At 41.8% G+C, this 550,394-nt stretch overlaps 60 protein-coding genes, 2 long non-coding RNA genes and 1 other non-coding gene across 128 annotated transcripts; 27 read left to right on the top strand and 36 right to left on the bottom strand.

The window, feature by feature from the left end:
- Positions 1 to 6,576: 6,576 nt before the first annotated feature.
- Positions 6,577 to 9,083, bottom strand: LOC108103670 (facilitated trehalose transporter Tret1). The gene is made up of 3 exons (XM_017209229.2): positions 8,256 to 9,083; positions 7,691 to 8,194; positions 6,577 to 7,626 (listed from the first exon to the last, which is right to left on the bottom strand). Exons 1-3 carry the CDS (start codon positions 8,521 to 8,523, stop codon positions 6,824 to 6,826), a joined length of 1,575 nt encoding a protein of 524 aa, XP_017064718.1. The 5' UTR covers positions 8,524 to 9,083; the 3' UTR covers positions 6,577 to 6,823.
- A 21,610-nt stretch (positions 9,084 to 30,693) lies between these two features.
- Positions 30,694 to 31,482, bottom strand: LOC108103723 (protein nullo). Its single transcript, XM_017209322.1, has one exon. It carries the CDS (start codon positions 31,369 to 31,371, stop codon positions 30,730 to 30,732), a length of 642 nt encoding a protein of 213 aa, XP_017064811.1. The 5' UTR covers positions 31,372 to 31,482; the 3' UTR covers positions 30,694 to 30,729.
- Positions 31,483 to 41,417: 9,935 nt separating this feature from the next.
- On the bottom strand, positions 41,418 to 42,524 carry LOC108103722. The gene has a single exon (XM_017209321.2). The coding sequence runs from the start codon at positions 42,456 to 42,458 to the stop codon at positions 41,715 to 41,717; it is 744 nt and encodes a 247-aa protein (XP_017064810.1). The 5' UTR covers positions 42,459 to 42,524; the 3' UTR covers positions 41,418 to 41,714.
- Positions 42,525 to 50,739: 8,215 nt separating this feature from the next.
- On the top strand, positions 50,740 to 55,791 carry LOC108103724. The gene is made up of 5 exons (XM_017209323.2): positions 50,740 to 50,792; positions 50,856 to 51,053; positions 51,807 to 52,000; positions 52,104 to 52,200; positions 55,312 to 55,791. Exons 3-5 carry the CDS (start codon positions 51,881 to 51,883, stop codon positions 55,467 to 55,469), a joined length of 375 nt encoding a protein of 124 aa, XP_017064812.1. The 5' UTR covers positions 50,740 to 50,792; positions 50,856 to 51,053; positions 51,807 to 51,880; the 3' UTR covers positions 55,470 to 55,791.
- A 6,776-nt stretch (positions 55,792 to 62,567) lies between these two features.
- LOC108103703 (coiled-coil domain-containing protein 25) lies at positions 62,568 to 63,579 on the bottom strand. Its single transcript, XM_017209299.2, has 2 exons — positions 63,495 to 63,579; positions 62,568 to 63,428 (listed from the first exon to the last, which is right to left on the bottom strand). The coding sequence occupies exon 2, from the start codon at positions 63,303 to 63,305 to the stop codon at positions 62,676 to 62,678; it is 630 nt and encodes a 209-aa protein (XP_017064788.1). The 5' UTR covers positions 63,306 to 63,428; positions 63,495 to 63,579; the 3' UTR covers positions 62,568 to 62,675.
- Positions 63,580 to 63,659: 80 nt separating this feature from the next.
- LOC108103701 (gastrula zinc finger protein XlCGF26.1) lies at positions 63,660 to 65,081 on the top strand. Its single transcript, XM_017209297.1, has one exon. The coding sequence runs from the start codon at positions 63,750 to 63,752 to the stop codon at positions 65,031 to 65,033; it is 1,284 nt and encodes a 427-aa protein (XP_017064786.1). The 5' UTR covers positions 63,660 to 63,749; the 3' UTR covers positions 65,034 to 65,081.
- An 85-nt stretch (positions 65,082 to 65,166) lies between these two features.
- LOC108103705 (protein brawnin) lies at positions 65,167 to 65,400 on the bottom strand. Its single transcript, XM_017209301.2, has one exon. It carries the CDS (start codon positions 65,398 to 65,400, stop codon positions 65,215 to 65,217), a length of 186 nt encoding a protein of 61 aa, XP_017064790.1. The 3' UTR covers positions 65,167 to 65,214.
- On the bottom strand, positions 65,375 to 65,976 carry LOC108103704 (small integral membrane protein 4). Its single transcript, XM_017209300.2, has 3 exons — positions 65,905 to 65,976; positions 65,556 to 65,818; positions 65,375 to 65,491 (listed from the first exon to the last, which is right to left on the bottom strand). Exons 2-3 carry the CDS (start codon positions 65,707 to 65,709, stop codon positions 65,406 to 65,408), a joined length of 240 nt encoding a protein of 79 aa, XP_017064789.1. The 5' UTR covers positions 65,710 to 65,818; positions 65,905 to 65,976; the 3' UTR covers positions 65,375 to 65,405.
- Positions 65,977 to 66,148: 172 nt separating this feature from the next.
- Positions 66,149 to 67,949, top strand: LOC108103702 (AP-3 complex subunit mu-2). The gene is made up of 6 exons (XM_017209298.2): positions 66,149 to 66,294; positions 66,356 to 66,443; positions 66,499 to 66,824; positions 66,890 to 67,049; positions 67,102 to 67,554; positions 67,617 to 67,949. The coding sequence occupies exons 1-6, from the start codon at positions 66,260 to 66,262 to the stop codon at positions 67,800 to 67,802; spliced, it is 1,248 nt and encodes a 415-aa protein (XP_017064787.1). The 5' UTR covers positions 66,149 to 66,259; the 3' UTR covers positions 67,803 to 67,949.
- A 7,302-nt stretch (positions 67,950 to 75,251) lies between these two features.
- On the bottom strand, positions 75,252 to 80,152 carry LOC108103700 (innexin inx2). The gene is made up of 2 exons (XM_017209296.2): positions 78,574 to 80,152; positions 75,252 to 76,030 (listed from the first exon to the last, which is right to left on the bottom strand). The coding sequence occupies exon 1, from the start codon at positions 79,706 to 79,708 to the stop codon at positions 78,605 to 78,607; it is 1,104 nt and encodes a 367-aa protein (XP_017064785.1). The 5' UTR covers positions 79,709 to 80,152; the 3' UTR covers positions 75,252 to 76,030; positions 78,574 to 78,604.
- A 5,333-nt stretch (positions 80,153 to 85,485) lies between these two features.
- Positions 85,486 to 87,274, top strand: LOC108103659 (innexin inx7). The gene is made up of 3 exons (XM_017209215.2): positions 85,486 to 85,905; positions 86,000 to 86,709; positions 86,771 to 87,274. Exons 1-3 carry the CDS (start codon positions 85,672 to 85,674, stop codon positions 87,159 to 87,161), a joined length of 1,335 nt encoding a protein of 444 aa, XP_017064704.1. The 5' UTR covers positions 85,486 to 85,671; the 3' UTR covers positions 87,162 to 87,274.
- A 4,704-nt stretch (positions 87,275 to 91,978) lies between these two features.
- LOC108103663 (U-scoloptoxin(05)-Sm1a) lies at positions 91,979 to 92,701 on the bottom strand. The gene has a single exon (XM_017209220.2). The coding sequence runs from the start codon at positions 92,595 to 92,597 to the stop codon at positions 92,148 to 92,150; it is 450 nt and encodes a 149-aa protein (XP_017064709.1). The 5' UTR covers positions 92,598 to 92,701; the 3' UTR covers positions 91,979 to 92,147.
- Positions 92,702 to 97,533: 4,832 nt separating this feature from the next.
- On the top strand, positions 97,534 to 106,921 carry LOC108103708 (innexin inx1). 2 transcript variants are annotated; one of them, XM_017209305.2, is made up of 7 exons: positions 97,534 to 97,711; positions 97,796 to 98,082; positions 102,956 to 103,410; positions 104,367 to 104,474; positions 105,185 to 105,340; positions 105,412 to 105,764; positions 105,851 to 106,921. In XM_017209305.2, exons 3-7 carry the CDS (start codon positions 103,162 to 103,164, stop codon positions 106,071 to 106,073), a joined length of 1,089 nt encoding a protein of 362 aa, XP_017064794.1. In that variant the 5' UTR covers positions 97,534 to 97,711; positions 97,796 to 98,082; positions 102,956 to 103,161; the 3' UTR covers positions 106,074 to 106,921. The 2 variants fall into 2 exon arrangements, with proteins under 2 accessions (XP_017064794.1, XP_017064793.1); XM_017209304.2 differs by having other exon boundaries at positions 97,534 to 98,082.
- A 250-nt stretch (positions 106,922 to 107,171) lies between these two features.
- LOC108103717 (leucine-rich repeat-containing protein 57) lies at positions 107,172 to 108,248 on the top strand. Its single transcript, XM_017209313.2, has one exon. The coding sequence runs from the start codon at positions 107,387 to 107,389 to the stop codon at positions 108,101 to 108,103; it is 717 nt and encodes a 238-aa protein (XP_017064802.1). The 5' UTR covers positions 107,172 to 107,386; the 3' UTR covers positions 108,104 to 108,248.
- A 75-nt stretch (positions 108,249 to 108,323) lies between these two features.
- Positions 108,324 to 111,167, bottom strand: LOC108103715 (probable peroxisomal acyl-coenzyme A oxidase 1). Its single transcript, XM_017209312.2, has 2 exons — positions 109,687 to 111,167; positions 108,324 to 109,551 (listed from the first exon to the last, which is right to left on the bottom strand). Exons 1-2 carry the CDS (start codon positions 110,643 to 110,645, stop codon positions 108,480 to 108,482), a joined length of 2,031 nt encoding a protein of 676 aa, XP_017064801.1. The 5' UTR covers positions 110,646 to 111,167; the 3' UTR covers positions 108,324 to 108,479.
- Positions 111,168 to 111,932: 765 nt separating this feature from the next.
- Positions 111,933 to 122,627, top strand: LOC108103693 (actin-histidine N-methyltransferase). Its single transcript, XM_017209287.2, has 3 exons — positions 111,933 to 112,910; positions 121,422 to 121,679; positions 121,746 to 122,627. Exons 1-3 carry the CDS (start codon positions 112,090 to 112,092, stop codon positions 122,251 to 122,253), a joined length of 1,587 nt encoding a protein of 528 aa, XP_017064776.1. The 5' UTR covers positions 111,933 to 112,089; the 3' UTR covers positions 122,254 to 122,627.
- Positions 113,595 to 169,702, bottom strand: LOC108103692. Its single transcript, XM_017209286.2, has 4 exons — positions 169,191 to 169,702; positions 159,628 to 160,284; positions 116,284 to 118,351; positions 113,595 to 115,788 (listed from the first exon to the last, which is right to left on the bottom strand). Exons 2-4 carry the CDS (start codon positions 160,006 to 160,008, stop codon positions 114,740 to 114,742), a joined length of 3,498 nt encoding a protein of 1,165 aa, XP_017064775.1. The 5' UTR covers positions 160,009 to 160,284; positions 169,191 to 169,702; the 3' UTR covers positions 113,595 to 114,739.
- A 25,131-nt stretch (positions 169,703 to 194,833) lies between these two features.
- LOC108103664 lies at positions 194,834 to 197,104 on the bottom strand. Of its 3 annotated transcripts, none has more exons than XM_017209221.1 (3): positions 197,079 to 197,104; positions 195,545 to 195,840; positions 194,834 to 195,484 (listed from the first exon to the last, which is right to left on the bottom strand). In XM_017209221.1, the coding sequence occupies exons 1-3, from the start codon at positions 197,097 to 197,099 to the stop codon at positions 194,902 to 194,904; spliced, it is 900 nt and encodes a 299-aa protein (XP_017064710.1). In that variant the 5' UTR covers positions 197,100 to 197,104; the 3' UTR covers positions 194,834 to 194,901. The 3 variants fall into 3 exon arrangements, with proteins under 3 accessions (XP_017064710.1, XP_017064711.1, XP_017064712.1); XM_017209222.1 differs by lacking the exon at positions 197,079 to 197,104 and adding an exon at positions 196,378 to 196,487; XM_017209223.1 differs by lacking the exon at positions 197,079 to 197,104 and adding an exon at positions 195,899 to 196,131.
- A 10,764-nt stretch (positions 197,105 to 207,868) lies between these two features.
- Positions 207,869 to 220,311, bottom strand: LOC108103685. Its single transcript, XM_017209274.2, is given in 5 exon segments — positions 207,869 to 209,658; positions 209,785 to 211,935; positions 215,602 to 215,801; positions 217,751 to 219,476; positions 219,961 to 220,311. Coding segments are annotated over 4 exon segments (5,259 nt in total). The 5' UTR covers positions 219,347 to 219,476; positions 219,961 to 220,311; the 3' UTR covers positions 207,869 to 208,346.
- Positions 220,312 to 226,200: 5,889 nt separating this feature from the next.
- LOC108103710 lies at positions 226,201 to 237,113 on the top strand. Its single transcript, XM_017209307.1, has 2 exons — positions 226,201 to 226,282; positions 236,288 to 237,113. The coding sequence occupies exon 2, from the start codon at positions 236,329 to 236,331 to the stop codon at positions 236,974 to 236,976; it is 648 nt and encodes a 215-aa protein (XP_017064796.1). The 5' UTR covers positions 226,201 to 226,282; positions 236,288 to 236,328; the 3' UTR covers positions 236,977 to 237,113.
- Positions 237,114 to 237,208: 95 nt separating this feature from the next.
- On the bottom strand, positions 237,209 to 239,354 carry LOC108103709. Its single transcript, XM_017209306.2, has 2 exons — positions 238,127 to 239,354; positions 237,209 to 237,816 (listed from the first exon to the last, which is right to left on the bottom strand). Exons 1-2 carry the CDS (start codon positions 239,184 to 239,186, stop codon positions 237,725 to 237,727), a joined length of 1,152 nt encoding a protein of 383 aa, XP_017064795.1. The 5' UTR covers positions 239,187 to 239,354; the 3' UTR covers positions 237,209 to 237,724.
- Positions 239,355 to 239,624: 270 nt separating this feature from the next.
- Positions 239,625 to 241,332, top strand: LOC108103707 (chitinase-3-like protein 2). The gene is made up of 2 exons (XM_017209303.1): positions 239,625 to 240,644; positions 240,712 to 241,332. Exons 1-2 carry the CDS (start codon positions 239,725 to 239,727, stop codon positions 241,088 to 241,090), a joined length of 1,299 nt encoding a protein of 432 aa, XP_017064792.1. The 5' UTR covers positions 239,625 to 239,724; the 3' UTR covers positions 241,091 to 241,332.
- LOC108103706 (TATA element modulatory factor) lies at positions 241,091 to 244,884 on the bottom strand. Its single transcript, XM_017209302.1, has 5 exons — positions 244,035 to 244,884; positions 242,467 to 243,976; positions 242,128 to 242,404; positions 241,836 to 242,063; positions 241,091 to 241,774 (listed from the first exon to the last, which is right to left on the bottom strand). Exons 1-5 carry the CDS (start codon positions 244,603 to 244,605, stop codon positions 241,556 to 241,558), a joined length of 2,805 nt encoding a protein of 934 aa, XP_017064791.1. The 5' UTR covers positions 244,606 to 244,884; the 3' UTR covers positions 241,091 to 241,555.
- A 438-nt stretch (positions 244,885 to 245,322) lies between these two features.
- Positions 245,323 to 250,300, top strand: LOC108103688 (E3 ubiquitin-protein ligase znrf2). Its single transcript, XM_017209278.2, has 8 exons — positions 245,323 to 245,385; positions 245,453 to 246,588; positions 247,093 to 247,219; positions 247,306 to 247,401; positions 247,475 to 247,580; positions 248,062 to 248,132; positions 248,262 to 248,424; positions 248,481 to 250,300. Exons 2-6 carry the CDS (start codon positions 246,103 to 246,105, stop codon positions 248,117 to 248,119), a joined length of 873 nt encoding a protein of 290 aa, XP_017064767.1. The 5' UTR covers positions 245,323 to 245,385; positions 245,453 to 246,102; the 3' UTR covers positions 248,120 to 248,132; positions 248,262 to 248,424; positions 248,481 to 250,300.
- Positions 250,301 to 250,356: 56 nt separating this feature from the next.
- On the bottom strand, positions 250,357 to 264,737 carry LOC108103686 (serine/threonine-protein kinase Smg1). Of its 2 annotated transcripts, none has more exons than XM_017209275.1 (9): positions 264,293 to 264,737; positions 263,872 to 264,238; positions 261,532 to 263,812; positions 257,969 to 261,463; positions 254,325 to 254,647; positions 252,918 to 254,259; positions 251,881 to 252,858; positions 251,477 to 251,825; positions 250,357 to 251,407 (listed from the first exon to the last, which is right to left on the bottom strand). In XM_017209275.1, exons 1-9 carry the CDS (start codon positions 264,642 to 264,644, stop codon positions 251,208 to 251,210), a joined length of 9,687 nt encoding a protein of 3,228 aa, XP_017064764.1. In that variant the 5' UTR covers positions 264,645 to 264,737; the 3' UTR covers positions 250,357 to 251,207. The 2 variants fall into 2 exon arrangements, with proteins under 2 accessions (XP_017064764.1, XP_017064765.1); XM_017209276.1 differs by having other exon boundaries at positions 263,872 to 264,235.
- On the top strand, positions 256,077 to 257,945 carry LOC108103687 (histamine H2 receptor). Its single transcript, XM_017209277.1, has 2 exons — positions 256,077 to 256,552; positions 257,128 to 257,945. Exons 1-2 carry the CDS (start codon positions 256,077 to 256,079, stop codon positions 257,774 to 257,776), a joined length of 1,125 nt encoding a protein of 374 aa, XP_017064766.1. The 3' UTR covers positions 257,777 to 257,945.
- A 302-nt stretch (positions 264,738 to 265,039) lies between the features above and the next one.
- On the bottom strand, positions 265,040 to 266,364 carry LOC108103726 (ataxin-1-like). The gene is made up of 3 exons (XM_017209325.2): positions 265,898 to 266,364; positions 265,622 to 265,844; positions 265,040 to 265,562 (listed from the first exon to the last, which is right to left on the bottom strand). Exons 1-3 carry the CDS (start codon positions 265,984 to 265,986, stop codon positions 265,212 to 265,214), a joined length of 663 nt encoding a protein of 220 aa, XP_017064814.1. The 5' UTR covers positions 265,987 to 266,364; the 3' UTR covers positions 265,040 to 265,211.
- On the bottom strand, positions 266,359 to 268,175 carry LOC108103725 (probable dolichyl pyrophosphate Glc1Man9GlcNAc2 alpha-1,3-glucosyltransferase). Its single transcript, XM_017209324.1, has 4 exons — positions 268,033 to 268,175; positions 267,067 to 267,981; positions 266,892 to 267,002; positions 266,359 to 266,830 (listed from the first exon to the last, which is right to left on the bottom strand). The coding sequence occupies exons 1-4, from the start codon at positions 268,098 to 268,100 to the stop codon at positions 266,389 to 266,391; spliced, it is 1,536 nt and encodes a 511-aa protein (XP_017064813.1). The 5' UTR covers positions 268,101 to 268,175; the 3' UTR covers positions 266,359 to 266,388.
- A 137-nt stretch (positions 268,176 to 268,312) lies between these two features.
- LOC108103679 (nuclear transcription factor Y subunit gamma) lies at positions 268,313 to 271,020 on the top strand. Its single transcript, XM_017209257.2, has 3 exons — positions 268,313 to 268,516; positions 268,665 to 270,039; positions 270,107 to 271,020. The coding sequence occupies exons 1-3, from the start codon at positions 268,344 to 268,346 to the stop codon at positions 270,533 to 270,535; spliced, it is 1,977 nt and encodes a 658-aa protein (XP_017064746.1). The 5' UTR covers positions 268,313 to 268,343; the 3' UTR covers positions 270,536 to 271,020.
- Positions 270,932 to 275,116, bottom strand: LOC108103680. The gene is made up of 9 exons (XM_017209258.1): positions 274,964 to 275,116; positions 273,834 to 274,751; positions 273,325 to 273,752; positions 273,101 to 273,252; positions 272,824 to 273,040; positions 272,406 to 272,756; positions 271,563 to 272,345; positions 271,248 to 271,468; positions 270,932 to 271,193 (listed from the first exon to the last, which is right to left on the bottom strand). Exons 1-9 carry the CDS (start codon positions 275,100 to 275,102, stop codon positions 271,043 to 271,045), a joined length of 3,360 nt encoding a protein of 1,119 aa, XP_017064747.1. The 5' UTR covers positions 275,103 to 275,116; the 3' UTR covers positions 270,932 to 271,042.
- A 1,345-nt stretch (positions 275,117 to 276,461) lies between these two features.
- Positions 276,462 to 286,166, bottom strand: LOC108103678 (coronin-7). 5 transcript variants are annotated; one of them, XM_017209253.2, is made up of 15 exons: positions 285,834 to 286,166; positions 283,622 to 284,144; positions 282,766 to 282,952; positions 282,148 to 282,704; positions 281,935 to 282,087; positions 281,227 to 281,775; positions 280,272 to 280,455; positions 280,132 to 280,205; positions 279,869 to 279,901; positions 279,620 to 279,792; positions 278,638 to 279,549; positions 278,231 to 278,576; positions 278,027 to 278,162; positions 277,870 to 277,970; positions 276,462 to 277,810 (listed from the first exon to the last, which is right to left on the bottom strand). In XM_017209253.2, exons 2-15 carry the CDS (start codon positions 283,928 to 283,930, stop codon positions 277,718 to 277,720), a joined length of 3,807 nt encoding a protein of 1,268 aa, XP_017064742.1. In that variant the 5' UTR covers positions 283,931 to 284,144; positions 285,834 to 286,166; the 3' UTR covers positions 276,462 to 277,717. The 5 variants fall into 5 exon arrangements, with proteins under 5 accessions (XP_017064742.1, XP_017064740.1, XP_041674405.1 ...); XM_017209251.2 differs by having other exon boundaries at positions 285,939 to 286,166; XM_041818471.1 differs by lacking the exon at positions 279,869 to 279,901 and having other exon boundaries at positions 285,939 to 286,165.
- Positions 286,167 to 286,382: 216 nt separating this feature from the next.
- LOC108103676 (guanine nucleotide-releasing factor 2) lies at positions 286,383 to 310,027 on the top strand. Of its 13 annotated transcripts, XM_017209238.2 has the most exons (15): positions 300,177 to 301,527; positions 302,181 to 302,753; positions 302,816 to 303,006; positions 303,070 to 303,605; positions 303,672 to 303,832; positions 303,917 to 304,069; positions 304,430 to 305,077; positions 305,683 to 305,706; positions 306,561 to 306,672; positions 306,746 to 307,410; positions 307,522 to 307,690; positions 307,767 to 308,339; positions 308,414 to 308,539; positions 308,606 to 308,737; positions 308,817 to 310,027. In XM_017209238.2, exons 1-15 carry the CDS (start codon positions 301,089 to 301,091, stop codon positions 308,947 to 308,949), a joined length of 4,635 nt encoding a protein of 1,544 aa, XP_017064727.1. In that variant the 5' UTR covers positions 300,177 to 301,088; the 3' UTR covers positions 308,950 to 310,027. The 13 variants fall into 13 exon arrangements, with proteins under 13 accessions (XP_017064734.1, XP_017064738.1, XP_017064729.1 ...); XM_017209245.2 differs by lacking the exon at positions 300,177 to 301,527 and adding an exon at positions 286,383 to 286,883 and having other exon boundaries at positions 303,672 to 304,069; XM_017209249.2 differs by lacking the exons at positions 300,177 to 301,527; positions 303,917 to 304,069 and adding an exon at positions 289,556 to 290,187 and having other exon boundaries at positions 305,551 to 305,706.
- Positions 310,028 to 318,291: 8,264 nt separating this feature from the next.
- On the top strand, positions 318,292 to 326,665 carry LOC108109733 (protein shifted). 3 transcript variants are annotated; one of them, XM_017218383.2, is made up of 8 exons: positions 318,292 to 318,401; positions 323,069 to 323,461; positions 323,606 to 323,863; positions 323,933 to 324,076; positions 324,830 to 325,018; positions 325,970 to 326,065; positions 326,124 to 326,321; positions 326,408 to 326,665. In XM_017218383.2, exons 2-8 carry the CDS (start codon positions 323,080 to 323,082, stop codon positions 326,449 to 326,451), a joined length of 1,311 nt encoding a protein of 436 aa, XP_017073872.1. In that variant the 5' UTR covers positions 318,292 to 318,401; positions 323,069 to 323,079; the 3' UTR covers positions 326,452 to 326,665. The 3 variants fall into 3 exon arrangements, with proteins under 3 accessions (XP_017073872.1, XP_017073871.1, XP_017073870.1); XM_017218382.2 differs by having other exon boundaries at positions 323,933 to 324,127; XM_017218381.2 differs by having other exon boundaries at positions 323,933 to 324,127; positions 324,818 to 325,018; positions 326,408 to 326,664.
- LOC108109736 lies at positions 318,395 to 324,822 on the bottom strand. 2 transcript variants are annotated; one of them, XR_005993754.1, is made up of 4 exons: positions 324,529 to 324,822; positions 322,169 to 322,546; positions 318,778 to 318,853; positions 318,395 to 318,716 (listed from the first exon to the last, which is right to left on the bottom strand). It is a non-coding gene; the product is annotated as an uncharacterized LOC108109736 (long non-coding RNA). The 2 variants fall into 2 exon arrangements; XR_005993753.1 differs by having other exon boundaries at positions 318,778 to 322,546.
- Positions 325,036 to 326,811, bottom strand: LOC108109734 (5-demethoxyubiquinone hydroxylase, mitochondrial). Its single transcript, XM_017218384.2, has 3 exons — positions 326,683 to 326,811; positions 325,342 to 325,832; positions 325,036 to 325,281 (listed from the first exon to the last, which is right to left on the bottom strand). Exons 1-3 carry the CDS (start codon positions 326,684 to 326,686, stop codon positions 325,123 to 325,125), a joined length of 654 nt encoding a protein of 217 aa, XP_017073873.1. The 5' UTR covers positions 326,687 to 326,811; the 3' UTR covers positions 325,036 to 325,122.
- A 106-nt stretch (positions 326,812 to 326,917) lies between these two features.
- Positions 326,918 to 329,088, top strand: LOC108109732. The gene is made up of 3 exons (XM_017218380.1): positions 326,918 to 327,780; positions 327,835 to 328,567; positions 328,639 to 329,088. The coding sequence occupies exons 1-3, from the start codon at positions 327,198 to 327,200 to the stop codon at positions 328,883 to 328,885; spliced, it is 1,563 nt and encodes a 520-aa protein (XP_017073869.1). The 5' UTR covers positions 326,918 to 327,197; the 3' UTR covers positions 328,886 to 329,088.
- Positions 329,089 to 329,233: 145 nt separating this feature from the next.
- Positions 329,234 to 329,799, top strand: LOC108109735. Its single transcript, XM_017218385.1, has one exon. It carries the CDS (start codon positions 329,274 to 329,276, stop codon positions 329,715 to 329,717), a length of 444 nt encoding a protein of 147 aa, XP_017073874.1. The 5' UTR covers positions 329,234 to 329,273; the 3' UTR covers positions 329,718 to 329,799.
- On the bottom strand, positions 329,784 to 343,642 carry LOC108109731. Of its 3 annotated transcripts, none has more exons than XM_017218379.2 (7): positions 340,391 to 343,642; positions 340,254 to 340,323; positions 333,305 to 340,193; positions 332,136 to 333,233; positions 331,352 to 332,067; positions 330,227 to 331,271; positions 329,784 to 330,169 (listed from the first exon to the last, which is right to left on the bottom strand). In XM_017218379.2, exons 1-7 carry the CDS (start codon positions 340,579 to 340,581, stop codon positions 330,045 to 330,047), a joined length of 10,134 nt encoding a protein of 3,377 aa, XP_017073868.1. In that variant the 5' UTR covers positions 340,582 to 343,642; the 3' UTR covers positions 329,784 to 330,044. The 3 variants fall into 3 exon arrangements, with proteins under 3 accessions (XP_017073868.1, XP_017073867.1, XP_017073865.1); XM_017218378.2 differs by having other exon boundaries at positions 329,784 to 331,271; positions 340,391 to 340,622; positions 343,408 to 343,639; XM_017218376.2 differs by having other exon boundaries at positions 329,784 to 331,271; positions 340,391 to 343,639.
- A 294-nt stretch (positions 343,643 to 343,936) lies between these two features.
- LOC108109753 lies at positions 343,937 to 344,589 on the top strand. The gene is made up of 2 exons (XR_001772533.1): positions 343,937 to 344,134; positions 344,186 to 344,589. It is a non-coding gene; the product is annotated as an uncharacterized LOC108109753 (long non-coding RNA).
- LOC108109752 (putative metabolite transport protein HI_1104) lies at positions 344,172 to 352,657 on the bottom strand. Of its 2 annotated transcripts, none has more exons than XM_017218420.2 (3): positions 352,532 to 352,657; positions 344,921 to 346,270; positions 344,172 to 344,861 (listed from the first exon to the last, which is right to left on the bottom strand). In XM_017218420.2, the coding sequence occupies exons 2-3, from the start codon at positions 346,254 to 346,256 to the stop codon at positions 344,590 to 344,592; spliced, it is 1,608 nt and encodes a 535-aa protein (XP_017073909.1). In that variant the 5' UTR covers positions 346,257 to 346,270; positions 352,532 to 352,657; the 3' UTR covers positions 344,172 to 344,589. The 2 variants fall into 2 exon arrangements, with proteins under 2 accessions (XP_017073909.1, XP_017073910.1); XM_017218421.2 differs by lacking the exon at positions 352,532 to 352,657 and adding an exon at positions 352,246 to 352,508.
- Positions 352,658 to 355,570: 2,913 nt separating this feature from the next.
- On the top strand, positions 355,571 to 355,643 carry Trnaf-gaa. Its single transcript has one exon. It is a non-coding gene; the product is annotated as a tRNA-Phe (tRNA).
- Positions 355,644 to 355,947: 304 nt separating this feature from the next.
- LOC108109758 (60S ribosomal protein L17) lies at positions 355,948 to 358,549 on the top strand. 3 transcript variants are annotated; one of them, XM_017218433.2, is made up of 3 exons: positions 355,948 to 355,969; positions 357,052 to 357,142; positions 358,026 to 358,549. In XM_017218433.2, exons 2-3 carry the CDS (start codon positions 357,062 to 357,064, stop codon positions 358,503 to 358,505), a joined length of 561 nt encoding a protein of 186 aa, XP_017073922.1. In that variant the 5' UTR covers positions 355,948 to 355,969; positions 357,052 to 357,061; the 3' UTR covers positions 358,506 to 358,549. The 3 variants fall into 3 exon arrangements, with proteins under 3 accessions (XP_017073922.1, XP_017073921.1, XP_017073920.1); XM_017218432.2 differs by lacking the exon at positions 355,948 to 355,969 and adding an exon at positions 355,979 to 356,000; XM_017218431.2 differs by lacking the exon at positions 355,948 to 355,969 and adding an exon at positions 356,036 to 356,057.
- Positions 358,550 to 360,252: 1,703 nt separating this feature from the next.
- On the top strand, positions 360,253 to 378,773 carry LOC108109742 (synaptic vesicle glycoprotein 2B). 3 transcript variants are annotated; one of them, XM_017218403.2, is made up of 5 exons: positions 360,253 to 360,769; positions 362,185 to 362,427; positions 374,894 to 375,073; positions 375,144 to 375,855; positions 376,828 to 378,773. In XM_017218403.2, the coding sequence occupies exons 3-5, from the start codon at positions 375,037 to 375,039 to the stop codon at positions 377,966 to 377,968; spliced, it is 1,890 nt and encodes a 629-aa protein (XP_017073892.1). In that variant the 5' UTR covers positions 360,253 to 360,769; positions 362,185 to 362,427; positions 374,894 to 375,036; the 3' UTR covers positions 377,969 to 378,773. The 3 variants fall into 3 exon arrangements, with proteins under 3 accessions (XP_017073892.1, XP_017073891.1, XP_017073894.1); XM_017218402.2 differs by lacking the exons at positions 360,253 to 360,769; positions 362,185 to 362,427 and adding an exon at positions 368,898 to 369,052; XM_017218405.2 differs by lacking the exons at positions 360,253 to 360,769; positions 362,185 to 362,427 and adding an exon at positions 372,228 to 372,781.
- Positions 378,774 to 380,598: 1,825 nt separating this feature from the next.
- LOC108109741 lies at positions 380,599 to 401,076 on the bottom strand. Of its 3 annotated transcripts, XM_017218399.2 has the most exons (9): positions 400,993 to 401,076; positions 400,274 to 400,544; positions 391,122 to 391,660; positions 386,602 to 387,659; positions 386,443 to 386,541; positions 386,259 to 386,375; positions 385,252 to 386,187; positions 384,728 to 384,787; positions 380,599 to 384,656 (listed from the first exon to the last, which is right to left on the bottom strand). In XM_017218399.2, exons 3-9 carry the CDS (start codon positions 391,296 to 391,298, stop codon positions 383,660 to 383,662), a joined length of 3,444 nt encoding a protein of 1,147 aa, XP_017073888.1. In that variant the 5' UTR covers positions 391,299 to 391,660; positions 400,274 to 400,544; positions 400,993 to 401,076; the 3' UTR covers positions 380,599 to 383,659. The 3 variants fall into 3 exon arrangements, with proteins under 3 accessions (XP_017073888.1, XP_017073889.1, XP_017073890.1); XM_017218400.2 differs by having other exon boundaries at positions 391,122 to 391,450; positions 400,274 to 401,061; XM_017218401.2 differs by lacking the exons at positions 400,274 to 400,544; positions 400,993 to 401,076 and adding an exon at positions 397,939 to 400,257.
- A 1,032-nt stretch (positions 401,077 to 402,108) lies between these two features.
- Positions 402,109 to 404,329, top strand: LOC108109759 (PAN2-PAN3 deadenylation complex subunit PAN3). The gene has a single exon (XM_017218434.2). It carries the CDS (start codon positions 402,347 to 402,349, stop codon positions 403,280 to 403,282), a length of 936 nt encoding a protein of 311 aa, XP_017073923.1. The 5' UTR covers positions 402,109 to 402,346; the 3' UTR covers positions 403,283 to 404,329.
- Positions 404,330 to 405,180: 851 nt separating this feature from the next.
- Positions 405,181 to 410,866, top strand: LOC108109748 (transcription factor SPT20 homolog). Of its 3 annotated transcripts, none has more exons than XM_017218415.1 (3): positions 405,181 to 406,977; positions 407,191 to 407,646; positions 408,767 to 410,866. In XM_017218415.1, exons 1-3 carry the CDS (start codon positions 406,108 to 406,110, stop codon positions 410,333 to 410,335), a joined length of 2,895 nt encoding a protein of 964 aa, XP_017073904.1. In that variant the 5' UTR covers positions 405,181 to 406,107; the 3' UTR covers positions 410,336 to 410,866. The 3 variants fall into 3 exon arrangements, with proteins under 3 accessions (XP_017073904.1, XP_017073903.1, XP_017073902.1); XM_017218414.1 differs by having other exon boundaries at positions 405,181 to 406,995; XM_017218413.1 differs by having other exon boundaries at positions 405,181 to 407,646.
- Positions 410,867 to 410,913: 47 nt separating this feature from the next.
- LOC108109749 (diphthine methyltransferase) lies at positions 410,914 to 412,049 on the top strand. Its single transcript, XM_017218416.1, has one exon. The coding sequence runs from the start codon at positions 410,938 to 410,940 to the stop codon at positions 412,000 to 412,002; it is 1,065 nt and encodes a 354-aa protein (XP_017073905.1). The 5' UTR covers positions 410,914 to 410,937; the 3' UTR covers positions 412,003 to 412,049.
- A 561-nt stretch (positions 412,050 to 412,610) lies between these two features.
- Positions 412,611 to 415,680, bottom strand: LOC108109755. Of its 4 annotated transcripts, none has more exons than XM_017218427.1 (6): positions 415,568 to 415,680; positions 415,127 to 415,304; positions 414,874 to 415,077; positions 414,078 to 414,815; positions 413,000 to 414,013; positions 412,611 to 412,938 (listed from the first exon to the last, which is right to left on the bottom strand). In XM_017218427.1, exons 3-6 carry the CDS (start codon positions 415,036 to 415,038, stop codon positions 412,741 to 412,743), a joined length of 2,115 nt encoding a protein of 704 aa, XP_017073916.1. In that variant the 5' UTR covers positions 415,039 to 415,077; positions 415,127 to 415,304; positions 415,568 to 415,680; the 3' UTR covers positions 412,611 to 412,740. The 4 variants fall into 4 exon arrangements, with proteins under 4 accessions (XP_017073916.1, XP_017073913.1, XP_017073915.1 ...); XM_017218424.1 differs by having other exon boundaries at positions 415,127 to 415,484; positions 415,568 to 415,677; XM_017218426.1 differs by having other exon boundaries at positions 415,127 to 415,336; positions 415,568 to 415,669.
- Positions 415,681 to 415,868: 188 nt separating this feature from the next.
- Positions 415,869 to 417,789, bottom strand: LOC108109744 (probable fumarate hydratase, mitochondrial). The gene is made up of 5 exons (XM_017218407.1): positions 417,682 to 417,789; positions 417,470 to 417,616; positions 417,204 to 417,407; positions 416,337 to 417,141; positions 415,869 to 416,279 (listed from the first exon to the last, which is right to left on the bottom strand). The coding sequence occupies exons 1-5, from the start codon at positions 417,757 to 417,759 to the stop codon at positions 416,020 to 416,022; spliced, it is 1,494 nt and encodes a 497-aa protein (XP_017073896.1). The 5' UTR covers positions 417,760 to 417,789; the 3' UTR covers positions 415,869 to 416,019.
- Positions 417,747 to 421,438, bottom strand: LOC108109745 (fumarate hydratase, mitochondrial). Of its 2 annotated transcripts, none has more exons than XM_017218408.2 (5): positions 421,260 to 421,438; positions 419,855 to 419,986; positions 419,084 to 419,284; positions 418,215 to 419,019; positions 417,747 to 418,156 (listed from the first exon to the last, which is right to left on the bottom strand). In XM_017218408.2, the coding sequence occupies exons 1-5, from the start codon at positions 421,344 to 421,346 to the stop codon at positions 417,894 to 417,896; spliced, it is 1,488 nt and encodes a 495-aa protein (XP_017073897.1). In that variant the 5' UTR covers positions 421,347 to 421,438; the 3' UTR covers positions 417,747 to 417,893. The 2 variants fall into 2 exon arrangements, with proteins under 2 accessions (XP_017073897.1, XP_017073898.1); XM_017218409.2 differs by lacking the exon at positions 421,260 to 421,438 and adding an exon at positions 420,054 to 420,176.
- A 246-nt stretch (positions 421,439 to 421,684) lies between these two features.
- LOC108109746 (NADH dehydrogenase [ubiquinone] 1 beta subcomplex subunit 8, mitochondrial) lies at positions 421,685 to 422,573 on the top strand. The gene is made up of 3 exons (XM_017218410.1): positions 421,685 to 421,866; positions 421,975 to 422,204; positions 422,267 to 422,573. The coding sequence occupies exons 1-3, from the start codon at positions 421,782 to 421,784 to the stop codon at positions 422,477 to 422,479; spliced, it is 528 nt and encodes a 175-aa protein (XP_017073899.1). The 5' UTR covers positions 421,685 to 421,781; the 3' UTR covers positions 422,480 to 422,573.
- Positions 422,574 to 422,575: 2 nt separating this feature from the next.
- LOC108109743 (DNA replication licensing factor Mcm6) lies at positions 422,576 to 425,351 on the bottom strand. Its single transcript, XM_017218406.1, has one exon. It carries the CDS (start codon positions 425,248 to 425,250, stop codon positions 422,794 to 422,796), a length of 2,457 nt encoding a protein of 818 aa, XP_017073895.1. The 5' UTR covers positions 425,251 to 425,351; the 3' UTR covers positions 422,576 to 422,793.
- Positions 425,352 to 425,460: 109 nt separating this feature from the next.
- Positions 425,461 to 433,048, top strand: LOC108109738 (putative RNA-binding protein Luc7-like 2). 2 transcript variants are annotated; one of them, XM_041818477.1, is made up of 6 exons: positions 425,461 to 425,957; positions 426,015 to 426,952; positions 427,419 to 427,492; positions 427,585 to 428,164; positions 430,129 to 430,458; positions 432,828 to 433,048. In XM_041818477.1, exons 1-4 carry the CDS (start codon positions 425,856 to 425,858, stop codon positions 427,785 to 427,787), a joined length of 1,317 nt encoding a protein of 438 aa, XP_041674411.1. In that variant the 5' UTR covers positions 425,461 to 425,855; the 3' UTR covers positions 427,788 to 428,164; positions 430,129 to 430,458; positions 432,828 to 433,048. The 2 variants fall into 2 exon arrangements, with proteins under 2 accessions (XP_041674411.1, XP_017073879.1); XM_017218390.2 differs by lacking the exon at positions 432,828 to 433,048 and having other exon boundaries at positions 430,129 to 431,061.
- LOC108109739 (high affinity copper uptake protein 1) lies at positions 431,844 to 437,627 on the bottom strand. 5 transcript variants are annotated; one of them, XM_017218393.2, is made up of 7 exons: positions 437,524 to 437,624; positions 436,978 to 437,056; positions 434,290 to 434,386; positions 434,011 to 434,225; positions 433,687 to 433,934; positions 433,139 to 433,168; positions 431,844 to 432,551 (listed from the first exon to the last, which is right to left on the bottom strand). In XM_017218393.2, exons 3-7 carry the CDS (start codon positions 434,321 to 434,323, stop codon positions 432,350 to 432,352), a joined length of 729 nt encoding a protein of 242 aa, XP_017073882.1. In that variant the 5' UTR covers positions 434,324 to 434,386; positions 436,978 to 437,056; positions 437,524 to 437,624; the 3' UTR covers positions 431,844 to 432,349. The 5 variants fall into 5 exon arrangements, with proteins under 5 accessions (XP_017073882.1, XP_017073881.1, XP_017073885.1 ...); XM_017218392.2 differs by lacking the exon at positions 436,978 to 437,056 and having other exon boundaries at positions 437,524 to 437,626; XM_017218396.2 differs by lacking the exon at positions 436,978 to 437,056 and having other exon boundaries at positions 437,573 to 437,591.
- A 251-nt stretch (positions 437,628 to 437,878) lies between these two features.
- On the top strand, positions 437,879 to 438,795 carry LOC108109740 (zinc finger protein 593 homolog). The gene is made up of 2 exons (XM_017218398.2): positions 437,879 to 438,006; positions 438,068 to 438,795. The coding sequence occupies exon 2, from the start codon at positions 438,187 to 438,189 to the stop codon at positions 438,673 to 438,675; it is 489 nt and encodes a 162-aa protein (XP_017073887.1). The 5' UTR covers positions 437,879 to 438,006; positions 438,068 to 438,186; the 3' UTR covers positions 438,676 to 438,795.
- A 976-nt stretch (positions 438,796 to 439,771) lies between these two features.
- On the bottom strand, positions 439,772 to 445,462 carry LOC108109737 (cell division cycle 7-related protein kinase). Of its 3 annotated transcripts, none has more exons than XM_017218387.1 (5): positions 445,203 to 445,462; positions 444,680 to 445,063; positions 444,391 to 444,613; positions 440,999 to 442,671; positions 439,772 to 440,058 (listed from the first exon to the last, which is right to left on the bottom strand). In XM_017218387.1, the coding sequence occupies exons 2-4, from the start codon at positions 445,008 to 445,010 to the stop codon at positions 441,255 to 441,257; spliced, it is 1,971 nt and encodes a 656-aa protein (XP_017073876.1). In that variant the 5' UTR covers positions 445,011 to 445,063; positions 445,203 to 445,462; the 3' UTR covers positions 439,772 to 440,058; positions 440,999 to 441,254. The 3 variants fall into 3 exon arrangements, with proteins under 3 accessions (XP_017073876.1, XP_017073877.1, XP_017073878.1); XM_017218388.1 differs by having other exon boundaries at positions 441,012 to 442,671; XM_017218389.1 differs by having other exon boundaries at positions 439,772 to 440,034; positions 441,012 to 442,671.
- Positions 445,463 to 445,772: 310 nt separating this feature from the next.
- Positions 445,773 to 447,081, top strand: LOC108109730 (calcyclin-binding protein). The gene is made up of 3 exons (XM_017218375.1): positions 445,773 to 445,873; positions 445,939 to 446,111; positions 446,454 to 447,081. Exons 1-3 carry the CDS (start codon positions 445,859 to 445,861, stop codon positions 446,959 to 446,961), a joined length of 696 nt encoding a protein of 231 aa, XP_017073864.1. The 5' UTR covers positions 445,773 to 445,858; the 3' UTR covers positions 446,962 to 447,081.
- A 153-nt stretch (positions 447,082 to 447,234) lies between these two features.
- LOC108109726 (GAS2-like protein pickled eggs) lies at positions 447,235 to 500,869 on the bottom strand. 2 transcript variants are annotated; one of them, XM_017218372.2, is made up of 10 exons: positions 500,398 to 500,869; positions 495,181 to 495,278; positions 471,954 to 472,357; positions 455,285 to 455,481; positions 455,103 to 455,221; positions 454,740 to 455,032; positions 451,908 to 452,015; positions 451,652 to 451,848; positions 450,915 to 451,582; positions 447,235 to 450,845 (listed from the first exon to the last, which is right to left on the bottom strand). In XM_017218372.2, exons 3-10 carry the CDS (start codon positions 472,119 to 472,121, stop codon positions 449,638 to 449,640), a joined length of 2,958 nt encoding a protein of 985 aa, XP_017073861.1. In that variant the 5' UTR covers positions 472,122 to 472,357; positions 495,181 to 495,278; positions 500,398 to 500,869; the 3' UTR covers positions 447,235 to 449,637. The 2 variants fall into 2 exon arrangements, with proteins under 2 accessions (XP_017073861.1, XP_017073862.1); XM_017218373.2 differs by lacking the exon at positions 500,398 to 500,869 and adding an exon at positions 498,071 to 498,839.
- LOC108109729 (putative ATP-dependent RNA helicase CG14443) lies at positions 460,361 to 467,683 on the bottom strand. The gene is made up of 2 exons (XM_017218374.2): positions 466,259 to 467,683; positions 460,361 to 466,195 (listed from the first exon to the last, which is right to left on the bottom strand). The coding sequence occupies exon 2, from the start codon at positions 465,988 to 465,990 to the stop codon at positions 463,888 to 463,890; it is 2,103 nt and encodes a 700-aa protein (XP_017073863.1). The 5' UTR covers positions 465,991 to 466,195; positions 466,259 to 467,683; the 3' UTR covers positions 460,361 to 463,887.
- A 411-nt stretch (positions 500,870 to 501,280) lies between the features above and the next one.
- On the bottom strand, positions 501,281 to 503,600 carry LOC108109724 (anaphase-promoting complex subunit 7). Its single transcript, XM_017218369.2, has 5 exons — positions 503,399 to 503,600; positions 502,841 to 503,348; positions 502,116 to 502,780; positions 501,771 to 502,051; positions 501,281 to 501,715 (listed from the first exon to the last, which is right to left on the bottom strand). The coding sequence occupies exons 1-5, from the start codon at positions 503,552 to 503,554 to the stop codon at positions 501,433 to 501,435; spliced, it is 1,893 nt and encodes a 630-aa protein (XP_017073858.2). The 5' UTR covers positions 503,555 to 503,600; the 3' UTR covers positions 501,281 to 501,432.
- Positions 503,601 to 503,687: 87 nt separating this feature from the next.
- On the bottom strand, positions 503,688 to 509,484 carry LOC108109723 (amyloid protein-binding protein 2). Its single transcript, XM_017218368.2, has 8 exons — positions 509,310 to 509,484; positions 508,660 to 508,942; positions 506,745 to 507,361; positions 506,463 to 506,687; positions 506,287 to 506,388; positions 505,452 to 506,128; positions 505,236 to 505,393; positions 503,688 to 505,181 (listed from the first exon to the last, which is right to left on the bottom strand). Exons 2-8 carry the CDS (start codon positions 508,837 to 508,839, stop codon positions 505,050 to 505,052), a joined length of 2,091 nt encoding a protein of 696 aa, XP_017073857.1. The 5' UTR covers positions 508,840 to 508,942; positions 509,310 to 509,484; the 3' UTR covers positions 503,688 to 505,049.
- A 267-nt stretch (positions 509,485 to 509,751) lies between these two features.
- Positions 509,752 to 511,029, bottom strand: LOC108109725. Of its 3 annotated transcripts, none has more exons than XM_017218370.1 (3): positions 510,478 to 511,029; positions 510,193 to 510,408; positions 509,752 to 510,131 (listed from the first exon to the last, which is right to left on the bottom strand). In XM_017218370.1, exons 1-3 carry the CDS (start codon positions 510,850 to 510,852, stop codon positions 509,895 to 509,897), a joined length of 828 nt encoding a protein of 275 aa, XP_017073859.1. In that variant the 5' UTR covers positions 510,853 to 511,029; the 3' UTR covers positions 509,752 to 509,894. The 3 variants fall into 3 exon arrangements, with proteins under 3 accessions (XP_017073859.1, XP_017073860.1, XP_041674415.1); XM_017218371.1 differs by having other exon boundaries at positions 510,193 to 510,421; positions 510,478 to 510,562; XM_041818481.1 differs by lacking the exon at positions 509,752 to 510,131 and having other exon boundaries at positions 510,244 to 510,421.
- A 107-nt stretch (positions 511,030 to 511,136) lies between these two features.
- Positions 511,137 to 546,122, bottom strand: LOC108109721 (putative mediator of RNA polymerase II transcription subunit 26). Of its 18 annotated transcripts, none has more exons than XM_017218354.2 (15): positions 545,935 to 546,122; positions 539,926 to 540,313; positions 537,445 to 539,613; positions 536,930 to 537,292; positions 530,635 to 536,298; positions 530,039 to 530,572; positions 529,835 to 529,974; positions 523,547 to 523,744; positions 523,396 to 523,471; positions 516,977 to 522,568; positions 514,402 to 514,497; positions 514,236 to 514,338; positions 513,091 to 513,238; positions 512,056 to 512,207; positions 511,137 to 511,978 (listed from the first exon to the last, which is right to left on the bottom strand). In XM_017218354.2, exons 2-15 carry the CDS (start codon positions 540,206 to 540,208, stop codon positions 511,855 to 511,857), a joined length of 15,642 nt encoding a protein of 5,213 aa, XP_017073843.1. In that variant the 5' UTR covers positions 540,209 to 540,313; positions 545,935 to 546,122; the 3' UTR covers positions 511,137 to 511,854. The 18 variants fall into 18 exon arrangements, 15 of the variants coding, with proteins under 15 accessions (XP_017073843.1, XP_017073848.1, XP_017073849.1 ...); XM_017218359.2 differs by having other exon boundaries at positions 514,402 to 514,494; positions 522,236 to 522,568; XM_017218360.2 differs by lacking the exon at positions 516,977 to 522,568 and having other exon boundaries at positions 514,402 to 514,494.
- Positions 546,123 to 550,394: the final 4,272 nt, after the last annotated feature.

The following is a 550,394-nucleotide window of genomic DNA, read 5'->3' as shown; positions in this document are numbered from 1 at the left end:
ATTTAATAGTTTTTTCTTTTATTTTTATACGGTCAGTCACTCCAAAAGCAGACAACAGATATTTTTTTTTTCGGTGTAGGTGCAAAGATCAATGAAAGAGAACTCAAAATTATTTTCAACTTCAAAATATGCGATGATCCTTTTTTCTAAATTCTATCAAAATAATTTTATAAATTAGTAATTTACACACAAAAAAAATGTGAAAAATTTTAATTTGTCAACAAAAAAAAAATGAAGAAAAAAATGTATAATTTCATTTTTATTTTAATTTTCATTATGTCTCTGGCTTAAAACAACAAAAACAACAAAAACAACACTTACAAACATTAAGAAAACAATTATTTAAGGCAACTTAATAAACATCTTCAACACAAACAGCATTACCCCCGAGTTTTGGTTTGAATTATATATTAATTTGAATATACTCTATGATGACACTCTATTAGTCAACGAATTAAGAATAAAAAAAAATAAAAACTAGCCTTAAGCGAAAGCCGGAGAAGGGAGTCACAGACGAGACACACATACACAGTTAAACACTTACAGCTTGGTTGTGCTGAATACTAAATATAAACTAAATCCGAAATATATATATATATATATATATTGGGAGAGCGCATTAGCGATACCAATTAATGATTATATACAAAAATCGAAAGCGATTATTAAATCAATATGTAAGCGACATTCATTCTAAAGCAGCCCCTCTCCTACAGTCGGGAAGGCGGCGTCCGAACTCACTTCAAATCGAAAGCAAATAGTCTCAACCAAAGTAGCCTTAGTGCGTAAGAGGATATTATATAACGAATATCGGATTAATCGAGGCCAGAACTCATACATTTAGCACACCTTAGCAAGCGGTCGAATGTCTCGTGGAATTAGATTAAGCCAAGGCAAACCAAAAGCATAAATATATAGATTTATTCATTTTTTTTTTTCTTGGATAGCGAAACGAAGAAATACCTTTTTTTTGTGACTATTTTTTTGAGCATGTGAGAAAAGGAAGTTTTTTGTCAATCTATTTTTTTTTTCTAATAATTCTTTAGACAATTTTTTTTTTCTTTACTCATAAGAAGCCAAGCTAATTTTGTTGTAATACCGAGACCGAGAGTAGAGACGCAGCAGCAACTGAATAGAGTTTTTTTTTTGGTATTTTTAATAACTAACGTTGTAGAACATGGTAACCTCACAGAAAACCTAATCGCAAATACATTTAAAATGTTGTTCAATAATAAAAAAAACAAAAAGAAAAAAACTTAAAGCATAAAACGTGTTAAGTAACGGAAATATATATACATTATACATTTTTTTATATCAAAGTCAATGTGTCTAGACGGTAAAGATCTTTTTATAAAGCAAAACCAAAATACCAGAAATATGCATACAATTTTTTTTCTAGCCTAAGAGAAATCGTTTTTTATATAAACATATATATATATATTATACAAGAAAAACTCAAAAAAAAAAAAAAAAACAAAAAAAAAAGAAAATGAAAACGACTTGAAAAGAACCTCAACAGAGCGGAGAATTAGTAAGACCCCCAGATATAGGTTCAGATTCAGGTAGAATTATTCTTTTTCTGCTTCCGTTGAAGGAGAGAGTTCAGTGCTAGAAAGATATATGCGCTTTATCCTATGAAACTTTTTGGTATTATTTCGTGGTTTCAATTTCGACCATCTATCTCTGCTCTATTCCCTATTAGTCTCTACCCAAAAAGTAGTGCCCCCCCTTCCCCACGTAGCGCTCATCTTTCATCTAAAAAAAAAAAAATAAAGTAAAAAACAAAAAAAAAAAAACACCGACAAATTATATACAATTCAAAGAATAAAAGAATATAGAGATATGTATACATAGTACTTAAAGAAAATGGCAACTAGCAGAAGAAGGTGTAGGAGCTACGACCACCCATGGAGGTGAAGTCATTTTTTTTTTTTGAATAGTGAGGTTAACACTCGATAGATGGCGATGATGATTGTATGTGAAACGTGAACTGCCCTAAGAAAGATTTTTTAAAAACCCAACACCAACTAAAAACGACAGACAAAAAGAGGTTAAACAGAATAACAGAATTAGATAAAAGCTAAAGATAAAGATAACGATAAAGAAGAGTAAATCAAGTAAGAATACTACAAAATGCCTACAAATAAATGCATACCTAAAAGCAATATACATACATTCATACATAGAACAAGTTTAGTGGAACAAACAACAGTTTAAATAGCAACAAACAAAGGGAATATATTCAAAAAAAAAAAAAAAGAAAGATGAAAAACCAAACAATTATATTAACTATACCGTATACAAAACGTATATATATATATATATATTATAACTATTAAGCCCCCAGAGCGGAAATTTTTTTTGAAATAACTAAATATTTAAAAGTAATAACGTAATGTACCGTAATATACCGAATAAACGACACACACACTGACAGCTGACAGTAGACAGCAAGACAGACTCGTAAACAATGTTCGTAGTCCGTAAAACTACACGAGAAAATGGCAAAAGAAAAAAAAAAACCAATAAGAAAAACTTGAATTTTAACTCGTTTATACAAAAACACATATATACATATATATTAAACTAGCAGCTAATTGTTGTACTTAAGAGTGTCACATTACAAAAAGAACAAATAAACGAAAGAACATTTCAAATTCAAACAGAACGCAAAGCTAACGGCTCATTTATTAGAGATGGGATCTTGTTGGTGCCTTGCTAGGCGCTGAACAGCACAGAGCTGCAGGTTAACAGCACACTGGAATTGATAACAGCGATCGTTTAAGCCGTTTAGATCTTTAAAAGTTTAATTTTGTTTGGAAATGTATCGTTTGATGTTTTGTGATCTACCGATCTGCATTATAAGTTTGGGTAATGGAAATATTGAAAAATAATTATTTTGGCAGAAAATATCAATATTTTTCATAGCCTATTACTAAAACTTGTTTAAAACAAAACGCACAGCTAAGGGAATGACTGTTTTGAGAAGCTAAAGACCTAAACTAACTTTTCTCATCGTTGGTTTAATGATTTTCGGAATTTAATTTTTTTTAATTTTTTTAATAGGTACCATTATCAAAATTTTCAAAAAATGACCAAAATTTAACATTTCAAACTGTGAATGCAGTTCGTCTGCAATTTTATTTACTTTCCTCATAATTTGTTTGGTGATTTTGTGAATTTGATTTTTTTGAATTTTTTGTAAGGGGTAACATCATCAAAATTTGTGAAAAATCGACCAAATTTGACATTTCAAGGTGGGGATGCAGTTTTGTTGGAAATTAAATTACGAGCTCAACGAGATATGTCTTTCTATATTCCGACCATTTTTGGTTTTGTTATAAGAATAATTCTGATTATTTTGGGGGGAAAATCAGGACTATGACTTTGGACTGAAAATTTCAACATTTTTAATCAGCTTTATATCTATAACTTTGCCAAAACAAAACGCACAGCTAAAAAAATTTCGGTTTTTTGAAGCTAACAACCGAAATTTTAAAACCCTATACCTACTTTTAACATTATTGTACTGATTTTTTGGTGCGAGCTCTGTTTTAAGGGCTGAAAAACCAGGAAACCGATTTTTAACAGAAATTTGCAATACTATGTTCGGTTTTTACCTCTAGCTCGGTCAAAACAGGACGCACAGCCAAAAGAACGACTGTTTTGTGCTGCTAACGACCAGCACTTACCACCCCTATCACTCGTTTTTCCATTTTGTGAAAGTCAATTTTGGCCCAAATTTCGCATTTTTGATAGGGGTACCATCATCAAAATTTTCAAAAATGGGCCAAAAATAAAGTTTCCCAGATTTGAATGCAAACCAATTGGGAATCATAACAATCAAGTTACGAGTCCTACGAGATATTACATTCCTCATTTGGAGCATTTTTGGCTGAGCTATGGCAAGAAAACTGATTGTTTTGCGCTTAAAATCACGTATACGTCGGTTGACAGCAGAAAGCTCGGCTTTGTTGCCGTTTCTTAGCTCTAACTTTGTCAACACAAGCAGCATGGTTAAAGCAATGACTGTTTTATGCAGCTAACTAGCCAAGCTTAAAACCCCTATACCATAATACTGCCATTTTGGGTGGGAAATCGGGTTAAAAAAGATTTTCCATTTTCGATAAGGGGTAACATCATTAAAATTTGCGAATATTTTCAAAATTTTGACATATCAAACTATGAATGCAGTTTTGTTATAATTTTAATTACGAGTTCATCGAGGTATTGCATTCCGTATTCGGACAATTATTATCTTAGTTATAAGAAAGAAAAAACTCATTTTGAGGGGAAAAAAGAGAAAAATGGGATTTTCCATTTTCGATAACATAATTTTACATATTTCATATATTTTTTCGAAAAATGTCTAAAATTTCACTTTTTTAACTGTGAATACAGTTTTGTTGGAATTTTCATTACGAGTTCATTGATATATGACTTTCTATATTCCGACCACTTTTGACTTTGTTGCGGGAATAATTCTGATTATTTTGGGGCAACAATCTGGATTTTGAGTTCTGACAGAAAATGAAATCTTTTTTATCGGTTCTATGTCTATAACTTAGTCAAAACAAGACGCACAACTAAGATAAAGACTGTTTTGTAAAGCTAACGACAAAAACTAACTTTTCTTATCATTCGTTTCATGATTTTGGGAGTTTAAAATTTTTGTCAGTTTTTTGACATTTTTGTAAGGGATAACATCATCAAAATGATTGGCCACATTTATAAGTTTCAAACTGGAAATGCAGTTTTGTTGGAAATCAGATTACGAGTTCAACGAGGTATGACATTCCATATTCAGACCATTTTTAGCTGAATTATGGCCCTTATACTGCCACTCTAGAGGGAAAATCTGCATAAACCAAGTTCTGGATTTTTGATAAGGGTTAACGTTATCAATTGTTGCAAAAAGGGAATAAATCAAACATTTTTAACCTTGAATGCAGATTTATTAGGAATTAGAAGACAAGCTTATAGAGATATGATATTCCATATTTAGACCTTTATTGGCTAAGTTATGGAGAAAATACTACAACTTTTGAGGGGAAAAAGAATAATATTGGTATTCCGATTTACTTTTTCAAGCACTCATTGATTGCATGCGTAAACTGAAATTGTTGGATCACATTCTTTGGCAAATCAAGTTTCTAGTTGTACTCGAACTTATCTCTATTTTTTTTTTTTTTGGCAAACCAAGGTTGCTACTTGAAGAGCCATATGGCGCAACAGAAAAGTATCACACGGGCTGATTAATGTTCGAATTGTTATTATTTACCACTCGAGAAAGACCTTTTTTGCAAATAAAGGGCAAATTACACACTACTTATCGGTCACTGGCAACTGAATGCAGAAGACCTTATCATTGGCTGTTCAACAACAAATCACTTGAATGATCTTTCTATAACAGCCTGCACTTTGCTCGAGGATGCGCCACCTGTGCTATTTTATCATCTTTGGGATCTTTGTCTCTCAAGTGCTAGGCCAACAATTCCCGATTCGGGACGAATTACTAGTGTATCAGGTAAGTAAACATAAATATATATATATATCTATATACACTGATATCAAAACTGAGTGGTAAACAAAGCGCTCGAAGTGATTTTTTCCGCATCGTTAGGTGCTGATAGGCCGAACACGTTTTTGCAGTGCTTCCAATTAGTGTTCCGTAATTACGTCAGAGCACGCAATGCCATCGATAAGACAAACTATATTCACTCGACTCTCGATCCTTCGCCTCGTGATTTGCAATTTGTGATCCATGATCGGTGATCCATCATCGTGTCACGAACGCACACCCATCGATGATCGGTCTATATACATGAAGCGGACATGAAGTACTATCAAGTGGCGATAAGCATTAGCATTAACCAGTCATTGTTTGGATCCCCGCATGGACAGCCTGAAGGTTGTCCCTCTCCCTCTCTCGAGGGTTGGGCCCTGGCATTGCATGGCTGTGGGATTGCACAATTCCCATCCAGAATGTGGGCCTGGCTGCTGATGGGCACGTGCCAATCCAGCAGTGGGTATTGGATAAGAGGTACTTAATAAGATAGGTTGTATCTTTGAAATAGATTAGTTTTGAGAGTGTAGTTCATTTCTAAAAATAAACTATCTTTCTGGGTAAAAAGATAAGAATAATGTTCTTAAAATTTTTTAAACAAAATAAATCGATTAGTAAGACTGATCGGGGTTTTCCCAAAAGAATTCCTCTTTTCTGGAGAGAAGAGTATAGATTTTCATGCACTGCACTATCTATTAAGGTCAACTTAATGCAAAAAGCAATCAGCTGATTGATTTCTTAGCTATCAACAAAGCAGCTGCAAAGATCAGTCAAGGTTCCAATGAATGGAAAACTAAAAACTGAGTTTTCCTTAGTGTTGTTTTTGATGCATCTTGCAAATAGCAGTTTACATGTGTTTTTTATTCAAAATAATACAAGATTTAAATATAAAAATGTGTAAAAAAAAAACAAAAAAAAAAAAGGAATAAGAAATGTGTTGGATTTTCGCCTGACCACTGACCACTGAACACTGACCGCTGGACACCACTTGCACTTCAATTGACTTTCGTTTACTTGGTAAATGATTTTTATTGTTTATCGAACTGCCGCTTTCCGTGGCTGCCAAGGCTAAGTACTTAACACATCACAGATTGAAAAACCACCCGACCCGCTTTCTAATGGAAATGCCTTTTCCCCTTTCGACGGCACACTCCGTATCCGTATATCCTCCTTAGAGATCTTTCTATGTACCAATATATGCCTTCGAATCTTGATCTCCACTACTTTTTAACCCCCCCAAATTGTCCTTTCTTGCAATTATTTTTTAAGGAACACTTCGTGCAGTTCCACGTCCTTGAGGTTGTTGACTGTGAGGCGGCGTGAGAACTTGCCCGTTTGCCAGCGCTCTTCCAGCTCCTCGAGTGTCCTGCCCCTTGTCTCGGGTACAAAGATGCCAATGAAGGCGGCCGCCAGAAAGGATATGCCAGCATAGAAGGCAAACAGATTGGCCGTGCCCAGGGCGGCTTTCATGGATGGGTAAATCTTCAGCATAACGAAGGCCAGGATCATGCCGAAAAAGATGGCTATGCCTGAGGCACTGCCGCGTGCCCTCTGCGGGAAGACCTCAGAGATCATAAAGAAGGGCAGCGTCAGCATGCCCATCGTAGAGAATATAATGTGGGCCACAATGCAAGCCACCGGCAGCCAATGCCAGGTGCCCACTGTATCCGGGAACCAATTTCCTCCGGCCAGAAGCAGCATACAGACACCCATTCCAGTGGCCGAGAAAATCCCCGACGGTTTGCGTCCCCACTTCTCGAAGATGCCGCCCATGAAGAGGGTCGTGATTATCCTGGCCACGCCCAGCATCACAGCCACCAGTACAGGATCAATGGTCACGCCCGCCTGCTGGGCAATCTGAACGGCATAGACGATGATCACCACCACACCGCAGGCCTGTTGGAAGCCAAAGAAGGTGGTCATCATCAGCACTGGCTTGTAGACCTCCGGACGGTGAATCATCTGGCTAAGAGACTCTCCAGCGGCGGTGGTGTTACTAGCATCCGCCAGCTCCTTCATGTGCGCCAGCTCCGCCTCGAATTCAGGCACGTAGTCCACCTCTGGAAGAGGTAATATATCAGTTAATATCAGGACCTAATAGCCTTAATTTAGCCAAGGACTAACCTTTCTTGGGCAGGCCGCGGAAATATCTGAGTGATTTTCTAGCTCGCTCCTCCTTGCCCTTGGTGAGCAGCCAGCTGGGTGACTCTGGCATGGGGAAGACGAGCAGGGTGGCCACCAGTTGGTAACAACAGCTAATGCCAAAGATTAGCTGGATGTTGTGACGGATGAAGTACCCCAGGACGTACATCAACAGGATGCCGCTGGCCAAGCCTAACGAGGTGCCCAGGATCAAGCGACCTCGTATCTTGGGTAAACTGATTTCGGCGGAATAGACGCCCACGGGCGATACGAACATCCCGATCATGATGCCACCAAAACAGCGACCCACCAGCATTTGATAGTAGATCATGTCGCGATCGGAGTGCAGGAAGCTGGTCACCAGCAAGATCCAGCCAATGAGTCCCAATAAATTGGTCAGCAGGATGGTGTGCTTGCGGCCAACTCGGTCCAGGAAGTAGCTGACCAGGAGTCCGCCCAAAGGACAGGCCATGTTCTGAATGGAGGCTAAAACGGGTAACCTAAGGTTAGTTAGGTTTTCTTTAACTTCTTTTTTTTGGTTACTTACCAAACCAACTGGACTCGTCCTTGGTGAGCCAAAAGGGCTGAGTTACATCCTCCAGCTGGTTGAGAGTTACGGACGGCATGCTGACCACCATTCCGGAGCCTAGGACACCGCTATTGCCCAGGAAGACCATGAGTTCCTGCCGGAGTACTGCCAGGCGACCTTCGCCTAGGGGTTTATCCTTAGCGTGTGAATCCTTTGCTGTGTCCTTGCCAACGACAGTGGGCCTGTAGGCCGGCGGCACCAGCTGCTCCTCCTGCTGGCCCTTCATTTTTGTATACTTTTATTGGCTTTTTATTTTATTGGCTTTATTGGTGGGGTCGGGTGATGCCGCCTTTTGGAAAGGGGGGCGTGTCTGGTGTAGAGAAGCCGGTGGTGCCGGTGGTGCGCTGTTCGCTGCCAATCAATTAATGGCTAACAATTAGCTATAGTGGCGACGTCGTCGACTACTGGGGCACCTGTGGGTTTGGCTTGGCCTGTGGCTCTGATAGCTCCGACTGCTCGACAAGTGGAAACTTCCGCGCATTTCAATCAAGGGCTCGCGCTCCAGTATCAATTTCACAAGTTGCACTTATCAGTTTCGAACGGCCGAGAGTTTTGCGTTACCCGAAAATCCATTCCTTTTACCTTCTTTCTTCTCTCAGTCAGGGCCAGAAGAACACCAAACGGCCAGCAGCAGCAGCAGCAGCAGCAGAAGCAGCGAACAAAAAAAACGAAAAAAACACGACCGTTGCGTTCGACGTTCGGTGGGCGACTGAAATTGATGCTATGCTCATGCCCTGCTTTTTGCGCCCCATAATTTGCAAATTAAAAAATTATTGTTTGCATTTAATACGTATACGCGGCGTATACGCGATTAGGCGAATTCGGCGATTACGTATACGCCACCGCAGGCACGCTGTGAGCGGCGTTTTGAACGCAATTAGCTGTCTAATCGATCCGGCGACACCCTCTGTCTGACCCCTCACCATCACCTCACACCATCGATCGATCCCCGCTGAACCCTCCACTGTTATCTATGTATCTCTCTCTCTCTCTTATTCTCTCTCTCTCTCTTGGGAGTCTTTCTCTCCGAATCGAACGACATTGGCAACGAACTTGACATTGGCCAACCAAGAGGAAAGGTGACAGGGGGTTGGTTGTCTTAAATGCTATATAAAAACCGAAATGAAGAGCGGCAAATGTCATCGGTTGGCCATTGGAATACCCTGATACGGAATCCCCCAACACCTCCAACGCGTAAACACTTTAATTTGTTTATTTATGACTACTAATCTGACAAAAATCGCTACTCACGTTTCATGCGTTAGCGGAATCGAGGGAATCCCATTAACTCTTTATTCTCAGTTCTATTTTTCTGTGTTTTCTTTTAACAAAAAAAACCAAATTTCCAGTTTTGCAGATTAGGATAAGTCTTTATAAATGCTACTATATGCTGCTATATTAACCTGGTCAAAGGGTTTTACCAACAAAGTGGACTCTTGGCTGGGTTAGGGTATGTTTATAAGGTAAACACAAATGTTTCGTTAATGAAATTTCTGTTTTGTTTTTGTGTTCTGTTTACGAACCGCAACGAACATCGGAAACAGTGCGAATATTGCGGCTGCAGTTGGCCAAAAGCCAACAACCAAAAACACACAGAGAGAGAGAGAGAGAGAACTAGAAGCCTTATCAACCCTCACCTGTCCGCCTGTCTCTTTGGCAACTTTAGCTGCGGAAGAGGTGCATAAATTATGCGATATCGAGCGGAATTTTAATACCTGGGCGCTCTCTGTATTCAGGGGTTCTTGGACCCCATGGACTGAGTTATCAATAGGGCGGCCGGCCAATGCACGCCGCAGCCACGCGGCCAGATCGTTTCGAAATGACTAGCAGTCCCGGCAAGCTACTTTAATTAACGAAATCCGAGACTTTTTATGACCACAAGCATTGTAATCGCGATAATGACAGCAAATATTTAAATACTGATTGCGGTACAATTTGGCAATGTTCAAATATTTATGGCTTAATATTTGAACAAATCAAACAGTCTAAACAAAAGACCCTGGGACCAAGAAAAAAATTTGGCCAAGCCAAGCGAAACGATAGGTAATTTATGGCCGGTGACCATCGGCCAGATAATTTAAATTAAAACTGATTTATGACTGCCGTAGGCAAATTTCTGGTTTCCTGCTAAGTGCTCCCTTTCACCAGGGCTTTCCCCTTGTATTTTTTGTTTGTTTGTTTTTAGCTTTTTGCTACTCTCCAAAGTCAATCAATCACTCTGAAGTTGTAATTCTAAATCAATTATAATCCAGTGTCTCAGCAAAAAAGTTAACAATGAAAAAAGAACCCTTCGGCTGAGGCATTCATTCGTATATAGAGACCCGATCGTTCGATTATATGTAAATGTCTTGCCAGACAGCTGATAAAACAGTAAAAACGAAAACGTGAGATTGTCTGCCCCAAAACAGTTCTAAAAAAGCACATACAGTGTATATCAGATAACACACCCAGACTCAAGGAGTATACATATATATTTCTTAATCGTACGCTACGTAGAAGGGAAATACCCATTCCACCGATTGTCCTACGCCAAAACAAATCTCAAGGTAATTCTTAGCCACTTCAAGAACATAACAACAGACCAAAATTCGCTTCTGGAACTTTGCACCTTAGATTTTTGCAGAATTTGATTTAGTATGGGTCTTAAAAACCTTAAACACCCTCTAGTAAGGTAGTTTTGTAGTTTGTTTACGTATGAAAGAGGTTGATTAGTATTAACTAGTCAATCTTCCGTTGAGCTCTTCAAGTTTCTATCAACCAAATTCCACTGTAAACTGATCAAAACTGGTTATCTGAGGACTGCTTCTGCGTCAGCATACCTCAGAAGCCGCTTTGCCCGCCTGACAACAAGAATAAATTCTTCGAGCAACCGACTTTGCTACCAATACATACTCTCTATCTTAAGTTCAGAGTTTTTTGCCCTGTCAAATTCAGAATTTGATGTGTTAAGTTATTAGAAAAGGATTTTTAAAGATGTCTTTTACTAGAAGATATCTTGGATATGACAATATTTTATTAATACTATGTTTTTGATAAGATAAAAATCTCGAACAATCAACTTTTTTCATTAAACAAATATTTAATCAATAAGGTTCTACTTCACAGGATTTTTGAATTTCCTGTAAATCAAACTGCGCGCCAAGTTAGTTTGATAACAGTCAATATATCGATTTCGTCAGTGCTGTCAGATATCGTAAGTCCAAAAAAACATTTTTGTATAAATTTAACAAATGCGCTCGCTAATGTTAATAAGAAATCCAATTGGAATGCTAACAGAGCTGTTAGTTAGCACCGTTCCAAGCTTGATGTTGCCAGCTAGTCTGAAATTTTTCTAAGTTCCAAGAAGACGTTATTTATTCAAAAATATGTAAAATATTTAATATAATATATAATTTGTAAGTTAATTTAAAGTATTGAATAGAGAATTTTCGTAATCTTTGATGACTTTAATAATAAAGGATTACATTTCGGCAAGTTTTATTTCCCTATAATGTATTATAAGTTTTCTGTGAATGGATTTAAGTTGCCGCATTAAGAATTTGTTTAATTATAAAGACATTATTACCTACATATTGTAAAAGAATGTAGTAAGTGCATTGTTTAGGCATTGAAATGAAAATGAATAATAAAGGAGAGCAAGTACAGAAGCATTTGAAATTTAACATTATCTGCTCTCTACATTTGCCTCTGTTAACAGCGTAGTGCTACCATCTTAACTTTTTCGGACATAATTGGCTTTTTATGAATTATCTCTAGCTTTATAAAAACTTATATTCACAACGTTTAATCTCTTTATCATTTAAAATATTATATAAAAATCATATTAACTCATTATACTAATTTCATATTAGCAAAAATTTCTTTTAAAAATTAAAACTTCTACTTTTAAGATTTATTTCCCCTACGTCTTATGGCAGCACTGTCATGTTATCTACAGTTGCAGCTGGCAGCGCTTTAACACCCGCTGTTATCTGCTGCTGGCCAATCCTAACGGGACTTGTCCAACAATAATAACTTCAGTTGGTTTTTGGCGCTCAACGAAAGCGCTCGTGCGACTGCCCTGCTCCCTTTTTAGCTGCCTCCCAAAAACGCGAACGAATTTTTGGCGCGCATTTTTGTGAACGTTCAGTTGCATCCAATTATTTGGCATTTTTTTCCAGTGCTTGTGGTAGGATTTTTTTTAACAGAAAGAAAGAGAGAGTGCGTGTATGCGATTATCGAAGGCATTGCTAATCGTAGATGTAACTTTGGCCGAGTGTGTGTGGCTAATTGCAGGGCGCACTTGAAATATTCATGGGACAAGTGCAGCGACAAAGGGCTGAATAATTCACCAGAACTAGCAGTTTTTGTTTTCCTTTTGACCAGGCCGGCAAAAGCAAAGAAAATAGAAACGAGGTGAAAAGAAAGAAAGCCGGCGATCTGACGAACATGTAAATCGAAGCTCAAATGGCAGCGAGCAACAAGCCCCGGTACAGAAACAAATCCCACGGCGCCGCCCTGGAGTGCCTACTGCACCTTGTACTGTTCACCAGAGGTGAGTCTTTAAGTCCCTAATGTCCTGTATTCACATTAACAAGAAACTAGGACAGGTTAGGACAGGGAAGACAACGAATTTGCTTAACCCCTAAATAACAGATTAAATTAAACATGCGAAAGGTTTAATTTTCACAAAAAGAAGTTCTTTAAGTCGCCGGCATTTCGATCGCTCTGCTTGCAAAAAAGTAGATGTAAGAGATAAGAAAGCGAGATCAAAAGCTCGGGCAGGCAACGCTTTAAGTCTCCTCCTTGGTCAACTTTTTGGCTATCTTTTGTTTACGAAAATTGATCAAAACAAAGCCAATGTTAAGTTAAAGTTTAACAATTTCGTTACTGATGCTGCGATTAGGGATATTTTACGATTTATAAAGGGAAATATTTCTTTCGATCTTTCAAAAATCCCACAATAACAATGAGCATTAAACACATGCACTTCTGCCTTAAATTTGATCACGTTCGTACTTATCGTTCAGCTGTATTTGTTTACAAGATGTTGGCCTATTAATCTCCTTCCATTATAGGGTCATAATTTACACAGAGAAAAAAGCATTCCACATATCTCAGTCAAATCATGACTTAAATTTCTTATTTTCTCTATCTAAGTTTTACGTTATCCCTTTCAGAAAAACTTCCATAACAAACCTATTGTAATTACTAAGAAAAGTAGTCTATTACATGTTTTTCTGCCGTGCACTTGCAATTCCCTTGAGGTGGCCGAAAATGCCGAAACCGCTGGCGAGCGCGGCGTATGCGTAATTTATGGACCTGCTCCCATTGCATTCCACTTGCGGTGCGGGCCATAACGGTACTTAACGAAATTAAAATGCGAGCCATTCTCTATCACCAGGGCATGCTTGCCCCGCCCCTTTGCCACAGTACAGCCCAACGTACAGTGGTCCGGAATCCACCAATCTAATAGTTAGTTTTCTAAAGTTCTCTGAAGTTGGAAAATAAATTTAAGATGAATGAGATTATCCCACATATTTTTGGAATTTCCGAACCTTAAATTAAAATTTATCTATTACTCTCTTTCCCAATCTAACCACTGTGCAATGGCTGCGTTAATGTGCGAAATGAACAGCAGCAGCCGCTACAGGCAGGGAAAACTTTATTATTATCATAGAATTCTTGGAAAACTGTGGCCTCAGCTCTTTCCATCCTTTTTCCACTCGAAATGCAGCCAAGGAAAAGTGCAACACGAAAAGAATGTGGCCAACTAAACTAATCCCAGCAAATTGAAAAGAAAAGAGAATCCAGAAACCAACTTTGTCCCGCCCCAAGGCAATCTCAATTATCCCACGTCCAAATTATAAGCTGACTTTTGATTGACCAGCGGCTGGGAAAACGGGCGGAAAATATATATATGAAACTTGGTGAAAGTTTTTGTGACGATAGAAAAGGAAATGAAGAACTTACTAAAAACTCAGAAAGATGAAAAGGTTACTTTAGTAAATCAGTAAAATAAGCTATCTTTATTGGGAATAAATTATATTAATTTCCCTTTTTTAGCAGATGTATATTTACCTTAACATAGTTTCCCAACTGAAACGATTAGGAACTTTATGAAACCGTTTAGGGCGATTACCAAATGCGATTGCAAAACAATCTAAACAACTTGATGGGCCCCGGGAAATCTCAATTAGGGAAGCACCTAATAATTGCCACTTATTAATGAATAACGAATAATGAATAGCCAGGCAGACTCTCACCCCATGAAAGACCTTTTGTGTGAAAGTCTCAATTTGATTATCCACAAATCGAATCATTTTTGCAATATAATTCTCTCAAGGCTTAAGGCGATGGTCGATGGAACTTTCAGTTTGCTTTGCCATTTTCCTGCCAACTTACTGGTATTCCCCAGTCACAACTTTTTCGGGTCTTTCTGGATGGGATTTATCCCGGGGCCAAGTTCACCCCAGCTCCAGCTTCAGCTCCAGCACATCCCCTGTTCTGACATTCCAAAAATAGACACAAATCGCAGTTAAGAAATCTCATCACTCTGCCTAAGCGTGCCACAATGAAAACGAAAGCATCTATGTAAACCTGAACCGATACTAGACAACAGGCAGACTTCCCTTCGGGCGATTTGGGGCAGCACTGAGCGAAATTAATGTGGGTTCTTTAATGGGAACAACTAGCAGTGGAAAAACCCAACACTTGAGTTTAAGAGTTAGCTGTGAACGCATCTCAGCCACTTCACTTTTCTCCCAGTGCATTGACGGATTGGTTACAGCTCACCTGGCGCGGTAACCTCGCCCCTGAGCTGCCCCATGGGCTCGGGACCCGTCTTAACTGGCTTACGGACGTGCGACTGTCACAAAAAAGGGCGGTCTAAACCCAGTCCTGGACCCCAGACATAGATACATAGATCCAGTCCGACGCAATATGGCGACACTAATCTGAGATTGTCAGCGCCTCAACCTGCTCTCTCTGCCCTTTCCAGATATCCAACCCCCTTACCACCTAATGTTTGCGTTTGCAGCTGATTAGACGGCGGCGGTGACACTCCATTTAACTGTCAGCCGCAGTGCCTTTCCTGGACCGGCAAAAAGGGCAACAGGGTTGCTGCCAGCAGCAGTAAGCGGCAGTAATAAGCTGCAACACGGAAAACAACGATTTATAGTTCATATTTTTTTAGAGATAAACCCTCGAAATATTAGAAAAAGTGGCAGAAAGAAGCTGCTTTGAGAAGAAAAGAAAACTTCTGCTACAGAGAAAACTTCATTTTCCTATAATCAAAGTCCGAAAAGAGATTCTTACTGTGTAGCAACACAGTTGCATCGTCAGGGGGGGCTGTGGGCTGTGGGCGGTTCGAGTATCCTGCGTACTTCTTGCGTCAGCGAAAGCTCTCAACCTTGCAGCAATTATTCAGATCGCGTCCTTTTTATTATATTTTGAATTATATAAGCTGTTATTCCCGTTATACTTGTACAAAAGGGAAATATCTGTAGCTTCCCTCCTTTTGGAGGGGGATAAGGAGAAGTGGGCGAAAGATAAAGTTTTTTTTTCGGCTGGGCGTGGCCTAATGAAGACTGTCAACAGTGATGTGAGCAGTTCTCTGGTTGGCTGGCATAAAAAAACGAAATATTGAATCATAATCCCAGGGGCCAAAGTTGGAGGCATCTTTACATTTCCCTTTCTTCTTGGCCAGCAAGAAAAATGACATAAAAACGTTTTAATGCAGGTGGAACCGAGATAACGGCTGGCTGTCAGGGCTTAATGCCCAAAATGATCTGAAAACGAAGAAAAAAAAGGAGGGCGTGGTCGGGAAGCTTAACCTCAAGTGAAGCTGAGCCATTAAAGTGTAATGAGATGTGAGGAAAAAAAGAGCGCTGGCAAAGGTTAAATCTAGGCAAATTAGAGACCTTCATAAAGCAGATTTCCGAAGTTCATAAACCCATAAAGAATGGTACAAGATTTGTGATTTTTCATTTCAGTTTTTCACAAATACCCAAGGATATGTCTGTTCTGATAAGAACTATAACTTCAAGTTGGAAATTTAGCATTGCTTCTAAAGATTTCCATTCAAATTAGAAAAATCCACTCATGTGATAGACACTTTTACCTCCTATTTAAGTATTCGGTTAGCGTTAAGTGGAAATTCCTCAACCGCAACTCAAATGAATTTCCAATAAGCGGCAAGGAAAATGAAAAATTATAAATGAACATGTAATCATGGAAAGGAAAGCGAAAGGGGGGTGGCGAAAAGTGCGATTGATGGGCGAGGAGAAAAGGCGGAAAATGTTTACAAACATTGGACGGCGCACAAAAACTTTACTGTGAAAATAAACAATGTGGAAAAAAACGTGGATTGTAAAGTGAATATTGAATACTCTTAATAAGGTCTTTTGGTTCTCTGAATACGAACGTATTTATTGGGAAAATACAGTTTCATATTCATAACAGTTTTCCAGGTTTTCTTTGGCTGTAATGGTTAGTTTTCATATCCTCATATTTAGCATATGAAAAGTGTTATTGCAAGGCTGCTGCCTCAGCTTATGCCATCTTTTTGGCTGTTAACTTTGCACAGTTTTCCACTGGCATTTCCCTTGGCCATGGGCACACATAAAAGAGCAAAGTAAGCGGCGGCATCTTCATCAGCATCGTCAACAATTTGCCACATTATTACTAGCATATATATATATATATATATATGATATATATATTCAATTGTGTCGCCTCGATCCGCCCTCTGTGATGTTGTTATTTTTTGGGGTTTTTTTTTTTTTTTTTGGCCTCAAGGCAGCAGCATCTGGCTGCTGTCGCTGTTGCAATTTTTCCAAATTTGTCAACTGCTGTGGTCGACATGTCCCACCTCCCATTCCTACGCTCTACCGCCCCCTTTTTGGCCCTTTTAACTAACCAAGGACGCGCGCATATGAAATGTGTCGTCTTTATTTTTCAGTTTCAGTACGAAAAAATGTAAATGCAATCGACTAAGGGATACTTATCAGATCTTTGCTCAAAGTTTAAGTAAGTAAGAAATTTAAGAAAATTTTAAACTCTAAATTAATGTCATTTTCATAGCTAGCACAAGGCTTAGATCCTGCTTATTACTTATTGACATGACATTTTGTATTTGTTTTAAGGGCCTAACAAATCTGCCGACATCTCCAAGGCGGCTTAACTTCTGACAAAGAGATCCCCCACTTTGTTTGTCGTTTAGGGCATGGCAAATGTAATGCCAGCTTATCCCCTTGAGCGACGACTCCTGCGACTCCCTCTGATGATACCCTGTAGATAACGCATGTTCGCTGGCTCACTGACAGCCTGATGCCACAGCTCAGACCCCTCTCTACTTTATTGAGATTTGGCCAACTGCTCTTGCAATTTGCCCAAAAACAAACGTTCGCTGGCAGTTGATAAAACATTAACTTTGATTTTGCAAATTCGATTGTCATTTAGGCAAGATTTTTAGATGCAAAACCTTTTAAATTTTCATGATTTTCTGTGCTTTTTGCTTAACTTTCTACCACAGAGGGTGGTAAATAACAGCCACGCCCAGGAGAAGCGGATGTATGAGTTTGTTTTTAGCCTTTGTGACATGCTACAGGCTGAAAATGAAGTAAAAGGCGTATTAAAAACAATTTCCGAGGCGATCCTTGCCAGTCCTTTGCCATTTGCGTGTGCACCCAGCGGTGGGTCTTAACCCTTTGCATCCGCACCTCAGCCGGGGGCAACCTTAACCCCATCCCCCCCTCAAAAAAAATGAACACCCCTCTGCCCGTGGCCATCAATCGGGTTAAAGGCCGCACATGAACACGCAATCGAGTTGGGAATTGCTGTTCCCGCGGACGATGATTACGCTCCTTGTAATGGCGACGAGGATGATGATGATGATGATGATGATGATGCCCCAAAAGGTCTAGCCACTCAACGTGCAACATGCAATTACAGGTCAAATTGACTAAGTAAAACTGCCAGGGAGAAGTTTTCAGAAGTTTTTCACCAATGGAAAAGTTGAAGTTTGAAGCTCATAAGACTCTTCCCTTGGGCCAGTATTCACTGTAGGGCTTTGGGGTTTCGTGTTCTCTACTTAGGCAAACATTAACACCCTTTGATTAAAATTGAATATGTGTATATTTCCCAGCAATAATTTATACGTGGCAACACACGCGTGATTGCTTTCCATTTTATTTCCTTTTGGCCAAAAAAGTTTGCCTGGAAAGTTGATGGAAAAACACAAAGGGTTACGTTACGTTTTCACAACAACAATTAGTAAGGGTAATTATTAAGCTTCTAACTCGCATGAGTTTTACAATTAATTAATTAAGATTTGGCAATCTAAAATCTGTTTAACCTATTGACATGGCAGATCTTAACTTTGGCAGATCTCCTTGGAGATCTTCTAGAGATTTCCCCCTTTTTCGAGTGCTTAATTATTAAAAGTGTTGTCTTTGTGTTTGTATTTTCCAACCCCCCTGCCCACCTTTCCTTTTTCTTCGGACAGCCATCTAGTGTCGTGTCCTTTTGTAATTTCATTAGTGTTGACAACAATTTCGTTGTTGTTGTTGTTGTTGTTGTTGCTTCTATTATCCTTTATCCTGGCGAAAAATTGAAAGTCAACTCGAGCACTCTCCACCTTGATGGGAATTGAATAGAATGCAAAATGACAGCCACGCCCCCCTGCCTCCGCCTGCCACGCCTTGGAGAGCTCGGCATGTGTGATGAGTTCAAAACGTGCCGAAGAAGAGGAAGCGGCCAATCTCATGCACTGCGAGAAAAAATCTATCATTGATAGGAAAATCCCTAAGTGCTGTTTAGCTTTGAATTTTCTGATTATAAACTAAAAGATTATCAAAAATACCTTTAATATTTCTTCATATTTCACACACCTTTTTTTCTCTTAGTGTCTTCGAAGAACAACAGCAAGAGGTAGCACTACCCTTGGCAGTTGAGTTTTTGCTTTGAAAGTTAATTAAAAACCCATTGACTAGAGATGCGAATGTTGGAAAAGTGTGAACTATAGGGAGTAAGGAGATTTGACACGCCCCTTGTAACGCCCCCAGCCCAAACACATCACTCACTCACTTTCCATTTGCATTATCCTTTTTCCCAACACCTTTTTGCTCTAATTTTCCCTTTCGCATGGCACGCCCATCGCGACTACCCTTCAGCGTGCTATGAAAAATGCCAAGAAAATTTCTAAGGTTTTTACATTGCATTTTCCTAATGACCAAAATGCGGTCACAGGTCAGGGATTCATTTCGGTAGCAGTTCCTTAACACAGGTAGCCAAATGGCCACCGTAACTAATCACTTGGATATATATCTTTATATATATAAAGTTAGCAGTTAACAGTTATCAGGTAAAGAAGTTGGAATCTAATTGAAAGTGTCCTCGAAGGAAGGAGAATTTGGCTTGTCGTCTTGGGGATTGAAGTTGTAAGCAGCTCAATGGATAATTAGCCAAATGGCCAGGGCATGGAACCTGCTAACCCTGCTTCACCTTCTGACCATCCTAATGACAGACAAGATGTTGTTGTCCCCACCCCCCCCAGCCCAAAGCATCCTGGCATTGTTCTCCTGGAGCTTGGTTACCTATCAGCTGGCAACAGCCTTGTAATGGATGCAAATATGTTCCAGCTTTATGGCGAGTGTCCGACTGTCAGCAGATCCAGCAGAAACAGAGGCCTAGACTATATTAGCCATGGGTTATCCAGCAGACATCTGCCAGAGATGCTGCCATTTGTAGTTGCAAGACATAATGTCTGTGGCAACATGATAAATCACTAAAGACTTGACTTAAGACCGGAACTCGGATTAATAGCTATGATTTATGTTTATTAAATAAATGCAACCAGCATGATTTATGCCTAATAGGCTGTTAATTTAAGCCAACTAGATTTATTTCTTGATTTCTTACCTCTTAAGTTTTCTACTTTTATGCATATCCTTTGCTTTACTGTACAGTTTTCCCTTTTTAAATGCTATTTGAGGTAACTCAAAGTTACCAATGCCAAAGAGAGAGCATCTCGAATGACAGTGACAGCCACCCACCAGCCACCAGCCACCTGTAACACCCAAATTCAATCCTTTCACCTCGCCTAAGCTCTGTGATTTCAAAAAACGTTTCACATTTTCCATAGTTGTGGCTGCAGAGAAAAAATGAAGAAGGGGCAAGGGGAAAAAACACACGGAAAACTTGTTCGTACATTTTCCAAAATGAAAATGAAAATGAAAAACGCACAAATGCAACAGCAGACCTATAAAGTAAATGCAGGGAGGGGGGAGGAGAAGGGTGGCACTATGGCAACTGAACCAACAAGAGCTGCAGATGCTGAGTTCAGATACGGGATGCAATGTTGTAGATGCACAGATGCACAGATACGTAGATACATTCTGGCCATCAGCTCCTGTCGACTCTGTTTAAAGAGATGAATTCCAGGCGAATTTGCATTTTCGGTTTTTCTAGCCCACAAATTTGATTCCGCTGACTTCACCAGAATTGGCCAAAAAACAAAAACAAAAACAACAAACACACATTATTGTTGTTGTTGTTGCTAGTTTTGGGATTTGATTTATAATTAAAATCGCCTGTAGAATATTTTCATTTTCTATTCGATTTTCTGGCAAAATGTTTATTTGCTTCAGTTGCTCGACGGAATGAAATGTTAGGAAAATTTCTTCCTTTTCAGCCGCCGCACAGTGCGTGTGAAAAGTGAGTGTCCAAGTTAATAATTAGATTGGAATTTCATTCGATTGTTTATTTAATTTATGTTTACCTGAAGATGTTTATTAATTATTCAGCAATAATCCACCTTAGAACGTGTTGAAAGTTGTCTAAGATTAACCTAAAAACACATTTATGTTTATAATAATCACAAAATATTAACCAATAACCATTAAGTTAATGATTAATAATCAAGGAAATTCCTTTAAGATTGTCTTCAAGTTGAGGCTGCACAGATTTTCCTGGCCAGATAACTCAATAAAATATTCAATCTGCATCGCAGATCGCCGAAGTGCGTGGTAAGGTAAACAAATATTTGGCCATCATCATCAATCAGCTGGCCGTAAACTCATGCCCTGGCACTGTACAGAGTCGGGGGGGCGGGCCCCATCAATTTCCATTTAGACAAATCTGAAGGTGAACCTTAGGCAGGCAGAGAGTGGGCGCGTTTGTTTATTTGAGTTATGCATATCAAGTTGAAAGGTAAACATGCGAAATATGCGGGCCAAACCCTCCTCCCCTCATCACACCACGCGGACATCTGCTAAACTTGGCCTCTAATTTGCATATTCAGGCAAATTACAAGGCAAAAGGCCATAATTATGAAGGGGCAGTGTTTTCTATTTACATGCCTTCGAATCAATTTGGTGGCCCAGATAAGCGGCCAAACAATACAACTCAATATTAGGGCAGCCAAAGGGGTCAAGGGGTCAGAGAGAGAGGAAGAGAAAGAGGTGAGTGGGGGGAGGATGGGTAAGCAAAGCGAGACAGACAGTCGGAACCAAAACAAACAGGACCAAAAAAGCCAGACAAAAGAAACCGGGCAACCACAGCCGACGGATAAGGGATAAAGGATGGATGGCCAACAAAGGTCAAAAACCAAACTAAGGCCCACGAACAGCCCACCAACAGCCCACAAAACAACTACCCCCCGCTCTTCTATCATTCTAGCCACACTTTGGAATTTCCCCACCCTACGGGTTTAGCCAAGTTTTTCAAGGATTTCGAAGTGATTTTGAAATTCCTTTGTCTGCGTTTTAATTTACTTCGATTTTAAGCGGGCCAAAACTCTCCATTTATGATAGTCAGGGAGGAATTCGAAATATTTTACAGTGTGAATAGAAGGGAAAGTATAGATAGAAGTTCTCATTATATGATATATCATCAGTTCCCCACTTTCTACAACATCCAAGTACCTTTTAACCCTGTAAATTTTCCCAATTTCAACCTAAAAGAGCATCACAGCATCGCTGATGTCTTCATTTCCGAATTTCCAAATAAAAACTTAAGAATCTTCCTCAACCCTAATGCCATGTCATCGAAAGTTTTGATGTGGCTTTTGAGTTGCTGACCCGCAAATCGTTTGATAAACTTTCTGTGGCCAGAACTCTCGCAGCTCAAAGGTTTTCCGGGAGCGTGCGGAGCTGGGGGTGAGTGGTTGTATCAATCATATAGGGTCTGGATTTGTCACTTGGGCAATCACGATAATTGGCAACTTTCGAAGGACATCGCAGCGGAACTTTTCTTACATTTCCTTTCAAATTACCTTAACCCAAGGAAGGCGCAACTTTCTGAGCCCTTTTTTACACAATTTCATTTCATTCTCCAGGCCTGAGCCTCAAAATCATAAAATTAAATATGCATTCCAGGCGGAGTTGGAGGGAAATTTTTTGGGCCAGTGAAGCTCTGCAATTGACTTAATATCCTTTGGGCAAACAATCAAAACAAGAGGAGAAATAAAGCCAGGACCAGAAAGTGTCAGGGGGGGTGTCAGGGGGTGGCGGCGGAGGTTATAATATGGAAAAAGGAGGCGGAAAGCACGCAAAAAGAAAACGCGGAAAATCGCACCCAGTCGCCGAATGGTCGATTTGCAACGCTTTGTTGCACGCATCCATTGAAATTGTTTCCGCTCTTTTTCCACAATTGTTTTTTCTTTCGATTTTATGCTCGTCCTTTGGCTCCCCTTCCCTCCCCCTCCCCCCTCTGCTCTGCTCTGCCCTGCTCCCTTCCTTCCTTGCTGCTTGATTTGATGTGTGCAATTATGGCGTCATTTACATTCTTGCCTTCCAAATGGCCAATCCATGACACCCACACCCTCGCTTTCTTGGCCAGCTTCTCCATCTCTAAGCATACTCGAGGGTTTTTGGTACACTAAAAGCAAGTTTTGGGTACTTGTGGTCGGTAGAAGGGACCTTGTCCTTACAGCATTTCATTTAAGGTTGATTTACTTTTGCTACTTTAATATATAAGATCTGATAAATAGGATAATGTGATTATATATACTATAACCTTAGGAATACTAAGTTGATATCTATTTCACCATTTTTAACTACCAAAGCTACTAGCATAAAGAAGTTCGATTTTCTTCCTGTGTCGATTGCTTTTGCTGATTTTTTTCAATGCCACTAAGTATGCTACAGAAATTTCTTTAGCTTTTCTTGGACCTCGCTTTCCGCTTTGTTTTCCTGCGCTCAACTTCTTTGTCTTCAGAAATGGGCTATACCCTACCCCCCACAACAACGCCATAAATATAGAGGGCGGTTCTATATAGAGATGGATGATGCTAAATGATGAGAAGAAAGAGGGAAATGCTGGGCATTGTTAGCCGCGTTATGGTTGTGAATTTGCTCGGAAATAGTGGAGGGCCCCGTCGAGGGGTTTACTAAAACAAAAGTTACCACAAAAGTTACTCTTACTCGCCAGCTTTTTCACTTCAATATTTTTTTTGGCTTAAAAATGGCCGCGCGTTGCGCACTTTTTTTTTTAGGGGTTCCCCCAAACTTGGCGAACATTTTGCGAAGGTAAACAAGCCGCAAACTTGAACCCGTAACAAGTGCAAAGTGAAAGTAAATATATGAAAGGCAAACAGAAGCCAGAAAATAAATACAAATCTGTAGTAGTATATAAGTGTATGTGCACAGAACGAAATCAAGGTAAATATGCTACCCAAAAGGCTCAATGCCGAAACTTGAGAACCTTAAAACTTCCTCCAAGAGATGTAACAAAGTTGAGCTACGTCTTATGGGCTAGGTTGGGCGGTCAATTAAAATCGAAATGAAGCCACAAAACAAAGGGAAAAAAGAAAAAATGATAAAGAGATGAAATCAAATACTGAAACAGGAAATTATTAAACTTATTTATGTAGAAATTTGTGATCAATAATTACGTTTTGTTTTCCTAATAAAACCAATGAAATTATGCAAGGCAATCAATTTTTACAGATTTACAAACAAAAGTTGCAAAACCAATTAAAGTTGTAATGGAAAATAAATGCAATTTAATATCAATTAAGACCGGTAGATAAAAATGGGGAGTTACCATCGGAATCGTGAGTAAACAAGACTCGACTGCTTGGTACCTGTTAGTCAGGGAAGAAATTTCAGAAACTACAAGGAAACAAGACTCGACTATATGATACCTGTTAGTCAGGGAAGTCTTTTTAGAATCTAAAAAGGAGCACAGAAGGACATGACTACTGACTTTGCTGAAGAAGATATGCACTCGACTGCATGATACCTGTTAGTCAGGGAAGCAGTTTTAGAATCGAAAAAAGAGCACAGGAGGACCTGCCTACTGACTTTGCTCAAGGAAAGAAGACTCGACTGCATGATACCTGTTAGTTAGGGAAGTAATTTCAGAATCTAAAATGGAGCACTTTTAAACAGAACGACTTTCTTAATGACCTTGCTCAAGGAAACAAGACTCGACTACTGACCTTGCTGAAGAAGATATGCACTCGACTGTATGATACCTGTTAGTCAGGCAGTTTCAGAGTCTAGAAAGTAGCACACTGCTTACTGAACTTGCTCAAGAAAACACGACTCGGGTGCTTGGTACCTGTTAGTCAGGGAAGCAGTTTCAGAAACTACACAGAAGCACAGAAAGACTTTCCCAATGACTTTATTCAAGGAAACAAGGCTCGACTCGACTGCATAATATCTGTTAGTCAGTGAAGCTATTTCATAATCTAGAAAGGAGTACAGAAGGACCTGCTTACTGACCTTGCTCAAGAATACATACAATCTTCCTTCTTCCCATTACAAACTTTCCAAGGGAAACAATATACCCTTCAACTCCACTACTAATAGTCATAATTACCCAACCAAAGGCCCGAATTATTTCAAATCCCTTTTACAAAAACACAATTAAATTACATTACAGCTTATGCAAACGTAATTAAGGGGGGAAATGCAATAAATTGATGTGGAAAATATAGAAAACTAACACAGAATACCAAATAAATATATAAAAGTAATTAATAACACACAGAACATGAGCCCTAAAGGCTTTTTGGGCAGCTAAAAAAAAAAGTAAACATTTCGACAGTAAATAAATCCCACATAATTATAAATAAAAAAAGGAAATGATAAAGTGCACATGGGCATGAATATAAAGTGGAATAAATCTAAAACCGAAAAGGAGGGTGGGTGGTTAAATCCAGTGATACTGAAGCGGAAATTAAGGGGAAATTAAGTGAAAGTGAAGCGGGCATAAATCAGTCCTCAAAGTGAAGGGCAGGAAGCGGGGAAACCCACTCGGAACTTCACTTTTTTCCATTGACTTTTCTTCGGTTTCTTCTTCTGCCCCGTTTTTGGCAGCGGGAATGTCTTTTGCTGGCTTTTTAATTGCCACTTACGCGTTCTGGCTTAGACCAAAAGCCCCGACAAAAGCCCTTGATGCTGCTGGGGCCCAGAGTCCCGAGTCTTGTTTCCCGGCCTAATTTATATTTTTTTTTCGTTGGCCGCTTTTGGCAAAACGCTTTTTATCCCTTTGTCATTTCGGGTTTTTGGAGAGTAGAGAGTAGAAGTGGCAGAAGAAGCGGCGACATAAATTAAACTCAACTAATTGCGTATACGCCGCGTGTGCCTTAAGTGGGCTTTGCCAAGGACAGCGGCAAGGACAACGCTTCGGGGGCTTAGTAGTCAGTCCATGTTGATCCTGCGACAGCATTCGCTTTTTATTATCCCGAAATTTTCGCGTATCCTTCAGGGGATTTGTGGCCATGATTTAGTATAGTGTGCAGCGTCATTAAAATTTAATTAAATGTCCCCCCGAAAAACAGCACATGAAACAGATACAGATAGAGATAGAGATACAGATGCAGGACAAGATACAGGAACAGGACACTGATGACGCCATATAGCCAGCAGCCGTCTCATTATTATTACCATTTCTTGCCAGCGGCATTATTACTACCATTATCATTATGATTATCATGATCATCATCATCAGGGCCAACATACATATCCGCCTGAGCGCAGCGACATCAAATGGAATTCGTTTTGTCTCTGAGCTTGTAATAATTTATAACACGATGAACTTGTTGTTCTGGCCCCGAGTCCCACCCAGACACATAGAAGCCAAGTCCCACAGACAGTCACGCATATGCAAATTAACTTTGCGCCTTCTCTGATATGAGTATACATTCGTTACTATCTTAACGTTGCTGGCAGAGATAGGACCCTGGCACCGTTGTATATGTTTCTGAGATATATCTTAGCATGCCTGGAATTTATTATAAGTTTTGGAAACATGGCAAAGCAGTAGGAGTTATTATAAGAGATACATCTTCTTCATTCCCAGCAAGAATTTTCCATATTTAACATTAACTAAGTCTAAGATTCCTTGCCCAAGCTGTAACTTTTATTTCTCAACATCTCAATCTCAATCTCGCTTCAGCATCTTACTTTCAATTAGGCAACTAACCAAGTCATGATGTTTATCCCTTTGCCATGCCCTATAAACTCCTTGCCCGCAGAAAGAGGAGAGAAAAAAGAGGAAAATCATCATCATGATTGTCATCGTCATCAGCGAAGCATGATAATGATAACAATAACAAACAAGAGCAGCGACAACTCTGGCCAGAAAAGTGGGGTTTACGGGCGCAGGTTGATGGGTTCTGTGTCTGTGGGCGGTAGACGGTGGGCGGTGGGTGGTTGTTGCGATATAAAGATTGTTGCCATATTGCTATCATTTGCACACAATCAGCGTCAACGTCGTCAACGGGATGCGAAATGAGTAGAAGCAGAGGAAGTAGAAAAAAAAAAAGAAGAAAGCGGGACTGAGGTCAAAGGGCAGCGGGTGTCTGATGGTTGGGTAGGTAATGTATGCAGGAGAAGACTGAAAGTGAACGAGGAAGTGGGACCTGGGACCCTTCAAACAGGATGAGTCGAGGATGAGGCGGAGATTGCTCGTCGTTCCTCTATGCTGCCATCCAACGACCAAATTGCAGATAAAGTATAAATAAATTTAAATAAATAGCGTAAAATCAAATTTCCTAAGGGGGAAGCAGGCACGAAAGGAGCCTCGAGTGGCGTGAAAATTTCCATGTGCTGGCGGGCTGCGCTTGCTTGCCACAAAAAACAAAAAACAGAGAGGAGGCACTACGGAATCGACTGGCAAAATAATCATTAGCGAACGGAGTGACTGGAATAGCAAATAGGAAAGTGATTTTCCATTAAGTTACAATATCTATTTTGCTAAAAAGATGTTTTAAATTTGGATTACGACAAGGGCTAATATCAATGATTATTTAACAAATCCAAAACAAGCTTTTAAAGAAGGCCTAAGCTAGGGCAGTTCTGATTTTGCCTCGTGTCACACATTGCCTAACCACATATTTCACGCGGTCTATGACCGCGACCTTGACTATGAGCCTAACACCAACCACAACCCACTCAGCCACCCCCCACCAACCCCTTTGTCTAACATTTGCCTATAATTGCCTATTAGTTTTCATTTGTTGATTTGGTTTTGCCTGCACGTGACATTAGGTTCTAGTTCTGATTTTCGGTTTCGCCTGTGATATTGATATTGCTTTGCTTTGCTTTTCGGGTTCTTTTATCGATTTGGATGTATGTATATGTATGTTTATATATATAGATATAAGCTAATGGTCATGGTATGGCCAGGCGATCAATGAGGGATAATTGAGGCCCTGCATTAGGGGTGTCTGTACTCAGAGCTAGAGGGTCAGACGGTTCAAAGGGGCTGAGATTTGGTTAAAGAAAAAAGGGGAAAACATGAAAAGGCCAACAGGCTGATTGTCATTGAAGAACCAGACTTGGGCTAATTGGCCAAAGTTAAGTGTTAATCAATTTGATTTTATACAATCTCTAATCTCTGCTTTAAAAATTTTAAAAAATATTTCTTAATATTTTCATTTCAAAAGTCCCTTGCCAACTCTTTGACAGCTTTTGGCTAGCAAAGTCAGAGAGCGTTGGCCAAAATGAAGCATTATTCTTTGGATTGTTCGGAATTTTGTTTTATGTCGGTCAGGCCCTCGTCTGTCTCCCCTCCCTGCACACCCTCCCTTCATCCATTCATTTCAATTTCGTTTCAATTCTTTCATGACGGCCATTCTGAATTTTTTGCTATTTTTTTGCTTTTCTGACTTGCCACAGTTCGTTCAACTTGGCGACGACGACGACGACAGTGCCACAAATATTTTTCATTGGGGCATTTGCATTTTTTAGGGGGCATTGTTATGGGGTCATCTTCAGCTCCCTCTAAACCGACATTAATTTCCCGATGAGAGCAATGATTGGGAAAAGTGCATTACTCGGAAATTGGAAAAGAAATCATCGGAATCATTATTCATCGGCCGCCAATCTGCAGCGTGCCAAATTGGCTGGCTGAAGATGAAAGTGAGCTGCCAAAAAACACAACAAATCAGTATTTTATGACGCCTGGCAAGGGGATACAACAAATAGTTACACTGAGAGAAAAAAAAGACAAAATAAATATCTTAAACTATGATTTTCAATATTAAAACTTAAAAGTTTTCTTCTCTGCTCTGTGAAAACAAAAAGCAAATAAGCTAGTGAAGAAGAAAAGGCGGACAAGGCCTCGAAGAGCTTCCCTTGGCACCTCCCCCAGCAACAGTTTCCCCAGCCCCCCCCCCTTGCATCCATCCATCCATCCAAGTACTTGCAAATTTTTCATTTCTGTCTGCCTTTTGTCTGTTTGTTGCCTTTTTTTGTGGTCGTGGGGCGTGGAGGGGGCCTTTGTTATGTGTTAGTTGGCAACTGATTAATTGGCTCGCCTCTCAGTGCCACAACGCACTCCTCCTCCCTGCTGACCCTGCCCCCGATTTTGATACGGATCGAGAGTGCCTGCTCCGCATTATGCCATTTTGTTCAAACAAAATTTAATTCGCTAAAAATAGTTGGTCGAACTCTCGACGTTGAAAATTATGCCGCCTCTAATTGGCATGGGGAAAAGTGAAAAATTGAAAAACTGAAAACCAGAAAACCTGAAAATTCGCTAAGCGGCTAAATGCTTGCGGTGGCAATCCCAGCACGTTTGCCATTTAAAGAGGACTGTTTAAGATTTCACTTGATGGCCTGTCGCTCGCAAATGGTTCAATTTTTATCAAGAGTTTCTCTTAAAGGAGCGCTAGTAGCTAGTATAGTGACCTAGTCATAAAAATCCACCACAAATATTGCGATTTTTATCAAACGTCGAAATCTTGAAATTTTGTACTTAAAGTGTCAGAATGTTTCCCAAAACTCAGGCAAAAATAGGCCAAAAACAGATTGTGTTACATCGATGAACTCGTTATTAAAATTCCAACAAAACTGCATTCACACCTTAAAATGAAAAAAATTATGCCATTTTTAGTAAATTTTGATGATGTTACCCCTTATCGAAAATGGGAAATCTTCTTTATCACGATTTCCCCTCAAAATGGCAATATTATGGTATAGGGCCCTAAAGTTTTGCTAGTTAACTGCCTAAAACAGTGATTGCTTTAACCATGCTGCTTGTGTTGACAAAGTTAGAGCTAAGAAACGGCAACAAAGCCGGGCTCTCTGCTGTCAACCGACGTATACGTGATTTTAAGCACAAAACAATCAGTTTTCTTGCCATAGCACAGCCAAAAATGGTCCAAATGAGGAATGTAATACCTCGTATGGCTCGTAACTTGATTGCCATGATTCCCAATTGGTTTGCATTCAAATCTGGAAAACTTCAATTTTGGCCCATTTTTGAAAATTTTGATGATGGTACCCCTTATCAAAAATGCCAAATTTGGGCCAAAATTGACTTTCACAAAATCGAAAAACGAGTGATAGGGGTGGTTAGTATTGGTCATTAGCAGCACAAAACAGTCGTTCTTTTGGCTGTGCGCCTTGTTTTGACCGAACTAGAGCTAAAAATCCGGAAATAATATTGCAAATTTCTGTTGAAAATCGGTTTCCTGATTTTTCAGCCCTTAAAACAGAGCTCGTATCGAAAAATCAGAACAACAACGCAAAAAGTAAGTATAGGGGTATTAAGTTTCGGTAGTAAGCTGCATAAAACAGTCATAGCCTTAGCCATGCGGCTTGTTTTGACAAAGTTATAGGTATAAAACCAATAAAAAATATTCAATTTTCTCTCAGAAATCAAAATCCTGATTTTTGCTCTATAATATTCAGAATTCTCCTCACAACTAAGTCAAAAGTGGTCCGAATATAGAATGTCATACATCGATGAACTCGTAATTAAAATGCCAACAAAACTGCATTCACAGTTTAAAAAGTGAAATTTTAACCATTTTTTGCAAGAATTTATGATGTTGGGTCTTATTTTGACAAAGTTAAAGCTGAAAAGCTGCTAATTAGTTTAAAAAATGTCTTCATTTTGTTTGATTTTCATTTAGAATTTTATTCATATATTAAGGCTTACGAGCTATCACAAAGTTGGCTATTTAATAAGGGAATATCATATATCTCAGAACTTAAACCTTTACCAATCGCTCACGTTGCTGGGCGAAATGGAATCCGCCGTAGTACTCCTCCAGATCGCGGAGATCTCGCTGAAACTGGGCATCGATCTTGGCTTGAATGGCCTTCTGGCGGGCAGAAGGTCGTCGGACTAGTGTGTGGTTCCTCAGGCTCAAACGGCGGCGTATTTTCTGTCCTCCCACCATATCGTAGAGTGGAGATTCCGGGACAGGAGACTCATCCTGGATTAGGCATCGCTTGGGATCCGTATGGGAGGGGAAACCCCTTGGTGTGATCTGTCCTGTAAATGCCTCACTGATGTCATGGAGTCGCTGCTGCTTCTGGGCCAAGTGCTCGAAACTGCACTTCCATTGGGCATAACGACGATCGGCCAAGGTAGATGCGGTCTTCTTGTTGGGTGTCAGCAGAGTTCCGCAGGATCCGAAGGACGAGCACCGGGGCATGGGTCGCAGGATCTGCTTGGAACGTTTGCTCAAACGCTTTTGTTTCCTCGCCGAGATGCTCAATTTGCGGATCAGGATTTTGTGAATTTTGCTTACAAAACCGGGTAGTGGAGTGCAGAAAATGCCAGGATTTCCCGGACTGGTGGAGTCCTCAACGCTCTTCACCTTCTCAGCGGAATGTGTGCTGCCCATATTTGATTTGATATTTTGGATTTCTGTAGAGCTTGAATATGATTTTTCAGATTCGATTTGTGCACTTTCAAAACTTGTTTCGAAAACCGATGTTAACACTGTAACTGCTGTTGGACAACTGATGCTGATTGCCACAGGTCGCCCGGGATATATACCCAAAGAAGCAGATAGCAGTAGGTCAAGGAGTCTTAGGTACCTGGGATCCCTAATAGGGATCAGGGTCTTATTCGCTACCTTCGCGGCAGGACCTTCATAAAACCCTGACCCCTAACCCTGACCATAATCCCCTTGTTTTGCATAGTTTTATGAGGCAACATTTGGCCACGAATTCGGGATTTTGCAAGAGTCGCGTTTATTTTTTATTGCCCCTGCAATCCTTGCACGTGCAAGGGGCTTTAGGGTTGAGGTCTTGCCCACAGGCAGCGGGCATTTAATGGCCTGTCATTTGCTGTCGCCTGCTGCTTTCTGGCCAGGCTATATCGAACATCCTCGAGACATAATTGCCTGCTATAAGGCGGTGGTTAGTGGGTGGCTGCAGTTCGGCGTGGAGAAGAATCTGGGGGCGAGGGAATAGCCACTTAAGACATGGCTGTCAACGCAGGGGGAAGGTCTTAATGAATTGCAGCAAAGCCAGGGGCGAAGCATAAGGCACTGAGAGAAAAGAATGACTGAAAACTAAGTCAAAGCTAACACAAATTTAAGACAGCTCTGAGTAGGTCCTCCCAATGACTTGATTTCTGGGAATTTCAATGAGATTTCTTCCTGTGTAGTCGGGGAGGGAGACATGTCTGTCTGGTGGAAATCAGGAAAGGGCGTTGGAATAGGTGATGGGATGGCAGAGGGTCGAGGTTCGTGGCTAGGGGTCCATGGTCCATGGTTAAGCATCCTGGCAGAACGCTCGCTTTGTATGTCAATCAGCCTTTGCATGTCAGTAGTGCCTTCATCAATTCTCCCTCCCTCTCTCTCTTTCTTCCTCTGTTGTGTGTGTGTTTGGATGGGGTGTAGGCGTGTGTGCGTGCCTGCGAGTGTATAAGTAATTGCGTGGGCGAGGACATAAGCTGCTTTGCCATCATTATAAGTCGACATATGTACAGTGAGCACTGCGAAAAGGCGAGCAGGAGTACAAATTAAGCCCAATTAAATGCAAAAATACACTGTGAGAAAACCAGAGAAAAGCAAAGACAACTGCTGTTCCTTTCAACACACATTTTTCTCACTGTGCATAAAATCCCTTGCCATAACCCTGAGCACCATACTCGTATTTCCCATTAATTAGGTTTGTTGTGGAAACCCCCATCTGACCCTGAAAACCCGCTCAGCTTCCACTTATTTCGATGCATCCTCTAATTGTATTAAAATCGAAACACACAAAATACCTTTTCTGGTGCTTGCCATTTCCCAGGAAAATGCAAGGCCAAAGGGACGAAGGTCAGTAGAAGTGGGGGCTGCGGCTTGTGGCCCAGTAGTGTCCATTTTCCGCTTTTCCCATGCTTCTGTAGGATGCAAAAGCGATGCAAACCAAAAACTGCAAAATTCATTTGAAAATTCCAGGCCGCAGTAAAATAAAAGGTTTTATTTTTGAGAAACTTTTGGGGAAGTTCGGGTTACCCTACCTTAATTTAGAAATATTTTTTAAATAATTTGCAAAGCTGTTACTTGAATATTTTCACTGCTAAACTGTATATTTAAATAATATTTAATATTAAGCAAATATTTTTCAATTTAAATTCTTAGCAGAGCAGCTGTAAGTTTACCAGGAAACGGGGGGGATGGGAACTGGAATTCCCTATGTCCCCAAAAAGCATTCAAAGAGCATTTCATTGTCAGCTGCAGTTTGGAATGGGCAGTCTCTGGGGGTCAGTTGGACAGATATTTGCGGCTTTTGCAGCTCCAAGAGTCCCCTGACAGGATTCACCTTTCACCCCCAGTGTATCCCAAAACGGATACAAAGTTCCCATCCATTGGATTTCTCTGAGCGTAGGAAGCTTTCCATTTAATTGCAGCCATTTGTTAAATGCCAAATAAAAAGGGAAGAGGAAAACAAATTATTATTGCAAAAGATACATTTGTATCTCGGGGGCAGTCAATATATTTGCATATGTAGCTGTACAAATGCCGCCGCAGTTCGTTTAATTTAACATTTTGTGGCTGGCAATTAATTAGTGCTCTTTCCCCTCTAACCCCCCTTTCGGAAAATTACACATTTTTATAAATATTTCAGGGATTTGCTGTGCTCAGTGTCAATGTCAAAGGCCAGTGACAAATTGAATTTATAGTTTTCAATTAAAGCGGCGACCAATCAGAGTTTACCAACTCCACCCCCCTCTCACCACTTTCCACGACTGCCATGCAATTCAATTCAATTTTTACCTGGCCGCATTTTGAAAGGGCTTTTACGATTTGACCGACACGTCTGCCTATCATAAAACGCAGTAAAAATATGTAAAAAAAAGATGGAAAAAATGACAAACGTTTTGTTTTTGCGTTTTGTTAACCCTTTCGGGGGCATAAAAAATGCATTTGGGAATATTTTTCTAACCCCTTCTATCTTTTCCCATCCGTTGGGCTGTATATTCCCCGTATGCAAATCAACCCTTTCACTTTGGCACTGCACATTCCAAAGGACAAAGGCGTTTTGTCCTGCAAATATTTCCCTCTGTGTCACGCGTAGAGAGGTGTCATCGAATTCCCCCGGGGGGAACAAAGAGGGGGAAAATGTATGCATAGAGCGGTTCGGGCGAAATAGAAAATGCCAATAAAGGTGGCTCCTCCCCGAGCTGACAAAGCGAATTTTGCCAAAGTTTTCCATTCGAAATTGAGATAAAGTAGCATGAATCAAAGTTGAACTTTTTCCAGGTGAAAGTGGGCACAAGTTGTTCGGAGTTTTATCAATGTTTCTCACTTTCTTATTCAGGCAATGCTTAGGCAGGCTATTAAATATCGTAAGTTGCTTGAAAATCAGTCTAAGGATGGAATATTTCCTTGGTTAACTAAGAAATTTCTTAGCATCGCTTGTCTTTAACCCTTTTAGAACTTCCACTACCAATTTAATCGTTGTCCCCACCATCAAAGCTCCTTAACGGACCACAAAATCAATCTCATTCGATCACCCCCATGGCCACCACTGAGTAGATTACAAAGTTTACACAAGCCAAGTGTAAGCCAAAGTTAATAACACTTATATACTCAATCACCATCACCATCACACACACACACACTTTAAGCACAAAACACCACCCAATCAGGCAGTTAACTTTGTCTTCGGTAATTTAGTGGCCCACACAGAAAGCCATTTGGGATGACCACAAATCTCGGCAGAGTGGAAACGCGGAAGAGCCAGCAACAGCAACAAAATATATATATGGAGTCAAAAGGATAAGGGCAAGGACATTATTGTGCGTGTGAGGGTTAAGGACAAATCAGGCATCAATAGCAATCAATCAATTTGCGGGCAAACAAACAAATTGACCAAAAAACCCAACCGAACACAGTCTCTGACAAAAGTTAACACAGCATCTAATGTGATTTTGACACACACTACTCCCTATATGAAAGTCGAGGATGGGAACGTTTTGACAGTCTTTTGTTTACAATTTGTGCTTTGGCCTTCAATTTTCCACTCGATACCATCGGTGCCTTATCAGCTGATCGGAAAAGTCAGCTTCCAAACTAAGATACCCTGCAATTAATGGGGGAGTACTAGTAAAAACGGAGGGAGAGATTATATTCCACGTAAAGTATTCCTATTCCTACCCATTAATGGGTATCCTCGCTGCCTTCCCTTGGCCAAACAACAACATTTCCCTTGCTTTTCATAATTGAGTTTGTTTAAGCACAAAAATAAAAGGGAAACGAGAAATGTTTTTTGTTTGTTTTGGTTGGTTTTCAATTTCAATGGTGGCCAACCCACACTGCCAGCTCCAATCAAGGGAACTATCCATCAGTGAACGATGGCCATGTGTGTCCATTCCCCCAAATCCCCTGGAATCTCCAGTGGAGTTTTGGATGCTGGCAACTGGCACGCATCAAATTCCCTGCTCCTCTAGCCAATCCTCTCCCTTGGTTTTCCTTTCCACAACACACACACATACAAACATACACACGCATATGGGGAAAATCAATATAAAAAAAAAGAAAAGCTGTGTTCCGCAAGTCGAATTTTGTCCTTCCCTTTGTTGGAATATTAGGTTTTATCATTAAAATGAGATTTTCCTTTTGGAGGATGTCTAAATTTCTGCGCTTAAATGTAGGCAATAGAATAGTTACCTGCTAAGAACATTTAAATTTTACCATTGCCTACTTTTGGGTTCATGGCAGAAAAGGTCCCCTAATCCTAAGGGCTTAACAAATGAGCCTTTAAGGTCTTTAAGTTATCGTTAAATTGATATTAAATCAGCGAAGGTTTTTGAAAATCTATTAGGTAATAATATTAGCAAATGCTAACATTAAGAAAGTTACTAGAACCTAGAACGTAAAGTTCTTTGGCCATATTTAATATATATAAATCAAATTAAAAAACACCCTCATATATAGGGTATCCAGGGCATAAAAAGCGGAGCTATGTGACAGCCTCACCGAGTAGGACGGTCCATAAATTCATCAGCGTTTCTAAATGGCTTAAATGTGGCTTAGATGGTCGGTCACAGCTGCTGGCTGGATGGTTCGGCTGGCATTAAAACCGCAAGATGTCCTAATCCCCGCCGATGGATTTACAAGGACTTAACCACGCCCACCACCCACTCTCCACCACCCCCGTCCACCGAATCTCTAATCTGGCCACTTGATCCCTATACTCGTATGTACACCACCATACACCATAGGCCATAGACCAAAGACGAACAGTTTTAGGTATGTGTAGGATATCCGCGCAGATCCGCGGTAATCTTTGGCCAGATTTCACACCGTCGTCAAGCGAGCAAGCACGCGACTTGCTCTGCTAGAGCGAGGGGGGAGGGGTTAAGGGGTCGCTGATTAGGCAAATCTTGACCGGGATTTCGATGCTATGGATTCAATGGACTATAGCTACACGCAACGCTAGCAAATTCTCAATTGTGGCCAGATTGTAATTAGAGCGGATGCCATACTTCTCACCGGCTTAAGGGCTTTAAGATCTAGCCAAATCTGGGCCAAATCGGATCGGTAACGGGCAGTATTGTAGGCCCACGCCGTAAAGGGACCAAACCACTTGAGTTTGCTCCTGTTCAGCCTCGCGCCTTTTGTTTTTCCGGACCACTTTGCTTTGTCCGCCACTCGAGGCTCAAGTGTCGCGTTGGAGTCAGCCAAACACTTGCGGCTGTCAAACGGCAGCAAAGTCCCCTGGCTTCCTACGCACCTCGTCCTCGTATCCGTTGGCCAGGCAGCACGGACGCACGGCGAGAAAAGATTCCAGGAACTACTCTTCAGATTTTCTAATAAACTATATACCTTTTTGAGATACTAATCGACCTTTCTTGGCCCACAAACCTAACCCGATTAAATATTAGATTAGATTGGTAGTAAAACGTAAATAACAAACTTCGACTTAAACTATTAAAAGTTTGAACAAATATTGTCTTGTTTTTCTTTTTGTGTGTGTGCTTGGCTAGTGGCTAGTGACTAGAGGCTCTTAAATTATGTAAATGCCTTGTCCGGCCCTGAATAGTTTGATTTTAGCCCGGTAGTTTGCTCTCTTTTTGGCCCACTTGCTGGCATGCTAACAGTTTGACACTTTAAAGTTTGTCCCCGAGAGTCCCCCGAGTTGAGAAGTTCAGGGGGGGAGAGGGGAGGTAATCGGCTGGAATTGTGCCAGGTTCCAGTTTCCAGGGTCAATGTCAGCTTGCATATTTCATGGACTTTGACCAAGACAAAGGTTAAGTCACGGATGGGCACGATTTAAATGGGTGGAAAAAAGGTGACCGGAAGTGACTGGCAAATTGCAGACTTTGGGACTTTGTTTTTTTAACTTAATTATATTTTATTTTCCTTATAAAGGAGCCAAAATTTGGCCATATTTCAGCTCAAGATAATTCATAACTTGGCTAAAATATATTGGACTTTTCAATTTTCCACACAATAGGACGGCGCTCTCATCTTTATTTGATTTCTTTGCAGTTTCTTTGTGCATAAATTCCCTATAAAATAGCGCCATTTACTATTTATTATTCCGCCAGATGGGCGGAGGAAAAGCTATTCCCTGGGGCAGGGTTTTTCTTATTTTTTTTTTTGGCTCCACTTGTTCTTTATGGCAGCCAACAGGCCAAACGGAGAAACTTAATAATTCTACATCATTTTTATGTGCAGATCATGAAAGTCAGCCGGCGCAGAAGTTGCCTGCCTGCCTGCCTGCATTAAATAAAAGGAGAAAGGGAAAATTCTGACACTTCAACGTGGCTTTAATGGAAACCCTGGCCTTTAAGAAATGTTCCCCCTCTACTTCATATGTTTTTCCTGGCTGAAGGACTTGGCAAGTGTGAGGAAAAGTTGTGCAATAATCAACATGGCACTTGTTGGTCCACCCTTTTCACCTCGCAATTAGGTGTAACACCTGTCTCTCTCTCTCTCTATCTCCCCTCCTCCTCTCTTTCCGCTGTCTGAAATTATAGTGCATGGTGGTCGAAGTCATTGATTGATTGAATGATTGACCGATTGCAGGAACAATCGAGAGTCCGCACCAATTATGGCAACTCACCGATGCAAGCTAAACTACTTGGGTAACCTGGCTGTCTTTCTCTTTCGCCTGCCCGCCTTCCATTGTCTGCTCCTGTCTCTCTCTCTCTCTCTCTTTCTCTTTCGCTTCTGTCAAGGAGCCCAAGGAGCGGGAAAAATGTCAGGAAAATGCGAGGACTTCAGGTGCGTCGACAAACAAGGGGGGCGAAATGGGAAGAGGGACACTTAAGTGGGCACCCAGACACTTGACAAGCCACTAAAATCGATACTGCCAACTGATACCCTATAAAGAGAGTGGGTTAATCGGGATTCTGGCGAAGGACAGGGTATTATTTATGTTTAGTTTCTGTTTTAAAGTTTTCATTTTATATTTTCCCTAAGCTTACCAACCTTAATTTATCTTTATAACTCTATAACACTAATATAACACTAATTACAAATGCAAAACATTCAAATATTTGGAAAGCCACAATTCCTAATCCATATTTGCTTATCTCTGGCTGCGTTTTTCCATTTTCCATTATCCATTTTCATTTCAATTTCGATTTGAATTGGCTTTAGCTGGTATCCACTAATTAATGCACATTTATTCGCGTAATTACGCGCAGCATGCTACTAATTCTTTCCGCCGATTTGAATACGGAATGAGCCCCCCATAACTCCAGCCCTTCCCCATTCTGCGGACAACCCTCTGTGCGGTTTGCGGCGGCTGTTGAATTTCGAATTATCAAAGCCCAATTAAAACATTTTGTGGCCGGCAATCAGTTAATGGCCTGGGCCGAAACTTCTGCGAATATGAGATACGGGCGGAAGCAAGTTTCTCCCGCACTCTGAAAATCTATTAAACATTCTTTTTTTTTAGTTGAGAACGATGAGTGCTAATCGGAATTCATATTTTGTTTTTTAGGGGTAAGAAAGCAACGAATTTTAAGCTATTTTGCCTGTTAATCTAAATCCAATCGTAAAATATTTTACATCGATGAAATCGTAAGAAAAATGAAAAATTTCGTTTTATCCTCATAACCAGATTTTTGCTCTATAATAAAAAGAAATACAAAGCGAAAAGTGTCTGAATATAGAATGTCAGATATCGATAAACTCGTAGTTAAAAATCCAACAAAATTGTATTCACAGTTAAAAATGTAAAATTTTAGCCATTTTTCGCAAAAAAAGATGAGGAAATAGGAAATGAGGATAGGAAATTGAAAATCCGATTTATCGCTTTTTCCCCTACAAATTGGTAGTATTCTTCTCATAACTCAGCCAATATTGGCTTTGTAATATATTGGTATGTAATGTAATACCTCGCTGAGATCGTAATTTGATTTCTAACAAAACTGGATTCCCACCTTGAAATGTAAAAATTTTCAAAATTTTCACAAATTTTGATGATGTTACCCCTTACAAAAAAATGAAAAAATTGCCAAAAATTCAACTTCCCAAAATCATCAAACGAATGATAGAGAAAGTTTTTTGTGGTCGTTAGCTTCACAAAACAGTCTTCATTTTAGCTGTGCGTCTTGTTTTGACCAAGTTATAGGTATAAAGCCGATAAAACAAGGTTAAATTTTCTGTCAGAGATCATAATCCAGATTTTTGTTCCTTAATAAACTGAATTCTTCCCACTACAAAGTCAAAAGTGGTTCAAGTATAGAATGTCATATATCGATGAACTCGTAATGAAAATTCCAACAAAACTGTGTTCACAGTTTAAAATGTAAAATTTTAGCAATTTTTCGCAAAAAAAGATGATGTTACCCCTTATCGAACTTCGAAATTCTGTTTATCCCGATTTTCCCCTCAGAATGACAGTTTTAGGCTCATAACTAAGGCAATGTTGGTCCAAATGTGGAATGCCATACCTCGTTGAATTCGTTTTTAAATTTCCAACAAAACTGCATTCACAGCTAAAAATCTTGATTTTGGGCCTTTTTTAGCAAAATTTGATGATGTTACCAGTTATAGGAAATTGAAAATCTGATTTACCTGACATATTGCTAGGTTTCTTCTCATAACTAAGCCAATAATGGCCCGAACATGGAATGTAATATCTCGTTGAGCTTGATTTTCACTTTCCAATAAATCTGCATTCAAGGTTAAAAAAGCACAATTTAAGACATTTTTCACAAAATTTGATGATATTATCGAAAATTGAAAATCCAATTTCTCCCTTTTCATCCGACAAATTGGTAGAATTCTTCTTATAACTCAGCCAAAATTGGTCCAAATATGGAATGTAATACCTCGATAAGCTCGTATTTTGATTTCCAAGAAATCTGCATTCACAGTTTGAAAAGTGAAATTTTAGACATTTTTCGGAAAAAATGATGATGTTACCCCTTATCGGAACTGCAAAATTTAGTTTCTCACTTTTTTCCCCACCAAAATGACAGAATTTTTCTCATAACTAAGCCGATAAGGGCCCAAATATGGAATGTAAGACCTCATTGAGTTCGTAATTTGATTTGCAACAAAACTGCATTCACAGTTTAAAACGAAAAAATGTTGCAAATTTTAGAAAATTTTGATGATGTTACCTTACAGAAAAATCGAAATTTGGGTAAAAATTAAAAACCCAAAAATCACCAAACGAATGATGAGGAAAGTTAGTTTGGGTCGTTAGCTTCACAAAACAGTCTTTATCTTAGCTGTGCATCTTGTTTTGACAAAGTTATAGGTATAACACCGATAAAAAATATTCAATTTTCTGTCCGAAAATAAAACCCTGATTATTGCCCCAAAATTATCCGAATTATTCTCATAGCAAAGTCAAAAATGTTTCGAATACCGAATGTCATACATCGCTGGACTCGTAGTTAAAATTCGAATAAAACTGCATTCACAGTTTAAAATGTAAAATTTAAGCCATTTTTCGAAAATTTTGATGATGTAACTTAACCCCAAAAATACCAAAAATTTAAAAATATTCCAAAAAATAAATTTCACCGAATGACAAAATCAGTGATAAGGACAGTTTGTGCTGGTCATTAGCTGCACAAAACAGTATCCTTTTCAGCTTTTTCAACTTATCTTGACAAAGTTAGAGGAAGAAACTCAAAAGGATATTGGGATTTTCATGTCCAAAGACAGAAATCCCGATTTTTACCCATCAAAATTGGGATTTTCATGTCCAAAGACAGAAATCCCGACTTTTACCCATCAAAATCCAGGCATTATGCAATTGTTGATGCGTCCACTGATTTCTTATTAATCAGTGTGTTCTTTCATTAAAATCTGAGAATCATCACTTTGGCAGCTAATTTTCCAGCTGAGAAGCGAGTTTCCTCAACCGTGAGCGAGCACTTCAGTTACCCCGCAACGACCTTTGACCCCGGAGCTAATTAATGAAATTGAAAAGCCAATAGCTTAGAGTTTACAGACTATATATATATTTGCGAGTATAATTTGATTATCCAACAATGTACACATTGCTGATTGTCCTGTCCTTAAGACTAAGTTGTGTGCCATACACTTAAAAAAAAAAAAAGTCGTACTTAAACGATTGCCATTGCTGGGCAATGGAACCGCAGAGTCGTGGGTTGAGTGATTATTTGCCCAACTGTTTGACAGCTGGCACACCTGTTGCCAGTCCTTGCCGGGGATTATGGATCTATGGGTCCACCAATCGTCGAACCACTCCGGACCACGCGGAGGTGGTGCGATTGGATAGGTCTCTTTCTCTATATATGTTCCTTTCCTTAGAGCTCTGTGGAAATGGTGTGCGTGTGCCCAGCTAGCAGTTGATAGGTGGTATACAGCGGCTCCTGGGGCTCATCTTCAATGTCCACCTTGAACCGCTTGGCCGCACTTTCCATTTCCTCGAGATCACTGAAGCCCGGAAAGCTAGTGGGGCAAAAGTGTCCGGCAATGGCCTCTGGGATGTGGGTGACATTGTGCAGCATGTGAGCTGGCGTGGATTGCAGATAGGTCCTCCACTTCTGATATGACGAAGCTGGCACATAGCCATTGCCTCTCCTTTGGCTAATCGGTGACGAGGTCTTCGGCATAATGCGCTGAGCCTGCTGCATCATGTACATCTCCCACTCCAGGTTGCCGGCCATTTCAGTGGATTCTGTGGAATCCCGAGATCCTGTGCTCATGTCCTGAGTACGCATCAGCACTTCCTCTTCGTCCTCACCATCTTGGTCCTCGCCACGCTTCCTGGGCGAGGAATCGGCACTGCTGCAGGTGTAATAGCCACAGGACTTGTCCAGTTGCGGTTGCTCGGCGAAATCATCGCAAATCGGTTGGCTGGATCGACTCCAAATGAAGCGACTGGAGTTCTTAGAGGTGGAGGCGGAGGATGAGCTGCTGCCCACTCCACTGCTGTTACGACTGCTGTACAATCGTTTCTGGGAGCGACCCGATCCGCCGGTTGCCAAGTAGATGCTGCTGTTAAGGTTCAGCTCCTTGAGTTTCAGATTGCTAGCACAGCAGCCCATGTTGCTTAGGTTTCGAGGTATTTGGGATACTAAAGTAACTCTGGTTAGATGTGATTCGCTTGACAATTGTTTGTCGACTGTTTGGGTTGGTCATAAACCCGCGGGTTTAAATACGGCCAGCAGGTAGCTTCGTAGAAGCCAGTTCCTGGAATCACCCATCACTGTTTTCGATCGGCTACCTGATTAGGTTTTCAGATATTTTCTGGCCTAATCCGCGAGCGGGATTTTATGAAAATACGCCGTACTTTATGGCCCGGCAATTTGGCCAAAAACACGGCGAAAGTTGTTACCTGAATACCTCGCGGCACGACCTTGATTCGAGCACTTTCGATCTGGCCAACGAGTTAAGGATGGTCACTACTAGTGCTCCTCACTCTTACTCCTATTCACCATCCTATTTGTTAATATCTTCCTAGCCATAACCCTTTTTCGGTTCTTAGCCACATTTTCATATAGTCCTCTGAGTTATGAGGACAGCAGAGGATATATATGGTATATGATGATGTGCTGACCATGATGTCAGTCATTTTGGTCGATGGCCTTGGGCCATTGTGTTGGCCAGATCCTTCGTCCTTCCCTTGGCCAATTGTTGTGTAAACGCCGTGGCGCAGTCCTCGGAACGCCGTTGACGCCGGCCACAAGTCTCGAATCAGCGGGTCAGGAGGACCTTTTCCTGGCCAAATCAAAAACCAGAAACTAGTTACTAGAAACTAGAAACCTCGAATACCGCGCAGCTGCTGCACCGACTTCGATCTATTTCGGGCGAAAACTCCTCAATGGAACAGCTCTCCCATTCTTGGACACTATGGAACGCTATAATAGCCAAGGTCAAAGGAAATTGAAATCGGAATCGAAGGTGCAAAATGAAAAACATCATTCGGGGAAAAGTGGAGAATGGAAATTGGCAAATGATTTCGCACTTGATTTGAGCTCAATGAAACGATGGCCCATGAATGGGGCTTGCAAATTGAAATATTCTACTAATGAGACTGCATCGAGGCTGACAAGTGCATACGAGAAAGTGTCAAATGTTTGCTTTTAATGGCTAACAATTGCATTGCATTTAGGCCATTAACTTGTCTTCAAAGCAAAGTCATTACGACTAGGAAAACATAAAGTGGTTCTCTCAATAAAGTGAGTCGTAATGTTCTCAAAATCAAAAAACAAATATATGTTTATATGTTAATATATGGTTTTCTTAATAACCTGACTCATAAACTTTGCCTTTATTACGGCTGGAAAAAGTTGCTCTGGAAAATTCTTTAATATAAATATAGTCTTTCTATATGGTATAAGTTGTATCTTATTTAATATAGAAACCTACCAGATACTTCTTCAAATTCGGTTATCCATGATTATGTAAGCTATAACCAGGCACTTCCTTGCCCCACCCCATCACCCGCCTACCCCTGCAGACCCTCATTCCTCAAGATCTGTTACTCTGCTTGGCCCTATCTAGGAACCTTAACCCCTATGTTATATCCTTAAAACGCAGTGGCAACTGCAACTGCAGTGGCACGCGATAATCGCTGACTCCTTTGGGGTCCAAATACCCGTAGCCATAACCTTTTTCCCGGGTTCTCCTTTCGGTTTAACGGGTAACCCAAACTTGGCTTTTGTTTTTGACCATTTGACCATTCTGACCAAATGGCCAACTGGCCAACCTCAGGCCTCATTTGACTATCGCACATTTGCTGTTTGATGTTTTGGTTTCTTGTTGCATTTTCACACGCAATCGCTGAAATTCCCGCATTTTTCAAACTGGGAAAACGCGCAGCGGAATTTCCTCGCCTTTTCTTTATTTTCCTTGATGGAGTTTCCCGCAAACACACCTCTCTCGCTCTCTCTCTCACTCTCTCACTCTCTGTCTCGCTCTGTTTGTTTAGCGAATTTCGATCCGTATCTGCATCGAAATCTGCATCCGCATCCGTACTCGTATCCGCATCCGCATCCGCTTGGCAGTCACGTAACTCCGGCATTTGTTGGCTGCACGTGACGGGTCTCCATTTTGGGAGGGTCTCCATGTTGGATGCGATTGCGGAAACGGAAGTTGAAGAGCTCCAAGTCTCCACTTCTCTTTAAAAGCACAGAGAGAAAACTTTGAAAGTTAAACTACAGAGTTTTGATGTTGTTAAATCCAAAGAAAACTCTTTTTGAAGGCTAAAACTACTAAATTGACTTCATTTCTAAGATTTCCTTAGTCTTTCAACTACAACTTTCCCTCTGTGTAGGACATATGTGTTGCTCTTGGCTGCGTTTCAGTTGAGCTTGTGCAAATGGCATCTGAGAAGTTTCCAGCAAGTCCTGGGGACAGGTCCGAGAGCAAGGCGGAGCAGGCGGTGGATACATATCCTTCGATTGAGTGGGAGTCTGATAAAGGGAAATTCCAAATGGGGAAATGGCACGTATGAGGAATGACCCTTGACAATTTGGCTAAGTAGGATGCACAGCTAACAGCACGACTGCTCCCCATTGCTTTGCATACCAAATTGCCTCAAGTGGCCAGCTCTCACTTTTCGTGCTCTGTTTTCTTTGGCCAACAGCTGTGCTTATCAAAATAGCAATTTCAATGGAAATTATATTGGAAAATAAAGTATTAAACGAAGAAGTTTCATCTTCTTAAGAAAATTAAAGGACGTTGTTAGAACATTTTGGAAAATATATTTCCTTTTGGAATTTGGGAAACCTTTTCCCTTGAAGACAGCTGTGGGTTCTTGACTAAGCAAGTACTTTCAGGAAGTTCCTTCGTAATGTGCTCGCTTACACCACCACCTCCTTGAGGCAAACACAGGCGAAGTGCTCTTAGAAACTTGCAACTTTCACCTTAATTAAATAACAAAACTTGTGGCTAGTTTAGTGCCTAACTGGCAATTTTCCCAAAAGCCACTGAAACTGCATTTAAATAACAATCAAGCTCAGAGGAGAGAGATCTCAGTCATACATACGAGGAAGTGCATCAATCGTGTATGCAGCATGCACCAGCAATGCAGCTTATTTGTGCCAAAGGAGCAATCGACTCCAAGCATTCGCAACTTTGTGACAGAAATCAAGGCAAAGGGCCAAGGCAAACCATGTCCCTCCTCTCGTCCTGACCAGTGGAATCCAGTCCAGTCCAGTTGAGTTGCCATTAAAGACGAACTGAACTGGATGCAGAGGATTCCGCACGAAGCCCCAAGGAAATGGCCACGAAATTGAATTTCCATTGACACAAAGATATCGAAGGAGGAGGGAAAGCCCCGAACTAGGGGCCAACGAAGGCGACGTGTTTGGGACCCAAAATCGTTGCAATGAGACTGAAACCGAAACTGAAATAAAATAACTAAAGGACACGGAGAGAAATGGGATTGAAAAAGTCAACGTAATATATAGTTAGAACCCTGTGTGATATATAGAACTTCATTCTGAACTCTGATCTTTGTTGATAATAACAGAAGAATTCAGAAAAATATCCCCTAAACCATTGTCCTCCTGAAGTGCTTCAAGGATTACTCTATTACTTGAAAAAACAACAACAACAGGTAAGCCTTCTTATGACACCTAAAAAAAGAGCCTGCAATAAAATCCAAGTTGCCCCCGATTTTTTCCAGCGTACTCAACCAAGTTGAATGCAACTTTTGGCACAAGTGCAAGCCAAGCAATTGTCTTGGATTCCGGCTCGGATATTTTTTATTGAGCCAGCTGGCCGGGTTGGAAAACCAAAAACAAAAAAAACGACGAGGGGTGAGGGATGAGGGCCAAGACAATGGCAAGGACATGACCGTTTCCAGGACTCTCGCGGTCGCAGGACATCTGTGATCAGGAGCATCAATGCAATTTCTGTTTACCATATTCAGTTTTTCCTCCGTTTTCCTTTTCTTTCTCTTGTTTTTTTTTTTTTTGTGAGTGACAAACAAAACAAAGGGACAAAAAATCATGAACGGGCGGGAGGGAGGTTGGATGGGAGGGATGTGAAAATGAGAAATGAAAATTTGAAAGTGGGAAAGTAAATGGAAATGCGAATGGAGGCCGAATTTTGTTTACGAAACGCATTTTCCGTGTATCGCCGGCAACTCCTTGGCCATGGCCATAAAGCCATAAACCGTACCGCGTGCTGAGGCCCAGATCGGGCAGGTAGATTATATATACATATATCTATGTATGTATATACCTTCCTGAAGACGATGATGATGATGATTGCCGCGATGCGCTGGCAGCGCACTTGTTGATCCCGCGACAGGGTCAAGTTAAGTCGCGTACCAGAAATCGCTGGGCGCTCGGAAAGGCCCATCGACTGGCCATCCATCCATCATGTCCTGGATGGTATTTCCGTATCTTATGGGAATTTCTCGTTGCACTGAGCCGGGGGAAACACTGATATCCACCGATATCGATCCACATGTGTTCCGCAAATGGGCGAGGCTACTTAGGCTCTAATTTCAACAATCACCGATCACCTGATGCCATCACAGCTGGATCCTGGATTTGCCCAGGACTAATTTAGACCAAGGACCAGGTGCTCGCGAGTCCTTGACAGCGAGAAGTCAACGAAAGTGAAGGTGAATCTCAGGGAAATGCGCGGGTACAGTTGGGCATATTAAAACTAACTAATCTTAAATGTTTTTCTAAAGACTTTTCATTAAGAAACTTCTGGAAACTTTTCCAACTTTAACTCTACTTAACCACACTCAGTACAAAGATAGTGTGTAGTGCACTTTATGGATACGTTAATGATAGCTGGCCTGCCTTCGCTAAAGCATCGCTTAAGTACAGTTGTGCTCAAATGCTTCTGTGACTAAGAGTGCCTCCGACAATTAAGCATTCCCCATTTAGCCGCCACGCCTCCTCCTCGAAAGCCTCGTTTTACGATGGCCACTTTACGTGCCCATCGCAGTTTTTTGGCCAGCTTTAAAGTGATTCTGTTGCTGGCCGAAAGAAGACCGCAGCACTAAGTGCTCCATTCCACTCTGAATCCCAGGCAGCCGCCCCTTAAAGCTGCCACTATATAAGGCTGCGCCTCGGGGGTATGCAACACTTTTTTCAGTTTGGCTAGAAACTCTTTTCTACTTGGGAATATCACAATTTTTAGATGTTTTATAGGGGTTATATATTAAAAATATGTCTGAATATATCTTAAAATATATATATAATTCATAATAAACCATTTTTGAGGTTATTTCCTTGTACAAAATATTATTAATTAACCAAAAAAGATAGTTATTGGTGAAGGAAAATTGATTTCCAAAGATTTTGTTGAGTTCGAATGATGAATTTTCCCAAAATATTATCTTATATAAGCATACATCTTAAGATTCAAATGCCTTTGCCCCAATCCCATACATATTTTTCCCTGCTAACTCGCCCGAAGCCTTTGCATGCGTCACGTTGAATTGAGTCGAATTCAGTTGAGTTTCTGGCATATAGGTAAGCGGCTTTTGTTGGCAGTACACCTGCCGTTCGCCCCCACCGCCCCCTTGATTTCGGATTCTCGGGAACTTGGAAAATCGGAAACTCGGAAACCCGGTAACTTACAACGTGAGGCAGACATCTTGTGCCGGCCATAATCGTAGAAAATCAATAGCATTCCCCACCACTGATAATTGTGTTTGTGTTATGACTGTCGTCCTGCGTCCCCGAGTCCTGCATTCTAAGTCCTCGTTTCTCTCCGTGTACTCCTGCCATTGTGTCTGTCTGTGTTTTCTTATGAATTATTGAAGGGCTTATGGAGTTTTTTCTCCGCTTGATGTTTATTTACATTTGTAATCCGGTTTCCGTTCTCATTTTTTTTGTGTGTGCTTGCCTGCCGCCTTTGACAGAGTTTGTTGGGAAAACTTTGCCTGATTTGGTTGCGTTTGCATCTGGCAAGCACAGCGAGCGAGGTGATGATGCGGCTCATGAGGAGATAAATAATATCACTGAGTTCAGGTTTTGTCACAAACTGTTAGGCTCAGCAGCAACAGCAACAGCAACAGCAGCTGCAAGCCAAACAAATTTGAAGTGGCTGAGTAATGTCTTTGGGCTTTGGGTAAGGTTGTTTTGATATTTATGGGAACAGATTTGTTTGCTAAATCAAAATTAAACAGTTTTAAGTTGTAAGAATAAGCTACTTAAGCTTACTTAAGCAAAGTTCAGCTTAAGCCAAAGGAGTTCAATTCCATTTCCCTGGAAAACTCTTCACTTTAGTTTCTTGGGAGGAAAGGAAAGCCCTGAAGATTATCCCCTTGCTTATCAAACATATTAATTGCGTCTTTAGAAAGCAGTGTTAATTAGATTCATCTCGCTGTCTAGCTTACTCAGAGCACAAATAGTGTTCCTCCTTCTCGAGAACGATTCCATATTTAATAGCCTCTAGACACATTGCTCATTGCTGCTACCGAAAAGTGAGAGACCCCTCCCTCCCAGCTAGTGCTGGTGAGTCATGGAAATTGCGCAAAATGTTTTTGTTAATTGCCGGCCGAGTCCTTTTTCGTCCTTCTCATTCTTGGTCTTATAACTGGCCTTTGTCCCTTGGCTACTGATTATTAAAATTGCATTCCGGCGTTGTTGTTGTGGGTTGTTTGTTTACTCTAATGAGCATTTAATGGCCAATTCCAAGCTGGTGGATGACACACACACACACACACACGGGGAAAGTGAGTGAAAATCAAGAGAGAGAGAGAGAGAGAGGAAGGGAAATTCAGATTGGGCTTACCTGCAGCAAGAATTTCCCGCTGCCCTTCCGGTTCTGCCCTGCACTGCACTGCACCCTTTTCCCTCGCTCTCCACCTAATTTGATTTTTATTACACTTTTCCCAGTTCATTACAGAGTCTCCTTTTTTTTCCTTTCCTTCTGCCGCTTTTCATTCATAAATTACGGGGAAATTCTGTAGATAGTTAGGTTGTTTTTTCGCCGCTCTCTTCGCCGGAAAATCCCCTCCCTTTATGGCACATCCTTTGTACTTATCCCTGTGGGAATTGCGTATAATTTGCGCATGTTAATTAGCTCATTTCGGGCATAGATTTTATCCCATCGTCGAACACATGTAATTAAGCAAATTAGGCAAATGAAGCAACTAAATAAATAGTTCATGGTTGGACCAGCAGCTCACGGGAGGGAGCTGGGCAGCTGGGCGCTAAACACTTTCAAGGTCATTTGCCTAACAGGCTGACTGGTCGACGTAACGACCCATTCCCCTTAGTTCATGGATGCTTTGACTACACTGGGAATTTACTTGTTAATATTTGTATTATATTAAAAAGATTCTTTTTTAGAAGAGTTTCTAATTCGTATATCCAAGAATCTGCTTTAAATTTTATAGATTTTTGAAGTCCCAAAAAACTTCTCTGTTAAAATCAAAAGTTTTTCCAACAAAACTCTTAACTGTAGTCAAACTTTCGGCCATATTTTTTGGCACTGTGTCATCAGCACTTTTTGGCGGCTTTGGTAAGGTGGTTAGTGGGTGACCCCACCTGTTCGCTGGCTTAGTGATGGTCTCTGTGGTTGTTGTGGTTCTCGGTCGGATGGGTCCTTTCATTCTGAACGCAGGCCCTTTTTTGGGACATTTATCATCGAAAAGCCCAGACACACGCATCCAGCGTCAAGGCTGGTTCGCCTTCAACCCTCAATCCTTTTGGCCAACTTTTAATGCACTAAATAACTACAGAAAGTTGGGACGTCTTGGGTGTGAGTGGGGGGGATGTGGATGCCCTTTCACACCCATCCCTCGAAGAACCAAACACCTCCTGACCACCCACATTTGCATATGCTCGAGTTGGAGAAATGCAATGGCAGCACTTTAGTGAAACTTTCACCGACGTCAGCGTCTGGGAAACTTTATCCTTGACACCCACACACATGCATACATACACAGGCCACCCCCACCCCTTTGAGCCCTTCTAAGCAATCATCTGGGGATAAGCATGGCCATATAGGATCCTTTAAGTGCTCCACGATTGCATAATAGAGGGAATTTTCAAGTGCAAAACTTGGCATAATTCCTTGGCCATCAAATCTGTTTGCAGAGTGTTTATTGCATTTTCTTTGAGGCGTCGTTTGGCTTCCAACACACACACACACACACACACATTTCCTTGAGCTGGATGTCCGCTTTCCCTAGCGTGGGATAATATTTTCCGAGCTGCCACTTGCCACAAACTCAAGTTGGCTTTGAAATGCTTCTTGCGTTGGGTTTCCTCGTTGATTTGCCAATAGCGAAATCCATTTTATGGCTGTTAAGGATGATTAAATAAAGAACTTTGCTTGACTTGATGAATAAACATGAAGATTTCCTAATATTTTTCCACCTTTCTTCCCCATTGCAGTCGTGCGTCTTGAGGTCTTGGCCGAAGAGGTAACCACTGCAGCCAGTCTGTCGGAAGGTGAGTGATGGTTGCCCACCCCCTGGAGTGACCAATATATATATAGCTATTGAATCCTTACAGAATGGGGCTCCGGATGGCGGGGCACCAATTTCCTAGTGGAGGTCGAACAAACCGCCCCCATCTCACCGCCCTCCTCGTCTTCGGCGTCCTCGAATGGCAGCGAGGATTATATCGGGGAGCTGGGGAGCCAGGAGGTCGACGAGGGACTCACAACAGGTGCCACAACGGGTGCCTCCAATGCCACCGTCGTGGAGACAGGTGGGCCACCATTTCCTTTTCACTTTAACTACGCAAAAATCATATTCAGACATTAAAAGACAATTCCTTTTCGAGTGCCAATCAAAATTTAAAGGCGTTTCGACCAGGCCAATTCCACAAGTCAACACATTTTGACCACAAACCAAAAGTTTGTACGGCTGACCCAAAGTTTCAGCTGCAAAAAACCATTTTCCAACTTTAATTGGCTGAGTTGGGAAAAAATAGTTGGTAACACGAACATTTTCTATGTTTTTCTTACACTTTTCCGCCATTAAATAATGTGTTGTTCTTATGATTAAAATAAATACCCTGCCTTGTGGTAATAACCACGTTAATATGAGCATAGATTAGCGTATTTCCGCTCGCGGAATCATCATTTTCCAAGGATGTGCGACATATGTATCTCAGGGCTACATTTTTCCTCTTGCAAATATTGAATTTTCCGCGGCAGTCGCGCAACTTCAAACGCCTGGACATAAATCCCCGGGCTAAAGTCGCCGATTCGGTTGCTTAATAAATCCCAATGCCAAATCCCACATCCTTAACCAATCGCACTCGCAGCAATCCGTTTGTTTAACGTGAAGATTTCACATTGCCGATAATTGAATTCGAGCCTGACTCTTGAGTTATTTACGTGCGGTACGTGCGACCAGATTTTACAGTCTCAAAACCAAATCCATAATGTTTATGGCGAAGAGGAGAAATCACGGGCTTACATGGCAAGACAAATAAACAAATCGAAATGTCTTGCAGGACCCAAGATCATTGTGCGCACCGAGGAGGTGCTGATTGTGGGCTTGGTCCTCGTACTCTGGGTGGGCGCCATTATGCTCTTCTTCAATCGCTGGGGCAAGATCCGGATGCTGGAGCCGTATCAGCCCAAGTTCCAGCAGCAGCACCGCAGCTCCTGTCCGCTGGTCGACTTGGATGCGGTCACCACGCATCAGGTGAGTTGAGTTTTTTTGCTTTTAAATTGCAATGCAATATCTAGAGCCCTTTTCCGCACTTTAAAAACCCGTTATAATAAACGTTAAATGCAACAATTTTCAGCGCTCCTCCGTGTCGCGAATGTCGATGGGCATGGTGCACAATCTCAATATGCCGACGTGTCAATTTGCGGCCTATAATCCCAACATTTATGCCAAGGGTATGTACGTCATTTGCTTGCCTTTCATCCGCCTCTCCTTTCTTTTTTTTTTCCCACCCACCATCAACCAGCCCACCCTGTGAGCCTCCACCGAATGCAATTAAAATCGAACATCCATCGAGCTCAAAGTATCCGCAACTTGTGCTGCATACTTTTGTGCGTCGCCAAGAGCCACACAGTGACTGGAAATCGATTTGATTTGGGGGACTTAAAGAGTAGTTTAGTGAAAGATTTTGATGGAAATTTCAGTGTTAAATGAAACCACAAAATAATTTAGTATTTTAAGAAGTTTGTTGGAAGTTTTGAACTTTCATTAAGTGTGAAAAGTCATCAGGAATTTAAAGTTCCTTAAAGAGATGTCCAACTTTAGAAAACAGAAAACCTTTCCCAGTTTTAACTTAAGTTAATAAACTAATCCAATACCATATTGCACAACTTAGTGGCACTTGCATTTAACGAACTGGTTAACATATGCAGACATCTGTTCTCACTGCCAATCCCCTTCAGCTTTATAGTAATCCCTCACCAACCTCCCCTCCCCCCAAGCCTTTCCCAGCAAAGTCGAAATACTTATGCGTAATGTTCGCCATTCGAAGCGTTCATTAATGACATCGCCCCTCGAGAGCCACGCCCACACTAGCTGGTAAATACATAGCATTTAGTTGTAGTCACTTTGCCGCCCCTTTATCTCGATCCTGGGACGTTCTTATTCCTTTTTTTTTTTTTAATGAGTTGCCAGACAATTAAGTTGCCCGCTGAGCGAAGGCAGCGGAGCGCAAGTGAAAGCAAATAACAATACAATTTTAATGCCCCTGCTGGTTGGGTGCCTCTCCTGCACCTCTTCCAGCTACCCTGGAAGTTTTTATGCCTCGCATCGAGGTCCTCGTTCCTCCTCCATCTCCGCCAGGACACGCAGCCACATCCCCGCCAGAGCTGCGCAATTAAATCTCGCAGAAATGCAGGGAACACACGGACAGAAAGATAAGCGGCCCATGATAGGATACGCACATAAAACATGCAAGAGAAAGTGTGCACAGAGAGAAATAAATCGTAAATTAAATCTAAAAAAAATTAAGCAAGAACAAGATTTATATAAACAAAGACTAGACAAAGGTTTGCCATAAAAAGAAATTCCAATAAAGAAAGTAAAAGTGATTTCTTTCTGTACATGAAATTGAAGATGGGGCCGGTGATAATGTGGTTTCACCCGTAGGGGGGTGAGGTGGCGGAAATGCTGAGTTGAGACCTTGATGCCGTAGCGGCAAGTCTATTAAGTTGAGTCAGGACAACGCCGCTCGAGGGGATTCCCCAATCGCAGAGCACGTGACACGAACTGCCAGAATGCTGACCTACAAATGCACATTAAATTGATCAGAACATCAGGATAAAGTGCTTTTAGCTAACCGAATAATGATGTTCATCAATTTGTGATATAACCAATGGAAACTAAATTAAACATCTCTACTACTGAACATTTTAAAAGGGGCAAATAAAGTAATTTAGTACCCTTTTTGTATATCAAAATGTCAAAGTGTAAGTTACTGAGAGGGATTACATGTGGTTTACAGGGGAAGGTTCTTAGTCCTCACAGTTTCCTGACATATCATCTCCTAACTTCCTATGAGCTTTTCAATGGTATGAAACTTTGACTGCAGATATGTTAAGGATTAGAAAACGAGGTACTACAGTACATATTTTGGGCCATTATGCACTTAGTTATGGACATAATAATATCATTATTGGGGAGAAATCGGTAGAAAACCAGTTTCGCATTTTCGATAAGCGGTAACATCATCAAAATTTTCGAAAAATTACTAAAATTTTACATTTTTAACTGTGAATACAGTTTTGTTGGAATTTTCATTACGAGTTCATCGATGTATGACATTCTATATTCGGACCACTTTTGACTTAGTTGTGAGGAGAATTCTGAATATTATAGAGCAAAAATCAGGACTTTGATTTCTGACAGAAAATTCAACCTTTTTTTTATCGGTTTTATACCTATAACTTAGTCAAAACAGGACTCAGAGCCAAAATGAAGACTGTTTTGTAAAGCTAACGACCACAACAAACTTTCCCTATCATTCGTTTGTTGATTTTGTGAATTTTAATTTTGGGCAAAATTTCGATTTTTTTGTAAGGGGTAACATCATCAAAATTTGCTAAAATTGGCAACATTTTTACGTTTCAAGCTGGGAATGCAGTTTTGTTGCAAATCAAATTACGAGTTCAACGAGATATGACATTCCATATTCGGTCCCTTATCGCCTTAGTTATGAGAAAAATTCTGTCATTTCGGTGGGGAAAAAAGTGAGAAACCAATTTCGAATTTCGATAAGGGGTAACATCGTCGTTTTTTGCGAAAAATGGCTGAAATTTGACATTTTAAACTGTGAATATAGTTTTGTTGGAAATTTAACTACGAGTTCATCGATATATGACATTCTATACTTGGACCACTTTTGAGTTTGTGGTGGGAAGAATTCTGATTATTATAGAGCAAAAATCTAGACTTTGATTTCTGACAGAAAATGCAATATTTTATAACTTTGTCAAAACAGGACTCAGAGTTAAAATGAAAACTGTTTTGTAAAGCTAACGACTAATATTAACTTTCCTCATCATTCTTTTTCTTTTTTTGTGAATTTTAATTTTGGGCAAAATTTCGATTTTTTTGTAAGGGGTAACATCATAAAAATTTGCTAAAATTGGCAAAATTTTTACGTTTCAAACTGTGAATACAGTTTTGTTGGGAATTAAATTACGAGTTCAACGAGGTATGACATTCCATAATCGGAACATTATTGGCTTAGTTATGAGAGAAATCCTGTAATTTTCTAGCTTTGTCTAAGCAAGAAGCACATCTAAAATATTGACAATGTTGTGCAGTTAACGACTGAAACTAACTATCCCCATCATGTTTTAAGCTCTTTAGCCTTTTTTCCTAATGGGTGCGTGTACCCATCTCCATAGCTACCCTGCCCACCTCAGCAAATCCCTGAGTTGATACTCATGCCCTCCTGACTGTTAACGCACCATGAACAAGTGTGTAATCCCCAGCCACTAATTTATTCCGAAACTGAACCATTATCCATTATCTCGTTTCAGGCTACGCCTCGCATGTTTCGGCGTCGCGTCCCCGCCAGAACTCGGTGTTTGTGGGGGCCAGTACTAGTCACTATCTGATGCCGAGGCCTCCGAGGAAGACTCGTTCGGCGATGGACCTGCACTCCATGGTTCTCGATGAGAGTGCCGAGCAGGTGTAGGTTTCCCAGGGGAAGGAATCTCAAGGATCCAAGTCTGGATCTAAGTCTAAGTTATTGGGGTGTGAGTGCGAGTGCTTTCTCCACCTTTCTTCTGGTGTTTGCGAATGAAATCTGCTAGGAATGTCAGATGGATCTCAGAAAAACAGATAAACTATTTGAGATACCAGAAGAAATGGGATAGAGTGCTCAGTTTTTTTTGTATTCGGGTGCCTGCAATTAAGGGAGCAAGGAAGAAAGGTAGCACTGTCCAATATTTGCAACTTGATATATATATATATGTATGTTATACGAGGTGTGTTCAAAAAGTAAGGTGACTTTTCAAATTTCGCGGGCAACATATTTTCGATTATCGTTTTTTTTGTTTTGTTATATTGGTACACTCTTCCCTAACATCTGTACCAAGTTTCAATGGAACATCCTCTTTTGTTTGGTTGTGAGAGGCGTAAAGTTACAAGTTGTTTTGCGAGCTCGGCGATTTTTTGCTTTTTTCGGTCTTGGCTCGTCTGGGCTCTTCCATTGGGACGATTGGGCTTTGGTTTCGATATCATAACCATATACCCATGATTCGTCACCAGTTATGACCCTTTTGAGTAAATCTGGGTCGTCGTTGACGTCATTCAACAGCTCTTGAGCGATGCTCATGCGACGGTTCTTTTGCTCAAAATTCAGCAATTTCGGAACAAACTTCGCTGACACACGACTCATACCCAAAACGTTTGAAAAAATTTCATGGCACGAGCCAAGCGATATACCGACATCTTCAGCAACTTCTCTGATAATGATTCGACGATTTTCCAAAACAATTTTCGTCACTGCTTGAACGTTTTCATCAGTTGTTGACGTGCTTGGGCGTCCAGAGCGAGGCTGGTCATTGGCATCTTCCCGGCCATCTTGGAAGAGTTTGTACCACTTGTACACATTTTTTTACTCAGAACAGTTTCACCGTATGCCACTGTCAACATTTCAAGTGTTTCAGAGCACTTAATTTTATTTTTTACACAAAATTTGATGCAAATCCTTTGATCCATATTTTTCGATAGCAAAAAATCGCCGAGCTCGCAAAACAACTTGTAACTTTACGCCTCTCACAACCAAACAAAAGAGGATGTTCCATTGAAACTTGGTACAGATGTTAGGGAAGAGTGTACCAATATAACAAAACAAAAAAAACGATAATCGAAAATATGTTGCCCGCGAAATTTGAAAAGTCACCTTACTTTTTGAACACACCTCGTATATGTATTTACCACTCAGAACTAACTCTATGCCATTTCCTAACTATCTCTGTCGCACACATAGCTTATTTCTGTGCTGGCACAGAGTCAATTTGAGTCAATTTTATTTAGGACCAGTTAACACACACACACACACGAAAATTATCAGCTAAAAGAACCACACGAAAAATGTTGTAGAAGTTTCTAAACTTAGAATACTCTTAGCCCCTATCCAATGTTACTCAACGTAGTCTCTATACCTAACCAGATTTCTCCTAGCGTGTTTCTCCTTCTTCGCAGTATTGGATGCCAGAGCAAGTTGTTAAACATAAAACATAAAACCTAAAACATAAAACATAAAGCATATGTATATGAAGTTAAGCTAATTAAATGTATCCGCGAAACCGTTTAGTTCGTAAGCCCAAAGCTCAAAGATCAATCAGCATACGAAACTCCAAACTTGACCAACTTTCAACCGTACTTATACGTTCTACCCAGCACCTATCTATCGCACCCTAAAATGTATCTCTTAACTTAAGTGATTTCGACCAACAAAGAACGTATGGAGATAGAGGAGATAGATCAGCTTGAGCGAAGGAAAACTTGGCAAAGAAAATGAACAACTAACTAACGAAAGCTTTAAATTCCTTGGGTCTCCTTAAGGGGGACCTGCAAAACCAAAAGAAAAACCCATCCAGATCGAAGTAAACTAAACCAAAGCTGAGGATTATACTTTAGGCCTAAGATAACTACAGATGCGTGTAAGTCTCTACCAAAAAGTCTAGTGGAAAATATGTGGATCAATGTACACTTTACTAAAAATGATGATTATAGCCCCAAAACTTAACGATAACGATAGTTCATACAGTCGAACAGATTTTCCTCACAGAACAGAAACAAAACCAAAACTAATTGTTGAATATTAATGTTTAATTAAACTTGTTTACAATATTTACAAGGCCTGAGCAAAACCAATTATATATACACTCGTGTAATATATCAAAAAAACTAAACTATGTATACATTAACTATATACATATATATGTATAAAACAGAAAACAATTATATACATTTTGATGAATTCGATTAAATATTATATTTAAAACGAAAGGAAACTGTCTTAATGGGAGATGTCTTGGGCCTTGCAAGGATCTGTTGGCTTGGACAAGTTATGATATTTGAGAGGCCAAATTGAGTTATGGCCAAGCTAACGGGCAGATGTTCTTGTTAATGCTTCGGCTAAAGTGTTTATGGGCGTGCAATAAAGTATAAAGCTATTTGCTTTCGACTCTTAATAACCCGGATTTTTCGATGGTGTCTAAATTGGGGTCACCCCCAGCAGTGCCCCCATAAACGGACACAACATTTCACAGATGTCGTCGGACTTGGCGGTTCGATTGGTTCGGTTGGCTTGGTTTTCGGTGGGATTTCGAGGGGGCCATAACCATTTTGGCCATAAACACATTTGACAAGACGACCAGAAACAGGCGCGTCAATGGCCAAAACAGGGCGGCCAGGGGCTTGGTGGTGGGGCCAATAAACGGAAGCCATTTCATGTCTGGCCATCTCGGCCATCGGGTTCAAGTGCAGGCGATTTATGATGGCAACAGAGCTGCACCTTCAGCTATTTTGCTGCTACATTTCGACATAATCAAGAATATTTTTTCAAGAAATCTATTTCTGTGGGTTTATGGACTATTAACAAGTTTTTTTAAAGAGGAAAAGGGGAAGATTTTAGGCCACTTAACGGGGTTTCTATCACCAAAGTTGGGATAACCAGTTACCATTTAACAGAATTTCTCTTTTGGCTATAGATACTTGGCCATTTTCATGACAACACTGTCTGTAACTCTTAGTGCAGCGCATAGAAGAAGGAGAAGAACGACCTTGTCGCCGCCGCGGGCCACAAATCAAACACCACCTCCCCCTATCCACCTCTCCTGAATCTGCACTTTGGCAGAAAACCAAGTAACAGGCTTTGGGAGGGGTTTTCCAAGATTGTGGCTGTACTACTACTGGAAAATGGGGATTTTACACCAGCTGACTTGACCCCAAAAAAGAGTAAGTGTTTTTATTGAGCTGCTTCAATCGGAAATTGGTCGAGTTATGGCTGTCAAAAGGGGAAAACTGAACTGGAAATTTGTCTTTATTTTTACTAGATTAACCCATGATTACAGCAACAAATTGTTATATGAAACTCAATAAGAAGTTATTGTAATTCAAACAAGATAATATCATAAACGCGTAAACCTGTAAAGATATTGCTTATTTAACAAGAATTTCGGCAGAGTCAGCTCGTAAAATAATTAACAACAAAAAACGCCACCCCATAAAGATGGCCAGAACATTGTTGCCACACTCACATTATGGCCAGAAAATTATGAGAAGATCCCAGCTAGAACGTAATCGGCAAAACGTTTACGATGACAAAGGCACAGCGAATCTGCATGACAATGTGAATTAATTTCAGGCACACGACCATCTACAGTTTGGGCCTCCCAATTTCGGGGGAACGGACCTTGGGACATGCAAATCTCGGCCAATTGTGAGTCAAAGATTGATTGACATGGCCATGGAGGCTGCGTAAAAATTTAGCACAAGTGGCTAATCAAAACGCTTAGCATAACGCTTTTTTTTGCTACCAAGAGGAGGAGGTCCTTTTAGATTTATGGACTTGTGGGTCAGGACAGCTCTTAATTGCCTTCTACATTTTGGGGCCAGCGACAGGGACCTTTAAAATATTGCTGTATTTTGCTTTTCCTCAACATTAAGTAGATGTATTATCTCTAGTTATATTCTAGTACATGACGTTTGTTAATCTAGCCAAGTTAATAACATTTTCTGTACCACAAACCAATCTTTTGCTGTTTTCAATTTGCGCTCTTCCTTCGTTATCTTTGATTTGTCCACTGAGGGACATTTAAATGGAATTTCAGCCCCAACATCCACACGTCAGCAATTGTTGTTGTTGCTGTTTTGTTTTCTTTTTTTGTGGCACAAACGCCGGAAGCCTTCAACGCCCCCAACTCTTGGCAGCATCTTCGTTTTTGTTGCAAGGACACACACAGGACACACACAGCTATTGCGCACTTGCAATTCCTTTTCCCCCGTTTCCATTGCCATTTCCTCATTGTTCCTTTTGTCCCTCGGCAGCCGCATAAAATTTTCAGTGCAGCACTCGCTTTTCCGACTTTTCCCAGCGACTCCCACATGAGCGATCACTTTAATTGCTGCAGCTTTATTTTGATGCCGGCGGTCATAAACGTAAATCAGAATTTTAGATGCTCCAAAAAAGCGTGGCCTGGCGTCCATCATATTTAGTCCTTATTGCTTTTTATTCTACAACTTTAACTTCCTTTAAACTTCTAGGATAGTTGAGTTAAATTCATATTTTGTAAGGATTTATATAGTCACAAATCTTATTGTGACTTTGTGTCTTTCTTGTTACAAAAATAATGATTTCGTAGGACAAAAACCAAGATACGACTTTCTACAGAAAATTTAAACATTTTTGAACATTTCCTTCCTCTAACTTCTAACTCAAAACAAGTCGTACAGCTAGAAGGGCAACTGTTTTGTGAAGCCAACGACCAAAGCAAACTTTCCTCATCACTCGTTTGATGGTTTTTGGAAATTTAATTTTCGACAAAATTTCGATTATTTTGTAAGGGGAAATATCATCAAAATTTGCAAAAAATGGCTACATTTTTACATAACAAGGTGTGAATGCAGTTTGGTTGGAAATTAAATCACGAGCTCATCGAGGTATAACATTCCAAATTCGGACTATAATTGACTTGGTTATGAACACAATACTGATTATTTTATTACCCAAATCGTCTTTTGGCATAAAATAACATGGTCAAAACTAAGACCTACAAATAAGACTAAAATCCCTAAAATTTATTTTTAAAAAAATACCTAAACCTTGCCCTTAAATTGCCGAAAAAATGGTTTCCTATTTTTTTATAACTGCAGCTTAGCTAATCTCCCTTCAAGATGACTAATACTCCTTAAATTTATGCACAGTGAATCCCTTTCCTTCCAGCCCTGCTAATAGTTGGTCCAACTGATGGATGAGCCCCTTCCTCCGCCAACAGCATGAATGATAGTCGAAAATGTTGGGGACTAGGGCAGTGCCAACCAGCTGCCCTCCAAGCGGCGTACATCTACTCGTACATCAAGTGTAAACAAACATGAAATTTGATTACCAAAACATGAGAGTTGGCTTTTAGCTGGGCCCAACACCCCACATTTGCCACCCATTTTGTAGCCCAATATGATTAATCGTAGCTGCATATGCAGCTGCAATCGTTCTGAAAGCCACTAGTTAATCAGTTTTCCTGTCTTCTTTTCATTTCCAAGGAAACGCCAGACTGTGGCTGCTAATTATGTTGCGACTGGAAATGGAGCTCCTCCATTTCGCCAGCACAATGTGTGTGGTTTCTCACCATCCCGAGACGCTTGTCTGCACAGAAAGAAAAAACCTTAACTAAAAACATAACTTTACTTAAAATAGTTACAAAAATATCAATTGATTAAGTAGAAACTATCATTTTAGGCAAGTTTATGTTTAGTAAAGTTTAAGCAGCCTAGTTTTTCTCTGACTGCATCCATGCTGTGGTGACAAATGCAATAAAGAGCGAAAGCGAGAAGCTCTCGTTGACGTGGGTCGGGGAACGTGGAGGCTTACTGTTGCCAGTTTGATTAATGACGGCGATTGCCGGGACTGATGGCCAAGAGGAGGATTTTGAGGGGCCTTCATTGACAGTGACCCCCGTTCGGGCACTTTCATGGCCAGGCCACTTTATTATTGCGAAAGGAACTAAGTTGTCTGCCAAGGCGGCCATAAAACATCTTCGCAGAGTCATTTTAAATCAGGGAAAACAGTGCCACAAGCGCCGAGAATCAATCAGAGTGGGGGCGTTGAAGGGGGCGTAAACCAAGTGCAGCCCCACTGTCATCAATGTTTACGACTGGCTATAATGACGAAACACTGCGAAAAGAGGGAGATTGGCATGGCATAATCAAAAGGACACGCAGCCTCATCAAGTTTTTCGCATTTTCGGGGGCTTCCCCTTTGTTGTTTGGCAGCCATTGTTGTTGCGAACAATGCGTGAAAATAAAATGACCGATAATGAGTGCGTTCCCAAACGAAAAGAGAGCCGTCGCTTCTGACCCAAGTTTTGTCAGCCTTGCAAGCCATTCATATCCATGTGCTGACAGCAAATTGTCCAGAAACTCAAAAAGGCAACAAGCCGTTAGAAGCCATAAAACGGTCAGCAAACAGCAAACAGCAAAACGGCAAAGCAGCAAAACCCCAAAAGGGGCCCCTATCAACATTCATAATGATTGGCAAAAAAAATATAAATGAAAAACGAAAGAAACAAGGAAAAGGTTTAAGCTGCAGATGTTGCCAACGGTGAAAAAATTATGCGAAATGCGCCAGATGGTTTTGAAAATCGTTTTCAGAACTATCCAGGATCTTAAAATTCCGATTTTAGTGAAATGGGGTTTAAGGAATATTTAAAAACCGCGCAAATTTTTAAATTATCCTGCAGAGGTGCCAGACGTCATGATTTCCTACATATAACATGATGTAAGTTAACAGCTCTGGTTAGTGATTTCACTGTTATGATCTAGCGGAGACACCTACCACTAATTTTCGTTTCCATCTCAATTTTTGGATTTCGCGCTGCTACGCCTTCCAAAATAGCCGAAATTGTTCTTAAAAATGCTATAAAATATAAAAGCTGGAATTAATGAAATTGAAGTAGAAAATGTCCCTGGACGACGACCACCATCGGCTTCGAACATATCTTTGTCAAGAGACAAAGTTTACCATATTAAGTTCTAGAAACCCAAATAAAAATATGTATAAATGTGAAAATTTACAAAACGATTTGTATAATTTAATAAAAAAAAATAGAGGACAACGAGAGAAGTTCTGGGTAAATGCGTAGGTGGATCTGGACTTGGTCCTGCCCAAGGACTACATGAAGTCATCCGACTCGTTGCCCGCATCATAGTTGGTACGCATGTTTTCGGTTTTCTGGAGAGAGGCGTAGCTGCGAAGCTCCGCTTCCAATTCGCGCTGCTTAGCGGCTTCCTTCTCCTTTTCGCGACGCTCCCTCTGTAGCTTTTTCTGGTCCTGGCGCTCAGCGGCATCACGAGCCTCGCGCAGTCCCCTATAATCGGGATGCTCCTCCTCCGTCTTGGTCTTGTTCAAGCGGTTAACAATCTCATTGATACGCTTTTCCAAGCGGATGCGACGGACCGCCTTTTCATCATGATAGGCAACCTGGCCGGGTTCCATGTCAGGGGTTTTCTTAAGATTCTCCCACATGGTGTAGACCACCTCCAGGTTGTTCACCTTGTTTCCCTGAATGCTGTTGGCCTTGCAGAGCTGGGCGGCGTCCACCAGAACATCACTAGGTATGTCATCGATGGTCTGTCCCTTTCGGAGTCTCAGGTACACATGGGCCGAGGACAAATCGTGGACGTGAAACCACACGTCTTCTGGCCATCCCCATCTGATCAGTTCCTCGTTCTCGTGCTTATCACGACCCATATAAAGCAACGCCGGCGGCTGGACTATATTGCTCTTGAAATAGAACACCATTTTGCCAAATTCCAGAACACAAAAGACAAATAATAGCTAAAATGTTGGCCAGCTGATTCTTCTCACGCTTTCGATGCTTTAAGTTTCGCTTCAGCTTCTTTTGTTAGATCTACCTCAATTAACCTTAATAAGATGAATATGATAATATTAATATTATTACCAATATTAAATTTATTTTATTTTATTTACGCCGGTGCCTGGCTGGTAGTCGATAGGTAAGCAAAACGTAATCGATACAAAGAGATGTGACTTAGGGCCGTCTCGAGTTTAGAGTGACCAGTAAAGATTGTACTTGAGCACAACATAAAAATACCATTAAAAAATGTTTTGTTAAAATCAACAAAAGTTTGAAATTACATCTATTCAAATTTAATTAAATGCCTACACAGCGACTGCTTGTGTGATTTTGCTACAAATTCTAACCTAGCGTACATATGCTTAAAAATGCCGTTAACGCGGGAATCGGCCCGTGAGCTTTGTCGCACCTGCCTGCTCCAATTGGACAAGGAAGACATCAAATCAGAGCTTCAATCAGAGGAGATCCCAATCAGTGCGGAGGTGCAACAGTTGCTGAACATAAATCTTTCCCAGGATGTGGAAAGCCAGGACATGGAGCAGTGGCTGCCCAATGAACTGTGCTTGGAGTGCCGCGCTTTAGTTCAGAATTTTGAGAAGTTCCGCAGAAAAGCCGATGATTGCAGAAAGCAGTTGCTTGAAATGCTTAAGGAATCGCAGGAACCCACTTTTGAGGTGGTCTACGAGGACAGGGAGCAGGACGAGGGGTCGCTGCATAGCTTGGATCCCCCAGAACCCGAGCCCGACCCAGATCCTATCGATGAACCGGCTTTAAACACTGATACATCTTCCAGGAAGTCCTCCAGAGGCTCAAAAAACAATCTAAAGTGCTCCCTGTGCCGACACAGCTTTGCCCACCAGATCACCCTCTCAGCTCACATTCGCAAAGTCCACGAAGGCAGTAAACGACCCTTTCAGTGCGACCAATGCGAGAAAGCATATAGTTTTATGGGCGGTTTGTACACCCACATTCGAGAGGTGCATGCTCCCAAGGAGCGACGACATCCCTGCGATCAACCAGGCTGCGAGAGGATCTACACCAGCCGCATAGCCATGCAAAAGCACAAAAGGCTTAAGCATAGTCCCCGAGACAGGGACGCGTTGAAGAAGTTCATCTGCGAGCATTGCGGTGCTAGCTTTAATCAATCAGCTAATCTTAAGTATCATCTGAAAACGAAGCATCCCACCGAAGACGAAGTGGCTGCCAAGGAAGGCGGTGCAGGGGAACGTCACTACTGCGATATTTGCCAAAAGGAGTTCCATTCGCGATACACTCTTAAATACCACACTTTGCAGCAGCATGAGGGACAGGAGGAGCTACCCCACGAATGCCAGGTCTGTGGCCGCCGGATGGCCAAGAAGTTCATGCTGCTACAGCACATGCTGATGCACTCCAGCGACAAGTTACCCTGCGAGCACTGTGGCAGGCGCTTTGCCAGAAGATTCGAACTGGAGGCGCATGTAAGGGCAGTCCATCTGAAGCTCAAACCCTTCGCGTGTCGCCATTGTCCAGAAAGCTTCGCGTCAAGGAAAACATTGAGGCACCATGAGTACATTCATACGGGAGAGAAACCCTACGTTTGCATCACCTGCGGACAGGCCTTTCGACAGCAGACGTGTCTCAAGAACCATCGGAAGGTGCACGAGAAGTAGCGTAAGCTAGCCTTACAGTATTTTTATGAATACATAGTTTAAGTTGAACTTGGCTTTGTTTGGGTGCTTCTGGAACTAGTCAAAGACCTGGCGGGCCTTAGCCATTAATTTCGCGGAAAAAAAAATCCAGGGATAAACTTAAATAGCTTTATAGACCAGTAAATTGTCCGAGTACACGATTTCAGGAAGCGTCCGGTGGCTTTGCTGCAGGATCCGCCTGTGTGTTGTGCTGTTCCCGTTCGATATAGGCGGGCAGATCCTCCAGTGGCTTATAGTACAGATGCACTGCCTGAGATCCGGCCATCATAGATGCCATGGCGCAGGCAAGGAACTTCATGTACTGACCCCACGACACTCCGGCGGGCATTTTGTTTAGTCAGTGTTGTTTGCGGTCCGTGACTGCAGATGCTGCTGCTCCTCTACGTAGTTCTTGGCCTGGCGACGCTTAAAAGTGCGATCTAAAATGAAGAAGAGATTCCTTATTGGTCTGAAGAGTATTTCGTTTGGGAGGAGCGTGGTTACAGAAATTCGTCTCGCCCACTGTCCAATTGATCATAGAGAATTCCAGGCCGGCACCAAGCAGGAAGAAGAGCGGCAGAAAGCGGTAAACACCAAATCGCTTCTTTCCTGGCCAACTGTCCAGCAGACGACGGACGGATCCACTGTACGCACTCATGTGTTTTTAACCGGCGATTATATAACTCCGTGTCTTTTACGCCCTTTTTCGGACGATAATCAAAAGTGCCTTGTGCGTGGAATGCCTCCGTCACATGGGTGCGTCCGTCCTGTATGAAGTTTAATGGAAAATGTTAATTTTCCTTGAATTGTTTATTTAATATTTGTCAATAAAAGCAAACTCCGCTTGCCCTACGTTTCAAATTTCAGTCGTTCCTCCGCAATCAGCTGTTTATTTGGAGACGATATGTGCAGGGGCTGTGGAATTAGGGATGAACTTATAAATTAACAATCGCTAAAAAATAAGTCGTGCTTGTGGATATATATTTTTTACCAGCTCTGCTGCTAAAAGCACATATATATATATCCTTTGAAATTTTCCATTAATTCATGTATCCGTTATATAAATATATATAAATATAAATAGTTATTTTGCGTGCATCGTGAGTATGTCACTAGAACCCCCTCACAGTGTCATCACCAAATACTCATCCCTGAGTGTAGCAAAAAAAGAAAACAGAGCTTAAATAGTAAACAATTTAGGGCCGAATATGATACACAGTCTGTTTATAGTAAACAGCGGCGGGTAAGCCAATCATCTTGAAGGCATATATATCCGATATAACCGTTTTATATTCTTAAATCAGCGAGGTCTTCCTGGAAAAGCACTGGCGCTCTGTAGTCTCGCGATCTGTGTGCGAATATTTCCTCGACGCCCAGCGAGCCGCTCCATATGTAAGCCGACCCTGCCACGTATGGCCTATGTATTGATTATATCTTTCGTTTTCAGGATGTGCCGCCGGTGATAGCCACGCCCCACTACTATCTGATTACGGTGCAAAGGGATACGGTGTCCTTGGTGGCCGCCTGCAAGCAGGAAGTGCCTCCACTCTTTGTCATTGAGTTCCTACATCGCGTAGTGGACACCTTCCAGGACTATTTCGGGGACTGCTCGGAGTCCGTAATCAAGGATAACTATGTGGTCGTATATGAGCTGCTCGACGAGATGCTGGACAATGGCTTCCCGTTGGCCACCGAGAGCAACATCCTAAAGGAGCTGATCAAGCCGCCCAATATCCTGCGCACCATTGCCAACACGGTGACGGGCAAAAGCAAGTGAGTTCAGTGATGCTTCTTCACCCGTTAGATGTCCCCTTTAATCCATTTTGTATATTTCAAAGTGTTAGCACCACCTTGCCCTCGGGTCAGTTGTCTGCGATTCCCTGGCGCAGAAGTGGCGTGAGGTACACCAACAACGAAGCGTACTTTGATGTCATTGAGGAGGTAGACGCCATAATAGATAAATCGGGTTCCACGGTCTTTGCGGAGATCCAGGGACATGTAAGTAAAACTATAAAAGCGTACTCTCTCTCTATACACTGCTCCTTTTTAGATCGACTGTTGCATAAAGTTGTCCGGTATGCCCGATCTGACGCTGTCCTTCATGAATCCTCGCCTATTCGACGACGTCTCCTTCCATCCTTGTGTACGCTTCAAGCGCTGGGAGGCGGAGCGCCTGCTCTCCTTTATACCGCCCGACGGCAATTTCCGTCTGATGTCGTACCACATTAGTTCTCAGTCTGTGGTAGCCATACCCATCTACATTAGACACAACTTTTCGATCAAAACGGGTGAGCAAGGACGTCTGGATCTGACAATTGGGCCAAGAAACACCCTGGGACGCACTGTGGACAAGGTGAAGCTGGAGCTGACTATGCCGCGGTGTGTGCTCAACTGCCTGTTGACGCCGAATCAGGGCAAGTACACCTTCGATTCTGTGACAAAAACATTGTCCTGGGATGTAGGACGCATTGATGTGTCTAAGCTGCCAAATATTAGAGGATCGGTAAGTCGAATATTAAATTCCCCTTAAATTCCTTTTGAAACTACAACCTACTTTTCCCGTAGGTTTCCATTACACCCGGAACGACCAACATCGATGCCAATCCGTCCGTGAATGTCCAGTTCCAGATCTCGCAGCTGGCCGTCTCCGGGCTCAAGGTAAATCGCCTGGACATGTACGGCGAGAAGTACAAGCCCTTTAAGGGCGTAAAATACCTGACCAAGGCGGGCAAGTTCCAGGTGCGGATGTAGACGAGATCAGCATCCCAATTCCGATTCCAGCTTTAATTAAGTGCTAACGTTAAGTGTATTCCACTGTTTTATGTCATTTTGCCCTCGTCTCTCCCTCTCTATCTCATCTATGTATCTATATATCTACCCATAAAAGTTTAACTTCAATTGTGGTCGCCGTGTCGTTGTTCTTGGGCGGCGTCGCCATATTCGAAAAGCTAAGAATGCGAGAATCGATCGGGAATAAAGTTGCAAGTCTTCGAGTCGGCGAGGCATGGCAATGGCTGCGTCTTCGACTCCAACTCCAACTCCACTTCACTTCAAGGCACTCCAAGTCACTCCACTCGATACAACTGTGCCTGGCAACAGCCAGCGAGGAAACCAATAAATTTAAATGAAAATGCAAAACTTGATTTTGCAGCCAGGCCAACGCATTTAGCATACGAATAGTATGTATACATCTGTTTATGAATGTGTGTGAACAATGGCGTAAAGTGGAGATTCGCTAGAGATGATTTTCGCAGAAATGCCAAAGGCGGAAATTGAAGAAATAGAATTTATTGTAAGAGAAAAAAACATTTTCTTCTAAAGAAATCTTTTTGACCAACAAATAAGACTTATTTTATAGCAAGTGCATCTCTAGAGGTTCCACTGTTTGTGGCTCGTTATCTCCTTATACAACCTTAGCTGCATTTTTGTCTGTGGCCGAGACCGGTAACCGGTTTGCCCCCTACCACGCCCCCAATCCCTTGCCCCGCCCCTCTGTTAAGTCCACTGCAACAGCTTCTAGGCTTTTGGGCGCGGCGTGCAACGGTAGCCAACAAGCGCCACCAAAAGGCGACGTCGACCATGGCTAGACATGTTATACAGACACACAGAGAGAGAGCCAGCTCTTGACCGGGTCCAAAAAAATCCGGACCCCAAACGGATCGAGAAAATAACTCAGGTTTCGAGTCCAGCTCGCGAGTCTCGAGTCATTTTTCAAGCGTGGGAAACACTCGTTAAAAGCCAAGCAAGTTCTTGAAAAAATCGAAGGGGGTAAAGGGCGGGTGGCGGCACAATTCTCCTCACAGCATGGCGGGCGGCAAGCCCCAAAATCCATAGTCCTATATCAGCCCTATCCCTCTATAACATTACGCCCATGCGAGGCGTTTTTTAAACGCTCATTAACAGCGGGCGTCAAGAGTTCGTTGCCTAAGTCTTTCGTTTTGCCCTCCTAGGGCTTCCCTATCGCCATCTCCTTCTCTCTCTCATGAGAATGAAATGCCATTGGCATTTTGCCGCCGTAATTGATAGCGCATTTCATACGGTTTGATTGTAAATGTTTTTCATCACATTTGCATTTCCCAGCGCTCGAGGTAGAGCTATTTAAAATCAAGTATTACCAAGAAGTCGAATATTGAGATACCCCAGAATCTTGAAAAATAAGTAGGATGACCTCTGGCACATATTAAATGGGTACTAGAGATCTTTAAATGTCTTAATCAATGAATTATTGTTGAGAGGTAATAATTCATTCACCTTGTAGATATGATCTTATACATATATAGTACATAACAGAGTTCTATCCTAAAGATGGACCTTGCGTAACTGGATGAGAACACATCACAGCCTCGGAGAGGGTAACAAAAGTATTATTTAAAATTCCCTGTCTGAAAATGTTAATTGCATTTGGAATTGTTGCAGTTCATGAACAGATTTGTAGCACCTGAATGTGCTTTTTAATGAGCCCCTCGAGGTGTGGATGAAGCCCCATAAATTCCTTCTTCAAGCGAGATTGCACGTGATTTGTTGCCCTCATACTTGTTTTAATCGATACGAAGTCATCTTAGCTCAATAAGCATTTAAAATGCTTACTTTGCTTCTGTAATACTCGGATGCTACAGTGAAGTTTACCTATTAACGTCTCGCTAACTGCCTTTAAACAGATGCAAATGCATTATTGCATTTGATCTACTTTTAAAGTGTTTGAACATCTCGAGGGTTTAATTTTTAAATATATTTGAAAAGGCCTTTCGTGTGTTTGCCTATCGTGAGTTTGTAATAAGATTAGGGTATACGTGCAGTTGGGTTTGCATAAATTACAGACCGATTTCTTATTTGGGCAAGTCTATATAACGATTTTTTGAAAGAGGGAAAAGTGAAGTGGAAAATAAAGTTTATAGGAAATTAAAATTTTTGTGTCTTTTAAGGCAAACTTTCTACTTATACATACCTAAAACTACTTTTCCTAACATAATTTATATAATATTAATATATCAAAACCTATATATTTTCGATCTGCAATTTGCTGCAGGAAACATTCAAAGTCACAGACAAGCGAATGGAGTTTTTTGCTCAAAACTATTTCAAGTGAAAGACAAGCAACAAGCATTTGTCATTAGTGCAACAAGGTTGCACCTCTTCAACCCCCCTAAAAAGTAGCATTAGAAGGGTAGTCAGAGGGGGGAACTGTAGCAGGTCGTGCAATTGTATTCGCAGTTCGATAATAATTTATGCAACTTGTCGCCGGTGCACTAAGCAAATGTTTAAACTCTGCCTGTTCGCAGTGTTTGCTTTGCTTTGTGCTTTGTGCTTTTCGCCTTTGTTTGTTTGTTTGTTTGCTTTGATTGCTGTTTGCCCAACTTTGCGAAAGGTGTTGAATGCCGGCCGCGCCAATTGTAGCGTCCCACATGATTTCGAAACTATGGTTTATATATACTCGTATATAGTAAACCAGAGCACGAAGCCCCATAGAATGTCTATTGGGCACTCGGCCGTCTGGCCGGCTAATTAGAAACGCTGATTGTCTACGCAAGAAAATGAGGGAAGTGGGTGGAAAATGGAAAACAGATCCAGAGGGAAATGATGACACTGATGGGTGTTCGAATATGAGTACCCTAGCGTAGCTCTAGCTCTATATAAAAGTCAGATTTCCGTTTAATATCAAGAAGTAAGACTACTGTAACTACAAAGTATCTAATGTAGCTAAAATGTAACTGAAAAGCAGCTAAAATGTAACTACAATTTAAAAGATTTGTATAATGTAACTAAAATGTATCTTGAATACGGTTTAAATGTAACTAGAAAGTAGTTACAATGTTATAAAACAAAGCTAAAATGTTGCACAAATCTCAGTTTGTAACTAAAATGTAGGATTATCAATCATCAAGCAGAGGTTATTCATTCATAATCTAAGATTCACTTAGATCAACGACTTCCTATTCATAACCGTAGCATTATAGGGTATGCTCGACATGAAGACGCCTCCATAAAATAGACTTTCTGTGTCACAGCGATGAGGCTCATTAAAAACGATTGAAACTTCCGGAATTCGATGGCCCAAGTGGAGCCGCGTCCAGAACGAGAATCAGAACCATTATCCAAATCGCAACCAAAAATATGAATCCAACAGCACAAGCGCCACGAAAGTGTGTTTATAGAGCGTTAAATCACTCATTTCTTAGCTTTTGATGGCCAAACAAAAACAAAGACCGAAAAACTAAAAAAAAACGCGAAAACAAAAGAAAAAGGTGACTGAAATTTCGAGCCCCTGTCCCGGAGGATTTGCATACAACAAAGTCCTCAATTTGCGATAAACAAATATGAATATTTGAGTATAAACTGCTTACGCATACTAAAGCAGGCAGGGGTATTTTTCCAACCGATATCTGTGATATGCTAATGCCGAAAGTCTTGATACGGTGTTTGCGGACCTCTCATGTGCGGCGACTAATTAGTTAGTGTTACAAATTGTTTTTAATTAATCGATTTATAAGAGGTTAGAGGTCAGTTTAGAGATTATTATAAAAGATAAACAAATTGTGAAAATGAGACAGTTATTTATTTATATAGAATATATCCCCTCCCCTCGCCCAGATTTCAATTGTGACTTCGCCAGCAGTGCCTATAAATAACTTCTTTGGAATGAATATAAACGCAATCAGAACTTAAAACAGGCCAAACTGGAAGTCTGTTTTCGGGCTGTTCAAGTGAATTTATCGCATTGAGCAAGAGACACAAAGAATTAAAACAAAAACCAGGCACAATTGTGTTTAAATAAAGGCAAATCAACAAATAAGCAAAATAAAAAAGCAAAACATTACAATAAATCAGAGACGACGAAACCTTCAGCGTTTCCCAAGCGGTCTTGTTTTTTTTTTTTTTTGTATAAATAAATTCTGTCTAAAGCGAAATTTAGGGGTTTTGGGGTTTGAAATGGGGCTTACGTAAGCAGTTCCCGCAGCAGCCGCCAGAGGCCGCCACTGAAATTGATCGCTGGGGGCGATGATGTTGGGGGTGTTTCGCCGTAAATCTTCTGAGCGAAATTGCTCGAAATTAATTTGACAATTGCAAGTGCAAGGTCATCTGAAAGGTGTGTGTGTGCTGTATATACTATATAGCATGATTGTTCAGTTTACTGCATTCGGGAAATGTAAGCAGATATCAGGGGAAATGCAACACAAGTTTTGACCAGGAAATTCCGTATTATTTACAATTTAGCGAAGGCTTTTTTTGCAGATATTTTATTTATATTTCAGCAACTAACAGATGACACTTGATATCCCAGGAATGTTTATGGCTAATAATAAATTCAATTCAATCAATTTAATTAAAAGCCCAGAACTTTGACACTTGCGGCAAGTCGAGTTCTTTGACCCCATTCTCCCAGTTTTAGTTTCATTCGCGTTCGCATTCCCATACCGATTTCGCTTTCTTCGGCTGGCTCCATGCCGTAATATTTATTTACGTATTTATTGAGGCCAATTGCAGCGTTTAACTCAATTTGATATGCTAATTTGCTCAACATCTCCTCGGCCTTCTATTGCCACACTTTCCATGTAAATTGCACAAGAGGCATGTTGACGTCGGGAATTGCTTGAGTTCTCACCGGCTACCAGTTTCCCCGCGATTACGACACTTTAAAGTTAGTGACCCACTATGTTTAATACGCGGCTAATAAGCAATTTCATGGGAATATCAACGAAAGTGTAATTATAACATGGTAACTCATAGAGTCAGATTTATATACCAAAGTATTTATATAGATTTTTGGTATTGAAAGTCCTATGGTTAAGCCTTATCTGAACTAAATTGCAAAAATTCTACTTTTCCTACTTTCAGATTTCCTAAGAATGAAAAAACAAACTCAGCGAGGTAACACATTCCCTATTTGGACCACTATTGGTGTAGTTATGAGAAAAATACTACCAATTTGTGGGGGGAAAAGCGATAAATCGGATTTTCAATTTCCTATAAGGGGTAACATCATCAAATTTTGCTAAAAATGTCCAAAAACCAAGATTTTTAGTTGTGAATGCAGTTTTGTTGGAAATTTAAAAACGAATCCAACGAGGTATGACACTCCACATTGGGACCAACATTGACTTAGTTATAATCATAAAACTGTCATTCTGATGGGAAAATCGGGATAAACAGAATTTCGAATTTCGATAAGGGGTAACATCAACTTTTTTTGCGAAAAATTGCTAAAATTTTACATTTTAAGCTGTGAAAACAGTTTTGTTGGAATTTCAATTACGAGTTCATTGATATATGACATTCTATACTTGGACCACTTTTGACTTTGTGGTGGGAAGATTTCTGATTATTAAAGAGCCAAAATCGGGATTATGATCTCTGACAGAAAATTCTACCTCGTTTTATCGGCTTTATACCTATAACTTAGTCAAAACAAGACGCAGAGTTAAAATGAAGACTGTTTTGTGAAGCTAACGACCACAAGAAACTTTCTCTATCATTCGTTTGATGATTTTGGGAATTTACAATTTTTTCAATTTTTTGATTTTTTTGTAAGGGGTAATCAAAAAAGGGGTCATCAAAATTTGTGAAAATTTTGAAAATTTTTACTTTTCAAGGTGGGAATCCAGTTTTGTTAGAAATCAAATTACGATCTCAACGAGGTATTACATTCCATATTCGGACCATTATTGACTTAGTTATGGGAAAAATCCTGCCCTGTTGTGAGGGGAAAATCAGGACTAACCAAATTTCGCATTTCTGATAAGGGCAACGTCATCCTAAGTTCTGACCCCAGAGTAATAACTTCTACCTTTGCCACTTATACAAGTAAAATATAAAATTGCTCATAGCCTTAGCAGCAGCAAACCCTTCATTGGCTATTAATTACTCGGGATCTATTAGCGGAATATGACCTACAAACACGAGGGGAAGTACGTGTCTCCAATAGCGTAGAGTACCACTTTACCTGTGGTGAGTCTAAACAAAAAACTTGAGTAAAGTCGATATGGCACGTGCGGGAATTCGATAAGAAAATTCGATCTAAACAGGATATGGTGAGGCACCTGTGGGACAGTCTGGAAGTAATGTTTATTTATTATTTGTAGACTCCAGTAGTAATTCCCTAAAAAGTTATAGGGACTGATATCGTTATCAAAGAACATATGAATTATGTTCAGAATTTAAATTTATGAGCTAGCAGAATGAGTAAAGAGAGAGAAAATAGGCATGCAGTCAGAAGAAAAGATAAACAAGAAGTTGATATAAATGTTTATAAGGAGAAGGAGAATAAATTAAGCGGAAAGAAGTTAATTTTATAAGAAGGAATAACCAGAATGTATCACTCATCCAAGTTGACGTACTGGAGCTTATGGAAACGAGGATTATGGCATTCCAGAGGTCAAAGACCACTAGAATCTAGGAGCCTAGGCCCCAAAGTTTGCCTGGCTCAAACACGTTTTGGGAGAGCTGGCTGGTCATAAAAAAACCAAGTTTACAAGGTGGGTACACAAAGCGAACCTTTGAAGTGTCCACAAAGCGTTGTTTGTACTTGTTTTAGGAACCAAAACCCACAAAAAAAAAACACCGAGAACCCTCCCGATAAGATAGATTTTCCATGTTTGCTTCGATTTTCCTTGTTTTATTTTCTTGTTTATTTTCGCATGAAACGAAGTTGAGTTCGGCTGGGGGGACAAACAGTAAATCATAAAAAGATCATCATGTTTTGGGTGTTTTTATTCTCGTTTAATGTAAGTATTTATAAGTATATGGAATTGAAATTGAAACTTAGCTTAGGGCTTGGCTCGTCTATCGCTTCGAGGATAAACACAAAGTTACAAACACTTTTATTTGATTTTCGATTGCTTTGTTTTTAAATATTGCTTTTGAGTCTTTCATTTTTGTTTTTCGTTTGTCTTTTCCATGTTTTTATTTTTTCTGTTTGTTTGTTTGTTCTTAACACTAAAATGTATATTTTTCTGGCGGTTTCGCTTTACAAAAATATATACGTCTATAAATATATATATATATATATATATATATTTTTGTATATATAAATTTATTTGCTCTTCTTTACTGATGAGTTCGGGTGTGTGTAAAAAAAATTGCGCTAAACTAAATAAATGCTACCAAAGATATGCAAAAAAAAAAAAGGAATTATAATTATTATTATTATTTGCTGGCGAAAATTGCTAAATTAAAATTGTAAAAATTGAAATAAAATATGTATTATTATGCTGGCGTTTTTGTCTTTACTAAGTGTAAATTATTGTGTTTTTTTTTATGTCATTTTGTTTTGTTTTTTTTTGTATTTTTCGCATAGTTTTTTTTGTTTAGATGTCTTAATCAATGATCACAACTCTTAGCATAAATATTACTCGCATGTGGCATTCATAAATATATATATATTGTTTCTTTTCGGTCCGTCTGTATATTTATGTATAAATATATGTGTAATTGCTTATTAAAAATATATATGGATGTATATAGATCTATCATATCTCAATTCGTTTGCTGCTGCTGCTGCTTCTGCTGCTGCACACAAAAATAGTTAATATGTTCTTGAAAAATGTATTTTCTCCTGTCTTTCAAATGGTTTCCAGAATGCTTATCGATGGATTGGCTGGCTGGTCAAGTCAAGTCAAGGGAAATTCATGACTTTGGCAAATTGGAAAAATTTGATTGTCTTTAAAAATGTAGAGCCAATCCATCTATAGCTTACATCTCTGGCTGGGGCTAGTATTTGTTATTATTGTTATTGTTATTGTACGTGTCTTGTTGTTGTTGCAAAACAGTAAACACAAATCGGTTATTGCTTGCGATCTTGTCTTTTTTTTTACCATGGAATTCGTTGATATGTGTTCATTAGCTCGTCATTAGCTCGAAAGGCCTCATCTACATTGTCGGCTTCCTATATCCTCCGCTCTCTGCGTTCCGCTTTCCGAATGTTGTTCTCCCCATTTTCCGACATCATCTTATCATCGTCTTAACCCAATTTCGGCTGCGTGAAACTGAAATGAAGTCACTTTATATATTAATACTTCGCGGGGTTAGGCTTTCGGGTTAATAATAAAAGAATGACTGGTGCCGCATTATATGACTTAAGATTAAGGTGAGTATCATTATGTCACAGAATTACAGTTGAAAATACAAAAGGATGAGGGCTACAGCAGATAAGATTACAGGAAACTCGATAAGGTTTCTTATACGGTATGCATATTTAACAAGTTTGTGGGTATACAACCGAAACATAGGTATTACTTAGCTTCTAAGAATTTACATGCTTTGTAGCTTAATGTAACGCTTAAAGGTATTACCTAATCATTTCAAACATTCCTAACAGCTGTTCTGAATTCATTTCCTATCAATAGCCTCAGTTTTGATCACCCAAACCCATTCGTACAGCTGTCAGACAGCAAAGACTAATCACCTGAGAATTTCCAATCGCTGAGGAAATAATAAATCATCCCATCATCGCCATTGTCTGAAACTGAAAACGTTGCATTTTCATTTCGGAAATCGGAAACGAATAAAGTCTGAGAGTTTCGATTCGATTCGAGTTTGACACTCTCGCTGGCTCTGCGCTAATTGAAAGCAATTAATGCAATTAAAAGCCTGGGAAATGAGTTGCTGACTTAACAAATTAAGTGCGTGTATAGTAAAAACATACAAAACCATACGGCTGTAGGCACAACTCAATGGAGAGCAAAAGTTTTCGCGTGTCTGCTTCTCGTTTCATTCAGCTTGGGGGCTGCTGAGTGGGTGGTGGGTGGTTTTTGGGTGTGACAGAGCCGTCCATTCATTAATTCATTGATACCTCAAATTGGCGGTCAGACAAAATGTATCTCTGTACGTAGATACAGAACAGACCGCACAGCAAGAGCATTTCCAGCGCTTATTTGTTGATTATGATCATCATCAAAAGCTGTGGAGGCCGCTTAAATTGTGTGCCAGCCATTAATTGAAACTACGGATCTACACAGGGGCCTGGATCTTGTGATCTCTGATCTTGAGGTGGGGCTATGGTTATCATGGGCGGTTTGGGGGGTTGACTTGCTATAAAAATGGATGTGAAAACGTGTGCTAATTGCAACACTTTGTCACCAATCAACGGCAACAGCATCTGTGCCCGTTTATGTATCTCATATCTCCGCATATCTCGCACCTTATCAGAAGGTGCTGTTCCCCGAGGTTCCCGCCTTCGATTAGATAAGCACCCTCGCCCGTACCCATGCCCGAAACTGTCACGTATCTGGTTGCCCAACTTCTAATTGGCATTGCATGTCCCAAGTCAAGTCCCAGCGAAAGATGTCTGCACATTGGGCAACGCAAACCAAGTCGGCCCGAGTAAAACTCAACTCCACACTGATTACGAATCGAGTCCGCCGTTCGGAGAACCGAACGTCGAGAGCTCTTTTCTTATCGCCGCCGCCTCTGTCCCCAAAAAAAAATGCCCACACCGTAAGAAATTTGGTGATGGAAATCTAAAACTACAACTACTGTACGAGTACTGCGGTATCATTCTGGTTTGTAAGTTAATCGAAGTATTAAAAAATCTATCAAAGATCTACCAATTATATGGTATTACCAGTCTTTTGTCTCTGTGTAGAGATGGCAACTTGGGTCGTCAAAGAGTCGAAATCTTGAGACTTGAGGCAATCTAAGAAAATCTGAGGCCATGGAAAACGACTAATAAATAATGAGCTTGTTAGCTCGGCAGTTCGACCATCACTGGTGATTAGGCTTGGACTATTTGGTACCCTAGAGTAATAGTTAAGGATTTGAAAACTTCTGATAAATAAAACTCTTTCGGGATTCTTAATTTTAAAAGTTATTTGCAACCTTTTACATAAGATTTACAAAAACGAAATCAGTACAGCGTGTTGTGAAAATCAAACTGAGTATTAAACGAATAAAAACCCGCCTCTTTTCAAATACCTGAAGAGATCTGTACAAAGTGGTTCTGGTGCTGAAACCACCCTCCCTCTGGAATTTTAGAGAGCATCGTGTAGAGAAATGCCAAGCCATAAGAAGACAGAAGAATCTTTTGCCCTGCTGGCAACAATCTTCAACTAACTGCTGGTCAAACTGGTTTGCCCCCTACACTCCGCCTCTCTTTCTTTTCCCTTGCCTAGTCGGCCGTGTGTATGTGTGTGTGTAAGGGGATCGAAGCTATGCTGGCTGTTGCGCATGCGCAGCTGCCGTCTCGCTTGCTCCGAAGCCGGTTACGCTTAAATGAGCGTAAGACCAGAAGAACTCTTTTCTCTCTCACACTCTGTGAGCACAGTTTCTTTTTTGTGTTGGAAAAAAACATAATTTTTTATTGTCATTAGTTAAGTCTTCTCTAAAAAAGTAGCGTCGAAAAAAAAGAAAATTAACTATCAAAAAAAAAAAGTAGTATATCGTATGTATAATCTTAAGACTTAATCGAGGTTTACATCGAGTGGAAGTGTGGCTTGGGCTAGAAGCTAACTTAAGCTAGTGTCTTGATGATGATGATGATTAAGGGGAATAGTGTTTTGGGATAGTTTGGGATGGTATTTACGAGACTTACTGGCACTCTGGCACACGGCCACGCCCACTGATTAGGCGTCGAAGGGCCGCTTATGGGCGCTATGCTCATCGCCGCCCATTTCACGGGACAAGTCCGATATCACTTCCTTGTAGATGAGTGGATCGATATTCTTGCCCAGCTGATACAGCAGGAACCAATCGCCAATGTTGCACTTGTTGGCCACCAGCTCGACCTCCTCGCTTTCGGCCAGACGGGAACGGGCGCGGAGCAGAAGATGGCGAAGTTTAGGACCCGCCACTACGGCGATTCTGTAGATCAGCGATATACCGGACAGGATGCTCAGGATGATGAACCAGAACCACAGGAACACGTAGATCTTCTCGTTGACAATGTTCAGGGGCAGCACGCACAGACCGTCGAACTTCTGAACACTGCCGGAGGGACCGTATTTGTGGAACGTACACTTGGTGACTTTCGGAAAGACCCGAGCCATGGGATCGATACGATCATCGGGCTCCATTTCGGTGAACTTGAGGACATCGCTGCCGTAGGTGCTGAACTCGCCATCGAGGAAGAAGTCCACAAAGTAGATCTGTCCAATCACATTCACGAAATTCAGGGCCTCGCACACGAAGAATCGGAAGGCGTAGAAGTTGTGGCGATTCAGGTTGCCAATGAAGTAGTCCACCAGGATCTTCTTGCGATCGTTTTTGCACTCCTCGTTCACAATGGGACTGTTGAGATCCATGACCAGCATCTTGAGACGACCGCCCTCCCAGGATTTCCACAGATAGCGTGGGACGTAGAACAGGATGGCCTGGAAGAAGAGGACGAAGCAGACCCACTGGTAGTACTTGTGGTACTTCACTTCATCCTCGCCCTCCACATGAGATCCCACTCCGGGCTGCACCACATCGCGTCCCGTAATGCCCGTTAGCCTCTCTGGCACGGTGAAAGTCGAGTAGATCCAGCAATAGGTATCCATCACGCCAAGCGGGATATCATCTACGATACAGTCGATGGGGTCACCGATATATTGGCGAGAGGTCACCAGCAGGGAGAAGGCGATCAGTATGATCACCGTGGCCTTATAGTGCATGCGAAACACATTGTTGTCGATGCACACCTGGTCGATCTTCAGCAGGCCCTTGACGGACCCAAAGACATCAAACATCTTGTCTGTTTGCTAATCTATTAACGATTTGTAGGGATTCTTTTATTTCGGAGGATACTACAACTCCTTGGCAGTATCGGTTTGGTTATATGTTTGCCTGGTTTGGTCTGGCTTTTGGGTCTGGGTTCGGTTCGGGTTCCCTCACACGTTGGCCACCATTACTCTTCAGTTTCTGTTTCAAGAATGCACACGAAAAAAAAAGATAGTAGTAACTATCGGGGAGAGCAGCGTTACGTGGGATTTGGCACTGGATCTTCGGTTTGGATCCCCCAGAGAGCTTCGTTTTTGTTCGGCTCGAGTTCGTTCGAGTTTCGCGCTCTCAACGCGACAACAAAAAGAAAACAACAACAAGAATTTCGGGGGGCGGCGGGGCGACGGTTACCCAGGTGGAAGTTTAAACGCCGTCGCAGCAGCGGCACTAAGCGCACTCTTCGGATAGAAAATTCAAACTGTTCGGCTTTCCGCTGAGCCAAGTCGCTTGGCTCCGTTAAACGCCGTCGCGCGAGAGTGCCGTAAAGAGAGAGTAACAGAGTGAGCGACGACTAGAGACAGAGAGATAGAGAGGGCTCTCTCGCTGGGGTGGATCTTGTTAAACAATAAACTTTGTTTTATTTCATTTCAATCCTCTCTGGGCTCTCTCGTTTTGGAATGACTGAATTCGATGGACCAAAAGGGTAACATTTTCAAATCCCAAATCCCGGAGAGAAGGAAAGAGAAGGAGATTAATTCAGTGATGCTACAGCACGCTATTCAAAAACCTTAATCATTTACATTAATGTTATTAGTTTTTGATTCGTTTAAAATATACGTATACGTATTCGTATTTCGTTTTTCACTTTGACACTTCACATAACAAAGTACGGTTTCATCCAACATCTGGCAGCCTTATCCGCAATTAACCCTAGATTAGTTTTATTTCGAAGGTTTTTCAAAGATAAGAACTATCATATCTGTAGAATTTTTAAATACCCTTAACCTCAATACGTTTTTTTAAATACTTATAATCTTATCATTATTAATGTACTTTTAAGACACACTTATAAAATTAAATTAAGAACCAAATTTTTATACGTTTTTTGAAAAACTGCGTTTTTATTCTCTTAAACATTCTAAGTTTCTTAAATATATTTTTGGTTTTATGATTTCCAAATTTCAATTTTCCAAACTCCATTTAAAATGTTGCATACCTTCTGGGGTTAAGCATGTTTTTTTCTCCAGCACAGCTCCAAAGATTTATGATTTAATTTTAATGTCATCTGGCAACGCCGACGCTCATGAGTCTGTCGATGCATTTAACCCCCCGATGGGACACGACCCCACCTCTCACCATGCTTTTAACTTTTAACTCGGAATCTGCCATATTGGAGCTGCGATTGCATTTGTATTTGTGTGTGGAGTGTGTGTGGCTGTGGAGGCGACAAGTTCTTGGAACCCGTTGTGTTGTTGTACTTGTGGATGCTGGAGTGGTTTTTGTTTTTCTGTTCTTTTTTGAGCACGAGATGGGAGCTGCTGCACCACCAACAAAAAGAACAAGTTAAACAAGGCACGAAGAGGTGAAGTGAAATAAAGATAGAGCGAGAGAGAGCAGCACAAAGGAAATGTATGAAACATTGAAACTCTCTGCTTTCACTGCATTTCTATACCTGCATACCCCTATATACCTAATGATTTCGAACAATTACCGGCGTGCAAGGGAATTTACCTGCGTTTCAGGTAAAGGCCAAGAATATTTAGCGCGATTTTTCATGCCCTTCTGTGGAGAGAGAAGAGCGCCCTGGAATAGGAACAAAACGAAAACGCGACTACCTGTTACACTCGTTCTTCTTCTCTCCCTCATTTCTTTCTTTTCGTTTTTCGGACAGTTCTTGAGGTTCGACATTCTTCTTTTACCTGTTATCTGTCCATAAATTCGAAGCCATAGCTCTGGAGTCCCTCGAAACTATCTCAACTGTAAATTAAACATTTCAATCCGGACACAAGCTGGCTTATCAGGGGTATATAAGTATACATATAGGAATATATAATGTCGGCCCTATATAACATACTACCTTATATTGCTCTCAAGTGCGTGTATTCGATTGTACAAACTAATTAAAACGGTCTAGATGTAGCAACACTCGGCTAGTTTCAGAAGGCTGATAAGAGATATAGTATTTGTCATGGGAACCGAAATGGTTGCCATAGGTGTTATGACATCGTAGATCTGGGTTGATATGGTCGGACATTGGGGATGTCTGAAGGTTCCACTTGGCAGACATTCAATTCAAGGTTTAATGGGTTTGGAGGTGTAAAATCCTATAAAATTATGTTAGCAAGCCGAGCCTTAAGCCATAAATTAAATAAATAGATTTATTAGAAGAGACAGCGTAATCTATCATAGCAGCCAGCTGCCAAATTGATCGTATATCCAAGATATAAACAACAATATAGCCCCAAGAAAGATGTAAATTACTTTTGCAAAAAAGAAAAAAAGACTCATAAAAACTGAACCAATGAGTCCTCTCAATCAATGATGATTAGCTACTGCCTGCCAAGCAACCTGAGAAGCGGGCAATAAAAATCAGTTATAAAACCATTAAGCCTATATGTCGGTATATGTATATCCCTAAATGAGACGACTACTGTCTGGGATATAAATAGCCATAGCCGGAGAAAACCGCAGCGAACCGAGGCGAGACCGATGTCTTAATTGCCCACTAACGCCAGTACAGAGTCCAATAAATCAGATTGGTTCCCACCCCTCTCAACATACGTCTGTATATATCTTTCAAATTTCGCATAAGCTGGCCAATTTTGACCGAAATTAAATCTTCGAACATGATAGGACAGACCAAAGGAGTAAATATTTAGAAAATTTTTGTTGGTTTTTCAGTCTGATGCTCGCAGAATCTTCCGATACTGGAGGAAATCAATGAATATTGGAGATTTCTCAGAAGAATCTTAAAAGACTATTCCAATCTTGGTTTGAAAAGATCAACAATGGTTTTCCGTGTATTCGGACTGCTATTTCCTCTCGTGGCACACGTTTAATTGTTTTAGCTTAGTCATCGTATTCAGGCGAAATCAAGCATCAACATATGTATCTGAAAATTCCCCGAAAATCGGATGCGTCACGTAAAACGATCTGGTGAAAAGAAGATACGTCTACATCAACAAGCTGCGCATGCGTTTCTCTCCCTCGATTTATTTATACGTTTTACTGCCCATGGAATAACCAAAGACTATAAATAATATTAGCGGCTCTTTCAAAGGAATGGTATCCCAAAAGAAAGACCTATCTAAACTTTTAGTTAAGGGGTTCTGATTCTGGTCAAAACAAATCACAAATGTCTCCATCACGTGCCTTAGGCGCGATGTGCTTGGAATTCTAATGCTCGTCGGAGGCAGCAGCTTTTCACTGTCAGCAGACCAGCATTTACATAAATATCGAATTGCAATCGGGTTAATTAAAGAAACTCAGAAACTTCTGTAGATGTCAAAACACTTGTCAGACAGTAATTAAGATTTGAATTCGACAAAGACTTGACCCAAAAACAATATATATTTCCATTTTAGAGGACAACAACTTTTTACTAATTGAACGGGTATTAAACTCTGCTATTTAATGATCTAGAGATTAGCGTAGATACTAACTGGTTACGGGATATATGTATATATATATTCTAAAAATGTAAACTACAGATAGAAATTAAAGGTGTGAGATTGGTAAAATTGCGTCATAAGCCTTATTGGTTATAACTTTTTTAGGCGATTTCATTTGCATTGCGCAAACAAAAAATTGTATCAAAAACACTTTCACTTTTTCAGCAGAATTTTGTTGCAACGAATGCGAATATATCAATATCTCGCAGTCTGTATTGCAGATATAGATATATATATATGTACATATATAGTATTGCTTATGGCTGGTAATTGAATCTGTAGCCGAGGGTAATACGTGTGGAGCGCCTTGCTTGAATGGTTCGAATTTCGTATTCATTGCGGTTTGTTGTATTTAAATTTCAATGCAAGATTGCCAAAGACAAAAGAACTTGTACATATAACCTATCTGTTTATATCTGTATCTGGGCTAAGCTAATAAAGCCATACGTCTGATATTCGAATATGAATCAATGAACTTTCGTCAGCAAAACAACAGCAGGTGAGCAAAGCCCCTAATCAAAGCGATTTCCATGGAAACCCTAGTAGAGGCAAATTCGAGCAGTCAACCGGCTAAAAATGTTGCAATTACTAATATAGTTGGTAGGTCTCTCTCTCACTCTGGTTACGCACGACGTCTATATGGTCTACTTCTATCTTATCCGTAGCGGCCAGTGGAGAGCTTAAGTAACAGGCACTGAACAAGAATTCCTAGGCGAGCTATTTAGGTAAGCAACAGATACTAACACTTACCAACTGATAGTACGGATCTCTGATGGCATTCCGGCCGAGCAGTTACTTAAAAAAAATGTATATACAGCGAACTTGGCTTGTTGTCTTTTTGGGGATTGACTAAAAGATAAGATTGTCGGGGCCAAAGAATGAAATATTGCGGAGGGTGAATATCCACCTGATTCACTTGCCAAGAACCTTGTCCATAGATCTTTTCAAGACTCTGGAAATAATCCACTTAAAGACGAGGCTTTATATATGTACATAACGATTTGATATTGTCTGGCACTGATCTGGGTCAATAACATCCCCAGCGATCACCCATATCAGGCTGTAAATATGCTTACTTATCCAAAGTCTGTCCCATCCATCAGAATAGACAACTTTGAATCAGTATTGGGTGCGATAGCGGCAAGCTCTAAGACCCAGTGCGTTCCAGATTCTAGAAATCGACTGGGCAGAAGCTCTGTTTGCTCCAGGGAATTCCCTATGAAATATATATCATTGAAGTGCTCCTTATTGATCGCTGTATATAATCTAATTCTACTGTTAACACGAAACACATTACTCGGTTGCTCTCGGTTATTCCGAAGAAACTTTTCTGCTGATATCCTGTAGCTCTTGAGTCATAGATATTTTCTTTCTCTGATTCATTTCTCTTATGATTGTTTATTTTGATCACGCACAACTTCGTTCTTGGATCTTTAATTTAGATTGCCCGGGGATTACTCACCCACAGACCTGTCTAAAATCTCTTGGCCTTGCTCAGCCAGATCGCTAGCTTAACGATAAGGTAAGCCCTACGAAAACCCCCAATATTTTCCATATTTCTTTCACTCTCTCTGTTACTCTTTCTCGATCTAGGGAGAACCCTAGAGAACCCTAGGGGTTTGACATATTCGGTTCTCCATGAAGCCACGAACCGAGTGCATGCCGAAGTTCTCAAGTGGGCGAAAACTGAAAAGTAGCCGAAAAACTTGGATGGTTTTTTGGGTTTCAAGAGAGTTTGTGCAGTGGGAAAAATTAATAGTTAATGGTGGAAACTGCAAAAACACCACCTCTATAAACCATATGTATATTACGAGTAAAAACTTTGAAGAATATATCGGTTTGGCCAAATCCCTAGTAGTAAGGTCTAAAGTATCATGAAAACTTTCTCAGTGCAGGCCACTGCCGTAGGTTCTCATATTTCCCTTACTCTTTTCTTGGACAACTCTGAATTAAACTCAATTAAATTGCTGATTCGGCATTTTGGTGCGTTTCTACCCGACGACACTATCTTATCGGGTCTGGACGGCTCTCCTGGCCAAAAAGAGCGGTCGATAAGGCGCCAGAAAGCCCTCTCCAAAGTACGGAAAAATGATGATCGGAGCACGGAGACCCGGAGCAGAGTCTCGAGTTCCGAGCCTTGCAGTTACGAGGAGCTAGCCGCGGCAAGCGGATCGCACAAATCCATCCGACTCTAGACTCCAGCCCCCTTGTAATCGCCACATAGCCAAAACCATCGTAACCATCGTAAGAAAGCCAAACGATCGTGATATCGGAACGGGGCCAGAAGCAAACCCATAACCGTAGATAACGGAGGCGCTACAATGCTGAATACCTTCAGTTCAGTGAGGCAGTACCTCAAGTTTGATCTCACTCGGGTGGTCATCGATAACATAGTGTTCAAGCTGCACTATCGATGGACCTTCGTGATGCTCCTGGTGGCCACGCTGCTGATTACGTCGCGTCAGTATATCGGTGAGCACATCCAGTGTCTATCCGATGCCGTCATTGCCCCGGTCATCAACACCTTCTGCTTCTTCACGCCCACCTTCACAGTGGTAAGTTCATGGGGTCACCATGGGGTCAAAGGGCATCAGTAGGGGTCACGAAAGGAAGAACTTGGCCTAACTATAGGGTACTCCCCTCATTTAGGTACGTGATCAAAACCACACCACCTACAGACCGGGAGGTGAGCCGCCGGGAATAGGACATTATGATCCTGAAAAGGACCAGATCAAGCGGCATGCCTACTACCAGTGGGTGCCCTTCGTCCTGTTCTTCCAGGCGCTCTGCTTCTACGTGCCCCACTTCCTCTGGAAGAAATGGGAGGGCGGCAGGATCAAGGCCCTGGTCTTCGGACTCAAAATGGTGGGTCTAACCAGGTACCTGAAGAACGACAGTCTGCGGATCGGCAAGCTGAACATTCCCTCCATGGCCGAGGCCGAGGAGCGCGTCAAGGATATTCGTAGGACAATGATAGACAGGATGCGGTTGAACCAGTCGTGGGGTGCCCACTTGGTCTTCGCAGAGGTGCTCAATCTGGTGAACCTGCTGCTGCAGATTACGTGGACAAATAGGTTTTTGGGCGGACAGTTCCTAACCCTGGGACCGAAGGCTCTTAAGAATCGGTGGTCCGACGAGATGAGCATTCTGGACTTGGTCTTCCCCAAGGTGACCAAGTGCAAGTTCCACAAATTTGGTGACTCGGGCTCCATTCAGGTTCACGATACCCTCTGTGTGATGGCACTGAACATCATGAACGAGAAGATTTATACCATCTTGTGGTTCTGGTACTCCTTCCTTTTGGTTGTTACCGTTCTGGGACTGGTTTGGAGAATCTTCACCCTGTGCTTCTACAGAAAGTAGGTGTTTTTCTTATCTTAACCCCTTTTCTTAACCCCTTTCTAACCCACCAACAAACAGCGTCACCTTCACCCGCTGGTCCCTGTACTGGGCAAAGCCTGGCCAACTGGACGAGAAGGAACTATCGGCTGTGATCGACAAGTGCAACTTCTCCAACTGGATGTTCCTGTTCTTCCTGCGCTCCAATCTCTCGGAGTTCCTATTCAAGAAGGTCATCTATCACCTGGCCAGCGAGTTCCCCAATCCTGATCACGACAACGACATCAACGCCTATCGAGAGGCACCGTCAACGCCCTCAAAGTCCCGGTATCCGGACATCAATAGTCTGGATACGGTGGATGCCCCCCTTTTACACCTCCGACATCCTGCCACGCCCCCGGCGGGTGGTGCCACGGCCCCCAACGACTACCAAGGGCCAACGACTTCGGAGCTAGCCAAGCTACCTGTTTAATTTATGCATTTCAATTAACGCTAGGCAATTAATTATTTGAGCTTTGTCTTGTTTACACCTGTTTTTTTTTTATATGATCATTTCATTTTAAATATATTTTTATTTTTAAGAGATTTGGCTTTGTTTTGTTTCGGCTTTCGGCTCCCAGCAACAGGTTTTTGGGGCACATAAAAAACCAAACAAAAAAAACACTCAAAATGGCCGACAGCAAAACAGTAATTTGGTGTTTGGTATTTTTTAAAAAATGAATAAAAAAAACACAAAACCAAAACCGACCAGACACCTTTGTTAAGGCGTGGGGCGTGGGCGTGGCCGACAGTTTGTGTCGAGTGGCGACTGCGGTTGGGTGACCCAGTTAGAGCGATCCGCTGCGGTTTCGAAAGTGTTTGTTTCCAAGCTGTCAGGCCGAACCCAGTAAAACTGTCTAGTAGCTGGGTGGATAGGTCATACTCCGTGGCCTATGACTGGGAAATTTCAATAGACTTGCATCAGAAGATACCGAGATTTGGTCGTGTATGCAGTGTGAGCACCCAAGGTAGGTTACTGTTAATGGAAGATCATAAACTATTCTGTGCTTGACAGAAATTGTAATGCTTTCCCAGGAAAAGATCTATAGAGCTTAGAGAGAAACCACTTGATAATCTCATTCAAAAACTCAATTGAAAAACTCCTCAAAAGATAACAAACTCTACGAATCGAGAAAATACATACATTTCTAGCCTCACAACGAACCGCCGCATAAAGACATTTACACATGCCGCTCTGTCATAACCAAGACCATATTTGGACCGATTTCCATCTGACTTGCCAAGCCCCCCACAGATCCTCAGTCTTTCGGCTGTCTTTAGCAATCAATTAGTACGAGAAGCTTTTTGCACTCACTTTTGGCAACTGTTGCCAAATCGGAGTCGCAAATATTGCGCCACTTCGCTGCGAGGTGTAATGGCAAGCTAGTTATGACACCTGTGTGCCACCAAAAGTGGCAGCCAGCATTCGAATGGGAATCCATAAAACCAATTCCAAATCCGACTCAGAATCCGATTCCCCCCCATTGATTAGCTGACGAGATTTCGCTTTGATAGTTTGCGGTCAATGCCAACCGGCTTAGATCGCTTTTGAGCCTGACAAAAGTTCAACTTTCAAAGCACCCCGGCGAGATGTCTATTTGCCGGCTAGAAGAGGGGCCTTCATACAGATCAGGTTTATTCTTGTCGCCAGATCTGTTATTTTTTTTCAACTTTTTTCAACTCGATTTGGGACTGTTCTCGTTTTGTTCTCTTTTTGGCTTTGTTCTTTTCAATCTGATCGCCGCCTGCATATCAAGTGATTTCTTTCGCTTGGTCGCCTTAAAAGCCCCAACAAAGCAAAAAGAGACAACTCTCGAATATATCAAATAATAAATAATGTGCTAAGCTCACTCTGTGAGGGATCTACTCTTGGCGAAGTCCTTTGCTTTTCAGTGGAAGTTTGTCTCATATTTACAAATTAAAAAGGATTATTAGTCTGTTAATCTGATAATTCTTAAAAGAATAAATATAAGATCTTTGAAAACCTGTTCAGTTTTTTAAAGAAACCTTTTACCTTTTCTCCCCTACATCATCTTCAGAAATCCAAACGTAGGGCATTCAACTATCCTACTTGATCATACAGTTACTTCTTTCCCTTTTTCGGCTTTGTTTTCTTCTTCCAGTGATTGTTGTTGTTGCCATTGTTGTTTTTACCCCCCGCCTTGGTGAATGACCGTTAACATTTATGAGATCGAATTTGGAGATCGAAGTGACTTTTGGATGTGTCTGTTTCTCTTTTGGGTATCTCTTTTCTCTGACTTGCTTGTTCCATTGAGTTGTCTATGTCTGAGTGAGTTGAAGATAGCCTCCTATGGATAAGGGAGTATCAGAGATTTCTCAGGTAGATAGGCCCCAGCACCCTATATGCTTGCTTCCCACTCTACCCAATCCAAAGTGCAGTCTAGACTGCCCGTGGAATACCTTCAATTATCCAAATTGATGTGACAATTAACACTTTTGAACTTTGCAGCTGCCTGGGAATTTTGTGGACCTTTTGAGAGCTTTATTATGCCCCGTGCCTAGCCTGGAATTTGTTGCCAATAAATTATATGCAATTGGGACACTTGTTGCATACATTTATTTGCCAACCAAACTCTTGGCATGCAAATTTATTTCAATTGCATTTAATTTGTGCGGATTAGCAGACACCGCTATAAGCCTTAGGAGGAGGGGGTCCTCTTTCTTACGGGGAAGATCATGTACTGTCCGAGGGCCAACTGGCTGCCTTCCCCAATTAGATATGAGACAAGTCACAATTTATGGCGATTTATTAGCCATTTAGGTAAGTTCAGCTGGCCCTCCTCATTTGCTATTTGCATTTTTCCAAAGCTTCCTACTTATAAGCTTATAAGCTAGTAAGTAAGTAAGTAAGTAATTGATATTTTATATTAAAATATTCCAAAGTACAGAAAACCCGTATTCGAACTCTATTAAATAGCACGCAAAACCTTGAAAATAGAAACTTTTTGGTTGAAAAAATCCTCCCCCAAAAATGAAGTTCACAAGTGAACGACCTTCGTCGTTGGAAATTCCCTTTTCCGCAAAGGAAAACTTCCGCTCTTTGTGTCCTTTGTGTCGTCATCTTTTGGAATCCTTTGGCTTCCGCGAATGACGCAAAAATTTTCACGCGTAGGTCAGTTCGAGTTGAGTTTTTGAGTTCGTATTTTGAGTCGAAGTTCCTTTGCTGAGATTCGGGAAACAGGAATCAGGAAACAGGAACAAAGGACGCGGCTCTCTCGAGGATGCCTCTCTGGTTATATTTGTCAGGACACAGTTCTTTCTCTCTCGTTTTCTTTGTTTGGGTGGGAGAGATCCACCCCCAAAGGATAATGACGCAGCAGCCTGCCGAGAGCGAATTTAGCAGGAAGCAGTTTTGAATTTCAGGGTTGACCAGATTGTTTTTGTTTTAGGGGTTGTTCCACATTATTCTCTCTTTCTTCCCTCTTTTCCGCCCTGTTCCTCTAGCATTCTCTTCCGCCTTTTGTTAGCAGCATGTGGCACACGTTTCGAAATTGTTGGGAATTTACGAGAATTTTCCAAATGCAAAGCACCCGCATTAATATTTATTTCGGTTTTCTAATCCTGCCAATGACCTTGAACATCTGGCATGCAGATCTACATATATGTACAAGACGAAAAATCCAAATATAAATCCAAATAAACTTCCAAACGAAATACTTATTTTTATAAGATTTTTCCATAACTTGCAATGCTGTTGACCTCCGCGGTCAAGGCTTTTTTTTATCATTAAAAGTATTAATAACAAATATATAAAATCACATGCGGTTTTTTTCATTTTACATTGCGCAATCAGAATCAAGAGATTACAGTTCTTCAAAGACCAAAAACATAAAGACCTGTTTGATGACTTAACCCGGCCATCACTTTGAATACATTTTAAATGTCACTCACATTATTCCATTCCACTTAACACCCTAACACCTCTCAATCAACCTTCGTTCCTATCTATTTTTGAGCTAAAAAAATAGTAAAAAATAGTAGAATTTGTTTTCTTCTTTTTTCCATCTTTAAGTAAACACGGCAGAGACGTACTGAGAGGGGAGACCCAGTGATAGGAGACAGGCCAAATGTGACAGTGGAAATGCTGATAAAGAATCGACACGATGCGATTAAATGTGTTTACTAAGAACGCCTGGTCTCAGCTTGGGAACCTCTATAAGACTACAAAAAATATTCAAAATAGGGGTCATTGTATTCCCATTTTATATACAGGCCTATTAGAAATAATAATGATCTGATAGATGGTACAATTTTTAGTATACCTCATCTCTAAACTATCTTATTATTGTTTATTTTGGCCTCTTGTTGAGGCGTGGCTGTCACCGAGATCGGTGGCCAGCACGAATTAGTGTCGCATGCCCAATGATAGCGCCTCAAGGCGCTTTCAATTTAAGCAATTACCCAACTGTCCGTCCGCCTGAACTGTCCGTCTGTCCGTCTGTCCGTCCGTCTTTTAGGGGGAGTAGATGTTTTTCTAGGCCCAGGTTGCGCTCTCTTTGAGCTTAATCAATCAGCCGCAAATTGAGCTGGCTTAAATGATCTCGTTCAATTGCCAAATGAAGGAATGTCAAATCCAATTCCGATTGATTGCGTTCGCCGTTCGATCGGAGGTCACCAGATCGTCGTCGTTGTCGGCTTTCAAAAAGGCGGTCTCCGCATCGCCCTGGGAATTCGGAATTCTCAAAACTGTGTCACCGATCGCACTACTCAAGGTGGTCTTTTTGGGTCTAGAGAAGACCATCGGGGCTGTACCATTTTCGGGGTGTAGCCAATTAAAATTATACTGAGATTCGACGATTATGTATTTCTTGAAATGGTTTCTTTTTCAATTTTTCAATGAATTCACCTTACCAAGTGACCCATTCAATGGAAATATTACATTATAAGAAAGTGGGGTACACTCTTCTTGAGTGCACATCTTATTCCAACAAAAAATATGTTAACTTGTATGCTGATGTAATTAAACCAAAATGTTCAGTTTTTTTGATGAGGAGAATAGGATATCAATCTGTTCAAAGCATAATTTTGTTTATAGGGTATCAAGAAACAAGCCAAGACAAGAAACCATTAAAACCCGCTCTCTCCAAATTGCGCAAGCGTGGCTCAACGAGAGAGAGAATCAATCGATCTGTATCTGATTTACCTGCTGTTTCACTGCCAACTGTTTCCCGCTCAGTTGTCGTTTCAAATCCAGTTGGTTTCGTTCCAGCAAATACAAAACATTACTAGTTTTCTCGCTTTTTGTTTATATATTTTTGGTTTTGGTTTTGTGTTTTTGTTCTTCTCTATACTAAGTTGTGGTTTGTGTGTCAGTTTCTTGGTTACAACTTATAATTAACAAAAAAAAAGTGGTAATGTTGCTCTATCTCTCGTCTCCTCTATCATCACTTAAGCTCTGTCAGCGCCGTAAGAGGTAAGTGAGAGTGAGAAGTGCCGCTGCCACGCCCCATTCCAGTTCCAATCTTCCAGCGGCATTGCAACCGTCCGTATCACAAGTGTAAATGCAGCTTCGGTAGTCCATGCGATCGCCCTTATTTCGCACATAGTCACAGTAGTTACCCATGTCCTTTGAGCTGCAGAACCTCTTCGCTCCGATTCCGCCCTCGAAGCGGCCCACGTGCTTCACGCAAAACTGGGCGCCATGGACACTGGAACAGTTTTGGGGCTGGATGTCGGGCTCGTCGTATCGCTCGAACCATTCGCCGCACTGGAAGGGGTGCTCCGTGTCGCTAGTGTCGCAAACATAGCAATTGATCCCCGATACCGTTACCATCTGCAGGCTCATCAGGCAAAGGCAGAAGGCCAGGCTTACAAGCCAGCCATTGTGGGCGTGGTTGGGAGGCCACATGATTACGTCACACCAGCGCAATATTATGAAGACTCTGTTTAGTAAACTCAAAACAGTCAGCGTCGTCAGCAAATGCCAAGTTTATACTGGAACTGAAACGCCGCTGAGACTTCGTTCCCGTTCGTTTCGCTGGCCAAAAACAGAGAGAGAGCCAGAGCGAGAGATGAGCTGCGACTTATATTCGGCGAGTTTCAAGCCAGATTTAGAAATATCTATCCATGCCATAAGGTCAGCTTAGGTCAGCCAATCAATTTTGATGCTTTATTTTAAAGCTAGTCGATTTCAGTGGTCTAGACATCAATATCATGATAATCACCATAGGCATATTTTCAGGATTTTGACCACATAGTTGATAACAAATGAACATGATATGACCTAATATGATAAGTACGTGGCTTCAGAGTTTGGCCAGTTTAAATACTTTTGGCATCACTGGCGCTTACTTTGCTCTCTCACCTCGGGCTCTTCTTCTTCTTTGTTGTTAGCCAAACCGGTTGCCAGGCAACAGGGCTAGAGCTCTAGGGCTAGATTTATATGTATCATAAATATATCCTTGGCCGGCGCCCTGGCAGTCGCTAATCGGCAATCGCTATCGCCGGGCCCATCGGTTATCGGCTTTGACCCCACCTGAAACTTGTTGTGCAGCCAGCAACAGGTAAAAGGCACTTAGTACGTGACGCGTAGAGCATAAAAAACAAACAAACGGGCTCACACAGACCCAGAGCGTTCAGATACAGATACAAAGATACTTTGCCTTTGTTCCTCTGCTTTGTCTCCCAAGTTGATGGCTTGTGTTGGCATTTTTGGTATGCTTTCTTAGGTGGTTTTACCATACACTCACCCAAAATGGGTATTACGATTATTGCATTAGGTTTGTATTTATGATTTATATTCTTTTCCTTAAAAATGTTTTAAGGTTAGAAATTGACTATATAGAATCTTAAAATTATCAAAAGATAATCAATACCCTAAAGATCTCCATATATACGACTGGGAAAACACATGCGTAGTCCAATATTTTTGTATCGAACTCTTTAGGGTGTATCAAGATTCGAATCCCCAGAGTGCCCTCACATTCTTGTTTCATTTTCGTGGAGTGGGCAACTCCAAACCAAAACGAGGGCATTCAACTTCTTTTTGCGTTTCTCCTACTGCTTCTTCGACTCGAGAATCTTCGGGAAGAGAGAGCGAGACCGGGAGCATTGTCAACCGATCAAGTATACCAGTACCCCACCACCCATTGGCCAGCACACGAAAAAGCCAAGCCAAGCCAAGCCCACGACTTGGTAATTGAAAGCCAAGCGGGTTTTCTCGTTTTGGGCCGATATATACTTAGTTATACATCCAGTATCTTCAGTATTCAGTATCGAAGTGGCCAAGATTGGAATGCTGCCAGAAGGTAAGCAATTTCACATTATAACCGACCATTCGGCATTGAGTCATTGCGATCCGCACTTGCGCCCTCGTGTTTCCACCTCATTACAATCCCAAGTCGGGGTTCCTCTGAACATGATTTTCATTGGTCATTAACGATCAGAAAAATGCTTGTTCTTCAGGGGATCGGTAGTAGATAGAAGGAGGGGAAAAAGTCAAGTGCTATATGAGTAGACTGGGAGATCGCTTAGACGTTTAAATGTTTCTAAGATCGTTTTTCGGTTATTTTAATGGATCTATCTTGAGAATTTTGGTTGGAATGCGAGGGTAGGCCTCTTGAAGATAAGTCAATGTACTTTTCATGTTTGTCAAATCGATCACTTTATGATCATTTAGAAGGCAATGCTGGGCTTGCATACATAAAAAATTGAAGAGGTGCCAAAGGTCAATTAAGCGAAATGAAGAAATATGTTGGAAGAAATTAATCAGCTAGTGATATGGTTAGGCCTTTAAACATACTTGTATGTGACTATTACGACTACTGTAGGTTTACAATCTTCAGTACAGATTCTCAAATCTTAAGGTACAATTATACTTTTGGATACTAAGTAAGGTTTTTTCGATCATTTCCTTGAAATTACTCTTCTTCAGAAACTTTAACGATCGTGCTGGGGATCTTTATTCTTCGTGCTAATTTCCCTCTAAAAGTAGCCCTATTTATAGCACCTCCAGCCTGCCTGATGAATTCCAGTACCACGGACATTGACGATCTCCGTTTACTCGAAAACATATGCCAGGTCTCGCTCTATTTATAGAACCCTTACGGGATGCTGGGTTCCGCCGACCCACCCTTTGCCTTCAAGTATTTTCCAGAAGACTCCTTTTGATCGTCGATCGTGCAACGTTCAGCGAATTGTTTTTATACTTGTTCGATAATGTAGGCAGGGTACACAAGGGGAAAAGGTATATATTTTCCATAATACTTTATGATCTAACATTGAGTTAACTTTGAGTTATTCCTTTCACGATCTTTGATCGTATTTTTCTCTGTGTACAAAAAGCCAGACATAAAAGGAGGCTGCAACCCCCCTCTATACCAACCCCCTTATTTCACTCGTTTTTGTGCTCTCTCTCTCTGCCCCATCCCCTTTTCTCTTCTCTTTTAAGGAAGCAACTCAAAAAGGAAGTTGCAAAAACAGGAGCAGCTGCTGCGAAAAATGAGATTTGCACAAATGAGAAAGCGAGTTTCGCGTACGTAAAGAGAGTTTTTACCACTAAAGAGAGAGAGAGATGGTTTTTGGTTTGAAGGAGGGTCCATGGCGAGACACACTGAGATAAATATAAATCAACGTTCGTGCTCCTGCTCACGTACATACACATGTCCGCCGATATCGATACCAACGATACCTGGTTCGAGTACTTTTATGGCCGCGGCCAGAGGGCAGGGATAAGGGGGCGTGTGGTTAATGGACCGATTGCGACAGACGTGACACTTGGCCAAGTGAAAGGTACCACCAATGATACCTTTGTCCGCATGTTTTCGGCATTTCGTGTGGGTACAGTTTGTATGAAGAGCATATATGTTTGCTGACATTTAATTGCACATGTGCGACTCGATTTAAGTGTAAATATCAAACAGAGGCAGACAGAGTCAAGAACAAACATTATCCTACGTTTCAGACTCGCAGAGCTATCACTATTGATAATGCCATTAACTTTTATGCTCAAAATATAGGATATACGGACAACTCTCTTAAACGGACAACTGTTATCAAAGGTTATAGGTATATACTATATAGCTTTTCGATCACTCCTTTTTGAAGTTAATATTCTAAGAGTGTGTAGTTCTAGTCGTCTTTCCAAAATCTCAGGCTTTTGTAAGACCCGCTCACAAAGCTACAATTCGAGCTCCATTTACTCGCTTCTCATGTCCGTGGCAATGACAACGCACTTAACATTTTTCCCTACCTCTTGACTTTTTTTTTTATTTTTGGGGGTTTTGATTTCTTTTTGTATGCCCGAAAGTGCGCAGTTTATTGTGGGCCCATAAAAAGGCCATGTCAAGACGAGCGAGCCCGAAAAAAACCTTAATTTAAAATTAAAAGCAACACGAACTCGCCGCATGATACAATGGAGATGGAGATAGGGATAGGGATGGTATGGGGACACGACCGATTTCTTTAGGGCCGAAACGTAAGACAAAACCAGCTAAAAGGGCGGGGGAATCCAGGCCGAAATGCGGTTGCAATGCCAAAAGCACTCCCCACACACCCTGGCATTTGTCGTATAAAGACATACATAACTGTAATTTGAGATCAGACCATATATTATTGAGGGGCATAATGGTTGGTTTGGCCAATTGACTAACTGACTCAATGCCTGACTGACAGACCGAGCGCACACGCCGAAAGATTTAGTCAACAGTCGGATCCGATATCACTCGGTTTTCGACGCCAAACACGTTCTTGCCGAGATCTATCAAGGCATCCCGAGAAACCCATGCTGAGACAAGGAAAATTCAATTCGCAATTCAGTATAAAATAAACAAACGAGTCCAGACGGGATCTTAAGATCTATTATACAATTCCAAAACATGATTTACCATTATAAAGAACTCTTACATGTTGTACATACTTTCGAAGGCTTTTAATCAAATATTACGACCATCCATCAATCAGTTATAATTATTTAACGATCATTATATGAGTTATGATCTTTGACGCTTTGGAATTTTTACAATCAGTTGGAATTGAAAGTTTCTCTTTTCATGTTAATAAATGCTTTGTGTATTCATAAATCGTTTCCAAAATCAGGTTTATTTTGAATAATGCATCTTTAATTTTTGGATGAGCTCACTTCTTGGACCAGTTCCTAGACCATTTCTTCCTCCACTTCTATGCAGTTATAAGAAATTGGTATATTTTGAGAGCTACATACGTATATTAAATCTACTTTTCAAGACCTCTAGTATATTTTTCGCGGAGTGTGATTTACTTTTTTTGTTACTTTTTAGAAACATCTTTTATTACCTTTCCAAGATCATATGAAAACCCCTTAGACCATTTCTCGCAGTGCAGATATTGAGAATTTCAAGTTTTTCCTTACCTTTTCGTAAGCCAAACAAAAAGGGCCAAAACGAACGAAAATAAGTGAAGAAAAAACAAAATTGGAGTCAGCCAAGCAGGAAAAGAAGTCGAGTTAAGTAATGGAAATAAGAAAGGGGGCTCAGTCTTTTGCAGAGGGGTTGGAAAAAGTATATCTCCTGGGCAATTGCTGCTCCAATTTTAGTTCATTGTTAGCGATCAGTTTAATTTAAGGCTTAATTCGTTTAAATAAACAAATGTGGAGAGCGGTGGCAGGAGAGTGGCCACAAAAGAGAGAGTTTCAAAAAAGAGAGTATTAAAAACAGAAACTGAAATGCCTCTCTGCGTTTGCACTCTCTGTTCGCCAGCAGCTGTTTCGAGTGAGCGAGCAAACGAGAGAGCACGGCTTGAAAATGGAGAGCGGAATGGCGCGGAATGGGATATGGAATGAGAATGGAATGGGTTTTGAGTTTTGCTGTGAAATTTGAAAACCAAGCGGCAGTCGACGGCGACGGCGACAGCGTGCTACAAAAGCCATTGCGAGCGTCTACGCGGCGCTCGAAAAAAACACAGGAAAATTACAAAAAAAAAACGTTCGAAAATCACAAGAAACACCCAGCGAAAATCTAAAAGGAATCCCCATATACGATATAGGAAGTACGAGCAGACAGTTCTCTAAAAACTAAACTACATCTTACTTTTTTTTGAGAATTACCGTTTTGCGTTGGTTATTTTTTGCAGTGAGTGTGTGTGCGCGGTTTTTTGTATTTTGAAAACAGATTTTTGGAAAATAAATTGATTCAAGGCATTGATTTGCTGCATTCAGTACCTGTTCCATGCAAATTCTACGGCCACCTGGCAGCTGATTCGAAAAATAAAACAAAAAATAAGAAGAAGAAGAAGAAGAAGCAGTCCCAAAACAAACACACGCAAGCCATGCTGTGACAAAAAAATCTTACAATAAACCCAAGAAAACGAAAACGAGAAAGCCAGAAGAAGAAGAGCCTAAAAAGACAACGGAATTCTGCGTAAGTTTATCATCACACGAATATATTTAAAAAAAAAAACCAATACAAACTAGTGAAAAATATAAGAATGCATTCCTCATCTCGCCAACGAAAGCTGTCTAAGTAAGAGAAGAAGCTTTCGAGCCGAGCTTTCGAATAACACCGTTGACTTCTGAAGAACGAGAAAGCCCAGCTGGGCGACAGGGACAGAGGTATAGACGTCCAAATTAGTTGTATAACTATAGTATAATCTCCCGAGATTAAGCGAGATGCCAGCCTTGGAGCGTTACTTTGATTAAGGCCCATTTGAGCCAATTGGATTTGATCAGAGGTTGACAGAAGTCAGCTGATACCAATTCTTTGCCATTAAGTTTGGCTCTCAAATGGCTATTGTACAGAGTATCATTTATGCTAGCAGTTCTTAACACCAAACAGAAGTTTCTGTTTATGAGAAAAATACTTGACTTAACAGATTCTTCTGTAGCACCTGAAAGATCTTTAAAACTGATATTGCGAAAACAATCATAGACATTGTCTAGTAGTATTTCTCTTGATAATGATCAGCATTATTTCATCTTGTAATGATGGAAGTATAGTTTCCACAGTTTATAATTTCAAACTGAAAGATCTGAAGTTTAAAGATGATAAGTAACTCTTTTAAAGTTGTCTTAAAATGAAAACAACCTTTGTTGTTCTTCTTAATTCTCAGATTTTCCTTAGCTCTGATGGACCTCTCTTTTTCCTGCCTGCTTTTCATTTCCTCTTTGATGTACCTCTTATTAGCTCCCCCTTTCCCATGATCCCCTCACCTGTATCCCCCCTCTTTTCTTTCGTTTCCTCATTATTTTCCATGAAACTTCCCGCTTCATCATTTTTCGTGTTTTATGTACACAGAAAAAAACTTCACACAGCAAGGCCATATAATTTAGATATATTCTGAACTTTTTTGATAGATGCTTAAGGTGATGATTCCGATTTCTATATATCCCTTATTCTACAAACCTATAACTTTTATAATACCCAAAACAAGGAGTTATCATAGTTTTTTGTCGTGTATCGGCTTACCTCAGAAGTAGCCAGTCTGACGGGTTCGGCGACATCTATGGCATCTCTCCTCTTGGCATCCCAAAGATGACAGACCCCCCCTCCACCTGGCCCACCCCTTCCCCATCTACACATTCTTGCCCCCGTCCAAACGGAAATGGTCAATTTAAGTGACGCAGAACAGTGGCGACTCATTGTTTTTGAGCATGTGTCTCCAATCAGGGAATCAAATGGGGGAGGAGCACGTTCTAGTGGGAACCGTATACTCTATACCCTCTGACTACCTTTACTACCTTTCTTTCCCACTCTTGGTTGCCGTATCCCTATTATGAGCACGCTATGTTGTGGTTTCTCCATTCTAACGATCCCAACCTATCCGATCCTCCCTAAGTTGCATGCTAAGTTACTAGCCGCAGAAGTGGATGACCAAAAAGGTTTTGTTCTGGGCCAGCTGCCGCGTAAATAGATCGCTAGCGATGACAGCGTGAGGCGATAACTATCGATCTTGTTGTTGTGTTTCTTTAACCATTTTTACTATAAGAACCTTTTAATAAAAGTTTGAAACTGGTTATCAAATTTGCTTACGTTTCCAAATAAGCTTTATGAGCCATCTTCTTTGAGACACCTTACCACGGCTTTAGCCATAGCCATATCCCTATATTAGCCATATCCTGTCCGTGAGTCGTGACTCTTTTCGATGTCACCCCTAGTGATTCGCACACACGCACACCCGAAGGGCAACTTCCGCTCTGGTGACCAGCTGCTAACCGAAACCGAACAAAAACCCAATAAAACAACACCAGGCAAACCCTAATGAAAATGAATCAACCCAGCTCGCTGTACAGTCGAATGCAATTAAGCTGACGTCACAACTTCAAGAGACAGACTCCCACAGAAAAAAAAACAACAACAACCACTCAGATTCCAACTGCAATTGCACTTGCAATTGCCATTGCAATTGCTGTTGCTGTTGCCGTTGCAGTTCTCGTGCGCTGTTTGTATTCATGTTAAGGTTAAGCATGTTAAAGCTTTTAGAAGACCCGACATTTGCAATAGCAAACTAAACGACTAAATAAATTTGCTGAGTGAAACAGTCACTAAAAATTATGAAAGCGAAGGGCTAGTTAGCTACACGTTTTCTCTTTTCCACTTCAAATGTCAGGTTTTTGCTGTTTCTGAGAGATGTTTCTTAATTAGGAAAACTGCATAAATTGGTATTTTGAAGTTACATAACTTTGTTAAGGAAATCATTGCACATCCCCCTCTTTTTAGGGTGTTCCAAAAAAAGGTGATTGTCAAGCGGCGGCACGTATATAACATTAATGCAGCTGCGACGACCTTTTAGCAAAACAATTGCCAGAGCTGACACCTAAAACTAGCCTCCCCCCTTTTTGAAACCGAAACAAATTGCAATTTGCACGGCGAAAATTCCACAAAATCCGCGACTATCAACTTCTGGCTGGCAACACTTGCAGTCCATGGTCCCCACGGCCTTGGCAATGAAAATGCCTAGGAAAACCGAAAGAAAATCAACAACAACAAGTGCCAACTGCATGTGTGTTGAAATGTGGAAATGGTAGGGATGGCAGGAGGATGTGGGCGGTGGGCGGAGGGCCATTGTTTATTTGACTGCAACTTCAAAAGCAAAAGCCAAAGCCAGCGAAGCGTTGAGGGGGCTATGACAAAGGGGTGCGACGGGAAGGAGCCAATTTATGTACGGACTGGGCTAATAGAGGGGTTTGAGGGGGCCAACATCTCGTGAAGTTTGCTTACGTTTTTAGTGTTTCATCAAAAATCGGAATTTGTTGTTCGATTGGAATTTTTATTAGGAATTTATTGGTGTAGAAAGGTCCATATTTGAACTACTTTACGCAATGTTTTGGAAGAAATAATTATAATTATTATCCCAAAAATGGGGATTACGAATTTTGACCCAAATTTTCAATATTTTTATCGAGTTTTTGACTCTAACTTCGCCCAAATCAGACGCTTAGCTAAAAGAGTGACTGTTTTGTGAATCTAACAACCAACAGTAACTTTCCTCATCATTCGTTTGGTGATTTTTGGATTTTTAATTTTGGCCCAAATTTCGATTTTTCTGTAAGGGGTAACATCATCAATTGTTACTAAAAATGTCTAAAATGTGACTTTTCAAACTATGAATGCAGTTTTCTTGGAAATCAAAATACGAGCTTATTGAGGTATTACATTCCATATTTGAACCAATATTGGCTGAGTTATGAGAAGAATTCTACCAATTTGTAGGGTAAAAAGGGATAAATCGGATTTTAAATTTCCTATAAGGGGTAACATCATCAAATTTGGCTAAAAATGGACAAAATCAAGATTTTTAGCTGCGAATGCAGTTTTGTTGGAAATTTAAAAACGAATCCAACGAGGTATGGCATTCCACATTTGGACCATCATTGACTTAGTTATGAGCCTAAAACTGTCATTCTGAGGGGAAAATCGGGATAAACAGAATTTCAAATTTCGATAAGGGGTAAAACACCATCTTTTCTTGCGAAAAATGGCTTAAATTTTACATTTTAAACTGTGAATACAGTTTTGTTGGAATTTCAATTACGAGCTCATTGATATATGACATTCTATATTTGGACCACTTTTGAGTTTGTGGTGGGAAGATTTCTGATTATTAAGAAGCAAAAATCGGGATTATGATTTCTGACAGAAAATGCAGCCTTGTTTTATCTGCTTTATACCTATAACTTGGTCAAAACAAGACGCACAGCTAAAATGAAGACTGTTTTGTGAAGCTAACGACCACAAGAAACTTTCCCTATCATTCGTTTGATGATTTTGGGAATTTGATTTTTTGGTAATTTTTTGATTTTTTTGTAAGGGGTAAGTAACATCATCAAAATTTATGAAAATGTTGAAAATTTTTACATTTCAAGGTGGGAATCCAGTTTTGTTAAAAATCAAATTACGAGCTCAACGAGGTATTCCATTCTATATTCTGACCATTATTGGCTAAGTTATGGACATAACACTGTCACCTTTGGGGGGAAAAACCTTGGTTTTGCAAGTTTTGAAAATTTTGTATTTTTGATAAAGGCTAACATTAGCATTGTTTTGTCCAAAAACAGGATTAGGACCTTTGAAATAAACACCTTTCATTAGTCATTAAATTAGGTTGATAGGCAATTTAGTGAAAAACTGTAGGAATGGACTGAATGTCGAGGAGAAGACTCTCCGCAAGACAAAGAACCCGCAACGATTTAACATAATTGAGACGGGGTCTCCCAGTGGCGCTTGGGTCAAATGCGTTGCACAAAGATCGCGAGAGGAGCCAGAGCCACTGGAGGTGCATTGCCCCCAGATAGATAGATAGTATATAGTACCCGGGCAGAAGAAAGAACCTAAAGCCAAGCCCGAGCCCGGAGTGGTCTCGGATGCCAGTGGGCCACACAGGCAAGTGGAGCAAATGGCAATTGGCTATTTAAATGGCGCATCAATTTTCCCAGCTGACAGAGAGACAGAGAGAGAGAGAGAGGGCTGAGCTGAGCTGTATGTATCTTTAATTGAAATTGAAACCGTCTCAAGATTCTATTAGTTGATGTTGATTTATGCCAAAATACTCACGCTCTGCGCATTTATCAATCAGAAGCCCAGACCTACACATTTCGGCGAACTTCAATTGCTAGGTGTTGCTTGTCGCCTCCAATCAGCGATGTGTACTTTCCCCCTAACCGAGATAGCAGTCTAGTGTTTGCCTAGTTTACCTACACAGTAAATAAATTAGATGCAATGAATATCAATTTGATTTTGTTCTATTAAAGGGAAATCTAAAAATAAAACTGATCTATTTATTTTTATTTACTTCCAGTTGATATGCATCGAAGGTTGAAGGGCAAGAGAACTCGCAACAAGTCAAGAACCGGCAAGAGAAAGTTAAAAGCACGCCTAGCCTAACAGGGTTTATCCTCTTTTGAGAGGACCAACGACACTGCCGACGGAGGAGACGAGAGAAGCTCCCAAAGATCAGGAGAAGAATCCTGCTGATTCACCCACCGAGACCCAAACTGTGCCAAGATGTATAAGTTGCTGGGTAGCCTGAAGAGCTACCTCAAATGGCAGGACATCCAGACGGACAACGCCGTCTTCCGGCTGCACAACTCCTTCACCACGGTGCTCCTGCTCACCTGCAGTCTGATCATCACCGCCACCCAATATGTTGGCCAGCCGATCAGCTGCATTGTCAGTGGCGTTCCGCCGCACGTGGTCAACACGTTCTGCTGGATCCACAGTACCTTCACCATGCCGGACGCTTTCCGTAGACAGGTGAGTCTAGGATAGAAAGATTGGGTCTTTAGACTTGCCCCACTATCCTCCCCCCTTTAGTTTAAGCCTTCCTCTTTGGGCACTTCCTCTTTGATCCAGATTGAGAATAATTAAAATTGTTTTCCCATCTACTGCAGAGCCCCTTCAATCCCATCCCCCTTCATTATTCTTAGCTTTGTGTTGTTTTTTTTTGCTTTTTGCCTGCCTGTCAAGTTTTCTGTACGCGGGACACGTCCGGCCCTTTGGATAAACGAAGGTATACGATGATATGTGGTGTGTGTAGTACACACACATAATTCATGCCCGGCCTATAAAGCAATTATAAACTGGGCGTTGTCTGCTTCTTCCTCCTTTCTGCTGCGGGCTGCGATTTCTACAATCGCTTGTAGTAGTGGGAAAAATACAAAAACAAAAACAAAACCCAAAACACCAAAACCAAAAAAAACCGAAATTGAATTCTCCACGGGTGGAACTCCAGTGTCCCCTAACACTGCAAGAAAATCTTTAGATCAGAGATCAATTTAAGAAGCTCAAAGTCACTTTTATTCTCTTAGGATAAGATCTATATCAAGATGATCCCCAACTCAAGATCACATTACTATCATATCATATTTGTACGAGTATGTTTACAATATCTTAACACCCCTCATTTTCTTTCGGTGCGTAGCTCATGTGGGGGATTGGCTCATATTTCATGCCAGGCAGGAAACAGCCTGATAACTCCCTACTCCACGATTTCGTGGAAATATATTTCGTTTTTGGCAGTTTAACCGATCAAATTACCTGCCAAGTCGCACTAACTAACTAACTTAGTAAACGGAGCGGAGTGAGTGGGCGGAATAAATCAGGGAAACCATGCGGGGCCTCTAAGAGGTGACAGGTCGCGTCTAGGTTACAGGCCTAATCTTACTAAATATTGTAGACTAACAATTCTTGATCATTTCTTATGCTTGCAGGTTGGTCGTGAGGTTGCTCATCCCGGTGTGGCCAATGATTTCGGCGATGAGGATGCCAAGAAGTACTACACCTACTACCAGTGGGTCTGCTTCGTCCTCTTCTTCCAGGTAAGTGTTTCACTTTCCCCTTGAGTAAGTCCTCACATGAACTTGATAATAACAGTCAGCAATTATCGCCTCTGTATGACATGAGTACTTAGATTTTGACACCTTTCGATTGTTTGTTTTTGAAGATTAAGATCTCCTGAAGGTTCCCCTAATTTCTTTCTCTGCACTGATGTGTCCACGTTGCTTGTGGTCTCGATTCGCCGAGGCAGAGGCAATCGCTCCAATTAAGTTCAATTGAAAGCGTGGCATGCGTGGCTATATATGGGGAGCTATAGGGGAGTGCTACATACACTGAGAGGAATTTACACAAGATTAGTGTTAGGTCAATCCACCTCATCAGCAAACTCTTTACTACTAAAGAACATCTTGATTGACTGCCATTTCTTACTGTGTACTTTGACTGGTGTCTGTGATCGACTGGGCCTGGGCTATGGGTCATTGTATTGCCCAAGAGACGGAAACAAATGAGGAAAGCTCTTCGAACTTGTGAAATACCAAATATAATTAATGACTTGCTAAACAGCACGGGCAACACCAGCCAACAGTGGCAATTACAAAAGCAGCAACTTCAACAGCAATGTGTCAATTGCTTCGACAGATTCCAATACAAAATGTTTGCTGAAACAGATCCCTGCTCTATTGCCATGTGTTTTCCTACTATAAATAAAAAGTTGTCTATTAACTACGGTAAATGTTTATATTTGCTTTAGGCCATGGCCTGCTATACGCCCAAGTTCCTGTGGAACAAGTTCGAGGGCGGCCTCATGCGCATGATTGTGATGGGCCTGAATATCACGATCTGCACCCGCGAGGAGAAGGAGGCGAAACGCGATGCCCTGCTGGACTATCTGATCAAGCACGTTAAGGTAAGTGATAGGCCTATCAACTATCCAACTGATTCCCAGACTGATTGAATTTCTATGTACCCCCAAAATAGCGCCATAAGCTGTACGCCATTCGTTATTGGGCCTGCGAGGTTCTCTGCTGCATTAACATTATCGTACAGATGTATCTGATGAATCGCTTTTTCGACGGCGAGTTCCTCTCGTACGGCACCAATATAATGAAACTGTCGGATGTTCCGCAGGAGCAAAGGGTGGATCCCATGGTCTATGTCTTCCCCCGGGTCACCAAGTGCACCTTCCACAAGTATGGTGCCTCCGGTTCGCTCCAGAAGCACGACTCCCTCTGCATCCTGCCGCTGAACATTGTGAACGAGAAGACCTACGTGTTTATCTGGTTTTGGTTCTGGATTCTGCTCGTCCTGCTCATCGGACTGATAGTGTTCCGGTAAGAGGCAAAGCAAGCTACCAAAACTAGACATTTAACAGCACTTAAAATGGTTTCTTAAAATCTTTAAAATGTATCTTTTGCAGTGGCTGCATCATCTTCATGCCGAAATTCCGGCCTCGCCTACTGAACGCCCGCAACCGAATGATTCCGATGGAGATCTGTCGTTCGCTGTCCCGGAAACTGGACATTGGCGACTGGTGGCTCATCTATATGCTGGGCCGCAATCTCGACCCCGTCATCTACAAGGACGTGATGAGCGAGTTTGCCAAGCAGGTGGAGCCCTCCAAGCACGACCGTGCCAAGTAGACCCCCAGAACCAGTAACGAGATGCCCCGATATGCCCTATGATATATCAAGTACCCTGCCTACAAGTCCCCCATCATATTTTGTCCGAAACTGAAAGCCCCAAATTCCAAATTCTATTTTGGATTATTTTTTATTTTTATTTAGCACAAATCATACTACTTAGTTGAAACTAAATACCAGGACAGAGCCATGCCCCGACGCCCCTTTGGTAGTTCTGTGATTAAGCCCTGACCCTTGAACCTCTCCCTCTGCCTTCTCCCACTCCCAAACCCCCCCTAAGCTATCATTAACATGAATTAATCAATGATCACAACTCGAATCGCTTGGCAGAAAAGACAATCCCTTTTATTTTATTTTGATTTTTTTGATTTGATTTTCCATCAATTATAACAAGACAAAAACCAACAACAAAAACAAAAATGAGATGAGATTTTCCTTGTGTTTTTTTTTGCAAACAAAATCATTTTTTTTCCTAATTTTAAAATCTAATTTAATGCCTAGTTCTTATTTATAAATAGACATCGTAAAACAAGAAATTGAATCCCCCCAAAAGAAATCAGAAGAGATCATATTTTTGCACGAGATGATGGCGTAATGTTTGGACGCTTCGGAAGAAACCGATAATATAATAACAAATAAATATTGCTTTGAGTCTTTCATATAATACTAATGTCTAGATTTCCATCGGAAGCGTTTGAAACATATGAATAGTTTTTTTTTGGGGAAAACTGAAGAGAATAAAATGCGCTATGTTAAGTTTATTGTGTAGTTTTAGGCGAAAATTGCTAAGGTTTTATATGAAACTAAAATATGATATAAAATAAAAATCTTTTTACAACTGGCGAAAATTTAAATGTGTACTTTTTGCTTCAAAATTAAATACATTTCCAAATGAAAATCAAAATGGAAAACTTGTCAATGGAATTTTAAACAGACGTCTCTACTAACCGCCCACATGGTTTATGGAAACGCTAAGAGCTTAGCAAAGTTCCAAAAGGTACATTTGTCGCAGTTCCAATCCTATTCTTATTGGATTTTGGTGCACGATTTACGTTTAGTATATTTTTAATGGGCGCAACTACATCCGAAAGATACTCGATAAAATCGTATTCGATATGAAATCACGCCTTCTTATATCGATTAAAGAAGGAAAATAAATAAATAAAAAGTTAATTAGATATTAAGAGTGTTTTGGTTTGCTATAAAACGCAAGAAGACCAGGACAAAAAGCAACGCCCACAAAGAGTTTGGGGCCAGGATTAGTCATCAGTCAACCGACCCACCTAGCAAAGCCTTAAGGGAACCATTGCAAGATGGGCAACAAGCAGATTAAACAACATTTGGAGACGGCGCAGAAGACGGGAATCCTGAAGATATCCCTGCAGCGGCTACAGGAGTTCCCTCCCCAGCTGAAGGCCTATCCGAATGTCTTGAAGACATTGGATCTTTCTGAGAATCGATTTGAACGAGTGCCCGATGAGCTGGGCAAGTTGACCCTGCTGAAGCACCTTAATCTCAGTGGCAATCGACTGGTGGAACTTAATGAAGTGGTGGGAGAACTGGCCAAGCTGGAGGTGCTCCTGCTAATGGACAATCTACTGACGAAGTTGCCCAAAACCCTGGCCAATTGCAGTCACCTGAAGACCGTGAACCTGAGCAACAACCAGCTGAAGGAGTTCCCATCCATGCTATGCGGACTAAAGCAGCTGGATGTTCTTGATCTCTCGAGGAACAAGATCACCGAGGTGCCCTCTGAAGTGGGTGGACTTTATGTAACCGAGCTTAACATGAATCAGAACCAAATATCCTCGCTAGCGGAGGACGTTGCCGAGTGTCCCAAGCTAAAGACCCTGCGGCTTGAGGAGAACTGCCTGCAGGCGACTGCTTTCACGCCCAGGATACTCAAGGACTCAAAGATCTGTAACCTGGCCGTCGACGGCAATCTGTTCAACTCCAAGCAGTTCACAGACCTTGATGGCTACGATGTCTACATGGAGCGCTATACGGCGGTCAAGAAGAAGATGTTCTAGATCCCATACGGAGGATCTCCCATTCCCACTGTCCTTTTTTTTTGTGTGCATCCCAGAATATTTATCAGCGTAAACTAATTTAATAGCTTAATTCTATATGCCTTCAGTGTAATCGTTATGAATAAATCGAAAAAAGACAACTACAGCAAGGAAAGCTAATCATTCGAAGGGTAAGTGGAGATCCCTAATGGAGATGTTTATGTACGGATGGAGATGAATATACAAAAACCATTAATATTTTATTCATAATAAGAATTATGATTTCAAATCAGCAGAGGACAATCTTCAGTAAACCAATTCGAAGTAAACCCCAGTGGATAACGTAAGAGATATGAAAAAAAAAATGTTAAAGAAAGAGGACAAGCCAACCCCCTTATCACAGCTTTCCCCGCATCATGGGCAACAGGTGTTTGTGGAAAGACGAATTGACTGGCTCTTGGTTAACCGGATTTCGGCGTGCCTCTTCCATAAGTCGTTCGTAGACCCGACCATCATAACAGCCCAGCGTGGAACCCAAAACACGATCGTGAAAGTCGAAGCCATCTACCAGAGCCACCGCATTGGGACGGAGCTTGGCTAGCAACTCCTCATAGCGACGCTCCACGAAGCGCAGCTGGGTGCCATTGATACCATTATTCCACCGGAGCACACAGCCCGACTGTCGCAGGAATGTATCGAAGACGAAGAGTTCCACTAGTTGGCCTAATATAAGGGATACGTCCGGGCTAAGGGCACCCTGTTTTCGTAGGCTCTCCAATTCATCCAGAGCATTCCGCGTGAAGAAAGCATGGGCGTGGGCAACGGCACATGATGATAGCTGCCTTCCTGACAGATTGCTGGCCATCTCGGCACTCGCCTTGGATTGATGAGTTTTTTGGGTTTGCCAGGCATGACGCACCTGTTCCATGGCGGAAATTTCCAGGGCTCTCACACAATTCGCAGTCAGATTCTTGCCCCAAACAAGACGAGATGTATCTCTCAAATATGAGACACTGTAGGGCAGCACCTTCCGTTTCAAGCTTTCCACATACTGGCGGATCAGGAAGCGAGCTGTCTGCAACAATAGCACCGTATATTCCCCTTCGTAGGTGTAGGCGGCAGCGGTCAGACCATAGATGCTATCGAAGTTGGCCGAGGAAAGGAATCCGTGGCCACCGCAACTCTTTCGCAATATATCCACTCCCTGACTGGCTTCATCGGTGGCCACTGCCTTCAGACAGCAACTCAGTGCATGCAACTCCGGCAGCGAATTTACGCCTCCCCTACCCTCATCCTCTAGCTGCCGCAGCACCTGCTCATAGAAGCGCCACAGCCATTCGGACACCAAGCGATAGGATACACCGCGGGCGATCTGCGGCAGGATCTTTGCCTGCTGTGTGACATGATCTAAAATCGAAACCTCCGGCTGATCTCCATCAATCCTGCTCTGGCGACGCACCACGGAATACCTGAGTGATAGACAAAGGTAAACACATCATTAAAGTAAATAAAAAGATAATCCAGTTCTTTGATAAACACTCCCAAGATGACTCGGAGTTAAAAACAAAAGACTATAGATAAGCCTATTATAGTTTTATATTTACCTGGTGGCGATGGTGGCTGCCTGCAGCAATCCAAAGAGCACATCCTTAAGGGTAATGACCCGCACATAGACCATCGTTCCGTAGAGGAGTAATGGCGGCCTTCCCTGGACGAAGGTTCCGTCAGCCAAAACCTGGGCGTTCTTCATCAGCATTTGAGTGCGGGGTATGCGCACATCGTGGAGCCCCAGGAAACCATTATTTACGCCATTTCCACCCAGACGAGGTCCTATATCACCCACATCGACGCCAGTCAACGGCTCATGGGTGCTCTCATCCCGAATCCTCACCAAAAATGATTGCAGGCCATAGTGCTTTCCTTTCACATAAAGCTGTGCCAAAACAATGGCCACATTAGCGGTGTTACCCAATCCCCCGGGCCACCATTTATAAGAACTTTGGGTGGGTGTATTCAGGACGAACTCCTGTCTCTCCGGATCGTAGTCCGCTCGGGTTTCCAGACCACGAACAAAGGTGCCGTGGCCCAGTTCTGTTTGAGCATAGGTTCCCAGGACACCGTCCATGTGCCAGGATCGATTAAGCCACTGGGCCTGCTGCTCCTCGGTTCCCTGACTCAACAAGGTGGTCATGAACATGGAGAAGTGCACGCGGAGGGGAAAACTCTGCTGGAAAAGGCCAGTGCCCAGGGATCCGGAAAGGAGCAGTCGGAAATCCCTTAGCATGTTTACACTGAGATCGAGTTGGGGCTGCTTTTCCCGCTGCCATTGGCGAAGTTTGGCCAAAAAGCGAGTGGATCGGGCTATGGTCTGTTCGTAGCGCTCCTTGTAGGACAAACAGCTCGGATGTACAGGCTCCACGAAGTCAGGATCGTCGTAGAAACGGCGATCCAGGGCACGACGCTCCTCTAACTGGGAAGAACCACCCGCCCACCAGCGGGCAAAGTCCTCGCTGTCCAAAGTGGCAGCCGCCCGCTCTTTCTGCAGATCCGCATTCACAGACATGATCGCTATAACTCTCGATCTCTCTCTGAATTTTATTTCCCTCCAAGACTTCCCAACTCCTCCGGTCGAATTGCTTGATTGCACTGAGCATCGGTGGCTGCAGAAAACAATTTTGCAGCCCGCAACATAAGAGCGAGGCCTCCACAGACGTGGTCCTAAGGGGGGATCTATGCGATTCCCTATCGTTATCTTCTTGTTAATGTTGAAAGATTTGCAGAAGTTTAAATACTCTAGAAATTCAGAAGAGTGTTTTCTCGTATATCAAATATATTGCAACATATATTGATGAAGAATTGAAACCCCTTTGGATCATCCTGCCACCACTGCTTGTCTTTTTTTCTCTGGGCTTTGGCTGCCCCAACCGGTGTTGTTGCTGCATAGGAGTCACTGAACTGTACACTGAGCTGGCTGAGGGTGGACCTTGTTAGTTTAAATTGAAATGTAAGCTTTGCTATTAAAGATTTGCACTTGCTAAAAGTGCTGGTTCACCCTATGGCGGGATGGAGCAAAGTGCGTAGTGATCTGGTGGTGTCTTATCTTCTTGTTTTTTCTGGGTCATCGTCGACAACAACAAAGGACTGGAATAGCATTAAAATATAATCTAGACTATTCCTTGATTCTTTAATATTGTTTAGAGAGAGCAAATGCCCAATATTTTTCCATAGGTAGGTTCCATAACAATATTTCTGGGACCATAATAGTTTGTTTATGTTTTATTTCTATTTTTGCAGGCCTTTTGTTATCAGCTTAATGCTTGTTAATCAGAGGTAAATGTATGACGGGGTTCGGAAACTTAAGATAACCTTCTAGGTCATTGCCAAATATATTTAAACATCCAAAAATAAACCATTCAGAAATGTCTTTATATTAAAATAGGATTTAATATTCGCATTTAATTTATACTCTCTTGTTCATTCGTTTATCAGTTCAAAAGAATGATCAACAAAAGTTAACATTAAAGAAAACTATAAATTTTCCATTCATCGGGTAGAAGAAAAGTAGAAAAACGAAACAATTCGTTAAAAAATTTAAACGTTAAAAGCGTAGATTAACATTAGCAGTAGCAGTTTAAGGTGACCATCAACAGAATTTCCCTTTAGTATATTTGGTATATTACGCATATTCCTACTAAAATGTATGGGCGCGCGTTTGAAATTGATATAGCTTTTGCTTTTCCTTTTAAGTTATTTAATGGTTTATTAAATTAAATTCATTAACTTCATTTGCGGCATAAATATCCTCTGATTATGTGACCAAGCTGACTGGGTATTTTTGTTGTGGCCCGTTCACGGTCACATTGCGACCAGCTGATCGCCGCGTGCGGTTTTTCTTTTGGCGATTTTCCTTATTTGGCTTTTGTTGTTTTGGGCCGCCGGTACCGCTTAGCACTCCGTCTCTCTCGCACTATCTCCCTCTCTGTCTCTATCCCACCAACGGCACCGCTATGGGCAAGAACAACAAGCGCAACAAGAAGGCCAAACAGCAACAGCCACAACAAAACGGAGCCACTGCACCTTCATCTACTTCCGGCGAGGATGTGGAGGACCAACAGGCGGCAAGGTCATTGCCCAGTTTAAACTCAAAAAAGAGGAACCAGGTGAACAAACTAGTGGAGGAACTTAATGATCTTGTGAAAACGCAACCGGCGAATCCCAACGAGGAATGGAAGCAGTACGAGCAGATGCAGCAGCTTCTGAAACAAATCATGATCCTGGAGGAGCCAATTAGCCAGGCAGTCTGTCCACAGATCAGCGACTCTACCGATGAGCACTCCCGTTTGGCCAAAGTCGAAGCCTTCAGTGCGTGGGCCAAAGAGGGAGGTGTCCATAGCGAAGGACTCGAGATAGCCATCTTTCCCGGTTACCAGCTGGGTCTAAGGGCCACCCGGCAACTGACCAAGGAGGAACTGGTGCTCAGTGTGCCTCGGAAACTCATATTCATGGCTCAGGCCACCCACTTGAATCTCGCCTACGATCTGCTCATCGAGAAGATTCGCGGCGAGCATAGCGAGTGGCAACCGTACATTGATGTCCTTCCCGCCAAATACAACACCGTTCTGTACTTCACCACGAAGCAGATGGAGCGGCTCCGGGGAACCGCCGCCTGTTCGCTGGCTTTGCGTCAGTGTCGTGTGATTGCCAAGCAGTTCGCCTTCCTCTACAGGTATGCCCACATCCTGACCGATGCGAGCAAAGGAAAAACCAACCAGCCTGGGGAAAAAGGCCTCTTCTTTACGCAGCGCGGACTCTGCTACAAGCTCTACAGGTAAGTTTCTAAGTGAAGGCTACTATCTGTAATTCCTTTATCTATCCTAGGAGGCAATGTAGTTCTGGAAAAAGATCATCCTTATACCTTGAGATCTGAAACTTTGAAATATGGAATTCCTTTATTAGATAACCAAACCAGGAAATAGGTTTCTTGGCCATGTTTTAAGACATTAGATTAGTTTCCTTACATGAACTATTTAAAGTTCTCTTCAGTTATGTTTCTTTTCGGAACTCTCAACTGCAAACCAAGCTGCAGTGTTATTCTTATTTGAGTGTATATTTTTGTTTTAGATTGACCCTATTAGCAGGGAATCCTTTGAATCTGTCAGTTGCCGTGCATTGCCCATAAATTATATGTACTTTTACAGCTGGTGCTGTTTGTTGTTAAGCGAAAGTACAGATGGCCCGACCATTGTTGACCTTCCCGTCTGGCATTGTGATCGCATTGTTTTGCCGAAGATCTATTTACGGATCCGCTTCCACTTTGTACGGGTCATGGTGCACTGGGCAAACTTCGGGATCTGTATTTATAGTGCCGCGGTTTCGAAACCAAACTTCGGGGGCAGTCCAAAAAGCCATCGAGTGAGTCATACGAGTGCTTCGAAATGTTTGAAATCTTTGCCACAATTTGTTCTACATTTTATTTCTCAAAAAAATCAAATTGAAACTTATTTACATACATATTTGAGCGTGCTTAAATATATATTATGTATATATATATATATATATATATTCTGTCGCCAGATGTTCTACTGCCTAGTGAGAGGGGGCGGGGGTGGTAACGAAATCAAATCAAATCAAAAATATAGTGCCTGCTCTACGAGACAAACACAAGTTTTTCTTCTATTTTTTCCTTGTTGCTTTTTGCAGTGCATTTGAACATTTTAAACTATTAGTGTTGTCGTTTGCTTTTGTTTGTTGTTGTTGTAGTTGTAGTTGTTGTTGTTGTTCTTGGTATTGGTATTGCTGTTGTGCTAATGACCACGCCCATCTAGCGCCCATCTATGCTTCGCCTTGATCTAATTTGAATAGAATTTTTGGTATTTTAGTCAGTGCCAGAAAGAAATTTTCGCCTTGGTTAAATCGTATCGAACTCAGTTTTCCTCGTCTTATTTTTTGTTGTCGTTTTTCTCTCATTAATATTTATTGTCCTCATAAATGGTTTTCATCTTCTATCCTCGACTTGGGCTTTTCCGTGGGGGGAGTGCCTGAACACAACTGTACTTTTTGGCTAAGATTCTGTTCTCGTTCTCATTGTTTAAGTTAGTTTTTCATTTTTCGTTTTTATCTCGTGCTTAAGAAACCCATTTGAATGCCGTGTCCTATGATTTAGTTGAAAGAGTCGCTTTAGTTGATGGTTTATCCGTACATTAGATCTAGATAGTTGGAAACGATAGTTTGACGAGCTTAGAGACTAGCAACAGTGCGCGGCATAAACATAGGGCGTTTGTTTTTAAATCAATCATGGGGTTAACTCCTCCTTCTGTCAAAGATCCTTCAAAAATCTGAATTTGTTTCAGCCAATCAATCCAAACCACCTTATGGCCATGCCACGCACTGTCTAAATGTGTTTTCTAGGTTTATTTTTTTGTTTTGTTAGTTTTACTTTCTCTCACAGAATGTTCCTCTAATCGAGCTCAAAAAAATTCCACCTCCTCTACCTGCTTAAACTAATTAATCGACTAACTTTTGCTCCTTCGCGTTCAGTGTGTATGTTTGTGTGTGTTTGTTGGGGAATGTGATGGTGTGTGTGTGTGTGTGTACATTTATATAAAACTTGGCCTAAACAACGGTCTATTGTTACTAGAGGAGCCTATTGCCTAATGCCTAATTGTCGAAGGATTTGCGCAGCGTGTCAAAGAGATATTCCTGCACCTCCGGCGAATTGGGATCCATGGTGTTCAGTTTCTGGTGAGCACTTCTCAGTGAAATGGCCAGGCCACGCCCACTCAAAGCCTCTGGCGGGGCAGGTGGTGGCGCCCCCGTTGCAATGCTGGTATTCGTGGTGCTATTGGTGGTCAGTGAGGTGGCGGTGCTCAAAGTTGCCGAGCCATCGCGGGCAAAGAGCAGAGAACTCTGCCGCTGCAGTTGATGGACGGGCGTACAACAGGCCACCGAAGTGGAAATGCTGGCAATTCCCGCTTTCGATCCCGTTTTCGATCCCGATCCTGATCCCGAACCGGATCCAATGACCAGCTCCTCCATATGCTGGCGTATCGAGGGACGACGCGATGGCTGCACCATCTGTGGCAGCTTGCTCTTCATCGCATTGTAGGTTCGCAGGTAGCTGCTCTTCCTTCTGCGCTGCTGTTTCCATCGACAGACGACGAAGATGACCAGAAAAGTGGCCAAAGCCGTGACCACAATCGCTGTGCTAGCCACAATTGCTGACTTAATCCCGGATGGCATGCTGGCATACAAGCTGCTCAGGTGCTGTTGCGATACGGCCGATGTAGCCGCCGCTGCCGCTGGACTGCGATGGAATCCCGGACCGGAAAGCTCCAGATCCATAAGATCGTGGGCTCGCGCCACCTCATTCTCGATCTCATCGATGATATCATTGTTCGGTGGCAGTCGGCTGTTGTCCATTATCGAGGAGTTGCTGCCGCCATAGGGACTTACGCTCAAATCGATGTCGATGCTCGTGGGCTCTGAATCAGGATTCGGGTCCACCTCCTGGGAACTGCCTTCGAGCAGCAGTCGTGGCGGTGGGAGAAAATAGGGATTCCTTTCTTCCGTGGCCGTGGCCAAGGAGGCTAGCGCTAAAGTCTTCCACGATGGGAAGAATCCCAGCGACTTCTCACCTCGCGAATTGATGGATATCGTTCCCGTGCCCGCTCCAATGGTCGCCGATGATGTCTGTGCGTAGGCGGGACCTGAAAGGAAAGCATTTGAACGACAGGAAGCTGAGCGAGATAGATGCAGAGATATGGACGAGAAGCGGGAAGCGGAATGTCATCCATTTGGGTTAATTTTGAATTTTGTATCATTTTCCGAATTTGTAAAAAGGATCACGCAAGGAAAGCATTTCTGGGCAGCTGGCAGGCAGGGGTCTTAAAGGCTACTTAAATCCATTTTACCAATACTTTAATTGTATTTAATATTAATGTTTGAACTTAAGGAAACTATTCGATTAACTTTATATTAGTTGCTCGTTTGAAAACTACTTTTGTTTGGATAAAGAAGTGTTTGTAGATCTTATCGACTGGTGTTCCTATATGTAGTAGCCCGCGAAGGAGCAAAAGACATCGATCGACTTCATCCTGACCTTTCGAGACCCCTCCTGCCACTGCCCCCGCTCCTTATCCCATTTCCGCCCCTCCCCTCGGCCCATCGCTGGCGCTGTTTGCGCAACCTCAAAGCCGTAATACCTCGACTTCCCATCGGTTTGACCTCGTCATTCGGCTCGATATCGATAATGGAGGTGAAGTAGCTGGAGCCCTGCGAATCCGTCTTAATCTCATCTGGTTTCACGCTCTTCAGATCCATTAGATTGAAGTGCGGAAAGTTCTCGAAGGCCGTCACGATGTCCATGTTGTCCTGGAGCAGAACTTTCTGGCCGGGATACAAGCGGGAGTGCTCATCACCGCCGCTCACGATAGTGGAGAGGTGTAGTTGGCTGGAGCCGCGTTTTCGATGCTCTATCAACTCCTCAAGGGTCATGTTTCGTTGTTCCAGGACTTTGAACAGTCGGTTACCCGATCGCCGATCTTCTATAAGTTCCAGCAGATCGGTGCGATCGTCCACATCGTCTATAATGTTTAACTGGGATGGCTTTCCCGCCGATAACGAGGGTGGTGGTGGTGGTGCATAGGAAGATGGTGGCTCGAAGGAGGGCGAGGGTGCTGGTGCTGCTGGAGTTGGTGATCTAGCTGGTGGTGCAAGGGCAGGTGGTGCTGGCACTCGAGTTTGGTGCGTATGACTCTCCACTTCGTCAAAGAAGTTCTCCAGCTCGTCATCTCCGTAACTGAGCTCATCGCTGCTGCTGCTTTTAGTCGAAGGCGGTGCTGATGTAGTAGAGCTTGGCCCACTGCCAACCAGATTCAGGTCTTCGGCACTGTCACCGATGTTTCCTCCTATAAAGTTATCCTTCAGCCGCTTCTGAACCTCCTTGATACTGGCGTTTCTCAAACGATAGCGGGGATTACCCGGTGGCAAGGATGAAGAAGCAGGTGGTGGTTCTGGTGCCTCGGTGTGGGAATTGCTTTCCCCCGACTCGGCTTCACTGGAATCGGGCTGTTCTTCGTGTTCTTCAGGCCCCTGATTCTCATGACTCTGATCTTGATCCTGCTCGTCATTCTTGAGCCTCTCCTCAGCCTGCTCGTCTTCTCTATCCCTTTCCTCCGAGTTTTCTCTCTCCTCCTCTTGGCTTTCCTCCAAGATACTAGCCACCGTGGTAGTTGAGTAAGCCGTGCTGGTCTCCACTTCTTGAGTGGTGGTCACTGCCGCTGCCGTGGTGGTGCTAGTTATCTGCTTAAAGAGTCCCGGTGGCTTTAGGGTGGACCGCAAATGTTGTCGCTTCTTGTAGACTGGCACGCGGGTGGTGGTGCTACTACTTGTTGTGCTGCTAGTGGCCATAGTGGTGCTACTGTGGCCATTGATTCCGCCCAGAATGCGTCTTGTGGTGCTGCTCTCCCGCGAAGAGCTGCCAAAGAGCTTCAAGCGCTGCAGGGCGGTGGGGAACTTGGCCTTGTTTTTGTTGATCAAACTCTCATCCTCATCGTTGCCAGAGGTGCTACTGGTGGTGTACGCAGCAGGTAATCTCCTTACGCCCTGTTTATTTGCTTGGCTGGGTGACTTCTTCTGGGTATCTCCTCCTCCTCGGTTCGCGGCAGAGGAGGGATAGGTGGATGCCGGTGGGGCAACAGCTGTGGTCTGCAGAGCCAAAAGGGCATTTTGTTTACCCTTGAGAAGATCATCCAATGAAAGATTCTTTTGCTGCAGGATTTCACTGAGACTCAGGCCTCCGGAATTCTTCAGGATGTTCTTTAGATCCACAGAGGTTTTGGTTGGACTTGCCACGCCTGCATCGGCCAAAGGTTCCTTTTTGGCCTGCCCATATGGACGGCGATAGGCCTTGCTGGGATTACTGCTTTGAGGACTGGCATCCGTTGGGTCCACTCGCTGGCGCTGTTTCTCCCGTTCGCGGTCCCTTTCCAGAGCTGCCATGGGTTCCCTAACCAAAGGTTGATTCCTTCTTCGCAGTGCTTCTGCATCATCCTCCACATGACCGCGCCAATAGGCTGCGGTTGGTTCTGGCCCAGACTCCTCTTCCGTGGCGCCCATTGTGGCCAGCGGCAGTTGGGGGCGTCGCTTTCGCTTGCGAGTTGCCAACTGAGTGGTTCGACGGCGATTGGTTGATCCACCATTTCCGATTCCATTGCCATCGCCAGAGCCCTTGTTATCCTCCACAATGAGGGAAACGCCCGTTTGCAGGAGCTGCAAGCCAAAAGACATAAGGAGTTGTTTATTTAGAAATATTTTCCATGATTAAAGATGAAATCGTGTAAGGTGTGTGTGTCTTTGTGTGTGTGTGAGTGACATTCCTTCCTCAATTTGTAATCTCTCATTAAATCCAAAAGACTTTCCCGCAGTCCATGAAATACATTCCCATGTTTACATGGAGGAGTTGGTGTGATGGATGGATGAGCTGAAGCCATGTGATTGATGGAATATATAAATATTTGGCCCGCTCTTTATTGACTTTCCCGCATAATCAGCTGCCCCTAAAACGCTGGGTAAAACCAACGTTCATTTTGGGCTATTGACATCTAATCAAATGTCTGTTGTTTATTGAGGGAAAAGCCATCTGGTGCACTCCACCGCCATTTCCCAAGAAAAACGGCAAAGAAAATGTCCTTCATAAACTACCTTTTTATGTTATTGATATCGAAGTCTGGATGGCTTTTAATACTTTCCGACATTGCAAATATTTAATGGCAAGCTCATAAGGATCCATCTCGTCAACAGGTCGTATACTTGACAATTTTGATTAGAAAAATCTATATTTCTCAATTAAATAGTTAAGTTGGTTGTCGCCAATTGAATAATCCAAATAACCGAGTCCGTAATTATAAAATCGCCTCCAGATACCATAAGCTTTATGGTTTGGTATCCTCCTGATAGCCTCCTCCACAGGTACTTTAGTGCTTATGTAATTAATTTTCAATCAATTTTCGACTAAAAACAGAACCGGAAGGAAGCTGGTCTGAAGACAGGATTGATTATGAACAGCCGGAATGCACATATATGTATGTGTATGTGTATGTGTGTAGGCCATGAATAATACATAGAAATTTGTGTGCATAGGATGTTTGCCTTTGATTAACTGCTGGAACAGTCGGTAGACATCTCCGTCATCTAATCAGACTAATGCATTATGACATCCCAGTTGTGGTTTCAACCTTTTGACTCAAACTCATCGATCGCTTAGACAGATGGGCGGCTAACTATTTTGATGGAAAACTTGTGCACGAATTGAGAACTCATTATGATGCCAAGGAAAAGACGAGTACAAGGAATCCTGCTGACACAAAAACAGGCCCACAAACAATGCGAAAATAATGGAGAATGCAAGCAAGAATGGGCAATCGTTGCATAAGCCCCGGAAAATCGAATTGAGTCGTTTGGAAAAATGGAATCGAGAATGCAGCCTCCGACTATTACACGCATTTCTCTCACGTCATTTGCCGTGACATCTCTTTCCAGTCAGCTTTCTCTGCCTTGTTCTTTTTGTTTCTTTTTGTTCCATCTGCTCCATTTTCAATTTGGTCTAAGTTTCTGGCATTGCCCCGTGAAAGAGGGTGCGGAAGTGCGGAATGAGGGCCACAAATAGAACAAGGAGAACAAGGACTGCAGAAGTATGCATGCATAATGAAGACAGACGAAGGCTGGGAAATAAAGAGACCTCACGTCGGCAATCGGATTGTATCGTAAGAGTCTCAACTTGTCCGGCGAACAAATACGGCAAAGCCAGGCAAAACTGTTTGCCAGGACATCAGGCAATGGTATTGTTTTTTCTTTCTTGTTTTTATCCTTCAGATACATAGGTGTGTAGGATACATATGGTGGATTATACACGAAATTAGAAATTGAGGAATCGAAAGAATTAAAAGATGAGTTTCACCCAAAACCCCAATTACAAGAAAAGTATTTTCCTCTTTCTGTCTGCTAGGAAACACTTCACTACAGCATTCAGCAGTCCAGTAGTCAAAGGCATGTTTTCGAGACATATTATTTTTGAGACGTAATGACAGGGCATAGTTCGAAGGGCAAAAGAGCTGCAGAAAGCCACAAAAGATGTCGGCAATTCGAGTCACTTGAAAATGTCAGTTTGGGGAGTTTATTAAATCCAGATGGCTGCCTGACTGGCTGGCTGACTCACTTCCCCCTTGCAAATGACAGGTGAGACGCGCACCTGGCATCCTTCATCCATGCTTGCCAATGGCAGATGACTCTGTCAAATGGTGGGAGGGGGGAAGGGAAAACGTTGCTGTTTTTGTGTGACCATAAAGCCAGACGATTTCACATCGATAAATGTCAGGCTGCGTTAGCAAAAAGTACAGTTGTCTTCGAGGACAATAAGTCACTCAAAAAAGTCTAACAATGTAAATTATGGTCTCCTAGCAACTTCCAACTAATTTTCCTTCCCAGTTATCGATAAAAAAAATAAAGAAACTGCAGTCCCCAAAAAAGTACAGCTGCCTCCGATGCAGCCGTAAGGCTGAAAAAATATATAAGTCAGCAAAGGAAAAGTTCGTCATACTTAAAAACTTAACGGCGCATTGAAGTTCAGTTATCCGATTAACTGCAATAGGGGAAAGTGAAGAAAGTAAGGAAAGTGCCCGACTCTTGAATGCTGATTAACTTTTTCGTAGGTACAGTCGACGCAAAAGGGCCGCATAGTCCTGGCTGGAGACTTTCCAACACTGGCAATGCCACCTGATAACTTATTACTTTTAATAAAAATAACCCGTACTGCTGTGCTATGGAAAAAGCAGGGAAGGCAGGAAAGACATAACAGCCAATACAAAGCCTTCGGGAAAAAGTTGAGAACTTCTCTGCTCCTTTTCACTGCTGGCCAAAAATAAATACGGCCAAGAGCAGAGCAGAGCAGAGGAAAAAAAAAAAAAGAAAAAGAAAGGTGGAAAACTTACTGCAATGGCTGTTCTTGCTCTTGTCCATGGTGATTTCTAACAAAGTGAGTGGCGAGGCGACTCCCGCCCCCTAACCACTTCAAACAAGTTGCTGCTTTTCATAATTAAATTGAAAAATTTATGCACAATTAAATGAAAAACTTTTCTTTGTGGCCGAACCACCAGCAACCGCAGCAAAGCGAAGAAGCCAAAAATAACCCAAAACTGGGGGGAGATGAAGGGATCGGTCAAGAGTCGACTAAGAGGTACCCTTGCTCTCTAAAGTCGTTTCGTATTTTAAGATAATTATAAATTATAGTTAATATAACTATCCTAGCCTGCCTCGTAACTCTTTCTAACTCTCTGTCTTGCAGATGGGCCGTATCCACCGTGATGACCCGGCAGAATCTGGTGCCCAGTGAAAAACAGGAACCGGATAGCAGTCCCAAGTTCATCTCGGCCTTGATACCCTATTGGGACATGGCGAACCACAGACCGGGCAAGATCACCTCCTTCTATGCCGCCGTTTCCAAGCAACTGGAGTGTACTGCCCAGGAAGACTGTGCCGCCGGCGAGCAGTTTTTCATCTACTACGGCGATCGGTCGAATACCGATCTTCTAGTCCATAACGGGTAAGGGCTTTGCCTCGAGACTAAAATCAATACAAATTAAAATCTAATTTCTAATTTCTTTGACAGCTTTGTGGACGTGAACAACCTCAAGGATTATGTTAATATTCGCGTAGGCCTGAGTCCCACGGACCCACTGGCCGCGAAGAGGGCAAGCATTCTGGAAAAGCTCAACATCCGGCATACTGCAGAGCTGCGCGTTCTCCCAGCGCCAGATTTCATCTCTAAGGAGCTGCTGGCCTTCGTTCGGGTGTTCAAGATGAGCGCTGAACAGCTGGACCATTGGTGCAGCGACTTGGAACGAGCGGGTGACCTGCTGCACATCGATTGCGCCCTAGAAACGGACCACGAAACAAGAACCTGGCAGTTCTTGGAGGACAGATTGAAGCTGCTTCTGGCAGTCTTCGATAAGGAAATGAGAGAGGCAGACGAAATAAAGGAGCTGTCTGAGCTGGAGCTCAAGAAGGAGGGCAAAGCCGACCAAGAGATCGAGATCATGCTGCTGCTGTACCGCCGCCTGGAGAGAAGCATCCTCGCCGGAGCCCTGCAATACGCCCAGGAGCATCGCAAGGTCTAGGGATAAAGTGAAGCCCTACCCTGAAGCACATCACCCACACAATTCGAGTGGCCATCGAAAGCGACATCAATAACTCAGCATTAGCAATTAGCTACCATTTTTTTTTTTTCTACCTTTACTTAACTTATTTTAACCGAAAGTTTTAGTCGAGTGTTTTAGAAGTTGGATACCAAATCAAAGGATAATTCTACAAGGATCGATTGTTGTAGATATCGAGCTACGGAATACTCTGCTCGAATTTACGCTCGTGTTCGTCTAGTGTTGTCTGCCCAATCTAGTTTATAGCGTTTAATTGTTTTATGTTTGTTTATTTTTTTATTAATTTAATAATAACAGTTTTAGTATTTTGGAATTAAAGAATGAAGTCAAACTAAGGTCTATCTCTCGAACCTCCTTCTGGACTTTATCTTTTCAAGTTATGATCTGGGAAAGGAAATCTCCACTTGGATTCATTTAATTGCCAATAACTAATTGACTTGCCAGACGTCCAGCTGTGACAGCCTCAAAAACCAATCAATTTGCAAAACCAATCCCTCCCGCACACCACCACCAAACAATCACGCACACGCACACTCTGATATATATATATATATATATGTATATGTGCTGGCGGATGCCTTCTGGCGTTGTCTGCAGATGTAAAGTATTTGATTGCAGCCAGTGTGGAGGTCAGAGTTCAACTTTAGTGGGCGGAGCGTGAGGGCGGAGACTCACGAGCGGAAACGGAAATGAAATTCTACATTTAAATTCAATTCAACAAAAAATAAATCAATTTAACATGTAAAAGCGGATCTCTTGATAGGGATTAACTTTCACTAAAAAAAGGAATATTTAGATAGTTAACCCATCTTAATTGGTAACATTCTTCGATTACTATATAAACATTATGATTAGTTATAGTTAAGTGGAAAATCCAAACAGATTTCCAGCAGATCACGCAGCCATCCCAGCATTCAGATTGAGCCGTATTATGGGAGTGGGAAGTGGAGAGTGGGGAATGGAGATTGGAGATTGGGGAATGACGCCCTCACTGAAACATCGAAACATCGGGAACGACAACAATGCACTCCAAATTGCAGCTCCTAGTGGTGTTAATTATGGACCCAATGACGATTGGGAACCCCCAATTCGACTGCCAATGGCGATGATTACGGGGCACTATGCTGTTGTTTGTTGTTTTTGTTGTTGTTGTTGTGCCGAACAGCATATACTCGGAATGGAAATTGGTAAGGGGGGGGTGGAACTATGGATTCGACGGTGGGAGAGAGGCATGTCGCCAAATTGCACTGGCAAACACTTTGGAAGATGTCATTAAAATGGCTCGACTACCCACAAAAGCCTCCAACGCCCCCCCATCCCAGCCATCCACTCCCACCATTGACATTTGATTTGACACTCGAATAGCTATTTTCCGTATTCACATTTCGCGCCACGCCTCCTCCCCTCCTGGCCGTTTGCCTCTCGCCCTTTTTCACCCACCCAACTTTTCCCACCGAGTTGGCACTCAATTTTCACGCTCGTTGGAAAAGTGATTGGAAAAGAGCGATGGGTGGGAAGGGGGGAGGCTGGGTAGAGAAAACGATGTTTGGCCAGTTGATTGAAATATTTGAAATATTCGAATGAGACGACACCGGAAACTGGGTCGCATCGATACCATTTATCGTTATCGATTCGCGCCGCCTTTCTGAGCCATTTTCCTCTCTCTATTTCCGTCCAGAGCTTTTCCTAATTGCTTTGCAACAATTTTGTTTTGCCGGCCAAGCAATTAGCAAATGACAAATGCCCCAGCCTCGAAAAGAACCGCCCCCCCCCGGTAAACCCCTCTCCCGCCCGGTAAAAACAATCCTCCTTTTATGGAGGCCGACCGCAGTGCAAACTTAAGCTGCTTAAAATGTATGCAACATGGGTCATAAAAATGATGACCGTCCCGTCCCCCTGTCGGACAAAAAGCGAACCGAATTGTTTACGTTGCGTGTGCCAACACATAGAATACAGGGTGCTGTGCTTAAGGGGTATCTCTTGTCCTTATAAAGGAGCTTTCGTAACATAGTTTGGTAATATTTTATAGCCTTAAGGCTGTTCCGTATTGAAAAGACGAGAGAATGCGAGAAAAGCAAAGAGATAAATCTTCAAAAAAAGAAATATTAAATATTTGAAAAAAAAAGATATAAGATAATGCCAGGACACCCTGTACTTGAATAAATAAATGCCAGAGTGTGGCTTTGTCTGGCATGTGTCCGCTTTATTTGCTCGGAAACTGTTGCCAACTGTTGGAATTCTTTTTGTATTTTGTTGCCATTTTTTGTTGGCCTATAGTCTGAAATAAATCTACGCATGTTGTCGCACACGCACACGCACACCCAAACACACACACAGCAGCAGAAGCTCAGACACCCACACAGACAGGGAAAAACAAGGATTCGTTGCCACACGGACACGTGGTTAGAGCCATGTTTGTTTTAATCCATGCTTTGTTTCAAACCATACCCCCCGCCTAACCCCTAGCACCCCATCTCCTCTCTTCTACATTTGTGTGGGTGCTTAAATGCCCATGTGTATATATATATATATGTGTGTGTGTGTGTGGGCATGGCGCTTAAGCACTTAAGCGCATTTCCATAGATTTTAAGGCGATTTCATTTTCAACGCTCATTTGCATGCGACCAATTGGCATTGTATCATTTTATCATTGTGTATCGTGTTGCTCAGCTTGTTGTTGCCACATGCATAGTATTATTAAGTTATGCTCTTTGTTGCCGCCTGTCAATTGATTGCATTTATTTGCTCAACTTAAACGTTTTTGCAATTGGCTTAGTTTGCATTCTGACATTTGCGTAAGTCAAAATGCCAACGCCAACACGACGGGAACCGACTAAAGCCAGTCCGTCCATAGTGCTTTATTTAATTGGTAACAGATCAAAAAAATTTATATATGTATATATATTCGAGTATATAGTATGACAAACTGCATATTTAACTTATCATATAGACAAATTGATTGACATTAAAAACCTCTGCTTTTCCCAAAAGATTTTCTTAGTCAGGCTTCTGTTCTTTTTTTTTTATTTTGGCATTTAATTAACGACAATGTAGGGATTAAGTGCAAGGATTTTCATATTTGTTTGGTTCTTTTTTGTATTCTACTAAAGCATATGTATGACTTTCTGGACTAAAGGCTAGTCGGGTTAAATTTAAAATCTCGAAAAATAAGAAAATGTGGAAAGTTAACTTTAGTTTTCCACAAAAGTGGCTTTGATAAAAAATCTTAAAAAATATATTTCACATTCCACATACTTTTCGATGTCGGAAATGAACTTACGCCTTCTTCTACTTTAAAATGGGCGTGTCTTCGCAACCCAGCAATATGATTAACTGCCAGCAATGAAGCGAAAATTGTTCCGCAGCTGGTGCTGGTGCTGCTACTGCTGCTGCTCTTGCTGTTGCTGCTTCGTCTGAGTTGTTGCATGTGTTGCATACATTGGAGTTGTTGCACATTATTGCCTGGAAGGCAGTGGCAGAAAGGCAAATGCCAGGTACGGGGCCATAAAAACAGATGGTAATCTGCGTAAGTGGAAGTGCCAGCAGGTGTTGCTTGCTTGCTCACGAAAATCAAAACGAGAAAATGGAAGCGGCAGATCTTAAATTCGAGCCACTTGCATATTGATTCAGTTAGGTCTGCACAGGGGAAAATGTCTAGTTTGATTTCCCAAAATCATATTCATTCTTGATTAAGAATTTCTGTGTCCAATTTAATGTCCCTTTAGATTTTCCTTGAGATTACTTAGAATTCCCTCACTCTAACCATCATTTGACGCAGAAAGATTGTAATTTTCTTTGAGTGACTAATTTGTAGAGTAGTGAGTGCTTTTCACTTTCCTCTCATGCATATTCGTGAAGGAACTGCGAGAGTGGGCGACTGTCAGTTGGTCCTAACAAGGTTAAGTTGAATGGAAACTAATTTGCATGGCACGTGACTGTACCCCAGAGCTCCCGGCAGAGTTGCCAGCGCCGTGTTTGTTTGCAATTAACTCGGCCATTGTTGTCAACATTGTTGCAATACCCACGCAGCAGCGAGCGCTACTTATTTTATTTGCTAATTGCAACACTCAGGACGACAAGACGACGAAAGTGCTTGACAAGTTTAAGTTTGTTGCAACAGACAACGGCAGTGATTCACAAATATATATATATATATACTGGCAACTATATATATATATAGTCGTATATATAGAAAAATAGAAGGCCGAGCTGCTAGCGGAACGGCAAACAAATTAAAAGTGACGCATTTTCCTTACTTCTTCTTCTTCAGTCGAGTCTTTCCTTTGCTTTACTTTCCACGCTGTCCAGTAATGGCAAAAGAAACCATGACGGATTCCTCTGATTCACCGGAATATCTGAGCAGCAGTCGGAAAAATCCCCCAGCTAATCTCCATAATTGAAGGAGAAATACAAGGGAAATATTTCTATTATTTTTCATGATAAGCAGGTGGTTTTGGTGGCCAAAGGAAGGGTCTTTCCTTTTAACAAGCAACTTGTTATGGATTAAAAATTGAAAACCATATTCTTAGGCATACTATCAAACGAACTTATAGCTAACCCAAAGAAGAAATCACCCAGCTACTCTATTATTTTCCAGGGTATTTCGCTTTCCACACCTTTTTCAGTTTGCGGCCCCACTTGCCCTCTCACTTACTTTGTGCCTTTCAGCGTTTTTTACACTCTGCACTAGTTGCAATGGCTTGCACATCGGCATCATTGGGGTTCCAGCTGCATAAGCTGAAAACAAGAGGTCGCCGTGGGCGTGGCATTAACCCAAAAAGCCAGCAAAGCTGACGACGTTTGTTTTCCCAGGACCCTCGACTTGAGTTGCGAAAATTGCGAGGCGAAGAAAAGCCGGGCGGCTTAAGTGCAGCCAAGAGAGAGGCGAAGGAAAACTCATTGCTATGCTTATTATTTTTGCATTTCTGCGAGGGAAATTAAGTTTACTGCTAAGGAATACTGTAAGCCCAAGCTTACAGACCAAGCTGTGGGTTAATACATTTACCAGCAAGGAAACTCTTCAATTTGTTGCTGATTTTCAATTTTCAATTGATTTTCAGTATTTATTGTCCCAGCCATTTTACACACAAACACTAACCTGTAATTTTAACCAACAATTATGTGGCAAATAACTGACATTCTAAGCCGAAACCTAACATGATTTATAGCCATTAGCTAGAAGGTTGTTTTCAAATTTCTCCGCAGGCCAATTATGCTTGCCAGCAGCCTGTCAAAACTTCCATCTTTACCAACACCTCGAGACGTCACTCAGTCGATTTAGTTTGGCAAGTAGTTGGCTGGCTTGTTGCCGGCGTTATTGTTAACCAGGCTAAGGACTTAAAAGGAGCAAAGCAAAGAATATCCTGCGGCCGGGCATTACGCATTCATGTTCCGTTCGACATATCGATAACAGGCACTTAAACGCAGCACTGAACGTCATGCATAATAAACTTCGGGTTAGGGTTGTATGGTTGGTAGGTAGGGGTATGGAAAGTACGTATACGACTAGGAGTCCCCCACTCATTTGGGCCTCAATTAATAATGTCTTAAAGGCCAGATGGCCATGTGCATAAACACATCCATAAATTGTTCAGCGCAATTACGTTTTCGGGGGCTTTTTTGGCCCCGAGGCGGGCACCCGAGGAGAATTGTTTCATTTGCTGTTAAATCTATAATGGGCACATTACGCAATCAAGTGGCAAAGCGGCACAGCATCCTTTGGGAACCAAGGATCCAACAGAGGCAATAGCGGCGGCACGGGCAGCGGCAAATTGACAGATCTATGGGCCAGGCCTTAGGGGAACTTGGTTTCATCTGTCAGCCGGTCTGCAGTGCGGCGGCTCACTCGGGAGACCAGAAGCTCAGCTCAGAAGCTGATAAATGAACGAAATTGCCACTCGTTTTTTTGCAACATATGACGGGCTCATAAATATTAAATTTTAATTAATTGAAAGCCATTAAAGAGTTTGCCTTTTGCAATCCCCATAAATCACGCACGAGTGCTCTAAGCTTTTGATTTTGATTCGGGTTTTAATTCGCTAGCAGATTCAATTAGCCACTAATTTGCTAGACTAATGAATAGAGTTACTAAGTTTCATATTCAAATTATATTTTATTCAATTTCCTCTGCACGATTCCATCTCTAGGTTTCGGGAATCTCGGATGAATGGCCGACAATTGGCGGACGAAATGGCCGTGGCAAATAATCGTAAATAATCGTAAATAACTGTTGAATGGGCAGCTGCAACAAAATGGCGTCAACTGTCATTTCCGCTTGTCAAAGCAGAAAAAGCAATATGGCGTCACTCTCCAACCCCCTCCCCCTCCCTTCACTCCCTCCACTGCAGTCGAAAAACCGAAGGTCCTTTTGATTAACTGCTGCCAGACGAAATGGATGGGAAACAAACAGCAAACAGAAAAAAAAAAGAAAGGAAAAGCCACATGTAACCCATACAAACACAAGGACACACACACATAGGAAATAAAAACCCAAACCAACGCACAACGCATGGGCAGAGTGTGTTTGCGGTGTTTTAATTCGCTTGCCGCACATTAAATCAATTAATTTATGTGCATAACTTGATACATTCTATTAAATACGATTAAATGCTTAAACAAAATGCATAATTGATTAATTGCATTTCCCGCTGAACGCTGAAATATCTTTCAATTTTCCAAAATACTCCCGCAGTGCGGCAATATTTATGGCCACTATTAAAATGAGCGAGTGTCGGCACATCCGATGGATTGAAATTGATACGATGGCTTCATTCTCGAGGGGTTCCCTTACTTTTTCATTCTCTTCTTCTTGTTTTTTTTTGTCACCAAACACAAAAGTTACAAGGTTTTTGGGTTTCCTTTCAAAATGAGAAAAAAAAAATATATATATAAAACTCTGGCCTACTTTTCGGCGCATCGCATTTGAATTGCATATGAATCTGGGAGCTGGGAGGTCAAGCTGCATAATTCATATTCATAAGCAGTTCACAAGGATCTCAACTTGGTTTTTCTGCGGCTATTTAAAGGACCTGCCAAGCCTAACCTGCACGTTAAATCCAATTTAAGTCTGAGTTCAATAAATTTACATTCGAAATGAGAAAGTCAAAGTCTGTGGGATCATAAATTGTAATTTAGAACTGCCGTTTTTCGCTTGTCTGAAACTGGCATTCGCCCTGACCCCAGGTAAATGTCACATTATAAATATTTAATATTTCAATTATGCAACCGCAAATGATAAATTTCAAATATATTCCCCGCCCCGGTTTCCGTTTCCGCCGCAGCAACCCTCAACATCCGCTCACACAGACACACTCCCCCACAGACCCACACAAAAAGGGCGTTAAATGTGCGTACAATGTGGGTCACACGAATATGTCTCAAGCAGTTACTTCTCGGGCCCTCTGTTGACGTTTTTGCTTGGCCCTGAATAATTTAAGTGAGTTTTTGAGCTCACAGGGCGGGGGAGGTGAGGTCAGCATAAAAACCACACGCAAATTACTGAAAATTGACCGCACTTAAAGCGGGCGAAACACTAACACACTAACACTGCCACTGCCACTCAAAAGCGCATACATACATGGGCACTGGGGTACATAAAATACAATTTAAATATTTAATTGCAAGCACAATTTAAAATCGTGTTAAAGCAAAAGGCAAAGTAAAAGCCATAAAAAAACGTGCCATAGAACTAAATGTTGCCACAGCCATGTTATTATAATGCCCTATGCTAAGGTATACACGACTTTCTAAGCAGAAAGAAAAACTTAAATATTAAACAGTATAAGTTTGGGTGAAAAATATTGCCAACACTGCGTATGAGTGATATTTATACAAGGATAAACTTCCCTGATCTTTGCTTTATAATTCTGACACCTTAAGGACATTCAGACTTCCTAGCAACCTCAATGAAATGTTTCCCCAGCTCTCTCTCTCCCGCTCTCTCTCTCATCCTGCCGCCCATCTCACTTTTCAGCTTCGTTTTTTTCTTCCTTTTTTTATTTTAGCTTTTGTGTGCTGCTGCATGGCCTGTGGGCAAAAAGCTATTGCATAACAACTGGGGCCGAGTTAATGAGCATTTTTAATGCAAATCATTTGCCCTGGGCCACACTTTATTCATATATATATATACATGGGACGTACGTATATACGTGTCCAAAGGGGGGTGTTAATTGTCTCCTTTGGCCTGCAGATCCTTTGGGGCAACATATAACAATATACAACATATATTAAGCCACACACATACACTCAAACACACTCACACACACACATACAAAACATAATCAAATGATTGCCAGCTGTTGCTGTTATTCTTTCCTCAGCAGAGGAGCAAAAAAAAAAAGCACTGGGAAAGCATGTGCCAAGCTTTTTTTTCATTTAAATTTCAATTTATACTAGACTGGTTTTATAGAGTTAAGTGTTGGCTGTCCTCCCCTCCCTCCACCGCCTCCCGTCTCATTCCAGACTCATCACTCGGGTAAATGGCTGTAATAAGATATGATAATGCCGCTGCATCCCCTTGCCAGTTAATGTTGTGTGCATTTCAGTTGGTTAAGCTAAGTACCGCTCACTATGCATCCGCATGTCTGCGGGGGCTGGAGATATGTGTTTATACAGAGGGAAAAAAGCAGCTTAAACTTCAAGAAGTTGATGCATCGTTAAGCGGAATAAACACTGCCTTGCCATGTCCACTCAGAAATGCCATCAAGGAGGTCGGTCAGCTGGCCAATCAAGAAAATTGTTGCCCATTCCTAGCCCCATCGATAGTAAGCACAGACAGGGTAAGCCCTTTCACGTTTTTATGACCATACCACTAGGCAAGGCAGGTATACGATTATAATTCCCACAGCGCCCAGGCAATTATCGTTTGTCGTTTTTCGATAACCATTTGTGGCATTTAACAGGATTACAAATTTGAAACATTCCTAATGGACAATAAAAACTAATTTCGTTTGAATGGCAGACAAACATAAAAACACTAAACTGAACGGGGGGGGAGTGTAATGCCAGGGATTGAAGGACTTTCGATGGCCAAACAACAATCTGAAGTCAACAGATTTACCATATCTATCTATGTTTTGTATATAGCTCTTAGATGCATTTTTCACAGCAGCAAAAAAAGGAACAGGAGAAACAATTTTTGGTACCTGGCCGCAGTCAGAATCCAATTAGAAGGGAAAACAAAGTAAACAAATACAAAGACAAGGAGCTGGACAAGAGGACTGACAAGATGGCAGGCAAACAGAAACGGATGGACACTTATGGTCCATGATAATAATATTAATTCTTCGGTTGAGAGGGGTGTGTGCGTATGAGCAATGTGTCTGTGTGTATAAGCTAGACCACAGTGCGTATGAGCAATTCAGTTGGCTGGTTTGGTCGGTTTGGCTTGGGAAAACCTGGAAAACTGTTGGCGCAGGTGGAAAATAGAAACGACAGAGAGACAAATTTCAATTAAAGTGTTGCAATAACAACAGTTTTGTGGCAAAGGAAATTAAAGGACAAACACGTGTGCATGTCACAACCCCCCAAGTCCCCATCCCTCACCCTCTCCCTCTCCACCTTTTGCCAACTCCTTGCGATCCTGTCATGTGTGAATGAGTGAGAGCGAGTGAGGGCAACAACAATTGACAGCAACACACATAAAAGCTTTTAAATCTTAATAAATCTTGCATACAATTTAAAAAACACCAAATAAAAACGAAAGCCAAAAGGAAATAAAGCAACAGTCGAGGTGGAAGTTTTCCATGCGGGGACTCCTTGTATCTCTGTATCTGTGTATCTGTGTATCTGTGTTTGTAAATATATATATATGTATATACCAGGGTATCTGTGTGCTTCCGCTTTGCAGACATTCTTTTTTGGCAACTGCCATGGCAGCTGAAGTTGACACGGCACCGTGAGGATATGGGGATCCTTTCGCCTGTCCTCCGTGCCCCAAAAATAGCAGGCAAGTCAAAGACATCGCGGTTGCATTCTCGTTCTGTCACAGCACGGATACGGATTGTGTGGGTACACTGAGCGAAAGGGCAGAAGAGGATTCAGAAATATAACTTCAACTATCTGGGAAAAAGAGAGTCTCAGCAAGAAAATCCAAAAAGGAACTTCATAAATGATGTCTATAATTCTGATATGTTACTTGGTTTTTTCTCTCTCTGCACATATATTTAAGCCCCAGTCGTTTTGTATGTTTGCGTATCGCTCACCTTGGCAACATCTCGTAAATGTTGAACTGTACCTTGGGTATTTTCAGTCGTGACTTTTCCCCCTCGTCCAGCCGTGCCTCGGACTCATCAGCGCGAACATAAATATTTGAAATTTTATGCAATTTTTAAGGTTGAAATCTCAATAAAGAATATTTGGGGTAATCCCTCGCCATGGGTAAACAACTCTTATGCCAAGGAGCTTTGGAGTTAAAAGAGGGCAGGGTTTAGGGTCCCCTCTCTCTCTCTCTGTGTGTGCTTCTCAGTTTTGTGTATAAATTTTCCCAACTAACTGCGTCACATTTTGCATAAGTGATGAGATCGATTTCCGTTGATGTGCGTGATGGCGAAGAAGAAGAAAGGGAGGGGGTGTTAAGAGGGGGGTTTAAAGAACCTCCCAAGTTTCGAAGAGAGAAGAATCTGAGGCCAACGAAAGTTGCCAAAGATTGTCAACAGTTATTGCTAGTTGGGCGCCACAAAAAAAAAAAGAGAGGATAATATTGGGAAAATGGGGTTTTCCCTCCCGCCCCCGTAAGCTGAGGTCCTACAACAATGTCTTCGAGTGTGTGTGTGTGTGCAGCAGCAGGAGGAGCAGAAGGAGCAGCAGGAGCAGCAGAAAATAAGCCAAAAGTGCCATAAAATGTTTGCACAGAGTTTTCGGGAGTGGAGTTTGTTTTTCTTTCTTTCCCTTTTCCCTCGCCACTCTCAGTTTTCCCGTCGTCGTCGTCTTTTTTCCCTGGGAAAATCTTCTTCGCCCTGCTTATTTACGTTTTTACCGTTTTTCTACACGTCATTTATTTGGTTCTGGGCGAGTCCAAAAACCGAACTAAACCGTAATTTTTCTTCATCTTTTTGTCGTCCTCCTGTTGACTTTTCCTTGACTTTGTTTTCCCCAAGCCAAGAGAATGCAATTCGAGCGTCTAAAAGGGTGCCACAAATATTGGTGGTTGGCGGTAAGAAGCCGCACAAAAAAAGTGAAAAAAAGAAACTCAATCGGCGTCCGGAATGAACATATAACTTTGACAAGATTTGTGGCGTTGATTCGGAATGGAATGTCAGCGAAATCCACTCGGTTACAATGTGGAAAATGAAAAAGTTAAATTTCATTTAGAATTTCATAATATGAACCCGCCCTGAAAAGCCAGACAGCCAAATGCATTTATATTAAACATACAAAATAAAAACCACAAATTGCCGAACAAAGCAGTTTCGAAATTGAATTTAAATCAAAACGAAACGAAACACAAATCGCTGCTTAAATCGAAATGAAATCATAATTGAATGTGGACATTGGACAGCTCAAATTGCCTCAATTTAAAAGTTAATCACGAATCTAGCTGGGTGTTAAAACAAATAGCTTACTTTTTGGTAATTTCACTTGCTTTTCCTGGTAAAGGCAAAACCCAAAAACTTGAGTTATAAGAAGCCATACACAAGCTGCCCCACATGCTGGAAAATATAAAAACCGCAGGGCTATTAGCCTTGATTTAAAGTCAAATAACTCACTACTCGCTTGCTACTTCTCCGCTGAGGGAAAGAAGGCTTAAAGTGAAATTTAAACCGACACTGTGATAATTTATCCGAAGACGAAAAGGGGGAAGGGCAAGGCAAGTCCCCTTTGGACAAACTGTTGCTTTTGCTTGTTCGGTTTATTGTTTAATTTCAAGTGCGACACTAACAGAAGCTGCCACTTGCCACTTGCCACTTGCCACGCATTTTGTGCGGACAACTGGACAAACTGAATCTTGTATGATTAGGACAGCAAGTTGCAGCAACAGGCGGGGAGGGGTAGGGGTCACAAAGCAGCACACATGACACATAAAAAGCAGCATGGAGCTGCCCTTAACGAGCGCATAAATCTTTAACTGGCCCACCCACTTCCCCTTACTTACACACACACACACATTGTTTGTTTGTTTTGTGCAGTTTGTTGTTGGGCGGTGGTTGGGCTGGTCGGTGTCCCTGGAATTCTGCTCCTGCGAGCACATCAAGAAGTTTGCTTTATTTGTATTTTAATGACAGCGAAAGTCGCATTTGTTAGTGCAACTAAAGTGTAAGGATTGGACAAAGCTTCTGTTTTAATTATTTAAAATTATCAAGGCAAAAAGACTTGCATGTAAATCTATGATCTAAGATCTGTTTTTAAGGGGCTAAAAACTTAGCTAAAAAGAAATTTTTGAACCTTCTCAACTTAAACATATATTAACAAAAGTAAATCCCTCAAACTGGCTTACTGAGATCCCTTTTCTTAACTATTTTAAGTGTCTTCCCTGTCGACTACTCTTCCTCCTTGCTAGCCCACATCTTATTTACTTTTTGCTGCATACTTTTCGGCACGCCATTAATTTAATATGCAGCGCAGTAATGCATGCCTACCCACACATTCGCATGCCCATTTGTCCAACTCTGCATGAGTGTGCGGCAGTGTGTGTGCGTGTGTGTGTGTGGGCATGCAACTTTAAATGCTTATTTAATTGTGTTAAGTGTCATTTACACTCGTTTCTGCCCCCCTCCCCACCACTTTCCACCTCCTGCCCCCTCCCTCTTCACCCACTCAAGGCTCACTGAAGTTTTCCTTCTTTGCTGCGCCATTTTAGCGGCAAAAACTTTTAGCTAACATTTTAATTTATGTTCTACTTGCCACGCCCCCTATTCTCGCACAAAAGCGGAGCAACGGCGAGCTGGAGCCTTGCCGTCTCAGTTCTCGAAATTAGTTTTAGTGCCCGAAAGTTGGGGAATGTCTTCATTACGCGAAGATAAACGCCGTCATTCATATAAGCTCAGGCATATACATCTTTGTAAATAAATTTTCTTTTCAGGATCTTCTTGCGTTAAGCTTGTATTTCCCTTTTTGCCATGGTTTCTCACTCATTTTTCAACGCCCTTTTGGGCAGATAAAAGAGTGTTATTTGGGTTAAGAAATATCAAACAATAAATCACGTGAGCCACTGAATTTTTCTAATTAAACTTGACTTGCTTTCTTTCGGCACTTGGAGTTTTGCAAGTTCCCGCCGCATATGACATTAATGTCAGTTGCATGTTTAGCTTGGAGGGGGTGAAAAAAGATATAATACGAATTTTTTTTGGCCCTGTTGCGTTGCCATTGGCAGTGGAAAGTTGATAGCTGGAGTGATGATGACTTATTGAAAAAGTTAAGTTCTCTGGAAAATCATCGAAGTTCATGGGCATAACTTTGATAACTTTTGGACTGTTTATGCTATTGATTTCGAATGGTTTTGATGTTTTGAATCGCGTGCTTAAGTGGTTCTATAAAATTTCGTATACTTTCTTATTTTATGTCATTAATTTCAATGTTGAGTTTTAGTTTCTCTGCCGCTTTACCGGGAAAATCTCTGCCATTGCAAACAACAAATAGCTGAGAGGGCTGTTAAACAGCATTAGGCTAGGACTGTTGGCCCTCTAATTTGTTGAGCACATAAATTAAAAGGCCAAGGTAATAAATAAGGGCTCATTAAACACACACACACAAGCACAGACTGTTGCGAACCGGAAGTGACAGCACCAGAGAGATGGCCATAAAATGAACTTCCGTTGGTGAAACTTTTTCGTTGCCACGCCTCTACCTTTTAGCCACGCCCACTTGGCCAATCGCTTATTTGCTTATGCAAATTGTTGTGCATTATACACACACTCATACACTTACTCAGACACACACACACAGAGAAAAGACAGACAAGCCTGGCTAATTCGCAACCGCTAATTACAAATCCAGCCTTGTGCCGTCTCTCCTCTCTCTTTCCTGATTATCCCTCCCCTTCTTGTGTAAATTTTGCATTAATTAGCAATTAAAATGCATAAATTACTAATGAAATCATTTAAAAATGCAGCACTAATAAATTTTCAACTTGTTTTTCATTGTTCTCTGTAGCTGGCTTATCCGAATGTAACCCAGAATGTAACTTTAATGGGTTAAATATGCCATTTCAGACTCAGTTTATGAAATCTTCTTCTTCTCTATTAATATTAATTTTGTTATTTTTCACTCATTTAGTCCCTTGAAGTAATAAATATTCTCCTAAAAGCCCTATTAGATGGTTTACTAGCCACACATATAGAGCTTACTTTATACGCTCGGCAAAACTTCAATTTATAATTCCCAGTTTGCCAAACAATTTGTTGGCTGGGTTAAGCCGAAACAATTGTTGACATATGTTGATGACTGTGTCCATTTGTCCATGTGTGTGTGCGGCCTTTTTCGCCTCTCTGTGTTGGTTAAGGCAAACACTGGCTAATGTACACATCACCTGGCTGTCTATATGCTAGCATGGGCTTATGTGTGTGTGTCTGGGTGTGTGCACAATCTATAGATGCTAGCACAAATATGTGTTTATATAAATTACAATTAATTGAGTACATTTCAGTGAGCTGAACCAAGTCAAACACGTCAAATGGTGCGAAATAATTTGCTGCAACCTGCAACCTGCAAACTGCAACCTGCAACCCGATGATGCCAAGGAGCTGGCGCCAGGATATCCGGCAGTTGATGATAAGCAAAAACTAATTAAATCTTGTTTATGCAAAATTAAATGCGAAAACGAATATTGCGCATACGCCCCATGGGACAATGTGGCAATGGAACGATGGCAGAGTCGTAACGATGAAAGAGGGAGAGAGATAGAGAGAGAGAGAGAGCATTGAGAGAAGAGGAAATTGGAAATATACTTTTGTCACGTTCATAATTACATAATGTATTATGCAGATTTTGCATAACAATTTGGCAAGGAGCAGGAGCCATTCCAAGGAATCCTCAAGGGTCCTTCCTCTTGCTTCTGTTTTTGCCCCTTTCAGCCCTTCCACAGATGCAGCAGAAGTAGCAGCAACAGCAGCAGCAGCAGTAGCAGCAGCATAAGAAGCAGGCAACTGTCGACAGCAACACGGTGCAAAAAAGTGCAAAAGTACTGTGCTAATGGCTGAAGCACTTCCACCTCCACCTCCACCACCTCCTCTGTCTCTATTTTTTGCTCCCTCTTTTTACTTTATCTGTGGGTGGAGTTAACTTGACTGAGGTTAGGACTGTACACTGCCAGAAAAATCGCCTAATTGTCATAATTATATATGAATGTGCTTGATAAATGTAGAAAAGCTGAAGGAAAAAATTCTTAACTGGCAAAATTTACTATTTAAAGAAAGTTATTTCCCCCCCCGTAAACTCTCAGTGTATTGCTCCTCGTAATGGCAGGTCAAGTGGGTTTGGGCCAAGGGGCTGAAAGTGTAAACGAAGTTGCAGCCATCGTCATAAGGCACAACTTAAGGCCGGCTTACGTCACGTAAGGCGATACTCCTGCCTCTGCTCCTTCTCCTGCTCCTTCTCCTTCTCCTACTTGCTCCGTCTTTTAATGGGACTGCAAGTTATGAGTAGTTACGAGTAGGGCCACCGGAGTTCCAGGGGAGTTAATAAAGAACCAAAGTACCATAGTCAGCAATTGCTGGTGGCACGACGAGCGCGTAAAGTGCGTGGCATTAAGTTGGAAACGAAGTCGAACCAATTACGTGCAATCCAATCAGACTGGGCTCTGTTAACTGGGCCCTAAGTGGATATTAGTTATGGTTATTACATAGTTCTAGGCACTAAAATTAATCACATACTTTCCCTTTGGCTTAGCGACAACAACAAAAGAAAGAGATATTTCTTAAATAAATAAATGCAGAACCCAAGGGAAAGCGTTGCAATTTTAATGCCACGTAAAAACACAGCTTAAAAATTTCGCATGCTCATTTTCGGTAGCCCGTTTCGTTAACGGCCCACCTCACGTAAGGGATCATGGCCAACGTAACGTAAGGAGGGGGCGGGGTGCAGAAGGGAAGAGCGACAAAAACAAAAAAAAAGAAAAGCCAGATTTTCATGCAATTTGCATATTTTTGCTGGCTGAAACTGAAACTGAAACTGTAACGAAAAACAGGCCAAATCGAGGCTGAGGAAAGTGAAACGAAAGCAAAGCAAAGCAACTCACGACAATTTCGTCGCGTTGGCCAACACTGGTCGAGAACAAAAAAAAAAAAAACCCCTCACAAAAAGTGTATATAACAGAAATGGGGGGGGTGGCAGTGGCAGGGGCGCTTGTCATGCATATGCAAAAAGTGCAGCAACAGCAACGGCAACGGAAAATGTTACAATAAAAAGAAAAACAACAAGTGGAACTGCAACTACAGCTACAAGGATGATGATGACGCCGCCCACGTCGTGTCTTTGTTTTATTAAGTACTCCTATTATTTTTCCTTTTTGCCGACCAACAAAAACAACAACAACAACAACGTTGCCAAGAAGCAAACTTTGTGTTTTGCTGAAATATTTTAGGCGGCAGCAATTTCTTGCACTCCTCTCGTTTTCAATACCCAGCAATCGTAGGGATTTCTATTTAAGGGTATGTTGGGCTATGGCTTATATGTGTTATAATATCATTTATATATATATTACAGAACCTTTTAGTAAGTATCTAAGTACTCAAAAGAAGAAACTCAGAAAGGGTTACTACAAAAATCTTCCATTATATATTAGCTACAAGTTCGTGTTGCCTATAAAATTTAGAAAAATTATACTTTTCCACAGCCCGAACTCCTACAAACACCTAAAAAAGAGGTATACCCCATTCTTAACACTCAACTTTCCCCTTTTTACTTGTATTTTTTCGCTGTTGTTAACACAAAAGACAAAGTAGCACAAATTTGCAGCCAGGGGATTGGGTGGTTAGTGGTCCCCGGGGGTCTTCCTTTTCGGGGGGCGGCGGGTCGGGTATGGGTGGTGGATGCATCTTAGACATGCATGCCACTAGGCTGCAAAGTGGAAAGGCGCCAAAATGAAAGGGTTTCGGGGGCGAAGACACAGAGTCAAGAACAAAAGAATCAACGCTTAACACAATTTTAGCCCACCGCCGCACTGCCGCCCAACTGAGTTTCTCAGTTTTCCATTTTACACCCCACCCCCTCTCTATTTTCTTTTCTCTTCTTTAGGGCGTGTGTGTGTTTTTTCCTTTTGGTGTCACCGCCAGAAATAGTGTTTGTCCCACTTGGGAGGCCTGTTCCACATGTTGGCTAAGGACGAAAAAGGAGGCGACACGAGGATGTCGCTGCTACTGCTACTGCTGCTGCTGTTGATAGAATTTATTTAGTTATGCACACCTTCATTTTAAGTCCTTTTACGTGTTACACGAATACACTTTTAAGTGCATGTGTGCATGCAGCACCCCCTGAAGTTTCCCATACCCAAAGTTTTCCCCCAACTGCTTTTGGTGTCACTGAAATCAGAGCTAAGAACAACGAGCACAAAACGTTTCGAGGAAACCCCCAAAGTTTATTGACATCTTGGCTGGCAGACGAGACGAAAAGTAGTAAGAAAAGAAGAAAAGATATAGAACGCTGATACAGAATATATGTAATTTAGTTAATTTAATTTAATTTTTTTCCTTTTCAAAACTGATTGGCTGTGATAATTCCAAACTTGTTTAAGGTACTACTAGCTAAGCTTTTAGGGTTAATGATTTAACCTAAAATGATCTTTTTACAGCAACGAATGAAATAATTTTCCTTTACTTTGTTTCTACTTTTCCAATTGAAAAGTTCCTAAAGAGTAGTTACCAATTTTCAGATCATTTTCTAGCTCTCAGTTGCCTTTGGTTTTGGGTAAAGTGAATGGGGAAGTCCTACTAACGAGTCACGGTCAGTGCGAAAATACCCGCAACTAGGGAGAGCACTATAAAGGCTACCCCACACACACACACACATATACACACCTATACACTCACACACATTGACACTGGGGGAATATATGGTATTTGTGAATGAGGAGCCCAGATGAGCGTTCATAATGTGTGCTTAATTATCGCAGAGATACATATATGGTATATATTCCACACACACCTACACCTACACCTACACCTACACCTACACCAACATACATTCTGACCATGAAGTGGGCCCAGCCGCATGGGGGCGTGGCTGCAGCCTGTGTTCAAGTTTGTTTAATGTAAGCAAGTGTTGCATGCAAATATTTGCTGGACGGAGGAGGGGGTGGGCTGTTGATGACTTTCACTCCCTTGGAAAATGTTTAATAATTTAGTAGGCAGCCCCCGCAATGGCAAATTCCGTATTCCAAGTACTCTTAATTGCTAAAAATCAGAGAGATATATATATATACACGAATGTATATATAATATGTGGCATTGCGGTTGAGGTGACACCTCCCCTCCCTCTCCCCCAAGAGTGACCCTCTTGACTTTGATTTTTGCAGGTCACTTTGGGGGAAACAGCAGAAAACCAAAAGCCTCACCCCAAAAAACAAACACACACACACACAATCACACACCGTTTGAAAGTTTGCAAAGAAGTTTGTTTAGCTAATATTTGGGAATTAGTTCAAGTGGCGTTTGGTAAGTTAAGAAATGGGGGTGGGGGAGGGGGTGGATGGGTGGTCTTGCGGGCGGTTTTATGAATAAGTTATTCCAGAAATGCTTCAATCTGCTTATTGTTTACAGGAATGAGGGAGGACGAGAGGTGGGCCAGCTTCTTGTTCAATGTTTGGCTCAAATATTTGCTCATTAAACATTCAGTGGCCTGTCGGGCGAAAGTTTTGCTCTTGACTGCTGCAAAATCATGGCCGGGGGGAGGGGGGAGGCCTAACAATAAGGAAATTGCATTCAAGATTTATAACTTTAAAATCGGCAAACTAATGCCGCAGGCCAAAGTCCCAATACACTCAACATTTTATCAACATTTTCTATTATTTTCTTATAAATTTTCCTCTCAATTTCATTGGATTTAATCACTGTTTTTCCCTGAACCAGAACACAACCTAATCAAGGGCCAACTGGGTGGAAATAATAAAGAGGCTGAAAAACAATCTTGGCCAGATGCTGTCGTTTCTGTTACTAATGTAATGGAAATAATTCTGACATCGAGACGACCGAAGCACGAGAAATGCTTATTTATGAGCCAAAAGCTGAGACTCGAGACTGGTGACTCGAAACAATGACAACAACGATTGCATAAGCCAAGGCGACTTTCCACTGACATCCTCTGCTTTTGTAGGCGGTTCAACGGGCTGGCTCTGACTCTGGCTTTGGCTGTGGCTCAACTTGTGAAAATGTTCAAAATGCTGCTCTCGTTGGCCCGAAAATCCCGCTTCCATTTCATGGGGCTAGCCCCCTTTTAACCACTCTCTCTCTCTGTGTGTGGGTGTATATGTGTGTGTGTGTGTGTCGGTGTGCGTGTGTGTGTTTGAGTGTGTGCACAAAAACCGTGAGCAACATAAACAACAACAAAAGCAGCAACAAGAAAGGCAGCGGGAAAAACAACTGACGTCTCTAACCGAACAGAAAATGCGACACAGTGGTTGCTAGAAGTATGCTTACGTTTTAAATTTCATAAAAAAGATATATATTAAGATGTATATTAAGTAAATAGTTGAAGAAGACCCCTCCCTTAGCCCTCCCTTAGTCACATATATCTTATCTTTCAGGAAAACTGATAATAGCTCAGAGACTAGCTAAGACTTGAAGTAGTTTAAGTTTTAGATCCCCAAAACTTCATTCTAATCTTCTTTTCTGGAATATCTATATTTAAAATTCTTATCCCTGTAGATTTGCATCCCTTTGCCCCACTGTACAGTGAAGCGACGAGCGGGTAAACCGCATGCCAAAAGCGGAAGTGGCATTGTTAAGCGGTTTATGTGCCACATGTGCGTCTGCGTCAGCGTCTGTATCTGTGTCGTCTGTGTGAGGTGTGCTGGCATTGGTAGTGGTGGTGATGCCCAGCCTCCGTCTCTATGTCTATGTCTGTGTCTGTGTCTGTGTCTGTGTCTGTTCATCCGTCTCCTGTTTGTTGTTGTGCGTTTGCATGCTAAGCACGTATTTCCGGCATAGTTTTTGCATTCGTTCTAGCCGCCTTTTTCCTTTAGGCCCGGTTTGTGTCTCCATTTGCGTGCGTTATGCCCTCGACCCCACCATATAACCTTTCCCAGCAGTTCGCCACACAGTTCTGCACAGTTTCCTTGACTGCCATTAGCTTATCCACTTTTGGGCACCCGGCTACGGTGATTCCAAGTTCTCAACTCGCATCTCTATGCCTTGCATTTATGATGGATGCAGCCAGTTTGCCTCCACAAAGTGCATCGAGCTGCTAAATTGCGCAATGATTCCCACTGACTTGGCAAGAGTTGATTTTCCGCAAAACCGAAAACAATGCCAAAGGAAACGTGCACAGCGGGAAAGATGTCAACGTAAGTGGTAAGACCAACATTCTAATCACAAATCAGTCATTATAAAATCTATCAAAAACTACATAAAGAACCTAAAAATCTAGCAAAAAGTTAAGTAAATCGCAAACCAACTTATCTAGTTTTGCTCTCTGTGTAGAGAGCGGTGATAAAGTGGAAAAGTCCCTCGCCCATCAAAGCGAATCTTGCCCATCAAGCAGCTGCAATTCATTGCACAGAAAATATAACGCATACGCCACGTCTAACAGGGGAGAAGAGTTCGAATGCTTCTAGCTGTAAGCTACGTTCAAAGGGGATAAACAGCCGCATAACTGTCTGGATGAGTGCCGAATGCCATAACAATAAATCGCAGTAGATTCAATTGATGGCAACTGGCAACCGGAGATGGGGATGGGGATGGTGATGGTCGAGAAAGTGCCGAGAAAGAATGAAGCCAGAATCCCCTTTTGCACTAACTAAATTCAAACACTTAACGCCTTCTGGCAGATGCCAGCAGATACCCCTTGACCCTTGACCCAACGTCCATCGTCCGTCGTCCGTCGTCCACTTCTGACATTCCGCTGAAAACGAAACAGAACGGAAAACGAAAAAAATACGAAATGAAAAAATGCCGAAACAAAAAAAGAAAAAAAGAAAACAATAGGGAAAAAATTCACTCAATATTGCTCGCAGCTGAAGCCCCGAAGTAGAAAAAAATCAGAGGGAAAAAACAGTCCAGACAAAAGCCAAAACAGAGAAGGCCAAGAACAAGCACACAAAGTTAACATGTTCCGGGGCCATATTGTAGGGTAAACTATAAACTAAAAAATGTGAAAAAATTAACATATCTATATAGAAAGATGATCGTATTCTTACTTTTATATATCAACAACTTTTTCCCCTAAAATATTTCTTAAATAATAATCACTCAAAGGCCTTCTTGGCTTTAACATTTCTATTCTTTAATTTATGTTTATATTTTTTAGTTACTATTTGATTTACCACTGCTGTTCCTGAATTTTTGGTCTGTGTGCTTGTGGGAGGTTAAGAGTTTTCATCGCTTTGGCAGGTCTCGAGGGATATATGCCCTCGAAGGGAGCGAAAGTTGAACAAATGTTTTGCCTTGTGGCAGAAGTTGAAGTGGCATCGAGTTTTCAGGCTGCAGGGTAGCTTTGACTTTAAGCTTTCTCAGATTACTCAGATTTTGATTAACTCCATTAATTCGGATTTATTTTTTATAGAATATTTCAAAGATCTTTCTGGGTTTCTATATATAAAACTTAGTTTTATCAAGTTTTATCAAGTCTGTAAACTAAACTATGTATCTTAGATAGACTTTTTGTTGCTAAGTTTAGATAGATTTATCTTTTAATTTATATTTAGTACATCATTTAGTATCCCTTCCTTAACTTCCCCTTTGCCATAAACTTATATACATTATCTGCTTGGATCCCTTTTTCCCATTTGTCTCTCTCTCTCTGCACTTTATTTTAATTTTATTTTCCGCGAATTTTAAATGTGTCATGGCAAGACAATTTCTTTCGGGGTCACCGCTCAGCTGGTGGTCACCAGCTGGCAGCAGCCAGCAGCAGGCCGAGGCTGGGGGCGTGCGAAAGTGCTTCCATGTGTGCATGTCAGCCAGTCACTCGACCAGTCAATTAGCAGCGGACGCTTTTCAATTACCGCCCCGCAAATCGAACAGAGAAAGAGAAAGAGAGAGGCCAAAATGGGGCCTGAAAGTGGCAAGGAACGAAGAAGAGAGATGGCTATACTCAGCGAGTTGGCCAAATCCAAAAATCCAAATTTACATTTGTCACCAGCTATGTATGTATCTGTAACTGTATATGTGTGTGTGTGGATTTGGGCCAACACAATATGGGCCAGGCCGTTAAGTAATCGGAGGCTGTTGAGGAGGTCAACGGCTAATGTCCTTGCCCCTTTGTTTTCAGTGTCTGTGCGAAATTATGAATCCTTTTATGCAAACCCAACCCACCACCAAACCCCCCCTTTTGCCCAAGGGTATGGGTCTGCTGGGCGGTTAGCCCTATGAGAGGGCGTGGCTCTGCTAATGCTGATTGCACACAGATGGTGGTCCGTCCAGCCATTGCAATCGGACTTTTGTGCGGTAACACAAACGTTGTCCAATTTCGAGCAAAAATACATTCGGAATCCCCAAAAGGCAACGGCACTGGGCCACAATTTTTGGAATTGTTTTGGCCATATCTAAACAGTTAGATATGCTTTCAGTTTTTCAATGGGGCTTTTCTCCATTTTAATGCAACAAAATGTGTTTCGATAAGCAAACATTTCCATCTGCATGGACAAAATGAAACGAAAGTAGTAGGGAAAAATATTTAAAGGTAAGCCAAAAAAAAAGGGTAAAGTTTCCAGAAAAAAGGTTAGCCTTTGTTAAAATATAAATATTAATATTTAAAATTATCAACCTGCTAAAAACATTTCTTAAAACTGCCCTTAAAGAAGCTTCTTCTTTTAAGCTTCTTAAATCGCAGCCTTCATATTTTCATTCCTACCTTGTTTTTCTTAATTTTTTCTTATTTTTTTTTTGGGAAACCCCTCCCAGCCTCGCCGTAATAAACAGCCAATGGGCCTGGCAATTTTCTCATTAACCCATTACGCTGGCCAATACTTTGTACATCGTTTTAAATTGGGTTTTTTATTTTAAAATTCTTTCGGGGTAATTCAATTACGAGCGGGGTAAATCCCTTAATCATATGAATATTCATTATAGCTGACCAAGCGAGCACACACACACACACAGGCACACACACATATATACACAGAGGGTGGTTTTCAGTGGGGGGTAGTGGGTTGGAGAAATGAAAAGTGGGTGGTGCATTCGATGCAAATGCATTTACCGCACAACTTCCGCCGCAATGGCGGACCATCGACAAAAAGACGGAAGTGCAGATTTCTGACAGCTTATGCATCTGTGTGTGTGTGTGTCAGTGTATCAGTGTCTGTGTGTGTGTGTGTGTGTGTGCATTTCGGTGAGAGGACAACATCCGACATGACCGTATCTTTAGCATTGTCTGCTGGTGTCAGTGGAAGATACTTCACATTTTCCTCATTTTTCGATTCGCCTCCATCTTGGTCGGCAAATTAATTGAAAATTTTCCTACGTGCTGCTGTCTATGTGTGTGTGTGTGTGTGCATCTGTGGTTGCCTGTGTGTGTGTGTGTGTGAGTGCACACGTAGGCCACATTAATGCATGTTTTACAATCGCACACGCCTCGCAATTTCTTACCGGCCAACTTTTGGGGACAACTGTACTTAATGACACTCGCCATAATGCATTTAAAGCATTCGCAATTTTATTGCCAACCAAATGGCCAGGATAATGCCAGGATAATGTCGGAATGTCGGAATGTAAGAGTGTGTGTGTCTGTGTCTGTCGTACTTAAAGATGTCATTTTGAGGGGGGGCGGCCGAGTTCCGAGTTGCAAGGAAGTTCCGCCTGCCATTGCAACTATATTTAATGGAAACATCTGTTACGTGACTGAAAACTAGTTTTCCTATCCTTCAGTTTAAGCCATCTGCTTTGGCCTTGCTCATCAGCTCAACAAACTGAATTCCATGAAACTCATTTAATATTTCATGAACTAAATATAATTTCACCTAAATACAAGCTTGGAATAGGGGAAAACTATCAGACTAGACTTAAATCAAATCAAAGGGAAACTATATTTATCTTTTTAATAACTTATTCAAAACCCTATAATTATGACATCTACCGAGAGGATCTACCTTAGATCTGGACAAAAGGTATCAACGAGCTACCTTTCTGGATGGAAACTATCCAAACTAGAGAGAGAGAGAGATAGAGAGGGGGAAAAGCATTTTCCTGCTGCTCGTTAGGGCTTTTTTGGAAAACTTTCCGGCATTTTGCCATGGCAATTTAATGCGGCATTTAAATGTCAATGCGAGTCCTGTTTACTACTTCCGTTATTGTCCTTTTGCCGTTTGTTTGGCTTTGGTTTGTTAGTGCTTTTCGGCCAGATCGTTTGCATAGGCAATAAAAAAGTTTTGCCTCTCAAAGCACGTGTCCACCGAGAGGAGAACGGAGAAGGGATAGAGCAAGTTTTTATGGCCAGGCCCAAAAAACAGCAAGAGTTCACAAGCCGATGATGGCCATAAGGCCAAAGCACAAGGAGCTACAAGGATGCTGCAATTGAATTTAAATGAGAAATCCATTTAATTGCTTTAATTAATGGCATCCCCCCACCACTCTCGAAATTGGTTCTGTTTAAAGGTCTTTCTTCTTGTTTTTTGTTGTTTTTTTCGTTTTTTTTTTTGGAACTCAACAACTTGTGTGCCCTGTATAAAGGAAACCACTGAATTTCAATTGAAAATCGATCAGTCAGTGGGTTTCCCGATGTATGTATGTGTGTCTGTGTAAGGATAAGGCAGTATGTGTGTGTTTTGGGTATCTGTATATGTGCCGTTGCTTGGCTTAAACTTCCGTTCGGCGCTGAAAATTATGCTATGAACTATGCATAGCCTCGGCTTGCTATCTCTTTCAGCCATCCCCCTATCAGCCATCACTCTCTTTCTCTCTCTATCTATCTGATTTTTATCGCCCCTTCTCTCTCACTCACTCACTTTTTGAGTGGTTTTTAGGTTTTTGCGGTTTGGTTTCCGGCAGTGGGTTAAAGCGTTTTTCCTCTTGCCTTCCCTGCATCTCTTTTGGACCCTCCAGCGAATATAAACAATGCACAAGGCGCTCCATCTCTTTCTGCCGCTAGCTACCCGGCTCCCTCTGTCGCTTTACTAGTGTATCAAAATCTGTCTGTGTGAGCAATTGTCACGTTTATTGATGGAACCATCGATGTTGTTCTTCGCCATCGATTGAGCCCTGAAAACCCTTCGGAATGTCCACAAAGGACACAAGTTCCTCCAAAGAATGCGCTAAAAACCAACGAAATACTGGGCCCTCTGTTTTGGAATCCTTTAAAAATCCAAGCACTTGAATTCCTAAACAGGCATAAAAATTAGGGATTTAACTGTCCACTGACTTGTTACAAAAATTAAGAATTTTTTGAACGCAAAATCAGTACTTTGACTTTTCACAGATTTTTGCAATATTTTTTATGGAATTTTTGCCTATAACTTTGTTAAAACAAGGCGTAGGACTAAAAGTTTGATAGTTTTGTGATTCTAACGACCAACACTTACTTTCCTTATCATTCGTTTGTAGATTTTTGGATTTTTCATTTTGGCCCAAATTTCGATTTTTCTGTAAGGGGTAACATCATCAAAAATTGCGAAAAATGGCTAAATTTGTACTTGTGTGTACACGGTGTGAATGCAGTTTTGTTGGAAATTTCCAACTTATTGAGGTATTACATTTCATATTTGGACCAATATTGGCTGAGTTATGAGAAGAGTACTACCAATTTGTAGGGTGAAAAAGCGATAAATCGGACTTTCAATTTTCGATAAGGGGTAACATCATCAAATTTGGCTAAAAATGGACAAAATCAAGATTTTTAGCTGCGAATGCAGTTTTGTTGGAAATTTAAAAACGAATCCAACGAGGTACGGCACTCCACATTTGGACTATCATTGACTTAGTTATGGATCATAAAACTGTCATTCTGAGGGGAAAATCGGGATAAACAGAATTTCGAAATTCGATAAGGGGTAACATCATCTTTTTTTGCGAAAAATGGCTTACATTTTACATTTTAAACTGTGAATACAGTTTTGTTGGAATTTTAACTACGAGTTCATCGATATATGACATTCTATATTCGGACCACTTTTGACTTTGTAGTGCGAAGAATTGAGATTATTGAGGAGCAGAAATCTGGATTATGATTTCTGACAGAAAATTCAACCTTTTTTATCGGTTTTATATCTATAACTTAGTCAAAACAAGACCCACAGCTAAAATGAAGACTGTTTCGAGAAGCTAACGACCACAAGAAACTTTCCCTATCATTCGTTTGCTGATTTTGGGAATTTGAATTTTTGGTAATTTTTTGATGTTTCTGTAAGGGGTAACATCATCAAAATTTCCGAAAATTTGCTAAATTTGTACTTCTCAAACTGTAAACGCAGTTTTGTTGGAAATTAAACTACGAACTCAACGAGGTATGACAATCCATATTCGGACAATTATTGGCTAAATTATGGGCATTTTTCTATGAGTTTGGGGGGAAAATCTGCATAAACGAAGTTTTGGATTTTCGATAAGGGGTAACATCGTCAAAATTTGCAAAAATCGCCCAAATTTTTACGTTTTAAGGTGTGAATACAGTTTGGTTGGAAATCAAATTACGAGCTCAACGAGTTATAACATTCTATATTCGCACCAATATTGGCTTAGTTATGAGAAAAATAATATTATTTTTGGAAAGAAATCAGGATTGACCAAATTAAGCATTTTCTTACGAAAAATGTAGAAAATTCTACAATTTTACTTTTAATTTTTCAGCTTTCTTTTCAAAATGTTTTCCCTTCAACACTGTACTCTGTTCCTAGAGACACGTTAAACTTAACTTAATGATTGACTCTCTGGAAAACTTATAAGCTTCCTTTCAAACTTCGCAACCCCTCACGAAAAAGGGGCACTTTGCTAACTGCAATTACGCGGCTGGCTGTTATGACCCCTTTTGAGTGGTTCGCTGACACGGCGGCTCATCAAATATGCCCAAGAGCAATAACATAAATTAAACTGCAGTCTAAACAAGCGAACGATTATTAAGTAATAAGCGATTCGGGTCAGGGCGATCATAGTTCATGTGGCACTCATGAATCATGCAGACACTTCGTCCCCGCCCAACTTTCCAATCCCGCCCAATTCCATTCGATTCAATACAATCCGATTCAATTCGATTCGATTCGATTCGATTCGATTCGATTCGAGTCCACCGACAGCAATGACGTGAGCAATTATTGACAAATTGCGGACTGAGACAAAAGCGCTGGAGTAAGGGGAATCGGGAATGGGAATTACGTATTGATGGCCCTAAATGCTGACGGTAACTACATCGGCCAATCGCTTCATTACACCTCAAATCGCCCACCTACAAAGGCTCACCTACACACACACACACAGCCACACACACTCTCTCACAGGCACTCATACAACGAAGCCAAAGTCATTTTCCTTGTCAATTGGCCAATCCATTCAATAATTCAGTGCGTGGCCCTAACTCAAATAGTTGCCAACCCGTGCTAGTGTGGGTAGAGGAGGCAGGAAGGTGGCTTTATAAATCTTGGCTTAACCTGCAAGTTTGAACTTTGGCCGCAGCTTGTTGACCTTCTCTCGGTGCTCCTTTTTTTTTTACCTTCCACTCTTAATTCCCCTTTTTTTTTGTTTGCTTCAACACCTCAAGTCAAGTGAAATCAACTGTCATGCAGTTTTAAACAGTTTACGGGGCGTATGAGCGATATTTGCCGAGGCGTTATATTCCCCTCAGCGAGGAGTGTGTTGTGTGTTTATCTCCCCCCAGCTGTGGTCGAGGATGGGCGAAGGCGTATACTGGCAACCGTGCCACGCCCTCAATTCACTCTCCCTTTTGGGCGTAGCGAGAGGAAATTTAATTACAAGACAAAATGTCGACGATATCACGATATAAATACGAAACGCAAACAGACGCGCATTGAGCAGCTGCACTGAGAGAAATAGATGGGAAAACTATGAGAAGTCAGATTTAGAGAAAGTAAAATAGTCATACAAATGAGAAAATATAAAAGATATATACTGAAATTCATATCAAAGGCAAGTAATTGAGTAAAAATGAGAGATAAATATTCTTCAGGATAGTACCCCACTTTTCCCAGTGTACAACCCACATTTAGATATGTAGGTGTTGCAGATATATATATATATACATATTAATATGTCAGTTTGTTAGGGGATACAACCTGCAGTGCTGCTACGCCACGGGGCTTTGGCCTTTTGTCGTTTGGGCTTCTGCAATATTGACAAGCAACTTTTGCGCGATTAACAGACACACAGGGGGGAAGCGCTTTGAATGATTTGCCTCTCGACTTAAGCTGCAGTCCCTGCTTCCGCTTCCTTGTTGCCACAGAATATTCAATGAATGTTTCATATGCCACAATTCTCTCTCTGTCGCCCTGTCTCTCTCTGTCGCCCTGTCTCGCTCTTAGTAAATTGTGTTTAAATTGCAAATTGGCAAAATGGTGTTACCAGTTGACAAAACCAAAAATTCAAACTGGCAGCCGCAATGATAACAATGCCATGGAGTAGGGGGAGTTGGGGTGGAGGGTATGAGAAATTGGTGAAAAGCACTTCCCTTCTGCCAACCCCCCTGCCCCCCCCTTACCAACGTTTTTTTTTTGCAATGGCAATTTCTGGTCTCGTTCTCATATTTGTAAATATTTGCATTTTTACGCTTGTCGCCCACTCGAGCGTGTGCAATCGAATTGCATTCGCACACACAGATGCATAGCAGACTTTGTCTGTGTGTTTATGTGTGTGAGTGTGTAATGGCGTGCGAACAAGATATCCTTCCGCTCTGCCACCCCCCACTCCGCCACTCCACCACTCCGCCCAAGAGAAAAGCAGCGAGGGTTTGACCAACATTTAAATGGACGCTTAAATGGGGGTTACGAGTGGCAAACATTGGATGTTGGCTTGAAGAGGGGTTGGTTGGGGTGGGGTGGTTGTCCAGGAAATCGGTTGACTGGTGCCGCCCATAGGTTCCATACGGAAAGGATATGATATTTCTATTTCATATCGAAAATATCGCTTTGCATAAATATATATAGAAATGTATATTAAATTAAGTTTGAAAACGGGGACTTAGATAGTCAAATGTTAGGGAAAATCCTATAAGTTAACTTTATATAGAGAAAAACAAAGCATTTTCTATGCAATTTACAAGCCCTTCTACCACCAACTATTATTTAAATTAAAGAACGAAACTTGAAACCCGTTGCCCATTTCATTTAACCAAATTCCTTGGCTGACCACTGTCCGACAGCAATTAATTTGTAATTCCATTTCATTTTATCTGAATGGCTTTCTCCTTTTTTTTATATTTATTTTGTTTTTTGATATTAGCCAACCAAAATTTAATCAATTCCAGCCAGTCTCTGGCTAGGTGCTATAAATTTTCATTTGGTCAAATATTTGCATTTCGCTTTAATTAGCTGCAATAATGTTGGACCTGGAAACCCGCCAACATTTAAACCAACTCTGCCTGCCAGGATAATAATAATTCACAAGGATACGTTGCGTGCGTTTTTCCACCTCTAATTTTCTGCCAATTAAGCAGTTTTCACCTGCGAAAGAAGATGTGGAAATGCTAGAAAATCCACAGAAATATTTGTTACATATTAAAAGGCATTTCCTTTTTTTTAAGAGATTTTTTTAATATAACAAACTATTTATTTTAGCAGAGATAAAAACCATTTTCATTTATTTAAAAGTAAGAAGGGGAAAAATGATAGGAAAATAAAGAGATTTTCCAAAGGGGACTGAGAAGACAAACAAATCGTTCAATCAGCCACCTTTTGCCCAAGGATGCACCATTCACTCACACACCCTCACGTACGTGATTGTGTCAGCAACAACAACAACAACAACAATGCAGCTGGACAGGACAATAAACCCCCCTCCCCTCCCCCCACACTTCTTCTACAAACACAGACCCTCACATTTTGTAACCAAATGGGTGAGGGAAACTCATTCAAATGCAAGGGAAATGAGCTAATTATGCGGGGATCGCATTGAAAGGCAAACACACCAACGGAAAAAATGACAAACAAAGTGTGCAGTTTGGTTGCCATTCGCGATTGACAGGACTCAGATGACTGGGCAATCAGTTTCTATTTTGATTAAGTCAGTTCTGGATAGTTACAGCAATCTTTAGACAGAATATTATACCATTTCATTGTTTTATGAGTAAAACTAACTAATTTATGTATGTAAATATTTATGTATTTAAATATTTTGAGCCAGAAGCAAGGGTTACAGTTTTTTTTGGGGTAACGTCATCAATATTTTGTGAAAAATGGCTTAAATTTTACCTTTTGAACTGTGAATGCAGTTTTGTTGTAATTTTAATTACGAGTCTAGTGATGTGTTACTTTCTATGTTCGGACCACTTTTGAGTTTGTGGTGGGAAGAATTCTTATTAGAAAGGAGACAAAAATCTGGATTATGATTTCTGACAGAAAATTGAATTTTTTTATCGGTTTTATACCTATAACTTGGCCAAAACAAGATGTATAGTTAAAATAAAGACTGTTTTGTAAAGCTAATGACCTCAACAAACTTTCCCTATCATTCGTTTGATGATTTTGAGAATTTTAATTTTCGGCCAAATTTTGATGTTTCTGTAAGGGGTAACATTATCAAAATTTGTGAAAATCGGCTAAATTTGTACTTTTCAAACTGTGAACGCAGTTTTGTTGGAAGTTAAACTACGAACTCGACGAGGTATGACAATCCATATTCATCCAATTATTGGCTAAGTTATGGTCATTTTTCTATGAGTTTGGGGGGGAAATCTGCATAAACGAAGTTTTGGATTTTCGATAAGGGGTAACATCGTCAAATTTTGTGAAAAATGTCTAAATTTGTGCTTTTTCAACCTTGAATGCAGATTTGTTAGGAATTAAAAATCAAGCTCAACGAGATATTACATTCCACATTCGGACCATTATTGGCTGAGTTATGAGAAGGATTCTACCAATTTGTAGGGTAAAAAGGGATAAATCGGAATTTCAATATTCGATAAGGGGTAACATCATCAAATTTGTCTAAAAATGGCCAAAATCAAGATTTTTATCTGTGAATGCAGTTTTATTGGAAATTTAAAAACGAATCCAACGAGGTATGACACTCCACATTTGGACTATCATTGACTTAGTTATGAGCCTAAAACTGTCATTCTGAGGGGAAAATCGGGATAAACAGAATTTCGAATTTCAATAAGGGGTAACATCATCAAATTTTGCGAAAAATTGATAAAATATTACATTTTTAACTATGAACACAGTTTTGCTTAGAATCAGAATACGATTTCAACGAGGTATGAGCTTCCATACTTGGACATTTAATTCCCAATATAATCTAAGTATTTTCAGCGATTAGTAGTTTTTACGCAGATTTTTCTCAAATAGTCAAGCCACAAGCTTATCGCTCTCTAGACCCATTCACTTCCGATTTACTTTAGAATATCAGTTAAATTTCCAGCCCCACTGATCAGTCACAGTAACTATCCTTCACCGAGGGATAGGTCCTCTTAATCAGCATTATTTAATGCTTGTCAGACAGCCCCCGTTGGAGTTGTCTTATCGGGGGCATTAGGTCTGACATATTTTGGCATTTCATCGGGGCTTTCCTTCTCCTTTCTGAGTTTCACTTAATCTCCTGCAGCCGTTTCTTGTGTTGTTGTTGCTGCATAGTTTGCGGGGCAAGTTGCTGGCTGGCGGCTGCTGGATGCTGGATGCTGGATGCTGCCGATGTTGCAAGTTGCTGGTTGCTGGTTGCCGGCTGCTGATGTTGCTGTAATGCCGTGAGCTTATAGGGCTTTAGTGGCGCTTATCACATGCCACCAGCAGCCGCTGCTTTTTGGCCCAATGTTTTCATATGCGAAACTATAAAACAACAAAATCAACTTTTTATTTTTGCATATTCGTTGGCTGTTGGCTGGCTTTTGATGCCGTTGTTTGTCCACCCCCTCCCCCCTTCCACCTCCCTTTTCAACCAACAACTTTGCCCAAACAAAGTCAAAGGATTTTTGTTTGGTTTGGCCTGTTAGTTTTTTGGTTTTCCTTTTTTTTTTTTTTTTGCCAGCCATATTTTTTGCAACTATTTCGCGGTAAGTTTATAGCGAAAAACCGCAAATTGGTATGGTTTTCGAATTTCGGTTCAAGTTATTGGGCTGAAAGGGTTGAAAACTTGTCCCTTGCTGGCTTACAGTCAGCTTAATATAATATTTAAGGAAATCATCAAGTCTGTTATATAGATTTCAATCCAAGCCGCTAACCGCATTTCAATTTTAAGTTTCGATAAAAACCGCACGGCTGCGATCCCACAACTTTAGGCCCGGCAATTTCCTCGATGTTGTCCCACAAATCCGATTTCGTCGAAGCTCCATTAATAATTGAATTGCCTAGTTGTGCTGTGTTTGTAAATAGATTAACCTTCTTCAAAGTGGGGAAACATCAATGGATGGGGCCGTGTTCCGGATGTTGCCCCTTTTGGCTCTTTGCCCCTTCCCTTCGGCAGTTCATTAATATATCAAAGCTGTAATCTCAGTCAACAGCAGCGGCAGGCAGCGACACCGACAGAACCCCACATTTCCCACACATTTTTCCACACCCATTTCCATCGCTTTCGCCCACCTCCCTCCCTCATGGTTAGCACGTAAAACGCTTTTAAACGGAAACTTATAAACACAACGCGCTAATTATTTTTCGGCATGCCTGTTCCATGGTTCTCTCGATCTCTTGCCTTCCGTTCCTTTCGGGTTGCGTAACAAAATATTCGCGTTGCGGTTGTATGGTAGTGGTGGTGGTGGGGGTTATGGGGGAAACTTATCCACCCACCGCAACCCACTAAGTTGTTGTCTAATGCCTCCAGACAGACATTTTCATTTTGGCTTGAGAATTTCCAAACTTCCAAATTTCCGAGTTTCCTCATTACACGGAGAGCTTGCTAGGTGGGCGGGGCGGAGTGGTTAAAGTGGAAATATCACATTCAGGGCTGTAAGTTCGACAGGTAAAATGGCAAATAATTCACCTTCATCTAAAGGTGGGCTTCTAATTGTAATGGCCTGGTTAGTCATCGTCATCGATTTGGGAGATGGCAGGCAAGAGAAAATCTGATTAAAATGGCAACAAATCGCCTGATAATGATATCCAATTAAAGCCCAAATCCAGCATGTAATGAGCTCTTCTTCTGGGCTCTAAAGATAATGTATTTTCACTCTGTGATGCTGCAAAATATTTGATTACCAATCATTTTTATACTAAATTAATGTATAACAAGAAAGGTAACATTTAAGTTTGGAAATCATAACCTGATTCTTGCCATACTTTCAAGTCAAATCGATACTCTAACGCCTTGCCAGATTCCCGCTAAGATGTGCGAAAATTACCAACTTGTCCATAGTTTATGAAGTGTTTTATTCGGGGCCATGAACCATAACTGCCCAACTTGTTGTCAACGTTTTGCTGCCTCTTCTCAGTTTTCGCTTATCGGGCGGGGGCTTTAACGGGGGGGTTTAACGGGGTTTTAGAGGGTTCGACGTGCGCTCAAGACATTAGCGGGGTTCTCCCCTGGCGATGCCTCGTCTAATGCTTTGCCCACCAACAGAGGGCGTTTCTGTGACGGCATTTACCATTTCCGCTTCCGCTGCACGTACGTGGCACTTGGCCTAACTACTTGCTACACAGATAGACCTACGAGGTCACGCCCACACACACACGCTGAGAAAATATTGGTTCGTATAAGGGAAAATGTGATGAAAACACAAAAATTAGAAATGCTCCTCTTTAGGCCAATAAAAACTTAACCGAAAAATCCGCAAATCTTTCATTTTCACGTAAGTAAGGTAAGAAATTATTATTGTAACCTAACTTTTCTCACTGTGCATAGGAAAAAAACCGCCCAAATACTTTCTGTTGTTGTTGTTGTCAGCTCGTTTTTGGCCTGGCGCTTATTGTAGTTAAGTTTTATGCCGCCATTTTCTTCCGCTTTGCGTGTTGCACGTACTTTGCCCCTCAGTTCCTGAGAGTGTGTGTCTGTGGTTTTTTTTCTCCTGCAGTTTTTGCTACTTCCCTGTTGTCTGCACCATCGCCCTTACACCAACGCAAGCCACTCCTACCCTTTCTTTCTCTCTTGCACTTAATTCCATTTTCACTTTCTTTAATGATGCTCAATTTTTTGCATCATTAATCTTTAGCGATTTTCAGCTTTGCCGCTGACTGACACGGCGTCTCAACGGGGTTTTGCTCTGCACTTTCCCATTCTGCACACACTCATTTTCCGCCCACTAGCCTTGCCTTGCCTCCTTTTTAACGGGATGTCTCAGCTGTTTGCCCTAATAAGTATGCTACAAAATTTGTAATTACAATCTCAAGATAATTTGCTGTGAGTGCGCTGCGAAAATCTTCATAATTCTGCCATCACAATCTTGAAAGGCGGTTATATGTTTTATTAACCATTTAGAGAAATCATAACAGGGCAAAGTTTTTAAAGCTTAATCGGTTTTGTATATAAAATTAAGTAATTACTGCAGCTATTTGGCCAGAATTTAAACCAAGTTTATGTTCCTTTAAGCACCTGCTTTTGGAAATACTTTTAAAGATCGTCCCATAAATCAATTGTTTAGACGTGCAGAAATTGTATTGAATTTTAAGAAAACACTTGCCGCTTGCCACTTGCCACTTGCCACTTTACCGATAAATCAATCGCTTAAGAATGTGGCAATTTTATTGAATTTTAAGCTGTTGGAATTTGTGTCAACTCATTCGTAGCGATTGAAAAATGAAGCCTAGGCCCTAGGACCTTGATTGATGAACCCATCGATTATTAAATGCCACACTTTGAGCTCGCTCGCTGGGGTCGTTTTTTGATGCGGTCATGGCTCGATGGACTGGAGTGCTGGTTGAAATTGATTTGATTGCCCCTATTTGGTAGCCCACTTCCGGGCGAGTTTTCGGTGGGTGGGCGGGTTCAGAGGATCACCCCACCTTCGAGAACTTGCATTGTTGATGCTGTTCTCTTTTTTTTTATTTCATACAATATTTTCACTTCGCTCTCGTGCAGCTCTCTCTCTCTAGCTTGCCCTTTTTCTTTTAACAACTTTTTGCTGCTGCTGTTTTTATTTGAAGTTTGCAATAAAATAAAAGCCACACGGAGCTGGGGGATTAGTGGGGCATGGTCAGAGGCAGGAGCCAAGAGCCAGGAGCCGGGAGCCAGGAGCAGAGAGCTTGGCCCGAATGGCCACGGCCCTCGGCCACAGACACGGACACCGACACGGACACGGAACGCGCAACTATAAAGCAAAAAACCTCATTCATATAATTTATGTGTGGCTCCCCAGGGATGGAAACGTGACACGTGTGGCGTGACTGGCAATGTCCTGTGGCTGTGCAATGGGTTCTTGCGGTTTAGCCACATTCAAAAAAAAAGAAGGAACTAGCTAGAATCCCAATTTCAAACTTAACTTGGTCAAAAATTCCTTTAAAATGTTATGAAAATAATGATAAATCCATTGACAAACTCAACTTTGATCTATGATTAGAAAGAATCATGTAAGCAAACTTCTACTTCTTCCACTTTTTGCGATAACTAACCGATTATTTCGATAGTTATCTCTGATAATCCCCCATGAAATGGTCCACCTCTAGGCCATCCGCAGTCCGAGTCCAAAACTGCTTCTGCTTTTACTTCTGCTGGTTGCATTTTATTTTACCATTTCGTTTCGTCCACGCTTGAATTTATGAATTTCGACTCGTTGCCATTCCTTCCCCTTCTCCTCCTCTCCACCTCCCCACCTCCCCCTCCATGTGGCGCATCCATTGTTGGCCCCGCACATATGCGGTTTTATATATTGACACTTAAAATTTATGGGACTTAAAAATCTACAAAACGCTGCCACGTTTTGTCCTGCAAAGTTGGTTTAGAGCTTTGGGTTTCAGTTTCAGCGGGAGTGACGGAAAAGCAGGAGAATAAGCGGGGGGTTTCAGTGGGTTGCTGGAAAGGCGGCGGTGATGGTGTTGCCCCTGACAAAAGCTTGGCCTCGCCTTTGTCCAAAGAGGGGTAGGAAAAACAGCAGTCAAGGCTGTGAGAAGTCAGTTGACAGGAGTGTGGAAAGTGCAAAAACTAAGCAGCAAATCGTGTGTGAAATTAACAGGCTTGCCGCAGCCAGAGTTGTCACCCCCGCGGAGAGTGGCCTTGCAGAAAGAGAAAAACCAACAAGAAAAAAAAGAAAGCAAACGACACACCAATTGAAATGCCTCTAAATGTGTCGGAAAAGTGTCCAAACATTTTCTTTGAAACTGAAAAGCAGACTTACAGCGGGTTGCCAGGCGGTTATTTGAGTGTCAAATTTCGGATAAAATTTTCCAAATTTTCCTTGCCAATTGCATTTCCGCGTTTGTTTACTCATCAATTATCCTTCAATCAAGACTGAAACTTAATCTGGCCAGATCTGCTCCCAATATTCATCCAACTGGGCCTGCCAACTCATTTTTAATGCAAGTTTCCTTTTGGAGAAAAGTTCCTTTCCGTCCCCAATGCCATTCCCATTGCCATTGCCATTTCCGTTTCCGTTTTCTTTTCTCTCCTTCTTGCTCTGCTAATTAAATATAACTTAAAGTCTATCAAAAACAAATTAATCATTTAACAGCCGCAAATTGCCAGAAGTGCGGCTGCCAGAAGTGGTTACTTGGGTGGTAACTTTTTGTTTTCCTTTTTTTTTCTTCTTGTCTTGTAAATGGGTGGCTTGGGTGGTTGTGTGGCGCTGAGCCTTGGTTGCCTTGGTGGTCTAACGCACCGAAAGAAGCCAAGCCAAAAAGCTGGAGGCACTTTCTATTTCATTTTCATTGCTGATTTCATTCAGTTAATCAGCTTATTGAACTTGAGGTTCACTGCCTGGCTGTGGGCCAATCTCCTGGAAAAGCCGAGCTGGCAAAACGAAAAGTTGGCAATTGCGGATTTGGTTTTTAAGCAGTTGCAGCTGCTACTGCTGCTGCTACTGCTGCTGCTGCTGTTCGGTAGAGAACTCAAATCAAATTCAATTTGCCACAAAGCGCAGAGAGTCAGCTGTGTGGCAGCTGTGGCAGCTCTGGCTGGCTCCCAAATTTCAATTAATTACACAATAAGCTTTCTTTTCCTCTTGTTCTTGTTCCCGTATAATAATTGTTATAAATTGTGTGTGTGTTTGTGTCTGTGTGTCTCCCAGATTATCTCTCACCTGAGTTGGTTGAGTGGACAGCAAGTCGATTTGTTCCTCATGTTGCTGCTGGTGGACAAGTGTTGCCGTAGGTGTCAGATGTTGCTGTTGCTGCTGTTGCTGCTGCTGCTGCTTTTGCTGCTGCTGCTGCTGCTGCTGTTGCTGCTGCTGGAACTGCTGTTGGTAGTGCTGCTGCTGCTGGTATTCATATTGCTGCTGCATTTGATATTGCAATTGCTGGTACTTCAAGTGTTGCTGCTGCTGTGATTGCTGTTGCTGCTGCTGCTGCAGCTGCTGTTGCTGTTGTCCATGCACCAGACAGCAGCAATAGAGAACGATTGCCAGCAATTGGATCGTATTGGCAACACTGCGTGCTGTTTTATTTATTGCTGACGACGGCATGTTGCCAGTCGTTGTCGCTCCTCCCCGTCTATATAGTGCAGGATCTCAATCTATATATATCCGTATCCGTATCTCTATCTCTATCTGTATCTCTATCTGTATCTGTATCTGTATCTGTATCCTTGCTGCCTCACACTATCCTATTTTTGTGCCAAGCATGCAACACTTTGGTGTTGCCGCTGTGTTTTCCTCTGTCTCTGGTCTCTGGTTTCGCTTCCTTTCTTCTCTTCCACAAGTTGCAAGTTGCTTTTTTGTTGGGTTTTTAGTCCTCCGCCACTGGAAGAAAAACATTTCGAACCGAGTGAGTGAGTTGAGCGCAAATAAATTCAACTTGTTCTCAAGTGTCGGACATATAAAGTATGTACATACATATGTGTCGGTGTGTGTTTGGTGTGTGTCTGGTGTGTGTCTCTGTGTGTGTGTGTGTGTTTGGAAAATAGAAGAGTACAGCAGATAGTTTGTTTATGGCATGTCAACCCAATCGTCTCCGATTCCGCCAAACTTTTAACAGCGATTTCCAAGTAGAGGCAAGTACTTAAAGTTGAGATTGTTGCATTTTTTGGGCTTCAAACAGGCAACTTAAAGTAAGCCAACTCCAGATAAACTTCTAATTATATATTAAAATATAAAATCCCAAATTTTAGTTAACAAATTTTGTTGCTTGTGCAAGTTAATGGAATTTTTATGCACCGAAACCGACAAGAGAATCGTAAAAGAAAGGAGGAGTAGGAGTGCTGGCTGGCATGTATCATTTTAATATTCCATGGAAATAATTGTGGCCACAAAAACGAGAAAATGAAAATGGGAGAAATGGCCAAGGCAAACGCACTACAGCGACGAGGAGGAAAACACAAGAAAAACGCAGCAATTAAAACAAAAGAAAATGCCAAATAATGAGAGGAGCAATTGGCAAAAATGGCTGCGTGCAAAAATCAAAAATATGATTTTCCATAATTAATGATAACAAAAAAAAAGCAAAAAACAAAACAATTTTCTTTTCTTCTTTTTCTTGCTTTTTTTGGAGAGTAGAAGAAAGAGGCAGACGAAGACGAAGAAGATAGAGGAGAAGAAATCAATTTCACTTTTCAATTAAATGCCGAGGAAAAGCGGATGATGATGATGTTAATGATGGGGATGAGCCGTTTCTCAACGAAATGGAAATGGAGATGAAAATGGAGCTGTTAGCGAGGAGGGGGGAAGGGGTAACTTTTTAATATCTATGCAATAAAAGTTGCTGCGAAAATTGCACTTTGATGTGGCTGCTATGGAAGAGGCAGAGGCGGGTGGCTTGGCATGGTTCGTGGCAATAATGGCTGCCAAAGAGCCAGCAGCAATTACATGCCATATCCATATCTACCCCCTCTCTCTCTCTCTCTCACTTGCCCCTTCTCGCTCTGGCGCCTCTTCAGCTGCATAATCATAAATTTTACTTGCGATAATTTCAGCCGGCAGACAGTATAAAAAGAAGAGTTCTTTTGCTGGGAAAATGAAAAGATTTCAACGCTGGATATATGAATGTTAATTTCGAGAAGGAAAAGGCAACAAAAAAAAATGCCGAAAACGATTAAAAAATAATCATAAATTATTATCAATGGGATGGGATGTTGTATAGCCACTTCCCTTTCCTTCTTCTTTGCTTTAATTTAAGAATTAAATTGCTAAAAAAAATCTTTCAAAATTAACTTTCTTTTCCTTACTCAAGGACTTTTCCTTTTTTTATTGGCTGGCCAATATTTTTGTATTTATTATATTGACTTTTCCTCTCGATATTTGCACATCCGTAAAAGACAGACGGACAGAGGGAAAGCTGCTGAAAAAATAAGAACATTTTAATGCTGGATATGAATGAATGCAAACTGCATGTTTCACCACACACCCTTACACACCCTCACACACACACGTTGGCTGGGCAAAATAAATTTTATTTTACTGGCCAGAATGGCGGGGGGAAAAAAAGAAAATATATACAATCTCAACGCTTCGATTGCCAACAACTTTTGACTGCGTTAACAAACTTGTTTTTTTACTGCTGCTGCTGCAGTACAGTGAAGCTCCCCGTAAGTGCCATAGCCCCCTCTGGTTTGGTGTCAATGATAGCGTGAATGATACTTTGTGTACACACTTCATTTGCACAAGTGTCCATTGGCCGCAGAGCAATGATCATTCGAGTTGAATGGCAGACACACGGCGTATACGCAATGTTCTTTTGGCTCTTTTTTTTGTTCGCCCGCCCATCCCCAACATGTGTGATTGTAAAGTGGGCCAATAATCATCGTCATTATGCCAATCAGCCATCGAGCTGAGCCAAGGTGAGCGTTCATATAAAAATAAAGCCAATCCGGAAAGGGGCTTCCCCTTTAAGTCCTGCCATATCCATATGGCAGAGATTCGATATCAAAATCGAAAATATACAAAATGGAAGCCTTAAAGGGTCTACTTCTTGTGGGAAATGTGGCCAGAAGTCAGCCTCTACTGCGACTAGTTTTTAAGCTTAGATTAACGATTATTTTTGCTCAAAAATAAAGTCAAATCCCTTAAAAGAAATTTCAGAGAAAACAAAGGACAATGAATTATAAATCGATAAACAATCTTGACTATAAACTAAGCATTTAAATTCTAGTTTAAATTCTAGTTTAAATTCCAAAAAAAAAAGGAAAATGAAAAAACGTTAAAGTTTTCCTCTTAACGCCCACTTTAAGCGCCCCGCCTTTGGCCAAATCTGAACACCCTCTGCCTCGTTTATTGCCAGCCTCGTAAAATTGATAAACAATAAATGCGGGGTGGGGTGGAGGGGTGGTTCAGTTCAGTTCGGTCAACACTTGTTTCCACAAGAATTACGTAATGTCCCCATAACCTTCTCCTCATAAAGTATTTTAATGGGCCACAGGACTCGCAACAAGACTCGCTTCAGAGTCCCGAAAATCCGATGGGGTCGTCTGGCATTTTATGCCCCTCTACCAAAAGTCCAAAATAAAAATGGAAAAAAAAAAGGAAAATGAAAATTCAGCCCACAAAAATCGAGCGAAAAATTGCAAGCGAAGTGTAAAATTTATGATAAAAACGTGCGACGCTGATAAGAATGTCCTGGACAAGCGGAAGTTGCTGCAGAAGCGAACCGGAAGTGGGTTGAAAGTGGAGAAGGGCTACGTGGAGTGGCTAGGCAAATGAACGGAACTCAAAAAGCAGACAAACGGTGATAGGGGGGGGTCTAGGGGGGTTAGGTCATAGCACCTTGTTGCTCGCTCGTTAGGGTAATAGTTGCAAATTCCTCTCCCGCTCTTCCGCTTTTCAACTTTTCCGTTTTCAGATTTACGCCTATGATACTAGGGAAAATGCAACAGAAAAATCTTTTAACATTTAATAACCACAGGAATATCCCATGAAAAGTTCCCTTTATTTCCCTAATATTTAAACTATTAACTAAGCTGTCATTCAGCTGGCCAAGAAACTGAGCTATAAATCCATTTGCTGGATCACACAAATGCTTCCGGTTCTTCCGGGCAATTAACCTCCTCCAAAACGAACAAAAGGCAAAGGACGAGAGGGTAAGCAAGGATGAAGTATAAAGCCAAGACAAGGAAATCGCGACTTGTGAGCGCCAGGTGGCGCCAATTGGTCTTATCCTTCGGTCAATGCAATCAGGCTCGATGAGAGCAGAAAAGAGGGAATGCCGCAGAAAGGTGTAGAAGGGAAAGGGCATGAAAAGCGGATGAAAAGTGGGTGGATTGCGGAAAATACTGCTGCAGTTGCTGTTGTTGCTGTTGCTGTTGCTGCAACCGTGTGTCGATTCCATGGGCCTCCGGCCAGCTGCTGCATATTTTCCGCTCCCGATTCCCGAGCTGAACATAGGAGAGGGGCAGGGGCAGGGACAGGGACAAGGGGCATGGGCAAAAAGCCGATGGCCTAGGGCCAGCTGCATTGCTGTTTTGATTAAAAGCATCCGGCCTTTGAGCTTCGCCAACAGAAGGACTCGAAGGACTCCCTAGATGCTCCTGCCAGTGTGTATGTGTGTCTCTGTGTGTGTGTTTCTAATTTGATTTGCATTCCAACAAATTTCGATCTCACACCATTTCTGGCCAATGGCTATTTGGCACAAAGTGAGCCGAGCTCGACTCTTGGCCAGCTCTCAAATGATGTCCTGCAGAGCACGTGGCTACACAGTAAGAAATCTTAATTATTCAACTTTAACATCTTATTACCATATTGTCCTAAGTTAACCAAAGATTTTCTCTCAGTGCATGCTGCCAAATGCAGGAATGTTCACTGTTCACTATCTTCTGGATTTCGGATTTGGTTCGCCCCGAAACGGATGAGCTAGCTAAGCTGAGTTCACCTCAATCAGCGTGCAATTTAACCTTTTGGCCAAGTGCCCGAATTGTGTCATCTTCGCTTTTGTCTGGTTACCATTTTTATGGTGTCTGACATTGCGTATACGCAACGTGGCATAATTTATGCATGAATGCGACTGCACTTGGCGTTGTTCGGTTGGGGGGAAATATATATATATATATGAGTTATGACAGATGCTGCTGCCCCCAAAAAGAACGAGGCCAAAAGCAGGCCCACAACCATTCAAAATGTTTGACAGCCAAGGCGATGGAAATTCCCAAAACTAATCAGCACGAAAAACGTGGCTGGCTGGCTAGCTGGTTGGCTGAATGGCTTTCTCTTTCCGAACAAAAAGGGTAGGAAAAGGAATCATAGATAGTTAGAGGAGACTCTGGCCCACTTGGGCTCGCCTGCTGCTGCCGTAGCATCAAATAATAACACGCATTTTCAATGGATCCTTGGTGTTGTAAACTTGTCCCATAAACACAGGGCCCAAATGGAGTAGGCAAGTGCACAAAAAACCATTAATCAAATGAGCCTCTACTTTCAGTATGTGTTAGTGCCTGTATGTGTATGTGTGTGTGAGGAAACGGAAGTGTTACACTAAGCCATTTTGTCGGTAGGTTTGTCAAGCTAGCGAAAGTTCCTGACGAAGCACTGGATACCCTTAACCTCCTGGGAGCCAGGAGAGAATTATGGCCTTCTCTGACAGAAAAAATGAATGAAAGGGCGAAAACTCAAAGGGTAATAAGCAAGAGCAACGAAAGATTACATATTTTTCTTTCATATTTATACAACTTAAATGATTTTCCTTAAAAAAATCTTCAAGGAACAACACGAAAAGTGCAATTTGACTTCGTTGGCCACAACAATTATCTGAAGGCTTCCTCTCATGGCCCCAAGTTATATTTCACACTTGTGTTCGGGCTTTAACTTTTATCTCGGTATTCCCCCATCCTCATATCAACCATAACACCCAGCATGGAAGCCCCCCTCCCATCAGACATCTCGTTATGGCCATAGGCCAAATCCAAAGCCAAATGCAAAAACTAAAGCCAAAACTTTTTGTTTAGCTATTTGTTGCTTTTGTATTCGCCTGGCTATCCTGGCACGCACACTAATAGATGCAAATACATACATTAGCACATCGACAAACACACAAAGGCACTGGGAAAAAACCGCTAAGGAAGTTCTAAAGGGGAAATACCTTGATTTTTATAGAACTTTTAAGACATTTTTGCCATTTAAATTAATTTTTATGATAAATTCACATTAAAAACTTGATAATTAACACAATTAAGACTAACCCTTAAGTAACTTGAATATTAAAATATTAGTTTTCTATCTAAATTTCTCTCTGTGCACACTCAAACTCATACAAAGAGTTGCCGTGTCGCTGGTGAATGGGGAACATGTGTTTGCGCATTTAGTTTCCTTCTCCGCTGGCTCAACGCAACTTGATGAAGTGCAAAAAATAAAAAAAAAAAAAAAGGAAAAAACACAGGTGAGACAGGAGAAAGAGAGTGGCAAAAGGGGGGTTGGGGGGTTAGGGGGCGAAAGTTGAAGCTGACAGCTGTCAGGCGAGCTAGCCGAAAACATATTTGGAAGCCTTAAAGAGCTGAGCTCGAGATCTAAATAATCCCAATAAATTTGTCGCCAATTTTCAGGGAAAACTAGATAAAAGGCTAAGATTTTCTTTCAGTTTTCCAAGTTCGTAGACTTTACTAATGAAATAATATAAAAAAAAAACAAATCAAAGGACCAGGATCAGCGATATCTTTTTAGTTAATATTAAAATAGAAAAATAAACATTTTTAAGGGGATTTCCAAGGCATTTTCGTGCCTAGGCAATTTATGGATTTATTCAGAGATTTTTCTGCATGTGTACTCTTCTCGTTCGTGATAATTAAAAGGTAATTTTAATGGTCCGCTGCATTCGGTGGCTGGACTGCAAGAGCCAAGCCAGACTTTCGATTTTCCAAATGCAATTTTCCAACAATTTTTTTCCTATCTTTTTTGATTTTGATTTTGCAACACAAAAGGTAATTCAATTAAACTGAACCTAATATTGGCGATCGATTATTCGCATAATCATTACAAAAGCCGCTCCATCAAAAATTCATAAATTAGGCCATATATCTGTGTCTATATCTATATATATATATAATATATAGATGCATCTGTCAGTTGATGTCAAGTGTCAGAAATGTGTCGGAATGTTTGACAATTTGGCTTGTCCTGTGTGCGATTTGCTATTTGATTATTGTTCGATTGAAATGTTTTTGCTACGAAATATTGCATAATCTCTTGCCCTTTAAGCCATCATGGCCTCTTCCCCTCTTCCATCAGTTTATGTTTTAATTACAAAATTAATATCAATTATGCCACCTGGAAAATCTGTAAATCTGCAAATCTACTTTGCATAAATGGCCACATACTCGACTGTTGACCAATTTCCCAACTGCATTGCCAGTCAGTGAATTTTAAGTGGCCGAAAACTGAAGTTTGAACCCTGGCTAGTTTCCAGTATAAATGGCTCAATGTTTGCCTTTAGATTTAGTCATTAATTCGATAAAACAAAGTTAGTTAGTTTGACTTTTAAGCTAGTTAATAAGGTTAATTAAATATAAATAAAAAGAGGCCATAAGAAGATGGCAGTTAAAAGTTAATTAAAGTATAAAAATAATTAACAATTATCATAAAGCCAAGCCCTGCCCTGATTATTTAATAACAATAAAATGTGTAAATTACCACCCCGCCCCCCCTTTGGAGTCTTTTTAAGTGATTTTCAAATTTCCTCCCCCCTCCCGCACTCGAAATTGACATTTCATTTAATTTGGCAACAGCAGAATTTTATTGTCATTTCATTTGATTAAAAATTTCATAATATGGGCGCCGCTCTCTTTTTTATTTTCCTCCCCTTGCTGTGGGATATTTTGTCAACAGGGAAAAAAAGACAAAAAAAAAAAAACAGAAACAGCATTCGCGGCTGGAAAAAGTGAAAATCTAAAATTTTTGGCCCGCAGGCGTTGAAGCTTTGAATGTGTTTGTGAGTGCGTGTTGGTGTTGGTGTCCCCTTGAATAGCGGCAAAAAAAAAAATGAGAAAAATTAATAAAAAATAAACCGAAAAAAAGTGAGATAACAAAAAAAAAAAAGATGAAATTGTGCCGCAGTATTTGCGTTTGGCGGCATTTTTCCGCTGTTGGCCGTCTCTTTGGCGCGTTTTCACCATTTTCCACCCCCCCTGCAATGTTGCTGCCGCTGCTGCTGCTGCTGCACATGGCGCTCTGCTGATGGCTTCATATTCATTTAGTCTCCCAATTCCTTTTGTTTATCTTTGCCGTCCGTCGCAGCTTTTTACTTGCTGTTTTCCTTCTTTTTTTATTTACATTTAGATGGAATTTTTAATTCCAATTTGATATGTGTCTGAGGATGGGTCTTACCATTCGAAACAAGAGACAAAAAACGAAAAACTTTTAACTAGCAGCTGGCCATTAACTAGAGTTTTATCAGCTTTCAGTTTTAGCTTCTTAAAAAGTTATAAAGACCCCAAAAAACGATCGCCCATAACTCTCTGATATCTGAATTTTCTGTTAAGTTTATATGATTTCCAATATAAACACTGCCTTTGGGTGATTTTTCCACAGATTTACCGTACTTCCCCCTCCCCCCTTTGGCGCTTCAACAGCTTTTTGTCGAGATCGCCCCCCCCAAGGGCAGCCTGTTTGCCAGCGGCATATCGCTCCGTTTCCCAGATTCCTCACGCAAACATTTTTCGCATATTTCCGCCATATTTTCGCATTCAAACGAAAATCCTTTTGATATTGGCCCCGCCAGCAGCATCATCAGCATCATCAGCAACCTCTTTACCATTTTTTTTTTTTGTTTTTTTTCTCGTCAACGTAATCGTTTCGTAGCCCTGGACTACGGGTTGTCCTTACCCAAAAGCTTAACGATTTCATTAACAAGGACACACAATGGCAGCTGATTGTTGTCGTGTTGCCGCTGTCACAAATTTCACTGGCAATTAGCAGAAATACCAAAAAATACAACAACAACAACAACAGCAAGAAACAAAAAATGAAACGAAACGAAACGCTTAACCGGTTTAATTAGGGGCGCCCCAAACTGGAGATGAAGAAAAGAGGAGGCCAAGCATCAACATCCACATCAACTGCAAATTGTTTTCATTTTCCCCCGCAGCAGCGGCTGCTAACTGGCAAACCCGTCACGCCGCCACAAGAAAATCACAAGAAAATCAAACAAAAAAAAAAAAGCAACAACAAAAAAACAACAACAACCAAAAAAAAAAAAAAAAAAACACACATTAGAAACTTTCGCTAAAAAATAAATACGAAAAAAAAAAAAAGGTAAAGCAACACGAACCAGTCACACACCAGTCCAGTCGTCCGGCAAATGTTGCAGGTTTCCAACGGTTGCAATAAATATTGCAACTTGTTATTAGAAGACCAACAAATATGGCAGGTAAAATAACAACAACAGGAATGTATAACAAACTGATGATGATTTTCCAAGGAAATATTATTAAGAAGAAGGAAGAAGTTTTCCTTTTTTGGTTTTTAGAATTTCTGCAAAATTTTGCAGCTTTTTGGTTATTGGGAAAACCATCTCTTCTATCCCTTCTACCCACTAAATCTAGCATTACAAGCTATCAGAAGATAAGAAGAACATTTCAAATCCATCAAACATAATGCCACTTATGCGGCAGATTGCTTGCGATGCTTTAAGATCAGCAGTTTAAGCAAGAAAATGTAAGATTCCCAGATTAAGAGTCACAACTTAAGCTTATAAAAATCTTTAAAAACTAATCTAAAAAATCCAAAAAATTTACCAATTTTAGTATTTAAACGTAGTCCATCAATCTGCTTCTTTAGTAGCTTCCTCCTTTCCGTTTTAATCAGAGTTTCCCAAAGAAAATGTCACCAAATTTGGCCGTTTTCGAAACCAAATCTCAAAAATTTAGCTAAACAAGTTTGTTCTTTCGTTTCTCGCAGTTAATACTTTGACACCACACAGCACAGCAACAAAAAACAAACAAAACAAATGAGCACGTGTCAACGCAACACAACAACAACAACAACAATAACAACAACCACTATCCAAGGGCCAAAACCAAAACAAAACACTCAACAATCAGCGGCGCCAAACATCAAGTTTGAGTTTGAGAAACCCGCGCGGGAAACTAAAAAACTTTGAATTTCAATATCGTTTGTGTGGCACACAAAGTCAAAGTCAAAATAAACACGCAATTTATGTTGCTGCGTTGCTAGTTGCACGTTACTGCGTTGCTTTCAATGTTGCAAGTTGCAAGTTGCTGTATTATTGCCGCCACGAGAGACACGAGACACACACGCTGAGCGCTCGCTTGCAACTGAAGTTGCCGTCTGATAATGCCGCCTGTGTTTTGCCATTTTCCGACTGCCCAACTGGCTGGCACTTTTCCGAACCGCATTTTCCGCAGCCGAAGCTCAAGAGCCGAAACCCAAACACGAATCGCAGCGGCAACACGAGGCTGCCACTCGTCTTGCCACTTTTCCCCACTTTTTTCGCCTTCGTTTGGTGGCGGCGAGTGCAGCGTCTGCATTTTCCACTTTTGGGCGTGTGGTGAAAACTTACGCCAAAATATGACCAAGCCGGTACCGCCTTCTACTCTTTAACCCCCCCGCCCCTCCTCTGAAAAATAGCCTTGAACTGAACTGATGTTGCTGCTGCAACTCGAATGATTGCCGCCACTGGCCAGCTCTGCATCTTCTGGCCAGAAAGTTGCAAGTTACAAATGGCCCTTCGATGCATGCGATTTCCTGAATATTTCTCAGTCTTAAACTGTCAAAAAAGTATCGCCTTTAAGTTATATCTTAGTAAAAAATGAAAAACAAAGATTCTTAACTGTTTCGGGGCTGCCAACCTGTCTGATAGATGCCAAAGTCGCGGACAGGGCTGCCAACCTGCTGCTGGCCGCTGAGTGCTGACAGCTAGCCAACAAGCAAGCCAAGTTATTATCAGTAAGTAAGCAGGGTTCCGCTGGCAATTTCGACAACTTGATCCTCATCCATTCACGGTCAGCTTAGGAAGCGCACCTTTTCGGGGTCTTTTTTTTCAGACTGGGTCAGGCTGGGAGCTGGCCACAAATCCCGACACCCCCGAAACGAACCGAACTCTAAGCCAATTCAAGGACACGCGGACACAGGACACGCGGCCAAAAAGCCAAACAGCCAAACAGCCAAGCCAGATGAGGCCAGACACTCTCTAAATACACACACAAGTAAAGGGAAAATGAGAATCTAGAGACTGGGTCCAAAAAGGAGTCGCAAATCCCGGGGACAGATAACAGTCTCGGACGGAATTCGGTTGCCGGATTTCGTGGGTCACTTTGGGTCCCATGTTAGGTGCACTTTTATCCATCCAGCTACCGCTGGAACCTCTTTATTTTCCACCTTCCTTACTTGCTTCTTTCTTCCTTGCCCACATCTCCATTTCGTGCACTTGTCCACCTCACCACCTCTACCCACACGTCTTCCCTTGGAAAACCCTCTTTGCCACAGTTTTTTTGCCCCCAAATCTTTGACAAATGTAAACAGTCGTCGCTGTGTAGCCGCTGCTTCAGTCAATGCACTGAAAGAAATTCTAGTTCCTAAACTGATAATTTCATTAAGAAATAGTTTTATATTAGCTAATCATTAGCATTAAGTTTTTAGCCAGAACTAATTTAACATTTCCCTTAGATTATTATTTTCTAATTTCATTTCCAAATCTAGTTTTGAATTTTCCAAGTGCCCTCTGCCAGGGCAATGCGGGTTGTGCTTTTCCCTGCTGTTTTCCCTTTGGCTCACACTCGCTTTTCCTTGATTGTGCTCGTCGGGTGTTTTATTTTCCCCCGGTTGCAACTTTAGATTAGAGTTAATCAGCTTAGCGTGTCACTTTGACTATTAGGTGCTATGTTTTCGTTCGTCAAAGGATGGGTCAGCACTGGCGGGGGCTGTGTTAATTATGATTTGCCACCCCCACCCACCCAACAGGCAACTAACTAACCTCTCACTTTCTAACATTAGAACTATGGGTATATATCACTAGATATATAGTGAAAACTCTTCAGTTTTTTTAACCACTTTAGCTTGAAAATGAAGTATTTTGTGAAAACAATTAACTTCAAGTTGGTGACTGTGATTGATGTCCAGCATGATTGTTGGTCTCAAACTGGCTTTTCTTTCTGTTTTGTTAGATTGAACTTGATTTCCACTAGAAAGTGAGCCTACACCTCGCTGCTCCACTAACCATTTTCACCTGCGAAAAAAAACTGGCCTTTCTACGAACAGGATTTTCGAGTTGGTCGCTGGGAAAGTAAACGAAAACAGCTGTTGCAAGTGCAAGTTGCTGCTGCGACTGCTGTTGCTGTTGCTGTTGCTGTTGCTGTTGCTGTTGCTGTTGCAACAACATTCATTGATTGCCATTTTGGCATTAGTTTCAATTTATTTCGCTTTGAGTGTGATGGATGGCACCGGCGACAGCGAAACGAACGTGGCCCAAAGCCGGGCCATCAATTGCACATTCCGCCGGCTTTTAATGCCAAAACAATTGTTGCTCAAAATAAATGTATATCATTGCAGGCAGACAAAGCTTAAAAAAAAATAAGAGGAAAACATTATAGAAAACATAGAAAGAAAACCTGGAAAACGAATCGAATCGAATCGAAGCGAAATTGAATTGCAGTCAAGACGACGAAGACGACGACGACGACGACTGCGACGACTAAAGCCGGAAAAAAGGCTAGAAAATGCGAGCAGCTTGAGGAAAATACTGGAAATGGCCAAGCAATCAGATGACCATTGTGTTGGCGGGAGGAAAGCTGCAAGGGGGTGTTGTATTTTCGGAAAATCAAGGAGCCTCCTCCTCGGTTTCCACTTGACAAATGTGCCGTACAAATGCTGTGGACGCCATTTAATTGCCAACATTAATTGGCACACTACGTACTCCTCCTCCTCCCCCCCTGCTCCACCCACCGCCACCGTCCAACCAAAGCAAAGTGGTCAAACAGATTTTGATGCTTTTATAAATGGCACGTCAAATTGTTGTTCAATGATTTCCAATTGACTTATTGCCGCAGAATTCAATTGAGTCCTCGTCGGTCTCGGGTTTTCCTCAGTTTTTTTTCTCTCAATTTTTCTCAGCTCTTTTCCCCCTTTTTTGTACTGCCCTGGCTGTGAGCATTGTGAGTTCATTTCGATGTATATTTTAACCACACAAGTCAGCATTTTGTATGGCCAACAATGATTGGAGTTATCAAGACCAAGTGAAAGTCTGGGAGAGATCGCATTTGAATGCAAGGAAGTGGAAGTGAAAGATTCTCAACGGGTTTTTTTTCAAATTTAAAAAGGAAAATCAAGAAAAGGGGAGTAGTGGATATACAAATCACAGAAAAGGATTCAAAATTATATATTTTAAACTCGATTTTCTATGAACTTTTGATACCTTCTTATCAAAAAAAACAGACCAAAGTGCCATCTGTTGGTCATGTTTTGCGAATAAATACAAAATTTTTGCAAATTTTCAATTAAATTGCTTAACTGTTTAACAGGCAATTACCGTTAACATGCGACCGGATTAGGCATGTCCTTTGTATTACTATTTCAATCTTTTTTTTAAGCCCCTTTTCAGCCGGGCATTATTAGGGTTAAACAAGGAAACTTTGTCTATTTATACAAATTATAATCCGAGCGATTTACGGCCAGTCAATAGCACGGCTGACTTGCAGCCTCCAAAAATGGAGGCAACAATGCAGGCCGCACTGCTAATTAGATGCCCAGACATGTGTGTGCATGCAGATTTCTACACAGAAAGAAAAAGTTTTTTAATTTAAAAATTAAATCTGTAAGACAAAGTCTCTTTTTGGCTGTTACTAATCTAGTTTTTCTGCTTAACACTGATATATAAGGAAAGTTTTTTCCTATATCTATATATATATATAATCTTTTCTTTCAGTGCAGAGGCCAGCACAATGGCCTGCTTGAAAGTTACGGGCTAAAAAATAAAATTGAATTGGTTAAATAAACAAAAGTAGCGAAAGGTATATTTATTAAATTTACACAACATCCGCTGTTCCTGTTAACCATTTCCGTGTTCAAACAAAAAGCCAGCAAACACACATGAAAGGCGAAAGAGAAAAGAGGCGGGGCGGGGCTGGGCTGGGCTGGGTTGTAGGTGCCCCCAAAAATATGCAAGCAATAAATTCATGGAAAAAACCAAACCGTTGCAACAACAATAAGCCAACCAGCGCCCTCATGAAATGTGTAGGCGTGGCAAAATAAAATCAAACAAAAATTCCATGTAAAAATACGAGAAGTAAGTTTTTAAAAGTGGGAGAAGGGGGGAGTGTGGCAAGGCAAGGATTGGGGGCAACCGAAAAAGTGCAAACAACTGCAAAAGCATATCAATAGCAATGATGACGCTGCTCCACGTGACCATTCCATATGTGGCCCTGCCACAAACTGTGAACTGGGGATATAATCACCAATGAAAGAGTACCCTACGTTTCATAATTATAAATCATCAACCTGCTTAAGCATTGAAAACTTACAACAGACTTAAAAGTTAATCAACTTTAAAGCTCATTAACTTAGTATCTCAGATAACACTCAGACTTAACACAACGAAACGCACTGTCCACATGCAGACTTTTGAATACAAAATTTCCAGGTTCTTGTTACACTTGGACGAAAGTGAATTATGGGCAGTTGAGCAACTTTGTACACCTACATTTACGTATTTTTCAATTAAAAAATAATAAAAAAAAGTTTCTTCTGCTCGGTTGGAAAATGTTGGGGGGAAAATGTAAAAGAAAAACAAACGTATTGGGAATTTTAGCATGGCTTCGAAAATCCTTGAATTTGCAGCATTTTAAGAAGCATTTTCATTCGAATTTTGCACCAAAAAAGCAGAAAAAACTTTAGTTAGACGACGTTTGGCTCTAACGACAGATAGAAAGTCAAATAAAATAACCGGAAAATGGACGCGAAAAATGGTTGAGAGGGGTGTGATTGGTAAAAGGGGTTCCCCGCCTGAAATCCTGAGCCTCAAAACTGTGTCAAGTGAATGAAAGAAACATAAAAACATGCCCGCAAACCAAAATGAAAAAAAAAGTTAAGGAAAAACTACAACAACAACAAAAATATGCCAAGAAAACTGCAAGCGGCCGACATTAATCTTCGAAATTTGTTTTGTGCAAACAGGAAAACCACACACACACACACACACACAGAGAAAGACAAAAGGATATAAAACACAACAATTCGGAATGCTCTTTAAATCTCTCGAGGTTTTACAGCAATAGTTCCTTCGCCGGATAGTATGCAATAAAAATTTGCTTCCTTCAATCTGCTTGCTTTTATGGCCATTTCTGGTTGGGAAATGTTTTATTTTTTATGTCTTTATCACTTTCCAAAGATCTTTCCAAATTCAAATTCAAATATTTATATAAATTATTTTTCGAATTTAAGATTTTATTCTTAACTTCATGCTGTCATGGCCTGCATTATTATTCATCTACACCCAATCTTTTTCTTCCTGTGCACTTTGCCGCCTTTTGGCCAGCAAAAGAGAAATGTTTATGGGCCGCGGCCTTTCTGCCGAAAGTGACGCTTGAAATGTGACCAAGGTTAATATAGCCCCAAAGGCTAGGGGACGACATGGCTTAACTCGGCGATTACGGTTACGGCCAGGACCTATGGACCGACCCCTTGGATCCGTGGACCTTATATAGCCTCTGGCAATTTAACGCTTGCGATTTCCGCTAAGGGATTCCCAGGGCACCTCCCCCTCCGCCCATTGAATGCCAAATGCACACAAATTGCTTCGGAAAAAGAGGGGAAAAAAAAAACGTGGCTCTAAAAAAAAGCGCAGCGAATCCAACGCAGCGAAGCGCTCCCCCAAAGGGGCCACAATGTTATGCTCCAAGGCGCCCTTTCTTCGCCGCTCTTTGGGAAGCTTTTAAAATTCACACGCTGCGCCTTGCAGTCGCCGGTGCACTGAAAGGAAATCTTACTAAGGTCTAAGGGAAAGATATTCTATGGGAAATCAGTCTTGTCTTTTGAGGCAATCTCTCTAAGAACTTAAAAAACCTTTCGAATAAATCTAAATTAGCATAAAAACCATCATAAAAAATATTCAAAATTTGATCAAAAACTATTTTTTCAAGAAACTTTTTCTCACAGTCTCCCCACTTACGCCAGAACCACCCCGCCCCCTCTGAGCCCACCCAAAATGCAATTTACTTCTGTGTGAGTGTGCGGCGGGGCAAGGGGGGGAATTTTCTTTTTGCCTTTTCGGTTTTGGCTAATTAAATTTTATGCTCGGTAATTTTAGAAAAAAGCCTCATCAACATTTGCGGCCGCGCCAAAAAAAGGGGCCCACAGCCCGGAGTTTACTCCGCCTTCTTCTTCTTCTTCTTGGCCGGAATTTAAGTGAGAATGCGGCAGAAATAAGTAGGCGGAGGCGAGGCTAGTAGGAGTTCCACATAAAAGCGGCGAACGCAAATTGCAGGCAATAAATAAGGCATCCACGAAAAATCGTTGCACACTTTTTGGCGCCGGCGCGTGCAAATACAAAAAAAAAAACAAAAAACACAAAAAGGAAACCATAGGGCAATAACGATGGGGTAGTGCAGATTTCCTCCGCTCTCTTTACATAGTCGGGCCATCATAAACAACAACGAAATTTTAATTGAGCCAACGGCTGAGAAGGCTGTGCCCCAAGGCTGCGGCAGGGAGCGAAGAAAGGAAGAGAAAATGCCAGCCCAAGGACCTCTCCAGAAACAGCAAGGAGTCGAAGGACAATGCTTTCGGCAATAAATAACAACATCTGATGGGGCGACACTAGACGACAATGAAATCGATTTCCAAATGCAACAAAAATTGCCAACAAAAAGACCTAACAAAGAACTGGAAAATGCAATGAGAACTCTAGCTGAGGAAAATTCCTCTTTGCCAGATCGATAAAATGATCAATGTTTGGTCATTTTGTTAACTTATTTGAAGTTGGAAAGGGTAAAAGATCTAAGAATGGCTCTTAGTAGAGCCAAAAGCCGAAGAAAACCCAAAACAACTCAGCTCTTAAAGAAAGTTAGTTTAGTTTTTGGTAATAAAAGGAGAAAACTAAGATCTAAAAATCCCATAAAAATTTCTATAAAATATTCAAAATTCTTAGAAAATATATTTCAGGCTTGCAGACTTCCAACTACACTATAAAGTAACCCATTCTAAGAGTTAGAGTATCCATATCCTTCCATAAATTTTCCTCAACTCTCTCTCTCCTACACCAACCTTACCAACTTCCCGCTGCTTGACGGGTATAAAGGTTTTTCGATTATGAAGAAAAATGCACAGCTGACGGGTCCAAACATTTATCATTTGCCACAGTGGCAGAGGTTAAAAAACAAAAAAAAAGAAAGGGCAAAGAAAAGCGGCAAACCGGAAAATGGAGTCCGACTGGCAGCTTCATCTTCATATGCCCAGATATACATCTCCGCTGAGCCACTTTCCATGTTGCACTCTGCACCGTGGCAAATTAAATTACAGCTAATTGAATTAAATAAAAAGTAAAACTCGAATTTTCAGATCAATTTCATATCAATTATTTTCCACTTGCCGGGCCACAAGCTCTGCTCACTGGCCAGCTGTCCATGCAATTAGATTTAATTGTGCATAAATTTTCGATCAAAAGTGGGCCTGGGTTAAGCCCGCCAGGGAAAGAGGGGGGATAGGGATAAGGATAAGGGGAACCCTAAGAACTTCAAAGCTGCTTCTAACCGATTTTAAGTTAGACTCTAACTTATATATTTGGGGAGCTTGGAATAATATGTGAAAAATGCCCGACAATATGTGTCCAGGAAACGGATATTAAAACACTGAGAGAGAGGGGAAGACGGCAGCAGCAACAGCAGCAGCAGCGGCAGCAGCAGCAGCAGCGGCAGCAGGAAAGAAAAACTGGAAAAGGAAACTGGAGACGACGAAAAGGCGAAATGAAAATAAAATACAAGAAAGTTGACAGCAACTGGCTTTTATCCCCCTTTTTTTTTATAGATTTTACAAATATCTGAAATTTTAGTAGACTGCCAGAAAATGTAGTTCATGACCCCCTATCCATATTATATCGAAATATTTTTAAGCTCCTAAAAATAACCTTTTAAATTCACTTTTTTAAAACCCTAAAATCTTAAAAATATTATATTTTATAACAAAAACCTTTCCTGTTTTCATTTTTTAATTGTACATTTTTTTTAGAGCTCTCAAAGTTTGGACTTCCTGTGGCCTGTTTCACTTCCAGTTGTGGTTTTTCCTTACTTCTGATTTGATTTATGAGAGGAAGCAAGTCATGAGCGTAGGTCACTCCTGTTTTTTTTTCCACCGCTTTTCCACCTGGCGTGTGTAGATGGCGATAAGACACTTATTGGGCTTCCTCCGGCCAACTTTCCCACCCTTCTTCTGGCCACCCACCCAATCCTCGCTTGCATCTCCATCTGTGTGTGTGTTTGGGTAAATGCGATAAGGTTGGTTTTCTCCCTACCCCTCCCTGGGCAAAAACTTCAAAATGCTGAAGTGAATTGAATTTAATAGGAAATTAATGGCATGGACAGGCACTCGAGTCCAAGTCCAAGTCTGGAGCCTTTTGACCATTCCGTTCCTTAACTAAGGTATGCAAAGTGCTCTTGCTCTTGCAGTTGGCTAAAAGTATTGGCCAACTTAAGGCCAAGACGAAGTGTTTTTCTTTGCTTGATCAGCTTAGAAAAGAACTTAAGTGCCCAGGATATGGGTAAAGATCGAAGGCAGGGATAAGTCTTGCTATTATTACCCTAATTTATCCTTAACTGATTTTCAGAAAATGCGTTTAATGTAACAAATTCTGCTCTCTATGCCCATGTCCTTTGAATTTCCCATTTAGAAACTGTCCATTTAATGTCCAATTTATGTTTTTGTAATTTAATATTGCTGTCTGCCTGTCTGCCAGCCAGTTTTCCAGCTTTGTCATTCGCTAGCCATGAAAATAACAAGCAATTATGATGCCAAAATTCGCTGATCTCTATTCCCGCCCACACTCATATCTAAGTACTTGTACTCTGCCAATGCAATGCTATCCAGGCCAGGCCAGGCCAGGCCTTGCCCACTTTATCAGGCTGCAATTTCCATCCACTTCAGTTGACTGAATTTTTCCAGAGTTTTTCTTTTTTTTTTCCGCTTCTTTCACAAAACCCGACATAATTCAATTAAATATTGAACATCATTTGAACTTTGCCCTTTTTCTCTATATTTATTTTTTGCTCTCGGTTTTTTCCGGATTTTTTTTTCAGCTCCTAATTGGCTGCCAGTCAAATGCCAAAATCGGTCAGCCTGCAATTTGGATTTGCTTTTATTAACTCGTCTGCGGACCGGCAATTGAATGTGCAGCCCAAAAAACGAAAGGAAATCCAAGGAGCGGGAGGGGTTGGGGTGGTTAAAAATATGGCAAAAAAAAAAAAAAGTTCAAATTCAAATAAAACAAAAAAGGGCACAGCCCAAATTCAAATAAACAAATGGCCAACTGGAAAAACAAAACTTTCCAGCGCAAACCGAAAAAAACAGCACAAATTTTTCAGCAGACAGCAGATTATGGCTGTCCTGCAACAGCACAGGTCATAAAAATAGTAATGCCATATATGAAAAATATATGTTTTTAAAAGGAAAGTTAACACAAAAAAAAGTTACATTTTTTATATAATTTTTAAGACCAACTAAACTTTAAATTAACAAATTTTCTTTCTTTTAAAAACATTTTTAGTTTTCCCTGCAGGAAACCCTATAAGTTTCCCTGCCTCTGTTAAATCTGTTGGGAATTATGCAACGGCCGGAAAAATGGTAATGAATTAAACGACAGTCTGACGCAGATGATACCCTGTAAATCACTTGGCTGACCGCCTCCTCGTTTTGGACTAGAGTTTATCTCTTGATTTCGGCTCTCTGTCACAGATTTGGTCAGTTTTTAGTTGCAATATTATGGCCAAGAGTGGCCAAATAGAAACCATTTTGTTTGCGCATTATGGCTGACACATACACACACACACACACACCCGTATACTAACACAAACACACATTCATATTCTGTCCTATAGATAGATATACACATACATAAGCAGGCAAATCTGTGTCAGAGAGCCAGAGTCGACTGTCAGTTTATTTAATTGAAATGTTCCTGGAAACCTATAAATTACAAATACATGCACTCTGCATATTTGCCATCACACACACACACACACACCCACACACTCACTCAAAGAGGACAATGTGTTGGGGAAATGGGTGGACATATATGCATGTAGGGCCATGGAGGGCCATATAGAGGGGTAAACTAGTGATAGACATGCACATTAGCAGCTGAAATTTTATGCATGCCAACGGACAAGTAAACAAACAGACCATACCAGATAAAAACAGCCCAGAAAGAAGGCGAGGAACGAGGGAAGTCAAAGGTTAAGTGGTGGCTATCAGCAAAAAGAAAGGAAGAAGGTGATCAGATAGTCAAAAGTATATCATTTTAGACATTATATAGCTCTAAATCACCCGAACTTTAGCAATTCTTAAAAACTGCATATTTATGATATGAATTTTATCACGAATTTGGACAAAAATTACCGAAATTCGGAGAAGAGGAGAATGGACAGACTTATGCCTGATAAGTGAACTACCTCTGAAAATGCGAAATTTGGTTTAAGCTGACTTCCCCCCCAAGGTGACAGTATTATGTTATGTTTACCTCGCTGAGCTCTTAATTAAAATTCCAACAAAACTGTATTCACAGTTATAAATGTAAAATTTTAGCCATTTTTCACAAAAAAAGATGATGTTACCCCTTATCGAAATTCGAAATTCTGTTTATCCCAATTTTTCCCTTAGAATGACAGTTTTAGGCTCATAACTAAGTCAATGATGGTCCAAATGTGGAATGCCGTAATTCGTTGGATTCGTTTTGAAATTTCCAACAAAACTGCATTCACAGCTAAAAATCTTGATTTTGGCCATTTTTAGCAAAATTTGATGATGTTGCCCCTTATCGAAAATTGAAATTCCGATTTCTCCCTTTTCACCCTACAAATTGGTAGCACTCTTCTCATAACTCAGCCAATATTGGTCGAAATATGGAATGTAATACCTCATTGAGTTCGTAATTTAATTCCCAACTTAACTGTTTTCACACCTTGAAAAGTAAAAATGTTGCCATTTTTCGTAAATTTTGATGATGTTACCCCTTACAGAAAAATCAAAATTCAGCCAAAAATTAAATTTCCCAAAATCATCAAACGAATGATGAGGAAACTTAGTTTTGGTCGTTAGCTTCTCAAAACAGTCTTTATCTTAGCTGTGCGTCTTGTTTTGACTAAGTTATAGACATAAAACCGATAGAAAATATTCAATTTTCTGTCAGAAATCATAATCCAGATTTTTATCGCCCCAATCAGATTTCTTCCCACCACAAACTCAAAAGTGGTCCGAATATGGAATGTCATACATCGCTGGACTCGTAATTAAAATTCCAACAAAACTGCATTCACAGTTTATAAAGTAAAATTTTAGCCGTTTTCTGCAAAATTTGACGACCTTACAAGAAAATCGAAATTTGGCCCAAACCTAATTTTCTATATATAAAAAAGCAAATGATAAGGAAAGTAAGTTTCAGTTGTTAGATTTACAAAACAATCAAGCTTTTAACTGTCGGTCTTGTTTTGGCCAAGTTTTAATCCAAGAAACTGCAGAAAATACGGCAATTTTGTCTGAAAAGTCGTAAACTTGTTTTTCCCCTTAAAATCATCAGAATTTTTACCATAGCAATGCAAAAGATGGCTCCAATATAGAATGTAATTCATCGTTAAAATCGTAGTTTAAGCTACAATCGAATGACGTTCTTACCTCCTACAAAACTACATTCTTCGACTAAAACAAGGTTGTGCGAGTGTCCTATGCCTAACTTCCCAAAGTGTGTCAACTGGAAAAACTCTCAACGTCCAGACTTCATTTGGTTATTGGAGTTGCAGCATTTGTATATCGCCAAGTGAAAGTGGCAGATGCATCCTGCTGCCCGCTTTCTAGCACTCCACCAGCCTCCAGAAGCCATTGCCCACTTAGCAATGGCTCTAAATAAAGTGACAACGAATAACTGAGAAAAGTGTCAAATATTTATAGCACAAATGTCGGCCAACTAAAATTTTGTCTCTGGGCAAAGCCAGTAAAATGGAAAATAGTTACGAAGCTTAAAATGCCATCTGCCGGACTACCATATCCTTGGATAGCCATCATCAGGTGGAAGGATAAGCAAGGTGGAAGGATGAAGTAGAGTCCTCAAGACTCATTTGTCCAGCTCACGTAAGGGTTTTCCCTTATACCATTTCGTTTTCTTTCTGTAATGTTAATTTCCATACATTTTTCAGATAGAAATGGAACTTCTTTCTTTGACGATATAGTAAACTATATCCTTGCAGGATTACCATAGAACCAGAATCACTCATAACTCAAGTAGAACTAAGTGACTCTTCAGGGAACATTCGAGTCCTGGCTAGTTAATTTGTGGCCCTTGGTTTTGGCTTACCAGGGCTGCATTTATCTGACCAGAAACACACACAAACTTAAACACACCAACACACACACAGACAGACATACAGAGGACGAAGGACACTCATCCCGGGTGGTAAACATGTCGAATCGATATCAACAATTTATCGTTTAGCCGGACAGTTGAGCACGGAAACCGAGTTTACGTAGGCCAGGCCATGGCACATGGCACGGAGGTGTGAATGCTGTCCCCCAAAATATCCTCTCGATTTGGTCCTCGAGGATGCCGGCAGGATTTGCATTTGGCAGAGGCATAGTTACAGTTATTTAATGCCAACACACGCAAGCACACACACACTTAGACACTCAGACACTCAGACACTCATGAACGAGTCGCATGTACACGAAGAAAATATATCTTTTAAAAAGGAATCATATTTCCATGAATAAAAATGGTAAAATAAGATCAAGACTAAAACATCTACTAAGCTATTTTCATGCTTAAAAAGTTATATTCAAGTTATATTCAGAAATGTAACTAACTTTTCTCCCAGTGTAAAAGTCATAGCTAAGCACCGAAGAGGAGCCGCTACCTCCAGACTCCGGCGGAGTCCTTGCACCTGGGCGTGCATTCGTGCGAAGCCGTGTCCCCAGACCAAGGATTTTAAGAGTGTAAAGTCAACATTTTGTGCTGCAATTAAAGCAGCTACTAAATTGCCAAGATAAATCTATATATATATATATACAAAGCGAGACCTAAGCTCTTGCCACAAACACTGCCACGTATATCAATCAAAAAAGTATGAATTACTTCAGTCACGAGTTGCCAAAACACAGGCTACCCTGTACAGTATCGATTGCCTAAGGGAATATGTTTGATAAACCAAAAGAAAAACCTAATTTAGTTGCTGTTATTAACTAATCAAAGTTATCAACACCAAAACTTAATTGCCATAAATCAGCCACAGGCTTATAATTTAAATTCAAATATTTTGTAGAATTTATAAATTAAAGAAGCTTCTAGCTACCAATGACCTTTCACCTGGGACTCAGTGAGTAAGAAACTGTCGTATCAGTATCTTTTCCAGAACTTAATACAGATCCCAGTGACCTTGGTTGCCACTTCTTTTCTTTTTCACACACAGAGTAAACATTAACTTTCCTTTCTAAATACGAATTAAACAATTTCTTGATTTCTCTTAAAGACATTTCTTTCTGTGTAGCCCCCCTTAAAACACCAAGAAACTTGCCATCGGACAAGGCATTCGTCTTTGGCACATTTCGGGGTCCTCAGACAGACGCAAATTTCCCGGGCACGTGGAAATTTACGGCTGCCAAAACGAAACCGAAACCGTAACAGAAACAGAAACAGAAACAGAGAGAGAGAAGCAGAAAGGCAGTGGCAGTGGCAGAAGCAGAAACTGAAACACAGAAACAGCAACGGAAACCGAAACCAAAACCAAAACAGAACCGTGGGGAAAATGGGCAACTAATTCAAGCTGACAAGCCGCAAAAAGCCTTTAAGCCACATGGAGGACTCCCGTAGTGGCTTAGATTTGGCCATGTCAGTCGGATGACTTGTTTACCGCAAGTTTTTGCTCGATTTCCAGTTCGGTTGGGTTTCAGTGGAAAGTCTTTGAAAACCCCGGAAAAGCCTATTAGGATCTGGCTTTATGGTCACTTTAAAGATTTATAACCGCCCCCCCCTCTCTCTCTCTTTCTCTCTCTCTGCCTGTCTCCGTTGGCGCGCATCAATTCAAATTGTTTATGGCATCACATGGCGTATGCGCAATTTGTTATAATAAACATGTTGCTTGCCAACTTGTCAAACAATTTATTACACAGGCCCTCCCCCTCCACTCCCCTCCCCAGACACAACATTTTTCTCTCAGTGTTTGCCAGTGTCTCCCGTCTCATGATTTATAGCTGCCAGCCTTTTATAAGTTTGCCCCATACATTTCATCTTTTTTTTCTTTTTTTTGCTGGCCCATTTTTTATTTGCTGCGCCCTTTCTTTTTTGTAAATTAAATTTTCGTCTTGGTTATTGTAAGCTCTTGACATGGTCAAAATGGTAATTGATTTTGGTCCACAGCTGGCCAAGGACATGGAGCGAAGTTTAGGGGAAAAAAAGATACTCTCAGAATTTCCCCACAGTGCTTGGGGTAAAACTTTCAATTATTTCGCCACTTTTCCGATCAATCTCCGGCGTCTTGAACCATCTTAAAACCCATTAAATGGCAAACCGATTCAATCGGATCTGATCCAATTATAATGCCCGAAAACCAGAAACAGCTTCCGTCTAATTGACAGTCGCATTGGTTTAGAGACGCTCTGTTGGCCAAGACATGCCAGGACGGGGCCAATGAACCCCAGAGATAGCCAGGTTGAAAGAGGGCAAGGCAAAGGCGAAAAGAAAACCTTTTACCACCACTCGCACTTTGATATCTATTACAATCAAATTGCAAATTAAATCACAAGCCAGAGTTGGGCAAAAGGAAAAGCAAGAGAAGCGGAAAAAGAGAAGCCGGGAAAAGGGCGAAAAGGCGAAATGCAAAGGGATCACGGCCAGATAGGGAAGGAAGGCTGAGGGAAAATCGTTTAAATGCGTTAGTTAAACAAGTCAAGTTATAAGTTCATTTTCCGGCAACCGCACATATCCGGTGGATAGCCACCCTCCTGGTTCACCCGCTCTTAAGCCCCTACTCTACGCAGTGGCGTAGCCCCTTAAAGGATTTTTCTTTCTTCGATTTCTTATTTTCACAGTCTTACTAATGTAAGGAACTTAAGAAACTGTCCATTTCACGAGGTAACAAGAAACCCCCTTTATTAATAAAAAAAAAAACAAAGCCCCCCTTCTAAGACGCATCTGCTTGCGGGTACCTGCTGTCGCCGGCAGCGCAGCGAAGCGTGTGATTCTATAAAAATCAGGAGGAACCGGACCAAGTCCGGGCATTCATTGTCGCTTTTGCCAGTGGAGGGAGCCAAAGAGTGTAAAAGCGGGAAAGTGGAAAAGGAAAACCGAGGATAGGGGTGCGATAAGAGGTGGTTTAAGAGGTAGGTTAAAGAAAAAAGATTGGGTGAAAAAACATGAGGGGTGGCTGGCTGGCTGCACCCAACCAAGCAAGAGAAGTCGACTTTCTACACCGCCTGCAAAGAGAAGAGTTAACGCTCCCCGGTGGACGCTTAACGAAAATAAAAAATAATAAAAAAAAAGAAAAGTAAAGAGAGAAAACGCATCCTCCACAGGGATCACGGAGGGCAGGACCTGCCACTCAACTGGACTGAACTGACGACAGCTCTGCTGCTGCTGCTGCTGCTGCTGGGAGCAACTGGGAATCGGTAGTCGGTATCCTGGCCAACTGTCAACTGTGCGGATGCTACTCCCATCTCCCATCTCCCACCTCGACCAATGCAATTCAAGAGTGCTGCCAGTGGGGAATTCACCCCCCCAGCGATGGAATGACTCTTCACTGGCGATGATACCCTCAAGGATGCAGCTGACACTACACTGAGCTACATAACTACAAGTCATGACAAGGTATATGAGAAGTTCTTAAAGTTATCAGATCTGAAGTATATAACCAGCTTAGGGATTATTATAGATTCTATAAAATCTCAGTTTAAGCTTTACTTTTTCTTGTTATCTAACCCCCCCTTTTCTGCCAGTGTCCAGTTGGCAAAGAGGCATTCTACTTGACCGGCAGAACAAAGCGAAAATTAAACGCCGCGTTAGACCAAGATGCATCGGTAGCACCTGCAGCTGGAAAGCGGATATGTTCCCGTCAAAGATGTCAAAGTTGACAACTGGAAAGCTCGACAGAAAGATCGCTGTTGTTGGAGCGGAAAAAGAAAGGCAAAGCGAAGCGAAGCGGAGGGGGGATGGTTGGTAAACAGACTGCTATCAGTGGGATAGCCATTTTAATTAGCGTAAGTAAGTGACACCCAACTGTCACCGTTCCTCCTCCTGCAGGTACCCCCCATTGATTCACCCTTCGAACTTCGAACCGCACTCTGGATGTGTGAGTTGTCAAACGAACCGCGCTGAGCAAACACTTTGGTTTCGGGACTCTCAGCCCTTTGTTTTCAATCGCCGCCTTTTAGAGGTCGAACGCCATTTGAACTGGAACCCTGTGTGTACATTTTGACTAACCCCTTCCTCCCTTAACCCCTACGGTTCCCTAACTGTTTGCCAAACTAAGTGACCCCAAACGATTATGTCCTTTAATTAGAGGAATGTAATGTTTGACTGATGATAAACCCTTTGACTTTGGTTAAGGAAACATAGTTAGGGTTGCTAGTAAATAGCAACATAGTTATTGCAATTATAATTGCAAAAACCTTATCAAAGTACAGTGATAAAGTTCCCCTGGAGACTGCAGGATGGCTGCTGAGCTTCCCAGTTCAGCCCATCAGAGTGAGAGAGAGAGTGAGGGGGTCATAAGTCAAAGTTTCAATTCATTAATTCGGCACTCTGGATACAGCGGTGACCCCAGCCTTTGGCTGCTGAAATGGCAATGGCTGGCAGCAACAGAACAGAATCTAATTAGAAATGCGAGCAAATGTCGCGAGCTGAAGCTGAAGCTGAAGCTGAAACTGAAGTTGATGCATTTCGCATTTCGCATTTCGTTGGCTGCCGCCAAGGATTGCCAAGGATGTTATCCAAGCCGAAAAGTTTCCCATCAAGGTGGTGTATGTGTGAGTGTATGTATTGCATTTTCGGGTTGTTAACGTTTTGCCTGGAAATTGGCTTATGTCGTGCACACACTTTGAGCTTTCACTGGCCCACACACACACCAGCTGAATATAGCCCTATATATAGTACTATGTATATGTTCCCCTCCTATATAGAGATGTCCGTACGTACGTACGTATACGTTATTTAAAGTGTAATAAATTTTGGTATGCAGTAGCTACATACGTAGTAGTAGTACCACTACCATCACCACCACCACTACTACCCCCTTTCATCCGCCATGTTGGCACCCTTGTGCCGGAAAAGCGAAGGGTGAGAGACGACGGCTGAGAAACTGAGACGGCGAGGCAGTGTGGAACTGCGAGCGCCATTTGCCATTAACATGGTGCACAGTTGGACATTTCTCCATCCGAAATTCCAATTCCCCTGCCACGCTGACACCCTGCTTCCCTGCCTTCCTGCCACCCCCTTCAGACACCCCATAGTCAAGATGGCAAAGTTGGACCTAGGCCAGTGGTAGTGGTAGTGCAGTCGCTGTGCGACCATTTTCTAAATGCAACTGGTAAAAGTTTTACGAATTTCATTTTTCGTGCCAACTGTGGCCGTCAATGTCGATTAAGAGATTTAACGGTGCATGCCGCACCCGGGGGACAAACTGACCCAACGGACCAACGGGCCAACAGGCTGACCATCCTTCAGTCTGCCTTCCTCACCCCCCACCCCCCCAGAGATCCTGGCCTAACGAGCGGGCCAGCATTAAAATTAAAGTTGCATTGCATAAGCTGACATAAAGCCCAAATCAAAACAGGATTCACAGTGAAAATGGTGGCTTATCAGGCAAGAGAAAAGGGTTACGTTGCGGCTATCAAATGGGTAGGGAGAAAGTTGACATTCCTTATAGGTAATGTACTCTCATCTGAAGAGATAGCAAGAGTGAATATTTGAGGGATATGTGAACCAGCTCAATGGACAAAACATGCTGGCCATTGGAAATAGGGGTCACAGTCCACAAATCGCTTGGCCAGAAGCCTTTCGAAAAAGGTGTTGCACGAATTGCAAACCAACTGAGGGGTAATTCGTTTTCCAGCTGTCGAGTGACAGAGGTTTATAGTTCCTTTGCTTAGATAGGTAACAAAATGAGGAAACCCAACACTCATGACCATGGCACGTGCCTGTTTAGCCAAACTAAAGGATCACTTCACTTCATCATTCGCTGAGGGTTCGCTTTGGTTAGAGGATGTGATGTGTAGTGGGTAACCCCAAGAGACGGCGACTGTTTCGGTTTTTTAGTGCAACCGGGAGCCGATGCGTCTGCTGGTGGCTCCACTTCCTCTGATGATGATGCTCATTCCTTGGCATGCTTTATTATACTCGTCTCTAACTACACATGGCAAGCTTCTTTTATGGTCTCTACGTGCGTTCCAGCGGAAAAAGAAAACTGTTCAACTGCTGGCAGAAAGAGGCGTAGCTGGAACGCTTCGAAGGGTTTTTCAAGTTGGCGGGAATGGAAGTGGTTAGTTTAAGCTACTAAAACTAACTTGGGGATGGGCTAGTCAAGTTTGTTCTAAGAGAAGCTCTTAAAGATTCTCTCTTACTCAATGCTAAAAATTGAACTAAAATCAACTTTTCAGCTTAGCATTTATGTTTTTTTTGGAATGAAGAACGGAAGCAACTATCTTCTGATTCTAAAAACTGGTTATTATCACACAACCCCCTTTACACTAAGACCCTGAAAGGACACACACACACCTGCTGCTGTGTGTGACTCAAATTTTATATATAATGTCATAGGAACATATTTTTCCCGTTGTGATTTCAGTCTCGACTAGCAGGTGTCTTCCCCTTCTTCTCCTTACAGGATGTGTGAAGGCGCAGCGAATGGGTTTTATGGCCAGGATGTCTGTCACCTTCACACACATACACATTAAGACTAGGTACCCACTAACACACACACACACACACACACAGAGAAACACACACACATGGCTAGTCAGAGGCATACTTCAATTAGCAGATAATTTACTTTGGACTCATCAGAGTTCATCAGAGCGCTAATTGAAGCGCTTTTAGTAGTTGGAAGCCATAAAAGCGAGACCCAAAGGGAGTTTTGCTTAGTATGCGGGCAAAGTGTGAGTGTGTTAGTCTATGTGTGAGAGGTGTATGTTTGTAACTTGGCATGAGTGTGCGTGAGTGCGTAAGAGTGAGCCTGCGGTGGGCGGCTGGCTACAGCTTTTGCATGTTGCATGTTGGCCATTGAAACTGCTGACACAAAGTGTTGCAAGCAGTGGTCTTTGGCCTGCCTCATCTGATTTTAGGGATCAACGCTTTTGCAGCTAGATTTTCCACTAGCCATCTCTTTCTATCACTCCCTCTCTCTGTCACTATACTTCTCCTCTACGCCATTGTGTGGCTGAAATTTAGCTTTGCTAATTAAGAAACCAAAAAACCAAAGTAAATGCAATTTTCCGTGGTTCGTTTGTCCCAGAGAGTAGAGCCCCCCCTTCCCTCTGCAGGCAATGAAACATACAGTGACTATGGCAGGGTGTAAGAGTGGGAGGGAGCTATGTATGTAAAGGGAGGCAGCTGCATTGCTTAGCCAAGACCGCAACCGCAAAACAATAAGCAAAGGACAATGCAAATGAAGTAAAGGCCACACAAAAACACTCACACAGCGTGGTGTGGGAAGGTCAGTGGGTGGGTCAAAGAGAAGAATGAAGGAAGCTGACAGCCCCCTAAAACATATTCTCCCCTTTCGCCCCCTTTTCTGCGGTCAGCAAGAGTCTGAAACAATGAAGTGGCGACACAATGGGGGGAGCTGTGCTGATGCTTCAAATTTTTTCAACTCTTTTGGAGTGTTTTTTTTAAATAAGGAAATTGTTGGAGAAATATTTATTAAAATTAATTTATGAGATAAATAAACAAATTTCGAGAAAATAGAATGTAAAAAAAAAGGTTTTTTAAGCAGAAAGAACAACTTTTTGTTCTGTTTATGAGAATAAAAAAAAGAAAAGGCTTTCTTAGTAGCAAGCCTCGAACGTAAGGTACCCTTTAAGCAGCCAGAATTTTTCAAAAATACCTTAGCTTAAATACAAGATAAATTCCACAAAAGCATTATTTACTATTTCTGCTTTAAGTTTGCAGTTTGGAAAGTTTGGACACCAAAAAAAGCAAAAACAAATTCCAATAAAACATTATATATTGTAAGGAAAACCTTTCTCCTTTCTTTCAAAAAGCAATAATATCAACACGAATGTGGCAAAATTCAAGGAGAATAGATACAGCATATATAGTATACCATATAATATGATATTTGATAGTTTAAAACACAAACCCTAACACGAAATGTCTAGAAAAAAGCCTCACAAAATAAGAAAAAAATGTCATTAAAACCTAAAAACTTCCTTAAAGAAATGATTAGTTAAATTTTCAATTTTATAGAAATAAATATCAATAAAAAAAATATAAATATTTAAAGTCACTTACCCTAATTTTCCTTATTATAAAAGATTCATGGCGTTTCGTTGATCGTTGACAATTTCGTTTTCGTTTTCCATTTTGATTTTTCATTCTCATTTTCATTGTAAACACTTTTATTTTCACTTTTCCCTCGGTGCACCATTAGCAGTTTGGCAAAAAAAAAATCGAAAAATATTATTAGAATAATGAAGGAAAAATAATGAAAAATAAACAAAATTTATAAAAATTTGCAAGGTTTAAGAAATTATTATAGTATATACAGGGGTATAGGTGTGGTATGCTGAAAGAGGAAATAATTGATATACATATAGAGATATATAGATATATATAGAAATATATAGAAATATAAAGAAATATATAGATATATATAGATATATATAGATATATATAGATATATATAGATATATATAGATATATATAGATCTATGTAAAGATATATAAAGATATATAAAGATATATATAGATATATTTAGATATATTTAGATGTATTTAGATATATAAAAGCCAAACTAAAGGCAATATTATGTCAGCAAAAATGGCATATAAGTATGTATTCACTGTAAAAATCAGTTTATACATACTTACATGACATCGCTATACTTTAACCATAACATTTGCCCTTATAAGGCTTAAGTTCTTAAAGAAGTTTGGCAAGCCAAACAGGAAGTACTTAGATATAATAACAAATATTAATAGTAATAGCAAGGAAAAAAGAATAAAACTTACCATAATTTTCCATACTATTATGAACTTTTTATACAAAACACAAGGTTCTTAACACTTTCTAGCACTTTGAAAATTATTTTACGTGGAATTTCATACTCGCCAAAATCGCCTTTCATTACACCTGTGAATATTTCTCAAATTAGTATGTTTTTATTAACAATTTTATATATATACTTACTTAGTTAGAAGCTCAACTCCAAGCTCCATCTCAATTTTCCCACTGCATAACGTCTCTTTCATTTTGGCATATCAAAAAGCCAAATTTCACATTAAATTAATATATATTTAACATATAAGAATATATGCTATATAGAATATATAGAGTTTGAAGAATATATAGACTATATAGAATATATAAAATTTGTTAAATATATAAAATATATTAATTATATTAAATAATAAAAAATATTTACAAAATATATAAGAAATATATACAAAATATTTAAATTGGAAGCCCATATTTATAGCATAAAAGCTTGTTGTATGTTAAAAGTAAAAATAAATGAAAATTTGAATAAAAGCCAAATTAAAGTCAAGATTCTTTGTATGAATATATATGAAAGAAATGCTTAAAAAATAAATATGTGGGGAAGAAATATATATAAGAAAAATGTATATGAACAGAAATAAATATGTACAGAAATATATATGTATGAAAAATGTCTGAGAAAAATATATGAAATAAATATAATTCAGTGTCGCTCACCCTAATTTTCCATAATATTCTTGGAATGAGTTGGTTATAGAGACAATTTACCTTGATTTCCCTCGCAGAACGTCGCTGTTTTCACACAAATTCACTTTTATACATACTTACATATATATGCAGTGCAAGTGCAAGTAGATGTGCAATTTCCCCGAAGCCCCCTTTGCTTTTGACAATATAAAATAGCTAAATACACTTTTATCTATTAGTAAAAAGCTAAAGCTCAGTCCTACGATCACTAAATAACACTTTCCAATAGCCAAAGTTCAAGCTTATGAATGGAAACTGTAAGATTGGAAGTCCCAGAGGGGAAAAAGAGCGGACAATTACGCTTCACACTTTCCAGTAGCTAAAACAACAAGTGCGAATTTATGAATGGACACTGGAAGACAGAGAGGGAAAATAGCGGACAATTACCCCTCACAACAGATCTTGAAAAGCTTTTATCTCTCTGCTTCCCCTCTCTCACTTTACTATTACTTCCCTCTCTGACTTTACTATTACTTCCCTCTCTCACTTTACTATTGCTCCCGTTCTCTCTTACTTTTCCATCTCTCACCTCTCTCTTCCATGTCAAAGCATTTTGCTGATAAGAAATTGCACGTCTTTACACACTTACATACACACATATGCAGGTATGTCACACACACACGCACTTTTCCGGCGGAGCACCCTTGGCATTTTCGCATAAAAAATAGTTAATTTCACTATTTTGCCAATATCTATTAACCACAAACCAATAGTCCTAGCCGCGATCACTTTTTTTTATAAGATTTGAACAACTTTTAACAACTTTTAGCACTTTTTACTTTCACAACACCATCCGGCCGCAGTTCGGCAAACGCACTTGTCAATGGTCACTGGAGAACTGAAATTAGATCTAGAGAAAAGAAGTGGGTGAGCTGCGTTCAAGAAGGGCTTTCAAAGTTCTGTGCTCAGCTCTCTCCCTCTCCCTGGGCTGCATATCATTACACACTGACATGCATACATATATAGGTAGAGAAGCAATTTTTCCCACGGTCCACTCATTGATTTTTGACATAGAAAATAGATAAGCTGGGTCCAAGAAGTGCTCTCAAAGTTCTTTGCTCAATCTTACCTCTCTCGCTCAGCTCCCTCTCCCACTCTCTGGGCTAAATTGCATATCACTACATACTGACCTACATACATATATATGCAGGTTTGTATAAGTAAATACGCATTTTTCCCACGGTCCACTCTTTGATTTTGGGCATAGAAAATTAGTAAATTTTACTATTTAACCAATTAACGATTAAACATAACCCCAACTACTTTACGGCGATCATTTTTTTGTTTAATTTTAACAACTTTTAACACTTTTTAGGAACTTGCAGGTAAATTATATTACATAATATGCAAAAATAAGGTCATTTACAGAATTTTTTTGTGACGGGGGCCTTTAACAGATCTTAAGGTAATTTATAGAATTTGTGGTGGAATTTGATCTTCGCTTTGCCTCACCTCCACTCTCGCCCTCACTTTTCGAGAGTGAACCAAGAAGGGCTTTCCAAATTCTGCTCCCCTCTCTTACTTTACCCTCTTGTTTACCTGCAGGTAAAGCACATTAAATAATATGCAAAAATAAGGTAATTTATAGAATTTGAGGTATTAGATTTTGATCGGCCTCCCCTCCCTCTCGCCATAACTTTTCGAGACGAGACCAAGAAGGGCTTTCAAAGTTCTGCTATTACTTAACCTCTTGTTGACCTGCCGGTAAGGCATATTAAATAATGTGCAAAAATAAGGTGATATACAGAATTTGTAGGTGACGGGAGCCTTTCATACATAGATCTTAAGGTATTTATAGAATTTGTGGTATTTGATCTACGCTTTGCCTCACCTCCCTCTCAACCTCACGAGAGGAGACCAAGAAGGGCTTTCAAAGTTCTAACTTTACCTTATTGTTTATCTAATCAGGTAGGCATATTATATAACATGCAAAAATAAGGTAATTTACAGAATTTGTAGGTGAGAGAGACTTTTCACAGATCTTCGCTCGGCCTCCGCTCCCTCTCGCCCTCACTTTTCGAGAGGGAACCAAGAAGGGTTTTCAAAGTTCTAACTTCACTTTCTTGTTTATCTAATCAGGTAAGCATATTATATACTATGCAGAAATAAGGTAAATTATAGAATTTGTAGGTGAGAGAGACCGTTCACAGATCTTCGCTTTGCCTCACCTCCCTCTCGCCCTCACTTTTCGAGAGGGAGCCAAGAAGGGCTTTCAAAGTTCTGATCTCCTCTCTTACTTTACCCTCTTGTTTACCAGCAGGTAAGGCAAGTTATATAATATGCAAAAGTAAGGTAAATTACAGAATTTGTAGGTAAGCGGGCTCTTTCACAGAATTTTATAGAATTTGTGGTATAAGATCTTCGCTTTGCCTCACCTCCCACTCGCTATAACTTTTCGAGATGGTTTTTCAAAGTTCTAACTTTACTTTCTTGTTTATCTAATCAGGTAAGCATATTATATAATATGCAGAAATACGATAATTTACAGAATTTATAGATGAGAGGGCCCTTTCACAGATCTTTCCTAGGCCTCCCCTCCCTCTCGCTCTACTTTTCATAAGGCATATTATATAACATCCAAAAAAATAAGGTAATTTACAGAATTTGTGGTTTTCGATTTTCGCTCGGCCTCCCTTCCCTCTCTCTCTTGCTATCACTTTTCGAGACGAGTCCAAGAAGTGCTTTCAAAGTTCTGCTCTCCTCTCTCACTTTACCCCCTTGTTTACCTAATCAGGTAATGCGTATTACATTTTTGATATTAAAAGTAAGGTAATTTGCAGATTTTGGTGAGAGGGGCCTTTCACAGATTTTCCCTCGCCCTTCCTTCTCTCTCGCTTTAACTTTTCATAAGGCATATTATATAATATGCAAAAATAAATTAATTTATAAAATTTGTGTTTTTAGATTTTCGCTCACCTCGCTTCCCTCTCCCTCTCGCCATCACTTATCGAGAGGTAACCAAGAAGGTCTTTCAAAGTTCTGCCCTCTCCTCTCACCCTCTATATCTCTTTACCCATTTGTTTACCTGCAGGCCAGGCATATTATATAACATCCAAAAACAAGGTAATTTACAGAATTTGTGGATCCAAGTGAGAGAAGAGGTTTCAAAGTTCTGCTCTCCACTCTCGCTCTCTCAGCTAATGCGTATTAGATAAAATGCAAAAATAAGGTAAACAAGTCTTCTCTAATATTACAGGTATAAAAGTAATATTTTTTATTAAAAATTGAAGAAACTATTAAATTATTTCTTACTTTTATGAAATAAATAAATCGAAAAATAGGGGTCTATTATTTTGTTTTATTTGAGATCCCCTAAAACCCCTTTACATTTCTTATAAATATTTAATTAATTCTCAGGATTGGCCACCACAGCTTCTTCCTTGACTACGCTCTCCTCTTCTTTTGACTCCTGGCCAGTCGGATCAATAACAATAGGATCCAAATTAGCTTCGCCCTGAACTTGGTTCTCAGACTCTGGAGCTGGAGTAGCCGGCTTAGTCTCAGTGTCTTCCTCCTCCGGCAAATACTCGATAATGTCATTGGTGTCGGGTTTCTCAACGAAGGTTACTCCATTCTCCTTGGCATCCAAGATGAAGACACGCGAATCGGTTATATCAATGGCCACAGTGTCCTCGGGATGGTAAACGACTTCCCCGTTACCACCGGTCAAGATGATAAGACTACCATCCTCAGTGGTTATCTCACGCATATTGCCCACCTGTTCAGGCTCGGCTAACGGGGAGTGGCCAGTGACTATATCATGAGTGCCATCAGGGCGCAGGACAAACATTTTGGCCACAGGACTGACAAAAATTTGCTCATCGGGTTTCTTGTTCTTGGTCAACTGGGGGCTAGTCTTAAAAGCGTTAGCAGCAGCACTAGTCGAAGGCTTCTCATCATCCTTCACAATCCCTTTCTTCTCGATAAACCTATGATAAAACGATATATATTCCATTAGAATATTCTAGAAAAAACCACTATGAACTCACCCTCCAAACGTCTTTACGGTCTTAGTCAATGTTTCAGTATCAACGAAAGTCACGAGATCATGATGACCGCCAATAATCTCGGTTATGTTGGCCATTTTCTCCTTGATTTCCTTCAACTTCTTCTCGATCTCCTCTGCCTCATTGCGGCCCGGAGACTTCGAGGACTTTGACAAGCCCAGCTTGTCGCGATCATTCTCGGCGTCATTATTCATGTTTCCCGGCATGATTTCCTTTTCAATTTCCGACAGTAGCACAAAGTTATTGATTCGACTCGGTTGACTTTGCAATGAGTATGGCTGAAATGAAATTTATGAAACCTTTTTAGCAAATGAGACAGATTCAAACGTGACCTACTAAGGATGACGATCTTCCTTTTTTAGAAGTTTGCGACTTTGAAATCGTAAAATAGTAGACAAGACTTCTGAACTAGAATGACAAAAACCAAACAGCTGCAAGCAAGGCTCCTTAGATTAGGAATTTGTTTTTGAGGAAAGATGTACACCCGACACTTCGACTTCGTTTCTTAGAACTTCACTCGTCTGCGACTTTTTAAATCGGAAACTAATAGAAAGGAGCACAAAATAGTTGACTAGACTCGGTTAACTTCCCAATGAGAATGACTAAAACCCAAGACTGAAACTGCTTAGTAAAAGTGACAGCTGAAAGCAAAGCCTACTTAAATCGTTTGAAATTTATTTAAGAATTTTAAATGCTTTCTTTATAGGGTTAAAAAGCCTACTAAGACCAGATCAAAGGCTCCTAAGATTTGAATTTATTTTTCATCGACTCTTAGTAGGCTTTCTGGCTTACGCGACTTTTTAAATCTTTAATACCTTCACGGCTCTTGGAAGCTCTTATACTTAGACTTTCGCGACTTTTGTAGAACTTCACACTTTCGCGACTTTTTAAAATTCAGAAAATAATCGGCAGGAGCACAAAATAGTTGACTAGACTTTACTAACTTCCCAATGAGAATGACTAAACCGAAGACTGAAACTGCTAAGTAAAAGTGACAGCTGAAAGCAGGCCTACTAAGATCAAAGGCTCCTATGATTTGATATTTTGATTTTAAAATAAACTTCAAATCATAGAAGACTTTGATCTTAGTAGGCCTGCTAAGCAGCTTCACAGGGTTGCCACTATATAAAATTGGCGGGAATAAGGCATTTTTTTCCGATTTGCGCAAAAACATATGATATAGCTTATAAAATATGCGAAACTTGCTCGTAATTTGACAAAAAAAACTGCACTTCCACCAGGAAAAGTAAAAATTTAGACTTTTTTGGAAATGTTTAATGATGTTATCCCTTACAATTAAGTCAAAACCATTTCCAAAAGTAAATCACCAAACGAATGAGAAGGAAAGTTTGTTTTGGTCGTAAGCTTCAGCGGACAGTCGTTCTATTAGCCCTGAGTCTTGTTATGGCTAAGTTAGGGACATAAAACCGATTTCATTTTCTATCAAAAGTCATAACTTCGCTATTAACCCTCCCTATATTTTGTTTATTCTTTAAACTTTAACTCAATACCATACCGCATGTGCATCCTCCGACATCGGAAAGCGAGAGAAAGAGAACAGGAAGATCACTTCAGTGTGACCAATATGATTAAAGATAAATATACTAATGTTCATAAATTAAAATGGTATTTTTAATATGATGAATGCCTCGAACGAACTCGTAATTAAAAAGCCAAACGAACTGCATTCAAAGTTTAAAAACTGAAAATTTAGCCATTTCAAGTCAAAGGTTGGTTTACAGATGATCTTTGATGAGTTTTTCTACTTTAAGCTTAATTCTATTTTATTTGGTCTTCAATTTTATTTGATCTTCTTTTTGTCTGGTGTTCCATTCCATATGCTCTTAGATTTTTACCGGGATTCGAACACGGACCGCCAATAATTTTTATTTGGGGGAGTCTACTTATCCCTAGGGTAACTGTTGGCGTAGATTGGACAGCTCCAAAATTTTAACCAACTTCGATTTTCATCCATACACTCTCCAATTTTTTATAGTATTAAAAATGCAAAATTTGTTTAATCCCGATTTTTAAACCAAGATGTCAGTACTATGACCATAACTAAGCCAATAATGGTCCGAATATGGAATCTCATATGTCAATAAGCTCGGTATTAAAATTCCAATAAAACTGTATTTACAGTTTAAAAAGTAAGATTTTAGCCAATTTTTGCAAATTTTGATGATGTTTCCCCTTATCGAAAGTGCAATACTTGATTCCTCCTTATTTCCCAACCAAATGTCAGCATAATACCCATAACTAATCCAATAATAGCCCAAATGTGGAATGTAATACCTCGTTGAACTCGCAATATAAATTCTAATAAAACTGCATTCACCGTTTAAAAAGTACAATTTTTGTCAATTTTTGAAAATTCTAATGTGGTTACCCCTTACAGAAAAATCAAAATTCAGCCAAAAACTAAAATTCAAAAAATCATCAAACGAATGATGAGAAAACTTAGTTTTGGTCGTTAGCTTCTCAAAACAGTTTTTATCTTAGCTGTGAGTCTTGTTTTGACTAAGTTATAGACATAAAACCTATAAAAAATATTCCATTTTCTGTCAGAAATCATAATCCAGATTTTTGTCTCCATTCTAATAAGAATTCTTCCCACCACAAACTCAAAAGTGGTTCAAGTATAGAATGTCATATATCGATGGACTCGTAATTAAAATTCTAACAAAACTGTATTCTTAGTTTAAAATGTACAATTTTACCAAATTTTCACAAAATTTAATGATGTTACCCCTTATCGAAAATGCAAATTTTTTTTCTTACTATTTTCCCTACCAAAATGACAGAATTTTTCTCATAACTAAGCCAATAATGATCCGAATATGGAATGTAATACCTCGTTAAGTTCGAAATTTGATTTGCAACCAAACTGTATTCACACCTTAAAACGTAAAAATTTTGCCGATTTTTGCAAATTTTGACGATGTTACCCCTTATCGAAAATCCAAAACTTCGTTGATGCAGATTTCCCCCCAAACTCATAGATTTATGCCCATAACTTAGCCGATAATTGTCCGAATATGGATTGTCATACCTCGTTGAGTTCGTAATTTGATTCCCAACAAAACTGCATTCCCACCTTGAAAAGTAAAAATTTTCCCATTTTTCGCAATTTTTGATGGGGGTAACACCTTACAAAAAATGCAAAATTTGGCCGAAAATTAAATTTCCCTAAATCATCAAACTAATGATGAAGCAATTTAGTTTTGGTCGTTAGCTTCTCAAAACAGTCTTTATCTTTGCTGTGCGTCTTGTTTTGACTAAGTTATAGACATAAAACCGATAGAAAATATTCAATTTTCTGTCAGAAATCATAAATCAGATTTTTATCTCCCCAATCAGATTTCTTCCCACCGCAAACTCAAAAGTGGTCCGAATATGGAATGTCATACATCGCTGGACTGGTAATTAAAATTCCAACAAAACTGCATTCACAGTTTAAAAAGTCAAATTTTAGCAATTTATCGCAAAATTTTGCGATAAAGAGAAAATTTGTTCAATCCTCAGCTTTCTTCCCAAAAATGACCATTTTCTTCATTACAAGCAACGATTACAATATATATACCCTCTTGCTCTAAAAGTAAAGGGTATTAACATAAGAGCCGCACTAACCCTTAGTCCTTCTTTGTTGGCTGACAAGTGTTCTGGCTGTGTAAGAACCCCTTTTCACCCGCTACCCCACTCTTTGGGCTGGACAAACTAATGTCATAGTCACGCCGCATGACGTTGACAACAATAATGTTGATGATGCTGGGTGCCAACCCAGGAAAACCCTTTGCCAACCTCCCTTCCCTAACCGCCTTTGTTCTATGACACTGTTGCTGATTTCGCATTTGCATCCCTTTGTTTGGCAAGTTTTTATTGTTCCTGGCCTACACCTGCTGCAGAAATGTTGGCCTTTCGTTTTTCGTAGTTTTCCTTTTGTGGTTAGTGTAGTGGACAACTTTTATTCATTTTGACAGCCACAAACAGTTCATTAAATAGGAAAATTCTGCACTTAATTGGTCGAAATCAAAGGAAGAAGAGAAGGACGGCTTTAGTTTTGTTGAAAGCGATGGGCCCTGGCAGGTGGTTTTCCTAGGTTGGTTGGAAAAATGTTGTAACTTTCACCGGCTAATGGCAGGAAATTTTGCAGCCTAACACAGCCTAGTGGCAATTTCTTTAGCATGCAGTGAAAATCATAGCAGATGAAAAATCATGAAAGGATGCTTCATTTCTAGACCGCAAAATGCCATCAATGCACTTGGAAAAAAGGTAGGTTTATGTATAGTTAAGAAAAGATAATGAAGTATATTATCAATGCCAATAATTACCTTTTCTGACAGTGCATCCTGCATGTGGCACACTTTCGGAGACTGCAACTGCAACTGGGCACTGCATTTGTGTGGAAAAATTAGTGGGCAATGCATTTGTATCCACATTTCACTGCGTTGCGGAAATGCGAAGTGAAATTTTGGGCAGAAACCAATGATGAACTCACTCTCCCTCTCCCTCTCTCTCTCTCTTTCTGTCAATTTCATGCGGTCGAAATGCCAGCCAATTTCCAGTTTCCATCCCTTTTGGATTTCTGTTGGCCAACTCAGAAATGGTTGGCCACCTTCTTTTAGGCCATTCAATTGTGTTGCCCCCCTCAAAAAATAAAACACCGAAGGTCTTAAGCTTTATACTTGATAACTGCGTTGTTTTTATTTTTCTTTTTTGTTTTTTTTACGTTCATCAAACTGCCGTGGGCCATAGATTATAGATTCCTTCAGAGGACACGGGCAAAGTAAAGTGGCCCGCACACATGGTCGTTACTTTGTGCATAATTATGTAATAAATCTGATTTCCATGGAGAGCAGCCAGCAATGATGATGGAGCGAGAGCAGGAGCAGGACTCGTAAAAGTTTCACTGACAAAAAGCGACGACAAAATGCCACGGGTCAATGGCAACACGCTCGTCAGAATCCAGTTACTACCAACGCCTCATACCCCCATCTCGCCATCTCCCCATTATATATAATTTATTATTAAAAAGGCTTAATGACAAAACTTTTGCATTTTATACCAACATACAAATTACGGCAATATATGTACGAGTATATGTGCAGGCCAAATCGAGGGTGAGAAAAAGTCGGTCGATGGGAAATGTTCCCAAAAAATCTCACAAATCTGACAATTTGAGTGGGAAGGAAGTTTCGGACCCTCTCCACATATTATCAGAGATATATATACATATTTCTTTTTTTAATAATTAAACAATTTTACAAGACTTTTTGAGGGTTATATTGCCATCAGATCTTAACTTTATCCCACAACCAATATTAATCCCACTTTCTTTAACCTTTTTTAGGTTAGTATCTAAACCCCCCAAAGATTCAGTTTTACTACCTCTGCCTGGAAATTATGAAATCGCAAAGGGAAATCAAAGCCACTTGGAAAGCTAACTTCTTCATCCTCCTGACATTGTGCTGGGGTGGAGAATTCCAAGCCATTTAGATGACTCGACAGGGAGCTGTGGAAATTATGCAAGCAAATGGGAAAATTTTCAATGAGCCGAGGCAGGCAGGCAGACAGACGTCAACGAGTATTTTTGGCCAAGTATTTCAGCAGGCAATTAGCGACAAAACTTCAAAATGCAAATGTTTTTCAGTTGCGGTTTTTCCAAGAGCTCTTGAGATTCGAGATTGCCGCGTGGCATGACAATTACGTTTGCTATCTCTGCCACCATTTCGTTGCGCTTTCTCTCCACGCGATTATGGTTATTATTTCAGCTGGCAAGCGCAGGAAGCGGATATTGCGGTAATAAAACTGAGTGCCACCCCGCCCACAAGCTAAGGAATAGCCAGTAAACGTCTTGCTAATTTTGTTTATTATTACGCTCAGATTATATTTTGGTGGACTATGGTTAGTAGGTAAGGAAGCCAACTTGATCTGGAAAATAGATGATAAAGTTCTTAAGTTTATAAACTTAAATTTTACCTTTCTCTATTTCTGCTTGTGAAAACCATAAGAACTATTAATATTTCTGTCATTGAAGGAATTTTTGCTCTCTTTCCATGTCTTTGCACTTTCCATAAACCTTTTCTTTGCCCCCCTTTCGGGAAAGTCCTTGTTTAGGTGTCCTGTCATTCCATAGTTTCAGGTATGAATTACTGCAAATTGTAATAATTTATGCAATTATTTGTGTACCAAACTGAGAAAAGTTTCTTGTTGTCGTTGCAGCGATATAAAAAGCAAACTTGCACTTCAAAGTTTCAGCTTTTGTTGCTCTTCGGCGGGAAAACTTCTGCCCACTTCAACCCTTTTTGCCCTTACGCCCATCTTGTTCTGCCCTGCCAAAAAGGGCAAATCGTTGGGCTGGCGAAGGGTGGGGGGAGTATGGCTCTAACGATAATGTCACATGGCAGCCGCATATTAACTTGGCAAAAGCAAACCGCAGGGACAAGAAAGAAATTTGCAGCTAACTAGTTGCTAACTAATTACCAAAAAAGCGTTGCCCCAAAAACACCTTAGAAAGAGAGAGAGCCAACGAGACGTTAAGACCATCTCCCGCCCTAAAAAAAAAACAAACAAAAAATATTGCACTGAAAGGGGCAGGGGGTGGCAGGAAGGAAAACGGCAAAACTTTTCTTGGCAAGTGAGAAAGAAAATAGTTGAAGTTGCCCTCGCTCGACTCGAGACTCGAGAAAGCAATGAACTGGGAAAACGGCCAGCGATCCCCGACTTTGGCCAAGACAAAGTGTAAACATTTTGTGGGCCACTTCTTGTTCTTATTTTTTATTTTTTTTATTTTTTTTTTTTTAGGTGCCGCACACAAAACTTCTGCCCACTCACCTAGGATGCAGCCAGACAATTGTAAAATGTTTTTTAATTTGACCAAAAATACTTTGGAATAGTCTGAATGGGGCCAAAGGCAAGAACTTGCTGGGCAAACATTCCCAAACGCCTTGCCACATATGAGTTCGTGGGTGTTTCACTTGTCCGCTCATCCAGTTGTCCGTATGTCTGTTTGTCCATATTGTCCGCATGTCTAAGTGTCCCCATGTCCACTCTGCAGTGTCCGCAAGTGCTGGACAAAAGTTCTGCGTAAAAGTTGGAGGAATGCATGGAGAAATGGTGGAAAATATTGGGAAAAATAGTCTGCTAAGATATACCCAGGATTATCTGCATTTTAAGATTTTATATTTATTTTTAGATAATTTTATTTTAATATTTAATCAAAGACTAACTTATAGAAAGTTTAAGGGTAATACCTTAAAGTTCCCGTGGTAATTGACAAAAATGCTGCAAGCCCTCAAAATCGATGGGAAACATTCTTGCTGGCCAAGTTTGGGGAGATTTGGTAGAAGGCGTGTGGAATATATTTGCCAGCGTTTTTGGTGGCCAGCAAAAGTTAACAACAGTGTCTAGGCAGCCTGACATGTAGCAAGTTCCTGGCTATAATAATAAAAATTGCACGTTACGCTTGGCTTGGGTGCTTTTCAGGAGCGGGGTGGTAGGTAAGGGGCTTTTTGGGCGGAAAATGGAACACAGCTGGACAGGGCATATCAAAAAATATTGTATGCCGGCTAATGTTTATGTATGAACTAGGGCTCTTCGCACTCCTTTGCCCTACTTTTTCCGGGGGGCAGCAAGAAGGAGGTTGGAAGCGAAGCTGCTGGAAAAGCCCCCACTATAGCATGAGATCCGGTTTCGGTTGCACAACTTTCGGTTGTTATTTTAAGTTAATGAAAATGTAAGACGCAAAAGTGTGGGAAACAGGGAATGGGGAATGGGGAAACGGAGTGAGTGGAATCCGAGTGGTCATTGTGGTAATGCAATGTTATGCGTACACATTGGAACGAAACATGAATAGGGGGGGCGGGTGTGTCCAGGAGGGGTGGGGAGACGGTCAGCACTTAAGGAAACAGTTGGCATAATGAAAGTTTCAGCAATTGTCGGGGGAAGTAAGTTAACTCTAAACCAGAAGCAAATTCCCAAAAATATAAAAGTCTGGGCCAGCATTGCCAGCTTAGACTGAGAAGCATATACCAGCAGCATTGCCAACGATAAGCTTTGATAACTGCCATGAATTACGATTTCAAATCGACTCATCTAACCCAACTGAACTGAAATTGATTTAATCTTTAAAAAAACGAAAATCGATCCATCCGGAGCAGTAAAATGTATCCAATAAATTGCCGCCAAGCTTGCCGTCTGAAATTTTAAAATAAATAAATCTGAAAGTTATCTAAGCGTGTCCAAATTCGATTTACAGCTACGAAAAAAAAACAGCAAAAACTGGAAAGCAGTGAAAAACAAAGGATAGAAATAACAAAATAGAGCGAGAGTGAGAACTTTGAGTTGGAAACAAAAGCAAAGGGGCGAAAAAAAAACGCACACACAGGGAGGAGGTAAACACGGGCGCCATGGATGAAAAACGTTGGCAGTGCCAAATGGAATGAAAACACTTTTGACTGCCAAATTCCGTCGAAGCAAATATATAGATAAAGGTGTATTTATTTAAAAAAATAAATGTATATGGTTTATGTGGGCCAATTAGAAAAACAATTGCTGAGGGGGGAAAACTAGAATAAATTGATTGATTTTCTTAATCCTTTTTCTAACTAAAATAATAAATTTCAATTGAAATAGGAAGGATTCTTGCCTAAGGTTATAAAATAATTTCAATTTATTCACCATTCCACTCCCCTAAACTCCATCATCAGCTTAAAAATGATACAGTCTAGCCTAGCCAGGATGAAAATAAAAGCATTTTAGATCCCAGAATCCTAATTAGCTTGTGAAATAATAAAAAATTAACGAAAAATCTTCCGATGTCGTCGACAGCATGGCTTACCCACGACTAACGGGGTTTCCTTTTGCTGGCTACCATGTTACTCACCTCGCTGTGTGTGGTGGATAACGGGTCGTGGTGGTGGGTGGTGGGCGGTGCTTTGGTACTTTGGCTGGTGATTGTTTGTCTATTTATATGCTCATTATGTTTTCGCGCTTGTTTTACCAGCGAGCGAAGCGAAGCGGATCGCATTTGCCAGTGGGTCCTTTGAATAATGCCCGGCCATACATTGTGGTCAGCGGGTGGCTTTTGGGTTGGTTTTTCTTTTGTTTTTTTTTTCTTCTTGTTTTGGGATGGTGCGGTTGTTGGCGGTTGGTGGTCGGTGGTGGTAGTGGCGGTAGTGGTTCAGGGACAAAGGATAGGCGGACACAAAGTTTGCTCGCGATGCAAAAACAAGGACAGCAATTTGCTGGCTTCTTCTTTTTTTTTTCATTTTTTTTTGTCGGTCCTGACTGACTCCACTGAATGAAGAAGTGTCCGGGCATTGTCCTTACAATGAAACTGCTTGTCAATCACTTGTGTCCTTTGGTCCTCGCCCTTTTCGCTTGCAACGTTTCGGCCCACTCATCAATTAGTCAGTCTCTAATTAGACACCGAAAAAGAGAACAAAATCGAAGGGATTCACTGTGTGTGTGGCAAAAGGTGGCGAATTTCTTTACTTCAAAGGGCTTTAAGTCTACTTAAAGGGAAAGATTTAGAAATAAAATATTGTATTCATTATTCAAAATATATATTATTATTGCGTATACATAATTTACAATATTTTATTTTTATATACTACGTATACGCAACGTATGTGTGATTTTGTATATTACTCATACGCACTGTGTACTCAGGAGACTATCTCCGAGAAATAAATATCATATAACATTCTTGAAACTACAACCTTCGATGTCTACTGACCACACATCCCAGTTCGTTTTGGCTCAGAGGAGGTGGACAGATCGGATTTCGGGAGTCTCCCAGAGGGCCTGACCTGCCAACGAAATGAAACGTTTGCGGTTTTACTTCATAAACAATTTGCGTATATTTCATAAATATTTTTAAACAAATTTTCCCTCTTTTTTTTGCTGTTGTTGTTGCTGCTGTTGGTTGGCAGCTTTGTTTGCATGGCGGTTACCATGTTTTATTTGCGGGTATTACACTTTTCGCTTTTGGCAATGGGGGACAGGATCGGGGGCAGCGAGACGAAGGCAACAACGAAAGGATCAACTTTTTTCCCCAATGCAATGAATATGGCGGAAAGTCAACTGCAAATGTGTGTGTGTGTTTGTGTGTGTGAAAGGAGGGAGAGGCAGGGGCGGAGAACGAAATTCGAATAAATGACATCGAGCGGGGCGTGAAAGCAACATTTTTTATGCCCTATTGGTGATAGGAAAGATTAACTAATGTTTATGAGAAATATCACAAAAAGGTTCCCAAACTTAATGAAACTACAAACATAATACAAAACCCTTTCATATTGTAATAAAGATTAAAAGTATACAGATGGAAAATATCATATAATTAGAGGGTATCCCTTATTCGATTCACTCAGTAATTAATGTAGAACATCCTGTTCGGCCGCCTGTACAGTTGTCCCTCTGCCCGGCAGCCATGTGCGTTTGTTTACCCGCACTCGCAGGACTCATATAGGACACACGCGGCGCAAAACTGGAGGGGCCAAAGTTGCACTGCCCATCACCCAAATCCACCCACTTTTCCTCCCAAGGGTCATGTTTATCTTGCGCTTACAGTGGAAATTCCCTTAAACTTCATTCGTGTCGCCGTTGTTGCCATTGTTTTTGGTTCTGTTGCAGTTTTTCCGCACAGTTTGGTCCCCAAAGTATTTTATTGCTCATGCACGCGTACACGGTTTTCATGCAATTTGTTCTGAATTTTCCCAGAGAATCCAACCACCTAACTTACCACCCCCTTTAGAAAATGTTGCACTTCATTTGACACAAGGACATCGCTGTGGGCAGATGACTCCCGTTTTAATATCACGCGGCATAGCTTTTTTATGGCCTCTTTTTAACGTAGATTGAAACATTTTTGCCCGTTGGGTTGGGTTTCGTTTTTAACGGATTTTCATATATCTGGATTTAAATTCTGGAAAAGCTTTAAGCTCTTAGTTCTACAGGCTGTTAGGTGTTATGTTAAAAGGGAAACTTGAAATGAATCCTTTTACGCAGACTTAGATTGAGTTTTAGACTCTTAAACATAGTGATTAAGTTTTTCTATAAAGAAAACATTTTTAAAATCAAATTTCAAGTAGAATAGCTTTTTAAAAACATGTTTTTCCAGTTCAAGAATAACAGTAATCCTTGAAAGCTTCGCAGGTCCTTTAACAGCAGAAAAGCTCAAGAGCTTTCTGTAAAGTTAACAGCGAGTTGGCGCCCCTTTGAACCCCCGCCAAAACCTTTAAAAATTTCCCAAAATAAAAAAAACATTTTCCACATTGATTCTGTTTAGTTTTGCTTCATTTCTTTATTTTCCATTATGCTTTTAGTTTTCCGCTGCACTGTCATAAATGAAAACACACCTTGATAAATACTTTGACGGCTTTAACACCTAACAATAATAAAGATGATATTTATATGTTTTATAAGTTTGGTTCCCGCATGGGGAAAATCAAAAAGGAAAAGTGCAACATTAGCAACATATTATAAAATAAATATTCTTATCTCTCAGCCAATACAAAAAAAAAGGATAACTATGATTACTTCGAAAAAAAAAATAAGTTTCTTAAATCCATAAAACGGATATTCAAGTATTTCATACACATACATATATACATATATATATATATATATATATATATATATATTCCGATATACATAAACTGTATATAACTTAATGTTTTATTTTGCTTCTCTGTATTTATATTAAGTTTTTTTTTGTTTTTTGCATGTTTTTAACATAGTTTTCTGGTTTTTTGTTTTTTACTTTTTGTGTGTGTGTTTCTTCTCTTCCTTCTCAACATATTTGTTTTTACTTTTTAGTTATAGCTTTGTTTTTATGTTATTTTTAAGATTTGGAAATTGTTAAATTATAGACTTGCTTAGGACTTATGCTGCTCGAATGGAGAACTTTTGATGATAATGCTTGACAATGACGATAATGAATATCAAATGGAATTTCTCGGGATCCCACACGGATCTCCACCTTCTTCTAGTTTACAAAATTTGACTCACTTTTTGAATAGTTTTAGTTTTGTTAGCTTTTCATTTAGTTTTGGTTTTTTTTTGTTTTTTGTTTTTTTTTAGTATTTATGGTAGTTTCTGTTTCTTTTGCATAGTTTCGAAACGCAAGAAATTAAATTTCTTGCTTACAATATGAGAAGCCTAATTGGCTCCCCCATACTTATCATATATTACATATGTATAGCATATAACATGTACTATATATCTGTTCATGCATGTAAATATCCCTAGAAAAAGACTTTAAAACCACGAAAACGAATTCGGAACGAATCAGGAAACTAAACGAATGGTTCTCTCTGTTTATTCTCATAATAAAATGTAATCAGTTCTTTGAGTTCTCATTTGAAAATGTTTGTTTGTTTGTTTGTTTGTTTGCTGTTTTGCTGTTGTTCTTTGACCAAACGAAATCCCAGTCCATATATACCACATATATATACTCATATATATATATATATATAGATAATCGATAAGGTTTCCCTAGATTATTGGTTAGTTGACATATAATGCCCAGAAATTGTTTTAGTTAGCCTACTTACAACCTAATCTCCAGACACGCACGCAAAAAAAATGTTTGGGGGACTCTATTCATCTTATTTAACTTTAAGGTTTATCTTTTGACTTAATAATAAATTAGCTTAGCGCACTAGAAACTCGAATGTACAGTTGGGGACTGAGTTGCTTGCCCCTTGGGATCAGGATCATGATCAGTAACACGATCACGATCAGGATCTGTCTACGATCAATTCTATCTATGATCTCTTCCTCAAAAGGCAGCATCGCCGGCATACCAAGGATGTACCCAGGGCGCCGATGGCGGCGGCGTGGGTGGATAAATGGTGGGCGATGGCTGGCCATGCGTATGATGGGCCGCCGCTGCTGCCGCTGCCGCTGCAGCTGCCGCCGCATGATGATGTGCCGCCGCAGCCGCCGCTGCTGCATGATGATGATGATGGTGTTGATATGGTGCCGTAAATGCTGCCGCCGCCGCTGCCGCTGCACTGCCATAGTAGGATGCTGCAGCCAAGGCAGCTGCCGCTGCCGTTGTGGGCGAGGCCGCCGAAGAGGAGTGCGTCGAGGAGGCGGGCGACAAGCTGGCCAGCCCGGCGGCACACACGCTATGCCTGCGATGCATTATATGTCGCTGTGGTGGCGCCACCACCGCAGCTGCCTGTGGTTGCTGCTGCTGCTGCTGCTGCTGTTGGTGGAGCGATGGTGCTGCCGGCTGTGTTCTTCGTTGCCTTTGCTGCTCCCATTCGGGCAGGACATTGCCCAATGGCGGACTCAACATGCTGGCCGCCGCCTTGCCGTACAAATTCGATAAATAGGCATGCTCGGCCTCGGCCATCTTCTGGGCAGCTGCTGCAGCAGTTCGCGGATGTTTGGCAACCGTCTGCTCGGCATGCTGCCGCTTCTTCAGCAGACGCTGCTGCTCGTGCTGCTGCTGGTGGTGGTGCTGGGCTGCTTGGTGGTGCGGGTGTGGGTTGTGGGAGTACAACATTTCGTATGTGTTGCTGCTGCTGATATGAGCAGGTGTTGCTGATGTTGCAGGAGATCCTGTTGTTCCTGTGCCAGGTGGTGTGGCCGGAATTGGTGGAGCCGGCGGTGGTGCTAGTGCCCTCCGCCTGGTCAGCACTTCAGCACCATTCACATTCGCTGGCGGTGTAAGGGCCCGTCGTCGCAATGACGTAGTGCCTGCTGCACCCCCTGCTCCTGCTGCTGCTGCTGCTGCTGATGATGATGATATTGCTGTTGATCTTGTATGAACTGTTGTGGCTGCTGTTGTTGTGTTGCTGCTTGCTGTGGCTGTTGTGCTTAATGGTGGTGTTGTCGGTGTGGTTGGTATAGTGGTGGCTACTGCTGCTGCTGCTGTTGTTGTGGTTGTTGGTGTTGGTGGCAAATGTTGTGCTCCCCAGCTTAATTCCTAGCTTGTGCGCGTCCTTTTGGCCGGCGGCTGCTCCGGCTGGCGCGTCATGAAGGTCAGCTGCGTCATGTACTTGAGTATGTCGCGCACCTGCACTAGCGGCATATTCTCGTTGTAGTTCCGATCGTACTCCATCAGAATCTGCACCTGCCGTCTGTGAAAAGTCGAAGAGATTGGTATCAGTTAGGGGTCCCCATATACTAGTAATGCCAAGTAGGAAGTAGGGTTTTGAATTGGGATATAGAAGATATATATATATATATATATAATCAGAACTCACCGATTCGCCTTGTAGAGCTCCACGCCGAGGGCCTCGATCAATCGCTTGCAATGATCCAGTGGCACCGAAGGGAAGAAGTTCTTCTGGAATTCAATGAGGGTCATCAGCTGCTCGGAGTCGTTGAAGGCCTTCATGTTAATGCAGGGCACCAGATGCTTGTCCACGCACACCCTTTGCACCTTGTAGGGCGTCAGGTTCATGTTGTTGGTGGGTATTTCGGGTATAACGCACAGCCGTTGAGCACTATCCGCAGCACTTGCTGCCGCCGCAGCATGGGCAAGTGCCGCATGCCGTTGCAGGTGCATGGAGGCGCTGTTCGATGAGTTGCCTCCGTTGCCGTTAGATCCGTTTCCCGTGGAACCAGAGTTATTTGAACCATTGCTGCTTGCTGATGAATTCGCTGAACCGCCGGAACTTACGGAATTCGAGGAACTGCGTCCATTTTGCTGAGCGTGCTGGGCATGATGGGCTGCGGCGGCAGCCAAACGATGTTGGACAACCGCTGCCGCTGCCACTTGTTGCTGCTGTTGGGCGACCGCTGACGAGTGTTGCTGCAAATAGGCCGCCGATGCAGCGAGTGACCTTCGAGAGGAGGACAGATCGATTACGTCAGTGGGTGTGGGTTGTTGTTGTTGGGTAGTTGTTTGTTGTGTATTGCTGAGGTTAATACTAGTTTGGCTGTGTGTCTGACGCCCATAATTACTATTACTATTATTATTAATATTGTTATTAGTCCGTCGTCCCCCTGAATTTGAGCTAACCCCTCCTCCTCCTGAATTATTGCTAGCTAGCGAAAGTATGGCCATGGGCAGGTTATTGGATTTGGTCGAACAAATCACGCTCTTTTGCCGACCACTTGCCCCATTGGATGCACCACCACCCGCCCCATTTGATCCTCCGGCACCGCCACCGCCGGCACTGCTTAATGGAGACGCCGCCGTATTTGAGGCACTCGAACTGGAACATGAACTCGATGGTGAATGCAGAAAATGTCCCGGCAATTGTGGTGTTATTGTCACATTCGGATTAGAGGCCAATGTCAGTGTGGCGGCCACATTTCCCATGGCCATGCCCATGTTTAGGCCACCAACTGCCGGCGACATCGGTGGCGATATATACGAAGGCACCATGTGATTTTGATTTGCATTATTATTGCTACTGGAATTGGTTTGGATAAATGTCGAGAGATCCGGATTGGCCAGAACCTTTTGTATAACAGCCCGCATTTCGTCAGTCATCACCGTGCACTTCTTCTCAAAATCCTCGAGTGCTTGTGTGGAGTTGAGCGGTATGGTTGTGCCACTGCCAGTGGTTGGTATAACACCACCTCCAACGTCGCCTCCACCACCACCACCACCACCACCACTTCCTCCTCCTCCCGCACCTCTTCTGCTTTTGGTCAGAGTGATTTCAGCTCCGGAACCATCTGGTATCAATGGTGGCACTATGGGTTTGGTAAACGTAACACCACCAGTCTTCTGATTCTTCCTAGCCTTATTGGGATTATTATAGTCCAACATGGTTATTAAATCCGTGTCCAGGGGCAGGGAGGGTAGGGCTGGAAAGTTCTGCTTTCCCGTTGGATGACTTGATCCAGTATTGCTGGGACTACCGCCTGAGCCACCTGGACTGGCGGCACCTTTCAGCTGCTGGCTAAAGAGCAAACGTTGGGCGGGTGTTAGCTGATTCCAAAGGGCTAAATTCGTGTAATCCGCTCTTGTGGAGGGCAGGTTGTAGTTAAAGGCATTACTGCCGGCGCCAGCGCTACCAGCCACGCCCCCATTACCACCGCCGCTTCCTAGCAGAGCTTGCACATAACCAGCGGCAGCAGCAGCGGCAACAGCGGCCGGCGAATTGTTGTTATTGTTACCGCTACTGTTGTTGTTGTTGTTGCTGCTGCTGTTCCTCAAGTTGCTGCCGCCGCTGAGACTTTTGGCTAAGGCATGTTGCTGATGATGATGGTGGTGGCTGTTATTGTTTTGGTTGTTTGGTGAAGAGTGTTGCTGTGGTGCATGGCTGTTGTTGTTGTTGTTGTTGCTGTTAAATGTGCTGTTCTGGTGTCGTTGTTGCTGTTGTTGTTGTGTCTGTTGCTGTTGTGTCTGTTGTTGTTGCTGTTGTTGTTGTTGCACCAGTGACTGCTCGACATTTGACCTAGAAACATTATATACAATACATAAGTCGAGGTGGCCGCCCCTTTTTTGTTTGTTTATTTTTAGCTTGATTTTTATTTACAATTGTCTTTTTTTTTGTATATATTTTAATCTCAATTTGTTAAGGACTCAGTTTGTTATTGCATTTTTCAATCGATTTTGTTGTAATTGTCATTTTCCTCATAAACTAACTAACACTGTGACTCTTGATTTGTATTTTTTTTTTTTTTTTTTTTGATTTCTTGTCTTTTTTTGGTATGTATTTTGATTAATTTTGCTTTGCTTTGAATCTCGGTTGGCGGGCGCACGCGTTTCTCTCTCTCCCTTTCTCCCTCTGCTTGTTTTTGCTCTTCTTCCTCTTCTTCATCTTCATCTTCTTCTTCTGCATCCGCACTTGCACTGTCTTTGCCGATTAAACATATCGGAGACATCGATATCCCGATTGCCTTGGCCTTTCCGCTCGACTGCTGCCGATGAAAACAAATGAGAGAAAACCAGGAGGCGATAGTCAATTATCGTTGGTTTTTTAAATGCCCGTTATTGTTTGTAGTTTTATTTTTTATTTGTATTTGCATTGGTTTGATGAAATATTTAATGAATTTTGTTAAGGTTTACCCTCTGCTGATTTATAAAAAAAAATGTATTTCAAAAATTATGTAGTCCTCGCTTAAAAATTTCTCACAATTTCTCAATGCTCTTTCTTTTCCATCTCTTAGATTTAATTTTGAACAGAAATTAAGTTTTTTTTTTGTCTGAATCTAATTGTTGTTTTTATGTAATGTTTGTGAAATTATACATAAATCGGTTAGGGAAAGCTTTTGGAAAAGCTCTTTTGCTCGCTTTGTTTTCTATTTTTTTTTCACTCTGTTAATGCTAGCCCTAAGTTCTTCTTCTTTTCTCGTTTAAGCCAAGTTTTTAAGAATCTGAATCGATTGTCATACATCAAGATTATTACTTCAACTTTTGTACACGCATTATATATAATGTGTCTAGGATATTTCACTGTACTTTGTACTTCGCATCTTTTTGTTTTAGTTGTGTGTGTTTGTGTTTAAGAGTGTGTGTGTGTGTGTGTGTGAGGGGGGAGGGGTAGGTGGGGCCAAACGGGGTTAAAAAAACCTGCCACCACCAATAAAAGCTTGTTTTCGTTGTTGTTGTTGTTGCTGTTGCTGCTGCTTCGTGTTTTCCCCCTTTTATACATATATATAGATATATAGAGGTTTATATATATATATATATTTTAACTTTTTCGTTCGTCACAAATCGTGTGAGTCATACCACGTGTGTGTGTGTGTGTGTTGTGTTTTTATGCATGTGTGAGAGTCTGAGGTGTTCGTGTGTGTGTGTGTGTGATAACATTAGGGGTAGTCAGTACACACAGCCATTAAGTAAATGTAGATATGTTTTTGTCTGTTGTTGCATTTAGATATATATTAAATATATATTTAACCATATTATTTAAAAGTAAATCGTTTCGGGGTTTTTATCTCATTTATTATGCGAATTTATGTTTTTCAAAATATGTTGTAGTTCCTCTTTTTTTTATCATTAAAATAATCATTATATTATACAAAGAAGAAAAAAAAAAGAGTTTTTAGAGCAAAACAAGGAAAAGGTATTATCATAATAATATACAAAGTAAGGTTATAACGAAATCATCATCATTCCATTAAATAAAGAAACAAATACATGTGAGTTTTCATATATATATATATATATAATATTATGTTTATAAAGATTTGTATTCTACTTTCAGTTTTGTTTTAAACTTAATCAAGTCGGGAAGGTCATGCAATCGCTAGAGTAGGGTAGTACTTTCGGATATTGTATGCTCTGTATAAATAGGAGAACTCTACAACAATATGTATGTATGTACAGATGCGTGTGTGGGTGTGTGTGGGCGTGTTCGTGTGTATGTGTGTTTTTTTTTTTGGATTTAGTTCTACTGGACTTTTCTTTATGAAGTAGTAGTAGTAGTAGTAATAGTAGTAGTAGGCGGTAGTGGTGTTAATTGATCAGGTAGAACCGCGGTTATCCCAATGCGAGCGTTATATTTCTCCACCTTAGTCGCGCCTCCGATACCGATAGCTTATTTAGTTCACTCTATATTTCGTATTTTCGTACTTTTTGAGAGCCTCTCATGAGCCACCCTAATGCATGCCGTAAGAGGTTAGGAATCTGGAGACCCGAAAATAAAAAAGAGAGAACAAAAGCTCGTCAAGTATTTGCAAAAAGTAGTCGTTTCGAATCGGTTAGTAGGGGGATTGTTTTTGGTTTTGGTTTTGTTTTTGTCTTTTTAGAAAATGTTATGAGAGGAGTTGGGAATTTTGTGGTATGATTGGTTTGGTGTTGTTTGGAAATTATTTTGAAAAACATAAAATCAAACTCTATGTGGATGCCGACATCCCATATAAATCGATTCTAAACCTAAATTTTCAAATTCAAAATATAGAAAACGTTGTGAAATTTATATTGAAGTCGGAATGAAAAACGTAACAAACACTTCTTAAAATGCAAAAAAAAAAAAAAAAAAAATGTTATCGAATCGAGACGAAACCATTCATTTAAAGTGACTTTTTATAGTTAATTGATCGATAATATCGACCGAACTATCGACAGCTCTAGACAGATTCGAACTTTGGGGAAACTAGTTTTTATTTTTGGCTTTTCGACTACAACCACAGGGGGCATTACGTTCAAAAGAATAATTAACTTTATGTGTTGCTTGACTTTTGAAACGCAAAAACAAAGAGCAGAGAGAAATTATGCGAGGAACGAGTATTATTTTGTATATTTATTGTAAGACGAGATATATATATATTATATAACACAGAACAAAATTTCAAATAAAATGCGTGCACAAACGCCGATTTCGATATGCTTCATTATAATATTATATATATCTAACATTGAGAATTGGAAAAAACAATCGGTGCATTATTTTGTTTTGTTTTGTTTTGTTTTTTTTTTTTAGAAAAGAGCATAAAGAAAAATCAACAAAATCATTTAAAATATTTTTATATATATAAAGAACTATCGACTGTCCTGAGGTATAGAACAAAAATCAAGTGCCACCCTAATGACTTAAGCAGCGATTTCTCAATGTCTAGCCTGTAATTCCCCCGCACTACTACACCCAGCATTTTACACAATTACAACTGACTACTAAGCATTAATTCAAAGATATAGTATATATATATATTATACCGCTAATTAAGCTACGTCCTTCAACTTATCGATTTTCGGGGGCATCGAAAATGACAATAAATGCATTTAAACCCTAGACATTGAGAACTCAACCCTTAGAGCGACTTAGTAAATGTGTGTATTATTTATGTATATAATATAAACAACAGCGAAAAAATAGAGTACTTTTTTTTTTCTTTTGACATTGGCAAAAACGAATTACAACAAAATTTGAAAAACACAATTTCTGCGCATTTTTATCCGAGATTTTTTCAAATAAAATCAACGTACTAAATGTAATAAATATAAATAGTCATAAGGAAAGACAAAATCAAATGTAGAATCAATAAGTATTTTTTTTCTTCTTTTTTTAGAATTTTTTTTTTTTTTTTTTTTTTTTTTTTGAAGGACAGTAGTGGGGGGGGAATAACAGTTTGAACAATCGATAGGAGGAGGCTATGGACTGTCGTTGTGTACTTACATGTGGTTGGCATTCTGACCCGCCGCCGAACGGACCAGTGGTGGTGGTGCATTACCGCCGCCGCCGCTGTGATTGTTCACCGAGGACATGGAGATTGCGGGATTATTGTAGGAGTACGGCTGTCGGCTGCTACCGCTCATCATCAGGTTGTTCATGTGCTCTCTGTAGCTTCCCACGCGATTTGCGTTCGCATGTGTTTGCTGGTTTTGCCCATAAGAAAAAGCCAAGAAAAAACAAGAGAAATTTTTACAAAATTAGCTTAGATATTATAAACACCCTAAAACTATATTCCACTTAAGAAAGGCTTATATTATTATAGCTTAAACTTCTTTTTTTTATATGGATTATGTAATAAATTTCTAAGTTGAATAGTAAAAGTAAAGGAATTATTAGAAAACATTTAAGATTTAATCATCCAATCAAATTTATAGTTTGTATTAACTGCCCCTCAAAACTAGTTAACTCCCCAGACAAAAAATAATAAAGTAATAGACTGCTATTTTTTTTTTGATAATTAAATATAACCAATTAGCTAATCGATTCTGTGACCTACTTTTCTGTATACATGTATGTAAATGCAATTATAGCCAATTGTTGTGCATAATTAACAATTATGAATTCAGATTGCAATTGCCAATGCTAAGAAGACGGAAGCTCTATTGCCAATGCGAAAATTAGTTCAACTACTAATACAATAACAAAAATCGATTAATTGCCTCTATTAACCATTTAAAGACTTTTTTGTGCTATTTTAACGATTTTATAGGCGATCAGAATTAGGTTTTCAAGTTAGAGATTTGATAAGATTGCCATTACTCATATCGAGTATCTCTAGACGTCTAGTACTTTTTCGTTTTCTGTTTACGTTTTTCATGCTGGAGGTTAAATTTCATAGTTGGAGGTCGTAACAAAACAAATTTTGAATGAATTTTATTAAGTTACAAAAAATATTTATCACTAATAACTAACAATAGTTAAAGTAAAGTATACGAATCTTGAGTTTTGTTTATAGAGGCTCGACTGTAGTGACAACAGAGCAACAAAAAAAGCAACATCAACAGGTTGTGGCCAACACACACACACAAACACACACACACTTGTGCACAACTAAAGAGGGAAAGAGAAGGAGCTATGGGAGGAGGAAAGAGATGGGGATGGGCAAAGAGGGAGATGGAGCCACTCTCCTATGCACACTATACTGATGACCTAGTTTTTGATGCCGTCGAACGCTGCCTGCTGTTGCTGCTGCTGCTGCTGCTGCTGCGCTGTTGCCAAACTGTGAAAAAATCTGCTAGAAAAAAAAAACACGCTAACACAAACACAGATTTATATACATATACATATGTATATAGCCCAGCATGTAAGTTTGTGTGTCATTACAAGCGAGGCCAACAAAACATGGCCATGCACTCTCTAGAGAAAACCCTCAGTACACCACATATTTGTACCCCCCCTTCTTACATTCCATATCCATTTCCACTTCTTTTCGGCCCGATCTCTACCGATTCCCAAGCAATTCTTCAAGTGGGAAAAGACTTCATCAATGATACCAAAAAGAAACTTGTTTCTAAATGCGATTCTAAGCTGTGACCTAATTTTCAAAATCTACAGTGAAATCGATCAATACTTCGTGAAGTATTTCTATATTATCTTCAACAGCTAAATAAATGGATATCCATTAGAAATAACTATTATCTAGCAATACAAAACCATCCAATCAAAAGTAATGTAACTTCGGGTGGAATTTACTCAATTCAATTACTGAAAAAAAGGAGCGGTGGAAAATTTGTTGAACGAAAAATTCTTCGAATTCGGGAGCATTAAACTATAGCTTTTGTTTACTCAATGATAATTACTATAAGTAATGGAAATATTTGGATTATTCAGATTGGAGTGATTTTGTAGGTTTATGGACAACAAGAAACTATGTATTATAACTTTCTTAAGTTTATATTTGAGTACAATTTTCTACGTAGTATAATAAGTGTAACCCTAATATATCTGAGATTTGATTCATTGGTCTATATAATCCAGACTGCCATAGATAAATTTTACTTGGTATACTTTAAAATATATCCTAAATATAGCACAATCTCTAAGCTAGCTGCTTATAAGTTTAACGTTAATTACGAAAGGATACCAAACTCACCATCATTTGGGCATGCAGCTGCAGGTTGCTCTGCCCAGACATCCAGCCACTATTAGCCAAAGCCTGGACTGTGGCCTGAGAGAGCATCCTGTTGTTGCCTTGAGACTGTTGGAGCATTGAGGCCGCCGCCGCCGCTTGGGAATTGAGGGCTGCCATTGCCGCTGCCCCAAAACTGTTGGCCGCATTTGCCACCCCATTGGCACCGGCGGCTGCTGCTGCGGCGGCGCGTTGTTTCATCAGGTGTTGTTGTTGCGCTGTTGCCGCTGCCACAGCAGCCGAGGCATTGTGCTGTTGCTGCTGCTGTGATTTCGAGGTCACCTGTTGGCCGCCACCGGCCGAATTCGAGGACGAGGATGATGAGGAATTCTGGCCCAGGCCACCGCCAGTCGATGAGGAAGATCCCGACGATCCAGAGCCGGTTGTCGTTACCTTTGGTGGCGGCGCCGACGGTTGACGTGTCCAATTGACCGAGTTATTGACATTGGCACGATTGCCAATTAATAGATTCGAGTCTACCACCTTGCTGGGCCAATAATCCTCGAATTCGGTGCCACTGGGGAAATAGCTCTTGATGTCGGTTAACGATATTACGGCCACATTTTCGCTGGAGAAGAGTTCGTTTCGGATACCCTGAACCTTGCAGCAGAATTTCAGATAGGCCAGATCCCATCCATTGAGCAGTTCCGCCTTGGTCTTAAGATTCTCAGTTTCGCCTTCGAAGTAGAAGAGCGGCACAACCTGCTGGTTATTTCGAACTGTGTACGGCACCACGGACTCCTTGTTGATGCGAATGAAACCGCATTTCTCCGATGGCGTTTTGCTACCCGACACCAGTTTCCTGTAGCAAATGTCCAAGAACTGATAGAACTTGGAGGCGTCACTGAGCCGTACAACCAGATCCTTTTGATTAAAGATATCACGTCCGAATTCCCCGTCGCAATGCTTGTGATTGATCTCGATGAAGAGTCGTGCCTCGGCATCGGTAATGTAGTAGCTGCGCACGCAGGTGCAGCTGGAGTAGATGTCCGGATGCAGACAGTTGAGGTATTTGCCCAGCAGTTTCAGTTCAATCATCCGAACGGAGCAGTACTTTTCCGACTGCCTGAAGATGTACGGGATGGACACCTTGCCGAATTGCGCCCAGCCGAAGTGGCCATTGATCGACTCCTCGTCGCAGGGTCCGGATGACTTCTTATCCGAACCGGACTCACTTATGGCTCCATTCGATCGGCCATTCGCTGCCAAGGCGGGCACCACTTGCATGGTGCCATTGGGTAGTTTCTGATGACGGGATAGGTAGCTCATGATATTGGTCTGACCATTCCCATTTGTGATCGGCGGTTGCATATTGCCACCGGCTGTAGCTGCGGTATTGCCATTTGAATGCTGCATGGCCGCTTGACGGGATGCCTGTTGGGCGGCTTGTTGCTTCTGTTGCTCCTTCATTTTGGCCGCCAATTCGCGGATCTCGGCGTCATCGGGACGCTCCTGTTTGACGGGCGGACCCAAGGGACCGCCCAGACCGGTGCCGTGGAGCGGTAAACTCTGGCCATTGGCATCGATGACGCTCGTGATCTGCACATCCGCGCTGGCCATCGCTCCACACTCTCTAGCTCTTTCGCTCTTGAATGCTGTGTTGTTTTCTCGCACTTCGTATCCGCTTTGATTATCCTTTGATTATTTTCCAGTTATAGTTTTTACAATAGGCACGAATTCATTTCAGGAGCTGTATTAAAAATGATATTTGTTACGATCATTTGAATGATATTTGTAAAACTTCAAATTAATATGTCAACAATGCTGTTGATATAGTGATATTGATATTGGAAGAAATTTAGATGGGTTGGTGTGGAACCCGGGTTTTGTAATTCTTTATCAACATTATTCACATAATAAAATGAAATTTTGTTCAGCGTATTATTTGTTTGCTTGTTCTATTGATTTTCCAATGTATTGTTTTTATTTTATTTAAAGGAACAATAAAAAAAAAATTAGGAACCGGCTTGTTAGCTCTTTTTCGCTTTACACAAACGGTCACACTGGCCGGCACACACATACACACACGTGCTTTTTTAACCTTTTTTTTATTTGCCAGTGTGTGTGTGTGAAAATGCGCGCACTATAATTTATTGCTGTTTTTGGGGCACAATCACATTTGTTGTTGTTTCTGTTTCGTATACATTATGTGCACATGTATATAATACACTTACACAAACAAACGCTGCCTGCATCTTTATGCAGTGTGGCAAAAAAAACAAAATTATTTTATGCATTTGTTGTCATATTTAGTTGCTGGTTTTCTCTCTTTGTTTTATTTTTTACGGTTATATATATTCCTTTTTGTTGTTGTCGCGACGACGCTTGTTGGACAGAAAAAAAAAAACGATTTGTTGCTGGGTCTCTCGATTAATTTTGTTGTTTATGATATTCGCACTTTTCCCTATTTCGCTTTAGCGCTTTTTCCGCTTTCGACGCCGACGTACGTCCGCCCGTCTTCGCAATACAAACGAATGTGATCGTTGTTACGAAAATTATTTCAACGAAGTCAACTGAAAAATGTGTGCGGCGGCACACTCGCAGGCAGGCACACAGACGGGCACACGGACGTACACACACACTGCCGTAGCGCATGGGCAGCGACGTCGACTGCGGCAGCGGATGCAGAGCGCAAAAGAAAAACGGAAAACACGAAATAAGACGAACGGAAAACACAACAAAAAAATACACACTGGCAGCGCAGCCGACGTCGCTGCAACGCTGCCACGAACAGTTTGCCGAATTGTTGTTGTTTTTGGCTGTTCCCTTTTTGCCCCCCGCCTTGTGCATTTTCTTCCTCTGCCCGCTCGCACTCTCTGTCTTTGTCCTCTTCTTCTACGTCCTCCTTCTCTCTCTCTTTCCTCTCATCGACTAGCTCTAAGCTGCGACGCCAACGCCGACGCCGCTGCCTCGTTACAACTTACTGTGGTTCAAGATTATGCAACTCGGCAAATTTATATGTATGTATGTATCTAATGTTATCTATTCTGTAAACCTTTATGAATGTGAGGGTTCCTGCAAGGTTACCGATTTTTTCAAGAAAGAATTTCGGAATAATAAATGTTTTCTTAAAACCTTCAATCTCTGCTTGCATTCAAAATTACTGTTTGATTTTAACACCATTGGTTACTATCTAAACAATCCCCATTTTAGAGCTTAATCATATACAATATTTAGATATACTATTATTAGCTATGTTAATGCTTTAGCGGTTATATACCTTTGCCAAATATTACAAAAGAATGCTTAAGACCCATATATCAAAACTTTCCCTTTACTTTGGTAAATTTCCCATGGGACTTTAACCACGGTGCAAGGAAAGCTTAAGCTATGCTATGCTATGCTATATACAAGACCCACACACACAGATACAGGTTCACACAGCGCTGGCTGGGTCACAGTATTGGTATTGGTTTTGGTATTGGTGGTGTGATGATGATGTTGTTGCTTTTGCGTGGGTGTGGGTGTGTGGGTGGGGGTTCAGTGGGTGGGTGCTCTTTGTGGGTGGAGGCGTGGCGGGGGCGTCTCTATTTTTGGCAGGCAGCAAAAGCAAAGGCCCCTGCTTAGCATTCGATGGCCACCTCTCCCTTTTCCGCTCGCTATCACTCTCCCCGTCCCTTTCGCACCATCGAATGCAAGAAGTTTTCGGTATTCGCGCGCTCTGCGGCTTTCAAGACAGGCCCCGTTCCAGAAGGCAGAGAAAACCAGGAGCGAACGAACACGAAACACGAACACACGAACGGGCGCAGCTCCGAAAGGTCGCCCCCGACTCTAAACATTTACCAAAAAATTTAATTAGCCGGGTCCAAGTCGAATTCCATTGTGCCGCCATCATACGAGGCTAAAAACTTAACTGGCAGTTAAAAACGGGTCCCTAGTACAGTCAGATCAAAACAGGTGTTTTGTAATATTGGTCAAAGGTTAATCTATATATAATATATAAAATGAACCACAATGTACAGTCTCTTCAAAACACTTATTATGTTACAAAAAGTACAGTCATGACAAAGCACAGCACAAAATCCTCAATGTTGAACTAAAGCCTTAGTTTTACCATACTCTAGATACTCTATAAATATACTAAGAAAAAAAATTAACTTATTAACCTTCGCTTATTCTATTAAAGTTTTTAATAAAAAACTACCTAAGTTGTACTATAACAGCAGAGCTTCATCAAGGGTATACAAAAGTCGAGCCACACCCGTTAACCTATTAATTGCTGGGAATACAGGTAATGGGCTTCTTTCAGCTTTGGTTTCAGGTGTCTCCCGAGCTTTGTAGTATGTACGACCAACTCCCCAGTGCGTGTCTGTCTTACCTTCTTTCGTTCTCCAAACTAAGCTCCCTATTTTGTAGCATCTCTCTTTATTTTGAGTGTGGGCTTTGATTTTGGGTGTTTTGCTTTGCTAATTAGTCAGTCAGCTGTGCGTGAGTGTGTGTGTGTGTGTGTGGGTCTTTTCCGTATTTTGGGTGGAAGTTATTTTTGTCGATTTTGTTTGGTTTTTTCCCTACGGCTTATGTAAACCCCCTTCTAATAATAGGGCTTATATGGTATATGTATGTAAGTACATACATAAATCTATATGTATGCATAAGACTATGTGCAACGGTTTGAGTGTGCGAAATGTGCATTTGTAGTGGTCGGCATACGCATTCGACGTCGTCAGTCGTCATCGATGCGAACGAAGTGTGTGTGAGAGAGAAAGAACGAAAGGGGGAAGAGGGTTGGAGACAGCGTGAGAAGCGAGCGTTACGAAAGGCCCCGTTTCGTGCGCGCTTTGCTATGTAAACACGACTAAACATGTGCCTGCATGTGTGCGTTGGTCCGTATGTATGAAAGCATACATACATATGTACATGTGTATGGATGTATGTAGACCGTTCGCTTAACCATCAATGGGAAATGGAGAATGGTTTGGGGGCGGTGGGTGGAAGGGCAGCCCTGCCAATTGCTTTGATTTCGGCAAGCTTCACGATTGCGCAGGGCAAGGGATGGCGATATTTCGTGTAGAAGAACTAGAAGCAGGGCAAATGGCTAAACGAGGATTATGGAAGCAGGGTTTCCAGGGTTTCACAGAAAATATGCAAAAGGAAAAATAAGATCATCTTGTTAAGTAAAAGCTAAGTTTTATTTTGAGATCCGGATCGGCATTTACTGATCCTTTTATTTGTATAATTTTATATCCACTGTTTCTTTTGTTTTTTGCAGGTGAAATGAATGAGAGTATTATGTTCATAACTAAGACAAAAATCTACATTTTTCTCTAAAATATTCAGAAAGTGAAATTTTAGCAATCTTTTGCCATTTTTGATGATGTTAGTTTACTTAGTTTTGGTCGTTATTTTCTCAAACCATTCATTCTTTTATCTGTGCTACAAGTTTTGACAATGTTATGGACAAAAAACCTAAAAAGTTATTTAATTTTCTGTCAGACATTAAAATCTTGATTGTTGCTTTAAAATATTCCGATTTCTTCCCATAACAGAATCTATAATGTTCCGAGTGTAGAATGTGAAAAGCAATGAAAGATTTATATAAAGAAAAGAAATAAATTTATTTAAGTGCAGTTATGCCGTTAGACCTTTGAAGAAAATGCAGTTTCTTTTTATACTACTTCTTAAACACGAATTTTAAGTTATGCAGATTTTCTTTACATCTCTTCGGCTGTATTAGGAACCCCCCCTTGACAGGGGTCTCTGGCCAATCAATGGAGACCGGACATCCGTTCGACCTCGGCTTCCCTTGCCCCGCCCCATACTGAGCCACCCGCAGCTCTTTTCACCGCAACCAAAACCATTCACCTCACTTCTCGTTTCGTCTCGTCTCTTTTCTGCTTTTCTCTTCTCATTTCACTCTGCGTTGCACTTTGCTTTCTGCTTTGGGCTAATGCGCCCGCAGCACCTGAGTGTGTCGGTGTTCGTGTGCCGGTGTTAATGTCGGCTTGCCACCCTTCCCTCACATCCCACCCACTCCTTTAAACTCCCACCGCCCCATTACCACCTTTAACCCACTGTGTGTCAATTACCACACGTTATAAGTATGTGCTTTTTAAATGGAAAGTAAACATTTGTCCCAGAACATTTGACAGCATTAGTTATATTTTGTAAGATATTCTATCTTATAAATATATATCAATGCGATTACGAAATCGTTGTTTATTAGTATTTATGTATCTATAGAAATGCTTTTTCATTTTGTAATAAAATTAAGGGTGGATGGACTTAGCAAACGTTGGAAGGCATTAATGAACCACAATCCCAATAGGGTGATATGTATGCTATTAAAGCCTAGGACTTAGCCACGGAGTCAGACCACTAGAGAGTAAGGGAAGTGCAGGGTGTGTTTATAAAAGGAATTACAGGTGTTTCTTTGGTTGTACCAAAATAAACCAAAAAAAAGGATGTGGAAATTAAGAATCACTATAAATGGTTAAAAAATAGCTAGAAATATGAAGCACTTAAATCGAAATTACTAAGAACTAGCGATAAGAAAGAATTCCCTTTAAAACAAGTGAAACTTTGTTGGAATTTGGTTTTTATATACTTTCAAATGTTTATCGCAAAAGTGGCTTGAGTAAATAGTGGGTTAAGCGTTGCTTTAATACAACTTTTCACTAGCAAGTTTTTTGCAATTGTTTTTTGTTCGTTGCTTTTTTGCCTGTGGTTGGGGAGGGGGTTTCCTTCTGTTCCTGCTTTCATTATCAGTATCCGCATCTTTTGCTTATCATTTTCTGGCTCTTTCGCCTCGATTGTTGTTGTTGCTGCTGCTGCTGCATTTGCAGTTGCAATCTATGCAAATGCAAAAAAAAAAGAGGCAAAAGTAAGAAGAAAAGTGCTTACCAAGTTTTGCACACAAAATCGCTTACATATGTATATGGCGTATATATGTATGTATATACATAGTCAGAAATACCAACACCGTTGCACAGTTTAGTTGGCTGCCTTTTATGCACTTTCATTCGACTGCTGCAGCTGCTCTAGCTCTCTCTTTTCCCCTCTCGTTCCATCTCACTCCCACTCACGTTGTTTTTCAGCCCTTGGGAACTTCACAAACTCCACTTCCTCTCCACTTTTCTTTTTCCCTGCATTTCCATTTGCACATGTGTGTGTGTGTGTTGCTATTTCTTTATTTTAAGTTTTCATCGCATCTGTCATTCAGCACAAAAAGTGCCTTGAAGAACGCGTCATATATTATTTGCACCTCTCGCATATATTATCTTCTTCTCCTCTTCTGTTATCCTCCCCTACAATCCTCGCTCCCCTCTGTCCAGTGTCCTTCGGTGACAGTTGGCAACACTGGACCCAGGACCACCTGGTCCCCGATAAATGTAATTGATATTGCTGTTCTGCTCTTCACCAATATCATCATAGGTTTCCCTTCTATTTTCGATTTCTCTACACACATCGGCAAGAGGTCAATTAGGGTTTTCCGATCAGTAATACCCCATATTTATCACACACCACAGCTGTTTGGGTAATCCCTCTACCCGAAACCGATTTCTATCAGGTAGTATTTAAAATAAGGATTTTTTAAAAATATTTTGCTTTAATTTAACATTATTGATCAATACTGAACAGATTTTAAATTTCCATACCACAAAAATCAATAAAGTTAATGCGAAAAAATGTTGGTAACCCTTTCTTATCCCAGAGATCACAATGGAATGTTCGTATTTCTCAGTTATGAGTATTGAAAACCTAAAAACCCAGCAACTAATGTAAAAAAAAAAAACAAAAATAAAAAAAACCTCCTCCTCTGTGTGCTAAAGTCATTACTAATGGCCTATGAAGCTTGTAGCTGTGTAAAAACCCATTATTGGGGAAATTTTTACATGTTATCATGGCCTATCCTTATCAATTCAAAGTTTACATATTCAATTACATCTATTTTTCATAGGCTATATTGTTTTATATTTTTAAATATATTACAAAACCATAATGAGATAAGATATTATACCGTAATTTTAATGATTCTTTTACGTGACGTAGGGCGTTTTAAAGTTCGGATAAGCCGACGCCGCGAACTTGCGACCCAACAAGAACAACACTAGTACAGCCAACACTCATCGATAAAAAGACGCGAAAAAAATGAAAGAAAAGTGCAAGGATGAGGGCGGAAGGGTGGTGGCAATGCGGAGAGGGGGTGGCCAGTTCATCTGTGGGAGTGAAGGTATATATGGATGTACATACAATGTATGTATGTGTGTGTGTGTATGCGCCACGAACAGTTAGACTTTGGCAGGCAACGTCATCAAACTCTGTGCGCTCAGCTGCTGCTTTTTGCTTTTGCCACCTCTTCTTCTTCGTCTTCTTTGCCGTCATCTGCTTCTTCTTCCAAATTACTTGCGCTTGTGTGTGTGTGTGGTTTTTTTTTCATTTCTGTGCTCTCTCCCTTTCGTTCGGCATTCGTGTTGTTGTTCGTCGCTCGTCGGTTGCGCATATTTAAACGTGTTGCATAGTCTCTTGCCGGGTACTCGTCCACGCAGCGCAGCGCAGGCAAGTCCGTCCGTCTTTTTGTCTCTCTGTCTCTTTCGTCTCTCCGTCGCTGCGTCACTCATTCAAGCACGCTGCTAGACACATACATATACACAAACGCACACACACTGCCACACTTTGCTTCACACAAATTCAATTGGCCTCAATAATGAATTAACAAAAAAAAAAAAAAAAAATAAAAAAAAAACAGCAACAGAGTAGCGTGCGAAAAGCAGCGAGTGAGTGAGACGGAGCGAAGGAGAAAAAGAGAGGGATATAGTCAGATAAGCAAGTCGTGTAAAGTTGCGTTATAATGCTTTTTTTAAAATAAGCATTTTATATTTGATGAATTTCTTAATTAGGAGAAAATTACAAATGAAATAGGATTACACCATAAAAATAGAATTGCAATCATTAATGATCCGTCCGATTTGTAAGGGATATTTTAATAAATTTAATGGATTTTCTATTACAACTAACACAAATATTAAAAGTTTTGGGTTTTCTAAGTATTTATACATATGTATGTATGTAGGTTTCAAATATAAAAATTATCATATGTATATTACTAGGCTTAAGATAAAAGTAGGTGAAAATACGAATTACAGAAATATGTAGTTAAAGGTTTTCTTTATTTTAAAGCTTAAAATATTATCCAAAAATGCTAAATATAAGATACTTTGAAAGTATAATATAAAATATATAATGTAATTTAACCCTAGTAAATCTGACTTCGAAATAGAAATTTAATAACCCTGAAAAAAGATTTTAAGCTATAGGGAAGTAGATTAAATCATACAAAAATGATTCACACCGATGACTTATTGTATGCGTCAGATGTGTATGTACTATGTACTTTGGTTAACCCTTTCCCATAAATGTTGATGTTGAAATTTTGGAAGAACCCCAGATCGCAGATCTCTCTAAAGAATCTTATCGGTAGTGGCGATCGTTTTTATCTATCGCGATCTTGGCAATATTTAGTCGTTTCTACTTTGCTTTTTCCGTTTGCTGTTGTTTTTTGTATTTGTTTTTGAGGGCAGCCCGTAGAGACCTTAATGGGTTAACGGTTAGATATTTGTGAGTGTATGTGTGTGTGTGTGCGTTGGCATTATTTTTTTGATATGTCCATCTCGCTCGCACGCGTGCTCTTCTGTTGAAAAACTTGTTGTGGCTGCAAACGAAACGAAATGAAACGAAACAAAACGACGCGATGCGAAGCGGGGCCTTTCCGTTCGCGACCGCTCGAGAGTGTTCTCCCCTCTCCCTCTCTCACACTCTTTCTCTCTTCGTAAACTCTGGAGATTAAAGAGCACAGTGTGTGTGTATGTGAGTAAGCGAGCGCGTTGCGCAAGGCCAGCCCGTTTAGCGGTACGGGTGCGAGCGGGATAGCAGCTGGCCCAGTATTATATTTTGTGTTTTTTTTTCATTTGCCCGACCCCCCGAAAGATGCCCCCTCCCCCCAACCGCCACGCCTCTCCGCCTTTGCCCAGCAGACATATTAAATGTACATATTTAAAGGTTAAAATACATATATTTATCCATAGATACGCTTATGTATTGAAGTCTATGATATTTAAGTATAGAATATACTGCACATCTGTTTATTCGAATTATTACAAATGCTATTACATCGCCTTGGGTTACGCAAAACCACTTGTTAATTATTAGACATTGAAACAATTGTTGATCTTTCCCTGTTTACAATATTAAAATTATTAACTTGTTATATGACTAAATATTATGTATCTAATGTAACTGATATTCATTTAAAGTTTCTAGGCTTTCATGAATAATGCAATCATTATCACATTTTTGTAATTCTAGGAATTATAGACAGTAGGATTCCCGGGAAATGGGAATTTCCCCACTGAGTGTATGTGCATACAATGTACATACATACACACATCAAACATCCGGGAAATACAACCATTTTTCGGTTGATTGATAACCATATTCGGGAAAAGTTCGGCTCGTCCCTCTGCCTATCTGTTTTTCGCCTGCGACCTCTTCCGTTCTCCTGCTTACCATGTTCTTGGTGTAAATTTAACTCGTTTTTTGCTTTGCTTCATTGCCGCCGCTTTTCGTTTGCTTTTGTGTTCTTATTTGCTTGCGATTTCATTTTCTTTGCGTGCTGTTCGGCTTCTGCTCTTCTTCTCTACCATCCACCTCCTCCTCTGCGCGTTCATCCCCATTTCCCATTGCCATCTTCTATTTGTTTGTTTTTGCATTTGTGTTGGTTTGATTTTTGTTTCTTTTTTTTTTTTTTTTCTTTTCGCCTAACCAACAACCACAAACAAGCCAACAAGAACAACAACCCGTTATGACTATGACTTTCAGGTGTGCTTCGGTCTCCCTTCCCCACATTTGACTGCTCGCCGTCTCTTCTGCCTATCGCTTTCTCTGCCCCTCCCCCTCCCACACTCCTTTTCTCTGCTCACCGTCCTCGCCTCTTTTGGCTTGCTCTTCGTTTGTCGGCAGCAGCGACGTCGACGTTTTTGTCATCTGCGCCTTGCGTTTCGTTCGCTGTTTGTTTTGTTATTGTTGTTGCGGCATTTGTTTTTGCTTTATTATTGTTATCAATATTATAGCATTTGTGAAGTGAATGCAATGCCCTTTCTGTATCTCGTTTGGCATATTGGTTTTCGAGATCTTCTGGATTGCCTACTTAACAGCTTCCGCGGACTTTACTCCAAAATTATATAATTCCATACTATATTCCACAATAAGTAATAATTGAACTGCGCATTTTTGTAAATATATTATTAATGCAAATCGTCCGTTAAGTACATACATATGTACATATACTATCCCTTAGGTGGCCTTGGCATGTAGAGCACTTAAAGTCTCTGTCTAGTCGGTAGCAAAATCCCCCTTCTTTGAAGCCAAGACTAAAAGTCTAAGAGGCCCCGAGATCCGAGAGCCGAGCTGTCTGTCGTTGGTTTTTTTGTCGTCATCGTTGGCACTGCAATGTTTAGATTTTTGCAGCGCAAAATATTCGAATTTCAAGCATCAAATTGAGTTTTTGTTGTCTTTGTGGTTGTATCGAATGTTTTTGTTTTGCAAATTTTCCCATCCAGAGACAATAATAACAAAAAGAAAAAACACAAACACTTCCGCATACTACGAAAACACCGTTATAAACACGACTTGTGTATATATGTATGTACATGTTGTACCTATGTACGTACATATGTACATATGTGTGAGAGAGCTGATAACACAACCACATTCACAAACTGACAGGTGTCAATTGATAACGGAAGATAGTTTCAGAGATGTTGGGACTCGATCTGGAGGGGAATTACCATGGCAAATACAACACACATAAAATTATCTTGAGATTATACCGTTGGTAATGCTTACTTCAAAAAATCACATTAAAGTATGTACATACATATATAGAATATTCAAAGGATTTGCCATATTAAAAAAAAAACTCAAAAATAAAGTTAACTGAATCGAAGTACAAAATCAGAGTATAGGACTTAAAATGAGTAGAGTGATTAATCGAATCTCCGGGGATTTCCTACGTTTCTTGGAAGAGTTGCACACAAACCAAAGTGGAAATCTCTGGAGATTTTGGTGACACCCCGTTATGTGTACAAACATACATATGTACGTGCATACATACATACATAGTTATAAATAAACCTCTTTTGGTTGTGTGCGTGTGGGTGGAAGATTAGCGAAATCGGCAGAGGTAAATTCCACAGTTTAGCTGCTGGCAGCGACGTCGACGCAGCTTTTTTTCTCCATCACTTTTTACATTCCAATTTGGTTTCGTTTTTGCTTTATTTTCTGTTTTGTTTGCTTTGCTGCTGGTCTTTTTTTTTGTGCTTTTTCCTCCCTTCTTTTATTCCTCTGTTTATTCTCTTTCCTTCTTTTTTTTGCCAATTCACGTTAGTAAATTAGAGGGAGAAAAGGAAGGCGACAAAAAAGGTGGCCATATTAGAATGGGTAGAGGAAAAACGACAAATAAAGAACTTAGCGAAATAGAAGAAAAAGTGGAATAAAGTACAGTAATCAGTGGTTTCGCTCGATCAGAGTTGCCACCCTTGACGTGGCATCTCTATTTTCGACTCTTGTATTCGCAATAAATATTGTTGGATTTTGTTCCACTGCGTTTTGCTTAAATTCCACGCATATACGTACATACACTTACTTATATTGTACATTTTTGTGCTTTGTTGTCAAGCCCCATAAGTATATTTATGTATGTACATACATACATATATGTATATGTACATAGGTACACATTTTTACTATATAAACGCATACAAACATCTATTCATTGGTGTTGGCTGGTGTGATTCATGAGCTATGGAATTTACATGCCCACATTTCCAGATAATACAAAGCTAACACTAGCCGTCATCGAGTTGCTCATTATTCGCTTTAGATTTTCCACTTAAAACATAGTTTCTTTTTTTTGATAAAAATGTTTATGAAAAATGTTTTATGATTCGCAGATTCGCATTTAATAAACTAATTAAAATAAAATGTTATCTACTTAGGGAACACAATCAAAGTAGAGAATCAAATGGCGCTTAAGTGGTAATCCCAACCCTAACAATATAATTGCGATCTTACTAATGCACACAGCGAGAATTTTCCTATTCTCCACCCCTCCAGTTCTCAATCATTTAGCATCCTTGACATATGCGGCTACCTGGCTAAACGGGTGATCTATTGAGTCCGCAAAACCAAAGCTTGTCAAAATCCTTTGCTACCTCAAACAGATCCTTTAAAGTTCCCAGGTAGCAGCTATAATATTTTCCCAGAAATTCATTACATATGAAATTCCTGGAAAAGTATGCATTTATGTATGTATGTATATGTGTACATAATATACATACATAGGAATGTTTAAAGATACACTATAAACCTTTTGGTTTGTAAGAAATATCAATTAATTTCCAAAGTATTCAAAATATTTAGCTATGAAACTTGGGCTCTTTTTAGCATTCTCGTTTTCGTCCGCACTTTCCACCTATCTCCTCCACCTTTCCAGCCTTTGCTTTTCTTTTTACGTCTCATCGTATAACTTACATACAAACATATATATATAGAAATCGAACGGTAAAAAGAAAATTGGTTTTTCATGTGTAGATATGTACTGTATATATGTATATGTATATATGTATGTATATGTTTCAGCTTTGGCTTTTGCTTTTCCGCTTTGTGCAGCTTCGCGTTAGTATGTGTGATTATATACATATCTATGTTTATATAAATGTGTATATATATGGGTTAACATACATACATATATATGTACATACATATGTATATGAATGTTTCTTCTTCTCATTGCCTTGGCTCATAAATAAATATGAAATATCTAACAGAAATAAAAACCTATATATGTACATGTATGTATGGGTATATACAATCTATATATCTTAATCTATATATGTACATATATATTTTCATATATATATATGTTTATGTATATGTACATTTGTGTAAGTGTGGATAGAGACTATTATAATTTATTTATTTGCACTGCAACAGCGAAGAAAGGCGAAAAAGCAAAAATGCAAAGAAAATACCAAGGTGATGCGAGTGTGAAGGAGACAGTAAGAAGGTGGGCGGGGGGTTGGTGAAATGAAAGAAATGGGAGAGATGGAGAAATAGCAGCTAATTTTTCTTTTGTATTATTATTTTTTCCCCATTTATTTTCACTCTTTCAAGACTTATGAAAGAGAGGTATATTAGCTATAAAGACATACATACATGAATACATATGTATGTATGTACATATATATATATATAATATATAATAAATATTATAAATTGCATAATATCCAGATCCTTTAACTTCTTATTTCTTAAACGATCTTAGATCTATTTATGATATTTTGCAGAGTATTCAAACTCCCCAAGAAATAAATAATTTTTGGTTTTGGTGCATTGCCAAAAGAAAAACTAAAGAAACAAGCATAATGGAAAGTAATACCCCAAAGTCGGTTCTGTTATACTCTGTAAGTTACATATTTATATATATATATATATATGTATATATATAGCTTCATATATTAAAAAGCAATTGGGGATCGTACAGTCTTTGAAATCATCTTACAAACCTAACATTTGAGGAAAATTATTTTGTTTTCTAATTTATTTGTTAGTCTTGCTGTGCAAAAGTATTATAATTTCTAAAGTTTCAAATCTTAAGTAGATATTTTGGAACTTTCGATCGATGGCCGTTACCCAGTTTCCCATTATCCCGCCTCGCAGAAGTGAGGGTATGCCGAAAAAGGCAGAGTCCATTGAACTGCAGAGGGGGTTTTTGGGGGTCGGGGATTTTTGGGCGAGTTCAAAAAGGGGGTCTGTAATGGTGCAAAGGGTTGGTTGGCGGGGGGAGGCTTTTCAATGGAGGGATATATACCCAGATACATGCAGATTTTTGGCTTCCACTTGTTGTGTGTGTCTTCCGCCCTCTCGTTCTCTATAATCGATTCCATTGAAAAATGTTGGGTGCCTAGGAACAAAGCGAAGCCAATACACAGACATATATACATATATATGTGTGTATCTACATTTATCTATATTTCATATACATATGCATACATGTATATAGACACACAAGCAAAATTTGGATATATTAAAAAACAAAAAAGAAAAAGCGAACAAAATGAAGTCATAAAAGCCGGGTAAAAAGGAAATAAATAAAAATACCACCAAAAAAGTGAATAACAGAGAATTAATATTAAGCAAACAGAGAAAAAAGAACACCGAAAAAGCCGAGATATAAATCTGTGTATCCGTCAGATACATTTTGTTGTTGCCGTTTGTTGTTTGTGTGTGTGTGTGTATTTAATCTGCAATGATCTCCAGCTCACAGACTTCTTGATGGGAAAAAAGGTCAAAGTATCTCTCTCTTGAACAAAAAAAACATGAAATAAGCACACACATACAAAATGAGCAAAAGAGACTGGGCAACAACAACAACAACAACAACTGTAAAGTTAAAGTCGCAGCTGGTTATGTTAAAAAAGAGATGGCAATATCGAATGACCAGTGAGTGGGAGGGAGAACGGTAGATGATAGAGGTGGTAAACAGTTACAATCGCATAAACCAGATACATACACAAAAGAGTCTTACTTTATGTATATAAACGCCCGCCAAACATACAGATACTTAATACATATACTAATGTATCTGTATACGTATGTATATGTATAAATTTTACACGCACACTTTAATAAAAATATGATTTTTCATCACTTTTGATCAGATAATGAGTCTTTCATTACTCTTAGTGATATTATTTTGATACATTTCGCTGTAAACCACTCTCGAAACCCTTAAAAATCATCAACAAATTGGCAAATCAAATAGAAATCTTTTTATAAATTGATGAAGTTATATTCTTCGACCCAATGAATGTTTTGAAAATATTTGAAATACAGAAATATTTCTTAGAAAACATTGCCATCTAACCGATTCTTGTATTTTTCTCTGTGTATGCATGTTTATTGGGTGTCTGTGTGTGTTTGTACATGGCCAATATACAATTTTGTGCCATCGGCCACCAAAAACTGAGGGCCGCAACAACAAAAGACAAGAAAACACAACAACCACAACAAAAGCTACAACTACAACAACAACAGCGATTGCAGCAGCGAAGGTCGTCGCCGTCATTTTATATTGCCGGCTCTGCCTCTGTCGCAGTTGGCGTCGCTGCCAACGTCTCAGTTGACGTCGAGCATCGCAGAATTCCACATAGAAAATTGAGAAAACTGCATTAAATTTTCGTCTCCATCGCCAACCTTCCCTATCCCCATCAAAGTCCCCTTACTCTTCCCCTGCAATAGCCAGCGTGCATCAGCCCGTTTCTTTCTCCCTCCCACTTTGCCGCCCACTTTTCCGTTTTCCCTCCTCTCGCTTCGCTCCTTTTTCGCCCGCTTCTTGTTTTGGGCTACGATTTTGTTGCTTTCCCATTCACTATGGCCAAAGTTTCATACATATTCATGCCAACAATTGCGGTCAACTCGTTGGTACTGTATTATAGAAAGTTTTTGAAAAATATTTAAAATACAGTATGTGCACGTTAAGGTGAATCAATGAAATGAACACGCATAAAATGGGATTCAAAACTACTAAAACATGACAAGAAGAAAGTTTTTTTGTTGAAAATTTAGCAACCTACTGATTTGGCCGCTGCTGTGCATGTGTGTCTATGTGTTCTGTAACTGAAGCTATAATAGCTGTACATATGTAGATAATAATTCCATGCTATATGATACACATACAATTCACATTTTATATATGTATGTATGTATGAATATGTGTAAATTTCTATGATGAACTAGTAGAAAACTATGATAAAGACAGAGAACATAGAGTTTCACTGCCTGCAGAATAAAGTAGATAAAAAGAGAGCTAGTTTTCGATCGGATGTATGTACACTTAAATCAAAGCCCAAAGAGAACTTCATTAAATTTTGCTACCCTATCAAAAATCAATGAAGCAAGAAAAGAGAAGAGAAGAGGAAGCAAGAACCAACAAAAATGGCTGGCAAATTAAAAATACATTTACTCAGCTTCAGGCAAAAAAATAAAAACAACTAAATCATAGCAAAAGAAAAATTTGGAAGGAGAGAAAAAGGCAAACACAAATAATAGCTTCCAAAAAATGGGGGAAAAAATTAAGAAAAATTGTGGGGGAAAAAGGAGGGGAATAAACAGTAGTAAACACAGAACTTCGATACATTTACACACATATATATACATACATATGTATGTAAATTAAAAGGATGCCAAGATAGACAACTTTAAAAACAAAATGAGATTTTAAAAGATGCGAAAAAAGAATAAAGGACAGAAGAAATAGTGAGAAGAAAACGAAAAACTACCCCCTTGTTTCACGATTCTGTTTTCTCTTTTCTTTCTTCCCCCTCATTTGTCCCTCTTCTTTGTTCATATTTCTTCCGCTTCCCCTAGCAAAGTCCATCACGTGAAACAAAGCAACAACAACCCCCGGGAACCCCGCCCACGCCCACATTTCAACGCCCTGTTCGCCACCACTCTACACACATACATAGGGAAATGCGATACATACAGATATTAATATATGAATGTATGTATTGGTTCGTTGCCGGGCATCGTTTCTCCACCTCCAGCTCCTCCTCACCCCCCTCCTCACTCCATCACATTCCCTCCTCCTCCTTTTCACCGCCTCTTTATTGCTGTATCTGTATGTTGACGAAGCGGGGCCTCGACAAGAGACTATTCAAGTTGTGTGTTGCACGCTCATTGAATATATATTATATATGTATGTACATACATATTTGTACTTATTTATATATATGTACATAAATAACTTTTTGATTTCTTACCTACATATGTATGTATATATCGTTGTTTACGGACTTTCTTTGTTCAAAATGTATTTAACGAGAAATCCTTTATGTATACCTACATAAATACATACATATGTACATAAGTATGTGTATATACAATGTAATGGCTTAAGGTGTACCTATCAATCCTCGCTTTGAAGTTATATCCTATTGAAGACATTAAGCTATCACAGGAATCTATAATTGAATATTAAAAAAATTTTCATGATGGCAAAGCTATAAACTTATATTAAAAAATAAATATTTTGGTTTTTCGATGTTTGGTTAAAAAGTGTACAGTATAGTTATTGAACGAAAAAAAGATATTAAATGTTTCAAGAAAATGATCGTGAAATAGGATAAACGTTTAATAACACAATTTATGTATTTATTTATTTCCAAAAATGTAGTTTAAATTTTCCGCCCTTTATGAGAGCTTCCGGAACTTTCAAATGTGGCGGTAAAACGATAACGATTTTTCAGCGTTCTCACTTCCCTGCTTTATGTGATAGTTTCCTGAAGTGAGGAATAATTCGAAATTTTAGCAAAATATGTTTAATTGCGATAGGGGACATTATTAATTTGTATATGATTTAAAAATTTTAACATTTCGGATGATGAATATTAAGTTAAAAGTAAAATCGAACTTGATTTTAGCTTCTTTTAATCTTTCACATAGGCTAAAGTTCCTCGGTGTGAACAGGATCTTTTGGGGAAACGATGAGCAACCATTTTTTGCGTCGGGTGCATCTTCAACCTATCGTTTATCGCCGCTATTTTGTTAATAACAAAATTGCTATAAACATGTGCGAAGCGGCTTCCCCGGCGGATCAGCGTAATGTGGAGGTGAAGGCACGGATTCCTGGTGGAGCCGAAGGCTTCAAGGAGCGGTTGGTCCTTGCCAAAAATCTTAGTGGGGGCCAGGATGAGCTTTTAATAAAGCAGCGTGATGTCTTTTTTGAATCTCCGCTGGGCGGACGACTCAAATTGCGCTATTTACAGGCTCCAGCTCGATCCCAATTGGTTTTCTACGATCGTCCAGATGTAGCGGGTCCAAAGCTCTCAAAGTTCAACAAAACCGAGGTGGACGAACCGGAGGTGCTAGAAAAGATCTTGCGCCAGTCGAACGGAGTCCTTGGGGTTCTGGCAAAGCAGCGGCATTTATTCCTTTGCGGACAGACGCGTATCCATCTGGACGAGGTGCAGGATTTGGGCCACTTTATGGAGCTGGAGGTGTGCCTGCGACCGGAACAGACTCTTGAGGAGGGTCAAACTATTGCCGAGAAGCTGTCTAAAGAGCTGGGAATCCAGGAGGAAGACCTCATGAGCGGCTCCTACTTCGATGCCCTTAGAAAGGTCAATCAATAATTTCCCTAAGAAAGCTTTCATTGAATAATTGGACACCACACTGTAAAATACAAGCCTAACCAACTCATTTTCATATGTATACAAAGATCAACCTTTATAAGGAATGGCCCTTAATAAATACAAAATATAAGTTAAAAGGGTTTTCACTTCTTATTACAGACTTTCCATCCCAAATAAGTTTAGACTCCTACGAAAAAAGGACACAACTCTGTTGAAAGATGAGAAGAGAACATACAAAGGCAAACTAATCACAAATATATTTTTACGTGTATATTGGGTATCTTTTATTTCGTGAGTTGTTGCAAAAACACAAAGTCAAACTCAAGTCTGGCAATGGATATTTACAAAATCGCTTTCCGTTGGCTACGCTAGTTGATGTGAACATAACTTAGAGCCGAGAGTTGTAAATGCAAAATGGTTAGAACGACGAACACAAGGATGAAGCGCGGCGGCCAGGAGCTTGTTAACTGTTAAACTAAACTAAGGCTTACGATCTAGGGCTTGAGGATTACACAGGGCGACGAATTGAGCCGGTGGCCTTAGGGTCTAAAAAATAAAAGGGCAAAGGCAGCTTTAAGCTTCCTTCCTTACTATTCTTTAGTTTTTTTTTTTGCTTGCTTATCCAATGGAACGGCAAAATTCGTAAATTAATTTTGGCTTGGTAAAAGTCGTTTGTGTATGTGTGTGTATATATGGCGCTTAAAGCTAGGAGCGAGGGAAGTGGGAATAGGATCAGAATCTTGATCCTTTAGCAATAGGAGCCAATCAGGCTAATGGACATCGATTCCGATATGGGATCCGGCGCAGAGATCGGTTTCCAGTACAACCAATTGTAGCTGACTGTAAGCATAGAGATTTAGTAAAAACAAATTCCACGTTAAGGGGAAATCCCAAATTCTAAATTCATTTAGTATTGGCTATCTGTAAAACATTTCCACTATCAAAAACGAATTGAAAAAAAGAAAAACAAACAAAACTGGTAAAACTTATCACAGAACTTTTGTTGAATCAGAAATGATGTCACTGTTCAATAAGCTCAGTATAGCAATTATCAATTTGATATATCCCATATATAGAAGATTACCATCTTCTTATCCTCATATTGTCCCTAGACTTCCCCTTAAATAAAGACCAAATGGATAATACTTACGCACAAAGGACTGGGTAAGTCGCAAAGACAGGGTGCGACAGCGGTGCCGGCACTCACTAGTGGGTCGCAGGATGATGAACCGCGTGCCCACCGCCTGGTGAACGTACACATTTGGGCACTCCGTCTCTGGTAAAGTGTAGGCCGGTGCCTGGGCAGTATCGATGGCCACATAACGCTCCAAGGCCACGCCCATGCTGGGCAAACGGGTTGGCCGGGCGAAAATGGGCCGCAAAAGTCGAGCGGGCAGCATTCGATTGCAGCGCCAAAGATTGTGCGCCTGCTGGGTCCAGCTGCTGTTGAACTGCCCAAAGAGATCCTCGAGATTGTGCACATCCTGGTTGGTGGAATGCACACGGTAAGCATCGCGCTGGAAGATCTGATGATTGCTGGCATAGATGTTGTAAAACTGGCTTAAATCAATGGCCTCCTGCTGGCTGCTTCGGAAGGCATAGGGCGAGCCCTCCGGCTGATGGCACTTCTGGTGGTTTTCGGGCGGCTGGCCATCTTCGCACTCCTCACCCTCAAGCCAGACGCTCTCCACATCGGCACATGGACCACAGCTAAGATCCTCTAGCTGGAAAAACGGATTGCCCATCAAACAGGACTCGTCGTAGAGCTCGGTAAGTTGTGGAAATCGTTGGATCAGCGGCATGGTCATCCGTCTCCACATTCGCATCCCGGGATAGACCATGGCTTGGACCACGCGCTCCTGGTGTCCACCGGTGGAGCTGGTCGTCTCATATCGGTAGGCAGCCACACAGAGGGACACTAGTGTCAAATAGAACAACCAACACAGAATCTGGCGTCGCCTGTCCAATAGATGGTGCAGTACCTCCAGCTTGAGGTAGGCCATCAAAGGGGCGGGAGGTGTGACGCCCGTCTGCCAGTTGCGCTGTCGGAAATACTGGAACAGCACATAGTTGTCGAAGCTCAGAGATCGGACCCCATATTGTTGATCTGCCAGGCGGCGCAGTTGACGCACTGCACCGGAATATCGCTGCAAGACCTGCTGGCGACTCAATTGCACAAAGTTCAGGTCGTAGTCCTCCGGATCTTCCATCGCACTCTTCGGGTCACATAAACAATGGGGATGTGAATCCCTTTTGTGTGTTTGCGGTCGTCTTAGTTTTTAGTTATTGGAAAATATGCTTTCCGGAGATCTTTATCGTTAATTTCCAGCACAAAGCATATTAGTTTTTTAATTTTGTTTTTTCCTTAACCAGTGTTACCAATTGGGACGGTAAAACCGAAATACCAAGCACAGTGCAAGCTTGATAAAGTAAACAATACAAAGGTTGTTTATTCTAAGGAAATGCAGAACTCACAAAATGTATAAATTATTTTAAATATATTTAATATGTCTAGCTTATAAGATAAAACTGTTAATAATTAATAGTTAATTAACTATAAAAACATTTTTAATTTCTCCAATATACTGAATATAATATTTTGAAGAAAATACCAAAACATACCGACTATCGAAATATATCGACCTAGGGTCATTATTGTTTTGGTTTTTTTTGTGTAATGATAACAATAATAAATATAAATAATTGATAAAATAACTATTAGATGTGAATCCATAGAACAAAGAAAGTATGGGAAACTACGAGAAACTGGATAGCAATGTCCAGTCCCGTGTTGTGGATGAACTGTCCACTGAAGAAGATGGGAAATGGGGCCTGCGAACTTTGATCTGCTGGAGTGTTCTGTTGTCCTCTTTGTTGTGCCTTTCCCTCGGGTTCATCAGCCTGGGTATTATGGGACTTCAGGCCAAGAGATTAAACCCAGTTGGGCAGCGATTGGTGTGCTATTACGCCAGCGATGGAATCCACAATCTCAGCCTATTAAATATTCCCGGCGATCTATGCACCCACATAAACATCGGACCCGCTAGTTTGGATAATGGCACCATATTCCTGTCAGATTCCTTGATTCAGGTGCTGCAGAACGACAGTCGGTCTTTTCGGACTGCTCATCCGCACGTTCACCTGCTTCTTTGGATCGGAGGAGCCGACAGTGGAGTGCAATTTGCACGTATGGTTGCGAATCATGCGATGCGCAAAGTGTTCCTCCGTTCCCTTCGGGAGATACTGCGCACCTATCCCAGTTTAGATGGCATCGATCTAGACTGGGAGTTCCCGAGTGCCTATGACCGGGAGCGGATGCATCTCTCGCAGTTGCTCTACGAGATTAGGACGGAGTGGCGACGCGAAAAGCGTACAAATGATATTCTCTCACTGGCGGTGGCTGCACCGGAGGGAATCGCCTTTTATGCATACGACATCCGAGAATTGAATCTTTACGCGGACTATGTGAATCTGATGGCGTATGATTTCCACTTTTATCGCGAGGATACGCCCTTTACGGGGTTGAATGCCCCACTTTATGCCCGGTCTCAAGAACGTTCCCTGATGGCCACGTTCAACATCAACTACACCGTTCAGTGGTGGCTAAAAAGCGGTCTGGAGCCACAAAGATTGGTAGTCGGTCTGCCCACCTATGGACATTCCTTCACGTAGGTAGCACTTAAGTCCTGATCATGAATCCATCTTTAACTTCACTATCTTTTGCCCACAAAACAGCTTGGTTAATCCCCTAAACCAGAGGATTGGAGCGCCTGCTTCGGGTTATGGCAAATGCGGGAAATTGGGCTTCACTACACTTTCGGAAACATGCGAGTGCGCCTCGAAGTACTTTAAACCCACTCTATATTATGATGCTGAGACCTGTTCTCCATACTTAAGCGCTCTGCAAGAGTGGATCTCCTACGAAAATCAAACGAGTATCGCCTGCAAGGCCAACTATGTAAAGTCTCTGAATTTGGGAGGCGTCATGGTCTTCTCTCTGAACAGCGATGACCTCAAGAATGTATGCAGCTATTTGCCAAACTCAAAGTACAACCAGAAGCCAGTATTCCCTCTAACCCAGGCCATCAAGGAAGCCCTCCGGGAAACGCTGTGATTACTCTGTATTAAATGATATTTGATTTATTTGCAAAAGGCTGTTGCTGTTGCTGCTGTGTCGTCACAACCGCCTAACAAACTGCTCGGAACAGAAACAGTTTTGTACATAGTCATAGACGATAACTTTATGTGTGTATATATATATATATATAGTTTAAATTAAATTATCACAATCGATCAATTCATAATATAACTAGAAAATTTCAACATACGCAAATCATAAATATATACTCGCATGTACATGTGTGGTGGATGTTTTTGGAGGATAGGGAAGTGGAAGTGGATTCCCCAGACCGGATTCGTATCGCTTGTGGTTAATCGATAGGTAGAATATGTATGTATATATATAAAGCATAATACACTGCAACTGGGAATGGGAGACGGACATGGGGGAACGTTACGGTGGCCACGTTCGCCGCAGACATGGCAACTCGGGCAGGGAGACGATCCTGCGCTCCGGCAATCATGTCTGCTTCGGCGGCCGTTGCAGATTGGGAGGCGGGGCGGCCAGCAGTTCGTCAATTTGCAGCTTGTATGCCGCCTTCAGCTCGGTCAGGTCTAGCTCCAGTTCCTCTGTGCGTTCTACCTTCTCGCCGTACATCTGGAGCAAAGCGTCATAGCGATGCTGTAGGTCCTCGTATCCCTTCTCCATGACCTCGTACACTTGCAGTTTTTCCTTCATCTGATTAAGATAGACAGAATAATATATCACAAACCGTTTTCACTAAAGAAACCACTCCTACCATTTCCAGTTCGATGGTCAGATTGGATATCTCCCCATCGAGAACGCTTCGTTCGGCTTGCAGGCGCGATAGCTCCCACTGCAAATGGGTTAGCTCTCCATCGCGCTGCTTTAACAAGGCCTGTAGGTGTTCAAAGGTGCTGGTGTTGGCTGCCAGGAAGCTCAGGTGCACGCCTTGGATGATTCCAGATGGCTGGCGGCCCGAGTTGGAAGCGCAATCAAGATCGTCCTGCATTTAATAATAATATGTTCATTAAAAAAGATTTTCCATTTGAAGGCCTGGAGAAAATTACCGCCTGCCAGTCGATGATACCGCCAAGGGCCTCCTCGTTGGAGCCACTGTCATCCGCCAGACTAAGTGGTGGCGAGGAGCGTAATGGAACCTGAGATTTCGGCAGCTGCATTTGCAACTGTGGCTGCAACTCGCTGCTGGCCTTCACCGCCTCCACGGTGAGCAGGCTAGGCTGTTTGCCTTGCTCAGATTCCGCTTTCTGTCGCTGACACTGAAGCTCCAGATTCGCAATTTGCTCCTCCTGCTGCTTTACCTTTTCCTGCAGCAAGCTAAGTTGCCTGTCGTTCAAAAAATATATCGAATTAAAATGAAGAAGTTGGGGAAATATAGAAAGACCCACTTTTGGAAATCGTTCTCTTTGGTCTCCGCCTCCAGATTATGCTGGCGTAGTGCCATCTTGGCAGCCTCCGCCTCCATCAGCGCACTGGACAACTTTTCCTCTAGCAGACCACAACGAGTGCGCAATAGCTCCTGCTTCTCACCCTGCACGGATTCCAGTTGCTGCAGGGAACGCAGCTGCACTTGCGAGTCATCTAGCTTCTGGAGCAACTGCTGTTCCTCGCGATTCCAGCCGGCGGAGCGCTGGTCTAGGGTGCGCTGTAGCGACTCGATTTGTCGGATTAGCGGCGTGGTGGTGGCGCCCAGTTCTTGAGTAGAGCTTTCCGCTCGGAGCTCAGCGGCTTCTAGGCGACGCAATAACTGGCGGTTCTCCTCGCGCAGCTGCTGCTCCCTTCTGGCCAGATTGTGCTCGGCCAGACGCAGTTTCTCGCGCAAATCAGACACTTGCTGCACGTACTCCTGCTGCTCGGCACGAAGACTGTCTTGCTCTTGACGCGTGCGGTTTTTTAGATCACCTTTTAGTCCATCGAAGCTGGCTTGCAGGGCAGCCAACCTAGATTGAAGATCTTCGATGCGGCTGCGGCCCTCGGCATTCTCTTCGTCCACCCGTTTCTTCTCCGCCGTCATCCGGCAAACCGCTTCGATCTGAGTTCGCTCCATCTCTTCTTTTGCGGCTAGGGATTTTTTCAAACGTTCAGATTCGCTGGACAGCAACGAGATCTGCTCGCCGTTCTTTTTCAGCAGCGTGTCCGAGGTCTTCTCCTTGGCGCGTAGCTTCTTGATAATCGTCGACTGCTGCAGGATCTCCTTTGACAGCTTCTCGCCCTCGGACTGCAGGCCGGCGATCATCTCATTACACTCGGCCAGCTCATCCTTGGGTATCTTGTTTTGCAGTTCATCGCGAAGGGTCTTCATTTGTATGCGCAGGGCATCGCGTTCACGGATGCTGGCCTGAAACTTCTTCTCCAGTGCCGACAGACGCTGCACAGCATCCGCCGCATCTGGACTGTTGGCGCTATTGGCTGCCGCCTCAACACGAGCACGCAGCTCCTGGTTCCGCTCTAGCAGTTCGCCATTCTGGCGCTCCGATTGCAGCAATCGTTGCTCTCGCGCCTCAATTACTTGGTTCAGTTCGCTAATGCGCTGCACAAGCTTGTCCAGCTCCGACTGAGAATCCTCCGACAGCAGCGAGATCTCTGAGGGTTCGCGGTGGTGACCCTTGGCCTTCAGACCCACCTTGCCGCCCGCGAGCTCTTTGAACTTTTGCGGGCTGGTGCGTGTGGTGGTGCTGTTGGTGCTGGAGTCGCCATTAGGATTCGAGATGATCTCGATGTCTGAGGAGGTGGACGAATAGCTTTGATCCACAACATCTGCCTTCGCAGGGGCGGGTGACTTGCCCTTGTGGCTCATCTGTAGCTGGATATCTTCGAAGCTCTGTGTGGAATCGGAGTCGGCATTGCCGGCTGCCTGGATATCGCTTAAGACCAGAGCCTTCATGGTTTTGGTGGAGTCTGCATAGGGAAAGGAAGGTTAAGAAGTGTATGGCAAAATGAGGCCTTTAATACCCACCATTCAGGTGATCCTCCATGTGACGCTCCAGCTGCGTGCCCTCGTCATCATCATCATCCTCGCCATCGCCCTCGGCATTGTCGGATGTATCATCGTTGCTGGCTATGATCACAATACTGTCGGGCAAAGATGGTTCCGTGTCAGGCGACATCTCCATTTCGCTGGCTGTGGTGGCCGTAATGAGTTCGAGCGAGGACTCGGACATACGTTTAGCCACCGAGGGCTCATCGCCGCTGGGTGAAATGGGTGAAGTCGGGGAGGAGAGCAGATCCACTGAATCCGAGGTGGCTGACTGGCGTTTGCCGTAGGCAGCGCTTCCCGGAACGGAAGTGGGCGTGGGCGGAATGGTGACCATTTCGTTGGCATGCGGATTGTCAAAGAATGTGGGCGTGTCCGAGGCGGGCGTGGCAGCTGAACCCGGCGCCTCCGCTGATGAGTTGTTACCAGATGTTGTACCACTTTCCCCCGCGACTCCAGAGACCGGTGAGTCCTTCTCCACCGACTTGCTGTCATCATCCTGAATGTCCAGCGCCTCAATAAGCACTGTTTTGGCTTTTTCGAACCAGCTCATGGTGGTTGTGGATGTGGAATCCCAAGCCCAATTGCCACAGTATCAATATTGTTGACGTCGCCGCAGTCGATTAACGAATAGATTCCTAGTCCAGATCCCACTCCTGCTGCTCCTGCTGCAATCGCCTGCTCCTCGGGAGGCTCATGCAAATCCCAGGTTGTTTGCGTGATGCCGATTTCCTTATTTTAGATCCAATTGGAATTGTGTTTTCAACAATCCAACTCAGCCCCGATAAGTCCTATCGGTTGTCGATAACTTGCCTGTGTGACCGTCTGCGACTACTACAGTGCAAGCTCGGTAAAGAAACCACAAACTCTTAATATCTTTTGCATTTCGAAACAACAAATTTACGTTTTGGAAATCCACGTTGTTTTTAAACATATATTCACAGTAATTGGATCTAGTTAATAAGAACCAAATTCAAAATGCCAGAATATAAAGAATTTGCGTACAGAAAAAGCATGGTCTACTTGACCGGTTCCGTACAATAAATAGATTCGAAAAGACTGTTATAGTTACGCTCACAATAAAATAAAATGAAAATTAAATAAAATTTGTGTACTATGTAATATAGTCATTTATTAAACGCCCTCATTTAACTTAAATATGTATATTAATAGAATTCAAAAATACCTTAAAACAATAATAAACCAAAATGGTTCGTGTCCTCGCTAGACAGCTAGGTAATACCACCACCATTCTTATTAGAATACCAGCCGACAATCGATTGGGTATCCAATTGGACTAACGCCTCTGTTGATATCGAGAAACTCTTTTAATGTAATGTATAAAAAAATAAAAAAAATATGAAAAACGGTCATTTAAATTGAGAGTGTAATCAAGGCAGATTGGGCAGCAGCGTCGTGTCGCGTCACACCTATTTTTTAGTCGGCGAGAGCAGCAGTAGCGTACCGCGTAGCGTTTTGGACGGGATTAGGAGCAGGAGCAGCTAGTAGCCATCATTCAGCAATCAGCAGTGAGCAGTGAGCAGTGAACAGTGTGCAGCGGAATTCAGAATCCCGAATTCCGAATACCGATTAACCAAAATCCCGGAATCAGGAGGCGCAGCAATAATAACGGGGCAGCAACAATAACAATCGCGATTCAACTACGCACCGATTAACGCCCGACCAACCGCCTGCCCTCCCCCGTCCTTGCCACCCCTACGCGCCCCCCTGGCCACCGACAACTCGACACCTCGCCCCCACGGCTCCCCCCCTTCGAGCACCCGCACTTTTGGCACCAACACAGAGGCACAGCGACACCAAAACACACTCACACACACACTTATCATCCGAGCGACAAAAAACCGACCGCATTTATCATCCGCACATCGCAAATCGCACATCGCATTGTTTGCTATTGTTGTCTGCTCCGTTTTGCACGCGAAGGAGCAGACAAAGAGGACGCGCCGAGGAGCAGGAGAAGTGGGAGACGACGGTGTGGGAGAGGAGTGGAGGAGGACAAAGGACCGGCTCCCAGGTATAACCATCATCTATGGGTCAAAAGGCGAGCACACCGGCGACCAGTGGCCAGCAGAGCCCACGCTCTAGGACATTTTCAAGCAGTTCGACAGGAGCCGCCGATCCCGCACAGCAATCATCGAACTCCGGGCAGAATCGCGGTGGCAATGACGCCACCGGCCAGGGTTTCAATCTGCTGCGCACACTACCTGGCCTGCAGGTGTATCACAACCAGAACTCCACGTCCATTGACCGACAGCGGGCGCGGAGTCTAAGCTCTGTGCCCGATATCCAGCAGCAGGCGCAGCAGCAGCAACAGGGATCGATCACATCGTCCGGCAGCAGTCCGCATTCGCATCCACATGCCGCACATGGACATCCAACCGTTGGTGTCTCCGTCTCCGTGTCCGGCAATGCCAATGTGAACAGCAACAGCAGCTTCCCGGTGGCCGGGAACAACAATGGATCCGCCACACAGCCCTACATGCAGCAAAGACGCACCCTCGGCGATTCCATAAGGGTGAGTGGGGCTTCCTGGGGAGATTATTTACCTATGTATCTATAGGAACTCACTAGGCCATTGAATATGTATTCTATTTTGTTCAGTATTTGAATAATCCAAAGGTCAAACGGGGTTAGTAAGTAAGGTAACTTTGGTTTGTGGATCTTTTCCCAAGATTCCTATACCTTATAGTCTGGCTTTAATTGGATCTAAAATAAAATACATTTAAAGTTCTTAAAGTTGTTTAACACATCATAGAGTATTCCAAAGTTCATGTTTAACGAAAACTTCTCTCAATCAAATTTGATAGAAACAAGAGTAAATATAACGTATACGTTAAATCCATAATTAGTATCAATTAGATATAAGATATTAGAGTTATGATTATGTGAGTGATACAAATGATTTGTTTATAACAAATAGTAAGCATATATATATATATATATAAATATTTACTGATTTCTTATATCTAATCATTCACCTTCTTATAATACCCTATCTCTTGCCATTCCCCAATTTCAGGACATGTCAATGACCGGCGGCAATATCGCCGAGAGCATCGCCCTGGCCGCTTCCGCCACGTCCGCCAATGGGATCGGTCGTGTCTACACGGCCACCTCGCTTCCATCGCACATTTGGTCCTTTAATGGTAAGCATTCGTTCCATTCCAAGGTGTAAATCTAATCCCTAGGTTCAGCTTTCTATAAACCCATCCAATTCCTCGAATAATTACAGGTATCAAGTGCCCCGTTTGCAATAAGTTTGTGTTGCCGGACGACATTGAATGCCATTTAGTCATGTGCCTAACGAAACCGCGACTTTCATATAACGGTATGTAGTTTATATATCACCGATTTCCCAGAATCTCTATATTTATATTATTCAAATGCATTGGACATTTTAGAGGATGTGTTGTCGGACGCCAAGGGCGAGTGCGTCATCTGCCTTGAAGACCTGAGTCCTGGAGACACCATCGCCCGTCTGCCATGTCTCTGCATATATCACAAAGGGTGAGTTTAAACTATAACTAGGGGATGTATTTAAGATCGTTTAAGTATATAGTTAGTAGGAATACACTCTGTGTAAAGATATTATTAAGATTTATTACAAAGTTATTAATAGTTAGTTTCACTTTGTAAATTATCTATGAAGCTAAGTTGTAAATCTGCATATTTAGGGATTTAGTAGGTATCTTATCTTTAAAGTAATCATAAAATTTACCCTTCAAGAGGAAAGAAGAGAAGGAACTACCACAAATATCCAATAGCCACAAAGCGAAATGAAAAGCGAGGAGAACAAAGAGTCAATAATGGAAAATTGAGGAGTGTCTTAGTTTGAATTTTACACTCACCTCACCCCTTTTTTTTTTTGGGGTAATAAATTTAAAAATAAGTATGTTCACATAATGGGGGGGTTGCATTTCTCTACTAAATGTCAGAGGGCTAATTACATTTCGTCTGTTTTCTGTCTCTCCATTTCCCCCTCACATAGATGCATCGACCGTTGGTTTGAGGTGAATCGCTCCTGTCCCGAGCATCCTGGAGATTAGTAATCCTTGCCAGGTAAGCCCTCTAATTGGCATGTTTTGACTGTTCGGCTGGTAACAAGTAACGGGCATTAATCAGTTGCCTTACCAGCTGGTAGTGCCACTCGATTATAATGGGACTCACATTACGTTTACTTTTTTGTAGAGCTCGCCGAGTTGTTTGTGTGGTGCATTATGCAAGCGGGGTGGGGGTTATGGAGCAGGAATGGAACTGGAACTGGAACTGGCCAGCTGGATGCGGTGCAATGAAGGGTCTAATCTCTGGGTTGGGACGGATATCCCAGGCCCAGTGACCAAACACATAGCACGTATGTATGATTTTGAAACATGATATAGTTTATGCCTAATTTTCATTATTTTCCAGCTGTTCATCACCGCGACTAGCTGTAGCTAGACCACAAGGAGCGTAGAGCGTAGAGCGAAGAGCGTTTAGGATAAGGGATTGGGGGAGAGGCTATGCCACAAAATGCTGATCTAAAGAATCGATCATTTGACCTACCGACCGACCGACCGATCGACTGCTGATGGAACCCAAAAACACACACAAATCAATTGAAACAAATAAATTTACAATGCTAAACTGGCAAATTAATAATAATAATAATAAAAAAATACAAAAATAATGATAAAGTTAAATGAAAAAGATATAAGTAACGAATCAACCAACCCACAAAAACTACAACATGAAGAAACAACCAGAAGATTTAGATGATGACGGAAGGAGTGTAAAGCGAAGCAACCAACCAACCAACAAAAGAATGTCAACCAATGTGATGTTAAATTTTATATTTTGTACTATGGATAATGATGTAATTGTAATTGTAATGTATATGTATGTATTTATTATTTTAAACAGGACTAAAATAGGATAAACACAAGCGTAAGGAGAACACACACAAACACACACCACACACAGAAAATAACAATAACAAATACTATTAATAATTATGCTAAATTAGAAAACAAACGAAAAACGAAAGGCAAAGCAACCAAAAACAAAAAAAACAAAACATTTAATAAGATTGAAAAGTAACGAAGATAGAAAACGATTCTCCCCCATTTTTTGGTGTTCCTTAAGATTTGTTTAACAATCCTTAATCGCTATCAATTTTTTTTGTGTTTATCCATTAGTTATGGCTAGTTATATATTTAAATTATTGTAATTTTGTATACCCATGTTTGTTATCAACATTTTGTTTGTGTTTTTGTTTAAACAAAAAAAAAAAACAGTTTTTTAAATTGACAGAAATCGAATGAGAAATATTTGAAATATTCGCCACTATTTGTAATTTGTCAATGTGAAGTTCTGGTCAAACGAAAGCTGAAGACAAATCTGATTGTAATTTTTTTTTTTTTTTATTATTTGTCGACAGCTTCGAAACGGCCATAAATCCGATATCCACAGAGACAATCTAAGCTGGTTATAAACGATAAGCGAATCAGAATATTAAGAAAAACCCAACTGAGTGCAGCTGCTGATGTATCGTTTACAATTGGCTTTGGTCCTGTGAAGCTGTGCGTTTATTATCATTAATATGATTATTGATTACTGATTATTGTATGTAAAAATGACTACCCATTATGTTTACTATCCTTGCTCATCGATATATATCCGGATCGCAGCGAAGATTGCATCGATGATCCGCCAAAGTTTCCTTAGCAACCGAAGCAGCCGAACAGCAGCGACGGCGGCAGCACGTAAGAACTATTTTGTAAATGATATACTTTAATGTACTGTACAGATATACACCCCATACACCATGCATATATATATATATATATATAGAACGTTATATATGTATATTATATATATATATAAAATTGTAACTGTATAACTATAGCGTTGCATTGAGCGATTGAGGATACAACTGATTTCACTCCAAAAGTAAACGACAAAATAAAAGCTAAAAAAAATAAAAACTAAAATCTAAAAAAAAAAACCTAAGATTTGAAGGCAAATTTCCATATTGGTTATATTTGAGAAATGGTTTTTTGTATCCCGATGGCGAAATTGGTAACTAATCGAAAGAAAAAAACAGAAAAATACAAAAATATTTGAACTTTTATAACCAACCAAAGCGAATAGAGCAAATAAAAAACGATTAGGCTAACAATTGTCAAGTAAAACGGAGTAAAAATCGAGAAGAACTTTAGAAAATAAATGAGTGATTATATATACCACAACAGTCTTACTCTCTCTCTCTCTCTTGGAACTCGAACAAAAACCAAAATAACCAACATTTATATTCAGTATTTGCGTTTTTTATTGAAATAACTAAAACGAGAACGAAATGGCGGCGGATTTGGTTAACTGGTGTCCAAATCGAGTCCGCCATATCGGCGGCTATGAGCAGGCATCGCGGTTATATTTGGGGTATGTATATATAGTTTTGATATGGCTACGGATAATTTGGTCAAACAATTTAATCGCGGCTTACACTTAACAATTTAGCAATTATGCGGGGGAGAACTAAGATTGGCTTAATACATAAACTAAAACGGATCCGGTACGGCGTAAATGAATATATATATATAGTATAATCGAATTGAATATAAATATTAGCACATCATTATCAAAAGCGGAGACCGGGGGCCGGAGAACCTAAATTGGAAATCTGAAACCTGAAACCTGGAAATTATCGAATCCGATAAAATCTATATGCTCAGATCCTGTATATATCCTGAGCTTTATGAGTGGTGGCTGCTGCTGCTGAACCGGCAACCAATCAGCCACTCGCGTTATGTCCACTCGGAATAAGGGAAGCGATCCGAGATAGCACCAGCCGGTTTGCCGGTTCCCAAAGCACTGCACTCCGCGTCTGTCTGTCTCGTTTCGTTTCGTTTCCTATCGTTTAAGCAACTACACTTGGTTGGGTGCCGTTGACGGTCAAATTGATACCGTAACGGCCTTTTGGGGAGTCGTCCGCCGTCAGGCTGCGACTGCTTATAGTCCTGAGGAGGTCCTGAGATCCGATTCGTCTTTCAGATCCGGTCCAGAGGTAGCCCCAATATTGAATGTAGTCTCTCCGCTCCGAGTTGTGATGCATGGTGATGTCAAAAGCCCAAAATTGTGGCCGACCAGTGTGGAAATTTAGACCCATGGCGTCCAACCCTCGTAGAGTACGGCCAGGTTGTCCGGATTGGTGGCCTCGCGAATGGCATAGTCCACTTGCTCGGCGACGGTGCTGCGCTGGTTGCCGTCTGGGTCGCGCCCTTCTAGCTTCATCCGTATTTTCTTCCACACAGACACACCGTAGGCATTGCGCTTCTGCTCATGCAAGTTACTAGCACCTGCGATGAAAATACATTTAGAGAGTTTGGAAACACATCCTCTAGGGATCCATGGTCGGTTTTTCTTACCTTTGGTGTGTGTGAAAGTTTCGTAGGTGTCCGTTTCGGCTGCGTGTTGTACGAAATCGTCCATGCTCTTAAAGAACTCGTTCACCTCCTGGTTGGCCATCGTCAGGATGATCTGCAGCTGCTGCTGCCAGTTCTGCAGCATAGCAGGCTGCAGGATTCGACGCTCGGCGCATAGATCCTTGCGCAAATCTTGCAACCGCAGGAAGACGGCTTGCAGCAAGCGCTGGCAGTCGCGCAGATGACCACAAAGCAGCTGAACATCCGTGGGTACCATTTTACCCTGACCTTGTGCCTGTGCCTCCGAGCACAGGCTGCGTACATGGAAACGTGGCATATTGTCATGCAGACGCTGTGTACACGGAATAATGTAAAATTAGTAAGCCAAGATTTGGTCAACCACTTACTTGTGTCTCCTTTAGCAAGGTACAAATAAAACGATGCTTGCTCGTCTGCTCCCCTTCCAGTGCTGCAATCTCGCGCTGCACCTTGCAGGTTTGTTCCTCAAGCAATCCTTGCACATTTTCAAGCCAGTAAAGATCGATGGCACCTTCTGGATCCAATAGTTCGACGACAGACTGCTCCACGGCGCTTATCCTCGAGCTGCTCGCCTGCCATTGTCCGTGCGAAGCAAGCCATTGTTCCAAATTATTCACCTGTGCCAGCCCCTCCTCGCCTAAAGCTCCAGCATGCTGCTCAAGGCGGGACACGGCCTCGGCTCCATCAGCCAGCTGACGCACCACCGAAACATGGTTTATTATCCGCTGACTGTGACACTGCTCCGTGCGCAACAAGTTGTCTATATGATTTCGATTCCAATTACTCCTCTGAGTCTGCAACTGGTTAAGCTGCGTCTCCAGACCAATTTGTAACTGCTGCAGGGCATCCAGATTCCGGTCCAACTCTAGCCAACTTTCGCCAATGATATCGGCCAGCTTTAAACGGCTGACGATGTGATGGCCACAACGTAACTGATTTCCCAGTGCTTCCGCATAGGCCCAGTATTGGGCGGATGCCGCCAGGGTGTGCAGCTCCAATTGCTGATTGAGTAAAGATATTTCCGCTTGTTGTTGCTGCAGTCCCCCGTCCGATTGCAGGGAAACAAACAGGGCCTCGCACAGGTGATCTGCTTGAGCTGGATCCCCAAGAACTCCGCAATTCGCAGTGGGTCGGCATTGTGGACCAACTGCCGTGTAGAAGTTGCGTGCCAGGAGCGGCAGCAGGCCCGCTAGACTCTCCACCTGAAGGTGCTGTACTAGATCCACAACAGGTCGCACCATTTCGCGTACATCACAGGTTCTGCTGGATTCTAATGCCTCACTGACCAGGCCGAAAAAGCACTCGTCGTTCAGCTCCAAGTGGCATGATTTTAGTAGACCCAATTCCTGCCAGAGAAACTTGTTTAGATATGGCCAAAAACAAATACAAAATGTTTTACACCCACCATTAACTGCTGAGCCTGGGCATCATGGACATCCTCGAGCATCATCTTGACGCTTCTTACTAGCGTATCCAAAGCGGTGGAAGCTATCTGGAACTGCTCGTAGGCGGGCTGCAGGGTTAGAAGAAATCTGCGCTCTGCTGGGAACTCATCCGGCTGCTGCTCTTTCTCCAACGTTGCCTCCAGATACAGCTGACTTAGACTGGAGGCACTTAGATGACACAAAGCACTCAGCTGGCCAAGATTCGGTTGCAGCAAAAGTAATCTGTATATGCTGGCTGGCAGGTCGTACTCAAAGATCTGCTTTAAATGGGATAGTGCTGATAGAAAGCTTTCAATTTGAGTTAGATGGACGTCTTCCTGCTCGTTTATTGCCAAAACACCTTGGCACATAGAGCGCACCAGGTGGATGAAGTGCAGCTGATGCTGCAGCAATCCTTCGTCCTGGCTAGCTAACGCCACCTGTTCGTAGGCAGCAAATGCTCCGCCCGCACGATCCAAAGTACGAACTAAACTGGCCTTCAACAGCAACAGACTGCAGCCACTTTGGCCAATCATACCCAGCAGAGCAGGAGTGGGTGCACCGAGAGACAGAGCCTGCGACTGCTTGGCGGCATATCGCTGTGATGAATCATGCAACTGGCAACTAAGCCGCACCCAGGCGCCCTCCAAGGCATCAGCAACGCCGAGGACATCCGCCGTGCAGATAATCGAACTGGATGGCGAATTTGGATTTCTGGTGGCGTCTACGGAGCCTCCGTGTTGAATGTACGCTCCAAAGCTGTCGTGGAAACGTACGAACAGATTCTGACGATGGCTCTGTTCCGGGAAGAAATTCATAACGGCAGCATACTGTTGCAGATGCTCCGAGCTCTGCAAGGCCAATTCATCCAGCCGGCTCAGTACCTCATCCAACTGGCAGCGCATGGTGTCGAATCCGGTAAGCTGTAGAGCCTCCGAAAGAGCAGCAGATTCCCTGGCATTTTCGGTATTCGACTCCATTTGCAGTTGAACGAGCTGGGAATGCAGTTCGGCCAGATGATACGGCTGCAGGCACTGACCATAAGTACCAAGAAGGCACTGGACCTGAGCAAAGTCCGCCAAACGCTCCGAACTAAGCTTGGCCAACGCCTCCGAGTGACCACGGCGTACGGCATGACGCAGTGAGGCCGTGTTAAAGCTGTGACTCTTCATCGCCGTACCCAGGGATTTGATCTCTGCGATAAGAGCACTGCGCTGGTTTAATTCCACGAGCTCCTGCTCGGCCACCAGTTGCTTGGTCTGAGCTGCCTGCAGATTGCCCACCTCCTGCTGCATCTCCTCTAGCTGGAGTATCATGTCCATTCTGTCAAATCGGAAGTATAAATTACTTTCTGGAAATGAAGTAAGATGAAAATATAGATATCTTACTTATTGGTATCCCAGTACTTCTGCAGCAAGCCAAGTTTGCCCAAGAAGTGCTGACGTTTGGCATCCCAGTCGTGTGGCTTTCCCTTGTTCTTGTCCTTCTTGTGGCATTTAAGTTCTCCGGCACCTGGCCCACCACCTCCTGCTACTCTTCCTGCCGTCTGCTGGTGCTTGGCATTCAGGGATCGGCGCAGAGCCTGGGCATCATCGTTTATGGTCCAGTCCACTAGAGGATCATAGACAAAGGCCTCCAGCAGGGTAAGCAAGGTTTCACGCTCCTTACGCATCACTTTCAGTACGTATTCACAGCCCAATCGGAAGGAGCCCTGGCAAAGATGATGGTTTTAATGGTTAATGACGGTGGTCATATAGACATATCACAATCATAAATGGGACATTGGGGTCCATAAATGTGCGGCGGAACCGTTTCCATCTGTTGAACGGCGCACAGATATACGATTCGATATATTTGCAATGCTGATTTTATGGGAACCCAAACCAGAAACAGAAACCGAAACAGAAACAAACCCCAAACCATAACCATGTTCTACATATACGACCTCGACGGGCATCAAAGCTAATCGCTCTTTACAATTGTAGATTGGCCCGTAATTTATGTGATAAGCCATGTCCGCCTATGTATATATCTATATATATCTAGTTAGATATACACATTTAAGGTTCAGATTTAGCCCCCATTTATCCAATTGGTCATGCCATCCTCAGATGCATCTCCAACAAATCCCACATGGCTTGTCTCGATCCATAAGCCACGAGAACGCTGTGTGTCCAAAACCAAACAGGAAAAAGTGCATGGCTTATTGATACGAGTTTGTTAGATCTATATATATATATATATATATATATATATATATCATCTGTTGCCAGATATCAGATAAGAATCTATCACGGGCACCTTCACTTTCAACTGCATGTTAGGAGGTATTCCTTCGATTTCTATCCTGGGCTTATATGATATCTGATATCTGTAAACAGAAATATATTTGGCAACTATTCAGATTAATATACACTTTCTGAAATACAATTGCCTGCACTTGTGTAACCTTTTATCAGATTTTAAAACGGAGGTCTAATCAATACCAATCCATCTATACTTTTGATAATATTTTATTGTTTAATATTAGGTATACCTTACACCTGATAGTTGTAGTGATAGCACTAACGTTAGATCATCTACCTGACTTATACTATAAGTATAAAGGAGACCACCCCATGGATCCCTCTAGAAATTTGACCTTAATCGAAGATGTATCTGCGAACCGAAAGTACTACGTATTCCAGTACTGCCCCTGGCAGTTTTTATCGTTCTATTTTGGTCTGCCTAGTTGGGCTAATCTGCTAAAACCCCCAGCGATCTGTTGGGCCATGAATTGGGACCGGGAGCCCGGACACTCCAAATGCCCTGGGGCAGTGGGTGGTTGGAGTGGTTGGTTCGGTTGGTCGTTATATGGACGATTGGGCCTGCAGGGCACGGGCCAAAGTGGCGGGCTTATCGACGGATTGCGGTTCTCACGGTGGATCTGGCCTCGTTATCAGTTAACTGACGGTGACGATGTCGTAGAGCCACCAGCGAAACGTAAACAAACGACGCCCACGGTTCCAACCGTACACGACTTCAATCTGAATCCGAATCGATACGAAGTCCTGGCCAAAAACTGCACAGTTCCACAGCTCCCACGGGTGCCAGAAAGTTCATCACTGGCGGCGCGAACACTTCGTTTTCCGTCGTGTGTCATGTCATTTTCCAGTAGCTCATCTCCCGTCTGGGATTATCGGAGCTCTCCGGGGCCGCTAAGTGTCCCCATCCTGTGGTCACGACAAAACGCCACGGAAACGCCAATGGAACTAAGCCTTCAGACGACGAGCCTGGGCCCCGGTCATCTCCTATGGCTGGCTATTAACGCTTTCCTGTTTGTCCTTATACTGGGCGGCAATATCCTGACCATTGTGGCGGTGCGCACCTGTCGCCACTTGCGGTCAGTCATCTCTAACCTGTTCATCCTCTCCCTGGCCGTTTCTGATTTCTGCGTAGGATTGGCTCTGCCCTATCACCTGGTTTTCTACATGGGCTCTGACATTGGCGGCATGAAAGGTCCCTGCCTGTTGCGCTTTTTTCTACTCATCTGCGCCTGCTGCGTTTCCATGCTGACTCTGATCTCCATTGCGGTGGATCGGTACATAGCCGTGGTTTATGCCTTGCACTACAGAAGGTAAGATGGTCACTAATATAAGTCATCTTTGGGTATTCCAGGGAATATTTATTGATATTCTGGTTTCACTAATTAATTTCCTTAAACCCAAAACAATATATTTATAATATAATCGAAAAAGGTAGTACCTAGGTAGCAATAGAAAACCAAGGTGAGTCTTTATCTTAGCTGTGCGTCTTGTTTTGACTAAGTTATAGTTTTTCTGTCAGAAATCATAATCCAGATTTTTGTCTCCATAATAATCAGATTTCTTCCCACAAAAAAGTCAAAAATGATACGAATACAGAATGCCATACACCGATGAACTTGTAATTAAAATTCTAACAAAACTGCATTCACAGTTTATAAAGTAAAAATTTAGTAATTTTTCGGAAAGTTTTTGAGGGTAACCCCTGATCTAAAATGCAAAATTTGGTTTGGCTCGATTTTCTCCTCAAAATGACAGTAGTTTTCTCATAACTAAGCCAATAATGGCCCAAATATGGAATGGTAATTAAAAAGTGAAATTATTGGCCCAAATCTATATCTTGGCTGTCGTCAATAAAACCCTGATTTTCCAATTAATTCTTCCACAGATACATGACTCGAAGGGTGGCCTATAGCATCATCGTTTGTAATTGGTGCCTGGGTGCTTTGGTGGCTCTGATGCCTGTGTTCTGGAATAGATGGCCCGAGGCCCAGGCTTGCGAATTCGACGAAGTCCTTTCGCCCGGTTACATAGCCGGGGTGATTACGCCAGGCTTTGTGATCATCTGGATCTGTATGCTACTTGTTTACTGGCGGATAATGCGCGAGGCTTCCAAGCAGGCACAGAGGTTGCGACAGTCCGTTGTCTACAACACGGATGAGGCCACTACTATGAGGAGTCTGCTACTACATCCGGACTGGAAGAGTGTACAGATTGTGGTCTTCATAATGGGCTGCTTCACCCTATGCTGGCTGCCATATTTTTGTGTGGCCATTGCTCAGTTGTTCAGCATTTGCCGGAGCAGCTCGATGATCTACAAAGCCACATTTTCGCTGGCCATCACCAACTCTGCCCTGAATCCGATCATTTACTCGTGGAAGAACTCTGGCTTCCGTCGAGCCTTTGCCCAAACCCTCTGCTGCCGGACAGCGAGACAGTGTGAGGAGCAGTTGCCGGCGGACAGCAAGCACCGCATGGAGGCCACCTCTTCATCCACGGGCTACCAGCAGGAGATCAAACCGAAGACCACACAGTGATTACCGAAAAGGGATAATTTTCAATCTCTATTCATTGTTCTGGTAAAATTATGTGGATTTGATAGCAATTAAAGTCGACATTATCGTTAAGAGAAGAACTTTTCTAAATCTCCAATCAAAATTTTCAGGATCAAATATTAAACTTACTGGATATGGTACTTCTTAAAAATATCAGGATAAGTATTAACTTACCTCTATTCCGGTTATTCCCATTGCATGCACCAGGTTCTGGGTGAGACGGAAGGGCACCTTCTCGGGGATACGAAGGGTACGTCCCTTTTCGAAGCAAACGTTGTAGTCGATGTGCACGATATCGCCACTTCCCAAGTTGATAAGAACATTGTCCAAATGACGATCGCCCAGTCCAATGACATAGCCAATCATCGACATAACAGACATGCAGCGGGCATACCGACGTACCGATTGCCGCCACTCCGCGGAATTTCCCGCCTGGCACCACAGTTCCCGGGCGAGCAGATCTCCGGGGGTTTCCTGAGATAACTCTGCGAGCACCTGGCGAAGGGCGGAGATTGGCCACTGTCGTCGTGGATCGCTAACCTGTAGATTGTGCTTAGCTAGTAGGGGCGAAAGTTTGCTGTAGAATAAATCCGTAAAACGTCGCGTGGCGTTGGCACCAGCTCCAGTTTTTCCAGTGACCTGTGGCTGCCTCTGTTGCCACTTCTTGTAGAGTGCAAAGAGAGGTGTGACCCCGTCGACCCAGCTAATCAGTCCCGATTGCGGTCCCAACGGAATCACCGAATAGTGATGGGCACGATAGCAGCCATTGCCAGGCGCATCACTTCTACAGGCCATGATGGCATTCGAGATGGACAGGAACTGCATGATTCGCTCGTCTAGATGGAGATCCTCCATGCCCTTAAACAGGAACGTATAGCGCTGGCCATTGCTGCCATAGAAGGCAACCTTTTTGGGTTTCGTCTTGGTGGGCAACACGCACACTGATCCCTCGACGCTCTCGATGTAGACCTGATCCTGATCCGACCCATGGGCATCCAGACCCGGCATGGAGATGCGCATTCTTCCAATGCCACACAGCACCGGACTCAGGGTCTGCATCTTGAGGGTGCTGCCCGTGCCCCTTATCATGTTCGCCTGCAGGATGTGGTACAGCTGCTTCAGTTTGTCCCACGCTTCCGGATAACGACGTGTGCGTAATGCGTCCACAGTGGCCCGTATAGGTGCATCAAAACGCTTCCGGAAACTCCTCTCATAGGTGGTTTCCGCCGGACGAGCTGTGAGCGCGGCCAGGGCCTCGAGATCCGCCAGCAATTGCGGTCGCCAGACATTGAAGCGGTTATTCTTGCCCTCATGATCGTCCGGGCGGAATTCGGTGGCTAGTGCACTCACCCGACTCACATACGTGTTGTAAATGTGAGCTAGCGAATGAATCCAGTACTCGTCCCATAGCAAGCACACGCGTCGCAGCTCCTTAACCATTAGTTGGACATGCTGCACTGCCTCTGGAGCCTGTTTCGAGAGTTCTCCTAACAAATAGCCATAGCAGCAGGCATCCTCCGTAGTTGGGGGGGTTGTCACCGGCGGAGCTGCGGCATCCTGTTGTTCCCTGTTCGCACCCACAACCGCTGGGAAGATCACCAGCTGGGGGCGACTCTCCGCTAGGCGACAGAGCAGATCACAAACACTCTTCCTCACATACGGTTCATGGTGATTCAGCCGGCTGAATAGCTGCGGAATGATCACCTTCCAGGGGGCAATGGGCGTGGTGTGCAGTCCTTGTTCCAAAACTTCCTGCAGACCGCTGGCATGTTTCACAATGAGACGAAGAAGTCGCAGCGTCGTTGTTACTAGGTTGCTGTCGTCTACATGGAAACGTTCTCGCTGCTGTACGACTCCATTTCCTCCTGTACTTTCCGAACCGGAACTACCTTTTAAGCTGAGGTACTGGAAGTAAGAACGCGCTGCATCCTTGTAGTAATCATAGGTGTTAGCTATGGCCCGTCGCCAAATCTGTAAGATGGTATCCAGAACTTCTGGTGGCTTATCCGCCAGCAAACTCAGTCGGCGCAGACAGTTCTTGGCCGCCTCATCGTCCCGGGCACGCGCCACCTCTGGACACACCTCAACACAGTTCGCCGGCGGTTGTTCCATACTAAGCGCCTGCAGGAGCTCATTCAACTGATCGTTATCCAGAGGCTGAGTAATATCTAGCGCTTGACTGAGAGCCGTCCCATCCGCCTGGGTTAGGACACAGGCACTGTCCACGATCTTCTTGCCCCAGCGATAACACCAGTTGCCGTAGGCTATCAGTGCTTCCTCGCAATTAGGGCGCTTCTTTAGGCTTGCGTGAACAAGGCGAGCAACCAGGCGCTCCGCTTGGGGAATGACCAGCGGTTGGGTGGAGCCACAGGTCAATGGACATTCGGGCAGCTGGTCCATCAACTGAATCAAAACAGGCGACTGATTGGTGTTTAAACCATTGCAAGTCCTGGTGGCTATCCAATCGGAGAGGTGTAGCAAAAGGTCCGCACCCACGTCTGGCTGTTGGCTGCTTTTCTGAATATTCAGGCATAGGGAAGCGCACACATCAATCGAAGAACTTAAATCGCCGCACTGCGTCTGCTGTTGCTGCTGCTGAAGATGTAGGCACTTGACCAGCTCACTATAACCGCGTAGCAATTCCGGATTATCCAACTGTACTCCTTGTTCTAATGAAAACTGACCGGCTATATCATCCAGTGGTTGACCAAAGAACTGTGCGAGCATCGTCTCCGAAAGCTGAAGATTTCCTTCTTCGCGAGCAGCGGCAGCTGCTTCTAAGCAAAGCGTTTCCCAACTGCCCGGCACGCAATGCTGACGAAGCAACTGTGTCCATGCTAAACAACGCATCAAAATGACACTGGAGATGGGATTTGATCGGCTTTGACATTTATTTGAGGACAAGGGAAGCAGCGACAACTCCTGACCGCCGCTAACACCTTGAACTATATGTCGCAGCAGAGTCAGCTCTTTGCAAGATCTCTGATCAAAGCTGGGGTTCAGCAGGCTGTCTCGCCATTGGTTATCTAGTAAGTTCCTCGCCTGATCAGGCAGGCAACGGTCTTCCAATAGCTTCTGCAGTACAATATCCTCTGTTCTTTGGCGCACATGAACGGATGAGAAGCTGGCACGTCCAGCTATGACACTAGTTGATCCAGATTCTTCCCAGTCGCTGGGCCAAAGACTTAGTTGCTGCAGGGCTCCTCCGAACTCGTCCATGGAGGCGTATGATTCTTCACCTTTGGCTAGGAGGCGTTCCAGTGCACTTACCTCTACATTGCTACGCTGCAGGAAGGGATTTAGTTCTCTGTCCTCCGGTCGCGTCAGTTGCTGCTGCTTCAACTCTACCAGCTGCGACCACTGACCCAAGTCCTGCAAGCACTGCATCATTTGAGACACCACAAACTGTCGAGTGTGCGGCTCCAGTTCGGGTTGATGCTCTTCGTCGGCTAGAACACTCCTGTAGCCTGCAAGTGCGGCTTCTCGTTTTCCGGCCGCTTGATCTGCCGCGTACAACAGCCACTGGTATGACTTACTGCTCTTGGTTCGAGCCCACAGGCACAGGCCTCGCAAGGAGTCCGCCTCCTGGCAAGTAACCCAAGCCCAGGCCATATAAACGATAGCTTGGTTGTAGGTGGCATCTTGCGTTTTCTGGGTGAGCAGAATTTGCTATAAAGGGCAAACAGAAGAAGAGACTAAGTTGACAATGGAAATGAATGATTGCGGAGGTGGCTCACCTGGGCATATCGGATAACTAGTTCCGGCTGCTGCACATGCATGGCGATGATGACCACACCAATCCGAATGCGATTAAACCAGGACTGGCAGGTAGGGTTGTTTAATCGGAAGAAGGCTGCCACTGGTTTTTCTGGCGGACGCAAGGCAAAGGCGCTACCTTCGGCGGCATTGTAGATGAGCTTCTCCAGTGCATCGAGAAAGCCCAGGAGCAGACTTAGATTTCCCTGCATATTCAGGAGTTCCTCTAACGACAGAGTGTCCAGTGCGGAGCGCTCCATTTCCTTGGCACATCCACTCAACAATCTGGCGTGCCTCATGATGATGGCCTCGAATCCGAGAAAGGTTTCCTGGGGCTTTCCAAGTGTTGTACGGAGTCGCTGATCAACACAGTACCTTGCTGCTTCGAACTGCAACCAAGCGGTGGCTAATCTCTGGCAGCGCTTTGTGCACTGCGACAGCTTCTCATGTCGCTCATCCTGTGGAGCTACTTGACAGCTACGCACAAAAAGCTCCCGCAGGCTATTGATTAGCAATTCTTGCTCGGGTTTCTGCAGCCTCTCAAAGAAGTCACGGAAGACGGTGTCGTGTACCGCACTGCACTGACTCATCCTCTGCTGCCAAACGCATACACGTCTACTCGCCATCCCGGATATTGATGATTCACCTTCGGTGAGGGTAAAGTGCAGTGGCAACTGAGCGTAGATCTGGACATATGGTGTATGGCCATTCGGGGAGAGCACTTGCAGCTGTTGAAGTGCCGTATCACGGTACAGGATCAGAAGCTCTGGAAGACAACGAAGCCTTTCTGGGCCATAGTCCAACACGGTTTGAATGCAGGCAGCACTTTCCAACGGCGTACATTTTGAGGCGGTGGCCGCAATGTTCCGGCAAATGCCCAGGAAGTTCTCTTGCTCCATGAGAAGATTAGCCTTCTCGCGGCATTCGCTCAAGAGCATCTGTGTCCACTGCAACAGTATCCTTAGATTTTGGGGCGCAAGCTGGCTAGCGTGTGCCAAAGCCGAATCCAAGAAGCGAAGGATGCTTGCGAAGCTGTTTGCCGTAGGCGAAGTATTTTCCGCCGCCATCTCCTCGTCACGCAGCAAACTAGAGTTGGTGCGAAAGTTATGATTCGCCTGACAGTGTACCACAAGCAAACCCAAAATGGCTTGATGGGCGGCAGGATATCGACTCCAGAGCGTCAATTCGTGGGCTTTGCAGTTTGTGAGGAGCAACTCGAGAATCGAGGGTTTACATGCGTACATGCCAATAATTGATGATGTCTGTTTGGCCAAAGCAGCTAGGGCCGACAAATGGAAAACGAGAAGCACGCCCGCCTCTCTGCCTCTTCTTTCAGACTCTTCCGTTGCAGGTAAAGTGGACAGCAGTTGTTGCAAGCAAGCGTCGATATCGTCCACAAGATATTTGTACGCTTGCTGCAGGAGGGGTACATTACGGATGAGCAGTGTCTCCTGACAGGTGCGAAGTAGAAGCTTGTAAGCAATACCTCCCGGTGTCTGGCGCCTTAGCTCTGCTAGGTAAGGACTAAACTGGAAGATCAAGTGTACCAGGCTGGGTGGCAGACGAGCCCGCAACCTCCTCACTGTACAGAGCAGCAAATATAAGACACTCTGCCTCTGGACCTCCCTAAGACAAAGTATCTGCTCTATCTGTATAAGCAATAGCTGCTCCAAAGTATTCGGTTCCAGGCCGCTGAAGTTGTTCAGCAGGCAGATGCAGAGCAGCTCGTTAATGTGGACCAAAGCATCCGTATCCAAATGCAACTTTAGATGGGGCATTATTTTAGTTAGATGATCCACTGCCATCTGGACAATGCACTCACAGGTGGGCATGCCTACGAATATGTGCATTCGGGCCAGGCATTTCAGCAGCGTGTTGAAGGCGCCAACGAAAGCGCCTACACGTTCTGCCGTTGCCGCCGGATCCTCCTCCTCAAGCGTGGTGATGTCCTCCACGAACTGGGCCAACAGGCCATAGCTAAAATCAATTTGTTTGCTGAAAAATGGCGTCAACTGTTCCAGCACTTGGGCACAGTGGGCCTTTAGCTGCCTGGGCTGCCCCGACTCCAGCTGCCAGCCGATGACAATGTCGACCACGTCGGTAAAATGACACTCGAAGACGTCCCCATAAATGGCTGAGAACTGCACAAGCGTGTTGCTGACGCCGGCGAAGCTCTCGGCGTTTTCGGCATTTTCCAGAAAGTCCTTTAACATCAGCATGATCTTTTCGGCGTACAGATGCAGCTCGCATTTGGTGTCGCAGCTGCATTTAAAGTGGGATGTGTTACAAACAATAAATAAAGTGGGGAGGCAATAGGTCACCTCAAAGTGGTGCGCAGAGCCACAATTAGATACTTCTGCATCCGCTTGGTGCTCCTGTAGTTCTTCACGATAAACTCCTCATATATGGGATACGACTTGCGGTTGATGTACCCAATCAATCCCAGAGTCTTGCTGCACTCCTCTAGAACTGGAGGCGAGCATTGTTTGTAGAGGGTTAGAATGTTTTCCAGGATCCACACGAAGGAACAGGACATATAGCCCATGTTGATGGGTGTGCGCACAGCCTGATCAAGTTTGCCGCACAATTCCAAAGCCACAGCGGGATTGGTCTCGTTGATAAGCCTTCGAATGATTTTAGACAAGCGCAGATCCTCGCCATTAGCCGAGAGGTTGACCGGATCGCCTGCTTAAATCGAATGAAGTGTTGGAAGCATTGTCAATGTCGAGACAGCGGACTTACCTTTGCACTGGTAGGACTTTCGGTGATTCTGGACTGCCTTGCCCAGTTCATGGTTCATGTTGCGCAGCAGCAGTGTGTTGGCGAACGCCTGCGCAGCCTCGTGCGACTTTTTCCCGCCCGGTGACCACATGGACTCACTGCCTCCGGATCCGGAGGCACTGCCACTTGCACTTCCACTCCCGCTGCTGCCCTCGTTACCGCTGCCACCGTGATTTCCATTGTTGTTCCGCAGAACGCGGTCGATCTCCGCGTGGAACGCAGAGGACGCCTCCTCTTCGGTCCCAGTCCCATTGAAATTGTCCGGCTGGAGCGCGTTTTTCATTGAAGCAATAGGCGGCGCTAGCGCAGACATCAAATCGCCTCGAATATCCTCATTAATTACGGTTCGACGAGAAACACTAAGTTTAGTTTATACTAATTTTTTTTTTGTTCCAACGTCAGTTAGTGGTGGGCCAATCACTATCGATACAACAGCTGTCATGGGCGCTCTACGGACCATCGATGTCCCGGAGAAAGAATTTCCTTTGAAGTGTTATTTGCAACGCCTACTTTCCAAAATACTTAATGTCCTTTTCAGTCATGGAAATAATAGAATGACAGGAACACTGACAGATAAGCAAGATTGCTATGGACTCCTTATTTAGAGTTTTGAATATCGCGACACGATTATTGCGTTCGGCGATATAAACTGTTGAATGCATGTTGTATCGGTATATTGTCATCTCAATTATCAGGCATCCTCCTCTTTGCGGGCATTTTTAAACTTTATTTAATATTTGGTAAAATACAGAGTAATTGTGCATTACAGAGTACAGTATTGTAAATAAATTATTTAACGTATGCGACGTATCCCGGGGATATCGCTAAATATATCCCTAAATCGTCATATACATTTGTGCTTTAACCGGTGGTATGTGGCCTAATTTTGTAGCTTTTCTATCATGTGCTGGGTGTAGACGGCCACAAAACTGGCCATCTGGGCGTACACCTGGTACGGATGCTCAAATGGGGTCAATCCATAGGCTCCCGCGGGAGGAGAAGCCATACTAGTTGGCAATTCCACTGGCGGTGGGGGAGGTGGGCACGGTGGCGGCGGGGGAGGACGTGGTGCCACGGGGTGCTCGCGCGGCACCAACGACAAGCAAATATCGCCCACCTGCAGCTGCTGACACTTGAGCTCGTACAGCTGCAATGACAATTGCGGATTACAGGACGCCCAGCCCTGTCCATAAACGAACATTGGATGACCCGGCAGCACCTCCAAGTCCAACTGAAAATAGGGCAAGGTTGTGACCAAAATGTCAATGAAGAACAGTCATCTAAACCAACCTTGGCATGCTGTGTGTCATAGCTAAAGGTTAGCGTTACATGGTTGGGGGATCCCCGGTTGATCCGGACCACTGTAGCCTCCCGGAGATCAAAGAGTTGGCTTCGTAACGCTGACTGGATAAAGTCCTCCGTGCGTATGTCCTCTACACGGCGTAGGGCTCCTGTGGCCAGTTCAATGTAGGATCCCCGGCGGAAGCAGGAATCGGAATCGTCAGTAAACCCACTGAAAATGAAACCATTGATACACTGGATGGGGAAAACCTTCTCCCTTCATACTTGCTGGACACCTGTTGCTGTGGCGGAGGCAGTGGCCTGCTGATTGGATCGTAACCGTAAGCATTTGAGAACTCCATGTGCATCTGCATTTCGACCTGTTCGGCTGGACGGAAACTTATCAACTGAGGTAGTTTCCGCCTATGCAAGCAATTGATATATATTCATTCAGCTAGCGTGCTTTCCACGGGATTTCCAGGAATGTCACCCACTCGGCCAGTCCGGCTGTTACCTGTTTTATGGCCGAACCGGCAATAATCTGGTCTTGGCAACAGGTACGCCGCTTAGACGCCGGCGAACGCTACCTGCATACTGAATTCCGTGTAACAGCCATTGTCCTTTGCTTCGCTTGGACCAGAGAGTCCTGACCAGAGGCGACGGCGGCGCCGATTTGGCTGTTGCGCCAGGCGCCTTACCGACTGGTCGCACCACCACTCTGAACGCAATACGTGACCCATTGCGGATTTCTGCTGAAGCCCATTCTACTGCTCCTTTTATTTGGTTTTTCGTTTTCTCTTAACAGCGGACGTGGAAGATGAGGATGCGATGGCCACCTTTCCCCAGCTGTAGCCGAGGGCGTACAGATAGTAAGCCCCAAAGAAGTAGAGTACTCCCAATGCCGAGTACACAGAGGTCAGCAGCAAAGGCAGGAAGGGAAAACGTTTGTCCAAGTGCAGCAGGAATGAAAGCAGATGCTCGTAAAATGGAATAGCCAAAAAACCTAGCATATAGAGCCACTCCAGGGCGTGGAATCCTCGGAAGCCGGGAAAGATGCGATACAATTGGCCGTAAAGCATTGCCACGTACGACATATACAGGGAATACCGGGGAATGTATAGTTCCGCGTCAAAGAGTAGCGGGAAAAGAGAGAAGTAGCCGGCCACTCCGAGGATGTACGCGTATCTGGCATCCTCCCGGTTCACAAGGGTCAACAGACTGTAAGTTGTTTGGGATGTTAGTAGGAGTCCTCTTTTGTGGTTAATATGGGAAAACTTACCAAAGAGGAATGAGCACCATTAGTATGGCCTTTTCGTGGACATGCCACCCAAACACAAAGGAGGAACAGCCGCACAAAACCACGGCTCGCAGGAATACCAGGGGACTTTGACTGAAAATTAGTAAAAGATTGGAATTAGGCTTAATTCGCAATAAAACTTGGATGCTCAGCTTACTTCTTGGGACTCCGAAAGAGCTTCACCAAAATGGGAATCATAAAAAGAGCTGTTAAAGCGAATGTTATGGGTGGTGTGATGGCTGGCAGCACCGAGTGCCTGACTTCTTGAACTAATCCTGACGTGGTTGACGAACCGGCATCCTGTACTCTTAAAACTCCAGCGGCTACCTTGTCCGCGGTGTTGTAAAGGGCCCAAAAGTTGGGGGCCCAGTAGGCGTGCGTCAATCCCCGCTTAAATGGAAATAGGCGGGAAAGGACCTGCGGTAATTGCTGCCAGAAGGGTCCAAAGGACACGGCGAACGGAGTGAGTCCCACAGCAAGCAACTTGATAAAGGCAGCTACTGTGGACACCACACTAGTCTGTTCCAAGCAGTAGAATCTCAGCAGGTAGACCCCAAAGGCGGGAGCCATGTACAAAAATATATGCTTGAAGTTGAGAAGCACGGCAAAGGCAAAGGCGCTCCAAAGGTAACGGTGACGGATGAGAGATCCTATGCTCAAGAGCAGTATGCCGAAAAGGAAGCCGTTGTACTGGAAGTGGATGTGGTCCACAAAGAGTAGTCCCACGTTGAGCAGCAACAACATGGAGCCGGCAAAGTGCTGCTGCGTGTCTCTCGCCAAGCCCAGTGATCCCAGGCAACTGCGCACGCCAAGCACATAGACCAGATCTGTGATAATCACCGAGAGTCTCTGGAAGTAGATGGTACCCTTGGACTCGTAGTTGAGGTTTTGTACATCCACCATCCCTGGATCCACGTACTTGGCCACCTGCGACAGCAGCCACTCAAAGTAAGCGAAGAACGGCGGGTAGTCCAGTGTCCATTCACTAGTGGCCTCCACATACCAGCGATCTAATGGCAAACTATTGGTGATGGCCAGCCAGTTGCGATGAACCTCAAAGTCTGTAGAATGGCTATTCGTAATGTTTAATTAGATCTAGCACTGGAAAAGCCACAATACTCACTAGGCAGGAATCAGAAGGATCTTTAACCCGGTGGCTATGCCCACCAAGTGCCAGAAGAGATCCTTCATCTTCGATTTAGTTATGGATTGGGATTGGATTCGGTTTCGTTTCTTATCAGCGGTATGTGGTGTCCAATTGGCGTATCCAAGCCAAATCTAGCTTGGAAGTAGACAGAACGATGTTATCGATATTTGCATATCGATATCCATAGCTTAAACACATCTGTCTAGAAAGTAGCCAGAATAAAAGAATCGTGTTATCGTTATGTTTTCGCCCTCATCTTCGCCTGGTCACACTGGCGTTCGCGGTGTATGTGTGTGCATTACGCATTTGCTTTGCGAATTACAAGCGAATTAAAACAATTATTGTGGACACAAGCCGGTCGCCAGAGTCCCACGGTTGCCGCCAACGCCGAGCTTAGGTCTCTAGCCAACCGGGTCATGTACGCAACCAACAATGGCGGCACAAACAAGGCGCCAAACAGGTAAGTTTTGCCCGCAAACCGAGCACAAGTCCAGCACCCCTCCCCCAAAACGGGCGGTACAGCCGAGATTTTTGATATGCGCCGCTCCTTTCTGTTTTCGTTTCGTTTGTGAATTGCCAATCTGAATCTGAATGTGAATTCCCTCCAGCAATGCCACATCCATGTTTGACAACACCATCACAGTGACGCCCATCAAGATGGAACTGGGACAGGCGTACTCCAAGTCGCAGAATCCTACGGCGGCAGTGACCATGCAGCGGAGGACTTCCAACGCTGTGGTGGTTACCACTTCCACCACCGCCCAGCAACAGCAGCAGTCGGGGCAGCAACAACAGCAAACAGTGCCCATGGCCAGCGTAGTTTCCAATGCATGCACCTTAGTGAATCCCAGCATGAGTGTGACAGTAGCCACAACTGGAGGCACGGCTAAGGAGAAGACTACAAAGGCCACACGGGCTCAGGTGGTCCGCAAACCGCCGCCAACCATCGATAATTTCTGGCCAAATATTGTCAGCGAGGTGCATGGGATTGGCCAAGTAGATGCCAAGCACCAGGTACTGCCGCTGGCGCGCATCAAGAAGATTATGAAGCTCGACGAGAATGCAAAGATGATTGCCGGTGAGGCGCCGCTGCTGTTCGCCAAGGCTTGTGAGTATTTCATCCAGGAGCTAACCATGCACGCCTGGGTTCACACCGAAGAGAGCCGGAGGCGGACGCTCCAGCGATCGGATATTGCCCAGGCCATTGCCAATTACGACCAGTTTGACTTCCTTATCGACATTGTCCCGCGTGAGGAGATCAAGCCGTCGTCGACGCAAAAGGGTAAGGATGGCAGTAGTTCCAGTTCGAGTGGAATGACAGGCTCGACCAGCAGTGCCGCCTCCACATCTAACACATCCACCTCTAATGCGGCCGCCTCCGTGGCTGGCACTGCTTCTGCCACGGGCAACTTTGTAGCCAGTGGATCCACCGTACCTGCGGCCACAGCTGGTGGCCTCAAACTGGACACCACAGGCACAGCAACCGCCGCGGAGGTGCTTGGCTTTAGCACCGTAAATCCGGATATCTTCTCAGCGCAACTGCAGCAACAACAACAACAGCAGCAACATACCGCCCAGCAGCAGCAACAACAACAGCAGCAGCAACATCACCAGGCACATCCACAGCAGGTACAAATTATCCAGCAAGGTGCTGGTGGCCAGCAGCTGCAGTATTTTATCGCGTTACCCGGTCAGCAGGCGGCGCAGCTTGTGCAACAGCAGCCGCAGCCTGCTCAGAATCATTTGCCCAGCAGCCTGGGCATCAATATAGTGTCGGCTCAACAACCCACCCAGCAATTGATCCTGACCGCCGGTCCCAATGGCCAACTGACCGCCACACCAGCGCCGCATACGGCCGCCCAGCAGCAGACGGCCCTGCTTCAGAATCTCGCCCAACAGCAACAGCAGCATCAGCAACAACAGCAGCAGATTCAGCTGCTCCAGCAAGTGGTAACGCCAACGGGGGAACTGACCAATGTGCCGGTAAGTGCCCGTAGACCTATTTGTATTTCCAGGTTCACTCATTAATGCGGCTTTTCTTTTCTTTTAGATCGCCATCAATGCCAACCATTTGCATCTCCTGCAGCGCTTGCAAATGCAACAGCAGCAACAACAACAGCAGCAACAACAGCAGCAGCAACAGCAGGTTATCATCCCAACCCAACTGCTGACGGCGCAGCAACTTCTCCAATTGGGTGGAGCACCCACTGTGGCACATCAGCAGCAGCAAGTACAAGTACAGCAACAGCAACAACAGCCGCAGCAAGTGCAGGTCCAGGTCCAGCAGCACAATGCCAATCTCACACAGAACAATGCCAGCACGGTGACCAGTGGCACGCCGATCTTTATTAACTCCACCATGTCCAGTGCCCAGGCAGCGACGCAAGCGCAACAACAGGCAGCGCAACAACAGCAGCAGCAGGCCCAAACGATCTCCACCATGTCCACGGATCGCACAATAACCGGCGGATTTCGGTAAAAGCTGGGATAATCTAATCTACGGACGGACAGACGGACAGTTGGCAATCATATCGAAGCATCGGGAGGCATTGGAATCGGGCATTGGCAACGGGCATTGATTGCGCCAACCCACTGTCATCCAGCACAATGTATAATATTATAGTTTATGTAGGTGTATACGATTGTATATCGGAGGAGATTATATATAGCTAGTGTCTAAGTCGTAGGCATGTGTGTAGAAATGATTTCTCAATTGTAATTTATTGCTGACCCTCCCGCCCCCTGGCTGCAGGTTTCACCTCCTCCAAAAAAAAAACACCGCCACCTCCACCACTTTTAAACCTAGCACTTAGAGAGATTAATGGGTAATCTAGTGTATGACGAGGATGCCACCGGTCCAAAGCATAACACAGCGTTTCGCGTGGCATCCGCGGTTTATTATGTATTTGTACTTCTAACTAAGCTAAGCTCTGATAAACAATTATAAGCCACCAAGGACTATGTGCCAGAAAATCGCGCTCTGTATTTATTTTCTGGCCAGGATCTTGTTAATATCCTGCAACTCGCGGGTGCTCCATGGTTCCAGGGGATCCGGTGGCGATTGCGTTTTTCGGGTGTAAGCCGATCGTCCTCGCTGTCTGCACTCCTCAGGATCATCGCTCTGTTCCGGCGAAACTCTGCCATAGAAGAGCACTGGCTTAATGGATGAATTGCACGCAATTATCACTTACTTGTTCCTGCGACGAACACGCGCACTCTTGGCCCGACGAGCGGCCTCATCTTGTGCTGGCTGGCACTTGCGCAGGTGAAACTGTTTCATGGTGGCGTGTACTTCTTCCGCTGTGGGTAGGTCCTCACTATCTTGACCACCGTTTCCATCCTCGGTTTCCACCTCTGCTTCTTGTTCTATGGTCAGCACCTCCTCCGACACAGCCTCATCGAAGTGAAAGCCCTAGGATTAAAGGTAACTCTTTTATTAAGACATCCTACTTGATGTTTTCGACGTTTCAGTTATCGAGTTGGTTTTCTTTACCCTCTTCACTCACCGTGTCAACATCCACGCCAGGTGGTGCCCACACCGAGGACATGGGTTGAAATTGACCGTGGCTGTGACTCTCGAATCCCTGCTGATCCCGTCTTATATCCGCCTTAGACAATGCATTGTGCGTCCGTTTGGCCAGAGAGAGCTTTCCCAGAATTGGTCCACCGCTGTCGCTCTCTTCGGTCTCCACTTCGGCCAGCATGGCCATGAACTCCTCCAGTTTTTTAGGATCAACGATGTCTTTCGGATCCTGGAACAGATTACTCAAATTGGATATTGGTAGGGGTATGGCCATCAAGTCTGGAGGAGGAGCTTCAGTTGCAGGAACGGCAGGTGATGCTGTGGCCCTAGAAGCGACAGGTAAGGGATCCATCTTCTTAGCTGGTGGCGCCTGCGGTTGCGTCTTCATCGTTTGCTCCACCAAATCAAATGCCTTATTGGCCAGTTGCTGGAGACCGGCAAAGTAGTGGGGATCATGGGTCTCCGGTCGCTGGTCCGACATCATGATCAGTTCCCTAAACGGATCCGGTGCTGGAGGAGCAGGCGGAGGAGCTGTCACCGTTCGTAGAACAACGCCATTGGAGGAGGCCGGATTGTTGGCGAAGGTAAGCATATCCATGGCATTTGTGAAATCCGAATCTGTGTGCAGATTGTAGGGATCCTTTAGCTTCTGCTTGGTAACCTTTACGGGACTGGAGATCGAAGCACGGCCCCACATGAGACGACGCATTTCTTCTCCGGTCATTCCGCGCTTCTTGAGCGCCGTTAGTGTTACACGACCCACACGCTATGAAAGATTGGTCCATAGATGTATTATAATAAGTACCTTCCTTCTACCAACTCTTACCTTCCAGTTGGAGACGGCTCCTTTTCGCTGCTTGGCCCTCGTTTTGCTCTTGCTCTTAATAACCATCACGCCGCGCACTTCAAATCCCGAATCGTCGGATGGACCCAGTGGAATGGAGTAGGCCTCCAGATAGCCCTTAGCATCCGCCTGCGGCACTGCACGCTCCAGAGTGACGACGATCTTGGCCCACTGTTTCATCCACTCCTTCTCTGATTGCTCGATTACGGTCACATAGGTGTTGCCCATCATGGCAATCAACATGTTAAGCAACAGAATAGGCACAAAGATCATAAAGATGACGAACACGGTCTTCGAGAGATTCGGGTACGTAGTCTGGTTCAGATCGGGATACTGCAAAGGAAAATTTTCAATATTCAAAAGGAACTCATAATCCTCATAATCATAGGGAATTCCTTACATTGTAATCGCCCAAGGTCGTTTGAAATAGGGCCATCCATGTGCTAGTGTAGGTGTTAAACATAGTGGACTGCACTTGGGGATGTCCCTTGTACAGGAAATAGAAGGCCTGCGAGAAGCCGCACAGAACAATGCAGTAGATAATGCCAAAAGTGAACATGTCACCCGTGATCATAGAGTAGATCATGGTCACAAAGGGACCCGTTAGCCGAATAGCACTAAAATAATAGGTTTTAGGGTAACTTCTAGAGGAACAGTACCAAAGTTATCTAACTCACCCTGCGAAGAACATAAGAAGGAACCAAGAACCTGGAACAGCAAAGATCAAGATGGCCTCTTCGGTATCGGTGTCTCCAATAAGACGAAATGGAATGCATGCCAGGATTAGTAAGTTGGAGAACAGGAAAATAGCCTTGGCCGGAGCATGGGACTGGGAAATGTAAGTAGAACAAAATATAATAACCCATTTGAATCTATAGTCCCATTTGATTTAGATCCTTACCAGTTGCTTGAGAAATGCGGATAATCCCTGGTTCTTGATCTCGTCTCCTTGCTGGAAGATGACGTAACTTAGGACTCCTGCTAAAGTGGCAAACTCGGCACAATAACGGGCCACCGTTTGGGCATTATAGTCACCACTGTCGCCATCGCTCCCGCCATCTGATTCAATATCCTGGAGAGCTGCTGCCGATGGATCAGAGCCGTCGGAATCCTCACCCTCACCTTCTCCATCGTGAGCAGGTCGCAAATAAACTGATACGGAGAGGCACAGTAGATGGGTGGACAGAATGAGCAGGCGCTTCAGAAACTGGTTCTGTGCAAATGTTTTCCATTTTTCTTCTAAAAGACGCTGAATGATGCCGCCGTCCAACATGTCCAGATGCTCGGGCTTGGTTCCATTTAGGATAATAAATAAGGCGGAATTCCAGTCTATTTTAATTAGGAATTGAGATAAAATTTACCAATAGAATAACATCATCTCGAAATCAATCAAGTTTCGTTAATACTCACTGGTCCTTCCGTCAGGCAGAAGTGTGTCCAGCGCATTAAGTGGGTATCCGGAACAGGTGATGTTGCTGTACCGCCAGAACTCTCGAGCGGACAGCTCCAACATCTCGCGGAACACCTCAGCTCGACCCAACTTACAGGCCAGTGTGAGTGGAGTCAGTCCCGTCTGGTTGACAATGCCATTCTTGGCCGGAGTCTTGGGGTGTCGCAGTGCATAGCCGAACATGTCGAGCTTATCGCACACCACCACCATGTGCAGAATCATATTGCCGAAGGAGTCCTGGGCATCTGGATCAGAGCCGCAGTCTACTAGCAGATTGTAGACACTCTCGTTGGCACAGCAGGCGGCCCAAGCCAAAGGATATTCACCCATGTAGGCCAGCCCCTCATAGTCGGTGCTCTTGGCCGGATGCGCCCGTTGCTGATCACGTGGCAGAAAGAAGCTACCAATTGCTCTTTGATTGATATCAGCTCCGGCTTCAATCAAATCCGCTACCAGCTCGTTGTTGCTGTAGGCAATGGACAGATGCAGGGCACTGGCACCCAGATACTCCTCGCCTTCCATCACATCTAGCGCTAGATTGGGAAACACTCTGAGCAGCACTCTCGCCAGCTTGGTGTGCACCTTGGAATCACAGATGATGAGCACATGAAGCAAACTTTCACCCAAGGCGCCGCGGTACTGCATCTGCCAGCAGGCCTTGTGGTCCTCCCACTTGCCCAGAGGATCGTGGATAGAGAGTGACGCCTCAATGGGTATGGTCACCTCGGTGTGATCACGGTACTTCCAGCGCAGGAACTCCGCCCGGTTGATCACTTGTCCCTTGCCATCGTTGTACATGAATACGCCGAACTGCTCGCGGATTAGCTGCTCCACAGCAATCAGTCCACCCGAATTAATAGCGTCGATGAGATCGCCACCTGGTCAGGATTTGTAGATATATCATTATGGATGAACTGTGCCACATCTAAGTTTTTGCCTTATACGAACTAGTTTCCTAAGATCTGGGTAAGCATAACCTATCTTCACTTCTAGTAATGTTCAGTCTTCTTAAAATCAAGCATATTTTAAGAGGATTAAACAAGTGTAGTTATAGAAGATAGGGTCACCAGATCCTTTACTCATTACTCACCTCTTTTGTAGTCCGCCAGCTTGTAAAGTAAGCACTTGCAGGCAGTGGCCGAAGATTGCGAGATGACTGCATCCAAGATGGCCCCGGGCTTCATCTCCGGTGCCTTCTTGCGCAGGCATTTCTTCAGCAGGAACTTCATATTCGCCGCCTGAACTCCACTCCGTGCTCCGACTAGAACTGACCTTTTGGAAAAATGCGCACAACCTTCTTTATTTGTTTGTTCGATGACCCATGATATCAAAAACCAGAGAGACAACTCGTTGTCCTGGCAACCAGGTAAGAAAACCAATCGGAGGTAAACTGCCTCCAGCCAAGAAAGCTTTTTGAAAGAATAAAAATGTAAGTTAAATTATGATTTAAATTGAGATGAAAATAATGATTTTTTGTTTTTAAATTATAAACTCTCCAGTTAAATGATAAGCTTGTTAATTTATATTTTCCGTTTGTTTTTTTATTGAATTATGTATATAAATATATTTTTGCTTTCATTATTATTATTATTGTAATTATAACTTAGGGCTAGAGTATCGGATGGGGGATATCGGATATACTCGTACTGTAAAATAAATTGTATAAATAATGTGTATGCTTCTTCTGATTCCGATTCTTCTGCTTCTGCTTCTGATTCTGATTCTACACTTCGTTCACTTAATCCATCCTTTAATCTTTCTTTTTTTATATTTCTTCTCCTTACACTCATACACTTAATCGCTTCGATTTCCGCTGTGAATCATCAATCAATCAATCCTTCACTCGTTTATCATCGTATTATATATCGCTTGAAGTTGTATTTTCGTATATTGGTATTGTTATAGATATATATAAATATAAATAAGAGAGACGTTCGAAAATCGTAATCGAATATGGCTAATAAATACAGAATGACATAATATCTGCGGGCGGTCAGTTCGGGTCAAGGGGATTCGAATTGGAATTGAATTTGAAGATTGGGTTTAATTGGGATATACGATTTTTGTAATTATAGAACTGCTTGTTCCCATTTCCCCGATCTCAATCGATCCCATTCAACCTTTTGAAATTCATCATTTTTTTTTTTTTGGGATAATCTCGGACATAAGTACTATAGTCTGGGGGCGTTAGACGGGGCAGATCAGAATGTTTTGCGAATACTTGTCTGTGTCAGTCGTTCCATGGCGTTTGGATTTAAATGCATCTTGGACTTCGATTTGGAATTGCTGGGCTTCAGCTTGGGACCTTTTGCTTTGCGACGTATATATGCCTATAACTATGCGTATGGTATGTGTGTATATATAATCTGTATAATAGAACCTTGTCTAGCACAATATTGCCCGTTACCCGAGAATTGGTTGCTGCTGGTCTGTTTTGTTTTGAAAGAAGTCTGATTTTAGATTTGAATTTGCCACGCTATTCATTAGCCCTATGCTGTTGTATCAGTCGTTTTAGCCAGGATATCGAGTTCGAGTTCTTGGCCTGTTTTAGTTACGATTGGTATACAAAATATATAATATATATCATGTGTATATGTGTAAGTGTATATTCTATTGCAAGTACAAAAAGTTATTGCCTATGGGTGTATGCTACTCGAGTTACGTTTTCTATTGCCTTTCCTATTACAAACGTGTACGTTACACGTCTTTCAATGGCAACTTATTACTTTCCCCTTTCTAATTTTCCATTTTGTTTTTCGTTAGTAGGGGACCTTTCGGGGAGGAGGATTCAGAGGATGGAGATGGGCAGCTGGGTAACTGACCCATCCACTGTTCAAGTCTTTTCGTTATACATTTTGGAATTGTTGTTTGCATGTCTTTTCGGTTTGATTCGGCTGTTGCAGTAAGTTTGATTTTCGCATTATACAGTACAAAAATTGTCTCGCTTGATTGTTATTCTCAGCATTATGTTTTTTTTGTTTTTGGTTAAAGTCTATATGTTTTTGTTTCTTGTCTTGGGTTTGGGTTTGGGGGAACGTGAATGGTGGGGATCGAGCGATGCGAAAGACTAGAAGAGATGTTTAAGGGCATCATCGGCTCGAAATTGGGTGGGTTTATCCTTATGGATTGATTGATGGTAGGGATGGTAGAAAGGGGGTGAAATGATTTGGAAAAAAAAGGGGGAAAGACAGACAGACACACACTCTCTTTCTCACTCACTAGCATGCAGACATGAAATAAACTGAGAGGGAAATACATATGCGTATATGTAAAAGTATCATCTAAGTCATTCTCCTCACTTTTCCTATATGGCCACACAAATTGAAGGTCAAAGGAGAACCCAGGAAATTAATTGTAAGTGTAAACACCTAAATAGGCTAAACTAATTTTGGACTAACTACTTAAATAGCACACAAAAACACAAACATATATAGGTAAATCAAAAAATTAATAAACACACACTCATAAAAAAAAAACACACAAAAATATACGTTAAACAAAACGAACAAAACTGGCTTATGATTTGTAATTTGGCAATTATTGAGCAACTGCAGTAATTGGCGGAGGAGCGAGGAACTGAATGCAGGGTGGCTGATGGTGGCTGAGGGATGAGGGTGTGTGTACTGGAGTGTTAGTTTTACTTTCGGCTTAACTACGAGTTTCATATATTCACTCGCCCACAAGTATATATATGTTTGTTGTATATATGTCGAGCATTTTTCTGTTTTGTCATGATGCCGCCGCGTCATGTCTAGATTGGTAAAAAAATTACGCCCATTGGTTAAACGCTAAATTGTGAACTTATTTCCATGGTTCATGTCCGCCGCAGACGCTGGCTATACTGCTACTCCTGCCACTCGTTCTCGTCCACGCCCTCCATGTCGTCCTGCTCCAGCTTAGTGGTGAACTCCATGCGCGCACTAACCGATTTCTGGATCTGTTAAGACCATTTCATAGTTTAAACAACTTTATACTCGATGGATGGTTTGAGCTCACCTCCTGTTGCTTGTTGATCTCGTATTCGGACTTCTGGCCTCCGAACTGGGGATGATCCGGCTTCTTGATGGGCTGCGCTGGTACTTGCTGTATGGAAGATACTGCAACAGGGACAACATTAGCTTATGGTTTTCAACCAGAGAAATTCACCACTCACATGTCTCCATGCCCTCCGGCTTAAGGCTGACCTTGGGTGCCGCCTTGTCGTTGCTGGCAAACCAATCCTCGGCGCTTAGCGTGGCGCTCCAATTGATGCGTGTAGGTGGGAACAAATCGTCTTGGAACAGCTCGCTCTGCAAAACGGACAAATCCAGATAGATATAAGACCAGAGAAAACACAAAAGAAGCACCTAAAACCTACCTTAATGCGGGGCACTGTGAAACTCAGGGGCTCAATTGTGGTGTTGGTCAACCGATAGGCCTTTGAGAACTCCACGCTGGCCACGTCACAGTGGTTCTTGGTGAGAAAGCTGAGGCCCTGGTGCAGGGAAGTGCAACGATGGTGCGATAATGGGCAGATGTACGGCTCCTCGTCGGTGATCTCATAGCAGTAGATTGTGGAGTCACCCTTGCCTGTAACAAACAGTGTAGAACTATCCTCATCATAGAAGGGGATCAATATCGATGGTGACACATCCAAACTGGCCGTGTTCAATGGCGCCGACAGCTTTTGAGCATTATACACGCTAATCTGTCGCTCCGAGACCCTGAAAAAATTAATGATATTCCAGTCAGATAATTTTTATGGTAAACTCATTAAGGTCATACTTGTCAAAGCCGGTGCAGACGATGTAATGTCCATCCAACGCCCAGGTGATCCGAGCTCCACGAGTGCCAACTGGTCCATTACCTTCTCGTATGGGTGTCTCCGACTTCCTCGGATTGTACACTCTAATCTTGCCATCCTTGCACACGGTAGCACCCAACCGGCCACAGGGACTCCAGGCAAAGTCGAAGATCTGATCTGTGTGCCCCGACAGCGAGCACTTCTCGCTCATGGTGCGCAAATCCCACAGCTTAATGGTCATATCGTAGCTGGCGGTTAGCAGAACATCCGCAGCCAGTGGGTGGAAGCGTATAAAGTAGATCTTGTCCAGGTGAGCGGTCAGCTCGCCAGCGGGTGTGTTTGTCGGTTCGCTTAAACCGCCGGCTTCAATATGCCAGATCTTTACAATGCCATCGTCGCAAGCCACGGCCAATCGCTGGGCATCAAACGGATCCCATTGGAAGTCCATGATGTTGCTGCCATTCACGAGCGATGGAATCACTCCATCAGGCAATCTTCCAGGTCGACTCAACTCAAAGATGGCAATCTTACCGCCAGGTCCAGAAAGAGGGACTGCTACGCGCTCCTGGTTGGCATGGAAGCCATTGCACTCGCCCGGTATCTGGCGACTCAGATTGCGCAAGTTCTCAATGTGCGTGGATTTGTGGCCGGGAGTGCCCTTCAAGTGTCTGAACTTGGACACCTTGCCAAAGACGGTGGAGGTGCGCTTGGTGCTGGCTGCACTAAAAGCCGCCTCTGTGGCGGATTTCTTTAGTCCAGCGCCATTTCCTCGGCGGTGCTCCTCCATTAGCTTACCTTCCGGCACCGAGATGCGCTTGGTGTCGATCACATTGCCCTGCTGCTGTTGCTGTTGGCTGGGCTTCAGTGGCTCCACTTTGGAGTGCTCGCGACGCCTAAGGATTGAAACGACAAGATAAGATTACTGGGCACAGGAATCGGTTTAGGCTTGTATGTTTTACTAACAATGGCACTGGAGACTGAGGCTTTTCGTCCACCTGACTTTTTGAGCGATTCTCGTATATGCGCCGACGCTCAGCAAAGCTGCTTCTGGAAGAGCAGCTTCGTCGTAGATCCGCATCCGTGCGATCCTCTCCTTCCGTTGAGTTCTCCGACGACTCAGAGTTCTGCTCGAATATCTAAGAATAGCGATAAAAAAAAAATTAAGTGGTTAGCTTTTGAAGGATATTCAAGTTGGGCATCCTATTAGCAGACCTTATCGGATGATTCATCATCGTCAGCCGAGGACTACAGTTGTTATAGCAGTTCCGGTTGCAGAAGTGGCAGTAATTCAAGTTCAAAAGGTGTAAGTTGGTTTTTAGGGGTTAGTTGAAAGTAATCAGGAGCGTTTCAAAGTTAGTTAAGCAGAAAAGGACGAATTTGGTTGTTGGCACAGGCATGTAAAAGAGGGCGATCAGAAGGTTATAGTAAAAATGGGAGTGGATTATATAGAGACCCCATTTGATTAGCGATCTTACCTTGCGGCGCTCAGAGGTGGTCAGCGATTTCTGGACTCCATTTCCGGCCACCACGGGCTCCCTTTCGTGTTTCTCTGCAAGTAAAAGTTAAAGTTAAAATTACTTTACAATCTTTCCATTAAGCAAATCGTTCCCCGTACTTTTAATTTCGATTTCCACAATGAGATCCGGTTTAGCCCCCTGGGCGGGTGTCATTTCCACTCCGCTGTCCTGGCCCACGTTTGAGATATTCTCATGGGATCCCGGTGCCAAGGGTACGGCGAATACCTTGTCAAACGACACGTCACCAGTGGTGCTGGAGAAGGGCTTCGGGCCCAAGCGTGGCTGTTGGTAAATAAAAAAAAATTTAATATAAGATCTAAAAAATATCCGTAGCAAAATCAAAATTTTCTCGTAAAAATAAAAACTGAATCAAACTACAAACTGTCTGGATATAAAAATGATAATAAACAATAAGAAAACAATATGATATCGTTATCAGATAAAAACGTAATCCCTATTTGTTTCACAAGAAAAACAAACGTCAAACCATCTGTAACTAATGATAAACAAACATAAAGCCCTGAAATATGAATCAGTATATGTTGTGATTCTGTTGATTTGATAATTGGCAACAGCAATTGCTTTGTCAATATCAATAAAACGAACAATATCAATCAAATCCAAGGAAAAGCTACCTGAGTGCAAGAAAAAACCAAAGAAATAAACAGCCAAATGAACTGTTTTACTCAAAAGTAAAATAAATAAATCAAGTTACCAGTGCAATGATATAAAACCCATTCAACAGGGTAATCTCGAAATACAAACAATAAACAACCTACAAAAGTTAAGTAAACTTCTAGGAATAAGCAACTGGAAATATAAAAACAAAAGAAAAGAGACAACTTATTCTTTTCAATAAACAATAATTATGTCAACAGATGCCTAATAAGATGTCCTTTTTAATAAAAGAAAACTGAAATGAAATCAAAATAATTTTAAAAAGGTGACATTACGCCTTGAAACTACCAAAAATATCAAAACAAAACTTAAAAAAACAAAACAAAACAAGCAAGGAGTGGCTGGATATGGATTATGATGTGATGTTGACAGCACCTTATAGGCAGACGCAGCGGTGGTGCGTGGCCTCGGGCGTGGAGTGTTGGTGCTGCCACTTTCCCCAGCGGAATCGCTTGCTTCCGGTAGGGAATTGTTACGCGAGGTTCGCGGCATGGGCTTCGGTGGCGAGTGGCTGCCACTGGCCGAGTGGTTGTCCAGACCACCGGACGAGGAGACTTCCTCGCTGCTGCCTGTCGAATGCTCCTGCTCGGTGGGTGACTGATTGTCATCCTCCTGGGACTGGGCATAGCCATGGGCCTTTTCTTTCTCCGAATCCACCTTATATTTGGCCTCGAATTTGCGTATGAGCTCACTGCACTCGCCATCTGGCTGGGATTGCGAAGGTGTGTTCTTCTTTCCATTGCTCTCGTTACTGTTGTCATTACCGTTCTTCTCCTCAAAGTTGTTGCCCTTGTTCAGCATTACAAAGTGCTCGTTATCGTTGCGCTTGGCCTGCTGATTTGGAATTGGTTTTGCGGTGGTGTTACTCTTGGCCCGCTGATTCTCCAGGTTTTTAACGAAATCGCTAAGATTGCCGCGATGAATCTGCATTGATGGCCAAATAGGAGTTAAACGAAACACCCAATACATTCTGACAATGAAACCCTAACTATCTTAACCCTTGAAGTCTTTGTCGACCAAAAAATTCCCTAATACTCTATGGGCAATTATATACAAATTACTTTTTATAGGAAAATAACTTACAATAATAGGCTCATCGCCATGCTCACGCTTGGCGGGATCCAGGCTCATCTTCGGCACTGCCTGGTTGCTGCCATTTAGCCATTCACCTGCCACCAGTTCCGTCTTGTAGCCAGTGGTTTCGGGATATAGATCGGCGTGGAAATCACGATATGTCTGAATATTTTGTGGTATTAATATTATTTTCCTTGGGACTTAAATTTGCATATTACGCACCTTTCTGGGCACCTGGTACATAATGGGTATAACCATGTTAGATGTTAATTGCAACACTCGGTTAACCTCTGCCTCCATGACTTTGAGTGCCCGCTTGGGCACTAGACAAGCTCCCTTCGTTTGCTCGCCGGTGTGACGCAATCCCTCAATCAAATACGGATCCTTGTCCGTAATCTCCAAATAGTTAATTGTTGTGTCACCCTTTCCGGCTAAGAAAAGCATATTGGTATCGGGATCGAATAATGGCATTAGTATGCCCGTGGAACAGTCAAGTTCGAGAGTCTTCTCTGGTGTGCTGAAGTTACGCACATCACGAATGATAACCTGTCGCAATCGGGCCGCATCGAAGCCAGTAGTTAGGATGCGCTGCTGATTTCCAAGCCACACAACCCGCGAATCCTTGATACTCTGGTGTGATTCAGCAGTCAACTGAATGGGTGAACCGGCGGCTCGGGGGTCGAAGATTCGCACACACTTATCCTTGCAACTGGTGGCCAATACAGAACCATCCTCGCGCCAACTGGCCGACTGTATAACCTCGGGATGCTCATTGTTAGCTGCGGAAAACCAAATTACCTATATTTTATGTTCATAGCAAAAGAGGAGGTGTTAACTTACAGAAGATCTCCTTTTGGGTGCTGAGATCAAAAAGAGCTACGCAACCGGCGGCTGTGGAGTACATCAGGCCATCAGCCGTTGGATGGAAGCCCACTGTCTCCACGCGTCTCTGCTTGTGTGAAAAGATGGCCTCAGGATCGGAGAGCGACTGCTCTAGACCTTTTTCTGGTATGTGCCAGATTTTAACCTATAGATTGCAATAAGAGTTGTTAGTTGATTACGAAGGGGAATTTGATGTCATGTTTGTCATAATCACTTTCATACTATTCATTTTATGACTAATCTGATAATACTGTTCATAGCTTCTGGTGAGGTATTCCTATAAATAAAACATTATTGTTTTCTTCTAGTGATAAATACGATTGATACTCCAGAAAAATGTTGATCTGAAGAATATGTTGTTATTTATCAAATTATATGGGAAAAAAAGAAAAAAGTGATACATTTTCTGAGTAATTCCCCTATTTTTTTGGGTAATCATCATATTCAAATTAGCTCCAGAATTCCACACAAGTGGATGGACATATTCATGATGACAAGTAAGTCACAATGATGACTTAATTAAAACTGTTTCCAAATGAAGATTTTTTTATTTCTTATGATTTAAATTCCTAAATGTTTAGAGTATTCCGCGTTTGATCCCTGGATAGCATGACAATTGAAAACTTAAAAACACAGTGAGATATACATATTTAGAAAGTGGATATCCCTTGGTTCTGAATATAAAATGATCTACTAAGGATTCTAATTTTTAAGTAGTTTTCCGCCCATACTACCGACTTACTTTCCGACACTACCCTTTTCAAAAACACTGCCTGACCTATATCCTAGTCCAAACGATAAATATATCTCTTACCAGGCAATCCTGCGAGGCGGTGGCCAGCAAACCGTCGTGGAAAGGGGAAAACTTGAGGTCCGTCACAGTGTCCGTGTGCCCGTGGAGTAGCGGCATAGTCTTGCTCTTTCGGCCACAGTCGTCTAGCGGCAGGACAGCAACACTAGATCCAGTGTGCTCCCAGTTGAAGGCCATGAAGGCGCCGGAGGCGGCGATGTTGTTACCGTACGTCTGGTAGCTTCCCACGCAGATCTCGCGGACGCAGGCCTCCGCCTTGGGCACAATGGGTGCGGCATTTTTGTACTTGGAAGCCTTGAATCGCCAGGCCATGTTTGGCTACTTGGTTGAAATGGGCTTCGATCCGATTTGATGGTGATCCGATGCGGATGTGGATATGGATGTTCTCTGGTCGAGCGTATAGTGTATAGTGTCGATTGTGGATTGTATATGGTCGATTGTTGCTGGTCCGCTAGTCCGGTGGCTCCCTCTCGTTCGCTCCAGTCGCTCTCTTTCGCTCAGCTCAGCTCGCCTCTCAGTTTCGTTTCTGGAAAATGGCAAACATAGCCGTATAAGTATGATATCACTTGGGTGCGCGGGGGACATTCCACAGTTTGTTATCGGTTTGCCGCCCGCTCCTGACTCATCGCCATCCGAATCCGATAAGGCAAACAATAGGCGATAATAAAAAAATAACATTTAATAAAAAAAAGAGAGATGCACTTGCTATTGCGACGATACGACTATTGAAAAGAGAAAGCTGGACAAGAATGGTGTCCACTAAAGCCGGATGAGCCAGACCAACCAACACTCGCGCACTAGGCGTGTGTTTGTGTATGCCAATGTTTGTTTGTACATCATCAGGAAAGGCGAGGAAAAACACTGGGCAAAAATGGTGTGATCCGACCGTAAGGGTTAATATGCCACACCTAAGCGTTAGCGATCCTTGTAAATTCACTTTTTTCAACTCTCTTAAATTTTTTTTTTAATTTAACAATTTTTAAGCAAAATTAGTATTACAAACTGTAGTTTTCTTCAGTAGTGCAGCTGGCAAAAAAGGAAATAAAAGGAAAACACTTGACCAAAATGGCAACACAAACAATACGATCCATCTAGCAGTAAGGGTTAATATGCCACACCTAAGGGTTAACGATCCTTTTGATAAATTTCATGGAGAGTTTCACACACACAATCACGTACACAACCCACTTGGCTTGCAGTACGTGGATAAATACAGTGAACCCTGTATAACGTGAACAAGAAATCCAAATTGCGCTACACATTTGATTTTTTTAAATTAATATTTTAGTTAACAGTTTTTTTTTCGAGGCCGCACTGTAATTCCCCAAGTGCAGTTAGCAAAAGGCGAGAGAAAGAGCGAGAGAGAGAAAGAGCATGCGCCAATTCAACTGTTTCTGTTTGTTAGAAAGCGGCAAAACAAATGACCACTGTGGGGGAAAAGGAGGCGACCAAGCAGGTATTGGCCAGCCACCAGGTAATGGGGTCAAGTGATTTAGAAAAGCAAAAATCAAAGGCAATATAACAGACGTGTGATGTTGCAAAGTGAGAGCGAGAAGGGAACAGGTGCAACCTGCAGGAGAGCTGAACAGCTAACGGTTAACAGGCGGCGTGGGAGAGCAAAAACCAAAAAGGAGCGGCCATCTGCATCCCTAATGCTCTCCCACTCTCTCTGTTACGCTTGGTTGGGGGTGGCTAAAAACAAGCCGGCTAACTTTTTTGTTGTTTTCACCCACTGCCCACTAAACACACACACTACATACACACTCATATATAGTTATATATATATATATGCACTCCTGGTGGTTGGTTTTTGGTCACGTTGTTGTTGCTGCTTTATGCATTTATTGACATTTTCCCCGAGGTTTACTTAATTTTTTTTTGCATATATTGCAGGCGATTATTGGGTGTTACTTTCTAGTTGCGTGCAATTAATTGTGCATTTTCTTTTTTTAGTTTCTGTTTTCACGATTTTCTTTTTCCTTTTTCTATTCCTTTTTGCAGCACACACCCTGGCGCCGGCAGCAGAAGAGTAAGAATCACAAGCGGCGGCAATGACAATGACAACTACAAATGCAACCACAAAGGGTGCGGGAGGGGGTGGTGCAACTACAACAACAACTGCGCAAAGGCGACGCCGCTTTTTTATGGGCAAACAAAGGAGCACTTTTGCACACACATACACTAAAGTTGCATCGCTGCAACTGCAACAACTCACACACGTTGAGATAAGCACGCAGTAAAAAAAAACACACAAGCTAGCCGGCAAATAAATTGCCGCTAATATTAGTTAAATTTCGAATTCTGCTTGCAATTAAATTACCAATGCAATCAATAAACTACGCGAGATCTCAAATTTTTTTGTGTCCAGTGTTACCAGATGGCGAAAAGGCTTTCCGCCCAGTCCATGGATTAACTAATAAATCAGGGGTAGAATAATATGGTAACACTGGCGCGCAAGGACAACATGAGTGAGAGTGCTTTTCGTATTGCAGTTAATAGTAGACACAGACTGTTGTGAATTTAATGAAGTTTCATTTTAAACAGTTGGTGAAGAAAACTACACAATTGCTATACGCGAAGTACACACTGAAAGCCATCGTAACCGCGGGAGAAAACACTACTGGACTGCTTTTATTTTCGCGCGCTAGAGATGGAAGAAGCACAAATTGTTCTCATACCCCGGTAACTGTCCTTGCTAAGTATCGATAACGAAATCGATTTGCCTGCCGCCCCTAACACAATCGCCACAGTTTTTCGTCACTATTATTACGCACATTGTTTGGAACGGTTTTTCGATCGCACTGCACAACGGTCACACTGGCACAAGCCATCGCATTTTGTTGTTGTGTTGCGCGTTTAAAATTGTATTGTTATTTTTTGTATTTTCTTTTTTTTTTTGGCTCAAACGAAGCCGGCATAAAGTGCAGTGTGAATTTGATTTAGATCCGATTCAGTGAATATTTAACGCGGATCGAAAACATATATTTAGAAATATATATGTGGTTAGAGAGAGACGGGCGAAATATCAAATAAAAATACTGTACTGTGTGTGTGAGCAAATACTAATACTAATACAGCTGAGAACGAAAATGTGCGTGTGAGAGAGAAAGAGCATTTTGTGTTTTATTTTTTGTTTTTTCGGCTATGGCGAGCAAAAAAAACCGAATTTCTTTGCGGAAAAAGGAGAATGAAAATTGCCAAGAAGATAATCTGTGAATCCTGGCTAAAACACACGGGCTCATCATGAATATACTGCAGAAAATCGGTCAGTATTATATTCCCATTTCTCTCATTTTATGCGCTCTCTTTGCGACTCCTTGGCTTTTCCTTCCAATTTCCACAGTTTACCGTTCGTGCATTCGCCTCCATCGTTTACACACATTCCTCTTTCTCTTTCTGCTCCTCCATCTCCTTTTCCTCCACCTTCTCCTCCTGCGACGCCCCCGCCTTTTGTTGTTGTTGCTTTTGCTGCTGGAGCTGCTCGTTTTGGGAGCTGTCAACAAGTCTATTTTTAGACTTTTAGATGCTGCAGTTGCAGTTGCGCCTCTTTCAGAAGTGTTAAACATTGGAAGAAAAACTCTAGAAGCAAGGAGGCAAACATTTTCATTTTCATTTCCTCTTCCTATTTTCATTTACATTTTCACTTCCATATCCCGCACCCCCACCGCCGACTACCCCACTCTCTTTTCTCTAAAATTCCTCATAAATTCGGATGGTTCGGAACCTGGATAAAGGCTGTGTGTTTTTAATTGGAATTTATCCTATTGTCTTCATTTCATCTGTATAAATACAAAACATTTTGATTCCCAGCCTCTGTATGTCATTATTTGCTTAATTCCTGGAACTATCCGATTGCGTTTGACCTTTGTTTACTATTCCATCACTTATCCTTTGGAATTGTATTAAATTAAATTCATATTCTGGGAAAATGCACATAGACCAACGTTTTTTAGCTTTTGCCAATAGTTAAGTATGTAAATATGTACATACATACATATCTTTATTAAACTTTTTGATAAATTTATGGAAAATTTGCTTTTGTTGGTGCTATCCAGTGGATGTTCGTTTTACAAACTCATTGTTTATTTTTGGGGCTTGCAAAAAAGTAGGCAAACATTTAAAACATAGTTGGTAAATAAATTAGCATATTATTTTATTTGAAAACTTTGTTAGATAACGATGTTATAAAACTTTATTTGAAATTAAGTTCAATCTTTTCCCAGAAACTCTTCAGTTATTGTTTTTTTTTTAACTCTTTTGGTTAAAAGCCCGATTTCCACGAATTTACTGCCTGCTGACTATATTCGTGCACTTTCATTATTTCCGAACCGCAATTATTTTTCATCATTTTCACATAATAATTACGTTCTGGGAAAGGCTGCATTCGTTTGGTCCTTTGTTTGATTTACCTTTACCTAAAAATATCCTGTTGATTTCGGTTAATTGAATATAACTTTGGCTTCCAACGAAAATGCACTTTCGCCTAGCACCTGATTTTACTGGTGCTTTGTTTGATTAAACTTTATTATCTTGATTCCGCTAAAAGGAAGTCGAAACTAAAATTGATTTCCCGGAAAATGCATATTGACTGTAGCTTTGGTCTCCAGAAATTACAGCTTTCGCGATGGCTATTGTCTAACTTGGGATTATCCTGTTGATTCCATCAAGTGTAAGTTAATATGGACTCCAATTAATGTTGAGCAAACCGGTGAAAGTGCATATAAACGCCACCACCCATTACCATATTAATTAGTTCCCAGAACTAGTAATTCGCGCTGTCTAGGATCCATTTCTAATTTGAACTTTGTTTGCCTCACCATTATCCTGTTGATTCTAGTTCAATGCAGCAACAGTTCTTCGGCTTTAATTAATGAGCAGCACTCCGATTTCGAAGAAAACGCATTAAAACTTGTTGCTGTCTAGCGAATTTTTCTTCGAAAGGTTTTAAATTTCGGCATTGCTGAACTCCTGTATTCAAGTCTCTGTATGTTGAAGGTTGATTAACAGCAAATTATAATCTATCTTCAACATTATTTAAGCTTTTTTGTTTTGAATGGTCGTTTAAATTTGTTGTTAGGTAATATAATAACTAATATTAGCTACAATAAAAACAAAGAATCTTGCGAAGTACTTTCTGTTAGGAATTCATTGTTTTCGGTAGCTCTTTTGTTGACTTCGTTCCATGGACATGAGCACTAATTCCCATTTGGAAATCACAGAAAATGTTGGACAACGTCTGTCTTTCTTTGTGTGTTCAGTTCGTTCAGTCCGTGTTTACCTTTTTTTTAGCGAGTGCAAATTCTAAGAGTTGCCAGCAGCTGACTTGAATGTTTCCATACACCGCTGATAAGAGCCTTTTGACGATGATAACAGCCACTTATGTCACACTCGCGTGCATTCAAATAGGACATAGTTCACTGAAAACTGTCTTAGCTCTTTAACAGGATAAATAACCATAACTGGTTTAAACTGATTTAACTTCTTAAAATATGACACCTATACGATACAGATAACAGCTTATGATGAAATATGCTTAAAGTACCTGCAGATGGAAGTAACTATTAGAAGCAGACTAAGAATTGTAACTCTTATAAAGTTTTAAGTTATACATCATACGAGTGTATTACCCATATCTAATACCATTTAATATTGCTATTATCGTTATAAAATGCCCTAAAGAGCTGTTAAAACAGCAGGTGGGGCGGGGAAAGTAGCTAGACTGTCAGCTCTGGCGACGACTGCTCTGCCCAGTGGCCGCGCGATTAGATTGTAAAAGTTGTGCGCTCGCAGCTCATCGCTTTACCGCTCACCGCGCACCGCCTGCCGTCTGCCGCTCACCTCTCACCGCTTACCGCTCGCTGTATGTTCGGCGGTATGGTAGGTTGAATTGGTTTTTGTTGGGTTAGTTGGGTTGGGTTGGGTGGCTCAGCTCAGCTCGGTCGGTCGGTCAGCCGGAGTCAGTCGCACGCGAAATTTTCACAACAACGGTGCTCGTACGGAAATAGAAATATCGAGTCAAGTTAAATAAATGAAAATCTCGTGATTCGCATTCGCATTGCCCCCATAGCCAGACAACCCTTTACACATAGTGTGTGTGATATCATATAGGGGCGTTCCCCAAATTCGCATTTAGTTTCCGCTTTTTTTTTCGAGTGGTTGTTGTGTGATCGGTGATCGAAAAGCGATCAATGTGGCGCACAAATTGAGTTGGAGTCGTTGATGCGTTTGCTCCAATTCCCGCGCCCCAACCACATCACCTAAACAATAATACAAAAAGAAGAAAACAGGCCAGAGAAGCCCCTCTTTATAGAAGGAGAGGAGTGTGTTTGAAGTGTATTTCCCCATCGATTTCCGCTCGTCCACAAAAATGCGCGTTCTCAATACGGAGCTGCGCCTGCGCTTCAAAAATCGCAAACCGCGACCCTTTAATCGTGCTGCCAGTGCCGATGATGCGATGGATGTGGGAACGGGGATTGCGATCGAAACGGTTAATGGTGTAGGGGTGCGTGGGGGGGCCATGACGCCCTCAACGCCCCTTGATCAGCGCCTCAATGGAGCCACCAGTATGAGTACGTATCATGAATGAGTGAGCACTGGGAAAAAACTGGAACTCATTTTGTATTATTTGTAAAAAGAAAATGAATCGGAGGGATATTATAGTTATTTATATACCAGGATATCAGGATTTTAGTTATGAAAGATAATGATATTAGGAAACAAATGATATACAAACATATTTACTAAACTGAAAGTGCCATTAAAAACGTAATCTTTTTATAACCCATGACTAATGAATTTTATCCGCTTTGCCTGTCGAGCTGCGAATTTTTTTACTATCATGTAGTGGCTTGATTATGTTTACAGACAGTAAAATAAACTAAGGTGTCAACTGCAAGCTTACAAATATTGCAGAACTGTGAGCTTTGTTATCTGGTTTTACAAGTTGTTAGCTAAGGTTTTGAGTTGTAGTCTTAATCACAAGCTGACTTCATGGCTATAATTTGACTAGACATACTTACCTGATGTTAAAGGTAGTTTAACTCTTGCGAATTTCATGCATAAATGAATTCGTTTTGAGAGCGTCAATCCAAAGGTAACCCCCACAACTGGGTTAACAAACTAATTTATCATTTCCCTTATCACTGATACACCCAACATGATAAGTCTTCAAAGACAAAGTGCTTAGATAGATAAGTTTCAAGATCAAAGTCATGTATTTCGGGGCATGTTAAAATATCTTAACATACATATAGATTTATATGAATTTTGTGATTATTAATTTTCCGTGTGCAATTTTCCCCGCTAGCAGCAAGCAAAACAATTGCCAGTGGCTAGGTTGTAAGTTTTTCCGTTTCCAGTTTGCCAGTTGTTTTGAGTTTTCAGTTTTCCAGTTGAATGTGTAAATGGCCTTGAGCTCGGTAGAGAGACGGCTATAGATAGAGATAGCCGATGCGGAATGCCGATGTGGAATGCGATCGTTCGTCGAGATAATGGAATAATGGCCACGGACAAATCATCATCATTTTTATCATTTTCAGCTAGCTGCAATTGGCTCAAATTAGGCGAGCATAATCGCCCAAATTGATCAGAATCCGAGGCAGTTGTTGTTAGTGGCATTCTGTGCCCGCCCGGATCTGATCGAAGATGAATCAATTGCCAATAAATTGGGCAACTTGGAAGTTATTGAAACATATTACTTTCGAATAGGATTTTGAAACTGAAAGGGAAAATGAGAAGGAAAGTGATTCAGTTGGAGTTCATGATTCGATGTCTGGGAAACCCTTTAAATCTGAGTAATAATTACTCTATTAATAATTCTTGACTATTAATATATCTTCTATATATACTCTCTTTCTAATTCACGCTTAGTAACAATATGTAAATGATGTTTGGAAAACGAATTCTGTTTCGTAGTTTTATCAGATATGTAGGTGTGTTTGATTGATTAATGAGCTCTGGACAGGATGCTGGGTCATAAAATCGATATTACCCTAAATAATATGTATTATATTGTCTTTGTCGAGGTGGCTGTGCTGGTGCTGGTTGGATGTTCCTAACCCGATCGGATATCTCGCCCACCTTGTCAGTATCTAATCTAATCGCCCGGCTCCATGTCTGTGTCAACACATGTCCACATTGTTGGGATTGCCAGCATTTGAGATATACTATATATAAATATATCTGATATGAATGTAGTATATATATATATATATATTTGCCTACGACATTTTGGCATGCCGCAAACGCAAATGAAAACATTCTCCGAGTGGCGAGATGGAAATGTAAATGCAAATGTAAATGGGAATTTTGTATACATGAAAAGGGTTTTGTTTAATTGTTGTTGATTGAACAATTTCGTGTTGGCTTTCACTGCACTTTCTAACAGGGAGAAAGGGGGGAAGCTGCTGACAGGTCACCTGTTGCCGCAACTCGAATTTAGATAAATGAATACACAGCGAGAAAGTACCCACCCAGCGGGTTCTAGATTCTATTTGTTGTTAGTTTAATATGGGAATATGATTTAGTAGTAGCTTTGTTTTAGTAGTTACTATCATTAGTAATTACATTTAGAGAATCTCTTTAGTGCGACTGCTGGCTGGCTGTCACATGTTTATAAATAGCTACAGGAAAGAGTTGATTATTTCTGTACATCAGTGGTCGGTCACCATAAATCAATAATCAACAAGTGAAATTCTTTATGGCACTCATTAGCAGTGGAAAACGTATAAATAATATATATACGAGTAGTAAACCAAATACCATGGAAACTGACTTACTGACTTTCTGTTAAATGAAATTCAGCTTTTTAGTTGGAAATATTTTCAAGGATAAAAATAAAATCAAATAACAGCCATTTCCCCCTTTTTCTCGTTTTCATTTTTTTTTCTTTGAAAATGTACATGCACAGCGTTTGGCCAGGTTGAAAAGCGATTTCCAAAGAATAAACATTTTTCCGAGCGTTTGTTTGTCACATTCAGGCCAAACAAAGGCACACAAGTGTCGGGAATTGATGGCTTTGTGGCCGGGACACCAAACGGAAGCACGGCCAGTCCACAAAGCTAGTGCCAGGAATCGAGAATGGAGAGAATCCTGGTCAAAGGAGAGTTCCGATTCCGATTGTGATTGTGATTCTGATTCCGATTCCTGGGAATAATATGCGTCCGCTTGCGGCTGATAGGTGACATGCGATGCGAGTTGGCAGGTCACTAGCTATCGGGAATTGGCTCGCTTGGCTCGTTTTTAGCCTGCTGACCCTGACCTTCAAGGAAAATCCATGGTGGGCGTCTGTTCAGTTCAGTTTAGTTTAGTTCAGCTCAGTTCTGTTCTGTTTTTGTCCAATGGAAGGGCACCAAAAGCTCTTAATTGACCAAATGAGTGTCCGCCGACAGATGCCTTCATTTTATTACTTACATATAGTCTTTAGACTCGCCCGAGTTGAAAATTATTTAATTGAAATGAGCACCGATTAAGAGATAGCGGCAGAGTCAAAGGGAAAATGGCAATGGCAAGTGGCAAGTAGCAGTGTTTAAATATAAATATAGAATATGCCTGTGTGGTTACTCAACTAATGGCCACTTGTTTGAGTTTGGCAAATAAAGGTGGTATAGATCTAAAGAAGTATTGGTTTTCCATGCTCAACTATACAGTCTTGAGTCGTTAGAAGCAACTAAGATTGGTTAGTAGGTACAACTAACTAGGTAGCTATAGTTGGGGAAATAAATGGATCTTTGCCGCTCTTGTTTTTCTCGATTCGTTAACCCTTTGAACTCGCTAGAAATGCTTTCGAATTAACAATTCCCTTGGGGTCAAAGGAGATAAAGTTGGGAAAGTCATATCTTGGGATGTCTGAGTTATGGCCAGCATTTAATGGGTTTAATCTGTGAGTGTGTGTGGTCGGTTGTTTGGTTGCAAGAAGTGGGAAGAGGGTTTTCAGTGGCGGCGCCCGGGTGAAATCTTGACTGGGCATACCTGTGGTGGCCATTGTTGAATCTATGGTCACGTATGACATGGCGCTTTCCCGCTTTCCCTCTGCCAGCCCCCACAAATGTTTGTTTATGTCAACTCAAAGTTGCGGGGGCTTCTTTAAACTGCTTTGTGCTTTGTGCTTGCTTGGTGCTCTGTGCTCTCTGCTTTTCACTTACACAATTGCCATTCTGCACTTTTGCTTTCATATGGATTTCATTTCGTTTTCATATCGTCGTCAACGCCGCTCTATGTCATAATTGTTCACCTGGCTGGCCGACCGCCCTCCCAATCTTTCTGCCTGCCCCCTTCTCACGTGCCTTTCTTCTCGGGTGCGAAACTTTCATTCTTCCATCTGCTGCCTGCCTGGCTTTCTGTCTTGCTTTCTTGCTTTCTGGTTAAGAGTATCTGAAGCGTGTCTATTGGACAGTTACATTGTTGCAGTTGTTTGGAATTGTTTGCAGGCAATCCCCTCCCCTTCTTCTCGATTTTATTTTTATATCAACAACAACAACAACAGCTACAGCAGCAGCCCACCTGCTTGAATCGAATTGAAGATTTCATTCGGCGAACCATTCCGTTCGAAAGTGAAAGAGTTTTCATTGAGAATTGAGAAATCCAAATTAATTGGAGGGCATTCACCTCGCCCAGTCACTTTTATTTAACCGATTCCCTTTAGTTGATAATCAGATTTATTGAAGCGATTAATTTGCACAACTTTCGGTGGATAACAATCGTTATTTGTTTATCGGAATCGATTCATTGGCCACACAGAGGTAACTAGATATTATGCTAATACAAATGTGTTAGTTCACAGATAGCTTAAGTTTAATAGCAGTAACTACGCACTGTTAGGCCTCTCATATGTAGTCTTTGTAGTAGAGTAGAGGTTGAAACCCGAACACCCACACCACTCGAATACACTCACGCATAGCTGGGTTACACCAGGCGACATCGTCATCACTGTGGTCACCATTATATACCGTCATCGTCATCGTCATCGCTCTCAATTCTCCATAGGCTTCTCAGCTTCGCCTTGCTGTTGTTCGTTTCTCTGCTTATGGAGTAGGAATTCTAAAAACAAAACGAACCTCTTACACCCCCTTTACACAGGGAAAAAGAAGTCGTTTTCGAAAAATAAACAAACGTGTTTGGAAAGTTTAGAGTATCGGCTGGGCATTCTTATTCTTACATCAACAAGAAATCAGTTTGTATCGTTTCGGGAATGGGCAGTAAAATTTGTGTAAAAGGGGAAAAACCATAAGTAAAATAGGTCACGCACTCTGCTACAGGGCAAGAAAAATGTGTTTTCATAACTTCAAATACATTTTTTTTTGAAACGAAATACTTTTTTGATCTTTCAATTACAATTCTTAGTCAGTAAAGTTGTTTGTTAACTTAATTTATAGATTATACCAAGATTAATTGTATTTATACTACAAGATGGGTTGGGAATTCCTATTTATAGGGTTTGGTATTGAGAATGACTCAGAAGAAGTTGGGATCATTTGAATTTTGTACTTAATTTTGAACATTATTCACCATATAGCTTATCGCTTATGACTAATACTTTGAAATAATTTAGGATGAACAAGAATATTAAACAAAAATGCCCTTTAGTCTGAATTTGAGTCTTGATTAGAACAGAGCTTTTCGTCTCAGTGCTTCGAATTTGTAGTTTCGTTTTCGTTGAGAGTTTTTTTTTTTCTGTATTTCGGTTTTTTGTTGCTTGTTTTTTGTTTGTGCCATTCCCTAGTTGTTGTTGTTGTTGTCGCTGCTTTCTGGCTGCTTGTTTGCAGCGCATTATTAATTATGACGACGAGCTGTTCAAAAGTTATCTAACCGTTGCCGGGAACGGACCAGCGGACCTATTTACGACGACGCCAAAGAACCCCAAAAAATCGTCTAAGAAAAGTATTGAAACTCAAGTGGGTGTGTGCTTCTCGTTTTTGTTTTTTTTTGTTTTGCTGGGGGTTAAAAAGTTAAATAATACACGGCGGCTGAAAACTGGAAAATTAGCTACAAATAAGAAACAACAAAAACCACACAGAACAGAGAGTACAAAAAGGGCGCAGAGCGACAATTCTTGGGTGAGTAATCGACGGAGAGGAGAAGGCAGGCAAGTTATAAACACGATGATGTATAATTCAACAATTCAATGGCATTGTCGATGGGAATAATACTCATACGCGGGGGTGCCAATTGAGTTCTCGAGGCGTACGAAGCAAAAACAAATGCACATACTTGCCCGATGACAGCACCTGCGAGAAAGTGACGTCATCGTTGGGAGGGGGTGGTAGAAGGGCAAATGTTAAATTCTAAATGCTAAATGGTAAAAGGTAAAAGGCAAAGGAGTTCCCAACAGTTTCATTCTCACACCCAAAACATTGGACTACACAGGGAGAAAAATGTTATAAGAAATTTATGTTTCTAATGGATTCGTTTTTCTAGCAATACTTATGTCTAAAAACATACACTATTTTGGTAATAACATAATCGCACTGGAAACCAAAATTTTGTTAGAAATTTTAAAGACATTCATAAGGTTTTCTCGAATATTTCTCTCAGTGCACCGCCACATGCTGTCCACACGTGTAGGTGTATGGGTATTATGCGATGCATTTTACCGGCATGAAAACCTGTCGTCGTGATCACTCGATGACCCATGCTCATGCATAAATCAGAGACTGTCAAATGAAATGGAATCCACATGAGCCCTTAACAGACACACCTGATTGTCAGCTACACTGGAGGAAAAGTTGAAATGTTATGTATTAGTGGCTTAAAAACCGATCTTAAGATATAAAATTGCCATTTTTGAAAAACCTTCGTGGTGTGTCATAAACAAAAAGCTCTTGTGGTGTGAAATTTCAACGATTTGATCACCAAAATTGGGCATTTCGCATCTCTTTGTATGAATTAACATAGCACATGCTAAGTGTTAACAGCTGCAAACTTAACATGGCATTTAGCGGGATTTGCTGTTAGCCACAGCGGAGGCGAAGAAAATATGACTAATTTTCTTTAAGAAAATGAAAATATTAACTGATGACCAGCAGAAGCTGAAATAGCTGACTAATAGTTAAATAAAAACTAAAGTTTCATCCCTATTGGTATGACCCACAGTGTATGGATGGGTCATTGAGAGATTGCCTTAATGAGTGGTTAAATGACTGCTCCTAATTAATATGTAACTAACTGCCCAGACAGTAGGCAAAGTGCCTCTGTACGTTTCAGCTTCAATCGTTTAGTTTATTTTACAACTTGAGATTGTGTTTTCGTTGCTTTTAATGGCCAATTTGCATGAAAATTTGTCGTCGTTTGGCTTTTGTTTTTGTTTTGTTTTTTAACAGATTATGTCATTTAGTTGATTTTGATTGCTTAGCTCTCAATGTAGAGCAGATTTTCCATGGGGCACCCATGTGCGTGCGGGGCTACATTATGTACATATAGTATATGTATGCCGACATATGTTATGTGTTTATATGATGTTCAGGAACTATCGCGATCGCGATCGCGATCGCGGCAGTTAGAAAGCATAGCATTCCAAATTCCAAAAGGCGAAACACAAATTCCTCGACTCTTGTTTTATTTATTTGTTGTTTTCTGTGCTGTGTGTGTGTGTGTGTGTGTGCGCTCATTCAGTCGGCATTTCACATTTTGTGCGGTTTTTGGTTTTATTTTCGTTTTACATTTCGCGATTTCGTGGCTGCTCTCGCTAATAGGCTTACTCTCAGACGCTCCATCACCAAACTGGTTAAAGGTACACTACGAGAATAAGAGTTCTCTAATCTGAGTTATTTCTTATAAAAATGTAAGCCATTTCCTATCGGTTCTAAACATCATATTAGTCTACTAATCTAGCATGCACTCTTAAATTCAAGTTTCAAATTCGTGATCTAAGAGCTAGTTTTTAAGGCTTGACATTTATTTAGAGATCTTGATCTTGGCCAGATTTGGGATCCACCATCGCTTGTAGTGTCTGGCATTGAAATGTATAGATATTTGTTTTCACTGCATAATAACAATAACAGCAACATTGGAACTGGTCGGGAAATGAGAGGGGGAAGAGCAATCAAGAGGCGAAAGATTCACAAATATTGGTCAAGTTTGTTAGGCCCCCGAGGACTTTGCATACACGAGCCAACGCCATTATGATCACGATGATGATGATGATGATGCCTCTGAACGATCTTCATTATCGCCGTCTTCATCGGGTGTGCCAATTACCAATTTGGTGTCAACTCCTCCTTCTCCACCTCCTTGGCCCAATCTTCTCTAGTTTACTGCTTTATTTGACAGTTGCTTTAAATCCGCCTAGCCCAGTTTGCGGAACTTTGATACAGTGGAACATCGCTAGGATGAACTACCCTGCCTACTTGAATAATCCTGGATCAAAGATTAAATTCCTCTTATAAGGAAACTACTATCTAGGATAGACTATATAAATCTTAAGAGTTCTACTAAATCATATTTATCTTGGGCAATATCTACTGCCTTAGTTCTTTTGGTGTGTGCCTTATTATTTCTTTTTGTTTTTTTTTTGGCCAGAACCAGAACTGAAATCACCTCTTGATCGACTCCACTCGACTCGTCCAACCCGCTCGGTGGCTACAAACCCGCTGGGTCCGTTGCCTGATCCAATTTCCTAATCATGCAAAGTGGCTCTCGACTCGATATTACAGTCGCCTCCCAGTGATATCGGGTTTGGTTTTTGGTTTTCGGTTTTTGGGTCTCCGTCTCAGTCTCCGTCTGCTCTTTACATTTCCCCATTTCTGCGGTGTGCCAAATTAATTGGGTGAACGTGACTTCTAATGCTTGTAATGGAGTGGGTGGTGGTGGTGGTGGTGCTGGTAATAGGAATGCCCCGGGAAAAAGTGGGGCGGCTATAAGTAATGCCCCTTACCCACTGGGGCACTAGGTCAAAATTGGAAATGATATTTTTAATTGATTATTCTTGGAACTTTTAAGAACTGTGTGCTGGTTCTTTTTCGAATTTGGAGAACTCAAGTTTGCTAAGAATTTTCGCAATTTATGATGCCATTTTTCCTTGTAATAACTTTATTTTATTTTTTGGGTTTTCTTCTTGAAATTGAATTGTCATGAAACATTATACGATTTATGATAAACTTTTAGCACTCCCTTTTAGTGTTATCTTAAAATATGACAATGTTATTTGCAAATTAACAATAAACGCCCGAAAAATAAACTTCTATCGCTCAAAATCGGAAGAATTCCGGGCGGAAATTAAAAGGGATTGAACAAAGGCGTTTCTACGCCAATCGTAACTATCTTCCCAACTCGCTTAAAGTGTCATTAATGGGTAAACGAACTGCAATATTGATAAGAATGAGCCGTTGACCTTGATACTAGCACCCACCGGCCATTGTGTACTCTATATTAATGTTCTAGATTCATGATTTTCAGGATTGGGATTGACCTTAACCCAAGGTTTTAGTGTGGGGCTATAGTCCTTAACCTCAACTTAACCGGCGATGATGATTACATTTCATTTTACACCCTAACCCGATCCACTTGGGGTTTTCCCTGCTATTCATATATATTTCAGTTACTTGGGGATTTTTTTTTGTTTTTTGGTTTTTGGTTTTTGTTTTTATATGCTTTTGCTTTTGCTTGAGATATTTTTGTATGTATTTTGTTTTGTATTTACTTTTGGCGACGCCTTCGATTTTCGCCCATTTGCGCAGCAGCTAGTTCATTTCCAAGGCAAGTCACGAGCGGTACTTGCAAATTGAAGAAATCCGCCCAGAGTCGTCTCTTGGCCCCTTTACCGCCCCCCAATTACCTTCGCAGCCCCCTGCGGCTCTTGCGGCTCTTTCAGGTGCGCCAGCTGATTGATAATTGGAAGAGAGCTCTGTGAATGGAGAGCACCCTCCCAGGCGAAAGAGCCGCAAACCGCTGGCTGCACTGCAAGAAATGTTTATTAAATATTCAAACTGTCATTGAATCTATCTATAACTTTAATATCATTAAAAACTAACAACCAACTGGTCAGTCTTTGACCACATTTGAAATAGATGGTTTGGGAGTATTATATCACTGGCCAAACATCACATTAGTGTAGTGAATATGTAAGATTTTTGTTTGATAAATATTGGAGAGGTAGAAAGAGAGATGTGGTGAGAGCAGGAGAGATCAGGAGAGATGCCGAGAGGGCGATAGCCAGGTGGGCAAGTGCCATTTGGGGCTCTTTTTCCGTGGCGGCTCTCGTGTTGCTGCTGTGTTTGCTAATGTTGCTGGTGTTGTTGTTGCTGTTGCTGCTGCTATTGCTATTGCTATTGCTATATTGCTAATGTGTTGCCATTGCCGTTGGCCGGTTAGCGGGTCTCCAAGTCTCGGACACTCGCTTTGCCTGGTCTTTTGCTTTTGCCCGTTTGCGGATTTTCATAGTTCAGTGCGCTTTCCAGTCGACAACGACAACGCGAACGGACGACGACGACGACGCAAACGGCGACAGCTGACGACAGCAGCAGCAGCAACATCAGCATCAGCATCAGCATCACCCATCAGCAACAGAGCGGCGGCGGCAGCGTCTAAATATAATCATTTTTATTTGTGATTTATTTAATCAACATCTCACCCAGAGGCCAGCCAAGCCAAGAAAGATTGGCGACTGCGGGGGCGGCACTGTCGCACGAGATAGATGGAAAAATCAAAGAAAAGAGCGGCAAATTGCACTTGAAAGTGAAAGAAATTGCACAGAAAGTGCAACAAAGTGTTTTACTTATCGGTTATTGAATCAATCACACCCGTCAGGCATTACAAAGCCAAAAGTGCTGCTAGTGAATGGTGTAAAACGATTTGAAAATGTGAAGAAAAGGGAAAGAGGCTCTTTGAGGCAATAGAGCACTAAAAACAGGAAACTAAGGCTTAATGGCACTTAAAAAGTTAAATCATTGAATTTGATGGCTAATAATCATTAATCGGAAATTGCAACTCCCTAATCTAAATAGGATGTGTCGAAAGTTCAATCGTTTGAATGGAAAACGAAAGCCCAGAGGATGTATCAATCAATAATCGATTAAATTGCTTATCGGTTATCTTTAAACTCTGTGAAAGAAGTAGGGCAAAAGACTTTTAAAGTGAAATACTTAAATCAGTCTTCGCTTTAATACGCAAGCTACTATCTACTATTTGCTATCACAGCTTATCGCGAATATCGTTTTTATCAGTGACTGAAACTTCCTTGAAAATATTGCCAAAAAGCTGATCGAAAGTGAAATAATCAATGTAAAGCATGCCCATAAAATGATGTTGTAATCGGCAATCGCTGAAATCAACAATCTTATACAAAACTGACCGATGTTGCTGCTATCGCTTATCGGAATTTGGTGAAATCAGCGAGGCCAGTGTGTGTTGTGTTTGTGTTTGTGTTTGTGTTGTTGTGTGTATCGGCGCATTCGTTTTAGCCAAACATTTTAGTTACAACAAATTGTTATGCGTGTTGCTGCGGTCGTCGTTACTGTTGTTGCTGCCATTATGCAATATGCCGCAATTTGATGAATCTTTTTTGAGCGACTGTGCGCTAGCCGACCGCTGGCATTTCTATTCGTACACGGTCAAGCAGTTGCCACCGCATCCGAATCCAAATTCGAATCTGAAACTGAATCTGAATCCAAATAAAAATCATAGTGTTAGTAATGATGAGCATCAACATTATCGTCTTTGGAAGACCCAGCGGCAATCTTGGTCGCCGCGCGACACCAACAACAATAATCACAGTCCAAGTAGCAACAGCAGCAGCAACACCTGCACCGGCAACACGTTGCATAGCATAAAATTCCACAGACGTCGCAAATACAAAAAGCTGGCACGATTGGCGCTATCAACGCCAGCGATTCCACGGCAGATGGATGCGTTGGATATGGATAGGGAGTTCGATATGGAGATGGACACACCTGTGCCGCTTAAGAATGCGGTGTGCCGTAAGTGAAAGCTACTCGCCGGGGTTTTCGCTTGGTGGGTGGTTGTGCTCTTCGGTTTTTGGCTTTTACTGATCAGTGATCAGCAACCCAACCGCTGGGGCACTTTAAACGTTCCGAAATTAAAGTGGTTTGGCTCGCATGAACGATTCCCGAAATGGGAATGCTAGGAATTTCTATAACATGTGTGTTTTGTAATTATTCCAATTTACGAGTATGTGCTGTACTCTTTAAACGTGGAGTAAGAAGTCAAAAACCTTCTTTTTTTAAAAGGGAAAGCTTTGCCTGTTTATTTTTGTTTAATTACAGTCTTTAAAGAATAAGTTTACAAGGTATCATCTTAATTTAATTTATTCAGTTAGGTTCCAAATTAGGTAGTAGGCTGCCTTATATTGCAGAAGATTGTGGTTTATGGATGTGGCAACTTTTGAGTTTCGATTTGGCATTCAAGAATCCTGCTTAAACAGGAAAGAATTCATTTTTGCATATGGTTTGGCAAATCATGATGGTCACGATGTTATTTACTTTACTTTCTGAAAGTGACCCATGTTTTCTCCCAGGATACCTTCGAATTTATGACCTCTATCCTCTGCCAATCCCTGTCCCTCAAATATAACATTACTTGCTGTAACTTTTTTCTTGCTTTTACCTTACAGACGGCAGCATCAGTTCTCCATCCACGCCTGGGACCTGTTCCAGTGGCATCGGAGTGGGCGGTGGCGGTTGCAGCAGCAGCAGCAACAACAGCATCAACAGCGGCGGCTATTCGACCGCCTGCACCCCGCCACCAGCCACAAACCACTCGCATCACTCGCAGCACCAGCAGGGTACGCCTGGAGGATCTAGTCGAGTCGGAGGAGCAAGTGGTGTGCCACCGGCACCACCCACCACCGGATCGTCGGGCCACAAGAACAGTTTAAAGGGCACCAAATTAGCGCGCCGGGCACGTTCCTTCAAGGACGATCTCATCGAGAAGATCTCCCTGATGCGGACTACAAACAATACGCTGGGTCGCTCCCATTCGCCGCACAGTCCGCGCACCAAGCACGGCTCGAAGGCACCGCCCACCACCGAGGAGGTACAGCGGTCCACCCAAACATTGGAGACGCACGTCAAGGACATCTCGAATGCCCTGAAGCATTTCCGAGATGTTATACTCAAGAAGAAGCTGGAGGTGTTGCCGGGTAACGGCACGGTTATTCTGGAAACCATAGCCAGCATGTACTCCGGTGAGTACGGTACTTTATAGCGGATATCCATCTCTGACTGACCACCATTCTTTTAACCACAGTGATCCAGACATACACCCTGAACGAAAACAGTGCCATTATGAGCTATGCCACGCAGCAGGTTTACCAAAGCCTGGGCAAGCTCATCAAGCTCTGCGATGAGGTGATGCTCTCCGAGGAGAGCGACGAGTGCGCCTCCTTGAGTAATGAGAATGTCCGTGAAGTGATCGATCTTCTAGAGGATGCAGTGCGGGTAAGACGAGCTGTTGTCTCTTCTACGGTGTAATCATATCACTAAAACGATAATCTCCAACAGAATCTCGTTACGCTGGCGCAGGGAAAACTGAAGGAGCAGGATCAGTGCGCCTTTCGCTATAGTGGATCTGGCTTGGGCGGCATTGGGGCTGCGGCGGAAATTATGGGAGCTGTTACCGCATCACCGGGAGTCACCAGTGTTCCTGGTAGTACCATCATGCGTGTCACAGATGAGTCATTTGCCCAGCGCACCTCGTTGCCGGATATAGCACTCACGCCCAAAGAACGCGACATCCTGGAGCAGCACAATGTGAACCCAATGCGCGGCTCTCACAGCACCGAAAGCATCCTGCGCGACACGAGTCCACCGCCAAAGCCACCGCTGCCCAATCGGGCCAGTAATCCGCCACCTTTGCCCCCAAAGCGACGCAGCCAGCCGGGGGCTCCTTCCAGTGCTGTGGGAGTGTGCTCTTCCTCTTCAACATCCACCTCCAATCAGGCCAGTCCGCTACCCTACGCCCAGTCTCATAATATCAGCCTAAACTCCGACTTGGATTGCAGTTCCAATATCTCGCTGATGAATTATGGCGTGGATCGGTGAGCGGGAGTGTAAATTGAGCATCCATTCCAGCAATATCTAATAAGTATCGTCTTTATCAACAGCCTATCCGTGCGTTCACGGTCACCGGACGAAAATAGTCAATGCTCCTTCGATTCGGCGTTGAATCACTCGCGGGAGGAGGAGGATCAGCATCAGCAGCAGAGGCAGTTTCCAAAGATGGCGGCAATGATGGACGAGGACATGGACAAGCTTGTCAGCTACAGTGAGTATTGTCGCAACGCTCCGCCGAACCCCTCACTCTGCTCAACTCAAGTGGTGGCCCCCCCAATCAACGAATCCCGTACAGAACCCACCATGGAGGAGAAAAGTCAGTCATCGCTTCCGGTTGGTGCTGGTGGTAGTGTTGGTGCTAGTGGAACTGGAGGAGCAGCCGAAGGTGGAGCTGCTGCAGCGTCTAGTGGCGGGGAAACTAACAGCAATCGCCACTCAAACGAATCGGGTACCCAGAACATCTATAATCGTAGTTACAGTCCCGCTTAATAGATTTATATATATATATATAAATCGTATATTCCCTTGCCCTTCCCGACTTTCGTTACTCCTTTTTTGATCTCATGGCTTAATTTTAGTTTTTAAAGTATACGCATTATATTAAAGCTTTTCCATTTCCCATTAGGCTTTTCCTGTATATATTTTTAAGCACATATCGTTTAAGGCTGTAAATAGTTTGGCTTGATTCCCCCACCTTTCCTTTTTCCTTTCCACTGCTTTTCTCCTGTATATTGTTTAATTTCCGCTTGGTTTTGGCATTCTGTTCCCCATTTATGGACTATTTTTAACCATCTCCTTCCATCGGCAGGTTTCGTTTCGATGCGCGAGTTCCGCACCTCCACGCAGACGACGGACTACAGTGTTCAGTCCTCCACGAAGTCCTCCAGCAGCAACTCGGAGATTGCGTTTAGCATCAGTGAGTCGACGGCGGTCGGGAGTAGCAGCGAGTACCAGCAGATTAGCCAGTCGGTGTCGCATAGCCAGCGGCAAATCTCGTCGAGCAGCAGCAGCTGCACCACTACCACCACTAGCAGCAGCACCACCACCGGCTATGGCAGCAGCAGCACCAGCGAACTGGAGCACCAGACGACAACGTCGGTCGTTTCCGGTGCTCTGGGATCGTCGCCAGAACTTGCACCCGCTTTGCCGCCCAAGAGTATCCAACGGAGCAGCCTAACCCGCCATGAGTCGCCCGCAGGCGATGAGCCGGACGAGGCCTCCTCCGGCTGTGCCAGCCACCGCAGTAGCCAGTCAGAGGTGGCCGAGTTGCGCCAGCAGTCCCCGCATCATCACCTCCATCATCCGCACACCTGCTCCGCCGGGCAGCTGCAGCAGTGGCACCCGAAGCACCATAGCCTGATTGAGGGGCGTCTGGCGGGAAGTGGCAGTTGCAGTGCGTTTGATCAGCGCCACTTGGACCAGGAGCCACCGCCGCTGCCGATAAAAAAGAAGCACAGTAAGTCGGTTTGCCCACGATGCACACGTTATTTACATCGATTTCCCTATTTTTCTTTTTATATTTTTCGCGTTTCCTTTTGGTTTGGTTCTGCATCTCGTACCGTGTGTGTGTGCGTGTGTGTTTCGTTGTGTATTTTATTTAATTAATCATTTTTGGTATTATTTTAAAACCGCCTAGGCCAGGCCGTGCGGTAAGTTAGTGGGTGTTCGTTGAGCGCATTTCAAGGGTTTTTCCTTATCACAGTCCTATTTTTGCTATCCATCCATTACATCAGATCCATCGAATAGTATCGAATATAAGTCCATCGTTAAAACCCAGACAAAATCAGACGATCAGACACCACCACCACAATAATCAGACCTCCAATCAGCCAATCATCACCTTTTATTAGTAGCCAGGCAGGCAGGCAGGCAGCCAGCCCAGTTAGTTAATTAGTTAGTTCGTGTGCGAGATTTGTTTGTTTCTTTAAGAACGTTTTATTTATAGCACATACCACCCGCATTATCGCAAACCCCTTAGAAATGCTGGCGACAAGAAAGTTTGCCAAATTGTTGTACGCAAGAGTCTAACCCATCTAAATTATCGTTCCAACCAACATCTAGTGTTTCAAAGTGTGGCCTTTTCGGGTAAGTCTGTGTGTGTTACTAGAGGACCAACACGAAACAAAAACACTAAGCCAACTTTTGCTGCCAAATGCCAAACAAAAACAGAAACAAAATCACAAAAAAAACAAAAAACAAAAAACAAACTTTTTCGGCGCCCTTGGCGGGGCTCGCAATGCTCTTTTCGATTTTGAATGCCACTCTTCTTGGTTTAATGTTAGTTTTGTTTTCCAAAAACTACTATGAGATACTCTTCACCCTTATTTAGTTAACGATAATATCTTTCCAAAACTCTGTATTACTGCTTACCAAAACAGATACCAAGAGAAGATTTTAACTCCGTACTGATTTAAATTGTATTTGTTATCCTCTATCAAAAGCACAGTTCTGAATCATTTTTGGAAAGAGCATTCCGAGTTCGCTTTAGGCAATTCGCTCTGCTGTTAATTTTGCTGCTGCGCCGCTTCAGTTTTTACTTGGCGACCGAGCAGCCAAGCCACCTGTTTGCAGTTTCAGTTTAAAAGCCCTAGTCCTAGTCCTAGATTTAGTTACAGTTCTCTGGCTTCCGTTTCGCTCCGCCTAACCCACTGTGCCCTCCGCCCTGTCCAAAACTCTGTCCCAAACCTGCCCGAAATCCGCTCTATATATCCCGCTGTGTGTTGTTATCCGTTCCTGTTCCTGTGTTACTTGTTGTTGTGATGCGATACCTGTAGACCTCCCTCCTGGTAAACAGATGTGACCTTCGAGGCAAATTTATAACACACTTATGTATGTGTGAGGGTCCAAGGATCGATCTATCGGCTTAGTTTTGGTTACTGTTCGCCGTCTTTTGTGAAAATTGCTAATCATTTTCCCCTTTCCCCGTACTGCTCACACAGTTCTGGCCTACATGGAGATCTGCTCGGCGTCCACGCGACCCGCTGAGCAACACCGCCACACGATGTGCACCTACAACATCAGTAGCAACATCTCGCACAGCCAGACTATGAAGTGAGTAAAGTTGTATCTAGCATATACGTTCTTCATCACCATATTAATCTGAACTCTCTCGATACCATTTTAGCATAATGCCCATGAGCAAGGAGCTGTCGCCAGAGCAAGAGATTCCTCCGGCCCTACCGCCAAAGAACTACAAGCAGCGAAAGGCGGTAAGCATGGGATCATCGCCCTCGCTACAGCCCATAATTTTAACGACACCACCGGCAAGTCCGAAGCCAATGTTGGGCGAGAATGGATCAACAGGCAGGCCGGACAGCCGGATGGCCACCGTTTGCGAGGAGCTAAACGATGGTTTGACCAGCGAAGACGCAATGCCAGAGCCTCGTTCACCTGTGCTGGACAGTAATGAGAATGTGAGCGCCGTCGACGATGGCCAGACCTTCTACTGTCACTCGCATCAGCTGCCCGGCGAGGTGAACGTGTGCGAGGGCATGAATAATGCTGGTCAGCCAATCAGCACGCCCCAAGTGCTCGAAGAGCAGGCAGAGCAAACGGAAGAGTCACGGCCAGGAGTCACTACTGAAGAGGTTTCCGTTAAGCCACAAAATGAAAACGGGGAGGAAGATGAGACGGAGCAAGATGAGATGCTGATCAACATGCTGGAGGAGGTCAACATCACACGGTACCTGATACTCAAGAAGAGGGAGGAGGATGGGCCCGAGGTTAAGGGCGGCTACATCGACGCCCTCATCGTGCACGCCAGCCGTGTCCAGAAGGTCGCCGACAATGGTAGGCACTCGCAGCGCAAAGCAAAGCAGCACATACATACCAAATCCCATTCGCATGGTCATTTACCCAAAACCTCTGTTGTCTCTGTCCATTTCCATTCCGTTCGTGCAGCATTCTGCGAGGCCTTCATCACCACTTTTCGCACCTTCATCCAGCCAATCGACGTCATCGAGAAGCTGACCCATCGCTACACATACTTCTTCTGTCAAGTGCAGGACAACAAACAGAAGGCCGCCAAGGAGACCTTTGCGCTGCTCGTCCGAGTCGTCAACGATCTAACGTGAGTTTTTAGTTTTCTGCTGTTTGTCTTGGGGCTTAGACACTAGACCTACTAATCTTAAACAATCATCACCCAGGTCGACGGATCTCACCAGTCAGTTGCTGAGCCTGCTGGTGGAGTTTGTCTATCAGTTGGTGTGCTCAGGCGAACTCTACATGGCCAAGTTGCTGCGCAACAAGTTCGTGGAGAAGGTGACGCTGTACAAGGAGCCCAAGGTGTACGGCTTTATTGGGTCGGAGTTGGGCGGAACCGGTGGTGCCGCCGGAACGGGAATAACCGGCAGCGGTGGGTGCAGTACAGCTGGCGGAGGAGGCAACCAGCTTAGTCTCCTGGACCTGAAATCACTAGAGATCGCTGAGCAGATGACGCTACTGGATGCTGAGTTGTTCACCAAGATTGAGATACCCGAAGTATTACTATTTGCCAAAGATCAGTGCGAGGAGAAGTCGCCCAACCTAAATAAGTTCACCGAGCACTTCAACAAGATGTCCTATTGGGCGCGCTCCAAGATCCTGCGGCTGCCTGATGCCAGGGAGCGGGAGAAGCATGTAAACAAGTTCATCAAGATCATGAAGCACCTGCGCAAGATGAACAACTACAACTCTTACTTGGCTTTATTGTCAGCCCTTGACTCAGGTCCTATAAGAAGGTGGGTGCTCTAAGACGGAAGGTGATCCAGCTTCACTCATAACCTATAATATATGTCTTTGATTTGTTTGACAGATTGGAGTGGCAAAGGGGCATCACCGAGGAGGTGCGTTCCTTCTGCGCCCTTATTGATTCCAGCTCCAGTTTTCGCGCCTATCGCCAGGCCCTGGCTGAAACTAATCCGCCCTGCATACCCTATATGTAAGGATGCTGATCTCGATATGAAATCCAAACTAACCATAGCTAATGATATCCATTTGCTTTTAGTGGTCTCATTTTGCAGGATCTGACTTTTGTGCATGTGGGCAACCAGGACTACTTGTCCAAGGGCGTTATAAACTTCTCTAAGCGCTGGCAGCAGTACAACATTATTGACAACATGAAACGTTTTAAGAAATGGTAAGCGATCTATTTTATACGAACCCTTTTTCAGGATGCTTTTTCACATGTTTAAATTTAATCAATTTCCCTGGTAAAGTGCCTATCCATTTCGACGCAACGAGCGGATTATACGCTTCTTTGATAACTTCAAGGACTTTATGGGCGAGGAGGAGATGTGGCAGATATCCGAGAGGATCAAGCCGCGAGGCCGCCGCCCCGTTAACTATTAGTCTTCAAGCAGCAACAGCAAAACACCAATATTATATATTACAAAAGAATATATATATATATATATACGACTATATATTAATTTAATAGTGCAAAAGGTTGCCACGTCTTGGAGAAGCATCATCAGGAGCAGCCGAAAACTATTATAATGGGTCTGAGCAATAATGTTCGCTATTCTCTGTCTATATATATATATATATATAGATACATATATATATATACAATTATACAAGATATCTAGCTATAGTTACCAGCCGATGCCGGATCAGTAATACATATATACTTACTTAAGGTATAGCGATTCGGAGACGGATACACGTAGCCGCGTACAAATAACGAGCCGATCTGTAGTCTAACTATTAAGCTCTTTGATGTTTGGGTTTTGGCCCCAGCCTCAGCTAACTCCCCACCAATAATCGAGTCCCTATCTACAAGTCCCCGAATTTTCGTCGGACTTATGCCAGCACTAGAACACCAAACTTACGAACCACCAGATATAACTAAAACCAATCAAGAAATCAGAAATCAGCAACTTTTCGCTTTTGTTTTGAGATCTCTTTACACAAGAACACAACGAATTTTTTTAAACAAGCTACGTGAACGTAGAGGCCAACCGACAAACTATATCCGATGATATATATAGCGATATCTCGGACTATGAATCGATGCAATCCAATCCAACAAAGCAACCAAGCACAAAGCGCGTTTTATGCAATTCCCTCAAAACAACCAATATTAAATATCCTTGTGTGTTAGAAATTATTGAAAATCCAACTTCAGATTGAAATCGGAATCAGTATCAGTCGATATCGAAATCGAAGACGATTTTCAGAGTGCAGACAAACATAAGCGGTGTCGATCAAATCAATCAATCAAATCAATCAAAAATTCATTTCGCGACTCAATTAATCGAAGCAACTTTTAAAGTTATAAAAGAAAAGAAAGTAAAAGAAAGAAAAAACAAATACCCCATGGGAGATTACCTAAATTCAATTTGCTTTTAAATGTACGACTAACATTAAAAATATTTATGGGCATGTAATAATAGTTATAAATAAAGCTTTTGACTCCTCCTTTCGATTCTGCAAGGAATAAATTTATTGATATTGCGTGTAAAAATAATAAAAAAACAATGACTGTTTTATGCAGCTTACTACCGAAACTTAACACCCCTATACTTGCTTTTATCATTATTGCTCTGATTTTTCTGTACGAGCTCTGTTTTAAGGGAATTAAACCGATTTTTAACAGAAATTTGCAACATTATTTTCGGTATTTTAGCTCTAGCTCGGTTAAAACAAGGCGCATAGCTAAACCAATGACTGTTTTATGCAGCTTACTACCGAAACTTAACACCCCTATACTTGCTTTTATCATTATTGCTCTGATTTTTCTGTACAAGCTCTGTTTTAAGGGCAGTAAACCGATTTTTAACAGAAATTTGCAACATTATTTTCGGTATTTTAGCTCTAGCTCGGCCAAAACAAGGCGCACAGCCAAAAGAACGACTGTTTTGTGCTGCTAATGACCAATACTAACCACCCCAATCACTCGTTTTTCGATTTTGTGCAAATCAATTTTGGCCCAAATTTCGCAGTTTTGATAAGGGGTACCATCATCAAAATTTTCAAAAATGGGCCAAAAATCAAGTTTCCCAGATTTGAATGCAAACCAATTGGGAATCATGGCAATCAAATTACGAGCCCTACGAGGTATTACATTCCTCATTTGGGCCAGTTTTGGCTGAGCTATGGCCAAATAACTGATTTTTTGTGTGCCCAAAAGTATGTAACGTCTTTTGACAGCAGAGAGAAACGGCCTTATTGCCGTTTCTTAGCTCTAACTTTGTCAAAACTAGGCGCATGGCTAAAACATTGGCTGTTTTATGTTTATGCAGCTTACTACCGAAACTTAACACCCCTATACTTGCTTTTATCATTATTGCTCTGATTTTTCTGTACGAGCTCTGTTTTAAGGGAATTAAACCGATTTTTAACAGAAATTTGCAACATTATTTTCGGTATTTTAGCTCTAGCTCGGTTAAAACAAGGCGCACAGCTAAACCAATGACTGTTTTATGCAGCTTACTACCGAAACTTAACACCCCTATACTTGCTTTTATCATTATTGCTCTGATTTTTCTGTACAAGCTCTTTTTTAAGGGCAGTAAACCGATTTTTAACAGAAATTTGCAACATTATTTTCGGTATTTTAGCTCTAGCTCGGCCAAAACAAGGCGCACAGCCAAAAGAACGACTGTTTTGTGCTGCTAATGACCAATACTAACCACCCCCATCACTCGTTTTTCGATTTTGTGAAAGTCAATTTTGGCCCAAATTTCGCATTTTTGATAAGGGGTGTACCATCATCAAAATTTTCAAAAATGGGCCAAAAATCAAGTTTCCCAGACTTGAATGCAAACCAATTGGGAATCATGGCAATCAAATTACGAGCCCTACGAGGTATTACATTCCTCATTTGGGCCAGTTTTGTCTGAGCTATGGCCAAATAACTGATTTTTTTGTGCCCAAAAGTATGTAACGTCTTTTGACAGCAGAGAGAACGGCCTTATTGCCGTTTCTTAGCTCTAACTTTGTCAAAACTAGGCGCATGGCTAAAACATTGGCTGTTTTATGCAGCTTACTACCGAAACTTAACACCCCTATACTTGCTTTTATCATTATTGCTCTGATTTTTCTGTACGAGCTCTGTTTTAAGGGAATTAAACTGATTTTTAACAGAAATTTGCAACATTATTTTCGGTATTTTAGCTCTAGCTCGGTTAAAACAAGGCGCACAGCTAAACCAATGACTGTTTTATGCAGCTTACTACCGAAACTTAACACCCCTATACTTGCTTTTATCATTATTGCTCTGATTTTTCTGTACGAGCTCTGTTTTAAGAGAATTAAACCGATTTTTAACAGAAATTTGCAACATTATTTTCGGTATTTTAGCTCTAGCTCGGTTAAAACAAGGCGCATAGCTAAACCAATGACTGTTTTATGCAGCTTACTACCGAAACTTAACACCCCTATACTTGCTTTTATCATTATTGCTCTGATTTTTCTGTACAAGCTCTGTTTTAAGGGCAGTAAACCGATTTTTAACAGAAATTTGCAACATTATTTTCGGTATTTTAGCTCTAGCTCGGCCAAAACAAGGCGCACAGCCAAAAGAACGACTGTTTTGTGCTGCTAATGACCAATACTAACCACCCCCATCACTCGTTTTTCGATTTTGTGAAAGTCAATTTTGGCCCAAATTTCGCATTTTTGATAAGGGGTACCATCATCAAAATTTTCAAAAATGGGCCAAAAATCAAGTTTCCCAGATTTGAATGCAAACCAATTGGGAATCATGGCAATCAAATTACGAGCCCTACGAGGTATTACATTCCTCATTTGGGCCAGTTTTGGCTGAGCTATGGCCAAATAACTGATTTTTTTGTGCCCAAAAGTATGTAACGTCTTTTGACAGCAGAGAGAACGGCCTTATTGCCGTTTCTTAGCTCTAACTTTGTCAAAACTAGGCGCATGGCTAAAACATTGGCTGTTTTATGCAGCTTACTACCGAAACTTAACACCCCTATACTTGCTTTTATCATTATTGCTCTGATTTTTCTGTACGAGCTCTGTTTTAAGGGAATTAAACCGATTTTTAACAGAAATTTGCAACATTATTTTCGGTATTTTAGCTCTAGCTCGGTTAAAACAAGGCGCATAGCTAAACCAATGACTGTTTTATGCAGCTTACTACCGAAACTTAACACCCCTATACTTGCTTTTATCATTATTGCTCTGATTTTTCTGTACAAGCTCTGTTTTAAGGGCAGTAAACCGATTTTTAACAGAAATTTGCAACATTATTTTCGGTATTTTAGCTCTAGCTCGGCCAAAACAAGGCGCACAGCCAAAAGAACGACTGTTTTGTGCTGCTAATGACCAATACTAACCACCCCCATCACTCGTTTTTCGATTTTGTGAAAGTCAATTTTGGCCCAAATTTCGCATTTTTGATAAGGGGTACCATCATCAAAATTTTCAAAAATGGGCCAAAAATCAAGTTTCCCAGATTTGAATGCAAACCAATTGGGAATCATGGCAATCAAATTACGAGCCCTACGAGGTATTACATTCCTCATTTGGGCCAGTTTTGGCTGAGCTATGGCCAAATAACTGATTTTTTTGTGCCCAAAAGTATGTAACGTCTTTTGACAGCAGAGAGAACGGCCTTATTGCCGTTTCTTAGCTCTAACTTTGTCAAAACTAGGCGCATGGCTAAAACATTGGCTGTTTTATGCAGCTTACTACCGAAACTTAACACCCCTATACTTGCTTTTATCATTATTGCTCTGATTTTTCTGTACGAGCTCTGTTTTAAGGGAATTAAACCGATTTTTAACAGAAATTTGCAACATTATTTTCGGTATTTTAGCTCTAGCTCGGTTAAAACAAGGCGCACAGCTAAACCAATGACTGTTTTATGCAGCTTACTACCGAAACTTAACACCCCTATACTTGCTTTTATCATTATTGCTCTGATTTTTCTGTACGAGCTCTGTTTTAAGGGAAGTAAACCGATTTTTAACAGAAATTTGCAACATTATTTTCGGTATTTTAGCTCTAGCTCGGTTAAAACAAGGCGCACAGCTAAACCAATGACTGTTTTATGCAGCTTACTACCGAAACTTAACACCCCTATACTTGCTTTTATCATTATTGCTCTGATTTTTCTGTACAAGCTCTGTTTTAAGGGCAGTAAACCGATTTTTAACAGAAATTTGCAACATTATTTTCGGTATTTTAGCTCTAGCTCGGCCAAAACAAGGCGCACAGCCAAAAGAACGACTGTTTTGTGCTGCTAATGACCAATACTAACCACCCCCATCACTCGTTTTTCGATTTTGTGAAAGTCAATTTTGGCCCAAATTTCGCATTTTTGATAAGGGGTACCATCATCAAAATTTTCAAAAATGGGCCAAAAATCAAGTTTCCCAGATTTGAATGCAAACCAATTGGGAATCATGGCAATCAAATTACGAGCCCTACGAGGTATTACATTCCTCATTTGGGCCAGTTTTGGCTGAGCTATGGCCAAATAACTGATTTTTTTGTGCCCAAAAGTATGTAACGTCTTTTGACAGCAGAGAGAACGGCCTTATTGCCGTTTCTTAGCTCTAACTTTGTCAAAACTAGGCGCATGGCTAAAACATTGGCTGTTTTATGCAGCTTACTACCGAAACTTAACACCCCTATACTTGCTTTTATCATTATTGCTCTGATTTTTCTGTACGAGCTCTGTTTTAAGGGAATTAAACCGATTTTTAACAGAAATTTGCAACATTATTTTCGGTATTTTAGCTCTAGCTCGGTTAAAACAAGGCGCACAGCTAAACCAATGACTGTTTTATGCAGCTTACTACCGAAACTTAACACCCCTATACTTGCTTTTATCATTATTGCTCTGATTTTTCTGTACAAGCTCTGTTTTAAGGGCAGTAAACCGATTTTTAACAGAAATTTGCAACATTATTTTCGGTATTTTAGCTCTAGCTCGGTTAAAACAAGGCGCACAGCTAAACCAATGACTGTTTTATGCAGCTTACTACCGAAACTTAACACCCCTATACTTGCTTTTATCATTATTGCTCTGATTTTTCTGTACAAGCTCTGTTTTAAGGGCAGTAAACCGATTTTTAACAGAAATTTGCAACATTATTTTCGGTATTTTAGCTCTAGCTCGGCTAAAACAAGGCGCACAGCCAAAAGAACGACTGTTTTGTGCTGCTAATGACCAATACTAACCACCCCAATCACTCGTTTTTCGATTTTGTGAAAGTCAATTTTGGCCCTAAAATTTTTTCAAAAAGGGCAGCTTTTTTTCCAATGAATCAAACCGATTTTCAACAATGCAAAATTTCAACATTCAAATTTTCGGTAAAAAGTTTTCCCAGCTTTGAATGCAAAACCAATTGGCGCATCATGGCAAATCCAATGACGTTTATGCAGCTTACTACCGAAACTTAACACCCCTATACTTGGGCTTTTATCATTATTGCAATACTGATTTTTCTGTACGAGCTCTGTTTTAAGGGAATTAAACCGATTTTTAACAGAAATTTGCAACATTATTTTCGGTATTTTAGCTCTAGCTCGGTTAAAACAAGGCGCACAGCTAAACCAATGACTGTTTTATGCAGCTTACTACCGAAACTTAACACCCCTATACTTGCTTTTATCATTATTGCTCTGATTTTTCTGTACGAGCTCTGTTTTAAGGGAATTAAACCGATTTTTAACAGAAATTTGCAACATTATTTTCGGTATTTTAGCTCTAGCTCGGTTAAAACAAGGCGCACAGCTAAACCAATGACTGTCTTATGCAGCTTACTACCGAAACTTAACACCCCTATACTTGCTTTTATCATTATTGCTCTGATTTTTCTGTACGAGCTCTGTTTTAAGGGAATTAAACCGATTTTTAACAGAAATTTGCAACATTATTTTCGGTATTTTAGCTCTAGCTCGGTTAAAACAAGGCGCATAGCTAAACCAATGACTGTCTTATGCAGCTTACTACCGAAACTTAACACCCCTATACTTGCTTTTATCATTATTGCTCTGATTTTTCTGTACGAGCTCTGTTTTAAGGGAATTAAACCGATTTTTAACAGAAATTTGCAACATTATTTTCGGTATTTTAGCTCTAGCTCGGTTAAAACAAGGCGCACAGCTAAACCAATGACTGTTTTATGCAGCTTACTACCGAAACTTAACACCCCTATACTTGCTTTTATCATTATTGCTCTGATTTTTCTGTACAAGCTCTGTTTTAAGGGCAGTAAACCGATTTTTAACAGAAATTTGCAACATTATTTTCGGTATTTTAGCTCTAGCTCGGCCAAAACAAGGCGCACAGCCAAAAGAACGACTGTTTTGTGCTGCTAATGACCAATACTAACCACCCCAATCACTCGTTTTTCGATTTTGTGAAAGTCAATTTTGGCCCAAATTTCGCATTTTTGATAAGGGGTACCATCATCAAAATTTTCAAAAATGGGCCAAAAATCAAGTTTCCCAGATTTGAATGCAAACCAATTGGGAATCATGGCAATCAAATTACGAGCCCTACGAGGTATTACATTCCTCATTTGGGCCAGTTTTGGCTGAGCTATGGCCAAATAACTGATTTTTTTGTGCCCAAAAGTATGTAACGTCGTTTTGACAGCAGAGAGAACGGCCTTATTGCCGTTTCTTAGCTCTAACTTTGTCAAAACTAGGCGCATGGCTAAAACAATGACTGTTTTATGCAGCTTACTACCGAAACTTAACACCCCTATACTTGCTTTTATCATTATTGCTCTGATTTTTCTGTACGAGCTCTGTTTTAAGGGAATTAAACCGATTTTTAACAGAAATTTGCAACATTATTTTCGGTATTTTAGCTCTAGCTCGGCCAAAACAAGGCGCACAGCCAAAAGAACGACTGTTTTGTGCTGCTAATGACCAATACTAACCACCCCTATCACTCGTTTTTCGATTTTGTGAAAGTCAATTTTGGCCCAAATTTCGCATTTTTGATAAGGGGTACCATCATCAAAATTTTCAAAAATGGGCCAAAAATCAAGTTTCCCAGATTTGAATGCAAACCAATTGGGAATCATGGCAATCAAATTACGAGCCCTACGAGGTATTACATTCCTCATTTGGGCCAGTTTTGGCTGAGCTATGGCCAAATAACTGATTTTTTGTGCCCAAAAGTATGTAACGTCTTTTGACAGCAGAGAGAACGGCCTTATTGCCGTTTCTTAGCTCTAACTTTGTCAAAACAAGGCGCATGGCTAAAACAATGACTGTTTTATGCAGCTTACTACCGAAACTTAACACCCCTATACTTGCTTTTATCATTATTGCTCTGATTTTTCTGTACGAGCTCTGTTTTAAGGGAATTAAACCGATTTTTAACAGAAATTTGCAACATTATTTTCGGTATTTTAGCTCTAGCTCGGTTAAAACAAGGCGCATAGCTAAACCAATGACTGTTTTATGCAGCTTACTACCGAAACTTAACACCCCTATACTTGCTTTTATCATTATTGCTCTGATTTTTCTGTACGAGCTCTGTTTTAAGGGCAGTAAACCGATTTTTAACAGAAATTTGCAACATTATTTTCGGTATTTTAGCTCTAGCTCGGCCAAAACAAGGCGCACAGCCAAAAGAACGACTGTTTTGTGCTGCTAATGACCAATACTAACCACCCCAATCACTCGTTTTTCGATTTTGTGCAAATCAATTTTGGCCCAAATTTCGCAGTTTTGATAAGGGGTACCATCATCAAAATTTTCAAAAATGGGCCAAAAATCAAGTTTCCCAGATTTGAATGCAAACCAATTAGGAATCATGGCAATCAAATTACGAGCCCTACGAGGTATTACATTCCTCATTTGGGCCAGTTTTGGCTGAGCTATGGCCAAATAACTGATTTTTTTGTGCCCAAAAGTATGTAACGCGTTTTGACAGCAGAGAGAACGGCCTTATTGCCGTTTCTTAGCTCTAACTTTGTCAAAACTAGGCGCATGGCTAAAACATTGGCTGTTTTATGCAGCTTACTACCGAAACTTAACACCCCTATACTTGCTTTTATCATTATTGCTCTGATTTTTCTGTACGAGCTCTGTTTTAAGGGAATTAAACCGATTTTTAACAGAAATTTGCAACATTATTTTCGGTATTTTAGCTCTAGCTCGGTTAAAACAAGGCGCACAGCTAAACCAATGACTGTTTTATGCAGCTTACTACCGAAACTTAACACCCCTATACTTGCTTTTATCATTATTGCTCTGATTTTTCTGTACAAGCTCTGTTTTAAGGGCAGTAAACCGATTTTTAACAGAAATTTGCAACATTATTTTCGGTATTTTAGCTCTAGCTCGGTTAAAACAAGGCGCACAGCTAAACCAATGACTGTTTTATAATTATTAAATCAATTAATTCTATGTTATTTCATTCTTCGAAGACACAATATTAATGCCTGCCAAATTGAAATATAAGAGTACCTTTAGAGTAAACGACCGCTCTTTCTAGCCTTTTTATTGGTGACTTCACCGAGGAGTGGGCATCTCTGAGATACAATCGAAACGTTAACGTTCCCCGGTATTCGTTGGATCGCCCAGATCAGATCAGCTCAGGAGCTGCAGCGCGACGGTCGCATCTCGAAACTCGGCGCGATTTCGTATTCTCAAAAGCCAATGCTTTTCGTGTTGTGTCTAAATTAAAAAAAGCTTTCGTCGCAACGAAATTTGTGAAATCTTTAAGGCTCGAGGAATTTAAAATATAAAATAAAGCTGTATTTGATTTCCCCTGTTTTGATTTGTTAACCAAGTCAACCGCCAATCCAAACGAAACGACCGTTCTTTTCTTTTTTTTTTTTTGCTCCGGCGATAACCAACGAGTACGTAAAGTGTGCAAATTTTAAATTGAAAACTAACCTGTGATCTTAACTTTGTGATTGTTGTGAATATTACCAGACATCCAGAGTTAATCGCACCCAACCGTAATTTAGCGATAAGACGTAACTAAACTATAAACACTTTTTTGCCATATCAATGGGACGGTTGTCCGTTAAACTTACATTAATATCTCTTCCCCTCCTCGATCGAGAGTTGAAGTTTAGATTGAAGTCTTAAGTGCTGATTGATCGTAACGGAAATTGAAAACGAGAGGCCGATCATTGATAACACAAAAATATTCACACAAATCAGATCAGCTAAAGCATTAAAAAGAAAACTTTTATATTCGATTTTAAAGCTATTTAATCAAACACTTACCCAATCCCGATTTAATATTCGTAAATGTTTAAAAAAATTAAGATATTATCTTGATTTTCGATGCAAAATTTTAGTTCTGAGGATGATACAATAAAAACTCTAGTAAATGTCTTGCAATCAAAAAGAAAAGCAAAAAGCATACATTCTGGAAATAATAATAATACAAATATCACAATTCCGACATGTTTATGTGGCTAACACTCAAATGAACAAGCCTAAATCTATTTAGTTAGGTAGGGTATCTGGGTTTGCCTCTTGGCCGCCTGTACTTGAATTGTCCGTTTTGGCGCGCTCGAAAGGCGTGAAAGTCATTGTACAACGTTGGCCATTTGATTGCCAGCTCCTTGGAGCTGGATGTTGGATGTTGGATGCTGGAAGCGGCGATCTGCGAACTGGTAATGGAGTGGAATGGTGGCTGTGCAACTCCGCGTTGCCTGCCACTTCAGCATGCATATAGACACACGATCGCCTCTTTGGAATTGGAACTCTGTGGCTCTCAAGTAGCTTCGGCTTCTGCTTTTGGCTTTGCTGCTGATGCTGCCGGTCGTCCGTCCATCTTCTCCACAGCCTGCGTGTCTCGCTGCCCCTTCTCCTGCTCCTCATCCTCCTCCACCTCCTGTAGCACTTGAGCCCACTTGGAGACAGGCGTTGTTATCCGCCCGTTGTCTGGCTCTCCTCCTTCTGTTCTTGCTTCTCTCCCGCCACCTCCCACCCTCTTCTGCCACTCAATTGGTGATCGTTATCATCAGTAGGAGTAGCAGCCAGGATTAATGGGTTGCGCCAGTCTAGAGATGTACGAATAGCCCATCACTCTCTAGTTTTTTCTTTCTCTCTCTCTGTCTCTCTATGTCAGGTGTCACACGGTGACCTGCACAGCGAAAAAAAAACCTGTGTTTTCTTAAAAGTGATCTATAATCTTTGTATAAAAACTTTTATCAAATCAGCAGGAGTAAGTGGTAAATTGCTGTTAAGTAGGTTCGGGAGTTTACCAAAGATTCGATGCCCGAGAACTGCTTACCGAGTTGGCCTCCTATTGGCCAAGGTTAGAGGGGTGCAGAGTATCGCCAAGTCGACTGTTGCCGCAATGTCTGCTTTATTTGCCGAAGGTGTTTTTGTTGGTGTTTCACACAGACTCGATCGTGTTGGTGTGTTTGTGTGCGTGTGTGTTTGGGTGTTTGGGTGTGTGTGCGACTGTTGTTTCATTAAACAAACAGAGCCGCAAGTGCCACTTGTTGTTGTTTTTGCTGTTGAGCACTGGACATCGTCTAAATCGGTAGCTGGGAAAGTAACTCTCCCTCTTTCTTGCCACTATATAATTGTCCCTGTCGCTCATCCTTTGGCTCGCTCTTTCATTTGAAATCCTTTTAGCCGATGACCTCTACGTTTTAAACCAACAAGTTATCGCCTTATATAGTATACACATACAAAATATTAATAAACTTGGTATATCTTTGATGCGTCTCTTGGCATAAATTCTTGTGATTAAACCATCTAGCTACCAGATTCATGACATTTTCTATCATACATTTAGGAAACTGATTAGGTGATTTATAATCTTCAGGTAGTTTAGTTACTATAATAGATGTAATATGTAAGTATATATAAATATTTTGTAGAGATTGTTTTTTAACTCTCTTAACTCTCACTTGCACTTGCAGTACAGCGTTTATGGGTGTGAGAGAGTGACTGTGAGTGTGCGATTTCCAGTCCCTCACTCCTCTGCCCGACTCCCTTTTCCAGTCTCAATACCATCCCAGTCCACTCCAGTCCAGTCCACTCCAAGGGGCAGCATCTTGTTCTCGGCTATGTTGCCGTTGTTGTTGCCTTTTGTTGTGCCTTGGGCATGTGTGTGTGTGTTTTTTTTTTATTTTCACGTCTCATCGTCGCGTATTTGTTGTTGCCCTGTGGATGCTGCTTCTTTATTTTCTTGGTAATAAGGTGTGAGAAAGGCAATAATCGTAAAGAGCTAACAAATTGTTGTTGCTGCTGTTCCTACTTTGATTGCTACTGCTCCTCCTCCCTCTCTTTCTTTCCTACTCCTCCTCCTCGTCCTACTCCTCCATTACCTTCACCATCTCCCTCTCTCCTTCTTTCCCCTCTTGTTGTCTTGTCGCCCGTTTCACGCTAAAATGTTAATCTGTCCCTTTTTCTCAAGTTGAAGCAATTATATCGTTGACGACAGCAACAACAAGGTTTCATCTTCATTCCATAGACCTGATATGGAGTTTGATAATGATGCTGCCCCTCCAGACGGCTCATCCTCACCTCTTTTTCTCTTGCCGCACCTGATCTTTTATCGATGACAACTACGCTGAGAACAAGAAAGATTTGCGTAAGGGGTTTTTAAAATGCATCTTGAGGTTTAGTTAACATTTTGGTAGGTCTCAATGCAGTCCTATCAATACCCAACGCTGACTAAGCTTTCCCGTACACCTCGACTTGGTAGCGCTGTTTATTTAGAAATTCCCATTTCGATTCGAACTTAGATTGACCATGAGTGGGATTATCTATGCGCCACAGCCGACTATCGCCATCATGTGCTTGCTTATCGGTCGACCATTAGTTAACACAAAATAAAAATAATTTCAAAACAAAGCGTGAACAACGCTATATTTGTAGGAAATTGAGGTCTGGCCCGCTCCCGATCCCGAGATCCCCACAGCAATCCCGATTTAGGCTCCAATCTCGATGCCATATAACATTCCCATTTGTGTACTATAGTCGTATTGCGTTGTTTTATGCCAAAGACAGTACTTCCGCCTACGATCCTTGAACCACTGATTAAATTATGTATCGGATATACAAGTAAGTGCATATGTACGTGGGAGCCCTGGGAATCCAGATGTAGCAATTAGTTCACTTAACGAAATCGTTTCCCATGCCGGTTTGCAGAGGATTTAGAGTTGTGCTGATCTCCGATCTCCGATCTCTCAACTTCCAGAGCTGAGAGCACAACCATCGAGTGTCTTTTGAGTCGCTGGCCGATGTCATTATCTCCAAGTAATTCCTCATAATCGCCGTGTTTGATCTTATTAAGACAGCTTAACTTGTTTTCTGGCCCATCATCGTCGTATGCCCTGTCCCCGGATCTCGAAGCAACCCATTCATACGTGATGTGATGGACAGACAACGCTCGAACGATCGCTTGTCCAGTTTGCAGTGCTGCCAGTTTTCTAGCAGGCACTTAATGGGAACCCCACTATAAGAAACTTGTTAAAATATTTTATGCGCCATAAGAAATCACTTCCTAGATATGCATATTGGATTGTATATTGTCTAGCACAACTTGACCACAACTTGACCTATTGAAACCTGGTTTCGGAACCTGATGCCGATAAGTGTTTTTGATTAAGGGAATAGGTAATTTTTATATAAATACTAAAGTACTTACCAAACTGAGAATCGAGCTGGGTATCCACTGAAGTTGGTGAAAAATAAGCTCAACGATCAGCACTGGACCGCTTTATGCTCTTTTGTTCGTTCACTTGTTGGCTGTGTTAAACGTCTGGCTTCTGGCTGTCCGGTCTGCCGTGTAACAAGGCTGGCTGGCTGGAGATGGAGATCTGCGACTGGGCTGGCCCTCGTTGACTTGGGTAACTTCACACCAGGCAAAGTGCTAACGACTTTGTACCTGCTCTACTTCCAACTCTGCCCCTCCTTGAGAGACTTCCCTCACCGTTTCAATATGGCTGAGATGCACAGGATGGGGATGCATACGAATGGGGATACTTCAATTTTTGGTTGGCGTCTTCCCTCTTCGTTTATGCTTCTGATGGCACAAGCGGCAAAAGGATCGAAAAAGACAAATCGAAACAGTCTTAAATCAGATTAAGGCAAGAGCATTTAGATCAAGATCTTCTGTTAGCAATTTGCGGTAATGGTAAGATCATTTTAGGCTTATTAACACAAAGATGTAGTTATTCCTGAAAACCATTACATTATATCTACTAAATAAGCTCAGGAATAGTTATAAAAGAAATTGAAATGTCTTAAATGAAATGTCTTAATAAACACTATTTCTGGAAATCCAAACCCATAACTCTTAAGCCAACCCAATGCCCTCCGACAAATAGATAACGCTTGCAATACGTCGCGTCCAAGGCAGCGAAACCGAATCGCAAATAGATTGAGGGTCTGTAAATATGAAAAGAGATAAACAAACTGCATGGGTGTGGATTAGCAATCAGAGATCCACAATAAGCAATCAGATATGGGATATCTGGACAGGATTGGTTATTGCTTATTAGTGATTATTTTTAATTTCGTTCTCTGTTTCTATTTGCTTTGGCAGCTGGGTATACTATGACACATCAGGGCATCGGCTGCTTGGTCAAGTGGTTCTATTTGGTGCTGATCGTGCACACGCTCCTCTGTATCGGCCAGCTCGAGTGTCGCCAACACCACAATCGGAATAACAATAACAATAACAGAAGATCGGACTCGTCCAGTTCAGAAGAGAACCATGGCAACACCAGCGATGGACTGGAAAATTTTCCGGACCAAGACAGCGATTTAGTTGGCCACCAGCCTCGACGGGGTCAGCGGAAGAAACAACAAGGCGGCGGCGGAGGAGCTAATGGCAGCGGTGCCGGAAACGGAGGAGGCAGTGGCAACCGGCACAATCGTAACGAGGAGAGCGGAATCTCGCTATGGATCAACGAACAGCAGCTCAAGATGCTGACCGGTAAGTTTTAATCCTAAAAATTTACATTTTTCCTAATATATACCAACACTTTGGTCGGACTTAGTTTTTAGATATTTTAAACAATGCGCGTAATTTAATGAATACTTACTGCACGATATTCAGTGACTCATTTCTCCTTCATAGCGCTCTACTTCCCGCAGGGATACTCGGAACGCCTGTACGCCATCCACAACAGCCGGGTGACAAACGACCTGCGCGACACCACGCTGTATAATTTCCTGGTGATCCCCTCCGAGGTGAACTACGTGAATTTCACGTGGAAGTCAGGGCGCCGAAAGTATTTCTACGACTTTGACCGTCTGCAGACGATGGACGAGAGCATACTAAAGGCGCCGACGCTGTCAATCCGCAAGAGCGGACGTATACCGCAGGAACAGAAGAGTAAGTAGAGGGTGCTGCATGCGCAGCGGTGAAGAATAGATCCCGGCAACGAGCCTCATCCCAAGCCAGATTTTAGCATCTTCTTGCCCTGCACTGGCAACAGTTCCGGCACAGCGTCCTTCAACGTCGGGCTTAAGATACAAACGCGCCACAATAAGCCGCTCTCTGGCACACCCATTCGCCTCAACTTCAAAAAGGAATGCGCCCACAGAGGTGTGTATGATATAGACGCTTCCAACCCTACTTCACTAACAACTTTGCAAGGTAGTGTATATGAAATATCAAGCAATGCTGTTATATAGTCGATAGTAATTGTAATTTAGCATCTTCATGTTGTGCACACTCCTCCCATTAGCTCATTGAGCCAACCCCCAGCATGCCGTCCCCGCCCATTCGTCTTTCATTCGATCCCAACCCAGCCATGTAGTCGCTTTTCACGGCTTTTCCGCGCCCTGCTTTCCACTTTCTCCCGTCTCACAAAACGATTTGATTTTTTGGGGTTCTTATCAAAAGGAAGCATCCAAAAATAGATAACAAATCGTTGAATAATATTTTGTTATATAAATTACTATCATTCTATCTTTAAATTAATCTTTTTGAGCTTCTCAAAAATGTGTGATCATATTTAGGGAAAAAATATGTTTTAAAAATTTTAATATACTTACACATCGATTTTTGTTTCGCAAGTTGCATTAATTTTTGATTTTCAAAATTCTTCAACGTTTTTGGATGATAAAATATTGATAGCCCTAGAGATTTAATCAATCCTCCGCTTCCACGCCAACCGCTTTTGTATTTATCTGTCGATCTACGTATCCACTTTCCACTCCAACTTTTCCCTTCTTTGTGGTTCCGATTGTGCTCCGTTAGGTGTGAGTTTAGGTGTGACAATGTTAAATGAGTGTTAATGCTTCGTGACTTGCGAACGATAGAACTAAACTAAATAAACTTAAGCTCCCGATCCAGAATGCAGCTTGAAGTGCGGCAAGAACGGCTACTGCAACGAGCACCACATCTGCAAGTGCAACGTGGGCTACACGGGCCAATACTGCGAAACGGCCTTCTGTTTCCCTCAGTGCCTCAACGGCGGCAACTGCACAGCGCCGTCTATCTGCACCTGTCCGGAGGGCTACCAGGGCACCCAGTGCGAAGGTGGTGAGTAGAATCGTCTGTACTGGACATTTATCTCTATTTTTAATGCTTAACACGGTGCGGGAACAGTTAATTTTGATATATACAAGGCGCCCAACTGCTCCAGCTTAGATCTTCTTCGAGATCGCAATGGCCGTCTTGCAGCCAAACTTGATCACCTCCGTCATGGCCTGGTAAAAAGGCGCCTGCTCGGCTCCGTGATCGATGCCCGTGTCGTGGTGCTCCTGCTCCTCGTCACGAAACTTGGTAATTGTCGCCAGCAGCTCCTTTAAAATCAACGATATTACTGTTATACTGAACGGATAGATAACAAAGAGTATTTGTACCTTGTCTGGGTTCGGTGCTTCCATGATCTGGCGGAGCTGATCGTTGTAGTGCTCCACGATCACCGTTTCCACGGCCACTGTGCAAGCCATGGCCGCCTTTTCTCCCATCAAGGCGGTTCCGGCTCCCAGCACAAACCCAGCCACATTCCAAAGCGGCGTCATGATTGTCGGACGCACACGATGTTGCTGAATAAGCTGCTCGAACTGCTTCCGGTGCTCTTTTTCTTGCTCCCACATGTGTCCAATAGTCTTGCCAAGAGGTCCGTTACCTAAAATGGCCATTTGCCCAGCGTAGATGCGATCTGCACCCAATTCACCTGCATGATCGACTCGTATTATTTCGTCGGTCAGTGCATTTGGTCGTGGACGCAGAGGCTTCGATCTAGGGCTGGCTCTTTCCGTGGTGCCTGATCCTCCGGCTGCTGAGCTAAGGCAACGCATTGAGAGCTCACGCAGCTGGGGCCTGCAGAGGATTCCTCTCAGCATTCCGGCTGTGAAGAAGTAGGTGTGGTTAGTGATATTTTGTTTTTGGGGAAAAATCCAGAGCATTATAAAAGAACAGCCGGGCTTTTAGAGTGGTAGAAATATGAATATGGACCATAACTAATAAACTTTTTGTACTCCATAGGTATTTGTAAGGATAAGTGCCTGAATGGCGGCAAGTGCATACAGAAGGACAAGTGCCAGTGTTCCAAGGGTTACTACGGCCTGCGCTGCGAGTACTGTAAGTAGCGAAGGTCCTCTCTTGCTGATAGATATATCTTGACAGATTTTCTTCACAGCCAAGTGCGTAATCCCATGCAAAAATGAGGGCAGGTGCATCGGGAACAACATGTGCCGCTGTCCCAATGGACTACGGGGTGATCACTGTGAGATTGGACGCAAACAAAGGTCCATTTGCAAGTGCCGCAATGGCACCTGCCTCTCCCACAAGCACTGCAAGTGCCATCCGGGATTCTATGGTCGCCACTGCAACGGCCGTAAGTACAAATATCTATCCTGTTTGTTTATGTTTATGTGTATTTGTATGTGTATGTTTGCTGATCGGATCCCAATGTCTTTTTAGGCAAGCGACGACATGCCCACAGAAACGAGGACTCCAAGTTTTAGGCTTCCTGGCGCACAATCCATTGTAATATTCATTCAACTTTTACACTTTTCTATTAAAAGCACAACAACAACAGCGACAAAAGGATGAAACAAAAATAATTCTAATTGTGATAAAATTTTTTTGTAATTTAACATAACACTTTTAATTAAAAACAAAATCTAAGAGTTGATGGGCGCTAATCGCTTAATTATTTCGAAGGTCGGTTAAGGTGAGGTACTACCTGTACTTACCCATTATTAATCTGCAGCTTGTAATAGTGTTTGATAAATAAATAACAAAAATAATGATTCGCCGAGCAGAAACAAGTTGTGCTCTGTTTTTTAATCGCACTGCAATCTAGGGCTGGACACTCACATTTAGCCGGTCACAAGAAAAATCACAAGTAACGGTCGTATGTCACGACCATCTGTACACACAGATTGACTGAAAAATGTGGTGTTATCTTTAAAGCGGTTATATCTTTAGTTTAGCTGTATATTATACCTTTGCTTCTAAGCAAGTTAACCATTTTCGGATGGATTGCAAGATATTTTGGGATGTTAGCTCACTTACTATTCGATAAATGTTAAATTTTGCAGCCCTGGCCAATCAGCTGTTGCACATCAGCTGTGCGAGGTCCAAAATTTAAAATGTTAAGCGGTTCCAAAGCATGTAATATATTTTTGTGGATCACTGGGCAATTGCCTTGCGTGTATCTTGATGAATTTCACCAAGATAATCTTAGATTGCCTCTCTTCGGGGAGTGATGCCAAGTGTGATTACAGCGACAGTATATATACGACCCATCGCCCCAACTGCTCCCCATACAGCCTTGGTGAGACTGAGGAACTGGTTGGTGAGCAGGACGGTTATATATTTATCGGGGATTGGGCTCGGGTCAACACACTGCCAATTGAAGCGACAATCAAGACCAATTGCAACTCTCACCATTCGCAAAATGTCGACGCAGCAGCAGCAATTGGACTACGTTGAGCGCTGTCTGGTGTACGAGATCTTCAAGTACTTCGGATCCAGCGTGTCTCTGGAGGGCCACCGAGTGGAGTGCTCGAATGGGCTGGACGGATTCATGTCCGCCCTGTACACAGTGGAGCTGGATCTGGTGTCAGCAGAGCGCAAGCGAACGGAGGTCGTCATGGTCAAGTTCATGAAGGGTTCAGAGGAGTTTCGCGAGCAGAGCAACTCGTACATCCAGTTTAGCAACGAGGTGTTCGCTTATTGCGAAATACTTCCCGCCTATGAGCACTTGCTGCGGACCAGTCATCTGTCTACCGAGGTGGTGGCTAACTGGGTGCCGCGCTGCTACTTTGCCAAGTTCGGAATGGTCGATGGTGGGTAAAATCATAAGATTATCCTGGCATTGCTAACCCTTGTCTTTCCTGCAGGCCTTGAAGGTGGTGGTCGCGAATCCGTATTAGCTCTTAAACATCTCAAGGGCGAAGGTTACCAGCTTGGCCCGCGTTTAACACTCCGTCGCGATCAATTAGAGGCCATGGTGGAACTCATTGGACCTTTTCATGCCCTTGGCTATGCCACAAAAATTCTCCAACCCCAGGTTCATGCCCGTCTGCTTTCGGGCATTGTGGACATGTCATTCATTTCCAGGTCAGGCAAGTCTAGTTTTGATGTTCTATATCGCGTGGCCTTCGATCGATTCTATGAATTCTACGACCGGCAAAAGAAACAGCTCCTAAAAAACTCTGATACTGGCTTTGATGCCGCCATCGAGCGCTTGCGTCAGAAGTACTTTGCCAATCCCACGCATCTGCTAGAGAGAATCCGCACTACATCTTGTGCCGAAGATCAGCTTGATAGTCATTTCGCCACATTCCTTCACGGGGACTACAATCGTAACAATGTGCTATTTCACTACGGCGACAATGCTAAGGTGGATGCCATTAAAACCATTGATTTCCAGGAGCTACGCTTCAGCACCACTGCTATCGACCTGAGCTTCTTTATGTACATGAACACCCCTTCCGATGGAAGGGAGGAGCTCTTTTCTTATCTGCTAAAGAAGTATCACAAGAGCATGATCGAAATGCTAGACTTGGTGTTACATCGTAACCGAGATCAGCTGAGGGACGAGCAAGTGGAGCAGCTCCTAGGGGACTACAGGTCGGTGGTGTTTGTATTTCCATTCCACAAGTCGAATTATTTTATAATTATCATTTCCGTTATATCCGTAGCTTTAAACGCTTTGAGGCCCATTTCAAGCGATATGCCTTCTACGGGGTGATGGTATGCATGCATTTCATGCCTTGTCTGTTGGCCAGCGAGACTGATTGTGCTGAATTATCCCGGCTCTTTGACACGGACATGCACGGTCCGGCCTTCTATCAATTATCGCTGGACATAGCCGGTGATGCAGCCAACGAGGAGATCTTCCAAATAGTGCGTCACGCTTACGAGCATGGCTATATGGATGAGATATAGGTGCCAACAGCACGCTTATCAGTCTTTAAACTTTCTTGGTCTTCGCCAAAATATACATTTTTATATCCATCATTCATGTGAAGATAATATTAAATGAGCAAACCGTCATACACAATCTATTCTTGCTTTGACACTAAAACACGAAGTGACTTTCAGTTTGGCACCACACCAAAAAAATAAACTTTTTGTGGCCTTGTTTTACTTTAGAATATTCATATTATTCGGCAGCTCTATCAATTGTTTATGTGGCGTCACATCAAAAACACCCGAAGAATGGAAATTATTTGAACAACTGTCGTTGCTGGAGATTGGTAGCACCGTTGTCTATTTAAGAAGCTCGTCTACGGGGCCACCAGGAATCCAGTAGAGCATTGGGAGCGGAAGCAATATGCGTTTTATAATCGTGACCCTTATCTTGGCAGTCATTCAGCAGTCTGCCGGAGTGCAAGTACAGACAGAGCACACCATTATCGAGGAATGGAGCTGGCAAGACAACCGTGGAAACGGTGATTCCGGTGGATATCAATACTCCACAACGCTGGATAATGATGAAGATCTGGATGGAGATGAAGATGAAGATGAGGATGAGGAAGATGCCGAGGATATACTGGCTCAGGCCCATGCGGCCAATTTAGACGAGGATGAGGAGAGCTGTGAATACAGCTGTCCACGGTACTACCGTCCTGTATGCGTTCTTCGCAATGGTCGCCAAGTGACTTTCGCCACTCCGTGCGAGTTCCATAATCAAGTGCGTTGCGCCAGCGTGCTGAGAAGTCGGGGTCAGAGTAACTCGGTGCCCATCTTTCAATACCAACATGATGGTGCTTGCTAAGCAATAAGATTTATTCAGGATTCTTGACTTAAAATATGAAAATTAAATATAAATTCTTAGTGAAACTCCGTTTTATCTAAAATTATAGTTTTATTAATTGAATCCGGCGTAATATCGTCATACAATTTGTCCTGCTGCTTCTAATTATTAATAATTACCTTACAAATGTAGTAAAAATGTTTAAATTAAGTTAAAAAAAAAAGATATTCTTTAATGCTTTATTAGTTTGGAACTAGCACAAAGTACGTTTACGGTTCATAATCGATGCTGGGAGTCGAAAGAGTAATTTCAAAGTATAAATAATATTGGTATGGTCTTAGTCTTTATCTAGTTTAAGGGTCCGGAACGGACCACGTGGCTGTTGCGTCGCTTTTGTAAACGGGGCAGATTGCCCACCTCCGACACAGTCGGAAAGGTTACGATCGGAGAAGGAATAGCAGACGTCGACAAAGCTAAGAAAGTGCCATTAGGATCAGCGGCATAATTCATCGCTACTGTCGTTCTCTCACCTTGAAACTGATCCTGCTTTTGAGCTTGGTCCTCCTGGCGGGCTATACGAAGAAGTTCATCCGGATTTAGCGTCTTCCGTCGTTTTGCGATACGTGCCAACGGAGCAGTTTGATGCCCCTGGGCCTCTAGTTGCGACTGTCCCGGCGATTTGAGTCTGATATGCAGCCGTGGAATTGGCGGGCGCTGGACCTTGGCCATCAGTTCAGCATTTAACTTATGCATTATTGTTTCGGTATTGTATCGTGTATAGCGTAAGCTACTCTTTGTAATAATCAAGCCGTTCTGGAATTGGAAGTGCACCTGCATGAGGAACTTCTTCAGTTCACTAAACGGATGCACGCTCCGGAAGCGGTGTACATCATCGCGGTGGTATGAATAGCAGTGCTGGATGTACTCATCAAAGCCACCAGGCAGGTATAGTGTGCAGAAATGGCAAACCTTGAAGCGGTTGTAGTGGTCCACCATGTGGCGCAACGTAGTCAACTCATCGGTGGAGTTAAACATACAGTAGAAGCAGTGGTAAACCACCGTTTCCTTCAGCTGCCGGAAGCAGAAGCGCTCGCCGGGCTTGTTATGCTCCACTTGACCGTGCTGACCAATTGCGGATTTCGTGGGCATTACCACGCTGCACAGATCGCACTGGTAATACTCGTTTACACCGCTTCCACAAGCACTGAGCAACAACAGAGCATCAAGTTCACCATTTGTGACATGCTTTAAGTCATTAGGCAGGTGACCCACCCGACTAATGTGGTTCGAAAGGCCGTTACAGTTGTTATAGCGGTAGTCGCAGTAGGCGCATTCTGCCGGACGTCGAGTGTCTGCGGCTACGAAGCTCCGGATGGAATGTACCTTTAAAAGGTGCTCTTCGCGTAGTTTCTTTGCGTTACCCTTGAAGCTCTTGCACTCTGGACAGAGCAGCTGGGGCTGCACGCGGAAGTAGAAGGGCAGGTCCGGATGAACAAGGGCCCAGTGCTTTGTGCGCAGGTCTTCCAAACTGCTGTTCGTTTCATCGCAGTGTGTACAGGCGAACTCCACGGTTTTCTATATTTTAATGACAATAATAAATGTATCGGAATTAGAGTAAGAGCATAAACTTTATTCTGGTCCGCCACTTCACTTACCAGTTCATCTGGACTCTCGCTGGACTCCTCAGACTCGTCTTCTGAAGCCAGCAGGTCCACCACATCCGTAACGATGGGTTGATCCAAAAACTGTCTTGTAGCTGATTCTCCGTTCGACCCAAGATTACTCAGGCCCAGAGTCGGACCTACTTCCTGTTCCTGCAGCGGCAAGTCCGTTTCCGGCAACTGGTCCATTTCTTTCTCCTCTACGATCGGCTGCCCCATACTCCAACTCAAGTCGTCGGGTATTTCGTTAATAACGCGTTCGAACTGGGTTATTGCAAGTCCTATTCCCTCCGGATGCTCCGATATAATGTGTTGGGATATACATCGCTCCCCCATCATCCCGATCTCGCAGTGCGGACACTGCCATTCGAAGCGCGATTTGTGTTTCGACTCGCAATGGGTTGTGATCCTCTGAAAGGTGCTGGCAACATGATGACAAATATTGCAGTAGAAGCCGATAGTTTGCTTGTTTTTCATTGACGAAATCTGGTAGATTTGCACCGGTTGCACACGCTTCCCCGGGTGCTCTCTCAGAATATGATCGATGACCGCGGTGGTAACGTTGTTGCCAAAGGTACAGTAGGGGCAATGGTATTGGTAACCTCGTTCGTGAACGGACATCGTATGTGCCATAATCTGCACGGCCGAAGGAAGGGACACATAACACAGGTTACAGATGAACTCCCCCTGGGAGTGACGAGATGGTTTTGCTGAAGAAAAGAAAAGAAACTATTAGAGATGGCTCTTCGTATAAGGGATGCCCATGATCTACACTTACGCGCTTTAAGCCAGCGGCAGTTTGTCGTTTTGTCAGTATCATTTCGGCGGTGTACCACCACGTCTACATTTTGGTTATTATGAAGATCCTGGATATGCCGCTCGATTTTGGCGCGCTTACTATTATGACGGGCGCAAGCCCCACACTGAAAGACATGCCGTTTGTGCATTAACAGGTGGGTCAAATACTTCTGTTCACCGATCTGACCCAGATGAATTTGGCAATGCTGACAATACATCCATTCCGAATACTTGTGCTGTAAAATCATGTGCTGATGCAGTCCAGATTCCGTGGAAAAGAGCAGGCTGCATCGCATTACGGGGCAGATGTACCGAATATTTGAGGGCACATATGCACACGGCGGCTTGAGAGGCTTATGTATGCCGGGAACAGAAGGATCCACTTGCAGTAACGCTTGGGAACTTGCCCCGGAAGTTCTCGGTTCCTCGGAATTTAAAACCGACTGCTGCTCTTCCGTTTGGTAGGCCTGCCGAATTGCCTTCTCCTTATGATCGTGTAAATGCTTCTGCAGTACGAACCGCAACGAGGTAGAAAATGTGCACTCAGCACAACCCAATTTTTGGTCAAATATCGGTTTACTAGGCAGAAGGCGCACTTCAGAAGAGCGGAAGTCAGTCTTTGTACCAACACGTCGGCGTTCCAGTTCAGCGAAAAGCTTTTGATGAAAAATGTGCATTTGGTGGGCCTCAAAGGGACTTTCCACGGCAGCCACAAAGCACTCGGTTTCCACGGTACTTCCAGGGACAGCATTAGGCTGCATTTGCAGCGGGATAAACTGCAACTGTCGGTTGGCCAGGTCAAAAGCTACTCGGTGTTCATTGCGCATATGATACAGCATAATACGCCTGTTAACCGCCGTGGCCAAACAGATTGCGCAGAAGATACTGTGGCGGGCATGGGCTTGTTGCAGATGCGTACGAAGTGCTGGCGGTTCCAACATTTGTGTACAGTATTTACACTTTACCTGACTACTGACATTGTGAGTGCTGCGGATATGGTAACGCAGATGGATTACAAATTGCTCCCCCGACAGTCGCACGGTACAGTTTTTAAATGGACAGGCGTATAGTTTGTCCTCTGGTAAAGGGATTACAAAGAATGATTGTTAATATATGTTAAAAATATAAGGTATAGGTTAGTCCACTCACCACTGTATCCGGTGGGTCTAAGCAGATCAGTTATCGCAACAGATAAGGAAACAGGAGCAGATGAACTGTCGGCTGCCGCTAGGTCATTGCCGTTCACTGTGAGCACGGCCGTGGCGTTCGTGGTAGCGAGGTTACCATTGTTCGCATTGCCTCGTTGATTGATCACATCCAGGATTTGCTGACTAACGGAGGGTGGCTCAGCTCCACTCTCTAGATCGGAAAGTGGCGCCAGGTCGTGAATGATTACCCCATGTCGCAAATAGTCGTCCACATCGACTGCCACATGAGAGCAGTAGGAGCAGTTCAGGTAGCCGGTACTGAAACTGAAGCGGTGAAACTTCATGTGTTCCCGAACGAACATAACCTTGTGGGCGGTGAAAAGGCAGTTAGTGGCCATGCAACGAAATCGATTTCGACTCTTTTCTTGAGATGCAATAGCAGGCGGAAGTTCAGGCCGAGAGCCCTGAACAGCTGGCGAGAGCACTGGATTCGCAGTCATCTGATCCCTACTGTAAACCTGGCTAATCGACAAGCCCAAGCCACTTTGATAGTTGATTATCGAGGGCTGCTCCACAGATGGCTCCTTCGGCGGAGAATTCGGCTTGGAGCAAAAAAACTCACCCAATCCGGCTGCATGAAAGTCAACGTGATTGTTAGGTGGCCTATGATCCGCCACCAGCAAACCCCTAAGCATCTCATTGGGCTGATCAATGGCATCGAGTGGAACAACTTCTGTAGGTTGACTTTGCTCCACAGGTGGTTCTACACATCGATCGCCAGTAAAACGGCGAACTCTGAGCTTTGGAAGCATGGGAACAGAAGCAGGAACAACCTCTGGAACAGTAACTGCAGAAGGCAGAGTTACGGTAGCTGTGTCCACCATGTGCCTTTCCCTCATGTGACGCAATTCCTCGGAAATACTAAGATTCGCTCCTACTGTCGTAGGGTCCGCACAGATGGCACATTTTCCGCTCCAGAAAATACGTGGGTGCTCCAACGTAAAGTGATTCTCAAGACCTTCAAGTTCATTGGAGAATAGAAAAGTGCAGCCCGGCTGCACGCAATAATATGATGCCCGATTTTGTTCTTCATCTGTAGGACACTTTCGAAAGGCTACATTTTCTACCCGTTTGAGCGGCGAGATCACACGCGTAGCTGTGATAGGAACTGGCACAGGCGCAGTGGCCACCGATTCCGCTTCATTCGTCAGCGGCTCCGGCTCTAATGGTCGCATTCTAGGCATCAGCTCGCTGGGATCGGGCACATCGTTGCTGCCATCGCTGCTGTGCGCCGAACTATTGGCCATTGGTTTTCCGGGTCGGGCGCCTTTAAGGCGTGAACAAATGCGATTAAACACTTGGAAAATGCTCTTAGTGCTCTTGGAGTTGCGCTTGGCCGTCTCCAAATCAACCCACTCATCGGTGAGAGCGTCGTCATCGTCATTCGAGTTCACCTGTTCGTTTTCACTCTCAATGTCGGAACAATCGCTGCCAATTCCATCGAGAAGATCCCCGTCCAACTCGGCCAAGCTAACTTCGGGACAAACTGAAGCAGTTGGCTGCAGAGAGTGTGGTCGTTGGGAAGTCACGTCATCTACGTCAACATTTTCCGCTATTAACATGGGAGCGACTGGTACTGGATCTAATAAGTTTGTCTCTGTTTCCATCAGTTCTGCGGCCACATCGAGCAGTACGATAGGCTTTTCGTCCACTACGATGCTCTTGTTTTGAATGCCATTATCATCGACAACAGCTTCTTCTATTTCCGCGTCCATTTCGACGTCCATCAGACACTCGTTTACAACCAGTACGGGTTCCTTCTCTGGCGGAGGCAGTGGAAGCTGCGTCACGGTCTCCTCGATCTTCATATTAGGCACCGCCACTTTTTTCTTCGTATACTCCTCCTTCTGTGCCTCCCGTTCTTCCAGCTCTGCTCTTTCTTGCTTAACTAGACGCACGGACCTTTTAGCCATATTCTTAAACCGAATTTTGATCTTTTTCTGTTTATTTTTTTTCGCTGTCTTGGATTTACTGTGTGTCCCAGCAGTAGCACTTGTACTAGCTTTAGCCGTGCCATCCTGATCCTCTTCAATAATGGCATTTCCATCGTTATTTGACCCTGCGCTTGGCACGTCCGTTGTCGAGCAAAGTAATAATTCCTCGCGCTCCACATTCCCAAGCTGTTCAATCGTCAGATCATGCTGCTCCATCAGATGCCGGTCCATGCTCTCTTTGTTCTGCTGGACAAACTGACAGAGATGGCACACGTGTATCATCATTGGGAAACGGCCATTTTTGGGATTACTCAGGGGCTTGGCCCCAGGCCCACAGGTCGCGGTGTGCCTTTGCAGCTTTGTGTAGCGAATCTGCGGGAAATGACAACGGGAGCACTGATGACGCGGCTCGCCCATGTGGGCGGACAGATGATCGCCCAGGCTCAGCTGGCTAAGGAGAAGGGTCTTTTGACAGAATGGACAGGTGAAGTGCAACATAAATATTCGCTTCTGGGAAATCGAGTAGTCCGGACGATTGCCACGCCCAGCTCGGAGCTCCTCAAGCACTTCAGGTGGCAAGCGGGCGGCGTAGTGCTCCTTATGATGCATCATGTAGTGACCGATAGGGCTCCTGCGGATCGGCTTTGAGCACACGACACACTTATTGACAGCCTTGGACTTAGAATGCCATTCAGGATTTATGTTACGAATTTCCTTTTTCTTGTTTTTGTCCTTTTTCGATGGTTTATTTTCCTCTGTATCTAGCTTTTTGTTGTTCTCCCTTTCCTGTTTTTTAAGAATCTCTTCCAAAGCAACACACCGCTTAATCCTCACCTTGAATAGCTTAGTTGCCGTTAGCGATCCCTTAAACTGTGGCCTATAAATACCGTTACGCGACAATTGGGTTCCAGGACTGAATGCTTTCCCCCTTCGCGCCACATTCCGGATGAAAATCGGACTGCATGTGGAAACGCTAGAGATGCTATCAGGGACTGGTGAGGCTCGTGATAGAGATGGAGTTCGGGATCGCTGGCTAGAGGATCGCGGTTGAGATGGAGTCCGGGAACGGCGGGTACAAGCCCTGCGTCCGGTGGCCCGAAGTACTTCTTCGCGGTTGTACATCTGCGCAATGTCATCGTTTAGTTTGTCTAACTCATTACGCTTCTTTCGGGCTTTTGCACGCGGTTTCGGCGGTGGTTGAATTGCGGAATCGGGGCTAGTTTTTAAGCAGCTTTCCTGAACATCCATAAGGCTAGCCTCAATGTTGTCTTCTGGGATCTGTTTATCAGATGTATCACCGACCTTCTTGGTTTCTTTATCCTCTATGGGAGCCCCTATAGTCTCCACCGGCGAATCTGATGTTTCCTTACAAATTGTTTCCACAATGTCTTCTCGCTTGCCTAACTTATTACGTTTTTGTTGTGTTTTCTTGCGAGATTTCGGTTGTGGTTGTATTTCGGAAAGGGGGCCAGAAGTTGGTTCTAAGCAACTTTCTTTCACATCCATAATCTGAGCCTCCATGTCCCCTTCTGCCGGCTGCTTATCAGGTGTACCCCTAGCCTCTTTGTCCTCTAAGCGAGCCTTTTTAGTCTCGACCGGCAAATCCAGCGTTTCCTTACAAATAGTTTGCCTCCTACGCTTACGATTTACAGTAGAAATAGGACTACTTACACCCAAAGAATCTTCTGGAAGTTTGATTGGGTTAGGAGCAGGAGTCTTTGCCCTGGTAGTGTTCCCATCTGTGCCCTTTGCTTTCGACCTGTTAATCTGGCCCAAGCCAAAACAACTCCGGATGAGATGCGTCTCGTTGAAGGATGTCTCTAACCCTCGAGTACGACGTTTTCCGGTTATTATGTTATGTGTGGACACGCTGCAGTTATCGCTGGTCTTCTCAAACATGTTGGCAAGGCTTCGGGCGTTTTGAGACTTGCGTTTCTGTTCTTGAAGATCCTCGTAGAGAAGACTAGTAGAGATCTCTTTCTTGTCTACCAAAGGCTTACTGGCCGTTGGAGCCAAGGAGTTACGCCGCTGCATGATTCGGTGCAACAGTTGAAGAGACGGGCCGGGCACCTCTTCGTCGTCGTGCTCATCAACTAGTGGGTCTGTAATCTTTTGTTCCTTTTGCAGGGTACTTTTATCAGGGTTCACCAACAAAGTGTGAGCATTGGGACCAAGGACAATTTTTAACTTGGAGAGCTTTGGGGGTTGATCCTCCCCTTCTCCTTGTAGGGTAGCAATATCCTTAGACTTCTCGTTCGCAATATTTTTTTCTAAACTTGAAGTCAAGGGGTCCTTCAAAGTTTTTTCTGCTGAATCTTTAGTATCTTTACCTTCCTCGTCACCATCTGTTAAAGACGTTACTTTCGAGGTTGAAGAGTTGTTTTCACTTGGCGCTTTACGGATCGGGGCCAAGCTGCCCAAATCCTCAAGCGCTGGCTGAGCTTGGAGGCTATCAGGAGAGCTGGCAGCTAGCTCAGAAACGGGAGAAGAGTTAGTCTTGCTAATAGGTGGTTCATTCTCCAAGTTGTCCGTATTCTCCGATGAACTATCGTCAAGAACTCTCGACTTTCTCTCATGCTCCCTGTCCAGTTTCTGGTCCTTTTTATCAAATCTATTCTTTTCCTTTTCTAACTTCTTATCTAACGGCTTGTGATGCTTTAGGGACTTGTCAATAGTGCTTTCCGGCATATCTTTTCCCTTCTCCACCATCTCTTTATTCTTAGCCTTATCTAAATTCTTATTTTTATTCTTATCAGTACCTTTATCTTTTTGGGCATCACAGGGTTTGCTTGTGAGGAAATTTGAATTAGAAGAGCAGCCTATGTGGTCCCCATCTCCATAAGCAAAGTTTTGGGTTGTTGCTGGTGCTGTTGGGGGAGTTTTCTTTGGGATCCGGAAGTCAAGCTTTTTTGTCAATGGACCGAGAGTGACAGTGCGGTAAGAGGTGTCCAGTTCCGGCACATGAGTGGTCGATGCCTCCGTTAAGGTTTTACTATTCACCACATTTTGCTGCTTCTCGGCAGCAAGGAGCTTTTGTTTTTCTTTGACTTCCAATAGACGCTGCACTTCCAGATCCAACATGCGTTGCTCTTCCGCAATTTTAGTCTTGGCCTCCGCCTCAGCGCGCGCTTTGGCCTCCGCCTCTGCGCGAGCCTTGGCCTCCGCCTCTGCGCGAGCCTTGGCTTTTCGGTGCTCCCCATACGTGCGAGGTACATCAGTCTGGCGTTCAAAGCGGGAACTCGGATTACTGAAGCTCCGATTACTGTGGCCCCCACGATGCCCACCTCGAAAGCTATGTGATCCATTGAAACCATGGGCATTTCCACCTCTTGTGGAGGTCATATTCCCATTTTTTTTGCCACTCCAGCTGGACTTGTTGTACAGATTTCCATTGCTGTTAGCATTCTGATTATTATTGTTATTAGTATTTGGTTGCCAGCTATTAGGCGAATCTTCATATCCGTTGTAAATGCTTGAAGCACGACGCGGATCGTTAGAATATGGCGGTATCTGAGACTTTTGTGGTTGCTGCTGCAACTGCTGATGCATGTGGGAAGGCTTTTTCTGCCAATTGCGGGGATCACGTGGTTCTCTGGAATCACTGCCATAAAAGGGTCTTTGTTCAAGGTTAGGCTCCTTATTGAAAGAAGCTCCATATACTCGAGAATCTCCAGGAGATTCTGAGTTATGCTCCGAAACACATTGGACATTGGGAATGTTTGCATATTGGGTCCACGTTCCGTTTCTCATACTGGGCGCCGGCGGAACAGGCGACGGAGTGCGAATAGTGGGCGGTGCGTTCACTGGTGGCACGCGGGTGTTATTCTCTCTAATTATACTTGGCATGTTCAAGATCTTCTTGCCGCGTGGATCGTTTATATTAGAGGCCAACGGCAGCGCATCAATCCCGGCCCCAGATCCTCCACGCAAAGCGGCTAGCTTCTTACGGGCTTCCTCTAGCGTGTTTGAAGGGCTAAGTGCAATAACTCTTTCTAAAGCCGGTGATTCTTGTAGCGACAACGACGTGGATAAATCCTTTTCGGGAAGTCTTGTGGTACCTTGCTGCGGGGAAACAGGCAGCACGTGCGGTGCGCTCCGGCGCACAAAGTCCGGCTTCTCTGCTGGCATCGAACTTGCTAACGAACGGCGTGTGAACTGTGGAGATAGTTTAAGGGATCGGCGAGAAACATTCGTTTCTTTTGAAGCTGAAATAATTGATTCTTTGGTTGATCGTAAAGTTAGTTGGGCGCTAGCTCGTTCCTTCTTTTCCTCCATGCGAGCCTCCTGCATAGCAGCTAACACTCCTCGGATGCCATGACTTGGTAACGACTCGCTTTTTTTATAAGACGTGGCTGGCGCTGACGCTGGCTCTGGAATGGTTGGTGGTGTAATATGTTGAGCCTGAACCGCAACTCTAGGTGAGGTAAGAGTTTCCGATACGGAATTAAGCCCGTCATTTTTTAGCTGAGCCATTGTATTCTTTGAGGTGTACAAGGAACTTGTTGATTTTAAATTGGGTACAGGGTCTAAAGGTTTCGTTTTAGACAAGAAGCCTGGAGTCTTGTTGTTGGTCAAGCAACCGCTAGAGCTGCTCTTCGACTCTGGTGCTGTTGGTAACGCTGGTGTAGCCTCAATGGCAGCTGATGAATGCCTGGCAAAGCCGTTTGTTTTGCACCCCACATCTAAGGACTTGGGTTTCGTGACAGCTGATGAAGGGATTTTTATGCCTTCTAACATTACACTAGCATCCAAAGACTTAGCTTGATGGGATGGATGAGGCTCTTTGTCGGGTATCTGTGCGGCGGAGCCTGACTGACCGAAGGGAGTTGACGCAGCTGACTCGACTTCATTCTGGTCTTTTATTTCGATGACTTCCTCACTGATGAGCGGCACCCTCTATGGATCCAAAATCATGGGTTAGCACATGAAGAAATCACTGACCAACACTTGACTTACCAATTTGAACCTCTTCTTTAGTTTTTCAATAATCAGCTCGATTTTGTTAAGCGTACTCATGGATATGTTTCTGAAAAAGGAGTGGATTTCGTTGTATAACTATGTTCAGAGGTCCTGCCTTGGTCTATTTGACTTACTCACGCTCCAGAAGACCAACCAGTGCATCGAGACGATGGGCCTGAACCTCGGAAAGAGTGTATTGGTAATTCATACGCACACGCTGGATAAAAGGCACAAACTTTCGCAACCCTACTAGCTTGGCGTTGATTTCCTCCTGCAGCGAGGAATCACAGTCCACCACCTCCACCACGTCGTCATCGTTATCCATTCTCCAGTCACTGGTATCCTGAGACGGATCCGACTCCTCCGCTGTGGGTGTTAGTTATTACAAGGGTCGGTTTACTTTGTCTCGCGTTCTCCTAACTCTCCATATCAGCGATTTCCGTTCCCAACTTAATTAACTGTTCGAAAGAAGGCAACACACATGTGAAGTTCACGGCGTCGTCAAATCGAATGACAACAACAACTGTGGCGCCGAATACGGGTAGCTGCTATCGATAGGCTTGCATTTGGTGTATATGTACGTACATACATACATATATGTATCTTTCTTAACCTATATGCATATACGATACGCAGTTATATAATAAATCCCAATAATATTATCTTTCTCTACTAAAATCCCTACGCTATTAAAAAAAAAAATTATCGAGCAGCAGTATTTTTTTACAACTGACTATCGATATTTCATTAGTGTCATCACTACGCACCTACTCACTCTAATACTCACTAAATAAAACCCAGGAAAGCAACAACACGACGCTCGCCTAGGGTGGGCACTTTCAAGAATAAAATGCAGAAATTATATGTATGGATGTGCGCCAAGAGAAACAAATGCGCATTAAACTACGGCGAAGCGAATTCGCCGCAAGCTGCAGTGATGTGCGTGTAGCACTAAGAAAATATCAGTGTATAAGTGCCGTAGGTCAATCGAAATTTTTAATGCTGTTCTTGTTGCTTTTGCAGAAAAAAATCTCATCGTGTTGCGATCGGCAACGAAATAAAAACAGCATATATATATATATATATATATATATAATATATATTTGTATAGATATACATAGTATTCCTCAAATCACATACCTGAACTGAGGTATTAAATGAAGTTCGGATCAACAAACGGTGGAGTGCAAAACACACATTCAAACATGTGTGCCTATCTTGCCTTCTTGTATGTACGTTTGTTTGGAGTTTGGAAAAGCTAGCCAACAGAAATATGAAACAAACGGTATGATACGACCCTTGATCGTAATCCCAGATTTCTTAATCGACGTGGCAAAATATAGATAATATATGTTGTACGAACAAAAGTTGCTCAAGAAATTAAATCTTGTTTTCAACTAAGCACATCTGATCTTATTATTTTTGATAATATACAATATTTTACAATCGGAGATCAGAGAACAACAAATATACGTATATGTACTCATGAATTGTTTACTGCCGAATACCGAACTAGTATACACACACATTTAAAACGACCAAATGACTTGGAACTATCGGACAATAGTAGAAATGAAGGGTGGAGTTTCCCTTCGGAAATTGTAAACAGTCCTACAAACATTAATATACGGGTAATGCAGCCACTTAAAGGGCAGTATTGTGTATTGATTGTGTCTATACAATTGAATTGAACTATCTTCATATTAAGTAAGCACATAATTCGGATTATTCAATATTATTTATCGATGCTATCATGGAAATGAACCACTATATTCGTATGTTGGAAACATACAACTGACCAGTTTTAAAAAAAGTAAATAAAGAGTTGTTTGTATCACTCTATTACGAAGAAACCAATTTTCCTTGAAGAAGCCGGGTAAACATTTCTTAAATCCCAATTTGGGTAATTCACTATTAAGATAAGTTTTTTTTAGGAACAAAGAAAGTAACTGATTTTTCGATACCAGTATTTAATGGTGTGACAGTAATCTCTACGAATTCTTCATCAGATTTCTTTAAATGTCAAATATCGTTCGTTTTCCGATTTACATTACTTCGTTTCCTTTATTATTCTGCAACTAAGGAATTCGAATCGTGATTTCCGAAGTATTCCAATTTTTCAATGATTGGTTAAGATTTTAAAAAATAGCTCCAATATTACCATACTTATTAACATTGTATGTAAATCATTTATGTATTGTTTTTGGTTGGTTTTTGACGAATCCGTATTGTTGTACGATGCATTTAAAAACCACCTTCGAGCAATTGATTTATGTCCTGAAAATGTCATTTTTCATTCATTTTGGTTTTACAATGAAACAGAATTGCATAACGTGACATTGCCAGCCTCTTAAATGAATTTTAGCATCAGAATTTGAATTGTAGAATTACGTACTCCAAAATTAATCCTTTTGTTTTTGATATCCAAATCCATTAATGAACACGACTTCTTTAAGAAAAAGGTTTAAGCAGTCGATCTTTCCTTAGTAAGAAGACGGGTTCATTCCACATGAAACCAGATACATTTCCATATTTTACACAAAAACAGTTCAACAGCCGTTTGTTTTGCTTAGAATAACCGATATTTGTTGTTTTTCGAACTTGTAAACAATTGCAAAAATCTACTGTCGATACAATCGGTACTATTAAAATGTTACGAGTTTACATTTATAAATAAATGATTTAATAGAAATATGAATATATTAAGAATGATTTTGGAATTTTGTAAACATATCTCATTTTGTATAGACCAAAAAGGATATTTCCAATGCAAACCTTATTTCCTTTTCTTACGTTCACCAAATATCGATAAACAAAATCGAATTATCGATTACCGCACGCACCAACAAGTTGTAACTACATTATTATTTTCTTACGTCAGTAAAGACAGCACCCAATTGAGCAATGATTTTTTCTTTATATCCGATGGAATTCTTCACGATAAACTCTGCACGAAAGTTATGCGGACTCACTTACACGAACACACTTGCAAAAGCTCACACACATATGTATGTATGTATGTCGAACCAAAAACACGAACGAACACATAAGCACGACAGAATAACTTTTTGCTGCTGACTAAACGTTTTTTCTTTCTGCTGCGCATTTCCCGTTTTATAAAGTAATAAGTAGCTATAGCAACTGTACTTACCTCAGCTCTGCTCCCTCAACGGTCCGTTTTACTATGCAATTCTTGGAAATCTTGCCTTTTCTTGGTCGAAGTATCCGCCGATGTGGGCACCTCCGAAGTTGACGCTGAAGTGGCCGTATGATGGCCGAGTTGCCGAACACTTTCCGGCGAAATGCCGAGTGCCGAAGACTCCGGCACATGCACGCGCTCACACCGACACGGGTACGGCTTCTATTCGCAGCGACGAATTCGCCTTACCGAAATTATCAAAAATATCGCGAAAATTCTAAACCAGCGATGATCCTATCTGTAAACAGTTAGGTTTTAGTTTAGTTCTGTTTCAAATGAATTTATTCTTTGTAATTTTATTATGATTTGTTATGCTGCTATGTTGTTTCACGAAGCAGACGAGAACACGACTGAAACAAATTTTGTTTTTAGCTTACCAGTACACTTTTGACAAGAGCTACCAAAGTGAAAAGGTAACTTAAACTTTAAATAAAAAAATATGAAATGTCACAAAGTTCGAGTAATTTATTTGGGGCAATATTTATCGATAGTCGTAGTAACTGATAGTATTTTAAAGCAGTCGCAAGTATTTTCGCCACTACTTGACATGGTTATACTGTAATAATATTGTAGCAAAAAGGAGGAAGATAACACACTGCGAACTGTGCCACATGCATAAACTGACGAGTTTAGCAAGACTAAAAGCGGCAATTATGGACCTATAAAGTTCACTTCGTGGGTGAGTATATTGTACCGCGAGTGATGGCAGAAACTTATTTTAACAAAACAGCACTTTATTAAGGATGTACATTTGTCATCGGTTGCCGAATTAAGTACAAATTAATAGCGATAAAAATACAGTGTTGAGGGAACCTCACCCCTCGCTTAGGACTATTTGTAAAGGTATAAGGATACCTGCTTTAAGTTCGGCTGGCAAACTACATTTCTTTGTGGATAAAGTACAACCGTATATGTATGTACATAAGCAATCCAATGGTTGTCAAAGGAACAACATAATATTGTTATAATATTTATTGTATATGTTGTAATTTGTATCCTTTGCAAAGAAGACTTTTCTGTTGTACGTTGATTTTAGCCAGTGAGCCGAACTTAAAACAAGCGTTAAAACGCCCTAAAATAATAATTCCATAATAGTAGTTAATAAAAAAAAAACGTTCCGGGTTTTAAGCTAAACTATAGTCTACTGCTCTCTGCGCCGTTCAGTCGCGGCGGAGAAATCTGAGACTTTTCGTAGCCGTTGCTAGACATTTGCAGATGCTGGGGCAACTGGACGGGACGTCCGTTAGATGGCAGGGTCTCGTCCACGGAGAAGACGGAGTTGTCGTGCCCGTGCATATGGCGGGCATTAAGGACTGCGTCTGGATGGCTTTTCGGTGATTCCGGCTCCTCTGCCTCATCTGATTTGCCTTCCAGCAGGAAGCACGTGATAAAGAAGAGAATGGAACCTAAAAACAATGACCTCCATGATTGATTTTCTAATTTTAAAGAGATAATTTCCACTTACTGATGCCATAAAATCCAGCATAGAAAATCATGATTGATCCGCGATAGCCCAGGACCTTCGCAACGGGATCAACCAGAATGGGCAGATTGCCTCCGATATTGTTCATCACGAACAGGAAGACTCCAATGGTCGACGACCGAACGCGCAGTGGGACAATTTCCACAACAATGGCGAACACAATGCCGAACCACATCTCGGCAAAGAAGTAGCTCAGACCCAGCGTGATCATAGCCCACAGCGGATCGAAGTAGACCGAACCGAAGGCAGGCAGCGTGGCAATCAGCTGGCTGACAGCCAGTACAAATGCACGTGACCGAATGCCCATCTTGGCAACAATCTTGTCAGACACAATGCCACCTACAACCACACCCACGCTGCCAATGCCAATGGTAACACCAAAGAGCCACCAGCCCAAGTCAACATCGGGAAAGTATGTGTTGTAGTAGAGATCGGCGTTATATGCAAAAGTCATTCCACCGCAATGACGAATGGAGGCGGCTATCATCAGCATGATCATGGCTGGACTTTTGATTACCTGCCACAGGCTCACTGGTTTGCCGCTTGACGTCTGTCGGTCACCCTCGCCAATGGCCTTGCGCTCTGGCTCACGTAGGGTAGTTCCTGTCAAGGCAGCCATGATCACCGTTAACACACCGGCGCCCAAATAGCAAACACGCCATCCCAGGTTCCAGAAATTCAGCTTGGTGATGTAGCGGCCCACAGGAAAAGCAATACCGTAGCCTCCATAGATGCCCCAATTAAAAATGGCCATGACCAGAGCTCTTTTATCCTCCGGAAAGATGTCGGACATGATGCCCGTAGCCAGGGGATTGCAACCCGACTCGCCAGCTGCCATTACCATACGCAAAAGGACCAGCTGCCAGTACTCCTTGACAGTTCCCTGGAGGATCATGGCAATGCCAAAGATCACCGTGCATACGGTCAGCATCTTGACGCGATTGTACTTGTCGGCTGCAAAGCCCATGAACACGCCCGCGATGGTAAAGATTAGGATGAAGGTGGGTCCGGCTAGGATCTGGTAGTCGATTCCCAGACCATTGTAGTTCCACTCGCAGTACCCGGTGCCATTGAAGTCCAGGGCATAGCAGCTACTTTCGTTCCCCACAGCCGAGCACTGAGTGGGTAGTTCATGGCGATTAAACATCGATGTGTTTTGCTGACAAGCATGATCGCCATAGTCCAACTCAATTGCCGTTTGCTTGGAGGTGACCCCAATGAGATAGTGACCCAGCTCACCGAGAATGTAGCCGATGGTGAGTACGGCCAGAACATAGGAATTATAGAACCCGCTCAGTTTCTCGAGTATCGGTATCATCCTGGTGCCGTTGACTGCGGGAGAGATAAAGAGATCACGAGATAATAAGTATATGAATGTGCATACTACCTAGCCAGGCTAGCTATCTAACCCTCAAGGCTATCGGGACAATCAACGTATCGCATTTCTCATTTGTGCTGAGAGTGGGGAACATGGTAAAAGCAAGTACCTCGACATAATGACAAATATTCTGCGAGCACTCAATTAATGAGTTTGCCAGCCTCTGAGTGTCAGCTCACAGGTCAGCTGCATAATGCAATCTCGCAATAGCACTTGACTGATCTGTCGTGACTGGAATTTGGAAAGGAACTTGGCACAATGTCCATAATTCTCCCTCGCAGCGTATCGAAAGTGAAGGCAATTACGCGTACGTGATACGAGGAGAGGCGGTATCTAACGAGCACTATCCGGATACTTTGCAGGCATAATGATCTCCAATCGCAGCTCTGCAGGTGGTGACAATTAAGTTAAGATCATTTTGCTATAAAATGAATTAAGTATTTGTTTGAATTTATATCAGTTAATGTTAACGATAATGGAAATGCTCTTTTATATTATACGAATTAATACTTAATAGGCCTCAAGCTTATAATAAATATAAAAAGTAGAAAGCAATTTCCGCATTTTTTTTTCTTTAAGTTGTGGCCTTAAATTAAATATATCAAGCTTTAAAATCGGACGCGGGAAAGTGGTTTTATTTATGGATAAATGGGTTCTCAAACCGCTCAGTTGGAGTGATCTAAAAGGTTTACCTACTACCAAACAGAGTGCCTAAATCAATTTGTCTTTTTTGTTATTCCCTCCATTCTCGCAGGCGGCAAATTAATTTTTGGCAAACCGCCATTAAGCAAGCCTCATAATTATCATTGCTCGTGGCCGATCGCACATATGTTTCGTAGCTAAGCCCGGCAAAAACTCAGCTTTTGGGCTTCGACTTGACTTTTGACAGTCCAACACCCGCCCGCCAACATGCGTACTGAAATTCCTTTAATCAATCAAGTTAATTTGCTTTTGCTGTTCTTTGTGTTTCTATTTTTTTTTTTTTTTGGCTATGTCTTACAATTGCTGCGCTGTCAAAATCGCCAAGGTCAGGCCCAAGAATCACCGGAGAACATTGGTGGAAAAATGTGGCCAAAGACATTCGCTATCCGACGGATATGCGGTCGAACAAAAGGTCTCAAGAATGCGGATGCTCGGTGTATTGACCGCTTGGGTTAGTGCAAAGCTATTCTCTATTTACCATTAAGGCATTGGATTGTCTTGTTTGCTTATTGTTTGGGCATCGATCGATTCATGTTTGTGAATCCACAACTATAAACACTTACAGAGATCTGTGTTTGTGTTTTCAGATCGGTTCCGAGTTCACACTATACGCCTTCGAACTTTAACACATTGTAGTTTCGACATTTGTGGCTTAATGTTCGGTGCAATTTTAATAATAATAGCCATTAAGTTTTTAACGGCTTGGACCATTGTAAATCTCTTAACCTTGATCGTTTCGTGATGCGCGTTGACATTTATCGAGCCATAAATATGAGTATCGCCGTTTAGGTATTAAAGCTCACACGTGAGTCTCGTCTGAAGTCTTATGCAGATTCGATGTAGGAAGCGGCGTATTATTTTTAATTTGATAGTGATTGTTGTCGGCTTAGCAAAATACCAAGACGCAGCCTTGACATTGGACTATCGTCCGGTATAAATGATACTGTTGGGCGATTCTTATGGAAATCCTACTCTGAACCGGGCACGTAGCAGGTGTTCCTTGACCATGTATGCGTTACATCCGTCAATGCGTGCCGTAAATCTGTAAAGCTAGTTTTCTATTTCTAGTTCAATGCCAAGGCGCCAAGCGTAATAGACCAAAAACCGGACTCCCGACCAAACGTGACTGACTGAACACCCTCCCCTTGGGGCAACTCGCCTCTTTCGCTTTCTTTGGCAAGGGCATCATATTTGCAGTTCGTGCATTAACTTGAATCGAACATGGCCCACACCAGCGTGCGATCATTGAAGCGTTAATGCTATACTAGGAAAACTATAAACTATATGTCTTTCGAACAATGAAATTGGTGAAAAATGGAATTGTTCATAGCATAAAACTGCAAATTTGCATTTAATTATTGTCTAGAGTAATTAATATTGCAATTTCAAATTAAGCCAGCGTTATCAGTGCACTGCTTTTGGAACTCAACTCCATGATTCTATGCACCAAACACACACCTCCACTTTGACCTCCCACCTCCGGTATCACGCAATACGAAATTACAGGCCGTTGTGAGAATGCCAGAGCCCCGATATTACAGCATCGACTTGGCTTATGTTCGTGACAAGATTAGACCAAGAACGGTCAGGCTTGGCTGCCTTCAACTTCAACTCAAAACCCGCGACGACTAGGGACCCGACTGTATTTCTATATAATGTGCGAATATCCGATTCCGAAAGGTGGGCGCACAACGTTTATAGAGTTTGTTTAAGGTGGTAATAAATTTAAAATCTCGTTTAATCTGAATGGGCCGAGTAATTAAAGCCAAGTACTTCTGGGAACTTTCTAGTTTCTAAAAATAAAGACAATTACAAGTCATGTTTAACCCCAATTCGATTAGCTCGCGCCTAATAAGCCACTTAATCTTAAGTCGTCTATGCAAAGCACTTTGTGTACATCTGACAGACCGATAGACAGACAGACAAATGGCCGGCACTCAAGCATGCCCATTAAAAATTATGCACATTATACAATTGTATTAAGTTGGCTTTAAATGCGGTTTATCAGCCCGACTTGTAACCGCAGTCAAGGCCAACTTGGCTACCAATTATGAATGGCTTCTGGGTGGACATGAAGTTTGGGGGGGTCATAACATCCAAAGCCAGATGCTGATTTTTTAATAAATTGCAAATAAATATTCTTAATTTATTGACTAGGCCCGTGAAGCAGGTGTCTCACTTTTCTCGCCCACAATTAGCTGCCAATCTGTTGGATTGAATGGTTTTTGGTATCTTTATAGAGAGAGAGAGAGAGATAGAGAGATCTTAAGGGCCACTTAAGATTGCGTGACGTAGCTAACGCGGCTTGACCTTGACACCTGTCCGTGTGAACATTTCAATTTTGCAGCAGCTCGTTGGTTATTATACCAGGTAACGCCCCCTTGGATTCAGTCTGAGATTTTGATTTATGCATGGCACTCGCCAAACTCGCATCAAAATGAAGCCATCAGGCGCTGAATTGCCATTGAGTGTGGTCAGTTAGCAACCGCTAAGTGCCAAGCGAATCACATGGCTTGTGTTGCCATTATAAGCTAGGTGTTAAGTGCCCCAGACGACATCTGAAGAAATGCTGGAGGCTGGATGCCGGATGTCTGTAGATTAAGCTTTCATAATTGGGGGTATCAATCAACCAGATTCTGAGTAATCTAGGCATTTGTTTAAATTGTAAGATAATAGATAGAAATACCTAGAACTAGTTAAAATGTTACACTTAAGCCGAAGAACAACTTGAAAGAATGAATTTAAGATTAATCAGAAGTGTAATTAGGCAAGACTTTGAGAGAACCAGAAATAGTTAAGATCTAAAAGTTAGCAAATCACATATAGTTTTGAAAATAATCACAGTAAGCTTGTTATAATAACTTCCCCCAAAATGAGTCCTGTGAATTTGACAGGTCCAAGATAAACTGCCAATGAATCAGCTTCGATTTCCCTGGACCAGGTGTTCGGAATCTGAACTTAATGAATTACAAAATGCCAGAGCGATCGCACCTGGCAACTGCACTGTCACCGGCTGTACTCCGTATCCCAGATGCTAATGCAAATGCCATGTAGTTATCGATCGGATCCGCAAAGATCGTGCCCACGTGAACCGATCCAAGTTGAACCCGTGCCTTTGGCTAAGGGCTGGCTATAGATGAGACCGTTCCGCTATTAGCATAAATTAATATGAGTATCGGGCGGCTGGTCAAACCAGTGACCAGTGACCATAGCAATAAAATCAAATCCGAGTGCAACAAAAGCCAAGTTGCCAATTATCATCATCATCATCATCATCGTCATCTGGGCAGAATGTATCTCGGACTTTCTGTTTGCTCAATCTCGAGCGGTTCTAAAAAATGACTGCCAGCCCGGACTGTATAACCCGAATTACGGGTAATTACGTCGTCTCCGCTTGTTCGACAAATGCAAATCAAGCGGACGACGATTAAATGGAGATATATAATATAAGCCACTCAGATTCGACTACAGAGATACCCATCAGGCGAGTTGATCTAATTTAAGATCTGGTTATCTGGTAAAAAGTAGTTGCATTAGTCCAACCATTTACTAATGAGTGGGTTGTCTATTATATCTAATTGCGGTGGCTCTAGTCATAGATTGGGCAATAAATTACTCATTAATATCTCTCAAGTGTACGTCCGTACATATCCCAGATGCCAGATGGCCGGGCTATTTGGTTAGCGGCATAATTAGAGTGGTCAGACAATTAAGCGATTCTCAAACTGGATGCCAGCGAGAGTTATCAATTAAAATTAATCATCTGCGACACCTGAGCAACCTTTCTAATTGTTCAACTATAGATTTGACATTCTCCGATCACATCTGATTGAACTATTATAGAAATGTACTCAAAGAAATGATGTAATGCTAAGGGAGAAGTTCTAAAGCTGATCGTTTAGGTCAGATTGGCTTAGAACGTTGTCATAGGCGTTCCATTCTCAACCTGGAGACGGGCCATTTTATTTCCCAATCGGGAGATTGCAGCTTGGCCTTCTCCGTGCATTATTGAAATTGGCAAAGGCTCATATAAATTGTTAAAAAGGGAATGTTAATCAAAATCAGACACACTTATGCAATTGCTAGTATTCATTAGCAATTTCAACTTTTCCATAATATATTTCTAGATTTTTGCATTCCGTTCGGATCTCGGATCTTCGTGACTGCCCACAACAATATGACCTCCCATACGGTGGCAGGGGTAAACAAAATCAAGGGGGCCAGGGGCTTTTTGAAAGACGCCCACCAGAAATTCTGTTTGAGATGTGGGAACAAATATGAATCGTGTCGTTGTCTAAATCGAAGTCGAAATTAAATGATTGCCAGAATTTGTTTAATAAATTCCTATTTTAATCGAGCCTTCAACTTTTTGCGATAATGCCAAATTTATTCAACACGTTTGAACAAATTGCCCGCTTGCTACCTTATTCACTCAATCGATTCGAAGATTCATTAGACTGTCTGGTCTGTGAGTCTGTACGATCCACTTCTCGTTTTCGATTGGAAGGGGTTTTCCTTCCTGTTCTTCGCCGATAAGATAGTCCAAACTTCAGCTTCATTAGCTTTCGGATGTGGGAGTGTCGTTCATAATTTGCTAACAACAACTGAGTTGCGTCAATATTATGAAGCTCAAACACACATTTTTAATGGTTGCCGTTGTACCCCAAGTACCTTTGGCTATTCCTCCCAACCCTCCTCCCCATAATTTTCTTCCTAACGAGTATAGTGGAGAAGCTTATTGTCGTTTATATTAATGACAATCAGACCTTATATCTTTTTTTTTTTACATAGTAGCCTAATCACGATTGTTTACTTTTAGCACTTAGCTTTCACTGCTGATCGAGGGCGATCGTGGTTTACATTCGAGTATTTTGCAGATCATCACTTTGCTTGGAAACTCAATAGGAGTAGTATCTTCTATTGCCTGGGATCTTTAAAGACTCGTTTTAATGGTTGTTGAGTTATACTCGTATGTTATATGGCTAGTTAGGAAATGATCATTTAGATCCGTAGTTTCGTTTAAGAATTCTTATTTGGGTTTCAATCATTTTTATCTATCGAGAAATTTGTTATTTTCGAAGTTAACTCTAGTTGATTTCTTGAGTTTTATATCTTTTATCCATGGACTTGGGTTTTTTTTTATTAAGTCACAACTTTTTATTAATAAGTCTGCGGTTTTTTGGTCTTCCCCCTGGTGAATCCACTGATTCATCCCCGGCTAACTTACACGTTCCCACTCCGTCGAGCTGCTGGTGTTATTTTCTTGGTCAGACAACGATCGGATCGATCGATCTATAGCTTTGGCACTGACACACAAAAACTGTTGAGAATTATTGTACCCCTCGATGGATTTAAATTAATTGCACACAGGCACGCGTCGTCGGGCAATTGAGTACTGTCAAGGCTTTTAATATTTATTTCAATATATTTGCACCCAAAAAGTATCCGAGTTCTTTTCAATCAGCATCAGCATAGGAGATAACGCGACACGACAGAGGAAAGGCGACACTTACACAGAACAAACAATTCGATGGCAAAAAAACAAAAAACACACTGCTCAGTCCGAACCGTTGAAATTGGCTCTGGACTATGGGTACGCTGTTTATCTTGGGGCACGTCCAAGTGACTGCGTTTTGCAAACAGAACTAAAACACGGCTCAGTCCATCGTCGTTTTTAAAAAGGAAAACCGCCCAAACGGCGACGTCGACGGCGCTGCCATCGCCGGCTAAACAATGCAAAGTTTCAGCCCGAGAGAAGTCCAAAAGCAGGCGAGCAGCAGAAGCAAAGCAGCAAGACAGCAAAGCAGCCAAGCAGCCAAGCAGCCAAGCAAAAGCAGTCGAGCAGGCCGAGAGCAAAGGCAGAAAGAGCGAGCGCTCTTTGTTTGCGAGTGCTTAGTCAAGAACCGCGGTTGGGAACATAACCCTTCCAATCCCAAAAATAGTATCTGCCCCGTTCGAACAAAGGACTGATTAATCGGGATCCCCGATTTTCATCGGCCGTGCCTCCTTTTTTCCATGTTGGCGGTGCATTTGAACTGGCCGCAGGTGCTCTCTGCTTGTCATCTCATCCAACTGGAGCATTCTAACCAAATCGGTGGGCTTGCCCAGCTCGGATGGAGAAGCACCCGTACCATTATAATCCAAAAAAAAAAATCATGGAAATAAACCTGTTCGTGAACTTAGCTTTGTGACAGGAAATCGAAATTGGGATTACAAATATAAATATCTTAAAAAGAGATACTTTTTATACAATAACTAATATCCTGAACCGAATGTCCAGTGTTCTGACTTTGAACAATACTAACTACAAAAAGAAACATTTTAACATATTTGTATAATCTGGCTGGCAAAAATAGAAGAAATAGATTCTGACTCCCGCCATGGCCATTATGCTGATCATCTTGAGCTGCATGCTTGCTGATCATGATCATGCTGCCCTTGATCCCGCCTCGGAGATTTGTTTACGCTGTGTTCTCTCGAAAATCAGCGAAAACAAACGAATCACCACAGAGAAAACCAGTTAGCGGCGATGGAAAATCCACGCATAATCGAGATTGGCGTGGATTCCCCCTGCACACCAGTTCCTCTGTTGTCTAACTTCTCAGATCGCCTCTTTTCTCTCAAGAGATACGAGAATGCCGATGATGAGTGGTGCTTGTCCGTGCCATGTTATGCGGACGATCCCTTTGCCTGACCCTCAAGTTAACTTTAGGTTAACCCATTCTTGGGATACAGCTTAAGATTCCACACTTTGAACACAACTTCAGTGAATGTTTCGCAGAGGGTTAAGTTCTGAGATGGATTCTTGGATTCGAGGAATACATTAAAATTCACTGCAAAATCCAGTTGCCAGCGAAGCCTGACGTCCGAGGCTGCAATTTAGGGGGATTTTTTCTCCGGTATTCGTATTCGGTAAGACGTATTCGCCTCCTCCTATCATTACCAAGGAAACTCATGTGCGTGCCGTAAATCGGTGCATATGATAGGCGGCTGCTGACTCACGGATCTCCGGTCTCGAAGCCCGTAACCCCCGCTCTTTTCCATCTCAAAGATCTCAGCTTCCCCTCGGAACCAGTTTAAATGGTGGTTTTTGCCCGCCTCTTGAGTTGTTTGTGCTTTTTGGCTTGCAGGTGTTTGGTCTTTCGGGTAATTTTTTCGATGCTAATTTAACGAAGTCTTGGTCAGCGGAACACTACCATGTGACGTCAGAATGGTTGGGTGTTTGGATAGTTGAGTGGGTGGTTGAGTGGCTCTAGGAGTGTCAAGTTCGAGTGCACAGGAAAAAATATTTACATTTTGTAAGATGAAAATGTATCCCTCCATTTTACATATGTTATCAGAGGTATTTCGATGATCCTTTTTTGAATTCTCAATATTCTATAAAATGTAGAATAAAGTGTCATATCAGTTTTCTCTCTGTGCAGCCAAGTTGTGGGTGGTTGGGCGTCGTTTGGTTTGGTTGTTTTATATTTTAGTTCTGGGAGTGCTGGTCTTTTTTTGCTTATTGTCTTGCTTGAACGCCCACGAACCACAAATCTCAAGGCAGCCCTCGGTTGGTAGCTCCAGTTAAGTGCCGCTGGAACCGGATCCTTGAGGGAACGTTACGAAGTGGATGTGGACTACGGCACGTGCAGCAGTTGCGACATTTCAGTTCCTCGACACTTGACCTCAAGAGAGATGGAAATTCAAATGATCGAGACACCTGCAATTAGGCGTGAATCATGAATAAATTGAATGGGTACACGGACTCTAAAAATACTCGACTGTTAAATTCGCACAAATTACAAAACAATAAAGGTTTTGGTTTTTGTTTTATTTTTTCGCGCTGATTTGACTTCGCAAAGAACTCAGATTTGCCGCAGGATTTGGTAAGTGGTGAGTGGCGAGTGTTGAAGTACCTTCTCCGCCTCCTGGACCGGTTTGATACGCAGATCTCTGGCCGATTAGCAACAGGCATTTTTACGGTCATGTCCAGAACGAACGCGCTAATAAATGACTAACAGAAAAGGGACAATGCGATGCGGTTAGTGTCCAGCTAATTTTATGGCTTCCACCACGATCGACTTTATCGGGTCGCTTAATTAAAATGCATTGCCCCCCGGCGCTAGTTGTTTTCCATACAACCGTTAACCACAAACACTGGAAGTTTCCCAGGCTTAAGTGATTTTACTTCTCGGAGTAATTTAACCAATTACGGAACTACATTAAAAGCCATCAAAATAAGAACACTTTAACTGAATAACCGAAGTATTCCCCACTATTTAATATAGGCCAATAATATGCGCAAATATTTATGATTTTACTAAATTTGTTTGATTTTAAATCTATGAGAATTAAAGTTCAAGTGAATGGCACCATTGTTCATAAATAAATTAAGTAATATATGCACGGCTCTGGGAAGATTCCATTTATTAAAAAGCTGATATGACTAGTAATGAACTTAAGTCTGATCTGCCAAATATTTCAGATTCAGTCTGGCTATGGTTTATTAAATCGGGATTAATATTCATTGAATTCGTTTTCAAATCGTTGTCTTTAGAAAACCCGCAAGTGCCGAAATAGCTCAGTTGGGAGAGCGTTAGACTGAAGATCTAAAGGTCCCCGGTTCAATCCCGGGTTTCGGCAAAGCAAAATATTTTTTATTAAAATTGTTTTTTAAATTTTTGCCGATTTAAGTTCCATTCTATTTTAATTGGTTTGTTCAAATATTTTGATAAACTTAAGCTTTTACTTTTAAATGATATAGTGTCAGTTAGCAGTGTTGCTAGATCGTTCAAAATGTAGTTGCCACACAAAAGGTGTGTGTACATGCTAAGCTCAGATTGTGGAAACGATAAAACAAGTTTTTTGGTATTTCAAGTTTATTTCTCTAGTTCCAGTCGGTCACTCTATTCTATTCGATTTCCAACACTGAAACTGCCGTTTCCTTTCTTTTTCGTTCCACGTTTCCGGTGAGTGCATGTGCCTTGCGAGTTATTTACTGTAAATTACTGCTTAAATTGGTTTTTAAATTCATTTACTTATAGCCAGGGCACTCCGGTACGTTTGCGGTCGTTTAAATTGTGTTTGCAGCGCAATTCTGGGTGGAAAAACTAGGCCATCAGTCGGCCGGCCAGAAAATGCGTGCACAACCAACCCTATTTTTTTTAACATATTTTTTTTCTGTGGGCTTGCGGGCCAAAATCAAAGTTACACCATGTAAACAAAGAACATCATATAGAATATTATGATATACGCCTTAACGGCAAATAACATATTTTTTTTTCTGTGAAATATAGTGGAAAATGACGAAGAAATACGTGTGTTGTCGTTGTGCTTGTATGTGTGTGTGTGTTAACATAGTGCAAGTGACTAAAAATTCTTCAAATTGCTTAAAAACATGTACTTCTAATGATACATGACAAATTGAAGGAGTTTTAAGAGCACTTTAATACAAAAGTCGTGTACTATTGTTGTTGTTTACAGGAGTACACACATACACACACACAAACGAGCAGCCGCTTAGGTTTTTTTTTTCTCGCTCGTTTTTGCACGTGTTTTGATTGCCACCCGATTTGCGGCGTTTTTAAACTAGAATCACTTCAAATTGTTTTTATCATTAAAAGATTTATAAACGACCGCAGCGTAGTTTGGCTCCTAAAAATTTGAATTTAACAAAACAATAATAATGGCCCGGCAGGGCCCTAAAATTAAGGGCACATCTAAACATGCAATGTCGGTCAAAATATTAGTAGCAGGGCAATGTAAATCACCTAAACAGCAAATTAAAAATGTTTTCTTATAAATCATCTTATAATGCAAACTAGAAAGATATAATTTACATACTGACTCCAGACCTTGTATCAGGAAGTCTTATGAAAGTAGTTACAGCTAAACTTCACTCTTAAAATATGCAAAGTACTTATTATATACCCAAAAAGGGTGATCTGTTGCCCATTAAGAAATATCCCATACTACATATATCTTGACCGAATATGATATGTTTTTGTTGCTCAAATCCATGATTATGCTCACTAATTGGTGTTTCTTGCAGATATTGAAAAATGGGCCGTTACTCACGCGAGTCAGACAACGTGGCCAAGTCGTGCAAGGCGCGCGGGCCCAATCTACGTGTGCACTTCAAGGTAAGATCCCCATGGAAACCAGGATTCGAAAATATTTGCAGCTTTAATCAGTGAATGCTAGCCTATTGAGCGGCATCTCGCTTTTGCAATGCTGCTAGAGAGTTCCTCAAAGAAGACGAGTTCATCAGCTGAGTGCAGTCCGAAAACTCTGGAAGCCCTCTTCTAAAATCTCGACTACATTCCACTATGGAATAATTGTTTCGGCATGCCCATTTAAAAGGTGGTTGCTCCATTTTGGACAACTACTGACGATCCGTGTGCCCAAAGAGAAGCCACAGCCTTGCTAAAACAGCGGCCTGCTGCTTCCCATGAGCGAGTCTCTACCTGTAGCCTGGCACAGATCTTCGAAAGACCATTGAAACCGATCGGAATCGAGAAAATAGAAAGCATATCATTAGTTAGTCAATCAAATAACGTAAATCTATAAGCTTAAGCTGATAACGGCATGATTCTGATTATTTTTGTACCATTTCCATGGTGTTCTTAAGAATTATTTCAATTGAACCTGATTTAGCCATTTAAGCTCTGAAGCTGAATTTATAGATCGGTTTATACTTTATATTTAATATCCAACTCAGTTTCTTAAATAATTTCTTGATTGACTTTGGCAGATTTAGATTTATTGGCTCTCACAACTGTGATATGCATTTTGATGAGTTCCTCGTCAAGGGCACAGTTTTAAAACTAGGTGATTTTCCTTTATGGAAGATCACTGATTACAAGCTGTGCCCAAAGCAAACTCCAGCCATTGTAAAACAGCGGCGTGTTGGCCCTTAATGCTCGCGTCTCTACCTGAACTTTGGCATAAAATAACTATTTTGTGCTACGATCTATTACACATCCATGATGTATCACCAACTAATGAGGAATATTTATATTTCAGAACACACATGAGACCGCCCAGGCCATCAAGCGCATGCCCCTGCGCCGTGCCCAGCGTTACCTGAAGGCCGTTATCGACCAGAAGGAGTGCGTGCCCTTCCGTCGCTTCAACGGTGGAGTCGGTCGTTGTGCCCAGGCCAAGCAGTGGAAGACCACGCAGGGTCGCTGGCCCAAGAAGTCCGCTGAGTTCCTGCTGCAGCTCCTCCGCAACGCCGAGGCCAACGCTGACTGCAAGGGTCTGGATGCCGACCGTCTGGTCGTCCAGCACATCCAGGTGAACCGTGCCCAGTGCCTGCGTCGCCGCACGTACCGTGCCCACGGTCGCATCAACCCCTACATGTCGTCGCCGTGTCACGTTGAGGTTATCCTCACCGAGAAGGAGGAGATCGTCTCCAAGGCCACCGACGACGAGCCCACCAAAAAGAAGCTTTCCAAGAAGAAGCTGCAGCGCCAAAAGGAGAAGATGTTGCGTTCTGAATAAAATGTGTTTTGGGCCAGCCGCCCAAGCCGGTGACAACTACTGAAGCTCCATTCTTTTTTTTTTGTATCCTAAATAATATCTATAACTTAGAGAAGTTAAATGTGCGAGATGAAGTCGCGGATGTGGAGAATACAGAGTATTGAATAAGAGCACAAGTCCCCAGATTTGACCACCTGGAAATGTGATGCGTTTTGCTTTTAACTCAACTGTTTCTTTCTGTTCTCTTAGGTGAATAGCTCGTACATTTGACTGGGGCTGGGAAGGGGCTTATCGGAAGGTTCATTGTTTTCGTAGAACAGAGAAGGTTAAAATTTAAAACAGTTAAAATATAAAAATAGTCAGATCGTTTTTTTCATTGCTTTGAATTTTTCTACGATATGAAACTTATATGGTGGTTGTCTTAGCTAGATGTTCCGCGCACTTGTCAACAGCCTAACGAAATCAAAAACAAGGTTCACCCTAAGTATAAAAGATCTAGCTAGGACACACTGGAACAGGGAAGTCAAATTTAATAGCCTCATAGCATATGCACGAACCTTATTCGATAGATAAGCTAAGCGTAACAGTCGTAACAGCGAGCCTATGACAGCAAGTGAATGGCGCGCGCTTTTTATTTAAATTTGAAAAACGTTTTGTCGATCGGCAATGGCAAGTCTCAGTTTATTTCCTTCCGCAGAGCGCTTGTGGAATGTTCGGTGGCTTTTGCGCGCATTCACTTGCATCAATTGCCTTCGAGTGGCCACTTGGCATATTCATTTAAACTGATTTCATTGTAGCGCACTCGTTTACCAGCCTCCCCACATTTTCTTTGATTACAATTCAGTCGTACTTATACTTACAATGCAAATTAATTGAATTATTTCAATTTGCTGTGCTTCTGGCTTTGGCCAGAGGTTCGCATTATTTTGGTGAACGCTCTCTTCCCTGTTTTCTATGTTTTTCTTTTTCGTGGCGACATACTGAATCATTCGCTCGATTGCCACGCCCACAAGCCGCTTGATATCAATTCCATTGAAGAACTCATCTATCCAACCAATCCAACACCCCTCTCCCTCTCTGGAAGGAAAACAAGCAAATTGAAATAAAATCCAAGCATCGGACTCAACGAAGAGCACTTGAGGGGAATAATGCAATAATAAATGGCAGGTTTTGTTTCTGTCTCTTTTGGGATCTTTAGGATCTTCTTAAGCTGGGATTCAGATATAGACTCGGCATGTCACGTCGTGTATTCGCCAGAACTGAGACAAATCTAATTTGCATGATCGCTCGCATTATCTCGTCCATTGTATTATAATCATCTGCGACGTCGACATCGACCTCTGCCGCCGTCCCCAGTTCATTGCTGTAGTGGTTGTTGTATTTTTTGAATTTTTGCCTTTTTTTTTTTTTTTTTTTTTTGGTACTGTTGTGGCGAGTTCAGTGGTTGGCGCTTCCTAAGTGGATGACACTCAAGCTCATTGAGCGCTCCATTGTGGGGAGACATTCGATGGGAATGGGCTGTGCGAATTGAGGGGATCTATGGGGTTGGCGGGGGTTTTCGGGGCTTTAAGGGGGACTTGGATCGGTGGGATCGGGACTCTGCCGGCGTCGCTGCCGTGCTGCACCTAGCCAGTAGTAAACATAATACAACAACAACAAAAACAACAACAATAGAGCTCTCGCACAGCGCACTAAACAATGCGAAACATCACATCTGAAATTCGTTCGTTTTCAGTTTTAAAGTTCAAGCCGCGACATTAGCACACAAAATCTGCGATTATCCGATACCAAAAAAAAAAAAAAAAATTATAAAGGAAAAATATATGTAAAAAAAAAAAAAGAATAAAAAGCAAACCAAAGAGCATAATAAAAATTACACATAAAATAAATCGTTTAGTGATCCTATTCCGATTCCCAGGCGGTGCCAATACCAATACCAATTCAAATCGATTTCCACGCAAGCGTTTCTAGAGCGTGAACAGATCAATATAAATGAATTACAACTAAAGGCAAACAAAAAATATATACAACGAAATTAACAAGCATTAAGCAAGCAAATAAAAAGAATATCGAACCACTAAAGCACCTGGCAAGAGTCCAAATTATAAACACATTTCAGCGCGAAAGCATCAACAAATCGTACAAGTTGGAAAAAACAGCGGAAAACTTTGTTTTCAATTCCAAACATCAATAGAAGAAATACAAAATAATAAAAAGGACAGCGCACACGCACCGAGGTCGAAAAATAAGAAAAATCGATAACCAAAGCGGAAATTATCCAAAAAGTAAGGATTACGTAGTGTAGATGGGGAGGGGTCACCAAAGGGCTATCGATATCGCAACGTTGCCTCTTCGTCATGCAAAGTCATTGCAATTCAGGGCGGTGATCTGTTCTAATATTAACATATAATTTGATTGATAGATCATTTCATATTCAGCATGGAAAATAACACAAGTAAATATTGTGCGCCTGGTTTTGTTTACTCGAAATTTGCATTTAAATTGTGGGAATTTTTCACTTGGCAGTTGTTTTATTTCGTATTTGCATTTTAATTCGAATTGGAACAGCTACCCTCTCGATAAATATGAGTTGTTTTCAGGGGATGTACTGACAGGTCGCACGTGTCCGTCCGTCCGTTTTCGGAATTTCCGATTGGCATCCGAATTCGATTCTAGCAGACTGACTGTGCTAGAACTACATCACGCACCGATCTAGTGGATATATATATTTATATATATGCCATCTAGCCATCGTACTAGACGTCATCCAATGTCAACGTCAGCATCGAAAGAGTGTGTATATTTTTATCCCTGTCCAGTCTCTTGGCGGTCTGGCCCGTGTGGTGGGCCTGATCCGCCCCATTCCAGACCGAACAGCTTTCTTCCACCTTTCCATTTCGAATTCTTCTCTAGCCGATCATCTCACTTTCGGCACTTTGTCGGCAGACCAACACCCATTGACCTCCTCCCATTGACATCAACAGAAGGACACAAAAATTTCCGATTCGGCTATAAATATGTTATATATCATCCTTCCCAACATGCTGCGTCACTTGGGCACTTTATTTCCCCGATTCTGTGTTAAACCTAAATATAGACTCTGAAGACGACACTTGTTGGGCGCGAAATACCTCTCGGCAACAGTTAGAAAACTTATAGGTCCAAAGATGAGTGCTATTTTCAAATGAAAAGCTTTCTCAGAACCGGTTTAACCGGTTGCAACGGGTAACGGTAATATCAACCGTTTCTGCTATAGGAAAATTTAGCAATTTTCCTTGGATATGGGACAAATATTTTGTGCGTAAGTAAGGAAAAACAACAAAAAACATAAACAAAACGGAGCTACTAAAAACGATCGAAATAAAAAGCAGACTCACCCACTGGCTGTCCGAAATAAACAAGATATATTCAGTTTTCTCATTTTCATTTTTGCCAAAACAAATTTTCATTTCGCCCCATCTCGTTCTTCCCTCATTATTTCCTACTCTTTTTCACCATACACACTTTCGCTTTCTGGGGGCCACATGAGGACCCACGATCCACGATTCACGATTCACGTGAGGCATATTGTTTATATTTTGGCCGTTGGCTAGAATTGGGTGAAACGTGCTGAACGTGTGAATCTTTTGATCCGACTGCTTAGATAAGGATCCTGAACAATCCGTTAGTAATGTTTGATTTGATTTTCTTTGGGTTTCAGCGCCAAATAATTGATTGATCTGATTGAATATTTTCAATATAAACACAAGGCAAGGAAAGGCGCCTAAAGGCCACAGTTAAGGAAAACCTAATCCGGGATACCAAATATACAGCGATAACTATTTGAATGGAAGCAATATCGAAGCTCAATCGGCAAGACAACGATAAACCCGATAGCAAGTACGTGGAAAAAGCGCCGATAGCGAGACTTCTGCATTGCCACGCCTACCGCTGTCGCAAAGAGGTGAGCTTAAAACTACAATTATTCTGGATTTATCTTTGTACTGTACATTGTAGTCTTAGAAATATCTATCTTAGCTTATCTATCACTTTTCAGAAATTACGTATACGCCTAGTGTTACATTTATATGACATCTGTAACAATTTCCCTAGCGTCGCATGCCATATGACAGAACTCTGTAACAGAAATAAAAAGATATTGTAAGGAAATTACAATTTAATCAAAATATTTGCAACCAGATAAGACAAGAGAAACGCGTCGGCATTTTGGTGGGGTAAAGAGGATGAGAATGTCTGTGGCGTTGGCGGAAGGGGAATAGAAAGGTCAGACAGTTTGCCGTTCTGTCAGCCTATTCTTAAATAATTTTGATAATCTAAGATTGTGTACTTGCTCTTATAGATACCAGGAAATGCCCAAAATGGTGTATCTATAACTATAAGTTGGAGTTATAAGTAAATCGGATAGGTAGATATCTACGTACTCGTATATAAGATTGATTAGATATTAAAATATAGATAGTAATAATCAATGCTCTATAATATATAGAGCTCTCAATGCGACGCACAAATGTTCTTGAACCTGAAACGCGACCAATTTGAAGAACCTAAAATTGCGAGTCGCTTTATTTTTGTCTGGGCAAACATTTCCTTCGAGGCGTGCTTAAAATAAAGCGCAAAATACATCTCGCTCTCTCCGCCATAATTATTTATTTATTTGTTTGTTTATTTTCTGTCTTGCCCTCGCTCTTTCCGATTTTGGGGGGGGCGCCGGCGAGGCGTTGGGGCGTTAAGGCGGCTCGAACCGATTCAAATTGGTTTGGGTCAGCGCAATGTTCTTCGATAAATCGTCAGATATACACCAATCCGGATACCGAATTCGATTCGGACTCGGATACAGATACAGTCTGTTCTGGCAATGCAGCGAATTTTTGGGGATGCAACGACGACCAGGCAAGGCAACTGAAACTGCACTGCTTTAATTGTGCAATTAGCTGCATAATTGCAATGCTCTCAATGATCACAGATTCAAGGAGGGCCTGTAAAGGGGGTGTACATTTTGCTAAATACACAAAGCTACTCAAATGATGTAAGCTAAGTAGTCATAATATCCATTCGAAAAGAACTAAGACAGCTTTATGGAAAACCAAGACTAACAAATCGAGAGCAAATCGTTTCAGATGGTTTTTAAAAATAAATCTCGCTTTAATTGGATTTAACAGAATTTATATTTATTAAGTAAGCAAATAAAAGTTTAATTGATTGATAAATCAATATCGCTGTGGATATCAGTTTTTCCCCTGTGCATTTGGCAAACAAATAATAAACAAGTCAGGGAAATCTCATAAAAACCTGCCACGTAAGCAATCTCAGGCTATTGAGGGTCACCAATCTGACACTTTCTCTATCACCGTCGATCACTCTTTCACCTTCCCCCTATTATTTTGTATTTTTGCCTACCTTAACGCCAGCATTTAGCAAACAAATAATACATTTAAGTGGGAAATCTTATAAATACATTTTTTGCCAGCTCGGGGTCACCAGAATGCAAATATCTCTAGATGCGCATATACAATATATATATATATATCTATATAGATATAGCCACTTAATATGATTTGCGCCGAAAGTCATCCAGTTGAGTTGAGGGCCTTGTTCGTTTGTTTATAGGTTTTTATGGCCCTTTACTTGGCTCGTGTCGCCCCTTTGTTGATACAGTAGCTATATATCCCACTATATAATATCTCGATTATCTGCTATTGCAGGTAGCCTAATCCAGATAAACAGATTTTAAGTCTAACCGCCAGCACGACAGTTAGACAGGAATAATAATAATAAAAACCAAAAATTCAAACAAAAGCCGCGTTGAACTAAACAAAACAAGCGATATTTAGCATAGAACACGATGGTGGAACAAAAGAGCGAAGCGACATGTGGCAGCTTCTAATTGTTGTCACATCCATTGTTGTACCTGCTCGGGCGCCGCAAACCTGTTCGCAAATGGAATTAAAATCAAAATGAAAATGAAAATTTTCTCTGCAATGAAAAAGCACTCAAGCAGACAGTTAGTTCCTCAGTGCCCGTGATCGTCTTCCAATTGATGCGATGACAGCTTCCGATCATTAACGGGGGAAATATCTAGAAATATCTAGGTGATCTAGTATGCTCATAGGTACGATCTGGATCTTGGGTATTGCAAAATATCCATCAAACTTTTTCGTCATAATAATCAGATGTCTATATAGATCATCGGATCTTGCTTGTTTAATCAATAATAATGCTGATATTCTCAATATTAAACAGCTTAAATTATGATGATGAAAAGTGTTTACACCAGAAAATGATATGAGAAACGATATGATATTTTCAAAATGATTTCATTGCGATGCTGTGATGAAGTGATATTTAGAGAGAGTTAATTCCCATTAAAAATATCTTATGATCCTTATAAAAGGCTATATTAAATCTTAATCAAAAGATTATACCGATCTATAACGATCTTCAGGGTCCCATTTAAGTTCCACGAAACTGAAGCATCCATATCTCGGTGTCTACCCTTTTGGAATTCTGATGACGTAGCTGCCTTAAAGGTTCAACGGGTTGATTGGCATCGGTTCTAACCGGTTAGCACTGGAGACAGTGGACTGTTGAATGCAGAATGTGCCCCACACTGCTGTTACTGTTGTTGTTGTTTTGTTTCTGCCCCTGCTTCTGCCTCTGTTGATGTTGTTGAAATTGGGCATTGAATTGATTTCTGCTTAAGCCCCAAATGGTTAGTCATCAGTTATGCTGCTCTCCATCTCTCTCGAACCCATTCACTGGGGCATTCGGCGGCTGCTTCTTTCCTATGTATATAGAAGCTTTACCCGATCTTGTATTTTTCCCCTTGCCTTAATTGATATTGAGCATGCAATGATTAATCAAGCCCGGCGCGCTGTGCACATTCATTTCGGTTTCCAACTGAAATGGCAGAGAGATGGCGAGAGGGGGGTGTTAAGGGGGCAATACGGGAAGTTTGTTTTGAAAGGAGACCAGTTGGACGATAGACACTGCGTAGCCAAAAGTGACTTGGCACTTTGGATTCACGTGACCCAAAAGAATCTTCTCTGTGCGTCAGTGGAGCTCTAAACAAGAGTATTAGGAAAAAGCCCCCGCGCTAAGCCAATTATAATGTTGATGTTTTGAACGTTATAATGTTATAATGTTATAATGCTCACCGAAATGGCAGGTTGTAAAGCTAAAGATAGATAGGTGATAAGCTAGACTAAATGGTCCAAGATCTCTCGGCTCTCTAAAAAGGCTAAAAGGGATTTAATAAAGATTATTTTATGCCAAAGCTAGAATCAATGTTAAAGTAATCAACATTTTAGATTCCATTTCACCTATCAACAATTTCCGTATGATCTTGAATCTATTTATGAGCAGACGACAGTTCAAGGGAAGATCATTGCAATACATACCACTAAAAATGACTGAGATTCTTGTCAACTAGTTTAAATTCTTTCCATTAATTGATGGGAAGCTCACAAGATTTCTATAAAAAATAAAACATTGATTTATTAGGTAATCAGTTGGGTTATCAAATTTTGCATACTTTCGAGCTAAGTACTTAGAGTGTACCAAGATTAAGTGGATAGCCAACGATGTAGGTTCCAGATTCCGTCGCAGAAATGCCGGAGTGGACAGATTTATGCCTGATAAGGTAAGTTGTATCTCCGTGTGGGTGGCCCATAAATCCCCAGTGGCAGCAGCCACAAAAAACATCAACAAACTTTAAGCCGCAGCCTCATAAAGTCTACACAAATTTCCACTGACGTCAGTCCCACATGAGAAGAACAGTGTACATAAAGATCAAGATCAGGTGGAGTGTTGACAGGGGGTTTGGTATGGGTTGCTTTTGGGTAGTTGACTTTGATTTTGATGGCGTTTGAAGACGGGTTAAGATGAGATGGGCCTTGACAGTCAAAGGACACACGTTCGTTCAGCTAACCAACAGTGAGAGAGAGGAAAACAAAAGCAGAGGAGTAGTACCCTGGTCACGAGGGCTGACAGACAACTGGGAGTGATGACAGCCTGGCAAACACCACTGAACTTGGGCGAATGGCTGGAGGCGGCTGGGCTAATATTTGTTTGGGTTACACTCCTACTTCTCCTACTCCTCCTTCTCCTCATTCTCCTCCTCTACCTCCTCCCAGTTGCGAAAGTTAAGCGACGAAAATAAAGAAATTAACTTATTTTTAGCCGATCTACATTGCATTGGCTGCGGTGTGCAAGCCACCGAATTTGCAAATACTGCTGAAACACCCGACGGCTTATGATTACTCTTTAAGAATATGTGATATATGTTACATAGAATATATACTATTTAATCGTAAAATATATATTGCTTAAGAAATCCTGAAAAAGGCATCTCTCAGCGTAGCTTAGCCTGCAAGACAAACACCCTGGTTTGCAACCACAGCTTATAGCCAAACTATCAACTAATATAAGTCCCCAATCAAGTACCTTATCCTAGAGTAACCGAAAAATCAAGTAATAAAAACTTCCCGTAAGACAACCCTATACCCAGACTAGGGCGCAATAATAATAATAAATATAAATATTATAGTAAATTTAAAGAAATTAATATTTATATATCAAGTTAAATATATCAAGATAATATATATCAATATAAAACCAATATTTATGCCATAAAAAATATGAAAAAAATAATATAATAAAAAATGCCACCACCTACCTTGATTTCCTGCATCATGTGGTTAATTTCATCTAATATTGTGACGTCACAAATCTCTCGTCTCAAAGTCATCAAATATCCAATAAATTTATTCCAGCCAAAAATCCATGATGCACTGCATCATCCTGGAGTCCCAGTACCACATATGGTGATGGTGCAGCATCATAACACTTTTTCGAAACACTTTACTAACACATTAACACACACCTTGTATTACATTGACTGATTTATGGCCAGTCAATAGAGCATAGGTGATGATAATTTGGCTAGAAGTAGTTTGGAATTACTAGTACTTATGTATGAAAAAATTTAACAGTGGCATGTTAAGTAACATAAAGGTTAACATTCAAAATAGAGTTAACAGAGCAGTTAACATTCAAAATACAGAGCAGTAAAACTCAAATTTTCAAAATTTTACATAACCGTTAAAATTCAAATTTTGTATTTCTAGAAAATTAATGTTAATATTAACATTTACATTAAAATTAACTAAAAATAAACATAATTTTGAATATTAACGTTTAATTTTATTAATTATAAGTTTCTACTTTTATGTTGCTTGAGGCAGTTTTATATTTTCTTATCAATAAATTGTAAACAAAATTCTTAAAAATATAGAAAAATCTAAGGGAAAGTCTAGCGTTCGTTTAGCTGATCTTGAAAAGTGTCTCGCGTCTATGGACTGCGGAAAAAACCTTTGCTCACATAAAAAAGAACCATTTTTTTATGAAACTAAAAAGAAGAAATTACGTAGATCTTTTGCCGCCGCCTCGAGGGACTGTGAGGGGGCGGACAGCAGCCAGCACGCAAATAATTCCAACACATGCGAGGCGACAACAAAAAAAATAACACTAAATTCGCGCACGCAGACTTAACATATGACCATATATATATCAAATACATATCTATATATACTCGTATAGCTATTTCTGTAGCGCCTGGATATTGCTGATGGACCCTGTGATTGGTTTTTTTTTTCTCTTTCACCAAGGCATCTCGGCTGCAGGGTTTTGAGTGATTCATTGCGGCTTCTTGGCCCCATCAGAGGCTATACAGCTGGTCTATACCGACCTCTCAACTGGTTTTTACCCGTTTCGCAATTGTTCTCCTTGTCCAGCTGCGGTTGATTTACAGCCTTTAACCGATTCATAAGCGATTTAAATATAATCCCTATGGGGTTTTTCAAAAACCACTATGGTTGGTGATTATATTTCCTTAGATTTATCATTAGGTTTTATGAATAATATCGGAATTTTTATCTTAACAAGAGTATATATTTAGGAATTACAAATTTTAAAATAAAGGAAGAGCATTGCATTTGAAGTGAGCTATAAAGATTGCAGGTCTTGTTTTTGTATAAACCGCACACATTGTTAAGAGCCAACTGATAAGAATCTGAGGGCGACATCGCAGATGCTGTCTCATCTCAATTGTTTTTGCTTTTTCCGATCTGTTGGCGATAACGTCAAGAGCGACCAAAAAACAAAACCACAAAAAAAAAAAATACAGTAGCAGCTGAGTGTATACAACCCAAGAACCGAGTGCCACCGAGAGTGGCAGGCGCACGCAGATTGTGCGATCGCGAAAGACCGAACAGTAGCCAGCATCCCGAGGGGAGCAAAAGGGGGGCGTCGACGGATCGTAGCAGGGTCCGACGGCGAAAGGCAAAGGGGGGCGGACGATTCTGGCTGGCTGGCGCTTATAAAAGCGTCGGCCCAACGTTGCTTGGAACGCATTGTCCAATCGCTCTTGGAGCCGCGTGAAGCTCCTCCAACCAGTGATCGTGATCTATATATCCCGATTCTCGTCTAACCGCCGTGCATCGAATCTTCTTTAAGACAACACATTCTCTTTGATATTGTCGACATCGTCGTCGACGACCAGGACAGCAGTAGTAAGTTTTGTATTCCCTGAGTATACTACATATATATATATATATATAAGAACCTCCTCCTCCTACCCCTGCCCCAAGGATAAAGGCAAGGTGATTTAGCAGTCGAGTCGCAAGTCTTCCTGTTACTCGTAAATAAGATTCACATTCTGGGAGCCACAAAACAAATTATTTTCTGCCGCCCAGGGGCATTATTCCACATTCATTGTATTTTTTTTTTGTGTTTTGTTTTCTTTTTTTTTGCGGCTGCTCAAAATACGGTGTAACAGCTGAAAATAACAAATATGCATAAATTAATTATGCTAACTAAATGGTCGCGCGCCCGCGAAACTCAAAAACAAGTGGAATAAGCAAGGCAAAGAAAGCGCATTTATTTCGTTGCCAAAGTGAAGATCAGATTGAGAAAACGAAACGGAAGGCAGGCAGGCAAGTAACACCTGTGCTCGATTAATATTCGTAATCCTCGAATTCGAGCCTCCTCCGCTGAATTATTCTTCTCAAAATTATTCTGGAATTTCATCAGAGATCTTAATATAAAAGTTCTTGTGAGGAACTCTTGTTTAGTATGTCTTGTTTATCCTTTACAAAAGGATCATCTTTTGAAAAGTTTTTAGACACCCAAAGATCCAGATCAGAGAGCTTTTCAAAATCCATGACGCAATTTAGTGTTAAATGGGTTTTGTCCTCTGATTCATAAATCGAGAATAGCTTGTTGCCGGGCCAGTAGATCGCTTGCGGAGAGGGTTCACTGTGGCCCATTGTCGCACTCTCTCGATAAAAATCTCCAACGATATGTGGAGTCTATTAGTCATGTTTATTTGTTTTGAATTATCGGACATAGCCGTTGCTTAACAGATACAAATAGAGATAGAGATAAAGATAGAGGAATATTGAATTCCTCGTAATGCCCATTCCTCCTCTATTCAATATTTAGACGCTCTCTCGACGACTCTTGTTTTCGTTTCGCACACATTGTCTTCAATTGAAAGTGGTCAATTAATTGAAATGTTTGTGCAGCGATCGCAAGAGCAGCACAAATTGAAGATGAAGATGTGGTGGAAAGATACTCTCTCTATTGCGGCGGGGGAAATAAAAAACCGATTCGAACGAGTTTCGAGCACACGCAGTTTGATTAAAATTCAGCCTGAATATGCATATATAAACAGATAAATGTGCATATAGAATATAGTATACTCTAGTATATGTAGGAAATGAAGTATATAGATAGGACCGACCATCTGTTATTGTTTGTTGATTAAACTCAGCCATGGCTACATACGCCCCAAATTGAACTTAGCGAGGTCGACAATCCTTAGTCTAGAGCCCAGCCATTGGTTCCTTAACGTAACGATTGTATTCATTCGAATTCTATATATATGTTACTATTATATGTGATTGTTGTTACGAGAGAGAATAATCAAACTGTCCCTCATCTAGCATAATTTTCAATTAGCCGTGTTCGTTTCGTGACAACAATGTCTAATTAAATTAATTGTGGGCGGCTTAAACAAACGGTGAAAAAGTAAATATTAAGCGAAAACGAGAACCGAACAAAGAACACGTACCGCACCCCACTCGCATCCAATCTTTTGTATGCGTCGGCTCTTCTATGGGTCAGAGGTGCGATAATTTGGCAACAACCAGAAATTAGCGTCAAGTTACGACAACTACGACTGAACTAATCAAAAGTCATATTATGCAAGGCCTTAATCTGCATTTATAGTAACTCGGGAGAGAGTCACGTCGTTGTCTTGGTTCTTGGAAAGTAGAGACCATTGCCTTTGTTCTCGTTCTTGTAGTCCGCATAAACAAGCCAAAAAAAAAAAAAAAAAAATGACTCACTGAGCGAAAAACTCCCACCAGAATGCGGCTAACAATTAAGCAATTAGACAGCGATGATCGACTTTATGGCATTATATAATGATAAATGAACTTCTCTAATTGCTAACTAATTTAGCAACGCTAATAGATCAGTTCAGCCCGTTAAATTCATTTATTTCTTAATATTTTTATTTATTGATTTATTTTTAAGGCTCGCAAGTCACATGGCCAGCTTACACGATCATTGCTCGCTGCAATCGAGTAGGTAGTATCAGTAATCGCCATGACAACAATATATATATATAAATATATATATAATCCATATATACGATCGCTATATGTAACAATATCAACAATAATGATAATGCCGCTATTAAGTCTCAAGTATAATTCTTTTGATCACTTAAACCGATGCCTGTTGCCGTTAATTGTTCGCAGAAAGGGATCCGAAGTTGAATTTTTGAATTCTCATCGGGTTTGTCACCCGATCGGCCAGTTACGTTTCAGTTTTAGCCATCTGAAATCGTTATGCGATCGTTGATCATAACGTACTGAACTTGACTCACCCGAATTGTTTTCGTTTTTTTTTTGGGGGGGATCAAGGTAGATCACGAGCCGGTCACGATTTTGGATTTCCCTAAACGTATCATTAATTATCCTTAAGTTTTACGAATTATAGGTAATGTCATGATTCTTTTGAACATATCAGAAAATTAATATTGATTGATTTTAAACTAGGCAACATATTTTTTATCTAATATGTTTTTGTTTTTGAAAATTTTTGTTAAAAAAGAGGGAAATATGTTGTTTTCCCATTTGGTGACAACTCAATAATATTCGAGGTCATAGACATTTTCAATTTTCAGCTAATTTTTGGCCATGGTCCAAACTAGTAATCGATTTATCTATTTATATATATTAACTCTGCTCATAGATAGTATTGATGATCAGTACTTCCTGTCTTAGAAGCTGGCACCTATGTATAATAATAATAAGTAAGATTGCTTCCCCTTTTGACCTCATCTTTAGAAGCATTCAATCGAATCGGGGCCACTCCCCGGCCATCAGTTCTTGTTTTGATTTGCTTTCTTCTTCTTGGTGTTATCATTTAATTGATTTGCAATTGCTGATCGCGCTTGGCGTTGATCGCAATTTGAATTTCAATTAGTGAGCGCGCGCGCACGCTTGATGGTGTTCGGAATGTTTGGAATCAGAACGACGGCAGGCGTTAAGCGAAAACGGTAAAAGGGGGTGGTGCGGCTATTACTGAGCGGCTGATAAGCCGCGTTTCACTGCCAACCGTTCCCCGGATGCGATTTCTGTGTATTTAAGCGGACGTCGAACACCGCTCAGATACTTTCCACCGCTTGAAGTGCACGAACGTTGATCGAGAGACCGCTTAAAGTACCGCTCGTAACATAAAGCATCCGAAACAACAACAACAAAAAAATAAGGAAGAGCCAAATTTTTTTCCGGTTTATTAAATCAATTTCGATGCCCTTTGCCAGTCGCCCACTGTGTGCCAGCCAACGGTTTTAATGTTTTCGCCAGCTTGCAACATTTGCCTAAACTCATTGAGAACTACGCGCTTGAGCAACGCCAAGATCCACTACAAGCAGAAACACAAACAGTCCACTTTGAGCTGACGAGCAATTTTCGAAAATTTAAACCACAACCAACAAGTTTATAAATAAACAAATACCAAACAAGTGCAAAAATACAGGGCGTACTCGCGCAGTAAAAACAAATATTTAACAGTACCAAAAAACACAAAAAAACACATATTTTATTTTTCAACAAAAAAAAGTAATTGCCAAACAATAAGCCCCGAAATACAGGTGCAAACAACAAACCCAAAGATCTCCAAGCCCAAAACGAGTAAAAACACAAAAAATAAAAAACAGCCAACAGGTAATGTCATTCTAATCATCAAAAACAACAGTAAATTTGCAAACTAATATGCTATACTAGAAATGAAGACAAATCATAAATTATATAGTTAAATGAAGGTCTGAAAGTGATGCATAAAAACTTCCTAAAAATCAAGAAGCTACAGTCTAAGATACAAGCAGAGCGCGTAAGATTTTTCGCTTACATTTCCTCATTTTGGAGAGAATCTAAACAATTTTTATGTGAGTCATTTTTCGCACTAGTTTGGTAATCAATTGAGTGGCGAAATTCTCACAAATGTTTTGTTTAAATCTGAAGTTTTATGGGTTCATTCAGACTTCGAAAGGCACTATACTCGAACTCGTATCACCTGGCTGAGGCTGAATGCCCCAAAGTCTAGAGCCGGGTCTCATTTTTATGTGCTAATTAATTTCAAATATGCAAAGGCGCAAAAAACTACACCCGTACACCATAAACGGTCCACCATCCAATCCCCATCCCAATTCTAATCCCCTTCCCTTGGGCATCCAACACATGCCTCTGTATCGAATGACATTGAGGCTACGAGTATAAAGCTGGGACCAAGCCAAGTCCAAGTCCGGGGTATTCCATTCACACGCAGTTTTTCCAGTTGCGCTGCTTTAATTGCGCTTGAAAAAGACAATCATTATAATGCGACTTGCTAAACAGCAAAACTGGAAACGAGTGCGTTTTTTTTAATGAAGCTAATTCGTAGCATAGCCGATTTATACAGTCGTACTTCTATGGTTAGAACTTTTTAACCGAGAGACGTTCTACCAATATTCATGGTTCAACTTGAAATTTTATGAGAGCAAAACTTTACGACTGAAAACTCCATTTAAATGTATTGCATTCCTTCAATGGCGAAGTGCGACTGTACTTTTAATGCGGCATGTAGCATCGTTTGAGGAAATGTAATGGAAATGGGAATGGGAATACGAACGGGAGTGGAACTGGGACTGGTACGAAGGCCAGGTGAAGGGCCATGTAGCACTGGCTTGCGGAAGCGTAGGCGTTAACTCATCGTCCAGGGCATAAATCAGCATATATTCATTATTAAAATATGGCTAATTGCTGGCGATTATCGTTTTTTAAAAGAGTTAGTTAGAGAGTGCGGAACGGAACGCAGTCATCCACGAGTGACCGACAGCTGAGTGCCGTGAATGTTGCTTCTACACAAACATCAAATGGGATGCGAGTTTTATATCAATGAGAGATATTGATCTTGATAGAAGGGTTAATGAAAATATAACATTAACTGTTTAGATTTCAGTTTCATATATAGTTGATTATAAACCATATTTTTCTCCCCGTGTAGTTGCCGTTGCGCTTTTGGTTCCTGTTCTCCTTCATTGCACATGCGTACGGCAGGTTCAGGTTCAGGTTCAATGTGACTGAGAATGCGAATACGATGCGAATTTGATTCTGAAGCACATTTGAAATTGTTGCTGCTCCTGTCTAATGAAAAAAGTGAAAGATTGCAGCGATAAATCATGATTCGAATTTGAAATTGTTAGGGAAAGCAAAAGAAAATAGGAAATCTCTTAGTTAACAGATGCTTTCTTCTTTTTGTTTTATATCAATAAAATGATATTATTGAATGTCGTTAACTGATTAACAGACTTTATGATCCACAAACGCTTCATTGAGCCGGGCTTAATGGGGCTTAACTAGAGCGTAGGATAAATGGGTTAACCATATACCCCTACAAAAGTGTCTCTTCCCGTTTTGTAATGCCTAAATGTTTTCGTAATATTTATTATTTGTAGTCCCCCCCCTACCCTTGCTTCACCAATGACATTCAAATAGTGAACGAATTTAGCTCTCCAATTATATATTAATAAAAATGTCGACCCAAATGGGGGTTTTTTCACGCCTTCGGCACTTTCGGTTAATTTCTGTGCTCGCGACTATTTCGGGCATAATTTTTTATTAATCAATTACGATGTTGTTTTGTGCGCGTCGAGCAGATCGTTCATTCATTCTGCTCAATTGCCGCCCAATTGCGTTAAATTAACCCACTTCCCCCTATGTTGAAACGATCGATCGATCGATCGATGGTTAACAAATCGATAACACTCGAACTCTCTCTTTCTCTTTCTCCCATTGCAGACCGCTAAGCGAGGCAGACACAACTGTACCCATCTAAGCAGAGCTTAGAGCAAAAAGCCAACTAAAAAAAAAAACCCCGACAAGTAATCCCAATTTCTTTTTTGCTACGCGCACAAGAAGCCAACAAACCCCTGAACTATAGAATGGTAGAAGGTGATTCCGCAAAGGGCAAAAGCGAATGTAAGTAAAAAAAACAATGATCAAGATAGTATCATAATCTAACTAACCTCTGGTTAATCTCAACTTATAGCCTATAATGTAGAAGCTGGACTACAACCGAACTACAACCAGAGCGCAGCAAGCAACCAAGCAAGCAACCATCCCACTGGCCAGGCTAACGCACCAGCCACCGGAAACGCGACCTCGCATATTGACAACCGAGCGATCATCCAGCCGTACTCCTTGGGCACCGGAGCCAAGCAGCCGGAGTATCAATTTGCGGCGGACAATCGCGGCTACGAGCCGGACAGCCATGCCAATGGCAAGCAGCAGGACGTAGAGCGGGACGCCCCCGATGGGGGTCGCGGGGGTCATGGGCCATCTGGCAAGGGGAACAAGGGACGCAAGAAGTCCGTACCCTTGCCAGAACCCACTGCCCCAATAGTCGCCAACTTCGAGAGGGCAATCGAACTATGCGGCTATGGCAAGTTCCATTATATATTGCTGGCCATCTGCGGATTGGTCAGCACCTCCGAGGAAATGGACGTCATCTCAATGTCGTTCATCTTACCCTCGGCGGAATGTGACCTGGATCTGAATACGGAGACTAAGGGATGGCTGAACTCGATCATCTTCATTGGCATGATGGTGGGCGCCTATTTCTGGGGCAGCATTGCCGACAGCTTTGGCCGTAAAAAGGTTCTCATCGTCATCTCGTTCATGAACGCCTTCTGCATCGTCGCCTCGTCCTTCTCGCAGACCTATTCCTTCTTCATGCTGTTTCGGTTTCTCAATGGTGCAGCGTAAGTGATTTTTCATTTACCTATCAACTAATCTTAACTAAATTAGAATTTAGCAGCAGGAGAGCAACTTTTACTAATCTATTAGTTAGCATAAGCCCCAAGTTTATACCAAATTGATTATCATGCCATCTTGATATCCGACAAACAAGGCATGGACAAATACCCAATCGATGACTACAGCTCTATGTAGCCATGGATCATCGCTCTGTGATCGATTTGTGTGGATCGAGTGACACACGGGCCCGGACCCGGGGCAAAGTGTTAATTCAATTACCTCTGTTATAAATAACAACAAAATATTTGAGCCGCAATATCGTGACTGTTTATGCTAATTAAAGGCTCGAATCCCCGTCAAGTCCGATCGAAATGCCCCAAAATGTAACGAAACGAAAAATCAGCAAAAGCAGCCAACCTGCTAGCAAATGGAAAATCTCAGCTTAGGCCTTGGCCCCCCTGGGTTTTTGGGTTACATTGACGCTTAGTCACCGGTTTCCCCCCATGCTCATCCATATTTAACATTATTTTTTTTGCCAATCGATTGCTAATTACCCCAGCGAACGGACAACAACAATTATTTCGCAATGTTTTTGGGTTACTAGTGATATTGGATGCTGAATGCTACTACAATTTTTGTTTATAATAATCCAAAGGACTTGATATATGATCAAATATTTCAAATCCTATGCTTTGACCTAGGAATTACGTATACGTAATATCTATATTGGAAAATAACGTATACGCACTGATGACTTTGACAACAAACTGACTAGAGCATATATAGCACCAATAACCGCATTACTGACCTCAAATTTTGTCTTATTGTTTTCTAACATAACCATTGCGTATACGCAATATGTACTAATATAACGCATACGCACTGATAGCTTTAAGAATACGCTAACTAAAGGATATAGAACATCAATATCAAGAAATACATCTAAGCTAACCATATATATCCCATATCTTTTGCAGTTTGGGCGGCAGCGGTCCTGTAATCTGGTCGTACTTCGCCGAATTCCAGCCGAAGGCGAAGCGCGGCTCCATGCTAAGTTTCATGGCCGCCTTCTGGACGTTTGGTAACCTTTTCGTCGCCAGTTTGGCTTGGTTGATCATCCCGCGCACGATTGGTTTCATCACGCCGTACTTTACGTACAACTCATGGAGGATTTTCCTGTTGGTCTGCTCCCTGCCCTCGTTCCTTGTGGGATTCCTGCTCTTCTATCTGCCGGAATCGCCGAAATTCCTGTTGACCCGCGGCAAGAAGGATCGTGCTTTGGCCATTTTCCGTGGCATTTTCGTAACTAACACGAAACGCCGTCCTGATGAGTACATGGTCTATGACCTGGAGGTCGATGAGAAGCTGCTGGAGAGCAATGGCAGTGTGAAGAACAAGTATAGCCGCATGATCAGCGGGATGGTGGACCACAGTCGCGCCTTGTTTAAGTCCCCAATTCTACGTTTCACCATCGTTTCGATCACGATCAACTTTACATTCCACATTGGCTACTATGGCCTATTGATGTGGTTCCCAGAGCTCTTCAATCGTTTCGAGGAGTACGAGAAGGCCTTCCCTGGCCAGTCGGCCGGTGTTTGTTCCGTCACGGATTACGTCGTTAACTTGGCTAAGGAGCAAAGCAACAATGGCACCTGCTCATCAGATATTCCGCAGTCGGTGTTCATGGAATCGCTGATATCTTTGGCCTCGGCGCTGCCCGCCAATCTGCTAGCCATCCTGGGCATGGACATGCTGGGCAGGAAGTTCTTCTTGATCGCCGGTACCATGACCGCTGGCATATGCTCGGCGCTGATGTACTTTGTGCGCAGCTCCATGCAGAACCTGATCGTGTCGGCCATCTTCAGTGGCGCCATATCGGCAGCCAATGCGGCGCTCGACTGCCTCATCACCGAAGTATTCCCCACCAAACTGAGAGCCACCGGCGTGGCCATCTCTATGGTGGCTGCCCGTTTGGGTGGCATTATTGGAAACATTGTGATCGCCCAGCTGCTGGACAACTATTGTCCATCGCCCACGTTCATCGTATCGGGCCTGCTCATCGGCGGCGGTCTTATGTGCCTCCTTTTACCCAACACGACGCGTAAGGAACTCAATTAATGGAACTCTAATCACTAGCTGATAACCGCCCCCCAACACCCAGCCAAAAAGTCCATAGAATCTTCTTTTGAAGTCACATTATGTCTTGACAGGACTTGTGGACTAACAATTTTCCCTACGAAAATCAACAATAGTTAACAGAAAACCAAAAATCAAACCCCCAGCCCCAGCCACAAGTAATTTCCATTTGCCCCCATCCCGCCAGAGGATCGGGGTCTATCTGTGTATATATGGTATGTGTGTGCTACAATACACGATTATTTGTATCGTCAGTAATTATTTAACGATAGCGATAAAGATTTTCTTTGTGTGTCTAATTTTAAACGCCCCCCCACCCCCTCTTTTCCCCTACAAATATCTATCTATCTATTTGGAATTTAAACGAACCCACTAAATTCAATCAGAAATGGGCAAAAGAAAACATCAAAAAAAAAACGATGAAAATCAATAGAGTATTCTTCTGCCCAAAATGATTTGCAAAGAAAACCCCAAGCCAGCGAGAAGATATAGCAGGTAGGATCGATAAATATCGATTTATATGTATGTATGTACGATATGTAGAGAGTAATATATATTTGGCAAGCGCCGGCGCCGGCTGAAGCAGCAGCAGCGGGACCGAGTAACGATAAAGATAAAACCGAAACCCCGAAACAACAACACCAATCCCATGGGAATCTAACGTTCTCGGTCGCCCTGTTGTCCGTTATTGTTGTTATTATTGCTATTATTGCTATTATTAATGCATCCAATGTAAAACACATACGTATATAACTTTATCTATATATTAAACATATATCAAAAACCATTTTTTTTTTTGTTTTTTTTTTCGTCATGTAGGACCAAAGCACAGGAAGTGAAAGAATATTTGTAAAATTTAGTTACGTTATAACAAGTTACGCTACCTATACATATATATATATATATATATATATATATATACAACAAAAAACCTAATAAAGAAGAACAAACCACAAACAAATTGTTATTTCAATGGTACAAAGGGGAAAAGGGGGAAAGAGCTTCCTTTAACTGGAAAAAACTGATAGAAAGTTCGATTCCATTCAAGAAATCAGTTTAATCAGCCGCACAGCTGCAAATCTGCGACTAGCACACACGCAACTTGGCTTATATTTATTTGCTCAATGAATGAAAAATATTGACGAGGACGTGAAGCCAGCAGCCAGCAGGTCAGAATTAGCGTTAATTAAATAAATACATTGCCCAGATCTGACAGATTCAACAAAGTATTTACTTAACAAAAGCAAACAACCCAAGTGGACGTGCATGTCTCCTGGTTTAAGAATTCAAAGAAATTCGCCGACAAATATAAATAGTCTTACAAATACAAAAGGTGATTGAAATATCTAATAAAATCTATTAGATTGGAGAAGCATCAACACGTGCTTAAGATTGGCATAATAAAAAAGAGAGAACCATAAAAATAAATTAGCTAACTTGACTTGCGTCATTAATGTAAAATTTTCGATCGCCAAATTGAATTGCTAAAGCTAAAGATATTAATTCGGAAATACAAATGACTTTGTGGTGTCACATAAATTTCCAAGGAAAATTCGTAAAATATTTCTAAAATAAATTTTTTGATAATTTTCTAGAAATTTTCATATTAAGTTTGCTGACCTATTAAATTTTGGTATTCTTTATTCTAGGAATTTTCTATATACGAGGTGTGTTCAAAAAGTAAGGTGACTTTTCAAATTTCGCGGGCAACATATTTTCGGTTATCGTTTTTTTTGTTTTGTTATATTGGTACACTCTTCCCTAACATCTGTACCAAGTTTCAATGGAACATCCTCTTTTGTTTGGTTGTGAGAGGCGTAAAGTTACAAGTTGTTTTGCGAGCTCGGCGATTTTTTGCTTTTTTCGGTCTTGGCTCGTCTGGGCTCTTCCATTGGGACGATTGGGCTTTGGTTTCGATATCATAACCATATACCCATGATTCGTCACCAGTTATGACCCTTTTGAGTAAATCTGGGTCGTCGTTGACGTCATTCAACAGCTCTTGAGCGATGCTCATGCGACGGTTCTTTTGCTCAAAATTCAGCAATTTCGGAACAAACTTCGCTGACACACGACTCATACCCAAAACGTTTGAAAAAATTTCATGGCACGAGCCAAGCGATATACCGACATCTTCAGCAACTTCTCTGATAGTGATTCGACGATTTTCCAAAACAATTTTCGTCACTGCTTGAACGTTTTCATCAGTTGTTGACGTGCTTGGGCGTCCAGAGCGAGGCTGGTCATTGGCATCTTCCCGGCCATCTTGGAAGAGTTTGTACCACTTGTACACATTTTTTTTACTCAGAACAGTTTCACCGTATGCCACTGTCAACATTTCAAGTGTTTCAGAGCACTTAACTTTATTTTTTACACAAAATTTGATGCAAATCCTTTGATCCATATTTTTCGATAGCAAAAAATCGCCGAGCTCGCAAAACAACTTGTAACTTTACGCCTCTCACAACCAAACAAAAGAGGATGTTCCATTGAAACTTGGTACAGATGTTAGGGAAGAGTGTACCAATATAACAAAACAAAAAAAACGATAATCGAAAATATGTTGCCCGCGAAATTTGAAAAGTCACCTTACTTTTTGAACACACCTCGTATATTCCAGATATGTTTAAAGGTTCTTTGTTTTCACTTGTAGTTTGGTCTAATAATGGCACATAAATTTTCCAATTTTTGATTTTTTCTAGCAGCTGTGAAAATTGCTTCTTTTGCTTATTCACAAATATATAGTCTGCTTTTCGGAGCTATCTTTAATGACGCAGCCAGACTTTCAAAGAGCTTATAAGCTGTAAATGCACTTAGAAAAACTTAAGTAAACTTCCACATTCCATATAACAAGCTGGTAATATTCATTTATTAACCAGTTTCAGTTCATCGGTAGATACAAAGTCAATTTCAATCTCATCTTTGAACTTTGTATGAACTTTGCCCCAAATCGACTTCAAAATCTTGGGAAAATATTCTTGAAATATTATTTATTCATTTAAAAATATATAATGTTGTTTTTTTTGAATTTTTGTTTTTTTTTTTCGTTTCTTTTCCTTCATATGACATTTTGGAATGATTATTTATGCATATTACATCGGCTTGTCTCTAGGTGTGAGTGTGTGTGTTTGGGTGTAATTGTGTTTTTATTCAGATTTAATCGCTACATAGGCACGTCAGTTCTATTTGTTGATGCTGCTTGCAATGGATCCTTACTATTATACGCTTTAAAATATATACTTTTTGTATATTAAATTATATACTTCATAGATATTGTTCTTTGCATTTCATACAAAGAATTGCAATCGTCTTTCTTCTTTAATCTATTTTATAAGCTGCGGCTAATAAATATGATATACGTATATAAAAAAAAAAAAAAAAAAAAAAAAACTATTTCATAAATTTAGTTTGAATGTGTTTAAATGTTACATAAATTTATATATGTATATATTTATATTTAATGAATATATATATATATATAGAAAATACTATACGTGTGTATGTGTGATTTTGTATGTGTGTGTGGATTGGTGGAGGGAGGGAATCATTCATTGATTGATTGATTGATAAAAAGCAGTTACAATTTCAAATTGTATAAAAATATAAAAAAAAAAAAAAAATACTATCTCAACCTTCGGCTAACGCTGTCTCGCTCGCTCGCTTACTATCTCTTTTGCTCTAACTTCTGGCCTTAAAATCTATACAAAAATAAATCGCAGAAAAAATTGCAATTACACATCCACAACAACAAAAAATATAAAATATATATATTCCTAAACAAAATTTGCTGTAAATAAATACAGTTCTGAGTCCTCAACTTGTCTTTATTTTCCCTTAATTTTCTTTTTCTTTTCTTTTCTTTTTTTTTTTTTTGCTTTGTTCATTTTTGTTTTAATGTTTTTTCTCTCATTTTCAACTAACAATTGGCTACGAATTTCTTTTTTAACGTTGATCGTTTGTCTTGTTTCCATAGATTTCTTACTTAAAAGTGGGGTTTGGTTGGAGGATGGATTCGGAGTAACTGTCTATATGGGATAACGACCAGGAGAAAGAAAGGAGAAAATTAATGAAATTTTTCCCTAGGGAATGTTTTTTTAACTAAATTTGCTTAACACCACTGTAAACAAAAATGTTATATTGAAATTTTTTAATTTTGGTTTGTCTTTGGGAATGTATAGTAGTTTCTAGAATACAAACATGCTGAGTTTTTTTTTTTTTTTTAGATAATCTAAACTAGTTTAAAATTTTTAAAGCACAATAATAAAACAGTTTAAATTAAATTTAAACATTTAAGAAAAACAAACTACAATTTGTATATTTAAATCAACATAATGATAAGATTTGTAAAAAGATTTTTAAAATAGAATTAGGAAAGAACTCAACAAGTGGTTCTACAATGATGGCCAGTGGTGTTTTGGCCCTTAAATTGGATAGGCAATCTTCCCTCTCTTTCTCCCATCTCTCACTCTCTGCTATCTTCTGTTTCGGTCACACACGTATGTTTGACATTCTTCTGGTTCGTTTTTCATTTTTTTTTTTCTAGGATTAGTTTATAATTGCACTTATGTTGGTAGCTTTCTTAACTTTCTCTCTCTAGCTGCTGTTTGTTCTGCTTCCGTTTGCTTTGTTCTGATTGTAACTTTATCGTTTGATACATTCATTTAACTAAATTAAAGTTCAGTACTCAATAATTGATTATGTGTGTGCGTGAGTAAAATAATAAATAAATTATAAATGGTAGAAAAACCATGAAATACATTTCTTACTTAAAAGGCACTCACACACACACACACACAAGGACATACGATCAATAAATATGTTAATTAAATTATTTTAAATTATCAACTAAGTCTGTATTGGTATAGTGTACGTGTATGTGTGTGTGTGTGTGTGTGTGTGTGTGGATGGATGGAGGAAGAAAAAAAGGAAGCTGCTGAAATCAAAGAAAGGAAATAGTTTCCTCGCTTGGAATGAATGTGTTTTTGGGCGTGATTTCTGTTTTCTTTTTTGTGTATGACATTCTAGGAATGCTTAGCATATATATATATATATATATAGTGTATATATATATATATATTGGATATATAAATCTAATACAGAATCATTCAATATATGCTATCTCATATCGATTACAAATACAAATACATTTCAAGCGCGCTCTCTTTCAAATACTATATAAAAAATACAAGTTCTTGTTGCTGTGCTGATCTATGCATATAGATTAGGGTGGCTCGAAAAAAAAAAAATATATATATATATATATTTAACTCAAAAGTCATTATTGTGGACAATTTATAGATATTTTGTATTGGAAATTGCAGGCCTTCAATTCAATTTTCATAAAAATGTAACACTTTTGGAATAAAATTTGTAATAAAAAATGGTAATGACGGTCAGCATGCTTTCGGATAAACAAGTTACACTTTCCTACTTAATTAAAAACAGTATCTACAAATAATTCTACCCTATAGCCAAGTTCAAGGCTGATATTTTGATAGTGGGTTAAAAAGAGCATTTGCCCCAGCTCTAGACCTACAATTTCCAAGTCAAAATACCTACTAAGAGCTGCTGTTTAGGTTACCTGCTGCTCTCTATGATTCTGATCCAATCCAATGTATGTGTAATATTTAATCCTAGTTCTTGATGGTGAGGACTTCTTCTTGACTTTTTCGTCTAGCGCGTAAAGGCACTGAGAAAGTGTGGCCCACCCATATCAAATTGTTGTTGATCGAAGCTATCGTCGGCCAAGCCAAAACTACTGCTGGCCAGTCCAGCGTTGCCACCAACAACGCCACCAACGCCGGCCAAACCAGCTGCCGCTGCTGCAGCTGCTACAGTGGCAGCTTTTAGCTGACTAATGGCCAGCATAGGGGGTTTGTCGCCCGGCTTCCATCGTCGGTGAATGCCCATTGACTTGAGCTTCTGGCAGACGGACGAGGGCGATATATTGATTCCCTTTTCAGCCAAACGGGCCGACACCTTCCAGTACTGAATATTGCTGTCCTCCTTGATTAGCTCGAGTATTTCGCGTGTGATCTCCTTGTCGCGCAGCTCACGTTCTGCGGCTTTAAGACGGCGACGAGGATGAAGCAACTTTGGTTGCGACTGTTGCTGTTGTTGATAGTGTGATGTATCCGCTGGTGTGTGATGACGCAGTTGCTGCTGCTGTTGTTGCTGCTGCTGCTGCTGCTGTTGAAGTAGCAACTCCTGTTGCTGGCGTTGCTGTTTGATTAGCTCCATTTGCTCCATTTGCTGTTGCTGCTGTCGCTGCAACTCCTGCTGGCGTTGCTGTTGCTCCTGTTGTTGCTGATGTTGCTGTTGCTGTTGCTGCTGTTGCTGTTGCTGTTGCTGCTGCTGCTGCTGCTCCTTGATACTGAACTCCTCAGAATGCCTTCCCTCTGATCTCTTGTTACGGTAGGAAAGCGGTACTCCCTTAAGAATGGCATCACGCACTTTCCAAGCCGTCATTTGGGAAACATTGAGGGCCCTGGCTATCTCCATCGTGGAGGAGTTCTGAGCCACCAGCAACTTAGCCATTGCATACTTTTCATCATCAATAAAGACGTTAGGTTTACGGGGCTTCTTGCCAGTTGGTGTGGAAGTCGCCGAGGGTCCAGATGAGCCAGGAACGGGTACAGGGGCTGCAGTGTTGCTACTCGAGCTGCCATTGCTGCAAAGAGGACATCAAAGTATTAATAGATATAAATATTTGAACTTAAAAGCCTTAAAAGCAACGCATACCTCTCGTTGCTGTTCATGTGGGGCATGGAGCGCAGGGACAGATTGACGGGCAGGGCGTGCCTATTGTATAAATAAATAAAAATATGATTAGATTTTGAAGCAATTTTAAATTGTTATTGTATATATAGAAACGGGTCTTATCTTTTCCATTTTTTATATATATGTCATTTCCACGATTGGAATAATGTTTGCTTTCTTAATTTATCGATAATAGGAATAATACATAAAACTCTAACTTTAACTTTCATCTGCAAAAATTTATATTTTGTTAGAAATTGTTGCTAATGACAAACAACTATAGTTTTTCTGATTACCATAATTGCCCTCAAACGTATAAAAGAATATTTCTGATAGGAACGGTTGCTAATCATATTATTTAAGCTTAAATATTTATGACCAAAGCTAAGATAAGAATATTTATACATTTATGGTTTTTCGGCTACCTTAGAATGGCCGAATTTTTCCATATAATTTATATATGACGTATTTAAATATTTATAGGTTAAATGTGAATAAAGTCTTACATGACGCCAGGCGGATAGCGTGTGAGCATCGGCATACCGCCATTGTGGACCTTCTGCTGTTGCAATTGTTCGCGTTCGCGATCCCGCTGCTCCCTTTCCCGCTCGCGATGCTGTTGTTGCAGCTGCAGCTGCTGGGCATTGACAATGTGAGGGAAGTGCTGCGACTCGGCTAGCAGGCGCTTATAGACCTCGACATCAGAACGAGTGGCGGCACTATGTACTTGTACCGGAACTGGAACTCCAGAACTACCCAACGATGGCGGCGGTAGAGGTGGCGCGGGCGAAGCAGAACCGGGACGTCCTCCATTTGAATGATGCTCATTGTTCTCGGTGGCTTCGAAAGGATCGTGATCAATGGGATCCGATTCGGGATCTGGGTCGTAGCCATTGTGAAGCAATCCACAAACGGCGTCCTCATCGCCCATATAACCAGCCGTTTCCTCGGCCCCGATCTCCTCCGCACCGCACTCATCTAATAGACCCAGCTGATGATGCGGATGATGGTGATGTTGTTGCTGTTGTTGATCCTCATCCTCGCTGTCCTGACGCTCCTCTTTGATAAGCCCCAAACCAAGGTGGCTATAGGGAAGACTCAAATGATGATGCTCTCGTTCACGTTCCGCTTGTGCCGCTGCTGCAGCTGCTGCCTGCTGCTGCTCCTCCATCTGTTGCTGCTGTAACTGTAGCTGATGATGATGATGGTGCTGCTGCTGCAGATGCTGCTCCTCCTGCGCTGGATCTACTACGCGCTCATGCAAACTAACACCATTAACCAAACTTTTGCGCAGGCGCCAGGCGAAGGTGCGCGAGATGTTTAGCTCGTTGGCGATAACCGTGGTGGTGGCCTCGCGCAGTATCAACTGCTTGGCCAGGGCGATCTTCTTAGCATCCAACTTGATGCGAGTGCGCCCCTTTCTTTTGTTGGCCAAACCAAGTCTATATTATAAATCAGATAGTGATTTAGAGTGATCTCTATTAAACTTATTAGTTAAACATTTGCAACTTACTTGCGATTGTTTACATGCAGATCGGGAGCCGTGGGCTTGCGTGCTCCGCCGGCGGCAATCCGCTTGGGGAAATTGTTGAACTGCACAATGTTCTGCTTGAAAAGCTGTTGCAGAGGCCTGAACATAAGAAAATTGGTAATTTAGTTAGTTAGCAATTAGACTTGTTTATCAGCTAGTCACTCACATTTTGGCCGCCTTTGAAGGACAGCCGGTGCGCTTATGCCAACCCAAATGATGGCCCGTGGGGAAGAGGACATGACAATCCGAGCACTGCATTGGCCGACTAAAAGAAATAGATACTGAATGAATATTTGATCATCCTTAAAGATCATCCCACTCTTACGTTTGATTGCGACGCTTCTTGACACACCGACCGCGTCGTATATGCTTCTCCAGGAAGCGCTTGTAGAAATAGGTCTTACGGCAATTGCTGCACTCATACACCGGACCAGGTGCTCCATGGACGCTTTGCATGTGCGCCTTGAGGATCTGCTTCATCTCAAATATCTGATAGCAATGGGGGCACTGGAAACCTGGTCCCCGCATTCCCTGAACCACACCAACGCCGACCCCGTTGACCAAATCATTTGGAATCGAGTGATCCGCAGGTGCTTCATCACCCGGCGTGATTAACTCTATTTCAGGTATTAGCGGCAGTGACATATCTTCATCATCGTCATCGTCGCCGTCGTGGTGCTGCTGGTCGAGATCGAGCTCCATATCCTGACCCGGTGGACCGGTGGCAGAGCCATTGGGAAACTTGTTCATCTGGTGTTGCATATATTCCTGCATTAGGCGTATAGAATTGAAGTCAAACGGCTCCTTGTGATGCACGCCGTGGACGGTTATCTCGCCATCGTCGTTATGGTGCTGGCTCAAGGGATTTATATCCTCAACATCATCACCATCCTCAGGAGCTGCTTCCGTCAACTGCAGGCCATTACGATGGTGATCATCTTCCCGGTCTTCATCGTTGCCAGGTCCGTGTTGGTCATCCATTTCGTCCTGGATCCCATCATCTTCGTCTCCTTGATGACCATTGATAACCTGGCCATGACCATTTTGTAGCCGCTTGTGTCCCTCATCCGCTTCCTCTTCATTATCGTTATCCAGCTCTTGGTCATTGTCTTCGTCCTCGTCGTCGGAGGAAGAACTGCTGCTGGTGGAACTACTGCCACTTCCACTGCTGCTCCCGCTGCCACTGCTGCATCCGCTGCTCTTGGCCTGGTCGGCGGCTGCACTCGCCTCCAACGGATTTGCGTTCTCAATCTTCTGGAGCCTCAGTTGCTGGCGATAAAAATTATCCGCCTCCTCGCACTTCTTCTTGAAAACACAGGCCGAAATGGCTGTCTTGGCACAGCCGACGCATACCTGTTGCGGTAGGGTGTCGTTTTTGCTAATCTGTTATAGAGATAGAGAAAAGATTTTAAAATCATATTTAACCTTTAGCAAATGTAACGGCAGGCAATGATTGCCAGATACCAGAAAAAATACCGTCAATCGATTAACAAAGTTCATAATGATTCACAGCGATTACTCATAATTCCAAACGGAAATGATTGTCTTTCCTGTCCGATATTATTTAATACAACGTACTGTAGTTTTAATATAATAAATAAATAAGTATATCATATATAGCATTTTAATTAAAATAATATTAACCAATGTCGGGTAATTATACCCGTTACTCGTAGAGTAAAAGGGTATACTAGATTCGTTGAAAAGTATGTAACAGATAGAAGGAAGCTTTTGCGACCCTATAAAGTATATATATTCTTGATCAGGATCAATAGCGAAGTCGATTGAGCCATGTCCGTCTGTCCGTCCGTCCGTCCGTCCGTCCGTCCGTCCGTCCGTCCGTCCGTATGAACGCTGAGATCTCAGGAACTATAGCAGATACAAAGTTGAGATTAAGCATGAAGATTCTTGAGGTCCCGGGACAGCGCAAGTTTATTACAGCATCCTGCCACGCCCACTCTAACGCCCACAAATCGCAAAAAACTAAAATTACTGAAATCATAGGAACTATTGCAGTTAGAAAGTTGAAATTCAGAAAGTATAATCTTTAGATGACAGCGCATCTTATAGTAGTACTACTATCCGGCCTCACCCACCCATACGCCCACAAGGCTCAAAAGACGGTTTTCGGATTTTCTAGAAAAGCTGATATCTCGGTAACTATTCGTAATAGAAAGTTCGGATTAAGCATGTAGGTTTCTATGATGCTCCCAATGCGAATTGTTTTTTTCCGATCAAGCCACGCCCACTCTAACGCCCACAAAATCCGAAAAACCAAAAATGCAAAAATCTCAAAAACTATAAGAGCTACACAATTTTGCTTAGAAACACATATTTAGTAGATGCCTCTGCAACTTGCCACGAAGTTGCATTAGGCCACGCCCACTCTAACGCCTACAAACCGCGGAAAACTGTGGCGTCTATAATATTATTATGAATGCCTTTGTTTGACCTTGTATAACTTATTTCTGTTAATATCTATCGATTTGCCAAAGGTTTTTCAAATCGGAACATTATTGCGCTATTTATGAAGAAATTAAGGTTATAAGGCCTCACATGGGAAGTGACGTCACTATAAGCATACTCAACATACTTCCTCTGACAATAGGTGGCGCCTTGTGAATTTCCACTAGCAAAATTAATATTTTAAAATTGTGTAAAACAGTAACGGGTATCTTATAGTCGCGGCACTCGACTATAGCGTTTCCTCTTGTTTTTTCTGTAATCTGCTTAATAACCATTTTATTAGAAGGACCACTGTGTTTTCATTGGCTTCCTGATTTGCAAGCGTTGCCAGATTTCTAGCAGACGTTACGAATGCCGAAAGACAACATAAAATTCCTTGAATTGGCAACATAATCTACTCAAGTGGGAAAATTGCACAAATAAACCAGAAAATTGCAGCATTTCAACGGTTGAGAAAAAACACATAAGGAGAAAATCAAATTGAAATATGCACATGAATTGTAAAAACACCAATGCGAATAAGGGGGCGAAGACATATGGGCGAGAAAAACACACAGAGCCACCCCATTCACATTCACGTGCCACCTCTTCACCCCTTACTACACCCCTTACCAGCACAGAATTGAGGGGCCAACGAACGTCTAAGCCGAACATAAAGTGGGAAATGGCTAAAGAGCGAATACACAGAAGGAAAACAAGTGGCTGTCGATTATCGAATATTTCTCAAAATGTTTAGGTCACAGTTAGATTTTGACATATATTAGATTTAAATTAAAGTATCTGACATTACTATATCTTGTATTAGTGATAAGCTGTGAAAGTATTTTCTTCCGTATCGCAGAGATTTATTTCTTTTTGTGTAGCAAGAGAACGACAGCGATTTGGAGGAGCTAACGAAAGAGAGACAAGAGAGTCAAGACTGTAAAGTTAAGTAAAGGAAAAATGTATGGAATTAAGCCAAGCACATACAGACATACAGACGACAGAAACACACAAAAAACAAACAAACACTTCTAAACAGCAATTCAAACGGTAAACGGTAAATTATTTTACAAAAGCCAGGGCATAGAGAAACGGAATAAAATGAAGAAATACGAAATACGAAATACGAAATACAAAATACAAAATACGAAGACAAGACCCACAAGAAATTCCATCGAGCAGAGAAGGAAAAAATATGAAACGCTTGTTGAAAAAAAAATTGTATACACATAACACAATACACAATATGAATAAAATAAACTAACCAAAGCCGAAGCCGAAACCATTCCACCGAACAAATAAACAGAATAAATGGCCAAAGAGGAGTGGAGCAGCAAGACAAAGCAATGAAAACTGATTCCAAATTACACAAACATACACACACACACATATACATATATGGGATATAAGATATAATACGTACAGGCGAGTGTATATGAAAATTAATATGAATAATAAATACGCAGAGTGGTTGTGTTGGTGTGAATAACTTTCATGTGTTTGCTTTTTTTAGTTTTAGTATTCCACGAAGAAGAACACAAAAACAACAAACAACAACAACAACAATCTTGGATTACACACAAACAGTGGGCTCAAATAGTCGACACACCTCGTTAAAAGTACAAGTACGTTATAAGAATAGACCTTAAGAAGTTCTTTCACTCCAATCCTCCCGTTCATCTACAATGTTTGCCAAATAAGATAAAAACCAAAAAAAAAAAAATCGACTTCCTGCCATGGAATGTGATTTTTCTTAGATATATATCAAGAACTCTTGATTTGTATAGAATACAAATTAGGATTGATTTTATATACAAGCAGCTTGAAAAGCTCTTAACAATCAATGGAATAGAAAAGAAAACAAGTCATTCACAGCAAAACATCAAAATCAATAAATACAGTGGTCTTAAGCTATTCAAAAAACATTAACGAAAACATAAGGAATAGGAAATTTCCCCGACTAAACGTAAAAACACGTGCTAGTTTATACAAACGTATACTTTTAATCAGTCATTATGAAATCAGCCCTAAAACATTCCTTATCAAAACGTTTACCATCTCAAGAAGATAAGAAGTCTAAGTAAATGTAAAAACTGTAATACCTGTTCTACAAACCCGATTTACTTTAGTTCTCTAATAATATGTGATACAAAATGTCAAAGTACCCTTATGATAACAGGAAAACCTTAAGTCCTCTTCTGAATATACACGTTTAATATCAAGTGCCATTTTTTTTTTTGTTGGGTGAAAAGCCACTGTATGGCTGTCTGCGATTCTTGACCTTTGGTTAACCCTCCTCTTCTTTGTCACCTTCTTTTTCTTTTGCTTCTTTGACTTCTTAATGTTAAGATTGCTCCCATTTTTTACTTCCCTTTTCCGTTTGCTTTTGCCACTCACCTTGACGTTGGCCAGCGTGGTAATCTTCTGCCATAGCGCATCCTCGCCGAAGATGGGTATCATTGGCAGGTTGGCTGTGGTCGCTGTATTGGTGTTGTTATGCTGATGGTGGGTGGTGATGCAGATGCGACATAACTGTGCACCTCCGACCCCAACCTCCTGCGGTTCGCTCTCCATCGCGAGAGTATGGAACGGAGGGAACTGGAACTGGAACTGAAGGAGATGGAGCTGCTGCAGGAGTAACCGCTGGCCATCAACTGCATGCCTTCCAATTGATCCGGGGTGGTACTTCTGTTTCCGCTGACAGTTGTCGTTCCACAAGTCTCCCGCTAGTGGGTGAATCAGATCAATAAGTTTATCGAATATCCAATAACGATGGAATGATGAAGTGATTTGATGGAGAGAGTACCGGAGCCGGCGGCAACAAGTGGCACTCTCTCACGCGTGAGAATTGCCCGGAACGAACGGAATGAAGGACGGACGGAGAAACGGAAACGCAGGAACAAAACGTTCCGATTCTACCGACGACGTTTGGTAAACTGAAATGGGAATGCAGAGCAGAACAAGAAAACTATTTATTAATAATGGGGCATAAACGAAAAATGTTTGTATGAAAAAACAAAAAACAAAAACCAAAAAGAATATATACTTATGTACGTACGTATTGTACGATACGAAGGCAGCAACGTCAAGACGCAAAGAAAACTAAATAAGAGTTAACAAAACAACGAGCGAGCAAACTAGAAAATAAATGTGAAAAATAAAAAAAAACAGACACAGACACACACACACATTGATGGCAACACAATGGCACAGAGATACAAACATACTCCTTGCCCCTACCGTACATACATATATTTATTGTGTGGATTTCAACAAAAACAACAGCAGCAACAACAAAACAATTCTTACTGTCGTAGCCGCCATACAAAAGTTATGAACTTGATACACACACAGGCACATACAAAAATAAAATTACACAAAAGAAAACAAGTCGAAACTAAAAAATAACATTTATACACACACACACACAGTTACAGGGGTATCTCACAGATACAATGACAGAGAGACACGAACAAATAATAATAGCAAAAATCGTAACGAAACGAAATGAAATAAAACTTTATATCTACAAAAGTTGAGAATGGGGGATGGGGGGCGTTTAAGGGGGGAGGCTATGGAGAAGATAGGGCGAAAGACAAAGCACACAAAGTACGATAAATTCATGCTCGCTCTCTTTCGCTCATTATTTTATGGAATGGGAAAAACTGCTGTAATTTAGTTGAGCAATTAAGTTTTAGTTTGCCATATTCGCTCCATCGATAAACGCATCTCGATCAATAAATCACCAGCGTCATCGATAAGCCAGCGCCAAAGTCATCGAACTATCGACGTTTCCATTCCATTTAACTAAACCCCCCTCCGAACCAACAGTATAACCCTCTATTAAACTACTGGAAAGAACAAGGTGAACGAACGGAAATGGAAAATGCGTGGAACACAGAGCACAGAGAACTACGAACAAATTCCAAATGCAATTCAAGTTCAGCAACGGAATGCAAAAATTCTCAACCAGTTTCTCCTCCTCCCGAGAACTTTTTGCAAAAAATCATATCCAAAAAGAAAAAAAAAAACAACGCGGACTGTGTGGGGCAATGGGGGGTTAAGAATCCTAGGCACATGAGTTTGCAAATTGAAATTCTGTTTTGATCTTCTGCGCGATCTCTTTTTTTCCATCTACATGGGAAGAGAACAAGAATAAGCTCTCGCATAATGATGCACAGAGAGCGAGCGCACAGAAGAGTGGGGGGGGATATAGCACCTGGAAACTGGAACTGGTAAAAAGACCAAAGCAATTTGCAATACATATTTGTACAACGAGTACTAAACCCCCTTCTTCTTCTCCTCTTCCTTTTTCTCCCACTCCTTGAAGAAACATAATCCACACAAAGATATGAAAACAGTCCAACTTCTACAACTATGACCAAAGTATCTATGTATAAGGAATTTTTGATTAAAAGGCAAATATCCTTTTTAGGGTTATAAAAGATCTATAGAATTGAACTTGAACTTTATTCAAAATAGACCAAAACTTAAAAGTTGAAATTTTATTTATCAACATGCACATATCTATAAATAGTATTATATTATGAAACCAAAATCTCACTTAGTAAAAATCATTGCATACTGCTTGACGTTCTACCAAGCCAGAAAATACCAAGTTTATACAAAGAAACTAATAGATCTCATCTAAACACAATGTTTTAAATTATTTGTCTGAACTTAATTGAAATAATTAATTAATTCTGTAACTTTATAACGAATTCAAACTACAAAAATGTCAAAGTCAAAGCGTTCGTATACTATAAAAACTGGAACCACTTTTTTATTACAAATAATTCGAGAAACAAAACTTGTTTGCGTTCCATAAATAATCTTTAAAAGAAACTTGAATTTTTATGAGACAGATGGTGGTTGGAATTATGGAAGTTCGACTGTATATGAATAGTTTTCATGTCTGTAAGAGGCCCGCATATGGAGCTTCCCCTCTCCCTGCCACCTTCTATCAATTACCATTTCAAGTCAGAGCCAGACATTGTTTAAAGTTTAAAATAAAAATTAAATAAAATGGAACCCATATAAGGGCCTATGATGTTGGCCAGAGGGGAGAAGTGGGTATAGTGGTGGGAAACGTCGTGGTTTTACACATATGAGGAAATAATATATGGTATACGGAGCAAGAAAGAAAAAAAAACTTTATAACAAACGAAATGCTTATTACTTATGAGAAGAGGTTGAATGGGGGAGGGGAGGTGGGTAGTGCGTAAGAGTAGAGCGGAAAAGCAAGCAGAAAAGTCAAGAAACTCGAGATTTCTGTTTCTGCACAAAGACAAGACTAGGAGACTAGGAGAGAGAGAAGATTTCATAGAGCCGAAGTCGAAGCTCCAAACGAACCGAGGCGAACCCCAACACGAACCTCAAAACGAACCCCAACGAACCCGAACCCGAACCCAAAACCGAACTAAACTGAACTGAACGACTCTACTCTGCAACTATTCAAGAAGCCGCGTCGAGAAAAGCAAATACACACTACTTACACTTACTATCCCATATATCCCAGGAAAAGACATGTGTGTGTTGGTTGCCTTTGCTTGTTGGTTTACCTCCACTCACACTGTGAGACTTAAAACTTTGTTATTTCTTTTTTATGATTATTTTAGCTATTGTACAGTTCCACAGAAAATTTATACACCGCACACGAACGACCAACTTACAAGGGGCTAGTGGGAGGTGGGAGGTGGGCGGTGGATTGTGGGTTTTTTACTATACATACAGACATACCATACCATACCATACCATACCATACAGAATTTAATATTTGTGAGCATATTTGCGGACGGCTATGGAATGGTATAGAATAGAATGGAAGCATAAGAACTCTCGCAACGACGATGAAGAAGGCACATCGAGAAGAATTGAAGACACAACGCGCGATGGATGACAAAGTAAACTTTTGTATCGGTATTTGTACCGTGTGTGCAAGTACTAGATAAATTCTAAATGCTGTCGTTGACTTAGAAAGTATTCCAAATAATAAAAGAAGCACAAGAAGCGAACGAACAAGCAATTCTTCTGACAGCTTACCAGCATTCTTTTTTCTTGTTTTTAAGATCACAGATCAAGAACCCGAAGCAATGGAGAAAATGTGCAAGAAAACCTTCCATGGCCTTGCATAACAAATTGCTGTGTTCATAATTGATTTGAGCCTGTTGTTGCATGCAACAGTTTTGGGAGGGGGCAAAAAATAAAAACAGATAGAGAGAGCATAAGGGAAAGACCGTTTGTGAGAGAAGAAAGCGGAAAAAAAGAGAGGTGCAAGCTGAAGAGATTACACTGATTATGCAATGCCCCCAAAAGAATATCATTATTCGTATCTACAACTCATACAGACAACATATGAACATGCATGGGCAGCTACAGTGCTCGCTCTCAAGATGCATCTTAAACATATGCAAGTTATAAAACTTCAATTCAACGATTCCAATTGAATATGATCATAACAATTTAGTAAAACAATCCAATAAATACGATATCGCCTACATTGCATATTTACACTAACCCGTTTTCTGACTTTACAAGTAGAAATTTGTTGATGAAACTCACACCATTAATAAATAATGATATACGGATTGCAAGGCCCGATTTCCAGATGTGTTTATTATTTTAAGAGAAGGGGTGTATATATTATATTCTCGTATTCGTGCACATTTTTATAACTGAGAAAAGGTTTCGATTTTGATGCTATAAACAATTTTCTTGCTGATGATTTTAAATTTTCATGGAAATTCGATAAAGAACTATTCAAAGACACGTCTACTTTGTTAAATCATTATATATAAAGATCTGCAACCACCAAAAGGTCATCAAATAAGATAATTTCACTTAGCTAGCAGCCACTGTGCTGCATATTGAGACCTCATATGAACGGTCGACGGCAAAGGGGTGGGAGATCGAGGTGAGGTGAGGTTGGTAATTACAAACTCACGACAATGTGCGACGTGAACAATAATTTTACGTGTACTTGCAATAACAATAGCTCCGGAAGAAGACACACCAGCAGATATACACACACACACACACACGAGTGATTACAGTGTGTCGGTGTGAGGAAGTGTACACTCACAAATATCTGTAAGTTTAACCATTATAATAAAGAAAAACAAGAGAGGATTGGAATGTGTTTGCCCGTTTGTTTGTTTTATTTGTTGCTTTAACATCAGTTGACGAGATATTAATTTCGATAGTCGCTCAATATCGATAGCTGGTCCCGGTGGTATCAGGTTTATCTTATTATGTAAACAATTTACCCAACTATATGCCTCGATATTAAATGCACACATACAAAGAAATGAAACCTAGATAAATGCTGAGGTTTTCGTTTCGCAGAAATACCCAAATAAATATTGCAATTAAAATTTCTACGGAACTTGAAAGAAAACCAAAAAAAAAAGAAATTCGAGAGACGGAAGACCAAAAAAGAGACTAAGACCAGAGGAATGCGTACAAAGAAAAGCTCAAAGAAAACAAATAAAAGCGCTCTGATAATGAAGATTGCGGCAATGATGATGACGGAGAACGAGGATATTAAGTCAAAAAAAAAAAAAAAAAAAATAAATATAAAAACACTACGAGGGGACTGTAAACCAAGTCAACCGACCGCTTCCACAAAAGGAGATGCGTGTGGGCGGGTGGGAGTGCCGCAAAGAAAAGAAACAGCCTGAGAAGACGGCCCAAGAAGAACAGGAATCGAAGACTGGGAGCCAAGGGGGAAAAGCCATGCCAAAAACTAGATGAAAAACTTGGCAATGGCCACAGATAAGCCAAAGATGAGAGGACTGAATTGCAAACAGAGAGCTGAGAACCAAAGAACGCCATGCGAAAGAACCACGAACCCAGAAAAGAGAAGAAACCAGCTAGAAGAAAGAACCAGGCACGCTCAATAGACAAGTTTCATATCCAGCAACTTGCCCATAAAAGCATCAAAGATGCAGCGCCCTCCCTTTACATCTTCCATCAGTGTTGCACAAAAGCATATATAAAACACAGATGTGTTCAAAATAATAGGAGCTTCTAAAATATTTGATAATCTTTTTGCAGAATAAATCTATGATCTTTTGACCTCTAGAGTACATCATCCATATGTGGATAACACTTGTTGAGAAATGAATATATTTATCTAAAAGAATTTAAATATATATAAACTCAGCAAATTGGATCGACAATGAGAACAGGGTTACTATTATTTTGACCTCATTTGTAAGTCCCAAGGGGAATTGCAGTGAAAATCCTCCAACCGCAAGAGCTCCCTTGATTGATACCCTGTAGTTTCGTGGGGGAGGTGAGGAGGGTTCTGGGTGATTGGGGAGGAGATCGTTTGGTGCGGTTTGGTCGTCGTCGTCGTCGGGAAACCACAGAAAGAGAAAAATGAAAAAGAACCAAAAGAAACTGTGCAGCATAGAAAAGTTTACAGCTTGAAAAATATTTTTATGGCCTTACATTTTGTGCTTGACTCTTGAGTACGAGAGAACGAGACGGTTGAGGCTAGTGCAAAGGAGATAGCAAGAGCACGTGGAATAAATGCAATTACCACATTCAAGCTAGCATCTGTCTGCATCTGTGTGTGTGTGTGAGTTTATGGGTTCAAGTTGTACATTTTCTACAGACTTTTATAGACGATTCTGATTCTGATATAAGAGGTATCAAGGGTATTTTAGTCCCTAAAATCATACTTTTTCTATAGACACAGGAAATGATCGACGAATTTATGAACTTCAAAACACAAATCAATCAATTATTTTGCATTTAATAAATTAACGATTCTATATCGATACATGTTTAATTTCTGTAAGGTTTTATTATATACAAATATACATATCTATAAAACCAGTTTTCAACCCATGTTATCGTAAGTTATTGTATAACCTAAATAATTTACCAGTAGTAGATTAACTTGAAAAAAACATAGTTTAAGCCAGAGGAGAATCTAACCGAAATATCCTTTTTTTTTGGGTATCACATAGTCGAGCTCTAGGACATTGGACCATAACTACTTATTTATTTTATGCGTTCACCAAACTTGAGAAGCAAAAACAAACAAAGAAAACAACTTGGAACCTAAACGACATTTGACTTTGCGCTGTCTTTGCGTTTTCTTTGCCTTTTGCTTTTGACTTGGTTGCATTTGTTATTGTTGTCTTTTTTTTTTTCTGTTACTGCACTTACATTTGTCGTATATTTTTTATTCAAACATACATACCTACATATTTTTTCTTCATATGCATTTTTATGTGCGTGTGAGTTGTCTATGATTGTCAAGTGTGTGTGTGTGTGTGTGTGTGTGCGAACGTATGGATGTGTGTGCTTGACTCGGATCAAATTTGTTGAATTGTTTATTTAGTGCGCTGCTCTATTGTTGTTTCTGTTGGTGTAGCTGTTTATTGCTATTGCCGTGTGTGTTGCCTTGTTGTTTTTTTCCACCGTGTGTTTTTCTCTCATTTTTATTATATTTTTTTTCGTTATTGTTATTATCGTTAGTTGGCTGCAGCAGTTGCATTCGCTCTCATCGTCTTTCGTTTCATTTTTTCTTCTTTTTTTTACCTTTTGCCGTCTCTTTCGTTTTTGGTATTTGTAAATTACATAAATTGTCTTGGACTATAAATTACGGGAAGATTATTATGGATTGTTGGCTGTGTGTCTTGTCTGCTTGTCTTGGTAACGAAACGATACCATACGATATGAAAAAACCGCACTCAAAAGTCACTTCTCCGCTTCAACTTTGTTTTTTATGCTTTTATAGAGATCTGCATTTAATGATATTCGAATAGTTACATATGCATATCGGCAACTCTTTGTTTTTTTTCTTCTAGTGTACCTGTGTGTATGCCACAACATATACACCTGTGTCCACACTAATAGTCATATATTCATTTTTCTCAAAATAAGTAGTTCAGAGTAAAGTTTATAAAAATTTACATAGAATAATTTTTTAATATTTTCAAAATTAAGGTTCACATTAAAGAGCATTTTTGAATTCTATATTTATGGTAAAACTTCAGAATAGCATTGTAATTTTTTCAAGTGTGTTTATAATAAAATATATATGAATTATAAGAACTACTATTATCTTGAACACAGCTGTAAATAGGTGTGTGTTTCGCCTCATTGTTGTTGCAGTTTTTATTTGAGCCCTGGTTATTGTTGTTGTTGTTTCTGAGTCACAGAGAAGCAAGCTTGGAAATTGGAAATGGGATATGGTAATGGTAATGTTAACAAATATGTGCAGCTCCACTCGTCTAGTGGGTTTTTTGTCTTCATTTTCTGCAAATGCCAACTAGGCAGCTATAGAAAAAAAGGGAAGGGCCAAAACAAGGCAAAGGATCACAAAAGGGGTACATGATCATTCGCATAAAACAGGAATCTTTTACCTTTTTAATGGCGAACATCACTTTTTGCATTATTCTGCGGCTAAAAATACAAATTATGGCATGTAAGGAAGAACGTAATCATATTGAATGGGATTTAATTAGCTGGATAATAAAGGTAAATATTTATACACAATTTACATTTAATCTATCTAGTTTTGGTTAATTCCTATTGGCACTCAAATTCTTCATCTCGATTTTCATGGATTTTATTTCGATTCCCGTGAGAACATAACTTTGTGGGTGCAAAAATAAAAGAGGAAAGAAACGAAACTAATGAGAAAACCATTAGGCGGCAATCGCGATGTGGAGATATAATTAATTTTAGAGACTTGGAATCTTTAAGAGCTCTACATCTAAATGTTGCATAACGGCCGAGATTCCAATCAGAATTTGTCGAACATCAAAGTGAAAAACTTATCGGAATTGTCAGAGAGTAACCGTTATGCATGCGTGTGCGTGTTTGATTTTAGTTTGATTTTTTAAGTGATCGACGAACATGCGGTGTAGAAATTTCCGCTAACGAAAAACAACAACAAAAATTTCACTTAATTCAATTTATGTACAATGCAAACACACACACACAATCATATGCGAGGGCACTTACAGATACAAAATATACAGACATCGTCGTTTTAACCTGACTTGTTGTTTTTCTCTTTTTTATCAAGCGGGTGATCAAATACGAAAGAACAATAAACACTAACACACATACATTCTTAGTTTCTTAAACATTTTCGTAGGCATATTCAAAAAAAAACAAATAAAAATCCGTAATCTTTAGACATACAGAAACACAGATACTGCCATACATACAGACACCCGCAGACATACACACGAATACAAGTTAACGCACTGATTTAACGTAACTATTTTAATAAGAACTAGCGGAGAGCACAAAAGAGAAGGCCAAGAAAAATGAGAGAAAATGACAGTCGACTGAGAGCGAGTGGCGCAAAAGGAGAGCACAAGGAGCGAGCGAGCGGGACAGGGATACAAGGCAAATAGCAATAGCAATAATAACAATAATAAATTGAAGAGTTAAACTAATAATGAAAATGTGTGTGCGTGTGTGTTGTTGCCTCTGATTGTATGTATATATGACTTTCTCGCTCTAGCAAATAGTATAGTAGTAATAATAAAGTCAAGTAAAATCGTCGTCGCACATACCTTTATTTAGTCGAAATTGCTATGTATTTATCTTGCTTCTTCTTCTTATTATTTGACGTTGACTTCGCTGCTTTGCTATGCTGCTTACTGTTTTTATTGTTGTTGTTTCTGCTGCTGCTGCTGTTGATACTTTTGTTATTTGCCGTTGGTTTTGTTGTTTTTCTTTTTTCTCTTATAAGTTTTTCACACACAACAGAATCAAAATGGAATGTGAATGTGTAAAATTGTTGTATTTATCATTACTGCTTTTTGAAGTAGTTGCCTTGAATGTCTATGTTTGTATATGTATATGTGGGAATAGTAAATTATGTTAGTGCTTATATAAAATTTAATACCGTTGCTCCGATTTGATTTGTTCTTTGCTTTTCTTTTCTTTGCGCTTGGCTTTTCTTCTTGCCTTTCCTTTCGCTGCACATTCCAATTGAAGGAAAACCCGAGAGAACAAGAACCAAAAACAAACAAACAAAAAGAAGGGACGAAGAGGGGGCGGTGAAGAGGAGACGCGACGACACACGCACGCAGTCAAATCGCAGTTATAAAATGTATGTTTATCGTTGTGTCTGTGTGTATGTAACGCTAGCGAATGACAATCAAAGGTAAACACAATTAAGAATGCGCCTATTGTTGCAGTTGTTGTTTTTGCTATTGCGATTATAGTCGTCGTCGTTGTTATTATTGTTATTTGACTTTTGTAGAGCGGCAAAGGTAAACTACGCTACCTGCCAGCTGACGCCGCATCACACGAGCACACACGTCCGTTCACGTCGAGAACCAAAACAAAAATGCGGTACAACATGGCGTGTGCTGTCATTCCACCAGCCATTCACTCAACTACTGGAGATGCGCTCGTGCGCCGACATCGCTGTTCGTGTCACGGTGCATTAGTTATGACAGTTTTTATGTTGATATCAATGGTATTGTTATTTCTAACGTGTGTTAACATCCTAAAAACATTTAATTTTATTACAAACCTGGATACAACTATTAATAATAGCATATATTTTTTATTTTCGTGATATGAAGTAAATAAAAATACGCGCACGCGTTCATTTCTACGTGCAACCGCAACTGAAGGCAGCAAGTTGTATGTGACGTCATTAGGTTTGAAGCGGCTTAAAAGATAAACTATAATTATGGGATACCAGCTCAAGAAGAAAAGTGTATAATGGAAGCCCTGAATATAAATTAAAAGAATCATGTATGTATCTAAGGTTCTAGATAGAAAGCTAAGAAAAACGAAAAGTTAAAGAAGAAACATTTTGCTGAAATCCCTTAACAGCATCCCTTAACTTAATAGATAGAAGATATAAAATTACAAATATAAACGATTCATCTTCTTAAACTACAGAAATTAAAAAATAATTAATTAAATTTACATTTAATAAGAGACAATTTTATTTTTGTTTTACTTTTAGCCCAGGCTATAAGCAGTTGACCAAAATTAATTAAGAATATTAAATATAAACATTTATTCTGGTCTTTATTCTTTCAATTTAGTGATTTTTTAAAACTTTAAATACAAAATTAACGAAAATAATGCTTAGGCAACCTATGAAGCCTGACTGATTTAAAAACATAAATCATGTTTTGATGTTTTATCGGAGTAACAAAAGATACGCTCAGAAGTTATGGAAAAATGTAATAATATTAAATATAAAAAGAATGTTCAAAAAATTTGAACATTTTATACCGAATATATACAGAAACTAACAAATCAAAAGAAAATATAAATGAAATTTTTCAAGCCTTTATACAATACTGCCTCTTTGAAATAGTATTATTTTATATTACACGTTCGGGCACACTAATACGAAAGCTTTACAGAAATATTGAAAGCTGTTTTTAAAGCTATTTTGGACCAGACCATCAGCAGCTTTTTTCCATATTGATTAGTTATGTCGCTTTTGTTGTTTACTCGCCACATTTTTTTTGCCCAGGCCAGTTAATTGTGTTAATTCCCGGTGCGCGGGAAAAAAGAAAAGTGGCGAATTAAATCATCGAAGGACTTCCGCTAGAGAGTAACCACAAACCGGATCCCAAAGTCGAGTCGCGAGCGAGCGCACAAATCCCCCGATGTCCGCGGGTGTGGGTGGCGGAGGGAGCATTACCACCGAGCACCACAGTCGCCTATACTTCCTCAACTCGCCGACGGCGCCGCTCACCGCCCGCGATCCGTTCTTCATTAAGCCGGAGTATCTTAGCTATGAGAGTCCCATGCACCATGCCCTCTATCCGGGCAATCGGGGGCTCCTAGAGTACAATAACTACACGACTTCGGCGGCCGCAGCGGCAGCCGTTGCCTCATCCGTAGCCACCTCCGTATCCGGTTCTGGATCAGGGTCAGGATCTGGAGCCGCAGCCAGTGCGTCAGCAAGCGCAGCAAATAGTGGTAGTGCGGCTGGAACAGCGGTTCTGAGCCTGGAGAACAATTTCACCCAGCAAGGCAATCCCCACCAGCAACAGCAGCAGCAGCAACAGCAGGGGAATTCCCACCAGGAGGTCCTCCAGCAACAGCATCCCCTGCATCATCACTTGTCCGCAGGCGTTGTGGTCGAGGCCAGCCAACTTGGTGGCGTTCCGGGCCTTGCCAATCTCGGTGTACCACATCTTAGCGCTCAGCAATCAGTCACACAGCAAGGTCAATCTTCGAGAGCGCAAAAGGCAGCTCGTCGGCGGAGCAACGAATCGATTGAGGCCAGGGAAAGGCGGCTGGAGAGGAACGCTGCCCGGATGCGTGATAAACGGGCTAAGGAATCGGAGGCCGAGTATCGGGTGCGTTTGGCTAAGAACGCGGAGGCGAATCGAGTGCGTCGCCAGAACGAAACGGAAGTACAAAGAACCCTAAGACTGATGAAGAATGCAGCGAGGCAGCGCCTGCGACGCGCCTCGGAGACCGTCGAGGAGCGCAAAAAGCGGCTGGCCAAAGCCGCCGAAAGAATGCGGGTGGCAAGGGCCAGTGCGCCCAAGGTCATCAAGCCACCGCTGGCCGACAGGCTCAAGGGTTACTAAAAGAATTGGTAAGAATCGTATAACCCGGAATAATGGCGAAAACCTTTTGGAGCTGGCTCTCCGGCAAAGCAGAAAGGCAGGCGGAGCAGCCGAAAAATGCTGGCTAGGATCAACTTTCGGCTGAAAAATTGGCCAAGATCGGCCGAGGAACATACACACATCCATAAATAATATATATTGTATACAGCGTATAACAAAAATGATTAGGAAACCAGGAGGATAACGATAATTAACAGATGAATGGGGCAGCAGGCACTCTAGGATTAAAACCAGGCAATTTTTTTTTTAAGTTAACAACAAGATGAAGTAACGTAAAGTAATCATAAAGTAAAGTATTTTTATAATGCATGCATTATATTCGTACGGTATGTATACACACAGGACACAAAAACCACACACATGTACTAGCATAGTCATAGCACACACATAGAGCCCCCCAAAAAAGGCAGTAATACCCACACCCCAGGAAAAAGGGAAGCTTACAGCGCCAGGGTGCCTCACTGTAAATAAAAATCGCAAACGACTGAGGTACATCTCACAACATTAATCCAAAATAAAAAAGAAATTCGCGATTGGACGAGGCAACAAGTGCCTTTCCAGCAAATCCTCGGGCAAACCTTGCTATAATATCCAAAAATAATATTTTTTCAAAACAACTGAGGCACCCTGGCGACAATCAACCCCCATATGTGTGTGTAGTTGGTAAAAGCATGTAACCCAAAACGGACAACGCCACTCACATAAGGATACACACACTTGGCAGCCCCCATATATACATATATATATATTTGGAGCATACACACATGATCCGTTGCCAGGCACATAACGCAATATTTGTTATAGCACGCAATCCTTCTCCCTTTCACCACCCACTTCCCTTAGTCCCTAGTTCCTAGTACCTATCCTTAGCCCTATCCTTATCCCTCTCCCACGCCCATGTCCTTAGACGGATTCGAAACAGTTCCGCTCGGACCACATTATATATATATAAATATATATTATGCTAATTATTATTAATAAAGATTAACCATTAAGTTCTAGTCGAAATTTCAAATTGTTTTTTTCCTGTCTAAATACGTTTATCAATTGTTTTTTGCCTTAAGACTTAAGATTGAAATACATTTTTGTGTATTGTAATATTCGTGTACACTAACAATAACAACACACAAAAACAACAACAAAAACAAACACACACAACACCAACAAAGCGAAAACAAAAACAAAAGAACATAAGCAAAAAAACGAGAATAACAAAATGAATATACTTGAATAAAGTTACATTCACAATTTTTAAATGTTGCGTTCGAAAAATGGTTGGGAATAAGGCCAAGGGTGGTAAGTAGAGGCTTTTAAAATTGGTAACTTAATCAAGGGGCTTATAACGTCGTCCTTCAAAAAATTTTTTTAAACTGAAAAGATCCTGCACATCACACAGGTGGTTTCAAACATCAATAAAGCAAACTTTGTGTTTTATAATCATTTTATATAATAACATGTTGTGTTGATTTAAATAAATAAAATGAATCCTCGACAGTAAAGTTTCTATTGCATTTAATTAAAATATACTTTGATTTTTTTGATATATTATAAGAATGCTCTGTAAAATTAACGGTCTACAATAATGTAAAGTAAAAGCTCGAAAACAGTGTGACCTGAGATAATATTTTTTGACCCACTCGTCTAAAATATGAAAGCAATATTTTATGTAGTTAAAAATAATTCATAAAAAACGTATGCTAATCATTAACATAAGTTCACATGCTGAATTTACGGGTACAATTAAATTGTTAACAAAGTTATCATTTATACGAGTAAGAATTTTCCCGATATATAAATCCATCCATATCGAAACGGCATAATGAAATATCGATGTTTAATCAACCCTCGCATCCGTTACCGATATATCGATATTTTCTGCCGAGAAACGAAAACTAGAAATGAAAACAACTGAAACAAAATGAATTGAATTAAATTATAAGAACAGTGCCACGAACTCCGAAAAAAGAGAACAAGAATCATAACGTGAACGCCTATCCGGTCCGATCGGATGCGGAAGATATATGCTAGCCCAGCTATATGGTTAACGTTCGCTCGTTGCAGTCAATGTCGGGAGCCAAGCCACTCCATTCTTAACCCACTAAGAACGCTTGGCTGCACAACGATTAAATGGATGCAAGATACAGAGGGTTAAGGTTTGTGCGAAAAGCAAAATAAGGAGCGGAAAAAAACTTGCATACACGTACGCTCTGCATGTATGCGTATGTGTGTGTGTGTGTATGTTTCGCAGTGCGTGTGAGTGTGTGTGTATAATCATGTGAAAAATCGATTGGCAGCGCAGCAGCAGCGCAGCGGCGGCGCCAATTGTCACTTACTCGAAAGAAGAAGCACGCTTTTCTTAAAAACGCACGAATTTGGCAAAAAAAGAAGACAACAAGAAGCCAAAAGAAGAAAAAAGAACCAATATCAAAGGAAAAATACATGCTCGAGGACCACAATAATAATTAGCGATCGCTACGCCGCTGCAAGATAGAAAGAGAGAGAGCGAGAGTAACGGCGCCAGCACACACATATTCTTTATATAACTAGTGGGAAAAACGAAACAAAACAAACAAAAAGAGGAAACGCCAAGGAGCAGAAAAAAAGAAAAGAGCGGGAGAGTGCGAAAGAGAACAAAGTAAGAGCGCGGCCCCTAGATGTTATCGGAACTATCGGAAGGATTGCGCTCATCCTTTCGATAACTAACGAACTTCTACAACATAACTACGTTTTTGGAGCCCCGATAGACGACAATTTCGATTGTTGTTGCCCCCGGCTTTTGACCAAGAATGGAACCAGATCCCAATGGGATAAAAATAGAGCCCTCACTTGATCAGCAGCAGTACGCCACCCATGTGCTGGCCATCAATGGCTCCAATGCCCGCCTGCTCATTGAGCATCCCTCAGCATTATTGGTACCCCTCCCCTCGCATCACCAATTGCAGTTGCAGCAGCAGCAACAACAGCAACAGCACGTGCAGCAGCAACATCAGCAGCAGCAACAACATCAACAGCAACAGCAGCAACAACAGCAGCAGCAACAGTTTCAACAGCAACATATTCATCAGCAGCAACAGGATCCACTTCAGTTCCAGCAACAGCATCTCCAGCTTTATGCACATACCCCACTGAAACAGCAACAGTTGCAGCAACAGCAGCAGCAACCACAGCCACCCACTCCCTTGGGACCGACTAGCAGTGCCAGTTCCACCTCCATAACAGGTGCATCTACCACTGGCCACCAGCAAAGGTGGAACGAGAGTCCTGAGGCACGCCAGCGCCGTCTGGCTAGAAATGCTGAAAGGATGCGGGAACGCCGGCAGCGGGAGAGCGAAGACGAGTATCGCAAACGATTACTTCGGAATGCAGAGGCCAATCGCCAGAGACGTCAAAATGAATCCGACATAGAAAGAGCTATGCGACTGGTGAGGAATGCGGCCAGGCAAAGGCTCCGTCGGGCCATGGAGTCGCCGGATCAAAGAGCCAAACGCTTGGCCAAATTGGCTGAAAGGATGCGTATGTATCGGGCCAGCGAGACGAATGATCAGCGGAAGCTCCGGCTGGCGGAAATGGCAGCTAGGGCGCGCCAAAGGATCGCCAATGAGTCACCGGAGGAGCGCAAGGAAAGACTGAGAAAGCTGAACGACTATGCCAAAAAGGTCAGAGAAAAGAAGAAGGTACTGAAGCATGTTGTGGTGCACGGTGGTTCGTCGTCGGTGGTCGTCTCAACGCCGACATCCTCCTCGTCGTCAACGGACCAACAGCACCACCATCAGCAACAACAGCAGCAGCAGGTGCTAGCTGTTGCAGCAGCAGCAGCCGCTACGGCGGCAGCCAATTGTACTAACGAACACACTATCAATCTAAACCAGGCGTCCACCACAACGACGACGACGGCAGCAGATGAGGCAGGAACCCCGCAATCTACTGAGGATCAGCAACATCTTGTGACAGCAGCCGCTTATCAGCAACAGCAGGCTTTAGAGTACATGGGACAGGGCATGTTTCTGGCGCCCGGCTCCCTGCGTCCACCCATGCAGCTGAAACAGGAGCCACAGACGCCGCAACAGCAGCAGATCGCCCAGCAGCACCTACAGCACCAGCAACATCATCGATACGCCATTGCCGGGCAGCAGCAGCAACAGGTCACAGCTGCTTTACTTGAGGGCACCGAACCGGGCAGTATCTTTGTGCAGCAGATCTATGGCGATGATGGTGGTAAGGGCACCACCAAGCTGCTCCAAGCGCATGTGCCCCATTTCAGCATAGCCGGTGGTCAAATAGAGCTCTACCCGCACAAATATGCCCCCAAGAAGCAGGAACTTCAGGTGCGTATGCAGCAGCCATAACGAGGAAATGGTAAAGATTACTGAATGATCAGTGATCACAAGAGGTGTTAGCTATAGCAATCCAAACACACACACCGCAAAGTAGCAATCAATTTTTAAAAAGCCCTAGGGCCTCCTGTTCATATTGTTGTATATAAGTACTTTTTGTAAACGATGCAGCAGCTGCACAATTTAGATGTATCTTTGCAATCAGCCTTGTCAGCCTTAAATGATACTTTTTTCCGTTTCAAGATTCCTAATACAAAACACTGTGTTTTGAGAAGATATCTCAACTGAAAATATCTTTAAAAGAATGCATTTGATTCCTCAATTTACGATTAATAATCTTAAATGATTCTTGCAGTTGAAGAGAAGTTTGGAATCTAATGAAAATTCTTAGCACCGGTAAAATATCAGACTTTTCCAAAAGCTTATAAACTTCAAATATTTTCCTTGCAGTTGGAGATATCAACTGCCTCAAGGGAAAGTGATTGAAGAATTTAGAATTTTCATAGTGAAACGAAAAAGTCAATGGAAATGAGAGGAATAAACGGCTGATGGACTTCTTTTTTTGTTTGTTCCTTAGCTGTCAAAAGCAATAGTCACTATACACACCCATTTCATCCTACAAAAATCGTATACTTTCGTTTTTGTTTTCGTTAATGTTGGATGTTTGTATTATTTTCAATATTCATTGAATTAACCATATAGAGTGTAGATATACATATGTAGAAATGTAAATGTTAAAGGCGAATAGAACAAATCAAAAAACTTTTACCAACAAGAAACAAACAAAAAAAAAGTGGTTTTAATTCGTAAGAAATGTAATCGAAAAGATCTCTGTACCGGTGTGTGTGTGTGTGTGTCCACTTTCACTATCTCTTTTACTCCATCACACTCACTCGCTTCTTTTCAAAAACCTATCCGTAAAACCTATCTTTTTATTTTATTTTCGAATTAAAAAATTAAATTGGATGTCCAAATTAGTAAAGATTTCTTTAAAACCTCTCATAAATCCATCAACAATATGGAAATTTAACAGTAATTCCATAACAACCCACCCTAACCACCAAACCTACTCACCCGTTTCTACCTTTCCAATCCTCTACCCTTTTTGCAGTCGGATAACGATGCTCCGGGATCAACGGGCGGCAATGATAACAGCGGGTCTGTTAGTCTGGGCCACAATGAGACGAAGGTAATTGTGACGACCGCCAGTGGAGAGCAGAAGCTCCTCAAAGCAACGCCTGGACAGGCCCAGCAGCTGTACAATCAATTCCCCTACCTGGCCACCTTCCCAAACACCACCAGCAGTAACAGCACCACTAGTACCACCAATGTCGGCCACGTGGGTGTGGTAACGGCGGGGACGACAACGGGTGCGGGTGGCACCACCACCACCGCTTACTATCCAATGTACCACAATGGCTTCCAGATTGGTATCGGACCGAATCCAGTGCCGCCACCTTTTACACCCGTCAACTTTGCCAATGCAAGTGGCGCTAACAGTCCAGGCGGTGGACAGTACAACATTCTGGCGGCGAATCCTACGCTAACTGTCACAGGATTGGGACAGCAAGAGCAGCAGCAACCAGCGGCACCGGCTCCACAGATTGTTACAACCACTGTGGGCAGGGGTAGGCCCCGAAAACATCCCCTGCCCAACGAGGAGCAGCTAAAGGTCAACAGTCTGCTAGAACAGGAACTCAATCAAATGCTATCCGCTCCGCAGCTAGCCACTAGTACTCCGCGTCGCGGCAGGCCACTATCACAGGCATCCCAACTACATCAGCATGAGCTCAGTCAGATTCATGTACATTCCACGGCCGATGGTGATAGTCGAACACCAGTGACGACGCCGCGACGCAGCGGTCCGAACAAATACGAGACGGAGGAAGAGAAACGGATGCGCCTGGACAAGATGGCCGCTCACCAGAGGGCAGTTCGGGCCAATGAAACTCCCGAGCAGCGGGCCACACGACTTCAGAAGCTGAGTGAACGAGCACGATTAAAGCGGGCGCAAATCCGGGCCACCGAAAATACCGATGAGCGCAAGGAGCGGCTGTCAAAGCAGGCGGAGTATGCACGAATGCGACGCATGCGCAGTCATACGCCACGTAGCAGCAGTGCCACAAGCACCGAGTTCCGGGCCAAAACCGAGGAGGAGGATGACGATGAGGATGACACTAGCGCCGATCAGCAACTGTACGAAAGTGAAGCGGTTTCGGTCACGGGCACAGGCAGTGAAGGTGGCTTCGTCACAGTAGTCAAGGCCGATGACGATTCCCCATTAGATGGAGGCGGAGGGGATGGCTCTAATGATCATGAGCACTTGCCACCGTTGCAGTTGCAGCAGCATGAGCTACAACAGATTGCCGGCAGCTTGCAGCAGCAACAACAACAGCAACAGCAGCAACAATTGGTACAGCATCCGCATCACGAGGCGATCGTATTGAACCAGCAGCACCGCCTGGTGACCATCAGTCAACACCAGCAGCAGCAGCAGCTCCAACAGCAGCAGCAGCAGCCACATTCCGGCTTCAGCAAATTACAGGTGGTCAAGGATTACGGCAACGCAGCCGGCGGAGGTGGAGCTCCTGGTTCGGGCGGCGGCAATGGAACCGGAGCACCCGAAAACAATGACATGCTGAAGATACTCGAGCCAATCATTGTGATGAAGACCAAATGAGGATCGCGGAGGCGTCACAGTCGCAGTACCAATCGCTAGAGGGGATGTGTGGAAGATGTGGCAGCCAGGCACCTATTCCCGCCAGGAAACCAAAAGTTATCAGGCGTTGGACGCACAAACGAGAAGTACAGAGATCTGTGAGAAGTAGGGATTGTCTATAGTAGTTATCAATAAGATTTTTTTTTAATGTGTTTTTTTAATATGTGTCGAGCCAAGATAGATTGAGAATAGATTTGTAAAAAAAGAGAAAACGGAGATCAAGAATCAAGTGCAATACGAAGGATGCCTGGCAGCCACTAAACCCCATGGAAAGCAAAAATAAAAAACTGTGGCGCCCTAAAAACCACAAAAAATCGAGGAAATGCAGCTATAAACTCCACAAGCGAGGGACGAGATCAACTATACCTAATCCAGAATATGTAGCGCGTAAACAGAGCACTAAGTAGTTGTATGTATTAACTATTAATTTTTTAAATTAGCAATGAAATGCTAAAATAACAAATAAATCTAATAAGATCAAAACGCAACGGACGATTGGCTGTGTGTTTGAAGACGCCCTGGTAGAAGTTATCAATTATCGATAACTGAATTTTCTTATAAACATGTTTACAACGCTTCACAGCGAAGATACGGAATATTCTGCAGATTCTGTGGAGTGGCTGCAGGATGATCTGGAAACGGGCGTTTTTGCCTGTGGCACCTATCAATTGGTCCAGGAAGAGGTGGAGCCGGAGGATGGGGCTTCTCCCAAGCGTCCACGTAAGGGCCGCGTTTATTTGTACGATTTCGGGAAATCAAGCTCCAGCTTGGAGCGGCTGCAGGGCATCGAAACGGCTGCCATTCTGGACATGAAGTGGCTGCCAGCCTGGAGCTCTGATAGTAATCCCTACCTCGCCACTGTCAACTCTTTGGGTCAGTTGGAAATCTATGAATTCCTAAGAGGTGAAAAGAAGCTACAGAAACGCACGTGTTTTGGATTGGCAGAGGAGACGCAAGAAGAATCGCCTTTGGCTCTGGCCGTGGACTGGCGTAAGGAGGAACAGAACATCCAACTGGCCATCTCGGATTCCAAAGGTGGCTTAAATCTGCTAAAGTACTCGCCACAGGGTGAGGTAATCCAGGAACGTTCGTGGTCATCTCATGGCTTTGAAGCCTGGACATGCGCGTTTGATCGCTGGTCAGAGAATCTTTTGTACAGCGGTGGCGACGATATGCTTTTGATGGCCCACGATTTGCGGACGGAGCAGCGAGCCTGGACAAACAGGGCGCACATGGCCGGAGTAACTTGTCTGCTCAGTCATCCAAAGCATGAAAACCATCTTCTCACGGGCAGCTATGATGAGCAACTCCGTTTGTTCGATACCCGATCCATGAAGCGAACTTTGTCGGAACTGGACTTGAGCGGGGGCATCTGGCGGTTGAAACCGCATCCTGCTCATCCCGATCTCATCCTGGCCGCCTGCATGTACACAAATTTCAGTGTGGTCCAGATAAATGCAAATGCACCCAGTTTAAGTTTACTGGGCGTCTATGAGGAGCACAAAAGCATCTGCTATGGAGCCGATTGGGCGCCTTTTCAAAAGAAGGATGATGACTCCTTGACCATGGCCACTTGTTCCTTCTATGATCACAAGTTGTGTCTCAGTCGCGTTGAAATAAGCAAATAAATTTTGACTTTTTGTACGTTAAAATAATTTAAGTAGTAGATTTTTACAAATGTTTTTATTTTTGTAAATGAAATGTTTAAATAAATTATTTTTCAATTATATTAGAATGTAGACCCAATATATAAAAAAAAAATAAATAAATTATATTTAAAAAATATTGAACGTTATCGATTGTATTTGAAATTACTGTAACCCTGGTCGTTATCGTTATTGTTGTCAGCGCATTTTTATCTACCATCTCTAATATTTGTGAAATTTAAAAAAAATATTGGAGGAACTTCAACTGTTTTGTCATGGTAATTTCTAATTTCTTTAGCGCTTAGTCGTTCAATAAACAGTGATTTTAAACCGTGCAGCACCCAGAGTTGAATACAACTGAGAAGATGGACGACGCTCGTCTGGAGCGGGCGCGAAACAGCATAAAAGAAATGCACCAGGTTGTCGAGAACTTGATGGTCGACTGGAATAACGACACTGAAGCATCCCAGACCGTAAATGAAAGACTACTGATGCTGGTCAGGGAGTACGAAGAGGCAATAGCCGAGGAGCTGATGCTGTGCGAGGAACTGCAGCAGTTACAGGATAAATAGACAATTGTCCGGAGAGCGTGCGGTTAATTTTGATTTGTTTTATAAATACATATGTAAAATATAGGTATCACACGCTTTTCCATTTGATTTTCTCAGAGTAACAAGTAGAAGGTTCCTGATCCCACGATCCAGATATATTTCATGTGGCCTACGCCACCACATTCTGGATCCAGTTAAGGGCACCACGAATGCGACGGAGTCTGGCGCGTGCCAAGAAACTGCAAATAAGCAGGTACTCTACATAGGCACGTCTTCCACTAGTGACCACTGGCATCAATCCCGCACCAAGCTGCGGACGACCTTCGCACATTATCTTGGTAGTTAGCGATAGCAGCCACTGGAGGATCTGCGAATAACATATTTAGTTAGATACATTGACAACACAACTATATATATTAAAGACCCACCTCGGAGCTGTTGGGCATTCCGCCTGCCTTTAACCAGTTGGACGGGGCCCACAGGAACAACTGCACCACATTTGCCGCAATATCCGGACTGACCCGCTTGGACGGGTTGGGATTGAGGATGTTGTGGACCAGCTGTTGCAACAACGGCGGACAAGCATCGCTCATCGGAGGGAGCTGCTCCTGCCGATAATCGCTGTTTCGCAGCGAAAGCGTCAGTTCCCCACGTTCGCGTGCTAGGCCACCGCTGCTCGAATAGAATGGATTACGGCTGCCAAAGATCTCGTAGGCCAGGGCACCGCATGCCCATAAATCAGCCTTGCCGTAATTGAGAACGGAAAATGGTCCGGGCATCGTATTGAAGATCTCAGGCGCCATCAACGCCGCATTACCACCCTTGTCCACGTCATGCGATACATACGGCAGCCGGAGACCGTGCACCTTGTCTGCCAGACAGCAGCCGAAGTCCGAGAGCACCAGAATCGGCGAGGCATCATCCTGTAGCTCGATTAGCACATTGTCCGACTTCAGATCGCGATGGGCCACTCCGTGGCGACTCAAATGATTGACAGCCTCCAACATTTGTGCCAGCAGCAGGATGCGAGTGCGTGTGTCTAGCTCCTGGTTGTCGAGCAATCCCCTCAGACTGTGATCATAGCGTTTCATAAGCAGATACAGCGACATGTTGCGACCATAGCCCTGGGGATTGATCCTTTGCGGCTGGGCCACCGGATACAAGAGGTGACCATCGGGAAAGTTGCGCACCTCGTCACAAAAGAATCCAAACATGCACACTATATTGGGATGCGGGGGTAGGGTGACCGTTTGGTTCTGCAGCAAACGTTCCCACTCATCAGAGGCCTCATTCATTCCTCGCTGACGGGCCGGAACTGTTTCTTTATACATGGCACGCAGGATAGACAACGCATTGCTCTGGATATCGTAGTTAAACATCATTTTGAGGGCCAGGGGATAGTTGTCCACAGAGCTGTTGATCCTTGAATTCGCTGGGGAATTCTGCAATCCAAGTTAATTTATCATAAAAGGATGTTGTCTGAAGGTTTTCTTAATCTATATTTACCACATTAAAGGCACTGCTTTTAAGCTCTTGGTCCTGCTGCTGCTGCTGCTCCAGTTCCCTCTCCTGGGCGCCCACAAAATCGCTTGCAGCCGAGGGTTGGCTGTAGTGAAAGATGTTATCAACAGAGCCGCCGAAATTGTGGACAAATCGCGACATGTTTTGCAACGGTGACATCATCTCGTGGGCGCTCCAGCTATTTGGAGCAAAGGCTGGCGATGCCTGTGAATGCACTGCATCAGGTGGAAGTGTTTCCGAAGCCCCATCCTTTTTAAAACCAGCTGCGTAGACCACAGCGGCACAACCTTTGGCAATGGGTGGGCCGATTTCTAAGTCATCTATGCTGAACTTGCTGTCCAGCGTCTCCGAGATCTCGTCTTGGTTCCAGGCCCTCTGCAGCCGGCCAGCTGCCTCCCGAATCTCCCAACACACGCCCTCAAGTTCATCTTCCTTGCTGAGGACACCTGATCCTGAAGCCAGACTAACACCAATTAAGGCAAAAAATGGAGCTGAATCGCCGAAGAACAGCTTGCGGGTAGCTCGCTGGCGAAGATCCTCTGAGTAGGTGGTGGTCACCCGACTGAGGATATTGTCGATAAAGAGTTTTCGGGCATGTTGGCCCACTCGAAAGAGTCCACTGCTGCTAGTGTTGGTGCTGCCGCTCAGGGACGTTCCCGCTGGGGAAGTAGTGGTTCGGGGCACTACATTTACCACCGATTTGGCCGCCTGCTGGGGCGTTGTCTGGAGGGGATTACGTTGGTCAAATAAGTGCTTTCCCAGGGAATTCGTGGCTACTTACCCGGAGCACATGGGCAGCGGAGGAGGGTAGGGGAAAGCCTCGCTTGCTTCTTGTCTTCAATTGATTCTGGTCCAAAATGTTGGCATGTATATCACGTTTACAATAGCTGCGCAAAATGTAGCGACCATGTTTGATCAGTCGCACGGTCAGCAGTCTCACAGACATATTTCGGCCCACAAAGACCCCGGCTTTAATTGCCTATAACTGCAAAAGATGTTAAAAGCGTCTCATAACTATGATTTTAGATTCTTACTTTTTTTTAAGTTTTTCGCTGCACAACTGTTGCTTCTTCTTTTCTACCAATGTTGCTCATCAGTGTGATATCGATATCGCCGATCGGTATCAAAACAGCTGGTGCGTGGGTGTCGTTTCGATTGTTTTGTTTTTGCGTCGTAAATATAACTTTCGTTTGTGGGTGGTGGGTGGTGCAGCTGCAGGGGAAGTTCCTGATTAGATGGTGCAACTACAAGGCAAAATCCGTGGATCGCAATGTTCAATTTTTCTCTGGTTCAAAAAATTTAGCTTCTTTTCTATAGCTGTGTGGGCCAGACTGATTTCGAGATATTTTAAACTGAACGTAACGGATAATTTACGAAAGCCAACTTGGCTAGCTGCTTGATGTTCCGATTTATCATTAAAAGAAAACAAAACTCAAAGCCAGCCGATTTAGTAATTGTGCACGCACACTACTTACACTTATTGCATTTGCAATCCAATGCGTTGCGCCAAATATACAATATTGGTAAAAATATTTCACACCTAAATGTTTATTTAACAAAAATTAGAGCTGGAAATAAATCGATGCTTATTGTTATTATCGAGTATTCGATAGGCCACGTAATCTAAGTGTGTGTCTTGGCTAAGATATGCTTACGTTAGGAGTATGAACTTACTAAGTACAATCGTGCATTTCCCATCTGTTGTATATTTGAAATTTCGATAACGGATAACCATATACAATTTAAAACCTTTAAACCGTTTTTTTTAACGGTAAGTGATTATAAACTTGTATAATCGTTTATATCTTATAATAAAATTATATTCACAATCTTTTGTAAAATTTTACATCAAAATATACCATAATAACTCTATACAATACAATTTAATTACAGCTAATTAGCACATTGATAGTAACTTAAAAGCGGATCACTTTGGTCCGAGCATCTCCTTGGGGTTGACCCACTCCTTGAATTGATCCTCAGTGATGCCTGTTTTTAGAGCCTCCTCCTTCAGGGTTGTCTTGTTCTTGTGAGCCGTCTTCGCAATCTGGGCGGCCTTATCATAGCCGATGTGCGGATTCAAGGCGGTGACCAGCATCAGGGACTCATTCATGATCTTGTCGATCCTATCCTTATTGGCCTTCATCCCCTCCACGCAGTTCTTACTGAAAGTCATGCTTCCATCGGCTAAAAATAAATCATGTACTTAATAGTATTGGGTAATGAATACCTAAGGAAGCTTACATAATAGCCGTATGGACCGCAGTACATTGGATACTATTAATGGCTTGAATACATTGAGTTCGAAATGCCCATTGGAGCCACCGATAGATACTGCCACCTGATTGCCCATTACCTGTGCACATAGCATGGTCATTGACTCGCATTGCGTAGGATTCACCTTGCCGGGCATGATGGAGCTACCAGGTTCGTTCTCCGGCAGCATTAGCTCACCCAAACCGCAGCGTGGACCCGATCCCAATAATCGAATATCATTAGCGATCTTCATAAGGCTCACGGCAATCGTATTGAGGATACCATGGACCTCCACCATGGTATCTCGGGCAGCCAGAGCCTCAAATTTATTGGGCGCTGAAACGAAAGGCAGGCAGGTCAGCTCGGCAATCCGCTTGGCCACCTTCTCGGCAAATCCCTTATGCGTATTCAGTCCAGTTCCCACGGCAGTGCCACCCAAGGCCAGTTCATACACCCTCGGCAAACAACACTTAATCCTGTCCAGGCCATACGTCAATTGCTGCGTATAGCCACTAAATTCTTGACCCAAAGTCAAGGGAACTGCGTCCATCATATGGGTGCGGCCAATCTTAATGATGTCCTTGAACTCATCCGACTTGGATTTAAGAGCATCCCTTAGGTGGGTCACCGATGGAAGAAGTCTCTCGTTTAGCTCCATGCCCACTGAGATGTGGATGGCGGTGGGGAAGGTATCATTGGAGCTCTGCGACTTGTTCACATGGTCATTCGGATGTACCGGCTTCTTACTGCCCAGTTCGCCACCCAACATCTTTATAGCTGCATTGCTGATCACCTAGGGAAGGGTAAGGGCATAAGGGGGAAATCAGGAGAAAATTGGTAGTAAGTAAATCTCACTTCGTTGGTGTTCATATTGGACTGCGTGCCAGATCCAGTTTGCCATATGACCAGCGGGAAGTGACCTTGTTTATAGAACTTGCCAGATATGACATCATCGCAAGCGCAGGACACTGCATCGGAGATCTTGCTATCCAAGCCGTAGTCCTTGTTGACCTCGGCGCAGGCCTTTTTCAGTATACCCATGGCCTGGATGACCGGCATCTAAGAACAGTACAGGATAAATTTAGGAGGAGAGCTGAGAATCTTCTGGTTTTCAGCCCTACCGGCATGCGCTCTGCTATGTCGCCAATTGGAAAATTCAACTTGGAACGCATCGTTTGTGCTCCATAAAGTTTGTCCTCCGGAACTTTGAGCTCCCCAAAAGTATCCTTCTCCATACGGAACTTCTCATTCTCTTTGCCTTTTTTGCTCTGGAAAAATGTCCTTTCTACACATGAACATCCCCCTTCTCATCCCATTCGCCAGTTTTACTTACATCCTTGCCCCGCAAGCCACCACAAGCCACCCAGAGATTGCGTCTGCACAGATAAAGGCCATTGATTTGCTTTAGCATTTTTAGTTATTATTGTTCTGTGATTCCGAGCGATTCATATATAAACGAACTTAAACCCGACAGGCTAGAAAATCCCAATGGAGTTTCTATGACAGCATGGGTGAAATGGATTAGATGGTTGGCCTACTACTGCTTTACTTGGGTCCCAGCATCTGTTCGGGTCGCACCCAGTCGTTGAACTGCTGCTCCGTGAGGTAGCCCAGATTGATGGCCTCCTCCTTGAGGGTCGTTCCATTCTTGTGCGCCGTCTTGGCAATCTTAGCCGCCTTGTCGTAGCCAATGTGGGGATTCAGGGCGGTAACCAGCATCAGGGATTCGTTCATGATCTTGGCAATGTTCTCGCGGTTGGCCTGGATTCCGTTCACGCAGTTGGCAGTGAAGGTCCTGCTGCCGTCAGCTAAAGAGGAAAGGTCATTACTTTGCAAATAAACAACAACATTATCTTTTAAACTTACACAACAAACGAATGGAGCGCAGCACATTGGACACGATCAGAGGCTTGAAAACATTCAGCTCGAAGTGTCCGTTGGAACCACCGATCGTTACTGCCACTTGGTTGCCCATTACTTGGGCAGATAGCATCGTAAGTGATTCACATTGCGTGGGATTAACCTTGCCGGGCATGATAGAGCTACCAGGCTCGTTCTCCGGCAGGGAAAGCTCACCCAAGCCGCAACGTGGGCCCGAGCCGAGGAAACGAATATCGTTAGCGATTTTCATCAGGCTAACAGCGATCGTATTGAGGACACCATGGACCTCAACCATGGCATCTCGGGCAGCCAATGCCTCAAACTTGTTGGGCGCGGTAACAAATGGCAGGTTGGTAAGCTCGGCAATCTTTGCCGCACACTTCTCAGCGAATCCCTTACGCGTATTCAAACCAGTTCCTACGGCAGTGCCGCCCAAAGCCAGCTCATAAACTCTCGGCAGACAGGCATCGATCCGCTCCTGGGCGTAGGCCAACTGCTGGGCATAGCCGCTAAACTCCTGACCCAGGGTCAGTGGCACGGCATCCATTGTGTGGGTGCGTCCGATCTTAATGATATCCTTGAACTCCTCTGACTTGGCCCTCAAAGCATCGTGCAGTGTCTTGATCGCCGGCTTGAGGTTGTTGTTCAGCTCCAGAGCCACCGAGATGTGAATGGCGGTGGGGAAAGTATCGTTGGAGCTCTGCGACTTATTCACATGATCGTTAGGATGGACGGGCGTCTTAGAGCCAAGCTTACCGCCTAGCAACTCAATGGCGCGATTGCTGATCACCTGGTTATTAGAGATACTGAGTGTTAGAGGAGTATCAAATTAAGAAAGTGTCTTTGTCACCCACCTCATTCACATTCATGTTGCTCTGGGTGCCGGAACCCGTCTGCCAGATGACCAGCGGGAAGTGGTCGGCGTAGAGCTTTCCGGAGATCACATCATCGGCTGCCTTCGAGATCGCCTCGCTTACCTTGCTATCCAGTCCGAATTCCTTGTTTACCTCAGCGGCGGCCTTTTTCAGGATGCCCATTGCCTGCACCACTGGTTTCTATAGGATTTGAAATAATTTAAGAAATAATTAAACTGTTATGACTTGGAAATTTTACTTGGGTCCACTTTAATATTTTCTGCCAGTCAAGCTTTTTCAACATTTTTCACTTCAATTACATTACATTGCTGATTTTTTGAAACCTTGAAGAAACTCATTAAACAAGAATTCTCTATTCTGTGCATTCAAGGCAAAGTTTTGATATTATTTCACTTTGTAATTAGCTAAAACTTGCTACTTCTTGAACCTTGAAGCGTCGTTTAAGAACTGAATATATTAGAATTTCTCTGTAGAAAACTTGTTTTCCTAAACAATCTTTTTAAAAAAATTGTTTTTGACAATGTAATTTAAGATCATAAACAATGAAAAGTCCCTTACAATATGTGTAGTCATTGATAAGTTAATTAAAAATGATTGATAGAATACTTGAGTTTTAATTAGGCTGTGAAAAAAGTATTGAAGGTACTAATAATGGGTAATGAATTCAGAAGTGAATAAATCATTCTTAGTAAACAACTTTTAATTATATAAAATCCTTACTTTTAGTGAGTTATTATTGAGATAACTTACGGGCATCCGCTCGGTGGCTCCGCCGATGGGGAAATTGATCTGGGATCGCATAGTCTGGGCGCCATAGTACTTATCCGCTGGAACCTTCAGTTCGCCAAAGGTATCGCTCTCTACGCGAAATTCCTGGGAGGCCTGCAAGAGGAAAAGTACCAGATTAAATATGAGGCTATTATAAAGAATAAATAGGCAACCATCTGACCATTTCAAGTGAGATAGATGGCAGATAAGTTGAGTTGAAATCAGAACCGAGAAACTAGAATCTGAGGATCCGATCGTTCGGCGTCTGCTGCTCAAAGTTAACTGAGACGTTGGAAAAAACGGAACCCGATAAGCGGACGAGTCTATAAAATAAATCTAAAACCCGAGTGTACAGCGAACAGATTCTTGAAAAGAGTTCTCTCAATATGGAATGGTGGAGGTGTAAAAGAGGGCGGCTCTCGAGGGGATCGAACACTGTACGCTGAAGACCCTACTTTGCATGGGGTGCTTTGCTAATCAGCTGGATTTTGGTTTTGGCACACAGAGAACAGCAAAGGGCATAACAAGTAGCTCACATTTTTCTTAAATTATATAGAGATAACATAATACAATATAATATTAAAGAAATATAAATGTACATATGTATATGAAAATATATTGTACAAAAATTTAAAACTTGTAGTATTGGAAAACTGATAATAATTTAATTTGAAATACATTTTATGACACCGACTGATACCTTTGTGCACCTCAATGTATGATATTATGCATCATATCATATTCTTTGGATTTATGACTGTAATTTATGCCCGACTGTTGCTACTATCTGGTACTATATATATGTTAGTTATCTGTATAATCACAAGTACCAGGGGAGTGTATTACAGTGGTCGGCAATTGGATATTACCATGCGTAAGAATATACAGTTAACCGGTTTGATTTCAATTGCCGAAAACAAGAAGTCGCTGAACAGCACAATTTTTGTCTGAATTACAACTCGTTTCGCGAGTTCTTTTTTTTGCTGTGTGGGTTTGTTTTGTTTTCTTTTCTCATGTGATTTGAGTGCGATTTAAAGAAAAATAAAAAGTGCGAAATATTCGAGTGAAAAAATCAATGCAGCAGCTTCCAATTGGACCGGCATCAGAAACGCCAATTGGAGTTTGTCTACAAGTGGTCGAGGAGGGGTGCCAATTGGAATTGATATTCCAGTTGCTGGAAGGCGGTCACTTCCACTTTCCATTGTATAATGATTACGAAACGCCGGCTATATTGGCATTTTCTTTTCGCATTTTTCCTTGTTATGTTTCAAATTTTTAACATTTTATGGAGTTATAAAGCAGTTTATAAGCGAAACAAGCATTACATAAGGCACAATATTTGACATATAACAAGGGAATATATCCAATATAACATTAAAATCCTTACCAAACGCAAACTTCCAATGGAGACCCAGGGTTTCGTTATTTGCTGAACGCCGCGGAGCGTAGAACGCTGCAATAACGGTAGCACCATATTTATGCTTATTTCTTAATGGTTAATTAATAATAAATAAGTTTGCAAAGTGATCTTTCACGGACGAGCCCACCACAACAACACCAACAAAAAAAAAACAACAAAACTTCGATGCGCGGGTGCGTACTATCGACTATCGATTGGTGTTGACAATGGTTACTTTACGAAAACTCATTTAAAATATTAACATAGTAAGCTGTTCTTGTATTTGCAAAACACCTTATTTAACATTTATTATATGGCAGCAAAACTAAAAAACTTGAATAGGGATATTTTGTAAATATTTACGGCGCACGCCATCTATCGATTACAGGCAGCTTGATAAGATATCACTCCTGTCCCATCGTTAGGCGAACAGCTGTTAAGCCCGATTAACGATTGGCCCAAACTGCTTTCGGAAATAAAATTGCGAACTTTTTTTGAAGCGAGTCTGCAATGTCGGCGTTTCTGAAAACCGTTTGCCTGGCTCAAAAGCTATGCGCTGCCAATCCTGCCGTGACTCGCCAGGCCCTCCGGAGCAGTAAGTGAAAATTGGGCAGAAGAGGAAACGCGAGAACCTCTACATATGTTTTGTTTACGTAACTTTTTGGCGTACCAAGCTTAAAACTTGTTTTTTTTTTTCGTTTAGTGGCCGGCTGGAACAAGGACTTCAAGCCAGGTCCTTATCCACAAACAGAGAAGGAACGCTTGGCTGCGGCTAAGAAGTACTACCTTCTGCCGGAGGAGTACAGACCATATGCGGACGATGGTTTGGGTCATGGAGATTATCCCAAAGTGGGTGGCGGTCTCGGCGTGGAGGCCAAGGATACCTACTATCCCTGGGATTATCCGGAGCACAAGCGTAATCTTCACGAGCCCGTAAGATCACCCAGCTCCTTAGTTTCATAGATATCTATAATACATATGTATTTCGACTCTAGATCTCAGCTGATCACGATCTGTACAGCGAGGACCGTTGGTCGCAGGCCGAACAGCCACGATACAAGAACTCGTACTACTTTGTCTGCTTCTTAGGCGTTATGTCCGGCTGTCTGGCCCTCTATTACTGGCTGGAGGACAAGAAGATGTACCGCCCAGTGGCCGCCAAGCAATATCCCGGCGATGGTGTTAAGCACTACACTTTTGAGAAGTAGATAGCACACTCCTCTCGATCGCTCGGCGGGCCTCGTTTTTATTTCATAGGCAATTTATCAAAGCATCTGTACAATTAAAATGAAAAGAAACCCAGCTGAACTTGAGATGAACATTTATTTTGGCGAAAACATGGATAATTTGGAACGTAACTTGACCGCAAATGGGTCAACAAATCCTTAATGGGTTTTAGTGATATCTTAAAATCCAAACTTACAACTAAAATACAATGATTAGATGATCAAAAAAATGGAAAGTGGAAACAGAAACTTAACTATGTAGACTAAGGGTATACAAAACTGTTGGTCGGCTTTGATCATTCCACAATGTAGTTGGGGTGCACCACCAGCAGGGGATCGTCCTCCGTTTCCTCATCGTTCTGTCCCACACCTTTTTCCCTCGGCTTTAGCGTAGAGGTCTTGAGCGGAATAATAACCTGATCATGGTAGATGAGGCGATCGATTAGCTTCTCGATGAGGTTCTTCCGCGAGATCAGCTCATCTTCGGACTCGATTTGCTCGGCCACCTGCTCCAGATACCAAGTGACGACATCGCTGCGCTTGATGCCTGTATCGCTGCCCTCAACCTCGCAGCGCGCCTCCTCACCACGCATGTGCAAAACCAGCATGGTGGACAGATTTTTATAGTCCTCGAAGGATAGCGTGAACTTCTTCTTTTGCATAGCTCCGTTGCCGGAGGTGTCCATATTGTCATCGAAATTGGCCGCTGCTCCATTGTTCTCCATATCAATGTCGTTCTGAATGCCATCGTCCACATCCAAAGCCTGGTCATCATCATCTAGATGAATGTCTGGCTGTTCCACGCGTATAATGGACTTGTTTAGCAAACGGAATGCTTCCTTGACGTGTCGCTCTAAAACGCGGTTGGAGCACTCCAGCTTGGCCATGGCCTCGCTCAGACGAATCATGGACTCAAGCTGACGGACCGTGATCCTCCAAGTGCTCCTACCAGCTGTACCCGTATCACGCTGCCTCAAATGACCATAGTTCTCGACCAGCATGCGTCCTGCTTCCTGACCAATTACTGGCTTAAACTGCCGTGCAAAGGTCACATACCGAAGGACCTCTTCGCGGGTATAAGCTCGCTCCACGGACTCTTCAATGTTCGAGTGCAAATCAACGATCTTACGGGCAATAGCATAGTCAACCACTTCATTGCATTCGTCTACAAGGATGAAGAACAGATCGAAACGTGACATAATGGGTGCGGATAACTGTATGTTCTGCTGAAGACTCTTGGAGCGATCATAGCGACCATTGATGGGATTGGCGGCAGCCAAAATGGAAGTGCGGGCATTAAGAGTAGCTCGAACTCCAGCGCGTGCTATCGAGATGGTCTGCTGCTCCATGGCTTCGTGAATGGCCACCTGATCGCGTTGATCCATCTTGTCAAACTCGTCAATGCAGCAAATGCCATTGTCGGCCAACATAAGGGCTCCAGCCTCAATGACAAAGTCAAAGGATTCCTCATCGCGTACGACAGCTGCAGTTAAACCTGCTGCAGAGGAAGCCTTTCCAGACGTGTAGATAGCTCTGGGCGAGAAGTCGGAAACCTGCTTGAGGAATTGTGACTTGGCCGTACTGGGATCACCCACGATGCAGACATTGACGTCACCACGTAGTGATGTCTTTTCAGTTGTAGTCTTAGCAACGCCGCCAAATTGCTGGAGAAGAATTCCCCTCTTGACCTCGTCATTGCCATAGATCGAGGGAAACAGGCTGCTGATCAGGTTTTGGTAGAGGTTGCGATCCTTCGACATTTCGTAGATTTTATGCCACTCCGCATCTGTCATTTGTTTCTTCATATCCTCCGCTGTAACCTCCGACATGGGAAGATCTGTGCCGCCAAATCGAGCTGTGGTGGCTTGAACGCTGCAGGCGAGGAAGGCCATTCTGTAGTTCAGCTCCCGCATTCCCAGAGCCTTTAAGCCAGTGACTCCCTCCATTCCCTCGCCTGGTTTATGACGGGAACTAGACTCTGCCCGAGTGCCCACACCTGCCAGGACGCTTACATCCGGAACTACGATCAGGGTGCCTGTAAAATCATAGCGATCGCCAGCCTGAACAGTTTCGACCAACTCTGAACGCAAGATGATCTCCACCGCTCGGGGAATACAACCACGGGGCAGCTCCGCCTGGGTCTCTTGGATGCGAATCTTCTGGAAGTCCAGGAAAAGACTCTTCTCAACATCCAGCATGAAACGTCGGCGATTGGAGCACACGGGATTGCGGCAAATGGTGGGATTGGTGAACTTAAACTGCTGCTCTACATTCCGAATTTCGGTCTGGCAGTCCAGACACATGAAGACACCGGAAACCAGCTCCGGGTGCACGGGATGGGTGCGCACCACCTGGCCTGAAATGCGGATGAGAGTGCCAATCTTGGAGGTAGTCAAATCGCGAACTTTGTGCCGCGTCGGCACCTCCGTGAATGCAACATAACAATCCTTTTGGGTCTTCAGTCCAATCCTGTCCTTCACGTAGTTCGAAACGGATTGGCAGAGGAACGGGTAGATGTGGTAGTACTCCTCAATGATGGCGGTGGCCAGATTCTGGTCGTACTTTTCCACATCCTCGAAGCTCACTTCCAAGGTGCAGCGATCTGGAGATTCCAAGCTGGCTGCCGGGCGCGTGTACTTGATCTCGCCATCCTCTTTAAATTCCTCAAGGAAATCCTGGAACAACTTTTGAGCCCGAATGCCCACTTCGTCCTTGACGCGCAGTTGGCCAACCTGAGCATCTGCAACATCCATTTTCGGTCACTGTTCAATTAAAACTGATAAACAAACGCTGAAGATAACGCGCTAAATTTCGGATTGATCTTGCGAATGTTTACAGCTGCGTGCTTCGCCAATTTTTGGCGCCTTTTTCTGACAGTTGCTCGGAGGTGGCAACGCTATTACATAAAAAGATTTCTAAATACGGTACCACTTTTATTTTAGGGTATTATTGTATTAGTATTTTAAGGGCACATTAGATCGAAAAGTTTTTATTAAAAAAAAATTAAATATATTTCTGCGATATTCTAAGTGAAGTAGTGGGGGCAAGGAATAGCGCTTTGAGGACTGCCTCATCAGGTCCTCGCTAGCCGAAATAAAATCCAATCAGTGCAATAAATTTCGAACTGCGTGATATGCAGAAGATGTCCCAGGATCCAATGAAATATTATTATTGATTCCTTCTTGGCGAAATCGCGAATAAGTCAACTCAAACACGTGTTCCTGTCCGTCTGATTAGTCGCTGCACCTTCCCGCCGGCACTGCCTAGGCCGCAAAAGTCGGTGCGGCACCACGGTGGATTTCTTCTACCATCGACCCTTGTAGTTTGACCACCCCAAAATCAAAAGAAGTGCTCGAAAATGGTTGACGCCGCCAGGCAAATGCTTGATGAGCTAATGGGCAGGAATAGAAACCTGCATCCATCAGAGGCCGGCGCCAAGGTTAATTGGGAAGATCCCGAGGTGAGTTGTTTCCCGTGCCATGCCTAAAACCCCCTAAAAATCTACTTTTCTTTTCAGTTTTGTCAGTTCTACAACGTAAAGTTCTGCCCACATGATTTGTTCATTAATACCCGCGCAGATCTGGGTCCCTGTACCCGCATTCACGACGAAGAGGCCCGTCATCTGTACGAGGATGCTCGACCCTCGCAAAAAAAGCGGCAATATGAAGATGAGTTCCTCAGATTCTGCAATGTGATGCTGCATGATGTGGATCGAAAGATTCAAAAGGGCAAACAACGATTGCTTTTAATGCAGAGAGATCAACCAAATGCTGCAAACCCATTGAGCAGGCATCAGGAGCAACTGGGTAATCTGACTGCCAGAATCAATAAGCTTCTCTCCGAGGCGGAGGAAGCTGGAATTCGGGGGGACGTGGACCAGGCACAGGATCTAATGACCCTTTGCGACGAGCTTAAGGAGGAGAGGGAGCAACTGGTCCAGCAGCACGAGGCCCATAATAAAGCCATCAGCTTGACGACAAGATTACCAGAGGAAGAGCATCAGCAACAGTCGCGCAGCAGTCCGGTCACAAATCCAAGCGAGGAAACCTCAAGCAACCCTCTTCCTGCCATCACCACGAATTCTAGTGATGAAGCACCAAATGCAGCTCCAAGCTCTACAACAGCAGGAGCCAATCCAACGGAAGACGGCGAAGCAGCTGAAGTCGCAAGCGAGGATAAAACTGAAAAAACAGAAAACAAGACGTCTAGTTGGTCGCATGACGCGTTGCCTGAAAAACAGATGAAGGTGTGCGAGATCTGCGGGGCTTTTCTGATCGTTGGCGATGCACAACAGCGGATCGAGGACCATTTGATGGGCAAACAGCACTTAGGGTACTCCAAGCTGCGGAACGCGGTGACTGAGATCAACGATGCGCGACAGAAAGAACGTGAGCAAGAGGATCGACGAAGGCGTGAGGGCCGAGTTCAGCGCTTCCACTCCTATGAAAGCAGACGGTAAGCATACTCGAGTCCAGTTTTAATATTAGTGTCGTTTGATATAGATAAAGTCTAGTCGGATGTCATATTTGCAACATAGTGTGTCGGATCTAAAGATCTTGATTTAAAAGATTTACCAAGAAGTCCAGTACATATTTTGTTTATATATTTGGCATTTTGCCTTCTGTGTTAATCCAGCTATGTTTCGCTATGACAAAGACTATATCCTATATACCCCTTGGATACGATTCTTTTTCTAGTTGATTACAACAAAATTGGCAGATTGCCGTTCAATGTGACTATGAGTAATGCTGCTAAGTTTGTTTACTTTGAGTTTATTTTATCACTTGGTTACCAATTACATATTGGCTAGATGCTTTTCAAGACGATATGATGTCATAGATTCTACACACTACATTGTGGTTTCTAAGGCTAGCTGCTTTTTTTACCTAATCATTTTCTTTCTTTTTTCTGCATCCCTTAGCGAACCCCGCAACGAGTACCGGGAGCGAAGTCGCGAATATGTTCAAAATCGTCAACCTTCAGATCGGCGTCATCGTAAGTTTCCAGTCTCGTTTTCGAGACCGGGTTTGCGCTTGCACTTGCACACGGCACTCTAGCTTCTATTAAACTCCGCCCTTTTATTTCAGATCACCATAAGTCGCACCACAGTTCCCATCACTCGTACTCGCGGAGTGGTGGAGGTAGCGGAGGAGGAGGCGGCGGCGGTGGTAGTGGTGGTGGTGGCAGCAGCAGCCGGAGCAACCGGAGTCACCACAATCACAACCATAATCACTACCGCCATGACAGCCGCGAGCGACATTGCCGCAGTCGGAGTCGTAGCCGCTACTAGAGACCAAAAATTAAAAAAACAAAAAAAAAAACGAAGTGGAAATTAAGCACCACAAGTAAATGACGCATAGAAACTTAAGCTGAAAGTCAGGAGCAGTTCCCAAAGCCCCAAATACGAGAGCACACACACACAACCGAATATGATCAAGAGCAAAACGAACACAATCTCTCGCCCATCTACAATCTTCAGTCTTCAGTCCTAAGTGTTCCCAAATCTGCAATTCCGTAAGCAGAAGCTGTCCTGGTGAAATGAGGCAGCATCGAGGTACCCAAAAAAAAAAAAATAACAAAAATCATTAACACAATTTCCAAAAAAAAAAATATATATATAATATGTATAAAAACAGTATCTGAGCTGGCAAAAACGTGTGCGCTGAGGTGAGTCGAACACTTAATAAAACCAGTAAAAAGTAACACTGCGGCGCCATTGTGCCACTCCATATTCCGTAGACATAATCTTTTTCGTATCATAACTCTTTATCGATCTATATCTGTGTACAAATATGTCTCCTCTCAATGTGTGTACCCAGTTGGTTTGAGATCTATTGAGGATTTCTCGAATGGCAGGTCCTTTAAAACAGACAAACGGACATACGAAATGGAATTCTAAGGTTTAGGTATCGACATTTTTTGGATTTTTTATAGTAAATTTTGTTTAATTATTGTTGTGTTTCTAAAACAATAGAGAAAAATCTTTTAGTTCCGAATTCTATAATTTTCGATAGTAAACTCAAGAAAGTCGTTATTCTTTGCTACTTTTTATTAGATCAGCGAATTGGAGTAACCATTTAGGTAAATATTGAAAAAGTTGTTTAAATTACAAACGTACACAAGCTTTATTCAGTTGTAGTTTATAGATTCTTCAATTTAGTATGTTATTAAATAGAAGACAGAGAAAATTTGTAGTGGTTGGGTAATCCGGTTTCTATATATAAAATTCGTTACGGCCGCTAGATAGGCAGATGATTAGGGCAACACGGAGCGTTCTTTGGACGTTTTCATTGCAATTGTGAGTGGGACAGTGACTGAAACAGGTATTTACCAAGCCTTAATGTTATCTCTATGCGCTTAACTAACCCAACAGAAACAGATCCACGCATATCATGCCATCCCACCCGCACAACCCCCCCACATACCATCCATCCACACCTACAGTTGAACACAAGAACATAAACCCATAAACGATATATGTATATATATATATATATATATATTAAGTGACCTAGAGAGGAAAGACTCGTATTGCATGTGCTTTTGGCTTTTGGCTTGGCGACTGGGTTGCTGGGTCATTTGTGTGCGATGGGATGGGTTTCGAGTTCCAAAGTGGAGGTATGTAGTCGTAGTAATTTGTATCCTTTAAAAAAAATATGAGAAATTGGCGGACTTGAGGGAATGAGAAGATGACAGGAGCTTCTGATGAGTGTCCAATTAAAGGTACATTTGATCAATTGATGAAAACCAACCAACTGCTAAGCCCTTTCCAAGGATGAAGCTTGAAAGTTGAACTAAACCGATCCGAGTCCGAGTTATAAAATAAATCTTAGAGCAGTATATTATAGTTATATACCATATTGAGATCATGATTTATATAATAAAACCTTAAAAAAGAAATCATAAAATTCATTTTAACATTTTAGATTAGAAATTTCTTAAATTCCCTTGGAGAGTGGAATCCTGAGGCGTCGGTTTTCCGTCGTAGATTTACATTTATCCTTTTTTTGTATCCCTATCTCATTGTTGTGGTGTTCTGCCCCTCCCATTACCCCCCCTTGCACTATCGTATTTTTTAAGATTCAAAACTAACCCCAGCGAAATCTTCAAGCCAAGATTCCAAGATACCCGCCAAAAAGAAAAGAAAAACACGAGGTAATTGAATTGCTAAATCGAATTAAATTGTAATCAATAAAAATAAATAAAAAATAAAATAAAAACAAGCATAGGCAGAGAGCAAAGGGAGACAGCAAACTGACCACAGACAGAGAGGGCGAGAGAGTTCGAGTTCCTAAACCCATACACAAGTGTATGTTCATGTACCCCTCCTCTTCACCAACAGGTAAATTGTGACAGACCCCCGACCCCAAAAAAAAAACCACTGATATTCAATATTTAAGACAATTTTTGCGATGCAAAGCTAAAAACGAACCTTTCGTAGTTGTGTATGTTCTGTAACTTTCGTGACACATAAACCAAAAAAAAAAAAAGTTTAATTAAACCTCACACCCAGATGAACAGTATCTTAATACACGTTCAGCTCGAAATTAGTCTTAAGATACGCTATCCACGTCCGAACTTTTCATTTGGCTCATTTATCTAACACTGTTTTCTCTGCAAACATATTCCAGGAGTTGCCAATTGAACAACGGAACCCAAAAATATATGGAAAAGAATGAGAGGGATATATATAAAGTGAAAGAGAGAGACATATATAGAAAGAAGAACCAACCAGGTAACTTCTATGCCACACATCCCCAACATAAATGTTTCTTCACGACAGACAAGGCGGCGTCGGGATAGCAAACCAAAACCTATAGTCCTCAATCCAGAAATGAACGATCATCAATCGGCGATCAACGAACGATCAGTGATGATCAGTGATCAGAGAATGAAAGAGAAGGCAGAATGAGACACTCGTGTATAACTGTGTATTAGGCATGATACAAAAAAAAAACGAGGTGAATTTCAATTTCTCTCATCTACTTATAACTATATTATTATTATTATATATATATATCTATAACTCCACTACCCCCTCCATTACTCCATCATCCATCCCTTCGATCTATCTATGGAAATCGTTATCGAAACGGCGGGGTATCTCAGTTAATAATTATCTTAAAACTTTTAAACCGTACATATACATATATGAATGTATGGTTGCTTTACTTTTGGTGTCCTCGCAGGTTGAACTCCCTATTCCCTGGCCTGCAAGGACCCCCTGACTAACTAACTTTTAACCTCTTCCACCATCCCCCCAAGCATCCTGATCCCCATCCATTAATCCATTATCCCGCCTCTTAATTTTTGCTTTACACCATCACCTCGTAATTATTCAATTGAATTGAGTTCCCAACGGGCAAGCAAGAGTTAAAAAAAAAAAAAATCACAAATGCAGAATTAAGTTTTAGTGTAACCAATCAATAAAATTCGATCGATCGCCTGTAGTCATGTAAAAATGTTTTTAATTATGAATTACGATATGAGTAAGGATACAACATTCTATTGAGAGACTCGCAATAATTTTCTAATAAAGAGCAACGTAAATCCCGAAAACGAAACCGAATGTGTTGTTTTCTTTATAAATATAATGTTGATTCAAATTACGGATAAGTTCACTTTTATAGTTTCAATAATTTTTCATAATTTTTGTTTATTAATATTAAAAAAGAAATAAAAATCCCGATTATCCCTTCCAATATTTTTTCCATTTTAAAATCCAATTTGATCTATTTCAGTTATAACAATATTCTGTTTGTATATTTATTAATGTATAAGTTGATTTAATAGTAATATTTATAAATTTGTTGCCGTTTTACTGTATGTATTTGCATTACATTTAATATCTACAACTTCTATTTATGCACTCGGATGAAGTAGGTGAACATATGCTGGGTACAGTGCATTTCGAAACATTAAGGCAGTTTTTTGGAGGGGGGGCCTTGCTTTGGAAGCCTTTTGCAATAGTTGTTTTTTGGGTGGGCATTCATTTAGGAAAGCAATTTACAAGTTGAGCAAAGTCTGTTTTTATTTTTGCGAACAATCAATTTTACGAACAAACAACAATTAAAAGTTAATGTTAAGAAGAATGGTAGACATTTAAATTAATTAGATAACAATTTTCGAGCCTAAAGTAATATCAGTTGTTAAAAACAACACGTAAATGCAAGCATAAATCAATGCCAACCATCTCAACTGGAGTTTGTTGGTGTCTAAAATCAAATTACACTTGTGAAACGCACCGTTGCAGCACATATTCAGATCTTCCTTTTCACAAGTAAGCCAAATTTAACAAAAATGTCTTTTTTTTTTGGGGGGGGTTTAACAAACAAAAGGGGAAATATAAAAAAGAATGGATTTTTATTACCAAATAATAATTATCATAATCGTATAATAAGGATACAAAATGGTATATAATAATCATGATACAAAAAAAAAAAAGTATTTGCTTTTGGGGGAATCCTACGAACAATTTGTTCTCTTGTAGTATTATACACTTTGGACTTACAACGATTGCCCGCAAATGCTTGCGAGTAGACCATTTACATAGTTGATCTTTATGTCGGGATTTAAGTTTGATTGTAAACGATGCATCGGTTGCTGGCTATGATATTCCGGGCACCAAGGCGGTGCCACTGCATCGTTTACATCCAGCTTAAAAGTTAGTTATAGGCTAGGGCATAGAGAATAGCATGTGGCAGGGGTATGTTGTATTAGGATGAGAACCTCCGGGAATTTAAACTTAGCACCAACGCCTCCGCCTTTCGTTCAGATGGATATCTGCTCCTCCAATGCCTCCGCCCCCGCCTCCATGAGACATCGGCGGCTGAGGCTACCGGTGGTTCTCTGTTAGTGACAGTGCTCGGTGACATCCACAATTACCGATTTCTTCCAGCAAAACAAAAAGTATCCAACGCCGGCGCCCAGGACAACCATCAGGCAGAGCCATACGTTGTAGGTCATGAAGATCAGCATGAGTAGAAAGGATAAAGTCACCTGAAGCACATGCAGCAGCGTCTGAAGCAGGTGATTAACCGACAGCATCGAAGGTCTATTCATTGGAAAAAGTTCGATTTAGATATAATAATACAGTATCAAGTATCTGATAGAAAATTAGCAGGAGAACAAAAAAGTACATAACTGAACGTCACAAAAAATCAAAACAGAACAGAACATAACGTAACAAAATATGTAGATCTTATATAGCGCTGATCCTGAGGTGGGGTTGTCCTGCTCTACGGTTCCATTGTTAGATTAAGCTACCAGTATAAATTAGTGTTAGACTCGAGACTAATTTTCAACTTGAACTACTTTGTGCTGTTTACAGGTGTGTAACCAAGTGTAATACTATATCTTTTGGTCCAGATATCTGTACAATTTAAAAGTGATTTTGCAAACCAATATGGAAATGGAGCCTCAACTGGCAACAACTGGCACAGCTGCTGCAAGGTTTTTTTTTTCTTCTTAATAATTAACGGATGGACGGACATATCGGATAGCCAATAACATAGAAAATATTAAAACGACAAATTAAGTGAGCCATAGAAATTATACAGAGACGAATATAATATATAGTTTGGGCGGGACGGGTTGTTCAAGTGGGTGGTCTAAATGGTGGGGAAATGGAGCGATACTTACGGTTGCTTGTGCACAACTTCGCCCACGTATCTAAAAAAAAGTATCGATTGAAGCGTGCCGGGAGGGACACCACACGATTGCGGATGCGATTCGCGGATGCAGATGCAGATACAGAATCAGATTTAAGTTACAATATATAGTAATTTCAATTACGATCGCGTGAATCACAAAATTAACGAGGCGGAGCAGAGAGCATAGCGTTATGAATTTGGTTTGAATTTCGGTTTTTAGTTTTTGAGATGAATCAATTTACAAATGAAGAGCGACGCGTTTTAATGATGATATGTAGATATATATTGATGGAGCAGGATGGGGCGGTAGCGGTAACGATTTATACGATTTAACGGGTATCGGCATAACGAAAACGAAACGAGAAGAAAGAAGAAAGCATTAAGATTAATATATACAAGAAGTATGAATACAATATAGATACAAAAGCTAAAAGCACGAGTGATTGCAAAAAGCATGCTGTAACTATCTACTAGAGGATAACAAATATCTCCTCCAATTGGATATTGATTAATCTATATGAAAGCTCCAGAACTCACTGCACGGGCGAAGGAGCTGCTGCTGCTGGCGATGGAATACGTGGAGCCTCTGGATTTCTTTGGGGTCCCGTCACCGGCCGATATTCTAGTAAATTGTACGTCTTCCAGAACAGATACTCCCGATAATACTTCAGTCCCTCGTACATCAGGGCCAGCAGGAAGATGGCGATCATGGATCCTATTAAACCGGCAACAGTTTCAATATGCCACCACGAGAAAAGGATCGTTTCGTTGTAGCCAAAGTGGAACTGCAAGGATTTCGAAATAGGTAATAAGAGGGGGTTTCCCAAAGGAATATATAGTGCACAGAATATATTATCTTACCGCCATGGGCATCATGTGCTCCATCCCCGTGCCAGAGCCACCACCATGATTGTGACCACCGTGTGCCGCGTGTGCCGCATGCGAATCGCTGGCGTCGGGAATCAGATCAAACATGGACCCAGGATCAAGTGGCGAGACAGTAGTTGCCACTGCAGCACCCATCGCGTTGTGATCATGATGCATGGCCGAGTGATCATGATGCATCATCGAGTGATCTGTGGATTATTGATTCATATAGATCAAGGATTTCCTTAAGGGTTTTCTAAAGTTTAAACCCACCAACGCCTGGTGCACTGTGATGAGCGTGGTCCATAGCTACTGGAGTACTAGAGTCTTCTTACTGCGCTTGACTTTTCTACGGATATGCGATTAACGACTGCGAAGGAGAATGGAGTGAAAGTCGCATTAAATCTTTGCCACTCGTAAGTGAACAATAAACAATGTACATATATATAAATGATATGAATCAGTACGATAACGGTGAAAATAATAGGTCAGGGAACTAATGTTTGCTACCTCAAGATAGAGAACTTACAAAATTTACAAACGTAAAGATAGAATATTTTTAGTCTTAATTATTTAATTCCCTTTTATCATTTTTAAAGTGCTATTACCACTTTATTATAGTAACTATCCATATATTTTCAACCTCCATTGTGTATCTAAAGGTTGCTTTTCGGGTCAGCTGCCCAGCATGAGTTGCCTTTCAAACCGATATTTCAATTAGAAAGTCAATCTTTTCACAATTCAACCTCCGCCCTTTCCCTTTCTCACATCTTCGAGGGGTTTGGTAAATGCGAAATGTGAATGGGGGGAATGTGAAATGAAAATACCAGACATAACTCCACGTGCCCCACCCACCGGATAGAGAGGAAACTTAACCGCCCACTTTCCCCCACAACTCCCGGTACTCACGTCTGACCTTGGATTAACCTGGATTATAATGGAGCACTTATGACTCCTCCAACTGCTGTTCCACTTTTGGAATTGAGAACACTGCGAACCTGAATTAAAACAGCCGAATCGAGCTGGAAACTTCAGCGACTTTTGTCTGTTTTTTCTTGTTTTTTTAACTTTTGTCTCTGTGGTTCACCGCATTCAGTTCATATCGTAGTTGAGTGATAACGTGGTGCGACCACATTGCAAAGTAATCATGGAAACATGTTCGAGTCGCACCACTTGTGGCATGCACTTCGATTTAACTCTATCGCAGGAAGTGCGGTTCAGGAACAAAGAGCTAGCTGATATGAGGTCATGGTTTAACACTGGAAAACCACTTAAATTGATCTTATGTGATGATAATTTAAAACGAATATTCGATTGTTTTTAGGGATTTGAGTAAAAACCCAAGCTTCATGTTTATCTTAACCATCGACTGGGAATAATGCATTTTTTGTTTAATAATTAATTCAATATACTAAGCTGAGAGAAAAACATGCAAACACGCTCAGATTCCATTGAAAAGTTTAAACACGTATTCCTCCCCTTTTTTTTTTGTAATTAATCTCATCCGCAAAAATAAAATAAACAAAATCGTAACCAAGTGTTAGAGAGACAACCGTGTTAGAAAACCCGTTTCGCTGGAATTCTTCTTGTTCTGAGCTTCGAAATCTTTATGGAAATGGGTAGCCAAGTGCACAATAGAAACCTCTTAATGTATATCTGTTGAGGGAATGGAATGCTTTAGCCTTGGAGCGATGGACTCAATAATTATCCAACTTAACTGGACTGGCACAACTGATTAACTGGTTGGTTGGTTAGCCTCTTTTTTCATTTTTAGCCCAAACGAAAGGAAAATTAGCCTAAAGATACGGTTATTACTAGGCAGCCAAAGATCGATACGGAAACTACAGACTTTCAAAATAACCCATAAAAAGAGAACATACAACACATAATTGCTACTAGTAGATGCAGCAATAGTTTGTTGATTTGGCAATATCTATTGAACAGTGGCGGCGGCAGACAACATTTTAAGGGGAGCTTTTTAAACAAATATCTAAAATATTTGTTTGCAAAAGCTTGAAGTACATTTTTCTACATTGTAGATGATAACATTTTGTGGTTTAATGTTTTGTGAAATTTCTTTGGAACTGCTGATAGTCTATCATTATTAGGGGGTTTTGGGAATGAAATAATACCTCCTAGTCTACGCCTCTCATAGCTGAATAACGTAGACGAAACCGGTTGGACTTCCATCACTAACACTCTCACTTTTAGTCGCCTGCATTAGCAACTCCATATAGCTCTCGCATTTATCAATCCACTAGGAAAAAATTCACAACATTTTATAAAAAAAAATATTTTAAAATTATACGCCGACTCAGCTAAATTTCTAAATTGTTTTTATAAATACTTTACAATGAGCAGCTTCTGATTCATAGTCTAATCCCAACTTTAATATTCATTTTAAAAATATGAAAAACCTATTAGTGGTAATATAATTTACCCAAATCCTAATCAAATTGATCAACGAGAGATCTGAATACTTTATTTCCGTGCAATTGCATGGACATATGGCATTAATTGCTGGTTTATCAGCTGATCTCTGCGAAGAGAGCTCCATCCTTTACTCTTGCACAAGCACACATTCACACCTTTGCAAAATGTCAAATCGTGACCGGCATTTAAGTACAAAAACAAATAGGAGAGCGAGAGTGATTATTTTCGTTTAGTGCGTGTTTTTTTATGGAGGGGCGGGGGAGCTGTTATATCACAGTGAAGAAGAGAAAGAGCGAGAGTTTGTTGATCTAAATTCGAACATACATACATATATCAATCAAAGCACATACACACACACGCATAGATAGTTAATTATGCTTGTAACGGTATAATTGACTGATAAGCGATTGGCACTGATAATCACAATCGGTATGCAATCGCTGATTATCGATAAGGATTGTTAAGCTTTGTTTTTAGTTAAATTAATACAGTTTCTTCGCAAAGGAATGTTTTTGTTTATGTACTTACTGCAATTGGCGGGCAATTTGCTCTAGTTGTAATAATGTTGTAATGCCGGTTTAAGTAACGAATTCAACGGAATGTCTAGCTAAAAACAGAGAATCAACAATAAATGCCAATAAACCAACAATTGCCACTTTTGTACAATGGTTGCAGCAGCTGCTGTCCCGCTTCCTCTTACCACCCATCCCTTCACCATCCTAACCACAATCTCGGTTTCTGTTTATTACTCTGTTGTTGCTTTTTGCATTAAATCACACTCACACACACACAACACATATGCTAAGCTTTAAGAGCAAAAGAGATAGCCGCCTGCAGCATCTCCAGAATATAAAAACAGAGACAAAAAAACCAACAAAAACAATCACGATAATTGCTTTAATCGTTTTTGCAAGTGTAAAACCCGATCTATTTCACAGTGTTATCCAATCGCACATGTGTGTGCGTTGCTTTGTGGGTGTGTGCCAGCCCACTCTAACGTTTTTCGTTATCAATTGCACTGTATCGGCCCAAGTAAATAAACTTTTTGTTTATGCTTTCTTGTTGTAGGCTTACTTTACTTCCTGCGGCAAGGAAATAAATAAAAACAAAACAAAATGCGCACCACGTCCGCCCGCAGACAACTTGTTCGCACGATTGTTGATGAATTAATTGCGAACATATGTTTTTTTTATTTAATAGTGCACTTCACACGAAAAGGGCCTAAAAAATAACACAAAAAAGTATTTCGCTTTTTATTCTCTATTTAGAAAGTAGTCAAAAAAAATAATGGATATGCTCTTAGTTTCTTTAGAACTAGTTTATTGCTTATTAATTTTAATTTATTAGAACTACTTTTAAAAATACCCAAACCTACTAAAAGTGTGTGAACACTAGTTTTTACAAATCGATAAATAAGAGTTATCGCTAACTGACTGTCACCAACAACCGCTGTGTCTATCGTTAGTCGATATCGGGAGGCGAGTAATAAAAATATACTGCGACTTAGTTGTAAATACAAAAATAACTGGAAAATTATTTGTTTGTTAGCCGAAAAAGGTAAAATTAGCCAACAAACTAATGGGTTAAAAGAATAATTTAATGATTTAACTAATTGCAGGTTGAAGAAAACCTCTAATATACCAGCAGAAGATAAAAAGCAACTAGTAACCAAAACACGTGCCAAAACAAACACCTATTTTTTTAGTACAAGTAGTAAATTCAACAAAAGCCAGCAAAATGGGAATGGTAACGAAGCGCAAGAAGATGCACTATGGTGATACCCATCTCCAGAGGAGATGGCGCGTCCGGAATCGCCGCCGTGATCTTGACCAGATTGACGATGACCTGCGTACCCGAAGCGGGGAACTCATTAATCAAAATGTTGATCTCGATAAGCCGGGTTTCGCCCAGTTCTACTGTGTCCATTGTGCCAAGTACTTCATAGACGACACAGCCATGCAGGCCCATTTCCGCACTAAGGTGCACAAGAGGCGACTCAAGGCGCTGGAAGTTGAGCCGTACAGCATTGAGGAGGCGGAACGCGCCGCGGGACGTGGCAGCTTTGTGAAACCCAAGAAAAGGACAATGGAGACACAGCCATCCAAAGAGGATGTCGTTGCCGGCAAGAGGATTCGTGTGGAGGAAGTGCCTGAAGATACAGATGCCACAGATTCACCATCTACGTCCAAAACGAAGCGCAAGAAAGCTGAGAAAATGGAGACCTAATCGGGAGGATAACGATCTATCTTAGTTTATAAGGCTGCCGGGGACTGGATCATTTTCCTCCCTTTCAAAATGCTGTTTTCTTGTAATTTCTTTCTTTAAATACATTTTTTTTCCTACACATATCTTCCCCAAACCTGTATAAATTTAATTTAAAAGGAATCAAGCATGTAGAAAAAATCGAGCATTTTTTTAATTGATGAAATAATAAGTAATTATTTTTTTAAAAGAGCGGCTTGAAAATCAGATAAATGGTAAGAGTCTTGGATGAGGAGCTTTTATTACCGTTATTCTGGCTTGAAAGCACCCCTATGCAGCTCAATGCAACCCACGCGAGCTTTCACTTTCTTCGTCCGTGCGCGCCTGTTAGCAGCCCACGCAGACGCCGTGCCGCCAAAAATTAAAATAAATTAATTTCTGCTTATTGCTGCTTTGGAAAGTGTTAAAAGTGTCAAATAATAGTGAACGGAGGTCGGGGCAATAAGTGCAGTTCGGGTTTTATGTTTAAACGACCGAAATCGGCCATTTTTTGCCAATTTTGATTTTTCCTTTGGGCAGTTGTAAAAATTTGCATTTGCATGTGTGTGTTTCCCGCGCATTCGTAAAGACATATGTAAGTGTGTGTAAAAATGTGTGGTGCGAGCTTCAGATCCTGATGATTGATGATATTGCGATATTTTATGGAAATTAGTAATTAATATCGCAGCCATTTTTTTTAAGTAATAATAAAATGTGAGAAGTTGTTTGTTTTGTTTTTTAAGTGATAATAAAATATGTGAGATTACATTAATCTTTGGTGATAATAAAATATGTTTGAAATTATTTTTTTGTTTTGTTTTTTTTAAGTGATAATAAAATATGTGAGATTACTTTTTTGTTTTGTTTTTTAAGTGCTACAGGTGGCATTTTTAATGTAAATAAGCGTCAAATTTATGGTAAGTGTGGAATTTAAGTAATTTATGATTTTATTATTTCAAAGTATTCTGAATATTTTATGGTTATTTGCTAAAATATTAATAAATATTAAAATATATCGCCCCAAAATGAGAACTCCAATTATTTTATACAAAAAAAAAAAATTAAGTAAATCAGGGCTTAATTCATTCTTCAAGGTATAAATATATTTTCGCTTCTTCATATATATCTGCTCACATGGTTTTTAGATATACAATAATTATACTTAGGTTGCCTAAGACTATTCGAACTATACAACATGATGGGATAGTGCAGATTTCCTGCCACTGGGCGGTTACCGTGCACTTGGGGCTGCCTTTTGTGGATCTTAACTATTCAATTCTTTCGAGCCTATCGGCCGTACTTCAATAATCCTTAACTTTTTCTTTTCTTTTTGGTATTCCTTTTCTATTGTTCATGATTGAAACGTTTCTATAAATATACGAGGTGTGTTCAAAAAGTAAGGTGACTTTTCAAATTTCTCGGGCAACATATTTTCGATTATCGTTTTTTTTGTTTTGTTATATTGGTACACTCTTCCCTAACATCTGTACCAAGTTTCAATGGAACATCCTCTTTTGTTTGGTTGTGAGAGGCGTAAAGTTACAAGTTGTTTTGCGAGCTCGGCGATTTTTTGCTATCGAAAAATATGGATCAAAGGATTTGCATCAAATTTTGTGTAAAAAATAAAATTAAGTGCTCTGAAACACTTGAAATGTTGACAGTGGCATACGGTGAAACTGTTCTGAGTAAAAAAATGTGTACAAGTGGTACAAACTCTTCCAAGATGGCCGGGAAGATGCCAATGACCAGCCTCGCTCTGGACGCCCAAGCACGTCAACAACTGATGAAAACGTTCAAGCAGTGACGAAAATTGTTTTGGAAAATCGTCGAATCACTATCAGAGAAGTTGCTGAAGATGTCGGTATATCGCTTGGCTCGTGCCATGAAATTTTTTCAAACGTTTTGGGTATGAGTCGTGTGTCAGCGAAGTTTGTTCCGAAATTGCTGAATTTTGAGCAAAAGAACCGTCGCATGAGCATCGCTCAAGAGCTGTTGAATGACGTCAACGACGACCCAGATTTACTCAAAAGGGTCATAACTGGTGACGAATCATGGGTATATGGTTATGATATCGAAACCAAAGCCCAATCGTCCCAATGGAAGAGCCCAGACGAGCCAAGACCGAAAAAAGCAAAAAATCGCCGAGCTCGCAAAACAACTTGTAACTTTACGCCTCTCACAACCAAACAAAAGAGGATGTTCCATTGAAACTTGGTACAGATGTTAGGGAAGAGTGTACCAATATAACAAAACAAAAAAAACGATAATCGAAAATATGTTGCCCGAGAAATTTGAAAAGTCACCTTACTTTTTGAACACACCTCGTATGTGCGCGTATGGGTTGTGTGCTTCATTTGGTTTTCATTTCCTTCCTGCAACATGAGGTAAGTAGATGCGGCCGAGCTGGGGCACTTGGACACTGTACACTGGACGAGTTCATTTTTAGGGTCTGGGTGCAGTTATGAGATGTGCTCGGGTGGTGGTGTTGGTGGTGTGGTCTATATACAATCGTGATATGTGATTTAGGGCATAGTTTATATACAAATGGGCGGTGAGGACTAGTTTCACAGCTTGTTGATTGCCGACTGGTGCAGATCAAGGGCAACCTGTTGTTTCAGTTGCTCCATGGTGGCAGACACCGCCTTGTGATTGTGATACCGTTGCCGGCGAACCTTGCGCGGTGCTCCATTTGCCACCTGATCCTGATCCGCTTGCTCTGCCTCCTCGGTGGCCGTAAAGAACGGATGCTTTAGTGCCTCATCCGCGGTTATACGCTTATGGGGATTAATCTCCAGCAAACGATGTAGCAAATCGTAGGCGCTCGCCGGAAAACATTCGTAGGCATCCAATGGCTCCGTCAAATATTCACTATCTTCGCACAGACAGTTAAAGAAGTACTGATCACAATTTCGGCACACTTCGCACCGTCCGTCCACTGATTCATGGCTCTTCAGGAGCTTGGCATCACTAAAAACTGCACGATGCCGAAAACGTAGGCACAGCTTTCTCAGATTAAGAGGCCTTGATCTTTGACTCAATGTGATCATGCGCTCCAATGCCAAAGCTGTTTTTCGAATCGCCTGATCTCCAAAAATCGTAACAATCTCGGCCAGGGCAATGAAATCATTGGGGGCCTTAAAAAATGGATAGACAGACGACATGATTGAAAGGAAAATCACACCTGCCGCCCAGACATCCACGGCAGTGGTTTGATCTGGATACTTAAGCAACACCTCAGGCGGCCGATAGCCAGGTGTTCCTGCCCTGGAGGCATGTACCTCCTTCTTCATCAGGCAATTAAGGCAAACTGAAGGATTTGCAAAGCAGACACACTTGGCGTTATTGGCCGCCGCTGATGAGGCATTTCGATTCGTATTGTACTTGCTGCCAGATGGGGTTGAGGGTGTTTGATCTAACTGCGTATGCTGCTGCTGCTGCACAGGCTGTTGCTGGACAAGACTGGAGCCATCTCCACCTGGCTGCTGTAAATCACTTTGGCCAATATCGTTAACCGGTTTCAAGGGCATCTTGTTGTTAGACTCCTCGTTCAGGCGCATACGCTTTACAGCTCCGCCTAAACCAGCATCCGCTGGACCACTATGCTGAACTGCCTCCGCTGTTTCCCTTTCACGAGGTCGTTTACTGTTGTTATTGTTGTTACTAGCGGATGAGGCGGTAGCTCCTGAAGACCCCAAAGCCGGGGGATTCACATGCTGGGCCAGGCCAAAATCCACCAGAAGAAACTCACGCCTGCGACGATTGTAGAGAAAGTTGCTTGGCTTTACGTCGCGATGGATGACGTCAAATTTGTGGACATGGCGTAGGGCCACCAGGAGATTGCGCATATACAGCCGGATCTCGGGAACATCCATCCGAGTGTAAAAGTCATGGAATCGGTCATGTGCCATATAAGGCATTACAAAGGCGGCGGAGGCGTCGCATCGTAGGCAACAGTGGATGCCCACCACATTATCCGTTCCCCTGGAAAGAGGGAGAAATCATTAGATTAGATGGTTACTTATGGTTTGAATACAAAGCAGGACTATGTCTGCCACCTACTCCAAAGCTATTTTTAAAGATGCAAAAAAATTTACATAATACGAATGCGATAAAATGATTTGACTGGTTAAGCGGATTAATTCAAGCCAGCTTTCCCTTTCTTGTTGCTCTTGAATTGTGTGCCCTGTGCGTAAACAACAACAGAGACGCCTCCGCACTTCCGCCCACATTTTATGAAAGAGAGATTAGGTGAGGCAGAGAAAGGCGCTTCTACGTCACTCAGAACAAGTGTTGCCGTGGATTCTAGCTTTTTTTTTAGCCAAATGTTTCAGAAAACGTTTTCTTTTTTAATATATTTAAATATTTTTGTAAATATTTATATTCAAACTACCTTCTTCATATCGACATAAATCAATATTTCATTTTGTTATTGGGAATGCAATAATGTTGTTGAGGGCAAAATGTATCTTTTCTTTATACACTCGGTAAAATATTTAGCTACTTTTCCAACCAACTGAACATCACATTTGTGAGAGGTGAGCGATGGGCGATTTGGCAGATGCGATTTGCGAACTGGGCGATGGGCATACGGCATATGTGAATACGTGAGGGAGCACTCGGCATGGCCCAGTCATAATTATCGTCGGCTGTGACGCAATTGGGTCTGTGGAATTTGCGCAAATTGCTTGAATAGACACAAAATCAGCAGGCATTGGGTCTTCGAGGGGCAAAAGATGGGTAATCAGGAGGCAGCCGGCTAATGTCAAACACGCAACGTCGCCCACACACACACAATACCCACTATTATCCCCTGCCCACTCTCTCTATCACGATGTGGAGAAGAGAGAAGGAGAATTATCCAGCCGGCTCTGATGAGCTGACCAATGACGCCGATACCGCCCTAACTCCTCCGGTTCGAGGCGGTATTGAACCGATTTTGATTTGGATTGAGACTACGCCTAATCTAATCGACTGGCGGGGCATGGCAATCGATAACAGACGGCTGGGATTGCAGGATATGCTAGCGTCTGTACTCAAAACCACGCATGTGTGATGTGCGCGGCCTGTAAACAAACATTACAGCTGTCACAGAGAGCAAAATTTTATATACTTTGATGATTGTCTCTGCATTTTGCATTTTTCTTCGTTGATTAGTTTATTTTGATAAGAAAATAGTATTTAAGCTGATCAAATATTGAATATACTGGACAGTTGTAGAATTTGGACTAGTTTTTGTGTGGGTTTTCTGACCTATTAACCCATTTTGTTTTAAATAAACATGTAACTGATAATGATAAACATTTCAAACATATTTCATGTATATAGAAAGGTGTTAGTATCTATTTGAATTGAAATTTTAAAGAGTATTTATCAAGATCTAACGTTATGCGCATATTGAACTGAAGTGATTGATGCGAATTTCTGTACTGAGGGTAATATTTTTTCTCTGTGCAAAGAGGGCTTCAATGTAACTGTAAATGGGCACGTGAATGGCGTGTGAAAGTGCAATAAACGAACGCTATAGTCTCGCCATCTCGCTCATTCATGCGGAGAAATAAATTGCAATGACGTAGATGGAGCGGCTACCGGCTGACGTCGTTTAACGGCGTTTGACGCAGACGAGGACGAAGAAGTGTACGTGGGTGTACAGATATGAGGGAATACTAAAGGATAACAAGGGATTACGGATTAAGGACCTACCCCATTTTGGTCATGCACTGCAGCTCCTTCATTATCCTATCCGGATGGCTAGTTGGTATATGATGTTTAATAGCGAACTTGCGCCGCAGACTGTCCGGCAGATGCGATTCCCGCCGTAGTGTTCCCAAAAGCACAGTGCTAAAGGTTCCATTGCCAATCCGGCTGTGCACATCAAACAGCTTGCCAATATCCGGAATTCGAACAAGGAGATCATTTATGGCTTCTATAAACAGGGACAATATATTAGTATTGGAAATTTTTCTGTAGTAGGCAGATTCGCTTTACAAACCTTCGCTTTTGTTGCGTGTCTGTTTGGTTGTTCGCGGGGTGACTGGCAAGCCAACTGTTTCAGCTCCGGGGGCCACAGGCTGCTCCTCCACAGCTGGGTTCACCATATATCTTCCTGGGGTACCGGCGCCAGTTCCTGAACTGTTGCAGTGTTGCTGAGGTATTTGTCTTTGCTGCTGCTGCTGTTGTTGCTTATAAGTCTGCCTTGAAGTTGCTCGACAGGATCCTCCCCCATTGGCAAACACCATATTGGGGTTTGCAATTCCTGATTTGGGGCGGCGAAAGTGACTCCCGGGCGTTGCCAACTCCTGGCATAAAACACGATCGGCCATTATTGCTAAGAAGCACACTTTTCCTAGGCATCGGCTTATTTATGGTTCTAAAACTAAATTGTAAAATTTTGAAAAATAAATAATTTAGATATCGAGACCAAAATCAAGGGCAATATGCTTCTAGTGTTCAGGATTCATACTGACACAGTTGCCTTATGGCTGGCATTGCCGGATAGGGCAATGCCTACTCACTTAATGCCTTTCCCCCTGTCCGGAATCCCGATATCAGAAGCCTGCTGCGCCGCCCTTTAATCCCGGAACTCTGGCAATGGCGCAGCGTCCGATTTTTGGAAGTGGTTTCCCTGGATGAAGCACATTAACTGGGCACTGGGTCGTATTGTCTAGATTATACGGTCGTCGGCGTTTCGCGGTGGTATCAAATCATCGATGGCACTATTGATAATATCGATGGTTCGGTTCCAGCCGGTTCGGTACCATCGTTGGTTTTTAAGACTATAGGGACCAGTGTGTTTGCCGTTATTGTGCCTAAAATACCGAAACGTCTGGTATTCCCCAACTGGTCATACTCGTCAACTGGCGGGGGAAATGAAAACCAATCTTTTTAGCTTTTGTTCTTAATTCTAGTATTTTGATGTAATTACCAATTTAAACTTCTAAAGAATTTCCCTCAGCATGTTTTTAAAATTCTCCCTAATAACCAGTGTATATGATACTGAATATCATTCTAAAAAAAATACCAAAAAAAGTATTTCCTGAAAATGTGCTTTGTTCTCCCCACGCGTTTGCCGTTTTTTAGTTTATTCAGTGCTGGCGCCGGCGTTATTGAATTGCTCGAAATTTCTGCGATTTTACGAAATCATTCAGCTGCCTTTTGAATTACAAATAAAATGGCTCTGGAACAGGTAAGTCTAAATGGTCTGGAGTTCGGTTGTCAAAGGACTAATAATTCGAATTTCTGGATAAACAGCTTAAAAGCGATGTAGCCGAGTTTGCGGCCTTTTTGGCACAGGCGAAAAGTGCCCGCGTAAAAGGCGTGCTGACTACGGCAAAAGCGGAGGCGGAACGGGAGATCGTCAACCTGGAGGTGAAGGCAAAAATTGCGGCGGAACGGGAGGCTGCCGGATCCAGCGAATCCAAGAGGTAGGTGGTGGGGTGCTTCAAATCCGGCCAGTATAGGAAATCCAGCACACGAGGTTTATAAAGTCTCAGATAGACTCATCGTACTCGGCTTGAAATCTTGCCTAATATTCGTTATAATTTACTAAAGAATACTATATCCTTGGTAATCCTGTTTCAAAATTGTCATCATGACAACTCAAGAGTAATAAGAATCTAACTTTTTCATCATATATCACCTTATATAGTCTAGTTCAAGATTTATCCGAAATTGATTACAAAAATATCTATCTAAATACAGGCACCAAAGGGAAATACAAATTTTGGAAGTATGAAGATATTTAGTAACCTTCTTACGATCCCTAGATATCTGCACGAGCTGACCGACTACGGCTGGGACCAGAGTGCCAAGTACGTGAAGCTATTCATAACCGTAAACGGCGTGCAAGGATGTTCGGAGGACGACGTTACAGTCAACTACACACCGACTTCACTGAAGTTGCATGTGCGCGATGTCCAAGGCAAGGACTATGGTCTCAGTGTGAACAATCTGCTGCACCTTATTGATGTGGATAAGAGCTACCGAAAGATCAAGACGGACATGGTGGCCATATATCTTAAGAAAGCCACGGAGGGCGAGAACTGGGATGTGCTGACCGCCATTCAAAAGCGACTGAAACAGAAGCAGGACACCGAATTGGCCAAGGATAACGATAATCCCGAATCAATGCTGGTAAATATCATGAAGAAGATGTACAATGAAGGTGATTCGAAGACGAAGCAAATGATTGCCAAGGCCTGGACCGGAAGTCAGGAAAAGGCCAGGCTTGGCGCTGAAGCGGGCGATGGGATGGATTCCTTCGGCGATCTCTAGATATTAAATTAATCCAACCGACTAAATGTATTGCTAAATACCTAAGCATTGCTTTGATTCCAGCACACTTTGTATATGTGGATAAATAAAACCCCTACGAGGGCATTAAGTTAAAACGAATGTTTGATGTTTTTTTTTATATATATATTTGTATATAGGCTTTTATTAATTAAATTCTTGTGATTAAAATCAATTATGCTGCTGTTCGCTTAGAGTACACCCTTGCGGTCTAATCTATTCCATTTGTAATAGTTAGTTTGCTTTCGAAATGAATTGATAATTACACTTTTAGCTGTATTTAAAATACACTTTATATGTTCTGCGATATATATCCAAATACATATATTTATATATATATATTATATGCGATGCGACTCGATGGCGATGCTCATCATGGCCAGCGCTCGAGAACCCGTGGTGCAATGTCTGTATGCTCCTCTTTTTCGTTTGATTTTTTATCAGCCTTTTGGCATGAAAATCGGGGAAAATTGCTTAATTCTCTATAATTATAATTACACCACGGGTCAGGTGTGTATGTGTGGATGTTTCTTTTGTCTATGTGTGTGTGTGTGTGTGTGTGTGTATTGGAACAATTTAATTGTTAAACAATTAATCATTAATTATTTTGGTTGCGATCTTATTCGCCACTTCGATTCTATACATAAATTGGTATCCATTTGGTGTACAATAAAAAGCTGAAAATCGCAACTTAAATTCAAATAGAAATTATACAAAATGAAAAAATAAAATAATTATATAATATAAAATTGATATAAGGTATCGACAGACTGAACATTAAGGCCGATTTTACGAGTACATAAGAACTATACAACATTGGAGAGCAATTAGACAAACACAATTTACAATCTATATAGTTATATGATCCATAGGTACGATGTACTAAACTATATGTTAACATTGCTAAAGCTAACGAAAAAAAAAAAAAAATTATAAAATTTATATTTTTCATAGTTGTAGAAAGTTTAAGGATTCTGAAAATTATGCTATGGTTCGTTCGTTTATTAACTTTATATAACGATATCCTTCTGTCCCATCAAAAGCTATAGTTTCTCAGTTATTTTCCTTTTTTTTGTGACCGTTTTTCTTGTTTTGTGTTTTATATAGTTTTTATGTTTATAGGTGTCATAAGGTAGCTAGCAAATACAGTGCGTTTTATAGCTGTTATATCATCGCTTTCGTTATAGGTTATTAATTCGATAGTCTTTTTTTGATTTTGTATTAATTTATCATGTGATTAAACGGTAATTCATCATTAAATTCAAACTAAACTTTTTTTTATAACTGCCTTACAATCTCGAAACGCACTGTATTCATGGCGTGATGTGTGTCTGTGTGTGTGTGTGTGTATTTGGTGGCGCAGGTTTTGTGGGTTTTGAAGAGCGTGATTTTTGAGTTCCCGAAGGACTAAGGAGCACCCACTTATCGGAGGTGTTTGCGGGGTAGGGCGGTCGCTTCATTTCCTAGCTATGCTTGCTTGCTATATCCCTAACCGAATCCACTCTTTATTGTATATATATATACTGTAAAAGTCGAGTTGTCTAAAAGCTATTCATCTTTCCAGATCCCACGATCTCTCCTTCTCATCCTGATCTCAAGCGTACAAAAATAATTTAATTCTGCTTCGCTACAAATCGAATCTTAAGAATTTTGTTGGCTTTACGTTTTAAAAATTTCTAGAAAACTATTTATTGCGTCCTTTATGTATTTGCGATTTTGTGTGTATGATTTTAAATAGATATATATGTATATATATATATAACCGATATTGGTTTGCTTGTGGCTTTTGTGTAGATTTAAAATTCCTGTTCTAGGTCTAGACAAAAAATTGATTTAAAATTTTTTACTCGAGTCTCAAAATTGGATTGCATATATGGTATAATATAATCATTACCCTAGATCAGCGCAGATCAAAGCTAAAACTTGGGCTATCCCAAAAAAATCGTAGCTTTAAATACAAATCAAATGCTTATATATTTGGTATTTTATGAAGTTGCAAAAATAATAACTGACTTATTTGGAAATATAAAGCTTTAGGGAATTGAAGCTTGTTTATATTTTAGTGGTTATACGGAAAGAGAGAGTTGATAACGTAGAGAGATTATATAACGACGATTACAGCGGGGGACACAATATAGTTTATAGTTAAAGAGAGATAAAATGCTCAGACTTAGAGCTGTTGATAAGGGAGATATGCTTAGGGGTCTCTGGCTGCTAGGGATTCTGACCTGTCTGTCCTTGAGGCAGTTTCAGTTTTGCTTTCTTCACTCGACATTTTTTCGATCCTGATTCCGATTTGGGTTTATCCTATAGCTATGGCTCACTCCTGGCGAAATATATATATACCAGAAGGTTTTCTTGGGGTTCTTTCTTCAACTTTCTATGGCCTCATTAAAAAAACCTTATCTTTTGGGCTCAAATCTTTAGATACTCTATCCTTACTCTGATCTCCACGCACACACACACGACGTAGCAGCAGCAGACAATTCCAGCTTGGCTTTAACCCTATCTTATCCCTATCTTATACCCCCAAAATTCCCAAGTCATTTGACATCTTCACTTCACATCTGCTTGCTCCTCTGCTCGCTTGGAGGCTTTTCAGAAAACCCTCGACTTGGCTTGGAAACGGACCTGGACGCTTGGCGTCCTCCGGCGCTGCTAGTAAAGCTCTGTGTGATGGCGAACTGGCGCCGGGATCTTGGACATGCCTCTCTCCCGTCTAGGTGATACCACACTCGATGATCCTGCTGCTCCTGCTCCTCCTGCATTTGAGTTGTTGCTCTCACAGGAACTTGCAGCGGAACTCCTTTTAGATCGAGCCTTAGCCGGTGGAGAACAGCTCTCCGAACGCTCAAGATTACCGTTGCTGTGCACCCAGGCCGTGGTAAAGTCTTCATAGACCGGTGTCTTCTTGCCATTACTATTATTCTTATTTGCTGCTGCCCCAGGTACTGCTCCTGCTTTCGCTTGGTTACCAGCCGCATAGCGTGAGAGCAGGGACTTCATCTTCTCTAGAATCTGGGCATCGTTCTTGGCGCTGCTTGCCGCCTCCAGGAGTTGTTGCGCCAGCGGTGAGGAGGCATGGTTCTTAACAGGGGACGTGGTCAGCGAACTGGTACATCCCGGTGCTCCACTTCTCACCCGTCGGCCATTGCTGTCGTAAAGGATTTGCGAGGAGCGGCCCTTGCCATTTCGTTCAAAGAATCCTGCTCCTCCCGCTGCTGTTCCATTTGAGGGAGCCACAAAGGTATCGGCGGTGCATTGAGGTCTCCTTTTGGGTGCCCCCGTAGCTCGTCCACTCCACGTATTCGTGACATCACGCACCATGGGCAATTGGGTGGCTTGACGGGATCGAGGTGGTGCCACTGGAGCAGCTGTAGTTCCAGTAGAATTACGCGTTCGCACGGATCGATAAACAGGCTGCTTACGGCTGAAAGCCGGAGCCGGTAATCCCGATCGGCTGCTCAAATCCTGTAGACTTCCACCGGCTCCACTGCATGTACTATTATCGATACTACTACGGCGGCGTCGTTGCGCCAGCGGGGATCGCGGAATCTTGCTTAAATTGGTTGTTGGAACACCCGTGGCACGAGTCGCGGATTGATCCTCGGTTTTGGCCATGTCCACAGTGATCTCATCGTCGGTTATAAAGACTCCGGATTGCTCGAATTTGTCGTTTAGTTTTTGGGCTCCGGAGAGAATCGCTGGCAAGGATTGTGGACCATCGCACACGGAATAGTCCTCGTGCTCCTCTTCACGATCCTGGCCATTTAGATCTTCCACTTCCAAAATATCCACGGCTGTCTTTTCCGCCGGCTCATCGGAGGGCGAGATCTGCGAGTCACTTGAGGTCTGATCCAGACGCGCTGCAAAATAGTAAGGGAAGAAGTTAGACTTTAAGGAAGTATAATAAGGCGGGGAAGTTCAGAACTCACCATTGCTTTCAGCGTCCTCAATGGAGGCCTGACTGTGTAGGGACTCACGTTTTTGGGCACCCGATTGGATGACGCCCAGGCTGCGGTAGCCTTCGTCGCTGATTTCACTTCCATTATCACTGATATTCTCGAATTTGTTGGCGCCACCCTGTTCCGCTGCAGTGCCCGATACTGTACTCACTCCACCTGCTGCCGATCCGACAGTAGAACCTCCGTTTGCCTCCTCCAAGGAGCAACTATAGCCGGGCAGCGATTTCGGACCACTACTATACGAATCCAAGGAGTTCTGTTTCTTACGCATGTCGATTAAACGACGAGGACTTGGCGACATGGAACGCCTGGCCAAGCTGGGCGATCCCAGTAGCTGGCTGTTGGGGGATTCTGTGGTGACTGTCTGGCTGGATCCCGTTGCGGATGCACTGCTTCCTCCGTTCGTCTGTTGGTTGAGAAACTTGCGCTGCGGCGTTGGGCTGCGACTGCGGTATTTTCCTGAATTCGGCGACAGACTGTGGCCGTTCTGAAGCGGCGGAGTTGGGGCTAAGCCCACAGCTCCTGTTCCTGCTCCTGTTGATAATCCTGTTCCGCTGGCTAAGCCTGTTCCTGCCGATGCTCCTGATCCGCCATTGCAATTAGGACTGTTGAAAACTCGACGAGCTGCTGGTGGTGACCTGCAAAAGGAAGATATAGAGTGTATTTGGATATATCTTTAAAAACTGAACTATATAGCAGGCACTCACCTCTCGAATATCACCTGTGCCTTGTGGAGCTCGATGCCATTGCTGGGGTTGTGATTCGGTGACTGGCGGGGAACAAGGCGGGCTGCCACAGAACTGCGATGTTGGGCGCGGCAACGGCAAGGATCGTGCTTGTCCAGATAATGGGATAATGTGTCCCAACCGCCACCGACGCGCACCATCACGTGAGAACGTAGAATCTGCAAGTGGAAGCCAGGTCAATAAGGCCAATGTCACTTGGCTTTTAGGATTTACTTACCCGCACAAAGATTAGAACTTTAGTGTCGCCGATGCGATATTTGCCCTCGGATACTCTGACCATGGGAAACTGTGAGGGGCATGTGCACTTTTCAACCAGATCCCTGACCTATGAAAGGAAGGAAAGGAAAAAAAAATGTTATGAAAAATGAAAAACCAACAAGTGATCATTAATAATAACCATATATCACTTATTCAAAATGATTAAATTACAGAGCTATCTGCCATAATAGTCCATTGCAAACTAAATACATTTCAACGGATGCCCATAAAAATGAGTAATGATGACAGGTATTGTGAGTAAAATTAATTGATTTAATTAGCATTTATCTGTATCATTGTATAAGTCGTTGGCCAATTAAGTGAGGAAAAATATTTGTAAGGCCTCCCATATCGAAGCTCTCAATGTTCTCAGGGGCCTATACTAACTTCCCGAGATCTGCAGTGGAAAACTCTTGACTCCAAGTGTCCAAATCCTCTGGCTACCTTCCCCCTCGGCTGACCCTAAGCGTTGCATAAGCCTGACCCGATCAGTTCCCCGACTTCCTAACTCCCTGACTTCTACAGTGGCAGTTTGTAGTTGCAGTTTGGCCAAAAAATGAGAAGAAGGTGAAGGTGGGGGTGGAGATGAAGGAGAAGCAGAAGCAGAAGGAGCAAAGCGACGAGCATCGGGGTCACCAAATAGTTTTTCACTGCATAAATTCACGCGCTGCCATTGTCCAACAAACAAATGATCCGCAGGGGCGGCGAATCGAGAGGATTGAGGGGCATGGAGGGGCCTGGAGGGGCTACCCTTGCCCTAGGGAGCCATGGGATCCATGGCAAGACCAGTCAGCATCGGCTCCACCATCAGTAGTCCGTCCCAGCGGGCGGCGGCAGACAAACAAATGACGACTTGGCCTGGCATGTCTTTGGGTCTGATTCTCCACTTACAAAAATTCCTTATCGATTTTTCAAAATCAACTTTTTGAAAAAGGTTCTTGGGTTAACTATACTTTGCTTACCAACTTGGTGATATTATATTAATATTAGAAAGTTCTGACTTCCTTAAAGTTGTTTTTAAAGGTTTTTTTAACAATCTTCCTTAAAATGTATCAATAAATACATTTTCAGTGTAATTTTATTTCTGGCCCTGGCTCCAACCCCACCTTCATCTCCATCGTCAACTTCTCTGCCAGCAACTTGGTCTCCCCCAACTGTGAGTCGAACCCATTGCTACTGTACTTTGTGGCAGTTTGAAGCTGAGCAGCAACGCATTGGCACCTTTGAACTTTTGCAACTCCTTCTGAGATGGGATGCGTGCTTAGGTGGAGCTTGAGATGCAGCTACTACTCCAACTCCATGGTGGCTCCAAGCTGGAACCGACATGACAATAAATCTTTTAGCTCCTTGGATAGAGGGAGGTGGAATCCAAGCGATCCAGCCAACGATCCGCCAGCGATCTGCCAGAGATCGGGGATCGGCGTGACTCTGACGCATACGAGATTAGCTGGCCATGGATTGCGATGGGGATAGCGATGTGATCCTGGCCTAACCATAAATCGCATGCCACCAACCAACAAACCAGCCAACCAACAGCAACTGGAGACCAAAAAGACAGACAGCGGCGATGCGGACGTGCCAGCAGCTCTAAAGCTCCGCAGCTCCACAGCTCTACAGCTCCACAGCTCCAGACTTTTGGAGTCGACAAATGATCGTGGCTTTTTCTTTTCATTTCTTTTTGTTTCGTTTCTGCTGTTGGTGGCACATCATTTGATTTTCGACAAGTTGTTGAGGCTATTTGCTGATTTGGCTGCTGCTGTTGCTGCTGTTGCTGTTGCTGCTGTTGCTGTTGCTGTGGCTGCACAAATTGATTGGCTGCCTCGGAGTGGATTTTTGGTTGCAAAGCAAGAGGAGAAGGAGAGGTGCATGTCCATGTCCAGGTCCATGTCCCATCCATCCAGCGACCATCCATCCCCCAGCTGTCGAACATTGTTGCTGCTGTTGCTCATGTTGCTGTATGTTGTCAATGTTGCTGGCGGCGTGAGGAAATGTTTGCATGGCTTTCATTAGTTTGGCCGTCAATGATTTTCCATTGCGCCTGACCAATCCTCATCCTTTGTTGATCACTGATGCTGCTGCTGCTGCTGCTGCTGTTGTCGTCACACTTGCAATTACATTGACAATTGCAATTGTTGTAATTGTTGTTGGCACATCGTCATCTTGTCAAATTAATTTGACATCTCAACATGGCAGCAGGCAAATCTGGGAAACCCTCATAACACCCCGAAAAACGAAAAACAAAAAAAAAAAAAAAAAAGACGAGGAAAAACCAAAGTCCCAGTTTCAATTGCTTCTGATTTGTTTTGGTATTGTTTTCGGCCTGTTTTTTTTTTGTAACTGGAAACTTAGCCATGGCTAAAAATGGACATGAGAAAACTAGCAACAACAACAACAGCAGCCCAAGCAAAACAATAACAAACAAAATCGTGAGTTAAGCCAGCTCAGAAACAAAAAAAAGAAATAAACCGAGAAAAAAACCTAAAATATAAAAGAGAAAACCCAAAGTGGACATTGGGAGTGGGACTGGGACACCAAAGGAACGCAAACTTAGGCGGAAAGCCCTGCGGGAAAATGGAAACCAAAAGCGGAAAGATCTGATATCAGCAACCAAGTTGGCTCACTCAAAGGCGATTGGTGGCAAGAAGCCCGGCTTCATTCTGCATCATAAACAGACTTGCTCTTAACTGAATTTTAAGAATAATACTAGAATTTCATTACAGAACGCTTATTTTTAATAATTCCTTAAACTAACTAAATTTAGTTAATAGAAAATTGAATTCGTTTCACTTACCATCTCGTCGAGACTCTTCAGATCGTTGGTGATTATCTGAGGCTGAGGGCCGTACATCAGCACGGGACTCTCATCGCCATCATCTTCGGTCTCCGAATCATCACTGTCATCATACAGATCCGTTTCCACCGTAGTGGTCGTTATTGTCGTCGTTGTGGCCGTACTATTTCCGGAATTTATGGCCTCCGTTTGGGTACCGTTTTCCGATGAACCGACACCATTGGCCTTGATGTCGGCGGCGATCTCTCGATCGATTTGTCGTTCCATTTGCACCAGCATGGGAGCCAGCATTCCTACAGGAGCATTTTATAGTTAATACTTCATTAGTTAGATTTCCAAGTCTTTGAACTCTTAGAAACTTACCAAACTTGGCACCACGGCGTGCCACCTCCAAGAGGCACAGGATCACATGCTTTTCGTTTTTGCGCATGATCAGATCGTCCGTTTCGAAAAGCAGGCACTCGATGATCTTAAGGCTTTTTCTACGGGTTTAAAGGATATAGAATGGAGATTTTTGTTAGAAAATTAAGGATTTCCTAACATACCTGCACCAGGTTATAAAGTTCGACACATTATCGCGGGAAAAGAAGGTGCCACTCTTGGCGGCCGGAAGATAATGGACATTGCCCAGGGCTAGAATTGGCCCAGCCAGACCCGAGGTCATCGAGCGGGTCATCGATTTGTTGCGGGCCTGTCGCCGTGCCAGATAATCCTCTGCCGCCTGCCTCACATAATTCGCGTGCTGCAAAAAGAAGAAGAACGAAGCGAAGAGAACATTAGCATTAGCACGAGATGATGCAGAAATTCCCAATGAGCACGGCAAATATTTCACAGAGTGCGTCCGAGTGAAAGTCAAAAATACAAAACTAGAAAACGGTTTATTTTTAAGCTTCTAAAGAATTTAGCACGGCATTTTTAGGCTGTGTCCCTCCCCGCCTGAAATTCCCTCGATCTTTTGCAAATTGCAACCTGCAATGGGCGTTGAACGATCAACGTCGCGACAATACTATTTATTTTTTTTTTCCTAGTTGGTTGTTGTGTTTTCTTTTCTGAGGTGAAGGGTGGTATTTTAGGACAGAGAGTTGTGTTCTTCTGGAGAAGGATCAGTTTTAAAGGGAAACCCAAACCGATAACCTATAATTTGCCATTGGCACATTTGACGTTTGGGGTTATGTCATCCGCAATCCGAGTTCCCTGTACCCAAAAAAAAACTTAAGCTCCAATCCCATTTGGGGCAACAACAATAACAACAGCAACTGCAATCGTGCCTCGACGTGTCATGCATTTCCATTTGCATCATTCCATATTCATTTATGCACACTTTGTTGTAATAATTTAATATTTAAACAATATTATTATTTCTGCTTCTTCCACCGCCTCTCTTCTTTTATGGATATCTGACAAATGCTTTATTTGGTGTTTATTGTTTCACCTTACCATAATACCCTAACCCCAAATAAGGGCAACAGAAACTGCAACAACTGCATTCACAATGATGACGATCCGTTCCGCTGACGTTTATAGTACATATAAATATAAATATCTCAAGGAAAGCCAGAGGGGATCAAATTGAGATCGTGAACTAATTGCAAATATGCATATCAGTGGGCAAGCTTATAGGCTGGAAATATTGTGTAAGCCAACTAGTTAGTTCTATAAAACAAATTTTGGTTACCTAAGTAACCTTAAGTTCATAACTTCTAGTTACCTAATGACATGATGTTCTTAAACCTTGTTAAGTTCGAATAAAATACTTTATCCATAGTCTAAATAAGATGATTTTTTAGAGTATCCACAAATCGAACTGATTTTCTCGGCCTTTTCCCCTGTTCGGCATCCGTCTCTTTGGCTTCTTCTTCTGTGGCTCTTATCATGCCGCTTGCAAGGTAAAGCTGTGACGCCCACAACCCATTTCGGCAACCCAGAGGCGTTAAATGCATCTCCCTCGCCCCGTCTCTTTCTGCGCCGCCATTCCCAACTCTTTGCCTCACCTCGAACAGATGCGCTACCCACGAAGTTTGTTTGGGCCTTGGTTTCACTTTGGCCGCCAGCTTAGAACCGAAGCTTTAACAGCAAGTACAGTGAGGGAAACCAAAATAGCAGTGCCTACTTTATGAAAAATACAAATATTGCTAGTTCTTTACCTTTAAGTTACCACAAAATACTGCAAAGTTTGATTTTTCAAAGTACTAGTTATATAGAGTTCATCTTGGTACCTACAATCTTGACCCCCATTGTGTGTTTGTATGTGTATGAGTGTGTTAGCTGCAGCACCACTCCAATGTTTGTTTGGCTTCTTCCTCTTCTGAATCCGAATCTGAATCTGAATAATGCATGCAGAGTGGCGCGCGACAGAGACGAACGGACGTATAGACGGACGCACATGCATATTTGATAATCGCAGCATCACATTTTCACTTTCGAAATTCGACAGCTGACTGAGGAGGAAGGCAAAGGAGAGAGAGAGAGAGAGAGAGAGAGAAGTGAATGAAAAAGAGGGGGTGGACCGTTGTGGAAATGGAAATTGTTATTATGACATCAAAACTTTCTTGCATCAACATCAGGGGAGAGCACGTGCCACTTGTTGTCGTTGATGTTGGCCGTTTGGTGGAGCAAGTGCAAGTGCAGGTTGCTATTGATAAATCGATATTGAGACACAGGAAAAAATAAATCAAACGTCGGCTATCAATATTTTGTAGTTCATATTTATCTTATCAGGTTTTTAGTAAAACAGAAACTATCAAACTACTCACTAATATGAATGAAAATGAAAGAAAGTTAAACATTAGTAGATCAGTTTTGGCCTCATGAAATCAAAAAATTAACTTTATATAGTAAGATTATGAAGAAATCTGTAAATCAAACATTTTTAAAGCAAAAAGAGAAGCTTACACCTTCTAAAGTTAGGATTACCAACATATGAATACATATTTAAGTCACCTTTAACGATAATATACATATATACATATTTGTCCAACTTTGCATTCTTATCCATCTAACCTAGTGAACTGACATCCACATCCGCATCCGCCTCTTCAGAGTCAAGTGTCGAAGCAATTAACATGACTCTTATTCATTCTCCTCTTATCCATACGGTTCTTACTTCTCTTCTATTCTCCTTTTCCTTTTTGTTTTTGTTTTTTTTTGTGTTCCCTGGGAATAGAACTTTGAGACGGAAAGAGATGGAAAGTGGGTCGACCTGTAGTCAACCGCCTACCGCCCACGTCACTCAATCTGGCCACGCCTCCTTCATATTGCAAATACGTGACGGTGATGCGGTAGAAAAATCAGAAGAAGAAGATAGCAAGGAGGCGGAAGAAGAAGTACAGTGGAGCTTATAAAACATGAACAACTTTGTATAAAAAACAAGATTTTCTGTTAGAAAATTAAGTATGGGAGAGCGTGAATCCTTTTCTGTTTAAATTCGATTTAAACCCTTTGACTTATTGAGACTTCGTTCAAGCTAGGAAAGTTCCACTGTAATTGGTGTGTGTGTGTGTGCAAAAAAGAGAGGGCGTTATTACAGGTACGTAACGTCACGTAATTAGCTTAGATTTTTCTCTGTATTTTTTCTGCGCTTTTGCCTGTGCACAAAATGTATGTCAATATGGCGTTAATAACATTACATGACTACTAAAAGCAAATTGCAAAAAAAAAAAAAAAAAATAAAAACATACAGAAAAAAATAAAAAAAAAAGGAAAATAAAGAAATAAACTGCAACAACAGAAATAAACTCTGTCGCATTATTTGTACCGTAACATTCGACGACGTAAGCGCCGGCAGAGCAACGCAGCCGGTGCAAAAAGCATTTTTTGCTTCCGCAAAAGGCAAATTAAATAAAACAAAATTAAAGCGCGCAGAAATAACAGCAGCAGCCAAATAATAAATAAAATGACAACGCAAAAATATCACGAAAAACAAAAACAGTAGAACTTGGTTTTTCACTAACTTTTAGCAATATTACTTATCAAAATAGAAGTTAAGTCATGATTTCTAGGCATCGCAAAGTGAATGTTTTTTAAGAAATATATTTTATAAAACTGTTATTTGTTCAACAAACCAGTTTATGAATATTCACTGTACCAAACAATGGTTGATTTTTGCACTTACATAGACGCATTTGTGATTCCCTCGGAGTGTCAAAGACGGGGGCTATTTTAGAGAAGTTAGCTAAGCGGATTTGCCGCCGTTTCAACTGTTTTTTGGTTGTTGTTATTTAATTTTTTTTTGTCGCTGATTGCCATCGATTGGCACCCCAAACAAACACACATACATACATATATATATAGTAACACAATATAGCAGCAAACTGGGTAGCTCAATCAAAATCACAAAAACTGTCCGCGGCCCATTCAAAATCATATTTCAAACGCCGTTCCATCGGCGGCTTTGTCTCTTTGGGTTCAAGGTTCTCCCATGGCGATGACTTCCTACCCACAACCGTAGAGTATTGCTTATATGGCTTTGGCAATGATAGATCGATCGATTCGCTTGCAAATGATTTCTGCACAACGAAGCTAGCAGGTAACAAACAATGATCGATCTATCGATCTTCTCTCTCTGATTCAAAAAGAGTTTGGCTCACCTGCTCGGAGGTCTTTTGATCTTGGTAACGGTATTTCCATAATGCCCATAGAAGGCGTTCTTTGTTTTTTTTTTTTTTTTTCTTCTAGCTCTGTGAACCAAAGTTTATTGCTCCGTATGTGTGTGTGGGAAAATCTTTGAGTGACCCTGACGATTGGCAATTTCGATAGAGCTTACTGCAGTATCGATGAGATCACTCAGAATTAGCGATTGTCGATGACGATTGCCAAAGTCAAAGCAAAAAACTAAATTAGAAACTACATATGACTTCCGCTTGACTTAAAGCCAATGGCACTCGAAATGGAAAAAAGGCAATAATGGCAACAAGTGTGCTCTGGAAATCCGAGTAGCTCCAATCCAATTAACCTAGTAACGTTGGCTATTGTCTGCCATTTTTTTTTCCAACCATATGTTGAGACAATCGAGTATTAGTTTTCACTGATTTCACGGGAAAAATATTTCCAAAGCTACTGAATAAAAAACAAAAACATATCTTTCCCATTGGTGTTTTCTTCTTTTTTTTATAATTACACAGAAAAATTGTAAAAATGGCTTGAAATTTCTTGTAATTATTTGTGATATTGAAAGGGGTTAAAGGTTATACAAGTAGAACTAAAAGTCATCATATTATCATGCCAACATAATATGTCATAATTACAGTATTTGCTTTTTTAAGAGTTCCTTTTTTGAATACCCATTAATTAGAGTTAAATAAATTATCACAATTTTGGCTAAATACCTTTAAAATGAGACGAGTGACTTCCTTAAATGGATCCAAAGCGATCAGGTTGTTAATGACTAAGTTCGCTTAGGAGAGACCACCTTATAAGGTCAGGGGAAATGCTTCTGTATGAAATTACAGCTGTCTAAGATAGAAATAAAATATTAACGATTCTAGGGCTGAGAGAGACATTTGGGTGAAACGAAAGAAAGACGGCAACAACAGAGCTAGATGGGCATTTGGATATGGCCAAAAGTGGCAGAATTCGATGCCAAAACCCTCCTCCTAACACACAAAAAAAAAAAAAAAAAAAAAAAACAAAAACAGAAAACCAAACCAAACCGAACTGGTTTTATGCTTGTGTTGTCGGCCAAAGCCAAAACGAATTTTGAATGTGGGTGAAGTTGTTAAAAATGTGGCAAACGCAATCGAGGTTAGCTAGAGCTATGGCTATAGCAAGAACCCCTCGCGACCCCTCCCACAATGATCTGTACCTACTTGGCGCATATTTAGTTATAAACTTGAATTTAGACTCTGGCCAAATTAAAGCCAATCTATGTGCGAGCCAAGAGTCTCTAACCCCAAAGTGAGAGCGAGACTCTGACAAAATACACACCACTGGCTGCTGACTAGTTGCATGAAAAATGAAAAAATAAGATCCAGATATACAGATACAGATGGATTTACAGATGGAGAGAGATACCGAGATACAGAAATAGAAACAGAAAAACCGAAAAAAAAAACTGAAAACTTAAAACCAAGTCCGACTCAGAACAAGCCACAAATGTCGAGATCTGTTTGTCGCGCTTGTCCAATTTGTCCGATTTGGTGTGTTTCCTGTTTCGAATTGCCCAAATCCAGACCAGACCAGAGAGACACGAGAAAAGCATTACGGGTTTCTTGTTTGCCAATATGATCCATTAGTCAACTGATTAGGCTGAGCTAATCTTGAATGATTCTAATTTGAAGTCTTATTACTAGAGCAGTCTTAAAATCTACGAATTCTAAATCAAAACTTGATCCTTATCTTGGAAAAGTTAAATATTAACAAACGATCCTGATCAAGGACCTTTAACATAGAAGACAAGATTACATTATAATATTCAATTTGAGGCAAAATTGAGCGATATCCATTGGAAAATCTCTCCTCGATTGGCTCACGATCGCTGTGCTTCCGTTTTGGCCAAGATCCTTATCGACATTTGGCAATGAGTGAGTCACCCGGTTACCGCATTGACCGCCTCGTTTTCTCCAATGGATCACGGATGTCGGATCACGAAAGCCCCTTTAACGTATACAGAGATCATCACGGACGAATTATGGTGCGTGCTGCGGATAGAAATGGTAGATTGGAGACTCCAGAGGGGACCGTATTCGGGACTCGAGGGGATATCTACCACGCGGATCGTGCAAATTGCCTGGCCATGCCGGTCTATTTGGCTATTTGTCCACTTTCGGTGGGGGCAGCATTATGGTTATGTATGTGTGTGTGTGTGTGTGTGTAAATACGGAACATATGTAAATATTAATTTTATTAAGCAAACGTGACTGCAAGATCTCGAAGCGACTTGGGGTTTGGGCTATTGGAGTTTTAAGGCTTTTGGACTTGGCACATTGACGTCGCTGACAACACGACAACAAACTGTGTTTGCTTTTCATATTTGGCTTTTCAATTCACAATATTTGTGCTGGCAAAAGTAGTGTGTTTCTTTTGTTTCGGTTTCGGTTATGGATTTGTTTTGGTTTTGGTTTTGGTTTCGTTTTTTTTTTTTTTTTTTTTTTTGCACTGACAGAAGTTGACAGTTGCCATCACTCACGCATCCCGTGCGTGGGAATCACCTGAGAAGGGAGTGGGTGGTTTTAGACCGCCTGGCGGCCTTGTCTTTGAAGTGCAGATCCGGCGGATACAAGTCGAGTGAATGACCTACGTGCCATCGTTGCAACGGTCTTTATTCTTATTTTCGAGTCAGGTGAAAGCCCAATAAGCTTGACCAGATCAGGGGAAAAGACGAGGAAGCGTTATAGTCATCAGAAATAACATGTTTACTAATAAGACCTTAGATGGATATTTAATTTGCATTGTCTAAAATTCTAATATTCTTCTTAATAATCAGATAATAATTGACAGTAATTTCTTATAAATGTAAACCAATCATATCCCGTTTAATGTTAACTTCCATTTTTAGAAATAGTTTCTTTTTTTTTTTAGCAATCTTAAGTTTCCGCGATGACTCAACGAAATCGATCGATTGTTATATTGATTGCCTTTTTTGGGCTCCATCAAACCAACTCCGCCCCCTCATCGCTGACCTTTGCGGTTCTAAATTTGGAAACAGTGCAGTTACAATCGTGAGTGATTTTGTGGCTTGTGCCGGTCACGCTTTTCTTCCATCCCTAGAATGGTCATTTCGCAGTTGGGAAAATTCGCAAACTGTAAACTGCAAACAGCAAACTGCAGTCACTCACACCCCTTTTGCAAAGATCTCAAATTAGTCAGCGACACTCCATAAATCAGGCACACTCATAGTAACCAAAGGAAAACAATCGAGTGTGTAGCAGGCTCCAGGTCCAAGTCCAGGTCTCGAGGTACCATGTCCCCCATGTCCAGTTTCACTTGGGACAGCTGCCAATGTCTTGGGGTCCAAGCGATTAGCATACAATTTATGGAGGGGCGGGAGGGGTGGTTGTGGGGTTAACACTAGCGGCCATAAATAATAATCGCTAGGGGTCTTTGGCTCGCAGTCTCCGGGAGTTCGGAGTTAAAAGAGTTAAGAGTTTCGGATTGCCAGTTGGTTCCCGTCTGGCAGTTGTCGGTACAAATTGCACCGTTAATAAAGTCAAAATCGGATTAGACACGGCCTGCCGCCCCCTTTTTTTTTAGGTTTTCGATTTTTTTTATTTTTTTTTGTTAACAAAACTCAGCTGCAAGCCAAGCCACCTGTGATATCTATCGGTGATATAGTCGCGATATATATGTACGAGTACAACCCCTTCACACCCCAATCAGGCAAAAACGAACGCGGCCCACCCGATCGATTGGCCAGATATTTGATCTGGGCTGAGACTGAAATCAAATGGCCAACACAATAAATTCACCTCTAATGAATTTTGATTCATTTCCATTTGCTTTTGGCGCAAACAACTAAATAACTCCGCCAATCAATGGGCCAGCGGGTTGGTCAGGGGAGGGGGGGCCTTATAGATAATATTGACCCATATATGTCAGAAATGGACTTGGTAGGCGAACCGGCAAATCGGCGACAGAAGCCAAATGATTTGATTCGGTACGAGATCAACTCGCAGTATTTTCTAATTTACTGAACTATTATTGATAAAAAGCAATATATATCCCTAATGATTGCGGTATTTCTGCATTGGTAAACTAATAAATTCAAGTCTCAAAAGTAATAAATTCTTTAAGTTTATGTTCTATGTGTCATGTAAGCTGATAAATAAATGTTATATATACTATATAAATATCGTGATTCAAGTTAAAAGTGTATACCTTTTGAGTCGACATTATTTGAATATTGATGGGTTGTTGGCCGTGCATTTCTTTTCTGCTCTTCGCTGGCATAACGTCACGTCGTTACCGCTCTGGATGCACAACTTTCTTCGGGAACGTGCAATTGCTGCCCCCCATACGTCAGTCACCCTCCTTACCCTACTACCTCCCCTTGACTCCCAAAAACTCTACCCCCATTTGGTGGTATGCATTGGCCAAGGAAATCGATAAGAGTTTTATTGGGTCAACACAGTATTTTTATAAGAGATGGTTGGGGTTGCATTTTCCTCGTCAAGATGTTAGCCCAATGGTTTTGGTTTTTATGACTTAAATGGCTCTAAAAGCGTTGACGGAGTCGATTGCGACGGCGCTGGCGCTGACGGTTGCGATTGCGAGAGCGCTGGCTAATAATCTTTTCTTCAGCCAAAACGAGGAGATCTGGCTCAATGTGCTGGTTGTGTTTCTTGAGAAAGTCTACCAAACTCTTGGCTAGTTTTTCATTTGCCTTGGTGAAGAAACTAATAACCTCACAGTTATGGTTGCCCGAATTGATACCAGTTCTGGCCAAACGCTGGGCATAGCTTTCGATTGAGTTGGGAAAATCATAGTTGATCACATACTTAATGCCCGGTACATCAAAGCCGCGTGAAGTCATCTCGGTGGCCACGATTATGTTGTAGGTGCCGTCGCGAAAAGCACGGATTGCGTCATCACGATCGATTGAAGTAAGTCCTCCATGGATGCCTTCGCAGGGTACAAAGTCACGGACAAAGCCCACCAGTTCATTGACGATCTTTTGACGCTCAGCATAGACAATAATTTTTCCGGGAGAATCACTAGAATCATAAATTGCAGTCAGTTCCTCTCTGAGCTTATCCTTTTTTAAGCGCGGATTGATCATCTCCACACGCTGTCGAATTTTCATAATCTTTTCATTCGAATCGCTTTCGGAATCCATTTTAATCATTGTGAAATCACCCATATACTTGTTAGCCATACGCTCCAGGCTACGCGGCCACGTGGTCGAAGAGATAACCAACTGGGCGCGAGAACGCAGAAGGCAGAGCAAACGAGATAGCTGATCCTCCAAGCCTACGTAAAACATACGGTCGATGTCGTCTATGACCAGATATGAGCAACGATCTAGGTCCTCCTCGTGACCATTGGTATCCAAAATTTCCAACAGGCGACCGGCTGTGGCCACCAGTAATTCGCAATTATTGGGGCGATTCCATCTGCCACTGCCCATGAGGCAATGGCTTCTAAAATCATGATGATTAGTGTAGGCCATTGCCTCCTTATAGACCAACATGGCCGCCTCACGGCAGTCCACCAGAACCAGACAAATGGGACCCTTATTGCGGCATTTAGTATGGTTATTCTCCTTAATGTGTAGGATACCAGGAAGTAGATAGCTTAATGTTTTTCCGGTTCCCGTACCAGAAACTATCACCAAATTTGTGCCGCTTAGGGCGATCGGCCAAGATTGGGCTTGGAGAGGTGTGGGCTCCTTATAACCCTTGAGTTCTAGACCACGGATTATGACTTCACCGAATCCGCTGCTTGGGAAGCTTTTTATTGGCCTTGGAGCGGGTCGTGAATCACAGGTTGTTAGGGTGATTAGGTAGCTTTGCTGATAAGCCTCGGCTTCATTTTGCTCCAAATCGATTGGTTCCCTTCGGGTACGACAGGGACTGGGGGACCTGGTTGACGATCGATCCGTTGGAGAATCTCGAGGTGGAATAACAATCCGTGGATTCAAAACACGATGGGGACTGCGGCTTCTGGTTGGTGAACGAGTATGAATTACAGAGGAACTGTTACTCGATTGAGTCTCACTGCGATTGCGCAATTTCCAAGATTTGCGACTACGATTGATAGGGGATCTCAAGGTTTCTGGAGTTGACTTCTTCTCCTCCACATCGGTTGATGAAGAACGGCTGCGGCTTGCCGTCTCCTTGGAAGGACTACGGTCCCTGGAAGATTTCCTTGCAGTTTTGCGAGGTGGACTAATGCTCCTTGATGAACTCTTCCCGGATTGACGATTCCCGGAATTGGAGGAGTTCGACTCAGATTCCCAAGTTCCATGAATGCGCTGGACAGCGCTACGCAGTCGCGGTACTTTCTCGTATTTGTGGCGAGTCCTAGAACTGGATGTCGAACTTACCTCGTCCTCGCTGCTACTGCTGCTGCTTTGCCTGAATTTGGATTTCGACGTACGCATAGAAGCGTTAGAGGAATTGCTGGACGAGGTGCTGCTCCGGCTGCTGCTACGGTTGCTGCTCCGGCTGCTGCTCTTCCTGCTGCTTTTGCTGCTGCTCTTGCTCCTGCTCTTGCTCCTGCTCCTGCTTTTGGAGTTTGAGTTGGATTTCAGGTTACGAGATGTAGTTGCTTTTGGAGAAACATTTTCCACAGAACGAGAGTCCGAGTCACAGTCCATGGTTTTCGAAGGACTCAGAGAAGTTGCTTGAACGCATAAAAGGACAGGAATCTAAGCTAGATGAGCTTGAAGATTAAGGAACCAATTCTTAGGTTTATTTCGCTTTTTACCTTTTTTTTTTACCGTCTTTTCTTTTTTTGTTCTTCAGTTTTCAACTTTCCTCTTCCACTTTCTTACGCCTGGCCAGGAATCTAAGCTAGATAAGCTTGAAGATTTTAGGAAGCTTAAGAATTGATTTATTTCCGTTTTCACCTTTTTTTTGGTTTACCAGCTTTGCTTTCTAGAACAAGCGTTTTTGTTTTTCAACTTTCAACTCCAATTTCACACGCCTTTTTAGTTTTTCAGTTTTTTAGTTTTAGATTTTCCTTGCATCGACTTTATGCCTCGGTGTCGACTGACAAATTGCCCATTTTGTATTGCCAAATGTCAACTTTAGAATAAAATTAGACAACTCTGGTTTAAGTGTTGGTTAAAATTCGACTTGGCCAGAAATAAAATATTGAAAATGCTGTTTTATGAAAGTTTGAAGAAAAGTTAGGCTTTTTACCAAACTAAATATATTCGGTAAAAAAAGAGCATTTTAATAAGTAAATTATCATATCATAAATATAGGGTGGCCCACGGAAGATTTGCGTTTTAAAATCACTAAAAAAATATCAATATTCCTTAATTTTCTTCGAGGCTAAACTTAATCATCACGTAAACCGCAAACCTTCTACTAAATATCTGACACATTGACAATGACATTTGAAAGGGCAAAGGCTAAAATAACGATTGTTCAAAAAGCAAACGCTACATGGGCCATCCTAAAGGTTTTCTCAACATTTTAGTAAATAAAAAATAATAAAAAAAAGTAGCCTTTAATGGTCTTCGAAGAGTTCCATTGCCGGAGTAAAGACTGTACCAGTTCCGGACAGAGATACGAATACGGGCTTGAAGTCCGCTAGCGGAAGTGCAGAGCTCTCTTACTCAATCGAAAGACCCAAAAGAGAGCTGGACATTATCTGGCCCCGTTGGGTTATCAACGTATAATTGGCCACTATGTGAGTGTCTGGATGTTTGGTCAATTAAAAGCATTCGCTGGCTTTTTATCAAATTCAATTAGCCGCCGACCGAAAACCAAACAAAAATAAGAAAAAAAAAAGAAACAGCGGAAAAGACTCGGCAACAAAGTTGCTTAATGGTCTATAAAGAAGTGGGTGTACCATCACTCTCTAAGAAATATAAAACTAAAATTAAAAATCAAAAAAAAAAAAAAAAAAAAATAAGAACATAAAATATATGCAAATTCGAGAAGTTCTAACTATAGAAAATCCGTATAATTAACTAGATAAATTGGCAAGCAATTGGCTGTACAGATCGTTAAGGCTAATGATCGTCAGACAGCTAACGATCTCCTTTGGCTAATTGGCCCACAGTACGTACTATGTATGTTCCCCGCTTTGCCCCGTCGTTTTCTTAGACCACCACCCTTCGTTTAAAGTGGCCATCAAGTCGTAATTACGATCGTTGTTGGAACGATGAAGACATCAAATCGCATTGCATTGCCTTTAGAATGGCTGGCCATTCACAGAGATTTGTTTTGGTTTTAAGATACCCCAATCTCTCGTGTCTCTTTCTTGGAGTTTCAATTAAAGTTCCATTAACGCTTCGCGACACACACAATTATCAAAAATTATATTTATGCTTATGACATTTCCGGCAGTTCCCCCCGCCCCGCCCCTTTATCTTCGGCTGGTGCAAAAATTTATGCCCCCTGTCTCTGAGTCATTTCATTTATTTCGAGACAGCGCAGACAGAAGATCAAAGCAGCTTCATGATTATGCTGCACGCATATCCATCACCATATCGAGCACTCGCCTCGGGTTGGAGTTTTGTCTATGGGTGTTCATGGTAACCGTTCGGTGAATAAAGGGGGAAGGGGAGGGAAAAATATCCCAGATCCAAGATCCAAGATGCAGGTGAGACTGCTGTGGCTGCTGGGAACGCTGTGTGTGGCTACAGTGGTTAGGGGAGTGGATAATCGGCACTAACCGTATGAAGGCAGCGTTACCTTCAACACTTATCTAGTAACCAAGGCTACTATACGAGTATATGTTTTATTCTTTTCTAGATATTTTAGATAACATCTATAAAGCCTTAGTTAAAAGAAAGTGTTGGAAATAGTTATAGAGTTGATCAACTTTTCAGAGAACACTAAAAAAGTAAAAAATACTTTACATAGGAAGACTTTTACTAGATTTACTGCTAATTTTAAAGCTACTTTTTAGGTAATACCAATTAAATGAAATACTAGAAGAAGTAACATCAGTTTTAGTGGCCTGCATTCTGTGGTAAATTTGCCAAAAAGAAAAACTAAAAATCCATACACTCGGAAGAAACGAGAAGATCGACGCAGCAGGAGACCCCCAAAGGGGGCAAGGCGATCTCGTTGCCGATACGAATCCGCAGAAAAACAGAAACACAAAACAGAAAAAAAACAACTGCAATGGCAACGGCAACATCGGGGCAACAGCACAAGTAAAGACAAATTGTCTACGGGTTGAGGTCTTGCTATTGGCCTCCAGCGTGACGATGTCGGGTGCTACTGGCGCCACTCAGCGCCAACAACAACAACAGCAACAGCAAAACAGAAAAGAGGGCCAAAAAGGCAGCGGACAGGGCGGGAGGCTGTGGTGGTTATGGCATGTGCCACCCAAACCAAACCAAGCCAAACCGAAACTGAAACTAAAGAAAAAGAAAAACTAAAAACCAAAAACCAAAACAAAAACAGCCAAGCGTTTTGAATTTTGGATCGAAAGAGACCACAGAATAGAATATATATAATTGCACAAAATAATCGAAAATCAAAATATTTATAATTAGTAGTTATGATCGACAATAGTCGACACGATCAGGGTTGTGCTCTAGCGGTATCCGTCCGTGCAATGCTTCTTATCGTATCTTCACAATAATCTATATTCTTGTGACAGGCATCGATCTGTTCATGAGCATCGCAAAGTTTTCCCATTACTCTCGAGAGCTTCTTGTCTAATGGGTCGCGGACAACGTTCTTAACCTTCTTTGTAATGTATTTAACCATTTTTGGTTTAACATTATCATTAAGGATTCCTATGATCTCCACTGTTGCCAAGCTTTCGAAAGCTGGTTCGGGATTGTCGCCAATCAATTCGTTTGCATTCCATGTAATGATGAATTCCCTACATCCAGAGACACCAGTAAATGTCCAAGATATTTCATCACCTTTCGCATCGAAGGACTCCCGGATCCATCTTATTAAGATTTTCTTATTCATTTTTAACACCATACTTCTTGGAACATTCTTGAGCATCATGTTAATAGATCCCATTGCCTCTTTTATGTTTTCAAATTCGTTTTCAATGGCAAAGTAGTCTTCAATTTGGATATACCTATTAAATTCTTTACGCGCATTAGCATTACACTCCCTACAAGTCGTCGTCATTAATATTTCCTGAAAAGTTGGTTGAGGTTGGTTATCATCCGGACGTGAGACATTCCGCGTATCTGATACGTTTGCAGAATTTGTATTTTCCAGATAAGCTTTGATCGATTCCACTAACTCTTGCAAATGTAATTCAGATTCCTTAGTTTTAAAAGACTTTTTGTCAAGTCCCAGGCCGAGTTCTAGATCGACCAGATATTTATTTGGATATCCGTTTTCATCGTTGATGCAGGTTGCGTTACAAATGACTTTCGTCAGCAATGATTCTACAAATTCTATGTCAATATAACTTTTTTTGTTCCCAGATCCCATCGTCTGCTGTACAGTTCCCTTTTCCTGACTAAGATGCTTCAACGCTGACACAATTAGCTCAACCCTACGAAACATATTTTCTTTATCAGCCTGGATTGGTTGACTATACTGTTGGGTCGGATTTTGTCGGTTGATTTCTATGTCTTGATCAGTAATTGGAGGGGTTTCTCTGTGATCCTGGGACAATGATAAGTTTGGCAGAGTACAACCTGCTGTATCCTCTTCAATCTTTACTAAACTTGAATTTGGCAATTGTTTGAGCGCTGCTGATGAATCCATACTGGCAGTTGTGTGAAGTTGTGAGGAAGCGACATCTGTAGATTTCTTTGCATTTCGCAAAGATTTGGCAGATCGACTGGTTTTCGACAATGATTTCCTGGATCGGACCGGAACCATATTCAAATTCTTTTCCACCTCATGTCGATTAATCTCAAAAAAAGCCCTGAACCATTGGGCAAATTCAAGGTTTTCACGGCGGCCACCAGAAACCATTCGTTCGATTGGTATATCCTTATGAACATCACATTGTTCAAAGGCATGCGACAATAATGCTAGGTTATCCATTCCACCCCACTGTGATATATTATTGAAATTGAGTCTTGACATATTAATGGCAGATGGTCGGAGCTTGGCAAATAATTTACAATACTCAACGCCTTTCCCCAGGCTCTCCAACGTGGTGATATCTGTGCCTAAAGTTTCATTTACCCAATCTAAAATCTCACGGCGCGAATAGGTACAGGCATTACGGGTTTGTATTACGTTTATCAAAGGTAACATTTTTCACGATTCAAAACGATACCTTCTCTAACGTACTATTTTGGAAAGAAACACGTTTGTTTTACCGCTGAGCCCGATAAATGTATAAAGTTCATAGAAAATATAAAAATTTTTTAAAATAATTTTTGGCTTAGAATTGTACGCTCGTAGAAAATTTTGGTGTTGTCCGATAAACTAGTCTGTTTCAATTGACTGGTAAACTGGGATATGCCATTTAGATACTATGATTTAAATTCCAGGGTCGACTTTATAACTTAAATTTTGATTAATTCTGATTTTCCCACAAAATGACAGTATTTGGCCAATAATGGTCCGATTATGGAATGTGATACCTCGTTGAGTTTGTTTTTAAATTTCCAACAAAACTGCATTTAAAATTTAAAATGTCAAATTTTGTCAATTTTTCTCAAAAATTGATGATGTTACCCCTTATCGAAAATGCCAAATTTGGTTTCTTCCTTTTTCCTCCTTTTAGTGGCAGTATTTTGGCCATAACTAAGCCAATAGTTACTCGAATCTGGAATGACATACCTCGTTGGATTCGTTATGAAATTTCTAATAAAACTGCATTCACAGCTAAAATTGTTAATTTTCATCCATTTCTCGCAAAAATTGATGATGTTACCCCTTAACAAAAATACGAAATTTGGTTTCTTCCTTTTTCCTGCTTTAAGTGGCAGTAATATGCCCATAACTAAGCCAATAATGGTCCGATTATGGAATGTAATACCTCATTGGGCTTGTTTTTTAATTCTTATGAAATCTGCATTTAAAGTTGAAAATGTCAAATTTTTTTAATTTTTCGAAAAAAGAAGATGATGATAACCCTTATGAAAAATGCCCCATTCGGTTAGTCTCAATTTCTCCACCAAAAAAAGGGTACTTTGGCCATAATAATCTTCAGATATGAAATTATTTTAATGCCAAATCTTTTAATAATATAAAAATGATTAAAACAGTTTCAAATTTCTGTCCCTTTCGCAGTGCAGTTTTCTGTAGACCTTTAGTCCTAACCCTTCTACGAATGGCAATGCATTTGGGTTAATTTATGCCCAGCATAAGGAAATCCTTGCATTCGCCTTCTTGCCGTATCACTGCCCCTTGGCTCATTTCAGTGCTTCATTTAAATTATGAACTTTTCACAAATGCTTTCGGTTGAGCAACTAAAAGCTGGCTCAATGAACCCCCGGTGACCTGAATTTCTCCTGGTTTTTGTTTTTTTTTTTTTTTTTTTTTTGCTCCTGCTGGTGGAGTGCCGTTGGCCAGGTAAGAAGCTCTTTAGACGAGGCATAAAAGATGAAATGGAAATCTGTCGAGCTCTTAGCACTTGCAGAGTGCCAGAGTCGAGTCGAGTGTGGAATTGATGTGGAAAATGTGTAAATTTTTTCGTTTACAATTTAAGACTTACCTTGCACAATGCCACGCCTGTGTCCAAACGATCCATGAAATTCTCAGCATTGATGCTCAGTTCGGGATACAGTGTGCTAAGCCATTCTGCCAGATCCTCCTTCATGGCCTCCAGATACTCCTCGCTGGACTTGAATGGCCTATAAGACCTTGCCTCCAACATGGCCATTGCGTTTGGTTTATTTATTAATCCTCCAAAAGAAAAATAATAATCTACTTTTTCTTAGTTTTCAATTTCGATTTTTGAAGTTTTTAATTTTGTTGTTGTTTTTTTAATGTTAATTTTTGTTTGCGATTTTCTTTGGACCTTAGCAAAGATTGGTCGTCGTGTTTTCGTTACGCGTTTGGCTGCAGTGCATCGCGTCTGGTTCGGATTAGCGTTTTGGTTCGGTTCGATATTTTAAGCTGCAAGAAATAAGTATAACATAAATTAATATTTTCATCGATTTATGTTGTGGAAAACAAAGAATTTCCTCAACTATTTTACTCCTTGGCTTGAAAGCTTTTGATTGATGATATACAATCAGATTGCCAGCAAGTGGATAATAAATTGTAAAAATTGTTGCACCAAAACGGCGTAAATTTATGATTGTGCCACTGCAGCTGACATAATTATGGTACAGAAAACCGCAGCAGCGGCAAACCGCTGCCGCCACCGCCACTGCCGCCGGCAAGCAGCAACTGCAAAAGTTATACAAATAAAATCAATAAATAAAACATAAAAGTCGGTGACTTGAAAAAGGCCCAGACAAAACCAGCGGCAACAGCCGGCAACCTCTAGAAAACAAAGTTGGTATTGGTCGCCGCCAGGTTAATGGCATCTCACACCCAGACCTCCCCCCCCAGCTTCGGCAGCTCATTAACAGGTCGGTTTCCATCCACTAATTAGCGGTAAGCCCAATTGAACTGTGAACTTCGGCCAGAAGGAGGAGGATTAATGTCGAAGACGATCTGGACACCTTCCATCTGGCAATTGCCAGCCAAGGCCAGTCATAAAACTTATGGCTTATCAAAGGCGTTTATCGAATTATCGTTTCATAAGGATGCCGCAACAGGATTCGACCTTGGGCGATCAGAACAGGTTGCTGTTTTATCGTTTTCAACCGCCCCGCGTGTTATACCGCCAATGGATTTAAGGTCCCCTTCTCAAAAGCTATGTCAGCAAGACAAAGGAAAACGAAAGGCAACTTTGTATAAATTTATATTATATAGTTTATATTTATAGTTTATATTCAGGAAAAAAGAGGGAAGGATACCTTTAGTCTATAAGTGAAGGTAAAAATTTCCTATAATATTTATAGATCTGTTTACGAATTCTATTGTGAAAGTAGAACGAACTCCACGCCCTCGCCACACCTGCCTTTATACAAATTAGGCCACGTTGCTGGGTCAGATCGAAATCTTGTAAGTTAATAATAATAATAATAAGGCAAGAAAAAAAAAAGCCCAATAGGTGAAAGAGTGGGAACAAAGCTTTAAGAAATCGAATCCCATTCGCATTCGCATTGGAATTTCGCTGTTCGAATTTTTGGTTATTCGGTTTTTTTTTTTTTTTAACTTTTCGGTTTGTGTTTTAAATGTTTTGTGTATTTAATTCGCCTGGCTATTGGATCCGTTGGTCCCCGGAGCTGTATTAAGTGCTTACGTAACCGCCTGCCTCGATTCCCGATGAGGCGCTTGGTGGTCTTAATTAAGGCGCACCGATTTGGCCACTTACGTGTTTCTTTAAAGTGATCAGGCGGATTCGGAATCGGATTGCGATTGGGCTACGGATTCGTTGTATTCCTATTCGTATTCGTTTTCGGACAAAGTACACAAAAACCCATATGTGTGTGTGTGTGTGTTGGCTAATTTGCTGGCCATTGATGGACGAAAAACCTCGGGGGGTTTGGGTCAAATCCGCATCTCATCCCCGCAGATTTCACTTTCGCACTTGCGAAAATCTTTTTTTTTTTTTTTTTTTTTTGCCTAGATCGATCAATCTATTCACATGCCACGCCCCCCTGCTGCTGACCTAAGTTAGAGAATGACTGCAAAATACGAAAAAAAAAAAAAAAAAAAAAGTCACAAACTTTCGAGACAAACAAATATGCAAATGCTCGCTGGCCTTTTGTTCGAATGATTAGCGGTATTTTTGAAAGTGAATTTAATTAAAAAATCCGCATCCAAACACAGCGAAATGTATAAACAACATACACATAGGATGCGTCGTTGGCATCGATTCGCATATAAGGCCTGTCCCATTCCATTCCAATGCGATCCAATCTCCTCCCATCGCCAACTCCGGTAATTGAATGTTTGCGCCTCTCTTAAAGTTTTTTTTTTTTTTTGTATTTTGGCCATTTGCCGATTTCCACATTTGAAATTGTCATTACAACTCCCCCGCATTTCCCCAAGTTTATTGTTTGGTTTTTATATTGCTTTGCTGTTCGGCCAGGCGTGAAACTTGTCCCTTATCTAAACTGAGTTCCCAGACCTTATGGCAATAGAATTGATGGGTTCCCATCATATTCATTATCAGTGCCCAATCTGACCTTGTCTATCTTTCGAAAAGGAACTTGCATGTATTCAGTAATCATCTAAATGGTATTACTATAAAGTTCTTATCTCTTAAATTGTCTTAACTTAATTTTTATATGATCAATTTATTTTTAAACGATTTATGAAGGGTTGTAGAGATTTGAATCCTAACTTCCTAGTTATATTCCAAAGATTACTTTATGAAGTAAGTTTGATAGTTAAAACTATTACAACATTGGGATTCGATTCTTGATATTATTATCTTTTCTTTTTAGTCTTTTTAGCACTTAAAACTAAACAAGTGAACTAATGATTCCCTCGCCTCAGACTCTACAATATGCTTGCACTTTTCCTTGGCCTCTCCCCCCTTTTTTCACGGTGGTAAAGTGTGAATTACCGAATGACAGTAAAAGTGATCGAGACAGCTTTGGCCATTTAAACAGTGAATATGAAAAATATGCTATAAAAGTAACGAATTCAATCTTTTTGTTGACTTTTTCAATTAACAATTACAAACGTAGCGAAAGAGATGTTGGGTCATGCGAATGAAGTTTCACAATACCAAAATATTGGGTGGGGGAGGGGTGGTGATATGATGGAATCAATAGCAAAGTTGGATACTTCAAAGTGTCAATGAAACAAGATATCAAGTATCTATTGCATATCCAAGAGATACTCGACAATATCAGGTTGATTAAAGCACTAGAAAAATATTACACATCACATTCAAGCCTATGTGGAGTGTTAAAAGTATTACTTTGTTAGTAACAGAAATGCAGTTTCATTTTTTTGTTTTTAGTGTATTTCCAAGAGAGTTCTCCTTCACAGCTCATTCCTCATATATATTTTCTTTCTTTTATGCCACCCAAACGTTCAATGACACTTGAAGCGACAATCGAAACGATTTCGTTTCAGGCCACAACATTCAATGGGGAGTACAGTTCACACTCCCACAACCACACTCCACCCCTTTACCAGGCAGCTTCATCTCGATCTCCACCACCACTCTCGAAATCATCCGAACTTGATGCACTCGCATCTGTCAGAAATTTCAGTGTCGAATGTGGAGCAGAGACCGTGGACCATGGACCATGGACCATGGACCATGTACCATGATTTTGACAGTGCCCCGTGTGTGTGTGTGTGTGGTGTATGTGAAATGGGATGCAGCTCTGTCTCCGTTGAGTGCTCCCCATTGAACAACAACATTTCAAATCTCGTTCAAGTGCAAAAGTTATTTTCACAAGTTATTATCTATCCATTTTCAGCCATTGAGCCAACAATGGTAAAACAGCACTCGAATGGAGTTGCCTCCACCCAAAGTTTCAAACCACCTCCCCCCTCTCCCTTTTTAAACGCCCTCCTTTGCATACATATAGACCATACCATATGAATGTTTGACTCCTTTTGTGGCCATTCCCTTTTGGCTCCTTTTGTCTGCTGTTGATGCATTGTCATCCACCCATCGGCGGCCACCCCGCCATTGCATTCCATCTTATGGCATATCCCATCAGCGGGCCATCAGGCGTCGTTGCCATAAATGTCAGCACTATCCCTATTTCTATACCTCCCGCCCTGCATTTTCCGCCTGTTTCCCTTCGCTCATTTGGTTAAATGCACTTGCCGGAGTTTCCTTTTTGACGCTTTGTCTCCGCTTCGTTTCGCTTCGTTTCGTCATTTACGGCTAAATCAATAGACGCCAGACAAAAGGAGAACCGGCGCCGCCGCCATTCTATAGTTAAGATTCAACAAATATTATATATAATATGCAAAAAGACAGTTTTAGCATTGAGTGGGTTGACTGTACATATTGACAGTGGTTTGTATTTTGGAAACTATTAGCCGTTTTATAGGAAATATAATCAAATCTCCATAACTCCACCTCAAGCGACGACTGTGAATTAATTATAGTATAATTAATAGCTATAAATAAAATAAAACTAAGCTGCAAGGTGATTTATAGCATTCCGATGGTATCTTACATTTCTCAAAAGAGGATAAAAAACATAAAAAATCGAACATGATACGGCTTTGAAAAATTGCATATTTTATGGGAATCGAATTTGGTCTCTCTGATATGTTATTAATTTGCTGATTTTGGACATATGTTAAAATTAATTTATAATTTAAACGCTATTTATGCATTTTTTTTATTGATTCCATGGTTTTCTTAGCTGAATTTTTCATTTAATCTTTACGATTATTGTAATTTTGTGAAAAAAACTTGTGATTGCAAAATTGCCCAATAAATTGATTGAGTTTGGTTAATGTTATATCATAAAGTTCCAAGCTTTTTGGTCGGGGTCTTAGAGTGCCATACTCGTATATTATATAATATTTATATTTAAATCATATCCTAGAACCACTGCTACTTACATCTATATATGTATTTTTTAGTCAGATGATGTTGGGGACTGACGGTGATGTCGCCTGACGATTTTATTGGAGTGTGGAGTGGGTGGGTGGCGTGTGTGTGTGGGAGGACGACGACCTTGGACTAGCTGAGCAATACGAGGAAGGGGGCTGATTACGAGAGTGGGTGGAGGCTACCAATGAGCGAGTAAGGAAATCCACTGGCATCGGGCCAAAACTAAAGTTCACAAAACTGACTCACCCAAAGCAAATAATTGAGCGCCAACAACAACAACAAGAAAAAATAAAACAAAAATTTATATAGAAACACAAAGAAAGAAGTGTTTTTTTTTTTTGCTGTATTTTGTCGTCTGGCCTTAAGTAGATCAAACTTCCACTCACACACATGTTAACCTTCTAAAGCCGCTATATCATTTGAAAGGGCAAAGAAAATACAACACAAAAACTACAACAGAACTGCAAATCAGCGGCTGGCGGCAGCAGCAGCAGCAGCAACAACAAAAACTTGTCAGCTGAATGGCCGCTTTTTGTAGAAATGTCGCAGAAACTTAATTTACAATTTATTTTGCCTCCGTCTGTGTAAGAAGAAAAAAAAAGACAGAAAAAAAAAACAAAAACAAACAAAGACAAAGCTGCGACAAGTTAAGAATTCGAAACAAGAAACGCAACTTAAGCTGCGTAGGTTTCTTAAGTAACTTCAAATGTTTTGATTAGACTTTAAATGACAAAAACAACAACCACAATAGCTCAGCTCCAAGCTGGTGGTGGAGTCGAACTCAAAGTCATTTGCGCAGTCGCAGCTGCGCAGTGTGGGTTGCCTCAAGAGCGAGCGAGTGCGAGATAGACAGACAGACGAGAACATAGAGAATGACAACAAGAAGAGGGAGTAGTGCTAATTTTGGTTCGACTTTTAAGACCTATTTAATGACCTACACCAAAGGATATCTCAAGTAATATATAATATATCCTAAGAAATCTTTCTTTCACTTAGGTTAGCCAAACTTGTTCTTAGCTTTCTCTTATTAGTTATAAAGCCTTAAGGGAAAGTAATACTATTTGTGATTTAATATTCTTAATTAACAGTAGTAGGGTGTTTGGTAATCTTATCAGTAGATCCATCAGTCAATGTGGGGATTGAGCAAACTAGAAAGGTTTTTGCACTATCTAAGACTTCGATACCACACGGGCGCCCAGCGACTGTGATTGTCGTGGTCTAGAATGTATAAATTTATAATACCACTAATGGCGGTAGCACTTCAGTGCGTTAAAGTGGGCTTTTGGCCAAAAAAGGGGAGAAACAAAGAGACAAAGAGGGCGGCGATTGCAAGCGTTTTTCTGCCTCGCCACTTCTAATGTTTTTCAGTTTCTGCCCCGCCCACTGTCTGACTTTCATTAACCATGGCTTCAAGTTGCTGTTTTGTTGCCTTTGTTGTTGCGTTCCGGCTGCTGTTTTACCTGAATCTTTTCTCTTCTACAGTACAACTTCAATATAACTTATTTGGGTTAGGATTTTGTACTAAAAAGAAAATTATTTAACAATTATGATTTCTGTTTATGTTATTTAATTGTCTTACTCCTTCGGCTAATTAGTATTAGTAAGCAACTTGAGATGTGGCACTTAGCAAGTTACAACTGTACTTTTTTATTGTTGCTTTTATGTTTGTCTTGAAGCTGCGAACTTCTTGCTGCTGCACAATTCATGCCTTCTTGCTCCAGCTATCGCCCCCACCCCCTCTTGCCATCTTTCTCACTCGCAGGTTCACCTTTCGCTGGGGCTTGCATGAGTGTGTGTGTGCGTCTGTGTGTGTGAGACAGACCTGAAGCGCAGCTTTCCGCTCTCTTCTGTACTCTCTCTTCTCCGCTCTTGACCTTGAACTTGTGCCGGGTTTACTTTTGTTTTCTTTTGGTCGCCCCGCCATCACTTATGAGTTTTTTTTCCCCATCTTTTTTTTTTTTTTTTGTGTGTCTTTATTGTTGCCTTTCTTTTTGGCCCGGCCTAATCAGGCTTAATGCCGTCGCCATCTCGCTCCCACATTTGGTGAAGAGGAGGGTAGTAGGAGGGGTAGGGGAAGGTTAGAAGCGTCTTCTGGGAACCCACCGAAAAAAGGGTAATTTCTGCAGTATTTATGCAGAAATCGAATCGTATCGGGCCTGTAATTTCTACCACTATATGCAAACAAGATTTATATGGCCCTCATAAATTCCAATTTTGCTGATTCTGAAACCTTTTCTCAATTCTCAGAAACTTTTCAAGACGATCGATGATGATAATAGCACGCCTGAATCAATCGATTCCCTTCTGAATTTAATATTGTGACAAATAGAGGTTATAATAACTTCAAAGATTCTTCCAAGAAGCTCTTAAATCAGGGTTACCTATACATTTCATTGTCAAGACTTAAGATTTATTATTTTAAGCAACAACTCTCATTGGAAAATACAATACCAAATGGTAAATCACAAAGTCGTTAACACTATAACCTTGTTTAGATACACGCCCTGGCTTTAAGCTATTTTGCAAACTATAGTTAAGTGTGAAAAAGTTTAACTGATTAGTTAACTTATTTGCATAAAGCATTGTACTGCTGCTTTTCATTTTCTTACTTTAACTTTGTTGAAAATAGCGCAAGTTCAGTAATTTATTATGTACATACCGAAAGTCCCGATTATAGCTAGCATTTCATAGTTTTCCAAATACATAATTTACCACGTTTTAACGTAGTGACAGACTGTTCTATTTTTCATTTTTTCTTATCTTAAATTCCCTTGGAAAAAGCATTTGAGGGACCTATATAGTTTGGTGGGTTACCTTAAAATGGGGGAACTGCCGGAACCTCACGTTACGATCGGCTGCCTTGTGGGAGCTGTCCGTTCTGGAGGCAATGATGATGATGATGATGATGATGATGGTGATGGAGACAACTATCTAATGACAATTGACATTGGCCAACCAACAAGCTCGGCGGTGGCCAAGAGGTGTGACACAATTGCCACATATCCAATGACAATATGCACCAGGTTACAGCCACAACAAGGGGCCAAGAACAAAAGTTGTTAAGATTTTGAAATGGAAACCATCGAGTCCAAGACCAAGAGCAAGAGCAAGAGCAAGAGCACAAATCTCGGACTATACTTGAAATCCGTAACTAGAACTTGGCATGGAACTTGAACTGGATCTGGACCTGAACATAATTGGCAATTGTCTAGTCTGTAAAGACCTCCAATGTTCCATCTCCATTTCCATTAACATTACCATCATTTGCCAACGCTGCCAAGCTCTTTGGCCAGGTGAGAGTTATGCGTTGTTGTTAATTAGCCATTTACGGCCTGATTGTTGGCAGCTAACTCATCGGGCCCAGCCTGCGATTCCGAGATCACCTGAGATCACCTGGTAACGAGGTCAAGACGCATACACGCACACACGCATACACAGACACACAGCAGGAACCAGGCCACGGCGAACAACTGGAGCACATAGCGGGGGATAACTGTGCGGATCCCTTGATGCAAAAATCCCCTGGCGTTCAAATAATGAAGAATTGTGCAAAAATCATCCAAAAATAATATGTTTGATTTTAATTAGATTAATACATTAGCTATTACCAAGCTTATCAAGCTAGTTAACAAAATACAAAGAGAAAATGAGTGGGGGCTTAACGATTGCGAAACGCACTGTCTTTGGCACTGAAGAACTTAGCTGACTTGAGGGCATAATTGATATGCGACACGCACATGACGATGGATCACTCCAATTTATGCATCGAACGACCAGGAAAACAAATCCAAACATCAAGTTGGACTTGGACTTTATGGTGGACTTTGGTGGTGGATCTGGCAAAAGGAGTGGGAGAGAGATGATGGGGCGACTTTGAGGCGTTGATGTCAACGTGCCACCTCCATAAACAACTCAATACGATCGTGAGTCTGGCCACGTTATTACGAATCGGTTCAATCAACTGCTCCCCACTCTATGTATGTACGTATGCCCCACTCCCTACTAACCATACCATGGCCCCCCTTACCTTACCTTACGGCTTCGATCTGTTTTGATAGCAGGCACGTGATCTGCAGACGAAACGCTGGCGAACCAAATCTGAATGGAGAATTTATGAATGGAGCACTCGGCTTAAGTTGAAGCTCGGCTTTAGAGTTTGGTTCACTCCAGTTCAGTTGGGTTCTATGATGTGCGTGAGCGTGTGGGCACTGGGAAAAATAGCAACGAAGTTCCTTGGATTTGGCTAAAAGACATAGACTATAAATCATCCAAAACTAGTGGAGAATTATGGATAAATATTATATTTTCCATCCCATTTAGAATGCACTCTTCCCCCATGACCTTGAATTTTAGTATAGATTTTCTAAAACTAACTTTTCCTCAGTGTATCCGTTAGATAGTTTCGCTTTCTACAGATCGCTTCTAGGAGTAGTCTAGTCTGATGGTGAAGAAGCAGGAATCGAGAGGCTGAGCTCTTCTTGGTAGAAGAACGGTTGTTGTATTCGGATGTATCTGAAGTTTGATTGTATCTGTATCTGTATTTTGGCACGAATGTCGCATGTTGCTGTTGTTGCCGCCGTCGTCGTCGTCGTCGTCGTCGTAGTCGTCGTCTGACGCATTTTGTCTGTCTGTCTCTGTGCGTGGCTTAACAACTTGAAATTGTGGCATAAACACGTTCTACAATTTCCGGCATGAGTGTTGGGCGTTTTGTTGTTCGTTGTCGCCGTTGTTTTTGTGTTTTTTGTTGTTGTTGTTGTTGTTGTATTTTAGTTGATTGGTTCCATTGATCATCATTATCCGCAACACAAAAAAAAAAAACACTAGGATTGTAGATCACATCTTCGAGGCCCACTGGGCGCTAACGTTAAAGAGTTCCAAAATTAAAAAAAAAAAACAAAGAGGAGTTTGTGGTTCCCTAAAAATATCCACCTCCCTTGGCTAATGTCAATGATCCATTCGAGCTATTTGGGAGTCTTTCGAGTTCCAGGGCTATTTATGGCTAACCTTGCGGCTCCAAAAAACAAACAGAGGCGAAATACTAACTCAACGCCAAAGGTCTTTCATCTCGCGGCTGCAAGCAATATTTTTTTCGGTTTCGGTTTTTTTTTGTATGTCACTTTTAGAACAATTAATTAGTGTTTGTCTTTTTTTAGTCAAACAGCAGCAGCAGCAGCAAAGCGAATGAACGACAAACTTTGGAAACGATCGAACGGTCGGTCGGTCGATCTATTGATCGGCTGACCTTAGTCGATATGTTTACTAGGGGAGGGGTTAGGGAGAAGATACAGATACATTTAGAGCTACGAAATAGACACAATTGCTAGGCATGTGCACACTTCAATAATGGTTAACGAAATTGAAAATAAATTCAATTTCGATTTCAGGTTCGTTTGTTTTTGATATATCTATGTACGAGTGTATATATATATATATATATATATTCGTTGGCAAAACGTTTTAAATTAATTTATGACGGGCCCTTAAAGAGGGTTAGAGCAATTAAAACTGATCAAGCTGCGATCCAGCAAGACATCGGACGCGATGATGATCACGTTGAATCATTAAAACTGTCGGCCAAACAACATCATTTTGTGATAATGATCCGGCAATCAAACATAGGGCTTAAAACAAAACCAAACTAGTGTGAATGCCAGCCAAGCCATGTCAAATGGCCTAGACCAAAAAGACATATCCCCCCCACCCCCCTCATCCCGAGTATAACCAAAAGACAGACGCTAAGACCCACAAAAAAAAAAAAATCTTGGGCCAGTTTCAATTTCGATTTCGTAATCTAAAATTTCAAGTGGATTGGAAACTGTCAAAAGACCCCCACATCCCAACTTTAAAGAAACACCAAAACAAAAACAAAAAAAAAAAAATAGAAAACATGAAAAAACACAGCAGGTGATCAAGCAGGCGGGGCAATTTGAGGGGTGCCTGCAATCAATTAGTTTTTTGATGATGTTTGCCGAGTTGAAATTGAGTTCATTGCATGATCATTATACAAGATGATCGCATTATCAACTCAACTTTGACACAGCTGCAAAAGAGACGGGCACAAATTACACGGATATGAACTTGTGCGGATCAATTAAATGACATAATTGGATCCGTTTTGGGTACGTATTAAGCTCGCTCGACAATCGATCAGTCGATCATTGTAAAATCCCCCAACGAGATCCATTTTCGGATTCAATGTTAAAACCAGACGATTATGAGACAATAATTGAAGTCAGGGGCAGCCAATTAGTTAAAATCGATAGAAAAAAAAAAAAACTTAACTAGTTAGTGTCTGTCAAAGTCAATGATCTCTTATGGTAAGATAACTCAAAACAGAACAGAATCATTAATTTTCTTTATCGATCACTAGAGTTTCTGATCAATGATCTTACTGACACATTGCTCTTTGCAATTTCATTTCCTATTGATATGTTCAAGGCTTGTTTCTTTCTGCTGTTACTGCCGGTACACCAACAGACTGAACCACAAACAGAGTTCATTGGCATCTCTTGAGCGAATTTCATTGATCAATGTTTTCAGCGCTCATTTATCACGCATTCAAGGCGTTCCTTTGCCCGCTCCAGTTTGCAGATACTCGTATATAGATACCTAGATACACCCACCCGGCAAAAGAACGACCCACGCCCCCATCCCCTCTTGTTGTTTGGCCATTTGGACATTGGTCATAGACCATAGATCAGCCCTGGCATTTCCGCATTGGTATTGGCATTTGCCACATTCGAGAGCATACACTCGAGTATGTTTTTTTGCAAAGTTTTTTTTCTCAAAGCCTTCGATCATTTGATCATTTTGCAATTTGCATTCTAAAAACGATCGCTGAGCTGGAGACCAACGCCCAGTGCATTATTATCATTATTGTTCCGTCATATTTCAAACTGGCAAATTGCTGGACTGGGATCGTTAATGGTGACAGGAGAGGCGACAAAGGCATCGGCGGCGCCACCATCTCTCAAGCGTCCCCCTTCTCTCTACAGCGAAAACGTAAAAAAAATAAAAATGTAAATAAGAAATGTGAGATGGGAAATGTGAAATAAATGTGCCCAGCTAATCGATTAATTGCCACGGCAGCTACAGAAGCACTCAGCGTATGCCTAGATGAATTTTCTTGCTGCCTGCGAAACGCTAACTGGAACCCTCTGGGTGGGAGGAGGAGGTGTTTTTGCTACGAACATTTGTACATACCATGGAAATATACCATAGCTCTGGCAGGGAAATGTAACGTAACGAATGGTCGCCGGGAATGGCCCAAACGAATTGCGCAGCCGATAAATGAACAAAGAATTCGCAACGCCCACAAAATGAGGCAGAACATTTAGAATGCGGGGCGCTAAAAAGGGCAACAATTTACATGGCCATGGTAGGAAGCTGTGCCACAGAAGGACACACGGACGCACAGCATGAAGGTGGGTCTTGGACTGGAACAAGCGATAAGGATTGGAAATGTTTTTTTTAAAAGAAAACAGGGAACGAAAGATTAGGAAAATATACGAGGTGTGTTCAAAAAGTAAGGTGAATCTTCAAATTTCACGAATTTCAAATTTTTCGATTATCGAAACCTTTTAGAAGTTTTCGAGGTGTGTTCAAAAAGTAAGGTGACTTTTCAAATTTCAAATTTTTCAAATTTTTCGATTATCTTCAGTTTTGGGAACAAGAAAAAGTCACATGGGGCCAAATCCGGTGAATATGGTGGCTGAGGCATTATTGTGGTGTTGTTTTTGGCCAAAAAATCCAAATCCTTTGATCCATATTTTTCGATAGCAAAAAATCGCCGAGCTCGCAAAACAACTTGTAACTTTACGCCTCTCACAACCAAACAAAAGAGGATGTTCCATTGAAACTTGGTACAGATGTTAGGGAAGAGTGTACCAATATAACAAAACAAAAAAATCGATAATCGAAAAATTTGAAATTCGCGAAATTTGAAGAGTCACCTTACTTTTTGAACACACCTCGTACAGGGTGGACCATGTAGCGCTTGCTATTTGAACTATCGATAATTTTGACTTTGACATTTCGAATGTCAGGGTCAATGTGTCAAATATTTAGTAGAAGGTTGGCGGCTTACGAAATGGTTAAGTTTATGCTCGAAGAAAATTGGGAAATATTGATATTTTTTTAGTGATTTTAAAACGCAAATCTTTCGTGGGCCACCCTATATATAGTTTTTGGGGGTAAGCATATATCACATGACTTGAAAAACAAAACTATAAAAGTGAGAAGAATCCAAGTAAAAGGTTAACTAACTCTGAAGACTTTCAGAATACTCAGCTAAATCAAAGGAAATAACAAGAAAATAAATAAGGGAGAAAATGGGAAGAAGTGGGCGAGTTAAGGAGATTATGAAAACAAGGAAAAGTGCCGACAAAATCCCATCATCTCACCCTCGTCTTTTTCCCCTTGGGGCAAAATCCTGAGGTTTTCTCTTCTACTCCCCTCTTTTGGAATCTTCCCAACCTTCTTACTCACATTCCCGTTCATCATTTGGCCAGATCTGTCAACATTCGTTGGGTAAAAATAAAGACATTTTTCTGCAACCCCTTAAGCGCCCCGCCAAACAAAATAAACACTTGAGCCTTGTGCAATGTGCATATGTGCAATGTGCAATGTGTAATGTGCAACGTGCATACATATGTGCAATATGCAACATGCAACTGCAACCGGATGGAGCAACTGTACGCCGGGGTGTACACATATATTGGGGATATTAAGGGGTACTGGGGGTGGTGATTACCGTTCGGGGACACATCAGTTTTATTGCTCTCACTCACAGTTTAGTTTCAAGTTGTTGTTGCTGCTGCAGCTAAATGGAATTATTTATGCAAATTTTATGCAATGCAAATGTGAGTAGCTGGCGAGGGTGAAGAAGAAGAAGAAGAAAAAGTGCATTTTATATTGATAACAAGCATAAATCTGTGTGTATCTCAGCACTTGAAGAAAATCTATCAAGTTTTTCTAACAATAATAGTTAAACTGAAAGATAAACATTAACGAGAATGATTAACATTAATTAAGGGAATTTAAAACACTTTTTTTTTGCTGAGTGTTTACTTGTTAATGTGCCTCTGTGTGTGTGTGTGTGTGTGTGTACTTAATGCACTTTGAGTAAGTTGGTTATTTACCTTTTTTTTTCTTTTTTTTTTTTGCTGTTTTTGCAATTTGAAACGAATCGAAATCGTTGGACTTTCAGCGGGGTAGGGGGCGTTCACTGTCGGCATTTTGTCAAAGGTAATTCATAGTTGTTGTTGTTGTTGTTGTTGTTGCAGCGACATTGACAGGTTGCAGTTGCTGCTGTTGTTGTTGTTGTTGCTTTTTCTGTTGCTGTTCTTGAGTTGCGCATGCGCAGAGAATTTGAAAAACATAGCATAGATAACCAACTGAGCACCGAGTAAACCCCTCCAGCCCACCTACCTATCTACCTAACTACCCACCGCCCTCATCACGAACACCCACGGACATGTCTTGGCATAATTAAACAAATCTGCGACAACAAACAGACATGAGCAAGCCATTAACCCATTACTGACCCCAAAACCGGTCACCTATCAACACACTCGCGCCGCGTTCACCTTGTTAATTAATGCGAAAAACAACGAGAAAAACAAATTGGAAAACGCACTAAAAAAAAGAGGTGGGAAAGGTGGGGTGGGGGGGGACTGAGACGTTGTCAAAGTTGGAGCCACTAAAAAAACCAAAAACTTTCAGGGCCAACAAGACTTCGATGGCTAATACACCGCAAAAAGAAGTCGATGGCAAGATTTCTATAATGACAAGAACAGTCCAAAAAGTCTGTTAATTTTAAATTAATATTATTAAATTGTAATACATAAATCTTTGTGTCTTAAAAAAGAAAAAAAAAACAGTTAGAAAGAAATCATGAAAAGTTAACAGGCATGCCCAGTATTTTTGCCATCCATCAATCTTAATTAAGCTAATCACAACTTACAGATTAGATCAAAGATTTGCAGCCATCACTTTTCATTCAACAAAAGAATGCGGATTTTAGACACGCAAAGCAAAAGATTTTTAAGTCAAAGCTAAAATTATGTTAAATATTCCAAGAATTTTGCTAAGACATTAAAGATAATAGGTTGGTATAATATTTATTTGTTTGTTATGGAATATATTTTTTACTTTTAATTGATAAATAAACTTATATATACTAGTCATCAACCTATTATACCCAAAGGCAATAGAGTAGTAAAGAAGACTTTGGCGTTAAACGATAATTTCCGGCAATTGGATTGGAGAAGAAGAACGAAGCTCCACAAGCTTTGGAATAGACCACTCATAGACATATATATATACCCCACTTAAAAGCCCAATTACATAGATATATATATATGTACATACCATATATGCAATTGAAAATGCAACTACAAAGAAAACGAGGTGAGAGGGTTTGAAGATTTAACAAGACGACTTTGGTTGGAAAATGGGGTGACTGGTGGACTGGGTGGCTGAGGTTAAGGGCTGAAAAAAGTGAAAACCAATAAACTGCATGGCCTGCTCAATTGGAAAATATTTATGTTCGGAAATTTTTGTCGCGCTTGAACGGCTTGGATATTGCTTGGGCCTGGCCTGGCATCCCCTTTAATTTTCCCTTTCTTCCTCCAACCCAACCCTCCAACCCCCCTCTCTAGATCTTCACCTTTCAACGGAACGTTGTATTTTGTATTTTATTTTATTTTGGCACACAAGGAATGCACCCGGTAAGGAATTCAAGGGAGAGCACTGAACGATGTCCGCATCGTTTTGTCCGACATGCGATACATTAGAAAATACAAATGGGTAAGAGAAAGATATTAACAATGTGTTGAAAGAGAAGATGGAATGCCCTTTCTAAGTTATAGGTTTTTATCAGATTTTTATGCTATATAAAACTATAATCTTGAATACTCAAAGATAAAGAATTACTGATAAGGAAATGAATATTAAAAATTAAAAATCTAACTTAGAAAAATCAAATTTGTTACCTACAAAGTTGCCAAGCCTTATCAAAAGTTAGAGTATCAAATCAGAAATGTAAAAACCAAGAGAGATGGAGGGAAAAAAAATCATTAAAAAAGAAAAGGGAAAATTCTTTCAGTCGGCGCTGAAAGGTAATAAATAAGCGAAAGATGCGGACACGTGTGCCGTTAATCCAACAGAAGCTATATCTGCTGAGTCGTTGGGGGAGGAGGAGGAGGAGGAGGAGGAGGAGGAGGAGGAGGGGGAGGAGAACTTCTCAACGCGTTCCTTGCAATCCCCCAATGGCAATCCCCGGCAGCAGCCACGCATGGTGCATCGTTCTAATTAACGTCACAAAGACGGAAAGAATCGGAGGAACTGGGAACTTGGGAACTTGGAGGAAACTGGGAACTGGGAACCGGGAACTTGAGGAGTATACAAAAGATGAAAGGAGGGAAAGGGCAGCTGCATGCATATAAATCTGTATATATAGATTTATATATATATATATATATATACTTATTTGCCCTGCCTCATGAATTGCCATTCACATTCACATTTATATAGGGGTTAGGTCTCCCGACTTTGACATCAACTTCCCACCATCAGCACCATCATCTTCATCTCCATCTCTGAATGCATTTTCATTTCCATCCCCACTTCAAAAATTTCCATTTCGTTCTTTTCAAATTAGGGATACGCATTTCGTCGAGACGCAGGAATATGCCAGGGCAATCGGAGACTCTTGAATGAATCGGATTGATCCGAGAAACCGAACCACAAGGCGTGAAGTTATGCAGCAAAAACAAGGCGTACTTCTACAGCTGCGGTCAAAACGCATAATGCCACTCATAAATTGCAGAAATCCAGCAGTTAAATCCGATAAATTTGTATATAGTGAAGCTATAAAAAAAAAAAACGCCCAACTAACCCAAGTTGTTTACAATCAATTAATATCTTTATGGGCTCTCAGAAAGCAAAGATTGCAGTGGGGCAATTCTTGGATTTCTTTAACAATTTTTCATTTTCAGTTGGTAGTTTAAAACACTTTCCACTACAAATATATGTCAGCTAATTTTACCCTATTAGATTCGCCTTGCCATTAGAGCCTTTTTGCTAGCTTTGCCATAACTGTTTATTCTACTATTTGACCCGACATGACCTGAATCCGAACGGGTGGGGGGGGGTGTTCCGAAGTTAAAGACCCAAAACTGGGACGACAGCGACAACTTCTTGTCTGATTTCCACTCAAATGAAGTTGTTTGCCGTGTGTTTACGCCCACAGCGAAAAGATACAGATAGACAAATACAAAATACAAAAACAAATACAAATACAAATAGAAATATAAATGTAAATACAAATAGCTGACAAGATGGATTGGCTAGCGAATGGGCGATGGACTAGGGCTAGGTTCATAGTCTGGTATCAACCAAGATCTAAGATGATCGGAAATGATGAGGGAGAAGACGGTAGAGGGGAAGGGGGTCTCTCTCTAGACTCTAGAGATGGGGCTGGGCTACTAACCTTGACCCAATAGTGAGTGCTTGGTATGCGCTGAAAGCGTGCTAATTGCAAAGACTTTTCAACACGATCCAGTCCTAGGCACCAGCAACAACAACATGATGGAGTCAAGTGTAAACACAATAAAAACACACAGAGATGAAGCAGATTTAGATACAGATACAGATACAGATACATTTGCCGATACAAGTCGAAAGATACGAGCACAGCAGCAAATAAAGTTCCTCACTCAATACAGAAAGTTGTGTGTGTTTGTTTGGTCTTTGCAAATGAAAAAGCAGAATCTTCTCAAGCAAAATCAACAATTGGGCGCAACATACGATATGTATATATATATATATATAGTATATATCTCTGCCCTGGATGTGTACATCTGGCCATATGAACTCGTAAACTCCATTTCCAGACATCTCTCCAGCAGGTAAACACAGAGAGCCAAAAAAGTTCTTCAGCTCGAAACCCATCAAAAGCATGAAACTGCAGCAGTCCCAAATCAAAATCGAACTAAAATCGTACGTAAACACCAGATAAGATAAAATAACTCTTTGCCAGAAACAGAGCTAATGCCTCAACTGTTTGTGCCTGAATCATGTTGCCATATGGTGTATGTTTGTATAGTGACTACGGCTTGATAGATGAATGGATGACACAATCCACAAACACCGGATGTCAGATAGGTCTTCAAAGGAAGCAGTATGAGAGAGAATGGGGCAAGAATGCCCCAGTTTTTATGCAAAATTCACTGCCTTTTTTGCTGACTTTCGGCGATAACTTCAAACTATGAATCCCCCATCCTTCTAATCTCTTTGGGATTTTTCCAAAGTCCTCCTTTTGATCCTCTTTCCCCTTACACTTATGTAATTTCTAAAACATCTTTGTTCTTCCTGCCCTTTCAAATCTGGACTGGGCTTAAAGATCTCTTAAGGATTCATTATAGAATTTTATAGAGGCTTAACATCAATGATCTTGGTAAACTCCTAGTGCGCCACTTCTATAATCTTTCCTGCTTGTTGGGACCGTCTTCCCACCGTTCTCACGTCGTTAAACGAAATTCCATTCATGTTCCCCTCGCTGGATGATCACTGGAGGTGGCCCATTGATAGAGGGGAAGCGAACAGTTTAGGTTTCATTTTGTCAAATGGAAAGTTGGCCAAATGCAAATCGTTCGCCATAAAATATCCATAAATAGTTTAAATTAAATGATCTATCTAACGTTCGGTCAATCAAGGTACCAGCTTGGACATTGGTAAAGTGATGTTCCAACAGGGGGGAGCTATGGCAGCTAAGGCAGCTATGGCATTAAAACGATCGTAAAAAAAAAACTTGGATGATCTTTTAGCCAAAAGGGGGCAGGGCACGAGGCACGCTTCGGTTTTACGATCGGGGCCAATCAGGGGAATGACGAGCACGCAGCTAACAAAAATTATCCCCTGCAGCTAGGTGATCGTAACGAGAGACGCGCGGCCCCACACACGCAGCAGCTCGAAGATCTTCAAGATCTTTCACAGAGAAACCCAAACTCTAATCCACTGCCCAGACAGTCCCACAGGCCCAAAACCAATCAAGCTAAGGAAAAGAAGTTACTAAATTTGGTTACAAATTATGCACAAAACAATAGGGTTGCCCAAGATCAGGGGTGAGGATCTCATCAGATCATCGGGGCATAATGATTCAATCGGAGCGATCGTTTGATCTAGACATACCAGTCACCTTGATGGATGACCGAACACATTTAGCAGAAAAAAAGGAGTGCCGCGTCATGGATATTTGAACTGATCCTTTTAGCCCGAATCGAATGATCCTCAAAAGTCCCGAGAGGCACTGTGATTTCTCATTTCCTAACTCAAGTGGACGAGGACAAAGCGATCGACACTTGACACACTCGGACTCGATTGCAAAATCTCCGAGAATAGACCTCCACAGACTCGAGTCTCAAGTGCGAAGAGACGCTAGCTGTCGACTTATGAGGTAACCCAAAACAGCAAATTAAATGTCGGGGCAATGGTGGAGTCAGAGGCGGCAGGCAGAGGCAGTCAGAGATTGAGAGAGTCACGAGAGGCGGGGATTCGACATTGACATAATGATTCTTGGCCGGGCTTGGGTTTCGCCGCCGCCTGGTTCCGGCCAGCAATTTTTGACTGCCATTTGAGCCACTTAATGAGCAACAAACTACAGTCATTCTCCCAAAACTGCAAACTATAGACTAAGCACACACAAATACACACGAACATTGAAATCTTTTCGCCCACCCAGGCAAGTTTAGCTTAAAGGCCAGGCCAAAGACAAAAATTCTTAATTGCCGGGCCTTTGGGCGATATATATTTTCTGTCAGACAGTGCAAAAATAAAAAAAAAAACAGCCCCTCATGATGTAAGCTGCCCAATTTGTCTTCACCTTTCCGTACATCAGGTGGGTCCAGTCCGGTTTCGGTTCAGCCACAGCCACAGTCTCCATCTACGTCTCTCTATAGTGGCAAAATCCATCTCGCATCTCGATTCATAATTCGCTGGCCCGAAAATGCGCATGCGCAACCATTTGGCATTCGGGCTGTGAGATCACATTCGGACATTCGATCGCTTGTCGCCCCCATTCATCATCATTCCATGTCCATCCAAAACGGATTTCCACAGATTTTTGTCAAACTTTCGACAGGGCCCAGCCGAATCACATCAAATCTACTCTCGGTATAAAAAAAAAACATACAAACCTAAACCCTTGATGACTAAATGCCATTAAATGTAATGAAATTTAAGTACGCACCGCTGGTACCCCTGACCCACTAAAATCTATATCTTATATGTGTATATATGTCGTATATATATATATATATATGTCGTATCTCGTAAATACATTTTTGATTAGGGCCCATCAACAGACCGCCCGCATCTGAGTTGATTTCGTTAATAGGCGACAATCGGCGAAGGCATTTAATCGGATCCGCTTGGCTTCCACTCCCCGAAATCGGCCCGAACTTCTACTATATACATATATATGTATGTGTATACTTTTTAATGGGTCTGACAAGCGCCGTGTTAATTTGATAATAATGCCCGACGTTGAGCAAAAAACTAATCATCATAATAACGATGATTTCACGCCTGCTTGGCGTTCGCTCTAAAGATCGCAAAAAGCGATGGTAACTCTGGCCATTATGGTTATAGATCATTCTTGGCAAAATGTTGAATACATTAAAAAGTGGCGGTCGAAAATGTTCATTTAATGATCTCAACCTGTGCCTTTTAATCGTTTCAAGATTTTTTAGAAGCTATAGAGATTAACACTAATGATCGCAGATCAAGTTGGTTTTGATTTTGGAAAAGGTTTGAAGGTGTTTTAGATATACTCTTGATGAGACTTTCAGATGTGATTAGGTTGGGGGTGGGGGGGTGTCTTATCTAGACTTCAACATTTACTAATGAAAATCATTCGTTAAAGATCTCAATCTCTGGCGAATCTCTGCCTGGCAGATCACTCGAGATCAATGAGAGATCAAACTGCGTAATAACCATGGCAGTTTCATGGCATAATCCAAGTGAAACTTCAGCATTTCATTGTCATCATTCAGACATCCAACAACCAACAGCAACGATGGCAGTCAACTTGAATGGTTTCATTTCACCCACAACCCACATGCCAACGACATGGAGCCGGAGCTCAAAATATAGATGGAGATGGAGATGGATTTAAAGCCGTGGACGTAGCCACATCATCCATCAACCGCTGGCAAGAGGGGCTGAGCAATTAATAAACAAATAAAATGGCAACTACAATGCGGGTTCATGACCACAGCAACAAGCATCTCTCATCTCCGATCCAGCAGCAAATTGCGTGCGCGAACAACTAAATTCAGCAGGCGCCTGGGCCTGGGAAACACTCTTCTGTTTAAGATGCAGATGCACTTGGTATATAGCTATGGCTATGGCTATATAGATATATAGATGCAGATCGAGTTGAGATGCGGCAGCGTGTTGGGGACCAACTAAGTTGCGACTCTGTCTGCAATTAATTCAATGAGCAGTGGCGACAAAGAGACAAAAGATCGCCTCGGGCGAAATGCCTCATGATCAGCACGCAAAGAGTTGTGAATCAAAGATGAATGGAGAGATCAGTGGATCAGAAAGTTAATATATATACACATATATATAGAGAAACTTTGGTCATTTTGTGGAATTTCTTAGAATTTTTAAGATTTTTACAGATAGTTTAAAAATCAATCAATGCTTTGTGGGAAATACTTTTTGTAGAATAAAACTCTTTAACTACTTTTTCATTACCCCTAGAGATCTTAAAGATCTTAAAGATCTCAAAAGTAAAATGATTTATTATCTTTGAATTTCAATTAGTTGAGCACAAATGGGTGCATTATGAAATTTCTCATATTGCATGAACCACACACACACACAGAGATTATCCTTTACCTTTTTCATTATAAGGATCATCCATTTAAATCTACTAACCAAATGAGTTGGTACCTGCCTGAGATGGAGATCCTATTTCTGTTTTATAAAAATAAAGATGATTTTGTGTTCCTTGTGGAATTCATTACCCATTCACCTTGGGATCCCTTGGCCTGTCATCTATGCTATCTGTGTTTGATCAACTGCTCAGCTGATCGATGATCCATTCCACTTCCCAGCAATTTGTATGCCTGGCATTTGGTATTCCAATGCTTTGGCCCTTTGGCGATCACTTGACACACTCTCCCCACTGTCGTCTGTCGCCTGTCGCCTGTCGAAATAAATAAATGAACTGTCCAAAACTGATCGGAGATGGGTGCCTGACGTCGATTCGGTTGTCCATTTTCGGAACTGAGAAGCCGAGGAGCTAAGAAACTAGGAGCGATTGCATACTCATAAATATTGAAATATTCGATGGGTTAGGGATCCATGAGCGGGGGGAGGGAGGGGTTATATATATATATATGACAAACGACGACAAATCGACTTCCGAGCTATCGATCGTCGCCATTTGGCGATCGTTGAATGAATGAATTTCGCGCCACGTTTTTCACGTTAGTTGTTGAATGCCAATTGGTTTGATAAATCGCTTTGATAACGAAATCGAAAATGAAAACGAAAACCGATTCGAAACCGAAAATGCAGCCGTATTCGTGACTCAGAGATTCTTTTTGGCCGCCTGCCCATTCATAACCACTCGAAACGAGCATTTCTTTCGCACATTCAGACTTCCCTGACCTACGACATAATCCCCCAAAAAATGCGCTCACACGAATATAGCACTTTCTATATAATATAGAAGATATATATCTGTGTGTGTTTATATAGCCAGAGGCGTCGTCATCTTGGTCTATGACGAAACCGATCGTATATATTTTTATCATGGCCAAAACGAGAGACACGCGTTTGATAGAGCCCATGGGTGTATGGCCAGCCATAGTGTATTTAGCCACATGAATCACACACTTTCCCAGAACCAAAGTGATTAGTGCCGTGGCGCGCATTTCTTTCTAGATTGCGAATGGTCATCGGACATTAAGCGATCATTTCTGCACTAGATTTATCTTCTGTTTTGGGTTAAGAAATATTTGATAGGATTAGGACACTCTGGCAATGACTCATAGTTGTTCCTTAAAAGTAAGAAGGAAATTATTAGGATTATTTCCTATAATTTTATAGTTAAGAACAACGCTGAATTTATTTCTAAGAATGAAATTCATGAAAGTTTGTGTTAAAAATAAACACAGTCTTTATCTGCTCAAGTTCTGAATAAATTTCCGAATAACAATGAAAGCTTCTATGACTTTTTTTACGATCGAAGGGAAAAACATTTCCACGACCCTCCCCTTTCCACATCTATTTAACACTTCCCCGCAACCTTTGATGAACTTACCGATCTGGTGTTGATATCTCTCTCCACTGGGCGCCTTCTTCTTCTGTTCGGTTTCTTGTTCTTTTCTGTTGGTTTTCCACAGCTGGGCGGGCCGGAACCTGAGGACAGAGAAAAGGAAATTGAAAATGATATATATATATATATATTATATATATAGTTGGGGTTTTTTTTTGTAGTTATGCCTTTGGCAGTGACTGTGACATCATCAGAAACGTAAGTAGAAAACGGTAAATGGAGTTTTATTTGCTTTTTGTCATTGAACGTGAGTGAGCGTTCCACACACAGACACACACACACGCACAAGCTAGCTAGAGAACTGGCCAAAAAGAGATGGCTAGATGTGGTGGTCTAAACAAATAAGTCAATAAATAAAGGCGTTAACTTGGCTCGAAATGGCCTACGTAAATATGCGATGAAATGAGCGAAAAGAAAAGACTAAAAAAAAAAGCGTTGATGAATACGTAAAAAAAAACGTAACCGTACTGAGGTGGGCTAAAGTCTCGGACCCAATCCCAATCCCAATCCCAATCCTCAATTCCATTTCCAATTCCAAAACCGAAACCCAAAACTCAGAGCCAGAAACATATTCAGACTTACAATCGCGGTGTAGGCTTGTTTTGCAATCGCTCATAGACTTTGGCTACAGAAGTTGGCAATAAGCTAAAAGCTGACAAATGTCTGACAAGCGGAAATGGCAAGAGAAGTTGGGAAGTTGGGAAAAAAAAAAAATAAAATAAAATAAAATAAAAAAACAAACAACAACACGTTCGAAAAACATGAAAATTCGCACGCAAGCTGCTGAATGAAGAATCCAAATAAAGAAAATAGGAAACGCCATCGTAGAATATTTGGGTGTGTCCTGCGGTTGGGTTATTTTCCCTGGAAATTACGTAAGTGTCTAGGGGTCTGGGATCTCTTCTTTACTAATTAGACATACATTTTATATTATCAATTACTCAGAAATAAGTTAACTTATGGAATATTTTCTTCTTATATTCCAGATAATCCACAAACTCCTGGAAATCTTTAATGGTAAGTCAATGCAAAAAGTTAATATGAAGTTTAAATATCAGGCAGTTTCTACTATAACATTTCCAATATCTTATCATCATTATTAATACATCACATCTTCTGGACATGACTGACTATCGAAAACCAATATTAGCCATATATTTTATCTTTTCTCTGACTTGTGTTAACTTGACACCTTCTGTTTGGATTGGTTTTCGGTTTTTGTGACTGGACCTTGGGCCTACTACTTTTCCCACGAAGGCCGCTGCTCAGCGGGCGAGAGGGTCTAATGGGCCAGGTAAAGAATTGGGCAAGGTCAATGCCACATATGCAGAGTGGCTGGTTGTGACCTTTTTATAGGGAAATCTCCTGCCAGCGAATGCGTGACGAATGTTGCCTGCGCATGCGGTCATCAAGGTCAACACAAAACACCAATCCCCCCACACAGAGCCCCTTCGATTCCTGGCTACCAGTTACTCATTAGAACAGCTGACGTGACTCAATCTCCTGGCAAAAAAAAAAACAAATTTCAAGAGGCGCCACCACAATGGGTGGCCTGCCAAACTCTATGACTCATGTTGGAAAATTGTTGGCAAAATTCGCCACAGGGGAAAATTAATAATAATATTAGCAAAGAACATTTACAAGTTCTTTAATTAAAGGCCAGACATCTAGTCAGGCAAAGGAAAGTTTATAGAAAGATTTATGACTCACATTTTTTTTTGTTTTTTTTTTTGTATTTATTTTTAAGCAAAACATGGACTTGAGGTCCACACAGGATATCATAAATAATCTTTTCATAATGTTTCTTTAGGACTAATTTTGGTTTTCTGTGTTTCTACAAAAAAAAAGAAAGAGTTTTCAGGGAAGTTGTCTTGCCAATAAATCAAAGATTTTATTTTAATAAAGAAAAATAAATCATTTCTTGAGCTTTTCAAATGGAAACATTTTCCTTTTTCTTATCAACAAGCTAAAGATCTGGTGAAGGAATGAACTTATTCCAACTATAGTATATTCTTTGTATGAAAAATGAACTCTATTACTTTGTTATCTTCCACTAAATGTAATAACCATAAAGGAATATCGCTCTTTGTTCTACAACTCGATCGATGGGTGTTGTAACATAAAGTTCTATAGCCATAAATTGGTCTACCCCTAAGTGGTTAAAACTGGATCTGGATGCCTGCTTATCCCTGCTCGTATGACATATTTAATGGATATATACATGAGAATGCATGTATATAGTCGACTCATTTGTCATTTGTCGGTCTGTAAGTGGAACTTCAGATAAACCCCATAAGCTATGGGTCCAACCAAGCTGTCACAGTACGCTGTTATTGTTGTTGTTGTTCATGTTGTATATATATATATTTACATATAGACCAAAGATCGGGGAAGTTGTTGAGCTAAGGGAGCGGTGAGGGCACTGCTATATAGTGTTCATTCGTTATCAGGGGTGTCGTTGCATGAGGAATTATAATTGAATGCGCCGCATGTTTATGATTTACACCATTTACACCAAGCACATTCCAGCACACAGATACTATATATATATATATATATATTGGTAGACAGATAAAACGATAAGTTCCAATAGCAGACAACCCAATAATAATAATAATAATAATCATTATTTTTGTTTGTTTGTTGTTTTTGGGTCTTTCACTCGCCGAAATCAGACAATCGAATTGCTATTTTGGCATTTGATTTCCTTTGTTTTTCCCTGTTTGATTTTGATTTTTGAATTTCTGTGTTTTAACTGCGCGACACGCAAATCAATGGTTGCCACCCTAACGGATCACAAAAACAACAACAACAATAATAACTAAACAAAAAAACCAACGAAAAAAGCACTAAAAACGTTAAATTCTGCGCTTACGTTTTCTGCACGCGACGACGGGAGAGGCGGCACCGAAAAATCGGCCAGACAAGGAAGCACGTTATTATTATAACGGTAAGTGTGCTACAAAAAATAACAGCAATGTTTTTTTTTTTTATTTCATATTCACTGCAAACACACCAAAAACACACCACACACACACCACACATATGCACTCAAACTATATACAAAAAAAAAACAAATGTACGAGTATATAGAAAAATCGCAAGAAGAACGAGAACGGAAACGGAAGGGAAATCGAAAAGTTTTAGTAGCACAGGATGTTTGGAGTGGACGCGAAATACCGCGAGAAGGCGACTCCGCGAGACCGCAGAAACTCCGCAACTCGACGGGCGACCATATGACCGAAGACTAAAGTTTGTGCCACAAGAACGACAGAACACCGACAGGGTTGTTGCAACTTTCGTGGCCAGAGACCAATATAAGGTGTATAACCGCTGCCTCCCCCCTATTTACCCAGCAGCTTCCGCGCAAGTCCTTGCCCAACTATTTCGATTCATTCCTGGAGAGAGAATACGAAAAGGAATCCGAAGAAGAAGAAGAAAAAGAAGGAGAAGAAGAAGAAGCAGAAGGTATTACAATAGTTGGACACCGAAAAGGGGCACAGTGGGCTTTGGGAGGTGTAGTAGGTGTCGGAAAACTACCTTTATAATGGTTATAATAACCAGGATATCCTTTTTAAAGGATCATTACATAACTGTTATAAATTTCTCAAGAATACAGACCCAAAAGATGCCGTTATAGCCTTAAAAATTTCCTTTAATAATTCCTCCAATTTGTTACCCAAAAACAGTTTTAATCATAGGCCCATCAAATCCCAGTTAAAGCAAACAGTGGGAGGTCGTTGGGGGTCATTTATGTTTATGTGGCAACCACTGTGCATTGATTTCTGGAAATTATTGTAATCCCATAAGCGCTATCTGTGCGCCAGTGTGCGAGGGGGAGTTAAATGTGGGATGGCAAGGTAGGGAGGAGAGGCGCATGCGTTGCGACCGTTATGTGCTATGGGAAAACATATGTTAGGTAGCCCAGCCCAAAATGGCACTGGGAAAACTCCAAGACTGAAAGTTGAAAAACTCTCGACTAAACGACTGCTTGTGTGTGAATGCCACCCTTTATCAGTTGAGCATTTTTCTTATCAGTTCGTCAATTGACGGCCTGAGAAAATGAAAACCAGCAGCAAGCACAATCTCTCTTGATTTCCCTAGGGGATTCAGAGAGAGAGAGAGAGGGAGAAAAAGAGAGTTCCATGTTCCTTTCACTCCTTTTTTTCCTCGGTTTGTTGTTGTTTTTGTTGTTGCGGGCGTCCAACAGGCGTAAACAGCTGTAAATTGTTTGTTGACAGAAATACAGCTCAGGTCAAGATAATAGAACATTTGAACATTTTTTCTGTTGAAACTAAGCTTGAGATCTTTTTATATTTAAAATTTATAAATAATATTACAAATTAAGACAAAGAAATTAAAGCTTTCTTGATGCCTTACAAAGCTTTTCAAATCTGTATGTAATGTTTCTTGCTGAGTCCATTCAAAGAAGCGACTTTATCAACTGTTGACTAAGTATAAGATTTATATTTAGTAAAACAACAAACTACATTGGAATTTATAACTTTTTCAAGCTTCAAATTCTTTGCCCTCGTCTGTATACTGATCCTGTCATCATCATTGAGCGATATTGCTTTTAATTAGCAAAACAAAAAAAAAAATATTTTGGAAGGCAGATGAGGGCGTTTTCAAGGGGGTTAAATTTATGATGTGCAGCAAGCAAATTTTAAACTTATTCATCAGTCGATTTCCGGGAAGACCGGACAAGAAGACCAAAGAAAGTCACCAAGAAAGTCGCAGACAAAGCCACGCCAAGGGAACTTTGGCATTATTGTTGACATGACAAACCCGGGTTCTAGGAAATCACAAAATACAAATCATAAAACTGCAAAAAAAAAAACGGTTGCAAGTGCAACAAAAAAGTGCCGAAATCAACAAGTGCGTGTGGTGTGTGTGATAAAAGTGGGTGATATGACAGTTTGTGCTCTGACCCAGTCGATAGGGCATGTGTTCGAGGCATTATTGTGGGCTTTATCAAAAGCGAAAGAACGACGAGGGAAACACAAAACACAAATCCACAATCGGCCAAACATGTGTAATGCTCACCCATTTGTTTTTATTCCACTGATAAACATACTCTCTGATTAAATCAGCCGTTTGCTGGGTCTCGTTTAATAAAAAAAAGAAAAAAACCATAAAGGAAATGACTAAATTCTCTGCTTATTAAAAATATGTTTCTATATTTCTTATATATTTACAAACCTTTTTAAGATCACCGCCAATCTCCAGATTTCTATGCAAATTTTTGTTAACTTTTTGGGTTTTTTGTTTACTTTTCCCACGAACAATAAGAAAATTGTGGGAAAAACTTTATCGAATCAAAGATCAAATCATATTATATAGTATCAATATTGTGGGTATATATTGTTTAAATATGCACAAGGAGATTCCAAAATTTTGCACTTCACTTCGAAATAAGGGTTTTCTTCTTCTTCTTCTTCTTCCACACAGAATTCAAAAGAACATAAACAAAAAATCCCGCCTCATGGCTTGGTTTGGCTCGTGTTAAGTATACAAAAAGAAATCATTATATTCATATATTCCCTTGGATGAAATCGAATATCATCGTTTGGATATTGTTTCCCGGCAATTTAGCGCATCGTTTTCGAGTTTTTTGAAATAAAAAAAAAAATTAACGGAAACCGAAACACAACCTTCGGCGCGCGCGGTCGGTTGAAGAATTTCAAAAAAATGTGTTGCGCGCCTTGCTTATATACCCTCTGCCTGCGTTGCGGCTGCTCTCTTTGCGACGTCGGCAGCGGAGCGGCTGTTAAGTCTCTCCGGCTGTTAATAACATGCAAGCTGTTATTATTTGAACTGGTTAACGTTATGTTAGAGTTTTTATGATATGTTATTGTGTTTGATAACTGCTGTTATTTCCGTTCTCCATGTTGGAGGATTCACACATAACAGAATCTTTACGTTTCAGAACAGTTGCATTAACATTAACAGTTGGCTTCGGCTGATTAATGTAAAAGTCTGCCTGATGCAAAACAAACTTCCAGGCGAAACGAGTTTCATAGCATTGTACTTAAATTTGAATTATTTTTAAAAAATGAAAAATAATTACAAATTTATTAAGGGATGAGGTTACATTCTTTTACATTTATTTAAATTTTCCGTACAATACATTCATAAGACTTGTTCAACAAGTGTTTAAAATGGGAACAAAACTGAATAAATACTTAGTTTAAAACTTCTTCATAAGCAACTTGGTTTCTTTTTCAAAGGATTTACCTAATGTCCATCATAATTGATGTCAGCCATATCAGCATCGACATCGTGCCAAACAGAGCCCTCACCATCCTGACCTGATCTCGCGGCCGGCGAGGAGGATGCCTCCCGAGAGTGAGACTCATCCAGATTAGTTGTTCCACAGGGTGTGGCCAGTCCATTGGTGGTCAACTGGTTATTCACCTTGTTGGCGGAACTATCTTCCAAGGCAGAGGTGTCAAGGACAGAGTATGAGCTCTTTAATAAACTAATACCCCGCAAAGTGCGCTGGCATTTGGGATCCTTACTGGAAATATGGAATCAATATGAAGATTCTAACTAGTCCTCCAAGATGAACTCACCGCAAAGCCTTATAATAATACTCCAGAGCCCTGATGGGTTCCTTTTGGCTGCGCAATATATCACCGAGATGGGTGAACAGACTGGCCAGCGGAAAGAAGGAGACGTGATCCTCCAGTAGCTTAATGGACGTCTTCGGGGCACCCTCGTATTCACAGATTTCGGCCATTAAAGAGACCGCCGCCGAGAAGTTGGGATCGATTTTCAGTGCCTTTTCGGCAAACTTGCGAGCAGTTTTCTTAACATTCGGATCCGGGGAATGGAAGAGGGTGCAGCCAAACATCTGTCGATAGAAAGTTAACTATTTAAAGATAAAGTAATGGGTATATTAAGTCCTATAGTTTCACCGTTAGGCCTCTAGGGGAGTTCCGGAAAATGCGAAGTGTCCAGTTGCATATATCGTGGGCCTCCTTGAAACGCTTTTGGGCCAAATAGCTCTGAAAGAGGCCTCTGTAGACCTCGAATCGATAAGGTACGACACTTTGGGCCTTCTGATAGGCCTCGGCGGCCTCCTTGTGCCGCTCCAGCGATATGAGGAGTCGGGCACGCAGTAGTAAAGCCTCCTGGTGACGAGGCTCTGAGTTCAGACATTGATTCACGAAACTCAAGCTCCGTTCAAATTTGCCCGAATCATACATCGACTGGGCATGGACGAACCAATGGCTTGGAGTATACTTGGGTTCCGCAGTGACCTGGGCATATAGTTGATCCATATCGGCACTATTATCACCGGTATTCAGACCACGGACAATGGCCAGTAAGCCAATGGCCTCCACGTTATCCGGATTGCTAATAACCGTCGCCGAGAAGTACTGCTCAGCCTGCGTGTAGTTACCGTGGTAGTAGAAACACCTTCCCAGCTCCATCATTAACTGCTCATTGCATCGCAAGGAAGTGGTGTTCTGGAGCTTCTGAAATGTCTGAGAAGCAGCGAGGTGCTTGCAGTCGAAGATCTGGGCCAGAGCCTTGATCCATGTGCTCAGCCAGTCAATGCTACCGGGCACAGTGGCGGCTAGAAAAAGTCAGGATTTAAGATGGAAACTGTGAGGATTGAAAGAAGTCATAAAATCACCATGCATAACCAAGGAATTGACCTCGTTGCCATCGACTTCTAATTCCAAAAGGGCTTGAATAACCTGAAGCGCCATGGGGCATTCACGGAGTACCTCCTTGTAGGCGAGCAAGGCCTCTGCCTTGTTGGTGCACTGCGTTCCGCTGCCGTAATGTTGCAGTCTGGCCAGCATCAGGTTTATCCTCGGAGTGCGTGACTTTACGGGCACTTGAAGCAAGATGGATGCGGCCAAACCGTGATCACCAATCTCACGATAACATTCGGCGGCCAGGCGACGCAGCTCCACGTCTCCGAATTCGGGATAGGCACTTTCGATGGCCACCAAACAGGCGTTCTTGTGGCGTACCATTAAGCGACGCTGGTGGATAACATCCTCGAAATTACCCAAAGCTTCGCGATGTTGATGTTCTTTGTACTGGGAAGCCAGTAGGTAGAGTTGCACTTGGTACTCCAGCTCCAAAGTGGCCACGTTCCGATCATTCTTTAGCACAGTTTTCAGCAGTTTAGCCTAAAAAATAAGTACTTTTAATACTAGTTTGTTGATTTTGGTAATATTACCAATGGAATCACGCATTCGTAAAGCTTGTGATCGTAAAGCTTCTTAACATTCGCAAACAAAGCGTTCTCCATATTTTCCACGATTGCCCAAAATGTCAGACAGGCTGCCCACTTGTTCAAAAAACAAAAAAAAAAACTACTGTCCAGGCAAGCCATGAACGGTACTTTGGAAATACTTCAAATACCTTTCAGTATCGATATGGCAATATTTATTAAATAACAAATTAGGGAAGTTTATAATACCCACAGAACATAACACTAATTTCCCATAAAGCCACGAATATAGAAATCAGTTTTTGCAGTTATTTTATTTTGAGATTGACGACGTCGCTTTAAAACTAAATCGCTAAGTAATGCCAAAAAGAGTTTTGCAACTACAATTGTGAGTTATAAGTATCGTTCTTCTAGGTAGCAAATGTTAATGGTATAAATTGTCTTTATTTATTTATTATTTATATATATATTCATATGTATTATAATAAACCCTTTTCTTTTATTTTATTTTTTTTTTTTTTAACTGGAAGCTGTTTATATTCAAACCGAGTTATTTACAGCGCTTTCCCGTCGCCAGTGCTCTCCCAGTTGCTTTGTTTAACTTTAGTTAGCTGCGGCAATACTTTTGTTGCGTGTTCTCCATGTGAACGTATTAGAAATATATATATATATATATATATTTATTATATCGCTTTCGGGCTTAGACTATACATTACGCTTACTCCTTGCGCTCTATACAACTTTCCACTTAACTCTAAACAACAAACGGGAATATTTGTAGGAAAAAATCATAAAAGTTGAGTAAAGGCCGAAAGCAAAACTAAAGTAAACTTTATCCGCTGGCTGGTTGACTGGCATCTCTTTCCATTATGTTTACAAAAAAAATTACAAAATATAAATCATTAGACCGCGGGAATCCATTAAAAAAAAACTTAAACATTTGTACACGGGCCAACAAACACGGGACGTACTTTTAAAAAACTTTTCGCTTAACGATCTCCACAGTTCAGCTGGGTCAACCGAAGCTCCAACAATACTACTACATCTTAATCTAGGTTCATCATTTGACTGAAGAGAAAAAAAGGGGAACAGGAGAAACTTTGGAAACTAAGGTAACTGGACGTATTCGATGATGGCTGGAACACAACGGAACATTTGCTGAACCGACCCACGCTCGGTACGACTTAATACATATATATATATATAGTGCGGGGATATAGCTAACGGAGCTTATTCGATGGAAATGACAAACAAAAAAAATTATAAAATAGACTTCATTAAACGAAAACATTGGTGAATATTGGGTGCCGACCGAGCTAAGCTATTAACTAAGCTATATAGTTTGAAATTCTTAAAGAACACACCGGGTCGATCCTGAATGCTCCTCCCATTTTTGTTTTTTTTTTGTCTAATCAACGTGGGCTAACTTATGCGAATCGATTAACTACGACAAACGGCAGATGTGGCCGCCATTGTCACCACTACTACCACCACCGCTGTTGTCGCTCCTACTGCAGTTTGCCCTCAAGTTTGTGCCATCCGATGCCGGGGGTGTGGGTGCGTTTGCGTGTGCTAGTGCGGGTGCAACTGTCACTTCCTCATCCGCTACCATTTCAACTTCCACTTCCGCGGCCGCTCCCACTCCCAAAGCCCCATCTCAGTTTGAATTTGACTCCTGTTCCGCGGGCTCCGGAAAAGTGGGGCCGCTCTTGCAGACACACATGTTGAAGAACTTGTTCTTGACTTCTTCGACAGAATAGTCCAACTCGATGGCGGGATAGCTGGACTTCTGCAAATCGATCAATGAATAAGGTTTAATAAGCTTATTAAATAGAAAACTTACATTTTGGGTGAGGTTTTGGCCACGCAGCATCTGCCAGTTCTCCAATGTGTGCGCATATTTCAAATACTTCTCAAAGTCGTGCAACGTTTCGTAGACGTGGCACAGACCCAGGTAATCGTACTCCAGGCCAGAGTACGAATGCCCAAACAGGCGCAGACCTGCAATAAATGTTTAGATTAGTTAACAAGTCACTAAATAATCGTTTTATATACTCACTTATGTCAATGCTGCGCAGGTAGAGCTTTTCGGCATCGCGGTACTTCTTCATTTGGTAGTTGTACAGCGAGGCCAAGTGACCGATGGACAGGCCCACCTCATAGTCAAAGGCACCCAGGAGATCTGTTTTGATTTTGATCGCCTTTTGGTGCATTCGTTCCGCTTCTTCGAAGCGATTCATCGTTTGGTATAAACGCCCCAGATTTCCATAGTGTTTCGCCGTCTGCACATTCACCTCGCCGAACACTTCGAGTGAGAGAAGCAGTGCGAAATTGTGCAACTCCTCGGACTGCAGCAGCAGATCCTCCTCATCCATGCCATCAGCCATCTTGTCTAATGCAATTTCCTCCAGCAGCAGTGCCTTTACGCGCTTCGCTGAGGCCAACATCAGATGATTGCTGGGCACAAGATGCTTCATGATATTGACCGCCTTGTCTACATGATCCTGGGCACAGCTAAAGTCACCTGTACTGTACTCATGGACATAGTAGGCATACGACAAATCCTCATGGGCAATGGCAACATGGAAATTCATGTTGCCAAAGATGCCACGACGCACGGCAAGCGCCTCCTTGTACACGTTGACCGACTGGAACACCGAGTCCACATTAAGTAGGAAAAATCCATAGTCTAGCAGTGCATCGCCGTACTTCTGATGTTTAACTCCAAAGTATTCGCTGTGTAGAAGAAGTTTTGAAATGAGTTTCGATTTTAATGATTAAATTTAGCTTAATATTATTAGTTTATAAAGAAAAGTTAAAGTTTAGTTAATGTTTAACTTTTTGCCAGAAAAGCAGCAAAAAGAAAGAGAAGGGCGTAGAGATTTGTTGCTTACCGAGCGCGACGTACTGCCTGGCAGATGAGCAGATTGGCCCGGGCAAAGTCCCTCTTGACGACACAGGCCTTGGCCGCCTGACGCAGAACGTCGATGGTGATGCTGTCAGGGATTAAGGAAAAGATCAAGATTATCCAGACCAAGAATGGGCTAGAGGGAGAGGGACATATACTTACCGCGGTGAGGCAGAGCTCCTGAGGAATCGCATGGCCAGACCGCTCCACATGTGGCTAAAGTTGTACTCATTGCGAGCAAAATACATGGCTGAAATCTGGGTGTAGGCAATGGCCACCAACTGGGTAGGCACACTGTCATTCAGCGTTGTATTTAACCCGATCAGTTCGTCGTAGGTGCGCTGAGCCAGCTTGAAGTTGCAATGGGCCGATTCAGCATATAGAAGGCTATAACAGAAGGAGTCTTTTTATGTGGATTTTATGTGTGATTTATAAAAACATTACCGCTGCAGACAGTCGAGACGCATTTCCAGCCAGTGTTTGTAAGGCGGCAGGTTCTTCAGTCTTCCATTGAGACATGCCAACACAGTTATGCTCTCCTGCATCCATCCAGCCTCTGAAAGAAAGGATCCAAGGCGCAGGCCGAGGTCGATGGCCTGCATCTCCGCGGCGGGCAGCTCTTCGAGTGCTGAATTGTCAATCACATTATGTTCGGGATAGGTTGTCTTCTGGGCCATGGGATTTAAGGTGATGTATTGAGTAGAAAATTCGCTACAACTAGTATTAGAACTAGTGCTAGAGCTGGCCTTTGTCATATCACCGTCGTAAATGTGCAACTTATTATGATCATTCGAGCGATCATCCAGCGATACCTGATCCCAGTTCTTATACAACTCCACCAGTTCTAAATTAAGTTCTTCATCCTCCAGAACGGCAGTTCCATAACGCATCACATAGTTCTCGCTGAGACGATTGGCCAGCATCTTTTTGCTAGCCATTAGTGAGGCCATTATGCGCAGCAACTTGCTACGGGCAGCTGAATAGCGAACGAGTCGCAAGAACACATCTAGCTGGGCCAGCTCCTCCAGCAGGGTTCCCTTCAAGGACTCCTGCTGCGACATCTGCAGATGGAGAAACATAGATTAGCAATTATGATATTGAAGTGAAAGCCAATAGGGGGTTTCGTGATTAGCAGCAGGGAGAAGCCATCTAAATAGGTCAATAGTTTAGTTACTTACATAAACATAAAAATTATATCTATCTATAAATTACGATTTCTGTATTATCCTAGATTAAAATTACTGGAATAGTAAATTGCTTGCTAGGATGATGTAAAGAAAAGACACATCCAATCAGCGGACAATGGAATTTGCTTAGCCATTATCAGCAAGTTCAATGGCTCTTTAGCTCAGCTGCGCCATATATGTGGGCAAGGTCTATGCATCACTGCATCTTCCATTACAGAGAAAAGAGCCCAACAATTTCCGAACAGGACAATCAAAGGGCACTGGACCCATCCAACTGGTTGGTCGGTCTATTTTTAGAACCCCCGGGTCAATGTCGCTTCAGTTTATAATTTATACTGTAATTGCCACATATTATAGCAATCCATGTATGGAATATCGAAGCCTCTGGCTAGCCAATTATTTATATTTGCTCCAACCACCTGTGGGTCTGTGGACTTGGATTTCCTTCGTCCAAATGAAATCCAGCTGAAGGTATGTGTGTGTACCTCAAGCAGAAGGCTTCCAAAGAAAAACTCAAGAGGAGTTAACTTGTGACTGGAATTAGCATTATTTATTTCTAGATTTGTTGTTATTTCTTTGATTTGTTGTTAAAATTTCAATTCAAGGAAAGAAAGACATGACAATTCATCTTAAAGAAATGATTATTTGAAATTTGATGAGTATTAATTTAAGATTTTTCCCAGCCAGATTCCGCGAAGGTCTTTCCTTCTAGGGTTAATGAGCGGACGGACTGGCGGGGTGTAAACAATTTAAGCGGAAAAGCAAACACAAACAAGCAAGTGCCATAGCCATGCCCCCCTCAATCCCTGATAATGGGCATGAGAGAATGGTAATTGCCAGTGGCGAAATACGAACGGGGAGTTCAGATAAGCAGCGGTCCAACAAGTGCTGTAATCGTTATGATCGCTGATGGAAAGGTAGAAAGTACATATTACTAAGGATAAGGATCGATAGTTCAAAGAATCCATATTGTCGAAGTCTAGGAATTGCATTCCACTGACTTCTTATATCATCCCAATAGGATTTTATCATTAAATATCATGATGCTCATGATCTATCTTGGTTTTTCCCCTTGACTGCGACTACTGGTTATGATAATCGGGAGTGCTCTTTTGGAAACGATCGTTGGATTGGGGGAACACATCGTAGTAAATATAAACAATAACACTCACCAGTTCGTAAACATCGATGAGAAGGTTCCGCGGCAGTTCCGCCAGACGGCTGATTCTATCCAGCGCCGGAACCGTGGTGTTCATACTCCCGATCAGGCCCAATAATGATAGGTCATATAGGGTCTTAGGGGAGTTCGGATTTGGGTTTGGATTCAGGGCCGCGAGCTGTTGGCCAGCCATCTCGCTTCACTTGTTTGTTTGTTTTCCTACACTAAATGTATCGCTGTTGTTTTTATGTCGATGTTAACCTTTAGGGGCGGGGACTCGCGGGAGGCGTGGCACTCTGCAACAAGTTTGAATTTGTACGTTATTCTTAGGAAATGTATTCGCACACGTGCCGCTTGTATAAAATATATGTATGTAAAACAAATAAAAGGCAAAACAAACAAAGCATGGCAAAAGCAAGAAAAATTAGAAAATAAAGCCTATGAAAAGATCTGGTTTTTTCGAGTGTGTTTTGCACTTCACTTCACTTTCTTTTGAGGCGTTCTTCGGTTTTCTGTTTTCGGTTTTCCTTTCTCTGCCAGCGTCGCTGCCCGCGTGCTGCTGCTGCTGGCTTGCTTTTGCTTTTCGCTGCTTTGCCTTGCTTTTGCTTTGTTGCTGTTATGATTGTTTTGATTTCGTTTCATTGCATCTTATTAGGCACTTACACAACGTGGAATACATCTAATTGTCGGGGCCCGTCAGCTGAAGTCGAATTCTTGGCCCACGAATAATGCGTTGGGATTCGTATTGTTCCTCCAGCACTTTTTCTTTATTTTAGTGAATTAGTGGTGACAACCAGCTGGCCCTATCGATAGCCACTACTGAGAGGCTTCACTGCGGGGCGATAGATGAGTAGTTCGATTGTAGTGTGACCAAGTACTATTCAAAATTTCCCATGATTATGTATTTTATTTTATTTTTTTATAAACTCGGTCGCATTTCAATATTCTCAGTGTTTTGGCAAGAATTTATCTTTGTCTACAGCTGGTTAGTACATTGCAGAGTGACCGCTTGCCAAGCAGAAAAATACAAAAGATAAATACTGAAGAAATTCATAATTGGCGGCTTGTTTTTAATGTTGTTGTTTATAAAATGTAACACTGGAGGTTCATGGGAAAAGATGTGAAATACATTTTATTAATTATTTAAATTTGTCATAACAGGATCTTGGTGAAATCATCTATGATGGTTGTTGGTCGTTGGAAAACTGTTCCCATCCTTTCATTCTTCTAATCCGCCTCTTCTCCTTATTAAAAAAGATCAATAGAATCATCCTCGATCTCAACGAGAGCATAATCGGATGTGCTGCCAAACAACCACCAGTGGCTCAGTATATTGCGGATGAGCAGGCATCGTGTGGTGACGAACTCGAAAAAATGGAAGAACAGGGCACTGGAGGAAAGCAAAGCACAGGAGGCGACGAACACCTCCTGGACGGTAAGCTGCTCGGTGCTGCCTTGGTTGAGATTATCCATGCACTGCAGAACCTACAAAACGAATACCAAAAAAGTAAGAAATAATAGCTTACAGGGCAAGCAAAATGGTCACCTGCTGCAGTATAATGTGAGCCAATGGCATCAGTGAGGCGCTAAACAACAGGTGTTTCACAATGAGGCCGCAACAGCGACCGCAGCAGAAGGTTCGCACCATTTGCTTTAGACTGACCCGCTCCTCTGAGATATCGAAAACCGCATGACAGACCTCGCAGCGGTTATCCCGCCTGTGCATAATCCAGCGTTTTAAGCACTTCAGGTGGATGAAGCCCTGCAATAATCATCTAGGTGCCGTTAGTCCAAGACGCAGAAATTCCTAAATGATGATCTAATTTCTTACCACGCTGCCCTTGCAATTGCATGGACATTTGATGATCTCCATGTCATCGCGATTCCAGCGGCAAATGCGGCATGAGTTGCCATTCTCGTTAGCCGAATGGACGCTCTCCTGAGAAGGGCGTCGTGTTACCGGTGGCAACATTCTTTGCCGGGCAGAGGATATTTGCAAAGCGGCCATCGAGGCTGTGGGTGTCCCAACAGCCATTGGAGCGGCAGGACTAGAACCAGAAGCTATCAATTCTGGTGCGCAGCTAACATCTGGTAATGCTACCGGCTGCGGTTGAACAGAGAGAAGTGCATCATTGCCAGGTCCCGCTAGACCATTAATCAGGCGAAGGGTGGTAGCTTCGGAAAGATCGGGCTGATTATGCGACATGGTTGTTACTGCTTGTGTACACAGCTATTGTTGCGCCTGCACTGCTTTGTACTGCTTGCAAGGCTTTTAGACTGCTTGACGGTGTTTGGGGTGTGTTCTTGTGTGCGTTACGAACCAAATTTTGATATACAAATTTCTACACCGAATTTTCCTGCGACATCTTACAGACAACTTAAACGTTAGACTTTCACCGAGTTTCTGAGCATACCTGATATCTTAAACAGTGCCCTGAAATAAATGGCATACTTTATAGACTTTCAATATATTTAAAAAATATTTTAGAATGGGTTTCATTTGTTTTATTTTTTTATTATTTCTTTGCGGCCTTTTCAATGCCATCGGTTAGTAAATGTTTCGTTCTCGTTACACGTACGTACATAGAATAATATGTTTATTATTACAGTAATTCATCAATGTAGAGCGACGGCATCGAGACGTAGCTTATATACTTTATCCATGGTCGATGACCGCCAGCAGGGTTAGTAGCTGCACTTCTGCTTCATCTTCTTTTTCTTTTTCTTCTTCTTCTTTATCTTTCCACAATTAAAATTATGACAAAAAAAATATATAAATCAACAATTATTTGCATAGTTTCTGCTTTCAAGTTCGATAACAAATAATAATATGCGTAATCGTAATAATAGTAAAAAATGGGGGTAAAAGGTAAAACAAACACAAAAAACGTACAAAGAGTCGGCTGTTCACGTTCGACGAGCCATTTTGCGCTTCAGTTGAAGAATATACATATGCCGATTATACAGTTAGATATTCGCAGGATGACAGATTCTTGAGTGGGTATACATTTAGACGTAAGGTTTTTCATGGGTTACATGATTACATGGGGGTGTGTCTTAACACAAAATGCCAAAAGGGGATGTGAGTGGTATTCTTAAGATTTAATGAGTTTGCTGCTGTTGCTGTTGAGTTGACTTGGACTTGGGTCTGGATTTGGACTATTCTGCTGCTGTTGCTGCTGCCACTGCATTCGATGGGCTACCCTGCTTATTGACAGTTCCGGAAACGGCGATATATGCTCTGGACGTAGACGAACACGCACTTCCAGTCGGGTCGACTCATCTCCACCATATCCTCAACATCTAGCAGTGGTGCAATGCCAGCCTTCTCACTGTTAAATTTATAAAGTAAATTAGTATGAAAATCTATAGCATACAATTGAGGGCTTGCCACGGGGCGTATACTTACTCAGCAACGCTGAAGGCCAGCTCGAAGTTGTGTCGTCGCGTCTGCTTGGTTAGTGTGGTGTAGTCAAATGCATCTGGCAAGAAATGGTGTATCAGCGCACAAAAGGCCAAGCCGTCTGACCAGCTCGAGCTAAAGTTGCTTATTTGGACGTTCTGCGAATCAACACACACATAATTGGCATTCAATGGGATCAGTAATGATCAGTAATAGATCGAGCACGTTCTTTTATTAGATGGTTGGCTGATTTTTGAGTTTTTATTCTTTTTTTTTTTGATGGCCCTTGAGCAAAAGCAAAGCATTTAGTTCGAGATTCCAGCCTCCATTAGAAACTAAGACTAACTAAGTAGCTGGTAAGTGGGTAAAACTAAGGTCAAGCTAAGGTCGAAACAATAACAACAACAGCGGCGATAACTCTAGCGATTAAGCGAAATTGTCAATAAAAAAAAAAAACGATAAGCGGTGATCGATACAAATCGGCAGCGGCGGCAAAAAGCGGTAAATCGGAAACGCAAATGTTATCCATCTTTGTATTTCCTATTTTCTCATTCGTGCGTTGTGTTCGTGTGCGGCTGTGAGCGTGTGTATGTGTGTGTGTGTTTGTGTGTATGTATGGGTATTGAATAAAGCTTTCAGGCTTTTAGGCGCTGTTAGATGTTTTTGCTTTTGTTTATTTTTTGTTGCTTGGTTTATCGTTAGATTGATTGTTAAAAATGGCAAAAAAAAAAAAAACTATAAAAAAAATAAAATCAGAGCGAACGGCAAAACTAAAGAAACGATATTAAACTAGGCTTTCTGGCAATTGAGGTCAAAATTAAACATTATTTTTATTTGGAATTTAAAGTCTTGAAAAGTTTATAAGTTATTTCAATTTAATGATTTATTTTTGTTACTTTTTTGACCTCAAATCCATTAAATAATTAACAAACAAGGGTAACAAATATTGGCTAAGGCTTCGGCATTTCATTTACGTATATTTTTAGGGCTTGGTTTTTGTTTTTTTTTTTTTTTTTTTTTTTTGGTTTAGGTTTTGGATACCTCATATTCCTGCGTTTTATGCTGACACCACTGCAGAAGTTGATCCTTGACAGTGGCGGCGCGCGCATTTAATGCCGGATCGGTAAATTTGAACAACGGTTGTGCCGAACCGCCGGGGGTCGTGGGTGTGCTTGTTGTTGGAGATGATCTGAACAAATGAGTCAAGGTTGGAGGATTGCAGACGTTTTAGCGTAACTCACACAAAATCGGTTCATCTTCATCTAGTTCTTAATTTCTGATATTTTCATTTTTTATTTTTTGTGTTTTTTGTTTGGTTTTTTTTTTTAGTTTGTTTGTGTTAAGTGTTGATTTTTTTTTGTTGTGTATATGTGTGTATATATATATTTTCGTTTTTTTTTTGTGTTAGCAAGAAACAACAACAACAATTATTTGAGTACAAAAAAAAAAAATTAAACTTGGAAACGCGGGGTTTTTGTCTTCAACTGTCAAGGAATTGATATTGTTTTTGGATTATTTTTTGGTTGAAATTTTTTCATTTGCCGAAGGAAAACATATAGAGACAGAGATAGTTGGGAGTAAAGAATTAAGATAGGGAAGATCTAGTCCATAGGCTAACTAAAAAAAAAAAAAAATAAAAAACAGAGAAAGGCAGTTGGGTGGTCTATGTACATAAAGCGAAATCACTTGTCCCCCCGCCCTAGATCATTTCTTGTTTTTCTTTTTGGGAAAAGACGATACTACGACACACTTCCATAGAGAACCAACACCAGAAATCGTACATGTTTATGTGTTAGGAGGAGGGTGAAGATTGTGCTTGTATTGTATTCATTTAATGTTTAAGTGTGCGATGTCCTCCGATAACCAATTATTTGAATGTGTTTGAAAACTAATTGAAGAAGCAAGCATAAAATATAAGATTTCCCCATTTTTGGCACTAAAAATAACAAATCTACTACTATTTACTGCTACTTTTTTACTATTTCACTGCTTGCACTGCTTGCTTCTCCAATGGCTTTCGAATCGAATGGTTGACCTGCACAAATGTTGACTTGTGTGTGTATAGTATATATGTATGCCCTCGCTACCATATGTGTGTCTATGTTGGTATGCTTGTCGATATATGTATATATGTATATATATATATATATATATATATACGATAAATGGGTGGATAATGAACTTACTTTTGCGCCTGCTGGGCGGCAGCCTGCTTGTCAAGCTGCTTGAATTTAGCCAAGGGCGAGATGTTCTTGGAGGCAGCGCTTCCACTGACACTGCGTGTGGTAACTATAGGAATGGATAATATTCTAGTTAATCTATATCCTTAATACCCATGACCTTGAGACTTACCCTTTGTTGTTGTTGTGGTCACAGTGGCACCGCCATCCTTGGACTTAGTTTCCGTTCGCTGTTCGCTGGTCGAGGAGCTCTTGTGTTGCTGGGCTGCTGTGTGAATAGAGTTTTTAGGGATGCGGTTTTGTTTTTTTTGTTTTGTTTTTTTGTTTTGGCAGCAGGTGGAAGAAAAAAAGAGAAGCAAACAAATTACATTGATTAGTTTTGGGGCATGCACAAAATCAATAATTACACAAAAAAAATATCAATCAGTTTTTGGGTAATCAACAATATTTTTTGTTTTTTCTTTTTTGGGTTATTCAAAATTACATGTGTTTTGTATCTGGGCAGGCAACAAATTTACACACTACGCAACGTGTCGGAAAACCAAGCAAAAAATTCGGTTATTTCCGTCAGTTTTCCTTGTTTTTTTTTTGGGTTATCAGCTACTACACAAAATTCAAAAACAAATTGGCATTATTCAAGCTGCCACACATATGGGCAGGATTTTTTTTTTGTACGCAGTGTGTGTGGGTGTTTTTATATATATATATATATAAATTCCCCACAATAGGAAACGCGATACGAAAATCACACAAAGAAACACAATCAGAAACCGTCGCTAAGGGTGTGGACATGACTGTGGCGGTGGTGGTGGTGGTGCTTCGGCAGTCCAGGGATGTATATCGTTTCTTAATGCACAGATGAAGTGTTTCGAACTTAAAGAAAGTTATTTAAAAATAAGCAATCATTAAGGAAAGTAAGTCGGAGAAGTGTATTGAAAAATATTTACAATTTTGTAAGGAAAAACTTCCATATAAAGGCATGTTTTTAACAGCATTTTCCAACTTACTTTTCCCTCGAATGAATTGCTTTAAAAATTTAATTTTAAATAACTATTTTTAAGTACATATTTCTGTGTAACAATGACTATATAAAAACTCATGCACATATATAGTATTTACAGTTATAGCTAAAAATCAATGAACGGCATGCTTTAAATCGAGGGACAGGGAACAGGAGCAGATCAGCAGATCAACAAAAAATATATAGATATATATATAGACATATAGATAAAAACCAAAAAAAAAAAAAACTGATCATTAAAATAAACGAAAAACACTGTTTCCTCATCTCATCTGTTTTTTTGGGGAGTTGTTAAGAAAAAATAAGAAAGATATATATAGATATATGTACAAAGGACGACAGAGAGAGAAACAGTCGATTAAAAAAAAGGAGGGACACAACATGGGGGTTTCTTTTTGCAGCTTCCGTTTTTAATTTATAATTTTTGGTATTATGCTTCTTTGTAAATCCTTGCTGGACCAACCAACCAACCAATCAACCAGTCAATCAATCAATTAATCAACCAACTAACGAACGAGCAAAAGAGCAAAACGTAACAAAACGTAACAGAACGTAACGTAACGCAACGTAAGGGAAGTGTAAATGTTGGGGGGAAAGAAAAGCGCTAAAAGTCCACATTGGGCTGAGTAAAAACTTTCAGGCAAAAACAAATATATACAAGAAAAACACAAACACACACATACTACTGGCACATACAGCTGTTTGTTAAATAATAGTATTAAATATATGATAAGATATTTCTGTTAAAATATAAATAAAAAATAGAACATTAAAGCTGCCTCAATCACTTTGAATCTTTGAAACTATTAATACCATTATTTTCATTCTAACTGTATATTTTCTTATGTGTGTGTTTGGTTTTAATGCTGTTAGGCTGCTGCTGGGCGGTATAGCAATATTTTATGTATTTATTATTATTTTATTTTTTATCTTTTTGGTTTGGTAGTACAAGGCAGGGCAGGGGCGCTGGCAAAAGGGGGGCTTTCAAGGCTAGCATTCTGTACATCTGATATTTTTTTTATATTCAACTCACAAATCTTGGAATATTGATCAAGTTGTTGCTTTTGTTGCTATTGTTGCTTATTGTTGTTGCTGTAGTTGTTTAGGTCTTCATTGGGACGCAGTGCAGCAAGTCTTATTTGTTTATTGTCGCGTTTGTTGCGTGTTTGTGTTTAACTTTTTAGTGTTTTAAAAAATTGCAAAAAAAAAAAAATTGAATTGAAATAGAAACCGCCTGTGGTCCCTCAATTTTTCAACAGCTGCTTCTTCTTGGCTCTTTTTTTCGTTATCTCTGCGCGTTTTTCTAACTGTTTTACAAAAGTCGAAATCGAACATGGAAAAGGTGGGTGTGTGGGTAGGTAGGTAGGTGGGTGGTGGGTTTAACTAAAACAAAGCTAATCCTAGGCTCAACAGTAGCGCTTGAGTAAATCAGTAAACATTAATCAGTACAGTTGCCGTTACAAATTACAGTTATTCTTCCGTTTCGATGTCGATATTTTTTCGATTTCGTTTCTTTTCTTTTCTTTTAGTTTAATTTTTTTTTTTTTTATTATGTTCTCATCCAGTTTCGAACTGGAATGCCTCAATGCGTTTTGTTCTTTTTTCTCATTTTCTCTTTTTTCGGGTGGGTAAAATTGTTTGGCTTGAGTGGTTGAGTGGTTGGCTGGACTGTTTGTTATTTGCTTTTGCTTTTGCTTTTTATATAAATTTTGTAAATTTTAGGCACCCATCATTAGTTGCTCGAAGGCATCCTCCACATTGCTTTCGTCCAGCAGATTGAGATTGGCGATGTGCGGCATTGTGGCACTGCGACTGAGGCCACCACCTATCATGGGTGCACCACCGCTACGTAAGCCAGCGGTTGATACATTACCATTCGATGTGGTCAGTGAGCTTAACGATTTTCGTGCTGCCGCTGAGAGTTTTTCACTCGTTTTGGTGCGATTAATGGCTGATTTTCGACTGGAGGTCGATGTCACCGTGGTGCGTAGCTCCTCAACTTGACCGCCAGTCGGTGACTTGTTACCTGAGAAATAGGCAGCCACCGTCCGCTGTTTTTCACTAACTTGGGCCTTATCAATGCCCGCTTCGTAAAGTTTCGGTACTGCCAGTGAGTGTCCGGACTTGCTGCGTCTCAGTTCGCCGGGTGAACCCGGCTGGTTGTACTTTGCCGGACTTGGACCCGTCGTCTGTTGTAGCTGGCAGATTTGATTCCACGAATCGCACTTGCTCAGTCGATTAATCCGTGATCCTGCTTGCGTTCCCTGGTGCGTGTCCTCCTCGTGATTCCTCCGGCTCATCGAAGTAAAGGCACTTACATTGTTAAAAACTATGTTGTGTGGGATCTCGTCTTCGGGCGGAACTTGTGGCTGTGGTGTTGCCGGAGTTTCCACAATACTTGGCTTGATTTGCTGATGCTGCTGCTGGTGCTGCTGCTGCACCACTGTGGTGCTACTCATTGTGGTGCTGCTAGTGGCGTTGCTACTTGTTATGCTGCCCTGCTTATTCAGCTGCGGACTTTGATACGAATTGGGCATGTAATGATGACGCTGTGGTGGCCCGAATTTCTTCAGCAGTGGTGCATTCTCCTTGGGTAGCGATGACTTCACAATGTCCGGCGTATCGGGTGGTGCCGAGGATTTGTATTCCTGTTCAAAGGAATAGGTACTTCTGTGACTGCTCTCCAGGACATTACCCAAACTCTTGCGGCGCAGGTCGTTGATGTGCTGCTCCTTCTGCTGTTTCTGAATGGTGGTGCTATTATTGCTGGTAATAATGCTGGAGTTTAGGGTTTGCTGGGACATCACACGATTCTGCAGAGGACGATTCTCATAGCCTGAATCTCCCTGGATGGTATGACTACGGGAACTTAACCTGGGAGCATGCTTAGGCAGATTATTTGGTAGCTGCTGAGGGATCTGTTGAGGTAGCTGCTTGGGCAACTGCTGAGGGATCTGTTGCGGCAACTGCTTAGGCAACTGTTGTGGCAACTGTTGAGGTAATTGTTGAGGGATATGCTGAGGCAACTGCTGAGGGATCTGCTGGGGTAGCTGCTTGGGCAACTGCTGAGGGATCTGTTGAGGGATCTGTTGAGGGATCTGTTGAGGCAACTGCTGAGGAATCTGTTGCGGTAACTGCTTAGGCAACTGTTGAGGTAACTGCTGAGGCACCTGCTGATGAATCTGCTGAGGAATCTGCTGAGGAACCTGCTGAGGAATCTGCTGTGGAACCTGCTGATGCACCTGCTGAGGAATCTGCTGAGGTATCTGCTGAGGCAACTGCTGAGGCACTTGCTGAGTATTCTGCTGAGGCTGTGACTTTTGAGGAGCCTGCTGTGGCATCCTCTGCCCCGTTTGCTGGCTAATCTGCGGTTTTGTGCTGCGATCCACCGGAGGTCCCATGGAACTCACCGTCGGGACTGTATTATGCACCGGATTTGCTGTCCAACTGGTGCTACCCAGCGATAGCGAAGAGCTGGCATTCGAGTGTTCCGAAGTTCGACGCAATCGTTGGCTAATTGACGTGGCCATTGATTCCGGTTCGGGTTCATCACCAGAATCGTCCACGGGATATGTGACCACGTACGAGGTTTGGGTCTCTCCCAAGTAGGAATTGGAATCCTGATTGCTTCTTGGCGGTGTGTATGTGGGATTTGCTTGATAGTTGATCTGGGGCATGCTTACGGCTGGCGGCGTAGACATGGGCGAATTGGTGAACTGTGGCTGTCGCTTGGCCTCAAAGGTGCTCAATTGTGGGAAGAGTGGTTCCACCAGAGGCGCCTGATACTGTCGACCATCGGGCGACAGGCATCCAGACTTTGGTGAACTGGGAGCCGTCAATGGTTGCCTTCTTTGATTGGTACTTCCAATTGGTGGATTACCATTACCGCCTCCTAGATGTTTCATCGTATACAGCAAGGACTTGGCTGCCCTTGAGTTCTTTCCGTAAACCTCATCATCGCTCATATGGGCATTTCTTCTGTCCGCTATCCTCACAGCTGTTTGACTACGTGGCTTTCGCATCACCTTCGTTTCAGCCCGGTACTCCAGCATATTGTTATCCGAGTCCAGATCGAGATCATCGTCCGTATTGTCTGTCATCAAAGTGGGATTGGGCATGGTCATAAAACTCGTGGGACTATTAGGCGGACTATCAACATCCACATCTACTGGACTGCTAATATAATCGAATCTCCTGCTTCCGGGTGGGGGAAGATATGTGGGATTAGAGCTTGTGAGTACCAGAGGTGCTCCAAGGGGATTGGTCAATGCCTCGGCCTGTTCTACAGCACTTGTTAGGCAGGGCTGACTCCTGTAGTTGTGAGCATTGGCACCTTGTTGCCGTCTTACTGGTGGGAAATCAGCGTACGTAAATGAGATATTAGTGGGTGGCGGTGGTGCTTGATACACCTGTCTGGGTGGTGCAGCTGCACCCGGATCCATGGCATTCGGCAGGGATGGTCTCTTCTTAAACTCACTCAATTGTGGTGCCTTGGAACGCAGAGAGTTGTGACGCTGCAGATAACCATTATTGCCATTGGGATAGGCTGGCTGTTGCTGTTGTTGCTGTTGCTGGAGGTGCTGTTGCTCTAAGTTATCCCTCAAAGATCTCTCTTCAAAGTGGTGCGCCTTACGTCGGAAATCGCTGTTATCCACCTTGGGCTTGGCCACCCAGGGCAAGCCAATGGGTGAAGTGGCGGTTGAAGATGGCGAAGGTGTATTGCTAAACGTATTACCCGATCTTGCCTGCAAATGTTGCTGCGATTGGGGTGGCTGTTGTTGCTGTTGCGTTGGTGGTTTCCAAATGGCCGGATTTGGTTGAGATTTCTGAGCTATGGGCTTGTAAATACCAGGCTGCGGTTGGGTTTCATTTTCAATGGGACGGAATACGGACTGTGGAGCGTGTATAAAGTTATTGACTTGCGCGGCCTGTTCCCGCTGCTGCTGAAGTCGCAGCTCCATCTCCTGGCGTCTCTGTCGCTCGAGTTGCTCCTGTTGCTGACGTTGTCTGTCCAATTGCTGTTGCCTTTCGGCCTGTTGTCGTTGCAACTGCTGCTCGTAGTATTCGCGCTCCAGGCGAGTACGCTCCTCTCGTTCGTATCGCGCTTCCTGTTCGATTCGGAGTTGTCTTTCCAAATCCTGGCGACGTTGTCTTTCAATTTGCACAGCGGCAGCAGCTTGTTGTTGCTGCTGCTGTTGCAATTGATCGCGTTGTAGCTGCTCGCGCTGGAGTTGTTCTCGTTGGACTTGCTCGCGCTGCAGCTGCTCGCGTTGTAGTTGCTCTCGCTGCAGTTGCTCCCTTTGAAGTTGCTCGCGCTGCAATTTCTCTCGTTGTAGCTGTTCCCGCTGGAGCTGCTCTCGCTGCAGCTGTTCCCTCTGGAATTGTTCTCGTTTCGATAGCTCTCGTTGATTTTGATCGCGCTGATATTGTTCCCTTTGCAGTTGCTCTCGCTGAAGCTGCTTCAAGTCCCTTTGACTTAACTCTCTCTGCTCCCGCTGCCTTTGCTCCCGTTGATACTGTTCTCGTTGCATCTGCTCCCGCTGCATTTGTTCTCGCTGTAATTGCTGATGATGTAACTGCTCCTGTTTGGCCCAACCCGGCACATGACCCGGAACTTGTGGTGGTTTACCCTTGGTAACAGTGGCCGCTGCCCCGGTCTCAAAGGTATGCTTGATATTACCAAACTTGTGGGTCCAGTTCGAGACACTTCTGCCACCACCACCGCCCCAACCCAAGCCAGTCTGATGACTCTGCTTGTTGATAAAGGCCAGAAACTTGTGATCGTTCTCCGTTTTTGGCTCAAACGGCGGCACCGCATTGTGAACACGTCGCTTGACACTCACCTGCACCGCTCGCTTTAGTCCCAAGTGCGGACCATGGTCATCCTCCAAGTCCGAATCCGAATCACAGTCCGCCATGTACTTTGCCTTTGCTTTGGGTATATCGATGGTGTTGGCGCGCTTCATTAAGTGCTTCTTGCCACCACCAAAACGACTGGAATTCGAACTGGAGTTCGATTGCGAGTTGCTGGGGGAGTTTCCGTTGCCCTCGGGACTTGAGTTTTGGGAATTCTGATTCGACTCATAGCTGGCAAAGCTAACGGCATAATCGCCGGACAGGGGACGTCTGTTGGTAGTATTGGGTCTCAATTGAGATTGATTCTGGCTGGGATTTACCGGCGCCGCATTGGGTGGATTGATGGGTGACTGCTGCTGCGAGGGTTGGGCCACAAACTGATTGGGCCGGTAGAGCTGCACTGGCACTGCACTCGAACTGGGCGTCTTAGTCAGCGCAAAGTCCTTACCTTCCAGAATCAACATGTCCTCCATGTAGCGTCGGGCATCCGCTAGTTCCTCTCGACTAACGCCCACGGTGTGACGACTGTTACGCTGGCGACGTTTGGCAAAACGAGATTGCCGATTGTCTGCTTCGGATTCCGGACTACCCGCGTCGGCATCCTTTTGATCCTCGTTGGCCTTTTGATCCTCCGCCAACTTCTCGGGCGCATTGAGTCCACTCTGGAGGCGGGCCACCAGGCCGAGCAGAGCTTGCCGTTGACCACCATCAACGGCAAGTTCCTTGCCTTGTTTTAGGCTGCTCTCTAGGCGGCTAAGGGCATCGGTCACTTCTTCGACAAGGCTACGATTAGCTTCGCTGGCATCGCTACCACTCTGCTGTTGCAGGGTGTCACGCAATCCGGCGGCCAGCAGACGCAAATCCTCGCCACTCTCCGTGCCGGAATCCTCTTTCGAGGGCACGCTTAAGCGGCTGGCTGTGCTGGGCTGTGCTGCTCCAGATGCGGATCCTGTGACCGGCATCGTTTCCGGCTTGACTTTGTCCCTGGGCCTAACCACTGTGCTAACCTGGCTACTGCTAAGACTACTGGGTTTCTTACTACCTAAGCTATTGTTGCTACTGCCTGGTCCTGCTGCTCCTGTGATTCCTGTTTTCGTTGCTTTAACTGCTGCTGCTGGCAGGGACTCACCCTGAACCTGGACACCGTCTGTTGTCGAGGAGCTGCTGCTACTAGCCAGTTCAACTTTGGCCAACTTTTTGCTAACACTTTCGGTGACTTGGCTGGTCTTGGTCTCCGTCTTTTCCACCTTTTTCACAGCTGTTTTCTGTTGGGTCTCCTCCTGTTTGGTGACCTCTTTTTTGGTCACCTCTTTTTTGGCGACCTCCTTTTTGGGCTCCTCTTTTTTGGGCGGTTCTTCTTCTTCGTCGTCGCTGTAATCGGTCACCTCCTCGATGATCTCCTCATACTCGCTGGCGCTGCTTTCCTCCTCCTTCTCCTCCTCCTGCTTCAAATTCTTTTGTTCTGCTCGTCGCAGCAAGGAAAGTCAAGAGATAAAGGAAATATAGATAGAGAGATGGCGAAAGAGTTGGAAAGACTTAAAACTCGCAACGAAAACGCAATCAAGCAATCAAAAAAAAATACATGGGATCTGTAATTTTGGAACGAAAATTGCTCAGTTGTGTGGAATATTTAAGTATAGTGAATAGCTTAGGGTTGGTGAGAGTATCTTAAAAGGTGTGAATCTTACAGATCTTTCAAATACTCTGATATATAACCTATAAACCCATCACTACTCTTTCATACTCATCCATCTGAGCATCGATACAAATCAAACGAATTAAAGATAGAAGACTCGTTTGTGGATCGTACAATGGATCGATTCCAATTTTATGTGGGGCTTCGACGCGAGACTTTTGCTGAACATTAAACGATATATAGATACAACATAGTAAACGATAACTTCAACGATGTGTGGAACGCGACGAGGAAACGATAAATGGTCATCGATTTGGGTAGGAACAATGGACATGACCAACATCAAAACGCTGGGTGGTGTAATACCTGTAGACTCTAACGGTAACCGAGGAAAATCGAATAATAATCGGTATAACTTTGGTCCTACTGACTTCAAATATCCTGCCTAGCTAGTTGCTGTGTGCATTATCTACAAGATACAGATACAGAACACAATATAGAGACGGCGCTTTGCCTCGATATATCACTGCGTTTCCATGTAAAGATCTCTCTAGATCTCTGGTGCTGTTTGAAGTGGATGTTGTTGCTAATCCGCTGGCTTTTCTTTTGGATGTGGGATATTATGGAGTTGTGGTAATTATAAAAGCACTCACCTTCGCGGTCCGCCATAAGTTCGCGTAGACGTGCACGGATCTTGCGACGCTCCTCGTAGGTGGACGCCTGTTCGAGCTGCAAGGATGGATGATGATTAATTGATCGGTTTTGAAAAGCACAAATAAAGGATCTATTTTTGGTAGCACTTACCAATTGCTTGAGGATTTGCTCGTCCCAAATCTCCTCGATGTCACAAGTTGTGCGTGTAACTGGTGCTGAGGAGCTGCTGACCTTGCTGGTTGTGGTGGTGATGTTGCTATTGTTGTTGTTGTTGTTGGTGGTGCTGCTGCTGCTGGTGGTGCTATTGCCGGATTTACTGTAGGTGTTAGTTATCCGCGTGGTCTTCACCTAAAAGCGAAAGTAGAGATTTGGCGGAGATCAGCAAGTATTCTTTTTAGTTTTTTTTTTTTTGTTTATCAACCGGAAAATTTCATTTAATTTTTGTGTGTGGGTGAGAAACAAACGCCAGCTGTTTGGGCCGGGCTAAATAAAGCACGATGAGCACATTCGCCGGCCACAGAATCCACGCCAGCCAGCGCAATTATTCACTTGCCAAGAGTTGCCAACAAAAATTTGGTGGCACATCGGACCGATCGATGGCCGTGATAAGGCAGAAACCAAAAATCAATTTGTCAGTACAATGTGTCCTTAGCCGTGATTTCGAATGCGGCAGCTACCCCCTCAGCTTCCGCCTTCGGTTAATCAATGTCGCTGCATACCTGTCGTATGCGTAATATGACCAAGTATATTACATACAAAGTTCGTATACGACATGTTGAGCACAGGTAAAAGCCTTAACAAAGGCGAAGCAAGCTTTGTTCGTGATTATTTGTCATTACAATGACAATTTATTAAACATAATATTAAATTAAATAATTAATTACTGAAAAACATAAAGAACTCAAGCTACAAATTAAAATCCTAAGATAAATGGAAATTCTTCGAAAATTTCCACTCTGGAAAGCACTTCAAATCTAGTCCATTTTTAAGCATCAGCACATCAAGAGTTCATTGATACTGAACGACATCGAAATACAAATGTTATCAGCGAATTTATGGCGAAAATTCATTTTAATTGCCCCAAAAGAAAAGACCGCCAATAAAATTTCTCTTTGTGCCGTCGAAAGGCACATCAGATAAATCAGCTAAAAGCGTTTATAGACCCCCGAATTAATGCCAAATATTGATGCATACATACGAGTATAGTAAATGTCTTTATAGATATATAGAGTGCAATTAAGTATACGCCGCGTTGGCCTGCAATTTTTGATCATCAAGCAAAGATGAAAAACAACGCAAATGCCAAACAAAAAAAAAAAAAAAGGAAATCTGTATATACTGTGCTCTCTATTTTTGCTCTCTTTCCCAGCCTTCTTCTGGCAGAATGAAAAATGTAGTTGTTTATATCAATTTGACCAAATTTGGTCAGCGGTATGGGAAATTTTCTTTTTGAAAAACTGACTTCCAACATGTTCGAAAAACGCCCCCGCTCTTCCTCTTGCATCACGCGTTGCTATTTTTAATTATAAATTATTTAAGCACACACACACATAGGAACACATATCCAACGAACGAGTCGAGTATTTCAGGAAAAGTTCTTCATATTTTCCTCTCCCATTCTCCGTTTGTGCTGTTCTTTTGGGCCAAACTTTATATAATATTTGTGTGTTGTCTTGTACCGACCAACAACAAACAAACCAAAATTAATTGCCAAACATTTTTACAATTCTCGCCTCCCCCTCGCTTGCTTGCATGCCTTTGTTATTGTTGTCAAAATGTGGGCCACAAAATACAACGGTTTTCATCTAATTTGACTTGGTTTAATTTGAATTTTATTCTTTTCGCTTTTTCGGTTTATTTTTAATAATTTCTTGTTTTTTTTTTTAGTTATATGTTATTTTTGCTTTGGGGGACTGAAAAGGCTTGCCAACTATTTGGCGCAATTCCGCCAAAGCGTAACAAATAGAGGGGTAGCAAACCAAGCATGGAAATCAAAATGGAAATTGCAAAAAGAAAAACAATTAAAAAGATTCGCTGGGCGGGGGCAAATGGGGAGTGCAGCTGACCAAAGCGATCATTGCCAGTTAGCTCTGCTGTTTTTTTTTTTTTCTTCTTTTCTGCTGCACTTGGCCATTGACTGTTGGTGGTGCTGCTGCTGCTGGTCAACAGTTTTATTTTGTTTCGGCTTTGACACTGCCTCAAATGGTTGAAGGGGGCAGAGACAGCCATTTGATTGATGGCCACCAATTTGTACGAGCACCCAGACACTGTCGGAAAATGGAGCACCTAAATATAGGCTTTTCAGCTTTTGTTTTTTTTTTTTTTTAGAAATTTCTGAACTCAAATTTAATATGCTATATATGTTGTAGGCTAACACACCCCTATAAAGGTTATAGAGCTAGGTTAGAACTTATGCTGGACTTGTATTTTTCTGTTTTTTAATTTAAATAGAGAAAAGGAAAGCAATTAGCATAATCATAAAACTTAAATCACAACATTGCCTCCAGAAACCTTTTTTCTCGGTGTACTTTTGTACTTGGCAACCAAATGGATCACTATTGACCTCCTCCCATAAAACAAAAAAAAAAAGAAAACTTAACCAATGGCAGACAAGGAAAAACCCGATTATCCATGCAAAAGAATGATGATTTTCATTTTGCGTTTCCAAATTGACTTTCTTTCGTTTTCATTTTCGATTTTGTTTCTTTTGTTTTGCTTTTTTTTTTTTGTGTAGTTATTTGTATTTTTAGCTCAGGCAAAATGAGAAATTATTTGACATGCAAAATGCGAAGCAAAGAGACAAAGACGAAACAGCCAACACGCACACACCAGTGATTATGAAACGGCAAAAAGCAGGAAGAAGCAGGCAGCTCCAACAAAAAAAAAAAAAAAGATGATTGGAACGATGGGAGTCGCAGCGGTTAAGGCTGTTTGACAAAGCACGAGATGCGGCATATATGCACCACATATCGGCTGCACAACATGCATCATCTCGAACGATCAAAGATATATATGGAGATTTTTTTTTATGGCAAGAAAAAACATGTTTTTTCAAATTTGTGTTGGCTTAGCTTCACTGTTTCAGCTGTTTGCTGCTGTTGCTGACAGGGCTTAAGCGTATTATCCGTTGTGTTCCCGAAACCTCAAGAGATATTAGAACAATATTTTCTGTTTTCTAAAGTCAGCATTGTATGTATGTATGTTGTGGTTGCTCTTATGTAAGCATTAAGATTTTGTTATTATGATTTAAAGTTGATTATTTTCAAAGAAGAAGGTATTTAGAAAAACTAACACCTCCAGCTAGTATAGGTCATATTCTCATATTTTCTTTCCAAAACCAAGTTCACTTCTCAAGTCGGCGTGATAGGGGGCATAATGGAAACCGGCTTCCCAACTCAAAGCACTTGCTGCAGCAGCAGCAGGCGATGCTTAATCACCAAACGCAGAGTTGGTGAGCTAAAAAGGGGGAGTTTGGGGGCTCAGGAGATTGCTGAAGCGGCGTTTGAGGATTTGCCGCTCTGCATGTTACGCTCATGGGGCAGCTGAATAGCAGCACACCTGAAAATGGCAAACAGAAACGGCATTTCTCTACGTTCCAGTTCGATCGGTTGAAATCGGGGATCCGTGGAGCTTGCCATGGGCACTTGCCATCTGGAGTGGACGTTCTAGAGTGAGCGCCACTATATCAAAGAATATAACAAATAACTATAATTAGTTATATCTATCAAAACTACTAGCTATCTCTGTACTATAAAAATCCTTAAAGATCTTAAAAAATCTTGTACCCTACAAGTTTATTTTTGTACCTAAAAATGAGCTATTTGCAATTCTAAAGATTCTTTGAAGTTAATTATAAATTTATAAAAAGAAAACATTTTATTCTGCTGCATTTTGGTAAAAGAATCTTCTCGATCAGCTGAAACCACCATGTTGGGATCAGTTAAAAAAGTGATAAAATGGATGTGATTACCTTTTCCAAGGGGAGATGATAAAAATGCTATCCATAGCTTCGTTCAAACGGTATATATATATATATATATATATATATATCTAGGAGAATTCCTATAGCATCGGCTATAGGGGAATCGGTATTTGGTTCACACAAGTGGAGGAAACGGGAACATCAGATGCCTAAGTCCGTTGCTGCAGTTGCACATGCACCATCCCATTGCCCACAGTGGCCGTTCGACCCCTTCCTCCTTCTTTCCGCCTTCTACCATATTGTGTGTTGCCCAAAAATGCTCCAACATAGTCCGTATAGTCCGTAAAAATAGTGCCCGTCGTTGGAGCTATTTTTGTCGAAATTTTCCGTACGCTTGACGCTCTCATTCATGCATCCTCCTGCTCTCTGCTCTGTTTTTAAATGTATTTATTTATTTATTTGCTCTATAGCTGGGAAGATGAGCGTGTCTGTATCTCGGCAGACTTCTCTATATATATATATATATATATATATATACATGTATAAATAGCTATATGTATCGGTGGATATAGATCTTTCAAAATATATATCTAAACATATATACATATATCCATATGTATGAGTATGTGTGTGAGTGTAGAGATCTTTGGCGGTGTCGTCGCCTTTCAGGTGCATTTTGAGGTGTCGTGACAGGAATGCTTCGTTTTGCCAGCAAATTATGCGCACTAAAAATAATTGACAAAAGTATTTGCCCTCGCCTGCCTGCCTACTTTTTGCCCCATCATCTTGCCCCATAAGTAGTAGTAGTGTAGTAGTATGACATGAAACTTACGCCTTGGTCTGCGTTTCGTTTGCCTCTTGTTTTTTTTTTTTGATGTTGCTCGTGGTTCTCGGGATGTTGCTGTTAGACCAAATATGGACACTCGCGTTCGTTCACCATATAACGATAATATAATAACAGAACTGCACAGTAAAAAAAACTACAAAACTTGTCTCTTTTTGTTATCCGCTTCTATTCGTTATTATTACTCTTTTTGCTTTTATCTATTTCTTTTTTACTTTTTTTTTGTTAACACAAGTGGTTCGCTTGGCACTCTTTTATTATTCTTTTCTTTCTGCTTAGCTGTTTGGCCCGTGGTTCTTCGCACAAGTGATCGATGCCGCCTCTGAGTTTCTACTGACAATTTCGATCTCAATGCCGAGATGCGCTTCTGCCTCTGCTGGCGTCGCTGCCTCAGCCGCAGCCTCTGCTAATGTCCGATGTACAGCAAGGGCAAACATTATAGCAGTCTATGTTCAATTTAATGTTTCGAAAGCTTAGAGACATATTTTTGAGTCTTAAATCATCATTGATCTAGAGTTTTTATCATAAATATTATTTTTTAATTGATTTTGTTTTTCTTTATTTTTTTTCGTTCTCTCATTCAGAGAAAATCTTTATATATCGATTTATGTTTTTTACTATAATTGATTTATCTTATCAAAAACAAGTACACGTTTTTCTTGCCGCCAGTGTACTTGTAGCTTTCTGACCAGCCAGGCATTGCGCATCTATCGCATCTCTTCGCACATCGCATCACGCACACGGCACACATATGCCGTAAAGTGCCAGTGCGGTACAAGTGCGAGCGGGACAAGTGAAAGGTGTGGAGAGAGCAACGGTTGTTGCACACCAAATCATGGCAAAGGAGAAAGATCGAGAGGTACGGACAGAACCAGAGAGAGTAAGCACGCGCTCAGTTAACGGTTAATCGAGCACGTGCACGTGCTTGCGCGCATCATTGAGGTTAGGTTATGCTTGCATGGCACTTGCAACAACAATGAGTGTCTAAAACGTGCAACAAGTGCTGGAAAAACTGTAAAAGAATACCGCTTTTCTGAATTAAACTCATATGGAAAATAACTTCATAAAAATGCTTTTATATTATTCTTCATTTGCACATTATTTCGCGTATCATCTTTTTTTCGAAACATGTTAATTTTTTTTTTTACTGTAAAAGGGAGAAACCAAATTTCTCGTCCGAAAAATTGAATAAAATTTACAATTTTAGCTGTGAATGCAGTTTTGTTGGAATTTTAATTAAGAATTCAACGAGATATAGCTATTGGCTTAGTTATAGACAAAATACTGCCACTTAAAGGAGCCAAAAGGGAGAAACCAAATTTCGCATTTTCGATAAGGGGTAACATCGTCGCCACGCAAAAGCCAACGGCATTTCGAACGCTCTGCTTACAAAACTAGGAGAATATAAGAGATAAGGAAGCGGGAGCGGATCGAAAGCTCGGGCAGACAAAGCTTAAAACAAAATTTTATCAAAACAAGCAATAGCCAATGGTCTTTAAAATTGGTGGATATTGTTACTGCAGATCCGATTAGGGTAATATTGTTTAATTTTGAAAATAATGAAAAATCTGATCTGATCTGCTACGAATTGGCGCCATTATTGGCGTAGTTTTGGGACTAATACTATGTCTTTTGGGGGAAACATAATCAATATACATATTTCTTTACTCACGCCTTGACTGTTTAGACGCTGCCCAGTGGCTGTGGGTGGCAACATGCTTTCGACGCCTTGCATAATGACACTGGCTCCCAGAAATTTGTTGAGCAGAGCACGGGCTTCACGATCCTCGCTAGTATCTCCGGGCTCCTCCACTAAAAACAGAAGAATATTTAAGTTAGAAATTTCTGACAAGTTTTGGGTCTATTCGATTCTAACCATTGTCAGCATTTCGCATACGCTCGAGGACATCGTCCACACTGGTCACCTGACGCTGATCGGCACTGCTATTGAGGAAAGATCGTGTGTTGCTGGATCGGGTGGTGCTACTGATGTGACTCTGGTTTTGGCGCATTTGTGGCGCCTCGATAACGCTGCAAACCTCATTGGATTCGCTATCGTCCTCGGTTTCATCCTCATGCCTTACGACCGATTGGGCAGTCGACGAATGGGTTGAATGAGTGGATGAGGAGGACTCTTTACGTATGAACTTCTCGCTGAGCTCTTTCACAGATCCGCGGCGTACATATCTGGCATCCTCCGGTAGCGATTGCTGGGACTCAATCTTCTTGAACTCCCTAACCACTCGGGCATCCAATTCCGGGGGTGAGCTATCATCCTCATCCTGCAGTTGCTGTTTAATGGCAGCTAATTCATCAGCGTTGCTTGAGTAGATCAGCTCCTTACGCTCGTGACGAGGTGGGGACTTATTATCCGAGTAGAACTGCTCCTCAATAACATAGCCTGTGACTTCTAAAAGTGAAATAAGAATTAGCCTTCGATTCTTTATGATATACTATCAGGTTGCTACTCACCTTGCTTGGTCTCACAGGGCTCCTCTGCCGGTGGGGTTGTCTTCTTCTTGAGCGCACGAATGCCGAAGAGCGGCAGTCCATTCTCGTCCGTGGGTCCCACACCGTAACTAGAGGTAATTGAATCCTCTTCGCGTTGCTTATTGCGTGTATTGGTTGTGCTGCTAGTGCTAGTGGTGGTGCTGGAGCTGGTCAATGTGCGAGTGATCTTGCCACTGCTCGAAGTGGTACTGGATGTGGATCCCTTTCGGGGAGTGCTGCCATTAGTTTGAGGAACAGCCGCATGACCCTTCAGTACCTTGGAGCGATCTGCCCAAATAGGTCCTTGAGCAGGCTTGCTGGGGGCACCGCGAGTGGTGCTACTAGTAGTGACCTTGGTGGTTGTGGTGGTGCTTCTATCTCCAGGGGATTGTTTTCCCGGTGGACTAATACGACGTTTTTGAGCCGGACTGGCACTTCTTTCCCTCGGCTTCACTGGCGGCTTGCCCTGGGGCGATGTCTTGCCTGGTGTTCCTGAGGTGGTACTATCCACCTGCTCCACCCTCTGTTGTTGCTGCCGACGGCTCGTTGTGGTGCGAACTTCCTTGGTCTTTATTTCAGATAAGCCTGCAGGACTCTGATCTCGCTTCTTCAGAAGCGGTGAACTCTTACCAGGAGATGTGGTGGTGGTAACAGTAGTAATGGTAGTAGTGGTACCTGCATTGATCATGTTCTTGCGTATGAGACGCATCTGGGCTCGAATGCGGCGACGCATCTCGTAGCTAGCCACCGTCTCCAAGAGTTTCTCCAGTCGCTGCAGATCGAAAATCTCCTCGATCTCTATCTCCAAATCGGAGTCCTCATCCTTACCCTTCAACGATGTCTTCCTTGGTTCATCTGCACTTCTTGACGGTGTCTTTCTGGGCACATCAAACTTTACGGATGTGTTGGGATTGCGTGGCTCCACCGGAGAATCATCCTCTACCGAGGACTTTCTGGAGTAGTGACTCTTGTTGATCTCCAGTGAATCACGTCGAATGTGCTCCAGAGAGCTCTTCGTATGATCCATGTACGAGGGACGACGTCCAGTGGGCTCAGAATCAGCTGGAGATTCCTGGGTTGGCTCAAAGACATTTCTGCGGCTAGCCACATTTCGGCCAGTGGTGGTGTTCGTCGTGTAAGTGGTGGTGATGCTCTTTTCTGTAAGGGATTCAATGGGTGTGATTTCGGGTTCGTCTTTGTTTGGATTAGTCTGAGTCGGTTTGGGAGTAGTTGACTTGGTGGTGCTCGGGTGGCGGTGCTCAGTGGTGGTGGTGGTTGTGGTGGTTGTCGTGTTCAAATTGGTGGAGGTGCGTCTACTGGGCGATCGGGAGGGAGATCGCGATGGTGATCGCGATGACGTTGGGGATGGGCTCTTTCCGTGTGGCTTTTCGCTGATGTGAGAAGGTGGCGCCGGTCCCACTTGCTCCACGTCCACATCCACATCTTGAATTACCCAGGACTGCTGACTGATTTGCTCCATTCGCTTGGAATTGCTGGTGGTTTTAGGGGATGGCGATTGGGCAGGGGCTACGGCCGAAGGTGTGGTTTTTCTGGTTCCCGGCTTGGTCACATTAGTCACTTGATTTCTATAGGATCTCTTCTCTTCGGTAATCAAACTGGTGCTTGGACTTGGCCGACCACGATTTCCATTCATCTTAGTTGGTGAAGGAGTGGTGCTGGGCTTGCGTTCTGGAGTGCGTTGGCCAAAGACCGAAGGACGGTTAAGGATATCTTTTTGACGCTTAACTTCGATGGCTGTGGTATGGTTCTTGGTCATTGGCAAGGGCTCATCATCGAATTCTTCTTCAGGGGAGTATTCCGGCTCGTCCTCAGATTGCCTAAGGGGTACCTTACGTGGTTCTTTTTGGGGAACCATCTTGGTCACCCTTTCCGGTTCCTCTTTGAGCACTGTTTGAGGCATCTTGGGTTCCCTTTTGTTTACCTTTTCTGGTTCATCTTTGAGCTTAGTTAGGGGTTGTTTTTTGGGCTCCCAATGGGACGTTTTGGGCTCCTTTTGAGGTTGCTTTTTGGGCTCCCATTGTGATACTTTTTGTGGAAGCTTTGCCTGATATTTGGGCACCTTAGCCGGTTCTTCTTTGAGCCTGGTTTGTGGTTCTTTTTGGGGTATTTTCTTGGGTTCTTCCTTGGAATCCCTTCGTGTCTCCTTGGTTTCTTTAGTTTGCTGATTGAATTCCCTAATGGTTTCCTTCTTGGTTACAGTCTGAGTGATTTCCTCCTCGGTGTCCAAATGGCTAGTTTGGTTCCCATCCTCAACATCTGTATCCCGATCCAGCTCGGGCTCTGATTCCTCATCTAACTCGCGCTCTGGCTCGCTTTGCCGCGAGATATGACGCTCAATGTTGGCCACCAAGCGTGGCGACTTTTGTGGCATGGTGGGTGCCAACTTCTCGGCTGTATCGATGAACTTGTGAACTTTCTGGGAGACACTCAAGGTACAATCGTCCTTAAGAAGCTCTTCATCGATTTCCTCTAGCCCTGGCCGCTCGATTTCTGGTCGAGGCGACAGCGAAGAAGGCCTTATTACATTCTCAGCAGTGCGCAAGAACTTGTCCACCTTCTGGTTAATGCTAAGAAGACACTCATCGTTTTCGGGAATCTTGGCGTGAGTATCGAATTCCCTACTAAAAGGTGCAGAGGCCTTGGGCTGCTTTACTTTTTCAGCGGAGTGGGTGAATCGGGAAACCTTCTCGTGGACACTCAACAGACTTTCGTCAGTATCGGGTGTATTTACGGGATAATCCAAACTCTTTGGAGCCTCCACAGTGGGATTGTCCAGGATATCGACCTCTATGCCATTGGAGGTGCGCAATTCGGATATTTGACAGCCAACATAGGTTTGAGATTCCTCTTCGAAAATGGGAATATTTGTGACTTGCGGCTTGCGACGCGGTTCATCATCGGGCTCCTGTACCACATCCGGATAGCGAGGTTTTCCCGTTTCAACTTCAGCTGGTACTGGAGTTGGCACAATCCTATCCGGTGATGGTTCCCTCGAGCTCTTCGCCTGCTGAATGTCGATTATTACACCTTCGATATCGGTGGCTGTGTTGATTCGTTGCTCGCTCAGATTGATCGTCTTGGTGGTGCAGCACTTATTGGGTCGAGTTCTTTCTCCACCTGGCTTGAGGCTACTCATCTCTGGATGAGGCTTATTACCGCTGACTTTAATAATATTCTCGCTGGTGGATCGTGTGACCTTCTCGGTTTTGTCGCGACGAGTTACTCGGGGAACAGGTGCCGATTCCTTGCGCTCTGTGACTGGTAGTTTCCTAATCGGACTGGGAACGCTGCCAGAGCTACTTTGTGGTCGTCTATCTGTTCTCGGGGACTTAGGAGCCGCATGATCTATGATAATCTCCGTGTGCACGGAAATATTGCTAGATCGGCGACGTTCATTACTCACTCTCGAGGGGCTGGCATCTGGTGAAGTGGAGTCTCCATCGACATCATCTTCTGGGTTACGCGATTGTGCCGGTGTGGGTGTTCGGGTCTGTTGCGGAGAAGTTTTCTGCTTGCGCGGCGAAGATCGAAGTCGATCCTTGATAGAGGGCGAACCATTAGTATCGCTGGGCTTACGTCCTTGGCGCGTTGTTGTTGTTGTGGTTGTGCTCGTTCGTGTCTCCTCCACCAAACTATCGCGCTTGCGACCCGTTGAGGAATCTTTGCGAGGACTCTTTGCTGCCGGAAGCCTTGTTTGCGGCTCCTTAGGGGTCACAGGTTGCTTCGCCTTAGTGGTTCGCGAATTGCGACGTTCGGTTTCGGTTTTCGTAATGCTCACACTGGTCTTTTTCTTGGTCTCTGGTTCGGAATCCTTTTCCGGCTCCGATTCAGATTCGAACATTTTTTCCGGGACCTTTTGTGCTGGCTTCGAACCCTTTTTGGGTGTACTGGGACTTGGAGTTCGAGGACTCGGACTGATCTTTTCAACAACAATAGTTTTTTCCTGACAATCAATAACTTTTTCGGTCACAAAACTGGATTCCAGCTTTGTTGGAGTTTTTCTGGCCAAGGCAGGAGACACGGAGGGCGATGCAGTAGGAGAGGGAGACTGTGAGTTCTTGGAAACTCTACGTTCCGGGGAAGGTGACCAAGTGGGAGATTTGGTACCCTGCTTGGTTATGACAATTGTGGTCTCTTCATTAAGATTAATGGTCTCGGCATCCTCTTTAGGATTCCTAGGGCTCTCCTTGGGATATTCTGTATCCTTCGGATACCTTGGGCTGTTTTGTTCCTTCGGATACTTGGGCTTTTCTTGCTCCTTGGGGAAACTTGGGGTTTCGTCTTTCCTGGGACGCTCAGGAGTCTGTTCTTTTGGAGTTCTTGGAATCTCTTGATCATTTCTAGGAGTTTTCGGACTATCCGCCTCCTTAGGTGTTTCTTTTGAGGAAGTGGCAAGAATTTCCACGTCCTCTGGTTCAGTAACATCAATAAGAAGCTCCTCTTCCACCTTGATCTTGGGCTGCGTACGCACCACAAAAGTTTCAGTCACACGACGTGGCTTATCATCGTCATCATCATCAGGGCAATCCTCAATCTTTACTTGAATAGTCTCTATGGTGGTGTGGGTAACACTCTCATCCTCCTGATCGGTATTCGGTCGCTGAGTAAAAGTTCCCTGAGTGTCACCATCTTCTTCCATACCCAAGATTTGGCGACAGCGATCCTCGAATGTTTCACGACGAGTCAAACCCTTTTTCCGATAGGTGGGTGGCTCTTTTTCATCGGGCTGGGGCTCAGCTTCTGTTCCCTTCGAGGGAAATCCACCATCGGGACTTTCAATGGTTTCCTGCGGCTTGGTTTTCGGTTCATCTTTACCAGGGACTTGCGGTTTCTTTTCGTAGTTAGGCTGATTCTGGTTTTCTCGTTCGTTCGTTAAAAATTCTTCGTTAAAATTGTTGGTGGTTCGTTTTTGAGTTGTGGTAATGGTACTACGGAAAATATCCTCCTCTCGTTGTTGTTGACTGTTTAGTTCCCTCTCCGGACTTTGACGGGGTTTCTGCGGAATGTCCTGTGGCAATTGCTTCTCGGGACTTTGCCGAGGTGAAACACGAGGAAGTCCGGATGCTTTATCAGGAGAGTGAGCTCTGGGTATCTGCTTTTCGGGACTTTGGCGGGGAGAAACACTAGCTGGGGCAGCCTTATCGGGACTCTGTGCTCGGGGCAATTGTTTTTCGGGACTCTGACGGGGAGAGACTTGAGGATGAGTCCATCCAGGAGTCTTCTCAGGAGTCTGGCCACGAGGTATGTACTTTTGGGGATGGCTAGGTGTGCTAGTCCCTTGTGGTTGCTTCAAGACTTGCTCCTTTTCAGGACTTTGTCTAGGAGTTGCCCTAGGCTGTGGTTTCTCGGGACTCTGAGCCCTGCTTGATGGCTTTCCAGGACTCTGAGCCCTAGGTGTGGGTCTGGCAGATATTGTGGGCAAGCCTGGAGCTCCGCTCATCTGCTCGATAAGAATCAACTCGTCGATCGAGAGCTCTCGATCCTCTGGCTGGGAGACGCGACGACCTTCGAAAGTAGTTTCCCGCTGCACCGGACGTGGCTCCACACTGGGCGACTTGGAGCTACGCCTCAACTGAGGCTCCTGTTCATCGTGGGGCCTTCTCATTGGATGGGGCTTCTTGCTGGCTGCAACGGATCAGGGCATAAGACTGGGGGACGCAAAGCGCTACGTGAACTCGACTACTTCCTTAACCGGTGTGTGCTAAGGTGTACATAAGTTGTGTCTACTATGGCAGAGCCCTTTTGGTTAATTTGGTTAGGATTAGTTACAACTACGCTGGCAGCTGGCAGCTTCAGCAGCTACTTGGTTAGGCAAAATTCTACGGTATTAGGCAGGCGCAGGCGTAGGCACGGGCACATGCAATGTCAAAATACACCCATTAGTTGGAAGCTCAAGAAAAAGAAAGGTTAGACTTGGACTTAGTAGAGTTAGGGCCGCAGATGTCTCTCTCTCTCTCTCTCATACATTTGCAACCCATATTTATTGGCTTCCCAGTTTGTGATTCAGTGCAAATATCAGTTTGTGTGTTGTGTGCTTTGGTCAAGACATTGAACATTGAACATTTCAGAGTTGCGGTTTTGGTAAACAGTTTTCAAGTATATTTATTTGCAAAAAAATCCAAAAAAATTAAGAAAGTATAGATAGCATAGTTAGGTGTACAGAGTTTCTTGATTTTGTATATATATTTTTTTTTTTTTTTTTTTTTTATATATCTTTTTGGCAATTTTTCGGGTAGTGGTTGAATTCAAGCCTTACCAGGGGTCCCTGAGCTCTCGGGCGTCTCTGGGGTTTCCCCCTCGTTTCCCAGTTGGTAATATTGACGCCGCACACAGGGTGCCTCTTCCACCACCTTTGCCTCGTTAGCGCTCAGCTTCACCTTACGGATTGGCTGGGAATCGGTATCGTTACCGGTATCAGATTCGCGTTCGGATTTGCCATTTGCAGATGGTTTCTGATGATTCTGGTTGTTGTTGTTGGAGGAGGTGGTGGTTGTTGTTGTTGTTTTGGTGGTGGAGGTTAGTGTTGGTTCGTTGTTAATAGTAGGAGGAGTAGTTGGTGGCAGAGAGAATATATCGCCGGGCTTAGTGGTAGTATACGTATACTGTGATAGCTTGTTATCTGAAGGATATACATTCATATACATAGTTCATAGTTCCAATATTTATATAGCATATATATATATATATTCATGTGATTTTTAATTATTTTTTGTTTTTTTTTTTACTAAAAAGTTATCAAACTTTCGAATTTTATTTTTCTCTAATTCGTACCTGGTGGTGCGGAACTGGCTGGTGCTGGAGTGGATGGTGCGGCGGTTGTGGGTGAAGCTGGTGCTGGACTGGGACTGGACTTGGTGGTGCTGCTAATGGTAGTCGTAGTGGTAATAACATTTCCTCCTGATTTCGGGGTTGGGGACCTTGGCTCGCTGGGACTCTTAACCGGCTTGCTGGTCTTGGTCTTGGTAGTGCTGGTGGTGGTAGTGCCACCTGTATGCCTAGTCACAGTGGTCGAGCTAATTCGGCTTGATTCCGATGGTGCCTGGCTATCATGCGAACCCTCACGCATTTCCCGACGGAAGGTGCGATTCGAGGAGACACTCGATCGTGGCGTCTGATGGTGCGAACCCACCGAGGTGGTGCTGTCAGCCGGTGAACTGCTGCGCAGCGAGGCGGCAAATGCCCGATGGGCGGCATCCACTTCACGCTCCTTTTGCAACTGTCGCCGCGTCAACGGCTCCGAAGTGGTGGTCGTCTTTGTGGTGGTGCTACCTCCAGTGGTAGTGGGACGAGATTGACTCGGTTTGCCAGCTGGTCCACGAGGTGAACTAACAGTATGGCTACCGTAATCCTCGCGTGGTTGAGATCGACGCGGACTTCCAGTTCGTGGTGTAGAATGAGTGGGAGCATGTGGATGTTCCACCTGGGTCTCAATGATATGCTCTGTGTTCGTCTTGCGATTGGCGCTCTGATTGCGACTCACCGTCTTGGAAGTCTGCAACACCTCGCCATCGGGTTGATCCGGACGGTGAGTGGTTGAGCGCACCGAAGGGAAACCATGGGTGCTGAAATCCTCATCAACCGGATGACGTCTGGTGGTGGGTTGCTCCCAACTGGGCGATGGTGCCTCCCTTAGCTTCTGTGGGGATCTCTGTGGCTGCTGGTAATCATCACCCACCACCTCCGTTTCGGTGGTTCGCTGCGAGCTAGACTGTTGCTTCACCTGGCGGCTCTTCTCCGAACGCACCACCACTACCTCTTCGCCGGCGGGACCGGGTCTTTGAGAGGGATATTCCTGGGTGGGCTTATTCGGGCGCACCGATGGGAAACCATGAGTGCTGAAGTCCTTGGCCGGTGACTGACGTGGTGAGTGAGAAGGTTGGGCATACGAGGGAGTCTGTGTCTTCTGCACCACCCTGGACAAAGGCTGACCACGATCATCGTACTCCTCTACAGTTTCCGAGGTAGTCTCCGTGGAGAAACGTCGGCTGGACTTCTTAACCGAGGAGTAGCTCTGCGACTCCGTCACATGCTTCTGCTCCACATTTTCCACCACATCGCGAACTTGACTATCCTGCACATCCTGTGCACGTCGCTGATTGTGGGTCTGGTTACGGGTTTGATTGTGGATCTGATTGTTGGTTTGGTTGTTGGTCTGTCTGTGGGTTGTCTGACTCTGGCTGGGAGTAAGTTGCTCCGTCTCGTAGCGTTTGTTCTTGACAATGGTTCCATCTGGCAGCCGCTTAACCGTTGTAATCATCTTGACATTTGGCTTGGGATACTCCACCGTATTGGAGATTATCTCCCCGGGCTGCTCCATCAAGTGCTGAACATGACGCTGATACTCAGGAGAAGCCTTATCCATATCCACATAGCGCTTATTCTCCTCGTAATGCTGCTGGGTCTGGACATTTCGGGTGCTATTACTTTGCTCGCGACTCTCTGAGAATCGTTCCTCCTGGCGCTGCAGTTGCTCCTGGCGCTGTATTTGCTCCTGTCGTTGAATCTGCTCCTGCCGCTGGAATTCTTCCTGGCGCTGCAATTGCTCTTGGCGAATCTGTTGCTCCTGTCGCTGCAATTGCTCTTGAATGCGCTGCTCCTGACGTCTCTGATCCTGCTCCCACTCGCGCTGATGTTGCTGTTGCTGCTGATGATATGGCTTCTCCTGGCTATCCAGCAAATAACGCGGCTCATCACCGTATTCCACAGTAGACGACGAGGACACTACCTTGGAGGAGGACGAGGTCGATGTGGAGCTCATCTTCATCTCGGTGCGACCGCTGGTCTCATCCCCAAAGACCACCGTCTCTTGGAGCTGAGTCTTCGAGCTATCCGAAGCCTCCTTCACAAAGTTCTTGTCATCGCCCTGGTGCGATGCACTCGAGCGCTGCTCGTTGCGACCTTTGAACTCAGCCAGGCCACCACCATTGAGCTTCTCCACGCCTGCGATCATGTCGGGGATGTTCGGAGGTCGTTGGGTGGGAGGTCGAATGGTGGACATGGACATAGACATAAAACAGAGTTGGGTTATACACAAAACTTCACCGACAAGGGACATTGGGGTCAGGTTAGTTCGACACTTGCTGCAAACTCAACTGACTAGCATTTCGTTCTAAGTTCTTTAAGAGTTTTTTCGAATAATTTAGTCAGTTATTGAGTTCCCAGCAAGTGCCATTTTTGGGGTCAGCTTTGATGCTAGCCAGACAAAAGGGGGCTATCACAAAGCAAAGAAATCCTTTTAGAATCAGGACTCACCATCTGTTTTGGCCAGAGTTTCGGTGCGATAGGCCCGTCCATCGGGACTGACCTCCGATGAGGTTTGGACATCCCAACCTGTGGTGTTCGGCTGGCTAAGAGTCATCGAGTGGAAACGCAGCTCATGGGTAGGACTGGTCGAATCGCGAACCTCCTTGGACTTAAGGCTCTGGAAGTTCTGGTCAAGCAGAGCATCACCATGGCTGGTGGCTAACGGATCCTTTCCTGCATAGCCGGCCAGCGTGTTCACGTTGCCATGTCCGTTTCCGTTGGGCTCCGACATTGGATCCGTTTCGTGCCTGTAGAGGTTGCAAAGTCGCGACTCTCGCAGCTTATAGAGATGCGATCGGATCTGCTTCTTTCGTTCGCTGTCCTCGGACTGCTGCCACTGAAAAGGATAAGAAAGGCAAGACAAGTCTTATTATTTTTCAGTGTAGTTATCTTATTTGCAGTCTCAATATTTTGTTTCGCTTTCAATGTAGATCACCCATTTTTGCTCTTAACTCAGTATCTCTAGATAGGCCCCGTCCTTGGGCCAATTAAGTCAAGTGAACTCATGCTCAAGTTTGAGTGCCTGCGAGTGGAGTGCAGGGAGCCCACGCTCATAGCTTCCAGCCGCTTGGATCGCCTTTTATGGCGCCCCCGGGCCACTAACAATTAGCCGGTCAGCCAACACAACAAATGCAGCCGCCATCGCCTGACTCAGCCATTTGCCTTTTAGACAGAATTCGAATCAAAAATGAGTCGGACTTCTAGCCGAGTAAATGATGATGATAAAGATGACGCCCCCAAATAAGTTCTCGGATTTCAATGGCAGAAGCAACTAGATGACCAAAAATGGGCTGGGATTAGCATAAGGGTAACAAATTGAATGATTCAGACGAACGAAATGATTGATGGAGATTGGTTGGTTTTTTAATAATGATAAACAATAAGCTATCCTTTTCCTACTACACCTAAGCTTATCGAAAATAAACAATAAATCGATGACAGACCTAAGACACGGCTGAAATCGGATTTCAGTTTACGGGAATTTGCTCTACTTACTACCTGTTTCGCTGGAAGTCTCGGGACTCGCGCATAGTTCACTTATCGGAACCGAATCGCGGAATCGAGGGCTGACGTTTCAGATTATAAATAAAACATGGAGCAATTCCTACTGACCGATAAGCGGATCGTATTGTCCGTAACAAAGATTCTAGCAGAACGATTCGTATATATGATCGTATTTATTTAAACAATAATCTAGAAAGGTGGCAGACTTTATAGAGTAAGAAAGCGACAGCAAGAGAGGGGTTCGGCGGTAAGGTAGCCATCACAATATCGTTAGCAAACAAATTGAGTGAAGTTGAAGCGGTGATATCACCTCAGCTCAGCAAACGACCAGTTTCGCTTTAGCGGAAAACATGTCAAATAACATTTGTATTAACAATAATGACACCTCGATCGCCATGTAGAGTGGGTGGAAGGGAAACGGGGAGGGTGGTGAGTTGGCTTTGCTAACTGTTTAATTTTAGCCAAACTAAGGCCATACGACTGACGCGAATGGGAAACTTCCCAAAACCAGATGGAACTCTATTTGTACGGAGGGGGAATATAGGAAATGAAATTATGAATAATTCGCACATTAATAGTTAAGATCGGGCATTAAATTTATGATAGATGAAACTGTATTAAACTGAAGGAGAAACTAGGAAGTGAAATGATGAATAATTTTTTTTTTATATTAAGTTTTGGGATTAGAATTGGTTAATATTTGCTGGTAATGAAGTAGTACATATCATATTAACAGCTTATAAAAAAAAGATCATAAAATCTGGGACATAACATGACCAGATGGTCATTATAGCAGGGGATTAATTTGAAGTTTGTTTTAATAAGATCAGCTGGAGATCATTTCTTTTTTTTTTTTGGGTTATTCATTCAACCTTTCAGCAACTCCCAGAGATTTATGGTTACTGCCATTTCCCTGGTTATTAGCGAAAATTTCATATTCGTGGCATCCGCAGTGATTGATAGCGAAGTTGGTGCTTTCTTTTCTGACAAAACGGAACGACAGATGGCGCTGCTATTACTTTCAGCGCTTTCACTCGCCCAAATCAACAGATTCGGATTGACAAAATAAAACAAAATCCGCAAAATCAAAAAGAGAAAAACATCTAAGCCTGGGTGCGTGCTTGTGCCTGCACAAAACTTTTTGCAACTTTGCTTTGTTGTTTCTTTTCGTTTTTGTTTGTTTGTTTGCTTGTGTGTAATTTTTTCAAGAACTGGTCGCGTGGTCGCAGTCTAGACCTGCGTCTTAAAACGCCTCTGCTTGCGCCGCTGCCACAGCCTCTGTCTCTCATTGTACACTGAACAAAATTTTCAAGTACAAAAACAAGCAATTCTCAAAAATCTGTAAAGATGTGAGGGTGAAGCTTTAAAATTATATAAATTTCCAAAATTTCTTAAGATTAATTTTACATTTAATCAGTTTTTCTCAGTGTACTCCCTCCCCTGCCTCTACCCGAATGACGTAATTTCTAAAAGTACCGGGCCGTGATAACCAGTTGAAGAAGAAGAAGAAGCTGATTCGCACCTCTGCAGCGACGCCGGCATCGGCAACCTGTTGGCGTCGACGTCGACGTTAACTGTGACTGCGACTGCGAACCTAATGATGGGATGGACCGTTCTTCCATCTCGCTCGTTTACCGCTATGTCTATCCCTATCTGATGACGTGACGTGCGAGATTTCGTTGATGTGCGAATGCTGATAAATTATTTTGAAGTTTTTTCGCTTTTTAGCTGTTTTTGTTTTTCATTTGTCGGGCTGTCGTGTCAGCAATGTTGACCTCCAACTTTTTGTTTCTTTCTTTTGTTTTGCGCCAAAAATCTTTTTGTTATTGAAATTAAACTTTATTAAAACTTAATTGAGAGGAAATCAAAAATGAGGGAGAGAAAGATGAGAAGGTCGAGGGGTCAGCTTAAGGCACTCCCACCTACCAACCAGTGCTCACTGTACAGATAAACCTTGGCTGCGATTAGCTCATGACTAAATGTTTCCTCATTTAATTGCACATCAATCGAGATAAGACAAGAAACTTTAAGAAAAACGGCAAAGATAGTAAGCGTTTAAAAATAATATGTACATATTTTAGTGAATATTTCCAACAAAGATAAGAGCTCAATATGTATAGTATTATTTATCAAGTTCGATGATAGTGTCAGAAATATGTATGAAGTGAAACGTGCTAAATAAAAATGCAGGTATTTTAAACCTTATCGGTTTGTTCGAAAGGTGAACGTGAATTATTAAGATCTTTAAAATTACCTACTAAGAACGACCTACTAAAGTTATTCTAGAAGGATTCCTTTGTACACTTAACCTACTTAATAACTTCTAAATATCTAAGGCACTCCAAATAGTTACATTTGAAGAACTTTTAACTATTTAAATTTAAGTTAAATTACACTTTTTCCAGGACCAGTGAACGTAAAGCTCCACAACAATCAGCTAAACAAAATTGCTTTGCACTTTGCTGCCGGCGTTAATTGCCGTCACTTGTTGTGTAAATTTCGTTTTGTATTTTTATTTTTTATGGCAATTTCGATTTCAATTTCGCTTCAATTTTTCGATTCCCCTTCAATCTGTACTGTGTGCATATGCATATTAAAGTGACCTAATTGCCACTGTCCGCCCAATTGCGAATCCGTGAATCGAGAGTAAATAGCATCTAGAGTGTAGAATCTAGAATTTTTTTGAATTGTGTCATTTTCAGCCGACGATGGCAGCGAATCAACGATGCCGAGCGGGGCAAAACATGTTTATGTTTGCTTTCGTGGTCTTATTTGTGTTTTTTTTTGTTGGCTTTTTGGTTTCGCTGTTAATTGTTTGCTTCTTATTTTGGGTATGACATCGGCCCAGGTGAATAAAACATGGCTCTATAAAAGCCCCAACCAAGTTCTAAAAGTGGAGCACTTTCGTGGGCCGTTGCTTGCATATAAAAACCAAAACTCCGGCCCCCCTCCCTCCAAAAGAAAAACTGGACCCACATTAGCCGGTCTTCACTGTTGGGTGGCATGGGAAAAGGTAAAAAAAAAAAAAATAACTCAATTTTCGGTTTTTGGGGTCTTTCGGCTTTTTGATCGATGGACAGCTGTCAAATGGCTAAGCGTGTGGGAAATTATAATGCAAGCTTGGATCCATAGGTGATATATAGCCGCCAATCGTCACCATATCGGTGTGGCAACAACAAAAAGCTAGTCGGTTTTGTATAAATCTTAAGCCCAAAATGATCTCATACACGAAAACGGAATGAAGGGGAGAATATCTTTATGCATAACGTACATCTATATATATATATATATATATATATATACTTATATTCCAGACAATTATCAGAGCCACAGTCATTAGTGCAGGTGGAGTTTTTTTTGTTTCGCAGCCGGAAAACCATTTGCACTGTTTTCTCAAATTATAGTTTGCTTAATTTGAAGTCAAGGTTGTGATTACCAGATAGATAAACTATCTTATGCCTGAAGATCATTTGATAGTTTGCCATTTTGGTTGTCAAAGAACCAGATTTTTTGGTTTCAGGCTAATGATAGGTTTTAGGATTGGGAATCCGAGATTAATAAATTATAATTATGATTTAGCTTTGGAGTTTACTTCATTTGAGGTTTTTGAAACAAAGGTAAACTCTGTTTATAGAAGATAAGGTAAGGAAGTTATGTTCCCTTAAGATATTTACTAAGAAAGCATAAGATTCTAGTATTAAGAGAAGTGAAATTGATTCGCAAACAAAACAAACTGATTCCCAGAACTAATAGTATCTCAATAACCGACAGTTTTTCGCACCAGATGGTGTTTTCCAATGCAGTCAGGCCAACCTGCCTTATAGAGAGTTTCGTCCGGTGATATGGCAAAAAAGTTTTTGCATATTGAGTACGTTGAAGATTTATCGGAACATCTATCTCCGACAATGAGAGCAATTACCATGGCTAATTACAGGCGAAACCCCTTCGCTCCCCGAAAATAAATCCCTTTCGGCTGTTGGCTGTGATCTGGTTTCGTGAGTGGAAAAGTGGAAAAGCGTAAGACCGTAGAACGGTTGCCAAGGCCGACGGCCCACGGCGGTGTAAACTTGTTTGCCGGTAATTAGATTCACTCCCGATTACCATATACATATATACATATGTATGTATATCTTTCTCTTCGCACAACTCTTTTTATATCATCAACACGCCCCCGCCCTTGTCAGCTGTTCTAGTTTGGATCTTCGATCAACTGGCAACGAAAAGCCACAAGCTAAGCACTAGCACTTCCCTGATAAGATCCGTTTGTTTGTTTACAAGCCACTTGGCGCAGTTACAGATACAGCTACAGATAGATAAATAGCTGTAGAACAGTAGTACAGGTAGCATTCGCTAATTGGAAGGCGTTGGGCGGTCTCTTTTGTAGCGATTTAAAAGACTATTAGGTGGTAATTTCAAAATTATACAAACTTTTCGGTGTATCTTTTGAGTATCTTCAGACTGTTTTTCTTTCTATCAAAGAATTTGAATAGTTAAGCCAATTGCAATGTCATTTTCCAATAATCTTGTCTAAAAATAACCCTACAAGGACCACAAAATGACACTTGACAACTTTCCCACGCAACAAGAAAGTGCACAATGGTTTTTAACCATCGCAATTACTGTCACTATCGATTCCGTTGTTAAATAATAAATTGCGTGGGTGTCTTGGGGCCAATTTGTTTACCTTAAAGTGGGTTACATATTGCCAGCGATTACTGTATAATACAGATGTACAGATATAGCAACAGTTACGAACTAACTGTTATGCAAAGACTGGGAAAAGGTTAAGCTAAAACAGTGTGCGAAAGTGTGAAAGTTATGCGAAGACAGTAGAAGACGAACAGAGACAGGGCTTAAGGGGGAGGCAGGTGAAAGAGACAAGCTTAACAGCCTGTTTGCAGCTTCTTTTACGTTTTATTCCCCATATTCTGGCTAAAATGACAGAAAAATTACCTCAGGTAAAAAAGAATTGGTATTGGAATTCTTTTTTTTTCTTTTCGAATTGGGAATTCTTCTCCTCGCTGATGTGTTGTTTTTTTTTTCGTTGAATTGTTGTTGCACCGGCAAAAAAGCACGTAAAAAACACTTGGTAGGAAAATGTGTGACTAATCCTGTGGGTTTTTTCTCTTCTTCTTTTTTTTTTTAATTAATTTCGTGCGTTTGTTAAATAAATAATAGAGTATACAAAAAAAAAATAAACGATCGTTGTTGACTGTTGTTGTTTTGGGTTGGTTGATGTTTTTCACGGAGTGTCGGCACGTTGCAATCGATCGAGCACCAAAATCAGACTGAAGTTTCCAATCAGAATCAAAGCCGCCTAAAGTGGCCGCTGCCGCTCAAACGTCGACGTCGACGCCGGCAGCGAGCCGAGATATGACCGAATACGAAAAAGCGACGAATACGAAGATGACGCGACCGCCCAGCCGCACAGTGGTGGAAATTCTATGGATAAGCAAGTAAAACTGTTACTAGGGAACCGAGAAAATAGACTATGAAAGTCTTAACACCTGTGCAGTAGAAGTATAAAAAAGTTTGTCAAGATTGGTGTGGCCACAGACCATCTTCAGAAGGTTATAACATTGGAAAATGTTTTTGGAGTATGAAATGTTATAACTCTACGATCGTAGATTGTTATGTAGATAGTTAAACTGCTAACTTTTGAAGTTAATGTGAAACCGATCAAGTTAAGGGTTCTTAAAGTGCTGTTTTGGGTAAACTTTCTGACAGACAAACAGAAAGACTTTATAATAGGTCTTTAGCAATATCTTTTGCACTGATAACAAATCAGTTGGACAAAGTGCAAGCCCTTTCTTTTCGTTATTAGCTAACATACATAGGTAATATTATCGGGACATTGCTCATCCGCTGTGAATGCATTGGGACGTGTTCGATTTCGGGGCTTTGTGAAAAGAACTCGTGTCCGTGCGGATCGGCAATAATAAATCATTCGATCACCGGCCGCAGGTGGGTGTCATTGTTGCAGTATGTTAATAAACACCTTAAAACCCAAACATACATTTTCTGTGCTTGGCTTTTTTTAACTTGAAACTATTTTCAGCGTTTTTGGAAAGCTCTCGAGCCGCTGGCGCCCACAATTCCCATTCAATCGTAACGATTTATATTCAAAAACGGGCCTCAAAGAAGAAAAAAAATTACTCATCGACGTTGGCGCAGACGTTGCGCAGACGCAGACGCAGACGTCGTGACTAGACGGCCGTTCTAGTTTACCCCACTGTCTAGTTTTTTATGGCCCACTGTTCACTGACCATTGGCCACTTGCTGCATTTGGCCATTTGCCATACGCGGGTGTTTTATTTATTTATATTTTTTTATATTTTTTTTTATATATTTTTCTGTTACTCCGTGTGTGCCAATTCAACTTTGGCTCACTGATTTATTCAGCAGTCGACGGCTGGGCGACCCACGCGATTTTTTCGACTCGAGCCTGAATCGAATCGAATTGACTCGAATCGAACTCGAAGTTGAATTGAATCGCCTCATGGCCAAGATACTCGGATCGTGTGGCCAGCCAACGCTGCTTTCTGGGGGTTTTGTTTTATTCTGAACCGAGATTTGATCTTCCAGGGATGGAAACTCTTTACAGGATACCAGGAATAACATTAGATTAAAATATATTTTTAGATTTTAAACGTATGTTTAGTGTAGTATATTGGCTTGGCTCATTAAATTCAAATAAATTTCATTTTGATAAGATAAGAAAGTTTCGTAAATTGCTTGGAACATGATAAGATTATATGACACATCAAAACTGCTATTGATTGCCATTTTCATTGACATTTCAGTAGGTGTCGTGAAATTTGTTATCATCGAAGACAGCACATTGTAATTTATTCAGCATTGTTTATGGTCATCTTAAATTAGTTTGGGCCTAAGTTTTTATGTTAAATTAAATGTTTTTTGATTAGACAAGAAACTGTTTGGCAGCTAATATAACATTTTAATATTAATTAAGATTGTTGTTGTACTAAAATGGTAAGCTAACTCTATGGTTACTATATATATTATATTGCAAGTTAGCCATCCCTGGCTAAGGAGGAACAGAGGATAGATAGCCAAGGCAAAAGAGAAAGGAAAAGAGTAGAATAAAGAGGTGAAGAAGGAGAAGGAGGAGGAGGAGGCCATCAGCGGTCAGCGGGCTCAGAGGCCAAAGCTGAAATTGATTCATGGCCAATGAGTCATCATCGCAGGCTTTTTATCAGCATCCGTCGCAGTCACTGCGCTGTTGCGGCACAGTTGCAGCGCAGCAACTGCACAGTCTCCCAATTTGTCTCTCTATATCTCTCTTTCACTCAGTCTACATCTTTCCCTTTCACTCTAACACCGGCTGCGTGGGCTACCGATCGTCTGCTGTTGCTTCTTCTTTTGTCTGGTTTGTCTTTGTATGATACCCTCTGTTAGGGTATGATATTATAGACCAAAAGTTAGGAACTTTATATAAGATCAGTTAATAGTATTTCGTAGAGAAATAATTATTAATCGAGAGTGTGAGATCATTGACCTTGGACAGGTTCTACTTTTCGAGTTTCTAAAAATAATCTAATTACTTGGTGTTATCTATCATCGAAGTTCAGGGGAAAGATCAGTGCCAATCCAAGGGTATATCAAAGAGCTGAACCATCTGTTTTTCCTCACTAATGCAGATAGATAGATCATTGGTTTGGCCAGTTCAGTTTGGTCCGATGCGACATCGTCATCGTCATCGTTTTTCCATTGACTTTTCTAACGACTTTTTAACGATTATTGCAAATGTCTGAGCCAAGTCAGCGACTAGCGGCCCACGCTGTCACAGTAAGCCACAGTGAGCAACCCCATAAATGACCCAATTTGGCCAGGTTGAACTGGGTTGGTTTTTGTGTTGTGTGTTTAGATGGGATTGGGGATTGGTGGGGACTGACTAACCGAATGAGTGAATCTCTAACCATGGATGGTCTGGATTGCTTCTGGCCAGTTCTCGAAAGTGTCGTCTGGGAGTAAAATAAAACAGGGCTTTAAAGGCAATATGCCATTGGCAATGAACTGAGAACGGGGACACAAGTCCGGCAAGGAGGCAATGAACTACCAGCAACAAGGCCTTATAAAATAGCATCTAAGGATTGGTGGGTTCTTAAAGCCTAACCTAAAGTTGTAAAAAGATAAATAAAATATATTTCAACTTACCATTTTCCTCAGCAATTCCTCATTTTGTATATCACCCAGATCGCATTCCACCTCCATGGCAAAGATGTCTGAAAAATGAGAAGAAACAAATATTATAGTACAGTAGCCTTAGGCTTAAGATTATTTTCTAGATATTCTTTTTCTGTTTCTGGCTGATGATGCAATTATTTCGCTGCACATTTCTCATGTTGATTTATTTGATGATTATAATTTGTCGCTGGTGCCTGGGGTGGCTCAGCAAGTTAACTGAGTAATATCAGTTGCCATCGATCATGATCAGTGTTATGGGCACTGTGAACGAGGCAAGCCAGAATCGCAATCGGTTAGAATCGCCCAGAATCGGGCAGAGTCACTCCGAAGCGGGATACCCACACCCCAACGAGTTGTGACATTTCCCCCGTAAATGGCCAACTTCAAACATGGCCAGCAACTGCATATACTGGTACATTAAATACGAAAAACAATTGCACAAATGACACAGCCAAGTGCATCGCCTTTACACGATGAAAAAAAACTGATGGTTAACCATCAAAATAATCGATTAGGATCTATTTTTTAAAGTTTTCTCTAATTTTTAATATCTATATCAGGGGTAAAAAGTTGGTAAACATCCTTTTCGCATTGATCTTTAATGCTAATTGGTAAATAAGATTCTTCTACTTGTTTTTTTCACTGTGCATTTGAGTTGCCAGCTTGATTAGCACGGCCGCAACATTTTGGCTTCGCTTTTGGTTAGCATCAACGGGCTGCTCGGTCAACTGGCAATCCCTCTAAGTAGAGGGGAGGGAAAGGCGGGGGTTGCACGGGGAAAAGCTCGGCCAAAAGCCAAACAAGTTCAAAACCACAATTGGGCAAACACTCGTTGGCCCCAGAGCCCCCCATTCAATCGAGCAATTGAACTTGAAAACTGAGCCAGCTTGAAAGAGAGCACCTTACGAATGTTTGTTGGTGGGTAGAGGAGCGGGGGACTTAGATGAGACTGTTGGAAAAGTCTGGTCAAGTTAGCAACCTCCTGCTCAAAAGTGCCAAATCTCATTAACCTGATTGCTATAGCAGGTTAAAGTAATGAGAATTTTCAGGGAACTTCATCTATTTATGTAATTTTTTAACCAAAACAACATTTTTCTTCCATATAAAGAACTTATTTATTAATTTCCATTAAATTTAAATGTTAAAAGGTGGATTAGCATTGTAACAATATCTAAATCCGACACAAATCAAAGCATTCAAACGTC

The sequence above is a fragment of the Drosophila eugracilis genome, unplaced genomic scaffold (assembly GCF_018153835.1).
Source record: "Drosophila eugracilis isolate 14026-0451.02 unplaced genomic scaffold, ASM1815383v1 contig_2167, whole genome shotgun sequence".
In the NCBI taxonomy this organism is placed as follows: domain Eukaryota; kingdom Metazoa; phylum Arthropoda; class Insecta; order Diptera; family Drosophilidae; genus Drosophila; species Drosophila eugracilis.
Note: the sequence above shows the minus strand (reverse complement) of the source record. Positions and strands in the feature narration are given on the sequence as shown.

Bases quoted from the DNA above. Each gene is read 5' to 3' on its own strand.
- LOC108103670 (XM_017209229.2), bottom strand. From the start codon at position 8,523: ATGAAGGGCCAGCAGGAGGAGCAGCTGGTGCCGCCGGCCTACAGGCCC. The intron at 8,195-8,255 runs GTAAGTAACCAA...TACCCGTTTTAG, and splicing joins GGACGAGTCCAGTTGGTTTG to CCTCCATTCAGAACATGGCC. The intron at 7,627-7,690 runs GTTAGTCCTTGG...TACCTCTTCCAG, and splicing joins CCGCGGCCTGCCCAAGAAAG to AGGTGGACTACGTGCCTGAA.
- LOC108103723 (XM_017209322.1), bottom strand. From the start codon at position 31,371: ATGGGCAGCACACATTCCGCTGAGAAGGTGAAGAGCGTTGAGGACTCC.
- LOC108103722 (XM_017209321.2), bottom strand. From the start codon at position 42,458: ATGGGCTGCTGTGCTAGCAATCTGAAACTCAAGGAGCTGAACCTTAAC.
- LOC108103724 (XM_017209323.2), top strand. From the start codon at position 51,881: ATGCTCTTCTTCAATCGCTGGGGCAAGATCCGGATGCTGGAGCCGTAT. The intron at 52,001-52,103 runs GTGAGTTGAGTT...AACAATTTTCAG, and splicing joins ATGCGGTCACCACGCATCAG to CGCTCCTCCGTGTCGCGAAT. The intron at 52,201-55,311 runs GTATGTACGTCA...ATCTCGTTTCAG, and splicing joins TCCCAACATTTATGCCAAGG to GCTACGCCTCGCATGTTTCG.
- LOC108103703 (XM_017209299.2), bottom strand. From the start codon at position 63,305: ATGGTGTTCTATTTCAAGAGCAATATAGTCCAGCCGCCGGCGTTGCTT.
- LOC108103701 (XM_017209297.1), top strand. From the start codon at position 63,750: ATGCCGTTAACGCGGGAATCGGCCCGTGAGCTTTGTCGCACCTGCCTG.
- LOC108103705 (XM_017209301.2), bottom strand. From the start codon at position 65,400: ATGCCCGCCGGAGTGTCGTGGGGTCAGTACATGAAGTTCCTTGCCTGC.
- LOC108103704 (XM_017209300.2), bottom strand. From the start codon at position 65,709: ATGAGTGCGTACAGTGGATCCGTCCGTCGTCTGCTGGACAGTTGGCCA. The intron at 65,492-65,555 runs GTAACCACGCTC...TCTTCATTTTAG, and splicing joins AGTGGGCGAGACGAATTTCT to ATCGCACTTTTAAGCGTCGC.
- LOC108103702 (XM_017209298.2), top strand. From the start codon at position 66,260: ATGATACACAGTCTGTTTATAGTAAACAGCGGCGG. The intron at 66,295-66,355 runs GTAAGCCAATCA...TTCTTAAATCAG, and splicing joins TTTATAGTAAACAGCGGCGG to CGAGGTCTTCCTGGAAAAGC. The intron at 67,050-67,101 runs GTAAGTAAAACT...GCTCCTTTTTAG, and splicing joins TTGCGGAGATCCAGGGACAT to ATCGACTGTTGCATAAAGTT.
- LOC108103700 (XM_017209296.2), bottom strand. From the start codon at position 79,708: ATGTTTGATGTCTTTGGGTCCGTCAAGGGCCTGCTGAAGATCGACCAG.
- LOC108103659 (XM_017209215.2), top strand. From the start codon at position 85,672: ATGCTGAATACCTTCAGTTCAGTGAGGCAGTACCTCAAGTTTGATCTC. The intron at 85,906-85,999 runs GTAAGTTCATGG...CCCCTCATTTAG, and splicing joins TCACGCCCACCTTCACAGTG to GTACGTGATCAAAACCACAC. The intron at 86,710-86,770 runs GTAGGTGTTTTT...ACCAACAAACAG, and splicing joins ACCCTGTGCTTCTACAGAAA to CGTCACCTTCACCCGCTGGT.
- LOC108103663 (XM_017209220.2), bottom strand. From the start codon at position 92,597: ATGTGGCCTCCCAACCACGCCCACAATGGCTGGCTTGTAAGCCTGGCC.
- LOC108103708 (XM_017209305.2), top strand. From the start codon at position 103,162: ATGTATAAGTTGCTGGGTAGCCTGAAGAGCTACCTCAAATGGCAGGAC. The intron at 104,475-105,184 runs GTAAGTGTTTCA...TATTTGCTTTAG, and splicing joins GCTTCGTCCTCTTCTTCCAG to GCCATGGCCTGCTATACGCC. The intron at 105,341-105,411 runs GTAAGTGATAGG...CCCCCAAAATAG, and splicing joins ATCTGATCAAGCACGTTAAG to CGCCATAAGCTGTACGCCAT.
- LOC108103717 (XM_017209313.2), top strand. From the start codon at position 107,387: ATGGGCAACAAGCAGATTAAACAACATTTGGAGACGGCGCAGAAGACG.
- LOC108103715 (XM_017209312.2), bottom strand. From the start codon at position 110,645: ATGTCTGTGAATGCGGATCTGCAGAAAGAGCGGGCGGCTGCCACTTTG. The intron at 109,552-109,686 runs GTAAATATAAAA...TCTATCACTCAG, and splicing joins GCAGCCACCATCGCCACCAG to GTATTCCGTGGTGCGTCGCC.
- LOC108103693 (XM_017209287.2), top strand. From the start codon at position 112,090: ATGGGCAAGAACAACAAGCGCAACAAGAAGGCCAAACAGCAACAGCCA. The intron at 112,911-121,421 runs GTAAGTTTCTAA...TCTGTCTTGCAG, and splicing joins CTCTGCTACAAGCTCTACAG to ATGGGCCGTATCCACCGTGA. The intron at 121,680-121,745 runs GTAAGGGCTTTG...TTTCTTTGACAG, and splicing joins GATCTTCTAGTCCATAACGG to CTTTGTGGACGTGAACAACC.
- LOC108103692 (XM_017209286.2), bottom strand. From the start codon at position 160,008: ATGCCGTCGTCAGCAATAAATAAAACAGCACGCAGTGTTGCCAATACG. The intron at 118,352-159,627 runs GTGAGAGATAAT...TTTGGCTTGCAG, and splicing joins TGTCCACTCAACCAACTCAG to CTCCTGCAAACGGGCGTTTC. The intron at 115,789-116,283 runs GTATTACGGCTT...CTTTCCTTTCAG, and splicing joins CAAACCGATGGGAAGTCGAG to GTCCCGCCTACGCACAGACA.
- LOC108103664 (XM_017209221.1), bottom strand. From the start codon at position 197,099: ATGTCGGAGGATGCACATGCG. The intron at 195,841-197,078 runs GTATGGTATTGA...ATTTCATTTCAG, and splicing joins TGTCGGAGGATGCACATGCG to CCATACTCATTGCAAAGTCA. The intron at 195,485-195,544 runs GTGAGTTCATAG...GTTTTATCATAG, and splicing joins ACCGTAAAGACGTTTGGAGG to GTTTATCGAGAAGAAAGGGA.
- LOC108103710 (XM_017209307.1), top strand. From the start codon at position 236,329: ATGAGCAACCATTTTTTGCGTCGGGTGCATCTTCAACCTATCGTTTAT.
- LOC108103709 (XM_017209306.2), bottom strand. From the start codon at position 239,186: ATGGAAGATCCGGAGGACTACGACCTGAACTTTGTGCAATTGAGTCGC. The intron at 237,817-238,126 runs GTAAGTATTATC...CTATGCTTACAG, and splicing joins ACTTACCCAGTCCTTTGTGC to TCAGCTACAATTGGTTGTAC.
- LOC108103707 (XM_017209303.1), top strand. From the start codon at position 239,725: ATGGGAAACTACGAGAAACTGGATAGCAATGTCCAGTCCCGTGTTGTG. The intron at 240,645-240,711 runs GTAGGTAGCACT...CCCACAAAACAG, and splicing joins ACCTATGGACATTCCTTCAC to CTTGGTTAATCCCCTAAACC.
- LOC108103706 (XM_017209302.1), bottom strand. From the start codon at position 244,605: ATGAGCTGGTTCGAAAAAGCCAAAACAGTGCTTATTGAGGCGCTGGAC. The intron at 243,977-244,034 runs GTGGGTATTAAA...TTCCCTATGCAG, and splicing joins CATGGAGGATCACCTGAATG to ACTCCACCAAAACCATGAAG. The intron at 242,064-242,127 runs GTAATTTTCTCC...TATTAAATGCAG, and splicing joins GTATCATCGACTGGCAGGCG to GACGATCTTGATTGCGCTTC.
- LOC108103688 (XM_017209278.2), top strand. From the start codon at position 246,103: ATGGGTCAAAAGGCGAGCACACCGGCGACCAGTGGCCAGCAGAGCCCA. The intron at 247,402-247,474 runs GTATGTAGTTTA...TGGACATTTTAG, and splicing joins ACCGCGACTTTCATATAACG to AGGATGTGTTGTCGGACGCC. The intron at 247,581-248,061 runs GTGAGTTTAAAC...CCCCTCACATAG, and splicing joins CTCTGCATATATCACAAAGG to ATGCATCGACCGTTGGTTTG.
- LOC108103687 (XM_017209277.1), top strand. From the start codon at position 256,077: ATGTCATTTTCCAGTAGCTCATCTCCCGTCTGGGATTATCGGAGCTCT. The intron at 256,553-257,127 runs GTAAGATGGTCA...ATTCTTCCACAG, and splicing joins TATGCCTTGCACTACAGAAG to ATACATGACTCGAAGGGTGG.
- LOC108103686 (XM_017209275.1), bottom strand. From the start codon at position 264,644: ATGTCTGCGCTAGCGCCGCCTATTGCTTCAATGAAAAACGCGCTCCAG. The intron at 254,648-257,968 runs GTAAGTTAATAC...CATCTTTGCCAG, and splicing joins TGGGAATAACCGGAATAGAG to GGCTCCTTCCGATTGGGCTG. The intron at 251,408-251,476 runs GTAAGAAAAACC...TTTTCATCGCAG, and splicing joins AACTTTCACACACACCAAAG to GTGCTAGTAACTTGCATGAG.
- LOC108103726 (XM_017209325.2), bottom strand. From the start codon at position 265,986: ATGCAGATGCACATGGAGTTCTCAAATGCTTACGGTTACGATCCAATC. The intron at 265,845-265,897 runs GTATGAAGGGAG...TTTCATTTTCAG, and splicing joins CAGCAACAGGTGTCCAGCAA to TGGGTTTACTGACGATTCCG. The intron at 265,563-265,621 runs GTTGGTTTAGAT...CCCTATTTTCAG, and splicing joins ATGACACACAGCATGCCAAG to TTGGACTTGGAGGTGCTGCC.
- LOC108103725 (XM_017209324.1), bottom strand. From the start codon at position 268,100: ATGAAGGATCTCTTCTGGCACTTGGTGGGCATAGCCACCGGGTTAAAG. The intron at 267,982-268,032 runs GTGAGTATTGTG...CATTACGAATAG, and splicing joins ATCCTTCTGATTCCTGCCTA to CCATTCTACAGACTTTGAGG. The intron at 267,003-267,066 runs GTAAGCTGAGCA...ACTAATTTTCAG, and splicing joins CTCTTTCGGAGTCCCAAGAA to TCAAAGTCCCCTGGTATTCC.
- LOC108103679 (XM_017209257.2), top strand. From the start codon at position 268,344: ATGTGTGTGCATTACGCATTTGCTTTGCGAATTACAAGCGAATTAAAA. The intron at 268,517-268,664 runs GTAAGTTTTGCC...AATTCCCTCCAG, and splicing joins ACAAACAAGGCGCCAAACAG to CAATGCCACATCCATGTTTG. The intron at 270,040-270,106 runs GTAAGTGCCCGT...CTTTTCTTTTAG, and splicing joins GGGAACTGACCAATGTGCCG to ATCGCCATCAATGCCAACCA.
- LOC108103680 (XM_017209258.1), bottom strand. From the start codon at position 275,102: ATGAAGTTCCTGCTGAAGAAATGCCTGCGCAAGAAGGCACCGGAGATG. The intron at 273,041-273,100 runs GTGAGTTAGATA...CTATTATTTTAG, and splicing joins CTTCTTATGTTCTTCGCAGG to TGCTATTCGGCTAACGGGTC. The intron at 271,194-271,247 runs GTAAGTGATAAT...CTTCTATGGCAG, and splicing joins CGTGTTCGTCGCAGGAACAA to AGTTTCGCCGGAACAGAGCG.
- LOC108103678 (XM_017209253.2), bottom strand. From the start codon at position 283,930: ATGGCCTGGCGATTCAAGGCTTCCAAGTACAAAAATGCCGCACCCATT. The intron at 280,456-281,226 runs GTGCTGTCAACA...ATTTACCAACAG, and splicing joins CCGCTGCGTCTGCCTATAAG to CCACGCTTGGGCCCGAAGCC. The intron at 279,550-279,619 runs GTTAGTAAAACA...TTCAATCCTTAG, and splicing joins CCTCAGTCTCCAGTGCCATT to GCGTCGCGAGCACTCCAAAG.
- LOC108103676 (XM_017209236.2), top strand. From the start codon at position 301,089: ATGCCGCAATTTGATGAATCTTTTTTGAGCGACTGTGCGCTAGCCGAC. The intron at 307,691-307,766 runs GTGAGTTTTTAG...ATCATCACCCAG, and splicing joins CGAGTCGTCAACGATCTAAC to GTCGACGGATCTCACCAGTC. The intron at 308,340-308,413 runs GTGGGTGCTCTA...TTTGTTTGACAG, and splicing joins GACTCAGGTCCTATAAGAAG to ATTGGAGTGGCAAAGGGGCA.
- LOC108109733 (XM_017218381.2), top strand. From the start codon at position 323,080: ATGACACATCAGGGCATCGGCTGCTTGGTCAAGTGGTTCTATTTGGTG. The intron at 323,462-323,605 runs GTAAGTTTTAAT...TCTCCTTCATAG, and splicing joins GCAGCTCAAGATGCTGACCG to CGCTCTACTTCCCGCAGGGA. The intron at 325,019-325,969 runs GTGAGTAGAATC...TGTACTCCATAG, and splicing joins GGGCACCCAGTGCGAAGGTG to GTATTTGTAAGGATAAGTGC.
- LOC108109734 (XM_017218384.2), bottom strand. The intron at 325,282-325,341 runs GTACAAATACTC...TTGATTTTAAAG, and splicing joins AAGCACCGAACCCAGACAAG to GAGCTGCTGGCGACAATTAC.
- LOC108109732 (XM_017218380.1), top strand. From the start codon at position 327,198: ATGCCAAGTGTGATTACAGCGACAGTATATATACGACCCATCGCCCCA. The intron at 327,781-327,834 runs GTGGGTAAAATC...TCTTTCCTGCAG, and splicing joins CAAGTTCGGAATGGTCGATG to GCCTTGAAGGTGGTGGTCGC. The intron at 328,568-328,638 runs GTCGGTGGTGTT...TTATATCCGTAG, and splicing joins CAGCTCCTAGGGGACTACAG to CTTTAAACGCTTTGAGGCCC.
- LOC108109735 (XM_017218385.1), top strand. From the start codon at position 329,274: ATGCGTTTTATAATCGTGACCCTTATCTTGGCAGTCATTCAGCAGTCT.
- LOC108109731 (XM_017218376.2), bottom strand. From the start codon at position 340,581: ATGGATAACGATGACGACGTGGTGGAGGTGGTGGACTGTGATTCCTCG. The intron at 332,068-332,135 runs GTAAGTGTAGAT...TCTTTTCTTCAG, and splicing joins CTGCCGCTGGCTTAAAGCGC to CAAAACCATCTCGTCACTCC. The intron at 331,272-331,351 runs GTAAGTGAAGTG...ATTAAAATATAG, and splicing joins GCGAGAGTCCAGATGAACTG to AAAACCGTGGAGTTCGCCTG.
- LOC108109752 (XM_017218420.2), bottom strand. From the start codon at position 346,256: ATGATACCGATACTCGAGAAACTGAGCGGGTTCTATAATTCCTATGTT. The intron at 344,862-344,920 runs GTAAGTGGAAAT...CATTGTTTTTAG, and splicing joins TGCTGGATTTTATGGCATCA to GTTCCATTCTCTTCTTTATC.
- LOC108109758 (XM_017218433.2), top strand. From the start codon at position 357,062: ATGGGCCGTTACTCACGCGAGTCAGACAACGTGGCCAAGTCGTGCAAG. The intron at 357,143-358,025 runs GTAAGATCCCCA...TTTATATTTCAG, and splicing joins ATCTACGTGTGCACTTCAAG to AACACACATGAGACCGCCCA.
- LOC108109742 (XM_017218403.2), top strand. From the start codon at position 375,037: ATGGTAGAAGGTGATTCCGCAAAGGGCAAAAGCGAAT. The intron at 375,074-375,143 runs GTAAGTAAAAAA...CTCAACTTATAG, and splicing joins CGCAAAGGGCAAAAGCGAAT to CCTATAATGTAGAAGCTGGA. The intron at 375,856-376,827 runs GTAAGTGATTTT...TATCTTTTGCAG, and splicing joins CGGTTTCTCAATGGTGCAGC to TTTGGGCGGCAGCGGTCCTG.
- LOC108109741 (XM_017218399.2), bottom strand. From the start codon at position 391,298: ATGGAGAGCGAACCGCAGGAGGTTGGGGTCGGAGGTGCACAGTTATGT. The intron at 386,542-386,601 runs GTAAGAGTGGGA...TATTTCTTTTAG, and splicing joins AAGAAGCGTCGCAATCAAAC to TCGGCCAATGCAGTGCTCGG. The intron at 386,376-386,442 runs GTGAGTGACTAG...TCTTATGTTCAG, and splicing joins CCTTCAAAGGCGGCCAAAAT to GCCTCTGCAACAGCTTTTCA.
- LOC108109759 (XM_017218434.2), top strand. From the start codon at position 402,347: ATGTCCGCGGGTGTGGGTGGCGGAGGGAGCATTACCACCGAGCACCAC.
- LOC108109748 (XM_017218413.1), top strand. From the start codon at position 406,108: ATGGAACCAGATCCCAATGGGATAAAAATAGAGCCCTCACTTGATCAG. The intron at 407,647-408,766 runs GTGCGTATGCAG...CCCTTTTTGCAG, and splicing joins CCAAGAAGCAGGAACTTCAG to TCGGATAACGATGCTCCGGG.
- LOC108109749 (XM_017218416.1), top strand. From the start codon at position 410,938: ATGTTTACAACGCTTCACAGCGAAGATACGGAATATTCTGCAGATTCT.
- LOC108109755 (XM_017218427.1), bottom strand. From the start codon at position 415,038: ATGTCTGTGAGACTGCTGACCGTGCGACTGATCAAACATGGTCGCTAC. The intron at 414,014-414,077 runs GTAAATATAGAT...CTTGGATTGCAG, and splicing joins AAAGCAGTGCCTTTAATGTG to AATTCCCCAGCGAATTCAAG. The intron at 412,939-412,999 runs GTGGGTCTTTAA...TGTTATTCGCAG, and splicing joins GAATGCCCAACAGCTCCGAG to ATCCTCCAGTGGCTGCTATC.
- LOC108109744 (XM_017218407.1), bottom strand. From the start codon at position 417,759: ATGCTAAAGCAAATCAATGGCCTTTATCTGTGCAGACGCAATCTCTGG. The intron at 417,142-417,203 runs GTGAGATTTACT...ACCCTTCCCTAG, and splicing joins CCAATATGAACACCAACGAA to GTGATCAGCAATGCAGCTAT. The intron at 416,280-416,336 runs GTAAGCTTCCTT...ATTTATTTTTAG, and splicing joins GCGGTCCATACGGCTATTAT to CCGATGGAAGCATGACTTTC.
- LOC108109745 (XM_017218408.2), bottom strand. From the start codon at position 421,346: ATGGTGCTACCGTTATTGCAGCGTTCTACGCTCCGCGGCGTTCAGCAA. The intron at 419,987-421,259 runs GTAAGGATTTTA...TTCCTCTTGCAG, and splicing joins CCATTGGAAGTTTGCGTTTG to GCCTCCCAGGAATTTCGCGT. The intron at 419,285-419,854 runs GTAAGTTATCTC...CAAATCCTATAG, and splicing joins GAGCCACCGAGCGGATGCCC to AAACCAGTGGTGCAGGCAAT.
- LOC108109746 (XM_017218410.1), top strand. From the start codon at position 421,782: ATGTCGGCGTTTCTGAAAACCGTTTGCCTGGCTCAAAAGCTATGCGCT. The intron at 421,867-421,974 runs GTAAGTGAAAAT...TTTTTCGTTTAG, and splicing joins TCGCCAGGCCCTCCGGAGCA to TGGCCGGCTGGAACAAGGAC. The intron at 422,205-422,266 runs GTAAGATCACCC...TTTCGACTCTAG, and splicing joins AGCGTAATCTTCACGAGCCC to ATCTCAGCTGATCACGATCT.
- LOC108109743 (XM_017218406.1), bottom strand. From the start codon at position 425,250: ATGGATGTTGCAGATGCTCAGGTTGGCCAACTGCGCGTCAAGGACGAA.
- LOC108109738 (XM_041818477.1), top strand. From the start codon at position 425,856: ATGGTTGACGCCGCCAGGCAAATGCTTGATGAGCTAATGGGCAGGAAT. The intron at 425,958-426,014 runs GTGAGTTGTTTC...TTTTCTTTTCAG, and splicing joins TTAATTGGGAAGATCCCGAG to TTTTGTCAGTTCTACAACGT. The intron at 427,493-427,584 runs GTAAGTTTCCAG...CTTTTATTTCAG, and splicing joins ACCTTCAGATCGGCGTCATC to ATCACCATAAGTCGCACCAC.
- LOC108109739 (XM_017218392.2), bottom strand. From the start codon at position 434,323: ATGGACCACGCTCATCACAGTGCACCAGGCGTTG. The intron at 434,226-434,289 runs GTGGGTTTAAAC...AATAATCCACAG, and splicing joins TCACAGTGCACCAGGCGTTG to ATCACTCGATGATGCATCAT. The intron at 433,935-434,010 runs GTAAGATAATAT...AAATCCTTGCAG, and splicing joins AGCACATGATGCCCATGGCG to TTCCACTTTGGCTACAACGA.
- LOC108109740 (XM_017218398.2), top strand. From the start codon at position 438,187: ATGGGAATGGTAACGAAGCGCAAGAAGATGCACTATGGTGATACCCAT.
- LOC108109737 (XM_017218387.1), bottom strand. From the start codon at position 445,010: ATGGCCGATCGTGTTTTATGCCAGGAGTTGGCAACGCCCGGGAGTCAC. The intron at 444,614-444,679 runs GTTTGTAAAGCG...CCCTGTTTATAG, and splicing joins GACACGCAACAAAAGCGAAG to AAGCCATAAATGATCTCCTT. The intron at 442,672-444,390 runs GTAGGTCCTTAA...CCCTCTTTCCAG, and splicing joins CAGTGCATGACCAAAATGGG to GGGAACGGATAATGTGGTGG.
- LOC108109730 (XM_017218375.1), top strand. The intron at 446,112-446,453 runs GTAGGTGGTGGG...TACGATCCCTAG, and splicing joins GGATCCAGCGAATCCAAGAG to ATATCTGCACGAGCTGACCG.
- LOC108109729 (XM_017218374.2), bottom strand. From the start codon at position 465,990: ATGGACTGTGACTCGGACTCTCGTTCTGTGGAAAATGTTTCTCCAAAA.
- LOC108109726 (XM_017218372.2), bottom strand. From the start codon at position 472,121: ATGGCCATGTTGGAGGCAAGGTCTTATAGGCCATTCAAGTCCAGCGAG. The intron at 452,016-454,739 runs GTAAGTGAAACG...TTCCTTTCATAG, and splicing joins TGAAGAGTCTCGACGAGATG to GTCAGGGATCTGGTTGAAAA. The intron at 451,849-451,907 runs GTAAGTAAATCC...TTCCACTTGCAG, and splicing joins AAGTTCTAATCTTTGTGCGG to ATTCTACGTTCTCACGTGAT.
- LOC108109724 (XM_017218369.2), bottom strand. From the start codon at position 503,554: ATGGCTTGCCTGGACAGTAGTTTTTTTTTTTGTTTTTTGAACAAGTGG. The intron at 503,349-503,398 runs GTAATATTACCA...CTTATTTTTTAG, and splicing joins ACGAATGCGTGATTCCATTG to GCTAAACTGCTGAAAACTGT. The intron at 501,716-501,770 runs GTGAGTTCATCT...CCATATTTCCAG, and splicing joins TATTATTATAAGGCTTTGCG to TAAGGATCCCAAATGCCAGC.
- LOC108109723 (XM_017218368.2), bottom strand. From the start codon at position 508,839: ATGGCTGGCCAACAGCTCGCGGCCCTGAATCCAAACCCAAATCCGAAC. The intron at 506,688-506,744 runs GTAATGTTTTTA...CTTCTGTTATAG, and splicing joins CGTCTCGACTGTCTGCAGCG to CCTTCTATATGCTGAATCGG. The intron at 506,389-506,462 runs GTAAGTATATGT...AATCCCTGACAG, and splicing joins AGGAGCTCTGCCTCACCGCG to CATCACCATCGACGTTCTGC.
- LOC108109725 (XM_017218370.1), bottom strand. From the start codon at position 510,852: ATGTCGCATAATCAGCCCGATCTTTCCGAAGCTACCACCCTTCGCCTG. The intron at 510,409-510,477 runs GTAAGAAATTAG...TGATTATTGCAG, and splicing joins GCAATTGCAAGGGCAGCGTG to GGCTTCATCCACCTGAAGTG. The intron at 510,132-510,192 runs GTGACCATTTTG...TTCGTTTTGTAG, and splicing joins CTCACATTATACTGCAGCAG to GTTCTGCAGTGCATGGATAA.
- LOC108109721 (XM_017218354.2), bottom strand. From the start codon at position 540,208: ATGTCGGAGCCCAACGGAAACGGACATGGCAACGTGAACACGCTGGCC. The intron at 523,472-523,546 runs GTAAGTGCTACC...CCATCCTTGCAG, and splicing joins AGCAAATCCTCAAGCAATTG to CTCGAACAGGCGTCCACCTA. The intron at 514,339-514,401 runs GTAAGTCTCAAG...CCATTCCTATAG, and splicing joins GACCACAACAACAACAAAGG to TTACCACACGCAGTGTCAGT.